At 30.7% G+C, this 576,716-nt stretch overlaps 26 protein-coding genes, 2 long non-coding RNA genes and 1 pseudogene across 46 annotated transcripts in view; 13 read left to right on the top strand and 16 right to left on the bottom strand.

The window, feature by feature from the left end:
- Positions 1–11,121: 11,121 nt before the first annotated feature.
- Positions 11,122–12,380, top strand: LOC133319025 (uncharacterized; annotated as a pseudogene).
- Positions 12,381–24,259: 11,879 nt separating this feature from the next.
- LOC133319072 (uncharacterized) lies at positions 24,260–25,125 on the bottom strand. Its single transcript, XR_009752764.1, has 2 exons — positions 24,995–25,125; positions 24,260–24,819 (listed from the first exon to the last, which is right to left on the bottom strand). It is a non-coding gene; the product is annotated as an uncharacterized LOC133319072 (long non-coding RNA).
- A 29,564-nt stretch (positions 25,126–54,689) lies between these two features.
- Positions 54,690–55,778, top strand: LOC133319023 (uncharacterized). The gene has a single exon (XM_061521900.1). It carries the CDS (start codon positions 54,690–54,692, stop codon positions 55,776–55,778), a length of 1,089 nt encoding a protein of 362 aa, XP_061377884.1.
- Positions 55,779–55,997: 219 nt separating this feature from the next.
- Positions 55,998–57,168, bottom strand: LOC133319022 (uncharacterized). The gene has a single exon (XM_061521899.1). The coding sequence runs from the start codon at positions 57,153–57,155 to the stop codon at positions 55,998–56,000; it is 1,158 nt and encodes a 385-aa protein (XP_061377883.1). The 5' UTR covers positions 57,156–57,168.
- Positions 57,169–78,384: 21,216 nt separating this feature from the next.
- On the top strand, positions 78,385–79,678 carry LOC133319021 (uncharacterized). Its single transcript, XM_061521897.1, has 2 exons — positions 78,385–79,572; positions 79,673–79,678. Exons 1-2 carry the CDS (start codon positions 78,385–78,387, stop codon positions 79,676–79,678), a joined length of 1,194 nt encoding a protein of 397 aa, XP_061377881.1.
- Positions 79,679–79,776: 98 nt separating this feature from the next.
- Positions 79,777–80,871, bottom strand: LOC133319020 (uncharacterized). Its single transcript, XM_061521896.1, has one exon. The coding sequence runs from the start codon at positions 80,869–80,871 to the stop codon at positions 79,777–79,779; it is 1,095 nt and encodes a 364-aa protein (XP_061377880.1).
- Positions 80,872–90,230: 9,359 nt separating this feature from the next.
- LOC133319019 (uncharacterized) lies at positions 90,231–91,767 on the top strand. Its single transcript, XM_061521893.1, has 2 exons — positions 90,231–91,305; positions 91,591–91,767. The coding sequence occupies exons 1-2, from the start codon at positions 90,244–90,246 to the stop codon at positions 91,765–91,767; spliced, it is 1,239 nt and encodes a 412-aa protein (XP_061377877.1). The 5' UTR covers positions 90,231–90,243.
- A 2,770-nt stretch (positions 91,768–94,537) lies between these two features.
- LOC116765996 (putative uncharacterized protein DDB_G0282133) lies at positions 94,538–96,017 on the bottom strand. The gene is made up of 2 exons (XM_061521892.1): positions 95,247–96,017; positions 94,538–95,020 (listed from the first exon to the last, which is right to left on the bottom strand). Exons 1-2 carry the CDS (start codon positions 96,015–96,017, stop codon positions 94,538–94,540), a joined length of 1,254 nt encoding a protein of 417 aa, XP_061377876.1.
- A 60,272-nt stretch (positions 96,018–156,289) lies between these two features.
- On the top strand, positions 156,290–161,149 carry LOC133319018 (uncharacterized). Its single transcript, XM_061521882.1, has 4 exons — positions 156,290–156,348; positions 156,415–156,900; positions 156,971–157,472; positions 157,545–161,149. The coding sequence occupies exons 2-4, from the start codon at positions 156,421–156,423 to the stop codon at positions 160,874–160,876; spliced, it is 4,314 nt and encodes a 1,437-aa protein (XP_061377866.1). The 5' UTR covers positions 156,290–156,348; positions 156,415–156,420; the 3' UTR covers positions 160,877–161,149.
- A 47,413-nt stretch (positions 161,150–208,562) lies between these two features.
- Positions 208,563–210,602, top strand: LOC116765893 (deoxyribose-phosphate aldolase). 2 transcript variants are annotated; one of them, XM_032655525.2, is made up of 7 exons: positions 208,563–208,706; positions 208,834–208,918; positions 209,023–209,213; positions 209,303–209,441; positions 209,518–209,747; positions 209,984–210,130; positions 210,224–210,602. In XM_032655525.2, the coding sequence occupies exons 2-7, from the start codon at positions 208,891–208,893 to the stop codon at positions 210,389–210,391; spliced, it is 903 nt and encodes a 300-aa protein (XP_032511416.2). In that variant the 5' UTR covers positions 208,563–208,706; positions 208,834–208,890; the 3' UTR covers positions 210,392–210,602. The 2 variants fall into 2 exon arrangements, with proteins under 2 accessions (XP_032511416.2, XP_032511415.2); XM_032655524.2 differs by lacking the exon at positions 208,563–208,706 and having other exon boundaries at positions 208,723–208,918.
- Positions 209,946–216,360, bottom strand: LOC116765891 (uncharacterized). 2 transcript variants are annotated; one of them, XM_061521808.1, is made up of 5 exons: positions 215,913–216,360; positions 211,681–212,556; positions 211,511–211,595; positions 211,102–211,240; positions 209,946–210,994 (listed from the first exon to the last, which is right to left on the bottom strand). In XM_061521808.1, exons 2-5 carry the CDS (start codon positions 212,524–212,526, stop codon positions 210,832–210,834), a joined length of 1,233 nt encoding a protein of 410 aa, XP_061377792.1. In that variant the 5' UTR covers positions 212,527–212,556; positions 215,913–216,360; the 3' UTR covers positions 209,946–210,831. The 2 variants fall into 2 exon arrangements, with proteins under 2 accessions (XP_061377792.1, XP_032511414.2); XM_032655523.2 differs by lacking the exon at positions 215,913–216,360 and adding an exon at positions 214,436–214,724.
- Positions 216,361–216,835: 475 nt separating this feature from the next.
- LOC116765498 (helicase ARIP4) lies at positions 216,836–230,861 on the bottom strand. Of its 3 annotated transcripts, XM_061521807.1 has the most exons (23): positions 229,647–230,860; positions 229,063–229,215; positions 228,631–228,740; positions 228,174–228,315; positions 227,468–227,600; positions 227,191–227,321; positions 226,711–226,914; positions 226,112–226,255; positions 225,467–225,628; positions 225,255–225,381; positions 224,542–224,676; positions 224,251–224,458; positions 223,978–224,143; positions 223,733–223,891; positions 223,450–223,657; positions 221,815–223,344; positions 221,548–221,746; positions 221,161–221,344; positions 220,889–221,067; positions 220,208–220,401; positions 219,802–219,993; positions 218,490–219,719; positions 216,836–218,308 (listed from the first exon to the last, which is right to left on the bottom strand). In XM_061521807.1, the coding sequence occupies exons 1-23, from the start codon at positions 230,445–230,447 to the stop codon at positions 218,145–218,147; spliced, it is 6,855 nt and encodes a 2,284-aa protein (XP_061377791.1). In that variant the 5' UTR covers positions 230,448–230,860; the 3' UTR covers positions 216,836–218,144. The 3 variants fall into 3 exon arrangements, with proteins under 3 accessions (XP_061377791.1, XP_061377790.1, XP_061377789.1); XM_061521806.1 differs by having other exon boundaries at positions 216,836–218,305; positions 221,815–223,657; positions 229,647–230,861; XM_061521805.1 differs by having other exon boundaries at positions 221,815–223,657.
- A 735-nt stretch (positions 230,862–231,596) lies between these two features.
- Positions 231,597–232,834, bottom strand: LOC116765644 (NADH dehydrogenase [ubiquinone] 1 beta subcomplex subunit 7-like). Of its 2 annotated transcripts, XM_032655199.2 has the most exons (4): positions 232,613–232,834; positions 232,278–232,446; positions 231,824–231,921; positions 231,597–231,725 (listed from the first exon to the last, which is right to left on the bottom strand). In XM_032655199.2, exons 1-3 carry the CDS (start codon positions 232,719–232,721, stop codon positions 231,843–231,845), a joined length of 357 nt encoding a protein of 118 aa, XP_032511090.1. In that variant the 5' UTR covers positions 232,722–232,834; the 3' UTR covers positions 231,597–231,725; positions 231,824–231,842. The 2 variants fall into 2 exon arrangements, with proteins under 2 accessions (XP_032511090.1, XP_032511089.1); XM_032655198.2 differs by lacking the exon at positions 231,597–231,725 and having other exon boundaries at positions 231,791–231,921.
- Positions 232,835–232,846: 12 nt separating this feature from the next.
- LOC116765642 (serine/threonine-protein kinase Nek8-like) lies at positions 232,847–235,814 on the top strand. Its single transcript, XM_032655196.2, has 6 exons — positions 232,847–233,185; positions 233,449–233,539; positions 233,609–233,779; positions 234,984–235,144; positions 235,316–235,466; positions 235,532–235,814. Exons 1-6 carry the CDS (start codon positions 233,115–233,117, stop codon positions 235,763–235,765), a joined length of 879 nt encoding a protein of 292 aa, XP_032511087.1. The 5' UTR covers positions 232,847–233,114; the 3' UTR covers positions 235,766–235,814.
- A 10-nt stretch (positions 235,815–235,824) lies between these two features.
- LOC116765643 (U2 small nuclear ribonucleoprotein A') lies at positions 235,825–238,463 on the bottom strand. Its single transcript, XM_032655197.2, has 6 exons — positions 238,288–238,463; positions 237,965–238,112; positions 237,246–237,410; positions 236,575–236,759; positions 236,264–236,413; positions 235,825–236,102 (listed from the first exon to the last, which is right to left on the bottom strand). The coding sequence occupies exons 1-6, from the start codon at positions 238,367–238,369 to the stop codon at positions 236,056–236,058; spliced, it is 777 nt and encodes a 258-aa protein (XP_032511088.2). The 5' UTR covers positions 238,370–238,463; the 3' UTR covers positions 235,825–236,055.
- A 2,189-nt stretch (positions 238,464–240,652) lies between these two features.
- Positions 240,653–241,653, top strand: LOC133319061 (uncharacterized). The gene is made up of 2 exons (XM_061522037.1): positions 240,653–240,707; positions 240,789–241,653. The coding sequence occupies exons 1-2, from the start codon at positions 240,656–240,658 to the stop codon at positions 241,547–241,549; spliced, it is 813 nt and encodes a 270-aa protein (XP_061378021.1). The 5' UTR covers positions 240,653–240,655; the 3' UTR covers positions 241,550–241,653.
- A 2,730-nt stretch (positions 241,654–244,383) lies between these two features.
- Positions 244,384–469,521, bottom strand: LOC116765445 (cAMP-specific 3',5'-cyclic phosphodiesterase). 10 transcript variants are annotated; one of them, XM_061521860.1, is made up of 11 exons: positions 469,350–469,521; positions 460,726–460,891; positions 284,718–284,906; positions 282,490–282,525; positions 271,082–271,183; positions 267,085–267,149; positions 260,034–260,146; positions 250,095–250,188; positions 248,163–248,272; positions 246,934–248,058; positions 244,384–246,769 (listed from the first exon to the last, which is right to left on the bottom strand). In XM_061521860.1, exons 1-11 carry the CDS (start codon positions 469,504–469,506, stop codon positions 246,707–246,709), a joined length of 2,220 nt encoding a protein of 739 aa, XP_061377844.1. In that variant the 5' UTR covers positions 469,507–469,521; the 3' UTR covers positions 244,384–246,706. The 10 variants fall into 10 exon arrangements, with proteins under 10 accessions (XP_061377844.1, XP_032510769.1, XP_032510766.1 ...); XM_032654878.2 differs by lacking the exons at positions 460,726–460,891; positions 469,350–469,521 and adding exons at positions 415,802–416,219; positions 428,387–428,823; XM_032654875.2 differs by lacking the exons at positions 460,726–460,891; positions 469,350–469,521 and adding exons at positions 352,725–352,933; positions 373,091–373,236.
- LOC116765448 (uncharacterized) lies at positions 317,273–318,654 on the bottom strand. The gene is made up of 3 exons (XM_032654883.2): positions 318,491–318,654; positions 317,684–318,064; positions 317,273–317,397 (listed from the first exon to the last, which is right to left on the bottom strand). Exon 2 carries the CDS (start codon positions 318,043–318,045, stop codon positions 317,695–317,697), a length of 351 nt encoding a protein of 116 aa, XP_032510774.1. The 5' UTR covers positions 318,046–318,064; positions 318,491–318,654; the 3' UTR covers positions 317,273–317,397; positions 317,684–317,694.
- Positions 319,001–320,727, top strand: LOC133319012 (uncharacterized). Its single transcript, XR_009752722.1, has 2 exons — positions 319,001–319,534; positions 320,062–320,727. It is a non-coding gene; the product is annotated as an uncharacterized LOC133319012 (long non-coding RNA).
- Positions 469,522–527,954: 58,433 nt separating the features above from the next.
- On the top strand, positions 527,955–530,757 carry LOC116765572 (methionine aminopeptidase 2). Its single transcript, XM_032655085.2, has 8 exons — positions 527,955–528,177; positions 528,315–528,491; positions 528,640–528,800; positions 528,977–529,151; positions 529,430–529,638; positions 529,709–529,799; positions 529,880–530,054; positions 530,194–530,757. The coding sequence occupies exons 1-8, from the start codon at positions 528,039–528,041 to the stop codon at positions 530,444–530,446; spliced, it is 1,380 nt and encodes a 459-aa protein (XP_032510976.1). The 5' UTR covers positions 527,955–528,038; the 3' UTR covers positions 530,447–530,757.
- Positions 530,758–530,793: 36 nt separating this feature from the next.
- LOC116765573 (uncharacterized) lies at positions 530,794–535,863 on the bottom strand. Its single transcript, XM_032655086.2, has 7 exons — positions 535,656–535,863; positions 535,477–535,574; positions 535,250–535,390; positions 535,003–535,180; positions 534,173–534,308; positions 533,843–534,072; positions 530,794–531,910 (listed from the first exon to the last, which is right to left on the bottom strand). The coding sequence occupies exons 1-7, from the start codon at positions 535,738–535,740 to the stop codon at positions 531,798–531,800; spliced, it is 981 nt and encodes a 326-aa protein (XP_032510977.1). The 5' UTR covers positions 535,741–535,863; the 3' UTR covers positions 530,794–531,797.
- A 1,293-nt stretch (positions 535,864–537,156) lies between these two features.
- On the top strand, positions 537,157–539,065 carry LOC116765911 (BRISC and BRCA1-A complex member 2-like). The gene is made up of 7 exons (XM_032655549.2): positions 537,157–537,393; positions 537,470–537,768; positions 537,849–538,024; positions 538,121–538,243; positions 538,360–538,423; positions 538,497–538,650; positions 538,774–539,065. Exons 1-7 carry the CDS (start codon positions 537,306–537,308, stop codon positions 538,971–538,973), a joined length of 1,104 nt encoding a protein of 367 aa, XP_032511440.1. The 5' UTR covers positions 537,157–537,305; the 3' UTR covers positions 538,974–539,065.
- Positions 539,066–540,305: 1,240 nt separating this feature from the next.
- LOC116765862 (holocytochrome c-type synthase) lies at positions 540,306–541,982 on the bottom strand. 2 transcript variants are annotated; one of them, XM_032655488.2, is made up of 5 exons: positions 541,823–541,982; positions 541,497–541,732; positions 541,182–541,418; positions 540,980–541,104; positions 540,306–540,871 (listed from the first exon to the last, which is right to left on the bottom strand). In XM_032655488.2, the coding sequence occupies exons 2-5, from the start codon at positions 541,668–541,670 to the stop codon at positions 540,634–540,636; spliced, it is 774 nt and encodes a 257-aa protein (XP_032511379.2). In that variant the 5' UTR covers positions 541,671–541,732; positions 541,823–541,982; the 3' UTR covers positions 540,306–540,633. The 2 variants fall into 2 exon arrangements, with proteins under 2 accessions (XP_032511379.2, XP_032511380.2); XM_032655489.2 differs by lacking the exon at positions 541,823–541,982 and having other exon boundaries at positions 541,497–541,750.
- Positions 541,983–543,941: 1,959 nt separating this feature from the next.
- On the bottom strand, positions 543,942–544,605 carry LOC116765590 (large ribosomal subunit protein mL55). Its single transcript, XM_032655112.2, has 2 exons — positions 544,275–544,605; positions 543,942–544,129 (listed from the first exon to the last, which is right to left on the bottom strand). The coding sequence occupies exons 1-2, from the start codon at positions 544,467–544,469 to the stop codon at positions 543,986–543,988; spliced, it is 339 nt and encodes a 112-aa protein (XP_032511003.1). The 5' UTR covers positions 544,470–544,605; the 3' UTR covers positions 543,942–543,985.
- A 234-nt stretch (positions 544,606–544,839) lies between these two features.
- Positions 544,840–551,036, top strand: LOC116765588 (choline transporter-like 1). 2 transcript variants are annotated; one of them, XM_032655107.2, is made up of 12 exons: positions 544,840–545,124; positions 545,227–545,761; positions 545,891–546,063; positions 546,135–546,194; positions 546,285–546,452; positions 546,540–546,675; positions 546,937–547,084; positions 547,947–548,087; positions 548,578–548,740; positions 548,979–549,200; positions 549,485–549,624; positions 550,069–551,036. In XM_032655107.2, the coding sequence occupies exons 1-12, from the start codon at positions 545,020–545,022 to the stop codon at positions 550,070–550,072; spliced, it is 1,995 nt and encodes a 664-aa protein (XP_032510998.2). In that variant the 5' UTR covers positions 544,840–545,019; the 3' UTR covers positions 550,073–551,036. The 2 variants fall into 2 exon arrangements, with proteins under 2 accessions (XP_032510998.2, XP_032510999.2); XM_032655108.2 differs by lacking the exon at positions 550,069–551,036 and having other exon boundaries at positions 544,841–545,124; positions 546,949–547,084; positions 549,485–549,631.
- Positions 551,037–551,176: 140 nt separating this feature from the next.
- On the bottom strand, positions 551,177–553,019 carry LOC116765589 (ribosome biogenesis protein BRX1 homolog). Its single transcript, XM_032655111.2, has 5 exons — positions 552,807–553,019; positions 552,384–552,660; positions 552,015–552,298; positions 551,667–551,904; positions 551,177–551,416 (listed from the first exon to the last, which is right to left on the bottom strand). Exons 1-5 carry the CDS (start codon positions 552,927–552,929, stop codon positions 551,214–551,216), a joined length of 1,125 nt encoding a protein of 374 aa, XP_032511002.2. The 5' UTR covers positions 552,930–553,019; the 3' UTR covers positions 551,177–551,213.
- A 399-nt stretch (positions 553,020–553,418) lies between these two features.
- LOC116765626 (LMBR1 domain-containing protein 2 homolog) lies at positions 553,419–559,426 on the top strand. Of its 2 annotated transcripts, none has more exons than XM_032655174.2 (10): positions 553,419–554,030; positions 554,111–554,298; positions 554,787–555,165; positions 555,242–555,412; positions 555,498–555,675; positions 555,745–555,926; positions 556,108–556,347; positions 556,552–556,753; positions 557,379–557,474; positions 557,738–559,426. In XM_032655174.2, exons 1-10 carry the CDS (start codon positions 553,857–553,859, stop codon positions 557,911–557,913), a joined length of 1,986 nt encoding a protein of 661 aa, XP_032511065.2. In that variant the 5' UTR covers positions 553,419–553,856; the 3' UTR covers positions 557,914–559,426. The 2 variants fall into 2 exon arrangements, with proteins under 2 accessions (XP_032511065.2, XP_032511064.2); XM_032655173.2 differs by having other exon boundaries at positions 557,705–559,426.
- A 173-nt stretch (positions 559,427–559,599) lies between these two features.
- On the bottom strand, positions 559,600–574,238 carry LOC116765492 (proteasome adapter and scaffold protein ECM29). Its single transcript, XM_032654945.2, has 37 exons — positions 574,100–574,238; positions 573,891–574,009; positions 573,617–573,745; positions 573,424–573,542; positions 573,197–573,322; positions 572,668–572,779; positions 572,292–572,431; positions 571,923–572,019; positions 571,370–571,459; positions 571,200–571,285; positions 571,009–571,121; positions 570,772–570,927; positions 570,521–570,656; positions 570,118–570,234; positions 569,673–569,973; positions 569,401–569,575; positions 568,787–569,164; positions 567,838–568,184; positions 567,658–567,765; positions 567,326–567,439; positions 566,923–567,037; positions 566,635–566,818; positions 566,091–566,209; positions 565,626–565,795; positions 565,132–565,238; positions 564,766–564,895; positions 564,465–564,586; positions 563,747–563,966; positions 562,715–562,969; positions 562,451–562,640; positions 561,958–562,100; positions 561,572–561,723; positions 560,870–561,059; positions 560,348–560,486; positions 560,054–560,278; positions 559,909–559,980; positions 559,600–559,821 (listed from the first exon to the last, which is right to left on the bottom strand). The coding sequence occupies exons 1-37, from the start codon at positions 574,149–574,151 to the stop codon at positions 559,694–559,696; spliced, it is 5,676 nt and encodes a 1,891-aa protein (XP_032510836.2). The 5' UTR covers positions 574,152–574,238; the 3' UTR covers positions 559,600–559,693.
- Positions 574,239–576,229: 1,991 nt separating this feature from the next.
- LOC116765940 (E3 ubiquitin-protein ligase NRDP1) overlaps positions 576,230–576,716 on the bottom strand; it is a 2,225-nt gene continuing 1,738 nt past the window's right edge. For both annotated transcript variants that reach the window (XM_032655589.2, XM_032655591.2), the window contains exons 6-7: positions 576,588–576,716; positions 576,230–576,490 (exon numbers count right to left, since the gene is read on the bottom strand). The exon at positions 576,588–576,716 is cut by the window's right edge and continues 2 nt beyond it. In XM_032655589.2, coding sequence (XP_032511480.1) covers positions 576,352–576,490; positions 576,588–576,716 — 268 coding nt within the window. In that variant the 3' untranslated portion in view covers positions 576,230–576,351. The remainder of the gene's footprint in view (positions 576,491–576,587) is intronic.

Raw genomic sequence — 576,716 nt, 5'->3', positions numbered from 1 at the left:
TCTTTAGATGGTACGTTCTTGTTAGGCTTAAATAATTTTGAAACATACATCATCTTTCAGTTAGTCTTGATTTATTCTATGGGTACAGAAAATTATTCATATGTACATTTTGTCTTAAAAAATATGTGATATAATTAAATTTTTCGAACTACACGCCTTTACTAAATGATAAGTGGTTAATAATAAAACACATGAAATAAATGCAAATGTTTTAAAATAAAATTATGTATAAATTTTTTGTTTTTATGTAAATTGACGTTAGCTATTGTTTCATGTATGTTTTAATGAATTTATTGCTGTTTGTTTTTCAAAGTTTCGTTTATTTTCATGTTATTCCTGAAATTAAAACTTTACTAACTAGGTCAGCGGTGAGTAATAAAATAAAAGTGCTTCTGAATATATAATAAGGTGAATTGTTTAATAACTGACAAATATTTATAGAGAGAAATGGATATAGTTTGTTTTTATGAAATATTTTTGATAAATATTTAAATTAAGGATAGAAGGTACAACCTTTTTTATTCGCATGATACAAATAACTAGCGTTTTGTCTGTTAGATTGATAATAATATATTTCTAAATTTTCTCTACAAACGCTCATATTTGATTCGACTAAAATGATTATTATCGATAACGGAAAAGCAATAATGATTAAATATTGACCAATTTTATTCCACCGACGCCAAGAGATACAAAGATGCAGGATGGTTCTGCTGAATTAAAATATTTATTTGCTTAGAAGTCTTTATACGTTATAATAAACAAATGCATAGTGTAGGTTAGTAGATTAACACATGTTACTATATGAAGTTAACAGTTTAACAGTAAAATGTTATTTGAGTTTATTTTTGATTTATTAGATATAGTTTAGTTTTAGTATACGGTTCTACGATTTCGGTGGCACATCCAGTTTTTTTCTATAAGATGACGTATTCTTTTTAGTAAGTCGCGAGTTTCTCAGATTCATAATTCAAAACTATGGTAATCAGATCGACACGTTCAAAAGAGAATAAATGCAGGATAGATGAAATGGCAACAGATCACACGAGCAAATTACAAAGAAAAGGCATATGGTAATAAAACCTATACCGTTATAGTAAATTTTTAACGTCTCAATAAATACCGAGCGTTTTCAATTCTTTATTCATAAACTTTGATATTTTGATTTGTGAATATTTATGAATGGAAAACTGGAAATGCTTAGCAAGTAGTGTGATAATGCAAACTGTTGTATGGTTCGAAGTTTTGGGCAACCAATGCGAAGGGCAAATAACGAGAAGACATTGCATGTGACAGATGGAAATATTGATATAGATGTGTGAGTAAGAAGAATAATACTGAATTATTATATTAAAAGAACTTTAAATGTGGGAACGGTAACAGATAGCTAAAGGATTAAAATATAAGTAAAGTATGGCATGTTACGAAAAGGAATGGATTCCACATAACAAGAAGAATACCAGGTTTGAAGTTTATGTAGGTATGTACAACTTAAAGACATTCACACTCAAGTCATTGCAGCTGTCGGACCTTTTCAAAATAAAGAATTCGTCAATAGATCTACGAGGTTTCCCTTAATAGCCAAAGAGGTTGACGATACGGAGAGGCTGGCGATAATCGAGAACATGGCATTTGGGACGTCATACTTTTTAAAAATCCACAACCGGGACTCGAGTTCGTCATATACAATGTCTTGTGGTTGTAAAAATTAATGATATTACTTTTATTTATTACGTCTGTAAAATTATTTAAGTTGCATAATCATACTCAATAAAAATCCTAAAAAACATTTGTTCACAATATTTACACACAGATGAATCTTTATTTTCTGGTAAATATATTATCTCTCTTTAATTTTTCTCGCAAAGTTTTAGATTTTGCTCTTTATTAGATTTCTGAAAAATATATTTTATTATTATTTTCCTCTCCTTTAACATAAATACGGATAACTGCTCTGGACACAATAATTGTAAACGGATTGTAAAACGATCTTTCAAATTTAAGCGATTGTATCCGAGTTCTGAGTTAAGTGGGCGCCTTGTTCAAATATTAATAACGGTTCCCAGTTACTCCCAACCGATTGTAATTGAATTTTGTATACACTTTGTTATTATGATAGTATTATGTATTAAAAATAACGACAATTTAAATCATTATATAGCAGATATTCCATGAAATACCATTATTTTTTAAACTCGCATGGTATTATATTATAAACATCAATAACTTTAAATCTTTGCTCAGCTATACGATAAGATGGTGTATTCTTAGTGCTAGAGTAAAAATATAATTGGAATATATTCAAAAAATAATAATTTTATGGATTTAGGTACAAGGAGTTTTAATAACAATTATCACAGATAAGTTTTGTGGACGGCATTACTATTTATGATCATTTATAAACAACTCATTTATTACAACTGATAAAACTAATATAATACTAGTATAAGATCGAAATCAAAATATAATTTTTACCAACTTCATCGACCAGTAAAAACTAAAAAGTTAGAAAAAAAATCCTTCAACAATGTGAAGTGATGTCAGGGGAATAAAGAGAAGCTTCTCATCATATTCTACATTAATTTTGTTAATATGGTAAAAAAATACAATTGGGCACAAATTAGATTCCTTGACAACATTGCTAAGCAGTGTCCTACCATATATATCAAGTAGTCGTCTTATTTTTTGGACTAAAATCAAAAACAGTTTTTGGAAACAGTTTCACTACATGAAATAACTAATTGATTAAATACTTATTGTTTTGATTGTTATATTGTGGACTCTCACTTTACGCTTTGGAATAAATTAACACAAAATTACAACACTGTCTTTACGAAAATCCTTAATCTTTCTTAAACATTTATTAGATTATTATTAATGAAAGAATTGATATGTAGCAAATATTGGTATATTCATCTTAAAAAAAATTAACGTACACAATATGTAAACTATGAACTTGATAATTAGAATAAAAATATTATATATATAGTATGCCTATATGAAAATATTATTTTTTTAGAGAGATTGTTGGAGACATTTGACATAAATATAAATATAAATCTAATATTTTTGCAACAATTATAAAATTCAATTTAATAAGTCAAAAAGAGACTTCATTTATAAAGGGACTAACGTCTCATATAGTATTAAAGATACGAATATTTAAGAAGCAGTGAATACAATAATATTTTCGAATAGATTAAAGCATATGAATTGTAAAATTTTATGTCGAAATAATTTCAACATTTCTTTATAATATTCCGCATGTCACGTAACCAAGTCAATAGTCATTTAAAAAGTATTAAGTTATTTTAACACCTTACAATGATATATATAAGTAAGTATTTACTCATAAGTTTTCTAAGAATCCCATTATAAAAGAAAACATGGTAAAATATCGGATCTTACAAATAAGCCAATTTTTTTACTTTACTTCTTCCCATTACCCGATTAGTCCTTCTGGAACTATTCACATAGTCGTTAATGGAATGGGCTTAGCTGAAGATAAATGCTTTTTACTACCACAAAGCCGACCCACGTTAAGGCTAAAAAATTGTAACCATTAAAGCTACGACTACTTTAAGTCAACATACATAGTTTGATAAAATTAAGCAATATAATATATAGCAACAAAATTAAATAACTACTTTTATCATAAGATTACTGCTGTTATAATAACAACTGATCAGAGGGACTGATCTCTAAAAAAAACTACATTTATATGTAAATGCTACACGTTATATAAAGAAAATATCTATATATTTTACGATGATGTAGAGAATTTGATCTCACGTTACTATCTTACAATACACTTATGTACTCACGACACGCTCACAGAACACAACACACTTAAACGAGAAACAAAATATTTTATATACACATATAAGAATTGTCTAAAACACCTGAGTATTGAAAAATTTCAACAGAATCATTGACTACTAGGTATAATGTGTTACTCAAAATTTTATATTATAATAACAAAATTTTGGTTTCAACAATGATTATTATTTCGTTTTATTAAATAAAAGTAAATAATTAGACCAATGGTCTCGTTTTATCACATAATATACGTCTAATTATATAAACCGAAATCGGTTCAAATCTATAAATTTTGTTGTTATATATTATATTAAAATTATCTCAACATTTTTCGGCAATTTCATATCGTGTGCAATATTCCCACATCCATCACATCTGTCAATAAATAAGCGTCATGGATCGTAAAAAGGACAACGAGGATTTGTATACGTTATTATTTAAAAAAAATATTCAATCATTATTTCATTCAGATAAACACTAAAAGTATATTTGCAAAAACGGATAGAGAAAACTAATTTTAACACTTGATCATATGTGTGGAACACTTTTTAAAATAATGATCACATTCCAGCAATAATAGTTTCTTAACATTTTAAACTTTTTCATAAAAAATTATGTTTAAGCACAAAGCAAATTAAATTATCAAAACTGTATGAACTATCTCTTAACAAACTCGGAGCAAACAAATTCTTACAATTCCTTACCATCTCGTTATTACAAACTCTTTGAAATACCTTCAAAACAACAATTGAGGAATAATTTTCTTCTTTAAACAAAATTGCAAGGTTTTTCTTTTATTCTCTAAAGAAAATTTAAAATAGTAAACAAGGAAAATACATGCTATAAGTAAAAAAAAATTATACTTATATTTAAAATAAAAAAAATTCGAAACTGAAAAATAAAGACAGATTATATGATAGTAGTACATTATGTATATAATTTAAGTGTTACTTTATTGAGAATTTATGCTCTAGATCTAAATATGATTGTCTTTAACATAGAATTGTGGATTATAAAAATAATAACTGCTGAGCTAAACTTTTCAGTCACTCCTAACATGCACTTGTCTGGGCGTTGAGACCTAGTTTATTTTACATACCAACAAAGAGACGAAAGTTGTGTCCTCATTTAAGTTTCACAATTTGGGCACATTGTCATCGTAAAAACGTACTATAAGTGTGTGTTTCTTGCTTTCTTGTGTTAATGTTTACCCTGAAGCTGAATATTTGTTTGAAATTATACATTTAAATTAACTTATCATGTTTTGTATAATTTTCTTGTTATTGTTGCTAGTTAATATACCCATAAAAACTTATGGAAATTTATTTATATATTAGAAGGATAATATGTGTAAAGTAATATAAGTGAGGCCTTCTCTAACGCGAAATTTACGATAGGTTTGTGGCGGAACCTCTATCACTGTCAACGAACTACGAGGTATAATTGATAAGTTTTATTATAAATTTATAGTGACATTTCAACTACGGGTTTATTTGCCTTGCTGGCACTTGAAGTTACTTATCAGAGATGAAATATTTCAACATAAACGTTTGTCTTGCCTTTCTGAAAAACAATATACCCTTCTTTTTCTTGTTTTTTAGTTGAAAGTTCAGAGAAGGCTGGGAACTAGGTTAATTTGATTTGTGAAATTTTATATTCTGAGATGCCTGCACATAAATTAAATATTAAATTTAATTAAAGTATGGCAATTATTATTCAAAACATAACACGGAACATAAAAAATCAACATTTAGGTCCATGTCCAGAACCTTATCAATTCATTCTTGAAACGTACTTCCTAGACAGCCCTAGTAGGTTCTTTTCAAATTTGGTTAGGTAGAGAGAGGAGCCTGGACGGTGGAGGTAAGTGTTTAACGCGCGTTAGTTAGGGACCCCTTAAACCTAAACCTGGGTCACAAGTCCCAGGCACTGTTGAAGCTCCTCTTCCTGCAACGCGATGGACCCGGCACCCGCGCGGTGAATCCATTTAATGTTAAGAGGTTTCGTCTCAAACTAATGACGATATGTTTTAATGCAACTTCCAACTAATGATTGTGGTAATTTACCTGAAAATTTAAATTAATCATAGCCCTCAAAAAAGAAATTATTATAATATGCACGTAACTTGAAATTTAAATGCAATTTTATGTATTATATTCTGCTCATAACATTGGGTTTTTAATAATATTAGTATTTTCAAAACAAGCGATAATCTATTTAAAACACTTAAATAAATGAGAAAGTTCATACAGATAAACTTATTATATATATTTTTATTAATGAAATTGGTTCAGTGATTTCAAAATCAGATTATATCCAAGCAAATGGCACCTAAAACCTTGTTATTATAATCGGCACAACTCCCAAGCGGTTTGGAAAATTGTCTCTCTTTTCTCCGAATTAGTTAGAAAGCTTCAGATTAATGATAATAATTTAAACATGTACAATTGTCCTTAATATTTTTTCTTCTTTGTCTTATACAAAAATGAATTATATAAATAATTTAATTATTAAATTTGATTAACAATAATAACTTAATTTAACTAATACACTGAATTTTGTAAAATGTGAGTAAGACGTGAAAATTAAAAATTGTCGATATTGGGAAAACGTCTTAAAATAGGAGTTTACTCTTCAGTAAACTTTACTTCGGAATAAATTACGTTCTGAACTACAGTTGCTGGTCAGTTTTTACGTCCAGATTCATTAAAATTTATCAAGTATACACGTTATTTCAAATATTTTAAATTTTTGATAAAATATTTGTCGTAACTTATAGCAATTATCAATATTACTATCAAAATATTTTAAACATGCAAAATTTTCAAATTATGTCAAAACACTGTACCGAATAAAGAATGTTGTATTATATACGTCTATCTCTTGTTTATAATCTCAGCGAAATAAAAATCATATAACTGTGCCGCTAGTACTAGCCTCTATAGCATATTAAAGTATAGCTTTCAATGTGTTCTTTTAAAAAGTATTTACTAACCTCCATTTCAGTGTTTAAAACATATTGTGAATAATTATCCATACTAATGGTCTTATGATAAGTTGACAAAGTCTAACAGTTTGCCGATTCGGGATTTGTTAGCTTATAAACCCAGACTTTTTTCTACTTAAAAACGAATTATCATATAATAATTACAAAAACTAACAAATAATAATAATAATGGATCGCCATTATTGCTAACTATGAGATATAAAGGGTTCTTTAATAACAACGGGTAGTTCTTCAGAATGTCAATCGTTTCGTCCACTGTGTGGCACGTGACGCCGTTCGCTGAAACTACATGTCATTCATATCCTAATGGTTTAATTTTGGCCATAAAAAAAAGGTGACCGCTTCGCCAACGTCGTTTTCAAAAAATACAGACCAATGACGCTGCCATTCCAAAAACGAAACCAAACGGTAACTTTTTGAGGATGCATTATCACCTGGTGAACCTCGTGGGTGTGGGACTCGTCCATTATGCAGCGTTTTTTTTTGTTAACGAAGCCATTCATCCAAAAATGTGCATCGTCGCTAAATATGATTTTTCGGCCAAAATCTGAATCATCTTCCAAACGATTTGCAGCCGTCAGGGAACAAACAGCGTTGTCTGTGGTCTTGAACTTTCAGCTCTTATACTGGTGTACCCAAAATTCGCCAAGCTGAAGTTTGAGAAAGACCGAGTTCTTGTGCACGTCGAGGAATCGACTGTCTCGGGTTCTGCTATACATTTTGACGAACCGCCGCAATATTCGCAGCTGATTTTGCGTTTCTTGAACGAACACTCATTTTGATGATAAATTTTTATCATTTATACGCGCTGTACAACCGTGTAATCTGCCGTGGTGATTTGGCATAAGTAACTGAATAATAAACAAAAGACTTGACAAATGTATTCAAGACAAAATGCCCGCACTGGCCATGAAAATCTACCCGCCCTGATTGGAAAACATATGTAAAGTACTTTTTTAAGAATTGTGTGGGTATTTACCCAGCTTGAAGGAATTTTAACTTTTAGTCCTTAAATAGTTTCGTAACCTTGGTTCTCACACAGTAAAAAATACTTTATCTAAAAATCCTTCATCAAAAAATAGGTAGCACCGACTTCGAGTGGTACTCATTGATGAAAGAATTAATCATTATCCTGAGGTAAAATAAATATTTGCAGTTTTTAAAGTTGTAAATGTTACTAGATAGATATTCAACTAAAGCAAAATTTACTTTCACTGGTTTTGTAGAAACTAAATTGTTTTGTTTCTATTAAAATACAACTATTTGTTTTTATTTACCTCTTGTTTTTAATATATGAATATTGAAATATTTTCTTGGAGTACATATTTTTATATTAAATTTGTAACATTAATTAATAAAAGTTCGTAGATTAAAGTAATTTTTGGTTTTTCTTTGGACTTCTGACTGTAGCTGACGTCATCTTCCTTTTTCTAAACTGTATGACTGTTTTTAAGTTAATAAGGAAAATATAAATAAACTGGTTTAAAATTATCTGAATTAGGGAAAAATTCATTTCTACCTCAAATATTGTTTTACAATTTTTTGTTTATATAAATATTCTTAGTTTCGTCAACTTTTAAGTTACTTTTATTTGATATAGCCTGTGGGTACAGTAATATGCTTTATTGTTTTTGCAAGAACAACCTTCCATTATAAAATAAAGAAAATATATTTTCTGTGACAAGGACAAAAACGTGTCGCTAAATTGTACTGACTATTTCAAATTATTAATTTCACTGTATTGTGGGCAGAAAAAAATTGGCCGCAAAATTGTTATATTATATAATGTCCTCTGTCTCAAGCAATTTAAGAAACTAATACTGATATTCAAATTCAATGAGCATTACAAGCATGTATACATGTTTGAAAAGATTACATACCCGAAAACTACATAACTTTCCATTATTATGTAAAAGAGTAATTTAATTTTAAGCATTTAGGTGTGAAATTGATGAGAGCACATATTAGGGAATAAATACAAGACGACGTGTACAAGTGAATAATCCAGGAATGACAAAAGGTGAAAGCTTTATTCTCAAGCGTCTTACGTGAATAACATTATAGAAAATAATAGACAATTATAAAACCTTTGTAATATCATGTGAAAAAAGAAAACTATTTCATGTGTAAAAATATTAATATATGTATAATAATGAATTTGACTATAATAACATCATATACTAACTATAATTTTAGTCTAAAAAGATGTAAAAATCCGCGTAGTAAATCCGAATAATACTAGTTTCATTTAAGATGTAAAAAGTAGCAATAATAGTAAATTTTATTTATTTATGGTCAGATACTAAAAAAAAACAAAAACGAATTTTAATAGGAAATATTGTAGTTCTACATGAAATACAATCGTTATTATTTCGTTTATCTTAAAAAAAAATATTATGTGATCAATACAAATAAAAAAATTATATTTCAAGTTAATTTATATATATACTCATTAAAATGAGCTTAAAAGCTTTGTCTAAACCACAGTTTATTTAAGATCTTGTACTCTTTAATTCAATTTTGAAAACATTGAACAAATCAACATGAGCACTTCTATTTTCAATATGAACATTGTGTCTGAAATATACACAAAACTTCATATAATTTGTTTTCATATGCAATTTTCTTGGGTAGCAAAGTCATATGTTTCAATTTTACAGAGTCCATAGCTTGTCTTTGAAATATACTCATATTAATATTATCATTTTCATCCAAATATAAATAGAATAAATACGAGTATATGAATAGAATTATGTAATTCTACAATTATTATGGAATTCATGGTTTATGATAAATTGATAGTGAAATATGTAAAAGTTATGATATTTAGATATTGTGAAATTTGAATACAATTACCGTTTACTCCCAACACTTGCCATAGCAATGTTATAAACGGTTTTGTTTTGATATAAGAATTATGTTTCAAAGGGATTAAATTTATCGGATGCTTGCATTTACCACCATCACCATCACCATTTCAGCCATGTGAGGTCCACTGCTGGACATAGGCCTCCCTCATCGACTTCCAAACGGTTCGGTCGGAAGCAGCCTGCATTAATTAAGTCGTACGTCCATCTCGTTGGAGGACGTCCAACGCTCCGCTTTCCGATCCGTGGTCTCCATTCGAGAATTTTTCGGCCCCAACAGCCATCTGTTCTACGTGCTTTATAGCCTACCCACTGCCAATTCAAGAAGTTAATCCGTTAGGCTATGTCGGTGACTCTCGTTCTTTTACCTATCTCCTCATTTCTGATTCCATCGCGTTAAGAAACTCTGAGAATAGCTCTCTCTTTGGACGTTTCTGAGTCTATTCACAAGGCCTTTGGTGAAACACCACGCTTTGGACCTTCGTCTTAAGGCACTGAGGTATTTTGGACGAAAAGATGTGACGGAGCTTCCCAAACGCTGCCCATCCGAGCTGGATTCGGCGATTGACAGCAAACCGAAGGTGAGTAATGAACTCTTCAATATTGATGTCCAGTCCTTCCCATTAGCTTTGCATTCCCAGAAGCTTGAAGGTGTCTTCCAAAGCGGCCGTAAACAGTTTTGGGGATATGACGTCTCCCTGTCTTACGCCTCTTTTTAAGGGAATCGCCTTCGAACTCTGTTTCAGAAGTCGCACCGACACGACATAGTGGTGTTTTTATACAGATACTTCAAAACGTCGATATACCAATAGTCAATATGGTATCGCCCATGTTTGGACCGAATCAAAGGCTTTTTCGTAATTCACAAACGCTAGATAGAGCGGGAAGTTATACTCCTCGGTTAAATGGAACTAATAGTTTTCGAATATACTACGCGTGTATAATTTTTTGTTAAAACTACATACTACCGACGTTTCGGTTAATTTTCAGCAACCATGGTCACGGGCAAACGAGATGTGAATGTCTGTCAGTTGGTCCTGTTATTTATCATCTACCGCCATCGATTTCTTAATTTTCTGGCGTACCGCTCTGGATACCGGCAGCATGCGCTTACGGTATCGCGAGGTTCTGTGATGTGGTCACGGACATTGGATTTTATAATTTTAAGGAGGGGGTCCCAGGTGTTGGATTGATTCCAGCCATCTTCCCTATTGAAATTTTGATGTTTTTTAATTTCAATAGCCTCGCGGATTAACCTCGATATGTACCTGTCACGAGCGGGGATTTGTGGTTTATCAAACCGAATATAGTGGCCTGGTTTGTCCATTGTGTGTTCACACATTGCTGACTTCGACGCGCGCCTATTTTTGATGTCTGAAATGTGTTCCTTCACCCTTGTTCCGATGCTCCTCTTTGTTTGTCCAATGTATGATAAGCCACAGTCATAATCGAGTTTGTATACACGGAACCTTAGAGGAACGGAACGGAAGAGAACAGAGGCTGGTGGATTTTCTGGAGAACGAATTACTCTTTGTGATGCATTCTTTCTTCCAAAAACCCTTTCAACGAAAATGGACATGGATAAGCCCCGATAGTTCCACGAGAAATGAGATAAACTTCATTATCACCGATAACAGACGAATATTCAAAGATGTCTCAATGAGTCACAGGGTGAAAACCGATAGTGACCACCGAATTGTGAGAGGCACGTTAAATATAAACGTTAAACTGGAATGGCCCCGTTTAATGAAGTCCACGCTTCGACCTACTTGCGCTCAAATTGAAAACCCCGAGAGCTTTTAAGTCGAGTTTTCAAATCACTTTGATTGCCTGGAAGATCACGCATCGGTGGACGAAATCAACAACAGGTTCGTAGTAACCGTCCATAGGGTTGGGTCTCAGTTCTTCAAGACTCACTACCACCACTAGAAGCTCTCCGACTGCCCCTAAACAAATAGCTGAACGATGCTCGCTTAGATTGCAATCTCCTGATGATGCTAAGTCCCCTAGCCAGCTTAATAGACGTATCTGGAAATCCCTGTGACACGACATTCGTAACTTTTATACTGCTCATCTTAAAGATACGATTGAGCGAAATAAAGGCACCAAAGTGTTCGCAAGAGAATTGTCTATTGAGCAAAGCCAAATAACAAAGTTGAAGCAGGATGATGGCAGCGTTTCGTTTAGTTTCGTTTAGTTTAGTTTCTACAAAAGCGAATGTCTTAAGGGAAGCTGAGAACATCTATGGACGACTCTACAATTCGGTTGCAAAGCCTGTTTCGAGTGCGGCTACATAACCGAGAGTCAAACTGACCCGACACTTTACCGAGGATATCCCGGACATTAGCCTTTTTGAGATTGAAATGGCCCTAAAACAGCTAAAGAACAACAATGCACCGGGTGAGGACGCAATTACTGCTGAACTTCTGAAAGCCGGTGGATCACCGGTCCTTAAAGTCCTCCAGAAGCTCTTCAAATCTCTCTTGGCAGAGGCAGAGAACAAGAGCGTAGTGGTGTTGTTCTTCAAGAAAGGTGATAACACCCTATTGAAGAACTACAGACCCATCTCACTCTTTAGCCAAGTTTACTAACTGTTTTCTAGAGTCATTGCAAATCGTCTCGAAGGCAGGTTTGATGACTTCCAGCCGCCCGAACAAGCCGGGTTCGAATTTACCAGGCCCTTATAATTATATTTTATTATTATGCTGTAAGATCTAGGTTAAATTTGGTTGAGTTAGATAACATAAAATTTAAGTTGCAATTATTAAAAAAAAAAAACTAAAAAATATTCAAAAAAATCTTATACTATTTACATATATATATACTTATATGTGTACTATAAAATTTTAATACAAGGCGGGCGATAAATCTCGATTTACTTTATCCTTCCAGAAATCGAGAGGACTTGACATCTTTCCGATAAACTGGTACATTACGGTGTTGAAAAAATGAATATTTGTTGCTTCTGAAATATATACGCGAAATGAATTCAATAACATTTACTTTCAGGCAAATATATAAGTCAGAGAGGGACTCATTTAAGTTATTATATAAGGTTTCGTAGGAGGACAGTAACTACTAACAATTTTTTTTTTTTTATAGTTATAATGTTTGACTCACACTCATCTACGCTCGTATATCTTACCTTTCATGCTTAAAATATATATTTTACGGTCATTAGCGGCGCAATTTTGTTTCTATATATAAGATAAACAATGAAAACAAAAAAAAATCTTCTTTTTTATACTATCAGTAACAACAATAATATCAGCGAAAATTCGAATAAAAATACCACAGACCTTTGCTCGTAAAAACTAAGAATAATCTGAGAAGCTATTGAAAGTAAAAAAAAAATCTTAATTTCAATAGAGAATATGGCTGGCAAACATCTCACATCTGGGATCCTCTTATCAAAAACCTAGAATTCCATGTCTTTGGCGGACACCGAGATACTTCTAGTAAATTCTGCGTTCATCCAAAGAACAAAACAACAAGACTAACTCACAGACACTTTCATCTGTTCTGCCCGTAATCAAGTTTCCTGTAAAGTAGCCAAAACCTAAGGTTTAATGTAAAATATTGTTATAAAACAACAAGAATTTAAAAATAAATCTTAAATCAGGTTGCTAAGATGAGTTTCACTTTGTGTGAGAGATTTGTATATAAGAACATATTATAATTAATTACAATGAACATAAATAAGGACTTAGGCCACTTAAAATACTGTTATTCCGTTTTCATTCTTAGCTTAATAATGAATTTTTAATAAGCTGCTTGTTACTTAATAGTAATATGACTTAAAACAAGATTAAGATACGGAAAGCATCTCACTGCATCTTTTTCAAGTATATTGGTATATTAAAAAATCTTTCATCAAATTAAGAACTGAAGACTTTAAAGTCAACCATATTCGATTCCCAAATAACATATAAATTTCTTTGTAGTTTAATTCATGAATAAATAGGATATAAAAGTAAGTTGAAAAGTGACGATAATAAAACATTGACTTGTCAATAATATCGATAAATCTGATAAACAGAGCTTTGTTCCCTTTGCAATTGTGTTACTGAAACGGCTCTTCAAACAATAATAATATATTTTCTTGGCATCTCTTTTATTTATTTTGACCTTGAAACCTCGAGGTGTAACTTATTTTATTTGTCTTTTTCACTTTTTATGGAAGAAAAAATACGTTTAAGGCTATATATTTAAAAAAAAATAACCATTGTTTTATATTGTAATTATTTTGTTAGAAGGTTTTACAATTAAAAATACATCTTAATAAAAAGATCCCTCTACTGGTATTTCAAGACAACGTGATAAAGTTAATCTGAAAACTTTTTCACTGACAACAAACCAATGTCAATAAATTCGCGTTCCCAACTTTGTTAATAAAATACAATGTGTACTATCCCGTCCACCGTCGCAATATGTAGTTATTTTATTTAACCCCGTTTTAGCAATGTAAAATATTAACAGGTGCGAAATAAAAATTAATTGTTATAGTGTTTTAAATGTTTTTTATTTATTTTTTTATGCCGTATGATATTTTATTTCTATTTTATTTACTAGATTGCTTTGAATGCTATATTTATACATTATAATTGGATAAAAATTGCGTGTGAAAACAACAAAAGTTTATTATTATAATCCCCATAAAAGACGATCATTTTAATAATCACAAGGTGGTAGAGCCTATCTGTGGTCAAGTTACTGCAACTCGTTCATGGGCTTGCTTGACTGGAGAAGTACCACCCTTTCACAGAAGATCAGCGTGAAGTGGCCTTTAATGAAGGCGTTCCGCCCGATGAGTGAGAGCACTAGTTGCTCTTTCCCTGTTCCCACCATTTCCTCTCCCTCTTCTCCAATGAAGGGTTTCGACGCATCCACTAAACTATGTTGCAGATATCACTACCTCCAACAGGCGGCCTCTGTTCAATTGTTCCCAATAGTTCGTTCCCTTTAGCATAAATAAATAATATACAAGAAAAATCAACTAAACAACTTGAGCTGTATATTTTTACAATAAAAACGTATGTATCTCTTTGTACCACTTACTTTGTCTAAAATTCATAGAATACAATAATAATACATATTTCATGTCTTGACTAGTTATAATAACTTGCTTGTAGCTCTAAAATAGATTTATGTTATAAATAAACATGGATCTTAAAATTTATGTTATAAAGCATATTGTAATAGTTTATTTCGCCTTACCCTCCGCATTATAACAAAAAGTGACACATGATTTATTCAAAACGGTAACAAGTAGTGAGATCAAAGTATTTTACATTAAATTGCCCTTTAATGTTAAAACATTATAGTATCATTAAAAGTGACCAATTCATAAATAATAACGAACTGAATAATATATTATGTAAATGTAATAAAAAATAACGTAATAAAAAAAAGTTTTACAAATTAAATATTGACGTTATAAATTTCATATAATTAAATTATTTAATATATATATATATATTTTTATATATGTATTTTTATATATGTAAATTATGATTTTATATTGTCTACAGCTATATATCTGTTTATATAATTAATATTAATGAAAAGCTGTGTAGACTGTATGGTATACAGTAAAGTATACAACAGCATAACTCAAGTCTCATACATATTTGTCATGTAAAACTTGTGACTAAAATTGAAACCTCCCTTGGGCAGGATTCTGAGTGCAATAGTCTGCACTTGGTATAGTTCAAACTCAAGAAAATACAAGTTTGCGCGTGTACAATAAAAAATACCTTAACTTCAAAATTCCAAAATATTCACCTAAGTGATCGGATCTTGGATATCAATATATAAAAAGAGTTTTTTTATGTCTTAAAAGCGGCAACATAAAGTGTTGTGGAAGCGTTGCCTGCTTTGATCAATTAATTGGTTAAATTTCAGAATTATTTGGAAACAAATTATCTTATACAATTAAAAAATCTGGTAGTACTATTTAGGAAAAATTTACTGCAGTAACCCTACCTCCTCATTTTTTGTAAATGAACTCCCTTCTTGACACATAACATCAGAACCCACTAATGAAAAAACGAAAAAAAAATCCACTACTCCTAAGATTTTATTTAAGCGGGACTATTGTATTTTTGTGAGAACAGCAAGTCAATCATTGACAAGTTTAATTGACTATCTCGTAAGTGTAGTGTACAGATGAACTGGATGAATACTTATAAGATAGACAACGGTGTATTTATAAAATTTTAGAGATCAATTTAAACTAACGCTTTCACACTAAGTGTCCGTAGTTAATTTACTCAAATAGTCTAAGCGAGACAATATGACTTAGAACTTGCCCCAGAACCCCTAAACTAACCTTACCTAAAAAATTTTTACTTTAAAAACTACAATCAATATTCAGTAAGTTTTGATTATTCCTTTGATAGGTTAGAGCTGAAAATATTTAAACAAAGAAAACCAGAATATATTATCACATAAACAATCATGGTGCCTCAGGCTTGCACATTGAAATGAATCGATTAATTCAATTAACAAAAACAATATCATAATCGGTGAATGCGGTTAGCTACAACCGATAAATTTTACAATTGACAGAAACGTACATGAATACAACTTTCATACAAATAAAGAATGAAGCACACATTTATCATTGTTCATTTGAAACAGATAAAGTTTACAACACAAAAAATAATTCATTTTATTTAAATAGTAGTCTTTTTTATTATACCTGAAACAATTTGTTTGCAACACAAGACAAAGGTAACACTTATTTTTAAAGGAGGAAATATATTTGTTCCCCTAAGTTTTGTTTGTTTGTGTTTTTTGTTTCAAACAAACAAGGTTAAAAACACAAAACGTTGTTAAAAGTCACTTTAATAAAGAGTGCATTTGTTTAAACTAAAGCTTTTTCCGTTTTTTAACTCGGCCTTACCTGACCTCTCCACTACTTGAAGTAGGCTGGTAAAAATAAAAGAAAAAATTAAAATATTAGGACGGTAGTTAGTAAATAATATAGGCTGATTAAACAATATTTATTTTCCTCAATCCACTTCTGACTGTAACATCTGAAGGGAAGACATTTATTACAATAGCAAATTCAACAAGCGTGGTGATGTTAGACTAAGATTAGTATAATTAAAAAAAAAAACTTAAGTCTCTTGAACAGTTTCGCCTCTACACATGATTCCCTACTAATACATTTTTATATATAATAGGTACTTTAAATATAACCAGTCTAATATTCCTAACAATCAATAAAAGTAAACATTTATATTTTATAAATAATATAAAATATTTGGTATATAAAATTGTATAAACTTGTATGAAATTGTATAAAACAAATTTATTGTTTACAAATTTACTGCACTATGAATTACTTACAATTTTTAGGTAATCTTCTGTATGTCAACCATTTTTAGCCACTTTTTAACCATTATTAGCTAAGTATGAAAGGAAATTGAAAACAACACTAGCAATAATACGATTTTCCCTATACAAATAAAATTACATAAAGGAAATACTATAAAATATCTAACAAAAAATTACTAACAATTTTTATAACAAATCTTTATATCTATTAACAATGTTTATATTTATTCATATACTGTATACTTTTATAATATGGACTAGTAAAGTCGTTTGCACACAATTTATGGGTAATAAAAGAAGCGGTTGGACAAAAGAATAAAGGTTTTACTAGTTCGATCCCCCGAAGACTAGCTTAATATATTTTTCCTAACAAAGTCAATCATGTGCGTGACAGACAATTTATTTTTGAAGATGTGATTACATCGTTCACATATATTATCATAAGTTTTCATAATTAATCCAAATTTTCTTTATATTAATATTGAAATAATTAATTATTGATAACAAAGACGAAACTTCTCAACATTGCAAGGGTGCGAGGTCCATCGCGTAGCAGCGAGAGGAGCTTTAACAATGCTTGGGACTTGATACCCAAGTTTAGGTTTAAAATGCCCTTATCTAACGCGCATTAAACGCTCACCTCTACCGTCCTACTTCCTTTCTCTACCTAACCAAATTTTAAAAGAACCTACTAGGACTGCCTTTGAAGTATATTCTAAGTATAACCTGATCTAAGTTCTGGACAGGCCCAAGTTTTTTAGTACGTTGTAGAGAGAATCAGCTGTTATACATCTCGGTCCCACATCTACCGCGTACAAATCCACAATTAACGCATTTCTAGTGAGTTCGTTAGTGAGATCGTAATATTTATTGACCATGATGGCATGGTCTTTGGGGAATTTATTATTGTTTCTCATACGTATCCATCATTATAGTCCAATCCGGAGCCACTTTAAGGAAAGAGTAAGGCTTGACGTTTGATTTTATAGCCCGAGAGCCTTCTCTCACAAAATCTATTGATTGCTCCTTCATGGTTATTTCTTTTTGTGCTCTAGCTACTGAAAGACTAACCGCTTCACGTATGATCTCTAGAACCCTTTCGTGACGAAGGTATTGACCGCTATCCAGGAATATCTTACTTCTCACCAGCAAATCCTTACCAGCTTTTTCTACAAATAGTTCTTTCGGTACCTTTACCCCATCTTACTACATTACTCTGATGATTTTTAATTTATTATTGTAATATATTTATAAATTGATTCAGGTATATTTCTTCGCACTTCTAAAAATACTTAATAATTCTTAAAAACATTGAGATAATACTCTAAAATACAGGAAATACACAAAAAAATGTTCTGTCAATTTAGTTATTATAAATGGCAATATTAAAAATAGCAATAAGCTGCAATGAGACACCATTAATCGAAGATTTTGAGTATTCAAAGTCATAAACGCCTTTTTAAAATTTTGTGTTTAAATATATGTTTTGCATATACTTTTCCTTTTTGGGTTAATGACAAATAAATATAAATAAAATGATGAAATTTACATACCTCTCCGGCTTATTATAAAATTTTACGGGTTTGGGCTAGTCTCAAATTTAATGGCATTAAATAGAACCAGTTAAAGTTGTAAAGTCGTTGGAATTGAAGTTCTTTCTAGCTGCAAAAATACAATAGTTATGAAAATTACTAGGACTGCTTGCAACAATTCTAATTCTATGAATAAGAAATTTTAAGCAGTTTAGTTGTATTTTATTTTGAGTGTGTGAAAGAAAATTCTGAAAAAAGTGAACCATCTAAAAGTTTTCTCTTTCAGATTATAGGTAAATATTATTTCGTAGGTAATCTTGAATAATTTTTATATATTTTATTTTTATTACTCTGCAGATTTAAATAATATGATCTCTAATATTTTTAGAGACTCCTAGTAGTTTGTACTCTCGCCTCTATTTATACCAACATTGTTGTGACTACACTTGCACAGGTGGCTACGCAGGTGGTTATGCGGCTGACACCTGATAATTTCAACTACCCTCAATTATTAGTTTTTCAAATAATAAGAATTGCATCAATATATGTATAGAGTTAGATTACCTTATAAACAGAATAAAAGATTAGTTTGGCGAAACGGTTATTACGAATGTTATTAATATGGTTCTGTAGTGGATTCATATAACAACAATTTTTAGTTTCTCAAAAAGCACTGTTTGTTATTGTATATTACACAGAAATTATAAGGAGATGGTGTTTGTTATATAGTGAATTGCGAGGTCACACGAGTTTCTCGACAAATAACCGGCTGTCTGCGAGACGAATAATGACGGTCGTATTTTCACAAACATTATTGTTCCTCTGAAACATTACAGATTTCCAAGTCACAACTGGAAGATGTATTACGTATTTTAATGTGAAATAAAATCATCCACAGCAAGTAATATAATGTGTGTGTATCCTTTATATTATAAATGGTAAGAATAGTTAAAATACCACTTAATTTTACTTTAGTATAAAATTAAAAGGGAGATGTTTTTCACCGTCCTAAAGTAATTTATAAGATATGTTTATTTTTGCTGTAAAATTTTAACGGATTTATATAAGATGGTTACAAGCGTCCCTATCACACAATAAACTTATACACCAAGTATAATATATAAATTCTAATCTATAAGTTCATTTCTAAAGTCTTTAACAAAACTCAATTAAAATGTTATATTTTTTGTTGAATATATCAGAATAGAATATTCTATTACTGTCAAAGTTAAGACCATTTTCAAACTTGGCTTTTTGAGGATAATAATCATTTGGCGACCAGTTTATGTTCAAAAAAATATCACATGATAATTAAATATATGTAATTATAATAATACATAATAAATACAGCTTTTTCTGTTTCTCACTCCAGGTCAAATTAGATGAAAAAAAGATCAACAGGCCTCTAAAATTACAAACAGCGACAGATTTCTGTTTGTAACTGGTGTTACTGAAGCTGATATCACTTTTGGTATTACAAAGATCCTAGCAACCTTCGAGCCAGTTGGACAAAGATCAAATAAAGGTAAGACATAATAGCGTCGTTGATAAAACTTTAAAACATGTCTTTGATATAACTTTGCAAGCATTATGCCATCTTGTTTACTCATATAAAAAGCGAGGACATTATCACCTGAAAAAAATTTTGAGCAAACGGAGAAAACTGAAAAAATTACTCAATAATACTGCAGTTTACATATTATTTATGAGTATTTTTTTTTAAGTCATACACAAGACTCAGTACATATTAAGGAATATACAAATGCCTATTAATTTTTTAGTCTTAAACATAAGCAAAATAACTTGTTCAGGATTTATTTTATCTATCTGCGGGCCTAAAACTCTTGCTACAAACATATGACAATTTAACATATTTTTTGGTACCGATAAAAATGATGTGGATTCCAATAATAATTTTGTAAAATTCCTACTATTATTTTTTCGTTAATTACTTTCATATAAGCACCGGCACCCGCACGGTGTATCCATTGAAAGCTAAGGGGTTTCGTCTCTGTGTTTTTCACTTTTATTAAAACATAGAAGATGTATTAGGAACTCTGGCACCAGGTAATTTTACGTTATTGGTGTTAATAAATATCGAAACTTTCTGATGTAAAAAATGTTTAATATTAAATCTAAGGCTCTAACATGTATTTAAAAAAATAATTATAAATTTTAGTCAATGATCTTAACGATGGAAGATTCTACATAAACTATACAAGACAATTTTCGCGTTTTGTTTTTTTTTTGTCCAAAACGTTAAGGTCCCTAATAAGCAAAGTAACATTATTTATTATCAAGTTTCGCGTTAAGCCACAACAACATGACACGAAATAACTAAATCACCTAGTAAATCATCCTTTTATCAGTATTCTATTTATATATTCAACCTTATAAATTACGTATTTCATTAAACTATTATTATTTTTTGTATAAGTCTGTGGTATAACTTTGTAATTAAGAGAGTATGAGTTTATATTTATTTTATCTTTTTGAATTTAACAATTTCCTATGAAGTCAATGTATTAAAGTACCATATAAAGCATTAAGACTAGGGTAGAAATACTTTTAATGAAATAATACTTTAACATAAACTAAGTTGCCTGATTTTTCATTATTTCTCACATGATTAGGTTTTTCTGTTGGTGTTACAATGAACTTATAATAAAATGTAAATAATAATAATAATAGATAAAAATTTAAGCATAAATTACCATTTTATATGCTGTAACAAGGATATCACTTTTACCGCCATCGGCTTTATTTCCACCTATATTAGGTAGAATTCTCGTTAAGCATGTCACTTTACCTTTAAACTACATCATTTATTAATAACACATAATAAGTAAATTAATTTATACTATTTTTCCCTACTGATTCGAGATCAAATAAGAGGCATATAATTTGTTATGTTTAGATTCAAAGTAAATATCTAGTCATAAATGCCTCGTTATATTAAAAAAAATTACCCTTAGTTACTTTAATTGCATTTTTATCGCAAGATTGACAACAACAAATTAATTCGATTCTGATCAGGGAACCGATATAGTATAAGATCAAACAGCAAACGTCTATGATACTTGGTTTATGATCTGGCAATAGATTTATTAAACTACTCTCAAAGTTCGGCTACATCAATTCTACTTGGTTCTATAAACGAGCGAGTGGGAGCGGTGTGCGAGTGACAACTCTCATTTATTTTTGGCTAGAAGTCTAATGCACCGATTACTAGTAACAATGTTATAAATGTAAAAATGACTTAAACAATTCTATAAATACTTCTTTCACTTTGTATCATAAGTAAAATTTTGGAAATTCGACTTCTAACTTGTTATATTTAATCTTTGTTCTTTGTTCACGTCTGTTTATAAAGAATTTTGGATTGAAAATTACCTATACATTTAGTACATTTTATCCAACTTTTACTACTCAAGAATAATTTTCGGAATAGAAATTTATTTGTTTCTGTACACAACTCGAAGAATTTAATGAATCATACCTAAAGCAATTTATTTTTCTTAAAATAAAAATGTTTTTTGACACGATTTATTAAAGAAACTCATCAGGAAGTCTCTGAATGGGTAAAATTTAATGCTACAATAAATAAGCAGCCTCAAGTAAACTTTTCGTTGTTTATACAAAGCACAGGTCCAGTCATATGTGGAATACCGCTCTCACATTTGGAAAGGCTAAGCCAAAAGTCACCAAACTGCTTTGGATTTCGTGGACGTGCAAATAGGATTTTTGCTGGCCAGAACTTCGTTAAAGCCAATATAGTTAGCCTTGAGCACAGGTGCAAAGTAGGGAGCCTCTCAATTTTCTACAGGCTATACTGTGGAAAGTGTGTGCAGGAATTGCACGCCTTCTTTTTTTTTATCATTATATGTACAACCATACAATCAGCGGACGTCTCTTTGTTGTATTCTTTCGTTGCATCCAGACGAAACGATATGATTCCTCCTTCCTCATGAGCACAGCACACGATTGGAACAGTTTCTTTGTTTTTGTAAGTTTTCTTCGCTTTTTCAATTTATGTGACTTCAAGTATAGAATGAATAGGTTGTTACTGAGATAGTGCGTTCCACACCTACTACTTAGTTTTCACTAACAAACGGGTTAAATTACTGTAAAGTTCTATTCAGTCATTATTAAAAATAATACTTTTATATAAATCTAAAATCTTATTTATATTTACTCTACGAATTGAAAGGGACTGGAAAAAATCCATCATAAATTCTTACGAATTATCCTATCATAATATTTTTATGGGAGATGAATACCAATGTTACAGAAAAATAAACTTTCATACGCCGTTGTTTGGTATAGCGTAATTAAATTTTTATTTATTTTAATAAAATTTCATTTTATTTAACAATTGCAGATTTATTACATATTTATTTTTGGTAGGGAAATATAGAACCCTTCAAATAAAAGACTAAAACGTTCTGTATCAAGAAAAACTATTTTAATTTAGACTTTTATGATATAAAATATATTCTTGCATTATGATTTTTCACCTGATTAATTTATTCGAAAAACTATAAGTTTTCATTACCTGAAATATAATAAGAAATGGAATGTAATACAAAACCCATATAAATAACCTGGCTAAACTGCTTTATGTTATAATTAAAAATGTGGAGAAAGCCAAAGGTCTTTATTATTATCTTTTTATACTTGACTATGATTTCCGGGAGTACATTTTCAAATGAATAGATATATATATATATATATATCTATTCATTCCACTATTACTCTAATAACTACATAAAATGTAAAAAATATGATTAAGAGATCTTGTCTTATCATTACTGTTCAAAGGGACATGGGAAGTTTTGATATTTTAAGGTTACAAAGCAGGATATTATTTGTAGGTGACTTAGTTATCATATTTAGAACAGAATCAAAAACTCTGTAATAAAATCAGTCGTTGATGACAATACACAAGTGGGTTTAGAAATTAATCTATCCCATATGTATCTCACTGAACAAATTACCTTAAATGAAATAAAAAATTTCGGATATAACTACGAGATTCTTATTATTCTATAACTACATACTCTCTATTCAAAACCTTGGTTTTATTTTAATGACTACACGCGAAAATTACTTTAACCCGAATAGTAGTCGTTTGAAAGTCAGATTGAACGAACTTGACTCTAGAGGCTCTAGAGAGACTAGTTATCCTTTGAGACTATATCTATATATGTACAAAAGAGATTTACAGACAGAGTAAAAGCTTAAAAGTTAAATAAAAAATGTATGTTAAATCAAAAGTAACAACTTTTAGACATGTTATAAAATTCGACTCTAGTTTTGTACACAATTTTCTTTTTCCCCTTAGGTCAAATAATATAATATAATGACTATTTTTATTTTTTGTAATTGATGTATTTATATTTCATTACAGTCTTTTTAACATATTACAATATCTCTCACAGGTATTACTGACTAATAAATAGCGATAGCTAAAAGTTTTGTGAATAAGTATTTAAATAAAACTATGGTTTAGGACCCGATTACGCGAATTTATTATGCTACATTTTACCCGAGGATTAGAACATTTTATAGTGATCGTGATTCAAAGGCAGGTGGGATAACAATGTCTATCAGTTAGAACAATTGATTGTCATCATTTTTTTTATTTCTTTGTTAAAATTAGGATAATACAAAATAAAAGCATGATAAAATTTCTTGAGAAATCCAAAAATTACAGTTTTATTTAATGTACTTATAGACTTGTTATAAATAGGCAATTTTCGCGTCTAAATATTTTAAGTAAAACGTTTCCGTTATACGATTTGAGACCAATTTCTTTAGTTATTTATAAATAAGTCATAACAGACAACCCATTTTGATCTCCATGATTGACGCCTATTTACGTAAGAACATAGGTTCGAAATCATTTTAAACAGACAGTAAGTAGTGAGTAAAAACATATTTATACTTATATCTGAATTTCACATCCTATTTTTACTTATATGGAAATATAAGTGCTACTTACTTTGTCTATATAGCCTAATATGACGACGACGTACGATGCCTTTAAAGTATCACGTTGCACACAAACAGCCAAAATAAAACCACAATCAAAAGAGAGATAAAAAGATAATATTGATTATTGAAGCCTGTTGGTGAAGTGATTTATCTATTAACTAATCAACATTCTTATAAAATGGAAACTTAAAAAATATATATATTACTGATTGTCCTATTAATAGCGTTAGTATGGTCCTGTTTAACCAATGATCTGAAACAATTTGAGTAATTTAAATTTATTCTAATATTATCCGGTACCTGCCGCTTTGTCCACATACTAAACAAAATTGGGATACTCGTTATTATATATATAGCTTAAAGATGGTAGACTCCCTCCTTTTGGAAGTCGTTTAAAAATCAGCCTAAGTTAATACTCGTGACATTACCGATGTCCATAGGTCTAGCTCCTGTTCCTCTCATTTTTCTATATTTTAATATCGTATTCGATGTTGTTACAATTATTAGATACCATAAATCTGATATTTTTTAAATAAAAATATTTGTTATCGTTGTTATGTCACACAAGGCTTAAATATTGACAGATGTGATTGATGTCAAAATATACTGAATATCCCAGACAATTTGTCGTTGAAAAAATATGCTCAGCAGGTTTCAGAACATGTGTAAACAATAATTCAATAATTTAAATTCACTTTCACTTGACGTATAAAAATATACGATTTTGAGTTTTTTGTTGGATTATAAAGTTTTTTAAAAATTGACTAGAAAAAAATCATATTTTTTTAAATTATGCAAATTTTTGGCTCAAAATAGGTCTGTTTGTCTTTAGTATAAAAATAATAAACGTATACCGTAAACGATTATATAAATAATTAAAGAAGGATTTATCTGAATATGTGTGTAAATACAAACTTTATACAGATATAAAACTTATAATTTTAAACGCATTTGTAAATATACAAGAAATACTTGAATATTAATTGCTTAGAAAATTTCTCGCAGCTGAGAGACAGGTTTACAAAAGGGGAACCATTCACTTTTGTAAAAGATGGAGCCCTCTGCCACAATGCGTGGTCTGTAGAAGCATCTTTGGCAGAAAAATATACCCTTCTGTTGGATTGGCCGGGTATATGCCCAAATAAAAATGTGCCGGAGTCGATGAAGAGAAAAGTGGCTAAAGATATGATTATTAACAAAACCCAACTCTTAGAAGAGATTATTTATGCATGGAATTATCATCCACGTATTGCGGAGACAGTGGAATTCTTCATTGATAGCTAGTCGCTCAGATTTTTTCCCCCTTCGAGCTCTTCGGGCTCGAATTAAACGGGTAGGTCCTATCGGGCCACCCACCCCTCCCGGTGACGCTGTAAAAGCCAACAGAGCTAACAGATACAGTCGAAACTAAAAAAAAGCTCACATTTTGAGTTTTGATGGCAGATAACGATGGCTCAACTAAATAATGACTTGTATTAACATTAAAATCACTTTTCTTTAAAATTTTGCAAATTTTAAAGTGTAATTTAATACTTAATATACAAAAGTCAAATAAATGGATAATTGATTTGATTGTTTTTTTTTTTATAAAAACATATTAAAATAATAAAACAGTACAATATCACTTTATAATTAATATTTTATATGAAATCTTGCAGACCATCTTATAATTTGGCTAGGGTCTGCACATTTGATATTTCACCATACACTTACTTCCTCACAAACATAGTGAGCACCGTGCTTTACAGAGTAGGCTCTGTAGGACACTCTCTACATTATGATCTATAGTCTATACTATCGTATGTGTAATTTATTTATAAATGACATGGTTATCTTTCCATAATCACAGCAGCTATCCATGAAATCATTGATTGGTGAAATAGAAACCAACATACAATAAAAATAATAAAAAAACTAACTTTGTATTTGTAATAGAAATATTTGTAGCAGTCAACATCAAACTGTTATATTTGTTTTAAACTAAAAAATACTATGTTGATATTAGAGGTATATTTTTATTTAATAAACGTTTCGTTCATATTTGTTCACTAAAATTGGACGGCACCTGGATATTTTTCAAAAACAATATTGTTTTTTTTTTTTTTTAACAAGTATTTCAATTTTCAAAAATTATTTAAATTAATATTTTGCAGAGAACCATGATGATTATGATTTATATTTTTCTTCATAAATTCTAAATTTCCACTAAACATCCATTCAAAAATATAGATGGAAAACCTCGTAATTGAATTTCTAGACGACATGTAGGTATTCAAATTTAACCTTAGGATTACTATTTCTTTAGAAAATTTAAATTTTTTTCCTTGGAAAATATTTTTTCATAACATTTTAATATATTATTTACTACTGTGCCAGCTAATAGAAACTCGTTGATAAAATTAATAATTTCATACATTATTGATACAAGAAGTTTTAACTCTTCCCTCCTTCACAATAATCAACTGTTTAGATTTTTACAACAACATACTCCTTAATGCCTAAGTCCTTTACGTGTAAGGAAGGACGCTGCGTGTAGGGACCAAAATATATCCTATATAATAACGAGATGCTACATAACATCTAAATGGTCAATGTTCTAAAACTGACTTAATTGTTATTAACAAAAACATTGTAACCAATAAACCCCTTTTGCACTATGTCCGCTGTGTCCTATGTCATAAGACGAGGATTACGTTACAAATCTAGTGACTACATACTATTTAAATATATTTTATATTGCTTTTTTCAAAACAGAAATATGAGATTTCTTAAACGCTATATAGTTGTCTATATAATATAAAATCTTCTCCAGTCAGGTCACACCGCAACATGTTCACAATATCTTATTAATGTTTGCTCTTAGCTTACGTGATACAACTATGATAGAAGCACCACGACAGATAACAGTTTTACAAGATTTGTATTTGTACTTTTTTTTTATTTAAAAGTTTTGATTTCGTAGAATTATGTTAAATCTACTACCACATATGAAATATTAAACTTTTCTTAACTTAACTACTAAAACAAGACACAAAAAAGGAATTTCCTATTCACTTTTAGAACTAAAAATAATCACAAAACGTTTATAGTTAAATAATCACAAACGTTAATAGCTTTTTATTATGCCGTCAAGCAGTAAATGATCAATTTGGAAAGTTGATATGTAATTTTGAACATATATTGGTAACGACGAAAAACAGGAGTTATATAAAAATCACTGAAGGGAGAAATTTTCTCATAATATTTGACCAATTTCCTTTCTTCAGCTTCCTATCATAATAGAAAATCTTAGCGGTTTTTTTATTTATGGAACAAATTTAAGCAGAAAAATTGTGCTTTATATATTGATCGAATATATTTTGCAAATATAGTATAATTTCGTATAAGCAGCCCTCGAGTGATCTTTTGCTTTGACGTAATATAAAGATATTGGTACGTTTACGGTAATTCATTCAATATTCACTGAAAACGTGACGGGGCTTTAGCTTGAGTACTGAAAAGATTGATGGTAAATATATACTTATTCTCCTATATAAAATAACGTTACAACAACTTTTTTTTTTAAAGAAAAAGATTCTAAATAAAAAAACATTTCACTGCTTTTTGAGGTTCAAGAAATATCAGTATATAAAACATTCGTATCTTTGATACATACATATGTATTACAATAGTTATAACATAACAAGTTACCCCTCAAAAAAATAAGAATATGCATTGATTATAATAAATCACAATGAAAAGTGAATTAGTATCATATCTGATTCATTAGCACTTTATATTTGATAAAACAAAGCCAAATATCAAAAATTACTGTACCAATGCTTATAAATTTCATACAAAATATTAATTTCTAATCTTAAAGTTTATTGTGTCATTAATCATTATTTCCGTCTAGGTTCAAAACTGTTTGCTTAAAATATTTCCAACCGTTTTAAAAGACTCTATAGATTTCATTTTGCGCTTATCAACATTATTGATTGGAAACAATTTCTTTTTTTTATTAAACAAAATGAAATTGTTCATTTAAATTTTTTGTGTAAAAAGAATGAACCGAAAATGTATACTTTTTATTTGTCACGACTGCGGATTCTGTTCAAACAATCCAATGACACAATGTTTGGATTTTAAGTTCGAATAAATATTGAGAAATAGGACTTGCTTTTTTATGAGACATAAATACAATATGTTATTTTAACCTAGTAAATTAATATCGCAGATGAATTAAGTCTTGCAGTAGACGGCACTAAAAATAGATAACACAAAATAAATATGAAAGTGAAACAAAAAAGTTTTTTCTTACACAGTAGACTTAATAAATAAAAAAATATCTTATATGCTTATATATTTACGTTCATGTATACTAGCCTGAAACCAGAACAATATTAAAGTTCCAATGCGTAGTATTTTGTACTTATTTTACGCTTTATTAATGATCTTCCGGATATAAATCATAAATCGTGAATATGATCTCTTTATTGGTGAAACTAAAACCTGGCATGGCCTGGTGTCGTGATAGTATTGGATGGCTTCGAATTCTTTTAATTTTATATAAAAGTCTGAATCCGTTCCGAATTGCTCCATTTTATCCAAAGCCTCGTCGATTGATTCGCGCTGATATGGCATGCGGAACCTTAATTTACCGCATTCGAATATTGCAAATCTCAATATCATCTCTCTGTCCATGGGATTGGAGATGGGGGCGGTTCTCGATAGAATGTAATAGGTCTCGGAGCAGTTGCAGTCGTCGTTGAGAACGACGTACCATAGGCATTTCATTATGAACGATACGTCGATGTAGTTGCTGCTGTTGCAACTCAACGTTTCAAAGTACACCAACTCATTGAAACCGTAAGGGGACAGATCCAGTACATTTTTGAGCACATCAAAGTCTTTCAGCGGCCAGCACAGCATTATCACGCGTTTAGCATAATTGGTAATTTTGACTAGTTTATCATAGTCCAGTTCGTCCAAGGTGTCCTGGTTGTTGTACAGAATTTCTTCGTTTTTTTCATCGTACACCAACTGATAGGTCCTTATCATGGGAAACGATTTCAAGTACTGTCCTATGGAGTATTTACAGAGGTCCACTTTGAATGATTTGTTTGGTATGTTTTTTATAATCAAATTATACAATTCCAGATAATCGCTGCGAGTGATCATGGTGCTGCAATTCAACTTGTCCACTTGGACACTGGTAAAAAAGGCATACATTAAAACATAATCTACATTCTCATAAGTATTCAGCTTTTTGATGATGTTTTGTAGAATGGCGGTGTTCTCGCCCACTGTAATGTTTTTAAAGTGTTCCAAATTTAAGTTATTAGTGATACTGGCTATGTAGTTTTCTTCGAAAACTCCGTCGCTGGTCAAAAGATTTTTTAAAATGGCACGGAATACGGGATGATCGAGATGCGGCTGTTTGTCCGGCTCGTTGCACAGCGTTTCGAATATGGAACCACCGCGTTTTGGAAACAGCACGTACAGGGGATTCCTTTCCATATTGTCAATATTGGTGTAGAGAAAATTCATGCGTTCCAAGTCGAAATAGCCGCGTGTCACTATTTTGTTAGGATATCTGAATCACTATTTTGTTAGGATACCTGAATTGAATATCGAAATTCATCCGGGTTCTTATACCAAGGGTATGGTGTGGAATCATTAAGATTAAATTAGCATGTATTCGAGGAAATTATTAATTTGAAATTTTTAAGATTAAGTAATCGGTTGGTTATTATAATGCTCGAACATCGAAAACTTATCATTAATTTAACATCAACATCTACAACCACATTTACAATTTCAAAAAGCCATATTCCCATACTGTCGAAACTGCAGATTGATAAATTTGTCCAATTGCAAAGTTCAATAACCCACAACACCACCCGAACAATGTCTACAAATGACAAGGCGATGTGTTTTAACCCCAAGAGTCTGTACTTCATCACGGTGGATAGGATGAAACAGTTTGATATGTACGAGCGTGATGTGATTCGACTACCGCTGCCGAGAACCATCATCTACGACCTGCTGCCCCTGTTTGCGGAACTGCCGCCCGGTTGGTACTACTGCCCGCACATTGAACAGTTTGTCATCAATGCCAGTGAGTTTAGTGAAGATGTTCAGAAAAATATCTGTGATCACTGGCGGAAGAATGATGTGGAAGGCTATCATTTTGCTATAAAACTTTGCATCTATTGGAAGCCATTTTGCCCGGAACCGGTGGATGAGGATGATCACATCGACATTTACATGAACGAGGATCTGTTACAGTTTCATTTGTCGCAAATTTTCAACAGATTTGAAAATCGCATGCTGCCATGGATTCACAATGTGTCGGAACTGTGTGATGTAATTCATCTCACCACCACCAAGTACATGAAAGTGTCTAATAATTTTCAACCTCCGCAATGGTTGCGTCTCGTGAAATTTCCCTCAAAATTTTCGTAGGCGCTTTAAATTTTATTGTAGAATTTTTTGTTGTTGAAATTTCGATTGTAGTTTTGTTATTAGTTTTATAGTAAATGGATATCTTAATTTTGCATGTGTTGGTTTTATTGATTTTTATTATTTTTTTATACCTTAAAATTAAATAAAATAATTTTAAAAAAAGAACTAAATATTCACGCTCACTTGTAAATGATATTCCTCGCTCTTCAATACCGACAAATTGTACAGCTGCAGGAACTGTTCGAACTCGAACTCCTGTCCCGGCGGCTGTTTGTGTAGGTTGACCTGATTGTGCAATTCGTACATCATGGTGGTGGCATCTTTGGTTTTAAAATGGGTATGCAGAGCGTTTTGAGCGGTTGCATTTCTTGATAGTTCTTCTGACATGTGGGACATGGCAACAGCAGATAGAGCGTCATTAGGATGCAGTTGAACTGTAAATGTAAATTAAATCTGTCCGTGTAGAAGCTGCTCAAATGCAGAAAGCGCCAGTAAACGTGTCCCCACCATGGCAAATTTTCCCTATTCAACTCTGGCAATTCGAACATTATGCGAATCTGTTCGTAGTAATTGTTAGAGAACATGTCTAAATCTACATTCTTAACATCATCAGTAGATGTAACCGTGACAGTATCAATATCATCAGCAGCAACATTACCCTCGCCTAAATCACTGTCATCTACACCAACACCATCAACAGATGTCTTTGAAATTCTCTTTAGGATAAGACCGATGAAATTGAACAGATTTCCATGCACCGCTTTATAGATGGTGACCAGCGGTTGAATGGGTTTTATGACACTGACATAGTATAAAAACTCTGATAACACTTTTCTGTATTCCTCATCTCTGTTAACTTTGGTGTAACTATATTTTCTCACGGTGAATATTTTATCAATGTCCACGGTGAAGGGTTCCATTGTGTGTATGTGTTTAAATGTTTATTTGTATTTTTATTAAAAAAAATATAAATTTGTAAATTGTAGTTAAATCCCCCTCACACCCTTCTCGCTAAATTATAAATTTAACCATCAGTATAAATGCAACTATCGAAATCATCGCAATTAAAATTGAACATCAATCATCACAAGCATCATTCAATTCAATAATAAACAACTATAAAAAAACTACAAAATTTTACAATCGTATTAAACAATCCCGCCTGCGGGAATACATATGAAGCGGCATAGGACATCATATTTGTCTCTATGTATTTATTCTGAATGGTGATGTAATTATCCAAAAATCCAGTCACATTGAATTGTATGTTCAGAAATGATGCGAAATTAAAAAGTATACTAACTAAAAATATGAGCAGCGCGAAAGTGTACAGTTTAAAGGCCATCAGACCCAGACCAAAGACCATGGAGATGATCGAAAATTTAAACATGTTGCCGAACGTCTGAATTCTATCCATGTGAGATTGTTCATAATTTTGAAAATCTCTATAGTTATAAATTTTATTTTTCACCACCAACTCTTTCATTTTATTCGGTATGTCAATCTTATCATTGTCCAGCTGTTTTCCGATATCGATACGAGAGCCGCTGGCATTTATAGTCAGATGGGACAGATAATCGTACGAATATACCAGACTCTGCAGACTGATCTGCGTAAGCTCAGCCTCGCTGAGCAGTATACTGCACAATTGTTGGCGTATCGATATCGGAAAACAGCTGGACAATGATAAGATTGACATACCGAATAAAATGAAAGAGTTGGTGGTGAAAAATAAAATTTATAACTATAGAGATTTTCAAAATTATGAACAATCTCACATGGATAGAATTCAGACGTTCGGCAACATGTTTAAATTTTCGATCATCTCCATGGTCTTTGGTCTGGGTCTGATGGCCTTTAAACTGTACACTTTCGCGCTGCTCATATTTTTAGTTAGTATACTTTTTAATTTCGCATCATTTCTGAACATACAATTCAATGTGACTGGATTTTTGGATAATTACATCACCATTCAGAATAAATACATAGAGACAAATATGATGTCCTATGCCGCTTCATATGTATTCCCGCAGGCGGGATTGTTTAATACGATTGTAAAATTTTTGTAGTTTTTTTATAGTTGTTTATTATTGAATTGAATGATGCTTGTGATGATTGATGTTCAATTTTAATTGCGATGATTTCGATAGTTGCATTTATACTGATGGTTAAATTTATAATTTAGCGAGAAGGGTGTGAGGGGGATTTAACTACAATTTACAAATTTATATTTTTTTTAATAAAAATACAAATAAACATTTAAACACATACACACAATGGAACCCTTCACCGTGGACATTGATAAAATATTCACCGTGAGAAAATATAGTTACACCAAAGTTAACAGAGATGAGGAATACAGAAAAGTGTTATCAGAGTTTTTATACTATGTCAGTGTCATAAAACCCATTCAACCGCTGGTCACCATCTATAAAGCGGTGCATGGAAATCTGTTCAATTTCATCGGTCTTATCCTAAAGAGAATTTCAAAGACATCTGTTGATGGTGTTGGTGTAGATGACAGTGATTTAGGCGAGGGTAATGTTGCTGCTGATGATATTGATACTGTCACGGTTACATCTACTGATGATGTTAAGAATGTAGATTTAGACATGTTCTCTAACAATTACTACGAACAGATTCGCATAATGTTCGAATTGCCAGAGTTGAATAGGGAAAATTTGCCATGGTGGGGACACGTTTACTGGCGCTTTCTGCATTTGAGCAGCTTCTACACGGACAGATTTAATTTACATTTACAGTTCAACTGCATCCTAATGACGCTCTATCTGCTGTTGCCATGTCCCACATGTCAGAAGAACTATCAAGAAATGCAACCGCTCAAAACGCTCTGCATACCCATTTTTAAAACCAAAGATGCCACCACCATGATGTACGAATTGCACAATCAGGTCAACCTACACAAACAGCCGCCGGGACAGGAGTTCGAGTTCGAACAGTTCCTGCAGCTGTACAATTTGTCGGTATTGAAGAGCGAGGAATATCATTTACAAGTGAGCGTGAATATTTAGTTCTTTTTTTAAAATTATTTTATTTAATTTTAAGGTATAAAAAAATAATAAAAATCAATAAAACCAACACATGCAAAATTAAGATATCCATTTACTATAAAACTAATAACAAAACTACAATCGAAATTTCAACAACAAAAAATTCTACAATAAAATTTAAAGCGCCTACGAAAATTTTGAGGGAAATTTCACGAGACGCAACCATTGCGGAGGTTGAAAATTATTAGACACTTTCATGTACTTGGTGGTGGTGAGATGAATTACATCACACAGTTCCGACACATTGTGAATCCATGGCAGCATGCGATTTTCAAATCTGTTGAAAATTTGCGACAAATGAAACTGTAACAGATCCTCGTTCATGTAAATGTCGATGTGATCATCCTCATCCACCGGTTCCGGGCAAAATGGCTTCCAATAGATGCAAAGTTTTATAGCAAAATGATAGCCTTCCACATCATTCTTCCGCCAGTGATCACAGATATTTTTCTGAACATCTTCACTAAACTCACTGGCATTGATGACAAACTGTTCAATGTGCGGGCAGTAGTACCAACCGGGCGGCAGTTCCGCAAACAGGGGCAGCAGGTCGTAGATGATGGTTCTCGGCAGCGGTAGTCGAATCACATCACGCTCGTACATATCAAACTGTTTCATCCTATCCACCGTGATGAAGTACAGACTCTTGGGGTTAAAACACATCGCCTTGTCATTTGTAGACATTGTTCGGGTGGTGTTGTGGGTTATTGAACTTTGCAATTGGACAAATTTATCAATCTGCAGTTTCGACAGTATGGGAATATGGCTTTTTGAAATTGTAAATGTGGTTGTAGATGTTGATGTTAAATTAATGATAAGTTTTCGATGTTCGAGCATTATAATAACCAACCGATTACTTAATCTTAAAAATTTCAAATTAATAATTTCCTCGAATACATGCTAATTTAATCTTAATGATTCCACACCATACCCTTGGTATAAGAACCCGGATGAATTTCGATATTCAATTCAGGTATCCTAACAAAATAGTGATTCAGGTATCCTAACAAAATAGTGACACGCGACATCCTAACAAAATAGCAAAAGAGATGACAACACCGAAAATAATATAAATTTAAAGCAAGAGACTACTGTAAGAAAGCCAAATGTTGAAACAGATGCAAACAACAAGAAAATTAATCTTACAAAGAGGCATTTGAATTTGAAACAAACTGCTAGTGTCAAAAAAGATGTAAACGTCAAAAAAAATGTAAATACTGAAAAAGATTTAAATGTCAAAAAGAATACAGGTACCAAAGAGGATTTAAATGTCAAGAAATGTGTAAATGTCAAAAAAGATGCAAGTACAAAGAAAACGGGAAACTTCAAAAAAGGTGACATTGTAAAAAAGAACATCAAAGTAAACAATCACGCCAACAATGTTGCAATCAAAATCAACTAAACAGAATTAAAGAAAATCCATACAAATTGGAAAATTTATACAACATATTTTTGAACATGTACTGCAACCTGACCGGCCTGGATCGCATAAAACTTAAATTCGTACCATTATTTTTGAAGAAACAGATTTCACTGGTGTCATTCAGCCAGTTGAATTGCGACAACGACAACAGCATCGTTCACATATTTTCAACAAGAATTTTAAATAAAATGTTCAATGAAATGAACGGCAAGGCCACCATTAAAATCACCGATGACAACACCGACGATGTCATTATAAAAAAAATCACCAAACTCAACAGATATGCGAATCATGGCGTGAATGTGGAATCATGCGGCAACAGATTTCAATTGACAACAGAAATTTTGAACACTTTATTGAAAATTATAGTGTGTGCAGACTTTGCTGCCTATGAATATTTCGAGTTTATGAATAGTAAAAGACAAAAAAAAGTAAACAGTAATCAATTTTTATTTTCAATAATTACAAAAAATCCCAGTTATGAAATTAACAAGAAAGTATATGAAAATTATAACAATAAACTCATGGATATACACCTAAAAAAATCACAAAAAAAGTTCTTAATCACAATGACGGCGATTGTAGTGGTGATGCTGATGATTCTGATGCTGATGATGACGATGATGCTGATGAAGAAAAAAACACCGACGACTATCACAACTCCAACAATACATTAGATAGATAGGAACACAAAACAGGAACAGAGATCTCATTTTCTCCACGAACCGTCCCTATTCTTATTTTGACGGTTCCAAAATTCACACTTTCCATATTTTTCGTTGCTGACAAAATCACGTTTGAAAGTCTGTGTGGAAGCATCTTTGTTAAACGATGGTTCCGGAAACACTTTTCTCTGGTACGTACCCATCATGGGCGGCTTGTATTTATCACCATTGGTGTTCGTGTTGCTGGTGCTCTTGTTGTTGCTACTGTTATTTTTATTGACATCACTGCTGCCGTTCATGATTCTACTCTTGTCCATTTCGGTGGGTTTTATTTAGTTTTTCAGTATACTTTTGTTTGGTTGAATTTAATTAATTCAGTATACTTTGCAGCCTCTTTTGATTGAATGTGATGTAATTTAATTTAGTACAGTTTAAACTATACTTTGATCCAGTTCACTGTATTTTATTATACCTATATAGGTATTTATCGTTATTTGATACACTCCTTTTACAATAATGAACACTTTTCCAATTACTATGATAAATACAACTATAACATTGATAAAAATTATATAAACTTACGATTCTAAATCACAATTTAAAAGTATAAAACTTGCTAGGCAATTACAATATATAAAATTTGGTATAAATTACAAGTTATTTAGTTAACACAACCTTCAAATAAACACAAACTAAAACGTTTCTAATAATAACACAAATGCAACTTTTTTAAAATGAACACAAACTTTTCCTTTTCTTCTATACTATGATTGCACTCGTTCAACGATGACAATTGTTCATTCGACACAACCACAATTTTTAAAATTAATAATACCTATTAACTTTTTTTTTGGTAATATGGAACACTTAAACTTGTTATAATAAATGCAAAATTGACGGAGGTATTGTATTAATGGTACATACTGTATCAGCTGTGATGCGAATATACTATTGTGCCCCGAGTTGTTGAATTTATACAAAAATATTGTCAGTTTTGATTGCAGAGTAATCATTTACGTAGAATCCTTAAGATTATCTAATCACTATTTACAGATAAATCTACAATTGTATTCGCATACAATCATTAAGATTTTTTGTCTGTAATGACTAGAATCATCTAAGGGACCATGGCGTACTATACACAAGTTGATCTTCAGAATGCCTCCATGTATGCCAAGCAACGCCTGCTACTTCATTACATTAAATTTATAAACGAAAAATACCCGCACATTGGCAGCGAAGTTGCGTACACGGTGAAACAGGCTGACCCCGAAAAAGATTACTATTTCCCAGAGACGTTCAGGTCCAGTGCCATTGTAGTGGACGTGAACATAACCAAGGATCTGTGCGAAAAAATATCCTGCAATTCGGCCACAAACAAGGGTGCTTGTAAATTCGGCGATCAAGCCTCACTGTATAGAATAGGGGACATGGAAAAGTTTAAGGTGCAATGTCAACCGGCTTGTTACAATTTAAAGAATCAGCTGGTATTCGACGATGACGGCAAAGAGGTGGTGCAATCCCATCGATTCGAATGGAACAAGAACAATAAATGTGAATTCGTAAATTCCGCCGTCACCTGGATGGAGAAACCATTCTATCGTTCCATGGAAATTTACGAGAAGCGTGTCAACGATCTCGAATTGGGTTTCAACTATGACGAAGATTTGGACATGTATTTTTACAATAAATACTATTGCAACGTGTACTTTGACACCTACGATCCCGCAACCAAAAACTGCAAGACCGCATGGTATGATTTCATTGCCAATGTGGTCGTTGGTGAGAACATTATGAAATTACTGAAAGCGGGCATCAGTTATATTGAAAATGGCAACACAATAATTCCCTCCCGTCTACCGAGCCCCCCTAAAATAGATGACAAATGGAAACTTGAGAATTGGAGAAAAGATATTAATAGTAAATTCGTAATACCCAATACGGAGATCAAATTCAATGTGACGGAAGGTGAAAGCGCTGCCGCACCGAATCCGTTGGCCGCTGGATATGCCAGCGACACGGGAACAACGAGAGATGAAACGAAAGATGAGAGCGGAGACGATGACGAAACCAAAGACGGCAACTCATCACAGAACGTGGTCGAAGCAATTCTGGTGGGTCTGTTGGAGAGCATAGTGTCGACGGAGTTTTTGGAAAGCATCGCCGTAGACGTTGGCACCACCATTTGTGGTGTTGAGCTGTTTGCGCAGTGCATATTTTGAATTGTCGTACAACTTTTCCAAATATCCATCGGGGTATTTGTTGTTAAAACCCAAAGGGTCCCAGAACATGAATAGCAGATCAAAAATTTGAACCACCATTAGCACTATACCGATACCGGTACTGAGCAACACCAGAGATTTGGCAAGAAACTGAAACAGAAGTCCCAAGCTTCGGACAGCCAGCGTCTGTATAATGTTCTTTACCACGTTCACCACGGACGCCTTCAAAATGTTCTCGAACAGTTGGACGTTCAGCTTCAGCACCGCCTCGGCCATGGAAACAGACAGTTTTTTCAAAATTTTCAATGCAAAATTTTTGAGCTGTGTCACCAAAATGGTGGTGCCAACGTCTACGGCGATGCTTTCCAAAAACTCCGTCGACACTATGCTCTCCAACAGACCCACCAGAATTGCTTCGACCACGTTCTGTGATGAGTTGCCGTCTTTGGTTTCGTCATCGTCTCCGCTCTCATCTTTCGTTTCATCTCTCGTTGTTCCCGTGTCGCTGGCATATCCAGCGGCCAACGGATTCGGTGCGGCAGCGCTTTCACCTTCCGTCACATTGAATTTGATCTCCGTATTGGGTATTACGAATTTACTATTAATATCTTTTCTCCAATTCTCAAGTTTCCATTTGTCATCTATTTTAGGGGGGCTCGGTAGACGGGAGGGAATTATTGTGTTGCCATTTTCAATATAACTGATGCCCGCTTTCAGTAATTTCATAATGTTCTCACCAACGACCACATTGGCAATGAAATCATACCATGCGGTCTTGCAGTTTTTGGTTGCGGGATCGTAGGTGTCAAAGTACACGTTGCAATAGTATTTATTGTAAAAATACATGTCCAAATCTTCGTCATAGTTGAAACCCAATTCGAGATCGTTGACACGCTTCTCGTAAATTTCCATGGAACGATAGAATGGTTTCTCCATCCAGGTGACGGCGGAATTTACGAATTCACATTTATTGTTCTTGTTCCATTCGAATCGATGGGATTGCACCACCTCTTTGCCGTCATCGTCGAATACCAGCTGATTCTTTAAATTGTAACAAGCCGGTTGACATTGCACCTTAAACTTTTCCATGTCCCCTATTCTATACAGTGAGGCTTGATCGCCGAATTTACAAGCACCCTTGTTTGTGGCCGAATTGCAGGATATTTTTTCGCACAGATCCTTGGTTATGTTCACGTCCACTACAATGGCACTGGACCTGAACGTCTCTGGGAAATAGTAATCTTTTTCGGGGTCAGCCTGTTTCACCGTGTACGCAACTTCGCTGCCAATGTGCGGGTATTTTTCGTTTATAAATTTAATGTAATGAAGTAGCAGGCGTTGCTTGGCATACATGGAGGCATTCTGAAGATCAACTTGTGTATAGTACGCCATGGTCCCTTAGATGATTCTAGTCATTACAGACAAAAAATCTTAATGATTGTATGCGAATACAATTGTAGATTTATCTGTAAATAGTGATTAGATAATCTTAAGGATTCTACGTAAATGATTACTCTGCAATCAAAACTGACAATATTTTTGTATAAATTCAACAACTCGGGGCACAATAGTATATTCGCATCACAGCTGATACAGTATGTACCATTAATACAATACCTCCGTCAATTTTGCATTTATTATAACAAGTTTAAGTGTTCCATATTACCAAAAAAAAAGTTAATAGGTATTATTAATTTTAAAAAATTGTGGTTGTGTCGAATGAACAATTGTCATCGTTGAACGAGTGCAATCATAGTATAGAAGAAAAGAAAAGTTTGTGTTCATTTTAAAAAAGTTGCATTTGTGTTATTATTAGAAACGTTTTAGTTTGTGTTTATTTGAAGGTTGTGTTAACTAAATAACTTGTAATTTATACCAAATTTATATATTGTAATTGCCTAGCAAGTTTTATACTTTTAAATTGTGATTTAGAATCGTAAGTTTATATAATTTTTATCAATGTTATAGTTGTATTTATCATAGTAATTGGAAAAGTGTTCATTATTGTAAAAGGAGTGTATCAAATAACGATAAATACCTATATAGGTATAATAAAATACAGTGAACTGGATCAAAGTATAGTTTAAACTGTACTAAATTAAATTACATCACATTCAATCAAAAGAGGCTGCAAAGTATACTGAATTAATTAAATTCAACCAAACAAAAGTATACTGAAAAACTAAATAAAACCCACCGAAATGGACAAGAGTAGAATCATGAACGGCAGCAGTGATGTCAATAAAAATAACAGTAGCAACAACAAGAGCACCAGCAACACGAACACCAATGGTGATAAATACAAGCCGCCCATGATGGGTACGTACCAGAGAAAAGTGTTTCCGGAACCATCGTTTAACAAAGATGCTTCCACACAGACTTTCAAACGTGATTTTGTCAGCAACGAAAAATATGGAAAGTGTGAATTTTGGAACCGTCAAAATAAGAATAGGGACGGTTCGTGGAGAAAATGAGATCTCTGTTCCTGTTTTGTGTTCCTATCTATCTAATGTATTGTTGGAGTTGTGATAGTCGTCGTTGTTTTTTTCTTCATCAGCATCATCGTCATCATCAGCATCAGAATCATCAGCATCACCACTACAATCGCCGTCATTGTGATTAAGAACTTTTTTTTGTGATTTTTTTAGGTGTATATCCATGAGTTTATTGTTATAATTTTCATATACTTTCTTGTTAATTTCATAACTGGGATTTTTTGTAATTATTGAAAATAAAAATTGATTACTGTTTACTTTTTTTTGTCTTTTACTATTCATAAACTCGAAATATTCATAGGCAGCAAAGTCTGCACACACTATAATTTTCAATAAAGTGTTCAAAATTTCTGTTGTCAATTGAAATCTGTTGCCGCATGATTCCACATTCACGCCATGATTCGCATATCTGTTGAGTTTGGTGATTTTTTTTATAATGACATCGTCGGTGTTGTCATCGGTGATTTTAATGGTGGCCTTGCCGTTCATTTCATTGAACATTTTATTTAAAATTCTTGTTGAAAATATGTGAACGATGCTGTTGTCGTTGTCGCAATTCAACTGGCTGAATGACACCAGTGAAATCTGTTTCTTCAAAAATAATGGTACGAATTTAAGTTTTATGCGATCCAGGCCGGTCAGGTTGCAGTACATGTTCAAAAATATGTTGTATAAATTTTCCAATTTGTATGGATTTTCTTTAATTCTGTTTAGTTGATTTTGATTGCAACATTGTTGGCGTGATTGTTTACTTTGATGTTCTTTTTTACAATGTCACCTTTTTTGAAGTTTCCCGTTTTCTTTGTACTTGCATCTTTTTTGACATTTACACATTTCTTGACATTTAAATCCTCTTTGGTACCTGTATTCTTTTTGACATTTAAATCTTTTTCAGTATTTACATTTTTTTTGACGTTTACATCTTTTTTGACACTAGCAGTTTGTTTCAAATTCAAATGCCTCTTTGTAAGATTAATTTTCTTGTTGTTTGCATCTGTTTCAACATTTGGCTTTCTTACAGTAGTCTCTTGCTTTAAATTTATATTATTTTCGGTGTTGTCATCTCTTTTGCTATTTTGTTAGGATGTCGCGTGTCACTATTTTGTTAGGATACCTGAATCACTATTTTGTTAGGATACCTGAATTGAATATCGAAATTCATCCGGGTTCTTATACCAAGGGTATGGTGTGGAATCATTAAGATTAAATTAGCATGTATTCGAGGAAATTATTAATTTGAAATTTTTAAGATTAAGTAATCGGTTGGTTATTATAATGCTCGAACATCGAAAACTTATCATTAATTTAACATCAACATCTACAACCACATTTACAATTTCAAAAAGCCATATTCCCATACTGTCGAAACTGCAGATTGATAAATTTGTCCAATTGCAAAGTTCAATAACCCACAACACCACCCGAACAATGTCTACAAATGACAAGGCGATATGTTTTAACCCCAAGAGTCTGTACTTCATCACGGTGGATAGGATGAAACAGTTTGATATGTACGAGCGTGATGTGATTCGACTACCGCTGCCGAGAACCATCATCTACGACCTGCTGCCCCTGTTTGCGGAACTGCCGCCCGGTTGGTACTACTGCCCGCACATTGAACAGTTTGTCATCAATGCCAGTGAGTTTAGTGAAGATGTTCAGAAAAATATCTGTGATCACTGGCGGAAGAATGATGTGGAAGGCTATCATTTTGCTATAAAACTTTGCATCTATTGGAAGCCATTTTGCCCGGAACCGGTGGATGAGGATGATCACATCGACATTTACATGAACGAGGATCTGTTACAGTTTCATTTGTCGCAAATTTTCAACAGATTTGAAAATCGCATGCTGCCATGGATTCACAATGTGTCGGAACTGTGTGATGTAATTCATCTCACCACCACCAAGTACATGAAAGTGTCTAATAATTTTCAACCTCCGCAATGGTTGCGTCTCGTGAAATTTCCCTCAAAATTTTCGTAGGCGCTTTAAATTTTATTGTAGAATTTTTTGTTGTTGAAATTTCGATTGTAGTTTTGTTATTAGTTTTATAGTAAATGGATATCTTAATTTTGCATGTGTTGGTTTTATTGATTTTTATTATTTTTTTATACCTTAAAATTAAATAAAATAATTTTAAAAAAAGAACTAAATATTCACGCTCACTTGTAAATGATATTCCTCGCTCTTCAATACCGACAAATTGTACAGCTGCAGGAACTGTTCGAACTCGAACTCCTGTCCCGGTGGCTGTTTGTGTAGGTTGACCTGATTGTGCAATTCGTACATCATGGTGGTGGCATCTTTGGTTTTAAAAATGGGTATGCAGAGCGTTTTGAGCGGTTGCATTTCTTGATAGTTCTTCTGACATGTGGGACATGGCAACAGCAGATAGAGCGTCATTAGGATGCAGTTGAACTGTAAATGTAAATTAAATCTGTCCGTGTAGAAGCTGCTCAAATGCAGAAAGCGCCAGTAAACGTGTCCCCACCATGGCAAATTTTCCCTATTCAACTCTGGCAATTCGAACATTATGCGAATCTGTTCGTAGTAATTGTTAGAGAACATGTCTAAATCTACATTCTTAACATCATCAGTAGATGTAACCGTGACAGTATCAATATCATCAGCAGCAACATTACCCTCGCCTAAATCACTGTCATCTACACCAACACCATCAACAGATGTCTTTGAAATTCTCTTTAGGATAAGACCGATGAAATTGAACAGATTTCCATGCACCGCTTTATAGATGGTGACCAGCGGTTGAATGGGTTTTATGACACTGACATAGTATAAAAACTCTGATAACACTTTTCTGTATTCCTCATCTCTGTTAACTTTGGTGTAACTATATTTTCTCACGGTGAATATTTTATCAATGTCCACGGTGAAGGGTTCCATTGTGTGTATGTGTTTAAATGTTTATTTGTATTTTTATTAAAAAAAATATAAATTTGTAAATTGTAGTTAAATCCCCCTCACACCCTTCTCGCTAAATTATAAATTTAACCATCAGTATAAATGCAACTATCGAAATCATCGCAATTAAAATTGAACATCAATCATCACAAGCATCATTCAATTCAATAATAAACAACTATAAAAAAACTACAAAAATTTTACAATCGTATTAAACAATCCCGCCTGCGGGAATACATATGAAGCGGCATAGGACATCATATTTGTCTCTATGTATTTATTCTGAATGGTGATGTAATTATCCAAAAATCCAGTCACATTGAATTGTATGTTCAGAAATGATGCGAAATTAAAAAGTATACTAACTAAAAATATGAGCAGCGCGAAAGTGTACAGTTTAAAGGCCATCAGACCCAGACCAAAGACCATGGAGATGATCGAAAATTTAAACATGTTGCCGAACGTCTGAATTCTATCCATGTGAGATTGTTCATAATTTTGAAAATCTCTATAGTTATAAATTTTATTTTTCACCACCAACTCTTTCATTTTATTCGGTATGTCAATCTTATCATTGTCCAGCTGTTTTCCGATATCGATACGAGAGCCGCTGGCATTTATAGTCAGATGGGACAGATAATCGTACGAATATACCAGACTCTGCAGACTGATCTGCGTAAGCTCAGCCTCGCTGAGCAGTATACTGCACAATTGTTGGCGTATCGATATCGGAAAACAGCTGGACAATGATAAGATTGACATACCGAATAAAATGAAAGAGTTGGTGGTGAAAAATAAAATTTATAACTATAGAGATTTTCAAAATTATGAACAATCTCACATGGATAGAATTCAGACGTTCGGCAACATGTTTAAATTTTCGATCATCTCCATGGTCTTTGGTCTGGGTCTGATGGCCTTTAAACTGTACACTTTCGCGCTGCTCATATTTTTAGTTAGTATACTTTTTAATTTCGCATCATTTCTGAACATACAATTCAATGTGACTGGATTTTTGGATAATTACATCACCATTCAGAATAAATACATAGAGACAAATATGATGTCCTATGCCGCTTCATATGTATTCCCGCAGGCGGGATTGTTTAATACGATTGTAAAATTTTTGTAGTTTTTTTATAGTTGTTTATTATTGAATTGAATGATGCTTGTGATGATTGATGTTCAATTTTAATTGCGATGATTTCGATAGTTGCATTTATACTGATGGTTAAATTTATAATTTAGCGAGAAGGGTGTGAGGGGGATTTAACTACAATTTACAAATTTATATTTTTTTTAATAAAAATACAAATAAACATTTAAACACATACACACAATGGAACCCTTCACCGTGGACATTGATAAAATATTCACCGTGAGAAAATATAGTTACACCAAAGTTAACAGAGATGAGGAATACAGAAAAGTGTTATCAGAGTTTTTATACTATGTCAGTGTCATAAAACCCATTCAACCGCTGGTCACCATCTATAAAGCGGTGCATGGAAATCTGTTCAATTTCATCGGTCTTATCCTAAAGAGAATTTCAAAGACATCTGTTGATGGTGTTGGTGTAGATGACAGTGATTTAGGCGAGGGTAATGTTGCTGCTGATGATATTGATACTGTCACGGTTACATCTACTGATGATGTTAAGAATGTAGATTTAGACATGTTCTCTAACAATTACTACGAACAGATTCGCATAATGTTCGAATTGCCAGAGTTGAATAGGGAAAATTTGCCATGGTGGGGACACGTTTACTGGCGCTTTCTGCATTTGAGCAGCTTCTACACGGACAGATTTAATTTACATTTACAGTTCAACTACATCCTAATGACGCTCTATCTGCTGTTGCCATGTCCCACATGTCAGAAGAACTATCAAGAAATGCAACCGCTCAAAACGCTCTGCATACCCATTTTTAAAACCAAAGATGCCACCACCATGATGTACGAATTGCACAATCAGGTCAACCTACACAAACAGCCACCGGGACAGGAGTTCGAGTTCGAACAGTTCCTGCAGCTGTACAATTTGTCGGTATTGAAGAGCGAGGAATATCATTTACAAGTGAGCGTGAATATTTAGTTCTTTTTTTAAAATTATTTTATTTAATTTTAAGGTATAAAAAAATAATAAAAATCAATAAAACCAACACATGCAAAATTAAGATATCCATTTACTATAAAACTATATAAAAATTAATTAAATTCAATTCAATTCAATTTCAATTCTATATAAAAATTAATTAAATTCAACCAAACAAAAGTATACTGAAAAACTAAATAAAACCCACCGAAATGGACAAGAGTAGAATCATGAACGGCAGCAGTGATGTCAATAAAAATAACAGTAGCAACAACAAGAGCACCAGCAACACGAACACCAATGGTGATAAATACAAGCCGCCCATGATGGGTACGTACCAGAGAAAAGTGTTTCCGGAACCATCGTTTAACAAAGATGCTTCCACACAGACTTTCAAACGTGATTTTGTCAGCAACGAAAAATATGGAAAGTGTGAATTTTGGAACCGTCAAAATAAGAATAGGGACGGTTCGTGGAGAAAATGAGATCTCTGTTCCTGTTTTGTGTTCCTATCTATCTAATGTATTGTTGGAGTTGTGATAGTCGTCGGTGTTTTTTTCTTCATCAGCATCATCGTCATCATCAGCATCAGAATCATCAGCATCACCACTACAATCGCCGTCATTGTGATTAAGAACTTTTTTTTGTGATTTTTTTAGGTGTATATCCATGAGTTTATTGTTATAATTTTCATATACTTTCTTGTTAATTTCATAACTGGGATTTTTTGTAATTATTGAAAATAAAAATTGATTACTGTTTACTTTTTTTTGTCTTTTACTATTCATAAACTCGAAATATTCATAGGCAGCAAAGTCTGCACACACTATAATTTTCAATAAAGTGTTCAAAATTTCTGTTGTCAATTGAAATCTGTTGCCGCATGATTCCACATTCACGCCATGATTCGCATATCTGTTGAGTTTGGTGATTTTTTTTATAATGACATCGTCGGTGTTGTCATCGGTGATTTTAATGGTGGCCTTGCCGTTCATTTCATTGAACATTTTATTTAAAATTCTTGTTGAAAATATGTGAACGATGCTGTTGTCGTTGTCGCAATTCAACTGGCTGAATGACACCAGTGAAATCTGTTTCTTCAAAAATAATGGTACGAATTTAAGTTTTATGCGATCCAGGCCGGTCAGGTTGCAGTACATGTTCAAAAATATGTTGTATAAATTTTCCAATTTGTATGGATTTTCTTTAATTCTGTTTAGTTGATTTTGATTGCAACATTGTTGGCGTGATTGTTTACTTTGATGTTCTTTTTTACAATGTCACCTTTTTTGAAGTTTCCCGTTTTCTTTGTACTTGCATCTTTTTTGACATTTACACATTTCTTGACATTTAAATCCTCTTTGGTACCTGTATTCTTTTTGACATTTAAATCTTTTTCAGTATTTACATTTTTTTTGACGTTTACATCTTTTTTGACACTAGCAGTTTGTTTCAAATTCAAATGCCTCTTTGTAAGATTAATTTTCTTGTTGTTTGCATCTGTTTCAACATTTGGCTTTCTTACAGTAGTCTCTTGCTTTAAATTTATATTATTTTCGGTGTTGTCATCTCTTTTGCTATTTTGTTAGGATGTCGCGTGTCACTATTTTGTTAGGATACCTGAATCACTATTTTGTTAGGATACCTGAATTGAATATCGAAATTCATCCGGGTTCTTATACCAAGGGTATGGTGTGGAATCATTAAGATTAAATTAGCATGTATTCGAGGAAATTATTAATTTGAAATTTTTAAGATTAAGTAATCGGTTGGTTATTATAATGCTCGAACATCGAAAACTTATCATTAATTTAACATCAACATCTACAACCACATTTACAATTTCAAAAAGCCATATTCCCATACTGTCGAAACTGCAGATTGATAAATTTGTCCAATTGCAAAGTTCAATAACCCACAACACCACCCGAACAATGTCTACAAATGACAAGGCGATATGTTTTAACCCCAAGAGTCTGTACTTCATCACGGTGGATAGGATGAAACAGTTTGATATGTACGAGCGTGATGTGATTCGACTACCGCTGCCGAGAACCATCATCTACGACCTGCTGCCCCTGTTTGCGGAACTGCCGCCCGGTTGGTACTACTGCCCGCACATTGAACAGTTTGTCATCAATGCCAGTGAGTTTAGTGAAGATGTTCAGAAAAATATCTGTGATCACTGGCGGAAGAATGATGTGGAAGGCTATCATTTTGCTATAAAACTTTGCATCTATTGGAAGCCATTTTGCCCGGAACCGGTGGATGAGGATGATCACATCGACATTTACATGAACGAGGATCTGTTACAGTTTCATTTGTCGCAAATTTTCAACAGATTTGAAAATCGCATGCTGCCATGGATTCACAATGTGTCGGAACTGTGTGATGTAATTCATCTCACCACCACCAAGTACATGAAAGTGTCTAATAATTTTCAACCTCCGCAATGGTTGCGTCTCGTGAAATTTCCCTCAAAATTTTCGTAGGCGCTTTAAATTTTATTGTAGAATTTTTTGTTGTTGAAATTTCGATTGTAGTTTTGTTATTAGTTTTATAGTAAATGGATATCTTAATTTTGCATGTGTTGGTTTTATTGATTTTTATTATTTTTTTATACCTTAAAATTAAATAAAATAATTTTAAAAAAAGAACTAAATATTCACGCTCACTTGTAAATGATATTCCTCGCTCTTCAATACCGACAAATTGTACAGCTGCAGGAACTGTTCGAACTCGAACTCCTGTCCCGGCGGCTGTTTGTGTAGGTTGACCTGATTGTGCAATTCGTACATCATGGTGGTGGCATCTTTGGTTTTAAAAATGGGTATGCAGAGCGTTTTGAGCGGTTGCATTTCTTGATAGTTCTTCTGACATGTGGGACATGGCAACAGCAGATAGAGCGTCATTAGGATGCAGTTGAACTGTAAATGTAAATTAAATCTGTCCGTGTAGAAGCTGCTCAAATGCAGAAAGCGCCAGTAAACGTGTCCCCACCATGGCAAATTTTCCCTATTCAACTCTGGCAATTCGAACATTATGCGAATCTGTTCGTAGTAATTGTTAGAGAACATGTCTAAATCTACATTCTTAACATCATCAGTAGATGTAACCGTGACAGTATCAATATCATCAGCAGCAACATTACCCTCGCCTAAATCACTGTCATCTACACCAACACCATCAACAGATGTCTTTGAAATTCTCTTTAGGATAAGACCGATGAAATTGAACAGATTTCCATGCACCGCTTTATAGATGGTGACCAGCGGTTGAATGGGTTTTATGACACTGACATAGTATAAAAACTCTGATAACACTTTTCTGTATTCCTCATCTCTGTTAACTTTGGTGTAACTATATTTTCTCACGGTGAATATTTTATCAATGTCCACGGTGAAGGGTTCCATTGTGTGTATGTGTTTAAATGTTTATTTGTATTTTTATTAAAAAAAATATAAATTTGTAAATTGTAGTTAAATCCCCCTCACACCCTTCTCGCTAAATTATAAATTTAACCATCAGTATAAATGCAACTATCGAAATCATCGCAATTAAAATTGAACATCAATCATCACAAGCATCATTCAATTCAATAATAAACAACTATAAAAAAACTACAAAAATTTTACAATCGTATTAAACAATCCCGCCTGCGGGAATACATATGAAGCGGCATAGGACATCATATTTGTCTCTATGTATTTATTCTGAATGGTGATGTAATTATCCAAAAATCCAGTCACATTGAATTGTATGTTCAGAAATGATGCGAAATTAAAAAGTATACTAACTAAAAATATGAGCAGCGCGAAAGTGTACAGTTTAAAGGCCATCAGACCCAGACCAAAGACCATGGAGATGATCGAAAATTTAAACATGTTGCCGAACGTCTGAATTCTATCCATGTGAGATTGTTCATAATTTTGAAAATCTCTATAGTTATAAATTTTATTTTTCACCACCAACTCTTTCATTTTATTCGGTATGTCAATCTTATCATTGTCCAGCTGTTTTCCGATATCGATACGAGAGCCGCTGGCATTTATAGTCAGATGGGACAGATAATCGTACGAATATACCAGACTCTGCAGACTGATCTGCGTAAGCTCAGCCTCGCTGAGCAGTATACTGCACAATTGTTGGCGTATCGATATCGGAAAACAGCTGGACAATGATAAGATTGACATACCGAATAAAATGAAAGAGTTGGTGGTGAAAAATAAAATTTATAACTATAGAGATTTTCAAAATTATGAACAATCTCACATGGATAGAATTCAGACGTTCGGCAACATGTTTAAATTTTCGATCATCTCCATGGTCTTTGGTCTGGGTCTGATGGCCTTTAAACTGTACACTTTCGCGCTGCTCATATTTTTAGTTAGTATACTTTTTAATTTCGCATCATTTCTGAACATACAATTCAATGTGACTGGATTTTTGGATAATTACATCACCATTCAGAATAAATACATAGAGACAAATATGATGTCCTATGCCGCTTCATATGTATTCCCGCAGGCGGGATTGTTTAATACGATTGTAAAATTTTTGTAGTTTTTTTATAGTTGTTTATTATTGAATTGAATGATGCTTGTGATGATTGATGTTCAATTTTAATTGCGATGATTTCGATAGTTGCATTTATACTGATGGTTAAATTTATAATTTAGCGAGAAGGGTGTGAGGGGGATTTAACTACAATTTACAAATTTATATTTTTTTTAATAAAAATACAAATAAACATTTAAACACATACACACAATGGAACCCTTCACCGTGGACATTGATAAAATATTCACCGTGAGAAAATATAGTTACACCAAAGTTAACAGAGATGAGGAATACAGAAAAGTGTTATCAGAGTTTTTATACTATGTCAGTGTCATAAAACCCATTCAACCGCTGGTCACCATCTATAAAGCGGTGCATGGAAATCTGTTCAATTTCATCGGTCTTATCCTAAAGAGAATTTCAAAGACATCTGTTGATGGTGTTGGTGTAGATGACAGTGATTTAGGCGAGGGTAATGTTGCTGCTGATGATATTGATACTGTCACGGTTACATCTACTGATGATGTTAAGAATGTAGATTTAGACATGTTCTCTAACAATTACTACGAACAGATTCGCATAATGTTCGAATTGCCAGAGTTGAATAGGGAAAATTTGCCATGGTGGGGACACGTTTACTGGCGCTTTCTGCATTTGAGCAGCTTCTACACGGACAGATTTAATTTACATTTACAGTTCAACTGCATCCTAATGACGCTCTATCTGCTGTTGCCATGTCCCACATGTCAGAAGAACTATCAAGAAATGCAACCGCTCAAAACGCTCTGCATACCCATTTTTAAAACCAAAGATGCCACCACCATGATGTACGAATTGCACAATCAGGTCAACCTACACAAACAGCCGCCGGGACAGGAGTTCGAGTTCGAACAGTTCCTGCAGCTGTACAATTTGTCGGTATTGAAGAGCGAGGAATATCATTTACAAGTGAGCGTGAATATTTAGTTCTTTTTTTAAAATTATTTTATTTAATTTTAAGGTATAAAAAAATAATAAAAATCAATAAAACCAACACATGCAAAATTAAGATATCCATTTACTATAAAACTAATAACAAAACTACAATCGAAATTTCAACAACAAAAAATTCTACAATAAAATTTAAAGCGCCTACGAAAATTTTGAGGGAAATTTCACGAGACGCAACCATTGCGGAGGTTGAAAATTATTAGACACTTTCATGTACTTGGTGGTGGTGAGATGAATTACATCACACAGTTCCGACACATTGTGAATCCATGGCAGCATGCGATTTTCAAATCTGTTGAAAATTTGCGACAAATGAAACTGTAACAGATCCTCGTTCATGTAAATGTCGATGTGATCATCCTCATCCACCGGTTCCGGGCAAAATGGCTTCCAATAGATGCAAAGTTTTATAGCAAAATGATAGCCTTCCACATCATTCTTCCGCCAGTGATCACAGATATTTTTCTGAACATCTTCACTAAACTCACTGGCATTGATGACAAACTGTTCAATGTGCGGGCAGTAGTACCAACCGGGCGGCAGTTCCGCAAACAGGGGCAGCAGGTCGTAGATGATGGTTCTCGGCAGCGGTAGTCGAATCACATCACGCTCGTACATATCAAACTGTTTCATCCTATCCACCGTGATGAAGTACAGACTCTTGGGGTTAAAACACATCGCCTTGTCATTTGTAGACATTGTTCGGGTGGTGTTGTGGGTTATTGAACTTTGCAATTGGACAAATTTATCAATCTGCAGTTTCGACAGTATGGGAATATGGCTTTTTGAAATTGTAAATGTGGTTGTAGATGTTGATGTTAAATTAATGATAAGTTTTCGATGTTCGAGCATTATAATAACCAACCGATTACTTAATCTTAAAAATTTCAAATTAATAATTTCCTCGAATACATGCTAATTTAATCTTAATGATTCCACACCATACCCTTGGTATAAGAACCCGGATGAATTTCGATATTCAATTCAGGTATCCTAACAAAATAGTGATTCAGGTATCCTAACAAAATAGTGACACGCGACATCCTAACAAAATAGCAAAAGAGATGACAACACCGAAAATAATATAAATTTAAAGCAAGAGACTACTGTAAGAAAGCCAAATGTTGAAACAGATGCAAACAACAAGAAAATTAATCTTACAAAGAGGCATTTGAATTTGAAACAAACTGCTAGTGTCAAAAAAGATGTAAACGTCAAAAAAATGTAAATACTGAAAAAGATTTAAATGTCAAAAAGAATACAGGTACCAAAGAGGATTTAAATGTCAAGAAATGTGTAAATGTCAAAAAAGATGCAAGTACAAAGAAAACGGGAAACTTCAAAAAAGGTGACATTGTAAAAAAGAACATCAAAGTAAACAATCACGCCAACAATGTTGCAATCAAAATCAACTAAACAGAATTAAAGAAAATCCATACAAATTGGAAAATTTATACAACATATTTTTGAACATGTACTGCAACCTGACCGGCCTGGATCGCATAAAACTTAAATTCGTACCATTATTTTTGAAGAAACAGATTTCACTGGTGTCATTCAGCCAGTTGAATTGCGACAACGACAACAGCATCGTTCACATATTTTCAACAAGAATTTTAAATAAAATGTTCAATGAAATGAACGGCAAGGCCACCATTAAAATCACCGATGACAACACCGACGATGTCATTATAAAAAAAATCACCAAACTCAACAGATATGCGAATCATGGCGTGAATGTGGAATCATGCGGCAACAGATTTCAATTGACAACAGAAATTTTGAACACTTTATTGAAAATTATAGTGTGTGCAGACTTTGCTGCCTATGAATATTTCGAGTTTATGAATAGTAAAAGACAAAAAAAAGTAAACAGTAATCAATTTTTATTTTCAATAATTACAAAAAATCCCAGTTATGAAATTAACAAGAAAGTATATGAAAATTATAACAATAAACTCATGGATATACACCTAAAAAAATCACAAAAAAAAGTTCTTAATCACAATGACGGCGATTGTAGTGGTGATGCTGATGATTCTGATGCTGATGATGACGATGATGCTGATGAAGAAAAAAACACCGACGACTATCACAACTCCAACAATACATTAGATAGATAGGAACACAAAACAGGAACAGAGATCTCATTTTCTCCACGAACCGTCCCTATTCTTATTTTGACGGTTCCAAAATTCACACTTTCCATATTTTTCGTTGCTGACAAAATCACGTTTGAAAGTCTGTGTGGAAGCATCTTTGTTAAACGATGGTTCCGGAAACACTTTTCTCTGGTACGTACCCATCATGGGCGGCTTGTATTTATCACCATTGGTGTTCGTGTTGCTGGTGCTCTTGTTGTTGCTACTGTTATTTTTATTGACATCACTGCTGCCGTTCATGATTCTACTCTTGTCCATTTCGGTGGGTTTTATTTAGTTTTTCAGTATACTTTTGTTTGGTTGAATTTAATTAATTCAGTATACTTTGCAGCCTCTTTTGATTGAATGTGATGTAATTTAATTTAGTACAGTTTAAACTATACTTTGATCCAGTTCACTGTATTTTATTATACCTATATAGGTATTTATCGTTATTTGATACACTCCTTTTACAATAATGAACACTTTTCCAATTACTATGATAAATACAACTATAACATTGATAAAAATTATATAAACTTACGATTCTAAATCACAATTTAAAAGTATAAAACTTGCTAGGCAATTACAATATATAAAATTTGGTATAAATTACAAGTTATTTAGTTAACACAACCTTCAAATAAACACAAACTAAAACGTTTCTAATAATAACACAAATGCAACTTTTTTAAAATGAACACAAACTTTTCCTTTTCTTCTATACTATGATTGCACTCGTTCAACGATGACAATTGTTCATTCGACACAACCACAATTTTTTAAAATTAATAATACCTATTAACTTTTTTTTGGTAATATGGAACACTTAAACTTGTTATAATAAATGCAAAATTGACGGAGGTATTGTATTAATGGTACATACTGTATCAGCTGTGATGCGAATATACTATTGTGCCCCGAGTTGTTGAATTTATACAAAAATATTGTCAGTTTTGATTGCAGAGTAATCATTTACGTAGAATCCTTAAGATTATCTAATCACTATTTACAGATAAATCTACAATTGTATTCGCATACAATCATTAAGATTTTTTGTCTGTAATGACTAGAATCATCTAAGGGACCATGGCGTACTATACACAAGTTGATCTTCAGAATGCCTCCATGTATGCCAAGCAACGCCTGCTACTTCATTACATTAAATTTATAAACGAAAAATACCCGCACATTGGCAGCGAAGTTGCGTACACGGTGAAACAGGCTGACCCCGAAAAAGATTACTATTTCCCAGAGACGTTCAGGTCCAGTGCCATTGTAGTGGACGTGAACATAACCAAGGATCTGTGCGAAAAAATATCCTGCAATTCGGCCACAAACAAGGGTGCTTGTAAATTCGGCGATCAAGCCTCACTGTATAGAATAGGGGACATGGAAAAGTTTAAGGTGCAATGTCAACCGGCTTGTTACAATTTAAAGAATCAGCTGGTATTCGACGATGACGGCAAAGAGGTGGTGCAATCCCATCGATTCGAATGGAACAAGAACAATAAATGTGAATTCGTAAATTCCGCCGTCACCTGGATGGAGAAACCATTCTATCGTTCCATGGAAATTTACGAGAAGCGTGTCAACGATCTCGAATTGGGTTTCAACTATGACGAAGATTTGGACATGTATTTTTACAATAAATACTATTGCAACGTGTACTTTGACACCTACGATCCCGCAACCAAAAACTGCAAGACCGCATGGTATGATTTCATTGCCAATGTGGTCGTTGGTGAGAACATTATGAAATTACTGAAAGCGGGCATCAGTTATATTGAAAATGGCAACACAATAATTCCCTCCCGTCTACCGAGCCCCCCTAAAATAGATGACAAATGGAAACTTGAGAATTGGAGAAAAGATATTAATAGTAAATTCGTAATACCCAATACGGAGATCAAATTCAATGTGACGGAAGGTGAAAGCGCTGCCGCACCGAATCCGTTGGCCGCTGGATATGCCAGCGACACGGGAACAACGAGAGATGAAACGAAAGATGAGAGCGGAGACGATGACGAAACCAAAGACGGCAACTCATCACAGAACGTGGTCGAAGCAATTCTGGTGGGTCTGTTGGAGAGCATAGTGTCGACGGAGTTTTTGGAAAGCATCGCCGTAGACGTTGGCACCACCATTTTGGTGACACAGCTCAAAATTTTGCATTGAAATTTTGAAAAACTGTCTGTTTCCATGGCCGAGGCGGTGCTGAAGCTGAACGTCCAACTGTTCGAGAACATGAAGGCGTCCGTGGTGAACGTGGTAAAGCATTATACAGACGCTGGCTGTCCGAAGCTTGGGACTTCTGTTTCAGTTCTTGCCAAATCTCGGTGTTGCTCAGTACCGTATCGGTATAGTGCTAATGTGGTTCAATTTTTGATCTGCTATTCATGTTCTGGGAACAGTTGGGTTCAGCAACAATACCCCGATGGCCATGGAAACAGACGTTTTTTCAAAATTTTCAATGCGCAAACAGCTCAACACCAAAATGGTGGTGCCAACGTCTACGGCGATGCTTTCCAAAAACTCCGTCGACACTATGCTCTCCAACAGACCCACCAGAATTGCTTCGACCACGTTCTGTGATGAGTTGCCGTCTTTGGTTTCGTCATCGTCTCCGCTCTCATCTTTCGTTTCATCTCTCGTTGTTCCCGTGTCGCTGGCATATCCAGCGGCCAACGGATTCGGTGCGGCAGCGCTTTCACCTTCCGTCACATTGAATTTGATCTCCGTATTGGGTATTACGAATTTACTATTAATATCTTTTCTCCAATTCTCAAGTTTCCATTTGTCATCTATTTTAGGGGGGCTCGGTAGACGGGAGGGAATTATTGTGTTGCCATTTTCAATATAACTGATGCCCGCTTTCAGTAATTTCATAATGTTCTCACCAACGACCACATTGGCAATGAAATCATACCATGCGGTCTTGCAGTTTTTGGTTGCGGGATCGTAGGTGTCAAAGTACACGTTGCAATAGTATTTATTGTAAAAATACATGTCCAAATCTTCGTCATAGTTGAAACCCAATTCGAGATCGTTGACACGCTTCTCGTAAATTTCCATGGAACGATAGAATGGTTTCTCCATCCAGGTGACGGCGGAATTTACGAATTCACATTTATTGTTCTTGTTCCATTCGAATCGATGGGATTGCACCACCTCTTTGCCGTCATCGTCGAATACCAGCTGATTCTTTAAATTGTAACAAGCCGGTTGACATTGCACCTTAAACTTTTCCATGTCCCCTATTCTATACAGTGAGGCTTGATCGCCGAATTTACAAGCACCCTTGTTTGTGGCCGAATTGCAGGATATTTTTTCGCACAGATCCTTGGTTATGTTCACGTCCACTACAATGGCACTGGACCTGAACGTCTCTGGGAAATAGTAATCTTTTTCGGGGTCAGCCTGTTTCACCGTGTACGCAACTTCGCTGCCAATGTGCGGGTATTTTTCGTTTATAAATTTAATGTAATGAAGTAGCAGGCGTTGCTTGGCATACATGGAGGCATTCTGAAGATCAACTTGTGTATAGTACGCCATGGTCCCTTAGATGATTCTAGTCATTACAGACAAAAAATCTTAATGATTGTATGCGAATACAATTGTAGATTTATCTGTAAATAGTGATTAGATAATCTTAAGGATTCTACGTAAATGATTACTCTGCAATCAAAACTGACAATATTTTTGTATAAATTCAACAACTCGGGGCACAATAGTATATTCGCATCACAGCTGATACAGTATGTACCATTAATACAATACCTCCGTCAATTTTGCATTTATTATAACAAGTTTAAGTGTTCCATATTACCAAAAAAAAAGTTAATAGGTATTATTAATTTTAAAAAATTGTGGTTGTGTCGAATGAACAATTGTCATCGTTGAACGAGTGCAATCATAGTATAGAAGAAAAGGAAAAGTTTGTGTTCATTTTAAAAAAGTTGCATTTGTGTTATTATTAGAAACGTTTTAGTTTGTGTTTATTTGAAGGTTGTGTTAACTAAATAACTTGTAATTTATACCAAATTTTATATATTGTAATTGCCTAGCAAGTTTTATACTTTTAAATTGTGATTTAGAATCGTAAGTTTATATAATTTTTATCAATGTTATAGTTGTATTTATCATAGTAATTGGAAAAGTGTTCATTATTGTAAAAGGAGTGTATCAAATAACGATAAATACCTATATAGGTATAATAAAATACAGTGAACTGGATCAAAGTATAGTTTAAACTGTACTAAATTAAATTACATCACATTCAATCAAAAGAGGCTGCAAAGTATACTGAATTAATTAAATTCAACCAAACAAAAGTATACTGAAAAACTAAATAAAACCCACCGAAATGGACAAGAGTAGAATCATGAACGGCAGCAGTGATGTCAATAAAAATAACAGTAGCAACAACAAGAGCACCAGCAACACGAACACCAATGGTGATAAATACAAGCCGCCCATGATGGGTACGTACCAGAGAAAAGTGTTTCCGGAACCATCGTTTAACAAAGATGCTTCCACACAGACTTTCAAACGTGATTTTGTCAGCAACGAAAAATATGGAAAGTGTGAATTTTGGAACCGTCAAAATAAGAATAGGGACGGTTCGTGGAGAAAATGAGATCTCTGTTCCTGTTTTGTGTTCCTATCTATCTAATGTATTGTTGGAGTTGTGATAGTCGTCGGTGTTTTTTTCTTCATCAGCATCATCGTCATCATCAGCATCAGAATCATCAGCATCACCACTACAATCGCCGTCATTGTGATTAAGAACTTTTTTTTGTGATTTTTTTAGGTGTATATCCATGAGTTTATTGTTATAATTTTCATATACTTTCTTGTTAATTTCATAACTGGGATTTTTTGTAATTATTGAAAATAAAAATTGATTACTGTTTACTTTTTTTGTCTTTTACTATTCATAAACTCGAAATATTCATAGGCAGCAAAGTCTGCACACACTATAATTTTCAATAAAGTGTTCAAAATTTCTGTTGTCAATTGAAATCTGTTGCCGCATGATTCCACATTCACGCCATGATTCGCATATCTGTTGAGTTTGGTGATTTTTTTTATAATGACATCGTCGGTGTTGTCATCGGTGATTTTAATGGTGGCCTTGCCGTTCATTTCATTGAACATTTTATTTAAAATTCTTGTTGAAAATATGTGAACGATGCTGTTGTCGTTGTCGCAATTCAACTGGCTGAATGACACCAGTGAAATCTGTTTCTTCAAAAATAATGGTACGAATTTAAGTTTTATGCGATCCAGGCCGGTCAGGTTGCAGTACATGTTCAAAAATATGTTGTATAAATTTTCCAATTTGTATGGATTTTCTTTAATTCTGTTTAGTTGATTTTGATTGCAACATTGTTGGCGTGATTGTTTACTTTGATGTTCTTTTTTACAATGTCACCTTTTTTGAAGTTTCCCGTTTTCTTTGTACTTGCATCTTTTTTGACATTTACACATTTCTTGACATTTAAATCCTCTTTGGTACCTGTATTCTTTTTGACATTTAAATCTTTTTCAGTATTTACATTTTTTTTGACGTTTACATCTTTTTTGACACTAGCAGTTTGTTTCAAATTCAAATGCCTCTTTGTAAGATTAATTTTCTTGTTGTTTGCATCTGTTTCAACATTTGGCTTTCTTACAGTAGTCTCTTGCTTTAAATTTATATTATTTTCGGTGTTGTCATCTCTTTTGCTATTTTGTTAGGATGTCGCGTGTCACTATTTTGTTAGGATACCTGAATCACTATTTTGTTAGGATACCTGAATTGAATATCGAAATTCATCCGGGTTCTTATACCAAGGGTATGGTGTGGAATCATTAAGATTAAATTAGCATGTATTCGAGGAAATTATTAATTTGAAATTTTTAAGATTAAGTAATCGGTTGGTTATTATAATGCTCGAACATCGAAAACTTATCATTAATTTAACATCAACATCTACAACCACATTTACAATTTCAAAAAGCCATATTCCCATACTGTCGAAACTGCAGATTGATAAATTTGTCCAATTGCAAAGTTCAATAACCCACAACACCACCCGAACAATGTCTACAAATGACAAGGCGATGTGTTTTAACCCCAAGAGTCTGTACTTCATCACGGTGGATAGGATGAAACAGTTTGATATGTACGAGCGTGATGTGATTCGACTACCGCTGCCGAGAACCATCATCTACGACCTGCTGCCCCTGTTTGCGGAACTGCCGCCCGGTTGGTACTACTGCCCGCACATTGAACAGTTTGTCATCAATGCCAGTGAGTTTAGTGAAGATGTTCAGAAAAATATCTGTGATCACTGGCGGAAGAATGATGTGGAAGGCTATCATTTTGCTATAAAACTTTGCATCTATTGGAAGCCATTTTGCCCGGAACCGGTGGATGAGGATGATCACATCGACATTTACATGAACGAGGATCTGTTACAGTTTCATTTGTCGCAAATTTTCAACAGATTTGAAAATCGCATGCTGCCATGGATTCACAATGTGTCGGAACTGTGTGATGTAATTCATCTCACCACCACCAAGTACATGAAAGTGTCTAATAATTTTCAACCTCCGCAATGGTTGCGTCTCGTGAAATTTCCCTCAAAATTTTCGTAGGCGCTTTAAATTTTATTGTAGAATTTTTTGTTGTTGAAATTTCGATTGTAGTTTTGTTATTAGTTTTATAGTAAATGGATATCTTAATTTTGCATGTGTTGGTTTTATTGATTTTTATTATTTTTTTATACCTTAAAATTAAATAAAATAATTTTAAAAAAAGAACTAAATATTCACGCTCACTTGTAAATGATATTCCTCGCTCTTCAATACCGACAAATTGTACAGCTGCAGGAACTGTTCGAACTCGAACTCCTGTCCCGGCGGCTGTTTGTGTAGGTTGACCTGATTGTGCAATTCGTACATCATGGTGGTGGCATCTTTGGTTTTAAAAATGGGTATGCAGAGCGTTTTGAGCGGTTGCATTTCTTGATAGTTCTTCTGACATGTGGGACATGGCAACAGCAGATAGAGCGTCATTAGGATGCATTTGAACTGTAAATGTAAATTAAATCTGTCCGTGTAGAAGCTGCTCAAATGCAGAAAGCGCCAGTAAACGTGTCCCCACCATGGCAAATTTTCCCTATTCAACTCTGACAATTCGAACATTATGCGAATCTGTTCGTAGTAATTGTTAGAGAACATGTCTAAATCTACATTCTTAACATCATCAGTAGATGTAACCGTGACAGTATCAATATCATCAGCAGCAACATTACCCTCGCCTAAATCACTGTCATCTACACCAACACCATCAACAGATGTCTTTGAAATTCTCTTTAGGATAAGACCGATGAAATTGAACAGATTTCCATGCACCGCTTTATAGATGGTGACCAGCGGTTGAATGGGTTTTATGACACTGACATAGTATAAAAACTCTGATAACACTTTTCTGTATTCCTCATCTCTGTTAACTTTGGTGTAACTATATTTTCTCACGGTGAATATTTTATCAATGTCCACGGTGAAGGGTTCCATTGTGTGTATGTGTTTAAATGTTTATTTGTATTTTTATTAAAAAAAATATAAATTTGTAAATTGTAGTTAAATCCCCCTCACACCCTTCTCGCTAAATTATAAATTTAACCATCAGTATAAATGCAACTATCGAAATCATCGCAATTAAAATTGAACATCAATCATCACAAGCATCATTCAATTCAATAATAAACAACTATAAAAAAACTACAAAAATTTTACAATCGTATTAAACAATCCCGCCTGCGGGAATACATATGAAGCGGCATAGGACATCATATTTGTCTCTATGTATTTATTCTGAATGGTGATGTAATTATCCAAAAATCCAGTCACATTGAATTGTATGTTCAGAAATGATGCGAAATTAAAAAGTATACTAACTAAAAATATGAGCAGCGCGAAAGTGTACAGTTTAAAGGCCATCAGACCCAGACCAAAGACCATGGAGATGATCGAAAATTTAAACATGTTGCCGAACGTCTGAATTCTATCCATGTGAGATTGTTCATAATTTTGAAAATCTCTATAGTTATAAATTTTATTTTTCACCACCAACTCTTTCATTTTATTCGGTATGTCAATCTTATCATTGTCCAGCTGTTTTCCGATATCGATACGAGAGCCGCTGGCATTTATAGTCAGATGGGACAGATAATCGTACGAATATACCAGACTCTGCAGACTGATCTGCGTAAGCTCAGCCTCGCTGAGCAGTATACTGCACAATTGTTGGCGTATCGATATCGGAAAACAGCTGGACAATGATAAGATTGACATACCGAATAAAATGAAAGAGTTGGTGGTGAAAAATAAAATTTATAACTATAGAGATTTTCAAAATTATGAACAATCTCACATGGATAGAATTCAGACGTTCGGCAACATGTTTAAATTTTCGATCATCTCCATGGTCTTTGGTCTGGGTCTGATGGCCTTTAAACTGTACACTTTCGCGCTGCTCATATTTTTAGTTAGTATACTTTTTAATTTCGCATCATTTCTGAACATACAATTCAATGTGACTGGATTTTTGGATAATTACATCACCATTCAGAATAAATACATAGAGACAAATATGATGTCCTATGCCGCTTCATATGTATTCCCGCAGGCGGGATTGTTTAATACGATTGTAAAATTTTTGTAGTTTTTTTATAGTTGTTTATTATTGAATTGAATGATGCTTGTGATGATTGATGTTCAATTTTAATTGCGATGATTTCGATAGTTGCATTTATACTGATGGTTAAATTTATAATTTAGCGAGAAGGGTGTGAGGGGGATTTAACTACAATTTACAAATTTATATTTTTTTTAATAAAAATACAAATAAACATTTAAACACATACACACAATGGAACCCTTCACCGTGGACATTGATAAAATATTCACCGTGAGAAAATATAGTTACACCAAAGTTAACAGAGATGAGGAATACAGAAAAGTGTTATCAGAGTTTTTATACTATGTCAGTGTCATAAAACCCATTCAACCGCTGGTCACCATCTATAAAGCGGTGCATGGAAATCTGTTCAATTTCATCGGTCTTATCCTAAAGAGAATTTCAAAGACATCTGTTGATGGTGTTGGTGTAGATGACAGTGATTTAGGCGAGGGTAATGTTGCTGCTGATGATATTGATACTGTCACGGTTACATCTACTGATGATGTTAAGAATGTAGATTTAGACATGTTCTCTAACAATTACTACGAACAGATTCGCATAATGTTCGAATTGCCAGAGTTGAATAGGGAAAATTTGCCATGGTGGGGACACGTTTACTGGCGCTTTCTGCATTTGAGCAGCTTCTACACGGACAGATTTAATTTACATTTACAGTTCAACTGCATCCTAATGACGCTCTATCTGCTGTTGCCATGTCCCACATGTCAGAAGAACTATCAAGAAATGCAACCGCTCAAAACGCTCTGCATACCCATTTTTAAAACCAAAGATGCCACCACCATGATGTACGAATTGCACAATCAGGTCAACCTACACAAACAGCCGCCGGGACAGGAGTTCGAGTTCGAACAGTTCCTGCAGCTGTACAATTTGTCGGTATTGAAGAGCGAGGAATATCATTTACAAGTGAGCGTGAATATTTAGTTCTTTTTTTAAAATTATTTTATTTAATTTTAAGGTATAAAAAATAATAAAAATCAATAAAACCAACACATGCAAAATTAAGATATCCATTTACTATAAAACTAATAACAAAACTACAATCGAAATTTCAACAACAAAAAATTCTACAATAAAATTTAAAGCGCCTACGAAAATTTTGAGGGAAATTTCACGAGACGCAACCATTGCGGAGGTTGAAAATTATTAGACACTTTCATGTACTTGGTGGTGGTGAGATGAATTACATCACACAGTTCCGACACATTGTGAATCCATGGCAGCATGCGATTTTCAAATCTGTTGAAAATTTGCGACAAATGAAACTGTAACAGATCCTCGTTCATGTAAATGTCGATGTGATCATCCTCATCCACCGGTTCCGGGCAAAATGGCTTCCAATAGATGCAAAGTTTTATAGCAAAATGATAGCCTTCCACATCATTCTTCCGCCAGTGATCACAGATATTTTTCTGAACATCTTCACTAAACTCACTGGCATTGATGACAAACTGTTCAATGTGCGGGCAGTAGTACCAACCGGGCGGCAGTTCCGCAAACAGGGGCAGCAGGTCGTAGATGATGGTTCTCGGCAGCGGTAGTCGAATCACATCACGCTCGTACATATCAAACTGTTTCATCCTATCCACCGTGATGAAGTACAGACTCTTGGGGTTAAAACACATCGCCTTGTCATTTGTAGACATTGTTCGGGTGGTGTTGTGGGTTATTGAACTTTGCAATTGGACAAATTTATCAATCTGCAGTTTCGACAGTATGGGAATATGGCTTTTTGAAATTGTAAATGTGGTTGTAGATGTTGATGTTAAATTAATGATAAGTTTTCGATGTTCGAGCATTATAATAACCAACCGATTACTTAATCTTAAAAATTTCAAATTAATAATTTCCTCGAATACATGCTAATTTAATCTTAATGATTCCACACCATACCCTTGGTATAAGAACCCGGATGAATTTCGATATTCAATTCAGGTATCCTAACAAAATAGTGATTCAGGTATCCTAACAAAATAGTGACACGCGACATCCTAACAAAATAGCAAAAGAGATGACAACACCGAAAATAATATAAATTTAAAGCAAGAGACTACTGTAAGAAAGCCAAATGTTGAAACAGATGCAAACAACAAGAAAATTAATCTTACAAAGAGGCATTTGAATTTGAAACAAACTGCTAGTGTCAAAAAAGATGTAAACGTCAAAAAAAATGTAAATACTGAAAAAGATTTAAATGTCAAAAAGAATACAGGTACCAAAGAGGATTTAAATGTCAAGAAATGTGTAAATGTCAAAAAAGATGCAAGTACAAAGAAAACGGGAAACTTCAAAAAAGGTGACATTGTAAAAAAGAACATCAAAGTAAACAATCACGCCAACAATGTTGCAATCAAAATCAACTAAACAGAATTAAAGAAAATCCATACAAATTGGAAAATTTATACAACATATTTTTGAACATGTACTGCAACCTGACCGGCCTGGATCGCATAAAACTTAAATTCGTACCATTATTTTTGAAGAAACAGATTTCACTGGTGTCATTCAGCCAGTTGAATTGCGACAACGACAACAGCATCGTTCACATATTTTCAACAAGAATTTTAAATAAAATGTTCAATGAAATGAACGGCAAGGCCACCATTAAAATCACCGATGACAACACCGACGATGTCATTATAAAAAAAATCACCAAACTCAACAGATATGCGAATCATGGCGTGAATGTGGAATCATGCGGCAACAGATTTCAATTGACAACAGAAATTTTGAACACTTTATTGAAAATTATAGTGTGTGCAGACTTTGCTGCCTATGAATATTTCGAGTTTATGAATAGTAAAAGACAAAAAAAAGTAAACAGTAATCAATTTTTATTTTCAATAATTACAAAAAATCCCAGTTATGAAATTAACAAGAAAGTATATGAAAATTATAACAATAAACTCATGGATATACACCTAAAAAAATCACAAAAAAAAGTTCTTAATCACAATGACGGCGATTGTAGTGGTGATGCTGATGATTCTGATGCTGATGATGACGATGATGCTGATGAAGAAAAAAACACCGACGACTATCACAACTCCAACAATACATTAGATAGATAGGAACACAAAACAGGAACAGAGATCTCATTTTCTCCACGAACCGTCCCTATTCTTATTTTGACGGTTCCAAAATTCACACTTTCCATATTTTTCGTTGCTGACAAAATCACGTTTGAAAGTCTGTGTGGAAGCATCTTTGTTAAACGATGGTTCCGGAAACACTTTTCTCTGGTACGTACCCATCATGGGCGGCTTGTATTTATCACCATTGGTGTTCGTGTTGCTGGTGCTCTTGTTGTTGCTACTGTTATTTTTATTGACATCACTGCTGCCGTTCATGATTCTACTCTTGTCCATTTCGGTGGGTTTTATTTAGTTTTTCAGTATACTTTTGTTTGGTTGAATTTAATTAATTCAGTATACTTTGCAGCCTCTTTTGATTGAATGTGATGTAATTTAATTTAGTACAGTTTAAACTATACTTTGATCCAGTTCACTGTATTTTATTATACCTATATAGGTATTTATCGTTATTTGATACACTCCTTTTACAATAATGAACACTTTTCCAATTACTATGATAAATACAACTATAACATTGATAAAAATTATATAAACTTACGATTCTAAATCACAATTTAAAAGTATAAAACTTGCTAGGCAATTACAATATATAAAATTTGGTATAAATTACAAGTTATTTAGTTAACACAACCTTCAAATAAACACAAACTAAAACGTTTCTAATAATAACACAAATGCAACTTTTTTAAAATGAACACAAACTTTTCCTTTTCTTCTATACTATGATTGCACTCGTTCAACGATGACAATTGTTCATTCGACACAACCACAATTTTTTAAAATTAATAATACCTATTAACTTTTTTTTTGGTAATATGGAACACTTAAACTTGTTATAATAAATGCAAAATTGACGGAGGTATTGTATTAATGGTACATACTGTATCAGCTGTGATGCGAATATACTATTGTGCCCCGAGTTGTTGAATTTATACAAAAATATTGTCAGTTTTGATTGCAGAGTAATCATTTACGTAGAATCCTTAAGATTATCTAATCACTATTTACAGATAAATCTACAATTGTATTCGCATACAATCATTAAGATTTTTTGTCTGTAATGACTAGAATCATCTAAGGGACCATGGCGTACTATACACAAGTTGATCTTCAGAATGCCTCCATGTATGCCAAGCAACGCCTGCTACTTCATTACATTAAATTTATAAACGAAAAATACCCGCACATTGGCAGCGAAGTTGCGTACACGGTGAAACAGGCTGACCCCGAAAAAGATTACTATTTCCCAGAGACGTTCAGGTCCAGTGCCATTGTAGTGGACGTGAACATAACCAAGGATCTGTGCGAAAAAATATCCTGCAATTCGGCCACAAACAAGGGTGCTTGTAAATTCGGCGATCAAGCCTCACTGTATAGAATAGGGGACATGGAAAAGTTTAAGGTGCAATGTCAACCGGCTTGTTACAATTTAAAGAATCAGCTGGTATTCGACGATGACGGCAAAGAGGTGGTGCAATCCCATCGATTCGAATGGAACAAGAACAATAAATGTGAATTCGTAAATTCCGCCGTCACCTGGATGGAGAAACCATTCTATCGTTCCATGGAAATTTACGAGAAGCGTGTCAACGATCTCGAATTGGGTTTCAACTATGACGAAGATTTGGACATGTATTTTTACAATAAATACTATTGCAACGTGTACTTTGACACCTACGATCCCGCAACCAAAAACTGCAAGACCGCATGGTATGATTTCATTGCCAATGTGGTCGTTGGTGAGAACATTATGAAATTACTGAAAGCGGGCATCAGTTATATTGAAAATGGCAACACAATAATTCCCTCCCGTCTACCGAGCCCCCCTAAAATAGATGACAAATGGAAACTTGAGAATTGGAGAAAAGATATTAATAGTAAATTCGTAATACCCAATACGGAGATCAAATTCAATGTGACGGAAGGTGAAAGCGCTGCCGCACCGAATCCGTTGGCCGCTGGATATGCCAGCGACACGGGAACAACGAGAGATGAAACGAAAGATGAGAGCGGAGACGATGACGAAACCAAAGACGGCAACTCATCACAGAACGTGGTCGAAGCAATTCTGGTGGGTCTGTTGGAGAGCATAGTGTCGACGGAGTTTTTGGAAAGCATCGCCGTAGACGTTGGCACCACCATTTTGGTGACACAGCTCAAAAATTTTGCATTGCAAATTTTGAATTGTCGTCTGTTTCCATGGCCGAGGGGTGCTGAAGCTGAACGTCCAACTGTTCGAGAACATGAAGGCGTCCGTGGTGAACCACCATTAGCACTATACCGATACTGGCTGTCCGAACACTTGGGACTTCTGTTTCAGTTTCTGAAACAAAGTCCCTGCTTCGGACAGCCAGCGTCTGTATAGTTCTTTACCACGTTCACCACGGACGCTATTCATGTTCTGGGACCCTTTGGGTTTAACAACAATACCGCCTGGATATGGAAAAGTTGTACGACAATTCAAAATATGCACTGCGCAAACAGCTCAACACCAAAATGGTGGTGCCAACGTCTACGGCGATGCTTTCCAAAAACTCCGTCGACACTATGCTCTCCAACAGACCCACCAGAATTGCTTCGACCACGTTCTGTGATGAGTTGCCGTCTTTGGTTTCGTCATCGTCTCCGCTCTCATCTTTCGTTTCATCTCTCGTTGTTCCCGTGTCGCTGGCATATCCAGCGGCCAACGGATTCGGTGCGGCAGCGCTTTCACCTTCCGTCACATTGAATTTGATCTCCGTATTGGGTATTACGAATTTACTATTAATATCTTTTCTCCAATTCTCAAGTTTCCATTTGTCATCTATTTTAGGGGGGCTCGGTAGACGGGAGGGAATTATTGTGTTGCCATTTTCAATATAACTGATGCCCGCTTTCAGTAATTTCATAATGTTCTCACCAACGACCACATTGGCAATGAAATCATACCATGCGGTCTTGCAGTTTTTGGTTGCGGGATCGTAGGTGTCAAAGTACACGTTGCAATAGTATTTATTGTAAAAATACATGTCCAAATCTTCGTCATAGTTGAAACCCAATTCGAGATCGTTGACACGCTTCTCGTAAATTTCCATGGAACGATAGAATGGTTTCTCCATCCAGGTGACGGCGGAATTTACGAATTCACATTTATTGTTCTTGTTCCATTCGAATCGATGGGATTGCACCACCTCTTTGCCGTCATCGTCGAATACCAGCTGATTCTTTAAATTGTAACAAGCCGGTTGACATTGCACCTTAAACTTTTCCATGTCCCCTATTCTATACAGTGAGGCTTGATCGCCGAATTTACAAGCACCCTTGTTTGTGGCCGAATTGCAGGATATTTTTTCGCACAGATCCTTGGTTATGTTCACGTCCACTACAATGGCACTGGACCTGAACGTCTCTGGGAAATAGTAATCTTTTTCGGGGTCAGCCTGTTTCACCGTGTACGCAACTTCGCTGCCAATGTGCGGGTATTTTTCGTTTATAAATTTAATGTAATGAAGTAGCAGGCGTTGCTTGGCATACATGGAGGCATTCTGAAGATCAACTTGTGTATAGTACGCCATGGTCCCTTAGATGATTCTAGTCATTACAGACAAAAAATCTTAATGATTGTATGCGAATACAATTGTAGATTTATCTGTAAATAGTGATTAGATAATCTTAAGGATTCTACGTAAATGATTACTCTGCAATCAAAACTGACAATATTTTTGTATAAATTCAACAACTCGGGGCACAATAGTATATTCGCATCACAGCTGATACAGTATGTACCATTAATACAATACCTCCGTCAATTTTGCATTTATTATAACAAGTTTAAGTGTTCCATATTACCAAAAAAAAAGTTAATAGGTATTATTAATTTTAAAAAATTGTGGTTGTGTCGAATGAACAATTGTCATCGTTGAACGAGTGCAATCATAGTATAGAAGAAAAGGAAAAGTTTGTGTTCATTTTAAAAAAGTTGCATTTGTGTTATTATTAGAAACGTTTTAGTTTGTGTTTATTTGAAGGTTGTGATAACTAAATAACTTGTAATTTATACCAAATTTTATATATTGTAATTGCCTAGCAAGTTTTATACTTTTAAATTGTGATTTAGAATCGTAAGTTTATATAATTTTTATCAATGTTATAGTTGTATTTATCATAGTAATTGGAAAAGTGTTCATTATTGTAAAAGGAGTGTATCAAATAACGATAAATACCTATATAGGTATAATAAAATACAGTGAACTGGATCAAAGTATAGTTTAAACTGTACTAAATTAAATTACATCACATTCAATCAAAAGAGGCTGCAAAGTATACTGAATTAATTAAATTCAACCAAACAAAAGTATACTGAAAAACTAAATAAAACCCACCGAAATGGACAAGAGTAGAATCATGAACGGCAGCAGTGATGTCAATAAAAATAACAGTAGCAACAACAAGAGCACCAGCAACACGAACACCAATGGTGATAAATACAAGCCGCCCATGATGGGTACGTACCAGAGAAAAGTGTTTCCGGAACCATCGTTTAACAAAGATGCTTCCACACAGACTTTCAAACGTGATTTTGTCAGCAACGAAAAATATGGAAAGTGTGAATTTTGGAACCGTCAAAATAAGAATAGGGACGGTTCGTGGAGAAAATGAGATCTCTGTTCCTGTTTTGTGTTCCTATCTATCTAATGTATTGTTGGAGTTGTGATAGTCGTCGGTGTTTTTTTCTTCATCAGCATCATCGTCATCATCAGCATCAGAATCATCAGCATCACCACTACAATCGCCGTCATTGTGATTAAGAACTTTTTTTTGTGATTTTTTTAGGTGTATATCCATGAGTTTATTGTTATAATTTTCATATACTTTCTTGTTAATTTCATAACTGGGATTTTTTGTAATTATTGAAAATAAAAATTGATTACTGTTTACTTTTTTTTGTCTTTTACTATTCATAAACTCGAAATATTCATAGGCAGCAAAGTCTGCACACACTATAATTTTCAATAAAGTGTTCAAAATTTCTGTTGTCAATTGAAATCTGTTGCCGCATGATTCCACATTCACGCCATGATTCGCATATCTGTTGAGTTTGGTGATTTTTTTTATAATGACATCGTCGGTGTTGTCATCGGTGATTTTAATGGTGGCCTTGCCGTTCATTTCATTGAACATTTTATTTAAAATTCTTGTTGAAAATATGTGAACGATGCTGTTGTCGTTGTCGCAATTCAACTGGCTGAATGACACCAGTGAAATCTGTTTCTTCAAAAATAATGGTACGAATTTAAGTTTTATGCGATCCAGGCCGGTCAGGTTGCAGTACATGTTCAAAAATATGTTGTATAAATTTTCCAATTTGTATGGATTTTCTTTAATTCTGTTTAGTTGATTTTGATTGCAACATTGTTGGCGTGATTGTTTACTTTGATGTTCTTTTTTACAATGTCACCTTTTTTGAAGTTTCCCGTTTTCTTTGTACTTGCATCTTTTTTGACATTTACACATTTCTTGACATTTAAATCCTCTTTGGTACCTGTATTCTTTTTGACATTTAAATCTTTTTCAGTATTTACATTTTTTTTGACGTTTACATCTTTTTTGACACTAGCAGTTTGTTTCAAATTCAAATGCCTCTTTGTAAGATTAATTTTCTTGTTGTTTGCATCTGTTTCAACATTTGGCTTTCTTACAGTAGTCTCTTGCTTTAAATTTATATTATTTTCGGTGTTGTCATCTCTTTTGCTATTTTGTTAGGATGTCGCGTGTCACTATTTTGTTAGGATACCTGAATCACTATTTTGTTAGGATACCTGAATTGAATATCGAAATTCATCCGGGTTCTTATACCAAGGGTATGGTGTGGAATCATTAAGATTAAATTAGCATGTATTCGAGGAAATTATTAATTTGAAATTTTTAAGATTAAGTAATCGGTTGGTTATTATAATGCTCGAACATCGAAAACTTATCATTAATTTAACATCAACATCTACAACCACATTTACAATTTCAAAAAGCCATATTCCCATACTGTCGAAACTGCAGATTGATAAATTTGTCCAATTGCAAAGTTCAATAACCCACAACACCACCCGAACAATGTCTACAAATGACAAGGCGATGTGTTTTAACCCCAAGAGTCTGTACTTCATCACGGTGGATAGGATGAAACAGTTTGATATGTACGAGCGTGATGTGATTCGACTACCGCTGCCGAGAACCATCATCTACGACCTGCTGCCCCTGTTTGCGGAACTGCCGCCCGGTTGGTACTACTGCCCGCACATTGAACAGTTTGTCATCAATGCCAGTGAGTTTAGTGAAGATGTTCAGAAAAATATCTGTGATCACTGGCGGAAGAATGATGTGGAAGGCTATCATTTTGCTATAAAACTTTGCATCTATTGGAAGCCATTTTGCCCGGAACCGGTGGATGAGGATGATCACATCGACATTTACATGAACGAGGATCTGTTACAGTTTCATTTGTCGCAAATTTTCAACAGATTTGAAAATCGCATGCTGCCATGGATTCACAATGTGTCGGAACTGTGTGATGTAATTCATCTCACCACCACCAAGTACATGAAAGTGTCTAATAATTTTCAACCTCCGCAATGGTTGCGTCTCGTGAAATTTCCCTCAAAATTTTCGTAGGCGCTTTAAATTTTATTGTAGAATTTTTTGTTGTTGAAATTTCGATTGTAGTTTTGTTATTAGTTTTATAGTAAATGGATATCTTAATTTTGCATGTGTTGGTTTTATTGATTTTTATTATTTTTTTATACCTTAAAATTAAATAAAATAATTTTAAAAAAAGAACTAAATATTCACGCTCACTTGTAAATGATATTCCTCGCTCTTCAATACCGACAAATTGTACAGCTGCAGGAACTGTTCGAACTCGAACTCCTGTCCCGGCGGCTGTTTGTGTAGGTTGACCTGATTGTGCAATTCGTACATCATGGTGGTGGCATCTTTGGTTTTAAAAATGGGTATGCAGAGCGTTTTGAGCGGTTGCATTTCTTGATAGTTCTTCTGACATGTGGGACATGGCAACAGCAGATAGAGCGTCATTAGGATGCAGTTGAACTGTAAATGTAAATTAAATCTGTCCGTGTAGAAGCTGCTCAAATGCAGAAAGCGCCAGTAAACGTGTCCCCACCATGGCAAATTTTCCCTATTCAACTCTGGCAATTCGAACATTATGCGAATCTGTTCGTAGTAATTGTTAGAGAACATGTCTAAATCTACATTCTTAACATCATCAGTAGATGTAACCGTGACAGTATCAATATCATCAGCAGCAACATTACCCTCGCCTAAATCACTGTCATCTACACCAACACCATCAACAGATGTCTTTGAAATTCTCTTTAGGATAAGACCGATGAAATTGAACAGATTTCCATGCACCGCTTTATAGATGGTGACCAGCGGTTGAATGGGTTTTATGACACTGACATAGTATAAAAACTCTGATAACACTTTTCTGTATTCCTCATCTCTGTTAACTTTGGTGTAACTATATTTTCTCACGGTGAATATTTTATCAATGTCCACGGTGAAGGGTTCCATTGTGTGTATGTGTTTAAATGTTTATTTGTATTTTTATTAAAAAAAATATAAATTTGTAAATTGTAGTTAAATCCCCCTCACACCCTTCTCGCTAAATTATAAATTTAACCATCAGTATAAATGCAACTATCGAAATCATCGCAATTAAAATTGAACATCAATCATCACAAGCATCATTCAATTCAATAATAAACAACTATAAAAAAACTACAAAAATTTTACAATCGTATTAAACAATCCCGCCTGCGGGAATACATATGAAGCGGCATAGGACATCATATTTGTCTCTATGTATTTATTCTGAATGGTGATGTAATTATCCAAAAATCCAGTCACATTGAATTGTATGTTCAGAAATGATGCGAAATTAAAAAGTATACTAACTAAAAATATGAGCAGCGCGAAAGTGTACAGTTTAAAGGCCATCAGACCCAGACCAAAGACCATGGAGATGATCGAAAATTTAAACATGTTGCCGAACGTCTGAATTCTATCCATGTGAGATTGTTCATAATTTTGAAAATCTCTATAGTTATAAATTTTATTTTTCACCACCAACTCTTTCATTTTATTCGGTATGTCAATCTTATCATTGTCCAGCTGTTTTCCGATATCGATACGCCAACAATTGTGCAGTATACTGCTCAGCGAGGCTGAGCTTACGCAGATCAGTCTGCAGAGTCTGGTATATTCGTACGATTATCTGTCCCATCTGACTATAAATGCCAGCGGCTCTCGTATCGATATCGGAAAACAGCTGGACAATGATAAGATTGACATACCGAATAAAATGAAAGAGTTGGTGGTGAAAAATAAAATTTATAACTATAGAGATTTTCAAAATTATGAACAATCTCACATGGATAGAATTCAGACGTTCGGCAACATGTTTAAATTTTCGATCATCTCCATGGTCTTTGGTCTGGGTCTGATGGCCTTTAAACTGTACACTTTCGCGCTGCTCATATTTTTAGTTAGTATACTTTTTAATTTCGCATCATTTCTGAACATACAATTCAATGTGACTGGATTTTTGGATAATTACATCACCATTCAGAATAAATACATAGAGACAAATATGATGTCCTATGCCGCTTCATATGTATTCCCGCAGGCGGGATTGTTTAATACGATTGTAAAATTTTTGTAGTTTTTTTATAGTTGTTTATTATTGAATTGAATGATGCTTGTGATGATTGATGTTCAATTTTAATTGCGATGATTTCGATAGTTGCATTTATACTGATGGTTAAATTTATAATTTAGCGAGAAGGGTGTGAGGGGGATTTAACTACAATTTACAAATTTATATTTTTTTTAATAAAAATACAAATAAACATTTAAACACATACACACAATGGAACCCTTCACCGTGGACATTGATAAAATATTCACCGTGAGAAAATATAGTTACACCAAAGTTAACAGAGATGAGGAATACAGAAAAGTGTTATCAGAGTTTTTATACTATGTCAGTGTCATAAAACCCATTCAACCGCTGGTCACCATCTATAAAGCGGTGCATGGAAATCTGTTCAATTTCATCGGTCTTATCCTAAAGAGAATTTCAAAGACATCTGTTGATGGTGTTGGTGTAGATGACAGTGATTTAGGCGAGGGTAATGTTGCTGCTGATGATATTGATACTGTCACGGTTACATCTACTGATGATGTTAAGAATGTAGATTTAGACATGTTCTCTAACAATTACTACGAACAGATTCGCATAATGTTCGAATTGCCAGAGTTGAATAGGGAAAATTTGCCATGGTGGGGACACGTTTACTGGCGCTTTCTGCATTTGAGCAGCTTCTACACGGACAGATTTAATTTACATTTACAGTTCAATGCATCCTAATGACGCTCTATCTGCTGTTGCCATGTCCCACATGTCAGAAGAACTATCAAGAAATGCAACCGCTCAAAACGCTCTGCATACCCATTTTTAAAACCAAAGATGCCACCACCATGATGTACGAATTGCACAATCAGGTCAACCTACACAAACAGCCGCCGGGACAGGAGTTCGAGTTCGAACAGTTCCTGCAGCTGTACAATTTGTCGGTATTGAAGAGCGAGGAATATCATTTACAAGTGAGCGTGAATATTTAGTTCTTTTTTTAAAATTATTTTATTTAATTTTAAGGTATAAAAAAATAATAAAAATCAATAAAACCAACACATGCAAAATTAAGATATCCATTTACTATAAAACTAATAACAAAACTACAATCGAAATTTCAACAACAAAAAATTCTACAATAAAATTTAAAGCGCCTACGAAAATTTTGAGGGAAATTTCACGAGACGCAACCATTGCGGAGGTTGAAAATTATTAGACACTTTCATGTACTTGGTGGTGGTGAGATGAATTACATCACACAGTTCCGACACATTGTGAATCCATGGCAGCATGCGATTTTCAAATCTGTTGAAAATTTGCGACAAATGAAACTGTAACAGATCCTCGTTCATGTAAATGTCGATGTGATCATCCTCATCCACCGGTTCCGGGCAAAATGGCTTCCAATAGATGCAAAGTTTTATAGCAAAATGATAGCCTTCCACATCATTCTTCCGCCAGTGATCACAGATATTTTTCTGAACATCTTCACTAAACTCACTGGCATTGATGACAAACTGTTCAATGTGCGGGCAGTAGTACCAACCGGGCGGCAGTTCCGCAAACAGGGGCAGCAGGTCGTAGATGATGGTTCTCGGCAGCGGTAGTCGAATCACATCACGCTCGTACATATCAAACTGTTTCATCCTATCCACCGTGATGAAGTACAGACTCTTGGGGTTAAAACACATCGCCTTGTCATTTGTAGACATTGTTCGGGTGGTGTTGTGGGTTATTGAACTTTGCAATTGGACAAATTTATCAATCTGCAGTTTCGACAGTATGGGAATATGGCTTTTTGAAATTGTAAATGTGGTTGTAGATGTTGATGTTAAATTAATGATAAGTTTTCGATGTTCGAGCATTATAATAACCAACCGATTACTTAATCTTAAAAATTTCAAATTAATAATTTCCTCGAATACATGCTAATTTAATCTTAATGATTCCACACCATACCCTTGGTATAAGAACCCGGATGAATTTCGATATTCAATTCAGGTATCCTAACAAAATAGTGATTCAGGTATCCTAACAAAATAGTGACACGCGACATCCTAACAAAATAGCAAAAGAGATGACAACACCGAAAATAATATAAATTTAAAGCAAGAGACTACTGTAAGAAAGCCAAATGTTGAAACAGATGCAAACAACAAGAAAATTAATCTTACAAAGAGGCATTTGAATTTGAAACAAACTGCTAGTGTCAAAAAAGATGTAAACGTCAAAAAAAATGTAAATACTGAAAAAGATTTAAATGTCAAAAAGAATACAGGTACCAAAGAGGATTTAAATGTCAAGAAATGTGTAAATGTCAAAAAAGATGCAAGTACAAAGAAAACGGGAAACTTCAAAAAAGGTGACATTGTAAAAAAGAACATCAAAGTAAACAATCACGCCAACAATGTTGCAATCAAAATCAACTAAACAGAATTAAAGAAAATCCATACAAATTGGAAAATTTATACAACATATTTTTGAACATGTACTGCAACCTGACCGGCCTGGATCGCATAAAACTTAAATTCGTACCATTATTTTTGAAGAAACAGATTTCACTGGTGTCATTCAGCCAGTTGAATTGCGACAACGACAACAGCATCGTTCACATATTTTCAACAAGAATTTTAAATAAAATGTTCAATGAAATGAACGGCAAGGCCACCATTAAAATCACCGATGACAACACCGACGATGTCATTATAAAAAAAATCACCAAACTCAACAGATATGCGAATCATGGCGTGAATGTGGAATCATGCGGCAACAGATTTCAATTGACAACAGAAATTTTGAACACTTTATTGAAAATTATAGTGTGTGCAGACTTTGCTGCCTATGAATATTTCGAGTTTATGAATAGTAAAAGACAAAAAAAAGTAAACAGTAATCAATTTTTATTTTCAATAATTACAAAAAATCCCAGTTATGAAATTAACAAGAAAGTATATGAAAATTATAACAATAAACTCATGGATATACACCTAAAAAAATCACAAAAAAAAGTTCTTAATCACAATGACGGCGATTGTAGTGGTGATGCTGATGATTCTGATGCTGATGATGACGATGATGCTGATGAAGAAAAAAACACCGACGACTATCACAACTCCAACAATACATTAGATAGATAGGAACACAAAACAGGAACAGAGATCTCATTTTCTCCACGAACCGTCCCTATTCTTATTTTGACGGTTCCAAAATTCACACTTTCCATATTTTTCGTTGCTGACAAAATCACGTTTGAAAGTCTGTGTGGAAGCATCTTTGTTAAACGATGGTTCCGGAAACACTTTTCTCTGGTACGTACCCATCATGGGCGGCTTGTATTTATCACCATTGGTGTTCGTGTTGCTGGTGCTCTTGTTGTTGCTACTGTTATTTTTATTGACATCACTGCTGCCGTTCATGATTCTACTCTTGTCCATTTCGGTGGGTTTTATTTAGTTTTTCAGTATACTTTTGTTTGGTTGAATTTAATTAATTCAGTATACTTTGCAGCCTCTTTTGATTGAATGTGATGTAATTTAATTTAGTACAGTTTAAACTATACTTTGATCCAGTTCACTGTATTTTATTATACCTATATAGGTATTTATCGTTATTTGATACACTCCTTTTACAATAATGAACACTTTTCCAATTACTATGATAAATACAACTATAACATTGATAAAAATTATATAAACTTACGATTCTAAATCACAATTTAAAAGTATAAAACTTGCTAGGCAATTACAATATATAAAATTTGGTATAAATTACAAGTTATTTAGTTATCACAACCTTCAAATAAACACAAACTAAAACGTTTCTAATAATAACACAAATGCAACTTTTTTAAAATGAACACAAACTTTTCCTTTTCTTCTATACTATGATTGCACTCGTTCAACGATGACAATTGTTCATTCGACACAACCACAATTTTTTAAAATTAATAATACCTATTAACTTTTTTTTTGGTAATATGGAACACTTAAACTTGTTATAATAAATGCAAAATTGACGGAGGTATTGTATTAATGGTACATACTGTATCAGCTGTGATGCGAATATACTATTGTGCCCCGAGTTGTTGAATTTATACAAAAATATTGTCAGTTTTGATTGCAGAGTAATCATTTACGTAGAATCCTTAAGATTATCTAATCACTATTTACAGATAAATCTACAATTGTATTCGCATACAATCATTAAGATTTTTTGTCTGTAATGACTAGAATCATCTAAGGGACCATGGCGTACTATACACAAGTTGATCTTCAGAATGCCTCCATGTATGCCAAGCAACGCCTGCTACTTCATTACATTAAATTTATAAACGAAAAATACCCGCACATTGGCAGCGAAGTTGCGTACACGGTGAAACAGGCTGACCCCGAAAAAGATTACTATTTCCCAGAGACGTTCAGGTCCAGTGCCATTGTAGTGGACGTGAACATAACCAAGGATCTGTGCGAAAAAATATCCTGCAATTCGGCCACAAACAAGGGTGCTTGTAAATTCGGCGATCAAGCCTCACTGTATAGAATAGGGGACATGGAAAAGTTTAAGGTGCAATGTCAACCGGCTTGTTACAATTTAAAGAATCAGCTGGTATTCGACGATGACGGCAAAGAGGTGGTGCAATCCCATCGATTCGAATGGAACAAGAACAATAAATGTGAATTCGTAAATTCCGCCGTCACCTGGATGGAGAAACCATTCTATCGTTCCATGGAAATTTACGAGAAGCGTGTCAACGATCTCGAATTGGGTTTCAACTATGACGAAGATTTGGACATGTATTTTTACAATAAATACTATTGCAACGTGTACTTTGACACCTACGATCCCGCAACCAAAAACTGCAAGACCGCATGGTATGATTTCATTGCCAATGTGGTCGTTGGTGAGAACATTATGAAATTACTGAAAGCGGGCATCAGTTATATTGAAAATGGCAACACAATAATTCCCTCCCGTCTACCGAGCCCCCCTAAAATAGATGACAAATGGAAACTTGAGAATTGGAGAAAAGATATTAATAGTAAATTCGTAATACCCAATACGGAGATCAAATTCAATGTGACGGAAGGTGAAAGCGCTGCCGCACCGAATCCGTTGGCCGCTGGATATGCCAGCGACACGGGAACAACGAGAGATGAAACGAAAGATGAGAGCGGAGACGATGACGAAACCAAAGACGGCAACTCATCACAGAACGTGGTCGAAGCAATTCTGGTGGGTCTGTTGGAGAGCATAGTGTCGACGGAGTTTTTGGAAAGCATCGCCGTAGACGTTGGCACCACCATTTTGGTGACACAGCTCAAAAATTTTGCATTGAAAATTTTGAAAAAACTGTCTGTTTCCATGGCCGAGGCGGTGCTGAAGCTGAACGTCCAACTGTTCGAGAACATTTTGAAGGCGTCCGTGGTGAACGTGGTAAAGAACATTATACAGACGCTGGCTGTCCGAAGCTTGGGACTTCTGTTTCAGTTTCTTGCCAAATCTCTGGTGTTGCTCAGTACCGGTATCGGTATAGTGCTAATGGTGGTTCAAATTTTTGATCTGCTATTCATGTTCTGGGACCCTTTGGGTTTTAACAACAAATACCCCGATGGATATTTGGAAAAGTTGTACGACAATTCAAAATATGCACTGCGCAAACAGCTCAACACCACAAATGGTGGTGCCAACGTCTACGGCGATGCTTTCCAAAAACTCCGTCGACACTATGCTCTCCAACAGACCCACCAGAATTGCTTCGACCACGTTCTGTGATGAGTTGCCGTCTTTGGTTTCGTCATCGTCTCCGCTCTCATCTTTCGTTTCATCTCTCGTTGTTCCCGTGTCGCTGGCATATCCAGCGGCCAACGGATTCGGTGCGGCAGCGCTTTCACCTTCCGTCACATTGAATTTGATCTCCGTATTGGGTATTACGAATTTACTATTAATATCTTTTCTCCAATTCTCAAGTTTCCATTTGTCATCTATTTTAGGGGGGCTCGGTAGACGGGAGGGAATTATTGTGTTGCCATTTTCAATATAACTGATGCCCGCTTTCAGTAATTTCATAATGTTCTCACCAACGACCACATTGGCAATGAAATCATACCATGCGGTCTTGCAGTTTTTGGTTGCGGGATCGTAGGTGTCAAAGTACACGTTGCAATAGTATTTATTGTAAAAATACATGTCCAAATCTTCGTCATAGTTGAAACCCAATTCGAGATCGTTGACACGCTTCTCGTAAATTTCCATGGAACGATAGAATGGTTTCTCCATCCAGGTGACGGCGGAATTTACGAATTCACATTTATTGTTCTTGTTCCATTCGAATCGATGGGATTGCACCACCTCTTTGCCGTCATCGTCGAATACCAGCTGATTCTTTAAATTGTAACAAGCCGGTTGACATTGCACCTTAAACTTTTCCATGTCCCCTATTCTATACAGTGAGGCTTGATCGCCGAATTTACAAGCACCCTTGTTTGTGGCCGAATTGCAGGATATTTTTTCGCACAGATCCTTGGTTATGTTCACGTCCACTACAATGGCACTGGACCTGAACGTCTCTGGGAAATAGTAATCTTTTTCGGGGTCAGCCTGTTTCACCGTGTACGCAACTTCGCTGCCAATGTGCGGGTATTTTTCGTTTATAAATTTAATGTAATGAAGTAGCAGGCGTTGCTTGGCATACATGGAGGCATTCTGAAGATCAACTTGTGTATAGTACGCCATGGTCCCTTAGATGATTCTAGTCATTACAGACAAAAAATCTTAATGATTGTATGCGAATACAATTGTAGATTTATCTGTAAATAGTGATTAGATAATCTTAAGGATTCTACGTAAATGATTACTCTGCAATCAAAACTGACAATATTTTTGTATAAATTCAACAACTCGGGGCACAATAGTATATTCGCATCACAGCTGATACAGTATGTACCATTAATACAATACCTCCGTCAATTTTGCATTTATTATAACAAGTTTAAGTGTTCCATATTACCAAAAAAAAAGTTAATAGGTATTATTAATTTTAAAAAATTGTGGTTGTGTCGAATGAACAATTGTCATCGTTGAACGAGTGCAATCATAGTATAGAAGAAAAGGAAAAGTTTGTGTTCATTTTAAAAAAGTTGCATTTGTGTTATTATTAGAAACGTTTTAGTTTGTGTTTATTTGAAGGTTGTGTTAACTAAATAACTTGTAATTTATACCAAATTTTATATATTGTAATTGCCTAGCAAGTTTTATACTTTTAAATTGTGATTTAGAATCGTAAGTTTATATAATTTTTATCAATGTTATAGTTGTATTTATCATAGTAATTGGAAAAGTGTTCATTATTGTAAAAGGAGTGTATCAAATAACGATAAATACCTATATAGGTATAATAAAATACAGTGAACTGGATCAAAGTATAGTTTAAACTGTACTAAATTAAATTACATCACATTCAATCAAAAGAGGCTGCAAAGTATACTGAATTAATTAAATTCAACCAAACAAAAGTATACTGAAAAACTAAATAAAACCCACCGAAATGGACAAGAGTAGAATCATGAACGGCAGCAGTGATGTCAATAAAAATAACAGTAGCAACAACAAGAGCACCAGCAACACGAACACCAATGGTGATAAATACAAGCCGCCCATGATGGGTACGTACCAGAGAAAAGTGTTTCCGGAACCATCGTTTAACAAAGATGCTTCCACACAGACTTTCAAACGTGATTTTGTCAGCAACGAAAAATATGGAAAGTGTGAATTTTGGAACCGTCAAAATAAGAATAGGGACGGTTCGTGGAGAAAATGAGATCTCTGTTCCTGTTTTGTGTTCCTATCTATCTAATGTATTGTTGGAGTTGTGATAGTCGTCGGTGTTTTTTTCTTCATCAGCATCATCGTCATCATCAGCATCAGAATCATCAGCATCACCACTACAATCGCCGTCATTGTGATTAAGAACTTTTTTTGTGATTTTTTTAGGTGTATATCCATGAGTTTATTGTTATAATTTTCATATACTTTCTTGTTAATTTCATAACTGGGATTTTTTGTAATTATTGAAAATAAAAATTGATTACTGTTTACTTTTTTTTGTCTTTTACTATTCATAAACTCGAAATATTCATAGGCAGCAAAGTCTGCACACACTATAATTTTCAATAAAGTGTTCAAAATTTCTGTTGTCAATTGAAATCTGTTGCCGCATGATTCCACATTCACGCCATGATTCGCATATCTGTTGAGTTTGGTGATTTTTTTTATAATGACATCGTCGGTGTTGTCATCGGTGATTTTAATGGTGGCCTTGCCGTTCATTTCATTGAACATTTTATTTAAAATTCTTGTTGAAAATATGTGAACGATGCTGTTGTCGTTGTCGCAATTCAACTGGCTGAATGACACCAGTGAAATCTGTTTCTTCAAAAATAATGGTACGAATTTAAGTTTTATGCGATCCAGGCCGGTCAGGTTGCAGTACATGTTCAAAAATATGTTGTATAAATTTTCCAATTTGTATGGATTTTCTTTAATTCTGTTTAGTTGATTTTGATTGCAACATTGTTGGCGTGATTGTTTACTTTGATGTTCTTTTTTACAATGTCACCTTTTTTGAAGTTTCCCGTTTTCTTTGTACTTGCATCTTTTTTGACATTTACACATTTCTTGACATTTAAATCCTCTTTGGTACCTGTATTCTTTTTGACATTTAAATCTTTTTCAGTATTTACATTTTTTTGACGTTTACATCTTTTTTGACACTAGCAGTTTGTTTCAAATTCAAATGCCTCTTTGTAAGATTAATTTTCTTGTTGTTTGCATCTGTTTCAACATTTGGCTTTCTTACAGTAGTCTCTTGCTTTAAATTTATATTATTTTCGGTGTTGTCATCTCTTTTGCTATTTTGTTAGGATGTCGCGTGTCACTATTTTGTTAGGATACCTGAATCACTATTTTGTTAGGATACCTGAATTGAATATCGAAATTCATCCGGGTTCTTATACCAAGGGTATGGTGTGGAATCATTAAGATTAAATTAGCATGTATTCGAGGAAATTATTAATTTGAAATTTTTAAGATTAAGTAATCGGTTGGTTATTATAATGCTCGAACATCGAAAACTTATCATTAATTTAACATCAACATCTACAACCACATTTACAATTTCAAAAAGCCATATTCCCATACTGTCGAAACTGCAGATTGATAAATTTGTCCAATTGCAAAGTTCAATAACCCACAACACCACCCGAACAATGTCTACAAATGACAAGGCGATGTGTTTTAACCCCAAGAGTCTGTACTTCATCACGGTGGATAGGATGAAACAGTTTGATATGTACGAGCGTGATGTGATTCGACTACCGCTGCCGAGAACCATCATCTACGACCTGCTGCCCCTGTTTGCGGAACTGCCGCCCGGTTGGTACTACTGCCCGCACATTGAACAGTTTGTCATCAATGCCAGTGAGTTTAGTGAAGATGTTCAGAAAAATATCTGTGATCACTGGCGGAAGAATGATGTGGAAGGCTATCATTTTGCTATAAAACTTTGCATCTATTGGAAGCCATTTTGCCCGGAACCGGTGGATGAGGATGATCACATCGACATTTACATGAACGAGGATCTGTTACAGTTTCATTTGTCGCAAATTTTCAACAGATTTGAAAATCGCATGCTGCCATGGATTCACAATGTGTCGGAACTGTGTGATGTAATTCATCTCACCACCACCAAGTACATGAAAGTGTCTAATAATTTTCAACCTCCGCAATGGTTGCGTCTCGTGAAATTTCCCTCAAAATTTTCGTAGGCGCTTTAAATTTTATTGTAGAATTTTTTGTTGTTGAAATTTCGATTGTAGTTTTGTTATTAGTTTTATAGTAAATGGATATCTTAATTTTGCATGTGTTGGTTTTATTGATTTTTATTATTTTTTTATACCTTAAAATTAAATAAAATAATTTTAAAAAAGAACTAAATATTCACGCTCACTTGTAAATGATATTCCTCGCTCTTCAATACCGACAAATTGTACAGCTGCAGGAACTGTTCGAACTCGAACTCCTGTCCCGGCGGCTGTTTGTGTAGGTTGACCTGATTGTGCAATTCGTACATCATGGTGGTGGCATCTTTGGTTTTAAAAATGGGTATGCAGAGCGTTTTGAGCGGTTGCATTTCTTGATAGTTCTTCTGACATGTGGGACATGGCAACAGCAGATAGAGCGTCATTAGGATGCAGTTGAACTGTAAATGTAAATTAAATCTGTCCGTGTAGAAGCTGCTCAAATGCAGAAAGCGCCAGTAAACGTGTCCCCACCATGGCAAATTTTCCCTATTCAACTCTGGCAATTCGAACATTATGCGAATCTGTTCGTAGTAATTGTTAGAGAACATGTCTAAATCTACATTCTTAACATCATCAGTAGATGTAACCGTGACAGTATCAATATCATCAGCAGCAACATTACCCTCGCCTAAATCACTGTCATCTACACCAACACCATCAACAGATGTCTTTGAAATTCTCTTTAGGATAAGACCGATGAAATTGAACAGATTTCCATGCACCGCTTTATAGATGGTGACCAGCGGTTGAATGGGTTTTATGACACTGACATAGTATAAAAACTCTGATAACACTTTTCTGTATTCCTCATCTCTGTTAACTTTGGTGTAACTATATTTTCTCACGGTGAATATTTTATCAATGTCCACGGTGAAGGGTTCCATTGTGTGTATGTGTTTAAATGTTTATTTGTATTTTTATTAAAAAAATATAAATTTGTAAATTGTAGTTAAATCCCCCTCACACCCTTCTCGCTAAATTATAAATTTAACCATCAGTATAAATGCAACTATCGAAATCATCGCAATTAAAATTGAACATCAATCATCACAAGCATCATTCAATTCAATAATAAACAACTATAAAAAAACTACAAAAATTTTACAATCGTATTAAACAATCCCGCCTGCGGGAATACATATGAAGCGGCATAGGACATCATATTTGTCTCTATGTATTTATTCTGAATGGTGATGTAATTATCCAAAAATCCAGTCACATTGAATTGTATGTTCAGAAATGATGCGAAATTAAAAAGTATACTAACTAAAAATATGAGCAGCGCGAAAGTGTACAGTTTAAAGGCCATCAGACCCAGACCAAAGACCATGGAGATGATCGAAAATTTAAACATGTTGCCGAACGTCTGAATTCTATCCATGTGAGATTGTTCATAATTTTGAAAATCTCTATAGTTATAAATTTTATTTTTCACCACCAACTCTTTCATTTTATTCGGTATGTCAATCTTATCATTGTCCAGCTGTTTTCCGATATCGATACGAACCGCTGGCATTTATAGTCAGATGGGACAGATAATCGTACGAAGATCAGACTCTGCAGACTGATCTGCGTAAGCTCAGCCTCGCTGAGCAGTATACTGCACAATTGTTGGCGTATCGATATCGGAAAACAGCTGGACAATGATAAGATTGACATACCGAATAAAATGAAAGAGTTGGTGGTGAAAAATAAAATTTATAACTATAGAGATTTTCAAAATTATGAACAATCTCACATGGATAGAATTCAGACGTTCGGCAACATGTTTAAATTTTCGATCATCTCCATGGTCTTTGGTCTGGGTCTGATGGCCTTTAAACTGTACACTTTCGCGCTGCTCATATTTTTAGTTAGTATACTTTTTAATTTCGCATCATTTCTGAACATACAATTCAATGTGACTGGATTTTTGGATAATTACATCACCATTCAGAATAAATACATAGAGACAAATATGATGTCCTATGCCGCTTCATATGTATTCCCGCAGGCGGGATTGTTTAATACGATTGTAAAATTTTTGTAGTTTTTTTATAGTTGTTTATTATTGAATTGAATGATGCTTGTGATGATTGATGTTCAATTTTAATTGCGATGATTTCGATAGTTGCATTTATACTGATGGTTAAATTTATAATTTAGCGAGAAGGGTGTGAGGGGGATTTAACTACAATTTACAAATTTATATTTTTTTTAATAAAAATACAAATAAACATTTAAACACATACACACAATGGAACCCTTCACCGTGGACATTGATAAAATATTCACCGTGAGAAAATATAGTTACACCAAAGTTAACAGAGATGAGGAATACAGAAAAGTGTTATCAGAGTTTTTATACTATGTCAGTGTCATAAAACCCATTCAACCGCTGGTCACCATCTATAAAGCGGTGCATGGAAATCTGTTCAATTTCATCGGTCTTATCCTAAAGAGAATTTCAAAGACATCTGTTGATGGTGTTGGTGTAGATGACAGTGATTTAGGCGAGGGTAATGTTGCTGCTGATGATATTGATACTGTCACGGTTACATCTACTGATGATGTTAAGAATGTAGATTTAGACATGTTCTCTAACAATTACTACGAACAGATTCGCATAATGTTCGAATTGCCAGAGTTGAATAGGGAAAATTTGCCATGGTGGGGACACGTTTACTGGCGCTTTCTGCATTTGAGCAGCTTCTACACGGACAGATTTAATTTACATTTACAGTTCAACTGCATCCTAATGACGCTCTATCTGCTGTTGCCATGTCCCACATGTCAGAAGAACTATCAAGAAATGCAACCGCTCAAAACGCTCTGCATACCCATTTTTAAAACCAAAGATGCCACCACCATGATGTACGAATTGCACAATCAGGTCAACCTACACAAACAGCCGCCGGGACAGGAGTTCGAGTTCGAACAGTTCCTGCAGCTGTACAATTTGTCGGTATTGAAGAGCGAGGAATATCATTTACAAGTGAGCGTGAATATTTAGTTCTTTTTTTAAAATTATTTTATTTAATTTTAAGGTATAAAAAAATAATAAAAATCAATAAAACCAACACATGCAAAATTAAGATATCCATTTACTATAAAACTAATAACAAAACTACAATCGAAATTTCAACAACAAAAAATTCTACAATAAAATTTAAAGCGCCTACGAAAATTTTGAGGGAAATTTCACGAGACGCAACCATTGCGGAGGTTGAAAATTATTAGACACTTTCATGTACTTGGTGGTGGTGAGATGAATTACATCACACAGTTCCGACACATTGTGAATCCATGGCAGCATGCGATTTTCAAATCTGTTGAAAATTTGCGACAAATGAAACTGTAACAGATCCTCGTTCATGTAAATGTCGATGTGATCATCCTCATCCACCGGTTCCGGGCAAAATGGCTTCCAATAGATGCAAAGTTTTATAGCAAAATGATAGCCTTCCACATCATTCTTCCGCCAGTGATCACAGATATTTTTCTGAACATCTTCACTAAACTCACTGGCATTGATGACAAACTGTTCAATGTGCGGGCAGTAGTACCAACCGGGCGGCAGTTCCGCAAACAGGGGCAGCAGGTCGTAGATGATGGTTCTCGGCAGCGGTAGTCGAATCACATCACGCTCGTACATATCAAACTGTTTCATCCTATCCACCGTGATGAAGTACAGACTCTTGGGGTTAAAACACATCGCCTTGTCATTTGTAGACATTGTTCGGGTGGTGTTGTGGGTTATTGAACTTTGCAATTGGACAAATTTATCAATCTGCAGTTTCGACAGTATGGGAATATGGCTTTTTGAAATTGTAAATGTGGTTGTAGATGTTGATGTTAAATTAATGATAAGTTTTCGATGTTCGAGCATTATAATAACCAACCGATTACTTAATCTTAAAAATTTCAAATTAATAATTTCCTCGAATACATGCTAATTTAATCTTAATGATTCCACACCATACCCTTGGTATAAGAACCCGGATGAATTTCGATATTCAATTCAGGTATCCTAACAAAATAGTGATTCAGGTATCCTAACAAAATAGTGACACGCGACATCCTAACAAAATAGCAAAAGAGATGACAACACCGAAAATAATATAAATTTAAAGCAAGAGACTACTGTAAGAAAGCCAAATGTTGAAACAGATGCAAACAACAAGAAAATTAATCTTACAAAGAGGCATTTGAATTTGAAACAAACTGCTAGTGTCAAAAAAGATGTAAACGTCAAAAAAAATGTAAATACTGAAAAAGATTTAAATGTCAAAAAGAATACAGGTACCAAAGAGGATTTAAATGTCAAGAAATGTGTAAATGTCAAAAAAGATGCAAGTACAAAGAAAACGGGAAACTTCAAAAAAGGTGACATTGTAAAAAAGAACATCAAAGTAAACAATCACGCCAACAATGTTGCAATCAAAATCAACTAAACAGAATTAAAGAAAATCCATACAAATTGGAAAATTTATACAACATATTTTTGAACATGTACTGCAACCTGACCGGCCTGGATCGCATAAAACTTAAATTCGTACCATTATTTTTGAAGAAACAGATTTCACTGGTGTCATTCAGCCAGTTGAATTGCGACAACGACAACAGCATCGTTCACATATTTTCAACAAGAATTTTAAATAAAATGTTCAATGAAATGAACGGCAAGGCCACCATTAAAATCACCGATGACAACACCGACGATGTCATTATAAAAAAAATCACCAAACTCAACAGATATGCGAATCATGGCGTGAATGTGGAATCATGCGGCAACAGATTTCAATTGACAACAGAAATTTTGAACACTTTATTGAAAATTATAGTGTGTGCAGACTTTGCTGCCTATGAATATTTCGAGTTTATGAATAGTAAAAGACAAAAAAAAGTAAACAGTAATCAATTTTTATTTTCAATAATTACAAAAAATCCCAGTTATGAAATTAACAAGAAAGTATATGAAAATTATAACAATAAACTCATGGATATACACCTAAAAAAATCACAAAAAAAAGTTCTTAATCACAATGACGGCGATTGTAGTGGTGATGCTGATGATTCTGATGCTGATGATGACGATGATGCTGATGAAGAAAAAAACACCGACGACTATCACAACTCCAACAATACATTAGATAGATAGGAACACAAAACAGGAACAGAGATCTCATTTTCTCCACGAACCGTCCCTATTCTTATTTTGACGGTTCCAAAATTCACACTTTCCATATTTTTCGTTGCTGACAAAATCACGTTTGAAAGTCTGTGTGGAAGCATCTTTGTTAAACGATGGTTCCGGAAACACTTTTCTCTGGTACGTACCCATCATGGGCGGCTTGTATTTATCACCATTGGTGTTCGTGTTGCTGGTGCTCTTGTTGTTGCTACTGTTATTTTTATTGACATCACTGCTGCCGTTCATGATTCTACTCTTGTCCATTTCGGTGGGTTTTATTTAGTTTTTCAGTATACTTTTGTTTGGTTGAATTTAATTAATTCAGTATACTTTGCAGCCTCTTTTGATTGAATGTGATGTAATTTAATTTAGTACAGTTTAAACTATACTTTGATCCAGTTCACTGTATTTTATTATACCTATATAGGTATTTATCGTTATTTGATACACTCCTTTTACAATAATGAACACTTTTCCAATTACTATGATAAATACAACTATAACATTGATAAAAATTATATAAACTTACGATTCTAAATCACAATTTAAAAGTATAAAACTTGCTAGGCAATTACAATATATAAAATTTGGTATAAATTACAAGTTATTTAGTTAACACAACCTTCAAATAAACACAAACTAAAACGTTTCTAATAATAACACAAATGCAACTTTTTTAAAATGAACACAAACTTTTCCTTTTCTTCTATACTATGATTGCACTCGTTCAACGATGACAATTGTTCATTCGACACAACCACAATTTTTTAAAATTAATAATACCTATTAACTTTTTTTTGGTAATATGGAACACTTAAACTTGTTATAATAAATGCAAAATTGACGGAGGTATTGTATTAATGGTACATACTGTATCAGCTGTGATGCGAATATACTATTGTGCCCCGAGTTGTTGAATTTATACAAAAATATTGTCAGTTTTGATTGCAGAGTAATCATTTACGTAGAATCCTTAAGATTATCTAATCACTATTTACAGATAAATCTACAATTGTATTCGCATACAATCATTAAGATTTTTTGTCTGTAATGACTAGAATCATCTAAGGGACCATGGCGTACTATACACAAGTTGATCTTCAGAATGCCTCCATGTATGCCAAGCAACGCCTGCTACTTCATTACATTAAATTTATAAACGAAAAATACCCGCACATTGGCAGCGAAGTTGCGTACACGGTGAAACAGGCTGACCCCGAAAAAGATTACTATTTCCCAGAGACGTTCAGGTCCAGTGCCATTGTAGTGGACGTGAACATAACCAAGGATCTGTGCGAAAAAATATCCTGCAATTCGGCCACAAACAAGGGTGCTTGTAAATTCGGCGATCAAGCCTCACTGTATAGAATAGGGGACATGGAAAAGTTTAAGGTGCAATGTCAACCGGCTTGTTACAATTTAAAGAATCAGCTGGTATTCGACGATGACGGCAAAGAGGTGGTGCAATCCCATCGATTCGAATGGAACAAGAACAATAAATGTGAATTCGTAAATTCCGCCGTCACCTGGATGGAGAAACCATTCTATCGTTCCATGGAAATTTACGAGAAGCGTGTCAACGATCTCGAATTGGGTTTCAACTATGACGAAGATTTGGACATGTATTTTTACAATAAATACTATTGCAACGTGTACTTTGACACCTACGATCCCGCAACCAAAAACTGCAAGACCGCATGGTATGATTTCATTGCCAATGTGGTCGTTGGTGAGAACATTATGAAATTACTGAAAGCGGGCATCAGTTATATTGAAAATGGCAACACAATAATTCCCTCCCGTCTACCGAGCCCCCCTAAAATAGATGACAAATGGAAACTTGAGAATTGGAGAAAAGATATTAATAGTAAATTCGTAATACCCAATACGGAGATCAAATTCAATGTGACGGAAGGTGAAAGCGCTGCCGCACCGAATCCGTTGGCCGCTGGATATGCCAGCGACACGGGAACAACGAGAGATGAAACGAAAGATGAGAGCGGAGACGATGACGAAACCAAAGACGGCAACTCATCACAGAACGTGGTCGAAGCAATTCTGGTGGGTCTGTTGGAGAGCATAGTGTCGACGGAGTTTTTGGAAAGCATCGCCGTAGACGTTGGCACCACCATTTTGGTGACACAGCTCAAAAATTTTGCATTGAAAATTTGAAAAAAACTGTCTGTTTCCATGGCCGAGGCGGTGCTGAAGCTGAACGTCCAACTGTTCGAGAACATTTTGAAGGCGTCCGTGGTGAACGTGGTAAAGAACATTATACAGACGCTGGCTGTCCGAAGCTTGGGACTTCTGTTTCAGTTTCTTGCCAAATCTCTGGTGTTGCTCAGTACCGGTATCGGTATAGTGCTAATGGTGGTTCAAATTTTGATCTGCTATTCATGTTCTGGGACCCTTTGGGTTTAACAACAAATACCCGATGGATATTTGGAAAAGTTGTACGACAATTCAAAATATGCACTGCGCAAACAGCTCAACACCACAAATGGTGGTGCCAACGTCTACGGCGATGCTTTCCAAAAACTCCGTCGACACTATGCTCTCCAACAGACCCACCAGAATTGCTTCGACCACGTTCTGTGATGAGTTGCCGTCTTTGGTTTCGTCATCGTCTCCGCTCTCATCTTTCGTTTCATCTCTCGTTGTTCCCGTGTCGCTGGCATATCCAGCGGCCAACGGATTCGGTGCGGCAGCGCTTTCACCTTCCGTCACATTGAATTTGATCTCCGTATTGGGTATTACGAATTTACTATTAATATCTTTTCTCCAATTCTCAAGTTTCCATTGTCATCTATTTTAGGGGGGCTCGGTAGACGGGAGGGAATTATTGTGTTGCCATTTTCAATATAACTGATGCCCGCTTTCAGTAATTTCATAATGTTCTCACCAACGACCACATTGGCAATGAAATCATACCATGCGGTCTTGCAGTTTTTGGTTGCGGGATCGTAGGTGTCAAAGTACACGTTGCAATAGTATTTATTGTAAAAATACATGTCCAAATCTTCGTCATAGTTGAAACCCAATTCGAGATCGTTGACACGCTTCTCGTAAATTTCCATGGAACGATAGAATGGTTTCTCCATCCAGGTGACGGCGGAATTTACGAATTCACATTTATTGTTCTTGTTCCATTCGAATCGATGGGATTGCACCACCTCTTTGCCGTCATCGTCGAATACCAGCTGATTCTTTAAATTGTAACAAGCCGGTTGACATTGCACCTTAAACTTTTCCATGTCCCCTATTCTATACAGTGAGGCTTGATCGCCGAATTTACAAGCACCCTTGTTTGTGGCCGAATTGCAGGATATTTTTTCGCACAGATCCTTGGTTATGTTCACGTCCACTACAATGGCACTGGACCTGAACGTCTCTGGGAAATAGTAATCTTTTTCGGGGTCAGCCTGTTTCACCGTGTACGCAACTTCGCTGCCAATGTGCGGGTATTTTCGTTTATAAATTTAATGTAATGAAGTAGCAGGCGTTGCTTGGCATACATGGAGGCATTCTGAAGATCAACTTGTGTATAGTACGCCATGGTCCCTTAGATGATTCTAGTCATTACAGACAAAAAATCTTAATGATTGTATGCGAATACAATTGTAGATTTATCTGTAAATAGTGATTAGATAATCTTAAGGATTCTACGTAAATGATTACTCTGCAATCAAAACTGACAATATTTTTGTATAAATTCAACAACTCGGGGCACAATAGTATATTCGCATCACAGCTGATACAGTATGTACCATTAATACAATACCTCCGTCAATTTTGCATTTATTATAACAAGTTTAAGTGTTCCATATTACCAAAAAAAAAGTTAATAGGTATTATTAATTTTAAAAAATTGTGGTTGTGTCGAATGAACAATTGTCATCGTTGAACGAGTGCAATCATAGTATAGAAGAAAAGGAAAAGTTTGTGTTCATTTTAAAAAAGTTGCATTTGTGTTATTATTAGAAACGTTTTAGTTTGTGTTTATTTGAAGGTTGTGTTAACTAAATAACTTGTAATTTATACCAAATTTTATATATTGTAATTGCCTAGCAAGTTTTATACTTTTAAATTGTGATTTAGAATCGTAAGTTTATATAATTTTTATCAATGTTATAGTTGTATTTATCATAGTAATTGGAAAAGTGTTCATTATTGTAAAAGGAGTGTATCAAATAACGATAAATACCTATATAGGTATAATAAAATACAGTGAACTGGATCAAAGTATAGTTTAAACTGTACTAAATTAAATTACATCACATTCAATCAAAAGAGGCTGCAAAGTATACTGAATTAATTAAATTCAACCAAACAAAAGTATACTAAAAAACTAAATAAAACCCACCGAAATGGACAAGAGTAGAATCATGAACGGCAGCAGTGATGTCAATAAAAATAACAGTAGCAACAACAAGAGCACCAGCAACACGAACACCAATGGTGATAAATACAAGCCGCCCATGATGGGTACGTACCAGAGAAAAGTGTTTCCGGAACCATCGTTTAACAAAGATGCTTCCACACAGACTTTCAAACGTGATTTTGTCAGCAACGAAAAATATGGAAAGTGTGATTTTGGAACCGTCAAAATAAGAATAGGGACGGTTCGTGGAGAAAATGAGATCTCTGTTCCTGTTTTGTGTTCCTATCTATCTAATGTATTGTTGGAGTTGTGATAGTCGTCGGTGTTTTTTTCTTCATCAGCATCATCGTCATCATCAGCATCAGAATCATCAGCATCACCACTACAATCGCCGTCATTGTGATTAAGAACTTTTTTTTGTGATTTTTTAGGTGTATATCCATGAGTTTATTGTTATAATTTTCATATACTTTCTTGTTAATTTCATAACTGGGATTTTTTGTAATTATTGAAATAAAAATTGATTACTGTTTACTTTTTTTTGTCTTTTACTATTCATAAACTCGAAATATTCATAGGCAGCAAAGTCTGCACACACTATAATTTTCAATAAAGTGTTCAAAATTTCTGTTGTCAATTGAAATCTGTTGCCGCATGATTCCACATTCACGCCATGATTCGCATATCTGTTGAGTTTGGTGATTTTTTTTATAATGACATCGTCGGTGTTGTCATCGGTGATTTTAATGGTGGCCTTGCCGTTCATTTCATTGAACATTTTATTTAAAATTCTTGTTGAAAATATGTGAACGATGCTGTTGTCGTTGTCGCAATTCAACTGGCTGAATGACACCAGTGAAATCTGTTTCTTCAAAAATAATGGTACGAATTTAAGTTTTATGCGATCCAGGCCGGTCAGGTTGCAGTACATGTTCAAAAATATGTTGTATAAATTTTCCAATTTGTATGGATTTTCTTTAATTCTGTTTAGTTGATTTTGATTGCAACATTGTTGGCGTGATTGTTTACTTTGATGTTCTTTTTTACAATGTCACCTTTTTTGAAGTTTCCCTTTTTCTTTGTACTTGCATCTTTTTTGACATTTACACATTTCTTGACATTTAAATCCTCTTTGGTACCTGTATTCTTTTTGACATTTAAATCTTTTTCAGTATTTACATTTTTTTTGACGTTTACATCTTTTTTGACACTAGCAGTTTGTTTCAAATTCAAATGCCTCTTTGTAAGATTAATTTTCTTGTTGTTTGCATCTGTTTCAACATTTGGCTTTCTTACAGTAGTCTCTTGCTTTAAATTTATATTATTTTCGGTGTTGTCATCTCTTTTGCTATTGACTTCATTTTTAACATTAACATTTTTATCGGCACTTGAATCTGTCACAGAATTTGATACATCACTCATCACAATATCCTTTTCATTGACATCGGAAGACTTAATCTTTTCATTTTGCTGTAAGTTTTTAGATTTTTTATTCAAGCCACTCTTCGGAGCCGTACTATTATTTGCTTTTTAAAAGTGATTTATTTTTTAAAACTGATTTACTTTTTAAGAGTGGTTTGTTTGTCAAAATTGATTTACTTTTAAAAGCTGGTTTCTTTTTCAAAATTGCTTTATTTTTCAAAACTGAATTTTTTTTCAAAACTGATTTACTCTTCAAAACCGATGCATCCAATACCTTGCCCGCTTGAGATGATTTAATTTTTTTATTCAAAATAATTTCATTTGATCGTTCACAATCAACATCCGTATTGCATTTGTTAATATTGCTTTTACTATTACTATTTGTATTATCATTAACACTACCACCACCACCACCACCACCAACAACAACAACAACACCTGCAACGGCAACTTCACTAACAGAATCAACATTATCATTCTTTAAAATCATCATCTTTTCTGAATTGAAATAGACATTTGTATCAGTCACAACGTTATTGTGTGTATGGTCATTGCTGGTGCCATCGATTTGAACAATTTCATGATGATTTGTACCATTGACACCATCGACTTTGACTTGCTGTTTAAATTGAACCAAAGCAGCTGCTTCAGCAGCATTATCACCATCATTGTTTTTTATATTTTCATCAATTTCAACATTGACCCCCTGCACACATTTATTTAAATTTTCACCGTTCTCAATCATTTCTGGCCGTTGTGAATCTTGATTGATTTTACAATTCTCCTTGCCACCTCTATTTTCACAATTTTCCAAATTTTTATTCATACCTGTAGTTTCTACAAAAATCATTCCATTTTTAATGTTACTTTTATTTATAATATCATCTAATACGGTGCTGTTGGCCTCAAGCGATGATACCGAATAGTTCTCATCCAGAGATGGTTCATAAAAGAAATCCTTCTTTTTTTCCACCAGACTAATATTTATAGAATCAAAATTAATGTTTGTCTTGCTGCCAAAGTTTATGCTTTCAGAAATGCTCATGATTAGCTGCTTCGATGCTTTCACAGTCAAAACGAAACTGTGCAGCTTCTCAACAGATCACTTTTCTATAACACAATGGAGATGAAAATCTTGACGATTATTCAATCTTACAAATTACTTACATGTGCAAATTATTGTTTAAATATTTTATTGAATCATGTCAACTGGTGCAAAACGACTACGGCTCTGACGCATAAACGATAATTTTAAAGATTAATGTATCCGTTTGAAATGCGACTTCATTTGTTATTTCGATATTTTGCTAATACACATCATTAATATGATAATAGAATAAAAACATTTCATATATGTAGCTTTTAATTATATTGTTTTACATGTGTACATGTAAACGTTTGGCGTGCAATGATTAAAAAGGAATTATTTTACTGAGACTTTCAATACATTTTGTTCATGTTAAAATTTTGTATATTTGTAAATTTTTAAAGTTGCAAAAAAATTAACAACATTTTTTTTATTTCAAATGATTAGTTTAAAATTAGTAAATATGGTGGAATTGAGAAAATTAAACAGAAAATTCCAATAAAATGTGTTTATTGAATCATGTAAATGAAGTATAAAATTCATTACAAAGCAACTACATTACAAATTACACTATAATAATAATCTACAAGAATGGACACAACTCTAAACTAAACTACAATATAAACCCAACTACAATATAAACTCAACTACAACATAAACCCAACTACAATATAAACTCAACTACAACATAAACGTTGCAATCAAAATATAATTTAATCAAGTTTTCTATTTTGTTACTTTTTTAATTTTTCACTTTTGTTAAGTTTTGTATTTTTAATTTTAAATTTTGTATTTTTAATTTTTACTAGTTTTTAATTTTTTGTTCCTTTTCTAATTTTAACATCAACATGGGGGGTAATGTTTAAGATATAAATAAAATAATTTATTAATAATAATTTTTTTCTTTACATGACGCATTTCCACAAACACTCACTAACCCATCACTAACATCACACTACTATTTTTACACTATTTTTAACATTCTAATGTACATTTTAATGTTAATTAACTTTAAAATTTTAATAACTTTCAAGTTCCAATTATAAAATTTTCAATTTAACAAAAAAAACCAATGCACACATTGTATCTTTGAACGTCAACATCGATATGATGAATGATTATACATTCTTAATTAAAAGCCAGTTGTGCAACTAGTGATTCAATAGTGCATGATTCAGTTGTTTTGTTCAATTTTATTAATCATAGATTCTTGATAATTATTTTTAGTCACATCTTATATATATTTTTTTGATGATTATGTAGGCAAATTCTATGTTTTCCTCTTTTCTTTTTTTCTTTTTTTAAAAAAAAAATAAATAAAGTAAAGTAGAGAGCAAAAAACGGCTACCGAGTGGTTTGAACCACTTATCAAATTGACGTTTGGGGGAGAGTTCATACAATCATCTGACAAGGAGGATGGGCATTCGTAATTGTCAATGTCAGAATGTCATACATTTTCTCGAGTTGAAGATTTGCATGGAGAGTAACCTGAAAAGCATCATGTTGGTATTTTTCCATTTTTTAAATGTTTAATTTTTTAGAAAATGTGAATTTTTAGAAATTGTGAATTTTATAAAATCAGAACCTCAAATAGCTACATTTTACTAAAATCACAATTTCAAATTTTATATTATTAGCACCTTAGCAAACTTTTCATTTGCACAAAAATTGGCATTTAAATATATAGTAAGTGTTGTCATAATAATTGTTATGTTTTTTTGTATAAATGTAAAATGAATGTAGTCGATGCAATGTTGTGGTCAATGTGATGTTTAAGATTTATGCATTTTATATCCTAACGGAAATATACCTCCTCCTCCATTTCCATATTTTTCATTATATTTTTCAAAATTTTCATACTTATCTACCCATATAACGATTTCAACGGAATATCAACGGATACAAGTATAACCTTATTTGCATTAATCGTTGTGAATGTTGCCAAACGTGGTATACAATTCATTTCAAAAATTTTCATACTTATATGTACCCATCTAATAAACGCAACTTAATATCTAGACGCTCCTATAAACTTATAAACTAAACGCATTTTATGCCCTAAGGGAAATGTGCCTCCTCCTCCTCCATTTCCTTTTTATTTTATTTTATATTTTCATATGTATATTGTTTCTTTTCATTATTAAAAGTACATGTACAATGTGCATCATTTTAAATCCCTTTTTTTTTCTTCGAATTTATCTGAATACGATTCGTCTCACCGGCCTTGGTGGGGCCGGAGAGGATGTGTGATCGACCTGGGCAGGTCCCTACTCACTACCCAGCGAAAGCCATCGGCCGCTATGTTGGTGCACCCCGGATCTGTCAGCGACAGGGCACACCAGCGACTGGCCGGTCCTGGCAAAGACCGACTTACTCCCTCGGAGAAAGGGGCGATCCCGGCAATTAGGATCGCCCCGACGACGCCGGGCTTTCAAGGAGCCGGGTTACCAGCCCGACCCAGCCCGGAGTGCAGGGGCGTATAGGATTTGCGTCCGTCTTCGGTGCCGCGCGCCCCCCATCCGTCTGCGGAGGGAGGGTGCATCAGCCGCAACCTCCCGTTCCCGCTCAGATGCCTTTCGACATGACCGTCTCACAGAAGGAGGACACCGCCATCCAGGACCTGTCACTCTCGAGCATTAATGTACACCAAAGATCAAATTTACAGCCGATTGCGGCCACAAGCTCTTGGCGCTGCGCAGCCCATCTCGGGCAACCTCGAGTTGTGCTGGCTGAGTCCACCGCAGCGCCGCACTCATGGCAGCCTCCTTCGGCTCTCTCCTGGCCACCCGACACAAGTATCACCGAAGGTGGTTGGTGAAAACCTGCGTCAGACGGAAAGGAGGGGCTTGCGTTGATCATTCCAAAAATCACACGGCCGGAGCAGCAAGGTTACGTTTCGTACGGCTGACGCCTCTCAATTTTATTCACACTCCCTGCGGCAACCAGCGGCGAATCTTCTCCGCCCACCAAAAATTTTAGAGAACAACCCGAAACATAATGAACAAGCCGCTGTCGTTTTTCGACAGTTTTCCCGATTTTAAGAATCTCATGTCCTCCATGTCCAGAGAGCACTCGAAGAAAATCAACCAGTGTTTCCTGTGCTCCGGGCGAAAGAAGGGAGCCTTTACCTCGCTATTCATCGGAAGATCAGCCCCATGCACGACGTGGCATAGTTCGCAATCCGTTCTTCATGTTGTTGAATTCGCGTTCGGGTACGGGCAAATCGACATTGATCAGTGTGGTGGCGGCATCGATGTGCAGTAAACTTCACATTATGGTGTATAGCAATAACCTGCGCAACGTTCTATCGTCTCTGCACCCCAACATTGTGGCCATGACGAATTGTAAATTTATTATGGAATTTCTGGGTTTGTCCTATTACAAAGCAATCAGTTTCTTCACACCGTCTGCCGATAAATCTTTATGTTACATATACAGGATGATTTTGAAAAGCGTTACCATGTTCCGTTTCCCAAAGAATTATATTGTTAGTAGTAGTTGTAGTAGTGGTAGTGGTGGTGGTGGTGGTTATAGTGCTTGTAGAAACATTGAAAGGGAAACACATTTGTTTGTATTCGACGAAGTTACATTGTTGTCACCATTTTTTGTAATGTTTTTAAAATTTATATCAGAATATAAAAAAATTAACATTCTAATGGTGGGTGATGCCAATCAACAAAAGACCATACGAGTCTCTAAATTTCACAAGATGAACAATCTGTCGCTGCTGGATGAACTGGTTGACTGTTCGCTCAAGCTGAACATTCAAATGCGAACGGACGACAAGGTGTTCATGGAGAAGATTGCCGTCATAGAAACGGAATTGGACAAATATAAGGACAACATCAAGATAAACTATGCACACAAATTGATGCTGTTCGAGCTGTTCGAAGAGCAGTTCTTGGCCAAAGAGGATTTCAAAACATTATATTTTGCATCGAAACATCAAAAATGCAAGGATCGCGTCATACGAATGTATTTGCATGCCAAAAGTGAAAAATTGAAGTACTACATCGTCGCTTACAAGAACAACCAACGGCAGGACGTCATGCTGCCCAAGTCCAAGTTCATGTCGTGTTTGATTCTTGTAGAAAAATATCCGTATATAAAATACAATGAATACGTGAAAAATGAGAATATCGTAGAATTTCAGCACTGCGATGACAAGTGCGAAACGGCAGTGGTGAGAACCGATGATAATAGAATTGAACAATTAAAGAGAATAAAAATTACCAACAAGAATACAATAGATGACCATCTGTGTTGGTTGCGCGAATACGATGCCACACATCAGTTTCCATTGAAGCCGAACGTCTGTACCTTTTACAGTTGCCAGGGATTGACCATAAAGACGACAAACACCGAAGTGGACATTGATGATGCCACATTGAATGCCGTATACGTGGGTATAACGAGACTGCGTCGGCTGTCGCAACTGAAGAAGATGCACACCAGGGATTTGTTGAGTTTAATTTATACTAAACTGAAAAATGATGAATTTTATTATAAACTTACCGATGATGATGCAAATGCGATTTATTTAGATGCCGGCTATGAGGATGCTAGTAAATGTAATGCATCTCTTAACAAGTATAAAATTCAAACAAATTATAAAATTCAATTTCAAAGAGTGTCTCCAAAATATTTCGATGTTGTAAGGGATAAGAGCGTGCTCGTATCGAGAAGGGGTTACGATGACTATTATAAAAGTAATTTTTTATATGAACAATCACAAATCATTGAATCCTATAAATATTTAAAAAACGAAAATATACATGATTTGATAAGAATGAAAGTCAAAGATATTCATAATATTATAAAATGTACATGCGAATCACCCGTTTCGGATGTAGAAGATGATAATGCTGATGATGATTCTGATGCTGGCGGTAAGGGTGCTAGTGGTTTAGGTAATACTAATGGTGTTAATTTAAGTAATAGTAGCACTATTAGTATTAGTAGTATTGAAAATGATTTAAATGTTAAACGTGGAGAAACAGATGTCATGAAAAAAATTAGAATAAATCTAAAGAGAAAGACGACGGGTTGAGTTTAATTTTTTTTTATCACTAATATTAAATTATAAATTACACAACGATATACTACTCTAAAATTAAATACAAACTTTAGAATTTTAAATTTAATGATAAAATTAAAACAAACACCTTTTAAAATCAAATAGCAAAAACACACATGCTAACATATTCCTATGTTTTTTTTTACCAATATTTACATATATACTTGAATGAAAATGCAACAAGGTTTTGGTTAGGAATATAAGGAAAAAAAATTAAAAGACATTTAAATAAATTTTACATGTACATAATAAATTTTTTAAAAGTTAAGTCAAAAAAAAACTTGAAATTTTTAACAAAAAACACTACTCTGTTGTTGTCATTGCAATATTTTTTGAAAAAAATAACTTGGTAGTAAACATTAATAAAATACACTTAATAAATTTTAAACTGATAAATATGATTCTTAAAACTAGAAGCTCACCCGACATTAACTAACACTCGAAAAAACTAGATGATCCATATTAAAGGTATCGGTTTTGCGAAAACAAAATGCATTAGTAAATGGCTATATAAATTTAAAATTGGAATTCCTAACCAACGGGGAGAACTTTGAGATCATAGTGGACAGTACGACAAAATACCAATCTTATTTGTAAGGATATAATATTTGAATTAAAATAAATAAATTTTTTTATAAACTTTAATACGTAATTGTCATACGGTTTAGATAGATAAGTTGCATCATTATTCAAAATGGTATTGTTGTTGCAATGAAGTTGATTCGAATCTACTTTTTAAGACCCAAAAATGTTCATCTATTATTTCTGACACGTAATCTTTCGTTATTACGATTAGTAAATTTAAGAAAACATTTTATATCCCCGTTAAAAAACTGGGTGTTATATTTTAAAGTATTTCTTGCATAGCTATATCGCATGTATTATAAGAAACCATCTCCCTGCACATTGTAAACAATAAAAAGGTTGGTAAATATCATAATATTTTCAATATAAATAAGTAAAGTCTAATAATTTTTTCGTTTTTTTTTTTAATATACGAAATATAAACTTAAATTATTGTAATAATATTTGTTCCACAAATGAAAAATATTAATGTTTTTGTGTTTTTTTGGCTTACAAGAAGTAAATATATATAAAAAATAAGGATACAATGTTTTTATTATTTAATTTATTATTTATTACTTGTATAACCTTATCTATGTTAGCAAATAAATTGTTAATAATTGTTGTACGCTACGGCGAGGTATGTTTTTGATAAGGTAATTTGTTGGTTCTTTTGAGTTACATAACTGCGCTTTAAATATTATTGTTGCATATTTGTTAAATAACAAATAAAGTTAGTCATTAGTCCCTTAACTACAAAATATAAAGGTATTTGTAAAGTGTAAGGAGCACTTGTATATATATTCCTAAACCTAAAAATAATCCAATTGACTAAATAAGGGAACTAACTATATTTTTCATAAGTTTTATAAGGAGGGACTAAACTAGTTTGCTTTTGGTTGATTTGTTTTTCATAGCCTTGAGTACAAAGCTATTGAATTGCGGTTACTCCTACCTAAATCACGGTTTGCTTACTTATTCGTGTACGTTTAAAGATACAGGATTTTACTCGAAAAGGGAACAATACAATAAAAATATCTTAATATAAATAAATGTTTATGCCTAAACTTCTTTATAATATAACATATATTTGTAAATAAACAAAAAAAAGAACAGAAAGAATTATTGCAATTGTATATTTCATAATTATATTTTGTAATGTAAATCTTATTATGGTAAGGTCTATAATTCACAAAAACTGATCTGCAAATCCCTTACCAATAAGAGTAAGCTAATATTTAATTTATTTAGTCAGTTTTCCTGCTTTGTTTTGTTACAGTTGTCGACATTTTGAATAGGGTTCATTACTGTTGATATGAAGTTGCACAAAATTATGCTCTTAGTTTCGTACATGCCGTTATTATGTCAAATTAGACGAACTAACCGTATCCAAAATTAAACTTGGTTACCTGATACGTAAGTGAAAGTTTTTTATAAAAAATATATTAAATAAGATTAAAAACATTTTCTTATGTTAATTACATTAAGTAATAAAATGTCGATGTTTGGTATGTAGCTCAGAATTAAATAAAGAATCATTACCACTTATCATTTCCACTTTTCCCCTTACATATATATATATTTATATAATATACATATGTATCTTTATGGCATAAAGGTCAAAAGTATTAATAAATATAAATTAGTTAGTATTAAGGATAAGGAAAGCAAAGAAAACTTTTGTGTTTTTTATTTATTCTTTCATTTTTCTAGTTAAAGTCAGCAACTCGACTTATTAGATTAAAGAACCGTATTTATTTTTATTAGAATCCAGGTAAAAAATATTAAATCCAAACATAATATGTCAATGGATTGCTTCAATACACTGGCGTCAAAACTGAACTGTATGGAAATGTTCTATAATTTAAAAATAACTATTATGATATTTGTTGATCGCAGTCAATTAGGAATTAATTATTTATGCTCAGAAATATTTCCTTTCGCACTACGAACGTTATAACCTACAGAATATTGATATCTTGATTACGAAACCGACAAAAACATTACATTTCTTTTGCATATTTTGACAGCGCTTTTTGAGTACTTAACAATTCATTCTAATACTTGATGCTGCTTCGTACTATTTTCGTTATAAATACTACTGCTATACTACCTCACTTATAAGCCTGCTGTTTTCTAAAATGGATACCAAAACTTAATAAAGTGTTCCTGCAATTCCTGTACATATATATATTGGAAGCATTTAATAATTAATAAATTATTTATAATTAATAAAGTTTTGTTTTTCGTACTATGAACGTGCTATCCATAATTATAATTACTTACTTCTACTACTTATTTCTTCTACTTCGCAATGTAAGCGTTATAAACAAAAAGCACTTCCAAGATATCTTAATAGCAAACTACCATTAAAATAATTTGTGAGCAATAACATTTGACCTTAAAAATTGTTTCACAGTTCAGTAAATTAGCACTAAGGAAGCCAATTTTTTATTTCAAAAGTTTAAGTGGTTCTGCCAATTTGACAACAGACGAGAACCTTGATGCATATTTTCATTAAAAAGTAAAGAAATAAAAAAAATCATTTGCAACAAAGAGTCTTCTCAATCGTAAACAGAATTACTACAAAGGAACTATTTAAAGAATTTATATATCTATTTAGTAATAATATACTTAAAATATTGCTATTGTTAACGCAAAACATGAGTATTTGTATGTAACCATGATAATATTAATGTTGTCTTTATAAGTGCCCATAACCATTAAAAGCCCTAACGCTTGAACTGATATGGCTTACGTCGAGTCCGCATTTAATTAATTATTGATGAATTGCTTTAACAAAAAGTTTACATTGAGAAAATAACAGCGTTTGATACTTTGTAGGGTTATTTGTAGATAGCTTTTGAAATAACAAACATGGATTTTTATTTATAATTATATATAAAATTATAAATGTTTACAGGGACCCGTAACGAATATATTTAATTTTGTTCTACATTTCCTTTCTTAGACTTTTGACCTTTTTATAAAAAAAAATAGAATATCTCCGCTTAACGTATATAAAAATCGTAGGTAACAAGCTGGATCGGTTCAGTATAAGGAAGAATTGTCGTAGATCCAACTTTACTTTTCAAGACAATATTTTTATTCTGAGCGAAATTAAATCGAGAATCATTTATTGCTTAAAATATTCAGTCAAGTCTAGAAATAGTTTTGGTGTCCATTCTATAAATTTTATGTTTATCCAATATAAACCATGTGTTAAGAAAAATATCAATAAGTAGTAAATTGTCTTTCGTTCAAAATTCTATTGGTGTTGGAATTCTTTCGTAGCGTTTTTTTTATTAAAAATAACGATTTATTTGAAATGAAAATAAAAATTTACCTTATTGAAAATACTGCTGATCGCTTGGCACCACTTTTCCCCACTTTTCAGGTAACTGCCGAATACCCCATCGAAAAAACTCTTCGTCCTTGCTGGCAATCCATGAATCGATCCAATTTGGTTAATCCTCATAAGATGTTCATTTTTTCCCTGATAAACCATGAGCCATTGATCGAAACGGTGGGTAATCCGAAGGGACAATATCCGGAGAATACGGCGGGTGGGTTAAAACCTCCCCTTTCAATGTTACCAGGTATATTTTCACTGGTTTTGCCACGTGAGGTCGAGCATTGTCGTGCAGTAAAATAACTTTATCGTGCCTTTTGCTCCATTCCGGCCGTTTTTCCTTCAATGCATGACTCAAACGCATCGATTGTAGCCAGTAGCGTTCCCCAGTGATGGTTTCACTGTGTTTTAACAATTCATAATAACCCACACCTTGTTGATCCTACCAAATACAAATGAGGAGCTTTGATCCATGAATATTGCGCTTTGCCACTGATGATGATGGGTGTCCGGGCTTAACCCATGATCTTCTGCGATTTAGATTGTCGTAAACTATCCATTTTACATCGCCAGTAACAATACGATGTGGAAAACTTTTTCTTTTGTACCGTGCAAGCAGTAGTTCACAGGTCATAAAACAACTTTCAATGTGTCTCGGTTTTAATTCATATGGCACCCAATTTTCTTCCTTTTGTATCATCTCCAAAGCTTTAAGACGTTTACCTATCGTGAATGAATCAAGCTTCAAAGATGTAGACAACTCTTGAAGTGTTTGACATGAATTTTCTTCGAGTAAATACTCCAATTCTTTATCTTCAAATTTTTTTGGCTGTCCAGTTCGTTCCTTGTCGTCTAAATCAAAATCACTGCTCTTGAAACATGTTTGGTTAGCTAAAGCATATTCACCGTTAACTTCTACAAAAGCCAGTGACTTTCTGCAGCGCTTTTGTTATATTAAACTTATGTAATAAAACTCCCCGCAAAAACACTTTTTTTGGTATACATTTCGACATAATTAAATAGCTGCCACTTGTTGTTACTAACAATTAAAAATAAGATGCGTCGTTAAAACAGTACCTAATAACAGCTGTTCAACGATCAATTTGTTTCTTAAGGTAAAAATGGAACACTGAAATAACCAAGGCATCTCTCATCAAACGCTACGAATTAACTTCAACACCTTAATATTAATTTTAAATAAAAATATATATTTCATAAAATATACTGATTTTTTAATCTCTCTTTATAGTTTTGACAATTTTTTATTAATTTTTATTTCATATTTCATTACACCAGAATTATAACCTAATTAAAATTAAATCTTTCATAATGAAATACTAGTTAATTATTGTATTTTATGACATCAAATACTAAGGGTCCATTTATTTAAATTTTTAAATTTCCCATTAATTTTTCTTTTTAAACGCAAATTAGTGTATGTTATTGATCGTTTTAATTGCACAGTTATTATTTGAAAATTAAATATATAAAACAAATCAAATTATTGCACTATAATTACATTTAAACTGAGTTTATATCCATTACCGTACAATAATGCTTACTGTCAAATCTGAAGATTTTCACGCTGTCACACAAAGATAACGTAATAATGAAAAGGAAAGTAATGGTCGACAGGGGCCTAATATATCTTATGTTACAAATTCTCATAACTTTTTTATCAAACGTAACAAATTTCATCATCTGATACTATTATATCTAATCGTATGTATTTGAATATATGTATCTCAAGTATCTCACGTATTTGAATATATGTATCTCAAGCTTGAATACCTCCGTATTTTGCATTGATTAGGTTTGATATAACATTTTGTTATTTTATTAATTCCAAAAAATGGATAATAAACCAATAGGTTAGTGAAAAATAGATTTCATAAGCATAGCGCATCAGATTAAATTAACTAAATATATATAAGTGATGACTGTAATCGGAAACAATTTGAATTAAATTAACGGATTTGAACTAAAATTGACCTTAAACAATTGAAACAAATTTGACCATAAACAATTAAAAAACAATTGACCTTATCGAGTTATTGAAATACTAAACTGTAACAATTATCATTTCAAGAGTATAATAGTAATTTCAAAAGTCTAAAAGTCACAAATAGTTACATATGTACTATACCTCTTACGCTTACCAATGATGGTAAAATCCTTTGATTAGTATAGGATATATAAGTACGGCCAACACGAAGACCTGCAAGATATTTTTTCATTGTGATTGTTTTAAGGCTTCATTAAAATAAAGCCAAGATGGCCATTTAAGGTGAGGTTTTAAAGAGAAATTAGGTAAATTAGGGGAAAAGAGGCTACTAAGATTTTACTTGCTTTGCTGAGTTTATTGGAATTACGATCTTATGTGACTTTTTATTTACTGTAAGTAAGACGATTATTTTTAAAAATGTTATATTAAGTGACAGTGCAGAAGATAAACACATTTAACGCGTACACATTTTTTGAAAACTAGAAAATATTTCTTTTTCTTTATATCCTCCTTAGCACAACTGCATATCATAGACATTTGGCTATTTCTTTGTTTGAACTATGAATGGGCATTAACTTCCTGGAGCACAAGGTATCGTCTTTTGGCCATGCTCTCTTTACTTTTGGGAATCGCGGTATAAAATTTGGATCGCTATTCCTTCTCAGTCTTGAGTAAATTACACCTCCCGAAATCGTTAGCCTAGCAGCTAGATCATTAATATGAGTTCTTAATTTTTTTGGTTGTCTATTCTACGCGCAGCAAATTCTTATTAGTAGAAGAAATTGACTGAAATACATATTGTCTGCTATAAAATCATTGCGGGGGATCATCAGGCCAATCGTGTTCATGAAATCTGTATCAATTTAATTTTTTAAATTGATACAGATTTCATTTAATTTCACAATTATATGTATCTAATGACTATTTATTGTGGAACAATCTCAAAGTCTTGCTTTATTTTAATTATTATTTTAGATAAATAATGTTAAAATAATATAAATAAAAACAGTTTTTTCTTAAAGATTTCTGAGAAATACGCGATGTAAAGTGATAAATGGCCAATAAGAGTTGGAAAGTTGTTAGAGAAGTTATGTTAAGCAAAGCACTGTGTACAATATGCCACATGTACATTTATATCCTTTTATTTTATCTAACATGAACTTCAATCACGAGTATCTTCGACGAATACGGCAATCTTTATTTAGATATACTGAATAACAGAAAATATTAGGATCCCTTTCCATAAACACAAAAATGCAAAGAGGAAATATTTAAGAAAATGGAACGGGATAGCAATAAGTATGATATTAAAACATTCAATCATTATCCTATATCCCATAATTCCTTATTATGACACAATGACAAAAAAGGCCGTGAAAACGTTAGGGCTTATAAAATGCAACACCAAACAATTGAAACGAACAACATCAAAAAAAAATTAATGCGTTAGTTAGGTGCGGAATTCAGTAGCGTTGTATGGAATTCAAATTATGCAGTACATTCAAACCGTATAGAAACTGTTCAGAGGTCTTTCACTAGCCATCTTGCCTACCATACGACCGGTATCAGTAGCAGATGCTTTTATAACGATAGGCTGTTGTTTTTTAATACGTCCACGCTGCAAAATCGCAGACGTATTATGGATTTATGTTCCTACAGAAGATAATCATGGATTTTCATCTTGTTGTCAGGATTTGCTTGAGCGTATTCGAATTAATTTCCCCACTCTACAAGCCACCTAAAGTCAGCAGGGGCTCAATTGGTTGTCCAGCCACCAACGAATGGCTTTCTTACCAATTGTGTATAATCTCAAAGAGACACATCGTACCGTTTGGAGTCCGGATAACACGAACCGTTGGCATTTCTGGGAGGTCCAAGCATCCCTGCAGTCTCCAGATAATGTCTTCATTGACACAATGGGGCTAGTTGTATATTTATTATATTTAGAAGCCTCTTTTAATCTCTTCTTACTTGGTTCTAAAGAAGAACGATGAAGCTTTCTCTGTTTCTGGCTATTGGTGTGCTTTTAAGCTATTGCAGATTTCTTGGTCTTATAGTCGACGTTTCTAACATTCTGAAGAACGGTGTTCTACGAGTAGTTTTAAATGGCTGCTTTTAAAGCCAATTGCACTCAAAGCAGGGGTTTCTCAGGGGTGTGATCTCTTTGCAATTTTATTTTTACAGCAAATTTATGAGAGTCTATAACCGAAAGTTTTCCTTTAAACACATGGCAGTTCAGTTGTAGAATGGTATCACTCCGTCTCTCTGGCCAGCCGGGATCAAAAAAACTTGTCCACTTTATAGCATCTGATTGGGGTGTTTGCAATCTTGTATAAAAATAATTTTATAATTAGAATTTACCGCTACCAAAACGGAGTATATTTTCATCACAAAGAGGATTTCACTTTATATAAATCCATTTTACTTACAATTCGGGTTGGTGAAATAATGCTTTTATCACCTAACGTTAGGTGGAACGCTTTTTTTTCGATAAACTGGATGCAAAACACTTTATATAAAAAATACTATATGCACGCTTTGGAAGACTTCACTACATAAGAGTTATAAGTATCTAATACATTCAGCTGCACAATATTACCGGCATCAAATATTTGATTCTTCAGTTCTAACCAACTTTAATGATGGGCTCCGTGAGTACTACGATATATTTAAAATAAAAATATATATTTTATACACATCTACATTCATAATCGAAAAACCCAAATTATTATGGAATAAGTGTATACTTTCATGGACGTTCCCAGCATACATAAAAATAAAATAAATATATACATATACCTTTAAAGTAGAATTACGTAACAGAACTTAAAGCTGAGAATATTTTGTTTCGACTTCCAAAGTTTTAATTTTGTACATATTATGTAAGTATGTTAGGATGAAATCTTTCAATTCGTTTATAAATCAGTAATCCTAATTCAAATCAAATATATTAAATGTGACAGTGCTATGGAATCTTCTTGAATCATCCTATTGATAGTTAATTCAAACAGAATAGTGAGCTATATTATTACATTTTATTAGATCTTTACTCAGTCTTTATGATGCATATGATGTGATAAACAAAATATGGTGACTTACATTTATTGTCACGATCGGTTTCAAAACACCTTACGCCACATCATTCGATTCAGTTTACAGAACAGAATTTTCCTATTTTAATCTATAATTTTTACACTGCCCATAAGTATATTTTTTAAATCGTGTATGGATTAAATAGATATTATAAAATCTAAATTATACTTACAAAAGCAAGAGCAGAACATATGAGATACCTGTGAAATTTATATTCGATAAGGATAAATGTTTATGAATAATAAAGTAAAAATTACTTTTGTAGTTATATATCAGAAATTTTATTATGAGGTATTTGTAAATAAAGTGCGATTTAGTTTTACTAAAATCAGATACCCTACAAAATTATGAGTCGTCACAAAATTTAAAAAAAAACATCAAAATTAACTGATAGTATGAGAATTTCGTACAATGTCAAACCATAAATTTTGATAATGAAACCGTCGTCGAAAGATATTCATATTTTTCGATCAAATAACATGAAAGAACTGAATCATAAAATAAGTTATAAAAAAGAATATTTTATTATGATTTGACCAATTTGTCACTGGGATATTTATGAATGCTCCCAATGCTGTTATTGACAACCGCTTCTTTTGCTATTTTGGCTTTAAAATATTTCGGAATAGATGCCCTATTGATTGTTTGCAGAGTCTGATAAAGAAAATTTTATAGTAAATGTGGAATGAAAGGCATGATAGCAGCAGAATTCAAACCTCCTCAGGAATATCGCGTTCCAATTGCTTTACACTTTAAGCTGAAACGCGATATTGTGAAGTTGTTGTGCGCTATACAAAAGAAAAATAATATGATATAAATTTCAAAATTACTTCAACTGTAACTGAAATACAAATAATTGCTTCTATAACCAAATATTTCTTTATCAACTTTTTAGACTACTATCTAAGGATGAGTTATACAAGGCCAAAGGCCAACAGAGTAACTAATGCACTTCAGTTAAGTTATATGTGACATTTTGAAATGTTAATTTTATTCCGAGTTTACTTTTATATTACTTGTTTTAAATGTTAAAGAAATATGTAACAATACATAATTTATACATTTTTTTTCCTCTCATATTTACTATTCTAGAGAACAGGGCGCATTCAGTCGCCGTTCCTTATGTGATCTAACATTTTAAGTTAAACGTATTATATGCGGCAAAAATTTCAGGTCTATCGGTTTAGGATATTTGCTTGGAAATCAGATATAAGATTTAACTCAATCGTGCTTACCTAAATACAAACAAAATTCAAATAAATAAAAGTAAGGAGTTATTATGTTAACATATGTTAATATCTCCACCAAAGCATATTTATTTAAGTACTCGATATATACATAAGTTACTATTTTTTTTAAGGAAACTCGCCAATATGTTTCTGATATTGATTTCTTTCATATATTTACATATAAAGTAACACGTTTTTGTATATACACAGGAAAAAGGACCATATTTTTTTCATTTTATACTAAAAACATAACGAAATAAAGTCAAAGTACTTAAGGAGCGCATAAAAGAGGGAAGCTTAAAGTGACACATAAAATATTCATAGCCGGTAACGACGTCCACCTGAACACTCTGATATATCAGTGTGTAAAAGTATGCGCTTAATATTCTTACATGTAAATAAGATTGTGATTACATGTAAATAAGAGTGAATTTATATATAATGACGATATTAATTATTTTTGTACATAAAATAGGAACACATGTATTATTTTTTTTGGATTTCTTTCCATAACGTTCTTAATTTTCCTCTAAATCTAATTCATCTACTCCCAAGGAAGATAACTACTAGTACATATGTACCCAAAAAAAGTGTTGTAAAAAATTCTCCTGTTATTTATTATTACATATAAGAAAGCTATCTAAGAACATGCTTGTGGAACTAAAAGATTATCGCTCTAACATCAATACTACATAACTGTTACGTTTTCTCTTATTTTATTTCGAAGGATTTTCAACTACTAACTTATACACTAAGAGCAAAAGGTATTTAAATTATAGAGAAAAACGACAGTAATATTCTCGGACTGATTCATCTAGTTTCTCGCAAGCTCATGAACTCTGTTAGGAAATAGACAGGAAAAATATCCCAGATTGTTTCATACAAATAGAAGGTTTAATACTTAAATGTTAAGCTCGCTTAATAATTTTCGATGAATCACGATACTAAAACCATGTTTTATGCCTTTCTTAATAAAACGGGATACGATTGCTATTAAAAGGTGATCTTTTATTTTGGATTTTTAAACGCAGATTAAGTTATATATTAAAAAAATAACATCAACTTTCTAAGTAAATACTTCTATGGATATTGTACTAACTAATTAAACTTTTGTACAAATACATATTTATTTACAAATATGTACTTTTATGAGACAGCAAGGGATTTTTATCGTACATAAAAGATATTCAAAAACATTGCATTTTACGTTTTTGAAAACGTTAGTAATATTAATAAAAGATAGTAATGGAATCTGTGACATATGGCAAACAATTGGTTAACATACTATGGGAATGACCAATATGTCTAAATAATCAATTATCCACTGACAGACCACTGACCAGCCATATTGGCTATCATCCAGCAAAAGGGCTACTTGGTGCAGTTGTAGAGAAATTATTGTTTATAACAATAATTACTATTACGACTGATCACTTATAAATTGCGTTAACCCTTTAAAATAAAAAATAATTACTTCTCCTTAATAATTATTGGTTATCCAGAAGGGTTTTTTGTAATTCATCCACATATAGATGTAACTATTATAATACGAGTACAATTCAAATATTTTTAAGGTAACAAAAAAGTTAATTGATCAATTATATATAGCGTCATATGTACGTCATGTAGTTTTTTATTTTCATTTTCGTTTTGTAACAATAACCTACTAATAAGTACATTTTAATTTTTTAAAAACATTTACAAGAAATACCTACTTTAATTGAACTATTATATGTTTTACCATTCTTTTTTAATCATTATTTTCATATAAAATAAAAGTTAATAAGTTGACTATGGTATGAGTAGACCTAAAAAATATATATAAATATTAACAAAATTATAAAAAACAAACTGGTTTTGTTTTTCAAATTGATATAAGATCAATTTTGGAACTATATATTTTCCAAGGAACGTTTTTAAATAATTTAAACAAGACGTAAAAAGTGAAACATTGGTAAAAGGCATTGCATTTCACAAGAATTACGGTAAAATTTTCCTAGTTTTTACATTGGTAATTGATTAGAGCTTACATGAGCCTGCCCTTTTCATGTAACATCACTCTCTCACTAATGACTTTTGAAACGAAGTTATTATTGCAACGTACCTTTGACTTTTTTAATATCTCTATGCAACACTAAATTTATTTTAATAAAATTAAAGACAAGCGAAGGGATCACGAGTATCTGGTTTGAATAAAAGATGAAGGATATATAATGAGGCTTGTTTTCTAAACATCCCCCAAACAATAGCAATATTATTCCAGGAGTTCGATCTTAGATAAGCCATATTGAATGTTAAGAAACGAGCATCAACTGAGTGTCTACATTAAGTGAGAAAATCTTTTTATATTATCTTTATTTAGTATTCAATCAGTTTTATGAAGATACAATGAATTAATAGTTACGCGAGAGGGAAAGTTCATAATATTTTTAAAGCATTTTCCCCATCAACAACGGTCCAGCAATATAAAAGCCACTCGTTTTTTAGAAGGATCAAATCCTTCTCAATACTGTTGAATATGAGCGAATAGACCATAAACTTTAGCTTTCTGTCAACATGGTTTGACAGGAATTAAACATTTGAATAAATTTGTTTTTGTTCACAACATATCAATATCAACTGACTAACTTCTTTGACTTCATTTAATTCCCTCCATTATTTATCTACTTTTGCCATGGAATAAGGCGGGCGCAAAAATTAAACGAATAGTTTAGAATGGTAAAACTACTGCATGTGGTAGTTTTAGTAGGATTTATTACTATTATACCATCAGCGAAAACATTTGCCTAAGTTATAGACTTCTTTCTGAAGGCGACGATGAACATATTCAGGGGTCCTTTAAGAGGTATAAATGGTAAAGCAAAGAGAGCTGAATGTACGGATTTTTTGGTATATATACGTTCTTAATGTGTTCAAACTTATTTGACACCTTAAATATTTACAATTTTTTAATCAAGTCATCTTGCAAGACATTATTATTTTGCTTGCTTATTATTTTGATTGCTTGTTCGAAATAAAAAGGCAAATCTAGTTATGATTTTTTTTCATCTCAATTAAAACTATGAATAAAATAAAAACAAACAGGATTACGCGTACAGTGAAATTTAAAGTTTTACAAAAAAATAAAAACATCTTGCACAGAAAACATATTATTGTTTGCGTTATTTTCAATGTAACTCAACATAAAAAGATAAAGTTCAGTTTATTAGATAATATCGCTATTAAAAAAAATATTAGTTTCATTTCCATACTTGCTTTATTTTTTACATTAAAACGTCAAATCATGCATTGGGGCCGGATTTTTAGTAATCATTGAAATCAAATCAATTTTCGTTCAACCAATATAATACTGTATCTGAGGACTTTCTAATAGAAATGGCATTATTAAATGATGCATATATTTAAACTAAATAGTGAGGGGGAAGCTATAATATTTAATAATATTTGACATGGAAATGAATAATGATTGATTTTCTTTATAATCATCATTGCAAAAACATTATAACTTTTTAACCTTTCATTCTTTACAATGCGATTGCGAATTTCGATTAGTATCTTCTAAAATCTCCCCGGGAACGGATTTTCCTAACAAATAATTTTGAAGATTTCGTATTATTTTTTTTAAATTACTTAATATAACAATGGTTTTACCATTACTAAACCATACAAAAACTAAAAGATGGTGTCCTCCCTCCTATTCTCCCCTCTTTTCATTAAATACTGTAACTCAAATTAAAACTACATCTTACCATTACTCTTTTTATGATCTTCATAAGTTCATTGCTTCTTCAATCTACAGTTTCGTCAAAGTTATTGTACTATTGGACATTGTTTTGGGCCCACATGTTGCAAAACTGATCCGGAATATCTACCCCTCAGAACTAAAATTTGTCTTGCTCACTCTACCTTTCTGTTCCTGAAGAGTATGTTGACTCGTTCTATACTAATATTACAATATACGATAATGATACGAAAATCATCGTTTTTCACGATCAAATCCGACAAACTATAGAACAGCCGCCTTTATTGTGTCTAAATAATGTCAAATTTTTGTACGTATAATATCTTTGTCAGTTTATTGTTACATAATATTTATTTACTATTTTTATAAATTTCTTATTATTCTATTTATTTTTTGCACTATCTTGCACTCGTTTTAATTTTTAATTTCAGTAAGCTTGACTGTAATATTAAAAGAAAGTAAGCTTTTTGTTCAGCAACAACAACTCTCTAACAAGTCTGTACTGTTATTTAAACATTTTACACATTTTATAAAAATATTATATTGGAATATTTTAGTTAAAGATTTTAGCTCTGTAGTATAAAAATACTATTTCTATTAGTTAAAATAAAGCATGGGACTTCAAATATGAATATTAAATATCCTTAATATGTCATCGCGAGATCCGTAAACTATACTTTTAAATTAGTAAAAAGTATATAAATGCGTATTTAATGATAAATCTTTGTAAAGAAATGTGACACGTTTTAATTTAGCCTCATTAAATTAATAAACTGAAGTCGAACAGTTAAACGAAAAAATATCACAGAGTATTTTTTTAACCCTTTAAATAAACATTATCTTATTTTATTTATGCCTTATTTTTTAGTTGTCATGTCGTCTTCAATTCACAACTTTTATGAAAGCAGCCATTCCAGTGCATAAATAGACCGTCATATTATATTTAAGCGGGACATTATGCTGATGAGTACAATAGTGAATAAAATGGTCGTTGCTTTTTTGTGAGAGCTTATCATATAACAAACTTCTAACAAAGAGACTAACATTTAAAATGTTGTCTATTATTATAATTTATATATAACTTTATTCCAACATTTTTTTTAAATTTTATACGTAATAATTATTAATATCGATGACTTTAAGGATTTAAATTAATAAAACATACCGATACAAAGTAAATACAAATATATATTCTTAGAAACAAGGTAAGAATTGACTTTTTAAAAAATAACATTGGATACAATTCCACCGCTAATTTATTAAATTTACACAAAAATAAAAACAATTCTAAATGAATAACTTTCAACTATCTTGATTTAAACTAATCGTTAAATGAAATCCGAATATAACACAATCGAAAGATTTAAACACACTTCTAAAATCTACTAACGACTAAACTATCACACCAACGCGCGTTACGAACGAAAAAGAGCCCTGATGTCCTCTGACAACTGCTTATATGTCGTTTGAGTCTCTCCTACCCTCTCATATTCCTACACGGCCTTTCCTGACATGAGCACGTCCCCGGGCTCCTTTGTGTTTAACTTTCTTGACGTCCAAAACGTAGTATTAGCACCAAGGGCAGGAAATTCTTTTCATTCGCATTAGACGTATTCAGTTTTGAATGTCTTGACATTCCAGACGGGCTTGGTTGCGGCTCAGTCCCCTCCACAGGCAGGTCAACCTCCGGAGGCAAGTTGGCGTCATGACACAACTCTTCTCCCTCATTGTCTACGTCTGAAATTGAGAAATATAACGGCAGAAATCTTTTCGATTTTTGATTTAACTCAACAGTAACATCATGGTTAACGTCAATGTAAAGTAAGCTAAACAAACATAGCCCACACAAAGTGGTTGTAAAACATCCCAATAACCAACCACTTGGGGCGGGACTTGTCGGAAGATCGCCCCCTCACACCTCGTCAGAGACCCACAAGGAATTGCTTGAGGCATGACTTGGTGTGTGTGTGAAGGTTATTATAAAAACATGTTCCAAAACATACCATCTGATACAGGCAATGTTGGCCGACCAACATCCCATAAATAAACTCATGATCTTTTACAACCACAGTTCGATAGACAACTCACTATCAAAGTCAAGCTTCCGAACATACTAAATTAATTCCTAACCAAGACTAGATTCTCGGGATAACGTATCCGATGCACTCCAAGATAAACAATTATCCCAGAATCAGCCTCCTCCCGAGATAACCGGCCCGATGCACTCCAAGGCAAACGGCTATCTCAGGCTCAACGTCCCTCTTGGGATAACCGGCCCGATGCACTCCAAGGCAAAAGGTTATCCCAACCTAAGCGTCCCCTCCGGGATAACCGGCCCGATGCACTCCAAGGCAATCGGTTATCCCAGACACAACACCACTTCTAGGACATCCGGGCCCGATGCACTCCAAGGCAAACGGTTGTCCCAGGCACAGCGCCACTTCTGGCATAGCCTGTCCGATGCACTCCAAGACAGCTATCCCAGACCCAGAGATCTAACCTCTAATACAGCGTGTCCGATACACTCCAAGACAAACGCTCACATCGTAACAATTAACTCATGTCTCCTCGCTTTAACCCCAATACATTTAGAGATTTGTGTCAAACAAAATTAAAAAAAAACACAATGGGATTAAGTTTCAATAAAATCTCAAAAGGAGTTTTAGTCAAAATTTCAGGCAGAATAAGGCAAATACCTCACCATCAAAGAAAGCAGAACACACATCGGGAGTCCATTCTCCCTTCCACGGGACCATATATTCCGCAGCTGCTCGAGTCGATTTGCCGTATGAGCCAGCTAACATCTGCAGCTCATATCGGCAGTGTGATAGTGTCTTCATAACCCGGTGTGGTCCCCGCATACATGAGTCCAGCTTCCTTGTTGACTGAGCCACCTTGCTAACAAAAACTAAGGATTGTAGTTCAAAAGAGTGAGCCGGTTTACGTCTCTAGTTAGCATAGGCATCTTGACGAGCTTAGTTGGCACGAAGGAGTTTAGATGCCCTCTGACGACTCATCTGACGAAGGACTTCTCGATTACCACTTGAGCCTTCAACAGTAACGTCTCGTATCAAACTACGTATGAGCGGTGTGGCAGCTTCAGTACCTATAAGCAGGTTTAAGGCAGAATATTGAGTTGTCTTGCGTTTTGTTATGTTTAGGATCAGCTGTAACCTCAACAAAACAGCTGGTCAAGTCCTTGACCCAATTAAGGAAATCAGTGCTTTGAAACATGCGTCCCCGATCAGTGACAATTAATTTTGGAGTTCCAAAGAGAGACACCATGGTAGTGAAGTGTTGCTTTAGTTCGTCAGTGTCTTGTCGGAACATGTGATACAATAAACAAAATTTTGAAAACGCGTCTTTAATAATAAGTACATGACGGTGACCGTCAGTTTCTGGTAGGGGGCCCAAGGTGTCCATATGGACTGCCTCAAATGCTACGTCTGGTTTTCTCCCATGAATGAATGAACCGTGAAAGAGCACGAGCTACCTTTTTATGAGAAAGGCAAACCAAACAATGGGAAATGTATTATTTTTTTTTTTTTTGCAAATGTTCTCAACCCTGGGAACTAAAAGTGTTTTGTTATCAAGTCTACAGTTTTATCAACCCCTTGATGATCATGTTCGTCGTGAAAAATACACATAAGACAGTCTATGGCCTTTTGGAATATAACATCAAAAATTATGATTTTCACCAATAGGTGAGAGCTTGACTTAAAGGATGTCATAACGACTGGGGTTTAACTGCCCATCCACCAGTTTTTGTTTTAGAGAGTGAGTTTTCTCGTCAGAAGCCTGAGCAACTTGCGCCCAATTTAACGGTCTCTTAATGGTACATAAGTTAACCGGATTGCGGCTAAGATAATCTGCATGGGACAAAAAACAACCTTTTCTATATTCCAGGTTAGAATCGAATTCTTGGAGGTATATCCACCACCGAGCCACCCTTGGCAACAAGTCTTTCTTACGTTGGGTAAGTTTTAACGCGTTACAGTCAGTAACCATGATGAAGTGTGCAACCACAAGATAATGCCTGAAATACTCTAATGCCTTAATCACTGCCGGCGTCTTCAGTTCGTACGAGTGCTACTTCCTCTCAGACCCCTGAGTGAGTCTACTACAATAAGACAGTACTCGTTTACGATTTCCCTTATGCACTCTCATCATGACGACTCCGTAACCAATCGAGCTCGCATCTGTGTAGTATTTCTATTGGCAGCGTAGAATCATAAATGGCGAGTACTCACTTGTAAGACAATCTATAATGTACTCACGAGCGGCTTGTTGTTCAGCTCCCCAATGAAAATTAACTCCCTTTTTAGTAAGTGCCGCTATGCAAGGAACCCTTTGGGCAAACCCAGCTATATACCGCCTAAAATAGCTAGCTAACCCCAGAGTTCGCCTCACTTGCTTAATATTTTTTGGTACGGCTGAATCAATTAAGGCCCGCACTTTCTGACGACTTGGCCTATCCTGACCTTTACTAATCGTACGACCCAGGTATTCAATAGTGGTAGCTAAAAACGAGCATTCCTTTATTATTTGCTTTTCAAGCAATTCTGTTATTATGTCACGACCACGGATCGTTTCAGCGTGTGAGAGTTGATATGACCGATTATACACAGGAATGCTGGATTTAAGTTTAATTGACATGCTGCCTATGTTTACGGTTGATGTAGCAGTTCCCGTAACAAAGTACCGAGAGAATTCATTAATTATCCTCTTAGTAACCCTCTCTAAATAGTTACCTACCAGAGGTGTATCAATTGTCATCGTAACATCAGACTGAACAATCATCACCATTCATTCATAAAATATGTGCATGGTTCGAGCCTAGATAACTTAACGCCCTCACTATTTGATAAACTCCCTGATAACCGTTCGATTTTGGGTCTCTTACTACACAAAGCTTCTTTTTGCCCCAACTGCCCACAGAAAAAGCACCTGATATCACTCAGATTACGTTTACGTGAATACTCCAGAGATCGTCTATCTGTCGTAACGTTTCACAATTCCGAACGCGAGTATAGTTGTCTCGAAATACTAATTGTATTTGGTTTAACATAGATTGAAAAGAGTTCGGCTAAATCATTCGGAAATAGTTTAGCATTTGTCGCCGTAGCCCTAATATTTGGATCAGTGACACTGTGAATAATTATAACCGAAATAAGCTCCTCACCGAGTCCTTGCACTATACGTAAGCAAAGTATCGACCGGCGTACATATTACGCGTACGTTGGATAGTGATCGGAATTCTTAGTCATAACTTCAAACAATATTCCAGCAAAATCTGATACTTCAGGACATAAAGGTTTGAATTCTTTCTCAGAATTGGTCCAACTACGGTAGCTAGACACCCATTCATTGAGCCAAGATTTCGCATCCCCTAACAAACAATTTCCTATTCGCGAAAGGCATTCTAAATCATTCCAATTGTTTAAAACTTTCGCGCAATCAACTTGTATGCACCAATCGTCAAAGTTGTGTAGATTTGGGTCAAAGTTCGAAATATAGTAATACCGAGATTTTTCAGCCGTACTAATTGATCTGATGGCACTAGCAATGGAATCGGTAACACTCGCCTGTACTAATTCCAACGGTATACCCGCGTCGCCTACTTGTCGTGATCGAGCGAGGTCTCGGATCCTGATGATGATAACATTCTGAATGGTAGCTTCACGTCAATTCACATGCGTCGGAGAAACAAGATGCCCTATCGACGATAATTCACGCATTCTATAGGGTACACGACGATCGGAAACGCGAGATATATCGCGGACGCGCGTTGGTGTCTGCAACTGTCGTGATGACTGCCTATTACAAACGCTACCGGGCATCAAACTTTTGTAACGCAATTCCATATAGTCGTGTGAATTCACCGACGCGCGGTGCGGCATGGAGGAAGCCCTTGTTTTCGTCTCTTACGTTTTAGACGAGATATCATTGCCTCCATATCAAGTCTCAACATGTTATTCTCATCAAAGGATTGCTCACAGGAACTATTACCCTGACTCTAGCTACGATCACGACGAGGATTACTATCAAGACCACTGCGGCTACAATTGCGTTCACGTTCAGACATTTTAGTAACAAAATAAAATAATTAAATAAGTATGATCGCTAGAAATTAACGTATCAACAAACAAACGCAATAAAAGCTTACTCACCGCTTAATCAAAGTAATTAACACAAATTAATATTCTCAATAATAACGTAACACGATATTTAAAATAACTCAGTGTCTAAAAAAAGTTATAATGAAATATTTAATAAAACACAAAAAAAAATAATGTGTGGGTAAATTGAAATAACAAGGCCTTACCAAACGGGGTTCTCAAGGTACGTATCGCACTTCTGATCTTAGAAACAAGGTAAGAATTGACTTTTTAAAAAATAACATTCGATACAATTCCACCGCTAATTTATTAAATTTACACAAAAATAAAAACAATTCTAAATGAATAACTTTCAACTATCTTGATTTAAACTAATCGTTAAATGAAATCCGAATATAACACAATCGAAAGATTTAAACACACTTCTAAAATCTAGTAACGACTAAACTATCACACCAACGCGCGTTACGAACGAAAAAGAGCCCTGATGTCCTCTGACAACTGCTTATATGTCGTTTGAGTCTCTCCTACCCTCTCATATTCCTACAATATATATATATATTGTAGTGGCTACAAACCAAAAAATTACCATTTGTGTAAAAAAATATGTTATTTCAAGTGAGCGAATATGGATTTTATTGTTTATATATATACGTTGCTAATATTCCAATTGTAAATCTTGTTATCTGGACTATTAACAATACTTTATATGAATTTATGCTGTTATCATCATATAAGTTGTGTAAAAACATTCATATCAGTGTTATAGCAATTTTATTCTACACTTTAAAGCTGCTTGCAAACAGTGTGCGTTTGTTTGCGCAGTGCACACAGCATTAGCATATTTTTCTAAAAGCAACTAAGGACATTTAAATGTGCTTTACCCAACAAACAACTTATCTAACTAACTTATCTTTATCTTTTAAGTCCCTGATAACGCTTTCAGTATTATAGCTCATAAATGATTCGCTAGATATTATGAGCAATGCTAACATATCTCCACAAGTAATTGAGAGAATTTAAATTAACCAAGTTATATGAAGTTGACATAATATTATTTATTTAGACTCACACTTAGTAAATATTTAAAAAACATCCACGTTTATGAATGAGGAGAAAATGGAACAGCATTTAGTATCCCTGGACATTCTATTGCAACGTTTTCGCAGCTAAGGATCTGTGAAATAAAATTGTTCAAAAGCAGCAAAATAATCATGAGAAGAATTTTTCTTGTAACGCTTTTTAGCTTTATCGCATGTTCCCATCTAACCCTTTATACATAGATTTATTTTATGCTTAACGAAAAGGAAATTAATTTATTCATTATACACATTTAATATTTTATAAACATATTAATAATTACAAATTTTGAATATTATAACATCAAGAAAGAAAGAAATTACTGAAATCTGGAATCTCATGGGAGTTGTAAGGTTTACAATAACGAGATTTTGAGCGTCATTGCCCTAATCGTAATCTCATTGTCGTATTATTGAGGAAATTTCTGTGTGATAAATACATAATTACAAGAGATAAAATTATTATGAAAATATAATTTTAATGTATGTTCCCGTTTCTTAATCAAAGATAAGATGACCACAGACAATTAATATGAAATTATTTCATATATCGTCGTTGTATGACGATTTCATAAGCCAATGGAAGTTTTCGTTGCTACGTATAAAAATAAATATAAGCAAATTTTGTAAATATAGTATTTACTAGAGATGTTCTTTAAGTAATATAATAATTCTACTATAATTTTTGGGTCAATTTTATATAGATGTTATCAAAGCAAAGCAAATCTAAGCTGCTTGGACCTTAACAACGTTGAAACGAAAGATCCCACGAGTCTGTGCTTTGATTGCAAAGTTGTAATTACTTAATATGTTGCAAATAGTCATCCTTTGGGTTTCAAATGGAACCACTCTAGATAACAAACAAACATATTTTAAATAAGATATTAGAATTTAACAATAAAATTTGTTAAATCAAAAATTAATAATAGTTGGTAACAAAACTAGGGTGTTGGCCGCAAAAGAGTTGCAACAGTTTAAAACTTAATATTATATAGTATTATAATATACAACAACAATTTAAATGTTTTCAAGAATTTCTAAATCTTCATTGAATACAGCCCTGCAGTTAAGACATTACTAAAGATACATAGATACACTATAAAAATATTTGTTCCTAATAAACATTTCAATTCAAATTATCTAAAATTAGAGAATCAAACGGTATCAAAGTTTTTATTTTTATATTTCTACTTCAATGTGAAAGTAAGACTCAAAAAAAACTATGAATAACAAATACATTCAAAGGGACAGTTTAGTTGTTTTCATTTCACGTGCCATATTTGTTTACAATTAATAGATATAGTTGTGATAGAAATTACAACTAATTTAAGATAATATTATAAATATTTATATATACATTTCTGAAAAACTGTAAGTTGAGGTTAGTACTCATAGAACCAAAAATAAGTTATACGTCTATACTCGTCATCAATCGATACATAATATAAAACAAAGTCCCTTGATGCGTCCGTCTGTCTGCTGGTTCGCGATTAACGGAAAAACTACACCATCTATTATAAAACAGATATCACCACTCGATAGCGTAATTCTCGAGGAAGGTTTTAGTGTATAAATGGTTAAGTTTTTGTATTTACTTGTGTGTACATTAACGATATTTGTTGCAGATGTCTGAAAAACATGAGACGTCTCAGAGCTTTTAACGAAAACGCTGCCTAGTCTTTGACATATAACAAAATAATATATGGTGGGATTGTGTATCTTATATAGGTCTAGAGAAAAGTCAACGGTGGCATATGTCTATGTCTTAAGGATAACATACTATATCCATTTTACAACTTAAAAAAATTGGCATTCCTAAAGCGTTTATGGGAAAACTATTTACATAAATACGGTGTTAAGTCTTGTCAAAATAAATTACTTCGTTTTCAAGCCTATTAATATATCTATAAATTACTTTTTAAATCATTTAAATCGGGCGTGCCATTTGAAAGTTTTCATAATATAAGCTTAATAATTCTCGAAATTAAGTAGGCTATTTTATATTTTTTGTAAAGAACCCTTGCGAAGCCTGGACTGGTACCTATTTATTTAATAAATTTATGAATAAAACCATGATTATTATTTGGTCGTTTAGTAGAAATGTGAGTAAATACACACACATACTCTTACGATAGTTAGTTCTTATTCGTGTTAAATAATGTTTAGAGTGGGTATTATTTTTGTGTGAAGAATGATTACGCAAATAAATATTGTATTTTTTATTAAAAGAGACGCCTGCATAATGAAATGATTTAGATATACTGAAAAACTTAATGAATGACAAAAATATTAGATAGATTTTAATTATTTTTAATCAAATTCCAAAAAGAAATAGGTTATCCATTCGTCTGTATTTTTTATTTTTGTTACCTCATAACTTTCGACTGGGCGAAGCTATTTTAAAATACTTTTTTTTTTCATTTGAAAGCTGGTGCATCGTTTGGTCCAATTCAATTTGTCCAGTTCTGACAACAGTAACTATGAGAAACCTATATAAGTCTAAAATTAGTATTAATTATGTGTGCGACAAATGAACGAGTAACATAAATTTACTTATAAGAATAGACTTCACAGAATGTCTCATGATAATTACAACGAGACCTCATTATGAAATCCTAAGAAAATTGGGGAAAATCCTTAAAATGTGTAGGCATATATACATCTGTATGCCTACACATTTTAAGAAATGGTATCACTAAAGGTGTTTTATGCGCGACCTTAATTTTTGGAACACAGATTTTGTAATTTTGCTATTAACCGACTACAATAGAGGCGGAGGATCACATTAGTCGGAATCTTTATTTATGTATGTTGCCACTTTTCTCGAAGTAACAAATTCTTTTTTATCTGAAAAAGCTAAAAATTTAAGGAAATCAAAAAATGAGATAACTCATTTTTATCATATTCAAACATCTTTGAGAAAGTATTTCTTCGCGTTTTTCGAATGATTCTTAAAGACGTCATGCAGTATTTCTTTCTTTATTAGGCTTTAGACGCTCATTTTTGTCAATTTCAGACTTCTGAGCTCGACATTTCTCATACGAGATGCACCTAGGGAAGGTCTCAATAGCTTGTAACAGCTACTCTATCCTACTTACCTATACATATATATATATATATATATATATATATATATATATATATATATATATATATATATATATATATATATATCTAAACATATACAATTTCCTTAGAAAATAGAATAATTGCTAATTTATAAAACTATTGGTGACTAAATGGCGCTGGCTGGCTGGCTTATAAATAGCTCTGACGTAGTTATTTGAGTTTAAACCTTAATGCAATCCCTATCTATACCTTACATACACATACATAAATTTGTTCTCATAAACTTATTCTCATATAACCCAATAAATAACAAGTAATCGGTATTAAAATTAAATTAAATTTCGTTTATTGTCAACACAAGTAAGAGCAAAGATACACGATCGAATATTCCGTAGCTAAATAATGATATCGTAATAGAAAATAAGTGAGTGAACCAGTATTCGCAAATACATATACTCCTTCTAACTTCACAACTTTCACTTAAAATAATTATTTTAAAGTATCTTACCATTATAGAACTGAACCATTTATTTGAATTTGAATCCATGATATAGGTTTATACATTTGTTAATTAATTGTTACGATTAACATAAAATTAAATTGCTAAGCGTGGGAATATAACCATTCTTTGTTTTTGAAAAAGAACATATGAAAATCTCAATTTAAATTCGAGTAGAAGAAGTGAGCTTTGTCATGAATAGATATGTTTAACCAAAACATCATATTGAATCGAATATTATTAAGGTGCACTGGAATATGTTTGTATATAATATATTATATTTCCTTTAAACTTTAACATATGTCAACAATATATAGGACGCAAGAACACTCTAGAACCCTGAACTTAGTAAAGAATTAATTTAGCAGTCGATTCGTCCTCAGTACAAACAATTTACGCTTTTAGAAGACCCAATACAAATAACATTTTTTTTTTAATGTTTATAGAAGATGATAAATCCTTACGTTTTTATTCCATTCAGTCCTCCTCTAGATTGTCATAAATATTTTTTATGAAATAGGCTTTTTTATGTTGTGTTTTAAGTCGTTTTATATAGAAGTAATCTACAATGATATCAAGTAAGTATGCAAAATACTGAAAAACGATAATAAAACACAATATTACAGTTTTCAATTTTCTATATATTTTTCATTTATATATCTTAGCGGAGCAGAAAAGTAACAAAATAAATTTTAAAAAATTATATCAAGATACTATTTATTTAAAGAAAAAAATTGGAATAGAAAATTTAATTGATTTATTAATTAACAATTCAATGTAAAAACAACTAACTACCTCACTACTAACATTTTAATTATACGTATCTAAAGAAAGTAGTTACGTTTTGACTTTAAAATTATTTAGAAAGCAATAAAGCTAACTAAAAATATTTATTCGCTGTTGTACAGCTTAACAGCAAGAAAAGTTGCTGAAAAGTAACTGAAACGTCGGGATTATGTAGTTATTTAAATAATAAAAATCCGCGTAGTTTATCCGAAAAATATTAGTTTCATTTAAATGAATAAAACTCGCGAAAATATTAGATCCCACAATTCATCAATAATTAAATGTGAATTTTAGCTTAAGTGATTAAAGCGTCCAATAATTACATGTAGTCATGACGGTACCATGAATATTGATTTTGCTGCAAACTTAGTTATTAAAAAAAATAGAAACTTTGTTGTTAATAAATGCATATTTTAAGGTTAAAAAATTAAAATTTTGATATAAAGTATTTATTCATACAAACTAATATCCACTATTGATTTTTTTAACGTATATAATTAAAAAAAAAAATCATAATGATATTCGTATTATTCGTATTCGTATAAAACTACATTTTGTAAAGGTAAATCTACTTTACAAGACAATTTTTACACTGTAATCAGGCTTAGTTATTTGCATGTCATTGCGGATTACTATATGAAAACAGAATTAAGTTTTCGCCCATTTTATGATTATATTTTAATTATAATTTGTTTAGTTTCATTCGTTATAAATATATCGAAATTAATATGAAATACGAAAAAATTGCAAATTTTAATTCAAATTGTGTATAATAATAATTATCTAAATATATGTAAAATGTAATCAATTCAATATTATATCACATTTTTTTATAGGTACTAGAACTATCCAAAACGAATTCTACATGAGACGAAACTTCTAAGCATTCAATGGATCCACCATGCTGGTGCACCACTGACGCACAAATATCCTTAGGGATTTAGTATTGTTTCTCATATATATAAAGTCAATTGAAAATTTGGTTTTATATTTCACGGCTGCAGCGTATATAATAAAAGCTATTTATTATAGGATCTTTTCTCCGTTTACCTCACTGGCAGAGGGCGAATTACTATTAGTTCAAATTGGATATCGCTTGACTGTCGTTCCACCTGTTTGTAGATGGAAATGAAGGCCTTGATGGTACTACTGACTATGTGACACACTATCTAATGAACAGTCTAGTAACTGTGGTCTTGAAAACGACGACGAAAGATTGTTGATACACTATTTATAATTTTTGAAATATTGTTTTATTTTTTATATGAAAGCTAAAGTATAATGTTTGGTATACGGTCTGTGTCAGTGACCTTGAAATTTCCAAATAACTTTCTACCCTCTGGATGTTGGTGTGTCAAGTTTTACACAAAATAATTTATGTCGGTGTCTACATACTGCGGTGACTAAAAAAAACATTTATTTAAGCATCTCAGTGACGCTGCTGAAGTCGCTCTATTTCCTAACTCCTCAGCACGTATATTGTTTTAAGTGACTTTGAACTGGTATTTTTTTTGCAAGTTAATGTTCTGAACACATCTACCACGAGATATTATCCCTCTGAACAGTATCTTCGTCGTGAAAGATGGGTATGAAGGTATAAGGTAGCATATTTGGAGCAACTCAGACATTTTTTGCATCTTGTCCTTGACGGCAGGTTTGTTTCTCTATATGAGATATAGTTAGGCTGAAAAGCTTAAGTATACGAAACATCTTTAATAGGAATAGTCCAAAAAGAGCGAGTAATCATGTAATAGAAGTATAGAATACCATATTGATTAGGCGCAGTGAATTATTGAAAGTTTTCGAATCATAAATTAAGACCACGCCCTATGATTTCGTTAAATAATAATTATTGGAAACTGCATGGAAATATTTTATACGCCAACGTTGCTGGAATCATGTTTGCGATTGCACAGCTTACCGAGAAATCATAGTTTATAAAACATTAAATACCTAATCTTGAATTCATAGGTAATATTCGTTCTTAAGACGCTCTGCGATTTCCGCTTATTTTATAAAGGGTTAAGACGGATATCATTTGTATACAATAAACAACTGGATCTTGTTACAGATTCTACATTATTATTAATTTAGTGTGATATACAATGCCTTGCTTGAAAAATACATGTGGGGTTTTCCTAAAGACTTCACAAATAATAGGATTACTTATAAAGATGCAAATTTAATGGATAGACTTAAATAACTTCTAAGGGCCGACATTCATTTACAAATGATATCATCAACATAGACTGATAATATTGTTGGATGGTTCCATATTTATCTTTGCTGAGTAAAAAATTAAAAGCTTCTATTAAAGTTGACATTTGCAATTCAGCGAATAGCATGAAATTGCAGGCATTTCCATGTGTGTGACTCAAAGCAGATGGATGGCCGTTTCTAATTAAAAATACCGACGTTAATGTTTTTTATTGATCGATGTCTAGCGTCTCATTTTTTAAATTGAAGAACGTGATACAGCAATTACTGATTTAATCGTCCATCTTGAAAACGTCATTCCAAGATGTTTTCAAAAAATTAATAATGGACAACAGTATTCAATATATGTATACATATCCCCCTACTATTTAGAACGATTAATAGTATACTATTGCTCAAGCAGTTTTAACAGCAAAATATTTCTTTGCTCTTCCCTACAGCGAAACACTATGAAACAACTATAGTTGTTCAATACACAATACTGTACAAATGCTTGGAATTATAACTCGCACTGTGCCACTCCTAAAATTATGAAAAACTTTTGTGAAACCAATAATATGAATGTAAAATTCGGAAGCGTAAATGTGTTTCTCTCACGAGTCCCACTGATTCCCACATAATTGCTAATTGAATTTAAACGCGTCTAATTTCCAATTAAAATGGCATTCCCACTGACCATCAATAAGCGGTAAATTCAAACAATGTCTGTTTTTGGCTTGGATTTGTGCACATGACACTTTTTACACTGAAAATTATAAGTGGCATGTTCCAACATATGCAAATCACTAAGATAAGGTTGCTTAAAGATGAATTAACACAAGTCATCATTTTTTTTAAACAGATAACCTATGATACGATTTTTTTTAATATGCTAAATTTATTAGTAAAACCAGGGCTTCATCGAACACTAACTTAACTTGTTTTATTAACTATAGTTATAAAAAGATTGAAAGATGTAAATTATTTGTTCTCATTACCGAATAAAAATATGTTGTCAAGTTAAAGAATTCATTATATATAAGGAACCTGCAGCAAGATGCCATTACATTTGGCTTAATATTAATTAGAAATAGATTTATTTTTCAACAAGATTATTTAGAAAATAAAGAATCAAAAAAATAATAAACAACTTAGTGTGGCACCACAGAGCCCAGATCTCAACTCAATTGAGCTTTTATGTGAAGTGTATTATAGAAATGCGTTTAGTAGTTTTCCCTTGTGGAAAACTTTCCAAGAAAATTGGATAAGTATTTAAGAACTCACAATTGACAAATTGATTGCTCATATATTAAGAGTGGTAAAAATGCAAGAAAGGTTTTTGACGTAAAGTCCATTTAAAATACGAACGATATTTTTAAGGCAAATATTTAATATTTCTTGATTATTTTTTATTTGTTTTATTTTGGATATCCATATGTATATGAATTTTTAAATAAGTATTTAAAGTAATAATTAAATGTCTTCAATTATTATTGAAGACTTATAATTTTTTCGATCTTTATGTATGTGTCTTAAACTGTTAGCCCGCATTGTAATACATATACTCGTATTTACATAATATACATAATAACCTATTCAGTTAGTTAAGATTTCTTCTAATCGTTACCATTCCTTTAAAGTAATACAATGATTTTTTAATTAGATTACATTTATAATGTTAATCTTATTAGATCTGGTCTAGATGAAGACGTGACTCGATAGTTTGAATGATTAATTTTTTATTCACTATTTCGAACCAAATGTATATTTTTAACTTTTTAATTGTTTTCATTCTAGCCTCTACCTAGTAGTTCCCAAATGAATAAGTAAACAAACATCTTCCAATATAGATAAAGGGTATTGACGTCGAAATGTTGTTATATTTCGAATATAAAAATATTTTTCAAGATGAATGAGGTGACAAGAGTAAAGTTTATTTTATATTTTTGACGTTTGGGGGTTATCACATTATATTATAACAGGTTTAAATTCAAGTTTCACCTTTAACACATATAATTCCCTTTTAGATTAATAATTTATATGATCTAAATCATTTCGATTGTGAAAATATGTTCCTTAAAATATTTGTATGTATTTAGAATTCTTTATAATTTATAATTAAAATTTACGTGTTGATAGTTGGACTGATTTGAGTGAGTTTTTTTGTATACGTTTGGGTGGCGCCCCAGATGGTTTAGATTCACTAATTAGCCTGGAAGATGGCACTACTGTCGGTATGTAGGTTATTTAAAATGAAAAGGCTGCAAGGTAGGTTGCTATAAGTTTTGTTTTAATACGATTTATACATTCCTCTCTGAGCGCAACTCTTATGTTAACACGGACGGAGTCGGGTACAAAAAACTTTTTATTCATAAAGATATGGACAATATTTTATTGATTTTAGATTGTATTGTGTTATTTGTAATATATAATATTGATTTCAGATGTTAATGTTGCTCAAACTATTTGTATAGAGTCATTTTTTGTGTATTATATAATTGTGCAAGGTATCACAATAAATTCCGCTACCTAATTTCATTATTCATGTTTAGCCAATTATTAATCAGTGTTTAATATACTATTCACATTTACTAGCAAAAACAAAGCATATATATAAACTAGCTGTTACCCGCCAATTCGTCTGGGTAAAAAAAAAACAAAAAACAATTAAAAACAGGAATAATCACAGGAACAAAAGCAAAACGAAGCAATGTCCCTAAATGCTAAATTAATAAAAATAATCTGACATACTTATGTAACTGAACTACATAAAACTGAAAATACTATCTGCTAAGTGTTTTACGATGGATAAATACTACTTCTAACACAAAGTACCTACTGTTTTGTACCCATTCTAAAATAAAACAAATTTAAAAGTGAACCTATTTGGACATGGATACTTAAAAGTGTTTTTACTAAAGTAATCAAAATATTCATAAACTAATGCTAAACTAAAACAACACAAAGGACAAAAACAATATTATAAATAAAACATAAACAAAGCAAATTCCTCGCAGTGATATATTTTAGAGATCGTCAATAGTGGGTGAATTAAATCTTCTTGTGTGTTCACGGGCAGGTATTTTATTAGCTTGAATGACAATATTATGGATGTCAGATGGCATCCATCCGATCCAAAGCTATTTTGAACATGTTTACTTAATTGTTGTTCTGTTGAACATTTGTACCTTGTAATTCTGGAACAATGGTTCTCTTCACTGCAGGATTGTGAACATAACGTTTGAATTGCACATAAAATAAATTTGTAAAAATGTATGATCTGCAAGTGGTTGGGGTAACAGCGACCCCAGTAAGTGATAAATTTGTTCCTGTATCTGAAATTTTTAAACATTTGTCAAATAATTATTTCCGTGAAATATTAGGGTATAAAAAATATTAGGGTATAACAGTTGAAATTGGGCATGAAATTTTTCCGTATAATATGTATAGCACTAAACAATGTCACATGGAAACAACTGCTATATTTCTGAATGTTGGCCAAGAAATGCTAAAAATTATTACCAATCCAATAAATTAAAGAGTGTAAAGGATCTGATGGTGGTGGACATCGGCACTACATAATCCATTTAATTAATTTCTTTATTTAAACACCTTGCAATATTTATAAATTATTATTATAATTTTTCCAATAATTACCGATTTGTCAGCACAATAATCTATTGCCGGATAATAGTGGAATGCATCTCGTTTCAGAATAACAGGAGCACAGCGTTTGTGGAATCACTCAATTTCATTAAGTCGCCTTCGCTTTTGTTCTGTTTGATGTGCACGAACGTGTTGCATTCTAAGCCTATCAACTTCATTCTCACTCAATAAAGAATGCAGTTCAGACATAAAAATACGACTATTTAATCACCCGGCCCGGGCCCTTCAGGCCCGAATTTAAAGGGAAGGTTCCATCAGGCCGCGTGGCGAGATGAGCGCCAGCGCGATCTCAAGGCACAGGGGAAGGAACAATTGTCTCAGCTGAAGGCTGGGTTCGTTGTTATCGCGGCGGTAAGACACCTCTTTGAGGAGTGACTGGAGAAACGCCACGGTGTCCTCCCCTTCCACCTGACGCAGATAATTACCGGACACGCAAGTTTTGGGAGGTACCTATTTCGGATTCAGAGGGACGAAACGCCCGGGTGTCGACCTTGCGAAGACCGACGTGTTCTCAGGGTAGCAATCGGCGGCAGCGACCTCTCGCGCCCGGTCTTAGTTCAGGCTATGGCGGAGCGAGAGGCACTGGGAAGGTCCCCTCCATCTAAGAAGCAGTCATGCTAGATAAGGAGGATACGAAGCGCATGAACGATCCTCTACACGCCCTAGTCGCCGCAGAGGACGCTCCAGGCACCGTAAGCGCGGGTCTGCGGACGGCAAGTTAAGGTAGCTTGTCGTCCGATCAGAACCAGATCCAAACATACGGCGCGTAGCGTAACACGCACGCCTCAAATAGCCATCTGACCACCACAGATGGGGGCCTTGGAGTCGTTGAAACGAACATTTCCAGACTATAAGTAGCCAAATCGGTCCAGCCGTTTTAGAATTTAAGCGAGACTAGCGAACAGCAATTCGATTTTATATACTCGTATATAGATTAACGTATCGATATATAAAAATACAGCTAAAGTAACATTACAATAATCCCTTAATAAATAATTCTGCCAGTTATATAACTTTACCAACAAAAGCATATATTATATTGACTGAGGATAAAAAAAAAATCTTTAAATGTATTCATAAGACTAAAGATTATCAATTTTTTTGAAATATATTAAATGAACATAAAAAAACATGTACCGCTTTATTTTTCATTTTATTAATATTAAAATTAAAAATTAAAATAAGGAATGTTTGTTACAAATTTTAGTAAAAGAGACTTATCTAAAATCTAGTCTTACATGCTACTACTAATCATATATTATGGTATTCGTATTTTTTATTACATTTTGATTGAGTAAGTTTTTTATTTCATATTATAAATAATTTTTGCTGTTTAGTTAAATTTTAAAGCTACCTAAACCTTTTGTATTTACTAAGAAATTTTCAAAATTCTGTACTCACATCAAAATTTATGAAAAAAAAGTCAACATTTACGCATCAAAGGTTAGTTATTTGTTGAAAAACTGATGAAAAATTTTACTTAGGAAGTAAAAGGACTTAGTAATAAATTCCTCATTCATATTGTCTCGTTTCATGTTAATAAATATAAAAAATCACTTTTTATGAAATAACCTGGCCTTATTATTAACATGAAAAGTTAAAATAAAATATAGGTTATAAAATGTTATATAAAATTTTAAAATAAACCAAATTTTAAAATAAGAAATCCCCTAAGACACTTGCTCAGATTGTTAACAACATTGAGAAGAGATGCGCCATGTATTTTGAAAACGAAAAACGACTATGGCAAATGTAACCATCGAGAGCACTTCATTTGACCTGCGTGGACCTCCTGGTGTCCTAAAAGGACGGACCTATCTATATTCAGATGAAGGTCGCTGTTTTATGCGCTTGCTAGAAAATTTTGTATTTACCTAAAGAGGATAGGGTAATAAGATTATTCGCTTTATTCATAATATAACATTGGACCTGAAAGATGTTCGTAAAAAATAAATAAATAGGAAAGTTATTAAAGCGGAATATAATAAAATGTTATTCATATATCATTCACTCGTTTAAGTTCACATTAAACGAGATTAGCTAAAGTTCATCTTCACTTTGATAATGTTGAAGGCTTGTTTAAAATGAAATAATTAATTCCCTCCTCTTGTTAAGTGTAGTTAGTATTATAGCAATTTTGAATAGCAATTTATGATTATAAATATAAATGTTTTATCTTAATAATATGCAATAGACAAATTAATTTGGAAGTCAAACCAGCTAATAATAATAAAAAATATATGCGAAATATTTTTTGTAGGGTTCTCTTTGTTTCAAATTTCTTTACATTTTGCATGAGTCCTGTAACCAAGGTAAAAATATATGTATGTCACTATTAGGTTCAAACTGTTAATTTTTTTTATTAATGCACTTACTATCGAAAACTAGTGTTAACTGAGGTTACTTGCAATTGTGAGTGCTTTGTGGGGCCTACCTACTATATATTTTTTTATGAAACACTCATACTGTTTATAAATGTCTTTAATGCATTAAAACGGAGGTTTTGTTATCCTTGTCATGAGTTTTACAAAAAAATATCGTGTAGGTAATAATTATTTATCGAAAATATGTTCTTCTAAATATAATGATAAAAAATGCAATATACATATTATTTATATATATACATATATTATGATGAGAAAATATATCCTAAATAAACTTATTGATATGCTGACAACTGAGTCTGTCAGGAAATATATTAAACCAGCCTTGACGGGATTGTGATTGCGCAATCGATATCTTAATTATTTTGCCTTACTTCTTCTTTCGGAGCACATTTACTATTTAGACATTATCTCCAAAATTAATGGAAACTTCAAAAGTAGAAATTACATTACAAAAGGATTTATAATGGGTTAATATAAACCTTATTAAATATTAACACAGTTTTTAGGAAATACACTATTTTTTAAACATGATCACTTAAATAATTAAAAGGCAAAAGCAATGGTAGTTTTTTATTGTGTCAACAGTATGAGTATCCAGAAATATAGGACTGGGTAAGAATCTTATTATGCGTAGAAGCAAACTAAGTGAATAATATGTTTCGTAAGACAACCAAGAAAACTATAGTTTATAATATAACTATTACTACAAAAAAGGCTGTAAAGAAAAGAGCATTTAAAAAAAAGAAAATGATAACATGTCATAAATAGCTTAAAAAACAATATTTAGTTTTTTGTTAGACTAAACTAAATTATTTTGAATCCTAAGAAAAATATAAAAACTTAAAATGACTGTTGTTTCAAAGCCGTGAGACAAAGATAAAAGACTTTTAAAAAGACATATTTATAGGTATTTTTCAAATATGTGTCATTGGTAAACGTTATAGACAAAGGTCATCGGTAAAGCAATAGACATTCAGTACAATTTTTTTTGTAATAGTATAAGTGAAAATGTTTTTCAAATGCAAATTTTTATAATTCTGTTTCCTTATTTAGAACACCAAAAAAGTAATCCTTCTGTCCAATATATCTCTTTTCTCTCGGTCTCTTTTTTAAAGAGAAACTTTTAGTATATTATTTTTCCTCAAAATCATTTTAATTTTTTGTGCATTCATCGCATAACACATTGCGGCTGACGACGAAATAAGAGCAAATCGAATAGTATTCGGTAGAGCAGACAAAGTCATTTTAACGCTGCCTCGAGCTACCGTCAATTTAACGTGTACCATATACATATCACTAACTTCCACAAATGTTGTATTTGCGTATTTAAATGAATTAATGTTATAAATACTGCGCTTTAAATCATGCTCCTATCATCTGAACTATTAAATTCATTACATTAAATACATACATACTCATTATCAGTACTCTAATACGAAATTTAATACTTTAGCTAATGCCCTAATTTGAAATAATTATTTAATATTCTAGTCGAATAATTTTGCATCATGAATTCATTAAACGACGAGCACAATTGTTTCTCATACTATGCGATTGTTATATAACAACTTTCTATTTTTCATTTCAATACTCACCTAAATAACCATGTTCCTATACTTTAATGAAAATTTATGTACTTGTTTATGTAAAATTAAGTCACTTACTTAGTGTTTTACACACATAAAAATATAATATCATCATCATCATCATTAGCCTATCAGAGCCCAATGCTGAGCAAAGGCCTCTTCTCACATGGAGAAAGTTGGAGTATTAATCACCACGCTTGCTTAAGACGGGTTGGTGATTTCAATCTTATAATTTGAAATTATAAGACCAGTTTTCCTCACGATGTTTTCCTTCACCGTCCGTCAGTGGTGTCTAAATGCTCTTAGAAAGTACATATGACTCGGAAAAGATCACATTGGTATTTGTCAGGTTTTGAACCCGCGCCCTCACGTATCTGAGGCGGGCCTTTAATTTCCAGGCCACCATGACTTCAAAATATAATATAAACAATAAGAATTCACTCTTAGTGTTAATTTATTTCAATATTAAAAATGTTTTTTTAAACAAAGAGATGTATTTCCAAATCAAAATACATAATATCAATTTAATTTGAACGTTACAAATTTATAAATTGCTATATTTTCATCGAAAGCACCAATATAATTATGGTTTTCCGAATTCTATTACTGATAATTTAACTGAATGTCTGAATTACTTATAATTACGACAGAGCTTAGAAAATAATGAAATTTTGTTTACCAAGTACCTACCTACAAAGGGGTATCAGATTTTCGCCTACAAACAATGAAAGTCAAATGTGAGTTGGAATAAAATCGATTCTTCCAATTAAGAGAGAATTATTTTGTTTGTTGTTATTATTTGAGATTTCCTTATTAATGAATTTTCAGTTTTTTTATTATTATTATTGTTGTATACTTTGTTCATTTTTATATTTTAATATACTTACTTAATAGCTATGCTCCTAAAAATTCTGTATTATTTACAGACTACACAAACTGTTTGTCTTTGCAAAGTAGTAGGTGATTAAGAAATAATAAATAAATCATATATTTTCCAAGATTTAATAAGACGACACTCACATTTTAAAATGATACTATATCGTATTCATGATTATAATAGATTAAAGTAGCTCGCTCATTTTGCATTGTTTAAAAGTTTATAAAAAGGAGAATAATATGATTAAAAATAAGTTATCTAAAGTTAAGAACACAAGTTAAACTAATCCTGACAGCTTTAAACAACCAGTCAACTGCAGACTGTTGATGCCTTTTAAGTGTGATCGATATTTTAAAGTTAAAAAATATATATATTAATTATTTAGTCTCTCTACTTAACTGGTAATCAAAAATACTATGAAGCAATAAAAAGTCGTGTTAATAAGAATAATTAAAAAGTAAAATAAAAATTGCGTATAACATACGAAATCAATATTTTAATTAATTATATAATTTTAATTTTAATCGATTTTGCTATACTTCTGTTCTTCATGTGCAACAAACACCATATTTAATGTTGTTTTATATATAAGTAACCAAAACAATTTGCAAAACAGAATGAGATAAACCTTGAGACTCCGAAATCAGCGGCAATAAAAGCAACAACGAGAAAAATCTGTTCGTTATTATTTGCATTGCCGTCTCTATATACTCAATATCATAACAGTGTCAAATTTTACTGGTGTTATTTTTGTCGCCACATAGGCATTTTCGGAGTACATATGTGAACGGAACTATGATTATCAGATATTATACGAATATTAATTGTTTGATTTTACATTTTCCCCGACATTTTAGATGGTAAATAATAAGACTAACTAGTAAACACTTATTTTGCCTAACCGTGATCACGTTTTCTTTATAATAAACGAATATGGGGTTAAATTAAAAATATATATACTGAACGAGCGTAGTGTATTCGAAAATCATAATTTCATATAATTTCGTTATTGATAATGCAATAAAGTTTTGTAGATAGATTTTTTCCGCCGTTAATGCCATTTTAGTGAATGAAAAATACAATAAAACAAAAACAAATTATTAAAGCCGAAGTTAGAACGGTGATGATTTGACTTTATTCGAATGGAGTTTTTAATTATGTACAGTATTTGAAAAGCGTCAGATTGCGAAAAAAGATGGCCGGTGCAATCAAACTGTGGGTGTAGCAGGACGCAGAGTAACAACGTAGCTTTTTATGGTAGTTTAAATGCCTTGTCGTTGGGAACAGAGCCAGTTCTTAAGTATTTCTTTAATTCGACGTAACAATGTTTTCCTCCTATTTACATTTTTTATACTAATGTATGAAATTATCTAGTCCCTTAAATTTTTTGTGTAACATAATAGTAATATTTTTAACTTGTTAGTGATACTTTAATAAGTCTTTATAAACAATAGTGTGCAACTATTAAACAATACCTTATTAAATTATATGAAAACTGTTACGAATTACACTAATATGAAAACGATTTATGTGATTGTATATTAAATTTAATCCTGACAAAGTACTAAGCAAGTCGTTATGATGTTTGCGTTCGACATCACAACATTACGTTTCAATGTTCATGGGAGATTCACGTATCGTATGACGTATAACCAATAACAACCAATCTGTTTCTTCTTGGAATATTGCGACGTAGATTATTATATAAAGATATAAGGGTACATTAACAATATAAATGTAGAATAAGGCATTGTAGTGTAATAACATAATATTCTAAATTTCATTTGTAATTCACAAAGTATTCTTAATTTAAAACAAAGGACCCATATAATACTAAATTGTTATATTGGACAACTAATATGATAATGAGATCTAAGATTTTCGTTAGTATTCATTGTAATAACACTAATATTTTTCAGATTTACTATGCGTTTACAATTTTTTTTAACAAATCCCGACGTTTCGGTTACTTTGCAGCAAACGTGATCACGAGCAGACGAGACGTGAATGTCTGTCAGTTGGTCTTGTTATTTATCATCTACCGAAAAAGATTTCTTAATTTTCTGGCATAGCGCTCTGGATGCCTGCAGAATGCGCTAACTGTGTCTCTAGGTCTTGCGGTGTGGTCACGGACAGGGGATTTTATATTTTTTTCAGGGGTCTCAGATAATAAAAAGATTTCAGCCATCTCCTTTATTGAAATTGGGATGTTTTTTAAATTCAATAGTCTCGTGGATTAGGTTGGTACCTGTCTTCGCGAGCGAAGATCTGTGGTTAATCAATAAATATATATATTTAAAGTAAAATATTGAATTAATAATAGTACATACATTTTAGCAATAAACAACTCATGTTACATGTCCTGGCTCACAAAAAAATCCAATTTAACTTCTTTACTTTATTTTAACAAAAACAGGTTTGTGTCTTCATCACAGATACTATATTTGTTCCCTTTGTTACAGAAACTCTCACTTTCATTAAAGAATAAACAACCAGTATATTGCTCTGCCCTGAGGTCATATCACATTACAGTAACTTGAAACCTGCGAAGCACTTTAATATAAACAGAAAATTACTTTTTAAAAGTTAATATTCTACATACAAATTCAATCTGCAGTGGGTGATACATTATTATTTATGTATATATTTACTTTATTATGATTTAAGTTATATGTTAAAAAGTGTAAAATAACTTTACAATTTTATTGTTAGCGGAGTGATTATACATATTTAAATTGCTAGATATTTTTTCTTTATCATATCGCATTAATTGACAGTCACTAGTTTAAGTTAAAATGTTAAATAGTAAAAACATTGTGTGCTTTTAAAAACACAAGATACATGATGTTCACAATCCACTGGACGCGTTATGAAGTCTTCATAAACCATTGAGAATTGGCTAACCGTTTTTTAAGCACATGTTATTCGGTAGCTTTAAAGAGCCTGGTTATAAATTTAAATAATTTTACAGTAGTAAGTAATTTCCCAAATTAATTTTTATATTTATCAAAAATAACAATTCGCGGAGTATAACAGGTATCAGTTACCCTGACACACGTATATGATTAAATAATATCTTATTTAACATTAAAATTTTCTCAAACATCTTTAATAGCTTTGAAACATTTTTCATCATTATTCACATTATTCAAGAGTATTGCTTATATTTTGCATAATTATAGCCGACTTTATGCCGACTGCTTTGCAATAATCGTATTAATGGGATTATGTGAATTTGTCTGTAAATATTAAATTTCATTATTTAAAGTAAATATAATTATAACTTAAATGATATCAGGCCACTATCGTTTTTAATATAATTGAAAGACTAAAAGTTTAAAAAAAAAAAAAGTTTTGTTACTAAAAAAGCGTGTTATATTTAAATGTCAATGAATTATAGAAGTCAAATATATTTTTACAAAAGAGTGTCTAAGTAATTTATTTGTTTTTTTTTTATCCTAATGAGGATAGGTAGGTATATATAATATTTAAAAGTTAGGATGTTGACATAAGACAAGAAGCTAGGTCTCAAAATGTAAGAATAAATAAAAAATTAAACAAGTGCGAGTAGGACTCGCCCATGAAGGGTTCCGTAGCAGCAACTAGATGACATAATATAAAAGTTATTGTAGAGCGTTGTAACTTTGATTGATGTTTTATAAAAAAATATAATTTTTATTAATTTTTGGTTTTACATAGTTATTGTATGAACTACAAAGTTGTATATGCGTTTTTTAAAAATTTATTATTTCTTAAAAACTAATAATGATATCTCGTTCAAACTAATTTCCGTTGAAATGTTCTATTTAAATCTACAGCATTTAGTTTTTTTAGTTTTCTCTCTCTCTAATTTTAAAAGTTAGAAAGGGGGATACTCATTTTTCCAATTTGGAAGCGTCTATCTTTCAAACAATTGATTTTGACGAAAAATGGTTTTAGGAACCTTAATGTATTTTTTAAAGCCCTAACCATAAGTAACCGTCACGTATAGGTTAGCTAAAAAAAAATGTTTGAATCAGTTCCATGTATGCAGTTTCCTCTTTTATTTTAAATTTATAATTTTTATTCAAAATTCGAATAGCGGTTACCAGAATACATCAACCAACAAAGTTTCAACTAGGTAGGCCCAACAGTTTCGGAAATAAATGGCTGTGACATACGGACGGACGGACGGACGGACAGATGGACAGACAGACATGAGGAATCTATAAGGGTTCCGTTTTTTGCCATTTGGCCACGGAACCCTAAAAAGCTATGTATCGTACACGTCATCGTTTTTGTCTTAGTAATTTATAATGTTGTGTTGATTTAGTCATTTGGCTCGCAAAAGAACATCTACTTGCTGTCTTCACACGACACATGTGTTAAAATAATATATGAATTCAAGTATATAACTGAATACAATGTAGTCATTCCTTTTCTTTTTTATTTAATAAATAATATTAAAAATTCATTCTGATGCTTAATTTGTTGGCCTTATAATTTTTTTTCATAGATATAGTCCCCTGGTTGTATTTCAAGTTCGTTGACCTTTTTTATGTACCTATATATTCCATTTCTAAAGGTTTCTTCCATTGGACGCTACTTCCAACATCTGAATCGTCTAGTTCACGGTTACCAAATTTAATATATATCTATATCAATTAATACCCAAGGTTTTAAGCAGTTTTTGTGGACTTGGCACATGGACTAATGTCTCTTGAATATGATTTCTGGTTATTTATCATGTTGAACAAGTTGGTAAAGTTTTAATAAGAACTGCAATAAAGTTTAATAAAACTGTAAGGTGAAATACAAGTAAAAAAAACCGTTACCGTTTTATAGAGAAATGGTAAATAGTATTTAAAAATAATTGGCAGCTTAATTGGAAAATATTTCTTGTATGAGTTCTATTTTCTGATATAAGCAAAGTCTACCTCAGTAACGAACATGAAACACAACTTCTTCCTAAACTTTGTGTTTTGGATGCAAAATTTGTAATTACTTAGAATGCTGTTAGCTGACTCTGTCTGGCCCAAACTTTTGTAAAGGTATTTCATCATAAATAATTAAAAGAAAATAAAAAAAAGAAAGCTAATATTAAGGTAAGTTTGGGCTTAATAATGTAAAAGATAGTTTTACTACCATAAGAAAACTTTATTTATAGGATAATTGATAGTAAATTTTTCTTTTCTAAGTAATTACTAAGAAAAAGTGAGTTCATAAACTCACAACAATATAATTTCTGAGAAATATTCATTTATTAAACGAGGGAATTATAACGAGAGATGCTAAATGTATGCGTAAATGTATTCCGAGAAGTTATTAATAATTTGGTTTTTAATTCATTGTTAAGCTATACCAGGTACTACTACAGAAACTAGAGTTTATCAGTTCAAACATTTACAAATATTATCTTTTGCTAATGGTACCATTTCAATACTCTTGACTTTATTACTCTATATCAATTATTATTATATAATATATATGTATATACATGATATACATAATGCTTATATAGCAAATATTAAAAATAAATCTTTTTCAAATAGTTTTTCTTATTATTGGCTTTATTCTTTAGCATACTTGAAAAATTGTATGTGAAATATCCTATCAATGAAAAAGATGCAAACAACAAAAATCTAACAACTTCTTTTATCTGTTCGGAGTGCGGATTTCGGTGAATATAAATTATTCAAAGGAAAAGTTTAAAGTAAAGATATTATATTGTTACTAAAATGAGTCAATAGGATTAAGACCTTTTTGAGCATTTTGTTTGTAGTGTTTATACATTTTTAACATTAACGGAATTACATATATATTTACAGTTTTATTAAACGACATATTTCAATTGCTGTCTCTCCCGGTGACGTTGTTAAAAACCGCAGGGCCAACAGCAATATACATTACAAAAAAAGAATGAGTTGTTTCGTATGACAATTAGCGGGTAATTTGTTATTAGTTATTAAACAAACTGTAAATATTAATTTTGACATTAAAGAAACTATTACTTAAATATTTTACAGAAAATTGTATAACTGAAATAAAATATTTTTTAAGTAAACTTGCTAGAATTTTTGAAAATATTTTAGAACATACAAAGGAAAATTGCAACTTTACTAACGAGGTCGACTTGGTAAATAATGGCTTGCTTCCGATTAGATTTATATAAGAATTTTTCAAAAAGAAAACTAAGATAAATGACAACAGACTTTTCTCTTTTCCTATATTACACTTAAAAAATCAACCAAGTGTTATCTCCTGTGTCTTAAATCTGCGACAGAAACTTTAATATGAAAACGCACGTTTTGTTCTCCGAATATGGTTACTTTATACTTATATATACATCAATTAATTTTAAGGTAAAATACAACACAATAAAACAGATATATTGCTTTTTTCTTAAACAAAGGTTTAAAAATCGTTGTTTTTTTTTTATATATCCTAGTGACTGCTATGTTTAGTTCCTTTAAAATTCATGGAGCGTTCTATTTTATCCATATCTGCAACATACGGTACAAGATTTGAAAAATCTGGCTATGCCGTTATTTCTGTTTTTCTAACAATCTCTTACTTTGGAAAATATATGATCCGAATACGTAATAGTTGTGTATTCTATTTGTTCGTGTATTTTGAGCACAACGAAATTACAATAAGCAATTGGTCCTTTTTCGTTAAATATAACAGTAATTTATTGGACTACCTAGTGTTATTTTAATTGCTAGCTAGTTTTTTTTTTAATTGACTAGCTAGCTTTTTGCTATAAGTATAAAGAATTTGGAGTTCTCCATATACGCTTCCTACAGAAGGCAGCGTATCACTTCATACATCTTAAGGAGAGAGACGTAAAAAACGATGGAGTAATTACATCGGTCATCTCTTTCTTTCTTCAAAGTATAAATAATAAAATACCGAAAATCTGGATATTTTATACTTATGCTGAAGGCTGATTGATTCTTGTTGTAAAAAGTTGGAGGCAAGTGAAAGAAACTCCTCTTGGCAACAAAAAGACACGTTTGTGGTTTTTAAAACCACAAAATTGGAAACGCCCTGTTCGAAAACTGCCTGAAGTATGAAATTTCTATGCTCCACTATGCCAACCCCCAACTCTCTTTCCAAATCTATTGGATCCTGGTTCTCCCCATAATTAGATTGATACCAATATAAAACTATGCTGTCATCTGCGTAACCAAAACAAACCGGTAAAAAAATGATTAAGTAAATTGACTGATGCACCACTTTTTTTGCTATATTTATAAAGTTTATTCGTGAGGTTTATATTAGGTATAGCTGGCTTTGCCAGATGAAAATGATACAATTGAATGTATGCAAAGTCTAGTAATTGTCACCTTTTTTTGTGGCATATATGAAAATAAAAAAAATGGTGGATCAAAAAAAACTCAAGTAAATTGTTTGCATAGTAGGTGTAGATTTCATTGACAGATAGGATGCGAAATGCATTCTTAATTAACTTGTATTATAAATATAAAAATCATTACGATTGGGCTTGTTTTAATATTGAAGACAAAGGGCGTCGTTCGCAAAAACATTTTATTAAGTTTCAACAATACTCGTAATAGAATTTTTAAAAACATTGGAACATACATTAATGTTTTTGTTTTTATCAAAGAAATATGTTTTATCTCAAAAGTTAAAAGCTATATCCTTACAATTTCCATACACATAAATTGAAAATTAAAATGAATATTTATACTATTAGAGATAACATTTTCTTGGAAAAAAATATTGAATAGTCAATTATTATATACTACATGAAATATAAAATATAATTGAAACAATCTTTCTACCTTGCAATCCTATATATTTCTTTACTAATTCAATCTTTTAGGTACGTTTAAAATATATTAAAAATCATACTTGTTTATGAACAACTTAAACCAAATTAGGTTATATTAGTTCTATGTTCATTCTAAGGTTCCTATAGTATAACTCGTATTTATCCTATCAGTAACGAACTACGCAGAATGAAGATGTAATTCCAATGGTATAATTTTCTTGTTGAAGAACTAAACATATCTTGAGGCATTCACAAAATACTCACCAATGCTATAATTTTTTTTTTTTCAAACCTAATCATATATATATATATATCAGTCCTAATCGTAAAAAAATAAAGAATTGTTTTAAGGTAATTGTTACATGTATATGGAACATTAGAGTTGTAGCGGAAATAAATGATAGTTGTCACTTGCATTCCACTCGTATTAGGTCATTAATAGAACGTACAAGAATAAATGTACCGTAGGTTTTAGATAAAACATTTTTCATAAAATGATTTATTAAAATCTGACCTCAATTGCTTCCATATGTTTTGTCTATTCTTTTATTTTTATTCCATCATTTACCTTTTTGTCTAATTTGTCTTCTACATACAAATTATCGTTTGATTTATTCGATAAATAGTTATTTCTAGGATAAATCAAATATATACAAATATTTATCAAATATATTTATCAAACATATATAATCAAATAAATCAAATATAACACCAACAGTTTAATTTAAGCATTAATTTTATATTTAGTACTTTTTAAATACCAAAAATGGCAGTTTCGTTTCAGACCATATATTGCAAAATTCTTAGTTATTCATGCGTGCAGATTAAATATAGTTTTACTTAGATCTCATGAACTGTGAAAAATTTAAGACGTGATATAAGCTCTCTGGATCTCAGTTAACACGCATTGTAGTGTTTTATTATTTTCATTAATTTATTCATGTTATATTGAGAATTTCATGTGGCTTTGTTCGGCTATTGAATAAACAGGATGACAATATTTTGTTCCTTAATAATATTATTTATATTTTTATTGAAACTCTTTCAGTAAAATAAACTTTCGTCGAAATTCGGTAAACATCGCATTCAAAAATTTATATAGTCTTCATTATACCTATTTATAATAATTATTTATTACTCAAGAGCTTTTTTAAAAATAATTTTATATGACCTTTTGTTCTAAAACTTATTATGGGCAGTTACAAATTATTTATTAATAATTTTGATAATATTTTAAAGAAATACGGTTTTTCAATTTCTCATAATGGTAAAGTTGATAAAGTTGTCACATGTTTAATTCTAGGTTATTTTATATTACTGATTTATATAATGAGATCTATGACTTTCGCGAGAATTCATTTAAATAAAACAAATATTTTTTCTCGGATTATACTACGCGTATTTTAGACGACATCTCGTCTGCCCGTGATCACAGTTGCTGCAAGGCACTCGAAACGTCGGGAGTAGGTAGTTTTTTTTTAATAATAAAATCCGCGTAATATAATCCGAAAAATATTAGTTTTATTTAAATGTTTTATATTTTTATAATAAAAAAGAAAAAATCAAGTGTGCGTAGAAAAAACTTAGCAGAACGATATCATTTTTGTTTAATTTATAAAGATATTAACTACCTATCAATCAGTCGGAACTAAAAGAAAATTTATTATGACAGTATTTTAAATTTTCTAATTTAAAATGGATCATAATTATAAATTATATATATTAGCCCAATTTATATTATTTGAATAATCAATAATTAAGGGTAGTTGAAATTATCAGGTATCACCTGTATAACCACCTGTGTAAGTGCAGTCACAACAATGAGTGTTGGCTGGTATAAATAAAGAGGAGAGTACAGATCCAAAACAGGGGTTGCAGAGATTGGACTTATTCGAAGTAAGGGATTCGTCGAACCGTTTACGAGGTAATCTTTCTCCTGTAAGCCTGGCGACAGTCGAGAAGTAAGGCACCCATGACGTCAGTTATGTTAACGACACTCTTTAAAAACAACGATTTTGTACTAACATCAACATATATTATTAAAACTAAGAAATTTATAATCGCTATTTTTGACAGACGTATCTATTAAAAAAGAGAGAATCAAAAATCTGTTGGTATAATTTTATACCAAACGAATAATAATTTCACCCTCAAACTTTAAAGAATCCTTTTTAAATTGTTCCTAGGTCGTTCTCACAAATTAGGAATCATTGCGACGTTTGTTTCTGTCTTTAATATCGATTTTTTTTTATGTTCAAGAAAACCCTCTCCAATATATATTATTGAAGAAATTCAATAAAGGAAATAGTAGGCAGGATCTCATAAAAGATTGTTTTTCTACATCACCTAAGAACGCATCACATATCAATCTCATTCTTATTCAGCGAATCCAACTTTATAAGGGTTATATTATTTGTTAAGAAACACGTATCAACCGTGTCGCAAATGGGAATAAGTAAAATGTTTTTATTTGAACTGCTTTAGTATTCAATTGTTTTTACACCGTTCGTATTTCTGTAAAGTTTTAATTATATGTATGTATTTTTTCAAAAACTCAAAACCTAAATAGTTTTATCGCAAAAATAATATTTATTATTCATTTTGTTCGGCTGATCTTCGTTGCTTATTCAAAAACAGTCATACTAGGGTTGAATTTACGTACAAGTATGTAAAAAACCGAACATCTGATGTGTGATTCCACTATGATAATACAAAGTGCTTTTTCAATGACAGATATACATTAATCCATTTAGATAAAACAGAATTTAATGCGGCTTTTGCCCACTCTATCCCTCTTTTAAACAAAAGAAACAAATACCAAAGTCAAACTCTTAACTTCCCTTTGAATAAATGGACCGCTATTCCTACAGACACTGACCCTTACAATAGGTCTTTAACAAACTTCTGACTTCAAAGATTGATTCAAAGACGTATTTTTTTTAAAGAAATATTTCAAAAGTCATAATTCAATATTAAAAATTTTGTTTGAAAATTAAAATCTTTGCTATTTTGACTTACGGGGTATGAAATTAAAATAAGACATATAAAATTGAAAAAATAATAGGCATTCAAATATTGACTGGAATTTGAATCCTTTGAGGACATCTTTTATTGATATGAAGACAATATATTGTGATTGATTTGTATTTATTGACTATAAACTTATTTGGATTGGATTTAATTAATTTTTATTGGCATCCTCTTTATATAAAACAATATTGTCTAGGTGTCACAACAGACAAAAATAGTGAAATCAAAAGAAAGATTTTCAAAAATATTTCTTTATCTTAACATCTTACGTCATCTCTTATACTCGCCATTTATTTGAAACCCCAACTTTAATCATCTTGATATAATATGTGACGGGTATGTTTCACTGGTCATCTAACTAACATATTCTCTCAGTACAAAGAGATAAAATTAATACATTTTTTATTTATCTGTTATATATTTGGTTTCTACAAGAATCAAAAAATACAGTGACTTTAAAGTCCTATATTCTATTATAAGGTACAACACACGAAAGAAACACAAGAACAACAGAGAAACACACACACACAAACACACACAAGTAAGAAAACACACTATATAGAACCAGGGCTATTTTAACTGGGATTTAAGTTATGTAGGTGTTGAAAATAGTTTTGATAAAAAAGATTATAATTTATTTTAACCAACAGAGAGTTTTATTTTAAGTTCTTATTTTAATTACAAGGAAAGCCAAAAGCATATAATATGAGTTCTGTGACAAATAAAGTACTATCATATTTAGCAACTTTACATAAAAGTGATTCTCAACTCATCGTATTTTGTTTTGTAGGCAAAAGTTTGTATTGGGATTTATTTGTAATATAATCAAAACATTGGAAAAGAACGATATTTCAAATGTTCTTTTTCTTTTGAGTCAATACTACATCTATTTTATTGTACATATGATATAGGTTTATTAATTACTCACCTTCAGACGACATGTTGTGGCGACATAATTAATAGTAGTTAATTAAATGTTACTAAATTTATACGTGAATAGAATAATTAATTAATTATAAGAAATAAATTGAAAATATTGATTACGGAATATAATATATGGGACTTCAAATGCTCGTATTTCTATTCCTTTCTTTTTTAAATAAAGGAAATATTCGTAAGGCAATGATTAAGGTAAAATGAAGAAAAAATAAAGAGAATTTCAATTCCTATTGACTATTACATTTTAAACTTTCAATGGCTCTAGACACTATTGTGACACCATATCTACTTTGGTACGAAAACGACGGTATAAAACCCAACCCTTATTTTATTTAGTAAAAATCTACATGTTTTGAAACAAGCGAAATATGCAACATAATATTTCTCTCTTTCCTTTGTAATTTGCAATTAAGTTACTTTCAAAATTAAATATTTCTCAATTTTTTTTATATTCTGGAGTAAAAACATTCACAAAAAAAAACCGGTAAACTGTAGAACCGTTCCATTGAAAAAAAAAGCAGCAGTCTGAAAAAAATATGGTTATTTGCGTCCCCACCTCTGTAAAACAATTTGAAAAGGACAAAGCCCAGCTAATCAAATCATATTATTTTTATTTATGTTTCATGACGTTTAAAATTTTCTTACAATACAATCTACAGCGTTCGTTTTCACTCTAATGGAGCTGAGTTTATTATGATTACCTAATGCTTCTAATTCAATGTAGAATTTTTAACTTTTAAGACTGGTATACATTCCCTCACCAAGTAAACTATGTTGCAATGTTTATTTAACAAACTCCGAAACCGAATTCCGTATTGAGTACAGTAACTAGCAAATTATGAGAACATCAAACGCCCAACATAGTGGACTCAACTTATCCTTTGAAGATATTTGAGCCTGAGTGTGTGGTTTTATTAAGCACAGTTACCTGCTATTCCCGAAAACTTTTTTTCCAGTTTGTATACAAAAAAATATTATATACATTTGTAATCTTGCGACTTTTACTATAATGTGAACGTCTATTTGTGGACCTACTGCTCCATCGTTTAGAATCTAGAACATATTTTTACCATGATACCCTCAGAATTAAATGCGAAAACTAGATAAAAATTAATTTTGTATTATTTAATAGTTGATGACCACGTGGTCAAGTCAAATATTTCAGCCCAACTTATATTTTAAACTCACAATAACGTAATGTTTTAAGTAATTAAATAATATGAACATTCCTCAATAGGCATTAATAGGACTATTATTACAAATATTATAAATGTAATAATTAATGAAAATGTATATAAGAACACACAAACACGTATGGATGTTTGTTGCTCCTTCAGGGAACAACTACTTTACGACTTAAGATGAAACTTAACAGTGATATAGCTAAGACATCAGACGTAAAACATCGTCATCATAACACTTCACACTAACTAAAGATGGCGCTGCCGGGTGGCTGTCTTATCTATTATTATAATACTCTTTATTATTTCTCTCCCAGCCCATTCATGAAGAACGCAGACGAAATCGCAGGCAAAAACTAATATTACGTAAATTAAAATTAAATTAAGTTTTTCTGATAACTACAAAATCTTATTATCTTTTTCTTGAATTTTTCCGACGTTTCGATTACTTTACAGCAACCGTGATCAAAGGCAGACGAAATGAAAATGTCGTCTACTGACGACTTACCAGTCTCATTATTAGTCATCTACACGCGACGATTTCTTAATTTTCTAACGTAGTGCTTTGGATGCCCAAAAAATGCATGTGAATGCGTCTGAACGGGCACGGTTGATCATTCACACGCATGAATAATTTACATAATCCAATGAATGTAATAGTAATATTTGTTATTCTATGACTCTAGCTTTAGCTTATGCATTACGATATTATGTGTATTTTTTGTAATTATTTTATTAGGCATTCTTCATAGCATAAATATAAAGCCATCTCCAGCAGTCCGCTATAAAAGATTTTGATTGACCAATTATTTTGCAATTTTGTTAAAATTCTCATTCATAAATTTAAAGACTTTCTTAAAATATAAACCTACGTGTGTCAAAACATATTTTCTCAGTACATTCTTTAGATATTGTTTTTTAAACTTATGGGATATAAGATTTACTAAAATAAATTCCAATTCCACAATTCTTGTTTATGTCGATACCGGTATTGTAAATCTATCCCGTAGCTAGGATTTTATTAACAAAGTTGTTGACACCTGTTTGTTGTTAGTGAAAAAGTTTTGAGCTTGACTTTATTACGTCACCTGGAATCAATGGGAGAGAATTTCCAACGTTTGAATTAAAGTTTTTTTATTAATATGTTAATACGAGTTTAAAAAGATTATTTGATATACAGTAACATTTTATTTTGTAAAATTTTGTTAATTCCATTACAATTTCTTTTAAATTTAATGTATAATATCTATATCTCAAATGTAATAAAATAAACAACTTTATAAATAAAAGTATAGATGAGTAAGATACAATAAACTAATTATTTATAATTGCTACATAAACTGAATGAATTTGAATGGATTGAATGGATTTTCTTCCGTTATAGAAACATAGACCCATAAGGAGGAGAGGTCCAATCACTTAGAAAGACTACTGAATACCACTTGTTTATGTTCCAAATAAATAAAATCACAGTTTCGAAATACTGTTTCATCTACCTCTATTTTACATTTATAACTTAAAATTGTATTTACTATTGAAAGTTTTTTATATTTAATTGTGACTTGTTACAAACGACCAAAAAGGAAATAGATACGTTTATATAAAATTAATTTTATCAGAATTTGAGTTAAGGGTAAAAAATAAAGGATAAACTGTATCAACCTTTTAAAAATTGATATTGTTTAATAATAAAATAGTTATTTTTTGTTCATCTGTTGTAGTTTTTTCTTTTTTTTTTTACACAAATATTCTTTTGAAAACTAGTTATCATTCAAAAGCGGCTTCCTTATAACTAACAACCTCAACGTAACAGTTTTTTCATTTATTTTATATATTTCTAGCTGTGCCCTGCAGCGCTTCGCTGTGAAAAACAAAAAACAGCATATGTTTAATTGAAGTTTAAATTTTCAATACTTGCGGGTATACAATATTTTTGTTTTCCCATTGTTTATGTAGATATAGAGACTATCTGGTTGCCAAACAAAATTTCAGCCGAATCGTTGCAGAACATTTTGAGTTTTCGAAGCGTACAAAAACCAACTTAATATATATACATATAGATTTGTATAATCTCCGCTAGTTTTTAAAAATTTCGTAAATGACTATTATAACTTTGTAAACTTTTTAGAAATAAACTATATCCAATAAAGATATTGTTAAAATAATTCTAGACTGTTTAGAAAATTACTAGTATAAAAAATATTCCACGAAATCAATACAAAACTTTAAATGAAACTCATATTGTCGGATTACAATGCGTATTTGATTATTTTTTAAAAACTATATAGACCCGACGTTTCGGTTACTTTGCAGCAACCGTGGACACGGTGATCACGGTGATCACACACGGTAATCACAAACTTCACTCGGTGATCATGGTAATCCGAAAATATTAGTTCCATTTAAATGAATTCTTGCGAAAGTCTTAAATCTCACTATGAAAACCAAACTTCATTCTTCTTATCATGTGTTTTCAATGCTTTATATTAATGCGTCAGTTAATCGAAAAGATACTCCATTCCCAAGATCCTCTGCATAGTAAATTAAGTCAGGATTTACTGGCAGGCCCGCATGAGCATTATAAGATTCCTTTACGAAGATTTATGTTCTAACCATATTATTCAATATTTGTTACCAAAAACTTCCGTTGTTTTTTGGACTATTACAGTATTTATTAAACGCAACCGAATAAAAATTACTCTATGACGTAACTTTATAATTAACAATTTTCAATACATTCGTATCACCACATCGATTGTTTTAACACACTTTATAAAGTTAAAATTTATATTTACCTTACTATTATGTACATTTGTACAATATAAAATAATTATATCTAGTAAATGTATAATATTGAAGTAATCGTATATTTTGCAATGTTGAGATCATTAAGCGCTGTGCTGTAAAACTGATGGAAGTTTTTAATTCCGAAATGTATTGTTATATTTATTTGAATAAGTTAAATCCTATATGTCAGTATGAAACCCGACCATTTGACTAATGTTCCATGCAAAATAAAACACGGAAAATGTAGTTTTGTCTGAAAAATGTAGATAAGAAAATTATTTGGAAAATAATTTACTCCTATATTTCCTAATATTTCCCATAATTAAATCTTGATTGTTAATGTCAAAAACATAAGAATTTAAAATAAATAATTAGTTTCTAAAAGCGAATTACCCTTTCCTATGACTGACTCAATTATTCTGTTATATTAACAAGTATTTAATTAATAAAGATCAAGGACAAAATAAATTTCAATCTAAATCTAGGTACACCGTTAACTGTAACAAAATACTATTATAAAAAAATATTTTCTATCTAACTGTATTAGCTCATTCGTTTAAAGATTAAACAAATTTTTGGGAATTCAAAGCAATGAAGCTTCAATCAAAACATTGAGACTTTTATTTGGAGATTGAAAGAAAATTGGATAAAGGGGCTTGAAACTGTTTGTAAATATATATGTGTTAGGATTTAAGGCAAGACAAATCTTATTAAACGGATGAAGAAATTCATTAGAGACGAAGATAATTACAAGGACTTAGAATGAAACGCCTCTTTGAATTTAGTCACTTTAAAACAAGGGTAATGGTTAATGGTAAGGTATTTGTTAATATAACATAATTTTATTTATTACGAATGTAAATGTATTGATTTAAATATAAATTACGTATACCGAGAGTACCCGAAAGATAAACCTATTGTAAATAATTAGTTAAAATATCTTAATTTTCTTAATTTCCAATAAGGCATTAAATTTTTTAATTCGCTTGAAGGTACATAAGTATGACGCCAACAGCTTCATTCATCTGAAGTGGAAATCTCATCGAATTTTCAATTTCATTTTTAGCTTGACATGTGTTTTTATACTAGTGGCAATTAAATCAAATATCTATTACTAATTTATAATTATATAATTTAAATAAGAAACAAAACATAAAAAATCATTCACGTTTTAAAATTAATATTTTAAAATGTCAAATTTTTTAACGATATGTAATATCGCCGCTAAATATTACAGTAAAAGTTTGGGACAATGTTAACAATTCTGTAACCACTCGGGAGCCGTGAGCATCATAACGAGGTTTTGAGCATCGTTTCCCTTAAGGTAATCATATTTTCGTATCACTGAACAAATCTATGTACAACTAACTGTGACCGACATATTAATCCTTGATATGGAATATCACATTTTGTTTGTTAAATGACCTTAACACTTATAATAACTTCTAAATGTATTAAATTATGACTACTTAACTTATATCGATTTAAAGGAAATGTTTTACCGATTTATTTTTGTAAAGTGATAGTTTTGTTACGTAGGGTATTATTTTATTTTGTTTTTGAGTATGGTATGTTTTTTAAAACGGAACTCGATCGGTCACTCGCTGTTGGATACCAATCGAGACGGTTGTGCTTGTAGATATAAAATCATTTTAAAGTATCAAGGTGTTTTCTTGTAATCGACTCATCAGGATATAGCCTACGAAGTGCTAATCAAAGCGCTATCAGAATAATATACTCTCAAATACGGTTCCCGAGCGTAATCGAAAGGAGTGTATATTACATAATTCATTACAAAAAGAAAGCTAAATGAAGAATTCGCAATATTTTTAATAAATATGTGCTTTATTACTTGCAGTTTGAAGAAAAACTACAAGCATCGATTTCGATACTAAGAAACAAGTGGAAGAATGGTAGAGGTGAAATAAACTTAATACTTATTTATTGAAAAACGTTATATGCCTTTAGGAAATATGGATTTTAAGCTACATGCATATTAAATTAATTTTTACGTTTACTTGAAGCGTATATTTGTATTTCTCACAAAGAGAATCTTTCGTAAGCAATAATATGCACAGTTCATTCTCATTTCAAGCCGCTATCATTATAATTTTAAGGGCAACTTTGTACATGTTACACAAATGTCACAAGTTAAGAAACAAATTGATTATTTTGAAAGACCTAAACTGATTATAAAAATTACAGATTTACCACGAAAACCTGCAATATTATTATGCATATTTAATAAAAGTGGAAATAAGGCACTTTAAAATGTATTGAATTTACCTTTAGCAAGGTGTTCCAGCGTTTCATCTTGAGTCGAGGAACACTCGACGTCTAAGCTTATTGCAGATAGGACGATTTATAATACGATGTATTCTGAAATTCACAATGTATATATTTATTTGAATATAATATTTTTTTTTACACTTATCAAAACGGTCTAAGCATCCCAGCCCACCAATTTGTTGAATCTCCTGCTCGCATTTCACTTTTAATTAAGGCACTCGTGTTGGGACTTTGTCTTTATAGGCAGTGTTTGAATAACTTATAAATATCTTTTTAAAAAGATTCTCGACCGCGATATTACGGCTCATATTGTTTAATTTTATGATAATGCCGATTCAATTATTTTTTTTGTCATTTAAGACTCCTGTGTAATACTGTCCAGGAAGAATAATTAAAATTATTATCCAGTAACAATTTATAATTCTTCATGCGTTAATATTGTTATTATTTTTATATTCATATTATTATTTTTAATAGAAAATATGCATGAGTTTTAAAAATTATTATTCAGATAATATCTATAATATAAAAATAAGTCGAGTTTTCCTTCCTGACGCTATAACTCCAGAACGCACAAACAGATTTCCACAGTTTTGCATTTGTTGAAAAGGTCTCGGGCTCCGTGAGGTTTATAGCAAAGAAAATTCAGGAAAATTTCAATAGAAAAGCGAGAAAATAGGGATATCATTTTTTTAATACAGCGCCATCTCTGATACATAGCATGTACTACAAACCAATATTTTAAGAAGATGGCGACGGTGCGTGACACATTGTTTGACAGCTACTTATTGTTTTCTTCTCAGTTAATTTCATGTGACAAACCGGTGTGAAATTGTGAAAAAAAAGTAAAAAAAATAAGTTATTCGTTTCTTAACAGTTTAATTGGAAACCATCAAAACAATCACGTGTATTGTGTACATTTTTATTCAATTTCAACAGCAGGTATTTGTCTTTAAGGTGGTAAGTTGAACTGTGTAAATTATGTGGATCGTGCATTTGAGGTTAAATTCACCACTCTGCCCATAGTTAAAAATGCCTAGAGGACGACGTGCGAACATCGGTCGCCGCACAAGACATGCAAGTCAGCAACAAGTGTATTCACAGAACTTAAGCGAAGAAAGACAAAATATAATAAGAGAAAATGCCCGATTGAGACAACGCGTGAGCACACGAAGATCATTGGCATCATACAATCGCTTGGCATTCCAATATGATCCCACTGCGAACTACAGTGATGATGAAAATTTAAATATTGGACCAATGACGACTGTATGCCGATATTGCAATGCGTTAAAGTTCAAAAGAGAAACGGCTGGATTGTGCTGCGCAAGTGGAAAAGTCAAACTGGAGCCATTACTTACACCACCACAGCCACTGAAACCATTGTTCGATGGAAGTGATCCCGATTCCAGCCATTTTCTTCAACACATCCTTGAATACAATAACTGCTTTCGCATGACTTCCTTTGGAGCTAATATCATTCGAGAAGGCGGCTTCATGCCGACTTGCAAGGTAAAAGATACAACACACACGATCAAAAGTTACACCATATTCTTTAACAAATGATTGTTTGCAATTACAGATACAAGGACAAATATATCATTTGCATGGTTCAATGGTGCCAACACCAGATGAACCGCATCAATTTCTGCAAATATATTTCATTTCGTCGATGGTGGATCAGCTGAATGTGCGGTGTAATATACAGGGAACACAACAGTTAAAGAGACGGATTATTGAACAGTTGCAAGCATTTTTTCACGCTAATAACGCTGTGGTTAATATGTTCAAAACAGCATTGGAACGAATGCCATCGGATACGCACAAATTTGTCATAAGAGCGGATTGTACCCCAACAGGTGAACATGTGCGAAGATTCAATGCACCCACCGTTAATGATGTTGCTGCAATTATTGTTGGCGATCCAACTAAATCGCGAGACATTGTCGTTCAGCGAAGAAGCAATATCATGCATCGTGTAAACGAGACACATCGTTTGTACGATGCGTTACAATATCCAATCATTTATTGGCAAGGGCAAGACGGATACGACATCACGTTGAAGATGGTCGATCCAATTACAAGTACAATATTCACACACTAATTATTGCTATTATTGGTTTCCATCAACAATTCATTTAATTTTTCATTTTCAGGCGTATCAACGAATAAAAATCTAAGCGCAATGAATTACTATGCGTATCGTATGATGATTCGTACACATGAGGAGAATGTCATTCTGAAGTGCCGTCGGCTATTCCAGCAATTCGCTGTCGACATGTATGTCAAAGTCGAGACAGAACGTTTAGCGTTCATCCGATTCAATCAGGCAAAGCTACGATCTGAGGACTATATACACTTGCGTGATGCTATTCATTCAGATGGTGATGTTCAGAGTATTGGACGTCTGACGATTCTCCCATCATCTTATATCGGAAGCCCACGCCACATGCACGAATACGCTCAAGACGCTATGACGTACGTGCGAAATTATGGAACTCCCGATTTATTTATTACGTTCACTTGCAATCCGAAGTGGACGGAAATTGAACGTGAGTTGGAACCGGGCCAAAAACCGCAAGATCGCCATGACATAATCGCCAGAGTATTTCAGCAAAAACTCAAGGTCATGATGGATGTGCTTACTAAGTATCGAGTTTTTGGTGACACACGTTGTTATATGTACTCGGTGGAATGGCAGAAGCGTGGACTACCGCATGCTCATATCCTAACTTGGTTGCTGAACAAATTACATTCAAATGAAGTGGATGACATCATATCAGCTGAAATTCCTGATCCAGTCACTGATCCCCATCTACACGACATTGTGACGACACAGATGGTGCATGGACCGTGCGGTGCATTAAATCCATTATCGCCTTGCATGACTGATGGAAAGTGCACAAAACGATATCCGCGACCGTTAGTTGCTGAAACAGTTACAGGGAACGATGGATATCCAGTATATCGTCGGCGTTCAAAAGAAAATAATGGTCGAACTATCAAAGTTAAAGTTCAAAATCAAGAGATTGAGATCGGAAATGAATTCATTGTACCATACTGCCCGCTACTATCACGAATTTTCGAAACACATGTAAACGTTGAGAGTTGTCATTCGGCCAAATCAATCAAATATTTGTGCAAGTACGTCACAAAAGGCAGCGACATGGCTGTGTTTGGTATTGCGTCGGAAAATGCGAATGACGAAATCAGCAACTTCCAAATGGGCAGATACGTCAGTACTAATGAAGCACTGTGGCGATTATTTTCATTTCTAATTCATGAAAGATATCCCACAGTTGTACATTTAGCAGTGCATTTGGAAAATGGCCAAAGAGTTTACTTCACTGAAGCTAATGCAGCACAACGAGCTGAGAGACCACCATCGACAACATTGACTAGCTTCTTTGCAATGTGTGAAGCAGATCCATTCGCAGCGACGCTGATGTACGTTGAAATGCCTAAGTATTACACTTGGAATCAATCAACAAAGAAATTCCAACGTCGCAAACAAGGAACCCCAGTTCCAGATTGGCCACAGGTGTTTTCCACTGATGCACTAGGTCGCATGTATACTGTTCATCCTAGAAATGATGAATGTTTTTATTTGCGATTACTGTTGGTAAATGTACGTGGACCAAAATCATTTGCGCATTTGAAAACTGTGAATGGCCACCAATGCCAAACATATCGAGAAGCATGTCAACTATTGGGTTTGCTAGAGAACGATTCTCATTGGGATTTAACACTTGCGAATTCAGTTGTTTCATCAAATGCGTACCAAATACGAACGCTGTTCGCAATTATCATCACCACATGTTCTCCTTCACAACCAATTCAGTTATGGAACAAATACAAAGACGACATATGTGAAGATATCTTGCATCGCTTGCGCATTCAAACGAATAATCCTGACATGCAAATAACCGATGAAATCTACAATGAAGGACTGATTCTGATTGAGGATCAATGCTTGACTATTGCAAACAAGCTACTGATTGAAGTAGGAATGATTGCACCAAATCGATCAATACACGAGGCATTCAACCAAGAATTAAATCGAGAGCTGCAATACAATGTTGATACATTGCAGGAATTCGTTCAAAATAATGTGCCGTTGCTGAATGAACAGCAAAAACCAGTATACGAAACATTAATGCAAGCGGTGGACAATAATACTGGTGGTCTATTCTTCCTGGACGCATCTGGAGGAACAGGGAAAACATTTGTCATTTCATTGATTTTGGCCACTATTCGATCAACAGGTGACATAGCTTTGGCGTTAGCATCATCTGGAATTGCGGCGACTCTTCTAGATGGCGGTCGTACTGCACATTCTGCGCTTAAGTTGCCACTCAATTTAAACACAATTGAGACTCCAACATGCAATATTTCCCGATCCAGTGCAATGGGAAAATTGTTGACGCAATGTAAGCTCATTGTTTGGGATGAGTGCACAATGGCACATAAGAAATCACTTGAAGCACTCAACTTCACACTGAAGGATCTTCGGCGAAATAACAACATTTTTGGCGGCTTGATGATATTGTTGGCAGGCGATTTCAGGCAGACGTTGCCAGTAATTCCCCGTGGAACGCCTGCAGATGAATTGAATGCTTGCCTGAAGGCATCACCTTTATGGAATATCGTAAAAACATTATCGCTAACCACTAATATGAGAGTTCAACTTCAAAATGATCTAAGTGCTGCACAATTTTCAAAACAATTGTTAGCTGTTGGAAATGGAAAAGTCCCAGTTGATGCGACATCTGGATTAATTACTCTTACCAACGACTTTTGCCGATTTGTAGACTCTCAACTAACTCTTATTGAAAATGTTTTCCCAAACATTAGTGAGAATTATCAAAATTATGCTTGGTTAAGTCAACGAGCAATTCTTGCCGCAAAGAATAATGATGTACACGCACTGAATTTCACCATTCAATCAAAAATCGATGGCGATTTGGTGACATACAAATCCGTTGATTCCATAACAAATCCCCATGATGTAGTACATTATCCAACGGAGTTTTTGAACTCTCTGGAGTTACCAGGATTTCCACCACATAATTTGCAACTCAAAGTTGGTACAGTTATTATGATATTGCGTAATTTGAATCCACCGCGACTTTGCAACGGTACTCGACTTGCGGTAAAAAGACTTATGCCGAATTTGATTGAGGCAACCATTATTAACGGAAAGTACGCAGGTGAAAATGTATGTATTCCTCGAATACCAATGATTCCGACTGATCTTCCGTTTGACTTCAAACGATTGCAATTTCCAGTTCGCCTTGCGTTCGCAATGACAATTAACAAGTCGCAAGGCCAATCGCTTAGTGTTTGCGGGATAAATTTAGAAAATCATTGTTTTTCACATGGGCAGTTATACGTTGCGTGTTCACGAGTTGGGAAACCATCCGCTTTGTTTGTGTTAACGTCAGACCAAAAAACAAAAAATGTGGTTTACCAAAGAGCACTTCAATGAAACGGATAATTTGCGGACACGTATAACGCTTCGATTCAGTATTTACTTTGGATTCACTTTCATTTACTTAGAGAAGTTCAACTAAATACCACTTAATTTTTTTAATCGAAATGAATTCATTACTGTTGTGAAATGAAATAAAATTTTTCATTTCAAATATAAAACAAAAAAAAAATTTTTTTCTTCATCTTTTAATCACCAAACGAAACGTTACATAAAACGAAGCCATCTGGTGGCGAAACGGAGTTCGCCGGGTTTGCTAGTTCATATATAAAATTAATACTCATAGAATAAACTAAAAAAAATGTCATGCTTATTCCCTATTGTGTTAAGAATGTTTAAAAAAATAAAATATCTACAAAATTTAAACATACTATAAATTGACAAAACATTGTACGAATTCTGCGAGTTTATCAAAAGGAGTTAAATTTAGTAATATGTGATTTCTTAAATTACTAAAATAACATTACTGAACGCTACAAATTTGACTTAACACTACTTACATTAATAAAAACGTTAAAAAAACTTAAGACTCCAATTCAACTCTCATATACTTTTTTATATTAAAATTTTTATTCCTACTCAAAACACGATATGAGTATAAAAAAAAACGGCTGTTATTAATTCACGCAAAATATATTCAAACTAATCATATCCGGTCTCTATATAAACCTGAAGACATTTGTAAATAGTCAGCACAATCAGGAGGCAAACTTTTGACACTTTCATATTATATTTAAAATAAAATAGTGTTCAACGCTAACATCCAACCTTGTCACTGATAAGTTTTAAAGAGTTCGACAGCGATGAATATTCTTATAAGAAGAAGCCAGTTACAAAATACTTAAACATAATATTTCTTTATAGAAGCTACTTAGATTACATAATAAAAAATAACTACAAAATCAAATTTTTAAATCAATAATTACTTGAACATTTATATTTCTCTCAAAACATTTTTTATATATATTGTAATAATTACATAAGAGGCTCTTTGAACGTCTCTATAACGTAACAATGTCGGAGCGTAGAAGGTAATTTATTAATAATTCAGTTGAAGTTAGCTATTGTTACTTGATGTTAGATGATGCTTTAGCGTAAATAGTAAGGGTATGTAATAATTTTAAGGACTATTGACATTTGTTTGTAAATATGAGGGAACATGATATATATTTTACGAACAACGAAATTAGATTTTTTTTAGGTTCATCCATCCAATAAACCTTAATTTCTTAATACAAAATATTTAATCGTAATTTTGAAAGAATTAATAAGTATAAAACAGTATACGAATATGAGGGTAATAAGTAAAATACAAGATAGGTGTTAATTATATAAGGTGGCAACCGGAGGTTCCAGGAAAACTACGAAACTTACTTATATGTATATTATAATAAAAATTACATATTAAAACTTATAACCTATACCTAAGACTACATGATTGCCCCGATGTTAGGATAGCAATACCATTCCATAGCATGTGTGATATTAGGAATCTTCTGGTTCACACGGCTTGGTGTTGGTTCCGCGGAGTCAGCGGCGTTACTTGTTATATGATATCTTATCCATACAACGATGTTGCCTCGGCGACGTTCATTTATCTTATAATATGTAGCGCGTACGTAACATGTTCATAAATAATTGACAACTACACTATAATGTTATTTTGTTTATTGCTCAATTAATTGGTCCTGTATTCGCCACGAAAGCTTATCAAAATTTGAAACTTCAAAAACACAATAACTCTAAATAAAAAAGGTATATTACATATAAATAAATATGTATATGGTACACGTTTATGTTTTAAAATTTATCGATCCATTGGTTCTAAAGCAAAAGACATCAAAATATAAATGATAAAAAAGACTACTATTAATATGAAAAATTTATCGAAAGGCCTTTTATTAAATGTCAAAAAATATATCAATATTCGCCTAGGGCATCCTTCGTCGTATCCCTTGTGACTTTGACTTAGACATAAAAGAAAACATTATTGCATGACATTTTTTTAAATACAGGTATTAAAATATTCGGCTCATTGATTTTACCTATTCACATATTGGATAACCTTCGGATTTAATACGAAACATTCTAGCTTACTGCTTAATATTTGTTTTGGGTTTCATATTGCTGTCAGATGGTATTTTTAGACTGTATATGTATGTTTTTTCTTCATTCTTCATAAGTCATCTTCGCTCACACATATCGGGGATGAATATTGACTTCCAGTTTGCCTACTGAACTAACCAGAGTTCGATTTCATAGCGCATAGTCTGACTGGAAATAAACATCGTAGCCAACGAAATTATCGTTGTTATTTCAACCTATGGTCCGTCCTTAAATTAGAAGACTCGTTTAACTTATGGCTCGCGTCCCTTCGTTATAAGAAATGTATGGAACCAACACGCCACTGTTTTGAATTTTATTCCACGAGGTCGATTAGCAGCCTTGTCATGTCATATTATATTATGATTAAACTTCAGCATTTTCATATGAATTTAGTAAAGCAAACACAGTAGTGGCTTTTGGCGGGATTCATAAGTATTTTCTTCTCCAAATGGTTTTTATATTTTTATACATTAGATATTACAGTTTTTATTTTTGAACCAATAGAACTCAATATAATTATAACCGTTTAAAATAGAGTTAAGGATTATTGACTGAATTTTACTTTAAAATTATTTCAAAGAGGGCTAACGAGCAGACGGCCTACCTAATGGAAGGTAGTTACCGTCGGCCATGGACATCTGCAACATAAGGGATGCGGCAGATGTGTTAGCGACCTCGAGTGTAGGAGAAGGAGAGGAAAAGGTGGGAAAAGGTAACCGGCTCTCTCACTCCTGGGATGAAAGGCAGCCATTAGAGACTACTTCTCCATTTTCTGTGAGAGGGTTGTACTTCCCCGGTCGAGCCAGCCTATGTTCGAGTTCTAGTTACTTGACCACAGCTAGGCTCTATTACTTTGAAAATAAATATTTTTATATTTGATAACTAGTATTGAAAAATCAATTTAGGTTTAATTAAAAGCCGAAAAAAGTTAAAAAAAAATAACTTTATAGTTTTCACTAATATAATAATAAATCATAATAAAAATATTGTATTTCAAATATAAAATTTAAGTATTACCAGTATAGGAATTAATTTGAATTTAGAACCACCACTTGACCAGTACTAAGGTGGATTCAGTTTTGAATGCAGTTAGCTCGTCTAATTCGTCTTAATTACAACCTGTACGAAACCAAAAGCATAATTTTATACAACTATATATTCAGCGTAATGAACCCTATTCAAAAATGCTGATATGTGTAATGGAACACCGTACGAGAAAACTGAGTAATTAAATGAAATATTTGAAAACCGTTGAACCTATTGTTAGATATTGTAATGATTTACTGAATTGTATTGGTATAATGTTCAATAATTGTTAATATTCATTTAGGAATTGACTCACTGTTGCAATTATAAATAAAAACTATAAGAGGGTAGTTTTTAAAAACGACTGTCAAGTGTTATAATGTGCTTAATGCAACAGTCAGTCAATTCTCATCGTTTGGACGACGAAGACTTCTTGAAGTCCGCACTAAATTGTGAGTATATATAGCGTTTCAACGAGGGCATATACTTTGTAAGTAATATTTTGTCTTGTGTACAATGATCTAGCTATCAGCATTTCACTAACTGAATTAATTTCTGTTAATTAGTAAAATGTGATATGGTGGTGCAATCTTGAATCTTAATTCATATATACAAATTGTGATAAAGATATATAATTGTTTTATTAAATTACATGAAAGCTATAAATATTAAAGCCAGTGATTAAACGTTAATCAATTATCACAATAAAGAATGTGACATAAGTATGGAATCGTTTTAATAAAATACCCGAAAGTCGTTGGAAATAAAACTAAAATACTTAGACTATTTAAACCAATACTTAACACTATGCTAGTAAAACTGTTTTGATCATGTTGTAATTATACATTAAAAGGCACCTTTAGAAGTTTATCAGACTGAAGATAATCAAAAATAAAGGCGCTGTTGACTCACTCACTTTTAAAAACGATGAGATGGTTCTAACTCCGAGATATATAAAACATATATATTTTAAAAATCTTCAGGGCTTGAGTTACATCAGTGTGATTTTGGAATTTTATGAGATGTTATAATCCTCTCTCGAAAAATAAAATTTGTAACAAATCATGAAAATGAAAAACAAATTGTATCGTAAAGCAACTCTGGATGTTATGTCTATTATTGTACTATATCTATTTATTTTTCCTAAATCTCGGCTAAGTCCTGTCCTATAGTTTATTGTTGTGTATAGTTGACGAATCATCAACAATCGCAAAATTACTTACAAAGCTAATATTCCGAACGTTTTAGAGGTTAAATTAAGATCATGGTTACATGTAAAAATACGGTCAATTAGACTTGCAACCAAAATAAACGGGAGTTGTCACTTGCACGCCGCTTGATCTCGGCCTTATATAGAACATAAAAGAATTAATGGAGCCGATACTAAACGGTCTGTTGGATTAATGCATTTGTTATATTGTGAGTGAAAAATAATAAAATTTTCTATAAATATTAAATCGTCTTTACCTCCATTATTTATTTTGTTCTCATTATTTATTTGTGTTGTTAATCATATTTATAAAGAAATATTTGAGGCTTTTTTAATGCCTTATTTATTTTATGTTAACAAAAATTATTAAATATGTTATTTATATTTAATTAAAAGTTTAAATTTATAAATCTCCCGGAAATTTTCTATTTGCAACATTGGACTGATTTTACTTATATGATTTCCCCATTCAACAAAGCATTATTTTAAATAAAACTAATATTTTATGTCTGGTCTGGACGACGACACACAAATATCCTCTGGGATTTTATATTGTTTCTCGTACCGTGATCATTTGAGTCAGGTGCATTTAAACGCAATATACGAAAATATTAGTCTTATTTAAATGAAAACTCGCGAAAGTCTTATATCTCATAACTTTGTTATCTTACTGTAACAATAAAAATGTAAGTATGTCAATTAAAAAAAAATCCATTAAACCTACTTTTTGATCTAAAATTTTAAATAAGTTTTTAAAAAAGTTTTTAACATGACTCTTTGAGCTACACCCACTATGACGTTTTTTCTGAAGTACATACATATGTTTTATGTTTAAACGTTAAGTCCATTATACAATTCATAATTCTACAATTAATAACTTTTCAGAATGTGATGCTATATTATAGAGGAAAATTTTAGGGTCTGCTGGTAAAATTAGAAGAACCGCTTTATACCAAATGAATTTGCAATGGATAATAAACTTTAATATCATAATAAATTTTTGGTATGTCGGTTTGTTTCAGTTAATCTCTGTAATGGCTGAACCGGTTTTGTGGAAACTTTCACTGGCAGATAATTAATGTAATTGACAGACTTTATTTATTTATATATTTTTTTCTTTTTTTATTAATATAAACAAAAAAATATCCTCGCAGAATAGAGTCAGGGTTAACAGCTAGTTTGGAATGCAATTAAAATCAATTATATGCGTCATTTAAGAAGTTTGTTAAAGAAAATTAGATGTAGTAAATTATAATGATTTAGCATTTTTTAAAAGTAGCATTTTCATAATCCACTCAAGAGTTGAAGCATCCTGTATGAAGTTCTGCGTAAAGTAGCTACATAATTATTGTAGGTTGCTCTACAGTCTTGTTTTTCGTTCTTTAATATAACAAAAAAAATATGAATCACTTTTGAGAGTGAATTTTTTGGTTTGATATATTCAAAATATTAGCTTTTAAACGATTGTGTATAATGTGTACTTATAAAAATAAATAAAAAAGCAAAAAAATATTTTTTAAACGAATTATTCTTGGCAAATTTTTCCATTTCATATCGATGCAGAATACATACGCGTACATTAAAATTATTATAGCTAATTTGGGTATTTTGTTTATTTCTATACTCGATCGAACTGAAATTAAGATGACGTCACAAATTTGCATCTAAACTACAAATACAAACAAACATAGTATTTGCTTTAAAATTAATTTTCAGATTATACAGATATTTTCACGGCACCTCTACATATCACCATGCTAGCATACTTTATAGGCTAAATAAGAACTTGTAAATAAAAGTTAATAGAGATTCCAAAACAATTTGTAAATTGAGTATTCCAATAATATCTACAATTAATAAATTTGATTTTAACATCAAAAAATTGGTCAACAGTTAAAAAATAACAGTATTTCAGTTGTAATACGTTTTGTTTATTTAAGTTCTAAAGAAATAATCGCCTTTCAAAATTATCTAATAATATTATCTAAAATAAACCATTTTAATATCTTTTTCAAATGGTGTAACGTAATTTTTTTGCGTTGTCAATGAAACTAACGATTTATATAAACAATAAAAAGGATATACCCTTTTATCCGCATTTCTTATATTATAAGATTGGTCTTATGTAATGGAATAGTGACGTGCGACCATAATGACGGCAAATAATTATATGAAATATCGAAACACCTTTGTTTACGTTATAACAAAATAACAGCTTTATCAGACAGTTTCAGGGTAAACACCACTCATCTATTTAATTCAGTCAATGAAGAGTTCTGATTATTAAAGGGGAATTATAAACACGGGCTAAATATATATTATATGCAAACATTATCGACAAACAGACAAGTCCATTAACAGCCAATTATAATTACCTTAAGAATATATTAGAGTTTTGAAATTTATGTAATACATCTTATATACTAGTTTTATTAGAAGAAACGACATTATTTATATACTATTTATATTATTCCTTACAGTACTTAACAAAGACTAACTTAAATAACTTGTCGTAGACTCCGAATATTGAACAAATCGGGTTTCCTTCATCTGCATATAAATAGGCCTGTTTCATTCTGAATTCTCGAGATTGAGGTCTGACGAGAACAAGTGAGAAAGCTTTAAAGGTTTACATTCGGATCGAGATATTGTCTGCAATAATAGGTATTACGGAATAATCTTGTCAGCTGCTAGAATAGAAAATTTACGATTAATTACGTTTGATATAATGTTTCATTTAAATATCCCTTTTATAAAAATACTATATACTTCGAGAGATTCTTGTCACATATTATTGAAAAATTGAAACGGGCCCTATGAAAAGTTTTTTTTTTTGTTTTTGTCTTCGTTTTTCTTTTAAATTAATTAAATTTGAGATCTTTTCTTGATAATTCATTTAAAAAAACCTAATGGCTTATATTATGTACATGAAACAATACTTCAATTTATGTTGTATCAATATTTTGAATATTTTTCCACTTTTCTAATTTTGTACTTAAATTAAGCGTAACAGGTGATATACCAAAATTGGAGTGGTATTTTGAAGAATTGTTACAATATTCAGGGGAATAATATCGAATACGATATTATTCCCCTGAATATTGAAACAATTAGAGATCTAAGATATTTCTTAGACTTGTGGAGAAATATATTTCTCAACGATAGCGCCGTTCGATGTGGCTTTACGCCACGAAATACAACATTATGTAAAATACTATTTTCAATTTATATGTATTTGAAATAAAAGGTAAGATTAATTGAATTAAGTTACCAAGCTTTTACACAATCAAATTGGAAAATTTATTTAATAAAACAGTTGTTAGCGTTTTTTCCGTTCGAATTGAACTAACTGAAATTTTATATAATAATTTTTAAGATCAGATTTTAACGTGTTTTTCGTCACCTGTTTTAATATTTACAACGTCCCTATATATTAATAAATATATTTATATAATTTGATTGATAACTACATTTTTTGAATGTTTCAGTCACATATAATACGTAAATTTACTTATGGCTAAATATGGTTTTCTTTTTAAATATTATATATGGTTTTCTTTTTAAATATTTAATTCGTTACCAAATTCGATGAGTTTGGTAGAATAAAAGTAACGCTTCCCCCAAAAGAATTTTAGCAACACACGGCATGTCAAAAACAGTTAACAAAAATAATATTTTAACATGCTCCCAAAACTACCTAACATGCAAGTGCGAAACCTAAAAATAATTTTTGGCTTCGCCACATTTAGAATAAAAGAATATTAGTCCGTAATTTCCCCGGTGTAACATTTTATTTTTAGGTCATTCGGCTTCTTTCATGTTTGATTTCAAATGAGGAATCATTAAGTGCCTAGTCTTTATATTGCTTGCAATTATGTCACCTTATAAAAAATTTATTGTGAAAAAGAAGTACTAAACAAACAAAACTAGTTTCGACTTAATGACACACAACAGAAAGGTTGAAATATACATATTAATTAACGACTTTCTTTACGTTTATATTATAACTTACTTAGTTGGAAAGCTTCTATTTAAAAGTTGTAGGCAAGTATTATTATATGATCATGTCAGTGTACGTACTATAAGTACGTATGAGGATTAAACGCCTTAATGACTTATGCCAGAATTTAGGCGCCGTTGGGTCCGCCTATTAATAATTAATAGATGAAAAGTTTTAACGAGTCACAGACTTGAAACAAGCGAAGGCGAACAAGTATTTAACGTTTTATTATCCGTCTTTCTAAACAAAAAATGAGCTATTGTTATTCAATAACTAAATTGTTCGTTTTAATAGTATATAATTATTATTTATTTCATTTTTGCTCGTTTTGCTAGGTTCTCAAATTAAATTAAGGGAATTAATCTATAAAACACATTACGAAAATAGTTATTTTCTGCGTCAAACTTTGAAACATTTTTTGAAGTCTATTCATTATTGATCAAAATTTAACTCAGTAATTAAAAAAATATATATTTTATTTTCATTATTTATTGTTCATTGGCTTTTAAACTGTTTGTACACCAGATCTTGTTGCAAACAGCACAAACTTAAGGTTAAAACTTGTTTCTGTCGAATGCTTCCAATCTCTGTAACAGTTATTTTGAATACTTCATTCATATAATTTTATTTTATGTGTGATAAAGTTTATAGGAAATATGTGATTAAAACAAGACATTATAGATCAATTAGTCTCACATATAATGACTAAGATTATGGTTTTGCATTTAGTCCAGAAAATCTTAAAGATCAGATATTAATGTTAAAAATTATACATAAATATAAGAACCAGTTGTACAATCACCACTTTATTATAAATTATAACTTATAATATGGATTTGTTATAGACGTTAGAGCCTAAAAAGATCGAGAGATAGAAAATCTGAATAATTAACAATAAATTACCTTAACCGTTTATAGTCTATAGAAAAAAATTTGAAAATGCAATTAAGCACTTACCAATCTAGATTCAGCAATTCATTTTCTTTTTATGTAAGCGCATTTTTTTTCCAAAGTAATCAGACGGGTGTGAAACTATAAGGTTTTAAGGGATGATCTTTATATTTAAGCTTTTAATGACTAAAATTAAAATAAAACTATTTATAAAAAATGTTCTGAATCACACCAAAGCCTTGTTAAAACTGTGATTGTGGAAATAAGCAGTTTACTATATTCAGTGAGTGAATATCTTTTCTTAGGTTAACAATCAATATAAAAGTTTCAAGAGAGCAACCAGACAAACACCAAAAAGAAATATGCAAAGAGAGCTAATTTACATAGGAAAACCATGAAATGCCTTTTCAGATATTTTATTATCTTTTTATTTTCCACCCTAAATTTAATAAAAGTTCTTACGAGAATATTAAGTTTACTCTGATTTTAGATGAGATTATTTTAATAATACATAACAGAAAAAGAGTTATTCATGAATGAAAGGAAGGCAATTTTCTATTAATAATTAACAATTGTCCACCTACATTTATTATACAAGAACCAACATAAACAATTTTAAGGCGAAATATGTGAAAAAACATTTTTTCACAATTCCGTGTTTGTCTATGCGATTCCATATGAAGACTTATTAATGAAAAACAAACAGACTGGTGGTCTTTAGTTTGCTAGACATATTAAATGTGCAGGTAGATGTCGAGACCGGCTTTGAATATTTTATGTATCACTTTAAGCGTCCTACGTTAATGTTCTTCCTAAGTACTTTGACGTTATTTTATAAAATTTTAGCATAAAATAAGAAAAATTGGCTCTTACTTTGCATTCTAAGTCATATGCTTTTGTATTTATATATATTTATTCGGTCTGAATGAGAATTTTAAAATTATGTTAAATTGTTATAAATGGATTAGAGTTTACATTTTTTCTAGATATACTATGGTCCACTCCACATATTCATAAAGAAAAGCTCTAGAGACCAATGAAAAGGCTTTAGAAGTTTCATGCGATATATTGAAAGTTTCCGACAGGGTTTGGTATGACAGATATATTTGTAGGCATCTTAAAAAGATTTTTTTGTAACTGTGATATGTGTGAACCTGCACATCATTGCAGAAATTGGAAATTCCCAATGCCCTTTATTCTCATAAGACAAGAGACGTCTTCGAGACGTGCTCTTAGACGAAAGAACGATAATATAGACATAAATACCACCACCACACATAACTACCCCCATGCATACTCACACAAAGATACACACACACCGTCTTCGACTACAAAGACAGTTTTGCCACATATACTTTCTGCCTCGAAAGACGGCAGGTTTTCACATCCCCTGGTGCCACCGTCCCTTCAGCGACGTCTTAAGCCGAGGTTCCGCCTCTAAAAGAAATCCTTGGGCATTGCGTAATAATTTTAATGAATAAAACAAATAACTTTTACTACAAATATTAACCTACCCTTCAAGAATCTCTCTTTAATGAAAAACATAAAAACAGACATCATATTAGAGGACATTGCAATGAATACGACTTTTGACAATTCTTTAAAGTGAAAGAATAAAATGTTCTATACTAAAATAGAATGCTATTCTCAGTGAGATTTTTTACGAAAGGTCTCTAACAACGATAATTATTCGCACTTTTGTAGTGCTGTGATATGTGTATATTTTTTGTTGTATTGTTATTCTGTAAAAGTAAGAATTGAAGGAATGAAGTAACAATTTTAAATTGAGTGTTTCTTGTAATTATTATATTTTCAAATATAACCATTCAGCAATGCAACCGAAATTCATTAGTATACCCTAATATATTTGGTAGTTTTCTCAAAAAAATCTTTTTTATACAAAATTATTGAAAAATTTAGGCAATACAGATATTGACAAGTTTTTTGTGATTCATATTAATGTACTTACTGTCACTATGTTTAGAGGCAATAAAAAAAATGTTTATAATTTTTAAATTAAATAACCTAAATTACACTTAATAGGTGAAAAACTATAATGAAATATGTTATTAGGTATATTGTCTTTTTATTATGCATAATATGAAGTAAAACTAAAACTTAATAATATAATTTTTAAGTTTTATAATAAAACCTAAACATTACACTATGAAATTAATAAAACATTCCTATTTTGCTGGAAACAGGTTGAATGCATGTAATATGATGAGTTCCTTCTCACATACAAGAACCATCATATTTAGTTTTTCATGTGCGGGTGCAGTACTGAAATTTTTTTCTTGTGACTTGACTATAATTTTAAATTATACCTATAAAAATACGTCAATTTTAAATTATACCTATAGCATACGAGAGAAAAACGATTTGAAAAAGGTTCAGTAACAGTATTTATTAAGTCAATCTTACATTGACGTGGTCATATGAATCTACATTAATGAATCTCTCCAGACGTCAATTTGTGGCGTCCTAGTTCATAGTAGTTATTAAATTGTTATCTAAATATTATAATAATTCATATGCAGTGAAATATGTCTTGAAAGAGTAATAATAATATAAGATTTACTATTAATACCGCCTAAAATCTCATAATACTTATGACGTACTCTCTTGGCCTGAGGGTCTATGAAAGCTTGCTTTTGTCGCTCTACCCCCACCGCCACAACAATGAACGTGACGATCGTTTGTTTATGAAACAAGGAAGAGGCACTTTGTGCGTCACAGCTATAATGAACTAAAAGCGTCTCTGTGTCAACTAGTAAAATTACAGCTTTGTTTCCCGTTTGGTTTTTGGCCTCTACCTTTTCATTTTTTTGATTCTAACTCGATAACGCTTGAGCTATTCCTCCCATTAGAAGATAAAAATTAAGCCCTTGGTGATAAACTTACGATCCCAACAACAGCCTAGTCACTCTAGCCTTGATAATACCCAAATATCATTGGAAGGAAACACGGAACACCACACTCTTTCAATGCTCATTGCTTCGCCCGAATGCGAGGAAAGTGCGCAACGAAAGGGTGGAGGCCATTTACGTCCGATGATAAAAAAAGAAGAGAAAAGGGATGCAGAAATTAAAACGTAAAATGCTATAGAATACCAAATGGCTAGCTACTTTTTGCATGTACTGACTACATTGTATTTAACGGACTTGTCGAAGTTTTTAAAACGAAACAAGTAAATTTGCTTAATTTAAAAGCCAGTAATGTACTTTTTTATCTTACGATAAAAAACTTTGATTTTAAGCACGTAGTATTCTTTCAGTAATAAGCCTTTATTTACATACTCTCGATTATAGCTTTGTTCCATTAATAACTTATTTAGATTCTTAACAGTGCTTATTATTTACGCTAGAAAATTGTCGATTTCCTATTCAGTATGTTGGTTTAAAATTGAAATATCGTAAAACTTATCACCAATGAATCCTTTGAAACGGTTTTCCTTATGACTTTAACCAAATCTCCGTTGTACTCGTAGACTGCTTAGATCTCTCAAAATAGCAGGGGTTTTGACCATGTAAAAAGGACAGTTTTATTCTGCTTTCTTATTATTATAATTAAATAAACAATTTAAATGATATGTTTTTGTCCTTTATTTATGTAAGAAGTTTATTCAATCCCAAAAAAATCACTCCTATATGTAGCTCCATTGACAATACTTCTAAAAATAAAAAAATTAAAAACAATGAGAAAAATATTAAGTTTAATAGTCTCATGATCCGTAAGATAAGGGCCAAAAATACATTTAATTCCTTAAAACACCTTTTATATTAGAAATGTCGCTAGAACATTAGCAAATGGAATCAAAACCATTATAAGTAATTTATTTTATTGTGGCAAGTACCTTGACTAGGATTCTAAAGTAATTGTCTTTAATAAACATTCATCAACCTATAGTTTCACTTTTCTCATTTGAACTTCTTTAACCTCACTTCAAGATCAGTTTTTTCCCACGGTTTGCTTACTATTTTACTTTATTGATAACATACTTACTTAATTAGTTTTTAAAAATTACAGAGTTAAATAGACGACAAGTATTAAGTTATTCTGGTATCATGAAAATTTTGCCTTTATTGTAATGCCCCCACGGCCACAACAATGATAGTTATGAGTAATGTTGTTTGAAAAGCGATCAGCCGATCCTTTGGATTTGCTTTGCGCCGACATACGAATACAAAGTCGATTATTTGAACATGCGTTTATTTAGAGGCTTAAAATAAATCTTAACCTATACTCAATAACATTAAAGGCCATTTCAGGAAGATCTCTGAGAGCGTGGTACTTCCCCAGTCGAGCCAGCTCATGTTCAACTGTAACTGACCACGGCTAGGCTCTACCAGCTCTAAATATTTTATTTTAACACATCATATGGTATAAAAATATTCTTATTATTAAAGCACGGGTTCTTAAATACGTGTTTGGGTTCAATTAAGTGTATAAAGCTTTGAATAAATATTACAATTCTACATTCTAGTAATCAGAAATTACAACATTTTCATTAAAAAACATGGAAGCCTCAAATGCCTACCCAATCAAGATTGTGATTGTTTATATGTACCTTGACAGCATATAAGCTCTTTGTTACTATGTGTTCATTAATGACCACACAATTAGGTTGTCTAATACTAAGCAGAAGTACAGAGTTTAATAATATCCAATATCACTTTAAAAATATAACACAATATATATAATTCGAAAGGAAGTATCCTTAAACCTAAATTTGATTTTCCTGTGTTATTTTTGAATAGGCCTGTATGAGTATGTTTTAAGTGTACCTACGTAAATAATAAAAAATAAGCAGTGTAAAAACGGATAAGGTAAACCGGAAAATTGGAAACGAAAATAAAGCAAGAATGAGAAAATATATTATTGTTTGTTTCACCGTCTATGAAACACAATATAAAAAGAAAGCTGATTTTATCGAATTATATTGCTGTTATTGAGAAAAATGTTATCAGCATAAATTTTTGACTTGTTTTTTTCTTTTTCTATGAGTTATAATATTTAGTTTACTTGTCACTTGTTACTGAATTCATCGTGTTCAAGTATCATCACCGAAAAGTATGATCATTTTTTTTTTATAATTAAAAAGTAAAATAACAAAAATCTATCTTCTGTGAAAGAGTTGTACGTCCCCGGTGGAGCCGGCCTTTGTTCGAGCTGTAGTAACTTGACCACAGCTAGGATACAAATACATAGACGTTCACTTCACTACAAATAGAAATTATTAAATTTAAGTTTGATAATTTTCGAAATATGTATCTCAACTTTGAGTTATTTAACAATAGTAATAAAAGGATTTCAATTTCTATTTTACCTACCGGTATTACCTTACCTTAATCCTAGTAATGGAATTAGTTTAAAAAATAATAATTTTAGAATACTTTCTTATAGAAATCATTTTAGACTACTTTCTCATAGAAATCACTATTCTCTACACTCAAGTTCCTAATCGTAGTATAAATTAGGATTATAAAAACTGTAAATATTCCAAAGTAATGATTGACAGAGCAAATTAAATTAAATAACAGTTTACAACAGCAAAATTTTTCACTAAGCAAAAGTTTAAATAACTTTTACTTTTCTCATTCAGTATTAATCAATTTAAAATATTATATTGTTTTTTTATCGTTTATATTCATTGGATATGATTTATATAGATTTCTAAATACGACAAATAACATGTTTTCTGTACCATAAATATTTAAAATGTAGTAGCGAACAAAACAAAAGTGAATAAGGCTCCTTGTAATTCTTTTTATTTTCTACAAACGATAACAAAAGTCTTAACTGTTCAACAATGCTTGACTGAAGTAGGCACTAAACTGCAAGGCACTGCAAGAATAACGAACAACATTATATTTTCAACCTACACCATCGTAATGGATCATTTGCAGAATCGTTATTAAAATGTAAAATGAGCAAAAAATTCCAATTTGTTTAGGCCATATGACATATATTATTCAAACAACAACTTTTTATATCTTGGTAAGGTTTATTCTATTTATAAAATTTCCTATTACATATTATATAAATGATAACACTATCTAACACTTTGTTCAACATGATTTTGCCACATTAATTTTCAGTGCCTAACGGGGATCTACGGCACCTGCCGCTCGCCACTCACCCACAAGTAGTGCTTCCCTGAATAAATTATGTGACACGTTTTATGAAATAAAGTGGTGAAGGTTCATTGACAGCTTCGATATTCCCCATTACATAACATCATGAAGCACATGTGACAATTAAAATTAATAATTATTATAATACGAGTTATAACATAGTGTTTAAGTATTGAATGTAAGTGCAGAACCGAGACAAATGTTTCCAATATACTGGTTACCATCGCCAGTACATTTATACTTGATTGTTTGATTGCTCCAACAGCCTAATAGTAATTTAATTATTATAAAGAATACATAGAAAAAACCTTAACACTCAATCAGTTATTTATTCACCAACGTCTAAGATTATTTTCTTATACGTCCTTTTCTTCTCAAAATTCTGAAATTAAATTTATTGACAATTAATGATTTTTCAATTGCACCTACACAATTAGACGATACACGCTAACATATATTTAGATTTTACAGTGAAAAATGGCTTTTTGTGGAGCCAATTTTTTAATTCATCACCTAAAAAGTTTCGCTTTTCAAATATTAGTAAATAAAAAAATATATATCTAAACATTACAGCAACGTAAAAACTCATTTTTAAATATTAAATAAATCTTAATCTTTGTTTTGAATACAAAGCTATTTTACGTTTTAATTATAATATTTTATAAATATATATATACTTTTCAGTGATATATTTTAACTGGTAGATTTATTAAAATCACTGTAGTAAAGCAACGAACCCAATGGCATTTTCTTTGTTATCCCTTGCTCTGATTGTAACATAAAATTTGTAATACTTTTTGTATTACTCCTGCAAGTAAATCATAACAACTGAACATTGAAAGAGTTTTAAATTTCAAGAAAAAAAATCTAAATTCTTTAATCAAAGCCGTATCCTAAACGTAACATTTCATTTTCTATTAGTCACATAATGATTTATAAGGCGAATGTCCCATTACATTATACTTTATTTCGTTGTAGTCTTTTTAGTGACAAGAGAGTATGTAGAATCTGAAAATATATTTCGTTTATCTTTATAAGTTATAGAAAAGAATTGGAAGAATAAATTTTACTTTACAAAATATTTTATAACAACGAATATCATTGTACAATGACAGAATTTTGGTTTATCTTTAATAATTTAAATCCAATTTGTTCGAATTTTAAAAATATAATCCCCAAGCAGTCATAAATTCTTGCCACGTGATCGACGACTCTTGTTAACATGAAAATATGGGGATTTAAAATTAACTACACTGGATACGACTGCGATAAATACAATTTTTTATTTTTTTATTTAAACAAACACATTTCTCTACGAAAACCATATAAATATATTAAATATAAAGGTAAGTTTATATATAATTAATTCTCTCTTAAGTGAATATCTATTCAAAGAATAAGTTAACTTAAACTATCAATAAAATCTTTTTCATCAAGATTAAAATTAGTAAATTCAACATAACAACTACAAAAATAAAATATTTTTTATTTACGGAATCACATTTAATTAGTTATTCTTATGCGTAACAATACTAATATTTTGATTTAGAGCGTAGCTAATGGACAACATATTAAAAAAGTTATTGTCACCTGTATACCGTTGTTGAAAATTTTTTTACCTACTGCCTCGCCTGAAAATATCGGTTGAGTTTTACCATTCTTTTTAAAATGTTTTTTAGAAAAATTTTACCATTAACTGTTTTATATTTGAAATTTATAATCGCTTATTATAATGTCATCTGAAGTAATATCTCCAAATATAACAAAAAAATATACTTAAAAATTAATAAAAAGTATGTATATTATAAAGATATATAATTATCTTTGTTTGCATCAATGTTACAATAACAAACACACTTACGAAAAACACAAAGTTTAGCTATCATAGTTATCTATAGCTACCAAAGAATCTTTTTGGGTTATATAAAAGTGCCCAAGTGTTTAGTATCGTACTATCGTTCTCTAATAACTATTTACTATGTACCTTATATATATACAAATAAGGTTGATTATTAATAAAACCACAACGTATACTGATGTATACGTAATGAATAATTGAAGTGCTGAACTTATGTGTCAATCATCCGTAAAACCTTAACTAATCAATATAAGACTTAAATTACACAGGTATATAAATATGTCTTTTAACTTTCGTTTTTTATAAAAGATTCCAAATCTAATCCAATACTCATTACTATTTATTTACTGCAACGATAGGTAACTTATATATTAGTAAAATATTTAATTACAACTCTTTATGCGATATTTTAGGAGGCATGTTTGTTATTTTTTTTTTTCATTTCTATATATCTAAAGATATAATAAAGGTGGTAAATCTCCCTCTCAGTGAATAAAGGAAGTCAAGATTCAGAAACAGAGACCTTAAAAAACACAAATAGAGCAAAACAGAAAACTATTTTACCTAATTTAACGAAAGTAATATTAAAAAATATTAACGTTAGTTTGGTAAACATCCTGCTTTCATTAGATAAGCCGGATGTAAAATAAAATCAATCATCTAAATATTACTATTCGTGAAATAACTCTTGTGTGACATAAATGATAAAGCGATCCATCACTTACTTAGCAGGTTTAAATAAATTTGAAATAGTGAACCTGACGCATATTTGATCACTGTAAAATTTATAGTCTCTTTTTGTAATAAACGTCACGTATCTGATAAACTCAAAAAAAAACGTTTTAGTTGAAACTATTATTATCATCATGTATGTACCTATTTTTTTTATTAAGTGTCTTTACTGATATCAGTTTACACTTAGAGAGAATTTTTTTATGCATTGATTAGTAAGCATAGATGAAGTTCATATATGTGGGTGTAAAGCTAATGTGTATTTTGACATTTTTAAAGTGAAAATCACTTTAAAAATGTCAAAATACACAATTCTCGTCTGTCTCAGACCTAACTACTAAAAACATAGAATATTCATCGCTGCGAAATTTTATTTCCTGAGATGGAAAGTTGAAAAAATAACACAACATAATAAGCCTGATCAAAATAATTTGTCCTACAAATTTTACAGGAATTTTTAATAAAAATATAGTTTTATAAAAGCTTCATCCTTCAAATATAAGTTTAAAAAAATATAATATTATTATAATAAATACACATGTGTAAATTCAGCTTTAAAGTATTCATAATCAAAATACGTTTAATGTCCAACCATGAACAATTTTGGAAAAGTTCAACAATTCTAAAACACTTGGGAGTTGGAAGGTTCAGAATAACGAGGATTTGAGCACAATTCTCTTAACGTAATCTTATTTTCTCATTACTGAAATAAAATATTCGTAACAAAATAATTTCTACATCTATCTGTCAGTATGCTAAATGGGTTATTAAAAATGAATCTAGAATCCCTGTGAATTGAACGAAGTCTATTATTATTTCTGAGCAATTTTCAGATTATTATTTGAACTAAAATTTAAGAGTACAATTAAAAAATATTAAAAAAAAATCAAGGACATGAGTAGAATATAATTAGCTAATTTCAGGATACTACGTCTCAATCCCCTTTTGTGATGGATCTAGTACTATTTATTCGCATCTTTTTTATGTTTTTCTCAACCGAATTAAAAAAAAAAACATACGCAATAAAATATTACAGAAAACAGACTTAAAATACAAATACAACATATAATTAAACATAACACATAATAAACTAAATTCAAATTAATCTCGTCTGAGATTTAATTACACTATACAGTGAAATCGAAAGCAATATACTGCATTAAATTGGTTGTCGGTTCGTGAAACCTTTCAGCAAATTTGTATCCGTATTAATGAACATTATACATTATTATAACACATTAGTATTAATAAATTATTCGAGTTAAAATAGGAACTTTATATCAATACTTACTCGACACTAAATTTCCAAAGTGTCAGATACTTCCGCGATATATTATATGTATATTTTACTTACTACTCGAGCTCTTTATATACGTGCAGGTAAAAGTGATAAAATAAATTTCAAAGATTAAAAAATATGTGTATAATAATTTGTCGAGGTTTGATTTAATATTTTAATACACATCTTAAGTATACTTGCCATCTAAGAAAAAACTGTGTAAATGTTTAAGGAAGCGGTTAATTATAAATCTTGAAGAGCGATTTTTAGATTAACATTGAGAAAATCGAGAACCAGTAGAATATAATCGCATTTGGAAAAAAAATGACAACACTTGTAAAACAATTATCATATATATCCAATTTGGTTAACTATTATAAGTTAAAAAAACAAGCTTTCAAAGAAGTACATTGCTATAAGAAGACCTCAAAACAAATTAATTAAATTGACTAGTAATAAGAAGAAAAAATTAAAAAGTAAAGTTGTGTTATGTAACCTTAAAATACACTTGCAGATTATCAAGTATAGTATCTTATTTTTTGTGTAACTACAAGTGCTACTCTGTGGCCATGTCAACATTTATACCATCTTCCTAAGTACATAATATCATTAAGCACTTTAATCACTTACGCTAAAATGTGGATACCGTCGGGACCGCACTTAATAATTGATGAATTGCCTTAACCGACTATCTACTTTAAGACAAACTGTGTAATAACTAATTACAAATATTTGCATATCCTTTAAGAGGAGCAAATGAACATTAAAAGCTTAATGTACTACTACGAACAACATTATTTTTTGCAATTAAATAATATCAAAACAATTCAATGTTTTATATGAATGTATTAGGAAACAGTTCTATATTTTTCGCAATGTTTATTAAATATACTATTTTTATTAAAATATATAAAGTATATTTATAAAACTTTGTATAAATATAGAACAGTATTTTAAGAAACGCTTTATATAAACATTCTTAAGGTATCGGACATATGAAATGCGTACCACTTGACGATTACATAATTTATGTACATAAAAAGGATGCGAAAGTACTAAGCATAATAAAACATTTGATTTTATAAAAACATTTATGATAAACATAATTTATAAAAATATTTAGGCCAATTTTATGCCTTCAATTATTATGTGTTGCTCGATCTAATTAGATTTAGATTTAAGAACTGTATTGTTAGAAAGCAGCTTAAATAATATGAAATAAGTATCCCGCTATGTTACATAATCGATTTTTATGTTTTGTAGGGCAACCAAAACATTTTTTTTAATAACTGTTTATTGTTATAAGTAGACGGAAATAGCTTAGAAGTCAAATTGAGGTTAAGGTATAATATTTATTAACAATTTGTTGGTGAAAACCTTATTTTGTTCTTAGCTTCTTTTGAATTTTGTAGCATCATTGCTTTTATTAAGTAATACCGGTATTATTTATTTCAAGTGTCAATTCTATACAACTCCTACCACTTTCTTTTCTATTGACATAGACCATTTAGTCTTACAAAAATATTTGTCGTTTGTGGGAATAATAATTTTTAGTTTGAAAAGTATTTATTTCAAATAACTTGAGCTTTCGATATCTTTAATATACGAAGCAACCTTATGTCCAAAAATAAATGACTGACTTCATTAAAAAATATTTCAAGCCCGCTTTGTCGGAATATCTCTAACCTTTTTGCATTACATCTTCCGCTTCACGTCTCAATTCTCGTTAGGATCTCACAAAATGTTTGAATACTTCTAAAGTAAAGAAAACCTTAATAAAGAAGCGATATAAGTGAATGTTCGTATGTAAAGATTTTTTTTTTATTTAAAATGAAAACAACTCATTTACTAAGAATTATCCGAGCATGTTGATAATATACTGTATGCATGTTTAGATAAATTTTGCTAAGACATAAAAGATTACCACGTTGCTTACAAATTTTCCATTTATAAACACTGTCCCTTAATGATAACCAATTGAATGACTATATATATATATATGTATATATATATATATATTGTCTCTGTTTAGTTTCACGATACAGAGTCGTAGTGAGGGTAGAGAAAAATCCCTTTGATCGCAGTATATCACTGTGTTCAGGTGGACTTTGTTACCGGCATTGAATATTTTATGCCTCACTTTGACTTTCTTGCGTAATAGGCTTGGTAAGTACTTTAAAGTTAAATCATAAACAAAAACACATTTTATTATAATAGACATTTTTCTTATTCTATAAAACTTGAAATACAAGTCACATTTAAATACCATAATATTATACTTGAAATTCTAAATCGCAAATTACGATAACACAAACACAATGTATTGTGAAACACAAATAGAGAAAGAAAAGAGATAGAAATACAAATCTTTCTTTTAATTTATAAGTCTGAAGTGTTATGTGATTTATTAGCATTATATCTATTACCAACTTCAATAAAACAAAAGCTATTTTAAATAAACTATTACCCTTTTTATTACGTAAATTGATCAGGAAAGTTTATTATATTTAAATTACAATTTAATTAAATACTGTTAGTTAATTAAACCCCGCGACAAGCTTTTATTATGAAATAAACTTTATGTAGTCATATTATACATTTATAGTTAAAATATTCTTCTTTTTAGAAGTTTATTTTTTTCTTGCTTTTAATCTTTTTTGAGTTTCTCGCAACAAGCCCTTTCATTTGATACCCATATTGTAGAAAAGCATTAAAATATCTATTCCGCCATCTTGGGTGCTACACCAGATTCTATCTAGGTCTATTTCACATACCATACCCCGACTTGTCATCAAAACATATACACAAAGTTTCAGTTCGTTCGTTTAGGGATTACCTCAGAATTGAGTTTAAAGATTCCACCCGACCAAACATTATGTTATGTTATGTACATAAGTACAACATTTCAAGATAAACAAAAGTTTTAGACATATACAGTATACAAAAATGAAATAGTTCACACTAAATCAAAAAAGAGTCTCGAAAAATATAAAAGTAATATGTTCCAACAAAAACTGTAAAGTTTAGCATATTCATGATTATGTAAATGAGCGTAAATAATATTTTTAAAAGCACACTTTGGATCGGATTCATGTTTCACATCACAAATATGAAAAATATAAATTTTATTTTAAATAAAAGAAAAAAGTTTAACCAATGATATAATAAAAAAAAACATCATTTTCAGAAACGGAAATACAATGTGATTTCAGTACTTGAATTCTCGAATGTAATATACTATAACATCATTGTTATCATTAGCTCACTCAAATTGAAAGCTTTTGAATATTTCACTCAAACAACTCATGAAGGTTTTCGTGATTTGTTAATAAACGTAAGCAAACAAACGCGTGATGTATATAGCGCATGAAGTTACTTCAACCTCTGTAGAGACATTGAATGTGAATTGCGAACACATATACAAAAGAAATAAGTAATTTTCTATCAGTCATGGATCAAGTAGCTTTAATCGAGTAGAAGAAAGCAAATATCTTATACATACTTAACAGATATTGTATTTTTAGATTTTGTGTGTTTAAATAATTGAATTATCTAATTTAAACGGTAAATACAAAATATACAATTTCTTATACAACGATTAATTATTAATTAATAAAGATCAAATAGGAAAAATATTTTAATCAAATTATCACCCATAAGAAATTTGTAATAACATGCTTTATTTTTCACATTTCTCACCAATAATTGGTAACTCATTGGTATTATATAGCTGAACTGTCCTTCATAACTTAAACAAAACCGACACTGGCCTAGTGTCGGTTTTGTTTGTTTGTTTCGTAACTAAATTTATCACTTCTTTTTTCTATAATCATAATTATTCTTAATGTATAAGAATATGATTACTATAATTTAAGATGAAACGGTAACAAGCCGAATTTAGATTAAGTTTTAAATAAGTATTATTCACCATGTGAGTTTTTATTTTACAAATCTTTCGTATTTTATCTACACTAATCATTCCCTAAAGTAATAAATAGGTAAAATTAATAAAATAGTTTTTAATGTGAAACATGTTTTTAAATTTATAAACATTCAGTATACAGTATTACATTCTATCAAAACCTTAACAATTTTGAATATTTTAAAGCAAAGTTTTTGTATTAATTTTAAATATTATAAAACATAAGGGAACTTTTTCCCGAATTAAACTGTTTTTCTTTTTCTTAAATCTTTAATAATTTAATTTTATAAATATTGAAACTAAAACCTATTAATTATTATATATGGGCAAAGCACGTTACGTCCCTCCTTAGAATTTTAAAATAACGTCAATCAAGCATAATTTTTTTCACCTTTGTGGCATACACAAAGCTGAATGACGCATGCTTATAGGTTAACCCTCAATTTAGATACAGGTGAAAGTCTTAATTGCCAGAGAAGAATATATTTCGAAACTGTAGATAAACCATAACAAATTTTTATTTTCACACAAAACCTCTCGACCGGGACTGAAGATGTGGAGAATAAAATATACGAACTAAAATTATATTCTTTTTTAGAATTTGAAAAATTTCAAATAAATCTTGATTTTTTTATTTTGAAATTTCAATTCTTAATGCAACCATTAACATAAGAAATGTAAAATAAAATATTACCACTACTTATGCAATGCCGGAGGCAGGAAATTTCCATAACAGTACTGGCAAAAAGGAACAATGGACATGAAAACTCGTTTTACAATTGAAGCTTTGAATTCAGAGACTAATTCTTAATTTTTGACAGAAATTAAAAAACTTTCTTATATTATTAAAAAAGATTAATGTAAGTCTATATATAGGCTCTAAAAGGATGAGTTAAATACGAATGTTTATTGAGAATCAAATACAGCTTTTCTTTATTGTGTAAACATGTTATCTTAATGTTTGTATGAAAGAATCATAATCCAACATAATCAGTATATAGTAATAGCAAGACACTATATAATCAAATATTTCAAGGAGAGTTGTTATAAGAGAGAAATGCTTTAACTGTCCAGGAACTTACACATAAAGATTTTGTGAATAATTTAGTAAATTTCAGCAAATTCATATCTCATAATCACTGCGCTAGACTATTATATATGAAATGTAGCTATGAGTTGTGGCTGGCCAACTGGATTACAAATGTAGTTGACTGACAATATCACGTGTCACATTTTGAAACATTAAATTAAAATTAAGTTGAATTTCACAACGATTACAATTTGGAACAAGTTACAAGGAAATATATAAAATTACTATATTTTGTATACATATATCTTCGAGAGACCAAAGTTATTACGACGATAATAACTTAAACAAAAGGTAAGAAGTATGTTTAAAATTTTAATGTAAATTTTTTAAAATTAAAATTGAGTTTGGTATTTTTTATTGCAATTATAAAATAAACCACCAATTCGACAAATAAAATATTGATTGTGCATCGTTACATATTATTTAGATGTATATTTAAAACAAATAGTTGCATACAGAACAGATTGAAGATAAAAAAAAATATACTTTAAACATTACAAATAAGCTCTTTGTATCCCTCGGATTTACTTAGCAGCTTACTAATAGAATACCAAGTGGACAAATTTAATTATTAAAGCTAATAGAATTTTCTGCTATTTGAACTAAGTATCTTAAGTATTTTTCTTTTCATCATTTCATCATCATCATCATCACTTGATCGAATCTTAAATATAATATAATCGTTAAATTAAAAAAAATAGACAGCCCGTTTTTTTAATTTGCTTAATTCTTTTTTCTTAGCCTTCGCAACATCATTAGCAATTGCACATCATTGAATAGTTACTGAACTAGCAAGGACGTACGTTAAAGCTTTTTAATAAGATTTTCTAAAAACATTTCGTCTTTTTAATAATGTGATATTAATTATGGTACTCATCCTTTAAAATTTAAACAGTGAAAATACCCTAGGGAAACATAATACTGAAAATTATTCATCAATTTAAAGGAACTTTAAAAAAAAAAGCGGTCTTTTACGCATTTAGGAATTTTACTTCTCGTCAACTAAATTAACCGTTCCACGGCAACTTTGAGAAAGAGATTGTATTATTTAAAACAAAAACGTAGTAAGTTGTCACGTGGCACGTTCGTTACATTTTTGAACTTCCGAGGTTTGGAGAGAGAATTTGAATTACTGTTAATGTATTATATAATATTTTCTCTTATATCAGGGCATTGTGGAACTCATTCGTAATTCTCATTATTGTCACACCAGATTAAATTTAATAAAACAATTAAAAATCATAGCTAATAAAAACATTAAAACTACAAACGATTCGGAATACAGATAAAAATAATATTTAAGAAGTTTAAAAAAAATCAAAGCTTAATATATTGATTCGAATATTATTAATAGTACAACAAATTTTATAAAACGAAGTATATTTATAATTAGCTTTATTTAAATAAACGTAGCTTCTAGCTTTTGCCAGACGGACTGCCAAACTACGTCCTAATTGACATATAATATCTAACTTCCATTTGATGCACAATTAAATTGTAATACAAAGAAAGATGATGCGGAAGCCCGGACTCTTGCACTATCTATATAGGTCCTGAACCAGCCGTTATGTCAGAAAAGTTCAGGTACCTTGGATCTATTATGCATGAGTCCGGAGGCATCGATCGCGATGTCCAAGCCCGGATCAGCGCTGCTTGGGCGAAATGGCGTGAGGTTACAGGTGTGGTCTGCGACCGCAGAATACCGCCCAAGCTCAAGGGACTAATATACAAGAGCATAATCCGACCGGTTCTCTTATATGGAAGCGAATGTTGGCCAACACTGTCCAGACACACTCAGGAGCTTCACGTCACGGAGATGAAGATGCTGAGGTGGATGTGTGGCGTAACGCGGGCTGACCGTATACGTAACACATTTATCCGAGGCAGTCTTGGAGTCCGTGACGTAGCGGATAAGCTTCAGGAGAGTCGCCTGAGATGGTATGGCCACGTTGCACGCCGACCTGAGAACTACGTCGGAAAAATCTGCTTTGATATGTCGGTCCCTGGAGCAAGACCCCCAGGACGCCCAAGAAAGCGATGGCTGGACACCGTGAAGCAGGATATGAGAGCCAATGGACTTACCACCGAGGATGCTAAAGACCGTGCAAAGTGAAGGAGTTTGAGCAGGAAGGCAGACCCTGGCTAATGCTGGGATAAATTGCCAGGAAGAAGAAGAAGAAGACAAAGAAAGATGAAGACTGAGGATTCGAAATTCAAAAAAATAGGTACAGACGATTTCTTTGACAAGAGAAGAAATGATAAGTTGTTTAAAGTAAAACTATAAAACGTGAATAGAATGTAAATTATTATTAAACTGATATCGTTGAGGTTCAAATACGATTATAGTTTTTTACATTTGTTTTTAATAAAACAAAAATTTAAAAATACCAACGGAAAAATATCATTGAACCGGGAATTAGCTCAAATTTAAAGGAGAATATTGTGATACATTAATTTAATCTTTACCTTATAACTAGAGATATAAAAATAATATAATACACAAAAGGACAATTCAGAGATTCTCTGTTTTATTACTAAAATGACAACAGGCCGACTATAAAACTTTTTTTGTATTGTACTCCACTACATGCACCTCTTGTACAAATTGGGTTTCACAAAAGACAGCAGCTTTTCTTTTGCCAATTGAGAGAGTTAAAAGGAATCATAAATTCCACAATTTTGTATCAAATGACTTAAACACGCTTTATTCAATTATTTCAAAGCAGGGTAGATTTCGAAAATGATGTCAAAAACATCAACAATGGACGCATCACATAAAAATACTCATTTTTATTCCGAGAGTGTCAACTTAATGGTTTCTCTTGAATTTCAAGTAACCCTCGGGGACAGTGTCGCTATAGTAAATATTTATAAGAGTTTTACTTATTAAATATAAAAAAAATTAAACTCTTGTTATTCAGGTAATGATTGTTATAATTTATGATAAAAAGTAAATAATAAAATATATATTAACACACATATCATATATTACATTTGAGCTGTAGTTGACAATACGAAAATGAAAATATCCAGAATTCAGTATGCTACTGTTTAAAAGAAAATTGTACTGAAATGAATTTCATAACTAATTGTATCTAAATAAATAAAATAAATTACTTCCTTCAAGCTTAAAACACGGTGAAAATGATTCATAAATGCAAGGGCCCTTACATTAAGTATCATTTAAAAAGACTACGAGCATGCCTCGTCATATTACTATTGTAAATTGAGTGGTTGTGACTAAACTTTTGTTTTAAATTATACCAACTACTACGAAAGCTAGTTACATAAACGCGTACCCATAGAAGATAACTGATATAGATTTCCTTCGACAAAAAGCAAAGTACATTTATTGAGAAAGCTAAAATTGTTAATGAGAAGTTAAATTCCTTATTAAAATTTCAATTACACGGATATATATTAGCGGATGTAAAATTCCTTAGTACTAAATAATGATGTACAATTATTGAGAATGATAAGTTAACACAGAGTAATTACTTTCTTTCTTATTTCTAACTGCAATCAAATATTAAACAATGAGGAATTCCATCAAATTCAATATGTTAGGTGAGAAAAATATAATGAATATGTTTTCTCATGCCAAAACTAGTAATCTCCTGGGTCGAGTGAGTGGCAGGATAGGGTGGGATAGGAAAACACATGTCAATACACCTTTTTTGTCGTAGACGACCGCGATGGTTACACGTTTCAATTGTTCAGGTCAGTTTTTTTACTTAGGCACACGATATAATATCCAGAGATTGATCTGTCAATATGTTCACAGTTTTTTTAACAAAACTAAACTAGAGAACAAAAATATTATGGCACACATACCTAATAAAAGTTAAAAATCGAGATGCAAGACTAAAAACAATACTAAAGCCGAACTCTTTTATTTTATGACTTAAAAAAATTATTCCACCGATGAAAGGCTGCAGGTCATATCGTTCTTTACCTTCCACATTAGTTTTGAAACACAATTTAGAAGCAAATATTATACATTACTGGACGACCTCATCCTAATTATCAAAAGATTATTTTTCATAATTTTCTCCACGGAGACAATAGTGTGATGACAACGTACAAAATATTCAAAACCAGTATTGGGAGCGTTAAAAAGTTAAAATATTTTTTTGGTATAGGTGTGAGATACCAAATTAATTAAAATTTTTGTCTTAACTATGTTTATAGAATCACAGTATTTCGTTTTCAGTGAAATAACTTTTAAGTTTTTGAATGTCATTTAAATTAATAGACATACGTAATTCTTCCTAAAACCCTGAAAACTATATATGTATGATCTTTTATATTATTAAAGAATTACGAATTCAAATGTACAATAACAGATCTGTGATTAAACCTAAATAATTTACGGCCAACTCTAAAACGTTTGTTATTAAAGCCCTAAACAGTCATAAATTTTTGTGGCATGATCGACGACCCCTTGTTTACATGAAAAATTTGAATATCAAGTAAAAGTTGCTTGCAGTGACAGTTATTTTTATTCGTCTTTTTCCTTAATTTAAACGAATGTATATCTCTTTTCAAAACTTTGTGTTACATTATACTGTGGATAAATTCTTTGATTGAAAAGTTTGTCAATAGAACTATCATAAAGTATATATCGGTTGTGAGTATTTTATTATAATCAAAACAACTAATGAAACTTGTTTAATCAATACCAATCATGACATTTCCGGACGCACGAAGATAAATAATATTAAACCTGAAAAAAATTATTTATATAATAAAATAATCTTAAACCTGAAAAAAAATATTTATACAAATAACTAAAAACTATCATACAAAAGAGTTTTCCAAACGCTGCAACAGAATTCATAGATGATACGTATATGTCGACGTCAAGCCAGAAATTTCTCGTTCATAGTCCATTATAACACAAGTGATCTTCTAGAAGTATAATTTTATTGTGTCAATTTACAACAAATGGCCGCCTTATTTATTCTACAATAAATTAATGAAAATTGAAATGCAAATATACAGAAATATGTCTAAATATTGCCAATAAACTTAACATTATTCTTAACAAATTATTTTATATCTATTTATTATCAAAATAAACGTTCTAACATAGTTTGTTGGTGGCGCTGCACGACTGTTTCCGTTTACTAAATAATATTAAATTATTTTACAACAAAGTTAAGGTAAAGCACTAAACATATTAATTTTGACTGAGAATTATAATGTTGTTTTTGAACACATTTCGATCAATCTGAATTTATACAAAGCAAATTGTAATTATAGGCCTTTTAGAAATTACTCAAAACAGTATCTCTTGAATATTACAAATCAATATTGAATAGTTCTATTTATAATAAACAATATGTAATGAATAAATGAACAGGAATTAGGTTTTTCTATCACATTTTGTAATAAATATTGTATTATTGAGAATTATAAAAAACACAAGGCTAAGTAATTGACACTAATTGCAATAAACAAATTAGCACCGCTATTCGCCGATAACACGGCTTGCGCCACTATATTATTTACAATTATTATATAAAATATAAGAATCATTTATTGACACTTATCACTAATAGATGGCGCAAACATAAAAAATAAACAAATTAGTACCACTATTCGCCAATTAGAAGGTGTGCGCCCATATATACCTATATATATCTAGGTATTACATTTATAAAAGAGCTTGTATTTTTATATTTGGAACAATAATTTAAGTACTGGCATAAAAATTTCAATGTTTTTTTTTGCATAATACGTCACGAATATGTAGACCGTGTAGCTTACTAACATTATATATAACATGATATGAACGAGACAAGAGATTAAAAAAGTAATCAAAAATATTTATATTCGGAATTCATTGAGGTGTGTTAGTTTAGAAAAATTGCAAACATTTCCGCATAAACATATAAATAGTATCCTCTATTGAAAACATGTCACACGATGAACTCTTACAATAAATAACTAACATTCGTTGTCATACTTAATTTATGACATTATAATATTTATGCCGTGAAGAGTTGGTTTCATAAAACTTATCGTGATCGTGACTAGAAGTTTCGATGAAAATAGACAATATGTCCGGATGACCGCAATGGGGTTGTAATTCTGGTCTAGCTATATAATATTGTTTTTTATTAACAAAGTTCTGGCCACCTGTTTGTTGTTAGTGGAAAAGTTTTAAGATTAACTTTATTGAATCCAACAAGAAAAATAAACAATCCTTAGGTTATATATTATTGTTTACATCGTAATTTTCAAAACATCGTAATTTAAAAACAAAGATTACCAGATTTATTCATATTTAATCACGGTAAATTGATCAGGTTTAGAAAAGATTAACTTTATCTCATAACAATATTTCCAAGATTGTGATTTGAATCAAATTTCGCTCAAACTTAGATATCTTTATAATCATTTTTTATAGTTTTTTTTTATATCAAAGCTGGCAAACGAACTGTCAGGCTCCTTGATGGAAGGTAGTACCCGTAGCCCATTGCACATCTGCAACCTAAGGGAAGGGAGCCTTAATTATGGAAGAGGCAGAGGAATGGGTGGGAAAATTAAAACGCCAGGAAAGGATGGAAACAGGGAAAGCGCAACCGGCTCTCTCACTCATGAAACGATACGCAGCCATTAAATGCTACTTCACTGTGAGAGGGTGGTACGTCTCTAGTTGAACCAGCCCATGTTCGAGCTGTAGTAACATGACCACTACTAGGATCTACCACCTGTAAAAAATTGTTTTTGTCACAAAATTATAGATTTATTTCTGTCAAAACTTTTTAAAAAGTTGGAAGAACATGCACACCTAGCTCATATTAATCCATTTTTATTAATATGTTTAATATTTATTACAAATATTAATACTATAATTAACAAATAGCAAGCTGTTATATAAGAGATCGTCTTATGATTTTCACATGTAGTTTATAATATTTAAATGCCAATTAATATTTGAATACCAATCTCTAAACTTGAAGAACCAATGTACGTCGACAAAGAACTATTAACGTTATAACGAAAAACTATAAGAATTTATTAATTACCTACCAAAACACCTTCCAAACAACGTGAAATTGACGAAAATTAAGGGATTTTAAATGAAATGATAAAAATTACATTCTTTTTTAGCTTTGCTGCAATGTGTTTGTACTATATTTTTATCAGAAAACCTGTTTTATAACAACCAATAAAATGAATGTGGTAAAATTCAGTGGAAAGGTAATCTCGTGATGATTTCATTTGACATAAAGAAAAGCTACAATAACATCTTTTAAATTAATGTTTCCACGAAAGCAGTTGATTTTCAAAAAAATTGAATTAAATAGTTTATTTGTCTATTTTAACATACATATCCGACTTCGTTTCTTTTCTTTCAATGACCAAAAAATAATAATAATAAATTTGGAAATTAACTAGTTATTTGGAATACAAATAATTTTAATCCTAAATCGATAGTTCAAACAATGTATGAATTATATCTACAAATATGCGTATTTTACCATTTTTTATAGGTTCCATCAACCTCGAGTAATTATTTGTTAAAATTATACGATACAAACCATTGAGTTATATCAAATACAAAGCTTTATTTCAAACGAAATTGTAATGTGAGAAATATACATATTCGCTACTCGTAAGATTTGAACAAACATCAATAACTCCATCAACGCACATGAAATATTCGCATTCGGTATTATATCAACAATTGCAAACAATACCCCATTACAATATTGTATTGTTTACATCGGTACACACTGGCAAGCCCGCGTAAACATTGAATGCAATAGATTCCTTAACGTATATTTATGTTCCAACGTGATTTCTAACAATAATATTAGTCTTTTGTTAGCCAATAATAATGAATACTTACTACCGACTTCAATCTCGTATACAGTTACAAATAAGTCAGTTGAAATTTTGCATTGATATTTGCAAAATAACATAATGCTATTTTAATCTCTATTTTGTTTACCCGCGCTTAATTATTGTACTGATTCAACAACAGTTAAATAGCTATTTATAATTTAGTCATTGAATCTAACAGAAAGCAAATATTATTGATTTAATACCAATTACGATATAAATGCTCTCATAGTTATAACAAATTAAACTACATAATGAGGTTAAAATGCAATAGTAACAGTGTAAAAATCTGTCTGAATATTATATCTATTTTATATATTTTTCAGGATGTCAGTATTAACATCCTAAAAATAAAACAACATGAAGAAAAATTGGATAAAATTATTCGAACATATAAAGTCTAACTAATACCAGGACTGATAGAAAATAAATTTGTTTCTAAAGGATAATCATTTATATAGTGTTTCCAGACCTGCCTAATTCAATTCTGGCAAAGTTAAAATTAGGCGGATTGTTTGTCTCTTTGTTTCAAATTTCTCTTCACCTGATTGGCACTTTCGATCTTAGTCTTTAAAATAATTTTTCATGACCACTATTCAATATTATTATTAAAATATTTGTTACAAATGTATAGTAAAAATAAAAATTAATAATATATAATTACGGAAATAGTGTTTTTGTTTAAAGAAGAAAGATGTCATTAATAGACTTCTCTTTATATTAGTACGTAATTTACTTAGTTCTCGAAATCGTATACTCAAATGCATGTTATTTTCTTGCAATAAATCCATGTTTGCTGTTATATATACGCCCACTACTCTACACGACACTTTGAGCAAGAACAAGTATCTGTTGTAAACACTTGATTATTTACATAACAATACATATTCGTTGTCGATTTAGTTATTCCTTTCTTTCTTTAATTGATATAAATGTTTACAAAAGTTATTTAATATTATGTCTAACTTTAAATTAAAGTCGGAATAACATATAATTAACAAATTATATGTACCGGTGAAAAAGAGATGTTCTATTAAATTACTCGGAAAAATTTACCTTATTTTCTAAACAATATTAACAAGATTAAACAGAAGAATATTAAATTTGTTTCTCAAAAACAGGACTTCTTATTAAAAAAAAGTAATAAAAGCCTCTTAAAAATATAAAACGACGCAAGAATATATTCCTTTTTTTATTTCCATTCCACATAACAATAAGTAAGTTATTTATAAATATACAAGTATTTTTAACATCAAATATACAACCGTAGAGTTATCCGAAGGAGCAGTAAAGCTTCTGAATCCTTTGAAAGGTAAAGTATAGCTGAGTCATTTCAATCCCACACGAACATTGAATGTAAATTTGTTTAATAATTCAGAGGGAAACATTTTGTTTACACGGGAAGTTATTATTTGAAATACAATACATTTTTATTTTTTTATTATATATGAACATAAAACATTTATTACGTTGAATACTTTTAAAAACGATATTTAACAACTTTTTTATGGTAAAATCCTATTACTGACCGTCAGATTGTAGATCTTACTGATCACTGAGTAATGAGCATACGTCACAGAGGGTTCAGTTTGGCAACCAGCCATTTTATGTCGAAAGTAAGTGTAGTGTTCATCACATTTAGCACCTGAGAACTTGAATTTCCAGGCCTGTCAACATATAACTTGATCGTGCCAACATGGCCTCCCATGTCGGCACGAGCTGTAGAAAGCAGAGATTCATAAGAATTGCCTTTCAGTTTAGAATGGAAAACTAATAGCGGCAGCCGTATATGGTGACGTCAATCAAATTTTGGGCGATATTGTCTCCTTTTTCCAATGCTTGATGGTGGTTGGTGGTGAATAGATTCCTTTTTCTACTACTGTTACGGGTCACAGATGTTTAACCATAAATTAATGACAGGAGTGGAGGCTGCAATAAAATATTCTTCATCAAGGTGGGAATGGTGGTGTTACCTTTAGTTATGGCAGGCGTGAGGGGAAAAGTTGGCGTCGGGACGTGACGACCCCATCGCCCACCGGGTAACCGGTGCAATCAGTCACGGGGGGGAGGCAGGACCTTGACCTCCTTGTGGGGTCTTGGTCCAGGGCTGAGGGTCAGCCCATGGAGGAGGCGGCCGTCCGCGGTTGCCGCGTTTGGCGTCGGGACGTGACGACCCCATCGCCCACCGGGCAACCGGTGCAATCAGTTACGAGGGGGGGTTCGCCGCTGAATGCGGTGAACGGAAACTCAGGCCTCTTCGGAGGTCCGGGTCGCTTGATGGCTGGTCTCCGCTCTGTCTGCCGTAGAATGCTTGCGCTCGGCGGTGGGTGGTTGGAGACTGGCCGCGTGGGCTTGGGTGGGAGGGGTAAGGGGTTAACCCTCTCGCGATTAAGCAAGCTTGCCAGGCGGGGGGACGCTCCTTGTCACGTGGAGTGAGCCCTCGGGGGGAGGTGGCCGTTCGCAGCCTGCCGCCGGATCGTCGCGGATGCATGCCTTGAGCGATTCCCGCGTCGATCCACCAGGCGGTGAGGAGAGTGACCGCTGGTGTTTTAGTGGGTACCATGGGCCCTTCTGGCCCGTGAATCCCACATAAGATCCTCCGTCTCCCCTAGACGGAGGGGTAGGTATAAAACCTTTCACCGCGTTAACAAAAAAAAAAAAAAGGCGTGAGGGGAAAAACGGGTAGAGGTGAATTGTCAGTAGCTAGACATGAAACCATAAAAACTTCGATCGCGTTCATTGGCTTTGATAGATAACTAGTTAATTGGCTTCGCCGCAAGAGAAGGATTCTCAACCGGTGCAAGGGGGGCAGCCTTGACTCGATCTTGGAAATACAAAAACAAATAAAATACGTTGTTTCTTTAATAAACTAGTACATTCATGCCGTAACATTTTTATTTCACGTCGGGGAAAGGTGAGAAGAAGAAAGAAATAAAGAGACAATTCAAGGAATTTGCGGCAGGTCAACTTTATTGCATCTCAAGTTATCTGAGATATATAAATTGCCTTTCCTTGTCATGTTTACGATTGTGATTTTGACGCTAACGCTATTCATCCACCTTTCCTACTTGACCGGATGAAAGATCAACCTCTTGACTATCTCTTGACGATTTTTATCCTTAGTTTTCGTCTCTGAATCATATCCGTCGGAAAATGACTCGCTTTCGGTGGTTTGGCGCGATGGTTGATATAAAATCAAAATCTTTTTCCTAGGCCTTTTGACTGTTGGGGGTGAATTTGGCGAATTGCTGTAGCAGGCCCCAAATCACCCTCAATATGGGCAGGATAGGAAGCCGGGGAGTTTTAGTGGGTATTCCCAGTGCCAAAAACATCAGGCGCTGGGCGACCCCCACACACATCCCACTGTCGAGCCAGGGCAGTGGGCAGTCTGTAAGCGGATTTCTCCCCGAAAAAAAAAAAAAAAAAGCCTTTTGACTGAAATAGTTTTTCTCCGTCAGTGTTCCAAATGCACACACTATGCTGTTGCTCTTGGGTATAGGAAAGACATTCCTATATTCCTAATTTTAAAATTTTGGCTCGTAAATTATTAACTCGTCAACGAATAAAAATGAAACTCCTAAATTATGAGTACTTAATAAATATAAATATACAATCGTAAACAAACAAACTAGAAAAAAATAATTTAAAGAAAGAGTTCCAAGCTCTTTACCAATCAAAATTTTATCATGCTATGTATAAAAGACATTTTTTTATCGTCGTTCAATCCCCCCGGATTAAATTATCTTTCGACCAAATTTACAAACGATACCACAGCATAAAAGTTTTTTTCCCCTGTACATCCATTTGAAAATGTTCCGTACAAGGTAACGAGAAGTTAACGTCTTTGTCACGGAAAATTTATGTTCTTTGCTTCGAACGAAAACTGTTTTTTTAAGTCGTTAAGAACAAAACGGTCAATATAAGACTCAAACCTGAGGCTATTTCAAATTATGTCTTTTTATTTGGTTTTTAAGCGACAATTATCTGAATCGAATGTTCAAGATAAATAAACATAAGATTTTTTGGTCTCTTCTTATCGCTACTTATGATAAGGAATGTAAGAATGAAATATCTTTTAACTCATTTTATAATACCATTATTTCTTTTTTTTACACCTATAACTTATTTATTCTCTGGTGGCATCGTTTTCTTATTTTTTAACATATATATTTACAAAGATGGACTCACAAAAAATATTTTTAGAAGCTAATAAAAAATTATTTAGTTTTAGGTACCCAAGAAGTTAACACAAGTAGCAAATATTAATTTTAGCCCTAACGAGTAGATAAAATAAAAGGCATCTCCAGCGCCTGCCAGCAGTTTAGAAACTGGATTCTTATACTAAGTATACATAAGAACTAGAAATAACAACAACATTTTATTTCTATAACAAATATTTCATAATATATATTGAAAAAATCGTTTTAGAATTTTGACATATTTTAGAGAAAAACGACATATCAGTTTATTATTTTAACAGTATTTAAATGAATGTGTTTATTTGTTACTTATTATCTCTAATTTATAATTCATAATTTTACTCATTACTCTAAATATAAAAGAATTAAAAAACACTATATAAAAAATTCTCAGTGTAACTATAAACATTTGCTTTTAACATTATTTCATAATTCCGTCTTTTCTTTAATATAAGTTTTTATATATCAAATATCAACAATCTTACCTGAAAAAATATTGTCTCAGAAAACTGGCTTAAAAATGTTTCTCCATTGTTATTTTAAATTATCAATAAGTATAAATGAAAACATTGTTTGTAATTTTATTCCGTTAAAAAGAAAGCAGAACGTTGTTTGTTAGTTATCATAACCTCTAGGTTATTTAAATTATTGGTCTCTACTTTTATGTATTTGTTTTATTATATTTCTATACATGGTTTTTTAAGTATTAGTGATACAAAGTGACAAATTGTTTTTATACACAAATGATGGAACCTATTCAAAGATATTCCAAACATATTATAACATATGAATAGAAGTTTATTGTTTATGATATCTTGAATTTTGTACACTTCATACCACTTTCACAAATATATTAAATGTATCTGTGGATAATACATTAAAAAATATTTTTCGTACAAACATGTTTTTTTTAAGTTTTCTTTATTTATTTTTGGTTTTCCAATTACTAAATACAGTAATATAGATTTTTATTTCTTAAAATTAGTTTATCGCAAATATTTTTAACGATATGCAATTATTTCATGTACTGTAAAAGTGAATTGATCAATATTAATACTGAAAACATCAAAGTCGGTGTCGAGATGTTTTAAAAGACCTTTTGTTATTAACACGGAGCTTTTGTTTTTGTATTTTCCAGCTCAGTTTAAATGATTACATTTTTTTAAAGGTCCGATTAATATCTATCTTGAATACTTTCCGAAGAGAGAAATGTATAAAGGAAAAGCAAAATAAAATAAAAATCCTAGGTAGCAATGAATGATCGAAATGATTATTTTAGCTTAATAATTTACTTCTATCTTAAAGTGTAAGTTGGGTAACAATTGTTTTTTCATACATTTGCATTAAACATTATTTAGAAACATATCTGATAAAATATTTTAATTAAAAAAACAAACAGAAATATATTAAAAAAATCATTCCTCTATATTTAATTTACTATTCAAAAAGTTTTTTACTAATCAAAAAGTTTTTTTACTATTCAAAAAAATATAAGCTAAGAAATATCGTGTATTTAAAGAGATGAAGTCACTTCAAGTTTGAAAGAATACTCGCAAATGAACAGTCAAGGTGAGCAACAATGGCTTTATATAAACTTTTTGTGTAAGGAACTTTATTTCAGTTTGTATGATAAGAACACAAAAACTAATTCCCTAACTTAAGTAATACGTCTCTGGTATAGTAAACTCATAAGAAATCCATTTTGATTTAATATTCACACATTATATGCATAGACTAAACTTCACAGCAATCCATAGATTAACAATGCGGGTGCCGGGTCCATCGAAGAAAGATAGTGAAATTATTTTTATATGTTTCAAAGTAATAAATTATTTCCTTTTAAAAACATACTTTTACATAAATGTAATCCACTATATTTATATTCTTTTAACACTTTTATTATAGTATTATATTAAATTATATAAAAAAATGTACGTATATATACATATCTTTTAATGAAATTAAATACAAATTAAGTACTAATCATACGATGCTCCTAATATCCCTTGTGCAGAACATTTCTCAACTTGTCGAGACAATGCAAGGTTCCTTCACTTACTTTGAACATGTTGAAGTTATAATTAACATTCTAACATCCTGTTAATATTATAACGCAGAAATGCAGACGTTATGACGAGTTAGGATTAAACACAGCTTTTTCTGTGTGAAAGCCTTTACCACAAGTATTCCCGGTTTTTCATTCATTACATGTGAGAGAATTTTTAATTTATATATTTGTATCTAGTCTGTCGCTGAAAATTAGCGGTAACTTACTCTTAAGGACGCGGAATGCAACACCAATTAATTAAAATTATAGTAAACCTCAAAAGTAACTATTGGAATAGATTTCTCTTTGGGCCTTGCAATTTAATCTTAATTTTAAAATAAACTTTTTCTTTTTTCGTTATATGCAATAAAGATAAGTTCAATCGAACCCCAATCGTTTTTTCCATTATTATTTTTCATTCGTTCTATTTTAGATTTAACAACCCAAACGTTGAAAAAATAAGTAATTTTAAAACAAAATAAATAAATAAATTTGTTCTATATTATTTACAAAAAAAATTAGAATTACAAAGTTCCAAGTGATGTCTTAATAACGTCCCATAATATACAATTTTTAACTATGCTTTAATTATTGTTAATTTATATCATATAAATGCTAAAACCTTGTAAAATATTAGTACATATAATATATATAGTATATTTTACATTCCACATATTATACTATGTATAATATGTTAAAAGACAAAACTTAGCTTTCAGTAAGTTCTCCGGGAGTCTTCTCTAATTGCAACAAATTCCTAATTCAAAACTTCACGCTCAAAATTTATAATGAATATGGAAATTTGTCTCAGAGTAAGTACATACTTTCTGCAACCTGCCTTTGAAACACGTAACTAAACATTAAATAAAAAATAAATCTGAAATATTCGTATTATAATTCAAAAGGTGTTTTGTTTCACTTAGTAAAGATATTTAAGAAATCGTTCTGTCTCCATCCTCTCTCTTTGTCTTTAGTATATTTCCTCATATCTCCCTCTTATTTTTTTCCAAGGTTTAGGTAAATTGGTTTGTCTAATTTACCACTTAACTGCGTAAAATAATTATGCATTATCGTACTCGCATCCATTGATTTTTGTTTTTTGCTTCTAATTGAACAAAATTGTAATAAATTTTACACATCACTATTAATTTCTACGCTCTCTGGCAGTGTTAAAATGTATCACTATGACAATATGAAATTAAAAATTTAACACAGCAATGTTGAACTGCTCCCGTTTAATTTATTATATTAAACGATAAGAATTAAATTTTTACTTAATTATATTTAATCTAGTTTGATTTTTATACAGCCAAACATTTATTCTAATAAAAAAAAAAGGTAATTTTCATGTTGGAAAAGATATTAATTAGTTTGTTTTATTCAGATTAAGGTATCTATTTTTAGCTTTCGGATAAAGGCATTGATATATTTTGAGATCAAAATTACTTCTCTTTTTTTTTAGTTATTACACTTTGCTTGGATCTGCTTGATTCTTTATAATTTCATAGAAAAGGTATACCTTCTTTTTACAACTAGTTAAACATACACAAACTTTATAAAACCATTCTGCGACAAATATATATATGTATGACAAAAGATTTTTTGGAATGTTTCATAGATTAGTTTTTAAATCTTACATATATCCGAGCGAGTTGTTTTTTAATACTCATTAATGTCAACATACTTAGTTTAAAAGTATTTACCATATTAACATCATCAAAGAGAGAAAATTCATAATGAAATAGTGCTTACATAAATGCACTAAATTATGAACTTTCATTTTAAATTAAAAATAAAACACACAATTTATTATATTCGTCTATATTCAGTACAATGCTGCTGCATGAGGTTTTTAAGGAAATCTAAGATGAACTGCATATGAAAGAATACTAGATGCTTATAACATAACATAAGTAAGCTTTTGACTTCAATTTAAATTTTTATTTCATGTGACCGATTGCACGTGACATCATCTATGAAGGATGAATGATTAAACTTAAAAGAAACTATTTTACAATACAGAACATTTCTATTTTATATAACACTAAGTATTCAACAACTAAAAGCATATATATAATGACATCATTATACTAGTTCTACATATGACATCGAAATATTCAAAAAAAGGAGAGCCTTGTTCAATGCTTGGATTAAATTACCATTTCAAATTTTAAATACACAGCTTTTTAAGAGATTTCCTTAGCAATAATGATATTTGCAATGATTTGAATCTTTACATTATATATTCAGTATTCAGAATGAATATATAATTGCGTAATTTCCTACTACTTTTTGCGTTTTATGTCGTTTAAATTCGAGAGATATGATTTGAGTGATTATCAAAAGCGACCGGAGAATTAAATGTTACAAAAACGATAACGTCTTCCACGTAAACATATCACATACAAAACACATAAATAAACCAAAACACAAATGTATTTTACATAATTCCCTATAAATAAAAGGACATCACCAGTATTTCCTTTGAGCTTCTAACTCAAAGAGAACATTGGATCTGATTTAATCACACATAAAATGACAGCAACACACAACACCGGCTTTGATTTGGCCACTCTGTATTTTTTTAATCATCTTACGAAGATTCCCTAATGCTATATATGTCACCAGTAGTAACCAATTAATTAATGACAAATACATAATACAAACTGAGCAAAATACACTTTAAGACTTAAAGTATCTACTTAAAGTTTAAGTAGATACTAGCAGTTTTGAATCATTATTTAACCGTAATAATATGCAAAATATGGTAAAATACTAAAAAAATCCTTTTTCTAATTAATCAATACCAATACCAGAGTTCAGTATATAAATAGTTTATATACCGTAAAGAATTTTTAAGAGTGTTAAAGAAAACAAAATGTCAAAGGATGTATTAAAATTATTTGAATGGTTGGGTCACAAATGGAGTTAGAATTATGTCATAATTATTAATCACATCAAAGTATACAATTTTAACATTTAAACTGCTAAAATGAAATATTATGAGTCCTTTCATCGTGGAAAAAGTAAATAATAATTAACTTTTAAGGAAATTATATCTTAAAATAACGTTGATCAAAGGTAATTACCCCTAATGACATCAATTGAACGGAAATAACTTGTGTAATTGAACTAAGATACATTTATTGAGTATAAGATGTCGAAGTGTTACAGCTTTTTTTAATAGTTACGGTCATTGCGATATTATCAATCATTGAATATGATCAGATTTAAATAATATAGGCCAGAATCTCCACAACCACAGTTATGTAGCATTAATTATCTATATTCTATACGTATCTATAATAAAATTGTAACCGACTTCTGTCTGTACATTGAACATATTTAAGAAAAAGTATTATTGGCACCTTTATGAAATATAACCCAAAAAATGTTTATTAAAAAATTTCTGTTTGTCTGTTTGTAGTTTATCTAACTATCCATATAATATATATCTTTTATTTTTCCGTTCAGTAGTATGAATGTAAAATTTTACACCTTATAAAATAATGATCACAATTTATAAACAATTATAGTGAAAAACAGATGTTAGAAATTAAAATATTCGGAAATTTTATTTACCAATGCAAGTTGACCTGAAATTTATATAATGAATCACACGAAATAGAATTCAGCTTAGACTGGATGTTGTACGTAGTACAAGCATTGTGTATAAAATAATCTCCATAGTCAATTTCAACTATTCAACTATTTTAACTATGTACTGTTTGTATTTATTATATAATATATATATATATATTTAATTTCATATGAAGTTAACACGTCTTATAAATTCATTTATACGTATAATAAAATAAGGCTTGCAATCCTAGCAGCCTGTATGCTTTCATGCTCAATGGTCATACGTAAAATATCGTATATTAAAAATTATTATTATAAAGTGTTATTTTTTATTACTGAAACATATTAAAAAAAATGCTGTCTAAGGTCACTATTCCACTCCAACGAAGTCGAGGCGACAACTGGTACACAGTATATAACTTGCTCCAACACCACAACATATTTTTGAAATAAATTTACTTGCCTAGGTGCAACAAATTGTAACTCCTAACAATACTTTGCAATAGCAATGTCTTTAGATGATGAAGTTATATTTCCCTCGCAATAGTCAGATAAAATTTGTGCAACGTAATAAATATGAATATTTTATAAAAAGATAAATTGATTGTCGAGAATGATCGTTGAAAGACTTCTTATAGAATTCAAATATTTTCCTTGTTTAATACCATGACATAATGATATACGCAATCGCATTCATTTTCACACTCAAAGAAGAAATTTTATTACGCAATAAAATATATATGAACCTAAAACACATAATAAAAACGATAATAAAACGTACGTATTTAATATGACGACATGATAAAATTTTAATGACATTAGTAAAGTATGTAAAAATGTGATGGTGATTTTAGACGTAGGGAAAGAGTAATAAAAAAATATAATATATTTAGGGAACGCACATTTAATTTGAACCGAATCTTAAAATTCCCGAACGCACCCGAAGTGACGTTAAAGCGATGATATCTGCTTTGCTCACTTTTACGCGGGAAAGTATTTTGTCGACGTGACTTGTGTCTTTGTAAATTGAATTTAACTTACTTAAGGTGTTTTGATTTAAGATAATAACGAGTTTGTTCTAGTTAAAAGTACTGGCTTTATAAGACAACTTTATTTTTTCAATAATTTTGTTAGAAACCTTTAAATATATCAAATATATATATATTTGATTATGAAATTGTATTCGAATGAAGAGAGTATATTATAAAGCTTTAATAGTAAATGTAAATCAAATATATTCCAAAATCATTATTCATTTATTTGTGTTTCCTTTTGAATAAATTTCACCATTTCTAATGAGTGATAGAAATATATAGCGATAAAATATCATTTTGAAAATTGCAATATTCGGTTATTAAAATGTGACATACGATCTGATAATTTTAGTTTTTCTGTGCCACATTGATATAGAAATTAGCTGTCTCTTAATTTCATTGAACAAAATAAATATTTTTATTATATCTATGGAGACTTCTCCGCAGCTTTATAGATTAATTTGATTTGAAAACAAACATAAAAGAAATATAGACGAATTGAGAACCTCCTCCTGCTTTAAAATTCCCTTAAAGTGGGTTAAAAAGGTTATACTCATTTGTTACACGCTCATTTATTACATACCTAAACATTTTCTGGAATTAGCAAAACACGGTGCTGAAATAGATCTAACATCGTGATAATACAAATCTTAAATCTCTTTTCTCTATAAATCTTGTACGCAACATATAGTTACGTATTTATTAGTACATTTAATGTTAGGGCTAGCCCTGCTAATATTATATTAGGATATTAGTGTCCTTTTTGGTTTGAAATAAAATTAACGTTATTATTCGTGGGAAAAGAGAACTTTATCACTAAATGCAATAGATATTTCAATATATTATATACCTAAATAAAAGTTGTCTGCACTGACACCTTCGTCTAAGTCTAAATTACACTCATATGTAACCTATTTACATATTATATCGTGATTGCCTACTCAAAAAATAATGAACATAGGTACCCCTAAAAATGATGCAACAGAAAATTGTGTATAAATTTGAATCGAGTAGGTACGCCATGATTTTTGTTGTAACCTATACTAGATCAAGGATAATTGCGAAATCCGAAGACGGATGCTCCTCTAGCCTCCTGTAGTCGGTAGTGAAACCAAAAACACCCTTCCACACCAGGCTTCTTAGAAAACTATGCATAATCCCAGAATAGGTCCATCGTACTGATTGGTGATAAGGCAGAGGACTTGATGACAATCATTGGGTGTTTGAGCGCCTCCGCAGTCTCTCGAACAAGCAAGTAGCAACCACTTGCGCAAAAAGAGTGGTTGTGTTTTCAAGGACTCATTCAACTTTCAAATTATCCACTGACTCTTTCCATAGAAATGAAAGGTGAAAAAGGGTAACTTTCTATAGTAGCTTTTTGGTGAAATGTGTCAAAAAAAAAACATTTTACAGAGACAGAGAGAAAGAAACAGATTATAAGTAAACAATATGTAAAGGAAGCAAGTTTGAATAAGTTCGTAAGTTACGATACTACAAAATAATATTTATAGTCACTTGTGTTTTTTATAAAATTAAATAGACTAGATTAAATTTTCTCAGATACCTAATTTCACGTTGATGAGGTCATCAATGTAGAGCACTCAATCTGAATGGAAAGCCGCGACAGTGACGAAAAACAAAACACTCACTGTGAACCTTTAAAATCCTCTACAATGACGCTTGAGCTACTTATCCTCACCTTGGTTTTCACAATGCCATTACAGTAGAAAAAAAGTTTTTGTATCCGTGTTTTTGTCTTATAACATATATGAATAAAATTCTAAACCACTAGTTATGATGGAGTCAATAATATTTTTTTCCATACAATTTACTGATTCTTTATTACGACATCTTACAACGGAGGTCTTTGATTACTTAATTTAATCAGAAGATATCTTTCTTTTAGTTTTCTTATTTTAACATTGTTTGTGTAAAGTTGGGAAAGATTTTTTGCGACAGATGAGAACTTAAGAATAAAATTGACACATATTTATTGTGAAAATTTCAACACACAGCTATTATATCACTAAGGCCCTTCAAAAACTTTAAGTTACAATATAGGACTCTTTCAAGGTTATTGTTTATCTACAATAGTATTTGTAATTAATATCTTAGTAGATAAACTCGCCAGCAACGAGAAAAAATAGGCGTATCGGTTCAAGTTTAATAATAAATACACAAAATCCATTTTAGCCTTCGCTGACGATCTCGCAATACTGATATGTAACCCCAAATACTATGAAGTACTATTGAATGAAGTGGATAAATTCAGTGAGTGGACGGGTGAATTGAGGACAAAACCGAATAAATGTCACCGTCTGTGTCTCGGTAGGTGGAATACAAGATATACCTCATACGATCAGGGATTATCGTTAGGCAGTCAATGCGTTTCTACTGTTACTGAAAATGCACCATTTAAATTTCTAGGTCGTAGGATTGATAACATAGGTCGTCGTCCATCTTTGGAACGAATAGTAGATAGCTTTTTAAACGATCTCAACAAGGTAGATAGCCAACAGATCAGTAACGTCAAAAAAGCTTGGATCTACGACAGCTACCTAACATCACGTTTAAATTGGTCCATCCTCGTCTATGATTTTAATAAAAGCCTTTTGTCAAAATTAGATACAGGCATCAAAACGATGTTAAAGTTATAAGTTATAAGCTCGAGCTCGCGCTGTCGGCTTATTCATCAGCTTTATTCAAGAATCGCAATAGTTTTGGGATGAGCCTAAAAAGGCCATTAGAGCTCTATAAGCAACTAAGAGTTTCCAAGTGATACATCCTAAGAAAATCAAATGATGACGTCATTACGTAGCTTCCAAAAAAACAAAGATACCCCAGAGCTAGAGCCAAGACTTCTATTCCATAAACAGTTTATGATAGGAGAACCAAGTCACCGTGTAAAGTTAGGTAAGGTTAGGTTAGATTAAGTAAGAAGGCCCAAGAAAAGCATATATTGAAGTCCTTTATTCGACAAGACGAGAAAGCTAAATATAAGATCCATGCAATGAGTTTATAAATGCAGAACGAGTGGTTAGACATAGGAGATTTTTGCATCCTATTAGATGGCGCACCCTAATTCATGATTGGTCGCCAGCATAGCTAAAATTTTATCTCGATGCGTAAAATCTCAATGGGATAAAGGTAGCGAAAAATCTTGCTTTATCTGTGGGAAGGCAGTTGGAATTGCTAAGCATTAACAGTAAATACTGGTGGTATGTAAGGGACTCCAAGATATCGGTCGGATATACTCGCGTCGTCACGATAGGGTTCTGGAAATCATACGTGAAGTCTTGTAATATTTCGGTAGCCAGGGCGCAAAGGGAAATAACCACAAACGGGCGATCAATAGGTTTTGTGAGAGAAGTCACTAGGGCTATAAAATCAAGCGTCAAGTGCCCTCTGCCCTTAAAGTGGCGTCGGATTGGACTATAATGTTGGATACGTATGAGAAACTATACAAAATCCCAGAGGATATTTGTGCATCGGTCTCCAAACCAGACATATTTATGTATTCGCGAATTTTAAAACGTGTTGTGATAAAAGCTTACGGTTCCTTGCGAAACCAACATCCCAAAGACCATGCCATCAAGGTCAATAAATATTACGAGCTTACTAACGAACTCTTTAGAAATAGGTTCGTCGTGGGTTTGAAAGCTGTTGAAGTGGGAGCGAGAGGTGTAACTTTTAAATCTCTCTACAATTTACTAAAAGACTTTGGCCTGTCCACTTGTCCAGAACTAATATCATTTCATTCTTATAACATACTTCGAAGGTAGCTCGAGTAGGTTCTTTTCAAATTTTGTTAGGTAGAGAGATGAGCTTGGACGGTGGAGGTGAGCGTTTAACGCGCGTTAGATAGGGGCCCCTTAAACCTACACCTGAGTCGCAAGACCCAAGCATTGATGAGGCTCCTCTCCCTGCACCGGGATGGACCTGGCACCCACATGGTGAATCCATTGAATGCTAAGAGGTTTCGTCTCCCCATCGGAGATTTTCCCCGAACACCCAAAAAGGATTAGTGATAAAGAAAACAAAAGTATTCACATGATTTAAATATTTTTTTAACGGCGGGGTTTTTGGATGTACACATGTTATGGTATCTCGGTCTATTATAAAAGAAACTAAGGCAAATTAATATAAATTGTGCGTGGAGTCCCTCCACACGGAAGAAGTGAAACTTCGTAATGTAGGAATGAAAACAGGAAGGGGTAAAAATTGATTTTTAAAGATTTTTAAGTGTTTCTTTAAGATAAAGTTTATGAAAATTACTTACAAGTCACAATTGCCCGCATGCGTTTGAGCGTCACGCATTCCCTCTCACTCTGTCTCTTTTTAATCGCCCCTCCCCCTCCCCAGGAACGTTAAACCTTTAAACTTTAACGCAACCTTGTTGGAAGTCGCATAAGAAATTTCCATTCAAAAAAGACAACAACTTGATATTTAATTACTTTTTCTATATTGATTAAAAAATTACGTATCCCAACTAATTAAAACAACATTTCTTTAACTAGACAGACTTTTTTCTATTCTTTTTTATCTTACCTAAATTATTAATAAAATAACAACTTTTAGATATTTAAAACTATATGAACTAGTGTTAGAACATCTATAATTTTAACAACATAAATATTAATTTCTTGACGTTGAGTAAGTACCTGTTCTATTGTTTGTTGACAATTTATTACGCTGTCAAGTAATCAAGTAGCCTGTTTCATTTTATTCTTTAACAATTGACATTACACAAAAATACTTCTTCACTATATAATTAGTTGCCAGTTGGATAATTGATTCGTGATTATTGATTATGATTTGTGACCGTTTTATTGTTATCAGCACTAATTTTTGCTACTGGTATAACTCGTTTGAATCATTTTGTGATAAGATTATTACAGTTCAAATTTTTACATAGATATGCTATGAAAAGTGAAGCATTAGGCTTTCTGTAAGAAAAACTAAATTTGGTATTTCTTTAATATAGATACATAGTTAAATCTGCATTAAGTACTTCATTGGTTACTAAAAATTATACAAGAAAATGGTTCATGTTTACCCAAAAACTTTAGGTAAATATTATCATTTCAACTTTTCTTTAATATATTCGTTAATAATCTATTCAGATGAATATAAACATATACCTATTTTAATATTTCTTTTAATTCATTTTTAGATACAAAAATTCTGAATGAAATCTATATTAACAAAAACAGTGTTGATGCACAAGTTGAGAAAATTCTTAACCAGTTTCCAGTATCAAATCCTATAAATAAGGATTGGCTGTACAGAGTTATTTCTATGATAGATTTAACAACCCTTGGTGGTGATGACACCCGTTCAAATGTTGTCAGACTGTGCAATAAAGTATGTAGTCTTTTAAATATCCTACCTCTCTTAATGTGAAATTAACATTTACTTTTCCATTACTTTAAGTTGTATGGCATTTTTAATAGGCTGCCAATCCATTAGGAGTATATCAAAACGAAATAAAAGTTAAAACAGCAGCAGTATGTGTTTACCCTAACCGAATAAAAGATGCCTATGAAACCATTTCAAGATTGAATCTTAAAAAAGATATTCAAATTGCCTCAGGTATGATAACACACATTTTGCTATTTGTCCTCAGGTAATAAAATAAATTAACTTTTATATTGCTTTTATTTATTAGTGGCAACAGGCTTTCCTTCTGGACAATATCCTTTAAGCACACGCTTACAGGAAATAAAGTTTGCTTTAGACAATGGAGCTACTGAGATAGATGTAGTAATAGATAGAAGCCTCGTCCTCATGGGGGAGTGGGAAACATTGTATGATGAGTTACTTCAGATGAGGAGGGTGTGTGGGAGAGCACACTTAAAAGTTATCCTTGGAGTGGGAGAACTCGGTTCTTATGAAAATGTGTGTACCTATATCTTAACTTTCATAATGTATCTTTTTCCAATTGTTTTTTTGCCAACTTATGTTTAACCAAATAAACTGTTATTTCTCACATCTCTTAATAATACATTCCCAAATCTGTGTCTATTATCTGAGTAGTCAGCCTAGAATATAATAAAAAGAACAAGAAATACTTAGAAATTTTAAATAAAACAATGATGAATCAAGAAAAATTGTAATTTTATTTAATATTTCAGGTTTATAATGCATCCATGGTGTCAATGATGGCAGGAGCCGACTTTATAAAAACTTCCACAGGAAAGGAGGCTGTGAATGCTACTTTACCAGTGGGATTAGTGATGTGTCGTGCTATAAGAAACTATTATCTGATGACTGGAACTAAGGTGAATAATCAATACATAGATTCCTATTTTATTAAATATATATGTATATATTGAACAATTGTAGTTATAGTTAAACAAAATTTGCATTTATAGGTGGGCTTGAAACCCGCTGGTGGTATCAAGACATCCAAAGATGCTGTTAATTGGCTGACATTGGTTTATAATGAATTAGGACAAGAGTGGCTCTCTCCAAAACTCTTCCGCATCGGTGCGTCCAGTCTACTTGATGTTATAATCAGGGACATACAAAAAGTTCAGTGATAACATTCAAAAATAATTATATTGCATTCATCTATGTACATACTAATAATTTTTTATTACATGTTAAAAGTTTTATACTATATTAGATTTTTTTATACTTCAAAGTGTGAAAAATATTGAGTCATATATTTTTATATATTTGTTACATACAACTTTAAACGCTTATATACATGTATATAAAAAATACTTTTTCAATATATTATTAAAAATATACAGGAATTTTATTTTTAATTTAATATCAACATTAAAATTTCCAAATAAAATTTGAAATATACTATGGCACGGCTTACAATTAAGTAAATTTTTTAAAAAGCAATATAAAAAATAAAGTCATCTTACTTACATGGTTAGAAATAATTAATGAGAATTACGTTTTAAAGTATAATTAAAATATTTACAACAATAAACTGCACCACAGAAAGACTTAATTTTAAATAAATTTATTCTGTATCTTTTTCCACCGGCGCCTCAGCCCGGAAACCGTGCACAGGATCGGCATCGTAGTTCACAACGCGCAGTTTCCCGCCTCTATCCACATAACCATAATGGCCTCGGACATGGCCGTCATTATCCCTTTCTTCGTATCTGAATTGACGATTTTTCCTGAAATATTATAAGAATAATAATTTTCATGATTTTCTCAAAATATGTTTTATTTCTCATATTACAGTTTTATATAGTTTATACATTTAAGATTGCGTGTCGCTTACCCCTTTCCAGTATCGTAACCAAATTGATAGCTATGTGGACCTTTCATTCCATGCATTCGAAATTCGGTGCGTTTGCCGTCAGACTTTAAAGGAATATGCTTTTGAGGTATCTGCTTCGCAGGTGCTGGATAAGCGTCGCCTGAAGAAAATAAATACATCCCAGATTAATACAACAGGCAAGTCATCTCAAGTATTTTCTCGAATTTATTCGGAATCATTGATTAAAATAACCGGATACACTCGCAACAGGAAACAGTTTCTCCAAGATACAACATTCCAACAAGAAGTCATCGGGTATACCCAGAAATTTACCATAAAACTTTTGTAAAGTAGAACGAAAACTAATCAAGACTTTCGCGCCGAAAGGCTGAATTCAAAAACTAGCTAAATAATTATACTATTAACGTACGTATCGGATGTCGGAAGTTTGTTTCAGACGTATCTTGTTCAGACGGAATGACTTGAGTGTGGGGCGCATCAGTTGCGGTCGTAATCTGTAACAATAGATACATTATAACTTAATCATCTTATAACAAATATCTGTAGCAGTATATAATCTGATTTTTTTTCCATGTTTACCTTGGCCGCTTCATTATTTTGATTTAATTTTTGATTGTTGTCAAATGAGTTTTCAATGTTTTCTATAGGTTGTGGCACAAAACCATTTTTGATGTCATCAGGAATAATCACTTTGACAGGTCTAGCGACAGGTATGTCCGTTGAACCATCGCTATATTGAGAAATTGGTATTGGTATAGGTTTAAATTCACCAATATATTTCTTAGGATACAATTTAGTTGGATTTGTATATTTTTGAAGATTATATTTAGGGGGTGAAATATGACGATGTGGTATGTTGTCTATTTTAAAATGGTGTTTTTCTGTCTTCGGTGTTCTTAACATGGTTATCTCTGCAGAAGGATTGTTTATGGTATGATCTATTTCTTCTATAGGTAATTCTAGTTCCACAGACGGAGAGACGACTATAAAGTCATTGGGAGCATTTTCTTTCGGAGGCAGAAGGTTCCTTATAGGGACTGAAAAAACTTGTCCCCTATGCAATTCTTTACCCGATCTAAGATTCAACTCTTCAAGTGGCTGGCCTTCGTTGATATTTTGATTTTGAGAATCACTCTGAATGGGATACCAATCGCTTTCCTCGTTAGACTCAGTTGTTGCTAAGAAGAATTCATTGCGTGCGTACGGTGATGGTGGTAATAAATAAGTCGCAGGTGTCGGTATTTCTTCTTTTATCTCTTGCTTGATTTGAGGAGTCTTTTGGGGCTCATGTATTATATAGCTGTCCAGATTCTGTGCATTTTTAGTATAATAAATGGGCTGAACTTGAAGACTTTCCGAAGTTGTACTTGCACTGGGGACTATTTGTAAATTATCGTTATTACTGTTTTCTATAGGTATTCTCATTCCCCCAACAGCTACGATTGACACCAAAATCTGTTGAATTAGAAAAAGATTACAACACCGTCTCAAAAAAAGAATAATGGTCTTTTTAAATGAGCTAATAAACGTTTAAAAATAAATGATTTGAATTACATCACTTTGTATTTTGTTCAGAAAGTGTGCCATTGTTAGAAAAAATGTACCTGTTTAAAATAAAATTTATAAAAAGCCGTCTGATGAACTATGACACAAAAAAGAATTTTTTACATCTTATTTTGGAAGAGGTATCATTATTTACAGGTTGATTATTTAATCTCATGAAAAAATGCTTTACAATACCTATTTAAAATAACATTTGAAAGAAAAGCAAATTGTGAATGAATTTTATATAGAGAATTGGTTACTGTTTTCGTCTTGCAGTAATTTTATTAATCCAAACAGAAATAACCCACAATTATTAATTAAAACAGCACTTTGACGTAAATTTTATCTATTAATATTATTTTTTAATTCAAATCAAAGATCGTACTTCGCTTGTTTGCTTAAGGTGAAATTAAACAGCCGTTAAATTACAATTTGTTCTACGAAAAGCCATCAATGTCAATCGAAGGCAAGTAAAGGTTATTTATATAAAGTATTTAAATTTTATACTAAAATAAGTAAGAAAATAAATTTCCTATTCAGCTGTATATTTATGTAATTATATATCTAATTAATGAGAAATTCACTTGAAGAAAGATTGCGTGTACAAATAGGTAAATATTCACACATTAGTTCGTGAACGCTTGTCAGATAGAGCTTTTAGCGGGTATACCTACATATATAATATTGATACATATCAAATAAAAATATGGTTGTAACACATTTTTTTTACTCCAGGTTCTTTAATTATCATGTGACCTGAACTGAAATCAAATATGCGATTATACCAATGGGTTTACACTTTCTAGGACCGCCGCAGAAAATTTACTTTCTAAAGTAATTATAAACTTAGTAAGGAAAACTTCGACTCGATAGAAAACATTAAAAAAAACATTTACTCTAAATTAAAGACAAAATAATTATCGTATGTAATATAAAAAAAAAAAATCTTATAAAATTTTGTTGTAAAATGTTCAACTGTTTTAGGTAATTCTAAAAATTATTCTTTTATGTACGGCTTTAAAATAAATAATTTTATGTACCTACATTTCCACTGGATAAAAATCTATCGTCGGGATGTATTAAATGTATCTTAAAATGGTAGTAGTTATTATGTACATATTTTCTCGCAATAATCAACGCGAACAAGTCGAAGTGTTGTTATAAGAACATTGAGCCCATTTAACTAGCTATTATAGTTTAAATGAGCTATCTCGGCTACCAAGAGAATTATATTAAAATGAAAGTGCAACTAATGGAGTGAGACAGAGTCAATAACTTGCTCGGAAAAGCTAAAAGTTGATAACACCATATTGAATCATTAGTTACGTGACAAATAAGTAAGGAAGAAAGTCCGTAACTTTTTTTGTCGTGTTCTGATTGAATAACTGTTCCTTAATTTATTATACACCTACGTAAGATATTATACGATGCATAGTAAATTACGATGTGACTATATTTATGTCATCGACACCTCGGTGTTATTAAAATAAAAAACGAATTTAAATGTATTTTTTTGAAGTGTTTAAACAAATATTTTATGAAAACATTTTAAATTTGTTAAAACGTAAGTTTAATGAAGCTATATCTAATTGATTTTTAAGCCTTCCTACAACACCCATAATATATATTACAACGATGTAAATAATTTGTGGTATCTATGAAATTAAAGGTAGGAATTTAATGTGGTAGCAATGCTTGGCATTACCATCACATTGAGGACTTGTATAAATAAGCAACATTGAAAATTGTTACAAAAAAAAAAAGTATGAATTGTTATTAATTTACTCACACAAAACGGTAGGACCCACATTTCTATTAGTTTTATTATCAAATCTTTAGTTGCGTCACTGATCTATTTATTTCTTTCACTTTTTAAATTGTCAACCGACACAACACGGGCTTGTGGACATCGGTACAGCTGCGCTAGCCTACCTTCTGTCACAGATATAATGAAGGCGGACGCCGGTCACGCTTGCATTTTATAGATGACCAATTTCGCTCTACTGTGTAGGAAATTGAACTTAAACTTTTATTTTCTTTAACATAAGTTAGATAAGATCTGTGGTACCGTCTGCGCATAATTGCGATATCAATCAGTGCGTAAAATGAACAGTTTTAGATACTTGCAACTCTGATAAGAAGTGCAATTAAGATTTTTTTTTTCATTAAAAAAATTATGAGGAAATTGGCAAAATTCAGTAACATTTCGTAATTAAAAACTTGATGAATTCAGTGAATTAGTTTTTATCGAAAATGTATATTTATATAAAGTCAACAGACTTCACTGTTCCGGTTTCATTGTTAATATTTCATTGTTTTAATGCATTTAATTTTTTCCATTTGTTTGTCTCATATACTTCCTATTTTACTGAACTGTAATAATAGGTGCTCTTTTAGTGATACAATAATTGATTTACAAAATCCGTAAAAGCAAACATATATGTAACGTTCTCGTGACAATGTTTGTACTCCTCTGAAACGGCTTCACCGATATTTGTGAAATTTTATAAGCATATTGGATAGTTTTGAGAAGCGCTCCTAATCTAATTTTCATAACCTTAAGAGATAACTGGTTTACCTTAATAGAAATACAACCGAAAGGTTATTCCCATATCACCTAACATTAGGTCCTCACATATTAAATTGGCGTTTTATCGTATTGATCACTTCGATCTCCAATATCTCCTCTTTGGATAGGAATTCCAAATTCTTTATACAGGTATTCACTCATGCATTTGGTTTTTGGTCATGTTTTCTATGATTTTTTCTTTGCGTCACTCGGTTTATAAAATAGGAAAATTAAAACATCGGCTTATTTACGAGTACGAGTTCCACGGTCGCACCAGTGGTGCAGAAACGGCTCGAAGGATTATATTAATTATACAATGATATGTATGGCTATGATGTGACAAAAGAAAACAGTGCATTTTTGGTTCCTACGTTTTCCTTCTGGAAATTTCAACCTGCAAAACAAGCCCCGTAAGCGGCCGGAGCCCAAGGTTGATACAGAAGAATTGAAGCCAAAGAAGATGACTTGAAGGCTATTGTGGAAGTCATTTATCGCAAACCACGTTCGAGTTCGTTGCAGGCTGCGGTGTTAGTGACAAAACTGTTTTAATCCACTTGAAGCAAATTGAAAAGGTGAATAAACTTGAGAGGTGGGTCCCTCAAGAATTGAGTGGAGCAAATTGACGAACAAGCGCAAACTGCTGCGTTACATTAGTGAACCAACATACAAATGAGGGGATTTTAAAACGAAATATTACCTGTGATGAAAAGTAGATCTTGTACGATAATCGGAAACGCTCGTCGTAATGGCTGAACCCTGGCGAATAATCAAAATCCTGTCCCAAGCGAAAATTTATGAAAAAAGTTACATGTGAGCGTTTGGTAGACCGATGCCGATGTTGTTCACTTCAGCTTTCTTGAATCTGGCCAGACGATTACGGCAAATGTGTATTGTCAACAATTGAAAATTCTATGAGATCGCAAATAGCAAAAGTACATAAATAGCAAAAATAGACGTTCGGTTGCTCCCTTACCAAACGACAATATCATATGTTAGGACCTAATAAATTTTAACGTTGTCGATAGTATACATGTTCTATTTTATTATGTAGTACATTACTCATTACTCCCCGAAACAAATATCGAAGTTCACGCAAACAAAGTCACGGCCCAAGAAATATAGACGAGTTACTATTTTGACAATGCAAAATAAATTTCTTTGTACGTAACATTTGTTATTACTTATTGTATACTTTATTATCTGCTTAGGGTCAAAAACATTTCGCCTAGCAAGCTTTAGAAACAACGATACAACCGCATTGTTCGTTTTGTAATTGCTCAAATAACGGGACCATAATATGTCAAACACACAAAATGTTTTATGTCATACATTGTTCTTAAAAAAAGGCCCCACCAGTAAAATTTATATTTTGTTATATTTTTTCATCACATAATGTTATTTCAATAACTATTTACTGGCATTACTAAGTTCCACACCAAAGCTCTTTCGATCATGAATTAAGAAAATACAATTGAATTCTTGTTTAATCTTTTTAGAGCATCAGAAGCCAAACATTAAAAAAAAAAAAATGAAAAAAAAAAGTCTTTCTGTTCGTCTATTGTGTATATTACGTCATATTTTATAAAAGAAATTTTATATGGACGAGAAAATAAAACGGAATGACTTTGTTAGTTTTTTATTCGACACCGTCAGTACAGTTCTATTGACCATTTAAAATGCAATGTCTACAGGTATGACGTCGAATACTTTGTACAAAGGATAAAATATATTTATCCAATACATATAATGAATATTACACACCGTGTAACTGTCGTACGATTACTGTTATAGGAAGAAATAATGTCATTATTTGGTGTTTTAAAATTATAAACCAACCTCCTTATGTGAATTGTGAAATGATTTGATCTTGATAATTTTACACATAACTTATGGTTGTAAAAAAAAATAACTACGGAAGCTGCCATGTGTAATGAACAACATGCTTAAAAATTGAGAATTAAAAAAAATATGAATATAATATATTTATTATTCCTTTGACTTCAATTTGATTATTAAGAACCAAAATGTTAATTTTAAGGATAATATATTTTCTATGAACAATTCTAAAACACCAAATATCATGAACGTGAGATATGGTATGCTGGATGTGTTGGTACGCTGTGGATTACAACAATTTAAGAATATAAATGATAAATAGATTGCTATGCATAGTATACATACATTCTACTCAATGAAACACAACTGGCTTAATTATCAATATTAAACCAAGAGTGTCTAAGAAAAATCTAAATTACATATACCTATCTAGACTAATTTAACGATAAATACTCCTTACCAGCTAATTGACTTACACTAAATCAGCAACATATCACATCCATTGACCTATCCACGGCCGTTGAAATGGAAATACTGCAATTCAAACACATATGTTTGATGTACTTATTTACTTATTCGAGATATTCAACATAATTAATTTTTAATCCCTTTCACATATTATACACACTAAATTATATATATATATATTTTTGTTCGAGACAATTTTAGCACGTAAACCTTAATAAGTACTGAGACATCACGGCTCTAATACTACAATTTCGTATAAACAAACAAGATAACTATATAAAATGCATTTTAATTAATATAAAGTTTGTTATGTTATGTTCGAAAACAAATCAAATAGAAAGACGGCGACGTCCGAGTAGATTTTAATAATTGATTTATTTCTTTATTTCTTCTAAGTACAATATAATAATTATAAATGGCAAAAATACATACAACTTAAATTAAAACACTCAACTTTGTCACAATTCCGTTCACAGAACACTCGTACATTGTATAATAATTCCGTTATGCTGTAACTGTCGAAAACTAGACAAGCCTTTCAACAATCATCGATATATTTTGGCGGGAAAATAACGTTACTGAGAACCCTCACGTGACGTGATCGTTTGTGAGTCACTCCACAGTTCTACCACTGAGGGTTGGGTGGAAGGTAGGGCTCCGTTGGAGCCGGCGGAGCCCCCGTATACGGTGCGTGTCCGGCGGCCGGAGCGTACGGCGGGTAATACCCGCCACCGTATCCGGGGTAGTACGGCGTGTTCGGATAACCACCGTAACTCATACCGTAACCTGCTGAAATATATATAACTTAAAATTATTCTGTTTATTCGTTGGTTTAAAATATATTGTATTGAGGCTAGCATAAATATGTAACAGAAAACTATATTTAAACACGTTATATGGAAAAATTATCAGAAGCTTCTAAACGTTTAAAGAGATTGTACTGTAGTGGCTTTGTATCGACTTAAATTACCTGGATATTGAGGGTATGCAGTTTCAGGTGGTGGATTGCCGACGTACTGGCTTGTTGGCATCCCACTTGGCATAGTCGGAACTTGTGGGGAACCTATGAGAGGTACTTCAGGTGCCACGGAATTTGTCGGCAACATACCACCGTGGCTGATTTTTGATGGAACATTGTACGGTATATGTTCCTGTGGTATTGCTGGCATGCCACTCGTATGGCGACTTGGCATTGAACTCGGCATACCATGTATAGGTGAACTCATTCTGGGTTTGGGATTGCTTCCTAGTAAACTCGAAACACTGTGCGTCATGCTGGGGTTGGGTTGCCGTTCTATTTGAGATTCTATATCGACCTTGCTCGGGGATTTTTTCTTTCTCGATGTACTCACTTTGTCTTCCACTCCCGGTGAATATGATTGAGTAATGTCATCCAAGTTCCTTCTGAAATCAGGAAGTCCTTCCTTGTTCAACGAGCTAGCGGTTTTTTCTAGCTGGCTCAAACTCGATTCGGTGGGCGGTCGGTTACAGATACGTTGATGTCTATAATTTTTCAACTGGCTTATTTTGCTCGAATCCTTCTTACTCACAAGATTCATTGGAGCGTCTTCCCTTTGTTGATTTTGTGACGCGGGCGGCGGATCCGGATCGCTCTCACGGACTCTATTCTCTAAGACCTCTTCTGAGGGTATTTTTTCATCTGTCGTAAGAATTATTGGTTCTGTTTCCGCAGGCGGCTCATCTGTCTCATGAGATTTATTACTGTTTTTATCTTCACCAGTATTAGACTTAGAAGCTTCTGGTTGTTTGTTCTCTCTAACGTCTTCTTTAGGATTCGTTTCTTTCGATGGTTTTGTCTCTTTCCTTAAATCCTCTTCATCGTCACTATCCAAAACTTGAGTTTCCCCTTCAATATTCTTTTTAGGGTTGTGGTTATTGGTTACTCTTTTGCCATCCTTGGATATTTTTGTTATACTCAGCGACTTCGGTAAGGTAGGTCTTAGCATACGCGGCGACATAGGAAACTTGGCACGCATCGCTGAATATGACCGCATTTCTCCTAACCTACTCCTTATGTCAACAATTTTTTGACCGGGAAGCATAGGTCTTGCAATTTTATTCATGGACGGTCTTATAACTCGCTGGTATGGTCTTGGACCTGTTTTAGATGTTATGGTTATAGCTGAATTATTCTTTAATGAGCCCGGAATGTTGGCTGGATTCGGACGACTTCCTAAAACTGTAATGAACATATATTAGCGAACACATCGAATTTGTGTCTTCACAGAAAATTCACATTTAAAATCTTTTCAGTTACTAACTTTTCTTTCCAACCGGATTATCTTTGTTGTCCCCTTTCCCACCTAGTCCCTTAAACGACGTTTTGATTGCAATAATTTTTCCTGACTCCAGTTGCATGTAGATTCCTTTTGGAGACTTAAGCACCATCACTCTTTGACCAGCTTTGAGAACTATGTTCGTTTTCTCAGCAGAGTTTGTAGGTATGACAACATCTATAATTAATGATTTCGCATTAATAAATTATTTTTTATCACCAAAACGCTATTTGCAGAAAGAAGAGACTAAATCAAATTAAATATCACCATTGATTGAAATGCATTCAATTAAACAAACAGTGAGATTTAAAAAGAAACCTTAGCTAGTATCCATAGACAAAACAAAAACCACAATAAAGCTGGCCATATTAATATCAATAAAAAAAAATACCAAGAGGCAGCGTCATTTCTTGTGCTGTCATGCCCTGCCTGCGCCACACGTCAGCTGGTATCCACCTCGCTCCGTGCTGCATCGGTCTCACGGACGCCACTGGTCGCTGCACCAGACTGCCGTCCGCTGTCCGTACTGTCCGATACGCTGTCGTAGGCTTCGGTGCTGATGCTGCTTTCTTCTCCAACTCATACCTAAAATATTATTGTATAAATAATATTTAATCCACAATTGTGGAATCGTTTTTCATAAGATCTTGGAGAGACATTATTGTGTACTAAACAATAAAAAAATTGAAAGTTTTTTTTATCGCTAACTTAATTTGGCTCACGGCTCCGTTCCGTTCTGTTCGTTATTTGACATTTTATCTGATCGTAAATTTACTTATTTTATTATGCTTAAGACTTAATAGTTAAGACATTGAGAATGGTGACTTTAGAATACATGATCAGCTATAGTAAAATAACATACGAGAATTAAGATTTTATTATTGAGGTAAAATGACGTTATATGTTGACTTATAAGCCTAGGTGTTTACCATACTATCTAAAGTAAACCTCTTTTTAAAATCTGTTCTACATCGATAATTTTACGAAATAATTCTAATTAAAACGTTGAAAGCTGAATCTTCATATGATGTGCTTAACCAAACTAAATAACACAATTTCTAATATAACCTACCCTCTTTGAGCGAGCCTCTTTTCGGCACTGGATAATTTCTTCTCCTTCCTATCAACCAGGAGTGACTCGTGTTGGAATGGTTCCTTACATAAAAGTTTCCCGTGTAAACTAATAATACCTTGCATTAATACATCTATATATTTATCTTTGTGCTCTGATAAATCTTTTAATTCTGGCTCCTGGAAAGATAAAAATTTTCAGTTTTAAAGGAATCTTTCAAAAGATGACACATGTACTAATTATTATAATTTCAGTACTACTTATAAATATACCTTTTCATCATTGTCGAAGCACAAATTAGTTATTTCTTTCATAGAAAGTACGGCGTCTGGGTTACATTCGTCGACTACACGATCCGCCATGCCTTGCTTGTTTATTTGTCTGTCATAAATCTTCTTTTCCAAGCAACAATCCATAACGAATCTATATACAAAACAGGGCTTCTTCTGACCATATCTGAAAAGTATTTTTTATATAACATTAATATAATGTTTCGATTAACCTTGTGTGGATGTGATTTTTTTTCCTTAAGTAACTAGAAAGGTAGATTTCCGTAAAAATGTCAAAAAAATTAATTCAATTCAATTCAAATTCAATTCAGGTATGTGTGTCTTCTACAAGAAGTTCCTACTATATTATAAACGTATCCGTATACACACCTGTAGACACGACATACAGCCTGTGTATCGTGGCAAGGGTTCCAACTGGCATCAAATACTATAACGCGGTTCGCCCCCACCAGGTTAATGCCAAGCGAACCTGCTCTGGTGGATACCAAGAACAAATGAACGTGGGGGTTCGCGTTAAACTCATTTATGAGTTTCTCACGTTCCAAGGCGTGAGTCGAACCATCCAATCCTGAAAAACATAAAATTATCACATTTGCACAAACACCTACATAATAGTTTTGAGTTGGATACACTTACGATAGTATGACGTGTTTCTCTCCCACAGTCTGTTAGTACCGGGGATATAGTTTCTTTCCAGAAAGTCTTCAATTAGATTTAAAGTAAATAAACTCTGACTAAAGAGCAGCAAGCGATCTCCCAGTTTTATGCTTTCGTTTAGTATGTAAAAGAATAGTTCCATTTTAGAAGAATTTTCTATAATTCCAGGTATATAATCTTTCAATAATTCTGTGGCCCAATCGTAGGTCATTTCTTCTGCCTTTTTAGTAAGTGCCAATTCTTCTTCTTTGTTAAGCTTCTCTTCTTTTTCACTTTCTTCTGAATCAGAATCATCATTATTTTTCTCCTTTGAATTCTTTCTGTCTTTTCTTCCCTTTGCTTTTGCTTTCCCCTTGGATTTTTGTTTAGATTCTGTTTTTTTGTCGTCTTTATTTTTACCTTTCCTTCCCTTTTTACTATGTTCAACTTCGGATTCGGAGACGTCACCTTTCATACTATCTTTCTTTTCGTTGATATTAGACGTCGGTGTACCGAAATCCTTGGGGAAACTAATCATATTATATCCCTTTTTACATTCGTCTTTTACGATCTTTTTCGTGTCTAAATCCTCGATCTTCACCTCACCGTCCGATTCCGATTTTATTTCCTGCTTTTCTTCAGCTTTAAGCTTATCGACTTCAGTTTTTATGGTTTCAGTTAAGGGCCAAGAAGTCACGGGACTTCCAGAACTCGCACTACACAGAGGAGACTTAGTTTCCATAGATTGAGGAAAATTCGGGAACTGGCAATTGTAATTAGAATTTGAATTATCGGAAGTTCCGGGATATGTTGAAGAATTCTGTTGATAGTTATAGGGATTGCTATACGGCAAGGTTGAGTTTCTATCATTTAATTCAGTTTTGACATCACGGATATTAAAATTAGGTTCCGTCTTGATAGGGCGTTGATTTTGTAAAGATCCTGCTTGAGGCTGATTTGGGATGACGTTTCCTTGAGTCGGATGCGGGGGCATTGAACTCGAATAATTTGAATAGTTGGGTCGTTGGTTTCCGTATTGATTATAAGGAGTTGACGAATTTCCTTCGTACGCGTTACTACTGCTGTATGTTGAAGGATACGATTGATTGGGATACTCTTGCGTTTGACTGCCCAAAGTCTGGTTATTACGGTACGGTGTGCTTGTTGTCGGGTTTGCGGGGTTGTATCCAGAATAACCGGGATTATTGGGGAAACCTCCCTGGTATGGGATTCCTGGGGGTCTATTCTGATTTCCATAATTTTCTTGGTTATTAGCATATGGAGGTAAAGAATTGTTAGTATAGTTCTCGTTGTTTGTAGGAGCGTTGTAATTCGGGGGGTATTGAGTAGTGTTATTGTAACCTGGTGGCTGGTTAGCGTTAAACTCCGATGGAGTCTGGTTCGGTCCATACTGCTGGTTGCCATAGTATCCTTGGTTGCCATAATAGTTGCTGTTTCCCCAGTAATTCGCTACAGTTGTCTGGTTGTTACCTTGGGGGTACTGATTGGGATAATTACCTTCGCTGTTTCCTGGAGGATATTGGTTTGAATAATTATTATCATATGGTTGCTGCTGTTGTTGATAGAAATTGCTACTATATTCTTGATTATATCCCTGATTGGGAGGAAAGTAACCTGGGTTAGAATTCTGATATGGCGGATATTGTTGGTACGTGGATGTAGATTGCTCTCCTTCGGGTCGGTTTGGTGGTTGATTTGGATAATTTGTGGGTCCATAGGGTGTATTGGTAGGAAATTGTGGATTCGCGAAAGGTTCTTGGCGAGGCGGGACTGATCCTGTAGTATTAGGAGGTATTGTTGCTGCTGGTTTTTTTGCTGAACCCTGTAATGTAGACATTTAAATATAAACCTCATATTTAATCGAAACTATTAACTAAATAAAAGTTAAGGTGTATACCCTTGTTTTAGGCGCTCGTCTTGTAGCTTTGCCGTTCCTAGCGCGACCGGCTTTTGTGACTCCACCAATTTCTTCCAAATCTAAATCTTCTTCTATAGCTGCGTTGACTTCACTACGTTTGCGCAAAAAATTGTACAATACGTCCGGGTGGTTCCATATCTGAAAATACAATAATATATGACAAAATAGTGTCTAACGTTATATAGTTATAATTAGAAAATTTTATGTTATATAAAAACAATTACCTTGCAACAAATAGCGAATGCCTTCAAAGGATTTGGAACCGACGCGGATCTAACAACTTCATTCATAAAGCGATCATATAGTTTTCTTTGTAATGGTGTCATGCGAACCAAAAGCACATATTCCTCTTTCTGTGGCAACGTCGATTGCAATACTGCGTGTGATCTCCTATTAAACATTATTAGAGCATAAGGATAACAAGATTGTTCAACAAAAATGTATGATTTCAACCAAAAGTAATCTACATATAATATATATTAAAAAATATAACTAACCTTTGCACAAAACCAACAAGCAATGAATGCAAAACATGGGCTCTGTATCTCATCAACCTTATATCCTGGGGAGTCGAATCAATACACTGGCCGTTTTGTATTGGACGTTCAAACATGTTACAAAACTCCGTCTTGCTGCCCAAATAATTAGGACGAACAAAATCCACCATACACCAATACTCAAGAAGATTATTTTGAAGAGGATATCCTGAAAAATATAAATACATATGATTAGTTACAACCAAAAAGTACTGATATGGTTTATTCAATTGAAATCATAATATCACTTGCCAGTAAGAACAACTCTTCGTTTGGTCCGCATCTGTTTTAAAGCATATGAAATATTTGAATGTGAATTCTTGATCCTATGTCCTTCGTCACAAATAACTAAATCGGGACCTGGTTTGACTAAAGCATCATACATCTCTGAAAATTTATAAATATTAATTATTATACCAATAAATAATTGAATATTATAATATTGGTATTGGTATTAACTCCAAGGCAAATTAATTTACTAACATCACACCAAGTGGTATGTATTATATCTATTTATATTATATAGAAATACTCTTTGTAGGTTTGTATTTCCAAAAACAAAAAGAGTAAGTAGCAAAGAAATGGTTCTCTTCTGTGATAATAAATATATAATATTTGTTAATACACTTTTTTTTTTCTCACTAATATTGTATAGGCATAGAAAAATTTCTCAAAAAAAAAAAATATGGTCTATGATTTCACATAATCAAACCTTTAAATATTATTTAAAAGAATATAATCTATAGATAAAACATTATCTTAAGCTTATATACTTAAGTATTTGGATCTACTAACTATAAAAATAACTCTTATATCAACACTTTAATTACATCTAGTGAGATATTTATTGATTTCTAGAACTGGCCATAAATAATGTCTATGAAAAAAAAAAAACTATTTATAGACATAGTTTGTATATACTTTTGTCATTACCACATATTAATGTAGTTAAAACTATTTCTCACCATCTAATAACTTTTTGTCCTCATCATTTTGCGTATCTTCTTTTTTCTCTTCCTTAATTTCTAATTCTAATTTATTTATACTGTCCACATCATCTTTATCCTTGCCGTCATCTGCTCTATTGAGGTTCTATTAAAAATAATGCATAGTAATTAATAAGTTTATAAAAGTTATATAGAAAATATAATTCTAATTGAAAATTAAAAGTATGTACATGATTATCATCAGGGCCGTCGGTTTTATCAAATTTTTTATCCTCCTTCTCTTCATTTTTTTCTGCTTTCTTTTTCTTACGAGGTTTCTTGTCCTTCTTCATACTGAGCAGCCTATATAATTCGTAACCTATCATGAGGACTCCACCGGTTGTTGTCCAATCCTAAACATAAATATATAATACATTTGCAATATTACATAACATTCTTTACAAATGTAACACATGACAAAATTGGGCTTTTTTCATATAAAACAAATAAAATGCTAATAGAAACTCTTTACTAAATTTAGCATTTATTGCTTGATTATTTAATACAATTATCAAAAATGTTGAAATAAGGTTATTGATTATGTTACACATACACGTCATAAATTATCCCCCCTACATACAATATACATATGAAGTAACATCTATTGTATGTTATAGATATATCCTAAGCATAACAGTGCTCTTTATTTGTAAGTTTTCCGCTTAATCCTTAGTGAATGTTAATCAAAAGATTATTATTGCAATTTCATATTTTTGTGTTATTTCTAAAAAAGAGCCCTAGCTCTAAATATCTAATTGACTTTAAGTTTTATATTTAAATTAATGAGATAATCATCAAATCCAATAGATTTCTATATGAAAAATAATATTTTTTACCTTGACAACTTTAGCACGCATTTGTAACGTCTTGTGGCTGTCATTGAGGACATAGATTGGGAAGTTCCTGGGACGGACCTCACCATGAGCGGACAGTGGACTGATTGAAGCATCCACTGGCAACCACATGTTGAACTCAGCAACCTTATATTATGTACATACAAAATGATAAATAATTCTTTTTATAAAATCTCTACCATATTCAAATTAATCTAATCAATATATTTCACAATATACATTAATCTTATAATCAAAATTATAAAGTCAACTATTTTACATTGAATATAGCAATTTTGGTAAAAACAGATATGAGATGCACAACAAGAGAGGATCTTAAAAACATTTATGTGCTAACTATACAAACTTCGCAAAAACATTAATTAAGAAAAATTAAATAAGATAAATGAAATAATCGTGGCGTACTTAGAAAGTCGCATAGCCAGATTTATAATAAAATGATATAAGCATAAAAAAATATTGTTAATCCACATATAAGTATATTTGCCCCTTATTTTGTTTATTTTGTATAATGTATTAAAGAAAAATATTAAATGCATATGGAAATAGATTTAAAAATTTGAACAGATGAAAATACATACCCAATTTTGAAGTGTATTTATGGGCATGATGCATAAAACTGTTTTAGAATTCGTGTGTCGCAGGAATATATCACAAAAGCATACGATCTGCAGAGTCTTCCCGAGTCCCATGGAATGTGCTAATATACAACCAAAACCCGTTGATGTTGAGAAACGTTGTACTGATTCTATTATGTTGTCAAATAGAAATCTTACACCGCCGATCTGTAAAGGGTTTTACAATTCATTACCACATGGTGTGAACTTGACTTGTGAAATTTGTGAAAACGACTACTACATACAAATATAAATGCGTTAACTAATAAAGCTGAATAGGTGAACTACATACTATTCACCTTGGACGATACAAAAACTGCAGTTTTGTTTTTATCTTAGAGAGATTTCATTCTAGGACATACAAACAAAGACGTACATTATAATGATTTAACTTTTACATAATAACAATTATACAATAAAACATATGTAGGGTCCTCAATTTACCTGATGAGGTTTAATGACCCTTGCAATTTGTGGCGCTAAAAATATATCTTCTTCGTTTTCCGCATGACCAATGTTTATGAGTACTCTTCCTTGTTCATCTGGTATATTATAAGCGTCATTTACGTGAAGACCTGTAACATAGAGAATATAAATAAAAATATGATTATAGAATATATATTGATGAATGGTAGACAAAAAATTGTGTAAAAACCAATTATCTACGTGTTTACATCAGAAATCATTAAATAATATAATCCTTTAACCATGTTAGAAATACCTGAATTGCCGGGATCCTCCTCTGCCTCAGGACTGGGGGGAACTTCAGAATCAGATAACATAATACAGTCATCGGAATCAGATGATGACGATGAAGATTCTTCACCGCTACTGCTGTCTACTATTTCGACAACCTGAAATATGTTTTTATGTGTTATAATATAATGTTTTTATTTTTTGGTTATAGATTATTATTGAATCATGAACATATTTTTTTTTTTATATCAAATTCGTATTAAAGAATATTTGTATATAATGTAACATTAGTTTTATGCGATTACACATATAAATAAAACTGTTTTTTAATTTTATTTTTCAGACAACATGAAATTGTCTTGTCTATTTGTAATTATGGTTGCTTAAACGTTATTTAAATTTAAGGTATAATAAAATAAATACACATAAATAAAATAATGAAATATGAAACACTTAATGTTCCTTAATTATATACATATATTTGTAACTCTTCCACTAAAATGCCTTTGCTTAAATTTTCAGAAATATATACTGTACTATATACATTACAAATAAATTATTTATTGGTTTGTTCTCACATAACCACATCCTTATGGAGGCAATAAATAGTATGAGTAACTGTCAAACTTATTATTGTATAACATTTGAAATCTGTAATTTAATTATGAGTTTGGTAGTTTATCAAATATACACTATACTTTTTTAAATTATTCATAACTATAACCTCATACCTCTTTTTTCTCCGATTTTGGAATTCCAGATGTACCAGGTGTAATGGGCTTGGAAATCTTTGTGACATCAACCTGACCTTGCTTCACTGTGGTCTTTTTTAATTCTCCTGACGGTAATTTTACTAATACTGTGTTTGGTAAACTGATAAATAAAAATAATATTACAATTAATATAACTTCTATAAGAATACAAGAACCAAATAGATTTTTGTCTTTCTAAGGCAAAAAAGTACTTGGTAGACCATTTGGTATATCAAATTAGGTTAAACTGTTCAAACAACATTTAAACAGTTAAAACAAAAGTTAAGTATACATCGACATGTATGTCTATGCAGTATATGAGAGCATTATTCTCCTAGTAACCATAAAACATGGTTCGAATGAATATACTGAGTGTTATGATCGTCACTTTAATATTTGACAATTGCAATAAAATACTAAAAATAAATATATTTACTTTAACTTCTGAGCAGATCCCTTTTTCAACAATGATGATCCACCTTGAAGGAGCGATAGAGTCTTTTGATGTATTTTGTTTTGCCTGTTAATAGCTATCTGCCTTTGGACCTGAAATAGATAAACATTGCAAATAATTTATTAGAATGTATAAAATTTTCTATTAAATAACAATGTTTCAAAGTTCAAAGCATACATTGTTTTTATGAGCTTACTATTTTTTAAGGAATGATATCCTGTATACATATTTTAACTAAGAGAGCATATTTATTTCCCACTTAATATATGGAAAACAAACATACCCACTTTTCTCAGTTACTAAATAATTAATATTATAATACTTTGAAAATGCTTATAGAGTAAAGGGAATAATCTACTTCATGACTATATGTTGTAACATGTTTTATGACCTTAAAAAAAATGTAAGCTATACCTCTCGAATAATTCTCTGTTGTTCCTGAACACGAGCCAATCTTTCAGACTCTTGCCGCTGTGCTGCCAATGTGGAGGCATCAAGATTCTTTTCGTCCATTACATCCCTGATATTTCTTCTCACATTTAATGTGTTAGAGTTCAATAATTTTTTCTGGAAAGAGACAATCTTATAATAAAAATAAAATAGTAGGATAAATTTTTAAGATCAATAAATTAGATGTATTTTTAATTCTCCATATTAAAACACTTTTAGAAGTATGCCGATGAATTTTGTTTAACACTCAGGGGAAGTTATATAGTTTCTATATTCATCATATGAATATTTTTAAAACAATTTTATAAATAGATTGCACATTTTTGTTTATTCATCAGTTTTAGTAAACAATAGAGGTTAACAGTAATTACAAATTATTAGGACACATATTTGAATTTGGAAATTAATGAAGTAAAAGTATTATCTGATTAATAAGTTACTTGGGTCGTTGGCTGCTGTAAGACACAGTCTTAATAATGAAAGACAAATCTCTTTAAATAGCAATGAATAAGTAGTTAAAATTATCTATTTTGTGTGCAATACTGTACCTCCTCGTCTATTTCTGGTTTATTTTCCTCACTATCTTTAGTATCTTCTTCATCATCATTAGTAACTGGGGTTATGCTTATCTGTTCCATCTCTTTTAGCTTTTCGGCAAGATCAAAATCAGAACTGCCATCTTCCTGCTTAGTCATGTTTAACAATTCCTCAGCAGTTTTATCTGTACATAACTCACCTTCTTCGACCTCAGCTATCTCCACATTTTTTGACAAATCAAGATCACCTTCATTTATTATGTCACTTATAGATAAGGTCTTTGGTGTCTCCTGTGGACCATTCCCTGTTGGTTCACTTTGTGGAGATAGATCTTTTTTACTTACTGCTAGTATTCTTTTAGATTCAACTATGTCTCCAGTCTCAGGATCAATGTAACTTTCATTCTCTTCATCTAAATCATGCACAGCGGAAGGATCAACAGAAAATTCCTCTTCTGATAAACCATCACTATCAGTTTTATTGTCTTCACTAGAAAAATCACTTAGTTCTAAAATATTGTTACCAACTAAACTTCGAATTCTTATACCTGTGTCTTTTTTTAATTTCTTTGTAAAATCATGAAAACTTCTAACAGCTTCCATTTTTCTTTTATGGCTCATTGCTCGTGGACGTGCATTCGACTTCCGTCGAGGATTCATCGCTGCAGCCTGTGCAAAATGTGCGCGCTGAATCCTCGCTATAGTTTCATCCTCTTCCTCACTATTCCAAACTTCCTCATCGGAATCTTCATCTTCCTCTACTTTTTCTTTAACTTTACCTTTAACAGACATTGTCCCGCCAGCATCACCCATATCCAAAATAAATAAAACCTTTAAATTAGCTAAAGCACATATTCAAGGTTCACAAGGTTTTTAACATTCCGAGATCATTTTAGCTGTTTGCCGTTTCTGAACAATGATATATTCATTCAGAAAATTATGAGAATATGTATTTATTTGATACTTTTTACATTTTCAGGATACTTCTTTGTAACTTTTCACTGACGCGGTAAGTAACTGGATAAGAAATAAGCCGGATGACGCAAATATTCCCTGGAAGCACTGTTATTATACCTAAAATTCTATCTTTTTTACATTACTTGTAAAACTGTTATTATAAAAGCATATAAATTCAATATCTGCAATTAAAATTTAGGAAGCCATTACTTCCGCAATAAATAGCATTTGCCTATTATACATATAATTTGTGTATTCGACAAGCGTGTTTACAAAAATTGTTAGACATTTTACAATCCTTAACAACCTTAGACGGTAGAAAGCCTAAGGAGTAAAGTTGCATGTCAAATTGTAAGAATATCCAAGCAGATTTTTGTTATTATTGTGATTCTCTCAAACCAATCGCATCCCTTTTGCCTTGTTCAGTTAAGGTAAAAATTACTTGAACATCATATTTAATATAATGGCAACATTTTGATGTTGCTTAAAGACTGTCATGATGATTTTTAGTCTACATTTATTGTTCTACAAAAATATTTCATTTTCATATATTTTATTAATAATGAAATTTATTGTTTATTACTGGTATTTAATAAATTTTGTAAATAAGTAATAAATAATATTTAATAAATTTTGTAATAAAACCCCTAAGAGTAAGTGCAAGACTAGTCTGTGGAGTTGCCATAAATATGAAATTTAACCTTTCAATAATAAATAAAAAGTTTGTAAATTATTGTTTTCATTCATATGAAAGATTTTTAACAACGCACAATTTACAACCTGGGTAACAAAACTTTTTAGCAGTATGCAATCATCAAGATTTTACATCATACCAATATTATTATAATTAGTTCTTATTGCAAATAAGTTCTTGAAATAAGGGTGAATACTAAGATAAAAGGTAATAATATGGTTAATTTAGAATTAAATTTCATCTCAGGTCATGTTAAGCATTTGAAAAGGTTTGAAGAGTGGAAGTGAGGGATTTACATTTTATAATAAAAGTTTTTCAGGTTCAAAATTTATTTAATATTTATTGTTTATCTATTGCAATAGCTATTACATATTTCAAAGTAACATTATTGTGAAACTTGTTCAAGTGACGCACAGATAATATTTACTCAATAGAAACACCTGAAATAGATTTAAAATCATTATTTGAGTCCAGATAATTAGCAATAAAAACTGAAAAATAAATATGATTTCAAACATTCTATTTATTCACTATTTACATGATGATTTCCCATATAATTAAGCAACACCAATCAATCGGTTTTCTCTAACTCTGAGGCGGCGCTCACGTTCAAATTCTTTCATTCTCATCACATAACTGAAAACAAAAATACAGTACAGCAATAAATTAAAAATTGATTCATCAAAATTATAAAATAAAGTAACAGAAGAGTTTACTTCCATTTATTTTCAATTTTTATACACAGAAAGGAGGTTTTATATGAAGTAAACAAATATATAATGGTTTGATATAATGGTCTGACCTGCATGATGAAATTAAAAAAATATATTGAAAAGTCTGTAGAAGTGCAGAATCCATAACTTTAAGTGTTATAAATATAAAAGATGCATAGCAATTTTATTTCAAGCAGTATATAAATAAATATTTTTTAAACTAATCATTATGGCTTTAATTTGTTTAAATAAGATAGGCATTAGCATCCATAAACTTACTCTTGGTGTTCACAATTCAAATAGGCATGCTTTTCATGTGCACATTTGTACATGAGAGGCACATTCTTATAACGGCAAACCTGGTATTCTAGTAAGTGATGAGCACAATAATCTCTATACTTCGGGGGAATTCTGGCTGAAATGAGGTCCTCCTCTTTGGCGATCATTTCTAAAATATTAAAAATAATGGCAGTAGATAGAAAAATCATAAGACTCATGTGGGTTTAGTTATGTAACCATAAAAACATAAGTAAAAATAAAGTATAATCATTATTTGGCATTATTTATGCAATAAAAACAAGACGTATAGAATAAAAATATGGAAATAGAAATACCTCTAGGTTTTCGTTCGTAAGAGAAACCTTCTTGAGGATCAAAAGTTGGTTTATCATCCATATTAAGATTTACATTTCGAGCATTCAATGACCCCATAAGGTTCCCCATTTTTGCGGTTTGAAACCTTAAAATGTAAATAGCTTAACGGGTTACTTTCAGAAAAGAGTATTTATTGTGTAGAAATATTCTATTCTATAAGGTAGAATTTTGACATATTATTAAATGTCAAGGAATAGTTGACAGATTTCGTTTGGGAGTTACAGACAAAATAATAAACATTAACCTCTAATTTAGGTAGGTATTGGGTTAAATTAGAAACCTCACTCAACGAAGAAAAGTTCGCAGTTATCGATTTTTCTTATTATAAATATAAACTATAGTAGGTGTCGACCTTCATAAATACTTTGGACTGGATCTAGAGGGTAGTTCTTGATTTGTTCGGTAGCATGAATTTTATTAAAAGTTTGTTAAAAAAGGTATATCTTTATATTGAAAATTAGTATGGATTTTATAAAAAGATTTAAAAAACACAATTTGAAAATATTGAAGACAATAGGAAAAGGAACTTATGGGTATGTATATTTTCACATCGAAGATTAGTCGCAGCTTACATAGCCAATTTATTTAAATAAGAGCATGTCTATAATGAAACTCAGATTTTCTTTTTATCAGAAAAAACAAATTTTAGAATTTTATATATATTTGCATTTATGAAAGTCATTCCTTAATATCGGACTAACTACTGTGTTTCTCAAGCCTTTATAAAAAAAAATGAGATTTTGATTGCTATGAACGAATTATAAAATGTGTATTATTTAATATTTTAATTTTACAGAAATGTTTATTTATGTGAAAAACAAAAAGACAATACGCTTACAATAGTAAAAGATATAGAGTTAAATATAAAGTTACAAGATCACAAGCAGGTAATAACATAAATTTTTATGAAACATTCACTAAATAAAACATTTTTAAAGTGCATTTAAATATTCCAGGACATAGCAAATGAAGTCAAAATTCTATCAAAAATGAATCATCCAAATATAATTAAGTTTTATTATTGTTACTACATCGATAACAATGTGATGATATCTATGGAGTATGCAACTAGCGGGAATCTAGCCGAGTATATGTATCAATGGTGTCCAAAATTAATAAAACAGCAGGTGAGTAATATACTATAAATCCACTGATGCTAGTATCCAAAATTTCTTTTAATAACATATAAAGTAACTTCACAAAACTATTGTATGTGCAACGTAATTACTAATAATGAATTTGGTTTGTGTGCAAAATAAATTTCTATCTTAAAAAAACTTGCTTTAGTAGTATATGTTTCCTTTTTATCCGGCTACGGTAAAGTTTTATTTTTAACAAGTTATTCCTACTCCTATGTGAGAGAGGGATTTACTGATCATAAAATAAATAGGCAGTTGAGACTATAAGAAAGGAGTTTTCTTACTAATATTATAAACGCGAAAGTTTGTGAGGATCTATGTAAGCATGTTTGTTAATTCTTAACGCAAATACTACGGAATGGATTTTGATGAAACTTAACAATAATATTATAGCCTTTATATAAGAATGACAAGAAGTTTAATGCATTCAAAGATTATTGAAAATTTTCTAAAATATAAAAATAAGTTTCGAGAAAGTTCGAAAAAGTCCAAGTCTATTCCATATTCCAGCATGTGCCTCATAAATTGATGAAAATACCCGTAGGTATACCTTATTGTACAAATTAGGATTCAATTGATTATATCACTCCTAAATGTGAAAGATTGTGAAGATTTATGTATATAATATGTTTGTAGCTTTTACACAAAAAAACTTATTTAACATTATTTTGATTAAACTTTAGTTTGTTTGTATAACAGAATAACGTATAGGATATAATTTGTTCCTCCATTTTGTAATTCCCATGGCATCACGACATAATAGTCATATTTTGTATGAAAAAAATTATACGTGTCTTGTAACAAGCTGTAGAAGTCTCTGAAAATTGGTTAGCATATCTATTGTTTTTTCACACTTTATACAATCCTTTTTGAGCTCAATTTTGAAGTTCGTGGAGACGAGGTCGCTGGCAAAAACTAGTTGTAAATATTTAAATAAAACTCATTAAGTAAGATGAAACCTAAATATTTTTTCAAAATTAATGGCGTAATGTTTAAATAATTATTTACATTTTGCTTTAAGTGTTATATTTTATATAGAATATCACCTGTATGTTTGATACATAACACCACAGTCATTTTAGTGATGCATTTAGAAATATTTAAGAATACCCTCTACAGATAATTTCTTATCATGTCTTTATTTTATTTTTTTATAATGTGAAGGCATTATTTTTAAATTATTATCTTTCAGATGATCCTGTTTTATTTTTGTCAAGTTCTATTAGGAGTTAATTATATCCATCAACTAGATATTATTCACAGAGATTTGAAAGCAGAAAATATTTTATTAACTGGAAAAAATGGACTTATTGTTAAGATAGGCGACTTCGGTATATCAAAGATGTTAGCTAGGTAAGGGGATGGATTTTTTTGCATATATTTAGAAATGTGTATATATTATATATTTTGAAGGTATTAAAATTATGATTGTTAGACGGAAGTGTTTTCATCTAACATAATAATATTGCAAGAAATCTAACCGAGAGGTATTTTAGCCTATTAATATGTAAACATATTTTATAGTGCAAAAAAGACGTCAACCGTTATTGGTACACCTTACTACTTGGCTCCTGAACTGTGTGAAGGAAAGCCTTACGATACCAAAAGTGACATATGGGCTTTAGGTTGTCTATTATATGAAATGTGCACTCATAAAAGAGCTTTTGAATCTGAGGTAAGAATAATTGATTAATAAAACTAAATTTATATGGAATATAAATCCACGAGATTTTTTTACAGACTTTAGTTGGATTAATTAAGGCGATCACAAGTGGAAGTGTGCATCCCATAGACTTGACGATTTATGACAGAGGTCTCCAAGATCTTATAGATTCCATGCTGTCCATCTTACCTGATAAAAGGCCGACGATTAAAGAGCTGATTGGACGAAGAATTTTATTACCAATGACATATTCAGTATTTTTAGACTCTGGCAATGATGAACTATTAAATATTATGTTTGAGAAATTCTAATACATTCACTTATATCTACATCAATGATTAATATAATGATAAAAAATAAAACAACTGTGAAAAAATATTTTTTTTTTATTATTTTGGTCTTCAGATTTGCCAATGTGGCAATTTATTCTTGCTTGCACCCTTTATTGGATGTAAAGGCTTATCAGTGTGTAGTATCAGCCTTTAGAGCAATGTATGCGCAGTTTTGACTGTTCTAATCAGCTTAATAATAATAAAATAATAAAGGGAAAAATGTACACTTCATATTTAACTGTTCTTTTCGCTAAATATCTTTAATACCTTTACTGACCATTAGATTGTTCCGTCTCCATCTCTTCAACCTCGTCTTCTGAAATCATAGGGTCATAGGAAATATAAAAAGCTGGTATCAATAAAACATACATTTAACTTAATATTTAAGACAAAGAGTGCACATGTAGTAATTGTAGGCAATTTGAGGCAGTAATTTGTTAGGTATAAAAAAAACAATAAAACATAGCAGTATCTTACGTTGTCCATTTGATTGGCTCTGTGGTTGCAAAGGTTTTTGGCCAGGTATCTGTCCTGATTGTAACATCCTCGTTAAACGCTCAACTTCTTGCAATGATGAAGCATTTTTAATAGCTTCACGAATTTTGTGTATTTCTTGAGGTGCAAGGTCTGTGATGGGTATAAAGACAAATTTATGAAGAAAACATCTGGTTACAAGAAAATTATAAATTACAATTTACAGATATGTATTGTTTATTTTAAATCTTAATGAATAAAAAGTGAAACTAGACATTTTATTTATGAAATATGACATAGGATATTCTACTTACTTGTAACTTTAGGATCCGGCAAGTTCCCACCAGGAACAAATGTTTTTGCTTTTCTTGTTATTTCTTTTTGTAATTCCTTGCCTTTCTTGCTCTTAAACAGTGTATTTGCTTCATCTCTTTCTTTTTGTTTTATCTTTCTGAAGTCTAACAACCTTAGTTCAGGCAATTTGTAAGCAACATATGCCCTAAAAAAATATTTATAAAATGCACTTAGAATATGATACCATATAAATAAAAACAAAAAACCCTAGGTATATATATCATCCCTAAAATATATCAAAATTAACAAATAAATATGAAATGATATGCACAACCAAGAATTAACTCAAACTTAAAAATTATCGGAAACAATACACTATGATGGTGATAAATAGTTAAAGAAAGCTATCCAAGTCTTCAAAAGTTACTTATAAGAAACATACACTTACATTTTTTAGTTAAAAATAAGTAGCCATGAATCTACTTAATATTATATCAGAATAACTTGTCACTGTTAAGATATAAAAGGTATCCAATATGAAATTACATATGTATAGTACATTTTTAACAAACAAAAGTAATTTACTCTAAAGATGGGCACCATTCCTGTTGACTGTTTTCTAGAATGGTCTGGTTTATAGATTTAATTTCTCAATTTATATAAATAAACCTATACAACTTGAAATTCTTACCTATAATGTTGTTTATTTGCGACTGGGTTGTGCATAAGCGACAATGTTCTTAATTTTGGTAGTGTTGCCAAAGGATCCAGGTCACCCAACTCAGATAAATTGTTATTAGTTAAAACAAGAGTCTCCAAATTAGGTAGGTATTGTTCCAAATTTTCTGTCAATCGTCTGTAAAACATATCGTAGATTTAAAATTATATTTTAACAGCAAATGCCAATAATTTCACTTCCCTATTTATAACATACAATTAAGTTTTATTCACTCATTCAATTATTTTAAGTAAAATATCAAAGTGATCAGATTTAAATGTTAACTATTTGTTGTCTTATAGCTACATGAGAAAGTATTAGGAGAACTAATATAACATGCTTATTTTCATGTAATTTCACATAGGCTATTAAAATAAAGTACAACTTAAGGTACTCTCCAATTTAATAAGCAAAGCTACAAGATGTTATTTGTGTGCTATCTGACGAAATAGGGTTCAGTATGGGATTTCTAATAGTTTCACTTGTGGCTGTATCTTGCAAAGTACCTAGTATGATATACTCATTGCGTGAAGTTTATTGATATCAGTAAGTTTAAAGATTTCAACTTTCATGATATTTTAATCACATCAATACTGGAAGTGGTGAATTATGTAGTCTATATAAATAAATTCTTATTTTATACCAAACTTTGCTGAAATGTAAATGTAAATGCCATGATAAGTAATACTTACACAATCCTATTATTGTTGAAGAATAAACATTTTAGTCGTTTAAGAAGAGGGAACCCATCAAGCTTTCTTATATCATTGTCAGAAAAATCAATTGTGTCAAACTGATCTAAGGTAGCACCCAAATTCTCTATTTGTGGTATTTTGTATCCTGAAATACAAATGAGGGTATACTAATTTTAAAATATAATTATGACATGACAAATTTTATAGAGGCTTTAAAATCATTAAATTGCATATTTAATATCAAAAACCTTTTATTTATTTCCGTTATATTTATAAAATGTGATTACAGAAAGGTTTAAATTATTTTATCTAAAACTAACCTCTCAAGTCTAATTCACGATCCCTGCAAGGATTAATATACTGCATAGAGCTTTGGATGAGTTCAGTTGTAAGTTTGACCATTGTGATAATTTATCTTAAATCAAATGAATACATAAATTATATATATTAATTTTCAGCAAAGTAAACGTATCAAACGACGCCGAAAACTGACATAGGGATGCCAAAATTCCATTTATGTCAATCGGTAGAAACTATAATCGATTGTTCAAATTCAGGTTTATTAATCGATTTAAATCGCTTTTTTTTAAAAAGATACGTGTAGATAAAACTGTTTATATATATTTTTTATTTAAAACATATTTTATGAAAATATTATGTGTATTTAGATATATTCTAATGTATAAAATTAAAATAAGAACCGTAACATTGTAATAATGTTAATGTTTCTTTTAGGAATTTATGTATTTCATTTGATATAATTTGGTACAAAAAATTTGTCAAAGAAAATTTTAATTTTGAATAAACAAAGGGAATTACAGAAATGCAAAATTTTTAGTACGATTTTGCAATAAAGCTCACAATATCGATATCAATTAACTTTTGAAACTAAATAAATTTCTAATCCTAGATACATATATATTTAATGCATTAACTGGCAAGATAGTTTCTACTTAAATTATTTATTTTATTCTAATGAGGTTATGTTTTATTTCAAGTTTGTTATTGTAAGATTACTACACATGATTTTCTTCCGTTTATACTGTATAGTAACCGTTCTTCTAGGTATGTTAACACTGATCTTTCCTAGAATAATAGTTTTTTTTTATAGTTAAATTACTTGTTGTTTTGAATATAATTGTAATTCAACCGCAATAATCCATCTTATGAAGTGATTATTAGATTTTCTGATAAAATATGTTTCGATAGACTTTTAAATATATTTGAGTTGTAATATAAGATAAAATTAACTAATCCAATCCAAATCCAAATCAAGCGGTCATTTATGTATAAAAAATAGAAATTCCAAAAAGCTACTTCACAGCTACATAACAACCGTAAGACTTATACGGCGCGGTTATGGAAAATGCACCATATAAATTAATTTAGAAAGATGGGGTAAAGGTATCGAAAAATCTTGCTTCATCTGCGGGGAGGCAATTGGAACTGAAAAAGTTTTTGGTGGTGGGATGTTGGGTACTCTTGGAAAGCATCCAATACTCGCATCGTCACGATAGGCTTCTGGAAATCATACGCGAAACGGTTAGTCTTTCGGTAGCCAGAGCGCAAAGGGAAATAACCACAAAGGAGCGGTCAATAGGTTTTGTGAGAGAATGCATTAGGGCTATAAAATCTAGGGTTTGAATTGGACTTTAATGATGGACACGTATGAGAAACAATACAAAATTCAGACCAGATATATTAATCTATTCGAGAATTTTAAAGCGCGTTGTGTTAATAGAGCTTACGATTTTTTGGGAAACCAACATCCCCAAAGATCATGCCATCAAGATCAATAAGTAATACTAGCTCACGAACGAACTGACTAGGAATAGGTTCGTCGAACATTTATACGCGGTACACGTGGGCGCGAGAGGTACAACCTACTAAAAGACTTGGGCCTATTCACAACTAACATCAATTCATTCTTGGAACGTACTTCGAAGGCAGCGCTAGTAAGTTCTTTTCAAATTTGGTTAGGTAGAGTGATGAGCTTGGACGGTGGAGGTGAACATTTAACGCGCGTTAGATAGGGGACCCTTAAACCTACACCTGGGTCGCAAGTCTCAGGCACTGTTGAAGCACCTCTCCCTGTAACGCGATGGACTCAGCATACGCATGATAAATTTATGGAATGCTGAGAAGTTTCGGATCACCGATCTACATACATATATGCTAATTATTTTTCTTAAACATCTCCTTGGCAAAGATTTTTAAATCATGTAAATGATGAGAGATATAAAATCCAAAATAACACATATTTTCTTGAGGCTTAATGATTCCTGGATATAGAAAATTATTTCGATATCCAACATATCTTAGTGAGTATATGAAGTTTAAAAAACTAGATACGGCTTTCTTCTTTCAATATTTGTAATTACTATTTACTTTGTAAGTTATGTAAGTTGATTCTAAGGTCTTAGACGACAATAAATAAGAAAAAATAAAATCAATTATGACTCCAAACTGATTGTTGTTTTTTTTTTGATTGGGTTTAGTGATGTCAATGATTATTAGTTTTCTTTGTATGAGTCACAGAGGCGGAAAGGAATCAGATGTCATATTGGAAAAAAAAAAACAATTAAGCTAATGAATCATTAAACTCTGTTATTTAATTGTAAAATGAATTAGATTTAATGATACAATCATACGAAGTAGATGCAGTATTAGATAAATATTGTAGTTGCAATGTCGTGGCTTATCGTAGTAATTTTGTTCACTACTAGCAGTAGTGTTTCTAGTAAGTATTGTTTATTGTATGTATTACGTAATTTCATTTATTTTTCTTCCATAAAAACGTATTGATTAAATCTTATTCAAGGAATTCGAACAGAGGAAATTAGAGATAAGACTGAAGATGAGACACCAGTACAAAAAGGGGAGGAAGTGATTAAAGTCTTATCTGTACAAAGAAATAGCCATTTTAACACGAATTTAAATGACAAGAACATGTATGAAACAGTTGAAAAGATGGAGAACAACACTTATATATTAGGTTCTAGTCGTCAGTCATCAAGTACCCAAACACGAACTGCTACGGTATTTGGCGATCCTAGACATGAAAGGGTCTCCTATGTCATATCAAATTATTCCAATTTTCAAGGACAACCAAATCAAAAGCAGATAATCACCAAAGAACCGGAGAGCGTATGGAGTTCAAATACTTTTCTTACTGGCAATAACTTTGACAGTGCTGCTAATAGGAACATACGTTATGGATACACAGAGGAGAGCAATCAAGTATATAAATTACAAAGCGGTAATAACCAGACCCAACCGACTAATATAGGACTAAAAGTGGTATCTATGTTGACAAATAGCAATTCTCAAGCCAGCGGAGGTATGGAAATGAATGCAGATTCGCGTAGGATTTACGAAAGTAATGTATACAATTTCGGAAAGGGATCAGTAACTGGAAATTATACAAAAAATGCTAAAGAAATAAACACACTAAATATTGAGAAAAATTCATCAAATACAAAGAAATTCAACGAACCTAACCGACAAACGTGCTTATCGTCTAATTCTTTTTACACATTTTTATTTTTTTTCTTTATATTACTTAAATATTATGCGTACTAAAAATGTATATTTTTACTAAATATCATATATTTTTTTTTTATATTTTTAGCAAACTTAGTGTTTTTATCTCTTCCGAGTTATCAGAAGAATAAATGGTTTGAGGATATCCGACAGAAGCTAGTATTTATTACCTTAATTACAAAACACAACTGACTTTTCAAAGAAAATAATTAAAACAGTACGACTTCTTGGTAAATCACTTGTTTATTTCCAATTTCACAAAGTAATTCCGAATTACATCCAAAAAGGCTCTTTAAATAATCTCTCCTCCCCTCTCTTCTCCTCTCCTCTTCTCTCCTCACCACACCTCTCCCCTCCTCGATACATCACACCACTCCACACCTCGCCCCTTAGTCAATGCAGCTCCTCTTATTTTTTGTTACAATTTTAATTTTTAATAAAACTATAAGAAATTAATTCACATGTATATTTTTAGCTCCGATGCAACACGAGGGTTGTTTTTAATTTGTTCGTGTGTATTTGCAATTTAGAGTATGGTTTGCAATTTAGAGTATGGTTACTTGGTGAAGTGTATCATATATGTAAGAACAATATCAAAATGACAATCACGGCGTATGTTTTTTTTATTTTATAAAAATTTGCTATTTTCTTTTACATTTTTTAAATATAACTAACATACATATATAACACGGTTCATTGTTCTTATAGTTCAGGAAAGGTCGAATGAATACCAGACAGTCTTAGTCCCGTGGTAACCGTAGATTTCAGTAAATCAATTAAGTAGCATTGAGCTTCGTTCCTTATTGAACAAAAGTCTATCTCAAACAGTACTCACGTGATTTTAAAGCGATAACTTCTTATGGAAGGGTAAACAGCTTTGTTTCAAACATGCGGCAGCAGTAGATAGGCTGCTCTTCCCTCACGGTAAACCACAGCTCTGAGCGCATTTCGGTCAGACACTTCCCCCTCTCTCTACTTAATGTGTAGTATACATTATACGTCAGACATAATTTTGACAGTGATAATATCTACCTACAATCTACCTACTCTGCTGTGTTATTCTAATATCTAACGTTTAATAAATAGCGACAGGCTAATATGTAATTGAAAGACTTGCGAGGCTCTTTCTGCAAGACCAAAAATAACATAACTGACGTCACCAATGACTTTATTCTTGAATGTCATCAGGATCTCAGACTCTTGAAGGAGACCTCGCAGACGATTTGACGAACACCTTACATCGAATAGGTCCGTACCCTGCAATGGCTCGAACGAGACTCTCTGTAATCTGTACTCTCCCTCTATTTATACCAACCGACACTCATTGTTGTCACTACACTTGCACAGGTGGCTACGCACTACGCAGGTGGTTATGCGGCTGACACCTGATAATTTCAACTACTCTCAATTATTAGTTATTTAAATAATAAGCATTGCGCCGATATAAACATTGCAGCATTCTCCTTTCCATCTTCTGTGTGAGTGAGTTTAAAAATATATATTTATGCACAATTTTTTCATTTGTTTTAAAAACGAAACATTTTTCAATGAGCATTAAGTAAAAGATTAATGCTTGCTTAAGTATAACACTATTTCAATAACCTTTCCTAGATAAAGAAACTTTTATCATTTGTTAAACAGTTGAAATAAATTTAGATAATCCCTTTTTCCATTTCAACTCAAAAGCTTAGGTAAATTAAATATAAATTCACATGTTATAACGATTTTTTGTTTTTTTTTTTTATATAATATTTTAGTTCACTGTTTCGTACAACCTATTAAATCACACCAATGATTTAATCGAAATCGAAACCTGGTGACGAAGGTGGCATGAAAAAGGTGGTTCGTGACCCCAGAAAGGATACGTCAGATTAAATAATATTTGAAATAGGATTGAAGTGTTGTCATAAAAGAACATTTTTAGAACTTTATAGACGGTAATAGCGACAGTTATAGCAAGCTAAATACAATAATTCTAATTTAGGGGAATTATCAATCTAAATATTTACATTTGATAAGAGTCCTTACATTTCAATCGAATTAAGATAAAACTGTAGTTATTTTTTATTTTATTGTGTAAAATATATCAGTCTTTAAACAGCCCCAGCATTATTTAATTACAGGGGGAGATTTTTTTAATTAATTTATTGTATATTATATAACTGAAGAAACATCCAGTATCCTAATATAAATTTCTTTCGTAATTTGATCTGCTGGGCACTTCATTAAAATGACCCTCGATTATTCTATATACGGGCAGTTCAACTTTGAATAGGTTGTAACTACGTTCTACATTCCGTTTAAGAGTGCTCAGTGCTTATCATTATCCGTCTTTACGTTTTGTCTCTTGATAGCAAGCTCAATGGGCGGTAGTTACTCGGCAGGTTTCGCACTATACTAGTTTATTCTATCCTAATTCGAACAATAAGACATAACGGCTGGTGGGGACGTTTTGCTGACAATGTAATGGTTAGCGTGAATAGTATTGGATAATTTATTTTTTTAATCATTTATGTTCCTAAGTGTAACCACTACTGATCGTCCTAAAAGATATAAATAAATATTTTTTAAGTCATTAAAAGTGGGAAATTGGTTCAGTTTCAACTTCAGTATTTTAGGCGTTTTTAGGCGTTTAGGCGATTTTTTACTTGCACGGCTTTCTGGTCATCTCAGATTTACCACAATATCGTTCCAGATATTCTTGACATCCTTTGATAAAGTACTTTTTTCTAATAAAATTTTATATAGAATCTTTAGATATACTCTAGAATTGGTTATATTTAGGGACGGCAGGTAAGGATGTTATTAATAAATTCGACACTATCCCATCATAGACATGAATATTAGCAACTTAATATTAAAAACAAACGCTGTTGTTTTCTTTAATTATTTTTTATTCTAAATACATTAATATTCTTCAACTCAAATATTTAAACTATTACAAGCTATTTTGTTTTAAACATAAATAGTAAGTAATGCAAATGTCCAGCATTGCACACTTAAATCGGTATTTATAATTTAACTATGTTTATCAATCTTAGTGTTAGTTCCATACTGACAAACAATTATATAACACTGAAACCGCTCTGCGAAATACTTATCAGGTAATTCTAAACAACAAATTTGAAAAAAGTGACATGCCAGATGCACATATACACAATATAATGAAATTAGGTACGTTACATTGTTCTTTGGTAGTTAGCTAATGTGATATAACTTATAGGTAGTACGTGAGTAAAAAAGGCGACATACATATATCGCATAGAACGCAATGTATACAGGGTTTTATTCAAAGTACCCATTCAAATATTTATATAGGAAGGTACATCCATTTATATAGAAATTAATATTACACAACGAGCATATTATAACTAGTTACACATTTTATAGATGTAAATTATCGATTTATTATCGGTGTGTCGCCATCCGGATATACAATCTGTCCTCACGCGAACTACCAATACAGTATGACGCGCATTTACATCGCGCGTTCATCACACAGATCTACAAGTACAAACATTATTCAAGATAATTTAAATATTATATTTATTATAACACAAAATGTTCTAAGCGTAATGTTTCTATTACACACAAATGTATTTAAGCGTTTTTGTTATACATATATATATATTTTTGTCCTCATACGACGTATCATATACTATCATAGGTATCTATGCGTTTAAAATCAGACGTTTTGTAAATATGTTAGCTGAATAGAATCTTAATTTACCTAAGAAAATAATGTACATTGGACCTTCATTCTTGACACAGTTTAATGATGGAGCATAACATTAATAGTTGCAAAATAATACTTTGTTTGGAGGTACAATGACAGAATTATAAAAGCGAACAAAAATAAAAAAAAAAGTCATTACATCAGTTTAACGAATATCTTTTGAGTACATAAAAGTATAGAGACCAGCTCACAAATATTTATAATAGTAACATATTGACGTCGATGAAATGCAAACATAATACAGATAAATAAAACTACATTATCTTTATCATACAAAAACAATGTGAAATGGTTGTTGTAAAATGATTACTAGATTGATATGAGATTTGCTCATCAAAGAAAACCGCGTGGAGTCAGATCAGCGGTTGTTTCCAGAGGAGTGCAATGACGTTGGCTACATTGAAATGTACGGCGTGAATGTTGTGCGCAAAATTTTTAGGAATCTATATACTTAAAGATTTACTATTGCAAGACCCGGCCCTGGTGCACATAGTTCGCACTTAAACTGTTTCGGTAAACATCTACTTATAGGTAGAGAAAACTTAGAAGTAAACCACTCCATTGTTAGTAATTATTATCATTAAACATTTCAAGACTTCAAGCCGTTAGTTGCATACAATTATTTATCCTTAGAGATTTATGACTTAAGTTTTGAATGAACAAACTATGATTAAGTTTGTATTTAATATAAATAATTAATTTAATAAGAAAAAAATAGGGAATCGCCAGCGATCCTTTATACGATTGAGGTGCATAGGTAACCAAAACGAGTAAAGCTATTTAATAGGATTTATTCAGTTCTGTATCTTCTCGCGAAGAGACTGACTGAATACAAAATACTAATAGACGAGACAAAACAACAACTCCGAAAGGCATTTAAAAATTTTTACTCTACAAAATTGGTTTACATTTAGGAATACCTATTATGTTAACATATTTTGGTGATTAACATCATTTTCGCAAACCCGTATTATATATGAGAAACGTGGATGATATGACAATATAAATTACCCTTTCATACCAATTAATAAGCGTTTTCAATGTCCTTACATAGTCGACCCAGTAAATACGAGGTCGACGTCTAAAACTACTTATACGATTTAACATTAGAAGACAAACTACTCACAGGGATCTTACGAACGCAAAGAGTTGACCTCCGAATCTTTGGTTAGAAAGAAAAATAAAAATACAAACACACTACAGAGTCGAATGTTATACAGTCATTGGAGGGACAAGTAGTCGATAGGTAACTCTAGACAACATCGCGTAATTACATAATACATTTAATTATGATAGAAATGTTACGATTGCGTATCGCATCATTTCGTGGGTAAGCGTCAACAAGTATTATCCAACAAGGGTCCACCCGCCCGGCCGGCGGAGGACGCGCCCTACTGCCAGAGCTTCCACCACACCTGCATCTTCTCGGTCAGTTTCTTGTAGATTCCCAATAGTTTCCGTCACATCCCACCATCCCCTTCACCCTCGCAGTCCTCTGAACCTTCGCCCTCTTCGAGAGTTACCTAGAAATACAATTTCGGTTAGTGATGTTTTTAAAATATCAAAAACTACACAGTGATGATTTAAAATATCACTGAGTAGTTTTTTGTCGATGAAGCGAAATTTTGTCATCTAGGATATATTATTTGGGATATTGAGGACATAATATATTTTGTTGTAAACTTACTTGAAAGCGTATTTGTTCGGGGCGCTCGTCGTCGGTTCCTGCGTGTGAAACAGGTGCTGGAGGCGGTGATGGAGGTATCATACTTTGATAGTAGTCTCGGTTCTCTTCCAATGTGTCTAAAATGTCTTGTGCATCTGGATGAACGAGGTCAGCCCAAGTCTCCCACAATGGATGAACGATGTAGTCAATGAATCCGACTTGAGATTTCTCAATCGTTGCATTATGACGATCACACATCGGGCTGATGTCCATTCCTTGTTCTCGTTCACGATCACCTTGTTGGAAGAACTCTTCCATAAGTAATGCCACCCATCGCTTATACAGAGGCAAAGGCTTCGTAGGATTGCTAAGATCAGCACAGTGTACGAGATTCTCTAATACTTGAATACGGTCTGTGTAATTATCAAGCAGTAACACTCCACTACCGGCGACTTTCTTTGTTTCTACCATGGTTTTAAGATCTGCAAGTAGGCTCATGTGCTTTGACATATCTGTTGAAAGGACCATATCGATCACCATTTTCCTCAGTGTCTGCCTTTGTTTCTTATGAAGATTTACAAAAATATCGCAACCGTCATTCTGAAGAAGTTTGAAGGCCACAGCAAGATGATGGTTTTCAAGCACAGACTCATCGTTGTACATAAGAGCCAGTTCAGAGCTGGAGTTTACGAGGAATTGATTTGTCAAACCGGGGTGGTCAACATCATGTACACAAGCAGCAAACAATGCAGCGCAGACTTCAAGTGGTGTAAATACTGCATCAAGAGCTGGTGTGTTAAGCAGGACGTGAGTTGATTGTGTGACATCCGCTGCATGGAGTGAGTTGTGGAACGGATTGTCACGAATGTAATGTTCCTCAAGTGTTACTGCGAAGGCAAGGAAAGTGCGTCCTGGGATTTGAAGGGTTGACAATAATTCCCGTGACGTGAAGGCTGCATAGGCCACAGCTGTGAGTGGGCGGCCACAAGATAAATCCCCAATGCGGAAAATGTCAACACCCCAGCGATCAAGTTCACCTAATTGGCGACCCAACTCTTCTTCATGTGGAGTTTCAACTCCATACCTTGGTACACGTTCGCCAGTAAAACTGTTAGTGTGTGTTAGTGTTCTTTTGACACCAGATATCTGCAAAGAGAACAAATTTATATTAACAATATGTTTCTTAAATTAGAAACTTGTGTTTCTATTTAGGCAGACAGAACAAAACTTTGTTAGTTATATAAACATACTTGTGACATAGTAGTTGCAGATCCGCCATGGCGTGGCTTTTCCTTCTTCTTAATACGTTCAGTGTTCTCTTCGACATGCAGCGATGGTATATCGAGTTCCTGTTGTTTGTCTGAAATGAATGCAATAAAATAATGTCATATGTCTTAAAATATGTCCAACTTCAGTTTACTTTAAATGTTGGAATAGGTGAGATAATTTTATTAATTATACAAGTTTAGATAACGAAATTTATCATATGAATAACAAAAAAGCGTGCTTGATAACAAAAGTCGGCAGACGGTTTAGTAGTAACTTTGTTGACCTATATTATCATTTTGCTACTTATATGCTAAAAACACGAACATATTTATTTATTATCTTTACCAAAATTGTGTCAATAGGTATCGATGTCGAAAGAAAGTGGGTGTCGGACTAAGGAACCTACTATAGATTTACTTGTTACATTTTTCTAGATCGCTACTATCTCTTAAATATATGACGATAAAAAAGCATTGTGAGTTGTAATGAAATGTAATTTATCAATTTTATTAACACATACACAGAGTTGAAAATCAAACCATTGTGATATTTTTCATTGAACATCATATAATTAAAGCTTATAAGATTTGCTATCGTTGTTTATAGGGTCTGTTTACTACGCAGCCCTGTTATATCTAATCAGAATAGCCGTGCAGCGACGCAGTAGAAAAATAATAATAATAAAAAACGATTTAATGTATCGTAAATCTCTATATTAATCTGGAAACCGTTCTCAATAGATAAGCGGATTTAAAAGTTTATATGATCAATATAAAATTCTAAGAATAGAACCAAAACTGAAATCGTTTTATGAATTATCCTCTATCTAAAACGGAAAACTTTATTTAATTTTAGGATGTATAAGACGGACAGTGGAGGCTAGAAGACAAACAAATTAATTAAAGACCCCTCAAGCCAACCTCCGTGTGCTAGTGTGGCCTCAATATATCATAGAATTAGATTCGTCTAATTTTAATTCTCAGCTATTTATAGTGTCTTAATGTCACGCCATCTATTAATACACTAAGTATTCTCAAGGAATGCTAGTAGCTTTTCATTGCAAAACAACTCGTATGTGAACGCGTATGTTTATAAACTTTTTTTAAGATTACACTAAATTTTTTATTGTTTTCGTGTTGTATTGCTCGTAAAACCGTTCATTTATTAACATTTGTTAAGGGAAAGAGAATGTTTGAAATAGTTATATAATTTGGTCGCAACATTTTATACATGATGTAAATGTTTTATTTTTGTAAGAAAATTCATTCAAATCTATTTTGTACGTAATACTAATAGCTAATTTCACAAATTGTAGGACAAGGCTAGTTGAAGGGTGTAAGCTACTTTATGTGAAGGACAACCTATTCGTACTTGGCCTTATTTTATAGCCGATGAAGAATTTTAAATAACAATACGTTATGGAAATGAATGTGTAATTAAATTAAAATAATAATTCAATACAATTAAAGACTTTCTTCTCCTTAATGTTGTAAGTAATATCATGATACAATATAACTTAAATTTTGTAATATATATTTTTTTATTGAAATTGTTTAAAAGTATACGCAATATAATAATTTATTAAATAATAAAATTTAAATTGATTTTCTTTTCGTTAGCTAAAAATGACATAATTTCAATGTTGTGTAACGACAAATATAACATATTCATTATCACTTTATAAGGAAACTTCTGTGTTATGATCAATGTCAGACACATAGAAAAAAACACAAAAGGTTATGGACTCCTAAAGAAGCTAGATTTAAATTCATGACTGAGTAGATCTTCTAGACATAAAAATATCGTGTGTAAATATAAAGTAATCAAGTCTTGTGATCTGTATATTTGTAGACTATTACCTTTTAAAAATAAAATATACCTAAAAAAAATATAAAAAAATAATAATTACATACCCAGGAAAGTAGAGCAGATGTACTCCGAAATCTGGTTTCCGGATTTGCTGGACTCCGAGAAGTGGCTCAGCTCCTTATTCAGCATCCGTTTGAACTGGAATTGCAACATTTCTATTGAATGTGCGATCCTAGCAACCCGCCGCTTCAGCCACCGTCCTGGCGCACAGCGGACGCACTCTCTCTCCGTGCACACTCGCATTTCACAACACATATAGTAAAGTAATAGTGACAACTTGATATCAAATACAATGTTCGACTACACAACGTTGATAATATGACGCGCTTAGATATAATTCAACGTTCACAGTGAGACGTCCGTCAATTACGAGCACAAACGGTCTACTGCGGCATTCATACGCTGTGCCTTACACTTAGTACTGTGTTAGTATTAGTTTTCATCCGTCATCGATGCTTGCGTACCAAAATAATTGTTTCTTAGGATTATGATATCAGGTTCACCCCGAATTCCCGACAACTACGCTTTCTTCTCTACAATTATATATTGGTCTTAGACTTGGATGACACTAATCAATTTACTATTTAGCTCTTATAGTGTACGATCATTTACTTATTGGATTTATTAGGTTACAACCGCCATCAATAGGCTTCTGTTCAACTCGGACTAGTTCAACTCGGTTAAATCTAGTTAAAAGCTAGTTTGTTTTGTTAAAGAAAATTGAGAATGCACAATTGCTTTTATTGCGATAATTTATATCGCCTGTTGCCAGAAACAATAAGAAGTAATTTCAATAACGATCCAATTAAAGTAAAATATAATATAAAAATGTTGCATTATGATTATTATTTTTGTATAATAAAATAACAGCAATCGTAAATTGGATGACACAACAACTTAAATTTTTTTTACGTAATAATGGGAACGGATCGCGTCTTTATCTAATAAGAAAATGTATGTATATGAAATTCTGCATTATTCAATAAAATTTACAGATATTTCGATGAATAAAATAAATGATTAATGATTGCGAATAAATCAAACAAGTTCTACGAACACTTGAAACTTATGTATTGATTGAAATCATATCGTGTCACCAAATTACATGCTCTAGTGATGTGTTAGAGCGGAAATTGAGTAAGAGCATATTAACAGTCTAATCACCGGTTTGTCCTGTAACATCCAATTATGTTTGACATACTTTAGACTATCCCTGTTGACATCAAGGATAGGAAGTAAGCCCGGAGGCCGAATGAGCCGGTGCGATATCAATCTTGCGGGTCTTTTATCGATTGCGCACCGATAACTTAATTCAAATATTGAGGTCAATGATAGATTCGGTAAAATAAAGTAGAAACGAATACGAATTATTCTTCAATTGAAGTATTGTAATATTAAATATTTGTATAAAAATATACATTATTTGAAGAATATCTCTTACATTATTTATGACAACAGATAAAACTTTTTCGTCTTTTATATGAATATTATTAATTTTATTATTATTCTAGTGTATTTATTGATAAGCAAAAGTGAATAGTTAAGTATTTTTATCTACGATTTTGTTGAAGATCAAAAAAATGTACAGTAATTTTGATTAAGTTTTTTTGTTGATCTCGTGCGAATTTTTTGCTTATTCCCAAGGCTGAGTCGATAAATTTTAAAGAAAATAGTTGTTAGATATTTTTAGACAACTAACAAAGAAAAGATTTAAAAATACTGTCCAGTGTTGAAACCATTCACTTTTTTATATGGGAAAAAATCTATTTCCAACACTGAAATGAATACCATAAAGGCGGTCACGAATATATAAAAACTTTCATTTACTAGAATAACTGGAAAAAGATTTCGAAAAATTTGGAACAGTTATGTGCAAATTGTTAAAATATGGTTAAGTCGGTAAAGCACATTGTTCTCAACCTAAATTAAGAAATGTATAATGTATTTAAAATAAGCTTCAGTTACAACACACGCATTTACAGTTATCATTTATATAAAAGAAGAAGTATATACGACAATAATAAACTTGTTTTAATATTAGATAAATTTTAATTACCATATTTTAAGCTTTCCCTTTCCTATAGTATGAATAATCTGTTTATATCGTTTTTGATTTAAAAAAAACTTTTTCAACGAGTCCCAAAATGTAAATTTCACTTACCGCTCCTGATTATTCAAAGCTTTTAAAACGACAAACTCGCCTGATGGAGTTACATAAAAGTTAATGACAACGAGGAAGCAGAGCATCGACTTTCGTAACATTATTGATGTATTTATATTGTATATCATTTAATGAGTCACTAGAAACCGGTCCAGTCGTATGACGTATTATGTGCGAGTATAGCAATCTTTTATAATAGTTATAGCTGATAGTGGGGGCAAACTTATTTACTTACTACACTTATTTGGTACCATACTACGTGCCTCTCCGCGCGTACGTATCAGGACTCGATGTAACATTTTAAGCACATTTTTATTCAATTTATCATTAGTTTTTTTTTTATAAATATATTTCTATTCATTATAAAAAAACATAAACCCTTACAGAAGTCCTTTTAACGTATATTTGAATTTAAATTTAAATTGAATTTATCCTCATGATTGATAATTAATGTACACGTTATTCGTAGAAACATGATCAAAGTGGCGCTTAGGAAAAATAAATCTATATCCGAAGTTGAAAGTCGACGTAGAAAGAAATCATATTTCTACGAAGAGATGTTTTCTTTGGTTATTTATATATTTGGCAATAGCTTCCGTTTGTTCGCAGTTCTTGGATATATAGATGAAAACAATGTGATTATACGTTTTAATTTCATTTTACAAATGGAAAAATACAGAAGAAAACCAAGCAATAATAATTAGTAATTACAACCTGACAGATGCGCTTAGCCTAAGCCTACATGGCGCTATAAAAATATATTGTCATCATGTGATTGTACAATCCGTTTTTTTCCATTATTATCATAATTTCGTCTGTTATTTAAACCTCCAAAAATTATTTTCTAAGTCATAATGTTTTCTCTGAAAATTATTGAATATATAATGATCATGTAACCATTTCTAAGAAACATGATGTTATATACATACTTGGATAAAATGTTAAGCGTGATTAGGCACGCGGATTCCCGTTACTATGGGCTGGGTGATATCACATTTAAGATAAAATATTGATGATTAGGTTATTATAATAAAGATAAGATAGTATCTAAGATAGTTTTATGGTGAGCGTGTGCTGTTTACGATCGAGTATCAGAACAGACTGGCAGCCGTGACCTACATTTTTATTTGAAACTGTAAACGCCAACAATTATTTACTCTTCAATTTGAAACACTTTTGAGTTATTAATGTATCTCTTAACATGCTTTATACACATCATCGGATTCATTAACAGCTGATCTGGGTCTCCGGCGAGAGTGTTCTAATTCTGATTTATGTTTGAACTTTCATTGATCGATATAAATTTTATAATTAATAAATATACATTGTTCATTGAAATTTCACACAATTATTATAACCAATTATCTTATTAATTATGAATATATTTAATTGTATTTGAGTATTTTTAACCAGTTCTTATATATGGAATGGAATGTTGAAACCAGCTTTGTAATTTAATAAAATAACTATTGCGCAATTTACAGATATTGTCATACATTCTATATTAATGTTTATTTTTGTTGATTACCATATTTCATTTTACAATACTATTTAAAAAATTTCCTTATAAACGTGAATTTTATCTTGCTACTAAAAACGTACTTGTTTTTGCCAAGAAGGAATGTACAAAAATAATTTTAGAAACAAGAATCTTATTACTAAGTATGGATAGTTATTTCTTGCTGCATTGCAGTGGAAACAAAGAATTCCGTTTTGAATCCTTTTTTAGTGTATTATGATACAATATAAAAAGATTAAAATTTAAGAATGAGGTAGGAAACAGTACCGATATATGATAATTCGTTTATAATAAACTAAAGCTTTAAATATAGTGGTAAAGCAAACATTTCATTGAACCTAAATCACTTCTCTATACGTAACGGTAGCCGCTTGACGTTGTTATACGTCACATACTTTATTGTTAATATGTTTCCTGAATAAAAAACCTTGATAGTAATACGAGATGATAATGGCCTCGCGAATTTCAACTTATCACATCTTATATCTAACTCAAAACTCGTGACGTAGACGCATACGTCTACAGAAGGTATTTTTTGGGATATTTTTAATAACATGTTTGTATACTTTCAACATTTGCATTGAGGTGTACAGAGTTATCGAGAATAACTATAAAAAAAATCACTTTACGTAAATACCTGTTTGACATTTAGCGAGCATTTAGCTGTGTTGAAAGTGAACGACATTACATTGGGTGATTCTTGAGACAATAAAAGTATCGAATAGCGTATGAATCTATTTGAGACTAAGAAATCGCCTGTGTATAATAAAAGCCAATTGCTGCTAGGAAATTGTGGCAACCTTCGCGCTTGTGACGGGCAGCGGTTGGTGGAAGGCCAATGTTCACGTCACCATCTAACCAGGTCATTCAAGCAACCCTACATAACAACTTGTAATACTATTATAACATCCACGAATATTATGTCAGCTGTTAGTTACATCCATTATTTATTAATTATACGACACATTCGGTATAAATATTCAATAATTTCCATCGGCTAATGTAATTTCAACGTCAAAAATGTAAACGATCCCATTTATATCCCATATCGAAAGCGTCCCTTATCCTTCATTTTCATAATTGGGTCTGTATTGGTTTAGGCATACTAAATATATATTATATATATATCAATACGTTAGTGATATTTAAATATCTATACATATTGAATTTACTTTGCCGTATATATGAGGCATACATTTTTCGTTATCATTTAAATGTGTTCACGAAGACATTAGATAAATAAGATTATTACTTTTATAGATTTAAAGATAATTTTCAGTAGCAAATCGATAGAAAAATATATTTATTTATTAAATGAAATTATTATAAACATTGACAAAAATATTAATGTGATATCCACGTTTGTTATTCCAAGTCCTGTTACAGGGATACACAACAGTTCCCTTTCTAATAAACGATCTGCGATCATTCTCACCTTGGAGGTTGAATGAGAAATTTATTATAATATACATGCATATATACGAGTTGATATTGATTCCAGTTAGATATTACGAAATATCTTCTTACGTCGTTACGTATTAAAGGAAATATTGCTTGTTGGAATTCAGAACAAAGGTCTGACGGACATTAAACCTACCGTCAGCTATTGATTTCTTTTAAAATATTAATCATAATGACGTCAAAAGTTTTTGGCTCCAACGTCAGTAAAGACGTCACAAAGTTTTTGTATTCTTAATCAAATAATTTCGTCATTATTTAAATGAAACATGAATCATTGAAACTCGCCATTAGTCAGAATGATGTCTAATAGTTACAGTAAAAAGTCTGGGAGTATACCTTTTTTTATTAATATTTTAATATCCAACTGATTTTCCTGTAGACGTGACCGTTCGATCTTCCGCAAAGCTTGGTTAGGAATTATCTTAAAATCATATCTCGGAAATTTTATGAAGCGAGACAAGGCTCAAATGAATTCTCAGAAAATGACTATAGCGAGAATGTATTGTTTATATATTTAGCAACGTCATAATTCCAGCTATCACTGTGATGAGGGGAATTTTCTCTCATCTTAATTTTATTTTCAATTTTATAGATTCTTTTTACTTTCATATTATGTTAAACATAAAGCAATTGGATGAATATCTAAACTGAAATAAATTATTATAATTTGCAAAAGGAGATGTTTTTTTTTTTGTACTTATAGGTAGGAGGACGGTTAAAATATATATTATTTATTTTTACTTTTAAGTAAAGAAAATAACTTTATATACGAACCGAGTGAGAGACATAAAGATACTAATATAAGCGAGCTTCTGAGAACATAAGCGTTTTACTTTCGTTATACTGACAAATAATACGAGCGTGAATAATCTGTTAAATGTAACCATCCCACACTTGCACTAGATAATCTATAATTAACAATTATATTTATAACATCGGTGAAATTAAATTCCTGCTGAGAGTCCGTTAATATATATCAGATCCCAGTATAAATGTTATTGTAAGGCGGGCGCCGCCTTCATAGTATCTGAGGGCGTACGTGACTTACGGAGCGCACTCAACGACATTGGACCTTCATCCATTTACTAAATAAGAGTAAAATATTCCGATGTTATTTTGTATGCAAATGGTACATTTATATTATCTACGTAAACAAATACATTATTACATTTTTATTATATAAAGAAATTTATTGTCAATATTTTAATCGTAATTGAGATTTAAAAAAAGTATTTATAGCATTAAACTTTTCAGATTTTTAAAATATTAAAAAAATATACATATATGTATATAGCAACTGTAAAAGCAATACTAATTTTCTTGAAAGATTATAAGGTTATACATTTAAAGTCTCTAACATTTAGGCGTATTTCATTTTATATTATTAAATTTATAAACTGAAGTCTATATAAAGAATAAATATAATATAAAAAAAAAATATAAGAGAAATATTATCGTCAAAATAACATCTATAGAACTAAACTTTCATAAAATTTTGCACATTTCAGGAACTTGAGAAGTATTAAAAATATGTCTTACAATTTTGTCTATAGATTCATGTTATGACGAGGGTGGAAATGTCATCAATATAATGAATGTACGTCATGCAACTGTTGTTAGAGATCCATAATAAATGGTCCTTCTAAGTTTAGAATTGAGGTCAATTGTATCGTAGAGTACAGACCTCCTGTCATTACAGAACTACTGTCTCATTTATTTATTTATTTACACGAATCTAAAGATACAAACGGTTTCTCATCTAGGGATTGAAATTTTGATGTCGTTCAACACTTGCAATACAAGACCTTTATATACTAAATACGCTTTGAAGTTTTTGAACTATGTGAAATCTGTGAAATAAATTCTTTTAACTGTGAGTAAAATGTTAAACAAAATATATTTATACCAATAGAATGCCAAAGATGGACATAAATCAAATAATATTTATTGTATTCTTATCATAATTACGGCAATGTACTACGCGCTTGAATAAGTACTGCGTGTATCCATATCCGATAGATAGAATATCGGAATCATTTATCATTATAATTTCTCCATGACAACAATCCAGGAAATCTTATTTGCTAACGAATCTATTGTTATAATGAACTTTGTATGGATTGCCGATTCTATTTATCAGAGTTTAATTACGAAAGGCTACGATTCATTACATTTTTAAAAATTCACATTAATAACAACATTACGAGTGAAGATCGTTTTTCTCTTTTTTTCCTAGTACCTACTATTTGTTTTTCTGTTTTATTCACGTTCTTGAACGATTTAAAGGTTCATATATTGCGTTTGGAAATTTAAATCCGTAATTTAAAAATTATACAATTAAGCCATACAATTCCTTATTTATCAAAAATGAACCTAATTATGTATCATTAATAATTTTGAGTCATTCTGCGATATCCCTTATCGGTTATATGCATTTGCGATGTATTAACACTTTCTTGAAATATGTGACAATGACAGAAAGTGGGTCGTGTTATATTTTGTGCAACAACAAAGCCTTAACCGAGGTATTATAATATATGACATCAATATTTGTACAAGCATTGAAACAATTCAAACTAGGTGAACTGAAGATTCCTTTGTTAATATAAGTCAAACAAGCCGTATCACGATTGCAAAATGAAAGTAACATATTTCTTTGTGATGTTGTTTGTCTTAAACATTTATTCGGTAACAAGAGATATTAGCAGAGTTGTTCTTTTATTGAATTTAAAATTTTTCCCTAGTACTCATTTTAATGAAACTAAGTTTTTCAGATACTACGCTTTTTTCATTATTTTATAACTACATAACACCATGATGTTAATATTTATTTTAACTAAGAAAAAATTTATGTATCGCTAATTAGTATTAAATGAAAATATAATCATAAACGAATGTATAAACAAAAATACGTGAGAGTAAATATGTTTATTACAATCACATACAAGACAATGAGTAATGTGAGATAAACCTTGTTTTCGTAAAGAAGAGAATCTACAAACAAATTTTCATCAATTAAATTCTCTTTGATAAGCTTCCATAGACGAGAGTCGACAGATCAATAAGCATCAATCAGAGGTACTTGTTAACAACTATATTCTAATTTAGAAAATTAAATACACAGAGTATCGAGGCGAGACTGACGTTCCATTTTATACTATGACGGATCTGCTAAGTCGTAATTAATACTTCTAATTGATTATACATATCCTGTATGCAACGTGTTTTACGTAACAAATTAAATATGATATTGTAAATAAATGATTCATTTCATTTAATTAAATAAATAGACAAGACTATTTTTTTATTTATAATATTTTTTTTTAAATTAAAAGTGTTGTTGATTTCATTTGAGATAAGGACAATGAAGTCTTTAGATTTGTGTTAGAAATTAATCGTCATTAAGGCTGAGGGAGATGAGTGTCCTACATTATATAAGATTGAATTTTTTTTCCGTTATCTATTTAACAAATCACTAATGTCAACAACATTAATTTAGTCTTATTTCAATGTAGCATGTGTTATGACATCGTAAGATTTTCATGTACAAAAATGTTTGCTTAACATTTGCACAATTACCAAAATATAACAACTGTCACTCAGTCGCTTCGCCGATCCCTCGTGTACTCGCATTTCATTATCAACTAAATAGATTTACGATCATTATATTTATTCATAAAATCTAATAAATCATCAAAAATATACCGACCGTTGATCACGTAATCACATATTCATTGTTGTTCCTTATTTTTGTCTTCTTTCAAATATATATAAAATAAAGTCTCTTTGATGATGTGCTTCTCTTCAAAACATCCTCTTTATCATACGAATACTAAGCAGTTCCAACTTATTGGTTTGTTTTTTTTTTTATGTTGGTATAAATAAATTTATTTGTCTCCGCAGTCCCCTCGGGCGCTGACGGATTAAGTAGACTATCAGACGCTAGACAATCCCCAGTATCGTTTTCTTTATATAATTAAATTTTAGCGTATAAACATGATATTATAGGTATAAATTTAAAACATTAAACTCATTCAGATATATTTATTGAATGAAAATATTTTATACTATGGATTTTTGATGAAATTTAAACCTTTGAATTATCTTAATTAGCACTGATATAAAACCATCAATCAACGTTATAATTGATGTTTCTTTGAGATTTGTTACGGTTTCTCACAGCTGTTGTATCAAATATTGAAAAGTTATGAAAATTTGACTTTTTTTAAATTCTATCATACATATTTTGGTACTTCACCATGTTAAGTTTAAGTGATTTGTGTACAACTACTGTATAAAACAGTGGTAGTAGTAGTATGTAGAAGGCTTCAATCATGCGTTATGATCCATGAGATCTCCTTCTAAGAATTATATAATAGATCACCAGATTTTGACAGAGATCACTGTTAAGAGTATGTACACATTATCATCTCAGATTTTGTGACGTGCTCGTTAGTAAATACTTATATCATGTAAAGAAAATGAACTCACACTGGGGAAATCATGCATCTAGCTATGTGTATATATATATATATATATATATATATTTATATTTTATATATATTTTTTGTTTTGTACATAATAATGACATATGATTGTGCGCTCATTTAATTTGAAATTACTTTTACTATCTTTAATAAGCGAGGAATAAGATGAACTACCGTTACATATTCGCATTCAGTTTTTGCTTTCAATGACAGACAAGAGCAATCAAAATATAAATACAACATGTATTATGGACACAACATATGTCGTTTATTTCACGTCGTTCTGGAAAAACCGTAATATGAAAAATGATTTAACGATATGGTCATGTAAAGTTGCGTCAGTAAATTATATTACCTTGAGCGAAGCCATGTCGGAGACGGAGCGATGTGTTTGAATCGTCTCGAGCTGGTCCAAGCACCAGTCCAGCTCTTCGACGGTTTCTAAAGCTAGCTTCATATATGCTTCATCTGGAACAATATTAATAATATAACAATAGTTCTTTAGCCGTACTGGCGTATTTATATTGATATGAGCTTAGTTAAAAGTTCAGGTTTTCGTACGAATAACAATGATAAAATACGACGTCGTTTAAGATAATTCTGTTTTTATGGAAGTAATTTATATATATTCTTAACGTTATATCATTAAGACTATTATATAATTGCAAAATACATACGAGATAATATCAAAAATATATGAATAGCAGCTGCTTGCAAGTAAACGATAAAATTAGCTATCGCTAGCATAACTTTCCGATCTAAACCTCTATTACATAAAATTTAGTTAAACTATGTAGAAACTAATTCAAAGCAATTACTCCGGATGTCTATTTATCAGATGTTCTAAACAGTTTAGATGGTAAAACTTTATCACGATATGCGTAATACGATCTGTAGTAATTCAAAGCTATTTCATATTTACGTTTGTGTTTCCAAGTTTATTTTGGTTAAATTCAATTTACGATTACGTTAATTTTTACTCGCGACTACATAACGGATCTAACATTTTCTTGGGACAAAAATAGATAATGCGTTATTTTATATTTTTTATTAAGAACATACAATATTTTATCAAGATCAGTGTGACAGTTTTGCGTGACGGACAAATATACACCACTGCTCGAATATAAGTGACACACATTTCTAGTTTCAACTTTCGACTTCATAGAATTAGTAGAGTTAGTCTCGCTTTGACTTGTATTGATATATACAACTATATTTTAGCTATTATGATATTGCTTAAGACTAATAGTCATAAACTCAATCATAAACCAGAAGATTTATTCATATCACCGGCGATTTATGAATGAAAAACTTTAAAACATTAGGCGGCAAATTGACTAAGAGTAAAATCGAGTTAAATAAGCTATAGAGGTTTCGCAAAATGTATGTCCAAGTTTATTTTAACGAAAATAAAGTTGGTCTTTTTGTAAATACTTGCTTACAAAAATATCTTCAAGCGAAAACCCAATTTTATTGACAATTATCATTATTGGATTATATTATAACTGTAAGGAATTCCCACTTTCAAGAGCATCAAAATTCTGCTCTAAACAATTAGCGATTAATAAAACTATAGTATCCTTAGTACAAATAATATAACTACCTACCTTCACATAACTCGAAGAAAAGAATTGCAATTAAAATAAATGCGGTGCTATTTTTTATACTTATAAACAAAGCATCTAGAAAATTAATTATATTTGTCATACGCTTTTTCCTTATTAGATAAAAATTTAACGGTATTATTTATTAGTAATTATTTTTTATGGTTTAAATCGTTTTCCGTGTCAATGACTTTGATTCATTATAAACATAGTGTACACTTTTCACAAAATCTTAGACTATAAACGATTTGAATGAAATAAAACGTCTATCACAGACTATCATGATATGTTTTATTTTTCTGAAAACAAGTTAAATCGAGAGTGTTCAATTTATGTAATTTTAATTATAAATATTTCCATAATATATAACAATTTAAATGATCATACTTTTGTTGTGAAACAAATTATATTATCAGTATATAATTATCACTTTGGCTCTACCAAATAGTAAATGTGTTTACATTCTATATCTATGTTATCAGTTCTAGCCTTCTGGAGTTCCGGAAACAAATTTAGCCTTTCTCGCAAAAATAATCGATGTCTGACAAAGATGCATACAAAGGTCCTGATAAGGCGACCTTTAGATAAACTGTTTCCAACGAGCATGCGTGTAGGCCGTGATAGGTACGTCACAACTTACTTGAGTTTTGACCTTATTGTAAGTAAATATATAGAGATCATTTGGTTCAGTCGAGATATGCGATCTGTGACGTTTCGCTTTGAGAGAACACACGTGCAAATTTGAAGAATATTAACAGTTAAGTACCCCATTGTGAGTTCAAAGAACCATTGAGAAGATACCAATAATATGAACCTTGGACATAAATTTATTTCTTGTTTACTTACTGTTCCTTATGTAATATGTCTGACAAGAGCAAAATCTTCATGTTATTGACTTTTGTCTTTGTTATTGTCCTAATCGTTCGTTTGTTTTCATATTTTTATCATTAATAATAATTAAATGATGAAGAATGTTTTTTAAAATTAAATGTTTTATTATTTTAATAATACATATTTTTTATACTTTGCAATATTCATTATGTCGATTATTTATTTTGGTAAAGAAACGTGTCTTATTTTCAATTATTAAAAATGTAAAATATAAATACTCGTTTCTAAAGTTCAAGTTTTAAATCACTTTCTTACTATTACAGTATTAAAATATTAGCCATTGTTCTAAAAACATACAAATTTTATATTCTACACGCAAACCGCTATTAAATTAAAGAGATTTTAGTGTTGGCATTAAGTCATAAACGATGAAGAAAAAAACAAAAGATATTATCGTCACTCGTAGCCTCGATACAAAACATCTAGAGCAGATAAAATAGGTTGTCTTAATTAATCTCACGCCCAGTACTACATAATATACCCGAAGGATATCTGATAATTTAAAAATAAAAACAAAGGTGCCATATCCAATTACTGCATTTACAGCTTAATCGTTGTTAGAATAAACAAGTTTTAACTAACGTTTCCCAGTTGATTTTACCTTCATTCTGAAGAGATATAACGGTCAGTTTTATAGGATAAAACTAATTTGGAACTAGATCCCAGTGTTTTGACGAAATCTTGCCTGAATGAACCAATAGCAAATAGTTTTATAAAAATTGTATTTCTTAATTTTTCCTTTTTGATTTTCCAGAAGCGATACGTAAGTGGTAGCTTAGTCAATTTTTTTCAAAACTCTTGTATTGCTCATACATACATATAGTCGTGCTAGATATAGGATATCAGTTTGTTTTATTTAAAAACAACTCTTAATACACCATTTCAAATAAGTAATGTTTAAATATATAACTAAATCATAAACGAATTTATAACATTTGTGTTTCTTTCTCTTTTAAATTACTCTCGACGTTAAATAATGACGTACAGGTATTTGTAGCTTTGCAATGGCCTAAATACCACTTCCAACTTCCCTGGAACACACCAATGACATTCAGTGTCCTCAATCGGATGCGAACAACTCATTAGAGAGTGTCGCGAGCCGAGTCCTAAATGATAGCATTGCTTTGTGTTCGAAATTTGTTAAGATGTATTTAAGAAGTAATTGCAGTTCCTTATCAACAGAATTTTCATAAGACGTCATTATCACCATTTAATATAAAACTTTTTCATATATTAAAAAAAATATTTCTCTTATATTTAACTAGAAACGTGTTGAGCTAACAATATTGATTTAGCTTAAAACTCTGCATTTATATGCAAAGTTTAATATAATAATGCAACCATGCTTTGTTCCTTTCGTGTTTCTCTATAGGGATCTTAACCAAGCCGTAAAAGAGTTTTGTTTGTGCCAGTCTAAGTTCAATCGAAGATGTTTTATATAATAATTTAACAGAAAACTGTCCTTAACGTCAATATATAGATATATATTAAAGATATAGAAATTGACAAATGACGAAAGTGTAAATTTTATGCGAATCAGAATGAAATTTTGATAATATATACCAATATTAAAGGCAAAGGCGTTAAAATATTCGTCTTTTTTTACATTATCTTTGAATATTATTACTCTTACCTGAATCAAACACCTTTCACTTAAAAAAAATAATAATAATCGCACACTTTTGTTCTATGTGAGTTAAAATATATATAAAGACATTAGTTATAAGGGTGTATGCCACATTGGACGTGATATCGAGTGTCGTTTTCATGACTTGTTAATTCTACACGGCAATCATAGAGTCACGATTTTTTAAAATATTTCCAGCTCTATTTGAAACAAGGCTTTCAATTTCTATAGCTTTTGTTTGATGTACTTGTTAGTGAACTGCCTCTCCATTGATAGAGATATGTTATATATATATATATGATTCTATTTATAAAACGTTTGGTTAGATTATGAAATCTCATTTATCTTTTATAAAAAAAAAATATTTTAGTCACTTCTTTTTGTCTAGCCTTAAATTTTGATGAGGAAATTTATTAAATATTTATATTTATAATACATATTTTTACTTATATCTTTTCTATAAATAAAGACCTAATACGGATTATAAATAAGTATCAGACTACTTAAATTGATAATTGACTACTTATTTTTAAATTCCAATTATTTATCTTTAAAATATTAAACAAATTTATATATATATAGTAATTGTGTGTACGAATCGAATACGAATATTAAGAAGAAAAAAGGAAAAAAATCAAGATAGTTTTTAAAACAATTACCTAAATGGAGACCAAATGTTACAACTAGCGACATCTAGGCACCATCCAATTACTCACATGACATGTCTACAAGCTTTTGCCGGAGTTTCTTGCAAAGGTAATGTGTTACTTTCGAGTTTCTATTTACCTCTGTTCAAAATTTTCTACATAATATATACATACCATATTATTCATATACAACGGGACTTAGGATACCAATATTTCTAAATATTTGAAGTTCTTCTCTTAGTTTGTATATTTTCGATATCGTTAGGCCTGTGCTGAAAGTGTATGTATATAATAATTAAAATGTGTTTATCAATTTGTTTAATCTTATAAATTTTATTTCAATATCAATATTAATATGACTACTATTGTTGATATTGAGTTATCTAACTGATAAAATATGAAATGTCTTTCGTGTACTTCTTGTTTAAAAATTATCTTCATATCCTTCTTCACACTATATTTGTAAATCGTCCCAAAATCACCCGAAGGTATAAAATTCAAAAAAAGAATGTATTTTTCATGAACAAAATTACACTATTTATTAAGTTAACTATTTAAAATCATTATAAATTTTACAGTTACCTAACTAATATTTAATGTGTTATAAACTAAAATGTTACTCTGTATTATTAAGAAGACTTTCATGCTAGGACACCAATCAACATTACGGTAATTTAATTCAAATGTTCCTTTATTATTTTTTTACAAACTTCTCATACAGTATTAAAAAGTAACGAAACAATTAAATCTTGGTTTATTTCTTATTTGTTTTTATTATTACCTAGTTGCGTTTAAAATACAAACCACTACAAGAAAACGATACTATGGAAAGCTTTGTAAAGGGAAAACGACCATCAAAAGGATTTCCTACCGTCTGTTATTGATTTTGAGACAGACACAAACAGAGGGGATGCTGCGTTTATCTGTCATAAATAAAATGGTGTATGTAACCAAGAAATCGCATATTATAACTATACACATAATATTTTACAACTATCTCACACAGAGTATATTTAAAAAAGATAAATGAAGAATAAAAATTGGTTCCAATCAATAATCTTGCCTCTCAAAACGGGTGGGAGAATATTAAAAAAAAGGTTTTTCTCGTTTATTTATCGAAAGCTCGGTGCTATTCATAAATATGCATGTATTGCCGTCAACTAGTTAAGCCGGCCATTCAATTACGTACGTACCTTTTAAAAAACGGAACCATTCAATTATAGAACAGAATAGAAGTCATACAGTAAACCAATTAATATTAATAATTACATTTTCTTTAATGGAAGCGTGAGCAAAATGTATAAATTTTTGTTTTCAAAATTTTTATATGTACCTATACTTAAACATGTTATTAAAATGACACTATTAAGTAATGCTTGTAATTGAGAAATTATTTAAATCAAGCATATATGTATACATTATGTTGTATAACAAAAACTATTAACTCATACAATGGTCTCAAACTGATGTAATATTCAATACTAATTACGCTTTATTTAATACGAGGTAGTATTTTTAGCTCACTACATATTACAACATTCTTTCTTTGAATCAATTTTGTTTGGATATTTTAATAAAGAGATCCGTCCATTGATTTATTATATGTTATCAAAATACGTTATTTATGAGAATAAAATATTACTAAAATATATTGTTTGACTATTTAAATATGTCGCTTACTTATGTGTTGGTACTATTAAGTGATCCTAGAATATTTGATATCAGACCTTTCTATCTAACACCTGATAAAATATGGCCATTTAAATGAATATCTATGGACAGGTAAATTTATCCTAATGCCAACGACATATAACATAAAGTTAGTAAGTCAAAGTTCATATAAATTTGTTACAACAATTTCTGGATACCGAAATCCAATCAAAACAAATGTAACAAGTTCCGATAGACCTGTCAGATCCAATTCACTTACTTTGACAAGTTAAATTTTTTTCATTAACTAAGTTAATATATATATCACGATTAAACAAAAGTATAAAAAATCACATTTTAGTGTACGAGTATATATTTTTTTTGGTTAGCAAAACAAAACTTTAAATGTTGATAATTTTTCGCTTTAACATGTATATAACATATGCAAATTACAAGATAATTGAAACGCTAACATCTGAAAGTAGGAAATAAAGCAAATAGTACCTACATATACAATTTTAAATTTAATACAAAAGAACCAACATTTATAAGAAATAAATGAGAAAATTAATGAGATAATTTTTCAGATAAAGGTGAAATATTATAAGATCTTTTAAATGTATACTTTAAATTGGTCGTTTCAGTTATTTTTGCGTTAAATGAGTTCTCAAATCCTCTCTCACTAAAAGTAACATTTTTTAATAAGTATATCGTCCATTTTTATATTAAAATTTTCAAATTTAGATGTTTCCCTAAAAAATTTTCTAAAAAGAGGTGCGATTTAAATAAAAAATCTATTTACCATAAAACTTAATAAGGATTAAAGTAGGTATATGTATTATTATGAGAATTTTACTTGAACGATTTTCACGTAAACTTAATATGATGGTTGGTAGCTTGGGTATGTTGTAAAAATACGGACGATATACAAATCCAACAAAAGAATTGAGATCCCACGCAAAACGTCCAGAACGTCACTCTTACCTCCTGGATTGAAATTCTTTGGCTGTGGAGTGACAGCTGTTGCCGCACCTGATGATCTACGTGATCTGAAATTAATAAAAAATATAGTCCATAAAAGTTTAAACACAGGCTGAATCCCAAATAAATTCTTAATAATAAAAGGGTTCCCTAAATTATTTATAATTAACTAAAAACTATTTTTTTTAAACATCAACAAGAGATTACACCTACAACATATAAATATAATAATTTTAAAAAAGAAATAAAATTTTTGCTGTTAACAAAATGACAGAATATCCTTTATTTTCGTAAACAAAATAAGTATATCTGGGATTAAATGATTTGTTTACAAAAATTATTTTCATTTGATCCTACTCTTTCATAAAAATGTTTGCTTTGTAACGGCCATTCTCTTTGACGACGTATTTCTTAGTATGGATTCAATAAGAAGGTTATACCTGAAACGGACTTAAAGTAAATAAGAACTGAGGAACGTATTGATGGGCGCATTAGATACAACGATGATAGAGAAATTTTTACATGAGCTGTAATTTTTCCCTTTAACTCAATTGTGATTCACAACAATGTTCTTAGTCTCAGAATCAGTGTTTTCAGAAAGTGTTATTTATATGAATTTTGCAAACGTTTTTATTGAGTTTCATTTCGAATCCTACAAAAATTACAAACGAATTTGTTTGATATGTTGTATGTAACTTTATGCTGGAATACTTTACGCCGCAAAACTTCAAGGTACTGAGGAGAAATCTCGAATACAACTTGTTCCTAAGATAAAGAAATGTCAAACTTTATTAGGTAGATATTGATTGACTGACTGAACAAATTGGATCTAAAGCTACTGAAGCAAGTATAACGAAATTTGGACAACGCTTTCATGAATTTAAGGTGTTTCTAAGTAAAGATAAAAAGTATATTCAGAATTTAAATCAAATTTAAATTTCTCTTTATTCATCGGGAATCCTTATTAATAGAAATTGTTGGGAAGGAATTACTACAACAATTGACCTGTTTTGTATAATACTTGACTCCAGTTAACGATTGTATTAAAATAAATATACATGACTGGAGATCTATTCTTCAACCTTCAATCATCCTTCAAACGGAATCTATTTGGTAATATATATTTAATAGGTAATACAATGACATTGCCAAAGAAATGAAGCATATTATTCAATAAACAATACTTGGAGTCCGACATTTAAATATTTTAAGTAATTGTTTACCTTGCATCATTAAAACGTTTCTGCCTGCTTATTTCATATTAATACGTTAAGGCAAAGTAAAATACCTTTCTTGCATACATTTCTTTTAAAATAATTTTGTTTGGTATCGTTAAGGCAAAAGCTCTTTGACATATAATCTTTCTGTTTGCGTACTTTTGATGGCATTTTAAAGAAATTTCAGAAGGAAGTCGCTTTACAGAAAAAAAAAATTTTGATATTGAAGTTATTCTCATAGCAAAATTTATAATTCGGTTACCGGCGCACAAACGACGTGGCTAGCCTTTGTGCCGCATTGAATTGAGAGAAATTGGAAACATAATACTACTAGCACCATTCACAGATCTATTTCTTTCACGAATACGAGTATACTTTATTGCTTGGTCTAACAATATCCGAGAAGATTTAGGTCGAGTGGTTGTTTAGTTTTATATCGGAAACTGTATAATCGAAACATAAAGCATTAAATTGACATACATGTATGTTTGTGTTGAACGAAGATTCTGGTAAAATAACAAATCTGAATAGAGAGTAAGAGAAAGTTGTTTTATTGTACACTTTAGTTATATTTTTCATGGTAATTAAATCGTACAAGTGGTCCGTAAATGTCGAGGTTACCGACGCTATTCACTGTCACTTCCAACGTATGATGTAAATAGTATAATTACACACGTGTATTAGAATAGTAAGTTTATAGTTACTAAGTAATTTATACAGGTATAGCCAAAAAGAGTAATCTTGGACGAAAGGATGAGGAGATAAAGTTTTAGGTAAGACAAAACGTTTGTAATACAAACTTACCTTACAACATACGTTACATTTACGTATATAAATAAATTTAAAACTATTTATAACTGAAAATATTCTCCTAAATTAGATGTTAGTAACAAAAGCTTTTATTAATTTTAATAGAAATGTTTAAATAGCTATCAGTAAAAGTTGAATTGTCACGCAACCAATCACATATGATGGCTTAAATACACAACGTGATTGACTATGACGCATTGTGGAGGAGTCGTGACAGAACTGGTATGTAACAGATTACTTTATTCAGAAATATATGACTCAATAACGTACGAGTTACTTGGAATGTTATATCTGATTAAAATAACGCATTCGGTACACTTATCTTATCGTGATAATAATAATTCTAAGGTAAGACTTTGAAAAAAATCATAAAATCACTATGCAATTGTAAATTAAGAGTAGATTATTAACCATGTTACATGTTACAACCATGTTAATTATAGTGAATTAAGTAGTATAAGAGACAGTATTGGCAATTCATATTGGTTGTTTCAGTGTATCACTCAGACTCATGCTATATTTTATATAACCAAAACTGGTTATAGAGCTTGTTTCTCTATAGATTACTCCTAAAATCACACTGGAAAAACTATAATATTTTTGGTCCATATTCCAAAGACGATAAAGTTTAATCCTTGTTTTATTGTTATAGTAAAACATAATAGTCTTGAAACATGTATTAATGTTTCTTAACAATCAGAACAAAAAATTATAGAAAAAAATGAATCAATTTAATAGAATGACGTATAAGTTAAAATGGTTTTGTAATAAGAAAGATGTTATAATTTTTAAAATATTATTTCTTTTACTAGACACCGACTGTGATTTCGCGGGTTGAAGGTTTGGAGGTTTATTTTGGAGTTATTCAATTATAAATAAACATACAAAAATTTGCTTTTATTAATAGGAAGTAACATAGATTGATTAATATATCATTAAGATCTTAACATTCTTGTTACGTTCTATGTAGATTCATTATTCATTGTGAAGTTGCTTTTTCTTTTGATTATTTTGTATCAAACAAAACCAAATTTTGAAAGGCACAGGCCTGTCGTGTTTATGACAAAGAAGAATTTCAGTTGCACGCCAAAAAACGACCTTTATAATTTGATACCCTTTGAATAAGTACAAAAAACTCGTCCTGATATAATTTTTAGTCGGCGGCGAATATAAACATTGATTGTATTTATTTCAATTTATTTACATGGTAATTAATTTTCTATTACTGTGTGTATTGTTGTACAAATAACCGTATCCCGTATCTTACTTGGATATTAACTATTTATTACTAATTTTCGGTGAAAGGTATATTTACACTTTTCTTAATTTGTTTAAGAAGGATCTAAATGAAAAGATATACTTCGTCAGTCAAATAGAAAACATTAGATTAGGTGGTTCTATTTATTTACCATCCTATAAATAAACGAATAAAAGATCGCATTCTACGGATGTTCCCTTACCAATTACGTAGGTTTAAAAGGTTAAATACTTTTATTGGTAATTTTGGACAAATGACGTCAGCATTGAATAGACATTTGTTTACACTGGCTACATTAATTCAGATCACGTAGTTATCATGAAGGAAAAACATATAATATTACTATGCAGTTAAGTAATTAATTATCACGTTTCTACCGATATCTTGCAATAACAACAGTATTCAGTGTACTTTTAATACTTTTTTACAAGTGTTAATACATATACCTACAAAGCATTCAGACAAATAAATGGATATTATTATTTTTTCTTTAGCTGACGACAAACTGGCTTATGTTGAACAATTACATATTCATATTTACCATTGAATATATTTAGTAAATGGCACCTATATTTTCATTTCACTTAAGGTGTATTCAATGAGAAGTAAATGCGTTTGCATGTGTGCTTGTTTTATGTGTATGTGTGTGTTTACAAACTTGTGCGTGTAAAAGATCTAAGTTTCAATAAAATATAGAAGCCCAAAAGTTACTTACTTCGAAACTGGTACATTGGTGAGGCATAAGAAGTTGTTGCGGACGCTGCGCAGGCTCGCTAAGACCTGCGCGAACGGAGTCACTATCAAGTCTTCGCCATGACTGTGAACAAAAAAAAAATTGTTAAATAATATAAAAAACATTAGGCAAAACATAGGAGGATAGAGCTATTATTAGAACATAATGTATTATATTAAGTAAGAAATGTTTATCACAATGAAATTTATACATTACAGTTAATGGAAAAGTGATCTCCTTTGAAATTTTTCTAACATAATGCTATAATTTTCCAACGACAATGATAGTCTTTATAATATTAGTCTCTAAAGAGAATGAATGAAAGGTATTTCAGCGCAGGTGACTTCAAACGAAATGGAATAGAAAAATCGGAATTTGCCATTTCATAATGAGCATTTTTATTAAGGCATGTTATGAGGTCAACTTGCTAACCAAAAATAGATACAAAATAGGAAAACTACTTTGGTAACATATTAGTTATACTATGTGGATGTTTAAAATTACTTTAACAACTCCAAAGGCAATAATTGTAGGAAATAATAATTGAATAATTGAACTGTCAGGGGTAACGTAACGTAATGGTAACGTTTTGCTCCAATAGAAAACATGTATTATGATATAGTTTATATGAACGCTTCGAGCCAAGAACAGTCAAAAGATTAATAGTATAAATTGAATACGCAATGCTGCGGGAAATGATAAACAAATTAAATCGAAGCAAAGAAATTGAAATAGTTGGAAATTAAACTTAGAATATAAGTAAATCGCATGAATAAGTACATTACAATCACTAATGAGGTTCTTTACGTCAGAACGTGAATGCTTTTTTATTCAGAGATGTGTTAAGCGTAACGACAAATAGCACACAATATTCAAAAAGAAATGAATCTAAAGTCTCAAGCGAACAAAATGCAAACTAAACAATACCTATTCATAAACTTTCATATCGTGATAGACTCTGACGTTGTATAAATAACAATTTGGGTCGCCATTTTTTTTTTTTAGAAAATAATACACACATATATATAGAAAGTGGACTTTTTCCTAACACGTTACAACTTAAAAATACCTTAAGTTCCATTACAAGTACACTTATTATAATTCTGTAACGAAATAATAAGTAAAAAAATAATAATCATTCAAAATGTATATAATTAGAGAATAGTTTACAGGACATTTTAGTTCAGCGTGTTATTTTTTTCGTTTTACGTGTATTGAACTAGACAACATTCGGTTTATGACATTTTGTTCATCTGAACTTTATGAAACTTTGATAGAAGCGGCTTCACAACGTCACTACGATGGTATAAACCGAATTTCGCAACTATTACACGTTTTACTAAAATTTTTAACTATGTATTTCAAAAGCAATTTAAAACTTTCAGAATTTGATTTTATACTGCGTTGATTTTAAGTTTTTTTTTTAATCACAGTCGGAATCGGAAACAGAACGTAATTTTTTTTTATTCAGTACATCGCGTACGTTACATAAGTACGAATCGATTTTGATGTTTCAAACTGATATTTCCTTTTCATTTACATATGCATATACATATAAACGTTTACGTTATTATATGAAATCATGACGTATTTATCCGGTTACCCATAAAGTACCAGTTAATAAATTAGTAAAGAACACCAGCAAGATGTTTTATTGGTATCACATGATAGCTTGAGCTGGCGGACAGGTCTGGAGATATGCCCAGTCGCTCACGGCTCTCAGCTAAAGATGTGATGAAATCATTATGAACTCACGAGTAGCGACACAAATAGATTAGTTCAATGAATAACATTTTAAAATATGTCTGTATTATTTATTCTATGTAATCCAATCTCACGTGTTTTATCTCATTCTCTAATATTCAGAAAATTCTTTTCGCGTGTCGGATTCATACATACTTATTTTACTACATACATATATATACATACAAGTTTATGTACATTATAGAGCCAACTCAATTTTGAGCCCAAACGTAATACTTCCTTGATTCATGGGTAAATACTCAAAAGACATGGCATAATTGGCCTCTGTTTTCGTAATATGATATTTTTATGACACAAACAAGACGACATTCCTAAGCAAATGGTAAATTAAATCAGATGAAACTAGGTCGGTAACTCCAGTTTCATGAATACCATACATTTTATTTATTTATGTCTCGTTAAACGAGTGGGGAATAGTAAGTGGGTGATAATCCGTTATCCACTTAGTAAAAGTAACAAAGTGAGGTATTGTTTTCCTAACTACCCTTGGGAACATCCGATATCGTCTCAACATTTTTTATTTGGATTTATTATAGTAAAGCCTTCTGTGGATTCTGTGTGGCTTCAACATATACAAAGTTATAATTTATGACATATTTAGCGTAACCTCTCAACATGTTATATGGTATACAATAGAGAATTTACTTGGAATAAGTTAAATCAACATTCAATATACTTGGTCAGAGTCAAGGTAAAGTTTTGATAATTAATTGACGTTTAATAAAAAAATATAAATTCTGCTACCACTTTATCTTAAACTAGTTTTTTGCCCGCGACTTCGTCCTCGATAATTTCGTAATAAGTAATATATGTATAACTGTCCGGGCGAACTCTATTACAGGCCATAAATAACCAGATACTGGATTTTTTTAAGTTTTTTCTTTTTCGATCAATAGAATTAAATATCCTATGTCCATCTCCCGGTTCTATCTCCCCAACAATTATCAATTATATTCCAACAACCGCTCTTGAGTTATAAATAGTGTAACTAAAAAAACTTTCTTTATATGTATAGATATGCTAGTGCGAAAAATGGCCAAAAAATATATAATTGTAGCTGTAAAAAATCACTTTAACTAACAATTTAGACGATAACAAATACCAATCAATGAAAAATAATATTTAAATATTATAATTTTACAGTCAATATCAAGAATGTGAAAATAAATGAGAGTAGCGTATATTTTTGTTGAAGGGCTCATCATTATGAAGCGGAGTGGTTTGTTGCGGTTGCGGTTTATATATTTTACATATATTTGTACGTCATATTATTTGTCGATTTTTATTACGTGCATTTCTTCACATACCGTTCTTAAGCAACATTCACTTTAACAGTTTTTTTTTAAATTTAATTCCATTATAAAAATGAAAAATATCACAGAAATTGTACAGCGAAATAATCTTCATGTTACAAAATTTAAATTTTCTTACATAAGGGGATTATTTCTTGAATAAACATTGTAAATGACGAAGGTCGATGGTTTCGTCAACATTTAATTCAACAAGATATTAATATTAATATAATATTTGGCCTTTATGTTTTAAGGAATCACATATTCCAAGAAAATATCTCCAACCTTCAAACATTCCCTTTTCATTGAAAGTTTTTCAATTTACTTTTCTTAGAAACATATCTACGGTGATATCAAAATTATTTATAGATATAACTGTGAGATTTATTTGATAAATCGTGTTTTATAACGTTGAAAGAGATAGGATAGATAAAAATCTTTTTTTAAAGCAAATTCTCCGGCAGTCGAAGGCATTTTTTAAATTCTTAGCAATAATTTAAAGAGTCACACAATAAGTAACCTTTTGTGTTATTTATAAGACTACGCGAATATTATAATATCCTATTTCATTTTTATGTTTTCCGATAACGTTTTTAATATAACATACATTTTTCATTATTTTAAACAAGAAATACATATTTATATATAATTCATATTTTTCCTATACGGAAAACATTACAAGAATATTTATGCATGTTGAATTCATATTTAAGTAAATTATTTTTCGTTAGATGTTATTCTATGAGAATAAATAAGCAAATCTTAGCCAAAAATTTGAAGAAAACAGCTGTATTATAATAAAAACAAGGTTGAAAATTATGTGGCAAGAACTAAAGATGTTTTGACCACACTAAATGGGATCCATCGATGACAGTCACTCTATCAATTCCTGGCAATTATTCAACATGGGTAGTTAGATTGTATTGAAGTTTATAACAATTAATTCATGATTGAACCAACAGACTAAAATAAGGCAGAAAATTAATTGCCCTTAATTCATATAGACATCGACGGTCACGAGTTTTGTACATGCGTGTACATGCTATAAGGCATGTTAGTACAAACTAATGACAAGCAATATGTTCTCTCTAATAAAATAAATGCAAATGTTCCTATAAGTTACCTGATCTCGATATTTCCATTTTAAATGTCAAAGACGATATACACTAATTGAGAGTTAGATGTTGTAATCAATTAATTAGTTACTAATGATACCATAAAGTTAATTTTAATGAACTGATAACAGGCTTTTATTTTAAGCTAGTTATACTATGGCCATTTATTTTATTGTAAATATATGTAAAGATTTTAACGTTCTGAGCCTTCGTAAAAGCAATCGGCAATAGTACCTACTGTAATCAACTTTTCTATTCCAATATTTTATATCGCAGCAGGTTGCCAAAGTGCAAATGCGTTAAATTCAATTAAACCCCATTACAAAGTTATGACGTTTGCTTATTGATTTGCGCACAATCAATCCGGTAAACAATTTTATGGATGCACCGTTTTGAAACCGAAGGTTTTCATTAAACAACCGTGAGTTTACTATCGACCCAATAATATTCAGTGCTAACTGCACTTTAAATTTATGATACAATTCAAAACCCGTCTCACCAAAAGAAATCGGCAGACATACCATTAGTTACATAGGAAACTATTAATATTTATTACTTACATCTAGAACTATTACGAACCTCAATTCCATTTCCGATTCAAAATTATCATCACATGCAGGGAACTCGAACATATCTTGTTGAAATTGATTGAAATGCAGATATAGTCTTACGTCATGTTAATTATAAACTTGACGTTTTGAATTCTTTCTTTTTTTTTTGTGTAAAAAGTTTTATATGTTCCTTTTTTTATTTAAATTAATACATTTCATTAATTTAAGTAGTATAAAATTATGCCAATTTCTTTGCTACTGCACAAAGTATTTTAATGTTTTAAAAATGATCAGGATTTATTTATATGTTTATTTATTTCGGTATTCGAATTTATCTTTTCGGACGTGTAAAATTTTAAAATTAAATATACACAAAATAATACATTAGATGTTATTTTATACGTTATGATGACTGTATCATTATACACGGCTTCATTAAAATTATTAATTAATTCTATATATTACCCATAACTCTTTGGCTGTGAGGTTTTAACGTTTACATTTGTGATTTATATTACATAACAAGACTCTAATTAGGTTTTAGAAAAACAACACCAAATGTTTTGAAATTACTTATGCCTACATACATACGTTTATTGTACAGAACCTATTTAATTATTTTTAAAATTAATATATAGTGTTGCCGTTTTAAAAATGGTTTATTTCTGGATTCTCGTTAATATCATTTTTAAATGTATAACCTTTGATGAAACGAAAAGTTTAAAAAATATATATTGCGAAATAAATGTTTGCTTCCAGAATTTATTAACTCAGGTTTTAGGTATGGTTCGTATGTTTATTCCCTTTCTAGTTTTTAGTATTAACACTAACCAGATGAATGCTAAATAACATTAACTTTAAAATTTAGAAATTATTGCACAATGATACAGTACAAGGCATAATGTAGATATTAAAAATTGTCGGATCAGTAAAACCTTATTACAACAATACCATCGACTTTCTACTCTATATAAATATCATTTATACTATAAATTTTGCTATAAAATAACGTTCGTAAAATACTTAAGCTTATATTCATAATTGTAATAATCCATACTTGCTTTCATATAATGTTTACTTGCTAAGTTGAGCAAATAGTAAACCGTCGTACTAAGTGCTTTTAGCAGTATGAGGTGTTACACAGCGGGGCTCACATTGACTTCAACTTAGTTATTAGAATACTGCGATATACATTTTAGCAAAGAAAAGTAACACCATTGTAACAATGTTTAATATGCTCGCCTCCACAGCAATGCGGCGAGCTGAAACCGTTTATTTTGCCTCGTGTAACTTAATTAAATTAACATAAAAAAGATGAACATGCTTATAAAAATTATACTTCTAATAAAGAATTTAATTATGCGTCTCAGTTACGCCGTGTGGGCGATTTTAAAGCCGGCTTGAATTTTATTTACGTTCGCCATAGCTTCATAATGTATATATATATTTTGTTTATCAGAAAGTATATCAAAATGTAGGATTACCGATAACATATTCTGTTACGATATTCTATATTGTAATGATTATTTCATAGTAACAATTACGAAATAGGTTCACTCTATATATTTTTATCTTTCGTTTGATATAAAAAAAATATTATTTACACTGACACAATTTAAAAGACATATATTAAAAAACAATTTTTAATTATATTATTTGTTTACCGAACTCATGGACGACCGACGGAATGTTGAATGATTCCGTTTATTCAAATTTTTGCAATAAAATATGACAAAATAAACACGTATATTAATAAATGCGGTTCATAAATATTTTTACATGCATTGTACGCAACGAACGCATACCACAAATATCATGGCCTGTAAACGTTAATGATTGCTAACATTTTATTGTTTTTATACTATGATGTCAGACTCAGCATCTTTACGAATGAAAGACTCTATTTTAAAAGTTATTAAGGTAAACTATATACTAAGTACTTTAAATGAAAAAAATTAACGAATTTATGAAACGCCTTTGAACCTTAATATATTTCAGCTTAAACGGTTATCCGACATTGATAAATAATCCTGGCTGAAGATAGCGCAGGCCAACCGAACAAGTTGTCCCCGGGGAAATCTATATCATTTTTTAAATAGAAGAAAAGTTTAACTATATAACATTGTAGGAATTTTGCATCCGTCCGAAAACTCAGAACAAAAACATTTTGTAAAACATAAATGAACACGAAAAACATAACAACGTAAATAAAATTATGTTGCAATAATATTATTTCAGTCGATTGTATACACTTGTATTTCAATTATTTTTTAAGCCTTTATATATCTGATTTATTGAAATGTTGTTTTCGATAGGAAGACTTTTGTTACTATACAACGTAAATAAATGTAGGTATGTTTTTATAGAACCGAGTAATTACACGTTAATGTAAATTTAAATGGATCATATAATTTTATTGTTTGAGCATACTAGATATTAGCATTTCTGTTCTTTCTCATTTACAATAGTTTATTTATATACATTGACCCTTGCAGCGGCACGTGTTTTCACTTATTCCCACGCGTTATTTAGCCCGTCCGGGAATATATGTATTTGTGAAGTAAAGAAATTTACGATGAATTCGCATTATGAAATGACATTTTATTTTAACATTTCTATTTCAGTTTTAGATATGGTATATAATTATGCTGAATAAAATTTATTTTAAATGATTTAATCGAGTCTTTTAAATTAATATTATAATGTTTTTGAAGACATCAAAAGGTTTCTTTAAGTGTCTCTCGAGATCACCAGACTGTGCTGGGTAACGTTAAGGATGTAAATATTTAAAATCACTAAGATGAGGGCTCTGTTTATACTTGCATTTCATTTACAAGACGGGACTTTAAGTGTTCATCAAAGATATTGTTGTTTTATATTTTATAAGTTTTAAAGAGACACATGAGAAAATATTACAGTACTAGACATAGTTAAAGACAATGATGCATTTGTATATATATATATATATATATATATGCATAAATAATTGTGGACTGGACTTATAGAGAGAAAAACGATATTTAAAAGGGAATAAAAGATCTATATAAATATAATTGTGTTTAAAAATAAAGAACATGTAAAATATTTGTCGTACATACAAAGTATACCCACATTCAGAGATTAACAAATAAATAACGTTTTCATCAAGTAACCTTTCGACTTTTTCGCTTCAAAAACCGTATATTTGATGATAATAGATTATTCTCCTTTATTGAAATTGGAACCGTAAGTATTAAATTATCGTATCGCTTAGAAAATGCTTAAGTTACAGACACGAATCGTCTTTCACGTCATAAGTGTTCTCTAGATAGTTTTATCAGCGCCAGTTTTAAACTATTTTAGTTAACGATAGCCCTAACCTGGTAACATTTCTCATCTCTAACATTAATATTTTATCCTAAGTTTTAATTCAATACAAATGATATAAATCAGAAATTATTTTGAGGATAAGAAAAAAAAATACTGTTATGGACGTTCTTTCTAAAATAGTCTCTGGCAAAATATATTCTATGCGTTGTCTATTGATAATTGTATTGCGTAGGTTGAATATGACAGGAAACCAAAAATCCAATAATCTTTCCAGTTTCCTCCTCGTAAAGGTCAACCTTTAGTATTTCAATAATTTTCAGTTTATCAATGTACAAAATTCGGTATTCCAATATTATTATATTAAAATTCTCATGTTATATTTATATTGAAGTTAATTTTTTTTACATCGAATAAAGCCGTTTTTATTATAACTCTATGCATACGTATATGTATATCGCAGTAAATATTTTAATGTGTTTACTGTATTAAAATAATTCAAATGGTTTTTATTTAAGTGCTCGTTATGTAGATTATCCTTTTCGCATGTCATTGTATACATTATAAATATTTTTTGGTTCTTAAAAAAAAGGTTACATATTTAAAAATGAAGAATTTTGTTTATTTTCTTATTCAACTTGCCTTTCCTCTTTCTCTGTTTATTAAATCTTATGGCTTTACTCTTTAACATAGCAAATAAAAACAACAATGGACCCCAAAAGCGGCGTAAATCAGAATTATTTTTAATATTACCCGAGTACACTGCCGGAATGGTATTCTTCGAAAACAAAAATATAAATCTGTTCGGAATCTGTTAAATATTAGTGTTTTTCACTTATCGCTATAATAAAAACCTCCAGTTGGTTATCTTATCTCCGCCTAGTTGCCTACCCGTTTTGTTTTCCCGTAGGAGTTGATCAATTTATGAGAAAATTCTATTTTTCTCATTAGAAGCAATATATTTTTAACTAGTAACCGATTGAAGGTAAATCTTTAAAGAAGGCCGTCTTCATGTCTTTCAGCTTTAAACTATTCGTTTTGCAATGGGGAAAGTAAGAATATAATTATAACAAGTCACGCGATAGTTGTCTGTCAAATGCGAAAAACGAAAAAAAGAAATGAGAAAGACGCGAAATAAATTTTGTTACATTGTCTTCATATACATCGTACTTATGCTGTATTTCTCCCTTATATCATGCATAATATTTTATATATCACTTACAATTAGTTAAGGTATATAAACGTATAACTAATTATTATTAATAGGCTACTCACGCGTCACGTCTAGTGCGCTCATCCCAAAACTTGTCCCAAAAAGTGGATCTGTTCTTAATACGCAAAACGCTTGTGCTAAGAGTGCGAGGCAACGTGCCACCGCTGCTGGACGCAGCCACACCTGTAGCCATGCTGTGCTCTGACGCCGAGCTCTTCGTAAACGATCCCCCACTGGCACCAAGTCTCTCGGATTGAGATCCCGAACGATGCATATTAACTGCTCCTTAGTACTACTTATGACATGATACAATATACCAATGTCATTACCAACTTGATCTTGCGCGGATATTAAGAAAAAATCAAGTTTTGCTCCTTCACTTTCATGTAAACATCACTTTTATTTCATCGACGATGACAGATAAATATTATACGTCATAATTTTCCTAATGACACTGATGGCGATGTAAAGTCAATCCACACGACCAGATTTTTACCGAAATTATTCACGTAATAATTGTAGTGGTCTTTATTTTACTATTTATTTTTCACTGATTTTATCGAATGGTGTCGTCCTGTCGACAACAGCGCAACTAGTGTTTTTATTAGTCGCGGACTTCGGTAAACAACATAACAACATAATCAATAAAACAATGTGTTACTGTATTTTTTCAAGGTTCCTCGACTCTATAAGGCTACGTGATTGTTATTCATGTTTGAGATGTAATAGCCAGCCAACTTAGAATGTAAATATCGATCATTGATAGCAATGAATTACTCAAGGGGGGTGTGACTTGTCAAACCAGTGAATGACCTCTAATTTATCCAACAGCGAACAAACACACACCCAGTACATAGCACGTTGATCGTTGAATTAGATTTTCGTTTAGTTCAGATTTTGCTTTATCACTTATTATTACTTAACATATTTAAGCCAGCAACAACGTGTGGGTAGGTTCCCAAAAAAATCAGTCACATAATGGGGTTATCGTTAATCGTGGGGGTTTATGGGCACAGCGGAGTGCGGGATGTCGTACGGTGCGTGTGACATAAAGAAACGTGCCGCCGGCGCGCCGCGCGGACTGTCAATGGCGGCAGGCTGAGACCGGAGGCCGGTGGCGCAGAGTCTGAACTCTGAAGCGTCCCACTCACTCGCCCGGCCGTCGCCGAGAGAGCGCGACTTCACCCGAGGATAAATTTGGCGCTAATGGAAACTGGCGTCGGTGGGAGGTAATCAATGTTCGACGTGGAAATCGAGGGCTTCCCAGGAAGAATTATCAACGACAAGTAGGAATCAAATCCCCTTTAAGACCAGTCTATTAATATTCAAAATATATTTGAATGCTATTCACTAGTCGCGGGAGTATGAGAGGCTACGGAATTCAAAGACAGTGTCATTCGAAATATTAAACTAGGATATAATAATAGGATTTGTGGTATTTTTTTTATTACGTTATATTTTTAGTTTATTGTTATTTTTTATAACGTAACCACATTAATCTCTGAAATTGTCCGTTATCTTAATCCCCAAAAATAAAATATTTTTACATAATTTTGCTTAATGGCCTTTATAGCAACGAGTAATATTTTTTTATCTATATCGTAACCGCCATGTGAACATTGTTATCTTGAAATGTCCAACTTCCAATCAACATTATTATTTACTCACTTATGTTTGTGTTTGTCAGGTTGAATAAATAATTTAAGTTCATGTATTAAGAAAGGGAAGAGAATTATTTTTCATAAAACCGGTTTTTTCTTTTATTAAGTAACTCAACAGACTTAATATAAACATATTGTATAAATTTTTTTCTTTGCTCTTAAATGAAGATTGCTAACCTTTAAAGCTTTTACTTTTACGAGTTATAATTTTCTTTTATTAATTATATTTAAGATTATACAGCCGTTTGATCTAACAATTGAATACTTTTAGGCGCGTTATAATATTTTAATTTAATAGCTAATTACATGGAAATAAAAAAAAATACAAATTATAGATATATAGAAGACAAACCAGAAGCCAATACAAACATCCATTAAACATCACATCAGCCTGAGACAAAGGAATGGAAGCCATACACAAGAGCATGCTTAAATCGAGTGCAAACAAAGCAGACATGCCGTGTAAGTGCGCTCATAAATATACATACGCTCTGTCCAACTGTGCAGCCTCGACCTCCTTGAATCTGTAAGCAATTAAAAATATGGAAAAGAAAGATAGAACGAAGACTTTGAACACCTAAGCTCTTATGGTCGCGTCAGCAATGCCCATCCGAATTGAGACTAGATGGAACCAGTGCCGGAGTGTTCCAAGGCTTTGTATTAGTGGCAATAGCATGACTTTCATGTACCGATTTAAGTTTTTGAAACATTTAAGTACTACTTACTGTCTATCACAGGACGACACAGGGTTCATTCACATAAATTACCAATTACATGCTATTACCAGTAGGTACCAGACTACCAGTAAGCTCTACTCCACTGTTAGTTATACACAACATTAAGACGGCATATTTATTAAACAGCTCACTTCAACATCCTAGGCTTCCTTGTGTTTCACATTGTGTAGTGTAAATTTAGTGCTTAAGCCTGCTTCGTGCCCGGTGGACAAATAAAATTAATTTCAATTTATCTACACGTATAACAAAATAATTGTTCTATTTAAATTTAAATCAGAACAATTAATAAATTATTAGTGCTATTTCGGAATTTTAATTGTTTAATTGAGTCAACGATAAGGCAACATGAGTAGGTAGTACCTTTTATTGTCATATTATATTACCATTCTGACGTTAGATTATCGACTGTTTACATTGTCACTGTAGACTTAATTGAATTAATTCAGCCGGTAACAGTGATTTCAAAATCCTTTGATTTTAACGAAATCCTAATTTATTTAAATAATAATACTTACTCATTTCTAGGAAGTTAAATCCCGGTTTAGTAATAAGAGTTATACAATTGACGTAAATATAGTTTTTAATATGCTAAAAACATTAATCAAAGAAAGAAAATAAAATTAATCCGGGTTAATTAATTAATGAGACGCACGTCCATCGGCAAAGTTTGAGGTTGGATTAGAACGGGATTAAAATTTTATCGATTTTGATTTTATTAGCTTTTTCGTTAGTACACGGTAACCCACTAAAAGGTTTAAATAATTATATAAAAAAACGCGTGTACGTTTACGTTTATTAAAATTAATATTTCAATTTATTAAATCTGAAAATATAATTTTGGTTACATGTATTAATTAATACGTTGACATATATTTAGACACAAAACAAAGGAAAAAAAATACTGTTTCTGCAAAAAAAAATATAAATACAGCTGGTGGTTGTTTGAATATTTTTTTTATTTAGTGTTGCTATATCATTATGTGTCTTTGATATAAAACATATTAATATATAATTTCTAAAGATTTTGTAATATTCTGTTCGCCTTTTACGATATTTCGCCAAGTTAATATAATATTAACTTAAAAAGATATTTTTATAATTGTAATATCATTTCCATAGCCTTTGTTCTTTTTTGATAGATAACCAACGAAGTTATTTTTTGTGAAACGAATAGCATTGTATGTATTTAATAATTTAGTCACTTGTATATTTTATGCATCATCGAAATCTCAATAGGAGAAAATATTATTCACAATCTTTTCTGAACATAATTTTCATACAAAAACATGTATTATATGTCCGTCACCAGCACGGGGAATCCATGGAATGCTGAGAGATTTCGTTTCATATCAACATAATATACAAGTATTCTTTCAGTTATAAAAAAAATAAATTATTCTGTATCAGAAGTTTTTTCTTAAATACTATTAAGGACGGTGCTAGAGAAAGTTATTTGTACTTCTATGTTAAATTTTGTATTTCGAACGTGTATTGAAGTTTGATGGAGTTGTTTATGTTGAAAAATAATTTTGTTATTAAAGTACTTCTTAGTACATTAAAAAACCAAGAATGAATCGATTAAACTTTTTATTTATTTTGAAGATTAGTTACCGAAATAAATCAAAATGAAAGATTCATTCGGTTACAGACTCGTTAAATTCTATTTATTAGGCCGTGTACTGTTATCGAAGTTATCGAAGTTTAATTTATTCTCAAAACAGTACGAACAGGACTTGGTACGAGAAACTAATACATCAGCAAAGACTAGAATGTTTGCAAATTGGTAAACCATAGCACAGATACGTATATTTGCTCTCATACTCTATTTGATTGAAGATATATACAATATCCTTATTGTGCCAATATTGTATTAAATCGTTCTGCAATTGTATTTGTGAATAACAATATTTCTCTGTGTAGTGTTTTCTCATAATAATATCTTAAACATCGCATCCAAACGTGGTCGTAACAGGACTCACCTTTCGCTGGCGATGGAACTGTTTCTGGACATGGATTTTGGAGACATTTCGAAATCGGAGTCGGATCGGTAGAGGAAGGATTCGCGGCGCTGCGGCATGGACTGGAGCACGAGTGCGGCTGAGGGTGATCCGCCCTCGAGCGGGGACCTCGCCCCCGCCACCGCCCCTCCGCCATTCTCCACATCGAAGCTGAAACAAACAAAGGATTAACACTAATTTAAAAGGTAATTTTTATATTTTTCTTTTATCTCTTGAGAACACATTATGATATTAAAATTTATATTTATTTATTTTATTATGATATTAAATAAATAAAACTAAAAGATTGATCTACAAACATTTCAACATATTGATATGTTTGAAGTACCCATATATATATATACACATTAGTAATTTACATCTACAGATATAAATCAGTATTTTACAACTCTTTCTTTGACTGTACTTTATTAATGTAAGTTTTGATTTAACAATTAAGAAATTCAGACAACGCCTCTGAACCACTATTAAAATAATAAATATGATAACATAATATAGTTATAGTTTAGTTTTATTGAAATAGTTTCACCCATCATAAGAAGAGACGAGTCTCTAGTTATATATAAAACATATTTTGAATTCGTTGAAGCTCCACAACAAAGAACCGTCAAATTTATACGAAGGTTACGTCTTACGATATTATTTAGTTCTGAAGGATTTATAGTCATATGAAGTGAACCCCAATAACGTATTAGGTACACCAAAAAACCGAACTAAATGTGATTATTTTACTAAATCTATGTATAAATATATGTGCATCCGGGATAACCTTATAATTCTGTTTAGGTAAATGAAATGTAATCATTATCGCCATACCTTCCTAAAATATTTCATAAATATCTGTATTTAATAATTTACCGAACCAATTTATATAATATAATCTGTAAAAAAGTTAAAATTTTCTTTGAAATAATAGAAAAGGATACCTGGCCAGTACAAAAATAAGAATCCATAAAATTGAGGAAGATATAGTGTCGGATAACCAATAATCAAAGAAAGCGTTTGTTACGGATCCAAATATTTTAACCTGATCATATTTGTTGAGTGTAATAAATACAATAAGATATGGCATATTAAATAAAATTGATGCCACAAAAAGTGTGAAACTACCTTCATAGCGTCTGCTTAAAGTCGCTCGAAAAAATATTGTTAAGAATCCAGAGCAGATCACAGATTCAAAAGAATTTTACACCAAAACCGGCGTGTCATTAATCCGGCACCGGGAGGATATTCGAGAATACTGGTACATTTGTGAATAAGGTATTGTAAGGTAATATTTTTCAGTCTAGATGCTTAAAGTTTTCGTAAGGTATTCATTCTTAAGGTTTCGTTTATCCAAGGATAGGTTTTGTTTGTTGTATCTGACTGGTAATTATGCACGAAGTTAAATATGTATACTTATATCTTCTCTTAAGATACAAAAGCACGCAGAGGTAAATTATAAAATGGCAATTATTATTGAATCTAATACTCGTTAGTCGATAAATATGCAAATATTGAAAAAAAAAGGAACCAACAAGACAATACGTATGTTATATTGAAATTTATAATTATTATTCTGCTGATATCTCAATTGTTGAAGGTCTCGAGGATCTTATAATATTATAGGAAGAATATAAAGGATAAATAATTTTTTTTTCATCATACAAAATGCCTTCATTTCATATTTACAGCTGTTTGAATCGAAAATGGACGAGTCTCATTTTTAAGACTATAAGCGACATCTGTCGTGATTTTGACGAAGTTGAGGAGGAGAGTGGGATGATTGTTGTTCGATATTATGCCGTGAGAGGGCTCTTAAAATACATATATGTAAAATCTTACTACTTTACCACAATACAATTCATACTGTTTTTGTAGCAAAAATAAAACAAATTATGCTTCGCAAATAGATTAACAAGTTTTTTTAATAACATCATCTTCGTTAATTATTGTACCTTTATACGTACATTATTACAACGTTTTTTCATTTATATCAATGACGTAGACCTTTGTCTTCAATATTATGCATAAAATAAATATATTTGTTACAATTTTATTAAAACATATGGAAATAACTGGGATCGCAACATGTCAAATTTACAGCTAACAAAAATATAAACTCATTTCTCAAAGATCGTCTTTAATTTATACCTGCCAGTTGTTCTTCTTCTTGCGGAAACTGGCGGTCGGCGCAGGGGCCGTCGAGAGGCACCCCTTGCACTCCAGCGCCTTGGAGCTTCACTCCACCTATCATCCCATTAACGTAAATACACCAGCCCTAACCAACCAGTATACCATTTCAGAACCGAGGTAACATTTTACGAATACTTGTAAGTAACATTATTTATATATACATATATATTTTAAACTATTACGTGATAACACATTATCGTTAAGTGGTATGACTTCATTTATTATTCTACAAGCTTATAGATTGTCGCCGATAATATCTACAAGATAAGACACAACCGCCGTACTATTATTAAACATATGTTTAGTATGAGATTAGGATAGTTTTATAGGCAATAAAACTAAACTAATAATATAATATTGTAGGTTTACTTGCGTATTTGACTAGTATTAATGGTCTTATGTTAAATGATGGTTTTAGTATGTTATTAAGTGTAATTAAGATTGGTATTATTATGTTTGATTATTTGGAATGTTAAAACATCTGGCGGAGCATTAGAAGAGTGATCTACGAGAAGGCCGATTGAAATAGATTTTAGAATAGAATTTAAAAATAGTTATTTTCAGTTCAATAGTAACTAGCGAGTAAAAATTAATTATTACGTAACAATTAAATGGAAGTTATAATTATAAATTGTTTATGTTTTTATTTTTATATCTCAGTTATTAAATGTTGAAGTACTGTGAAGTTTGAACAATCTCCTTAGTTATTAGACTGCGTACTCGTGAAGGTGCTACCTCTTTCGTAAATTTCCACCTTCCGTAAACATTATTTTGAAACTTTGAAAGCTCACATTGAATAATGTTATTGAAATTTGGTAGCTATTTTTGTAATAGAGTATAGAAACGTACGGTTTTGTTAGTTACCAAAAACTTAATTTTTTTATATGTATATGATAAATAAAACAATTCACAACTATTACCGCCTGTGACGTTACAAAAGTTATTAATTATTTTTTTATTTAATATCAAAGAATCGTTGTCTTTGTTATTCTAATAAATAATATATCTATAGATCAGATAACATTGAAATCATCCGATATTCCTTGAATGATGAAACACAGATAGTTTTTATAAAAAGCTTTAAATCCTATTTGTTTAGTGATAAGACATTATCGTCAAGGATAAATTTATATATAAAGATGTTAATCTGATGTTTAAGTATGTACAATATGTATATAACCCCGCGACATTTGAAGTAATCTAAACGTTGATCGCAAATGATCGATATTTTAGAAGATAATGAAAAAATTTAAATTTCTTTGATATTAACATAAAAATCATTGTTTGATATGAAATAGTATGAGGTTATTAACTTATTGAGAATTGAAATTATTATTATATGTTTCTAAAGAATTGTCTGTAGGTACATTCTAATATCAATTATGTATTAATGTTATTGTTAAATTTTACGTCTTTATAAGTTAAGTGATACCATATTTTATCTGACCTTTTGTATTGCAAAATATATTAATATACAATTAAATAAATTAAATAATTTTCAAAAAAAAAAATATGGAGATTGAGATAGTCTAAATGTATATGTGCATAACTAGGCTTTAGAATTTTTACTTGCTTTTTAAGTAATGAATAAAGATATGAGATTGTGTTATTTATTTTGATTTTCGTAATCCTCAAGTCTATTTACTGAATTAATTTATAAATGTAATCAAAAAACGCCAATATCAATTTTCGTATTCGTAAACTGAAACCAAAAGCTTCCTGTTTGAAATTTGAATGTAATTACCTATTCCTGTGTAAAGTATCTTTCAAAGAACGAAGCTATAAAACAGAAAAAAAAATCATTACAATGAGGATCATTCAATTGGTCAGATATTTCATCTAAATAAAAGGGAGAAAATAAACTTCCAGGTTGTTAACTTGCTATAAACTCTTCAAAATGCTTAAATGATAAAATACGATACAGTGTTCTAAGAAACCAAGTGTCTTAAAAACATTAATGGCCACTTTTATTTATGGACGCTGAGAACAGAGCGAGGATCTAAAAATGGATATAAGGTCGTATATAAATTGATTAAAGTACCCAAGTACTAGTTTTTTACATTTAACTAAATAAAAACTAAATATGAAAAAATATATTGAACTGAATACAAACCGTTTGCAGTTTGTAATTAATTTACCTACGTTAATAATTACATAATATAAAGTGGATTGCCAATGAGGATCGCAATCTTTTTTTTAACTTTATAAGAAAATAATAATATACATATATTTTAATTCACACAAAATTAAAAGATATATTTTTTTTAATAAATTATAATAATTAATAACAATAATAATTGTAGTACTAAAGATCAATTACAATTGGGCGTGTTTCGAGTCTCGCTAATCTATTTGTATGAGCCTTATCTTTGTTCTTACAGTTGATAGTTAATTGAAAGCAATGTTCTTATTGTTTTGCTCTTAAACGAAAAGTAGAAATAGATAATAATCTTGGCTGATATATATATATATATTTCTCAATTCCATAATGTGGTAAAAAATATAGTCAATTTGTTTCCCGTAGTTTCGTATATAAAATGTGATAGAAGAAGAATATAAATGTCATTTCAATACAAAGTTTTATTCATATATCGGTATGTCATATTCATTTATTTCTGTCTTGGTTTTAACGAACAACCACAGCTCAATCGATCCATTCTCGACATTCTATGTTAGGTATGACGTTACTTATTATTTCATTTGTCAAAAAAAAAAAAAATAGATTTAAAAATAGTTTTTTTTCTGTTTGTTCAAAATAATGTTATAAATAAAATCTTAAGAATTAAAACTTCGAAAAAGACAGACGGAGTCGTTGCTATCACGTTCGTATTGTTAAGATTTAAAAATTGTTAAATGCATCACAAAATTTTAATCCTTGATATCCTAATTCCTAATTATATAATTTCAGCGAATAAATTTAATATAACACTTTGAGTTATACCCTTATAATAATTACCGATTATTTGATATCTCGCAATGAACCGGTAATAACTAATAACCATAAAGGATATCATTTTAGATTAATTAGTCCATACTTATGTTATGTATTCCATTACTAATTATACATGAATTAATTAATTCCTTGAATAATATAAAATATCTTTTTAGTTATACAAATTCAAATTTCGAATATACAATCAATGTGAACGAGTAAATGTTTTAAGTATTTTCCAATTATCATAATTAGTCAGCAAACGGCAAATATCATAAAAAAAAACCATTGTGAATTGACTTAAAGGTTTAATGTTTGTGATTTCATATAATAGAGCATGTTACTATATGTATTTATCTATTCGGTGGCCTTCTACAGTCATCAGCGTCATTCCATGACTGTTCATAGTTGATAATTGAAGTTTGTACTCTATCGTATTTTGCGGAATAATTCATTAATTTGACTCCGTTACGAATCTAATAATTACAGATGAACATAAAATAAAAATCGCGAATAACTATATAATAATCAGCACTAAGTCATTAAAATAATAATTTATTATATTATTTGCTTTGATTAGGTTCTGTTTATAAATAGAGGCGGTTGTGCTCTTATCAGTATTTGGTTAATGCGTTGACCTCTTAGAATAGTCCCCAGTACTAGTCTGGCTAGAACTGGTTGTGGTAGTGCTGAGTGTGGAGAGGTCGCTGGAAGCTCGCGCTGATCGCAGCCGAGGCAGCACGGGCGCCTCTTCGGTATCTGGCGATATGGCTGGCACCTCGCTAGCCCAGCCAAGCGCGCGCGCCGCTGACCAAATCGCAAACACCACCGTGATCATAACGACTACCGAGCTATTCGCCTGACTCGTCTCCGGCCCAACCTCCACAGACACTTTCTTATCAAATGCATTTGTCTTTACTCACTTTAAATTTAGTCACACCTTGAAACTGGCCCGACTAGGAATCCTATTGCGTAAAACATTTCGGCGGCGTGGGACGCACGTGCTCCGTGTGCGACAAACGCTGCACACGCGATCGCGAATACTACTGGTAGAATTCAAGTGCCGTTTCTAGTATTTACGCTACGCTCGTTTTATCGCTTATCATTTTTTTTATAAAAGACTAAATGATACCTATTAAGTGCATAATTATATCGATTGCATGCAATATAATATGTCGCTAGTGATTATCAAACTGAACACTGTGTTTCGTAACAATTCAGAATAAGAGTCAGGGCCAGAATGCATGTTTGTATCATATATATGAAGCAGTTTTTCTAGTGACACGGCACTGTTGACGTTTGCGCGGCGCGGGGAACATGAGCCGGCGATCGCGACATCACGCTGCTAGGCTCACCCGCGCCGCCACTCAACAAAAGGGCACGTTCTATATTTATAATCGACCCGCGGTCACATCACAGCCAGTATACTTTACTGCGTTGTTTATCTTTACTTCTAAAGCGATATCACTTGTTGCACGCGCGGTTTGCTGAAGACGCGCCGTCTGGGCGCGGGCGTTAAATCGATGGCACTGTCGGTTATGCGGAAATGCGTGTTATAACGTATAGGCGACGAGGAAATCGTGTCAACGGAGTTTCGGACAGGAGTCGCTTCGCGGAGCATCCTGCGGCTGCCCGGCGGCCATGTTGGCATCGCCATTTTGCCGGGGGTCGAATGGGGGCGAGCCGCATGCGTACGTCGACACGCATCTCTCGTATAAGAAACGACGCAAGTCACGTTGCCTCTCATTGAAACTGATGCTCTGCTTCCTAGACCCAAGGAACACTTCGATTCAACACGAAATGTGCGTTCGTTTATAGGTCACGAAACTTACTAGAAGGTGGTTCTGAATGAGGAAACTGATTTCAGGTTCATAATTTAGGTTATAACATTGTTAGAGGCTTACCATAGCATAAAATGCTATCATATCTTTTTCCATGTATTGCGAAGAAACATTTACAATTTTTCTAGCATGTAATAAATTAATATAAAATGTATTTTTAAAATATCGATTATTTAACAACGGACTGTGTTATGTTAAATATTTTGAAGGTCTATATATACATTTAGTTATAATAAAATGTTAACCTTTTCTAAAATAATAATTACAAAGGCGTCTTATATACATAGAGTTATGGCCGAAGCACGTGGTTTGCGAACTTGACCGCTGTCACTCCGTAATGCAGTCATCAACCTCGATGTGACATAATCCTTCCCGCAAGCAATTAGTATTAAACAAGTTTTTTGATTATCAAGACTTTAAAGGATTGTCGTCATAAAAAATATTTATATGTTTAGTTCCGTCCTGCACGCTAAGTGTTCTGTCAATCATAATAAACGAGAACGATACAACAACATCTTTCTCATTTCCACTTCCTCAGAACACAGTTTATATTTGATGATGGTAACAGTGAGAGTAAAAATTAAGTATAGGTACTTTATATTTACATCATTCTATTTTACCCTTACCGTGACTTGGATTGCCGAACTGAACTGGTACAGTTTAAAGTTTTTTGCACAGATTAGATTAGACGTGAGAGCAAACTGTCACTTACTCGTATCTATGTTGATGCTACATATAGCGACGAGTAGATAAATGAAACACTGAAAACTATCTGTATTTAGTTAGCTGACAGCAAACACTTGGTAGGATTACTAGTATTCAATTCAGTTATGGTAAGACATTGTCATAACTTACATTTGAAAATTAATATATTTACGCAATTTATAATATAGCTACTTCACTTTTATTAAAATAACATATTTTTTCTTCATAATTTACATTTTTTTTTGTCGTCAGGTTGGCAGTACGTTGTTAACTTTTAATTGATTTATTTGTCTTAATTTCATTACAATAATAGTAAAATTAAAATTAATTAATGAATGTGTACGAAGTTATTTTAATTTTTCATTCGATAGCTTTCTGTAGAATTCATAACCGCATTAATATTTTAATTGATTTCATCAATTAACTTATAAACATGAGCCGCAGCTGACAGCAATTATGAATACATAAAAAAATGTTGTCGACGGCTACTTATTTTCTTTGTAATAAGTGAAATATTGTAAATTACTGCTTTTAACAAAATATTAATTAATAATTTTTATAATATTTTATCAAAATATACATCAAGTACGTAATTTACTATATAAACATATTGCTAAGGATTTTTAAGAAACCTTAGAAACAGTCAAATTTATGTCAGTCAAATTTATGACGTAAATAGTACTAGTACTTAACTTAATAATATTTGTTAAAATTTCCACACATATAAATTAAATTAGTAATATCTATAATCGAATGTTGATATGTAAACTATATGAGTCATTCTACTAAAAATATGGTCTTTATAAAGTTAATCCGAACCCGTATTCCAAATTTTAAAAAAAATATGACTATGTTTTTATTAATAGTACCAGTTGTTAGCGTTAAAAGTAACTTAAGATAGAGAATAATTGTATTAAACCTACTCCGGGGACTTGATAGCTGTTATATTGTATAAAGTGTAAGTGATAATATCCGGGAACGACAGTTATCCACGTTCCTTAAGGAAAAGGGAATGAAAAACTGCTACATAGTACTTTAATAGTTTCCCGCTATGAGAATCGGAGAGCTCGTTTATTGATAATATGAAATATTATTGAAGATAAAATCTTACTTAAATCATAATTAAATTATGCTCCAAGCTACTTAACCTGGTGAGTTTTAAAAATAACAAAAAGCTTAAAGCGCTTTTCTTTCTTTACGATCCAAATAGAATTACATATATAGAAATTTAATGTTCGAAATACGAAATGATGATAATGCGGTATAACAAAATGACTTTAGAAGTGATACTATCTGATTCAATAAGAGTAATTAACTTATAAAATGATTTAATTTAGTAACATGATACGATGTTTAAAATAACTTTTTGATAACATAATTTTGCGTTAATAAAATCATTTTATTGTATTCTATATTTGTTATGAAAAATAATAAAAATATTATCAAGTTTTGAGTACTAAGATATAATGATATACATAATTACGTCTTCAAAATTCTGTTAGATTTGTAAATTTAAGAGCTCTTTTGATGTTACTCCCAATGAGATTTTTCCAATAAGGTGTGACATCAAAGGGAGGTAAGGGAAAACACATTTGCCTACACATTACGAGGTAGTAAGAATAAATATAAATTTTAAGGTCGTGCGATAAATATTCATAACTGTCTGAAAAATACTTATATTGCCAAACCATAATATGTAATTTACAATGTATAATGAATTTGTTGTTTTTGCATTGCATTTTGTTGCAAACCGACACATTTTTATAAGAAACAACAATAAAACGAAAAATAGACCTTAATTTTAAGTTCGTTGTCGAGTGAAATAAAACTAACCACTATCTGTATGAATAGACTTCACGTTTCAAATACGCTTTAAGTGCACTTAAGACTACAAATTCAATTACATTCCCTTTTTTAAAAACTACCTTGTTTCCAATAAAAATAAGGTTTAAACAGGACTCAATCAGCAACTTAGTATGCAGTTTATTTTATTTTTTTTAATTTCCGTTTTATTTAATCGTCTTTGAAATATTAAATATTTTATGTATTTCAATAAAAATGATACGTAAATACAACATTGTATAAAGGCGAACGTATAATCATTTCATGCGATTTGGAATGGCGCATCTAATTATATTAAAGCTGAGAGATTGCACGTAGACGCAATTACGTCCACGTCGGACTGACTTGAATATGCAGATAAATAAGTACATTTAGAAATGAATTTATAACTCTATCTTTAAAATGATATATTGCTTCAAGAATAACACACTTATATATTTCTTTTTATTACCTTCTATACCTGTTCTTAGTCTTAACTTCTTTGCTCTTTCAAACTCACACAGACACACACGCCACACACACATGCAGACACAAAATTGTTTATGATTAAACCTCGTGTACGCCTTTAACAGGTTTATACCAGGCAGATTTTAGGTCATAAGATTGGTCCCCTTATCTAACATTATTGACTTAATCAAGCTATTTCCAATTAATTTATGTTATGAAATTGAATCACAATGTAATACTTCAATATTTAATTTAATTTTTATAATTCGTTGGATTTCATAAACCTAAAACATACACTATTACAAAAGCTTGAGAATAAACAAGTATATTATTAGTAAGGAAAGTAAAAATGTTATACTAAAGTTATATCTGGAGTGTAGGGACCCTCCGTCTTAATTCTTTAAGAAGATGAAACTTGTAATCAATCTCGTTGAATTCTCCTAAAATTTTATAATAATGTTTTATTTCCTGCATTATAATATAGTATCTTTCATGGGGCTTTGGCGTTTCATTATTCTTCTCAGCTTTATTACGGTTTCCGTTTGTTATTGTGATTGTATTTCTTAATCCCTTATTTTAATACGACGGGTCCCTTTTATTTTAGTTTATGACAATTGAATCGTTTTTCTTTGCTGAAAGACAGCGAAGAGATATCAACGAAAAAGCCCATTTTGAATTTTTAATGACAGTTAGATGTTTTTTGTACACTTTGTAGTGAATTGGAATAATATAAATATATAATAAATAATAAACCAGGAGTATGAAGCGATATTTGAAGTATATATGATATCATTTTTGTTATTTTAATTTTCTTCTCTGTATTTAATTTATTATTAGTATTTAAAAAAATCAATTCAATTACTGGCCATAAGAATTTAATTTTATTATATGTTTCAGGATCTATTTCTCAAAAAAAAAAACACATACTGTATAACATACGCCAGTTATGAAATATAAATATGTTTTTATATTTATTTTGAGTAAATAATCAATTAATTTTGTGGCGTTTCGTAACACAGTTTTTCTTTTCATTTGCAGATTAATAATATAAAAAAAAAACATTAAATATATCGACGAAAAATTAATAAATATAATGTTATGCAATGAAATGAAGTAATTATTATAATAATGTTTAAAAACAATTAAAAATCGCCTTGGTTACATTTTCGAAGTTATATTGAAGCAGGCTTCAAAGTAATTATTCACAAACAATAACTTTAGTGGGGTTGTTCCTATGTTGTCCACATATATTACATTCCCTTAAGCTCAGTAATGGGTCTAAATCTGCCCGCAGTTAATAGAGGCCTGCAGAGGCAAGTTAATAGGTTATTATGTCCTTTGTATTTCACTTGCTCACATAACTGATGTTTCGTGCGACATCAAAAGTTTACACATAATTTTCTATAGTATTAGACAGCAATTTTTATTAATTTTATAAAATCGTAGCTGCTATAGAAATATGATACCGAATTTATTGGCTCGATTTTTGTGACAGACTGTTTTTTCACCATTACTTTTAAAGAATTCATCTGATTTGAAATTAAAATAGTTATGCTGCATGTTGAATGATAAATAGAATATCGACGCGAATAATTATCTATTCATAGATTTTTATTATATAACTATAATACTACAAATTATGAACTTGTAATAAAGGAATTGGTACGCAATTTATTAGGTGTTAAGAAATTATGTCGTATATATAAGTTGTATGACATAGAACCAAAAATACAATGAACGTTGTATACAGTTTTGTGATTGTGATGAAGTGTTACCGGGTGTGATGCGGTTGGGAGTCATCCTGACTGCTGCTGCGCTTCCTTTTCCGTCGGAAGCACCAGTCCTGGCCCATCGCATCACAGCCAGCGTGCCGCGAACCTCCTCCGCCCAGCTCGCCTCTTCACAACTTCACCATCGCGTTACAAATTAATAGAACCTCTTGGATCACTTGTCCAGTCACACTTGAACCGACACTTATCTCGTAACTTTAATTAGACGAATAATTTATGAATCGATCGATTGTAACACGATTTATGATGTAATGTTTTTCGATGTTCGTTTAGAACAGCGTTCGTTGCACGATCCACTTAATTATGTTTTCCGTAACTTTTACGATAATCACAATTTGCTTTTTTATGAGTTCAGTTTGTTTATATTTTTTTGTATCAGCGATGAATTTTATTAATAAAATCCGTTAAATTGTACAAAGACTGAAGTTATTCTTTGAAAACGAGCCTCCGTTTCAATTCTCAATCATCTTTATAAAAGAAATGTTTTATATTAGACTAATTAAATTTTTAAAGGTTGTCTGGTGTTTTAATAATTTGTAGGCTGATTATCATATGTTGTCAGTCTGTTTATGTAATATTAAACAATTACCAATAAAGACACTAATTATTTTGTGAAAGTCCGTATGAATAAATTACAATGTTAAAGAATAATACTATAATTATTATTGTTTAGTCTAGAAATGTACAGATAATATTTAATGAAAAACACATTGGTTCTCAATCCTCCCTTCATCCTATTAAATAATTTTAAAGTAACGAATCTTTAATTATCCCAAACTTGGAATAACAAGATAACTTTCGATCTAACTGAATTAGACTTTATATTCATATTTCAATATAATTTATTAATCCTATAACAATTGAATTAGCTGGAATTATATGGAGCAGTGCATTACTTTTTTTAAAAACGGAGCTTTTCTCCCCTAAAAGGTATACCTGAGATTGTATCGTGCTTTCAAATCACGATGAATCCACGTCCTTACTTTTTCAAACAAAGCCTTGTATTAGGACTGTGAATACAGAACAGCATTGTGCTGTAAAAAGGGATGAGTGAGCTATTCTTGATAATATTTTGAAAGCTTTTTGATAACAATTTTTAAAAAAGCTGTCATACGTGGACACTAGACATATATCGGCTATAGGTAACAAACAAAGGTTGAGATATAATTAAGAAAGTATATATGAAAACAGAAATATAGAATTCGTCCAAAGACTCAATGTAATATCTATTCTATACTGATAAAAATTTAAAGTATTTTTTTATTAAATGTGAACGCTACATTGAATAGCATACTCTATACCGATGAAAACAATGAAATCATATAATTTTAAATCAGTTTTATTGCATAAATTATATGTTTTTCCAGAAAAAAAGAGGTTTTGTATATTGATGGTAATAAAAATGCAGGCAGTTTGCCAGTAACATGGTATTACATAAAGTAATACACCGCTATAAATGTAATTCACTCCGTCATATCGTCTGCGAGTGTCATACAAATGTTAACGGATATAAACACTTTGTGATATAACATTTGAATATAAGTGGATCGGAATAGGCATACGGGTTCCAAAACTACATGAATATACAAATAAGTATGGAAGAGCCATGCATATAATGAATACGGTAACAGATGTAACAAAAGTATGGGGTGACAAAATGTTAAAATTTTCAGTAATGAAAAAAACATGGTTCGACTTTGACAAACAAGGTTCAGCGCCTTTAAAAAGTATAGTTCGAATTGTAATAAATATCAACTTTATTATACTCATTCATTTTTTCCTTAAAAAAATTGTGGGATATCTTCAAGGAAATCATGACAAGGCTTTCAGTAAGGCAGTGCGCTTAAAATGTAAGGCTATATCTCTACTTACCATCAAGTAGCATGGTAACCAAGCACTATCTAGTTTTCAATATAAATTATACGAAATATAAAGTGAAGGGCTTATGTTCAGAGGAATTTAACCGTAATTTTTCTTGAAAGCCAAAATATTATGATGTAGTATTGATATTCTATAGCAAACGAACGCATGAATGGCTTATCGTGTGACCGACGCTCTGTGAAATTTTTTGTCGCCTGAGGAGAAAATGGATTTAGCTCTTGTTAGCTGGAGGCAACTGCTCACGGTCTTAGGAAAATCTCACCAAAATAGTTCGGGTCTTTTACAAAAGAAAAAAGGAAATTGGATAAAGAAATGGTACATTTTATTGTAATGTAATTCGTTTTTGCAGTGTATATAATAATCTGTTAGATTTTTTAAATGTATTTTGATATAATATAATTAGTATAGTGTTTTCCAAAATATCGTACGTTATTGACAAAGTTAACTCAAATATATGTTTTCTTTAATAGTCATTTATTTAATGTTATTATGCGTGCATTACTTTTAAGACTGAATTTTAAAGTAAAATAAATTTATGATAGTTATTTTTTTTTTGTTAATAACAATCACTTTATAATGTAATTATATCATTTTTTATATAAGGAAATTAAAAATATTAAATCAAATGACAGATTACTTGAAAATAGTTGAATGAAAAATATTTATAGCACATAAGTACAAGCTTAATTCTATTGCGACGTGTATTTTATGTCATGTATAAAAGAATCATGAATAAAAGAATGTAGGAAACAATAGGAAAAATTAAAATGGCAGTATTATGATTTATTAATTGTACAATGCGCTGTTCGATCATATAAACAAAGCTCGATTAGGTTGTGCATGCGGTCTTATTATGATCATGGTCACAGTAGCGTGTGATCATTATAATTTTAATGATATCTATAAAAAAAAAATAGCTCTAGAAAATTTAAATAAGCAAATAGAAAATCATAAAAAATAGTTATATTACAATAATATCAATAATACTTAAGTGCGATACACACAGGGGAGCAACGCAAAAATCACATCACGTGTCCATGGTTTTATAATATAATCTGTGATATTATATTTTATCTGTGGATTTTTATTGTTATTGTTGAGAATTAAGGATAGGAAGCTCGTTTGATTGTGGGGCGGTAGTCGCGCGTGACTTGTCGCGCGGCCGCGGGTACTGGCGAGGCCGGGCTGATGACGTCAGAGAGCTCCCCACGCATGCGCACAGTCCGATACTCGACACAGAGGGCCCTACACCTCGAGACCTCAATACTTTGGAACTAAATCGATTTTTGACTTACTGTTTCACGACCTTTAAGATCTGTCAATTCGAATTAAGAGATTATTATTGAATCAATTGATATTCGACATATGTATATATGATGTACAATATTTCAATTCGATATTATTTATATTTTTTTCTCGATATGAATCAAATAAAGTCTTAAGGATTTCGTGTTTTGAATGAAACAAACAATATTTTTGATTGAAACTGTTCCAGCAACAATTTTATGCTAGCAATTAAGGATATACAAATATTTTAGTGAAAAACTTTCATTAATTTTTTTTTTATATTTTTAAAAATCCATTTTTCAAATTAACCACACCCTAATAACTAATATTATATACTGCTTTGTAAAAAAAAACGATTAAATATATATATTTTTTTGTGTAGATAATTATAAACAAAAACGAAAATTACTAATTATACAAATGTTGATATAATCTTAAGCACTCACATGGAATGTAATATTTATATAATACTAAAATCCACTACACTTACTTACAGTAAGTTGATACTTACACTAAGTTGATATATCTGAGGGTGGTCTACATTTTAATAGACTGTAGCAGCTTAATGCGTAATGCATGACGTAATTTAGCTACGAGCCGCTACGTTCGTTATGGCGCTACGGATCCTCTACGGATTCTCGTAGCAAATGCAGGAATTCGGCTCGTAGTATAAACAAATGATGCGATGTGATTGCTCCAACCCTTAGCGTAAGCCCGAGACTATTTTATTTATAACTTGAGAGGTTTTCATGCACGGGTAGGGTTTATATACGAAAACATTTAATTATTATAACCAAAGCCTTCTCATATATGAATAATTAATATAGAACGCATTAAAAATAAAACCTTATGTAATTAATTAGCTTAAATGTGTAAAATGTAGGTCCAGTTGTTATTATATATATTTTCCTTTAAGTTGTTTAAATATTTTTTTTTTATATGCTTGGAGATCACGGTTTGTCTCATAGTAATTAACTTTCATTTCTTCAAAAACAATTTTATATTAAATGTATTATGAAAGGTTTTTTTTTGAGACTAACATTATAAGTTTTAAAATATAATATAAACTCGATGAAGTAGATTTATACAAAGTAGCATTTTTAAGATCGTGAATTTTTCATTTCAATAAATCCACTGATTTAATACGTATTACATAATATAAATGACGTAATATTCATGGAAACTGTTATGAAATAAAAAAAATTGTACCTCAATACAATGAATACATAAATATTTTTAATAGTTTTAATATGATTTTCAGATGTAACGACATCTTGTGACAAAAACATATATAAATTATATACACTTAAATCTTTATCTGCTAGTGATCACGGTTACTGTAAAGTAATCGAAACGTCAAGGAAAATGCATAATAAAAATAAAGGATAAGGAAAACCTAGAACGATCGATACTTTTCATTTTTATTTTTTTCCTTGTAAAGCATTAGAGGAAGAATTGCTATTTGATAAAACATACAACTCTTAAGAAGTGATAAAGAAAGTAGATAAAGATGTTATATTTATAAATAAATAGGATAAAGATATTTTATTTATATCAATCTTACATAATCTTAGTTTAGATAACCCGATCAAATTAAAAATATCTTTTAATTCAAAGCTTCCAAGTTGTTAAGGAAATACTTTTCATTTATACGGAGCTGTAACGACTGAAGGGATTCGTTTGCTTCCACTGTTCCGATCTAGTGGATACGATTTTGACAGCGAAATTTTAACAAGAGAGTTCGATTAAGGTTTAAATATTTAAAATTTATTTTAAAGATATCTTATAGGTGAAATAAGATAAATCTTGCTACTGTATATATTTAAATTATTATTTAAGAATAACTTTTCTAGAATTCAGATAATTGAAAAACATAAATAGAAATAAATAATTTGTAAGGTTCAATTTAACAAAGGACTATGAGAAAATGATTCAAATACAGAAATGGTTCAAACATAATAAATGAAATATTTTTAAATAAAATTAAAATATTTCAGTGGCGGATAAATACAACGAGCGCTCTATAATTCCTAATGTTCATGTTGCCGGTATAATACAGTTATACAAAATTGTCAAATATAATAATGTTTAAAAAATCTTTTGGATGAAATGATGTCAATGAGGATGTTGAAGTATTCATTCGATGGTGAAATAGGACGCGGCAAAAGGCACCATATAGTTTACTCATTTTAAATGTACTTCCACCTTTTGATGTCTTTTTCTAGACCACATTCCCCAGAAAGTCTTTAGTGGAAACATCTACATGTAAAAGATACCATCGTGATGTATCCCTGAGGGCGGAGGCGCCTCGCACGTCACTCGGATGACGTCAATAACGGGGGCGGGGTCCGGACGATGACCCAGAGTTTCATTTGAGAATATTCAAACAAAAACTTATAATATAATTCTCTGTCATTTATTTGTGAAATAATTTTTTTAATTATTGTTACACTAAATATATTGTTATTTATAATTATTTTGATAAATAAATTTATGACAATTATTTGATTTCATCGAATTTGGAACGAGTGCCATCTGTTGGAAAACTGGCGAAGCTTCATAGCTGAAAAGTTGGTTGGCTCACTGAAACGTATTTGGATGGTTCAAGTTGAAAATACTGTCAGGTTAATGTTACCTTCTCTCACAGATGGCGCTGAAGTAAATTTTACACAATCTTTCTTCATATATAATTAGGTATGAAATAGAAGAATAATTATTGCTCTTCTACATGATTTATGAAACGCATTATAACTAAATTGCAAAATATATAAGAGAATGAGGGTTATAAAACTGTTTATTTTCTTTTAAAGGAAAATAATACCAACATAATTTATGATTCGGAATCTATCATCAATATGACCAATTACAATGTCAATGCTTTGTGCTCAATGTGTTCTAAGTGTACCATGTAATGACAAAGCAATGGCTTTACGCAGCTTATCATAAGGTTAAAGATTTTTTTAATTAAACAATAGTTTCTATAAATTTCTTTACCTTTTTTAGGCATTAAAAATATGAGATTTTATATTCAGTGAAGATTAAATAAGATAGACAATTATAAATTGTTAGAAAACTTAGTCCTTGGACGTGGAACAAATAAATGGTTGCTACGGTATCATATTGTCTGATCAGAGATCACAATTTAAAGTCTAATCTGGAGAGAAATATCTAATGTCTGCGAACATTGTAAATCTCTAATACATTGTACATAATTTCACTATCTTTTTATTCAAGCCTAGTTGCAGAGCTACCGTAGTGGATATGTTGGATTCCATCGTAAATTTGCTGGAAAGATGGAAAATAATTCAATGGGAACATTATATTTTTAATTTGATTTAAGTACACGTTTCGACTTATTTATTTTCTACGGGTAAAAAGAGTTTGTTAGTTAATAATGAGAGGGTCATTTTATTTATTTTCGACAAGGTAATTTCTTGACTTTTAGAGAGTGGTCCTTTTATAGTATGGACCTAAAATGTTATACTGTATTAATATACTCAAAAGTTATAGTACCTCTTTAGTTCTCTGTACAACATAATCTAGTAGGATGTTTGTAATCGGATTTATGTTCCGTTTTACATGTGCATTTTTTGTTAAGCTTAAATTAGCTGCTTCAAACAAAGCAGTGGAGTTGTCCATTTTTAATTAATTCCTTTGTTAACTACTCCCTGCTGACGATAGGAAGACGAAAATTACAAAGGAAAATGAGACAACAAAGACGAAGGCGTGACCTCTTAATTTTAGATCAAAATCCTGGTTTTTTAAGTTCTTGTTGTAACCTACTCCAAAGGGTACTGACAAATGAGAAGTCACCCCTGCTATGATCTGTATTTAATTCTAATGTAAAGTTAACGTGACCAATATAACTTACAAATGATTTTATAATATATTACTCAAACATTTCTTTTGCTATAATTGAATGAGTTACAACATGAGTACTTAAGCCATGCATGAGATTATATATATTACAGTCTTGGTAATAGCCTGTAGTGAAATAGGTCTCTTCAATATATCCCTTTAATACCAGGTTAATTTGGGTTAATACAACTGTTACAAGCTATATTTGTTAGAAAGGTTATGAATTAAATATATATTGAATTAACATCCTTTTAAGATATAAGATAATACGTTGTGGTTAAAATTTACCACCTCAGCATGAAAAATGTGTAATTTTTGTAAGCAATAATCGAGTAAAACGCAATTTACTAACAATTGCTCTTTACAAATAATATTATTATGCATGTCTGTTTATGATATCTCTAATGTCTCAATGGCTTATCAACGTCGTAGTTAATAAATATATATTTCTATTTTATCACTATAGTTTTATTATAAACAACATAGATGTGGGTATTATCTTAATATTTATCTTCGAAGATAAATAGTTATCAGTAATAATTTCTTCTTTAAGCAACCTAAATCCATACGGTAAAGTAACTTATCACCCTGTTACGACGCTCTATCTTTTGAAGTAAAAGAGGAAATGAAGCCATAAATATGTAGTTACTATGTTGTATTCAGTGTCGTTTCATTCTGATTATTTTGATTTTTTTTTTATTTCTACACATAATTTAAGGTATAAACAGTTTTCTTGTTCTCATTATCATTATTCGTATAATTTTGTTTCAGTCAATATACCATCCAAAGGGCTTTAGGGAATATATAAATATCAGGCAAATTTTGGAGACCTTTGTGATTCATAGACTTATTTTGGCTTTGGGAATAATTCATTTAGGCTCTTTGGTTTTTGTTTTTAAAACAAACACTCGTAGAAATAAATATATATATCATCCAAATCGCTTTTAAAATATAAAATAGTTAATTATTGTAGAAGGTATGTTGAACATGATATTTTGAATTTATTAAGTAATTGGACATCATTTTGACGGGTGCAAATCACACGCGTATATATATATTATTAAGCAAATTATATTATTAATTACATGATTTATAGCTACTATTGAACATTAACCAACATTACTAATATTAATTCTTATGTGACGTCAAAAACTAGTGTATAAATTCAATTGCTGCCTACATTTATATTATCATTGAAGTGTATTAAGAAAAATGTGTAGTATTAAAAACTTATGTTCGGATGTGTTTGTTTTTTTTTTTTACAGACATTACATGAAAACTAGACATGGAAATGTTGTTAATTAAATACAACATTTTGAAAGAGAATTTTTTTTTTGATAAATAATAAAAAAATTGCACATAGGTTTTGAAAGCGATTTTCGCATGTGAATTTCCTTCATGAAAGTTGCCCCGTAAAATTCCTTTCCCCGCTATCGATTTATATATGAACGATATGTTTTGAGCGACCTGCATCGCGGCTAAAATGGGAAGGCGGAGCGCACTTAGTTTTGTATTTATAATATGAGTAATGATTCATAAGAAAATGTAACATATTATACGTAATAAATTTTGTCAACCACAATTTAATGGACAAGAACAATTTATAAGATCCCACTTAACGTTTAACGTCAGAGATTTAAATTAATATTGTATAATTAGAACATAAACTCTGGCAGTGGAATAATATTCAACATGAGGTAACACTATGAACGCGAGATTAAACCTTACATTTACTGGAAATAAAGAAGTACTGTATTAAAAAAATACATATTTTTATAGGCTTTTATGAACAATAACTCTTCCCTCGAGAAATTATCAAGAGTGAAGTGAAATGCTGGTAGTTAATTAAGATCTCAGCACCCTAAGGCAATGTCATTAGGATAATCTATAATTTTAATAAGGTCAGTTAAAATATATCTTTATTTTACAATAACTGACAGATTTTTGTTTAGTAAAATTACATAGTCCTTACAATTAATATTACAAATTCTCAAACAATTTTAATTTGAAATTAAATTATTTATTTATCTATACATATAAATTAAATTGGAGTGGCTGTTTGTAAAATTGAAATGACCATTTTTAACTACATGCATATGAATGTATATACGGTACATAGTATCATATATATCTATATTTATATGGATGCACTAAAACTAACATATTTTAGAATTTTTGTCTGTCTATCTTTCTGTTTGTTCTGGTTAATCTCTGAAACGGCTTGACCGATTTTGACGGGCTTTTATTGGCAGGAGATTTAATAATAAGCAACTTAGGCTACTTTTTATCCCGATCTTGAATCCCGATTATGAATTTAAGCGTTATCACACGCGAAGGGGAGGCGGGGCGCATGCGGCACATAACATTTTTTTTCATGGTTTCCTGTTTTTTCTTTTTACGCAGACGAAGACGCACATAACAGCTAGTTTGATATAAAAACGTAATTTTTTGCACAACCTTTTTGGATTTTATACGAACATTAGATATAATTTTATTACTAAGCCGAGGGCTACAAAAGCTTATTTACTATAAAGATACAAATTAAATCATTAGATTAGTTTTCGTGGTGTTCTGTGTATCAACATAAAAATTCATAGAAAAACAAGTTAAATCTTATTTCGAATTCTAATACAGGATTGCTAGAATTTACTAGTTCCGAATATCGAACATTTTACATCATCTAACTTGTGTTAATTATATTTTGTTAAATATATTTAAAGTAGAAAAATTACACAATGAAGGTTTCTTATCTATTTGTATTATCCAAACAGTATTGAATACACAAAGAATGGTCAAGCTAACGTGACCTTTAAAGGGTATATGAAGTGGTATTGTATGACAACAATGTCGTCAAGGTAGTTGTTAAAGGGATTTTTCCTTATCATGTTTTTTTCATATATCGGATCTTAACAAAATATATGGGGTCAAATATAAGAGATAAACAGAAAAATAACAAATATGCTAGATATTGAAAGCGGTTTGAAATGGAATCGAGTCTGTGAATGTATATATGTATGTGGACACAGGATTGAGCGAGGCGATCTAGTGTTAGTGATGCTCTCCAATCCTAATCCCCGACGCTATTCATTGTATATTTCATACGAAACGTCGCCCCAGCAACCGAGCATTCAGAAGAAAAACCATCATAAATTTGAATAATTTATAAACTAAACGCAAATACGAACAAGAGGGATATACCAAAAACTATTAATAAAATTTTGGTTCCGTATGTTTATTTTAAATTAAATACTATATGTAAAAAAATGTATTAATAAATTATAATTGCATCGATCCCTTATGGAGCGATCTGGTTTAATCGTATAGTAAGCCCTCCCAAATAAAAAAAATCAGCTGTTTTGGAAGGAAACGTGTTCGTATACTATGAGTATACAATTTTTGTCACAAAAATTGTCATGTAATTAATTGAATAACATATTTTTAAATTATATATATTTCTATTATTAACTAGGTACCAGCCCCGGCTTCACACGGTCTCTTTCCAAAAAATATTGCCTATTTAATTTTGAGAATAATTAGACTTATATTATGATAACTTTCAAATGGTACGCCCGATTTAAATGATTTAAAAAGTAATTTACAGATGCTGATGTAGGCTTGAGAGCGAAGTTATTTATTTTAATAAGATCTTATACTGTATTTATGTAAATAGCTTTCTAATAAACGCTTTAGGAATGCCAATTTTTTAAAGTTGTAAAATGGATATAGTATGTTATCCTTAAGGTATAGACATATGCCACCGCGGACTTTTCTGTAGGCCTATATAAGATACACAATTCCACCTCATATTATTTTGTTATATTTCAAAGACTTTAGGCAGCGTTTTCGCTGAAAGCTCTCAGACAGCTCATGTTTTCCACACATTCTGTTTTACACACAACTAAATATAAAAACTTAACAAATTATATACTAAAACATTCCTCGAGAATCACGCTATCGAGTGGTGTAAATTGTTTGATAATCGGTGCAGTAGTTTTTCAGTTTATCGCGTACAGACAGACGGACAGACGCGGTGGGGGAATTTGTTTTGATGTTGATATTAGATTCGCTGAATAAAAATAAGTTTCGTGGGTCACGTATTTATTATTTACCCATGATGACGAATGTTACTTCAGTTTTGTTATTTAATTTAATTATAAGAATTAAGATTTTTATTCACACGACCCTGAAAAAAATTATATTTATAAAAAGTAACTTTATCTTTTACTTTTAAAATTCATATAATTTTGCTTGATTGATTAATTATTTATTACTTTCTGATGACGTTGACATTTTGATTTTCTCATTTATTTTAATGTCTTACTTTTTTTTATCTGCATTACCGGAAATTTTTTAGTCTATGCAATTTTTAATTTTTATATTTTAACCGTGGTTATCGTTGTTTTATTTTAATTTTTTTTATTCACACGGGAATTGTGAAATATTCTGCCAATGTCAATATTATAGTCATTTTACATATATTGTTTATGTCATTTTAATCATCAGTGCGAAAAGTTTGATTTAGTGTGACATTTTCATATTAACTGTGTGTAATAAATATTCAGAGACATGGACTAACATTAGAATGATATGAAGCGTGTATATTCAGTGATTTGTTAAAGGAAAATGACGACTGATAGGTCACGATACGAATTCTACATTGAGAATTAACTAAAATGTTTTACATTTTTTTCGTCCTTCCATGCGTATAAAGAAAAACTTTTCTATAATATTAGGGAAATACAAAGTATTTTTATTTAAATATGTATTCTATATATATCACGTTTATTTTTATATGTCAATCACTAAAAAAAAAATCTCGATTGAAATTTATGAGTCATATACGGATATGAAAATTGAAATATGTTGAATTTGTTATTAATGTTTGGAGTAACGCTATATCTGGAAAAAAATACTAAGCCCTTGAGCTTAAGATGTAAGTGTAGGTTATGTAAATATGAGTTAAGTAAAAGCAAAATGCCAATATGAAAAGGTAGACTCCTTCTGCTTTTGTGATTATAAATATTCATAACGTGTTCTGATAGGCGTTATGGTATTCACGGAGATTGACGGGCTCTGAGTGGTTTGTTATAGAAAATCTATCCATGAATAAATAGTTTTAAGCACTGTATTACTTTTGTATAAAAATATATAACATTTAACATATTTACTTAGCAAGCGGTAGATTTATATTTATTTAAGAATATCTAAGTATCTGAAATGTTCTTAAGTTTTTATTTAAATATAAGAATAAAGCGAATTGTAAAGTGGAGCGATAGGTAATTTAAATAATCCTCTCATTCTTAAGTAACAAATGGCACAGATAGAAGATAATGTTTGTGAAATCAACGGCTTCTTTGATCTTTCTAAGGATTATTTATGTCAGAGGAAGAATGTTATTTATGTATATAAATCGATTTATTACAATTCTGTAGGAAAAATAAAAACCTCAAAAGGTTCGTCCTCTTCGATTCACTTGAAACAGACGTAACTTACTAAAGTTCACAAAAAAAATAATTCACAAAAATAAAAAAATATTCATAAAAAAAATAACTAATATTCATAAATTTAAATTTATTTGTTTTGATTCGAATATAGGAAAATCAATTTTAAACCACTGATAAAATTTAGGATGTAGAAGAAAGTTATAACTGTCACCTAACACATAACTGTCACCTAAAGATCCCGGAACCAATTATTATAGAAAAAAAGGTAAAATTAATGAAGATGTAATCTATAAATAAGTTCATAAACGATAAGGTTCAGAATATACACAAAAATAAATAAATCGGCGAACTTTAAAATAATTTCAGTCACTAATCTTACACTTGTGGATTAAAAAATCCGAGAAGTATTTTCTAAATTTACATAAAAGATATGTACAGTTGATGATATAATATTAAAATTGAAAATTTCTAAATATCTGGTACGATGTAGTGCTCACAATAATCTCCCTCGAACCACAGCACAACTTACTATTTTATGCCACAGCAAGCTTACCTGCAAAAGAAAACATTAATTTAATATTATTTCCAAATATAATAAAATTCAATTTCAATAGAATACCCAGTTTAATTGAATTATTTAGTTGGTTGGCAGTGCTTTTGATTTCTTGGAAAAATTTAAATATGAATGACGAAACCTTTCGGCTGCAAGGACTTCGATATTCAATAGAGATTCGATGAGTGAATTTAAATGACTGATAAAATTATTACTACGGTATATTTATTACAACCGTAACCTTGTGAACAAAATTTAAAATCGAAGAAAATTCAAATACAACAATTCCCGTATATAAGTTAATATGTCGTATACAAAGAAAAAAAGTGAAAGATTTCAATAGATATAAATGTGTATATGCTATGACAAGCAGAAAACTGTACAGAATCATAGGAGGTAGTTTGCTTTAACAAAATGTAAACAATGTTTAAATGAAATGTAGATGTGACGGTTTATAAACAATTCTCTTGTTCTTTTCATTAGCTGAAACCTGTTCGTGTTAAACACTGTGTCACACGTATTTAGCTGTCGTGTGGATTTACTGCCACATAGTTTGAGTTGGTTTTGATCCGTTTCATTGGAGTTGAAATTAAACTACCGTGGCAATGTTGGGATAATTGTTTCTTAAAAATTTATTGTATTGTTAAAATTAAAATGAGAAGGCGAACGATATAGCCCATTAAATATCATCACCGGAGTTTGCTTCGCGTGAGACAGATAAAAATAGATAGTGACAATTAGGTGACATATTTTGGTTAACTTCTGCCGAAATTATTTTTGTTACCAAGTTGAATATAAAATTAATTAGAAGCAGCAGTATAAAACTAAATAACTAAATAATATATTTTTAATGTTAACTTATAATTAAATTATAAAACACACCTGCTTGTATCTTAATATTATTAAAATATTCCAGCAAAAATGCCAGTGAAAAGGACGAACTCGAGAATATCAACTACTATTTTAAATTTAACGTTCTCACTTAATGGTCATTCAGCAAAATAAAGTCATATAAATACATAACAAAAGTGAAATTAATCGAAGAGTAACGATGTCGACTATAAATGAAGGGAATTATATCCAATTGTTTTCCGTAATATAAATTACGACTCGCGTGTTTTATTGGTTCGGTTAAGAATATTCATCATGCCCAAACGAATGTGAGATATGAGAAATGTGCGAACATTTTCAGATATTCAATACCATTAGATATCAAATGTATTTCTGACATTGTTAGTAATACGAGAACAATATTGTATACACATGTATCACTTAGAGATATTACTTTTGTACATATTAAATCTGGATTATCAATTTAATTCATTTCATAGTTTTTACAAATTAATCCACACCGGGACAAAAAGCTTTACTGCTATTACAAACTGTAATCCTATCTCAAAGACTGATTTCATTCTATTTTAGTGTTGTAGCCTGATTGAGATGCCGTCCTTACAAAAAAAACTTATGAATTGATAATATGTTTAAATAAAACACTAAATTCATTTTATATATAAGGGTGATTGAAATATATATATATATAAATAGTATTTAATTCTTTGTTATAGAGAAAATATACTAAGATTGATATATATACTACAAAAATGTTACATTGCTAATACAATTTCATTATTATTCCTCTCTTTCTTGGATATTATAAATTCAATTCAATTCTAAAAAAACAGTTTCTCATTTCACACAATACTTTTCTTTATTTAATAATGGAAGCCCAAAATCACTTTGAGGATTCTGTAAGAGGATTGTACATAACAAATGATTGTCACTGAATACATTAGAGCGCATTATGATGTTGATTAAATAGAGTCTCTTTTCTAAATTCAATAGAAGTATTTAATGATTGCAGTAAAAACTATTTTTTTAATATCCTCATTATAGAACGTAAACGTTACGCAAGGTATTGTAAAGAAAAAATGTAGAAAATAAAATGCAGTGTGTCATAATGATTTTACCTTTATATGGATTTAAAATGATATCGGATTATTTTTTCTTTTTTAAAAATACATAACCAAATAACATAATATCTTTAATAGATATTTGATATTAAAACAATCTGTAAAAACATTTTTTTTAGTCTATATTTTAAAAGTATGCATAACAAATTGTTCCATGCATTACGTATTTTATATTTTGTTCTCCGGCCTCACGTTCTGTTCCGGCCTGATCAATATTTTCAATTACTGTTACGCTTTCATATTAAAAAGGAGCTTCGAGTATGATGATTAAATTTAACTCCGTAACTTTTTTAGCAAAAATATAATATATTAGTAAAAAGTTAATGGCACGTATGATATGTAAAATATATAAAATTTATTAAGACTGAATTAAAATATCGAGCAACAAAGAAATTTGAATATAGAAATAGTTTAGTATTTCCTAATGTATAATCTTCAATATTAAGATATACAATTGTATTATAAACGGCGGAACAGTTCTCCGAAATGGAGTTGTTCGAGGAATTGTAGTCGGATTTATTTGATCAAGTCCGCTTGGGTGGCGCTGATCCTCATTTGTTATTATTTGGAAACATATTCGCATGAAATATTGTTTTCAATATTTTCAATTCTATTTTTATTTATATACATCGTTGAAAGATTTCATGCTATGTAAAAGTATCAAAAATTTTTCGTTAGTTAAACTTTTATTGGCATGAAATGAAATATCTATATTTGAACGAGTACAACACGTTTTATTTGGTTAAATGAATTCCGTTTCTAAAACCTTTCGCTAGAGCTGCTATATAAAGCTGTATGACATACCTTTCGGATGACACGCTGCTATTTCTGTAGAGGTATGTACTTAATGTTTACCGAACGGCCAACTGTTCACACAGTGCCTTACTAGCAAACTTATTATGCGCTGTTTTGCTACCACCAGTAACGTTTTTGAATGAATATTTCTTTTGTTGTATGAAATTTTGTAACATTTATGTCACTCTTGATATTATTTTCTTGGCAGTATTCAAATATATATAAAGGTACTATTTTATCAATTAAATTTTCATGTTGCAGATAAATTTAGTACGTAGTGATTTTTTTTATTTTAATATAGCTTTTTTATAACAACCTGTTAAAATTTTAATTACTTAAATGTGTCTGGAACATGTAACAAAAAAACATAATTTCAGTAAAATTAAAAGTAACTTAGATTGATCTTTTTCACCGCTTAGTTTTGGAGATTTTTGAGATTCAAGAAATAAATTATCTATGTCTCGTTTTCATACTACAGTAGGCCTACTTTTAATCTGATAAACTTTACTTACAATTACACTTTACAAATGTACCATTCATATTAATATTTTATCTAACAAATATCAATATTGAATTTGTTAACATTATCACATTTTTTATTATAGTAGTAAAGGAAGCACTCCAGTTTTATCTGTTTGATAAAAAATTTATGATAATCTTCGAGTATCATGTTGGTTGTTCGATAAACGTTTTCATCATTGATATAATCATATCTAAGTAATGATGTAACTACTACAGAATCATTTTCGTCAAACACTTGATATCGTTTGAGACAATTTATTTCTTTAAATAATACTTGCATAATAGGGTCAAATTTGCATTTGAAAAGAACCTGCTAGGGCTACCTTCGACGCACGTTCCAAGAATGAACTGATGTTAGTTTCTGACAGGCCCATTTCTTTTAGCAGGTTGTAGAGAAATTTGGCTGTTATACCTCTCGCTGCTACTTCTACCGCGTACAAATTTACAACGAACCTATTCTTAGTGAGTTCGTTAGTGAGTTCGTAATACCTGGCGACCTTGATGGCATGGTCTTTTGGGGATGTTGGTTTCCCAACGAACCGTGAGCTCTATTTTCACAACATGCTTTAAATTTTGCGAATATAAAAATTTGTCCGGTCTGGACGCCGTCGTACAAATATTCTCTGGGATTTTATATTGTTTCTCATACGTATCGATCATTATAGTCCAATCTGAAGCCGCTTTAATCATAGAGTAAGGCTTGACGTTTGATTTTGTAGCCCTAGTGTGTTCTCTCACAAAACCTATTGATCGCTGGTTTGTGGTAATTTCTTTTGCGCTCTTGCTACGGAAAGATTAACCACTTCACGTATAGTTTCTAAGACTCTATCGTGACGACGCGAGTTTTGGCCACTATCCAGGAGTACTCTACATCCCACCAGTAAATGTTTAGCGGTTTCAACAGCCTCCCCGTAGATGTAGCAAGTCTTTTTGGTACCGATACCCCATCTTAGTAAATTACTCTGATCTTGGAAAGTCATCTGGAATGCATTGAGATAAAATTTTATCAGTGCTGGCGACCAATCATGAATTAAAGTGCGCCATTTTAGTGCTAATGTGATGCAAAAATTTACTATGTGTAGCCACTCATTCTGCATTTCTTATATTTAGAATTCTCGTCTTGCCGAATAAAGGTATTTATTATGTTCGTATCTTTGGCCTTCCTATTTGATACTAACCCTAATCTGTTACTTTGTGCTCCTATCATTAACTCTTTATGGAATTGAAGTCTTGATTCTAGCTCTAGGGCATTTTTGTCTTTTGGAAGAATTCAAACGATGATATTAGATAATTATGATATTAGATAATTATCGTAGATTCAAGCTTATTTAACGTTACTTATTGGTTGGTTATCGACCTTGTTAAGATCGTGCAAAAAGTTATCTGCTATTCCTTTTTAGGATGGTGTACGACCTATGTTATCTTTCTTACGACCGAGAAATTTAAAAGAAGCATTTTCCGTAACCGTAGAAACGCATTGACCGCCTAAGGATAATCCTGGATCATATGAGGTATTATATTGTATCATTTGTATTTCGCCTATCGAGACACAGACTGTGACATTTATTTGGTTTTGTCCTCAATCCATCCTTCCACTCACAAAATTTATCCACATCATCCAATAGAACTTGACAGTGTTTGGGGTTCCGTGACGGTATTGCGAGATCGTCAGCGAAGGCTAAGATGGATTCTGTGTATTTATTATTGAACTTGAACCGATACCCCCATTTTTCGCGTTGCTGATTGGTTTATCTACTAAGATGTTAATTACAATATTAAATACTATTGGAGATAAGGATGTTCCTTGAAATAGTCCTCTATTGTTACTCAAAGTTTTCGAAGGACCTTCTTTAATAATTTTAGAAAACTTTAATTTCGAGTAATATGACGCGATCATATCACTAACTACTGTTGGAAAGTTATACCATTTTAGCGCGAATAACATTAGCTCGTGTTGTATCGACCCGAACGCATTCTCTAAGTCTATCCAACAAACTGTAGTTTGCCTCTCGCTTTTTCTATTATCTTTTAAGCTCTCCGGCAGCAAAGTGTTGAGTTCTAGGCATCCCAAAATCCCGAGTAAAAACCCTTCTGGTGGTTTGGCATAAAACACTGGTTGTTAAGGCTATAGGTCTAGTATCTTTCGGATCCGAAACTCAATCTTTTTTGGGAATAAGGGCAAAAATTGCTTTCCAAAGTACTCCGGGATTGGCTTCCTTGACCAGATTTTACTGTATATATTTCTAAGATGTTTACGAACCGATAAACATTTTTTAAACACTATATATGGGATATCATCGGGTCCTGGTGCAGATTTAGACAATTTTCTCTTAATCTGATGACTTATTTCTTCTATCGTTGGTGGAATGCCGTGAAAGTCGACGCGAGGAATTTTCGGTTTTTGTCCGTCAAGATCCACATATAGTCTGATGCTTTTGCCCAACTCATATGTGCTCTTAAAATGGTCGTAAATTTGTTCGTTAGTCAAGAGAAGTCAAGAGAAGCTACTTCATGTTTTGCCCGATCAAAATTATTAAGAACAAAGAAAAATACGTTCCAAAATGAATAGATTAAAAATGAGCATTATGGTAACTATAAAAATATAACATCGTAGCTCAATTTTAGTTATTAAATGAATTGTACTTAAGTAAGCTAATTAAGAATATTTCATTGTAGCTTCGAAAACGTTAATTTCTTTAGACGAGCTGCACGAATCTTTACAGTCCGTTGATCTATAAAGATTTATTTCCGTCATTCATTTTTTAGTAAAAATAAAATGTATATAATTTAGTACGAAGAATGTTGACTGATGTGTTTTTGATTTACATTGTACACGGACTTGGAACGATTCCAATACTTACTTGCATTTCTATTGAACATGCTCTGGGCATGAGTTTGTGACTCAAATATATCGTAAATTTTATATGCGTCTTTTATATACATACTTGTAGCATTAGCAGTAGCCTAAATGAATATTTTATTTGCATAAAATGGAAAGAAAGACTTAGAGTTTTAAGCTGAACACTTTAAATGTATATTATTCTATATGTATGTAATATGTGATATGTGGCAAAATTAAGATATTCACTAAAATGTTTGTCTATACCTTACAGCACAGTCAGTTTTGATATTAGTTTCATCTTTGTTACAATTTCTTTATAGAGATTTTATTATATACAACAGATTTAATCACTCCAAAAATCTATGATGAGTGTTTAATTAAATTATTTTTAGGGGCAGATACTGGAATGATAATTCAACTCCTCTGCATTTTTGGATACCTTTCAAACATTAATAAGTTATAGATAAATCATGAGTAAGATTCGGTAACTAATTGTATGTATGTCATTTCGTACAATATCTTTTACTCCTAAATTTAAGTTTTTTTTCATTGTAAGATTAATTATTTCTTAATCCATAAGTTTAAAAAATTACGATTCCGTACTTGTTGAAATAAATTGTCTTTGCATGTTTCTTTTAGTATTCCAAACGATAAACAAAATCTAAAAACTTCATAGCGGTAATTCATTTATAAGACAGAAATATCGTAGTGTGAATGCTGTTGTTTAATAGTCTTCGGAACATAAATTTATTTTCGCTCACCTTTCGAAGTAATGGAAAATTTTAAACTGTTTTATATTTTGTTTATAAAAGAAATTATGAATAGAAATATGCACCTTTCAAAAAATACATCGGATCCATCGGAATCACTTCGGGGTAAAATTAATTTAGGAAGCACCATTCCTTTCTTTCGTCTTCCTCTTATACCAGATGGAATGGGCCACTGCAATTCCGTAATCGCCATTGGACTGTGTGGGCTTAGAATTGTTAACCGTCGATCTGGAGGCGGTAAGCTCAATTGTTGTAAAGCACGACGATCGGTGCTGGCAAACAACCCTCGTTTTTTCTCAGCTGAATTGCCCATATCTTCACCGGATAATGCCCTACGTGCTGGCGCCCCCCTTGCTTCTCGAACATCGCGTTCACTGGCTGTTAAAAATGAACTACGATGCACTCTAACCGAGGTACATGAGCTAGAGGGACGCGCCGGTGAGGAATCTTTACGCGGACGAAGGCTTTCCATTGATCGTGCTGTTTCTACTCGGGCTGCAGCCAAATATTGGCCACTTGTAGTTGTAGTTTGGGCCATTTCACCCTCTTCTTGGCTAGAGCTAGAAGTACCACTTCGAGAAAATGTGCTTGTTTTAGACACAAAACTCCTATCACTGTACTGAGCTGTTGATATGCTTGAACATGTTTGGATATCATTGGACTCCGACGAAGCTTGTTCGCGGACATGTAAAGCGCTTTCCTCTAATGAAGAATGAACGACTCGAGTATTAAGAGAGCTAATCACCGCGAGTTTAGGTCGACGGTTTTTCCTTTCATCGTCTTCCTCTTCCATTTTTAAATGAAACCTAAACTAAATCACAAAAGGTAGCACCTTACTAACACAACACTATTTAATACACCATTTTAAGTTAAATTCTTTATTAAATCATAATAAATGTAAGCTTAATTATATGTAATTTACATATGAAGGAACACAAGACGCAGTCTTTATCACTTTTTGAGAACACTTCACGCACATTCAAACACCTGAAACAAATTTAATTTAGTTAACCTTTGAATTCAAATGGATTTAATAACGTGAGTGCTATATTATAAGTAAGGGGCAATAAGGTATTTAGGGATTGAGGGAAAAATCGATCGGGGTAGGCTTCGTGTAACTCGAACAATACAAGGATGGCCTAAATTTAAAGTGTTATTATTTAAAAGCAAATTTTAGTATACTTGAGGGGGAACAATATTTTATGGTGTATCTTTTATAAACTCGTGTTATGTGATGCTCACAAATTAAAGAAATATAGTAAAAGATAATTACATTTAAAAAACTTAGTTGGCTGGCTTAGAGTCGAGCGCCAATTGCCCAGCTTGGGAGGCACAGTCAGTCAGGGCTTTTACTTGCTCTGCGTTCAAACCAGTTGCTTTCACCTTCACGTCAGCACTTCTAGAGTGTTCTTTGCTTTCGCTGCTTGATTCCACCCTTTTAGTAGTTTCATTACCATACTGATCTATGAAAGTTTCTTCTTCAAACTCTTCTTCATAACTTTCTTGGAAGCTCTCTCGAAATTCTTGACGGGCCTGAATTGTTACTTTTTCTGTTGTTTGTCTCTGTTGCACCAATTCATCCATTGTCTTCTTGACTAGCTGCTGGCCAGCTTCAAGAGTCTTAGTTTCAGACATATTTCAATTTGCGGAAGTTCTAAAATTTTATATAATATTTTAAAGACCATATATTCCTTAATATTTAAAAGCCTACCAGAACTGTTAATAAACTATACAAATAACTGTTTATAATTATTAAAATATACGAAGATACGTAGTTCAAGAAATAAACAAAACTAGAAAAAGAAAGCAAACCACCTATTTTGATTGTAAATGATACGGTGAGTTGGCATTATGCCAGCAAATTTGGTTCGAATATAAAATTTCTTTGTTAGAATTTTTCCGAAAAAAGTTGTGAAATCAAAATTTATATTCTTGAACAGCTTTTATTTGTTCTTTATTGACTAGTTTGGGTATGTATCATTGATTATTGTATCAATAATATAAAATATGAACCGAAGACTATATTCAAAAATTAAAAGATTTAATTATTAGAAGAATTAAAATTCAAAGATGAATTTACCTGGTAAATGTAAAAAGAATCACAACACTATTATTTTATAAGTAATACTTGTAACTTCTTTTTATTGTAAGAGAAGCTGCCTTTGTCAGGACTGAGAGTAGACTGACGGTCAGCGGGGTTTTGTTTCGTGCTCAACTTTTGCGTGGGCGGATGTAGTATGTATGTGTCTGCGCCTGCAACGCGGCCAAAATGCTACTAATTCCCGTTGGCAGATACTAAGAAATACTCTTGTTTTTGTCATATGGTAAAATTAATGCTACAGAGAAATATTTGATCTATGATCAATCCTAATTTTACTGAAATTTTACGACATTGACCTTGAAATTTTTTTGAGACGCTATAACTTATTTTAAAAAACAATAACGCCTTCAGTAAATTATTACCATACTAAAATTAATATCACTAGCTTCTAGTGATAAACATGAATACTATTATTGCTTTTATGTATTTATTTTTCGATATAAATACGAGGTCATAGATGTAAGGATTAATTAATAAAATAACGAAATAGTATCATTGGATTTCCAAAATATTTCAGTTCGATTGGATGCGACAAAGAATTCAAAAAAGACGGACAGACAAACTAAATTTGTGAGGAGCAGTGCCCGGATCTGAAAATAGCAAATGCGTCAAGAGACGGAGAAATACGATGAGTCTCGCCGATATGATGGTGGGGCGATAAACAAGAACGATGACTGGCAAAGTTATCTCTGACTCAGAAGTAATAAGACAAATATTCAACAAATCAAAATGGCACATGTTTATTTGTTGTATAAAAGTATCGAATCATTTACAGGAATAAATATTGAAACGAGGACAAAATGTGCATTTAAGTGAAATTTATTTACTGTGAAAATAAAAAGTTTGGATGGTCGAGTTTAAAGCGACAAATTAATTGCTTTGCAGATGTGGTTAAAATGATTAATGTGAGCCGTCTCGAGCGGGATTAAAAAATGAGTTTACCAAATATTCTTTTACGACAAAAAGTTAACTCAGTTTATTTTAAAATAACAAATATACATTAAAACTATATATGGTTTTGATGTAAGTATATTTTTTTAGTAAATACTTAAATTAAAAAAATCAAATTCTATCTTTAGACTATGAAAAGGCTACAGGGTGCCGTCATATCGCTGAAAGTATGCAGCAATCACAGCAGCAGATATTCAAGAAGTTTTACTGCTGAGGTCGTGGTATCAATAGATATGACGCTTACATTTCTCACTTACGATTTTCATACAACATCGCCCTAATGGCTGAATGTCACAAAAGCTTCAAAAAGTGCTGAAAAGCCTGTCGTCTCATTGAATTCACCTAAATTTGGGTAAAATATCCACATGAGTCTCTACATGAATTTGGGTAAAACTAAAGTCATAAACAATAAGCACGTTGACCGGGAATTGATCGCCGTGAATGTAGTCTCCTATAAATATGTTCCTAGGGCAGTTTGCTTCAATTAGATACATATAACTTGATGAAGAGATTAAGAACTGGGGCTGGGGACCTTTGTAAACTCCGTTAGAACACAACTAGCCAAAACTTTGCAACTAACAGTGAAGTTTTTCCGCCAGTTTGAAGTCACTCAGCAAGTTATGAAGAGAGCTGTATTTAGTTTCTTTAAAGGATCGAAAACGAAAGGAATTTATTCGCCAGAAAACTACGCAAACCGACATAACTCAGCGGGTAAGCAAGCTGAAGTGGCAAAGTGTAGACTACATATATTACAGAACTATAGGAAAAAAAAAATTCTAGCGTGGACACCTCTAACCGATAAAAGAAGTAAAGGCCTAGTAGTTAGGAGAGACGAAGATATCAGTAAACCGTAATCCGTAATCCGTAGAAAAGAGTTGAAGGTCGAACTCAGTGGCTTGATTAAGAGGAGCCCTATTCCCAGTAGTTGACTATTTATATCTGATGATAATGGAACTGTTGTTTGAAATTGTTAATCTTTTTATTTGAATATTATTATTTAATGTGATTCGAGCTTAAGTCTGTTATATTTATAATACTAACTTAATATTTTTCATAAAGACAATGTGGTACATGGATATTTTAATTGATTAATATGTAAGTAGAGTTTTGTTTTTATATTACAGTTATTATAACGAAGTGAACGTATGGTCAGACCTATGAAATATTCAGATACTCAGTAAACAGACAAGTTTTCAACCCTTGTTTTTTGCGTGTTTACGTAGGAGTATTGAAAAACATGTTGAATATTAAATTGTTGGGTTTTATTAATATTTTTTTTATTAATATTTCTTTTATTTTCAAAGTTCATGATTGGTTCGTAAATAAATCATCAATACATATTATAAAACATGGTGCCTCGCCTCGTCTAGCTGTCTGTTCGCGATAAACGGAAAAACTACTGCACCGATTATGAAACAGTTATTACCACTCAATAGCCTGATTTTGAGGAAAGTTTTAGTATATAATTTGTTAAGTTTTTGTATTTACTTGTGTGTTCATTAACGATATTTGTTTAAGATGTCGGGAAAACATGAGCCGTCTGAGAGATTTTAACGAATACGTTGACTAAAGTCTTTGAGGTATAACGAAATACTTTACGGTGAAATTTTGTATCTTATATAGGTCTACTGAAAAGTCCTGTAAAATATTTTTTAAATCATTTAAATTGGGAGTACCATTTGAAAGTTATCATAATATAAGTTTAATCATTCTCAAAATTAAATAAGCTACTTTATATTTTTTGTGAAGAACCCGTGCGAAACAGGGCCTGGTTCCTAGTAGTATAATATTTATCAAATGTATATCTTCAAACAGTTAATGAAATTATCAATATTATATATTAATACTTTTAGTATTCTTTCAACAAAATTTTAAATCTTTCTTACTATGAGTAAGTATTCCTTTTATGTTAAGATATCAGAATACCGTGGTTAAGATTGTTTAATATTTTAGTGATACCTTCTTTAGCTAAGTTATAATATAAGCAGACAAAGCGTTATTTTATTTCCTCATTAATATTACTTTATATAAGGTTATCAAGCATTTTATGTTGCCTAGGGATTTGTTATTCGCAACAGTTTTTACAAATGTAAAGATTAATCTTAATTATTGTGTGTTAAATGAAATTTATAAGTAATTTGCTTTGGACATAAATGGAACCAATTTATACAGATTTAAATTTAAATGGGGACTTTTAAATAGTTTTATACATTCCTATTTATATATGAAAAATATTTTTTGTTGTTTGCATGATCGGCTCATATAAATTAACGATGAATATTGTTCCACTGAACCTATTACAGTTTGTTCCTTTATTAAATATCTTATATCATTAATATGTCTAATACAAGTAAATAATTAAATGACACTATTTGTCTACTTTTGAAATATATTTTTATTGAAACTATGATAAGATGTATGTTTGTTTGAACAGACGGTAAGTGAGACAGTAACAGACGGTAGTATTGACGTTCGCTTGATATTAAATGGCTTTTTTATATGAATGCAAAATAATGTCGTGTAAATAGTGCAATTTCTAAGGTAATTAGATTATAATATTATTGAGACGACTGAAAGTGATAATTTCTATAAAAAACGATATAGTTTATAAATTCTATAAAAAAAATCGAAATGAAATTCTATTCAGTTTAGCAAAAATAAAAACACCATTTCAGGTTTAAACTTTTAATATTTTTATTGTAAAAGTACTAGGACCTTTAAAGTGCAAATTATAACAGATTTTTTGCGGCCAACTTTTTTTAATATATTGTTTTACGACGATTGCTACTGGCCCGGTCGCTTTTTGGAACGTATTTTTTTCGATTTCTTGGAACAAACAGTCACCTCTATGGATATTTTAAACAAGCGCCATGTATGTAAATCTGGCTGAATATAGTTTATAAAAAGTAAAAATAATAGAAAATATATAATTTTGAGGTCTAATTGACGTTAAATATTAACTTTATTAAAAAAAAATCACGTAACAATTCAAAATTATTTTCAGCTATCTATCATTTTGTATCAATAATTTAATTAGTCCGATTTTATTCTGTTGCAGCATTCCGGTAATTATTGGAATTATTAATTATGAAAGGATTTGACCAAAGCAAAAATGGTTTGCGATGAGGACGATTGTATTAAAAAGTGCAATCATTAATGATATCGTAAAGCTTAGAAATACATATAAAACGATACAGCTCTCCCAATTATGGAAAACTTATTAGTTATCGTGTATCCTAATAGCGGTATTATGTTATAAACATCTAATTATCGGGATGTTATGATTGACACAGATTTGATTACAGATTCGAACAGAATCCGATAAGGCTTTATGGATCAATATACACAATTGACAATGAAATATGACATAGTCATATTTGAAATACAGATGTTTGAATGTCACAAATACAAATAGAATTTGGATTTGATGTCTACGTTATTTTAATAGCCACAAAGCAAAAATGAAATTATAAGTAATGATTTTATTTTAAAGAAATTTTTAAAACTTAGTTTCTAAAACGAAAGCAGAGTTATGGGGAAAAGTAATCATATAAGTTTTATCAGTGATCTTGCAACCTTTTTTAAAGATTTTCATTCTTACGAAGATTTTAAAACATTGTTACTTATTTGTTTCTTTTAAAAAATGAATAATAAAGTTTTCATAAATATACCTAAGTTTAACATTGTGGATTATATTTCATAGCCCTGTAAATAATAAACTGACTTCCAAAATGTTTATCGGTATTGTACATACAAACAAAAATTACAATAAAAAAATACTTTTCGAAATAATCTTTTAGTACATGATGTAAAACGTAGTTCATATCATAATAAACGAAATTGCTCATAATTACGGGTTATTCGTCTGCAATTCTTTGCACCATTATTCGGATTACCTAAAACGACTGGGTAACCTAATGTTACACAACTGATTTATATAGGTTACCTGACCTTTTAGTACTTTAGCCTTTAGCCTCGTTGTAAATGTAGATTGTATTGCCCTGTATGCACGCGATGGTAGCGCCTTCCGCTGCATATCTTTAACTGATCAGTTGACCTTATTAATATTGAAATGTGTGGATTTTAAGCATATGTAAGTACGACAATAACATAACTAAGCTCCGCAAATACCCATAAAAATATCTAATGAATATAAAAATATACTTAAACCAGAACAACGCCATTTTAAGGTTCTGGTTTTTATGATAGAGTAACGAGTATTTTTGCTTTCAAAATTTAGGTTTCAAGTCTAGAGGTATTTATATTAAAAAACGTATTACTGTATAAATGGTTTCCACTAGGGGTTGGTGGGTTAATCATCAGATGTAAGCAAGTTAGTTCCTATAAAACATTTATCCTTTCTATCAAACAACGTTCAATATTGTTTTATTTTAGTTTTATTTGAAATCTTAATAGTTACTGACCCGTGTTTCGGTTAATTTACAATAACCAAGATCACAGGAAGACTAGATGAAAGTGTCTAAATATATACTCATTAAAACCCTACATATTTTCTCCACATTATGATATCGTTTTCACAGAAACGTAAACGTTTTATTTTTGTAATGCTAATATTCCAAATGGGAAATCTCTTTAAGAAATCATACTCTGATATATTACGATTATATTGACTACGAGGTAAAATTTTCAAGGTGAAATATGGCGTGCTGAACACAATTGGGAAATTCAATGTTATGATGGAACTTTGCGAATAAACCATAAAGATCCATTCAGTGTAATTTTGAGGCAGTAATCATGGAGCTGCACGCACCGGCCATCACCTTAGAAATAAGTTAACACCATAATATTATAAGGTTTCTGTAGTTAAGTTAAAAAATAGAAAGTAATTTAGGGCCTAAGTAATGTGGGAGCTGTCTTTCATGATAAGCTTTAAATACACTGAAAGGGTTTTTTTAAAGGGTGTCATAAATAAACTTCGCGTGAATAAAAGTAGGTACTTAAAAAATTTAAGGGACATTTTTCTTTGCAAGTATTTTTAAAAAATATTTATTTACTATTAGGAAGTACTTTCATTTAATGAAATAGTTATATTAAGTTATTTAAGAGACATCTACCGTTCCCATATTACGTTGTAAGTACAACAAAAAGCTTTTATTCCTATGATTTTATAAGACCACCTGTTATTAATTTGAAAAATGGGTTGAACGATCGAATCTCATTCTGTTAGAGCAAAATTGTGTTTTAGGTTTTCAGAAGTGTTCATTTTCGTTAAAATAGATGATGAATAACGGAGGCAGAAAAAAATGTTAATAGTTTTTTATTACTTTACATAGTATTATATTTTTTACGATAAAGCTCATGCCTGATATTGTTATATTTCAGTAGAAATACCTTTCCTGTATTTAATGATACCGAAAAGTTAACGTGACAATCCATCTTTATCAATACTTTTTTAAGAATTATTACGAAGCTTCGTAGGATGTCTTTTCTAAAAACGAAAGATACTTTACTCCTGTACACGTTTTTCGACATCGTGATATACACAAGACGGAACGGTCTAACAAGCATGACATTATAATGAAACAAAATTTATGGATATAATTTTTTTAAATAAACTAGTTTCAATGTTGTGCCTTGAACTTTTTCATTCCCCTTTAAAATAAAATGTCCAAAAGATTATTTACCTTCAATTTAATGGTAACAAGGTACCTATTTCATTTCCCCTAACAAAAAATAATTACAATGGAAACAATTAATTCTGTATTGAAATTTTTTGTAAACACTTTGAGACAAAAACTTCCACGATCAACTGGAATGTGGTGCAATCTACATTAACTACAAAAACAGTTGTGTATTTATTCTTTATTATTATGTTAATCCACAAACAAACATGAAAAGCTCTTTACTCATTATTTTACTTTCTGTTTAAAATTCAGTATTCGTTTCGTAGATTTACTTAACATCTTTACCCTGCTCATATGCTTCTGTTTCCCTTGGTGAGCTGGTAATTGTAACGTAGTCATTAAAATATTGTTTGAAATGTCCGAGCGCGTTGTGTACTGACAGAATACAAAAAGATTTTATGAAATGAATCGGTTAGGTTTGGCAAATGATTTAATGCCTTCAATGTTTGCCAACATTTATTTCCGCATATAATCAATTCAATCGAGATAAGTTAATGTTCTAGCGTTTTATATAGTATGTTTAACTAAAGAGAATAATGGACCGTCAATGGCTAAGCATATTTTTGAGGCAGAAAAAAATGTATACAGTATAAAATCGTATGCTCAAAATAAAGGTCAAAGTTCACTGACGATAACGTGGCAGCTTGATTAATCTACGAAATATAATCAGTAGTCAGGCTTCATCGACTTTAGAAATAGGTGTTACAGGAATGTAGGTCAATAGGACAATTAGTATACAGATTATAAAAGATTTGTAGTGTTGGTAGCACTGATAGCATTTTTATTTCAATTCAATGAATAAATTTAAATTGCTATGCGTAAAAAAAAATATTTATAAATGAATTTTAATTTCAATCAAACGGTAGACTGGAACTGCATTTCGTTTCGCATCTGTCTTTAAAACGTTAATTCCTCAAATGTTGGCATTTTATACGCAAAAACGGTTTTAAATGTACATGTTAATGAATGAGAAACACTTTTGGACCAAGTTTTGAAGATATATGTTTTAAAATGTACATTCCAAAGTAAAAGAAATATCAAGTGAATATGATATAAAATTCATTAATTATGTTCAGAGCCTTAGTATTTAGAGGAAAATAGGATTAGGAATTCAATTTATGAATGTAATTGATTGCAATTAAGCCAGTTGCGGGACCTGAGAGCATATAAATCGATAATAAGTATATTAGTCGATCAGAAGTCGATCTAATATAAATTTAGAACAGCGCTGCCATTTGCCATTTAATACCATAATATAGAGTTAATTCTCCTATTACTTAGGTACTAATTTAATGAATACAAATAGATCGAGACTAATTAAGATTATGGAACATTCAAGGTGAAGACGAAAGCAAAGTCAATTACTTTTATTAATAAATTTTCCATTTCAGACTAGGATTTTCATATGAACTCTTCTCGGTGAAACAAGAGGGTTGTTATAAGTTTGATATATGTATAAATTTAGGCGTTTGTGTTTTGAAAAGGCCCTAATGATAGGTAGTTCTTCAATATTTCTTCTCGTCGTAAAACTGAACAAATTGAAACTAAACACTACACACACACAAACATGTGTATATCTATATATGTATTTATAATACCATTATCATGTAAACTGTATTTTAATCTTAACAATTATATTATCAAGTAGATTCTCAGTTCGGTTACGTGAATAGGTCTCATTCGTTACGGAGCACGAAGCAGCCGGGTCACAAGAGATAAACTTATTCGTCGCAATAGACGTCTAATCCCACGTTAAATGTTCACTCTATCAATAAATAATTCATTGAATTTATAGAACTATCGGTGATGTTCCAGCTATTATTATTTAATAAAATAAATTTTTATTACTTCAGCAGAAGTTGTAATATAGACAGAAATAATCTGACAAGTATCGCAAAATTCGGTGTGCTTACAATTTGAATTTGTCGAACTTTTTTTTTGTAACTAATGTAATAATATGGCCGTAAAAAGAAGAAGCATAGAGATTTCTTTGCGGTTTATCTAACCTCCATTTTAAGCTTCTGGTATTCTTTCAGGTACTTACTATACAAAATGAAATTTGACGATTAAGTGCTTGTAACTCCTACTTCGATTAAAGCATATATACCCAAGGCCTATTTAAACAAAGTAATAAATGGGAAAGAAAATGTTTGAAGCTATTTCCAAAACTCAAACGGTTTGTATAGGTACCTGTGAATTTAGTTAACATTGGTCTATTAATATTTCATGTATATGTCCAGTAGGGTCTATTGTAACAACTAGCAATACTTTATTATGAATAATTAATAACAGAAACCAATAATAGTTTCGTCTATTTGCACTTAATAGAAAAAAATATGATGTGGAAATTATAATATTTTATTTTTATTCAAAAAAAACTGTGGCTAGCTTTTAAATATTATGTCCACTTAGATATTACTGAATAATGTTGTTATATTTCGTTGTATCGGTTAGGTATGGACGGATAGGCTATAGAATTTTCAAATATAGAATTATATAATATATATAGATTTGCAAATACCTTGTGTTTTAACTATAAGTAGTAATTTGTCCTGAACTAAGTCATCAGCAATATTTATCACGCATCATTGTCACGAACACAATATAACATGCAAATATTCTTCCGAAACCTATAAAAAATTGTTTGTTAAAAAGTAACTAATAGTTAATATATGTTCGCTCTGACAATGAACGCGTCAGCAGAATTACAAAATGGTTTCATGGTTTTTAATTTTTAAGACTAACGATATGTTTACTAAAAAAGATTCACAAACGGGAATCTTTAAAATGGTACAAGGTTTTATAACGTACACTAACTGTGATTTAAATATATAAAAAAATATTTACATAGAGTGATTATTTATTTATTAAAAAGAATGATTTGCACTTTACAATAACAAAATTTTTACTTGCAAAACCACGTCTAAAAAGTCAGCATTGTCTTGAAAATATCTTAAGACGGCAATGTCAACAATCTTTAAGATCTCAAATACTCATTTCCGACGCAAGTATTACCTTATATACAGGGGAAGCACAGATTTAACATGTTACATACCAAGTAAAATACTTTAAAAACGAACAAGGGATATGAGTCTTGAAACGGTAAAGTACATTTTAATTTCGGTTTTTGAAAGCAGTTTATGAAAAAAAAAAAATATGGAATATTTAATTGTAAAAAATAAAAAGTGCATAGCATACTTTTAATTTAAAACATCAGTTACTTTAAGGACATTTTTTTTAATATAAAGAGACATATTCAAAATGTAACCGTATAGTTATTTGATGTTATAAACAAGATCACTGACAGTTGAAAATTGACAAAGATGTTAGTCGTCCTTTGATGTTAAACCATGTTCACAGTAATTAAACTTAAATAGTAGAATATTACAGTCGAATAAAATCGAATGGAGGCACTAATTTAACTGTTTTGTTATGATAATCTTTATAATGAACGCTGATATTTCTTACTTGTGCTATTCTCTAAGTAAAATATATTTTTTATTACTTAAAACGAAAGTTTAATATTTTCAAATTCCGTTTAAATATCACTTGTGGTGAACTTAACTGCTCACACACTTACACAGCTAATTTAGTTCAGTGATCATGTGTGATTCTAGAAACAAGAATTAGAATTTTGATATAAACTACTAAATTTTATGATAAAAAAATTGTAATGCCAAACATGCTTCTTTTATTGTCACGTGTATTTTAAATGTATTTAAATTCATGTACATGATGTTATTGTAAATTACAATAAACACAATATGTTTCGGCGACCTTGTTGTCGTTATAATGCTGAATATGTTTTAAATTACATTACAAAATACAATCTGACCAGAAATTTACTTTAAATTCCATTAAAAAATAATCCACAATAGATTGTAGATGATGACAATTAATTATGATTATAAAAAAAAATCTTCTCTTTCATTAATAACGTCTGTTTTATCTAATAACAATAAAATGTAATGAACATTTTCGAATTTTGTTGTTTTTAACAAAAATTATTTAAGGACCTTAGTATAGACACAAACCGTAGAAAAACGTGTACAGTATAATATTGTCCGACGAGTCTCATGATGGAGGGTTAGTAATAATATAAGGTGGTTTTGAAATCTGTACGCAGCCATAAAAAGTTGGTCCCTTACTAGGGCAACTTACATAACAGATATTTCAAAGCAAGATATTTCAGGCCTTTTATCCTATTAATAAAGAAGAATTTTCTTTAATATAATATAATTTTCAACCTTACATACATAAAGTTATTTTCGCATTATCTTTTTAATACCAGTATCTAGGTTTTACAGGTTCCCTTCGCTCAAAGACTAAAAAGAACTTTTGATATAGACTGGAAAAACATATTTAATGAAGAAATCAAGCACCTGATTTAGAAGTCTAGAGTTTATTTATCTAGGGAATTTTGAAAATGTTGATCGTGTCGTTGAGGAATAAAAAATGCTACCAAAATTTTTTAAGAACAGTTTTAAAAACGTATGTCCAGGCGGGAGCAAATAGATATATGAAAACTACTAATAATTTCACCCATAATAAGAAAAGCGCAGATTATAGGTTAGTAAAAAGCAATAATGTTTTTTTTTTATCGTGTTAAATTCAGCAACTGAATTCAGTTACTGAACTCAAGATACTCGAGCAATTGCCTTCTATTGGTTTCTTATCCGTTAGTGTATTTTTTATTAAAAGATGTTTATAATATCTGAAATTTCCCTTAAAAAGTAATAGAATTTATAGTGTCTGAATGTTTTGTGTTTCCATAAACGAACTAAATAAGTATATACCAGAACAATAAAAATACTACAAATATTATATCCTTGAAATAAGTTCGATTTTGTCCATAATTTTATTGAGGAACTTAATACTAAATGAACATATTACAATCTATAGTCTTAGAATAACAATGAAAATATTTATAGAATGGTAAAATTTAGGAGAATGTTTATTTATTGCAATACAAAATCGTAAACTCAGATTACTTGTGTATACTTCTCATGTTCACTAGCAATTGTCCCATAACATACAAGCCAATATGCGGAGAAATTACGTCAAAGGGCACATGTGCAAGGAGTTAATATGCTCAACTTAATTAAATGATTTAACTATGGCCTAGCTAACAACCAAAGGCTGCATAAAAGGAAATATAATGCGTAATATCGGTATTATATTAGAGAATGTATTATGTTTCGAGATTGAACATGAGCAACTATTGTTTTCAGGAAAGGAGTCTTTTTTGAATCTCATAAAACCTAACACCTAGTAATATAAAAACGTATTTTTTTTGTGGACGGTTTGACAATTTTTTCAAAGTTTCCTAGACATAGATTCCTCCTCAATTCCTAGACATGTAGACCCTGTCGTTGAAATGTTAAATTTATAAGAGTTAAACGGATTGATACGTAATTTATATGACGCAAGAATTAGAATAAATTGTTAAGATGAAGCAGAAGCCTTAAGCAACAAAATTATGAAATCGGTTGCAGGAAATAACAAATGAGAAAAAAAGCGGATCCATACTTTCATATCGTCGCCTCGTGTTCATAGCAGTTGTAAAACAATCGGAACTTCGGATACGATGTAAAGTAAAAACTCTATATGTGTTATTATATCTGATAAATAAAATTATATTAAAGTATATACTCTTGAAAATCTTATACTATAACATCAACGGAGGCAATAACGATAAAAAAATTAATGCATTAATATGACGAAAGGTATTAAATTTATACATTAAATAAATGATCAAAAAGTAATGAAGGTATGAAACGTCGCGTGTGTTCGAAGTGCGAATAGATTTTGGACAGCCACCGTGTTTTAAATCGAGGGTTAAACTTAGAATTTCATCGAAGATATAAAAATTTCTTATATAAGAGTAATTATGCTAACCAGGCAAAGTTGTCACTCTGATGAAAAACAAATGCTAAAATACTCATACGGTGAGTATTTCCTTTTATTATTATGTTAAAAACATGCTAAGATGTTGTATTAAAATAAAGAATAATTTTTTTTCACGGTAATATTTTTAAGTGTCATGATCTCACAGAAAAACTTTTATAATTATATTGAAAGCTATTACGAATAATATTTCTGGTACATAACAATTTAATGACATGTTTGCACTGCTTTTATCTTAATTTATCTATTTGGAAGATTATTTTGGTATCTGTTAATCAGATCATGGCAGAATAGCGACTGCAATAGATTAAAAGGTCTTTATAAGTATATATATATACTTATAATCGAGAAGGTATAAACCCTGCCCATTATAAATTGGACTTAAAAGAAATAAAAATATTAAACAGTCGGGGTTCTGCTTTTTCAACATTTTTCGCTCTTGACATTTTATTTTTTTTTCCAGGAAGACATTTAGTAAAAACAAAACTAATTTTCTCTTCAAAAAGTTGGTTAACCCTATTTTTTCAGTAATATGTATACAGTTTAAAAATATTAATTCTTAATTCCTAACATCCAAAGTATGTATGTTTTAGAAATAAGTTATTGTAAGGTTTAAAATAGTTTTATTTCTGAAAAGATTTCCAATTAATGTATTACTCCTCTTGCAAACATTAGATAGTTTATAGAGGTTTATGCTGTTGTAAGTATTAACTTCTGTTCGTTATTGTAAGATCAGTCAGTAATAATTTTGACGCATCGCCAGATACTAATACTACACTACATTTTTAGAAGGAGAAATTGTGATATTACGGAATATTTTTGATTGGTTAACATTTTTTTTTGAATTGACACTTGTCTAAATAATGTGGCACGGTTTCTGGAAGGAGTTTTTGTTGAGCAATGTGTTAATTGCATAATATATTATTTCTTTAGAACGTCCTCGTTTATTTTAATTTACAAACAATAATATGTACAGATTATACAAAGGCCAGACATAGAATGATTTTAAATGCTGCGCACACTGGAAGAGGTGTAGTTAAGTATTTTACAGAAAATATATATGATGGTAAGTAAATTTCCTAGCATGAAGTAATTCTAACGAAATAGGCGTTCTGCTTCATAAAATGGATGATCGAAAACTCCGAAAATTAGGAAATGAACATCACAGAAACATCGCGTTTTGAAAAGAAAATAGCTCATTTATATATACAAATATGACGATTGATTTTAACTCATCTTGGCAGAGGTTTTAAGGCAAAGTGAGTTATATGAAAAAGAAAATAATCATACTTATCTTATTAAAGAACAGATGTCTCTTAAATAACACTAAAATTAATTTATATTGTGTACAACGTTCAGAGTGAAGTAGTATAAAAACAAACAATTTAACTATGTTAAGTCTTAATCAGCTCTAGAATTGCCTCATTCGTGGGACGCGATGTCATTTAAATAACTTTTAATATTCTATGAACTCTTGTTTTATTTTAAGTAGGTGACTATACTTAATGTTGATACACAATACTCGTAGATGAATCTAATAAACTTCGTATAATATTAATTGTAATTCGTTACTTTTTTAATTGCTAACAAAATCACATGGTACTGCTACACATAAAAAATATCTTAAATGAAATAAAAGTATAAAAACACAATACTGAGAACACATTTTATGAACAGTAATATTAATTAAATAATTAAACATTGAAAAACGAAATGCGGTCAAAGAAAACAGAATATCATTTTTAGCATCACTGCCAATGAAAAGTAACATAGGAATTAAAAAAAAGATTTCCATTTAATCAACACATATTACTTTGTGTTTTTTTTTATTATCAACACGAGAAACTATTATCATCAGATTTTTATTAAATACAAATATATATCTTATTTCCAATTCATAATACGTATAGCATGGTTTGACAATATTAGGGAAGGCAGATGTTTTTCCGATCAAGAGGCTTCATTAATAAATATTTATTATTATATGAATTGATATGATTAAATGTATTGCTTGTAGATCTTAAATTTCTCGACATTGAAATAAAGTGATTTGGTCATTTTATTTAATATTTAGTTTTTACTTAAGATCACTGGAGCAGAATCTCATTTTGATTGTGATGATAATGATAAATAGGAAATCATGGAATACAGATCCACACTCTTAAATTCAAAATTAAATAGATCAACTAGTGGTAATGAACCATCTAGTATTTTAAGGCAGTCCTTAGCCAGGTTTCTTAATTAGCTAACTTTGGCAAATTTATGTTTTATTAGATACAACACCTACGCAAAGCTGAATACCTAGAGGCTGATTTGCAAGAAGTAAAGCATACTCTCTTCATTAATAACGATCCTGTACCTAGCTAGTCTCGCAACAACCATCTGAAGTTAGACTTGAGTGACAACCGGTTATATTACCATATATGAAGGGAGTTACTCATAGGATAGTAAAATTTTTGAAGAGTGTCTTAATTAAAACAATATTTAAACACACAAAACGTGGTCATATCCTTGAGACCGATTAAAAGTATAATTCCCTTACAACAAGCGATTTTAAGTAAACCTGATTGTGTCTATCTCCTCATATATAAGAGAAACGAAGAAGTACATAAGTATAAGGATTAAGGAACATAAAACTAGACGTGCGTTGAAGTCAGATGTGTGTGAACATGCGTTTTGATAAACCACAGACTCTCGCTCGTGAGGACAGTATATATACCACGATTGATCCAAAAGGCTATCGACATAAAATATATCAAATATATATAACCTCATATTCATTACCACATTTTAAGTCTACTGTTAGCCTTCTGTATGCATCCTGTGTTCTGTGCACATTCTGTGAGCATCCAGAACAGTACTATAGAAAAAATTATAAACAAGACAAGACAAAACAAGACTGACTGACATACACTTTCATCTCCTCTGCTCATCTCACTCTGCGATCACGGCTATGGTAAAATAATCAAACTATACGGTAAAAAAGAAGATTATAAAATACTCGAAATAGATCCGTCGTTTTATTTTCATGTGTGCTAGCGAATGTCATGGATATCAAACTATTTTGATTGAATAAATAAGATTAAATTTAAAATAACAATAATACATTTAAATACAATACATACGACACAAAACTTATTTCTAAAGTTACGTTAATAGATACTAACATACCTAACGTATTAATGATCTGAACAAAGCAATTGCAAATTTAAACCGTGTAACATAACAATAACAATGATAAAATCGTCCTTACTGAAACTATATTTGAATAACAAACAAATTCCTCACAAATTATAAATGCGAAAACTTTATATGTATCTGTTCTTACTAAATAATAAAAATACGAAGTCCACAAAATCTAGACACTCCTAAATTTTGTAATTAACAAAAATAGAGTCACTTTATCGCTCTCATACGAATTTAAATTATTCACCCAATTTGCTTCGACGTCCTATGTTATGTTACACCAATATTAAAACATGTGGACCTTTTTTTAAGGTTCAAATATAGATCTCGATATAAAAAACAATACAGTATTGCCGTTGTATACAATGGCAACATTATATACAATGCGGCTTTTCATTTGATACAACCTTTGTTTTCTCGATCTGTATCAGTAAAATAAAATAAATGAACATTTTTAATTCATCATTTACATGAATTACTTCTGAGGGAAACGTGTTTCAACGGTTTAAACATTCAACGAAGAAAGATCTCCTTTTAAGAACGTCCAGGATTAATTAATTACTTATGTATTACTCATAATTATTTTTCATTAATAAAACGTTTACAACGAAAGATTCAAGGATAAAAACTGGCATATTTTATGGTTACATGAACGATAGTCTAGCACCATTAATCTTGATAAGTAGTTCAATTTCGGTTTTATTTCAAGGTCGGTCTCGATAACATGTTAGAGCCTAATCCAATCTCTTTGATTGTAAACACGTCTAAAATCTTAAATAATCATTATGAAGATAAAAAGATACATTTTCATATTTCATTAATCTTCGCATTAAATGGATTGAAATCATATAATAAATATAATAATTAATGAAATTGTTTTTATGTGTACCACTGCCAATTCTTTGCTTTGTTAATATCCGAATCCAGGTTGTATCCGCAGGTAATTGGTACATCGAAAATCAAAAAGAACAATTTCCCGGGTCATTACGGACTTATGTCTTTCGACCGTCCGTTATAAAAATATTTCCATCGCTACACAAAGCGAAGGGATTTGATCTTTATCCAAATACACAGAGACAGATTATGTAAACAAATTGTGATGGCCACTTAAATAGTTATTAAACGAAGTTGTTCGAGTACACTGGGGAGAGGTAGGTTGAGGCTTTGTGTATGGGGTATGGTATATGTTTACCTGAGAGCGAGACGGGCTGTGGCGAGCACATACAAGAAGCTGGCGGCGGGCGGCGTCGGGCCGCTGTGCGCGTCTGGCCGCGCTTACCAATCGACTGTAACTGCCGCTGCCGCCGCCGCCGCCGCCGGGCTCTGCGCTTATCGGCCGCGCCACAACTATGCACTACTGCGATAATGATTTGATTCCCTCAAATTGCCTAGTTATAAAGCTCCCGAATTGTTATAATCAGTCAGTTGACACAATATTAGACATTAGGAACATACTTGATGACTTGAACCCTTATTTAAACTTTAGCTGGATAGTACCTTTCATAATTTTATTTGTGAAATCATCGAACATTTAAGTTACGGTTAATGGAGTTTTTACCTTTCCAAGTCGTGAGCGGAGGGTGTTAGAATTATACATGTTGTGAAAATTTAAATAAACAAGCCTTTGTACTATGTGACGAATGGCTCTGAGATATTAACCTTTAACTAAGTAGACAAGCTAAATTAGCACATGTACACATGTATTTTGCAAAACAATGTATATAGTTGTTTTAAGCAGTAAATAAAATAAAAAGTAATTCAGTTGTTTTCTTAACATTCAGGACCAGTTGAGAAGTAAAAGAAACTAATAAATTAAGTGAGAGTACATTGAACAGAAGTATGTTTTTTTTGGTGTAAATCAAATTTGTCCCTAACGCTGATGTCAACGGTTGGAACGACAAACAGATTGTGATGTGTGCTTATCCTTGGAACAAACCCTTGGAACAATGTCTGTAAATAAGACAACATCAACTGGAAGTTAAATGTGGTAAAGGAAAATAATGCGATTCAAATAATGATAGGGATTTCTGTACTTGTTGATTTTAGGCAATCAATACCCACTTATATCCATATATAAATACATATCTGACAATTTTTTAAGACAAAATTAAGATCCATTATTATTATATAATGAATATAAAATAGATAACAATATATATAATGCGATAAAGGCTATGAAGTCTATTTTTCTATCAAAAAATAATTATAATAATAACCGGAATAATTATCAACGGTGTACAATACTTGCAGTATTTGTTTATCAAAATAAAATCGAGTACTTTTATAATTTGGAATACTCGAAAATATAAATTTCTTGATGAAAGCTATTTGGCTTTAATTTATTGGCAGGTTGCATTGTTTACTGAACGTATACAGAAAACCACTTTTTTGAACCAGGTTAAATAGAGTCCGCTTTGATAATATTAAATTGCAAAATTACTATAATTAAATAGCAATTTGGAGTACCCATTTTTTATAATATTAATATTGTCCCATAAAATAATATTCCATATCTGAAAACCTGCGTCACTGAATAATTAAATGTACTCGTCCATAGATTATAAAGTTATAATAAATGAATTGGCTTAATTACGAAAGCCTTCGTCGTCTAACAATCCTTCACGATTTTATAAATAGATTTGAAGATCACAACTTAATGTAATCACAGGACAGGGACAGCATTAATGTAGTTTAAATATTTGTAACTATTTAACATATCTTAAGTCTAAACGTGGATTTAATTAAATTTAATAAGCGAGTTTGTTTGGAATTTTGTATACAACTAAAACAAAATTCAGGCTTAGCAAAAGCCATTATTCTAGACATATTCTAAGATCAAAGAGGAACAATGTAAGGTGAAATCTCTACCCAAGAGAATAGTCCAGTCATAATAACCATTATAATTAAACAGTAACTTAGTTAATCCATTTGTTTCAATCTTACCGACAAACGGAACATGTAACTTAAAAATTAGCCAAAAATCAGGCTTATATACTTTAATATATTAAACTAAACTATGTTGTGTAAAGAACTTATATGTATTTTGTTTGTTCTATATAAAATAATTAATATATATTGTTTATTTGTAAGATAAAGTATGTTTATACAGAGTTGAAAAGATCTTTTTCTTTTGTCCCTCTGTAGGCGTGGCATGGTATTATGAAGATTTTTTTGAATAAGTATATAAAAATATAAATAATTGTTTAAAATAATATTATGATAGTTTTTTTTAATATGAAATTTGGCAAACGAGCAGACGGCCTGCTTGATGAGCAGCGTTGCCAGCCCTGACTGTTGAGGAAAAGGGAGAGGTGGAATTGGGGCAATGGCAGGTAAGGGTGGGAATAGAAAGGGCAACCGGCTTTCTCACTCATCGAATGAAACGCAGCCTCACTACTTCACGTTTATCTTCTGTGAGAGGGTGGTAGGCACTTCCCAGGTCGAGCCGGCCCATGTTCGAGCTGTAGTGCCTTGATCACAGCTAGGTTCTACCACCTTATATAAATATTTATAAACGTCTTCTGTGTATAAGCCTCAAAAAATAACGAATGAAAATAATCACAGATTACCTACGACTTCGTAATACACATTTTTAATAACGTAAAAAATGTACGACAAATTAAGTTACTAAGAGAGTTTCTTGAAATAATTTTCATACAATGTTGTTAGGGTTTCCATCATTGCCCAACATAATTATTCGGAGACTGTTACCGTAATACATTACGACAAATATATTGAATAATACATGAGAGGTATTTATACGTTTTTGAATTAAATAGTACTAATTATTTTTATCTTTCATATAATACACGTCAATCATTATATAAATTTAATATAAAAGGGAAGTATCATTCTTGATGTTGTGTCTCAAAATATTATTTCAAATTAAGATAATTATAATATAATGGAGCGTAAATTTATTATCAACAATATTAAAATAACTAAGGAACAATGTAAAGTTTCTAAAGAAATATGAGACTTGATTCATAGAATGAGTTGCTTTTCCTGTTAAACATTATATTGGACTAAATTTTTATCAAAATTGTTTGATAGCTGTCATTGAATTAACAAGATGAGATATCTACAAATTGTAATTTTATATAATATGTTTTAAACTGCTTTAACCACAACTATACAGAAGTAAAATCAATTCCTTTTCAAGTTCAACTTGTTAAAGTGAAATCGTGCAGTAATGTTTGTAATGTGTATAATTATGTCTAAATATTACTTGATCTTTCACGTTAAGTATTATCTACTAAAGGTCAAATTCCGATCAAAACTCACTGAAATATGCTAAAAATTATATTCTACTATAAGCTCTATGATAACATATTATAAATATTTGTCAGAAATGATTAGGAAAAAGGATGAGATGCCCAGTTTGATTTGAATCAACTTTTTCCTTACAATAACAAACGTTTATTGTTAATATTTGAAAACTGCAACTTTCTTTTATAAAAGAATATTTATTTTATAATACACTTTTTTATCTTGTCAATATTTTTTTTTTTTATGAAAGCCTTTATTTTGAACTACAAACATTCCAGGTTTTTCGTCTGTTTACAAAGCGAAAGCTCTGTGATGAGATACAGATTGTTTAGAGATTTTACAACGACGGATATTTTAAGTACATGTTTTTCATCAATAAACTGACTGAGTCCTTGTGACCTGAATACTTCACCAATGTATTTATGTCATGATTTTGAAATAAAACCGCAGGAAATGTTTTAAATTAGGTTGATTATTTTTGGTTATAAATCTGAGAACTTTGAAATACATATCTCTCGAGTAGTAAAAAAATGACTGCTAACTACTTCCAACTTTTAATTCTTTGATTTTCATTTGTAAGTATTTTTTTCTTGCTGCTTTACACAAAGTTTTCTTTGTTAAGATAAGTTCTAGCGTAGTTTATATCGAAGTTATTATTGAAAGCATTAAGTTGTAAATTTCGTAACAAAAGTAAACATCACTTAAAACTTTGACACAAATATTTTTATTACCAAGATACACAATAAAATAAAGTTTATCCTAACATATTGATATTACATTAAAAAAATCATATATATAATAAAGTTAAGTTACTATTTCGTACTATAAATTCTTTTTTTTTATGGCAGCATATGGTTATAATATAAAAAGGTTTTATATTTTTCTGCGTGGATATAATCCTGCTTTAATATTAATTATTAAAATTGAGGAAAATACTAATGAAAACACTTTATTACCCGAAAGATTATTTTATTATGTATGCAGATTTTATTTTATTTAACGTATACTATGCAGCTTTATAGAATAAAGATGTTGATTCAATCACCAAAGCAAAGTTTCCTTTCAAGCGAACAGCTTTAAAATATCCAGGAGAGATTAAATCACAGAGTGAAGACATTTTAAGGAACTTAGTAAGTTTAGAGTAAGTTAAGCAAAGGCCAAGTTGTTTGAAGCGGAATGGAACTTGTAAGATGGAATTTTAAGTTTTTTTTAGGTGTGAAAATAAACTACAAGCAATATTTCAAATTAATCTTTTGTGGCATCAAGAATGCGGTTTGGATGGAAGCTTTGTTGAATATTAATTAAATAAATTTAATTGAATTCTTTTGATTCCTTCATATTTATTGTACAAATGGACTTGAATATATATATGTATATATATAGTATGAGAGATTGCCAGCAATAGAATATCCTTTTTGTGATTGATGCAACCACCTGCCTAAAAAGTTTTCCATCCAAAACCACACCACGTTATAATTAATGACAGAGGGAATTAAGATAATTAGTGAATACGTGGCCAACTATTCCACGGTACTCACAAAGATACTTTTTAATCGCATTTCTTATATTTATTTTTCAATAAAAAATAATTATTTTATTACGAATATTTCTTTTAATTTTTTGTCTAAAACGACAGTTGAATGTTATATAATTCTGTTTGTTACTTTGAGTTTATCATTAGACCAGGTAGAGACAAATAAGTTATTATAAACAAATTATTATACATACGACCAGACTATTAACTGTGTACATTAGATTTTATACAATTCTCCTTCAAACAATAAATTAATTTATACTTTGGAATACTCGTGATCACTGTTTCTGAACTTTTAACATCAGATAGATTGACAAAGGTCTCATAAGTTTTACTAGTGTTAGTGGAAATAATTATTTTATATTTTACATTTCAGCGTAAGTTTCGGGTACTTCACAGCAACTGTGATCACGAGGAGACGTAAAATAACGCTGGAAATGGTATAAATGTAGTAGAACAAAAAAAAAACTACGAAAATCTTAGAAGTCCTTAATTAAATATAATTTACTAATACTAAAGTTTTAAAAGGAATAAAATTTTTGGAACCTATTGTAATAAACCTTTACCAACTTGTTAATTTCTGTGGGAACTACATTCAACACGCAACATTTATATTAAGCCAAATAAGTTCCTGTTATAAACCACATATATTTTATATTTATTTGCAAACAAATTTCAGTAGACAGAACTAAAACATTTTGTCTATTCATGTATTGTTGTCTACTTATGAATTACAATTGCGGGAAAGCTGCAAGTCCTACAATGATATTACGTTAAATAGCCACTGCAAAATACATTACCTACGAAAGCGGTATTAGTTTATGGAAATAGCATAATATATATATAATAAAATCGAAGTTGATTCAATTCATGCCTCTAGCTAGATTCATAGTTTTAAATTACCATATTTGTGTCTTCAAATCCTAAAAGACACAATATTCAAATTCATATCCCGAACAATAAGACGATGTGTTATAACAGTATTAAGTTATTATTTCCAACTCACTACAGTCTAAGAGACCTGCGCTTAATTTGAGACATAAATTTCATAAGAGTTTTTGGTGATCTAGTCTCTATAAGCCGCAATAATAATTGCTTAGTGGGTATGCTTCTTGTTTGTAACACTTACTAAAATTCAACCTATAACAAAGATTTCACTAACACTTATATTATAAATACTAAATTTACAAAAATCATATCAAATATCACTGGTACTGCTGCTGCAAAGTACAATCTCTTATCAATCAAGAGTTATCTTGCCAATTACCTCTGGAAACTGTCGCCGGACTGCATAAAGAGAGTAAGTATCAGTAAAATATTCTATGGACATATTGTGCTAGCCACAAGATCGTCGAATTACTAGTTGTACCCAAGGAGAGTAGAAGGCGTCCTCTAATAGTTACAGTTACCCGTCCTCGGAATTCATTTAGATAGTTATCTTTTTAGGGTTAAAGAAAATGTACATATTTCCCAACGAGAGTCGTTTTTTTACTATGTGCCCTATCTAATGTCCATGTAATGACACTAGAATTTCTGGTACCAGCGAGAACCAAACATTTCAAATGTATTTTATTCACGCTAAAAGTTCAGTTGGACATCGAAGTAAAAAGAAAAGTGATTATAAAACCTTTCCGTTAGGAAAGAGATGCCGGAAAGAAGTCAGAGGTCCTGACGTCACAATAAATACGATTTTTACAAAATAAAGGCTACACAATGTCAGAATCTTCGCTATCGAAGAGTAAGTCCGCGTTATTGCTAGTTACTCTAATGTTATGTGGCCGGCATTGCTATTTTTCGTTTATATAAACGATCTATTTTCTAAAAACCGTTCTAAAAAACTCAGACTTCCCTTAGGGCCAAACTTGAAAAGGTACATCATTGCGTACTGTATTTTAAGCGCCACACAAAACCAGAATACAATACATTTTTAATTTGATACGTTATGGTGTTATATTGGTCCCAAATTAATTTTATTTAAACTAAATACAATCAGAGGACATGAGAAATGAAGGTGTCCCCGTGAGTATAGATAAACGTCATATTTCTCTCAACTTTTATAAGTTTTCGGATTTTCTTTTAGGATGTTACTAGGTCTTTGCTTAAAATCTGTTATGGTTTTTGAAATAATATCGTCCTAATAATAGACGGACGTTTTGTAAGTCAATCAATCATTGACCCAAGCCATCTTTATCAGTACTGTTAGTTATCATTGCGTTTTGAAACTGAGGCAATAAATCTTAAATGTGACTGTAGATATAAATGGAGCCAAGATATACAAATAACAGAGAAACTTCGTAAGCAATTGAAATATGTTTAATTAATTATAACATGAGTCATAACCAGGTTTAGATCATTAAAATTGATTCCATTGAATTAGTATTCAAAAATATTAAATCAAAAATGAATGGATTTGAAGGGGACTTAAACTAGTGAGATTCAAGTAAAAATTGGATTTTAAATTAATTTTTATTATGAAGGTATGTTAAATAAGATATAAAACATTGAGATACGAATGTTTATCAATAAATTGTAATTGACTGTTGATTTAGACAAACAAGCAAGACGACGCGACGTTGCGTCTATATCCGTGAGGGCACCATGCCAAAGCCCCGGGAAGTGTCACCTGAAATTTTCGCCTGGTTGACGCATTACGCATTCTTCTCAGTTATGCCTATCGAAACAAAGTGCTCCAAATAACTGCTCGATTCACTGAAGCGGTATTCGCTCGGTTCAAGCGCCAAAATCCTCCAAACATTATGATAACGACATTACATACCATAGCATAAGCGTACGTCGCTGTCTACTACTATTTCATTTCAAAACAATTTAACGTACTCTCGTAAAACTTATTATATATATAGTTTAATAAGCCATAGCCACAACATACCCATAGCTATAACAATCTAGACACAAAACTATTGTCAGTAGACTTAGATTTAATTTCAACTCCCGTATCGTATAGGTACTCTTGTTTTGTCTGAGTTAATTGTAATACTGAAGATAAAATTTGTTATCATTAACATTCATAGAGTTTTTGTTTATATAAAGACCTATGTCTGAAATTGTAAATGATTGCGATTAACATAATCAAAGATTTCAGAACTCAGCATTCAATTTCAACACATATTATATGTTTTGCTTACAATTTTATACACGTATATTAGAAATACATTGTGACAATTCGTTTTGATTTGATATTGTACAGTGGACAATACAATCAAATAAAATATTTTAAATTTACTTCACTAACACTTAAAAACCTATTTACCTAAACACTTATTAAGTACACGAAATAATTGCGTTCCTCATTGTAGTCGACCAGCTTATTATTTAAGCAAGATCGTGTTGAATATAAATTCTGTTTGTAGTATTCCGTAATAACAATAATGACTGAAAACAGATCTCATAGGGATATACTTCCGTGGAATAAATTTTGTATCAAATAGCCTTAATTTAGAGATGTTTGCATTTGTATAAAGGTCAAGGTTACATCATCAAGTATATTGTGTTGATGAAAGAGATCCTTCGTAACGTAATGGCGTACTATGAAGGTTGAGACAGCACGATAATCTTGGGGTTTAGTGCTAAGTTGAATTTATAAGTCCAGTCAAAGGATATGTCATCATAGCGTTGAACTTTGGAGGAGAATTTACTTATAACATTGTTTTGTGATGCAGTCCTCTCTTATAAGATCAAGATAATAAGTCCGGTCATTTTAGAACAGACATCAAATGGGTCCTCAGTTTTTGTAAATAAGTTGTGTATAACACAATGCGTTATTTATTTTATATTATTTGGTTTGTAAAATAAAGACCTAAAGGTCGTGTTACATTCGTAAATAAAAGAAATTTATGTATTGCTGATTACAATTATGTAAATATATATATGAGTGAAAAAATTTAATTTTAATTCCAAACATACCACAATTGTACTAATTTACCCAAATAAAACCGCGCCTTAGGCGAGTATTAAATGAAAGTGAGTGGAGAAATACAAGATCTACACAACAAATTAATTTCAAAGATTGTTTGAAGCTATGTGTATATGTAGGAAGTGTTGTAAAACTCTCGACAGCAAAGAAAAATTTTATGCTGGAATTTTATAACTTTCATATTTCACCGCAAACATTTTGAATACGAGTAAGATTTTAAGAAATAATTAGGTTTGGATTTGAACTGCAGTTTGCATGTATTTTTTAACAAACAAAAATAATGTTATAATATTCATTTATATTTAATTATAACTGTAAATATAAGTATAGTATATTAGGGAGATTTATTATAGAATTAACTGCAAAAAAATTAATATATACTACATAATGAAGACAAAAAAATACTTTCTACTTTTATTATTATACTTATGTATAAAAAAGTTCACAAAATTTATAAAATTTAACAAAATCGATAGAGCATGGCAAATAAATATTTTTTTTACATTATTTAATATGAAATAAAGTTGAAAAAACATTCCTATTTAACAAATTAACATTAATAGTATTATACTATTAATTTTCCTGTTTCATACGAAGCATAAAAGTTACGAAGATTGTTCAAGAGCGCGCATACGAGCTAGTTAACCTTGTAGTTCAAAGTTTGTGCTCGTATAAGTGATTATGTAATGTGCATGGTTGAATAAAATGAAGAAAATCCGTATAAACTTTGAATTTCCCACGAGGAGATTAAACGTTTGGCACGAGATTTTCCATCTTAAATGTTAAATTAACACCATTATATCTCGCATATTGTAAAATTTGCATTAACCTTAAAGAACAGTTTGTTCGCTTTGTTTGAGTCGTATTTTTATTTTCATTATGATATTATTTTCCTTGAGAATATAAATATATACAGTAAAAACAAATATACGAAGTCGCGTTGCCAGATGTCGAGAAGATTTTTTTTGTGTAGAAAATATGTCTGCAAGGGTGGTTTACTTAAGTAATATTGAAGTGAACATCTCTATATACCTAATATATTTGAAGGTTAAGTAAGGTATAGCCAGTCGAATTTATAAAATATTTTAGGTAAACAGAAGATAATATTTGTTTATTCAGAATAAATATTTAGGTAAAGTAAAGTTTCTGAACTTGGTTCTACTTTACATTAGCTCGGATTGTTTTGTAATACAAAATTTCCCTTGAGCCATTTATAATTCTTTTATTACTTTTCGATAAAAATATTAGAAAATGGTTTATTATTTAAGAGGTTCTTTTTAGAGTGACTGTTAGTTTTTGTTCCATGTACACTTTTAAATTTCATTGTTTGAAATTTTGTTAGTAACAGCTTTTTTGTATAAAACGTCGGCTATAGGACGGTATAAAAAAAAATATACTGAAAAATCGAAACAATAAACCTGACAAAATTACCCTTCTCACTGTTATTTTCAAATCAATTTTAGTGGTGAAAGTTGAAAATCGACATTTGAAAATTCAAATGCAAATTGACTGTATTCAGGCTTTAGAGCAGACAGTTTGAACCATTCAGCTACCGAATACCCACTCACCTCATGCATACTCTAAATGGCATCCTTTAGAAACTATGATTATATTTTTTGTTCGCATTCCCAGCGTACAATTTCTTTTAAAATCTTTTATTGTTTCAAACTAAAAAAAAATTTTAATGATATCATCAATATAAATGAATAACATCATTTTTTCAAATTTTTCTTGTATAATATGGATAAGCTAAACATAATTTCAAAACAGTGCCATCTATTGGAAAGTAACTCACCTAGTTTCGGAGCCGACTACAGTCCAGCCCCGCCTACGTCTTACGGCGCGCACTTCGGCTGAAACTACGCGGTCGCGGGTGCGGCGGTGGCGACTCACGTTTGAGCCGAGGAGCGCGGTGGCGCCATCTTCGAGTTCAGCGATTGGTAACATTGGGAACGAAGTTTGAAAATCGAGTTTCAATTGATTGTTGAAAAGAAAGGTAGATGTCGACACTTTCACATTTTTAGTAATTATTTATCATTAAAAGTAAAGTAGCTATATAATTTATTACAACAATCTGTTGTTTAAGTATTTTAAAAATATAGTACAATTTCAAATGTAAAATATTTTAGTATTTTTCATTTGACATAGAATTCGCGTTTTGGTGCACAAAAATTCAACTAACTATTTCAAAGTGGTTGTATCTGAAAGTATTTTATTTTGTTGCAAAATTATTTTATTTTGAAATACGTTCTAGTGAAACCCGTTGAATATAAACGTGGCGTTTAAATATATTTTTAAACATTTTAAACTTTGTACACAAATCAACCACAGCTTTACGTCAAAGGTTCTAATTCCAAGGCTTATTCATATTTTAAATTATTACTTAAATTTATTAATTATAGCTAAATTTGTAGTAGAAATGAATTGCGTTACTGCAATTGATTTAATTTTCGTTTCAATTCATCCTTTTAATGTTTTTTAAGTAACAAGTCTACGTTCTCGCTTATAAGTATGATATTCAAAAATATTTAATCAAAAAGTAACTTAAAATATATGAATTTCTCTTTATATATACATGGTATTTCAAAATAAGTGAACTATAAAAGAATTGCGGTATTAATTGAAATCAAAAAAAATATTGAAAAAGGAGTGTTATATTTTTTTCTATATTGATTCCGGATTATGTAAAAAAAATATGTATCGTTTGTATTATAATATTGATAGTATTTTTTATTATATTTTATTAAACCGTTTATTCTTTATGTCTCTATCGATCACATATCCAACAAAGTATCAACGCGTTACTCTACTCATGAAACTGTCATTATTTTCTCCCGATAATCCTCAGTTTATTTTAATCTATTATAAACTTATCGTTTAAAAACAGCTTTAAAAGTTGCGTCATTAAAAATGCAAACTGTTTGTTTCAAACTAACTCACTAGAGTGAAACTTTTTGGACTAGCATTAAAACTAATGATGTTCCTTTGTAACATGGAACCGTTTTACCGTTTGTAATTTTCTTTTTCGCATCCATAGATTAACAGTTATTTTTTAATAATCATATAGCAATTGTGAATTCGATTATCTGTAAATTTTATATACAATTAAAATTAAAATATTAAATGTAGCTTTTCCATTTTGTTTCCCTAAAACTGTCTGTAATATAATTCGCTCTTTGCTATTTCTATGATGTTATAAATGTATTTTAAAGTGCTTATACATAAATATACATGTATAAACTCACGTTATTTACTTGCTACTTTACTTTTAATCAATTATATCACTTAATTCACTGTCACAATAACACAAACTGATACTAGAACACCGAAAAGGCAAAAGAAATAATATCTTTTATAAAAGTTTCGATAAATAAATCAAATTATATCAATATGTTTTGCAATTTAATTTAATGTGTATGTGAGAGCGTGATACGTTCGCGTGCGACTTGGCGCGTAAACTGCAAACCATCGAGATCCAAAGCGTTGACATTATCTTCGAAATTATTTCTGTGAAAATTAAAGAAATATTGACACTAATAACTCTCCGTCTGTCAGTCAGTTTCCCAAATGATGCGTGAAATATTCGAAGCTAATCGAAAAAAGTTGTCGCTTTATGACTCATTTAACTGGAATGTAATATTTATCATTTTGTTAAATTCACACGGGTGTAAAAATGTAACTTTTTTATTCTATTTATAAAGTATCCGCTTTATGCCACGAGGTCGCATCTGTGTTATCGTCAAAGCAAATGGAAATTGAAAATGCAGTGGTCCCTGATAACACTTTCATGAGCCGATGTCTCTACAATATATTATATGAAAAATCTGTTGTAATGAAACTTCCCGTCCCATATCTAAAACTGATGTTTTAAATTCCGGTAACTTCTTCGGTTATTTGGTTATATTACCAGAGTAAAAAGTAACATATTGTATGTTCTATAAAATATGATTAAAATAAAGATATTATATCGTCTAAGCGCGGGTTGTTTACGCACACCGAAGACCAGAATAGCTAGTGGCAAAGATTCAAATATGTCGCAGTATCCTAAACTTCGACTCAGTTTCTCATAATGTCATAATAATTTATTTGATATTCGGAAATAGCTGAAATAATTATTTGTTTCATTTCAAATCATATACGGGAAATTACAATCATGTCTCTATAACGTCTGAAATTTTTCTATGGCACTTAAAATTGTTAAAAAACACGTGGCATTGTTTAAGTGCAGCATTGTTTACTCACGACGAAATTCATCAATAGTTGTTTTGTATTTAATTGCCATATTTTATAAATCTTAAAACAAATGGCTTGCCAAGAATTCGCATTACATTTCAGCGAAGATTTTATAAAAACTCAACACTTGTTAAACGTGAAAACATTGGAGTTGTGTTTTTCTGACAAATGAGTATTGAACTTTTGGCTAGAAATGTTCTCATATTTTGAATAATAATTAGATTCTGCGTAGTGTTTTGTTCAAGTTTTTTTTTTGTTCTTATCACAACAAATTATACAAATCTAATACAGAACGAAATTTTGTTAGAGACTTTCCTAAAACAAGGGTAAGACGAACGGCAGTTTGGTATATAAACAAAGACTCTTAAATTTACTTTTTAAACTTCATTCATTTCCAAAGTCTAGTTTCACCTTTATTCTATATTGAATAGTGATTTCTAAATCGATTAAAACTTTTAAATTGTACAGATTTTTATTTAGCTTTGAAGAGGAGTAATCTATATATTTATTTATATTTATTTATATTTAAACACTAACTCAATTCCTCTTTAAAACCATACGTTATTTAATCTATTACAAAAATATTGAACCGAAATTTAATAAATGATACTTATTGATCAAATTTATATCGATAAAATCAATAAATAAATCCTTTGAGCTCCCGGTAACGGTTAATAAATCCAATTACTTAGGTTAAGCCTTGTCATATTGAATGTTATTTTTTTATATGGAAAAACAAACTTGCTGAAACATTTTATTCGTATAAAATAAAAATTCATTTTAACAGTTTAGGAAAATTTTTAGGACAAAGTTTAAAATTTTGTAATAAAAACAATGTTAGTTTTATTTAATTATATTATCCTTATATATGATTGATGTTCTAATACTTCTTTTGTAATCCAGACTTGAAGATGTTAAAAAGAAATTCTATCAAGCAACATGGTGGTATCCAACTTACTAAACCTCATCTACATATGGGAGAGATATAAGCAGTTACTTGAAATGGGATCAAAGTGAAGAGATTAAACAAACTTGTATGACCAAAACTTAATCCTAATAATATTACAAATGCGAAAGTTTGTGAGGACGCTTGGATATTTGTTGCTCTTCCTCTGAAAAACCTTCAAACAGATTTTGATGAAACTTTTAAGTAATGTAGCTTCTGAATGGAATAACATAATGGTTTAATTGTAATATTTTATTCCATATGAAGTATTGTTGAAGTATAGATACATTTATGATTTCTGTCAAACCAAATACAGTAAATCATTCGGACGAAGCCACTAACATATAATTTCATGGTGTTTGTCAAAAAAAATATCATATACTTTATTTAAATATAGACTTTTTAGGTAATTATTGTTTATCTGCTTCATTCTTTTTAATAGTTTAGGATATTACAAGGGTTCTTTTAAAAATGAGTAGCAGAGTGTGAGTAAAAATTAGAGGTAATTTAAAAAAAAAAAGAACGTCACTGGAACAGGCACTGTTCTATATGTTCTAACTAGGACCATTAACTCGTTATGTCATTCCGAGATCTGAACATCGAAATAGTGATTGGAATTAGAGTGTTATTTCCTTTATCAAGAATTGCTTCATTTCCCAACGCTCGTGACGGCTTGATTGTTCTTCTAATTCCTATTAATATGACCTTTCCGTGGATCTTATCCTATTTATCTTATTATAAGCTGTCCGTAAATCAGAATTTTTAGGAGTGAATTAGGATTTAATCTAGAACATATGGAGAGATGTACTAGGAATATAATAAATCACAATTGAGGTATTTGGCGCGGCGTTTAGAAATGACATAAAACTTTATGCATGAATTGTAAACAATGGAAATGTCTACTGTATCTGCCTTTACAATGCAGAATTTATGTAGGTTTGTGTCAAAATGTTATGATTAATGCAGGGGATGAGAATATAGCACATTGCAAGTGTCTGGGTAAATTACGCCACTACATATGTTTGTAACGAACAGCAACTTCTAAATAATACATGACAGAAAACTCAAGACAATAGTTGAGGTGACGAAGACGTCTCCGCAGTCGTCATTGTGTTGCAAATTACCCGTTACAGAAATACTCATGAATATTAACCAAAATTAATTGTTCTAGGATGTCTATTCGCTGAAAACACTTTTACAATACAACCACGACATAACTGACTGACTTGACTTATTGCAATTGCTAAATAGAGATATACAAATGTATTTTAAGAGTGTTGACAATACATACAAAATGTGTTTAGAAATAATTATGGCTTACTTTACCAGATAATGTATATCGAAAAATTGCTTTGAGATATTCATTGAGATTCAAAAAGGGGATGGTAGGAATTTAACCTGAATACGTGGCAGTGGTGTGTATTGATTAATTCAGATTTGTGGCATTTCATTGCGCGCTGGCTTCGATTTTGGGTTATCTCTCTTGAGAGTCCCAATGTTCTAATTCCAACTTGAAATTAAGTTAAAATCAAGGTAAGTAATAGCAAAACAGTTTAACGTGGGATGTGATAATTGTCACAATGTTTATTAGAGGTACAAACTTCTGACGTTAAGATGGTAACTGGCTACACCTCTGTCCACATGTGTCCCGTGTACTCCATGTGTGGTATTGCTCTTTACGGCCTATTGGGATTTAGAAAGGACATGGAAGAAACAATAGAATTACGATTCGAGATTGGGTAGTGGAATTTATAGCTTCTGGAACTTACATCATGGAAGGGAAAATACTCGTATCAGCTACTACACTATCTTCTGTAAGAAAATAGTAAACAGTAATAAATACGAACTGCATTCTGAAGATCAAATCTATTCAACCACCAAAAGTACAATTTTATGTATATTACTAATTATCAGTAAGTTATACTTATTCTTCCAAGACCTTTAATTTTTTTGCGTCGTTAAAATGTATATCGAATAAATACGTGAAATTTTAAGAGTACCTTCACTCTGTCATGATGACGGATTTAGTACAATCTAGTATTAAACGTACTTTGAGTTGTTATAATGTTATTTTAAGTTGGTTTGAAATGTAATGGAATTGTAATGTTTATGCTTTGATTTACTGTGTCTAAGATTTTATACTTTAAGGTAATGACATTTGATATTTCATCTGCTGATTATTGGAGTTCTTCGAGAATAAGGTTTGTTTATTTGGTCAAATGCAAATGTAATACGTAGCCTTCAGATTAAGATTGATTTCAAAGTAACTTTTACCTTAAAATTTAATTCAATGATTAATACATCTTCTTGTCATAAATTACCAAGACATTATTAAGGTGCAATTAGCTATACATCCGTAGAATGTTTAAATTTTTATATATTTATTATATATCTCGTACATATGAATTAATTTATATTGCAATGGTTTAATGTTTGTACATGGACTGTAATGATATATTCACAGATATGTTGCTAAAAGGCTGACTTAAAATGTACTTTTTATTAATTGGTAATAAAACCTTTCCACGTTAAAAGTCGGCAGCAGTTTTAAGATAACATTAAGTAAATAAATCAAATTAGAAGTAAAAGAAACGAATAAGATGAATATTAACCTGAAATGAAAATATTTTTGATGTCATATTACACAAAAAACTTTTCATTACATAATGCTGAAAACGAAAAAAAAATCTTTATATGGTCGTGTAATAAAATGTTATCATTAGTGTGCGAAACGGCTCGAACAAAAACGAGCAATAAAGTTGGATACCAAGCGCCATGTTTCTCCATATGTTTGGCTGCCCGGAAACCTTCGCATCGGATGAAACAAAATAAATGAACTCTATCCCTAATATTAGCTAGGGAAACAACGATTTGTTGTTCTGTTCGGAGCTTTGTCGTTCCCATTTGGGTCACAAATTGATACATTCCCAACGTAAATAAATGTTTTTTTTTTAAATATACAACAGTATAATAAATTAAGACAACATTTTGTCTTGTTTTTGTTAAAGTTTTAAAAAGTTTGTATTTGTTATATCATCGAGTCATGTGAAGGTATTGTTGTAGTTTTTTTTTACAATAAAAGTAACCTACCTACTCTTGGTTTAAATATATTTTGATATCCCCTTTTGCCAACGAAGTGTACTTTTAAAATTTCCTATGTGTAGTTATTGCATATAAAACTAATAATGCGTGAATTTAGTACATAAATATAAAACGTCCCTTTTTGTGATTTTTGTTTAAAAAGAAGTTCAGACAAATACCTTTTTCAACCATTTGTGGTAGTTACAAATGTCTATCGTAGGTAAAATTTTGTTGGTGTGGTGTTTTTAACCAGTTTACCTCAGAGGTACCTAGAGTTCAGTACGAAAATAAACATGGCTCCCTAATAGCTCCTGGCTTTACAATAGATTAAACACAACATAAAATCGAGTTAGACATTCCAGATCTATCTTAGCATTACTTTATTTTATAACATCATTTTTTTTTAACTTGTTTGTTAAAACCGCCTATCTTGAGTTATGAATTATTAATCGAATCCAGTTTTCTAGATATAAATACATATATGAACGTGATATAAGGTTCGAATTTCCTGGTAATCAAATGGAACTTACCCGCATATCCAAGAGTGTCTTCGCCTTGGTATCGATGGTAATGTAAGCGCGAAGGGCGGCAAGGCTGCCGGGGTGTCCTCATCCACTGGAGCACCGCTGACGCGCACCTCGGGCACGCGGAGGTGACGATTCATGTTTTACAATAACTATATCACTTCATACCTTCATATTTACTTTATACCGACCGTCTTGAGCACGATTATTACACACTACACAACATTGATTTATGAAACAACGATGGAATGTGCACTTAAATCGATGTATAATAAAATTTTAATTTCATTGTGTCATAAAATTAAAATTCCAAGAGTTTTTTAACCTTGAAACATTTATGACTATATGCCAAACATTGTTTGAGTGCTCTTAATATAATTGAAAATATAAAATAAGACGACCTCGATCCCATTCGACACTATTGTTGTGTGCTACAAACTCTCCTAATAAATTTTACGTTTCGAGAAAAAAATACCCAAATACAACCAGATACCAACATTCTATATGCAACAAGTGAGTGCAGCATTACATATATAGTAGAAGAAAGTATTAGGGTTCAGAAAGTGTATACAAAATACATAAGTTAGGCCAAAGACGCAACTGTTGGCTTTACGCCTAATACAAAACGTGACAACCCGCTGTCTAATATATTTCACGTCAAGTCGTAAAAGTAAATATGCATTAAAGATCAGGTATGCGTGTAACAATTTATTTACATTGTTGTAATAGAATCGTATTTTATTTCATTACGATTATTGATAAAAAAAAATTACTGTCTATGTTTAATCAGTAACTAAGTAAGTATTAAGTATTGTATGTTCTTCTATGTTAAAATTTTTGTATTGCCGTAAATATTCTGATGGTGCAATTAACTCAAACGAAAGGTGATAAAGCGGAAAGGTTTCTTAATGACTTCCAGGGGATTATTAATTATTTCATTTAAAAATTGACATTAAGCGGTTATTTTAACTATAATTTGTGAAATCTATATTGTAATTTAGTAAAAAAAATACCATAAAATTTTAGAATATTGTTTTTAAAAAAGGGTGTGAAATGGATTGTACGAACGTTTTACGCCTAATGACACCGATTGTATGTAAAAGCAAATTAGGTAACTGCCCCTTTTATCCAACACTCTTTTTTACTCATCGGATATCTCGTATATATGCTATGTATAAAAATAAAAGAGAAACAAGTGTCCTATCAATCCTGTATTGATAAATAACAACACCAATTTTAATACAACATTGTATACCTAGTTTTCATTCAAGAATGATAATTTTTTTTAAAACAGTTTATCCAAAAAGACAACAAGAACCACTTAATTCGGAAGCCTGCCAAAATTTTCCGTTTGTTTAATAATTTTCAGAAGTGACCTTAACATTGTCACTCAAGTGTTCTGGCATGGATGGAGAGGCAATAAAAAAGGGGCACGATCGCAAATCGCAAAGTCGACCTTTGCGTGAGCGCCTGAAGACCATGCGCACGCACGAACTGTGTACATGCTATTTTAAGTTGACAGGCGCTGCCTTACCCTCGAGTTTATAAATTAAGTTTTGCAAGTAATTGACTCAGATTCTTATTTATTGCTTGTTTGCTTGTGTTATCCCTAATGCTTTGAAAGATTTATGGAGAAGGAGAATATTTGTTTTATAATTTATTTTTTCACTTAATAAAAGTTACGTATAAAGGTCAATAGCACAAGTGCGGAAGTATCAATAATGTGTATTTTCGTCAATCGTTTAATTGGCAGTTTCTATTCAACACACCTTCATAATCGTTTGCCATTATAAATTTTAAAAAGACGCTATACTTAAAAGGTCCAGTATTTCCAGGTTGTGACATCACACTAAGAATCATGGCTTATTCAAATTCCCAACCCGGCAAAATACATGGGAAATAAATTTTTAAAATACATTGCTTACAATTTAAGTGAAATTCTCTTTTATTATTATGTTGTATTAAGTTAATCCGAGTTTAATAATAATAACAATGTAACTGAACATATTGTGAAATAATTTATTTAATTAATTAAAAATAATAAAAAAAATATATAATTAAAGTTTAAATATTCATTGATACAAAACTATCCTGCTAAACAAAACATTACGTACACATAACACCTAACTTGACATTCAATAAAACAATTATCAAGGCTGTATAACAATTCGTATAGTCACCCTGACATTGCCTCGTTGACTTCGTGTCATAACAATATAAATACTAATAACCGAATCGAAAACTAAAGACTTTTATAAATGAATAAGCATCGTATCCCGATTCAATTTACATAACATTTCTTATATATAACATAATCTAATAAGATTGAATCCTGTAAACATTATTTTAGATTATCTTTAAATTGTTATTTGTTAATGTAAAAAAAGATTTTATGACACAAAACTGAACTACCGTAGTGATTTCTGCACAACAATGTAGATTACAGTCAGTGATAGAGCTGGCAAACTACTACTTAGTAGAAGTTTTGTAGTAGTAGAAGTTTTTTCAAACAAAAGTTAATAATTCAAGTTTTTACAATCTATAACAGTAATATTCAGTAATTAAAATTATATTAAGTAGGTCATAGATCACACGTATTAAAACAGGAACATCGTATCGAATTTATATTTAAAACTCTATTTAAGGTTAAATATAACTAAAACCTTTTTAAAACAGATGATTATTAGACGAGATAAAGGTGTTACATTTACATTAACCTGATAGCAACCTGGTACAGATTAGATAATCCCACTTATAGATGCTAAAGTTTGTTCATGTGTGCTATGACGTAAAAACATACGAACCCATACATAAATTATTATGTAAATAAACAGAGAATGCAATATAAGTGAGACACTATTTGATGTAAAATTAATTTAAGACCAAATTCAAAAATGAACGAAGTACCGCAAATGAAGTCTTATTATACTAATAAGAAACGCTATTATGTAGCTATAATTAATGATATTCGAACGCCCTGTGAGAATGTTTGGTGAAACCTAAACATTTATTTGCAATGAGAGATTGAAAGTTGAGTAAATTTGTTTTAATTTAAACATACATCTTCAGTTAATATTAGCGAAATTCGGGTATTTTTCTTTTTGGTGATAAAGTATTCTGGTGTTTGGATTCGAATGTTAAGAGTTAATAAAAAAAATTGATGCTAATGTTTATTTTAATTTATCATAAACAGTTTATATTAACTTAAAATTGCAGTGATTTTATGAAGATTATGCATTTAAAATAAGAAATGTACGTTTAAAATGAAGCTTTATTTAAATATGGTCAAGCAAAATACAGTCTTACGTACAGTTTGAGTGATTTTGTAAGTCCATCCATAAATTTGTGAATCCGTAGCTCACTAAACATTTAGAGTTTGTATTATACAGTTTTTTTACTTGGTTCTGATTTACCAATAATAATTGCAATTCAAAAAAAAAATGTTTCATAGATTTTTTTCTTTTAAAAGGTTTATTTGTGCATATTTGATAATTAATCAGTCTAAGTGCTACGTTGATTAAATGAATCGCGATATCTATGTTTATAATTAAAATTATAGAGGTCTTGGGTTCTACCCACGTGAATTACCACAAGCCCATTCCTACTGGAATAAATTTTATTAAAATTATCCTATTTTGTTTAATAATTGCTTTACCCTTATCTAAGAAAATGCCATATGTTTATTAAGTGTAAAGTTTTAATTAAGTTGTTTTATAAGCACTACGTATTTGGTGTGTTTGATTGTACAATTTTTTTTTTTGTTAATATATATAAAAGCGCAAGAGTCCAAGGGTAATGGCAGTTTTCTAATTTATGTGTACTTTAGCAACTAGATAACTGGAAATTCCAATCTTTTTTTGTTTTGACTTTTTATTATGTTTAATAAGACTGTGCAAATTTTCATTAATATGCTCGTTACGGACGAATTTTTCTCTGTCAAATAGTATAGCGCTAAATACACGGTTCTCACATAAAACTACCGTCTTTTGAAACTGGTTTCTCTTAACAAAACGGCAAGACGTAAATTGGACCAATCAATTTCATTTAATAAGCTGTCAAACAATAAAAAATACGACGATTCAAAAGTTTTACAAACGTATGCATGAACATTTTTGTTTCGAAATCAATATAACAAATTATAAAAAAATATATAAATAAATTATTAATATAAAATTATTACATTTCCCCAACTACATACTCTATCTGCAATAATAATATACTAAGTGGCGTAGGCAATTTGTAGAAATAAAATACAGAGTGTGTATTAGTTAAGGCAATTCATACAAATTCACGAAGCCACTATAATCCGAAATGGTGATACGAATAGCTATGGTTGCCATCAAAATGCCAAGCCCTCATTTTATTTTATCACCACGGACGCGTTGTATAAGAAATATGGCTAGTAATTTAATTTAATTCATTGGAAAAAAATTATAAATTAACTTTTGGTTTTAATACAGTGCATTTGTAACAAGAACTTTTTTAAGGTTTTTTCCATGATACAAAATGTAAAAGTGACTATTGATTTAGAAATTTGATGTTATGAGAGCTGGGTAGATATGTTAAGAGGGTAGTTGTTAGATCATTTTTATAGGCTCTAGATCTCCAACACTTATTTTTAGGCAGACCGCGTCTGCCACTCCAAAACTTTACTGCCCCATTTATCATGCGTGATCTATCACCCACTGATATAAACTCTTATTTCTATCTTCAAATAGTATTAGATTTTTTTGTGGAAAAAAACAGTAAAATTGGTTACTATTTGCACCGATAAGTTTATTCTAAAGTACACATTTTAAATAAAGTCTATCTAATTTTTTATGTATGTAATAACAATGTATTATTGTTCGATTTTGTTTTCTTTAGCCGAAAGATTTTACTTTACAAACCGCTTGCTTTATATTCTATTCTAAATTCAAATCATTAATGGAAAATGTGGCATAAATAATATTTTATTCAGAACCCTAATTTTCGAAATCGCTTACAATTTTCAACTCCACGTATGAATCGCTGAGACGGCTAATTCAAACACAGCCACTCCGATTTTTATCGTCAGAAGCAGAAGTCAATGTCACCTGATATATCGAACTGATAAATCTTAGTTAAAGCTGAATTTTCGTTTCAGATAGCGCGATAGACGTGGAAAATAGTTAATAGTATTTTGAACACAAAAATTGAGTTTATTTTATATATTTTATAAAGCATCGCGAATGGTTTTTTGTCCGAGATATACAGTTATAATTCTACATTAACTACATATGTACTTTTTGTGGTATGGTATACAAAATATTAATTTTGCAAAGATTATTGAAATTTATTATTCAGGTCCCACAAAAGCACGCAGTAATTTATAACAAGTAGTTAATTGATTATAATTTCAACCATTTCAAATTATAGCTTAAATTTCCCATTCCGTTTGAGTATTAATAAAAGTTTGTGTGATTTATTTTATATAAGTATTTATATTATTTATTTAATGTTTAGATTTTATAGACAAGGTAATAAAATTAGTTAGTAGTAAACCTTTAAGGATTGGTATTGTTTTAAAGCGTTTTTCTATAAACATCTTTAGCAACACTTAGATGTCATCAAATAAAATTTTAATAAAACCATTTAAGTTTTCTTTCGCATAATGTCAAGTTTCAATTCATAGTGTTATTTTTACTTAATTGAGGTGACTCCGAAAAATTTGAGTAATGTCTTAGTTGATTAACTATACCCGTCAAATATATCAGATACAAATCGTTTTGTTTCTTATGAATTTTTAAAAAGTATATTCCTGGCTGTTTGTTCACGATAATAAATTGATTTTCTTTTATTAAAAAACTTTATTGAAATAAATGTTTTTGAGACTGAAGAACGTATTTAACAATGTAGAGAATGTAGGAATCATAGTTACAAAGAGAGCGGAAGCAAAGATGCCTTTATTTGTGACTTCTATTTAATCTCGTTTCGTACTTCATTTGTAAATATAAGAATATTCGAGAAGCCATTTTATTAAGTAGATGGAAATGTATTTACTTTTTTCACGAACAACAGAGATTCCTTGCTAAATATATGCAAAAACTCGTTATTATCATTAATAATATTATTCTATCAAGGGTACGAGTGTGGCAAACAAACAATATAGTATTGACTTAAAACTCTTTAGTGAAATATTATTTATGAGACGAATTAAAACACTCTCATCTTTATTATTTATAGATGCTTAGAAAGTTAAAGTTATATATAAATATATTAAAGGAATATTAAACAATCTGTCCGAAAATTAGAATGAATCTGGACTTGAAAGTAACATATACAAGTATGTAAAGTTTATCAAATGATGTTGACATTAAGATAATGAGAACATTATTAAAATGGAAAATATAAAGGTATTCATTAAAAAAAGCCCACGTTAATATAATAGTGAGCGAGATTTATCAAAGAAAGACTGTATTAAGGTTTTTGTATGTAAAAGAATAAAAAGGTTCGTTTACAGGTTTTAAACAGAGCCGAGATGAGTTGGAACAACAAAACTTACATATATTCAATATTCTGGATCCGTAATTTAAAGAAAATAGCATATAGGTGATATAAATATATATTTATATATTTTTTTAATACAAAAAAATATGACTTATGAATACTATATCATGCTGTTCTCTACATTCAAAGACATTTGTTTTAATATATTTTTATCTGTATAGTTATAAAACGCTAACTGCATTGCTGTGAAATTTCATAGAATTCCGTCTCATTGTTTTAAAAATAGACACAAACATCCATCCATCCATCCGTCTTCACAGAAATTATGATTTGGTAAAGCGTAGTATTCTTCGTTTAAAATAATAACTTAGTATTTTTAACATTTATGTGTGCATAAAACTTCATGTAACATGCAATAAAGTTGTAATTGTAACGAACGAGTATTGCAATAACAAGAGGTCATTAAAACTGATTACTTCGTATGTGAATTGCTTAAATAATTCCATCATGCCATATTTTTAGAATATTTGTATTTGTCAAAACAGGAATATGTAGTCTCAGAACTATTTATAATATAGATATTTAACTGATCCCGTTAGATTTGGTTGATAAAAAGCGTCTTATGCGTAATTGAATATTTTAAACATAAAAAATTAATTCCAACTTCATAAATTTGTTTTCTCTAGCGTTGAATCATTAAAGTAGTATTGCAACTTATTATATTAATAAACATATTCTACTCAACTCTTTAAATAATAAAATAAAATAATAAAATGTATTTCTAATAATTCAATAAGAAGTTATCTTTTTATGTGTGCACAATTGTAACACAATCTATAGGTAATTACAGTGAATAAGGAAAAACACTGAGTCTACATTATTACTGATAAATTATTATATTTCCCTTTGTCATAAAACAAACTAAGGGACAAGGAGACTAGGTATTCCAGTTTAACAAACGTAATATATTGGCAAGATCTAATTACAACGATATTTATTTAACATACGAAATGAAATACAATAAAGCAGAAAATTTGTTAAGCAGAAATAAGAAATAGGAGTATCTTTAAGTACAAGGGTCTAAGTATGTTTCGTTTTATATGCTCATTAAGATTAGGAACATGCAATCATGTTCTCTCCGCAAATATGTGTTTTATGAACGTTGTGCTAAGCTAATTGCAATTACTAGTTCTGTTTCTGTAGTTTTTGTTTAATGACATATTCTTATTTCGATTTGGCTACAATTGAATTATAAAACAATATTTTATTATATATTTCTTTGTTTCTGCGAATCAGATATGATGTATTTAAGCTCTAATCATATTAAAGCATGATCAGTCATTGAATTGATATTTTTTTAAACCCTTATTTATTGTAATCAACACTATTTTAACGTCATAAGTTTTGATCTATTGTTAAAAGTTGTGGGTCATTTCAAAATAAATATAACGGGATGTGGTTTTGCAAGGTAAGTTGTTAAAAAACAATGCCATATAGTGTTGCTATTTGGTAATATTATATTGCAAACCTTCTTAGTTGTTTGTTATTGTATTGTTAACTTTGTCGGCAACGTTATTTGTATTATAATCGTAATGAATAATTTCCCTATGTTAATTAAAACAATGGATTGTTTATTATTCTTACGTAGTGCAACAAAGTTACCTACAATAGTTTATAAACACCTTTGTCGTAGGTAAATTTAACTATTACTCTTACAGTCCTTATGTTCTTGATTTCTTAGACAGCAATTTAAATATGAATTGCAATTCGCATAAAAATATTCTCGTCCCGATGTCCAAAAAAACCTTTGTGTTATAGCTCACGTGAAAAGGGAAATAGTTATTAATTCGTTACAAACTTTTTTATGTATGACCAAGCATAACTTTTTAATATGAAGTCTGATTTGTTTTAGAAAGGAAAAAGAACGGGGTCTACTTTGAAAGCGGTCTCGAATAAATTTGGAAAAAAAAATTGTAAGGATATGTAAAACAATTAATGGTTTATTGTTCACTCACTAACAGTTATTGTTGAACACGCATACATTTTAACTGAGAAATAAAATTAAAAAATATATATATTAATATGCAGTAGAGTATTATAAAATAATTACGGAACGGAATATCATTAAATAATAAAATACGCTATAATTTAATAACGAAACAATTGAGAAGAAAAACATTGAAATCGATTATATTAAACTTTTAAATTTGTTTACTAAATAGTATAATCATAACTTTTGATTTTTAATCAGTTCCAAACATTCAATTAATTAAGATGATTAAAAAATGTACTTTAAATTCAAGGAAAAAACCAGATCGTATAATGCTGAGCTACCAGCACGTTTTACGTAAATAATTTACTTGTTTGGATGCCTCTCGAAATTACATATATCTATGAAACTGTTTCAAGAACTTCATTTTGAAGGCTTACTCTAAAAGAATTTATTTTTCCGTTCAGTTTCTTCGTTGATTACTTTATTTTTATAAAATAGTTTTTATAACGTAACTATATGTCTGTACATCATTCGATCAAAAATATATTCACTTTTTAAAATCATTAGGTATCACGTATTTTATAATATTATATTACACATAAAATAAAACTGACAAACAAAATAAACATTCGATAAAAATCTAATTTCAACAAATATTATTACATGTTAGGAGGTCAACTGCTAGATAATGCTACATCACTAAATTCGTCAGTTATTTATGCATTATTTAAGTAGCAGAATAAAGATTTAATAAATAATTGAAGCAAAACAATATTGAACTAGATAAATTTGAATTTAATCAGATTTTATTTAAATTACAATTTTGCTCTCTCTGCATTTGGATGCTTGTCATACATAGTATTCATGTCAGAATTTTGTTACGTTTTATATGACTTCAAAGTGAAAACTGCAAAAATTCTTATATAATTTAAAGGATTTTAAACACATTAAATGCATTTGCAATTTTGCCGCTTCTAACCACTTAAGGATAGAAAAAAATGCTGTTGGAATACCCTCAAAACAAAAATATATATATATGTATATATATATTGTTTTAAATGAAAAGCTTTTATGGATATACGACATAGCAGATATATCGCATTTATCTTGCTTGTTCCATATTTCGAATCAAGAAATTTTTGTATTAAAATTTGATTACGATCAACAAAATGGAATCCGTTGCTATTAATTTAATGTCATATTGCGACGAAAACCGCCTAAAAGAATTTAGCATTCACAGCATCGCAGAATCATGTTATATATCAAAGCGAAGACAAAAAGGTCTCTTTTTGTTCATTTAATTTGAAAAAATTGAATCTGTCAGAAAGTTATTGAATATTTGTAGTTAATATAGCCATATTTTGTCTTTTGATTTACATAAAACTATTAAATTCACTAAATATATTCTAGTCAAAAGATTTCAAGAAAAGAAATATAAGAAATATTTATAAAATAAAATACATCTACTAGACATTTGATAAATACGATTTCTTACAACTTATATATGTGTAATTGTATCATTTTTATGCTTCCTTTATTACTTATGATAAGTTAATTTGTTATAATGACAGTTAATAACACAATTGACGTAGCTGTACTTGACAAATAATGACTATTATCTAGTCGTAAAATTATAACAACTAGGTTTTTGATCACGTACTGATTAGACCTTAGGACGTGTCATAATACATGCTTTCGCATAATGCAACCTGTTCATGTATACCACATTTGTGTCTCAATTAAAAATATTCTTCCCTATATTGTTACGTTATGTCACGTTTAAAGCCCCGACGCAAAAAGAGGGATGTCATAAGTTTGTCGTCGATGTTTGTGTAAAACGGATCACCCAATATCGATGCGTTTTTTTCTTTTGAAAACCTATTTCCTCGTTAGCAATGTTTGGTTAATATCAGCCCCAGCGGCCTAAGAGTGATACCTGTTTCCACAAACAAAGTAAGGCATTTTCGACGTATTTTCAATTAGGCGTTTCACCTCTGCCAGTATAAACGTTTAGTGACAGTTAATACGTTTAGAAGATTTATACAACTAAATATATTTTTGTTTATATTGTTTGCATGATGGAAACACAATTTTCAAAATAGTCACCTGTTTATCTGTTTACACCAGCCATAATTTAAAGCAGTGGTCTGATTTTAAAATAGTTTTTAATAGAAAATAGTATTTTATGGATTTACACTTATATGGTGTACAAAGTGTTTACCAAAATTGAGGAATTCAAATAAATTCTCATCTTCAATCCTTTATAGTGAACATAAAATAATCATATTAATAATTATCAATGAAATTCGTAACTAAACATCGTTTTAATGGAATCAAATAGGAAAAATATAATATTTCTCTCAACTATTTCAAGCTTATATAATAAAAAAATAAATTCGAGTGACATGATAAAGTGACTGCAATAACAGTATCGTATCTGAATACATTTTAAAAGTTGGTTTTGACGGAAAACTGGTCCATGAGTAAAATAAATTAGTTTAACAGATAGGGAAATAACATGGTTTTAGAATTCGCATCGCATTTCACAGCACGCTCCGACGGGTGCGATGGAATGGGCGTAAATAAAAATTATGTCTTAAGTCAATAATGTACGTGTCGCTTACATTTTATTTTTCTTTACGATCCTCTTTACTCTTTATGTTTCGTTGTAGTGTTTTTATATTTCTACAAACATATTTGAGCAGTTCTTAATATTTGCTTTGAAATTCCCAAGTAAGATAAAATGTGGCAATATAGGAGGCGAACTTTCCGCTCCTGGGATATATCATCCCAGTATCTTTGAAAATTAAGCTATCATGTAAAGTTGGTTCAAAATGATTTTTTACTATTTCTGGACAATTATAGAGCATATATTTCCAAAATAGAAAAGTGTCTTAATATTAAGGCAACAGTTTGTACTCCTCAAAGTCTAATCGTCTCTCACGAGTTGAGATGATTTTCAAGTTGTTAAAGGTGAATAATCAACATAAAAACTCATTACTAATAGGCCAAGGTCGTGTATATTGGACCGGCAACTAAATTGGACCAACCTCATGTCTCAAAAAAGTAGTTTTTTTTATTCCAATACTGGAAACATAAAGTGATATTCATCTAACATCATTTCATATCAGCTAAAAAATTTTTCTGTGACATCGAGCATTAGTGTTTAGTTTCTAAAATACAATTATATTATATTATATTATATTATATTATATTATATTATATTATATTATATTATATTATATTATATTATATTATATTATATTATATTATATTATATTATATTATATATATTATATTATATTATATTATATTTATATATTATTATATTATATTATATTATATTATATTATATTATATTATATTATATTATATATATTATATTATATTATATTATATTATATTATATATATTATATTATATTATATTATATTATATTATATATTATATTATATTATATTATATTATATTATATTATATTATATTATATTATATTATATTATATTATATTATATTATATTATATTATATTATATTATATTATATTATATTATATTATATTATATTATATTATATTATATTATATTATATTATATTATATTATATATTACTATGTTAAATATTCAGACTTGTCCTAAGATATCTGTTGTAACTCCGTTAGAGGTTCGAATGCAGTGTTCGTAAAATGTAGTTTGCATGTGTAATTTATCTACGAGTAACATGTTTTAAATTATTGAGGGTATTTATAACTTATATGTAAATGTTTTTGTTTATAACGAATCCCATACGATCTTTAGAATGGGTAGCAAACAGTTAGATAAAATGGACCATGCCAAATTACGAAGGCATAAACAAAAGAAGATAAGACTCACTGAGAATGATATTTAAGAACCAGGATAAGAAGAAGAACATAGAGTTAAAGTTGATTCCGTAGAAGTTTAGAATACAAAGACGAGATGAAAGAGTGTGCTACATTATAAAGAAATTATTATGATGAAAAAGTCCCAAAGATTGTATTCATATTGCCATAATTGGAATCATTAAACTTGTACTAAGATAAAACTAGTATTATTCGGATTTACTACGCGGATTTTATTATTTAAAAAACTACACGAGGTGACCCCTCGTCTGCCCGTGATCACGGTTGCTGCAAAGTAACCGAAACGTCGGGTTTATGTAGTTTTTTAAATAATAAAATCCGCGTAGTAAATCCGAATAATACTAGTTTTATTTAAATGAATACTCGCGAAAATCTTAGATCTCATTATTGTACTAAGATTTTAGATTGTACTATGTAAATATTAAAAAAGAATTATTTTTAATTGTTTTTTCTTTTTGGTTTCTTTAAAATTTCATCCAAGTTCAATTCACCTTCCCCATGGTCTAAATTACATAACCAATTGTTTAAATTGAAACGAAGATGATAATGTTTGAAATAAATCGATCCGAATCACCAGACTTTTCCTTTCGTGTAGAACATGTTAGAAAAAATATTTATCCATTTTTAAAATATTAGAAAACAGACTAGATAATTCTTTCGACACAAACAATGTTCTTTAGACATAAAACTAACTAATTCCATATTTTGGTTCAAATGATAAAAGTCCAGCTAAAGTTTAAATGGTAAAAATATATGAAATAATTCCTAGGAATGTATTAAAAAAAAAGATTACTCTGAGAAGGCGTTCCTACCTGTCAAGCATTTGGTGTTTGTCGTATTTCGTTCAGTAATAAATTTCCCTAATTAGTAAAAGACAGATGAAGGCTAAACAAATTTAGTGCGTTAAAACTGTCTTAACTTAATTTGCTACATTTCTATTATTATCTGTGTGATTGTTTATTGAACTTGGTTTCTCTTTCAAAATTCTTTCACGCAAAAAGTTCTAAACCTAACCATAAATATTTGACAATCAACAAATAGGTTGTCTATTTTTTGATTGTCAAATATTTATGGTCAAATATTTATTTATTCCATCGCTTTAATGTTGTTTTTTTTGTATTATTAAAAAAAATCTGTTTCATGCAGACGGTGTCGCGGGCACAGTCAGTCTGTAATAAATATTGTGAATGATGAGTCGTCACACCATTATATAAATATTATTTAAATACATCCGCTTGATGGATTCCAAAAGATTGACGTCGCCGAAGTTTTTGTGCATTAGAAAATTAGTTTTATATTTAAATTTTATAGCAACAGTATATTATACAAAATAAAAATTATGTCTACATTTTATTACTTTCTATTAAAAAGCTGTAATTATAGTTGTCTGCAAACATTAAACCGATAAAATAAAAAGAAGACATATCTTATATAAAAAATAAAAATCACATCAAATATAACTATAATTTCGAAGTTGATTATTTTATGAATGTACGATAAGATTATTTAGCATGATGTACATAATATTTTTTTTATAATTTACATTACTTAACACAAAAAATAGATGTTTAGGCATCGGTATCCGTTGCATAATTTACTCAAATATTGGTAAATCGAATATCAGTTCAAGGAAAGTTCAGCACGCGAACTTGTCCATCTTCTGGTGTTGAAATATTTTAAAATTTATCGATGTATCAAAATTAATTTTATCAATTCAATATTTACATCGATTAAAATTTTACTTATAATAAAAATCTGCCACGTTAAACTCTTAAATGATCTTAAAAAGCGGTTTTTTTTTAGTAAAAGAAGCGTTATATAATACTAAACCACTTCATTTTTAAAATATAATGCTCAAAGGAGGTTTAGATAAACGGACTACTGACTTATTTCAACCACATTTAAAAATCACTGCCTTATAGGCATTAAATGTGATACAAAGAATTAATGTAGGCGTTAATATAATAAAAAATCATTATTACTTGACCGTAACTATTAAAGCTGAAGTAACTAATACGTTGTATATCAGTATTTATTGTCAAGCTTATTTCTTATAGGACATATTCATGAGCATTAAGGGCGTAAGCGACCTTCGAGATACGGAACGCCCCTACTATGGATCCCTCCAACTACGTGACGGCTATATTTTATTGAGATCTTTCTTTAGGATGCTTTTTATGTGAATTTCGGGTTCGCTGATGACTGGATTGTGAACTGGGCAATTGGTTTAAATGGTGCGATAAAACTAAACCTGCGCGTGTTTGTTTATAGACGGCCATTTCTCAGCCAACTTCGTACCTTTCATTTTACTGCTGGTCCAAATATAAAACCGACACAGAGTTACAAGGTATGGGTTTTTTTTACTTCTACGAAATCTCTTTGAACAAGTTGAACCTCACACGTTGTATTATAAATTGTAAATTATATTTTTATTTTTGACTCATTTCAGTACTGATTAATTATTAAAAGCTAATATGAACAAAGCATTCGTTGCTTCATTAGATAACAGTAACCCAATTTACTAGTGCATGATTTTAACGAAGTCATTTTATAATGCGTCAGCTAAAGCAATTAAATTGTGATCAGATAAAATTATTAAAAACAATAATAATAATATTGATGAGATTTTCAATGAATTCAGAATATAAAATTTTATTGACACATAATATTTAATTAATTTGCAATAGATTTCAATCCGTCTAAGAGTTGTTTTGTTGACAGATAACTGTATAATTTTTTCTTGTAATATTATAGTAAATAAGAAATTTTATTTGCTTTTACAAGGAAACAACATTTTTAACTGACCTATATATAGTCGAATAAAAAATTTTACTTCGAAAAGTAGTAGACGAACTGAAACCCACTCCAGTGGATCTAGTGGAGATTATCAGGGCTATAAATCACGCCTTGCCCCGAGTGATTATTCAGTTCTGCCACTTACTAGCCGAGCCCCTTGTTTGAACAGTATGAAACCTACGGAGATTCGTCAATCAAGTTCAACGTCGATATTCAAAGAAAATTTCCATCTTTTAACTTCGACATGTTTTATACATATTTGATTTGCGTTTGGACAACTTTAACGGGAAAAGTAAAAGTTTTCCGAATTTCTCTATTGGGTAGCCAAATATGCTTAACTAGGCCCGGGCGAGGGAGTGGCTCGGTTGAGTTATTGAATGGAATTGCATTTAACATCCCTCAGGATATTACATCTCATTGACCGACTGTGTTTGATACATTTCAACTTTATGTTAGTGAACGAAATGTTGCTATTTATGTATTATACAGAGCAAAGCGTTTTTGCGGAGTCAAAGCAACTTAAGAATTTTTTAAAATTCTTTTCCTAGGAGTTGGCTATATTAAAATTAAATTATTAACACAAGTTTCTTTAATTTTCAACAGTATTTATTGAAGATTTATAAGAGAGTGGTGATTGTGGTGCTGTTTTTATAAGATGCAAATAATTTTGTACCAATAATGTGTAACGTGAACTTAAATAATGCATAAAATAATACAATGTACGACTATTACATAATAAAAACTTAAAGTTCTTTAAACATATGTTATTTTACAGACCATTATAATACCGGGGATGGATATAATATAAAAATATTCTAAACGCATTTCTTAGTTTCGTAAGAGCTGTGATAAGAACTCATCTATTTATTATTAAATAAACGGTAAGCTAACAATAATGGGAACAGATAACATTGTGTCGCGTATAATGTCCTCCATTAAATATTCAGCTAAATCATTATTGGTACAAGAACCGGTTATAAAAATGCTACGATAACTTGAATCACATTACATCCCTTGGTATAAATTCCGTTAAAAAAATATATTAAACTGTAGGTTAGATTTTATTTATTTAATGCCAACGGCAATGTTTTCTTTAGCTTGAACTAATATTATTTTTAAAGAAATATCAAATGTTGTGACGGCAAAAGGTGACCCTTGAAAGGGGTTTGTTCGTTTCTGCTTAACCTTGTTATTAAAAATATAATTAAAATGTATTAAGTCGAAATTATATAAAGTAGTGAAAAATTTTGCAATAGATTTGAACAAAGTTGGTACCAGAGATCCGATATACAATGTACTAATGTATATCCATAATTATTAATTCAAAATTTATCAGTTACTAAGTTTATCTTAAGTCTTAAAAGAAAATTTTAATTTAAACATACCTTTAAGGAACTACTCTCAATCAGTTTCAAAAGATACATTTTTTTGATCTGTTATTAAAAAAGTGTATTTCAAATAAACAGTCGTGCATTTGATGAATCTTAATACTAAAGAAATAACATTTCATTGACAAATATTTCAAAAACAAAACATTGTCGAGAATAATTAATAATAAACAAAAATTATCGGATCGGACAAGGCGTCAATTGATTTTGATTTCCGCATATATATATCATTGAAACATTTATTCCTATAATTTAATTGTTTATTCTTATAATATATTTTAATTACCAATATCTGCTATAATATTTTGTTACTTAAATTAACAAACTCACCTTGGACATTTAGAGATAATGAACCACTTACATCAACACCAAGCTTTGTAACTACTTCACTTTTACAGATAATAATCTCGTGCTTTTTTTTCATACTTGAAAAAGACAAATTTAAATGTTTAAGTGATAAAAAATCTTATTTAATTAATATGACATTAAGGTAATATCATTATGAAAGAAATTCTAGAATATTTTTAGCCACGTTAACGCATTACCGACTTTGTATGGCCGCCTTTCAAGTAATGAGATTAACAGGCAGGATTAGAAACGCAGCAAGTTTAGTAAAATTTTACTAGAACAAAATATTTTTAATTTATTCGACGACAAAAAAAAAATCTATCAAATAAGATAATGGTCGTATCAACAGGAATTAAAGTTTTGTTGTTAAACACGCAATAAAACATCTCGTTATCTTAAAAGTTTTACAATTATTTTATTTTCGTCTAGCTAACTGCGTGTTGTGACTAATTCAAATATCTTACGTAAATAAAAAACCGTAGTCGCTTAAAATAGTGACAAACGTACGAACATTACCGCTGCATAGTTTTTGTAAGATCGGTTTTTACATGTTATATAAAATATACTATAAAAATGGTCTAACAATATAACATTTTGAACATTAAATCGAAATGAGTAGTACATTAAAATCGCGTAATAAAAATGGATCTTTAGTATGTGACTGGTCGTGATAAAATTTTCGTATATATTTTGTACTGTGTATCACCCGGAGCGTGCGATGTTCTGGCGGTATAAAGATAAAAACTTAGCGTTCCGGAACGGCAGTCATCCGCCACCGTCCGTTCAAATTACTTCACATATGCAATGAGAGGCAGATTCTTTCATTTTAGAAAGCTGTGAAAAAAAAATTAACACATTTGACCCTACATTCAACTCTATATCCCAGGAAATACAAGGATATTTAAGCAATGATAGTATTTAAAAACGTGCGTGTGTTTGTATGAATTTTTTTCGCACAAAACTAAGTTAATTTGTTATGTTTCCCGGATAAAAAAAATGTTTAGAGCGATGTTACTTTATGTAATAATTGAAATAAAATATCATAAGTAATGTTTTCACCAAAAAAATGTTTCACAAAGATCTAATTTGTATAAACTTCAAACGTGTATAATTTTCCCTAATACTCAAAAGCAGTAAAACAAAAAGTATTCGAGTAAATAGCCTTATATTAAATTGTGTTCCAAGCACACGTTGTATTAATCCGAGCAAATTTTTCTTAAATAATTATTTTTGAGGTAAATGACCGTTAAGCTTCATGTTTTTCACAGAAATCTCGATGTAACAGATTTCAGTTGTAAATGAATTTTTTATCTTATGCTACAACGACTTTGTATAAAGGCATTTTCTAAAGCAATCGTTTGGATTGGTTACGTTCATATAAACTTAGACCCTTTGACTGAGAAAACTGATAGTGGAAAATCAATATTATCTGTACTTTGACTTTGTAATTCGGGTGGAAGTATCAAAGGCTAACTTGTTATTTTGTCAAGGCCATCGCAGTATTGTTACACGAAGCCTTCAAAGTGGGTGATTTAGTCAACATTAGAAAGGAGCAGCTTTATAGTTGGGAATATAACAGGTTGCTTTCTATGTAACAAATATTACTGTTAAAACTTTATAATAACATTTTGATAAAAGTGTTCCCATTTATTCAAAGAGATATTCAATAGTCGGATATCAATTAAACTCAAGCTTGATCGAAGCATAGTTAACTAAGTTAACTAATAATAGAGCGTATAACTGGTCTACGTCAATTTTAATATGATTTTATGTAAAATGCTAATACAGTAGATATTTATTTCCTATTCGCCTTTTCATTTCAAATCGAACGTCCAGAGAATTGCACTTTAGAATGACGAGCCCAATCCCGTCGCCTATTGAATTTTCAATATATTTTTATTTTCTTACAATAGTCTTTTGTTATTTATATGACTCTATTTGTTTTAAATTAACAGAATATCTTTAACAATTCAAAAATTTACTATAAGTGATATGGAATGCGAAATGACAGCATACCCTCAAATTTTTTTTTTCGCTTTATTTGTGCGTTTGGTAAAATTATATTGGATATAAAATAAGAAATAGAGAAATTATTCAAAATATTCTAAAGACTATTTATAGGTACTATGAAGGTGATGACAATAAAATATTCTAATGTACTCACAATATTGTTCATTATAATTTTTGCGTAAATTACTCAATTAAAGCTGATGCGTGAGATTAATATGATGCTATTATAAGTATATTGTAAACGAGGGCGTGTTAAGTTATCGCTGGTTTTGTTACAAGTATCATTGTTTTTGTTTATGTATTACAATACGACTGACCCAATCTACTTTTTGTACAATGAAAACATCTCAGTATGAGCTCTTTGTTTCACACGACAGCTGAAATTTTATTTAATACAGTTAATTTACGTTTGTCTTATGTGAATTCGTCCATGGAGAGAGTTAAACAAATAGCCTATTAAAATTTTAACAGTACACATAAATTAGAATTAACTCGATTTCAACCGTATTTATTGCGTGCTAAATGAAACGAGATTTTTTATTTAGATAAAATATATATATTTTATATTTCTGTATGTAATATGCGCTGCTTTACGTAGAAGATTTAGTTGAGCTGATATAGATGTAACAGCGATGCGAAACTTTTACAAAATCGTACAGATGAGGTAAAGTCGTGACTAGATTAACAAAAACCGTAAGATAAATATCAAACAACTTACTGCATATACGATCTTGCTTATAGTGTACGCGATCGTATCAGAGAGTCTTGGAAAATATAATTATGTATTCTATTAAAATAATTACATTTCTATATGAGTGTTGTTTCTTGAGACTAGAAACAAATAGAACGTCACCTAATTTAATATAAGTGTCTATCAAATATGGCGTACATGAATATAAAGGAATGTTAAAATAATGATCATCAAACAATGGATTCAAATCACAACAATGAAATGTTTATTTTAAATAATGTTTAAGGAGCTCTGAACTAACGTTCAATACTTGTATTTTTTTAGAACGATATTCTATACGCATGTTCTTATATTTTTTACACTACTTGCCTGTTATCACTAGTGTTTGTCACTATAAAATACGATATTAAAATCAATTAATTATTATTCCGTTTTTTGTTATGTATTCTTACCGTCAAGGTCGGAATCAGCTTCGAATGGTAAACAAAAACCGGCTTGTAGACCTCAAAATCTAATTAAATATGCTCATTTTACTGATATGAACTGTCGCAAAAATAAACATTGCAATTTACAATGGTTATAGTTTCCTGCTCGGTTGTAAAACTATCCAACAAACTGACTCGAACGCAAAACACAACATGCACACACGTCTAAAAAATTACCGCCACCAATATTACCGGCTAATAAACGGCTTGCAAAAAAAATGCCATATAGTTTCAAGGTCTCGAATTTTAACTACACATTCCATATATTCAAAAGAAACACATTTAAATAAATTAACAATAATATGAAGTAACACCTTAACACCGGTCGCAATCTAAGACGGTACTAATTGTTAATCTGACGTTATCAGTTATAGTGTGCAGGTAGGTGACATTTCGCTAGCATGTGCCTCCGAGGTGCGGATGGCACACCGCGGGAGGCAGCGCGCTCACTCGCGGTTAAGAGAGGACTGGATACGAATTACGATCCGTTGCGAGGTACGGGTCGGAGCTGAGTGAACAACGACTGGCGGACCAACGCAGCGACTTCAACATTGAGTCCGCTCGGTAACAATAGTGGTTGTCCGGACTATAAGCGACCAGTACATGAGTACAAATTTCATGCAGGCGCTTTAATGGACAGTGGTTTCCATTTGCTAGTCTTGAACATCGTCTTTTAAGAATAATTCTAATATATTAATAAAATTTTATTTTCAGTATTACAATTTTTTTACCGACGTTTCTAATATTTTTCGATAATTGTGTTCATAGATCATATGAATCGAGTCGTGCTATTTAAGTAGCATAGCTAGTTGGTCCGAATTTTTGTTTGATTTGAATGTTTACTACCCCTTCGTTAATAACGTCACCCTTTTGCTAATAACGTTAAGCATATAAGGGAGGGGCTCAGAAGCTGTAGTATGAATGTTGATAACGATTGATATCAATAAGTGTACATTTACACTTTGTAGGATGCAACGATAATGTAAAAGTAGGTAAGTAGATAATGATGTAAAAAGTGTTTTCAAATATAACGTTAATTGTCATTACGATGTGGCGGAAATTGTTACATTGTCACATGCTAATTAATTTCGACATTTCGTATCGCTATTTAAATGTAATTTTAATATACATTTTTTGGTAGTTTATTGACAATATTTTAAACAAGTTACATGTCTTTGTATTGTGCAAGGCGTTATAAAGTACCAACGATTCAATAGCTGAGTTGTGCAAAAAACTAAGTAGTTCATCTTAATAGCCTTAAAATATTCCCATATTTGTATGATATGTATATTTGTATAGGAGGCGGTTTCATACAATTTCTTACATGTGCTTATTTTCCTTCATATTGAAATTTTTCATGAAATTTAAAAACAAAATATTAGTTAGATCAGCCTTCATGTTATTTGTTGGCAATAATAACACAATTCATTGTTTTTTTATCTTAGAATAAGATGTTATTCGTTTATGATAAATGTGGAAACTATTTAATTTATCTATACCCTGAAATAAATGGTCAAGACTTATTATCAAACACTTCAGTAGTATTTACTAAAGATATCATCAACACAATCACAAGACTTGTGGTATGCTCCCGCATATCCGAATACCGATATGAAGTCAAGAGAGAAATAGGATTGGGAAAGTGGGAAATAGGGTTGCTAGTCGGTCGTTACTGAGATCCGAGTCACACCAGTCAGAACACAGATCCAAGTTTTATACATTTAAACAAAATTTGAGCCCTTTAGGGATATCAAATTTACTTTTCAAAGTGTCTTAGTTAAGATTTTAAATGGATTTTACAGAATTGTGGTACTCTTTATGGGTACATAAACTATATATGTTATGACCATAAAACCTTTCCATAAGGGTCTGTGGAGTTCTGAGGCGGCAAACAGTTTATAATAACTTAATTGCCTCCCGGAACTTCCCCGTCAGATTCTGTTCTAATAGTAAAATTGTAAGTTTTAACAATGTAGACATGTACCGGGATATGAAATGGTACAAATTTAAAAGATAAATAAACCTACATATATTCATATATTGTGCAAATACTTTAATGATTATATGAGATTTATTACAAAAATATAGAATTATTTTTATATTGAAATAATATGATTCTTAACGCAGCCACTTTGAAAGTGTCATTTGCGAAGCTAATTTGTTTTACCACACATAGAAGCGAGCGAGTTTGGAGTGATTAATGGATTTTCTTTTATGGTGTTTGCGTATATTAAATTTTTTTTTTAAGATCTCTTATATATTCATAAGAATTTTATCGGCATTTATATTACGACAATATGCGCTTGGTGAATGCTTTCTCATACAAATTGGGGACGCATTGATTGCTTCGGTTAGAACATATTTGGGATGGCAAGAACAAGAGTACGTAGAATTCAGCAATGTGTGAACATACTCTATACTATTCTAATTAAAGTGCTGTTGTTCAGAAAAAAATATTTTTATTTTCTTCAAAGCATACTCTTATTAGAATTAGTTTCTTCAAAGCACCTTTATTGTGTACGGCTCCGGATCGATTAATTGAATTATTCTTGTGATTTTCATTTAAATGTATGAATATAATCTCAGCAATGATTAACTTAAAATAAATAACTTATTTTATTAAAATGTAGTTTTAATGGAAACTGCTATTTCTAAAATATGTCATATGAATATCACATACGTTTTCTTCATTTCGTATATATTAATTATTACTTTTTATAATTTAGAAATGTATTATTACAAAAAAATTCAAACATAATAAAAATTAAAAAAAATTCTGACATCAAGGTTTATTTTTTCCTTTCTTCATCTTGTGTAAATGAGAAAAAAAAACAAAACAGATTTTTTTTATAAATTTCTTGGGTAATTTTTATTTACTCAGTAAAAAATAATAAATAGACTTTTGCAAACAATTAAATAGTATTATGTAAGTACATATGTATTAATTGAAGCGATTAAAAGATAATACACGTAGCTGCTCACATCAAGTAGTGCATATCCGATACGCTTATGGTTACTGAGTATTCTGTACACTTAGTAAAGGAAACGAGTTAGTAAGTGTCTCCTATTGTTTAAAATAATACATTACTAAGAAAAATCTATAGAAGATTTAGTGTTTTTTTGTTTATGAATTTAATGTAAAAATAAATCTTAAAATTAATACCAAAATAGTTTCATTTACTCTTCCTAACATCGGTACGATAGTTTTAATGTAATTTTAAATGGGAAGCAAAAAAATTTATGATTCTGAAATGATTGGAACATTATATAACCAACGAATCGCTCTATTTTACTCATGTGAAGACAGTTTAGGAAGAATCCTTCGTTTTCCTCAATTGCTGTCTCAATAAATACTCCAGTGTCTCATATCATTTACTTTCCTGTAGATAAGTACCTGCTACTTATGTATTTCACAAAAAAAGATTGTCCGTAATTAATTTCTAAACTTTTATTTCTATGAATGTCTTCTGACTATAAATAATTCATTATAAGTTAAATCGTTGTAAGCTGTGCCTATTTGAGTTCTATTGAGACATCAAAGTATTTTCTCCCTGCATAATATAGATGAGGCGTGAAATCGCAAATCTTATTACAGCTGAACCATGACAAAAACATTGCCGGTGAACACATTATAGAGAAAATTTTACATTTAAAATCTAACATTATATTTAAGTTATGTCGATTGAACATTACATATTAAAAAAAAATTAATTGCTTGCTTCCGAACATGATAATTTTTTTTTTTTTAATAAATTTGTCAAAAAAATCTTTTAGCTTTTGCAATAATGTATATCTTTATTAAATTAAATTCTAGTTTCGAATGAACGATGAAAATTTTATCCGAAATTCAAAAAACCCTCTCTGTTCTTTGTGCTCAAAGAATATTATCATGAAATTTCAAGTGTCGTCCACTCTTTGTCTCCGAGTCAATAAATCAGGAAAAGCTTCGTAAGTACAGATGACTGAGCGTTGAAAATAAATTGACATTTACAATGTATAAAACCTTTTCCTACCCCGTCTATACAAAACGAAGGTTCAACGGATTAGTTTCTATTCCACTTGAATTAGTATTGAATAATTGAACATAAAATTTTATTCTAAAACGAATGACTAATGTTTATTCAATTCGTTAAGTTCTGTTTGATTAATAACCAAACATAAATATTTCAATCGTGACGTTGATAAATTGACAAACAAATCATCAGAACCCGCGAAGATTATAACAGATATGCATATTAATTAAAATTTCAACTCAATTAATAACCCAAATATTATTTTTATGATTCACTCCGTACAAATGTTTTCATACTTACAATTTTAGCACACGTTTTTCGTTCGGAAATACCAGGCTGCACTTACCTGAAAACAAATTAAAAATATATATAACAAATGATTCCAAAAACATGTAACTTAGATGTTGTATTTTCAGTCAGTTCTTGTGAAATAGATGAACGGGTTTTCTTTGTACATTACTCCGCATCTATTTTTACTCCCTGGAATAAAAGACGGCTAGTGATTTTCAAGTTTAGATCTATATTCATTATTGTATGACTATTTGTTTGTACTTTTTTTTATAATATTCTTATATCGACTTATTAATTAATAGTAAATGGATGTCTTTATATTCGAAATGCCTCTTTGGCTTTGACTTCCCGCTCTTAATTAGGAAATAACTCGTTGTCAATAAACCTGACTGTAATTATAAGGGAAGAGATTTAATTCAGCTGATAAAACAAGGATTCAAAATTCCATGTCATTTTCTATATTTTTTATTAAATTAAATTGACATTGGTTAATATATTTGGTACTGTAAATTTAAATAAAAATTTATCCAAGTTTAAATTTCGATAAGCCTTAAGCTTGTAAAATTTCCGAAATCTCATTCCGAAAAAGTTGTTTGATTGATTTAAGCTGCTTAAAAAAAAAGATTATGAGGGAATAATTTTCCGAAAACCTTTTGCGCTTTATACATTCAAAGCATAAATTCCATAAGATATTAATACGAACATTTGCCGTATATTCTAAATCTGATTATTTTTCGCTAACGCATTAATCGTTTGAATAGAAAAAGAAAATATCTTAAAGAATGTAAAACGGAGTATAAAAAAGTTTGAGTGTCGCTAGAGCGCCCCTCGCTGCGCCGTATCGACCGGCTGTGACGCAACGTTCACCCCGACTTTGGACCCTTGCATAGAAACTTTAACCAATGCTTCCAAATTAACAGAACCAATTCATGAACTCATTCGATTCCAGATACATCGACTGCTCTTATCGTTGTAATTCAAATCAAATAGAGACAAAAAAGATCAATGCCTTAAGGAATTCTTAATTTACATGAAATACATTCAAAGCTACAACCGCTCAGTTTTATAATTAAATTAACTACTCAGTTTATTGAGACGTGTACCTTATTTCTTCTGGTCAGTGTTTTCTCTATTCAATTAACGAAACCATAATTTCTTAAAAAACATAAACTGTAATAAGCGAACCTTGATGTTTATACTCTGGAGAATAAATTCAGATATACACACAACAAATTTGTGAAATTCTTACTTAAATTTGCTACTTTACTTACTTTATGGTTAAATTCAAGAACATTTCCTTAAGGAAGGGCCATATTTTGTAAGATATTTAAAGAAGTATTTGTTAATTCAGTGTCATATTATAATTGCTTAATTGAGAAAACTGTTTAACGTTTATAATAGAAAAAAGTATATATAAATCTTTGTATATAAGGTATATATAAAGTATATATCTTTGCAATAAGCATACCTTTGTCTTAGAATGTCTTCAGAATTTTATTATGTCATATAACTTTGATGTTAGTCTTCCAGAAAAATAATTTAAATTTTTGAATAGTAGCTTTAAGATTAAACTGACAACAGAAATACAATCTTATTTGTGGCTTGTGGCTTACAGAATGAGTAAATTAATATTCCTATCCCTCATATATCTTTCAACATACACTCGGATGAAATTAAACCCGCTACTCTCAGTGTTTGGCGTTGTGGTCTTTAAAATATTTTTTTTACTGATAATCCAGAACTATCTTCTACCTATGATTTCTGAACATCAATTAGATTATCAAACCTTTTATTAACAGTTGTAGTATTAGCGTAAAAACGCTTCAATACAATCTAGCTCATTATTCAACAGAATAAAAATTTTACCTCAAAACGATAAATAGACTTACTTATTATAATATTGATAGTATGTAAGTATGACGCGTGATAAAAAAATAATAATACATAAATGTCAATCATATGCCTTTAATATGAATATCTATTAACGAGTATGTAGAATTTGAATGTATTAAAAACAGTAGAAACGAAAATTTTGCGAATAATATTTGAAAAATGTATCTCAGATACCGATAAATACAATTATACATACTTCTTGAAGTATTTAAATTATGGTAAATTATATTACTAGTCTCATTTACATTCCTTACTCATTTGAATATGTCAGAAATAGAAAATTTCTAGAAAAGATAAGATTTACAAGAAGATTCTTTACATATATTTTTTTGTGTCTTATTTAAATATTCTACAAATCGGAATAAGTGTGACAGAGCTTGCTTGTATAATAATTTTCTGAATATAAATGATACATGTCACTTAAATGTGGCGGAATGTAATGCCACACTATTTTCGACCACGTGTTTATTTTAGGGTTGCAAAGTGTCAAGATTTCACACAGCGTATGTCAATGCATGTTGAACATGCCATTAGTCTTATAACTTCTCAGAATTTTGCATTATTTTAAGTAACTTATTACGAAACCAATAAAATCTGTACCATTCATATGGTATGTGTGATTTGGTGCTAAATTTGAAAGTGATATATATTTTTATTTTTATTTTGTAACGTTGCTTTAACAACGCTTGCCCTTAGATGGAGGAAATTTGTCATACGTCGCATTCCCCCAGGCCCGAGAACATAAAAACTATAGGTGTGTGCTACACAAACCTAAGCGAGACCTTTTATAATAATAATAATATTTATGTGGCCTTCACGGCACATTCAACTAAATAAAAAAATAATACTATGAATTTGTTCTATTTAAACAAAGTATAGCAAAGTTAAGATATAAAAGATGATTAAAAAAAATTTATCCGGATCTTCTACTGTTTCTTCGACTTGACCAAGTCTCAAGTGAGTGGGGTTTTTGTTGGTAAATGAAACGAATATCGACAATAGATCATAACATTTTAAAGATTTATAAGTTAATTTATAATAACCAAACAGCGTGTCTATGAAGGTGGTTATAAGGTTCAATATTAAAGTATATATTGATAACTTTTCATATTATCTTTCTTCGGCTAGTAATAATTTTTGTCCGCCCTAAACCCAAATATCGGAATATATCACCAAGGACGCCAAAGAAGCTTTTATCTTACATTTCCTACAAATGTGTGGAGAAGCAATTCTATATTGTATATCTTATATTTAAAATATATGCAAAACTTAACTAAAATACACTGTTATTGCAGAACTATATCACTTTTTGTACTATAATGATTTTATTTCTGTCTCCATGGAAATTTCTCTATTTTTTTATATTTTATTTAAAATTTACACTTTGAAAATACAGTGATGAACATAAAAAGTCCCGTCGTGAATGTGGTTGAAGTTATAAAAATATGGAATAAAAAATTTAAAATTAATTAAAACCATATTGACTTCCGTTGTACAAAAACACCATAATGTGAAAATGCTATAAATAAATATTGTGTGTAAATATATTTTGTTTAATTTAATTTTTCTTTATTAATTTAAGGATATGGTCAATATATGGAAATACCTTTACTTCCAAGGAGAAAGTAACATGGTCACGAGTTTTCTACACTTTTGGCGTTTTGCATAGTTTAACGACATACGAAGTTTATTCCAGTCTTTCTTTTTTATACCTACGTTGATAGCAGCATGTTCTAAAACTTACGAATTGGAAATCCGCAAAATTCTCTACGTAGTTGGACGTAACAAACTTATGGCATGGATTCTGTTCTTCAACGAACAAAAATAAACGCAAACCAAGTGAATTCGTACTATATTCAAATTGAACAGTTTATAGTAGTCTTCAGAGCTCCAGTGATGAGAGACCGTCTCGGGAGGCTTCAACGTTTAATTGCCTTGGCGCTTTTCCATCCCAATCTTAGAGTTAGGGCTCTATAGAAAGAACTAAGGAAATACACAAAGTTAGTTGTATATAGGAAAAGTTAATTTTCAAAATGCTATTACAGAACAAAATTATTAATTATAAAAATCGTTAGTATTATTTTTGTGAATTATACAATACTAAAGACAGAAACTCCTGTACAGGTGAGTTCTACAAAATGGTAAACTTTATTCCAACTCTAAAATGTTATAATGAACATTAATATATATCAAACTTCTAAAATTCCCGAGCTACATACTTGTAGTTCGAATATGTAAATGCAGATAAGTTGGCCTTTAATAGTACCGGACTTGGCATCGCTGCATTTTGATAACAGATGTGAATTTAGATTTTTGAATTTTTCATGCTATGTTTAGAAACCATGAGACTAACTTTAGTTTAAATAAATTAAAAAAAAAATAACCTGATGTATTCTGCGATTCTAAGTAGAACTGAGCTTGGGAGTTGATAATTTGTGACGTAAGGAAGAATTATTAATGCATTATATTTAACTAAATATTTAATCTTTATCCAAATAACAGACATATCACATAAACACTAAAATACAGTCACACCCCCATATACACACACACACACATACGCACAAGCACTAATATATATATATATATATATATATATATATATACATACATATATATGTAAGCACACATTTACATATACGTACAGTTGATATAACGTTGTTGAAGCGTTAAAATCACTTTCTACCCAAAAGTAATAAGAACACTTAAGACTAATTAATTAAAATGAAACAACACAATATATTTAAGTATCAACATAAGCATTCTAATTAAGCGAATTAGATCATGGGGTGCCAAGTTTTGGACAATCATAAATTGTATTTAATCCACGTCCTTAGTTCTCTGAGCACTCGCAGTTAGCCTGTCTACGCTCTATAAATTACATGTCGTTGACAAGAACGAAAATGATAGGCGTAATACAGAACATTTATATGTCGGGAAGAGCTAGGCCTCTTGACACGGGTGTCACTGAAACGAAATACAGTTGATATAAAGACCCTGAAACAAGTTATCTTCCTTTTAAATTCTTTTAAATTATTTGTAACATTAAAATATGTACGACTTAAAGAAGACTCACTGAAGAGTGGAAAGATTTGTCAATAATTTTGAAGATACAATTGGGTTATAACTTGACAATACCTAACATTCATAGGCACTGAATTTTATTAAAGTGAATACGCCATAACATTCACAAACTTACTAATTAATTACATTTACATATTTCCTTTCAAAAAGCACCTGAGTACAACTTGGTGTAGAAATATTTTCTTCTTAAGTTTTAAAACATACAATCATATTCGTCAGTAGTGTAATAATAATTTTATACTACCATTTAACTGCAAATCATATCAATTGAGCAGAAACTCAAAGTATTAATTTTGTTTCAAACAAAATATTTCATCAAAGTAGTTTAACTTTTAACGTAAAATACGATTTTATCTTATATTATATAGATACAAAACGACTGCAAATATCATGATTCGCTGAAAAATGTCATCGCAATACCGGAACCATTGTTACGACCCGCGCTGTACGACTATCGACCGACTTACGTAATTCACGAATCAGGGTGGGTCTACCAATATCGTGCGACTTAAATATTAGGCTTATTAATGACAATTATGAATATTAATTGATATTCAGTATATGTCTATCATTAAATTAGATTAAAGCAAATAATACATCTGATCTGAGACAATAAAATCCGTACAAAGTACGATACTTAATTATACTCACAAATACATCCTTGTTTTAGGAGCACTAAAAGTAATGAATAGCTGGGAACAATGATTAAATAGCATAAACATTATCAGTATACGTTAAAGAAAATTTAAAAAATACATATTATTTACAATTTCTCAACTTTATATCTTCGGATTTAACCGACTAAAATTATCTAAAACGTTTCATATCATCAACGAAGAGCTGAGTATCCCAACAAGGCATACAAGTGAACCTATTGTGAAATATTCCAAGGAATTAACATACATAAAAGCTATCCGAAGTATGCATCAGCCGCAACTGCTATAGCGGTATTAGTTGCGCTCCAAAAGTTACACTACTAGCTGTAATAAGAAACTACAGATTTACGTTCTGTTATTTTTCAAGAACATTTGCCAGCTAATTGCAATGATCTCGGTCATTCGTTATATATTTGCTACTCAATTTGATTATATTTTTAATCAAAACAGCGTCAGTCACATTCAGTTCTGCAATTCTGAGATATGGTTTGATGAAAATGCAGCTTTTATAAGCAGAGTTAGTAAATTTTTTTAAGAAAAAGTATTTTTTCTCTGCTTCGAGTATAGAGCATTGCTAAAACGTTTTAAAAATAAAATTTTCGCCCTCTGTGTCTGGTAGGAATTAAGTTTGTTTTATCATCACAGTTTATTTTAATGGCTACGTTTCCTGTTGTTTTATAAAACTTGGTTAACCTTGTGCACTAATGCTAAGACAGAGTTATATTAGAATCATTCCTTCTGTATATAATGATATTTTCGTCTCTCTGGCATCTGGTGGCGATAGAAGTCTACGTTCTGCTACATATAAATAGCTTTTACATAATGTAACGTCAGCATGACGGGGTGCAATTACTAGGAGTACATTTAATCGAAAGCTTTAACACTGGCGGTTTTATGTAAAATGGTAGAATAGTCATATGAAACAAAAAAAAAAAAACAAATGGAAATTAATTACTTTATTAACAGTTGTAGTTAAAAGCCATCGCCGGCGTTTAATTGAATTTATTTTAAAAGATTTCATCCCAGGGCCAATTATTAATAGTCTTATTTATGGTATTTTCTGTGAATTAAATTAACTTTAACCAAATTCTGAAGGGAACAAATGTTACTTTAATAGTAACTTAATACTATAACCAATATATTATAGGAAACATTAAAAAGATCAGGGTGTTCATTACCAAAACAATAGTAACGAATCCTTCACTAACGAAATAGAAGACTATGCAAAGTCTATGTTAAATGAAATTGAATAAGTCTTAATAACAAAGGCATTCATTCAGTTTTTTAATACATTCATGAAGAAAAAACTACGGAGTTCATTGTTCAAATGTTATTATGTTCTGTTTCAAATAAAATATGTCTCCATTTCTCTCTGTCTTTTAATTAATTATATTACAGTGTCATATTAACTTTTTACTCATTGTAATTAACTTTTACAGTTCCTTTGTTCTGATATTTGCATTTACACTTGTAACAGGAAATCTTCGAATTTCATTTTTATATATCAACAATTATTTCTTCATAAAATTACCAACCTCACTGCTTTAAGAAAGTGTTATAACAATATTGAACAATATTCTATCAATATTATAAATGTGTGACTTCTTGAAGATTTATGAACTTTTAGAAGTGTTAGAACTTTTAGTTACAACAAGATCGAGCCATAAACATAGAATATGGGTAAGGCTGATGGCTGGTTACTATATCAGAACACACTTTATATTTCTTTTCTGTGTCCAATACTGTAATTTACTCAGACGAAATCACGGGAAAAAACTAGTAGTTACATAAATATTCGATTTTTTTATATCATTAAACCATCCATATTTACAATGATCACAAGTATTACAGCACAGATGTATGCCTTTTGTTTACATTTACACTGTTGTATGTGTGTATATAATGTTTTTAATATGACTATCAACAAAATGACGACTGCGATGTAATATAAATATATATATATATATATCTCGTATGGAAATAATTCACATCTGCAATTTGTCTTCAAAATTTTATCCAATCTAAAAATATTAAACTTTTTTCCTTAATTTTTCTGATACTCAAATAGTTGAATTGAAATTATAATTTGCATAAAATCATCAGCTTCTTTTCTTGTCTCATTTGCTCATAGCATTTCTCAAAGTTACACTAAAAGCCTCTCGAAACTTGGAGGGACTCGTTTAATACTTACAGTAAGCAAATAATTAAGCAGGCATTTTTAAAGATAATTTATGTTTTTATTTATAATTATTATATGCGGAATTCGTTTCTAGTTTTTAATTCAGATCATGATCTTGTTAATTGTCTGTTCATAGCCTGCGGTCCCATTGTGGGTCGAATAAAGGAAATTTCTATATGAAAATAAACAGATTTCTTGTTATTCCACAGATAGAAGTCGCTCGCTTATTTTTCAATAATAAGATGTGCCCGCGGCTTTATTTGCTTTGAATTAGAATTCACAGATTCACAATCTGTGTTCTATTTTTGAATGTCTGTGTTTCTAATATTCAATATGAAGCTGAATATTTTTGATCAAAACACGTTTTTTACGTAAACTATATTTTACCCTATGTCTCACTGAGAATAGATTATTTTATATTTACATGCTGCAAACGTACGAACTCGTTAATTTTCCCCACTGTCTAGTTTGTAATTGTATATAGTAGGTACAACCCTCTAATTTAACAAATAACTAACCCAACGCGTCTTCGTGAAATTATTTCGCAATATTTTAATTTAGTGCCCGTTTATTTGAACTTTAATAATTAATTATACATTTAGTCATCATATATTATAATAATTATATTCTTTTTATACACCTACTGCCTATTAGTTTTCGTGCTAGAAAAACTTAAGACATCGAGTGATTCGTAATATTTAAAGAATATTAACTTATAACTGTTTTGAAAATTTATTACAATAATTAATATAATTTAAAAAAAAAGTAATAAATTGTGTTAATAACTGTGTAGAAGTGCCTGTGTACAATAAATTTTTACCCTCCTGACTTTACAATAACTATTGCAATGAAAACTCTTAGCAAGTGAAAATAATAACACGACAGCTTCTGTGATAAAAATCTATCGAGTAATAATAATAGTCTAGGAATACTATAATATATCTATCTAATGCATTCAAATTGCAATAGGATAAACAACAATAAAGGTTATTAATGTTTACGCGATCATCAATTATCATTCTACCGATATTTACTTGGCTGTCTGCCAATAATCCTATTACTACAACAATCTATCTCAGCTTCACCTGTCAATTTGATAAATCAAGTATATGGACTGACAGATACCTTTTTTTATATGATTCTTCCATTTGAAATATAATTACAGCACATACATACATTATATAAATATTTTGTGTTGTAAGAAAAATTACATTATATATCTTTTTATTTGCTATTTTATCTCTGATTGAATGACATTGAATTTTCTAAAATAGAATATATGATATAAAAAATATATGGATTCTTCGTCAAAGCGACAGGACAATTATTTTATATCTTATTTATCTCTAATCATTATTATAGGATAATCAATCACCAAACAGTCCTCGAGAAACTTATTATTTCTTACAACACTTACACTAATCCCTAAGGCACTTCATGATACTCTCTTATATCCTAAAGTAATTAATAACAAGTCCCCTGCTTGACGTGTAAGCATTCAGTTATTTATTAGCACTATCCACTTTATGATTACTTCGTAAAAGGATTTAATCTTAAGTAAAACGTAATCCTCATAGTATAAGGTTTAACAAGTTTAATTATATAAAATGCAACATAGAGTACTTGCAACAATACTTGACATGAATATTTAACATCGACAAATTAAAGGGACAGTACAATTATATAATTTACTTTGTAAAAGTACAATGGATGACACTTAACACAGACCTATCCGAGTCAATTTTTAATGTGAATAATTATAAAAACACAAATAACTGAGTTTCATTTATTTTAATTAATATACATATTTTTATTTTTATAAAAATCGTCTGTGCTATAATATTATAAAGTCAGAAATGAATCCATTTTATACCAGTTTTGTGTTCAGCGACATCTATTTAAAAATATATTACTCGTTTACTGAAAGAGCGCAGTACTGAATATTAGCTGTTTCAGGTTAATAAAAGTGACACTTTCTTTGCACAGATGGCGCTGTATGGAAATTCAAAGTTATATTCGCTAATAACAAATATCCTTCAAGATTTCGCTTCACTTAATAAATAAGATGATTTTAAGCAAAAAATACGTTAGAGTACTTTTACTTAGAATATAGATTTTGTAAATATACATTTATTATCTTCACGACAAAGATCCATCCCGCCAAGTATTGATCGATTATGACAGAGACGGAGTTCGCCTTTGTTAGGTTTGTATGGACTTTCTTATTTTTAGTGTTTGCCCGAGAAGACCCTTGGCATACATCTCATAAATAATCAATTATTTCCAGTATTTTCATTATGTTCAATATTCACGTAAACAGTTAAGAAACGTTTTTATATACTTATCTATGCTAAATACCATAACTATCACATTTACTATTCAAACGTTAAAAGAGAAAAAGAAAGGATGTTATTTTTTGATCCATTTAACATGTTTAGGTTAAAAATGACCCAATGTAACTTAGAAATGGCGGTAGATATAGAATTTGTTGTAATTATATATAGACGCATGCTAGGACGAGATTTCAATATTTGATTTTAGTCCACTTGGTCTTAAGACGCCCTTACCTAATATCACACAAAGGTCAAATACGTGAAGGCCCTATTACGGGATGAGGACTAAAATTAAATGTGATTACTCTGATTACATTTCTTTTAGGTAAGAAAGGAAAGAAGATAATCAAACGGGCGTATTGCAGGAGAAAAATGGATAAGTGTAGCAAGATCTAAGAATGAGTTCCTTTGTGTATACAATTATATAAACCAATAATGTGTCTAGAAAAAGTAAAAGTATGTTATACGATTCTTGTTATAATTCCCCCATCTTCTTGATACCTGTTTAAAAGATATTAGATAGCGATTATGTTATAACAATTTTTGTGTGAAATAAAGTATTTTTTATTATATAAAAATGTGGTATTTCAAACAGGTAAATAAGGAAGTCTTCTTCCAAGGGATCACTGATTTCTCTCAATATCTGTATGAAATTTTAAAAGGTTTCGAAGATAATTATTAATCTTTAACCTTAAATCCAATAATTTTGTTTAAAAACATTTCATATTAAAATTTTAAAACGGTACTACTATTACTGTATCATCTTTCACTTATTATGAATAAAATATTATTGAATAATTTATTTGCCACCAACAAAACAAAAATATGTTCATTTTCACATGTTTTTTTATCAATTTTCTAGTCGGATAGAACAAAAAACATATGAAAATGAACATTTTGTTTTTGCTGGGAAATGAAATTTGTTTCAATATGTAAGTGTAAAGTTTTTTTTTACATAAGATTTTTGTTTTTAGGTAATATTCACTTTATTCTAAGGTGAAAACAGCACTGTTTTACCTACACGTTCTATTTGAAAATTTAATAAAATAAATAGTTAAAAACCGTTAAATATTTTTTTTATATTACATTTTTTTTGTAAGCCATTCTCATTATATTCCTCTTAAATATTTTCATAACTTAAGTCGTGTGGAAAATGATTGCCATTTGCCAATACGATCGCCTCTGGCACATCACAGTATTTGTTGTTGTTTTTTTTTTCGGTTTTTTTATTCTTTCTTGTATTGTGTCCAATAAAGTATTAAATAAAAAAGTCTTGTTATTCAGAATAATATACAAAATAACAGTCAGTTAGTGATTTACTTCATTACATTTACCATTAGATTAATTATTTTCTATGAAAATAAGATAAGAAAAAAACTCTTCTACATATATATATCCATACTTCTCTGAAGACAACATTTTTTAATTAAGATAGTTTTACTTGAAACTGGATTTCGTCAAATTTTTTTCTTATCTGTCCTCAATCTCTTCAATGTATTTTTAAATCTAAAGGATTAAAACATTGTTTTCTTACTCAGAGCCGTTCAATGTAAACATCTTGGACAAACAAATTAGATTAGATTAAATCCAAAACCAGTATATATGATGCGTTTAATCAGTTATGTGATTTTACACTGACATGACGGAGAGACGTTTTCGTTAAAATGTACAAAAAAGTAATATATATTTTTAATGACATTCGTTTTAGTTGTCAAAATATAAGATCTTCGCCTTTCACAGGTTTCATTTAAATGGTAAAACATGCTAAAAATAATATCCCAATGTGGGGAAGGCAGCATACACGTAATACAGCGATATTGGCAGAAGTTTTGTTCTAAATCCCTTTACGTTACTTATAAATTCTGGTGAATTTATTCTGCAAAGATGAGACCAATTGAATTCCCTACTTCACCGGATTAACCTGTATTAAAGGTTAACGAGCTATTAAAGATCAAGATGATTAAAAACGATTATGTTCTGATTGTAATTGTAATTGCAAAGGTCGGATAGCAATTAAAGCAATAATAAAATTGTATAAATAATTTCTAAGCTTTTTACGAGTAGCAATTATATATTACTTATATTACATTTATTATTTACGGCCTATCTTATATTAAAAATTTATTTTGACAAATTAATTCATATATCAAATTTCAGTAAATTATTAAAATCGTTAGAAGTGACTTTCGAGCGTAAATAAGGTTATAATTATTATGAGAAAATAGTTTTTTCTTTTCATATGTGATTTTAATTTGTAATAGTTTTAAAATGACATACCTATATACAGCTAGGTAACTTTGCGTGACTATTTATTAATTGGATATCATATTTTATAAAGCACTTGTTACATAATGTAAAGTTCCAATATTTATTTAATTGATTTCTTCCAACAATGTCATCCGAAATGTGTAAATGTTAGATTTACTATGACCAGAATTAAATGTAAGGAATAATATTCAAATTAAACTTGCTCTCTAGATCCTAATCGAAAATATTTTGGCCCAAATACTATTAGTTTTACAGTATAATATAGGTATGATTTTTTTTTAATTCTTTTAATTTAAAATTTGAATTAATTATTTTAACCAAATTCTATAAAGATTATAAATATATATTAGATTATACATATAAATATGTTAAAATATACCAGGGTCGTAAAAGTAAATAGGACCAAAGTTGGTACATTTTTCGCATTAACTTCATGCCAAAGTTTTTTTTTATGCTAAAGGGGGCAACCGAGCAGATGGCCTACCTGCTGGAGGTGGTATCGTCGCCTATGGACATCCACAACATAGTTTTCTGGATGTGTTGCCAACCTTGATTAGGGAAGAGGAGGAGGAAAAACTGGGAAAGGGAAGGGGTAGGAAAAGGTGGGAAAAGGGAAACGGCAACCGGCTCTCTCACTCATTGGACGAAACGCAGCCACTAAAGACTACTTCACGCCGATTTTCTGTGAGAGGTTAGTACTTCCCCGGTCAAGCCAGCCCATGTTCGAACTGCAGTTACTTGACCACGGCTAGGCTGTACCACCGATATAAAATATACCTACCTGAAAGTTACAAAACTCAATGGAAAGATGGAATTGCAAAGGATATTATAATATGCAGGTTATTTGAAGCAATTAAATATCTGACATCCTAGTGGAAAGCTAGAAGATGGAAAGCTCATTCCACCGTCACGAGGGATAAGTTCCTTGCTAGAAAGAGAGTCACAAGTTCTTATTAAAACAGAAAATATAGCCTTGTAAATATATGTACAATACATTTCTGCTAACGTCTTTCTTCTCCGATATGTTATTTCTCAAACTAAGCATTCTATATGTCACCCAATAAATAACTTATATCTATAATTTCACTTAGGAATACGAAACCCATCTGTGGATTCAACTAAGCGTCGACTCGACGGCATTTTTTATTAGCGAACTCGTTAAATCATTTCATTGTGGTAATTTAAAGCAATCTGTTCCAATTAATTTACGTATCATAAAAATTATGTTGCTGACGATAAAAGTATTTACTTTGACAAAATGCACTTAATCCTTTAAAAATATTACATACATATTTTTTTAAAATCCTGAATGAATAACACAACTATAAAAATATATTGATAATCTTTTGAAACGTAAAAAATAAGTTGACGTCCGATAAATAATACGTTGATTTAATTTCAGTATCAATTTATTTGATGGAAAAATTTAATTGCTGCGTAAAGTTTTTGCTGTCATGATTTAAACGAGCTCAAGAAATATTTTGTTGGAGTGGAATTGTTTTTTCGTGTTCTTTTTTATATCTAATAAAAATTAATTTCTTAAGGAACAGTTGAAATAAAGTTCAATTATTGTTTAGAAAGGAAAGTTTAGACGGAGAAAATTATTAAAATAAATAAACAGAACACTGAAATTAATAAAAATAATTCACATAGTATACAAGTAAAACGTAAAGATTTAGAAACATAAATTTCTGAGAGAGCAAGTTCTTAAAGGTTTTTTAAAAGGAAGTTGTTTCTCTTTGGAAAGGGCTTCATTTCAAGGTTTTCTAAGTTGCCAGTAACTTTTCTCGAAATTCTAAAAGTAAAAATATATAAAAAAAATCCTATGTAACATGGCTTTTCATGCAATAAACATACAGTCAGTTATGTACTACATGACCAAATAATAAATCTTTATAATTATTACTATTTTTTTATATTAATATGTCAAATAAATTCCATAAATAAGAAACATGTTAAATTTGATAATATAAAGGGACAATCGGAAGAAATGCGTCAAACTAAATGTCAACCACAACTATCCCATAAAAATTATTGGCAGATATCCACTGCCAAAAAATATATATTTTTACACACTTTTATATCTCTCACGTGAGAATATTAATATCTCTGAGAAGGTATTTCAAATAAAACTATCATAGCAACAACAATTATGATCATTATAACAATTTGAAAACATGTTTGACTATTAGAATTTAATTCCTTACATATAATTATAGTTATTCACAATTTCTGCTTTTATATGTATAAAACTTGACTTGATTTCATGATTTTCATTTGTTTCTTTTTGTGTATGATTATCAAACATCTTTAATAAACACAAATTTCATTAGCAGTTAAAAAAAATTATGCTAGGAACTAAACTATCACTGCTTTTTATGGATTATAATAATTTGCCTAATATCGTCCAAAGAGTTCTAAAAACAAGATATAATAGGCTACTTGATCTCGAATTAATATTCTTAGATCTTTCTAAGTAATAAAATTTTCAAAGAAATTAATTTTGTTACTTATCAAGGACATTGTTGGTATTTTAAAGGTTAAACGGTGTCAGATATTTATAATCCCTTAGATAAGGTCATTGCTTCTCGAAAACAAATATTTTCTTATATTGGACCAGACTTTAAAAAGACTGTTGCTATTCCCTTTATATTTCGTTTTTCTTAAATAGATAAGTAGAGATTTTTTCGTTTCCATAGAATTTTTTATAATTTATCATATTTTAAATGATTTCTGTGATAAAAAATAAAAAAAAGAAATAGTGTTTAACATTCGTCTGTACAAATAAATGATGATAAGGGTTCCCATTAGATCTATTTATTTACCCGGCAAAGTAACCAAGTGTTTGTGATAAACTTTTTTCTACTCCAGTATAAATAATTAAATCTTCGCGTCGGGAAAAATTTCAATTTGGATTCAATTCTACAAGCCGGAGCGTAAATCGGAGATGATTGGAGAGAGCCTACAGATGTTAATGTGATCAAAAGTCAAATGGAAGTAAGAAGATTAGGAGAATACTTATTTATTATTAAATATATTAAATTATACGACACGACATCAGACTGGGAAATATTAGCTCTTACGACGTAAAATTCCCAGCGGTTCTATCAAATGATTTTCACATAACTTAATAAACTACTAGTGATAATCATCTTACAGCGTTAAAGCCGGTCAGATATTGCCTTTTACAAAGATAGTACGGAATATGATGTATCTAAGGAGTTTATTACACCAAAAGTTATCAAACAATATTTTGCACTTATACTATTCATATGTTGTTTGCACTAAAAGGTAACGATTCAAGGTTCTAGAGGTATATATACTTATAGAGAAACGGTTAAGGACGTGAGGAGATTGAGAGACGTGCGGGCAACTGATTACCTTAAACTAATTGGAAGACATAACATATAGATACATATATGTACATATTTGAATAGAAGCCGTGGCATAAGAGTAACTTTGAAACTATCTGTTTTTTGACAAAATGTCATCTAAGAATAGTTTAAATGGTATACAAAGTAAACTATACCATTATTTCATAATATAAATAATCATAAATTTAATACAATTTCATAATCACTAGCAGCAACTAACGCTAAGAAAAAAGATTAGTTTATTTTTATTAACATTTAGTTTTATGAATAATAAGATCGTTTTTTATTACTTTGGTTATATATTCTTATTCTGTACTCGACTTTTCGTGGCCACAGTTTCTGATAAGTAATCGAAATGACAGTTCAAATGTAAAATAAAAAAAGGCGAGCTAAATACAAAAACATAACTTTAATTCATTGTCTACTTACCAAATAACATACTTCCCCATATAGTGTAGAGTAGGGTATAGAGCTATTGTACCCTTTTGTGTTTTCATTGTTTATGCTATGTGTTATGTTATATATATTTTTTAATATTTCTCCTTTTTATGGGCTTCACATTGGATTCACAAGATTTTGTGGTTATCAACACGGCACTATATCTAATAATAATTTTATGAGTCTTATGGATTTATTTTATAATAATTAAAAATCTAGTAACAATTGACAATAGCTCCCATAATTTAACTATTTTACTATGTATATACACTCTCTACATGGTACCGTTCCATTCTTAATTAATTTTAATGTACTCATCACAACTACCCTCCATTTTTAATAACCCTAATATACAAGCTCTTCTGGTCTCTGTTACCTTTTTCAAGCTTTTCTTCCAATCATTTTTTCTAACATATTGGTAATAGCAGTGTTTTGATATTTTTATGGGTAATCACATACATTTTCCTATTTCATGTGGACTGAATATATAGGGACTGATTTTATGAATTTTTGTTATTACTGGACGAGTTTTTATCTGAAGATAGTCTTTTCAATATTGTGGACGAATGCAGTAATTGTAAAAAGAAAGGTAATTATGGTCTTAATCAACCATTTTCCAGAATTACTTACCGTCCCTACTAGACCTACTGTTTATTTCTTCTTTAGATTTTGGTCATGATTATGGTAAAATATCGGCTGGTGCCTTTTCATCCATATTAATGGTGGCCCCTAAAGGTTAACCTCTTAATTGTCTTGAGTTGATATTTTAAGAACATTTTGAATGATGAATGAGATTAATACCATCTATTAGAAATTTCTTCTTCGTTCAGTAAGAATCCACAAAAAGATACAAATATTTAATTTACTTCTAGCATTTTTTTATAGACACATGCTCTGCTGAGTCCCATAACACTGAAACATCTTTCTGTGCCTTACTATTCGTCCGAAACTCGTTCTTTATTGTTTAAGGGTGACATAGTATAGATAGAAACTACATTCTACCAATAAAAATATTTAAAATTAATTACGTAATCATTTCAGTCACTATGTGATGGACCCGTTACCCGCAAGGTTTAATCCAAGGAATGCTGAGAAGTTTGGTCTCATTGTAAAGATAGATAAAACCTTGGTATTCCTGATAAAAGATCATGCATTACTCACTTTGTGAACCGCAATGATGACATTTTTTTTACTAATTTCTCTGACTTCAACAATGCCATCAAACATAATACTTCCAAGAATATGCGCTCTTTACCAATGCCCCTAGAACGCAATTTAGATTCAGAAAAATTGCTGTCGTAAATATAAATACAAATATCTAAAAGATGAAATGTTGTGCTTACATAAAAATAGGTCAAATAATATATATGCCACATGATAGTTTAGTAAATATGTAAAGTTAAGAGTTACACTTGGTTCATTTAGACAAACTTGTTCAACCTTGGAAACGATACAGACATTACTGACTTATTTTTTGTAGTCCCCACTCTTCTTCGGGGAATATCCTTATACCTAGCGCAAAGCTTATATTATTTGAATTCCGAATATTAAAATTTAACTTATATTTATCTAACTTTCATATTCCAAATTCTATTCTGTTTTCGGAGCGGGGAATTTTACGACTTGTTTTGATGTACATATGTGCTGGATAGCTTTCTAATATGTATGGATATTAGTTGAGTATCTCACAGCCCGTCAAGACTTTAGCACCGTTTTCAGTGTTGTCAACTTAAACATTCTTGTCGAAGTTCTACAAACTGTCAATATCGTGTCTGACGTCCTAAGCTGCTTTCAAGAATTTCGTTTCGATCGCCAGCGGTATTTTCAAGCAAATATGAAATTTTGTTCCAGTCATTTCCACACAAGTCATTTACAAGTTTACTTCACTTCTCAGGCTACTCATTTTGTAGATACTATGATACTCTAGATAGGCGGAATGGTCATTTGTATTGACTTTGTGTTTGGATTTAGTCTTATGGACCCGAAATTCACCTTAAGTACCTTCCTATTGAATTGTATTCAATAATTCATTTTTTATAGCAAATCTTTTACGTAAAAGAGCGTGGCAATTTAATTTTTTTTCTCGAAGAATTTCGTTACTCCAAAACTATTGGTGTTTTTAAAATATCTACATTTTAATGTAGTTTATGGTTGTATGTATATTTGAGTAGATATTGTAAAGCATTTTTGATATATTTTATTCATCATCATTTTGTACGTTGATTTAGCTTAAGCTATAATATATATAATTTCATCAGAGGTTATCTGTCTATGAGATTTCTATTAGCAATACTCTTGCGATTTTTCATTACTACGACATAATTGTAACTTTGTAAAACTTATATATTCTTCTCTGTAGAATAAAGATAATTATTAAAGGTAATTTATTGTACATGGGAAATAAAATATTCTGAAGCTGTTTAAGTTTATTAGTCAATAGCTAAAAAGGATCATAACACCCAATAAATATCAATCTTGGTAATTCTCTTTTTCGTCCAAATGCTATATTGAGACTATGAACATGATTCTCCAGTACATCTTAGAAGGTCTTTTCTGTGTCAAAGAAATTGACGTCGTACAAACAAAAAGAGGTTGAAGCAAATATTAAATCTATTTATCAAAGGAAAAAGGTCTTTTCGATACTATAGAAGCTGTGAGTTTATTTTTACCATTGAAAGAATATTTTAGGGAAATATTTATTTCAATAGAATAAAATCCCCTTAAGTTTTAAAGAATTTATTGAAAAATTGGTTATATATATATATATATATATATATATATATATATATATATGTTTCGGATTAATAACTGTCCAGTCGCTTTATGTTTTCTATAAGGCTTCCCGAATAAAATTGCAATTTTCCTCAATACAATTGTATTGATTTAATGGGATAAAGTGGAGCCCGTCGTACATTGTCAGTACAATAATTCTCTTAAAAATCAGTATATAGCTGAATATTCTTTATAAATGTTTCCGCTTTTCGTAGCAATGAAAATGTCAAACTTACTTCCTTAGTATTTATCATGATATTTTTTTTTATTACTTATTGGATGATAAGTATTGCAATGGTTTTTAATTTCTCGTACAGTTGAATAATTTGAGGATTAATTTTGAATTACATAGCCATGAAAAGCAGACAAATAAACATTGGTTTGTTGTTTTAAAAATAATCAGTGAAATTCATTTTAAGTCAATTAAAAAAAAATCCAGAACATTTCCTTCATTAAAAATACTACTGCTTTCAAAATTCTTTTTTTAAATTTCATAAAATATTATAATTATATTTTTTTTATTTAATTATCATAAAAAATCCAAGGACGATGGGTTTAATGCTATAGTGTTTAACACTAAAACCGAGAAAGAGGTAATAAAATAACCCTTATTTAAATTTAGAACGTAAATAAAATAGCTCCACCAAGTGAACAAAACAACAGTGAACGTAGCTTAATTACGGCTAGCCTTTACAAAATCTAATATCATTTTATTATTTAACGTCGTCCGTCAAGGGTAATGAAGGGTAAATCTATTTAGTTGGTCGGGTATCAGAAGCAGCTTGTGTCAAAAAATAATCCCATCACGAGCGAAATAAGCTTTCATTATTAAATTATATTAGGATTTTTCTTATTTTCACGTAAATTTATTAGGTTTACTTCTAGTTTCGAAATGTAGATATAAAAAAAAAAACAGATCCAATTATCCCAAAAAGATGACTAATTGTAATATTTTGAGCTTTGATTAAAAATCTATTTGAATTTTAACCATGAAATTTATATTCAGACTAAATTGTTAATCGTTTTAAATAATTTGGAGAATTGTTGCGAAAAGTTCCGTCGGACAAAGACAAATAAAAAACTTAGCGAATTGTGTCCAAGTGGTAATTAAAATTTTTTAGTGACTTGAAATTCATGTTGTTAGAAACTTGAGAGCGAAATAATATTAATTCGGGTGTGCTTTTATAATAGGTTTCATTAAAAAGTTGAGAGTATACACAAAGTTATTTCTTAAGGAATCTTGTGATGAAAGGTTACTTAGCATTTGTGTTGTAGATTAGGTATAAAATGACATTAAAAATATATATATTAGACCTATATATAATCGGGACAAGGAAGTTTATTACGTTATAGTTAATCATACGTTATTCTAATATGTATATAGTTGTTTCTAGAATTTGCTGCTTATGAAAAACTAAGACTTAAAAAGACTTTCCTTTCTTTTTTTATTCTTAAGGGTAAGTAAACACATTTCTTAAAATACAGCAGGTATGGAAATTATGGGTTATTCGTCAAATGCACGAAATAAATTGAGAAATAAAAAATTTTAACAAAATTATCAATCGGTAAGGTTCAAAAATTATGGTTTTGTTACAATAAAAAGTTGTTCTTAAATTACTTTCACTTCAAAAGTTTTAATAATTAGATACGTATTTTACTTACATTATTTTGGACTTATCACAATGACACATTTTATTTAATCTGTGGTTATTTTCTCCTAAATGAGAGGAATACATGTTTATTCGACGCAACGATCAGATATGAGAAACTATTCTGTGTGCAAATCACGACTGCGGTCAACCATTAGTTTGCACATACATTATAGGTACATATCAATGTTGCTATATATATATATATATATATATATATATATATATATACACAAGTCAAATTGTGTTTATATATTTTACATACACTTTTAAGGTTATTTTAGACGTTTGTTGTAAGCGTGACGTAGAATGACGTCAAACTTCTTGGACTGCTAAATTATTAAAGCATTATGATACGCTGGTTTGCCAAATGTTGCATACTAATTGAATCAGAAGTTCAAAAAACACAATCAAGATTGTGTATACTAACATTTTAAGACCAGTCTATGTTAAATAAGCCGAATGCTAATATTTAGCCTAAACGACTAGCCCAAGTTTCGGTTTTTCAAAATTTTACACAGAAATTATCTTAATCTCTTACTTAAAATCTTTCGTGATAATACATCAAATGGCCCCGAATAATAAATAAAAACACGAAAATATTCACACTATTATTTTTATAATACATATGGCTACATATATAAGTTTTTTTTTATGATAGGGGCAAACGAGCACGCTAGCCACCTGATGGTAAGTGGTCATTGCCGCCCATGAACACTCGTTGAGCCTGAAGGCTCTAGAGTGCGTTGCCGGCCTTTGAGAAAAAGAAAGTGTGTGTGTGTGTGTATGTGCGTGTGTGTGTATAGACGTCATTTATTACGTAATAATAATACTTTTTATCGATAGTTTTTTATTACAATATTTAATTTCAAAAAAACTACCACTTAATTTTTGATACGTTTGATAAGTTAAAAATAATTTTAAATGAGGATAACATAAAAAATACTTCTATGTGAGAGTAAGGGAAGTTTAAGTAAAAATAAGATAATGTATAGTTGTCAAGAATTGTACAAACTGTTCATTTTATGTTTATACTATTTCAAGAAACGCAACCTATCGATAGCGTTATCCGGCCATCACTATTTCTTTGACCGAATGTCAAACAGTGGGCCGCTCTCATTTTAGTCTCGTGAAATATTAAACTAAGCAAACAGAGACCCAATAGAAATGATCTTGAAAATACGATACCATTGTATATTCAAAATCATTATTTTGTATTAAACGGAACCAAAAAGATCTATCATCTAAAAATTAAATGATGTTACAAAAAAATGTATAAAACAAACGATTTAAAAATAATGTTAAGCGTCCCCTAATATCAACATTTTGTGTAAAATTTTTAATACGAATATTCAAATTTAAACAAGCTTTCAAATAACAATGTTAAACGTAGTACGTCAGGTATTCCTTTGTTTCGGTATTGTTGGAACAATCTCTATATACATACCTTATCTACATATAATACATTTATTGTTATACCCCTCTCTTATATCTTTATTTTCATTATCACACAGTTTATATTCTCTACAATACTATCAATGCTTATATATATATAATTAAACATAATGTTCGCACGTGATACTGCATGTAAACATAGCTGTGTATATTAATTATATGGCTGTGTTTCGTAATGTAGCGTAAATATATACATTTTATTGTTATATCCTTTATTTAATGCTTTACGTAGATAATAAGATGGCCGGGTGCCCCCCTGACCCCATAGACATGAGACAATTGATACTTTAAGTGATCGTAACTGCCCAACATCTTTACGACTACAAACATTTTACGTCTAGTTCTAGAAAAATGAAAAGTATATTATATCCTCGGTTAGTACTTAGTACTATTTCAAACATCATTATAGAATTAAAAATGCAATAACTCTAAGAAGAGAAAATATTTTATTCTTAAATATATATTTTTTTCTAATAGTATTGTCCATTGTTGCATCAATATGTTCACTATTAATTATTCGGTCACAATATCGGCTACCATTTATTTTTGTCATGACAATTATATGAGTGCTAATTATATGAATGTCATGAGTAATTAGAACGTGAAGGCGAATCAGTGATTAATTACACAGTTATATAATGTGAACCAAAAAGTGATATTTTTTATATTATATTACATTCGTAGTTAAAGATTTAATGTCGTGAAACAGACACAAAATGTGTAATGATGGCTTAAAAAAAGATTTGTTTAAAATAATTTAACAGCTTTATGTTATCACATCGAAAATAATAATAACACATTGTATTAACTATTAATATTTTTATATGAAACGCGTCGTCTAAAAACACTTATTTGAAAGTAAGTTTCCCATTTTATTTAATTTCACTTTAAAAAATGCGACATGAAATATTGTTATTAAATTCTTCGGAGACGGGCATTGTAGTGGCTATTTCCATAGAGATTGTTGTCTAGTTTGTATTATAGCAACCAGTCTATGTTGATCTTTGTTTCTGTTTATCTATTATTTCTATTGTCTTGCTACGGCAAAATAATGTCTTTTATTAATATTATAATATGATAAAAAAGAAAAACGTCTGCGAGAACATAAGTAAAATGACAATGAAATAATTTGAGAGTGTCCTTTATTTATTTCTCTCTTTTTGATTCGTCTATATATAAATATACTAAAGAATTATGAGTTGACAGTTACGTTTACAATATTTTTACGGTCACATTTTCTTTATGTTAGATAGGTAAATAGGATAAATGTGCAGTCATTTTAGAAATAGTTCTGATATATTTTTCAATATTTTAAACAAAAAACAGCTATTTGTCAGTGAAACTTCAGTTAATATCCGTCTTATTATGTCGCACATCGGAAGGACTGACAGGTCTTAAAATGTCGAAACAGTGTTCCTATTTTAGAAAATCCTAAACTATATTACTTTTCTGTAAAAACTGGGATATATTGAACTTAACTCGACGAAAACGTAGGATATATTGAATAGCAAGTATTGAAAATATTAATTACAAACAAATTATATCGTAATGACTATAAATAACAAAATATTAACAACGAGACCAAATTACCTTACAAACTAAGAAAAACATTGATGCAAAATCGTACAAAACTTATAATTACAAATGTTCCTAAGAATAATAGTGTTACAAAGTAATGTAAGGCTAAGGAAAATTGAGAAAGTTTTGTTTCTGGGTTACGACATTTTGGATACATACTCATATGTAAAACTATGCAGTTAATATTATCGTATTAAGATATTAATTATATTAAAAGTGTGCAGTGATTTTAAACACTATAATGGTTCCGTTAAAATCAACAAAGCAAGCAATATATACGTATGGAGACTGAACATACAATCAACTGGTTTAATTAACATGGTAGCCATATTACGGTTCTGTGTGTCAATATAAATATCTTAAAGTGGATGGCTGGATAAGGCATTTTAACGATATTTGATATCATATAGTACAAAATCATTAACAGAACATTCCAGTATAACATTCAAGCATACAAATATATAATAGAAAAAGACAAAATTAAAATGTATCAATCAATGTCTTTGTTAATCTCTCTCTTTGCAACTTTAGTAATATATATTTTTGCATTTATTTTAATCAAAAAAGCGGTGAAAGAAAGAGAGACTAACGGTTAATAAAACAGACCAAAAATTTAAACTGAGTTGTCTAAAATGAGAATACCTAAGTATGTGTACTTCATTATGTAAAAGTTTCGGCTAAACACGTAGTCCTTTATGAAGAAGGAAAAACACCGTTAACAATATCTTTATTTATACACACGAAAAATTATAAATAGCCGGAATAAGCTGAAAAATGTCATGATGTGGACATTTTTAACCCGACGACAAAAATTTAGCCCACATAGAAATCGAGAGGAAACATTGCCATTCATTAGTAAATTTAATTTGAGAAATCTTTCATGATAAAAAAAAACATGAAAAATAAACATATTACCTAGCATCTTAAATATATGTGGCCAAATTTTTCATTTATGTAAAATTGTAAATGAACAAAACTTTCATTTAAACAAAACGTCAATATCACTCAATATGTTAAGGTTTTATTACAGCTTTACCGCTTTACGAAATTTTTTATGATCGTTTTAAGCGATCACATTAAAGTGAGTTTATATTGTAGATGGCTTATACGGCTGACATAAACGTTATAAAGTTTTTCAAATGGCTTCTACCTTACATTATAAAGAGGAAGTTAGTTCGTGACTACTTTTTTTTTACATTTTTTATTCGTATTTCAAGCAAACCTGATGAGTGCGTTTCGAAACTAATTATAAAGTTTTCTTCCTTTATTTTACCTAACTGAATATAAAATATATAAAATAATAAATTATAATTTAAAGTAAAACTAAAGGCTGACTGTCCTGATGTTGATTTCGAACACATCATAGCATCGAGAAGTGCTTAAATTTTAAATTATTAATTTTTTAATCTATTATTAAATAAATTGCCCATTTTTTTATGTTTAACACTAGGTGATTCCACATAAAACGTTTTCTAATCAACCTGTTTGGATGATTTGCATTTCTTTTATCAAAATAAAGCGGAACATAACGAGTTAAGGGCAGTAAGAGACGAAACCTCTTACCATTCAATGGATTGACCGTGCGGGTGCCGGGTCCATCGCTTTGCAGGAAGAGGACAACAGTGCCTGGGACTTGCGACCCAGGTGTAGGTTTAAGGGGTCCTTATCTAATGCGCATTAAACACTCACCTCCACCGTTCAAGAACCTCTGTCTTCTTAACCAAATTTGAAAAACAACTTACGAGGGCTGCCTTCAAAGTACGTTCCAAAAATGAATTGACATTAGTTTTAGCCATTATACCTCTAGATCCCACTTCTACCACGTACAGATTCACGATGAACCTATTTCTAGTGAGTTCCTTATTGAGCTTGTAATATTTATGGACCTTGATGTTATGATCTTTAGGGACTTTGGCTTCCCAAGGAACCGTAAGCTCTATTATCACAACGCGCTTTAAAAATCGCGAATACCTAAAAATGTCGGGTTTGGAGACTGACGCACAAATATCCTCTGAAATTTTATCCAAGTTTTATCCGAAGCCGCTTTAAAAATAGAGTAAGACTTGACGTTTGATTTTATAGCCCTAGTGCCTTCGCTCACAAAACTGACTGATCGCTCGTTTGTGGTTATTTCCCTTTTATGATTTCCAGAACCCTATCGTGACAACGCGAATATTGACCCCTATCCACCTAGTACCTTACACCCCACCAGCAAATGCTTAGTAGTTACAACTGCCTTCCCAAAGATATAGCAAGTTTTGTAGGTACCTTTACCCCATCTAACTAAATTACTCTGATCTGGGAGAGTCATTTGGCAAAAATATCCTATGTCTAACCACTCGTTCTGCATCTCTGAATTCATTGCATGGATCTTACATTTATCATTCTCACATTGCCGAATAAAATATATGGATAAGCACACATTTTTGATACAAAAATTGATATAAATAATGAATATATATCCATATCTTGGGCCTTCTTACTCGATCCTAACCCTACTCTCTTACTTTGTGCTCCTATCATAAACTGCCTATGGAATTGAAGTCTTGACTCTAGCTCTGGGGCATCTTTGTCTTTTGAGAGCGATGTAACGACGTCATCATGGGATTTCCCCAGGATATTTCTCTTGGAAACTCTTAGGTGTTTATAGAGCTCCGATGGCCTTTTTAGACTCATCCCAAAACTATTGCGATTATGACGCCTGCATCTAATTTTGAAAAAAGGGTTTTAATAAAATTATAGACGAGGAAAAGCCAATTTAAACGTGAAGTGAGGTAATTATCGTTGATCCAAACTGTTTTGACGTTACTAATCTGCTAGCCTAGTTATCTTGTTGAGATCGTTTAAAAAGATTTCTACTATTCCATCTAAAGATGAAGTATGACCTATATTATCAATCTTACGACCGAGAAATTTAAATGGTGCATTTTCCGTAACCGTAGAAACGCATTTACCGCCTAATGATTATCCCGGATCGTATGAGATATTTGTATTTCGGCTACCGAGACACAGACAGTGACATTTATTTGGTTTTGTACTCAATCCATCCATCCACTCACTGTTACTGATTCTGTGTATGAATTATTGAACTTGAACTGATACCCCCATTTTTTAATATATCGTATTTATAGTCGTTATTATAAGGGCTACTAACATTTAATCCTAATCGGTAAAGTTTAATTTATTAGGCTAGAATATTGACAAACGTTGAAAGTTCAAACAGAACAATTTTATGTTACTATAACTGTGGGCCGTTAGGTTCTGTATTAAATAAATAAACGGTGTTTTAGAATCAAATGAAAATACCCCTAAAGTCATAGACTAGGTACTCTGAAACTTATACAAACGAGGAAAAAGAACTGGTAATTACCTAGGTATTTTAAAAAAATCTGCTAACATATTGAATATATTAATTTATTTTCTATTTCAGTAAAAATAAAACAACATTCAATTTTCTTTTTGCTATTTCATCAGCAAATGAAACGTTTTGTGAATATCATTCCTCAACTACTAAACATCTGCAAGATTTGATCGTGGTCATGACCAAAACGGCCATAATTCTCTATATTGTAAACTTTTCGTCTTCGGCAGCTATAAATTTATTTGAGAGCGGAAACCTATAAAATCAAAAACATTAAAACATCTATAACAATATAATGAGGGGTATCGTGAAATCTGTTGACGTTACCAAATTGTATGCAATATATGTTGACTCCTTAGTAAAACTAATAAGCTAATTGTGAATTTATAAAAAACTGCATTACTCCAACTAAAAATTGTATGAAAGGTCTTCAAACTTTTGAATAGAAAGATACCATTTTCCAGCTTAAAAAACAAAGCAAGCTAAGAGTTCAAGGCTTTTTCTCATAATGGCTAAGTAAGTTTCGTAAGCTTAAATATAACTTTTTCTATTTGATATGCTGAAAGTTAATAACTATGTACTAATGAGCTTTATCAAACTCTTGCATTTTCACGAACATTTTCAAAAGAAGATGAATAAAAATAACTCGGAGATATTTCTATTACAATTTTTCAAAATATAACATGCCATCCTTATTAGGGTTCCGTAGCCAAAGGGCAGAAAACGGAACCCTTATAGAATCGTTATGTTTGTCTGCCAGTCTGTCCGTCCGTCCGTGCCCATTTCACAGCCATTTATTTCCGAAACTGTTGGGCCTACATAGTTAAAACTTGGTAAGTTGATGTATTCTGGTAACCGCTATTTGAATTTTGCATAAAAACTAATAAATTTAAAAAATTTTTTTCAGCTAACCTATACGAGTTGGGTGTCTATAGATAAGCTAGTATCTATAGATAAGCTAGATAAGCTAAGGCTTTAAAAAAACATAAAGGTTTCAAATCATTTTTTGTCAAAATCAGTTGTTTGAAAGATAGACGCTTCCAAAAAAATGAGTGTCCCCCTCTTGAAAATAAGAGACAGAGAAAATAAAAAAAACATATGCTGTAGATTTCAATGGAAACTTTCATCGAAAATTGGTTTGAATGAGATATCATTATTAGTTTTTAAGAAATAATACATTTTCAAAAAACGCATATACAAATTTGTCGTTCATACAAACACTATGAAAACTAAGTTATTTTTTTATAAAACATCGATCAAAATTACAACGCACTACAATAACTTTTATATTATGCCATCTACTTGCTGCTACGGAACCCTTCATGGGCTAGTCCAACTTGCACTTGTTTAATGTTTTTATAAACAGCAACACCCTTATTTTTATATTTCTATACATTTATTTTATTTTATTAAGGGCCTCTTTCACTACACTTGAGTGAAGCGTAGTTAGTCTACTAATTCGGTAAACCTTACATATTTAAAGGAAGGGTTTATTTAAAAACCCAGCGAAAACTTCTGTAGTGACCAACTAGGTAAAGATTTAATTATACTGTTCAATCTTTCAAAGAAAAATTTCAACTTCAAGTTTTTGACAAACATTGTTAAAATTTATATTAAAAAGAGCTACAGAAATATAACTAAAATTTTTTTTTTTTACCTTAACTGGAACATAATAATATAAAAAGTAAAAAAGGTCTCTCAACTAGTTCAGATCTATTGAGATATAAAAAAAAATTACATACAACGTAATTTATTTATGGAACTTGTAGACGAAATCGACCTTAAAAAACAAAAACTATAAATAAAAAATAAACAAATATACAGAAAAAATATCACTATTTGTTTATAAATTAATAAACTATATAAACACATACCCCAAATAATATATACATGTAGTTGAGTAAATAGGTTCTCTTTAAAAAAAATACATCAACATATTAAACTGTACCATCCTTAATATAACTTTTTACGTTTTAAATTTTAACTATATCAGCTTATCGTGATAACTGCGTTGTATTAATGACGCAAACGAACTTGACCTCAGTATTGATTACTCATTTCAACAACACATGAAAAAATAGTTTTTATAGTATTATGCTGTCGTCTTTACATTATGTATATAAATATATACATTAAAATGTCGACGTGACACTACAATTATATGATAAACAAAACACAATAGTTTCTGCACTTTATATATAGCTTTTATAAAATAAAACAGATTGACATCAAGGAAACTTGTGTTACTGGGTACTGACAAAGTTATTTGTGGTACTGGGTTCTTAATAATCCTTGTGCACTTTAATACTATAAGTTAGTATCTTAATTAGCCACCATTTACGGTAAGTACTGGTCATTATGAACACCCGCACGAGCCATTACTTTGTTCCGTAATATTAAGTGTTACATTATTTGTCGCTGTTTAGAAAATACTTTCATGTAATTTTTAATATACAAAATAACTATAATGAAACTCAGAGTAACTTGACAAGTGATTATTTAAAAATATCTCTGATAAGTGTCTTAAAATATGTGCTTTTAATATTAGCTTTTTAGTTTAAAATACATTTAAGATTGAAGTAAATATACTTTTGATTTTTGTCGCAGACTCTCAGTAACACATACTTGAATTAAAGACATCACATCTCAAGATACTCCGTTCATGTCACTTTTTAGCTTCAAAAAAAAAACCTCTCTGCGCATGTTTTGCAAACTATTCCTAGGAAGATATTGTAGACTTTTCCGATAAATATTTTATAACACTGAGCTCGGGTCGAACGATTTTCTTCATATCTCAAAATCTTACACGCGATGAGAAGATGAGAATTACTTAACCTTAAAAAATTTAAATGTATTCCTCGCTTCATTTCTATTTATTTCTTTTTATCTGACAGCTGTCATTAAATAGCCAGAGCAATTACTGTAGAAAAATGCTTTTTATTTAATAAAGAACATTTTAGGTAAATTGTTGTATTCATCAAAGTTAAAAGCTATACACATAATAAAAAGGCCGATCATAATCTTGCTAATATTATAAATGCGGATTCATATAAGGTAGGTATGGTATCTAACAATTTGATTGTTACTGTTACACTAAAAATCACTCACCAGATTTTCACAAAACCGAAATTTAAAATAGAAAATTTAGTGCAACAAAGTCGTAAAATTCTAGAGTTTAGTGGCAGTTGGAGGTGGCATATTAAATTAAAATAACAACAACAAGGTATTGCAAGCAATAATAAAGTATTTAACAAATTAAATGAAAAACAATTATTTATCAGGTAAAAGTATCCGAGTTAAATGATGGCTATTTAAAAATTTAAACGTTTTTCTGAAATAATTAATGGATCTCGGGAAATATGATGCAACAAAAAGAATAAATTTTTCCAACAGTACTTTATTTCAGTCGTAAAGTATGTGACCTTTCATTTTGATTCCAAATGGTCTATATTTTTATGCTCGCTTTTCATCTTTTCTCATTCATTTTTATGATCCCACAAAAGAGGTTATAATAAACTAACCCCTTAATCATTTTTCAATTTTTTTATATAGGATTTTTTTTTTAGAAATTTGTCCTTTAAACATAAACATAAACAAATACTTTTCTTTTTAATCCTGAATAATACGAAACCGCGAAGGGATCTATGAAAGCCGGGTTCAAAGATCCATTCGCTTCATCGTATCCAAATAATCGATACAAGGCCACCTTCAACCTGCGACCCCGTTACAAAATATATAAGTTTTAAATTTGTAACTAACACCGTCTCAATTATAACCACATAACTTATATTTAAAATTACCTTAATGTTTAGGAAATGAAGGCATAACATTTGATAACTGTTACTTATTCGCCGATCGTTCAAAAATTTTAACATAACAATGAAACTAAATTATGAATTATATGCTGACAAATAAGAGTAGGTTATAAAAATGTATTAATAAACTTCTCCGTCATAAATTAATTTATAATTCATAAATCCGTTTTAATACCGCTCCATCAAACTGATCCCTTTGTTAGTTTCATTATTGGTATCAGTCGAATAATGTCTATCACAATTTGCTTTGCTCGCGCCTAACTGATTATAATTATGTCATTAAAGTTATTTCATGAATTTAGCTCAACAATAAATGATTTGTTGCATATTATATTCCAATTGTCTGGAATACAATTTCTATAAATCATAATAAAATTTTAGTCTATCTCGATTTTAAGCTAGCGATTTCTGTATTCTTTTGATTTTGTAATTGTATGTAGCCATTATGATTATGAAACATCAAAGCTAAAAGTTATTTTAAGTTCTTATCAATGAAATACATCAAACTGTATATAGTATCTTTTTATACAAGAACAACCTTTTAATCTAATCCGATTTAACCTACTCTTAAATTATAAAAAGTTCGAATCTTTGTATGACGGATGGAAGCTTTTATAATCACTACCATTATTAGACTTTTGTCAATATTTATAAAGATATTTTGGATGGACATGACTTCTATAATATCATTCCAATAAAAAAGGGTTCTTTGGTAGTGACCGACGTCGAGGAAAACCATGAGACGAGAGAGTCCATTGTTAAAAACTGATTTAGAGTACAATGAATTAGTAATCAAATGGTTTGAGGAATTGAGAACAAAATTTAAACCCTTTTTAAAATTCGGTTGTTAAAATTGTATTTGAAAATTGTATGAATGGAAAACATATCATCACTTATATTAATTTCATGAGTTTTTATAATATTTTTGTCTCAAATCCATCTTATACGAGTGAGGTGATAAAAGTACTTTACAAAACTTGGCCAGAAGTCAAAGAAACTGATTAGGTCATTATATAAAAATGTTATCTATTAAAATATTTATTTTATAAAACTTATAAAAGAAAATCAATAAAAAAAATTGTAATTGTATGAAAATAAATTAAATAATTATTGCTTACACCCGAAACAACTTCATTAACTAGTGTTTTATAAACTATTTTACAAAAGAAATTTTATAAAAAACTAATTAAAGGTCATTTTTAAAGTTTAAAAAAATATGTTAGATGTCAATTAAATAAGTATGTTGGAATGTGTAAACAGATCTTAAAGACTTAAGACATATTTTGTGTTGAATCATTTATAAATAAAAATTTCTTAACAAGCAAATTGAGAATGTATTTGCTTACAATTTTTATTAATATGCAATAATAGTATTGAGGCTAAAAATTTCGTCAACACATTTATATAATAATATCAAGTGTTTACAGACCGGGCGCGCGGACTGACGGACTGAACATAAATCCAAATTTATTCAAAACAAACTCTATTTCTAAACCATCAAGCGATCACAAACATTGATCTGCTACGATACACGCGCTCATGGGTTACTACAAAAATAATACTACACACAAAACTATGCGTATTTGGTTCATAATGTTATATATCCTACATACGTACCTAGAAATCTATAAAGGGAATTTAGGACAGAGGTTGATTACAAAGTTGAGAGTTATATATAACTAGGTTTTGCTCTCGGCTTCGCTCGTGTGATTGAAGTTTACTGCGGCTATCCACACATACAAGTTTGCTAACTTATAATATTGGAAGGATTGAATTTGTGTTGCTCAGATCTGTCCCATTTCTATTCATAAAAAATATAGATTTTCTGTATTTTGTCGCAGTCCATCGTAATTCATATAAAAATCATTTTACACGAGAACCATCTGCCGCGCGGAATATTTATTATCGGCTTAAATTTGTTACTCCTCAATCTTTTTTATTGCACCTGCTAACATTTGTAAACGAAAGAATAATAGAATATTTCCGTTGAATGCAAAGAGAAATATATACTCTTGCCAACAAAAAAACTAGATTAGAACAGATTACAAATTAACAAATACTTTGAATTTTTATAATGTTATATTATGTCAAAGTGATTCTGAAGTACTTTTTTTTATTTTTTATTCCCATTCACCGCTCAAAGAAAGGGCATATAACAAAGAGATAAGCTGAGTTCTACTAAAAGCTTGTTACTGTGACACGAAAATGTCACATGATATACAATATTTTATTTCTAGAAAATATTAAAGATATAACATAATAATATTTGCGCATTTAATTCTAGCCAACATTTTTTAAGCTTTTGCAAAAGTATAGATTCTGAAGGACATTACAACAACATTAATTGAATATTTAGTCTCACAAAAACATATGCGTACATTCAAAATATAGGACGTACTTTTTCTCGCCATAACTTCCTTTGTGATTTTCTTAAATTAGAAGCTTGAATGAATGGAGCAGAAAAAGTGATACTTCATACTCGGAAACAATAAGATGATGCGAAACGCGAATATAACAATAAATATAATTTTAATACATAACCTTATATTCAGTTATGATAATTTTATTTAAAATAATATTACTCACGAAATAATATTTCATTAGGTGCCGTTAACATTGCTGCTTTAAATGTTATATATAAATGTTGCAAATTTTATTAATAACTGAATAAAAAAGGTTACGAATAATGTTAAATAAGAATAGTAATATGAAAAATTTTAACTTTCAATACTTCAAGACTCCAACAGTCATTGAAAACGAAAGGGATATTCAAAATAATTTAAGAATATTTTTTTAAAGTAACTATGTATGACGTATATAAATTATTAGGTTAGGTTTCCAACACCTCGACCGGTTTCCAGACTTAACAAAAATAAAATATTTTATAAGTGGTATAATAATTAGATTTTCTCTCTTTAACTAAAAAAATATTAAAATAACCACCGTCATATGCTATAATAAACATAAACGATAAGAGTAATCCATTAATAACAGAATGTTTTATTTAATATTTTTTCGATTAATAAAATTTTTAATTCCATAGTATTTTGTTATGTTGTTTACGAATTAGCGGTCAAAGTCAATATACATAAATAATAGTCTCTAAAAAGTAAAGAATTGAAAAATGCGAAGGAAAATAATCAAAAAAACTTTCGAAATTACATTGATCGTTTAAGAGAAAGACCAGTTTCAATATGTGGACTGAACGATAAAATATCTTGAACTGTAAAACTTTTATGTTGTAGTATTATGACTAACGGGTTATTATCTGAACTAAGAATTATATGTTCGGAATAATTTTTAATTGTCTATAAAAATTAAACTACTACTACAATGTTTTACTAACCTTATTTAATTTCCTAAGTGTTATGTACTATAGTAAACGAATTCTATCTTATCACGAGCATAACAAAGAAGGGAATAGTTGTCCGCTCATAATTTTGATTAAAAAATGTTATAAGAGATTTAAGTAATTGAAATACAGCAGCAACATGACCTGAGAACTAAAAAAAATATTTTCAAGGATTTTTTACATTCGGAGGAATCTTCTGTAGCCGACGGCTGTTTTCTTTCAATCATTGTGTTTTGCATTTTCGTATTTTATTATGACATACTATATTTTAGACGGGGCTTCAATTTCAATGTACCGAATTCTATATAGCGACGCTATCAGCTTTAATAACGGATGCAACATAAAAATAATTTGATGTTATCATCAATTATTATAAAAGCTAATTTGTATTCAAATACTGTTACGAAATCAAAGACTGTTTCAAAGGAGAATAGAACTATGTTTGAGTTTTGGCATAAATACGACGTTTAGACGCACGATAGTGGAGTTCAATGAGTGCGGACCATTGAAGAATGTGAATATGAAGAACCTTCGAGAAATACAATAATATTTAGTAGAATTGAAGTTTCATTTTGACTATCCATGGAACGTAGTGAAATAAGTTGCATACATTAGTCACGTCACCGACGGGGAAGTGTCTCTCTTTATAAACAACGCATTTGTTTTAAATCCGATATATATAATATAACATATAGTATTATAAATGAAAATTACTTTTATAATATCATACACTATAACATTTTACCGCAGCAGATTTACTTCAATGCAAAGGGAAGTTTACTAATTTCGAAGGTGCCTTCACCTTTTGATGATACGGTTTCAATACATGCCTCCTCAAAAACCATAACCATATTACTTTCTCGTGTTACCTAGCTTTTAGTAAATTCATATTTATCAATTCAATGATTCCGAATATGATGTTAGAAAAATGAGTTCTCATACCAGGTAGGTATTGTCTGGTTAGTCTGATACTAGTCTCATAGTCTCATTGCTAATGTAAGTGGGACTAAGTCTATTGAATTTTATATTAACACGTAGACTACGTTTTTTGTCTCTAAGGGTTTTGCCAAATATGAATTAAACCAATCCGTTTCACGCCATAAAAAATATACAGCTTTTGAAAAAGTGACCGCAATTTCCAGAGATGTCAGAGTAAAGTAGGTGTTTTAACGTCATTGGCTATAAATAAGTGTTACCTACTTTTGGGATATAGTCATTATCAACTCTTAAATTAATTTATTAATTTAAGAATACACACATATAAGACAACGTTAATGTAATGATTCATCATATCATTTCCACTTGTACGATTAACTTTAAATATTTCATAAATGTTTACTTTCATTGGATTAGGACTATAGTTGCCTTAAGTGTTGTCGTGTCGTGTTGTCTTCTCTTCTATTTTTCATCATTCTCTTTCTACAATTTTAAAATCTTTGCAAATCTACTACTTCTTTCAGTAACTTCATTCCAATTCAAACGTGCGTTTCTGAAACACCTTACCTTTCTCTACCAATCGAGCTTACAAATTGCCAATCAAAAAAAAAATTTTAAAGATTCCTATAAAATTTGTTTCATTTTTTATTTTCTCATTCGTCTTCACTTCTTCTATGGATGTACATATATTAGTAAATATTACTCTGAAACAGTATACAATCTGTGTGTCAATTAATAATTCTGAATTTATGACTGTGCACATTTTTGCCTTTAAATAATATTTACATAACATTGGAAAGTTAAAAAGTCAGTCTTTAGTAAATAATGCAATTTGACATCGTTAGAGTGTAAATACAGCAGTACACACTTAGTATAATGATATGAATCAAAATTTCTCACATTAAATGTACTCGACATTTTCCATACTTGATGTACTCGTATATCTGAAATAATACTATTAAACTACTAGCAACATATTAACCAATATAGATCAAACCATACACCTATCAATCCGATGATCCCTTCGGATCAATCACCCTCAGACATCGATTAATCATAGCAGGTAGGTAGTGAATGGATTACATACACACATTTGTACAAAACCTTTTTCTAAATAGCGCAAGCTGGGATGCGGGGCGCTATATAGCCTTTTTCACAAAACATTTTGTACCATCACATACAAGTCTCTAAATTTAATAATATAAAGTATAGTACGTAGCTTGATTGATTTTATGATATTCAAATATATTAAATTATAATACATTTATTGCCTATAACACGCTAATCATTGCTGTTATAATAACAATTGCGTGTTTTAATGAAACATGTAGAGGTCATGCCTTGAAACTTATTTACAACTATAAACATTTTAACATGAAATGTTTTTCAAGATATTTTATTCGTAGTTGACTCTATCGATTGATTAGATAAAATCATATTTATTTGTTTTATTCATTTATAACTTGTTCGATTCCGGATTTGTAACTTTCTTAAAACAAACCCAATTACTGATTTTGAATGAGTTTAATATTTTACTAGGTATATTTTATTGGAAATAATCAATTCCTTCTGTACCCATATATTTCTTCCATCCTGTATACATTAATGTTGTGTGAATTGCCACGCGTCTATTCTGGTCCTTGTAACACGTAAGCCATAAACATGCCCAGGTCGACATGCCGGATGTTCTTACCGAAGTGCTATGTCTCCTAAAATAAAACTAGTCCGAATGCTGGAAAACCAGTTGGTTTGAAAGCATTTTTATTACAGTCTATAGTAGATGTATTACTCGCATACAACATACCACAAGTGTCTCCGTGCATGTTTGACTAATTATAAAATATTTATTTAAAAGTTCATTTCTTGTAAATAATGATATAAATATAGCGATATTGTTTAATTAAAACTTATTGACACTTATTACGTAATGAATTATACTATTCAACAATAGCAATGAAAAAGAAAATTGCAATTACTTTGTCAATAATAGAAATATTTTAAGAATGACCTTTTGTTTGAAATATGACAATTTTTTTCTCCAGTTTAGGTTTTAATGTTGGGTTGTCTGCGTTTAAATTAATTATACCACAAGAAGTACTATATATTTTACGTTCTATATTCAAATTAACCCAAAGACAAGTTAATTAAAATGTTGCAATCTAAACCAATAAGCTTTTATAAATTCTATAATATATTACAATAATTTTCCTGATGTTTTAGAATATGATGTTCTAGGTTCAAGTTTCTAATAAAATTACTATACTTTCGTCTATATTCATCTAAAATAGCTCTATACCTATAAGTTATGGAGGTATTTTAAAGAACATGTACTTAAATTAAAACGTATTAAGAAAAGTCAATTCGTTTATCAAAACAAAATTTCCACACTTTAATACAAATTAGTACTCGTTTTAGAATCCACAAGTATCATTCTGTCATCGCTGAGATAGTCGTTAAGCCATAAATAGATTGTGGGTCTGTGGGCGGTCAGCACAGGTGAGGAAAAATAATTTTAATAATTTATAATAACGTAAATAACATCCACTTTCCAATTCAATTGACATACATGTTCAATGGAAAGGTGTATATTTTAAGGAATTTATTATATATTTACGTCCAAATGTCATAACATTTGCAGTCTTAACATAGAATTCTTGAATATAGTGTTATTTATCTTAGAAATTCAATTACGTTTTATGAATTGCTTCCAGTTAATATCTTCAGTAATACCAAGCAGGTGTTCTAAATTAATATAAATGACAACAGACACAAATGTTTGTCTTTAATTATCTTTTGTTCCCTCTAATCAAAAATATTTTAACTTCAATTTCAGTTTACTTAACAATGTTTAGTCATCCCGAGATATAGTTATAGTCATCAATTAAATTATGTTCAAAACTATTTCTAACATATAAAATTTTTGATTATATATTTATAATGAAACATTTTTAACCCTATGAAATTGCTAAGCAGAATCATGTTGCGTAATTGCGGCTTCATTTTATTCATCGCCGAGTAATTAAATCCTCGTTAGTACTTTTGCGATATATTTTCAAATATTCCCTTGTTACATATAAAGCATTTAGTAATGGAACAAATATTATCTGACTATAGAAATATTATAAAATGTTTTATATGAAATAGAAGCACGAAACAATGAGTGAATGTTTACTGAAATAATTTAACCATTTATTGCTTACCGAGTATTATGTAGGTTTTCGTAATAAAATTTAAATTCGTCGAGAATAATATACCATTCTTAAAGACGCGTACTTGTAAAATAGCTCATAAATTTACATCGACATTATAAAATGTTCTCATTTTAATAAGTCATCAACTTTACGAGTCCTGAGTCTACTTGCGGCAGTAAAACTGGGTTCGAAAACATCTATCACCTATTTCTACACCTATAAATATATTCTATAGCTTCAATCTAATATGACCAAAATGAAGATATTGAAATGATACAGATGTTAGAAATTATGTATCACCTATGAACTAAGTTTTCATCACAAAAGTCGTGAAGAATATACGTAATATTTTGGTTTTAATTCAAAATAGATAATGTTGGAACTCACCGGACGTTAGCGAGTGTGTGTCGCCGACTTTTGAGGTATCTCCCATGGTACTTCTGCAGTTCACCGATGCTGCCTTGTTCCGCCTGCATCTTGGAGTGTGTTGTCCCTTCGTCCCCGGATTGACCGGCTGACGTACTGATGCCAGCGCCACGCTTACGTGCTTTATTAGACTTTCTGGCCGCCGCTGATATACATATCTTCACTGATGAGGGACTACCAAAACTACGTTTCTTTCCTGAACTCCTCGATGATGTAAACGCTGTATCAGTGCTACTTCTTGTACTTTTAAAGGATGGCGTGAGAGTTGCGTCAGTGGCGTCCTCTAAGGGCCAATCGGAATCATCTTCTTCCTCTATTCCCGGAAGGGGTGATTGCTGACCAATTGGACGTGGAGAGTTTATAACAGTTTCGGGGATGACTGAAAGGTAAATAATGAAATATTATAGATAACCCATGTGGAATTTTAATCAATTCAAAGTATATCAAAACCACTTTATTTCATTACAATAAACGACCTCAAAATGTTTTCGACTGAACACGTAAACCAAAGCGCTTGCTCATATTTTTTCTCTCATTATTCCGGACTTCAGTGGTTCCAATTTTAAAAGCAAATTCTCGCCCTTAGAAATCACCTTGACCCGAATATCAATGAAATTATTGCAACTGAACCAAAAATAATGGAAAGATACCAATTTAAATAAATATAAATGAACTAAAAAATTAAAAGATATATATATTTCCAATAAATAAACTGATAAGTAATATCGTAAACATACATAGAGTAAAAAGCTTGGTGCTATAAATGTATTTTTTTTATAAATAACGGAAAAAAAAAATAAACTTCTGAAGTTCTTTCAACGTATCTAAGTAATTACGGAAAAGAAATATAAAAAAAAATCTATTAAGTTTTAACGTAAGGGTCAGTTTGAATAAAAGCCATCAATTTATTTTTTATTTTAGCATTTAATATTCAAATAGTTATATATTTCTTATTTAATCTCTCAATAACAGGGAGTGCTACTAAGTAGCGAGTAGCGATCTATACAATGGAGGTAATCGGCCGGGAAATTAGAATGGACTTCAGATTGCACGGCAGTGGTTTGAAGCCAGTAATGGTATTGTCTTTACATTGTCTCTACATATATTAGAAACGGTTCTCATGTATTTGTTCCGCGTGCTATTTTGTTCTAGACTAGTATTCCATACAAGTCAGACATATTTTGTTTCGTATTTGAGGTTTATATTATCATAAACATATTCTTGTAATTTTAAATGCAGTTCGCGAAGAGAACGTTTAAAAAATTAAAAATTTCTATCTCATAATATTACCTGGTAAATTTAATCCGGCCTTGAATATTAGGGAAGCGTAAGCGTCCGGTATAACAATTCCCATGGGCACTATTAAAATACATGCGGTTCCAGCAACTTAACTTTGTTACCCTAAATTATTAAATGAACATAGTTAAAGCGGACTATAAAACTATATTCACATATTTACTAGTAACTAGTTCCGACATTAATATTTGAAAATTATAAAAGTTATGAACTCGAAGTTAATAACAAAAGAAGTTTTGCAACAGTTGATTTACGCTTATTGAGTGTTGTTTTTCTTAATAGATAAAATAAAAATTTTAAATAAGATTTATGTAATAAAATATTATTTATTTTATTATATACCATTAATTTCAAAATGGGATAAAATTAATTTAGGGAAGTCCTACATTCTGCAATAAATGATGGTGAAAGAGTTCTTTAAAAGTTTGTTAAGAACCCATTAGTATTCGTTTAGCACTAAGGTATTTCTTGCAATAGATTAAGAAGAATGTTACCTTCCTTTTATAGACTAAAATTTAAAAAAAATCGAATAATTTAATAAATGTACCAACTTTTGGTCTACATAATTATTGTACGGATAATTATTTATTTTTTCAAATTACTTTTTTTCAGCTGTTGTTAATACTAGGCTATCACTAACTGAAGCTAGTGAATGCTTGTTTTTTCATATTATTCGGGAACAACCTCATTCTTTGGGAACAAAGGTATTCTTATTTTTTCGTTGTTTTTGCTGCCTTGACCTAAATTTCATTACAGCCTTGTATAGTACTTAGGTCCTGAAAGGTTAACAAACATATAATTAAAAATCAACTACACATTAGTGTATGAGTCTTCCATATAAATAATCGATAATATTTAATTTAATTTAGCTCTTAAAATTTAAAATAAGACTTATTAAAATCCTTCTTATAGATCTTCATATTTACTCACTCACATATTTTATTATTTTTTATTCATTTACCAAATAAATAAGTCTCTGTAGTTCAGTCGCTACATGTCAAACGAAACACGCTGTCCGGAAAAGCGTCCTCAACAAAAACATTTTACAACTCAGTTATTTTAAATCTTACTGCAAGAGTAAATACGTTTTGATTTAAAATAAATATAGTATTGAATTCTTTATTAAACAAATACATTTGATATATGAAGCAACTAGCTGTTATTTAAAAAGTTATGATTACTAAATTAAACTTTTATCGTATTACACATTTGTTATCTAAATCTATCGTTGTGAGTAAGAAGATTCCTGTATGAATCATATTATCACCATAAAACTATTACCAAATGAACCCATGAAAATTTAACGGAATTATAAAAAAATATATTCACAATGAGATAAATTACTGTTGTTTTAAAACAGTGGGATATTAATGTATTATTTATATCTGTGCGAGCACTAAAACTAATTTTCTTTACTAGAATTTTTATTCATTATTATTCAAATTTATTAAAAGATTCCGCAAATACTAATTTTAAAAACATAGCATTTCAAAATAATTTTGCTTGTCTAAAATATACACCTATTTACAGTTCTTGCAATATACCCTAAAAGCATTACATACATTTGGTAAATCTTTGTTGTTGAACATATTCTGTAAAAATTACTATAGGGATTTTTCGATACCAATATAAACGGAGAGAAATTTATCTGCACGGGCACTCTTGCGTGTTTATTCTTGAGACACTTACTGTATGATTTTAGCAAAATTTATTTATAGACCGTTCTTAAAAAAAACTATTTTATGCCTTAGATTTTATCCACATGGAGTTCGAAATTGAAATTACAGAGAAACTATTAATGTATGATTAAAATAGACAACGTTATCAACTAACAACGCCATTTATAGTATGTTACTTTAAAGAAAATAAACTGTTGTACTGTTCTCCTTAAAGAACTGCATAATTTTTAAATAAATTATAACGTTTATATCTTATTCTATAGTCCTATAAATAAATTACCACTGAAAATTTCAATAAAGATCCGTTCAATAGTGTTTGCGTGAAGGAGTTGACTTTGAAGATACTGTTCCATTTTATCAAAATCAAACATTATTGTTTGGTAGCAAGAATAAAAAAAAACATTCATCCATCGCTAACTAAAGTATTAGTAATCTTTTAAAATGTTAATCCATGCTTTCAATAGCAAACAGCAGTTTTAAAATTACTGTTTACTTTCTAAGATTTATTCTCCAAAGATTACAAAAGCGTGTACTCACGAAGTGACGAAATAGTTAGTCCTAGCGATGTGGATCAACTACTAATCTAGGCATAGACAAAAATCCATATCACTTCTCTTAGATCATTGGTATTTGTTTTAAATATATATTGAGAATTGATGTATAATATATGTACATATGGAAATATATAGATATATACATACATATAGGGTTGTGAATATTTAAATATTTATCTAGTTACTTGACAGACCTCATACATCTTTTTTATATGAAAAACCTTATGAAGTTACTTATATGTAATTTGAGTACCGAGAAATATTATTAGAAATATTATTGAATAAAAGTCTGTGTGGAGAATCGTATGATATGTCGCAATACACATAGAAATGCAAATGCTTGACGTCCAAAACAGAATATGCAATCCATCATGATACTTCCTTCATTACTTAGACATACATCTGTATCACAGTCTATTGTAGAATATTAATTACGCATAATACCCCCACATTACTTACATTTTTAGCAGGGAAAATTCAAACCAACGTCCATGAAGAAAAGAAAGAGTAACAAGTGCATTGTTGGACTTGAGAAAATATTAGGGAAGTAAAAAGTAAAAGAATGTTGTGATAGGACTGAAAGTAAGAATTGCGTATTTTGCATTCATAGAAGAAACCGAAAATATAATCAGTACTAGGGATTGTATCGAGGTTGGTTGTATGAAAAGATTGCCTTGCAGCGGTTATAAACAAGCTCATAAAAAATTAGAATATCTTAGATTTAAAATAAGTTAAATATTTGAAATAGAAATAATACTATGACAATTATAGAATGTATATGAAAACTTTTGAAAGATAATGAAACAAGACCTCCAACACAAACTGTAGGTAATATAAATTCAACAATTTTATAATTTGTATTTATCTGTATTATAATAACAACACCAACAATGTATAGTGTTGGTTTGGAATACAAATGCGAATTAAAACAAACATCAGGCGTTCGTTGTATCGGCAATCGATACATGTGTCAATATTTAAATGAGTCCCGCCTTGCCAACCCCAATGGTAGCAATAATTTATCTATCAGTTACTATACAAACATTTCTTTATTACTAAATTGTACTTCTTATAAAGAGAGAAATTTGTTGTATTACGATCATTATTATTAAAGCTTTACTTATATTGTAAATAAAAATCAACAAACCAATAGAGATTACGAACTTTACATTGTCAAAATTACCAAAGTTATAATTTCGAGTTATTTGATTAGAGACGGCGGCTATGCTCGAGAAGGAGGATTATATCAATATACCAAAACGAAGATTTGGTAAACTTGATTGGTTTTAACTTTTCCAATAAACGTCAAACCAAACTGAGAGTCTCGTGACTGCGATTATTTCTGCCTGCTGTGACAACTTCCATAGCCATTCTGTTGAATATACAAAACAATTTGTACAAAAATTTGCTTTGACAACGAAATATTTGAACAACAATTTAAAAATTCAAACGTACATTTATGTTTAACTTTAATGATAAACAGAAAATCGATAAATGAAACATTTAGAATTAATTTTAATTTATGCAACAGATTTTTGTTGTTAATAAACTATTATCATGATTTTAAGTTTCAGATTATCATTGGTAGTTATCATACCAACAATGAAGCACTCAAAATTTTCGACTTAAACAAAAAAACATCACCGAAATGCAAAGATGTCTAAAGAGTAAATAATATTGACTTCGCGACAAAATAGCTTGTAAAACGCAGACCTGACACGAGACTATAATTAGTAATTAGATTTTCCGGAGTATTGCAAAATATAATCACAGAATTTCCTGTTGTATACGGAGGAAGCTTCATTACCCGTACATGAGTACACTAACAACGTTTCTGGATAAACGTGATGGCTTATGGTTATTCGTAGGAGGAGCGAGTATATGATGAAATTCAATCTTCAAATGTAGATTTCTATCATGTGTCAACGCGGTACATATAAAAATTGAACAATTTTTATCGAACAGTTGGGATGCCAAAAAGTATTTCGTTCTGTGCAGGACCTAAGTTTATGAATATTATATATTAAATAAAATTTGGATAGTATTTTCTATTCACAACTCTTATTTTATATTTTTGGAATCATTTCAAGGTTTACTTTAACTAAAAAAATATTATTTGTCATCTGCTTATATGATTAAAAATGTCTACGTCGTATTAATATAAAAGTAACGATTTTTGGCGTTTTTATTTATTACTGAAAACAAAAAAGAACTTATAACAGGCAAAATAATTATCTATGTATATATATTTTTTAATTACTTTAAATTATGAATTTAAAAATATTCATCGTGAACTATCAAGATCAATTTACAATATCACACAAATACTTTAAAAATTTGGTAATCAGAAAGAAGAATTCTTTTCTTGAGCAATGAAAGAAGTTTTATGAATGCCATTTCAGTTTTTCCAAATACATGAGCGAAAAAATGAAACCAAAACTAATTACATTTTCTATTTACATACAAATATTTCTAAAAACATTATAAGTCGTTTTAAATGAAACTAATATTATTTGGATGTACTACGCGTGCTTTATTTTTGTAAAAAACTACATACTCCCGACGTTTCGGTTACTTTTCAGCCACCATGATCACGGGCAGACGAGAAGTGAATGACATTCACGCGTACCCTTAAATAACTTTTTAAAATTTCTTAAAGAATAATTTCAATGAAAAAGGTTTATTATATCTTATCACAAGTTTTAATATTTGCTTAATTCAATTAAGCCTTTTTTGGTACTATTTTTGTCATTAAAAATATACTCCTTTCACGTTTACTGATTAATAGAATGGTCAGGAATATTTCAGCTTTATAAAAAGAGGTCTATAGGAGGACTCGTTTCAAACACAAAGGTAGTAAGGAGGTATCATTAAGAAATAGTAATAGATCTAAGAGCCCTCTAGAGTATCTAATAAATAACGAAAAAGTGAAAGAATAATAGACTAAGGAATTCTAGTAAAGGAACAGTTGAACTATAATATATACTATAACTTGTTACAGACTTCTAAAAATATCTTTTAATAGTTTGCTATAGATACCAAATAATAGAAGGATATTCTACTCTTTCGAATAATTTTCACATATCATAATATAAAAAGGGACAAAAAGAAATAATTCAGAACCTTTTTATACCAATCTCGGATTTTTGTTAACATCTGTTAAAGTACGTCAGTGAAATATGGAATGTAGGATGTTGATAAAATTTAAGTTAAAGTTATCTAATTATCTAAAACTAAATCAGGTTTGTTATTTACCTCTTTTAATCTTTAATATAAATTTAAATGCTTAATAATTCAAAAGTAGAACTGTAGTAATAAACTTGTATCTTAATTTAGAAAAAAATTACATATGCATATTAATATTTTCGTGCGTATTTTTATTACCATAGAAAAGGCGACTTAATGGCCAACAGTTAAAATAAATTAAATTTATTTCAGATTAATTATAAGGTAGTCATGTAAACAATGAGAAACCTACATTTAGTAAAATAATAATTAAAACTTCAAGAAATGTTTATCACTTAATATTTGTGTAGATTTATTAACGGTCATTAAAATATATTCTGGTATTCATATTTTCCATTTGCGTGAAAGCATTTAACTTCAAATAATGAAAATTTAGTGCGCCGGCTTACACTTCGCCAACTTTGAAAGTTGTGGTAAAATAAAGAGCAATTTGCAAACAAAAGTGTCCTTTAGTCATAAAACATCAATAAAATTACTAAACGCTGTCACAGAATACTTTATCAGGAACAAAATTTTAGGCAACGATCCCATAGATTTTAATTACAGTTACAAAAGATCTTGAAATCTTCGATGAATTCTACTTGAAATTTTATTATATCATCAGGAACGTTTTATATTTTCGCATTCATTAAGCTTTTTTTTTAAAAAAAATCATATCTCATATTATCCAATACAAATTTAAATTTATAAGGTTCTAAAATATTCTATTGTTTATATAAAAATACATTATATAACTATAGATTTTGCAGATCATTGACACGAAATAATGATTGCTTGTATTCAAAGTGCAACGTTTTGAATCTATGCCGTTTCTATTGAATTTAGCAAAACAATCGACAATATGCTGTCAGCGATTCCATTTCCACGGCGTATGTCTTATATCCAGCAGATAGCAAACGTCGTTTCCGTAGGATACAGCTTATATAACAAAGCCCAAGTAAACAGCATTCCGAATAGTTAAAATACAGTTTTATTGACAATACCTTTAAGATTCGTCAAGTATTTAATATATCTAGTTTAGTTTATAAAGATTTTTAAACAATAAAATATATATTTTCATAGAATTAAACAAATATTAAAAAATGTAATTATGCTTGTAATAATATTCGGAAAATATAATATTTTTTCGAAATTGATCTCCGTTATCTCCGAAAACACTATTAGTAAAAAAAATATTTTATTGATTTTATAAATAAAACTCATCGGTATATTTTCATAAGAGCTTTGCTTATGCGTAACAAACATACATAATAAGTTAATATTATATTTAAAACATACACACTGACACCGTTTGTTATTTGACACCGCGCCCGATATATTTTTTATCTCAAAATAATACATAAGCCATCTCGTGTTATGAGGGTTAACGGGAAGGCCCCATATAACGACACCTAGCGGAGCATCACTAATTGCTGTAACATAGCTGCTTTTATCTTTTCACCAAATATCCTGTTTTGCTAGCGACACAAATCTCTCAACGTTGTGAAAATGTAATGACGTTTTAAATTAGATATTACAGGCATTGAATTAAATACATGTACAGTGTATACTACAGTTGTTGAAGTAATTTCGTTATGTACTTATATAAACGTTTTATAAAGTTAGTACGCTCTATAAAAAAAGAAAACTAACTTTCTACCTTTTCAGCTAAAATGGAAAATGTGTTTACTTTATAGTTTTTTTAGAGTTGTTTCGGACGCTTTTTAAACAGAACTTAGTTTATTTTGATTATCCAACATCGTAAAATTGAAACGTAGTGTTTTTAATTCACCATCAAATTTTAAAGGGCCATTGTAAACTTCAAAGTTAATCTTAGGATGAAAAGTACAGATTCGGATAATAGCTTTGTCTTGTTTTTCGTTTCTTAGCTTTCGTTACAATATAGTTTACTTAGAATACAAGAACAATATACATTTGTGATACTTATTGACAGTATTATAATAAATTCACTAGTGTGAAATATTTGTTGCAGAATATATACCACGATGAATATGTAGCATTATTCAATAACCTGAATTCATCTCTAAGTGAGACGATGATTTAGTTCTCTTATACTGCCTACCAAAGCAAAATCACGAAGTGTATGTATGATAACTAGCCTAAATTTGACCTTCCACTGTAGACAAAAAACCTTATCGATTTTTCTAACTATAATTTTTTTTTCAAAGCTACAAAGTATGATTTTAACATAAAAACTGCTTCAATCAATACATATTTAAAGCAAAGTCCCTCGTCGGGTCTGTCTGTCTGTCTGTTCGCGATAAACGGAAAAACTACTGCACCGATTATCAAACAGTTATCACCACTCAATAGCGTGATTCGTGAGAAAGGATTTATTATATAATTTGTTAAGTTTTTGTATTTACTTGTGTGTACATTAACGATATTTGTTGAAGTTGTCGGGAAAACATAAGCCGTCTGAGTGCTTTTAATTAAAACGCTGCCTAAATTCTTTGAGATATAACAAAATAATATATGGTGGAAATGTGTATCTTATAGACTTACACAAAAGTCTGCGGTGGCATATGTCTATACCTTAAGGATAACATACTATATCCAATTTACAACTTTAAAAAATTGGCATTACTAAAGCGTTTATTGGAAAGTTATTTACATAAATACTGTATTACGTCTTATCAAAATAAATTACTTCGTTTTCAAGCCTACATCAGTATCTAAAAATTAGTTTTTAAATCATTTAAATCGGGCGAACTATTTGAAAGTTATCATAATATAAGTTTAATAATTCTCAAAATTAAATAGGCCATTTTTTATTTTTTGCGCGAAGCCGGGACTGGCTCCTAATACATTATATAAAATTGACTTCACTATTTTTAGACCAAATGCGATTCATTACGCGAACTACACCTTACAATCGTATTTGTTTTATATTGATAAAATTGTCGTAGAAAATATTTAAGTTGACAAATGTAACGACGTAAATCTGTTTCATATTTTATAAACTGTCAATAATTCTATTTTTGATTATGCTATATGTTTCCAAGGTTACAAAAACCTCATATATCTCTGACAACTAGAGGTCATAAGCAACATATGAAATTCATTTTATTTTTATGTGCTACTGAAAGTCTTGTAGTTTGATGCTGAAACAGAAGTAATCATCTATTTAAAATTGTATCTCAATGAAATTTTTTTTATGTAAATAATCATATAGCAATTTCAACGTTTTTTAAAACAAAAATATTAAACACTATCAACAAATGTGTTCTCTTTCTTTGATATCTAAAACTTTTTATACTTCAATGCCAATTTTTAACAGCATTCTATCAACAAGTTGATCTTTCGAATAATAAATATATATCGTATTTAATAATATTCAGTCTGAATTTAACGATAAAAAGTCTAAAGTAAATCATATTTATAATGTAAAATTAAACATCGCATAAAATTTAAACAACATTCTTTTATTTTGGTAAGTAATTTCGATATTACCTTTGTCTTGGAAATACTTTTAGAACCATCCATCAAATGGGGTCCTTTCGCAAGCTTACTTCGCCGAGACAAAGGCCCGAGATTTATAGTTCCATTATACCAGCCAAGATAACCCATCAATGTAACGCAAAGGCATATGTTTATTTAATAACATTTGCTTTTATTTACATTATTATTTATGTGCGATAATAAACATACACATAAAGTGATACTAAATTGTCCGTAATTTATTCTCCAAATAAAATTTACATTGCATGTAGCGATTGCATGTAGGCATATTATACATTGCATGTACCGATTGCATTTTGTCACGGTGGTTATGTCATATATTTACTTATTAAAAAGGGAAAAAGACTGACTGTCGGTCGGACAATTCGTTCCACCTTATCTCGTATAGTCTTAAGTCGTAAGTTGTAAGTCGTAATAGTCGTAAAATTACCATTTTTATTCATATACGTATGTAAACAAAGAAATAATTTAGACACGTTATTAACTTAACCAAATAAAATACACTGAAAACTTATTACATACTTTTTTAAGGACAAATATAATAAATATAAAATTAATTAAATAATATAAATATAACAATACTACCATACCACCTGACAGCCTTCTGATCTCGTCTGCCCGTGATCAAGTGAAACGAGAACGTCAGGAGTGTGTATTTCAAAATAATAAAAAAACGTAAAATATATATATATAATTATTAGTTTGTTTGTTCTTTAAAAAGCAAAAAAAAATACCGAAATAAACGAGCGGCATACTTTTTTATAATTTGTATAATAAATTATTGATACATTAAGCGGAATCAAATGGTAAGGTTAATTTCTTTTTAACAACGTAATAACCCACGTTATTACACACTAACAATACATATATATTCTATTTCAGTCACGTACAATAATTCATTTCTACGGTCTAACACAAATAATTAAGTAATCATTTCCTTCAAATCCGTCAGTAAATTCGGCTTTCTGGCGTCAAACGTCGAATCGGTGGAAGAAATATAATTTTGGGCTTTAAGCAAATTCAGTGACTGTTTTCCTTCTCGAATCAAATTATTCAATTTAATTTGATAGTAATTGTTTATAAATTAAACTTTCTGTTTAATAAATAATGTAAATCATGAGCGCTATCAATAATGATAAAAATATGCACCTGCCCTCCATACTTTTAATAAATCAAATGGATCGTTAGTTTTCAATGTTGTTGTTAGATGTAGTAAAAGGTTTAGTTAAATGTAAGTCACGTAACTTTCGCCGACTTAATAAAGAAGAAGGTTCATGTCACTATACATATTGGTTTGAAAATTCGCTTCAAACCTTTTATTATAAAGAAAGTTATGTCTGAATCGAAAATCACCCAACGGCTACACGAACGCAGCATTAATATTTTTATAAATGTCAACAAATGCCGTATATTATTTTAGATTTTAACTCTTTCGGTATTCCTAGTGAATGGGAAGTATTGAGTTTAAAAATTCCTCATTCGAATTAAATTCCTAAGTTATTTCGGTTACTTTTTTACTTTTAAACTATCCTTGATTTAAAATTTTCTTATAATAATTATTTATCTGTACATTTTGTAGTACTAACCGGTGCATTATCTCTCCGTGTATGTAAGCTAATTCGTTCATTTAAACCTCGTATTTGCAAAGCAACAAGGAGCTTTACGTAAGATATAATTCATTTTATAAAGATAGAATACAACATTATTTCTTAATGCTCATGAGATATAGTAGGACCCTGACCACATGCTTCTATTGCTAAATACCGGATTTTCATTCATTTACCTACATTAATACTAAGAGTTACGATTCATGTATGTATTTAACTTTGTCGACGCGAACTTGTGAGAAGTGCACAGATCATAGAGGTCATAGTGTAAGTAAAATGTAAAGACTATAATAAAAGGAACATTTTTGCATTGATATTAAATTGTGGCAATAAGTTAAACTATCAATAATAATTTTAAATGCATTTCTTTCCACAAATCAGATTTTTTTAGTAAATCATTTAAAATTATAACATTACGGGGCTGATTGCGAACCGAAATTAGTGGTTTTGAATTACATTGAACATTTAATGAAGTTGAAACGTTGTTTCATGTGAATAATATAAAAAAAATTAAGATAGATTACCAGCTGTACCAAAATAAAAACATAAGAGACGACACTTCTTAGCATTCAATGCATTCACCGTGCAGCTGCCGATTCCATCGCTCCAAAATCGATGTCCAAAAAATATTAGCCAATAGATCACGGCGGAGTCAGTTTGCTGGTTATCTATCTTTAATGTAGTAAATTAAAAGAGACTCACCATATTCGCGGGTGGAAAGTTCGGGGCTGCCTTCTCTAAGGGCATAGTCGGCATCGTCGGTCGCTGCCGCGCGCGCCCCGCACCAGGGCACGCAGCAACGGAACAACCCCCCTCCGACCACCTTGGAGCCGTGCGCGCCACAAGCCACACGCCCACGCCCACACCCACGCCACTATCACAAACACACTCACACAAACACCGCAACTTAAACACCATTCGCCTTCACTATCATGTAACGCATATTCACTATTTGGCACGTGGTAAAGCGTAAGAAATTCCAGATCAGTCTTAGAAGTTAGCGATAGTGTACTGATATGTGATGTTCATGTTGAATATCGATAAAAATAATGTAAAGTTTCATTTAAAATAGACACAAAAGCTACGAAGATAATATCTATTTATTAAATCACTTGTCTCAAAACGTTTTATCCAGTCGATTTACCCCATGACGCTGTAAATTAAGTAATGCTATCGATTCACCTCTGCGAAAAATGTTTCATAAGTTGAAAAGACTTCTGTCAAATATCCTTTTATACAAACGAAATACAAAACGGACGAGTGAATTCGCAAAATGCCATGTCATCACATTTCAGGAAACGGCTTTGAACTTCAACGGCAAAATTAACACGATTACAAGCGTTTGGTGGCATTTTGATGTATGTACAAATTAAATGTCCCCAATTATATTGTGATTTCCCGTCAGTAATTATTAAGTACATATTTGCAGATCAAAGTGCATTGCGATTGTGACGAAAGGTGATTTACATATATATGTTGGCACGCTACCAAGTAGCCTCATAACAATTTCTCACGAAATTATTAATGTCAAGAATTGGCCTTGTGTAGAAATAAAAATAAATATATATGTAAATAATTTCATTCAACAGGATATTAATTAAAAACGAAAACATTTCCTTAAAACTGGTGCTTCTATATTTATGTTTGTGTTTAAGATCGATCCTTTAATCTCTTTCAATATCTAAACAAAACCTTTTCAATGAAAACTCGTGAAAATCTTAGATCTCATTAAAACCATTTCAAGGTTAAAAAATAATAATAACTTGTCAAATCTGATATGAACAGAAACTTTATAATGATATTTATAAATTTATGATTATAAATACGTTCTATAAAATTAGTGAGCATTAAGTTTTATTTTTAGAAGAATGGTATAATACAACATTGTTCCATTAACAAGTAGCTATTGTTGAAATTAAATAAAGAGACCTGAAAATATCTTGTTTGTTGTTAAAATTATTGTATGTCCAACTATACTTGATTGAAACTGAATACTGTAAACATGAATATTCCTGTATGTGGAGTATTTAGTTACAAAAATGTCTAAATTTTAAATGTCTCAACAAATAATAAGAATAGGAATTTGCTATGGTAGCGATAAATCAGGTAATGAAGAATTTTATTAACGTTTATCAATCTACAAATACTTTGTGAACATTTCATTCTTATAGTAACTTATTAAATTACATTATTTTTTTACCTTCATCCTGAATATGTTTTTTGTTTTTAATAAACTGAGTTTTTTGAACCACTACGTTTTACAAGTTTTAACAGAGCAGTTTCTGCTTTTCAGTTGTATAAAACAGTTCACTCTTTTGTGTTCTAAATGTTCAAAAGATTTAATATATGATATACGTCCGCATTAACATCTTTAACATAAAAGCTATGTGAATTGAAAACGTAGCTTTATAACGCGATAAAAATTGTACAATTCTAAACATATCAGAGACAACTGTTCATATTAAATTTTGTTTAAACGTAAACGTACACGAAGACAATCATTTTATATTGTTTACGTAAACGTGTTTCAGTTCCAGTTTCCAGAGCAAGATTTGTGAAGACAACATTTAGTTCTATTTCTAAAGATCTAGTAGTTACATAGTGTAATAAAAAACCTTTAATATTTCATTTCTAAATTTTTTACTGTACAGAATCGCTGTTATCAGATTTTATTATTTTATGCCCTTACACTTAAACATCCGATTAAATTAAATATACCTAAAAATTTTTTATCTAGAACACACACACATGCGAAATCTCATTAAAACATAAGCGTTTAAAAAAATACAAAACTCAGAAAACGTAACACTCTAAAGCGTGGTATGCACTCACAACAGAAAAGGATGAAACGGCTCATAATTATTACTAGCTTTTATTTTGATAACTCGTTTACAATTCAGGCTAACGATATAATAGACAATACCACGATTATTATATATTGTAAAATAATCAATAGTAACCTTGAATTGAACGTCAAATACAATAGGCGATAGGAATACAGCATACCTACAGCTATTTTGTTCTGTTATTGCTATGTCTATGTACGGAACGATGATCGAGGCATACAATCAATTACTACTCATTGAGCGGTCTGTGGTACAATTGCCTGTTATTTTGAGGCCATCATCACTAACTATCTAATAGTATAGACCAGTTCTCGGTATAACCTAATGACGTCACATAGTAGTGCACATAATATATAAAAATAAAATATGGCACCCAATGTTTCATATAGCGTATAAATGATTATAGTTTTAATAGTTATATAAGTGATAGAGAACCCCTTAAGTATCTAACTTCAAGCTATCACGAAACTCAGATGGTTCACACATTTAGTTTTAAATGGTGTTTAGTTACAAAATTGATCTTTGCCCTAAATGTTTTTTCAAGTATACACATTAAAATCAACTGCAAGTAAAATTTTGAATAAAATTTGAAATAAGAGATAACGAAAAAATCCAAAACGAATCTCACAGAAGGAGAAACAGGTTACAGTAAGTAAAATCGCATCCGACGTAATTACATTCCCATGTAAATTTCCGTGAACGAGTACGTCCCTCGAGTATAAATTCTTTTACATACATTCGTATTTATTTACTTTCTTACTTTATTTCTATTTTTGTTATCTTTTAAAAATAGAAGAAACACCTTTATAAACTCTCATTCACCCAAAACTATAGGTAACTTTTATAAATGTATGCTTTGTCAGAAAAACATTAACAAATATATTTTATAAAAAACAAAGGTGCTTAATTACCCTGTAAGAACTTAGACGATAGCAGACTAATTTGATGGACCATTTGTAATAATTAGTAAATTTATTCCATTCCATTCAAAGTACTTTATATGTTTCATTACTAAAAAATATATATAATAAAATCTGAGTGTTCTTCTAATGCCATATATTTTTGGGTACCCTCATACGTTCATAATATTTTTAAATAAACTTAAAAAAATACTTGCACATAAAAACTTCAGTATTTTTTTATAATGAAATGCTTAATAACAGAATATACGTTATTAATTAATATTTATTATTCAGGGCCTGGAAATGTAAAGTCGTTACATAAAAGAAATAACTCCAGTTTGTCTTTTCCCGCAAACATAATTTACTACCCGGAAAAGAAATGCAAAACGTATTGTCTTTATTGAAAAATTTCTGAAAATCCTTACACGTTTTAAATGTTTATGAAAAGTATAAAAATTCACTATTTGTATAAAAGACACTTCTATGTCAGAATAAGAAATGTTGTAAATAAACATATATCATCATTATAAGGCTACGTCTTACGACTGAGAGTAATTTATCATTGTATTAAAACTGAATCGAGCTATATCTTGTTTGCAAACATTCAACAAGTTGTCAATATAAAATAAGGTAAGATAAATATTTTTTTCAGTGTTGTTACAAAAACACACATATTATATTATAATGTCGTTATAAAGCTAGAGGAGTATAAAAATAATATTGATATTGACGTCACCAAAAACGTACTTGACACATTTTATAGCGGTAGTAGATTTAAAAAACCTCACACATAAACCTCGACCAGGATATAGTGCTAATGAATGATTTTACTGCGTGATTATCAGATTAAAATGTTATCTCATGTGTCGTAACTATGATCATGTCACGCAAAATAATTCATAATGCCTCTATAAACCTAAACAAGCTTAACCCATTAGTGAACCGATAGCAACAAAAATTTTTTCACTATAACTATAATCATCATATATCGTATTTATGTCACGGCATGTTGTACACTGAAGATTATATCACAGATACGAAGAAACTTAAAATAATACTCCAGTGACACTGCACAATGTAATCGCCGTGGGCTGTTGAAAAATGGGGGCGTGAGTGAAACGAGTCCTACTGTTAGTATAAGGGATCGGGCTAGCACGCAGTCAGCACAGTCAGCAGTGCATAACGTCCGCCACGAGCCGGCTGATTGCGAGGTGACGGTTAGCGGCGCGGCGTTGCGGCCCCGAGCGTCGCGACGGCCGGCAGACCGCGACTGGAGTCGTGGAGCGACTCTGCGCCGCAGCCTAGAGCCCCGAGCGAGCAGGACAAACATACCGCACAGCGCATTACACCACCTACGATTCTAGCCTTTCATCCCTCTGTATTAATTTCATTTCAGCTCAAACGTCGTGAGCCTCTTATGGTATAACGCCTCCACCAAAGGGTTTTCACCCCGCGGACCGTTCGTTCCCATGAGCGGAGTTACGTAGACGCAAGAGATAGAGATGCTGTGGCCTTTCATAGGCCGTTTTGATATTATATCACTATTGAGCGTGCCTTTGACTTGTTGTTTTGGCCGTGAAGGTGTTATAACTATACACTCGTTTCGACAATTACTTCATTTTTCATAAAGTGAACAAGAGATTTTTCATAGAAAACCTAATAATATTCACGCACAATGATAAGTATTCCTAATTCTTATGAAAAGTGGTTATTTAATAAAGGAATTTGGTCTTTGAAGGTCATCTTAAAATTGTTTCTTCGAATATTCCATCTCAACAAAAAAAAGATTTAGACGCAATATAATAATTTGTGAGAAAACTTTTTCAATTATAAATTTCAGAAGAATTATCTCGGATATAAATGACAAAATATTATTTATGGTGTGTAAATTTTACATGAATAGTATGAAAATTCTTAGTTGAATTCCAAGCGCAATGGATAGCTATACAAGCCAGTATCAAAAGCGAAGCAAGCATGGCACTTATCGTAGTGTCAATTTTGCACGCCAAATCGATCACTATTTATATCTGAGACCGCGTGAGCGGGCATCTGTTCCAACTACTTTTAGAGATAGGCATCAGAATGAAATGATTTTTTATATCAATATTTAACTAACTTTTTTCAGGGGTCTGATTATGGTGGGTTTTAAATTAGATTGTATTATATTAGATTGTATATAGGTAGAAATATTATATAATATATTTCGACACAATTTTTTTTTTATACTTTAATATTTCCATATTGATATTGTGGATTTCCTTGAATAGTACTCTTGTCAGCGTAATATGTGGTTATATATTTCGATTATGATAACAACTACTCATACTTTTCCGGAGCTTAAGCAAAAGGATGAGATTACCAGGAAATCTATACTATTAGGCTAGATCAATAACTTTGAATATAATACATACAAACATGATAAAGAATTTTTACTTTGTAAATTATATAAATATTACCAAACAAACATACCAGTGTAAAATTTTAATAAATTAAAGACGTTATGTACCTACCACTAAAAAGAATTAAATATAAATTGAAACTAAAATTTTCTTCGGAATAATTAAAAGAATTATATTAAACGAGACTGTTAAAGTCACCCTACAAATTCTCATTAGAGTGGAAAAAATTTACCTTATCTGAGTTTAAGATAGATACTTGAGAAGGCTCAAAGATTTTCACTTTCTGGGGTAAACGGGAACGGATTAACTTTCTTTGAAGTAATGTTCACATATGAAAAGCTATTATCGTGTTATATAATACACAATTATTAAGTAAAATTATGTTACATACAGATATGAATAATTAAATTAACAAAATGAAAAATAAAAATACTTACTTCAATGAAAATTTAATGATTATTCGTATTTTATTTAAATCTACGGGACCACATTAAAATTGTATGTAATCAATGGGCGATTTCTTAAATAGATCGTCTAAAAATACCATATTAATTGAAGAAGACGTCGCCAAAGGACATATTAAGTATAAGACATGAAATAAAATTAATTCAAATTATACAAGTTATTACTGCATTAACAATAATAACTTATATTGTAAACAAATAACTATGCAAATTAGAAAATGTTTTGTTTGTTTCTCTAACACATAAACTGACCTTGTGTTAATCACGAAGTACGGAAAACATTCTTTCTAAACATAAGCTCTTTCGTGGTCCGCAGCTCCGCTCTTGCAAAATTTGTCTTTAGCTCAGAAACTAGTTTAGCAGACTTAAATTGATTGATTTCAAACAAAAGGTGACAACGTGTCTACCTTATGAAGAATTAGAGAGATTGTGTCATTGCCAACTAAAAATAATAATACTATAAACAAAACCTAAAATAAATACTCGTAAATATAAGTCACTTAGTATTTTTTTACTACAATACTTATGAGAATATTTTCTCCAACTTAAAAATTAGATAAGTGTCGTGGTGGCCTGGAGGTTAAAAGACCGCCTCTCAAGCATGAGGGCGCGGGTTCGAAACCTGGCAAGTACCAATGTGATTTTTCCGAGTCATATGTGATTTCTAAGAGTATTTAGACACCACTGACAGACGGTGAAGGAAAACATCGTGAGGAAACCTGGTCTTATAATTTCAAATTATAAGATTGAAATCGCCAACCCGTCTTGAGCAAGCGTGTTGATTAATGCTCTAACCTCCTCCATGTGAGAAGAAGCCTTTGCTCAGCAGTGGGCTCCGATAGGCTGATGATTGGGTGATATTGTTGTAAGCCACCTTGCTAATTTTAATAAAAAAAAAACAATTTCTACAAAATTGGAATAAAAATACCTTCGATAGAAAACTTTAAATTCGCAGGTAAACTCTAGTTGTTTATGAAATACATATGTCTGCTGACATGTTAACAAAATCTTGGAGGATTGGCAAATAGTAAGAGTCTCAAGTACTAGCAAATATATAAACGAAACTTGCTTTTATTAGGACTTCCAACAATTTATTGACCGTTTTTTCTGTTCACTCGCCCTGAATAGCCGAGAGTTTGTGTACATAGGGGATAAATTAGGTTAACAATAATTTATCTCTGCTATAAAATATTCCATTTAAGCGTAACCTGAAAGCAATATATTGTAAGAAGTTTAATATTCATAAAGATCCCAACAAAAGATGACGATAGATGGGGCCACAATAGTGAATGAAAATAATAATATAAGTCATGGTATTGTAATAATACAATATAAGTCATGGTATTGTTCATTAACGAAATTACAATAATTCAGTAACATGACATAAACTTATGAACATAAGTCAATCTAAATAAAGGTTGCGTTTTGAAAGTAGTTACAAAATCAGTGTGCCCAAAAAATTGTTATATCCAGAAAATGTTATACTTTAATGGATTTATTTTATTGTAATAAAGTATTTAATGGAATGATATTTTGAGAAACTTTTTATTTGAATAATATATATATTTAAGGTTTAAAGCTGAGTAAACTTTTTTAACGATATTAACACGTTAGGCTTTGCTATCTTGTGTAACAAGTTTGACTCATCTTGTTGTAATTGCAAGAACGTTATTTTGTAAAATTTTCGAATATTCAAACCTTTCACCCTAATCAATACCTCAATACCCATGAAATTTATATTAGAAAAATTCTGGCTAAACCCCAATTCAGGGGGACAACAAAAATAATACATTAAATATTGTAATATAAGACATTTTTAAAGAGCACAATGTTTTACTTTCTTGTATAAATTCATTTCGCCGTTTGTTTTACTTAATCCATTCTTTTATTTGCTTATAATTATTACATTTTTCATATTATTATTATTATTATTATTATTTTTTGTTTATCTAAGTCTCGTTATTGTTTTGTGTTTCATATTTTATCATTTATACTTTTTATATTATTCACTCGATTCGTCCAAAAGAAAAAAAATTCTTTAATTGCTGAGATGTTGATATTCTAGATTTATAATCCCTATTAAAATAAAAACCTAATCTAAAGCGAATTCCTACACATTTAGATGAAAAACTTACACTCGTTTACAAATATACCTACTTCCAAACATTAAAATTATACTTATGCGATGTTCGTATCGATCTTGTGTACAGAAGCTGCAGTTTATGTGTATTTTCGTTTCGCAAATATTTAAGCTGTTATAATACATTAAATATGTAAATACCGCTCATGAAGGTACGCTTGACTCGACAAATTTAAATTATGATATTATATGCAAACATCAAGGAAGCATTAGAGAAACTCATTATCATTTAAATAGAGACTGTAATTTTGCCACATCGGCCTTTGTCAGAACGAAGTGTAAAAATATTACACAGTTTTAAAATGGCTGAAGCGGTGACTCTAACAAATTGGGTTTTTCAATTTCAGTGTGCTTCCGAACAAACATCGCTTGCTGTTAGGGTCATGATTGCGAAACAAAAGCAATTTGTAGACAGAAATTTTCTACTATTACTAAATTATAGTTACGTATTTTATGGTATACTAGCTGTTGCCTGTAAATTCAATCGCGTGTTATAAATAAATCAATAATACCTTTTTAATTTTTTACGAAAATAATAAGAGTGATGGAATATTACTGTCATGATATAACGTTATTTTTAAATTCCATGGTTACGACCAGCCCTTGAAGATACTAGAAATCTTGGTTTTGATCCTCTACAACTTTACCAGAGATTATATAATATATGACAACTCTTCCACAACACCAGTCTTTAGCAGATAATGCCCGAAATTTAAAAAGTGTCTTTGAAAGAGTCAATTGCCGCTTTTCCCCTTATCTGCGTGACGGACCTGTATGAATTTTCGGACATAACAATGAAAAAGTGAAGGAGATTAGTTGCGGGACTACCCAAGTGTCCGGTAAATGTTTCGTGGTAAAATTTGTAACCAGCTAAAATCATCAAGGCATCAAATAGAAAATTGTATTAAAATTAACATATAAAATACCAAATAAATTATTTTTTTAATAAGATTTATACACTGAAATGACCGTTTACTGTATACTTGAAAATATTATATGTAAAGAAGCTTTTCAAACTCTGTACTAATTGTTTAAACGGATCTATGTATAAGCAATTCATGCTACCATAAAATAATGTTTAAACATTGTTTATTTTGGCACTTGCGTGAGGAAGATAACTGTCACACCTGTGCAGTCTGACATATCAAATAAATAAAAACAAAAACAGTTTATATTATGGCAAATTTATTTACAGGTGTGCCCTTATATTTCTCTATCTGACGTCATTAGGTAGACTCAGTGATTTTGTGGCTTTTCTTTATAATCGATATATATTGATTTATCTTACACTTATGAAACTGTTTCATATACTCGAATTTATAAAACAGCATATTTTATATTTCAATATTTAAATATTGTTTGAAAGAAACAGAGAAACAATAGCAATCAAATAACTGTCAATTCAATTAACGATGAAGCGACTGAAGTAATATTAAGTTTCTTTTATTTCACTGTCACTGAATAGAATGTTAATGCTCTTATATCTTAATTTTATTTCAAAACGACAAGAATTCAAATTAAGAAACAGGGCCAAGTTACATTTAACATCAAAAATAGGATGACACAAAAATAACTTCGTTCACAACTTGAAATATAATCAATGATTATTCTTACAAATACTATTCTAAATCATATTAATTAATATTTGAATATAATTGTAAGCCAACTATTATACGTTGTATTACCAGCAAGCGTTTTATTCCTGCCAAAAATAAAGGTTTTGTGTCATTTTAAGAAAACGTCTTTTAAATTGTCAAACGTGGTCTTTGTACCATAGTCCATAGTAAGCATAATTTTACATCGCAAGTTTTGCTATTAATACTTTCATTATTCTCCAATAATTCGCTTTGAACAGATTTCACAAGTAGATAAATTAGAATTATTATCACACAAAACTCTTTGCATTTGTATACATATATTCCTTAAGTATTTTTACTGATTACAGCTGTAATTTTATTATTTAATATGAAATATTCAAACAACTAATGACTAAGTAGAATTGTTTTCAGTGTTTTTGTGTTTAAATAAAAAGAAACCACAAAGAAAATTAAGTGTTAAAACGTTCGTAAAGAGCAAAAGGCTTGTACACACACGACATTTCTATTTCTGATATTCCCTAGTCCGTTGTCATTCTATATCACCACGCCCGCTTTGTTAATTTCTTGCTTATAGACCAAAAACATTATGAGAGGTAACGTGAATACGTTTTATGAAAATGTCATTTATTGTAACGTAATGTCGACCTCCATTAGTTCATAGTGTCATTTGAAGTTGATTAAAAGAGTAATTTACTAAGAATAAACCGTACTTTTAATAGCTTATTCTACCCATTCGATTATCCATTTTTTTTTTTTTTTGTAAATGTCAAATGTTAAATCATGTGATATTATTATTTATTAGATTGATATCTTAATGTTTCACTGTTACTATTTATGTACATATATTGTATGATGAGCTTATTTCTTTCTCATATAAAATGTATCTGACATATTCGTAGTATTTTTTTCTTGATTAAGAGTTTTACATGAAAAGACTACGCTGAAGACGATATATCAATTTGTCAAATAGCTGTGTATCATACATTTTTGAAATGGATGTATTCGTCCAAATTTATAATTATGAGGGATATTGAAAAGTCCTTTGGGTACGAAAAAGGGCACAAATAAAATAGAAAATTCAATGTCACATAAATTAATTACAGTCAGCAATATATTATGAGTGACTTTTTTCAGGGTTATTTCATTAAAATAGGAGTACTTTCAAATGTTTAATTGCAATATTTGCTAAATAAAATTAAAGAACTAAAACTCTGTGTTGTTTTTCACCTCAGCAAAAGTGACTATAACATTAAACCAACGTAAAAATATACTACTAACCAAGGTGAAAATTATAACTGATAGTGGACAAATTTTAGGCCTCTTCAAAAACACAGTATCAAAGAAAAATACCAAATATACTGCATCAAGAATTAAAGGAAAAAAACAAATTGTTTGTAAACCTCAGTTATCTGAAAAGTAGTCATGTTTGACCAATTGTGTAAATTTTTTGATAATAGCAACATACACACATTTTAGCAGTAAGTTTCGTTGAAGAAATAATATATTAATTAAAATATTCCATACTTCATAATAAGTTATTTTAAGTTATCTCTTAGATGTAAATTATGCTACATATATATTAATAATATTATACTTTGTAATCATTAGGTATGTTTCATAAGCCACAAGCACTTGAATTCTTAAGCGACACTTTTTAACGTGCCGCAAGCATTAGTAAGTAGTTACCCTCGCCCATAGATATCTGCAATACAAGGTATGCTAATACTTTACCAGCCTTAAAGGGAACTGCCTGTGAACATGACTTAAAAATATAGTACACACACTTTAGATATAATATAAGCTGATTATGTTTAAATATGTAGGCAAACGTCTCACTCTACGACAAATAATAGTAAAAACAATTAAAGAATAATTTCAAAAATTTCATGTCATCAGAAGAATGATTGTCATTGATTATTTAAAAACAATATTTTGCCTCAGTTCTCTGTACGTCATAACTGACTGAATCTGATCTTATAAGGCAGTTTTATATTTGAATAGGAATATTAATTTATAAAAAAGTTCATGATTTTAGTTTATATAAAAACTGGGTTCAAGAATCGTTCAAATACCCATTTACCCAATTGTCATAGTTTCGGTCACCAAGTCTCATACTCACATGTACAAGAGTAACCATATTTCAAAATGGTTCAATGAGATATTTCACCCTTAACCATTTAACAAATTCCATCTCCCGTTTGGTCAAAATCAGCAAACTTAATTATCACAAATTTATCGTTGTTTTCTAAAAAGAGTTTAACTGCATGTGTTTTCAAAGGATTCTAATTTTAAATTTAATATCGGACCTCAATCTTTTTTGTTAATACCAGATCATATAAACTTTTTATCCTTCTCAATAAAGAACTTGATCAAATAAAATATTTATGGGAAGAAAATCGATCGCGGACATTAAATATCCCATGCAACACCCTCTATTTGAAAAGGTTATGGACCTTGCTCAAATTTTATGAACCAGTGAACAATTGTGACCCAACCATTTCACTTTTGGAAAATAATATTGTATTGAAGTGTGAAAAAATTCTTGTATTATTTTAAGTAACAATTAACGTTTTAACTCAAACGAAAGCACATCGTATTAAATTTTATCGAATGACATATAAATTAAACAAAATATTATTTTGTTAGTCTTTCTACATTCACATCATTATTGTACTTTAAAAACAAAAAGTTAAGTTTCTTGATCGCCATTTTAGTATTGGCAATTTAATTTACAAAAGTCACAAACAAATAGACAGTCCACTGCTGTTAAGTGATCACTTTCGGATTCGGACACTGGAAGGTATTGTTCCAGATGTACTCGTAGTGTATTCAGAAGAAATTAAAATGTGCAATATCTCTTTTCTTGTAACCTTATGGGTTTTTGATAGTGCCTGAAAGTAAAATCTACGTTACGCTAATTTTTTGACTGCGGTTGATACTGCCAGCCTGCAAACGAGAAATATCCCTCCAATCACTTGGACTATACCACCATCACCACCACCACTTGGACTATTACTCGATATCGGTATGTGACCAAAAATATATAATTATCCAAACCTTGCTGCCGCTAGCTTACCTGCAACAAAAATAAACATCAAATCAATAATTAAAAATATTCCAACGCTTATATAGCTAGCACCGCGACTTTTAATAATTAAATTTAATGATGTCTTTGCATAATTCGTTTCGAACTTCAAATTAAATAAGCCAAAGGCTTAAATTCTTTTGCTGTTAAATATTGACGTTTTTGTAAAAATCCTACTTAATACGAGGGTAATAAAATCCTAAGATTCCTTTAGACATATTATTTTTATAGTGTAATAACGTTTTGTTATTACTTATATTTCATATAAAATATATATATTTCTTTTTTCTCAAACAAGAGACAAAACCTCTCAGCATTCAATGGATTCACCGCGCGGGTGCCAGATCCATCGCTTGCAGGGAGAGGAGCTTCAACAGTGCCTGGGACTTGTGATCCAGATGTAGGTTTCAGGGGCCCCTATGTAACGCGCGCTAAATGCTCACCTTCACTGTCCAAGCTCCTCTCTATACCTAACCAAATTTGTTGACCTTGATGGTATGGCCTTCTGGGATGATTTCCCAAGGAACCATGAGCTCTTTTATCACAACGTACTTTAAAGTTCGCGAATATAAAAATATGTTCGGTCTGGATGCCGTTGCACAAATATCCTCTGGGATTTTACATTGCTTCTCATACCAATACGGAGCCGTTTTAATGATAGAGTAAGGCTTGGCGTTTGATTTTGTAGCCCTAGTACCTTCTCTCACAAAACCTATTGATCGCTGGTTTGTGGTTATTTCTTTTTGCGTTCTTGCTACCGAAAGACTAACCACTTCACTTATGATTTCTAAAATCTTATAATGACGATGAGAGTATTGACCGCTATCCAAGAGTACCCTACACCCCACCAGCAAATGCTTACAAGTTCCAACTGTCTCCCCGCAGATGTAGCAAGTTTTTTCGGTACCTTTATCCCATCTTACTAAATTACTCTGATCTGGGAGAGTCATCTGTCACGCGAAGGCTAAAATAGATTCTGTGTATTTATTATCAAACATGAACGGATACCCCCATTTTTTCTCCTTGCTTATTAGTTTGTCTACTAAAATGTTAATTACAATATTAAATATTATTGAAGACAAACAACAGCCCTGAAATAGTCCTACATTGTAACATTGTAAGTTTTTTAAACGCCGTCTTTAGTTAGTACAGAAAACTTTAATTTTGAGTAATATGACGCGATCATATCACTAACTAGTATTCAAAAGTTATACCATTTTAGCGCGAATAGCATTAATTCATGTTGTATCGAGCCGAACGCATTCTCTAAGTCTATCCAACAAACTGTAATATGCCTCTTGCTTTTTCTAGCATCTTTTAAGCTCTTCGACAACAAAGCGTTGTATTCTAGGCATCCAGAAGTCTCCGGTAAAAAACCCTTCTGGTGATTTGGCCTAAAATACCTGATATTAAGCGTGAATGGCGTCATTTTCGTTTTTAGAACTGAGAAAAAGATTTTAGCCATGGTGTTTGTTAAGGCTATCGGTCTAGTATATTTCGGATCCGTAACTTGATCTTTTTTGGGAATGAGGACAAAAATTGCTTTCCCGAAGGACTCCAGGATTTGCTTCCTTGACCAGATTTTACCGTATATATTTCTAAGATATTTACGAACCGATGAATATTTGTTAAACACTATATATGGGATGGTATCGGGTTCTGTTGCAGATTTACACCATTTTCTCTTAATTTGATAACTTATTTCCACTATCGTTGGTGGAGTCGACGCGAGGAATTTCAGATTTTTGTCCTTCAGGATCCCTATATAGTCTGACACTTCATTTGTGCTTTTAAAATGGTCGTAAGTTTATTCGTTGATCAACAGAAGCTTTCCGCGTTCTTTATTAAAAATGGTTTTCGAATACTCAAAAGTATTTTTGTCCAAGTCTACTTCATGTTTTGCCCGGTCAAAGTTATTGTGATATTGTGCGGTTTGCGCCGAAATTCCTTAAACTAATTCTAGAATTGATCTAAACGCCCTAGCTAGTTGGTGACTATGATTATTGTCGCTTAGAACTTTGGCTATACGTAGATTTTTAATTAATTCCCGGTTTTTTCCTCCTCATTTTTACCTTGAACGAATTTTCTTTGTTTTTATGAGCATAACGATTTTGAGCTTATGAAATATAAACAGTATTTTAGAAAGTTTCCACTTGCGCGTTCAATTCCTGCTTCGAACCCGGATGCTCTAACAGGACCGCTAAATTGTCGTGGTAAATCTTCCATGTCGTTTCATGTTTGGAATGCTAAGACTTGTCCGGATGTCAATGGACTCCTGGAGTCAATGGTTCACCATGGGATTCATGAGGATCAACTCTATCCGAAGTGAAAGTCGAAGAACTTACCGACGATTGTCGTGCTTCAACACCATTGTGTGTTTTTAGGTGTTTGATATACCAGGCTCATTTCTTGTACATTAAATTAATAATTTATAATTACGAAGTTAATATAATTGTTTAAACTCTTTTATTACGGTCCTATTTTTGCAACCCATTACGGTTTTATGAGTATTTCCATATGAGAGATTTATTTTTTAGTTAATATTAAATAATTTTTAATGCTTCAAGGATCACACAATTCAATGGTTGCTCATTTGTGTTTGATCATATCCTATTTATACATCTTCTGGTTATAAACTGGAATTGAAGAATATATTTCAGAACTGCCTTAAAGAAATCATTCTGATATGTTGACCATTTTGTGATATATATTGCAACCACTTCAAATGGATAGAAGTATCATGCTGAAATTTATGTATTATTTATATATAGATATATATATATATATATATATACATTCACCGAAAGACGCAGCAGGTTTTAGTTTTTCGGACAAAAACGGTACTTAAAATATAATCATAAAAAAAACGGAAAGCTGTTGATACGTACGCCAATAATATTTTGCAGCTAGACCTATCCGGTCTAAGAAAAAGATTGGAATAGTATGCCTAATTCTGTGTTTCAATCGAATCATAATTTGGGCGTCTTCAAGAAAACTGTGAATAGGCTGCTACTGTGATAATGTGTTCTAAACCTACGACTTTATTTCTACCTCCCCACTGGTGGAAGGACAGTCAAGCGTTACCAAGTAGAAAATTTAAAAAAAATCTTTGTATAACAACCAATCTAAGACACAGCCGGGGATTAGGATATTCTGATTAATATCCTTCTATATAGTCTACATATACTTGCTTTTTTTTACAGGACCATTACTGAACTAAGCCCTGATATAATTACAGTATTTAGAGGTCTATTTCAAAGATGAGTTATAAAATTTAAGTGAAATTTTTTCAACAAAGGAACACAAACAGTGTAGACTAAACATTTTTAGCAGTAGTTATAAAAGCTTTGCTTATTTAAATCATTCTAAACATTAAAATTGATAGTTTCCATTATATAAGTATACCAACAGAATACAAATGTCAAAAGACAGCGAAGTTGGTAGCATGTTAAAAACATAAGCTTTTGCTAGCTGTTTTCAAACCTGGTAATTTGCTTAATTTCAAAAGCCTTGAAATGTTTCTCTATAACATGCTATCAGAGTTTAAATTAATACTGTTGGCTGAAGTAACCGATTGAACCTTTTGGAACCGAATGGACTAACTAGCTATCAAAGAGAATCCCATTGGAAAATTCACACTGACGATTAAGTATTTATTACTAAGCATCCTTGGTCTGTCAGAAAAATAATATGAATTTAAAGGGTCAACATCGTATCTTTTAGATACTGCCAAGAAACTGCTATAAAACGCTGGTATTAACGAAGCTGTTACCGAGATTATTTAAGCTGGAAACTATAAGTGTTTTTATGCAGGTTTGAGAAGTTCCATCAAAGTATTTAAGACAATTCTGTTATCGGTAACGTTGTGACGATGCAATTTGTTACTAGTTTAGTTTGTTACCAGTTTAAACCTGAACATAGGTGAGGTCAAGTGATAACTCCAAGAGCTGAAGCTTCCAAGAAGTCATATTTTCTATTCGAAAATTAGCATCACTTCTGGAATATACAGTTTCAAAAACTATTATTTCCATCATAATTATCAGATTAGGTTTTGGGTAGGTTAAACAATTAAGGATCGGGCGATGATAAGTTCAAATTTTGGAAACGCATCAATAATAAAATAATCACGTCACCTATTAAACTAATGATGGCATTTCCCAAGCGAATCAAACCAGATAGGAACTTCTACTAGAACACAAGAACAATATCCTGGTATAAATTATAAATATATCTTAAACAAAATTTTTCATCTCCATAACTGTGTATCCTTTAGTGAGAAACGTAAGAATTTATATACTTATTTTAAATAACTTCCTTAGTTATCATTCAAATAAATGCAAGTAAGATTAATTAATCTTGATAATTATCCAATCTGATTTATTATTTAAATTTTACTTCAAGAACACTTATTCCTTCGTGGGACTTCAGAAAAGACTATATTTAAATTTTGCTTCAATATTAATATACATGGATGACCAATCGCAAATATTATTCAGTTATTAAACTAAATAACTTCAGACCTCATATAACTACTTTATTAATGAATTAGCAAAGTTTTGGTTTGTTTTAGGATGTCAAGGGAACTGAATTTAATTTCATATCGTATATATTTGGTTTTAATATTATAACTTCTTTTAAAGATATTTTAAGTAAATAAAATAAAACATTTTTTTTTTAAGCAATATTAATTATTTTTTCTCCTTACAATAGTTCTTATAAGTTTGAAACAAGTTTTGTTAAGGTTTATAGACACGTAATCGTCTTATTACTACCCATTTCTTAAATTAATTGTTTATTATTAAAACCATCAACATAACTGAGATATTCAAAAAAACCTTACAAGAATTGTGACACGAAACGGAATAGAAAACATTTTAAAATTTTCTCTGATCTTTTAATGGCAAAAAATATCAAATTCGACGCTGCTAAAGCAAAGGTCGTTATTTTGAAAAGATGTACAATTTTGCATTTAATTTTATACATTTTGGGCGGGCAGAAATATTTAATGAATTAAAGGAAAACGAGTTTGGCGGAATCAAAGGATTGCGGTCGTTAATTCGAGCTGAACAGCAAATTCCAGTAATAATTCATAATTCCATTTGCAACAAATAAATGTATGTAATAAATGCTTTAATTTTGAACAACAATTTTATGTTTGATAGTAGATATTTATGTGTGTCTTTAAGCCAATCCAAAATTAATCCAAAATTAAGCAAATAACATACCACGGACCTCAGTAAAAATATGCCAAAAAAACATGTTTTTGCAGACGCGAGAAAACACCACCCCAACACAAATATGTTTTTAATTTATAAAGCTCTCCTCTTAACCTCGCGAATGAAATCTGTGTAACCCAATCAGAGCGTTAAGGCGAGGGAACTCTTAAAAGTGGCTCATTTTAATTATTCATGGCCGAGATATCGATCCCGACATCTACTCGACATCTGCCAGACGCGTTCACATGAGACCTTTAGAGATATCATATCATGTTTGTTAAAAACATAAACAAACACTTCACAGAACAACTGATTTGGAATATTACGTAATCAGCCGACAATGAACGAAGAAAACTCGAGTGCTTCTTTAAATATCACCTTTATGTTAAACTATTGGACATATTAAGTCATTATACTTTAGTGTATCTATTAATGACATGAATATGAAAAACTCCTTGAATAATGATAACGTTTTAAATATTTTACTTAAAAACGTATTTCTGATAAAAATAAAACATATAACAACTCATAACTTCTTTTTGTTATATAACTTAATATTTGCTATAATTAAATACGAAAGCACTTAACAAACCCTCTATACAGCCACATCGACAATCGATGGTCTCAATATGAAGCTTAGCAGATTTCCTCTAAATCCTCTCTAGCTAAACTAATTGTACGCTTTAACGAAGAATATGTATAGACCGTCTCATTGAAATCATTTATGTTGTACATGCGAGTATGTCTATTTGTTACATAAATATTCACATTAATATAAGTCATTCAAGTTATTAAGACCTATACTTCTGTTGCAGTATTTCCTCTATTTTTAATGAAATAAAAATAATACCTTTATACTTAACCCCATCATAAATAATTCTATTTCTTCATAGGAAACCAGTTGTTATGACATCAATTCAGTTTAATTAATTTCTCTTTGTAGATACTAAATTGAATAATTACTATGAACCATGTTTATTCTATAGACATTTCAATGATATATATATATTTCAATGATATATATATATAACAACGGAGAACGAGAAATATATTAACAAGATTAGAATACTTTCAAAACAGTTATGAACTGAGAAGCTTTCACTATTCACTGCCATTAATAGATAAAAAGTGGGTAAAGTATAGTCCTTCAATAAATATATATTGGTATATAAAACGATGTTATTTTGTAAGCTTATATTGACGAGAACGCCGAATTCATGAAACAGGTTTCCAAAAAATCTCATATATGTCCTATTAATGTCTCGTAAAGATTTACAGTAATATTACTTAATACGTACTTCATATGTTTTTCATATAGAACACAACTTCCTAAAGAATTACTCGTAAGAGTTTTGTTATACTTTACACTTGTATTTAATTCCATCCTTATGGCCTTGTAAAGAAATTATACTGAACGAATAATATATTTTAGAATATATGTAGCATATAAAGTTGATAAATTTACTATACCTACAGCGAGTGTTGTAAAAAATAGTTGTTATTTTAAAAATAAAATTAAATCCATTAGAGCCACGGCGGCGAATCGATTTAACATTATATTCTACGATATAGCATAGCCTGGATCAGCCGCTTTAAATTTTAAAAATGAATAACGAGAAAGCAATATTGTAAATGATTTATTTTAAAAATAGCTTACCGTTGTTTATAGTCATTTTTGATTAAGCTTTTATAGCCTCAAATTTTCTTTAGACGATAGTTGAGTAAATTTTCTTGTTATCATTGAAATAGTTAGTTGAATACAATTTATTAATATATTAACCTCCACATTCAGAACTTGGTAAGAGGTCTTACCAGGGTCATGTAGATGAATCAGATTCATAACACTTCGCACGGATTACCCTGGGGGCCGGACAACTACTTCCTGTAGATTCTTGGTTGTTGGTTGACTACTAATATCCGTTAGGTCAGATGTCGAGATCCTTCCTAGCTTTCATCTCCAGCAACGTAATATATTGAGTGTTCAGGAACCATATACGTTCTATACGTAAAACTTAATAGGAATTCCAACGACGCTAGATTGGCGGATTCGTGTAACTTGTGTATTGAAATATTTCTGTTAATTTAATAAAATATACCTCTTGAGTCAGTTGTAAACGACTTAACTTATTAATAACATGGTGATGATGGAAAAACTTTTGCTAACAAAATTGCTCACTTTAATTTCAATTGAACAATGTTTCATTACTTTAATCTAAAGCAATTATTTCTTTTAATAAAGTTATTGAAACAATTCAAAATATATTAATAACAAAACATTCCATAAACATAATATATTACAACAAATAATATTAATAAGTTTAAAACTTTAAACATATTAAAATAATTAAAATATTTTGATTGAATTAACACGTATTTAGTAATAACATTTAATTACGCGGTATCATAATTTATACCTCTGTATATTCAAACTAATGTTATCGTAATGGATACAAACACGTTACATCAATATTGATAGTGTAATGCTTTATATTGAAACTAATACCGATGGGTCATTTACGATATACGCACAAAATTAACCTAAAAGTTATTCCTTAGTGTATTACTATATCTAACCAACTTTATGGACTCCACGAATCTAGTCTCTATTAATAGCAGTTAGAAATGTCGTCTTCTGAAATATCAATAAAACAAAATCACAAAAGCTTACATTGATTCTGTTATATAAATAAATGGATCAATTCCGCTAGACTTGTTCAAAATGAATAAAAGTTATGTAAAATGTTACTTACAATATCACTGTAAAGGTATATATTAATGAAGGGTAAGGTATAGGAAAGGGATATAATGACATACATACATGGTATGCTAAAAATGTGAAGGTGGTTTAATAATTTATATTGTCACCTGTATCGAATAATGTGAATACCACAAATGTATACTGAATACACACTCGAGGGCTGTCTGAAATATCCTTGATAACTAGTTTAAATAAGGCTTTAGTTTTTTATATTCAAAAAGGCAGGTAATATCTCACTGAATAGTCTCACGTCTCATACGAAAATGCACTTGCATTCCAGCCTAACGACCGGTATGCCTGTATTAAAGATGTTTAAAATGCCACATACGTCTTCAGGACACTCAGTCTCGAAAATAAAATGTGGTTAATAAAGAGTACGATCTGCAATTCAAATATTTTTATGATTAAAATACCCGCCTTAAAGAAACATGAAATATATATACGCAGTAAGTTAATTTATTACTAAAAAAATATACTCACTACGTATATATTGCATGAATGTAAGCTTGTTTTTTTATCTCCAATGAACAGAAAAGCGAGAACCAACAAAGGAAATCAATAAGTGATGCTACATGCTTAAAGCAGAGACGTTGTTTTGTTTGCTCCAGCCTTTCAATATCGATTGAAAATGAAACGAGTCCCGTTTCACATCAATTTATTTGCTGTGACTGCTCTTACATTATTATAAAAGGAAAATTACCTAACGTTTTTTAATATACTTCGGTATGTTTGTACATTTAATGATGAAATGTTTACTGTGTGAGAAATATTGTCGATCTAATTATATGTTAGTACATTGCGCTTAGTAATTATATTAATCACGAAAGTTTTGTATGTTAGGTGTAGAAAATATTTTGTTTGTGGAGAAAATTTTTTCGTATATTAATGAATAGTGTATTTAACATAATATATCAAAATAAAATAAAAGGTCACACGTTTGCCAAGTCAGCTGATTACCGACATTACATTTTACCCTGAAAATTCCTTTTCATTATAATTTCATTATAATCATACAATATTATATTTTTTAACAATAGCAATTTTTTAAACATACATATTTAAGATTACTAAAACCACAAAGTTTCATCGCTTAGTATATTTTTTTATTTTAAAAGATCCCAGCGTAGACAGGTAATGTACGAACCAAGTCCATATGATTAAAATTTCGTTAATAAATTGCATAAAACAAACAACGAAGCCATCGAAAAATTCCATGAAATTATAATACTGTCATATAAAAATTAATTAATATTAAATATGATAAACAACGTATTGTACAACAATATATGAACTTTGTACTATTTCTGATCACAGTATTCTAAGTTGATCGAACTATAAATTTAGTTTCATAAACTAATGAGCAAAAGTAATCAGGCTGAACGACCTATTGTTATTGATCGCTCGTTATTAATTAAACACCTAAACAATTTGCAGTTAACTTTATGAACTATTTAATAAGTTACCATCTCATATTTAAAACGTCAAAAGTTTAATTTTACTGAAATGTTGTATTTTCCTCGTGACGCACCTCATGCTACCTTCAATGTGAACAAAGTTTACAACTTTGTTTAAGTTGTAACAAATGAATTCACGTAATGTTACAGCTTAATTGTTTTCTTCTCGACTTCTAAACAATGTTGGTAACAAAAAATTTATATAAATCTAATTACGTAATGACTAGCGCTCAGTCGAAACACTTGTATTAGAGATAATTGATCGGATACATTAAGGTTGCCATAAAATGAAAAAAATTCGATATTGAAACCCAAATTCATTAACTGTCTAGATTAATATCTTAATAATTATAAACATATGGGCGCAGTTGCGTGTATGCGTTTGTTACTTAACAAAACCATAACCCTATTTTTTATAAGATTTTGTTTCAGATTGTTATAAAAATAGTCTGTTCTCTAAAAGAAAGGAATTTAATATAAATTTTACGCTTCTAGGAAACGAACAAAGGTGTTGTTGAAATGTAATAAAATTTAAGAAGACTTATCATTGTCAAAACAGTCTTTATATTAAATTAATTTACAAGTAATATCGTACAACGAAAAGAAACTTACGAAAATAAAAAAAAAATACAAATAAAAATCTGTAGGAAAATATCTATTACGGAAAAGAATTACATGAAACATTGTAACTCCGAATGACATGTAAATTGGAATGACAATTCTAGATAGATGCGAATAAAAGAATAGAAATGTGTACAGTTATTTCAAACAGCTGTATTCCTGACATCCGCGCATGTCGCTGTGACAGACAGCTGGTTCCAATACACTCAAAGGTAGTATAATACCCCTTCAAATCCGGTGTACCATATCAAAGGGATATCCAGTAAACACTTACATTTTAAGAAAATAAAATGGCTTGTTATTTTACTTTATACTGATTCCGTACTTTTATCATTAAGTATATATTTTTACATATTTATTTAGAAGTATATAGTCGGGGATAAAATATAGAAGATTTGAAGATTGGATTTAGTGGTGTACCACGGAAGAGACCGTGTCCGGCAGTGAACTGAGTGACTGATGATGGTCAACTAGTTGTAAGGCGAGGTAAACTTCTATTACACTGATTAAAAGAATTTAGACACACTTCACAATCACAGTTTCTTTAATGATATTACGATCTGTGGCGTATTAAAAGAAAAAATATTATTACGTTAACAATATTCATATAATACTATTAGTCTTGATATTTCTTAATTTTTTACGTTTCTTATCTTGCTGTTTACGGTTTTGTCAAAATTTTAAAAATATTTTATATTTTAAATCTTTTTAAATATTTTAATTTTAACTTCACATATACATAAATTATGATTAAAAAAAATTTTGATTTAAAAACATTGTTGAGTACGGAAATTTTAATTGAAATTTAATTTAACTTGACAAGTGTAACAGTACGTGTCTAAATTGATTGAAGTTACGATATAACAGCCTATCGCACTGACAAAGCGTCTGATCAAAGCGTTCAACTTCATATTAGCAATTAGTATTGTGTTTAAAAATCAAATCACATGCCTAAATTGATGTAAATGCTGATTTCATACAAGAGAGACAGGTATCTAACTAGCGTAGCTGCGCCGCCCGTATCGACCGTAACCTGTTGAAGACTCCCCAGCCCTACCCCTGCCTGATGTCACCCCACACTTTTCACGTGCTTAAAATAGGAGCGTGCAATGTCGATAATTGAAACACTGGCCGCAATAAAGTTTCTCCATTGTTGTGTTATTAAATAACGGTCGGTTACGAATAGTTTGATAGACGTCAGTGGTTCCAATAAAGGTCCTGGCTTTCAGTGTAGTTAAAACAAGAATTGATACAGCTTTAGCGGGACATTGAGACAAATTGTTTGTGTTATGAAAATCTTTATACCCTAAATATTTCTGTTATATCTCTAACAGTGTGCTTTATAATTTGAAATCCTTTTTAAGCTTTTAAGGAGTCTTCTTTCATTAAGAGAAATGTCATCTTAATTGTGTAGTAAAAACATTTCTATAAATAGCCTTTGTGGGCTAAATGTAAATTAATATGGCGTAAAACAAAAGACGGGTAAGTGACACGTCGCCAATACAGCTGAAAGCATCTGTATGACATGACAGGCCCCTACTACTATCGTTTTAATCGATTGTGAATACAAAAGTTCTGTAATTGAAATCGAGCTTCACAATAGTTAATTGTGTAAAAAATTAAAACTAGTATACAAGGAAACAAACTAGTGAACACATTTAATTTAAAATTGACAAAGGTTTTGATTTAAAAAATATATATGGAATTGTTATTTTAATCAAAAATTACTACGAGTAATATCGAATGAACACGCAAACGAAATGAAATGGTAGGGGACAGTATACATCAAATAAGAATCTTGGTTCATCAATAATTTCCAACCCTGTATTTATTCAGGCAGCTTTATTTTCAGCTGCTAAATTGGATTGAATTCTCACTTTCCCATATATTTTGGAGCACGCCTTACTTTTACTTTCCATCGAATTACAGATAAACATATATTTAGACACTTTTTTCACTTCGATTTACTAGACTTTCAACTAATTTCAAAGTACAAAGGTAATGCAATAACCAGATGATGAAAGGTTATTAGGCTTACATAGACTCGGTTGACATCTGACCTTTGAAACACAGACATATTTAATATTAAATTACGTTAATTATCTCTCTGTATATTAATATTTAATTTTCGTGATCAAAACGTGATATATAATAGCATCAATTTGATCCCAGTCGTTTGACTTGCAAATGTATCCTGACTTTGTAACAAAAAATGACATAAAAGTCCAAGTTCTGGTCAGAAATTTTTTGCCCAACAACTTGGCATTTAAATGAAATTTATATAAGCACACAAAAATTTATCGCGGAACATTAAACTTTTATAGTGTTCAAGGAAGAGTATCTCATTTTAACGACAATCCCGACATTACTCGTAACGAAAACGTATTAAATAAACATGTAATCACGCATCCATCTTACGTTAACTTGTAATTGTTAACATAATTAAACTGTCTGTGATTAATATAAACGAACTTAATAAAAGAAACAAACATAAACAAGTCAGGTTATGCATATACTTTGGAATGAGTTAATTAAACATATATTTTGATTAATTCCTCCAAAAGATCAGTACATTATAACATTGATTAAATATTACTCTTATTTCGGAACCGTCGCAATTTCAGATTAGAAGCAAATTTTGCGAGCCTGGATATTAAGATGAGGGATGAAAAAGATTTTAAGATAAGGAAATTATTTTATTAAATAGCGCTTAGGAAATGAGGCTTTGGTGTTAAATAAAGATTTTTTTTAAATAATAAATTAAAAAATATTCACTGTAATTCAGGATTTTTTAGAATTACAACCAGACTTATCTATAGAAGATCTAAGATTTTCGCTAGTATTCATTGAAATAAAACCATGATCGCGGTTGCTGCAAAGTAACCGGAGCGTCGGAAGTATGTAGTTTAATAGTTATAAACAAGTAGTAAATCCGAAAAATATTGGTTTTATTTCTACAAAAATACTAATTTGCAATATCAGTACGGAATGAATCTTACATACAGAAATTAAGTCATAGTCGTCTGGAGACAGGATTTCTAAATCATCTTAACTAGAAAGTTGTAAAAATAATTCTAATACTATATAATTTGCAAACTAACCGGTAGATTAGGCTTTTAATTATTTTTATATGGAAAATGATAGTATTTCATTGCTAAGTATGGAACCGGGCTTATCGCGCTCTTTAAAATTAACATCTGTATAAGTTCCTACCACGGTTCAATTATAATAATCCACTTCATTTAACTAGGTCTTAACCTTAAGAGCTAAGGTATGAATTTGGTGTTCCGTAGATATTATATGTAAAGTGGAAAAAAGAAACTTAGAATGTTTTGATTGTTTTCTATGTTAATATTAAAAACATAAGTGTTATCAATGTATATCTTAACTTCATGGTTTTGTGGGAACTATTTAATTAATGCGTTTATTTTATTTTTCATATATATTTTTAGTTTTGTTAGGTGAAGCGATACTTTCTATTATACTTATTTACTTATATGGTATTATATGTATAGCTATATATTAAGTAATTAAATATCCTTTAAAACTATATACATACTTATAATGTATTAATAGTCCACTTCTCTTTTCAAAAAAAATCGAAACGAAATAATTTATTTTTTGGAAACAAATTGAACATGATATTTTTTTCTTATATTTATACGATTTCCTTTTAGAAGCTGTACTTAAAAATTAATTTTTATTAAGCACACATTTTTAAGTACAAATTTTAAATCATAAATAAACTGCCATCTGTTGGACATATTCCGAACTAAGTGACCGGTAGTGCCACCTTAATCTAATGTTTATAAAATTTGAAATCTGTATACTAGATGGCGCTGAATTTTTTTAAGTATTTTTCCCTTTCCAATTTTTACAGGATGAAATAGGTCATGATTGAAGTACACGTAACCGGTAACACGTCGGAAAACATAATCATTATAATTTGAAAATCTTTTAACCTACTCTACTACTACTACTTAACCTTACCAAATCAGTACAACTAAAAAACAAATAAACTATGTACATTATAAAGAAAAATCTGTACTGACATTATTATCACTCGAAACTTAAGTGATTTGTGACTAAATTGCGGCTAATGATAACTTTATCCTTACGAAGGTAAATAATGTTATATTGAATAATAGTATAAAATTAATGCTCAATAATTTTAATTTCCAATATTTTTTTCCTTTAGCGGTGAGCAAACATCCACCAATCCATTAAAACTTGTATTAAAAATTGATACTTCCAACAGGTTACTTCGATCTACTTTTAAACAATCCATTTAATTTCCGACGGCTTTTATAATATTTACCCAAACAGCATTCAAATATTAATTATAGTCGTCTGTTATTTAAGACATCGTTGTTGAATAGATAAACAATTATTTATTTTTCTTTAACACAATCTTTTACAATACAATAGACATGTAACAAAATGTTTTTTGTACAACTAGATCATCATTCTCGTTTTGTTTTTCACGATTTCCCGTTCTATTGTGGATACCAGTCTACCTTATAGTCTTACTTTAATGCACCGTTTTAGTTGAGAATAATAATTTTGAGGAATAATCATTTTTATACCGCTTAAGTACATAGTTATACTTAGTTTATTTAATATTAGCTTTCAGGACTTGACTTAATACTATTAAGACAACTCATAACTTTCTTATTAATAAATTTCCTATTTAAACTTGTACAGCGTACTCATTTATAAAATTTTTACGTTCACATTCGATTCTAAGAACATCTGTAGTTCGCATTAAGGATTCTATTTATTTCGTTCCCAGGTAATTTTTTTACGAGGCAGTTGATCCAAGAGTAATTGTAATGTTTCACACAGTACCAATTATTCCTACAATAATACGAATTATTTCTCACAAAAAAATAGAAGACGTTTATGCCAATATTGAAAAGTAATTGTTGAAGTGAGAAAGTTAATTGTCTATAATGAAAAGAAGAGTTTCTTGATATAGAAATAAACGCTGATATCAGTTTCATATTTTTTTTAATTAGTACTAATTTGCTCAAAAACGAAAAAACTGAGGGGGCAGCAATTATAGATCAATAATTAGTGAATAAATAAAATTATAATGTAGTATTATAGTATACGGGATATGTAAAATTCATTATGTGAAAAATTTAATAATATCTAAATATTTTCCGAGATGGCGCCAATAATAATAGAAAATAGTTTACCATTCAGGTTCAATTACTACACATTAGTATAAATCATAAAAATATTTAGAAATATTTCACAATTAATACTGTTTTTTTTATATTTCTCAATACTTTTGATGTTAAAATAATTAAATGATTTAAAAGCTAAAAAAAATATACAATTATAGTAAACTTGTTGACTAGAAGGTGGTGGTGGTAAAGAGGTGGTAGAGCCTAGCTGTGGTCAAATTACTGCCGCTCGAATATAGGCTGACTCGACCGGAAAAGTACCACACTCTCACAGAAGATTGGAGTGAAGTAGCCTTTAGCAGCTGCGTTTCGTCCGATGAGTGAAGGAACCAGTTGCCCTTTCCCTGTTCCCACCCTTTCCTGTCATTGCCTTGTTCCCATCCCTCCCTTTTCCTCAAAAATCAAGGTTGGCAACGCATTCGCAACGTCTATGTTGTAGATGTCCATAAGCGACGGTCACTACTGCCTATCAAGCAGGCCGTCTGCTCGTTTGCCAACTTTTACATAAAAAAAGACTGCAAACATTTACTCCATAGAAGTTTTTCTTCAACATATACGTATCACTCTTCACGAATTTAGTTTTTATTATGCAGTGATAGAAAAATAAATAAACAAGTGAGCTATCTAAAAGTGTAGGTACTAAAAAATATTATGTTGCATATTAATTTGAAACTATTTCCATTATAGATCATGTAATATATCACGGTAGACAAATCGTTTCAAAATTCGTCTGTTTTTTTTTATTGTTACAACGAAACATAAATCAGCATAAAAATAAACCGCAACGATTTTTTAACTTCAGTTCTCTCAATTCTCAATAATATATTTTCCGAAAGGTGTTTTCTTTCAGAACTGTTTTTCCTGGTTTTATGCGCTTTGATTTTATATTGTTTACGTTTTTTAATGGGAGACTGGTACTTTTATAACCAGCGGTGCACGAATACTGTTCGTGTATTTTGTACACTACTGTAAAACGTCCAAAAAAAGCGTTTTGAATTTCATACAGCCCGATCCTTGTGCATCTTAATTTACTTGCAAATACCTAGCTTTAAAATTTTTTTTTTATTACTTTAAATTCAGTTCAGAAGCTTTGTTCAAGGATCAGCTTAATGTATATATATACATATAATTTACTTACTTTAAATACTTATAATTCGTATGTGAGAATCAGAACTCCGTTATTAATATTCATTATCCTCTGAATCTTTCCCTATGCCCTATTAAGTTTCTTTATCGTCTTCATCACAGTCACGTTGGCTCTATAAAATCAACAGTGAATCTTTGAAAGTTATAAAACTCAAAACTTTAAGTAATAAGCGAGCAGAATTATAATTTTTTACATCCTCATGTATATAAAAGTGTTCGCATAATATATCACATTAAAAATTAATTTTAATAAATTGATTATTTAATTTAATTTCTTTTAATAAAAAGTTATTTTTTTAAAGTATTGTATATAATACGTCTCTGCAAAACACATGTCTCAAAACTGCAGACTTGCAAGAAGACGGCTAATAAATTTAGCCTGGAAATGAGAAATACAAAGATGGAAATTTGTCTATTACGAATAAGAATTGACAAATATTTGGCTTCAATATCCCGAACGGTCCTCAAATTTATTACCTCAAATGCAAATTTAATCCCAATAACAATTTTTATGTGATAAATCAGTTTTACCGCCTTCGTAGGCGTATAATTTAAAATAACAAGGTTTGTTGTCTAACAGTTTTTTCCAATAAGTGTATCATATGTTTTAGTGTATCTTTCTCTTATAATTTTTATGATAGTTCAGAAAGTGATAGCGTAAGAATTTATTAATTAAAATTTTACAGCATCGTTCAACTGACATTTTGTTGCAACCACATTGGCGTTCAATCTTGAACGTTCACGTATGTCTTGATCGTAGTCCAATTTATGATCCAATTAGGATAGGAACATTGTTGCTTAGACATCGTTTAACTTAGTAAGCCATTCACATCGCTAGATTACTTCCGAGTTTGAAAGCATATCACTTTCAAAGCACATATGTACTAAGCACACAACATTGTTCTGCACATATGTAGTAACATTCTGAGTTATGTTTGAATTTATTTTGAATTTCTATTATCTTTTAAATAGTAAAGTAGTTTCGCAAAATTGAGAAATATTTTATAGTAATGAAATTTTTATAAATAAATATTCAATTTTTTTCCCCCGTTAGTGTGACAAATTCAATATGGTTGGAAACAACAATATTTGTTACAAATTAATGTATAAGTAAGAGTGTAGTACTTGTATTAATCTCTTATACTTGTTTAATCTACGAAGCCACGGTTTTTACTTTTTTTTTTAACTCCAGAATAACAAATTTTAAAAACATTTTTCAATTTATGAGGGTTACAGGCATCATTAAGTTTGAGCGCACTTAAACATCGGGTCAGTCAATTAAAAAGAAAAAGGGATTTAGCCTATTAAAAAAAATAACGACGTCCTGTCTGAGAAAAAACGAAAACTGGCTATTGGCTACTAAAATCTTTATAATTCGAAATTCCTATTAAATATTAATTTAATAATATCATCGATATAACCTCTATTATATCACATATTCTTTATAAAATATCATTTATCTAGCAAAAATATATATAGCTCTCCAGTCTCCTCATATCGGACCTACCCACCTCTTAAATAGTTGAGCTGAAAAGCCTCAAATACAAAAGTGAAAATGTAAATTTCATGTTTATGAAAAAATGGTAAATAAATCGTAAAATATCAATTATAATTATTTTGATTATGAATAATTAAATTTTATGATATCTTAATAGATGTAAATATATATATATTTTTTTTTTTATATCCTAATATAATACTCATTTAGTTACGTTAGTTATTCCATCTTCCAAAAAGAGGCCTAACCTTAGTTCCATTATGGGGACATTAAGGAACCCACAGATAAATTCATTGTCGCCTACTGTAACATCTACGTCACTAAAATATCCATAGTAACATAAATCTATGAAAATATTAAAATTAAAACGTCCACATCTTATAATACTTGGACATTTGTTTAATTCCTTACGGGAAATTATAGAATTAGTGTCATTGATACTGCATATTTTATTTCACATTTCGCTGGTTTACGAAAACTTCCTTACCTGAAAATATTTATAAAAGACTGATCATAATAAACCGCTTTTTAAGCGTCAAACTCAATTAAGCTAAAACCCATTTTGTCTACGTCGAAACACTCAAAGTGATTACGTTAAGGTAAGCCGTGTCAGGAAAAAATATTTTTGCCTCTAATTGGCCTACATCTTTGTCTTAGTATTATAATATTATTAAGAAAATTCCTTATACGGATATAAATTTTCAGTTTAACTTTAATATCAGTTCCCTTGTTTATATTTAAGATATTTCTTGAATAAGCTAATAGATCTACACAAATAGCACAATACAAATAGGATCCCTTTTATAACTTCATATATCATTTAACCATATCTCTTTTAGTAATAAAAGCAGCGAGCCATTTTGTATCCTTAATATTATACCATATTCTTCATAATATTCATTGACAATAAATTGACTGGGAAACCACAATTTCACTTATTGAGTTCATCCGTCGCGACCTTTTGGTTCTCAATAGAAGTTTTTGTTGGGATTCTATGTGAAGTAATAATTATCTATTGTCAATCATATTATTTCATCACAACCTCATTGATATTTCTAAAGGAATTATTTTCCTACTATATTTAATAAGCAAATTCGTTGGCGCTATTGAAATTAAGTCAGCTTTTCTGAGTTAGGAAAGACATTATCTACATTAGTAGGACAATGTTTACATGTCGACTTTCATAGGACTCTGTTTCTTTTGTTTACAAAGAACTATGTCTATAGTATACGAGTATTTTTTGTTTATATAATATCTACTTTCACAGGACAATGTTTACTTTAACTACTTTAAATTGTAGAATATCTACTTCCTTTGGATTATTTTTAACTTATCAAATTGAAGTAGGAGAATGTTACTTAATGAATAATACTTAAATATCGACCTTAATATGAAAAATTCCACTCGAATTGGGGATTTAATTTTACAAGTGACAAAGTAACAAACACGTGGTTTAGTTTAATGACATAGTCAGATCAAAGGATTGTTTTCTTTGGCAGTTGCTTAAATTATTCAGCAATCTTCGTGTACGGTATGAATGTGTACATAAAATAATTTGAATCAAAATAATACAATGTATTTATATGTTGTATAATATTCTACAGTGTACTTTTTCTGCATAGCGAATAAATTAGGGCGGTACAAGTAAGATTACATATATACAAATTTAGACCTGTATTTATTATGTCTGTTACAATATCTTGACGAAGTTGTTTATCTTACCTGCGATAAGACTGTGGGGCTACTGGCCAACTCCTCCTGGACCTTAGTACAAGGGCGATACGTGGCATGGAACCCTGAGTGTTGCCCATTTGTGGTGCAGAAGTACGTTTGCGACTCCATCCTCGTCGGCCACTATTCGAGCCCCAAAGATGGGCTGTGCTGTGTTCTGAAAAGAAAATGATGAAAATTTAATTAAATTTCTTCACGTTCTGTAAAAAAAAATTATTCCTTAAATTTTGGAAAAGGTTGTTGAAGTTATATTACGTTTTTTTTTCTTTTGAAAAACGACACGTGATACTCATATTGAAAGATATGTAAATTTTCTATACACAATAACTTCAATAATCACAGGCTATCGCAGAACCATCAAATACAAGCAGCAACATATACTAAACCAATATCCAAATTAGGGTCGTTCTTATTATGAAAAAAACATCAACAGATATGCCATAACAAATAACCAAAATTGTGTCACTTTTTGCAAAAAACTTTAACAACAGTTCTGTAAGATGGTAGGTACTATGATTTTTTTTATTTTAAAAATAAACTGAAATACTACAAAGCCGTTCTAAACAAGCCGCAATAATAAAAACACTTAGTAAATATTACTTTGAAGAGTGATGTAGATCTGACACCACGACACCTGATTATTGATATTGGAAGGTAGTAAATCATGTGATTCGCTGTCAAAACAATTTCGTTTATATATTTATAGTTTTGGCAGTGCTAGCAATATTTTCTTACTCTTTATATATTTTTCCTGTCACTTTTATAAGAAAAAAATCTCAGTGCACAGAACATTTTGAGTTCTACTTTTTGTTTCTATTTATGTTTACTTGTCAATTTATACTCATATTTTTGATCACTATTTTTCGTATACCATAAAGCTTTTTATTTAATTAATGGCATATAAATTTTCTTAATACGGACGACGATACAATACTACGAGTATGAATGAAATATAAACAGCTTATTTAACTACTACTTGTTTTTGAAAAAAGTTATAAGCGTAAAAATTTTATTGCACCATATCTCATATTACGTCATTACAAAATTAGTATCATCTATTGCATGCTGGACGAAAATGTAAATCAGGTTTACAAGCATTATGAAGTAGAAAAGCTTTTAGCATGAACTCCAACTAAAAGTAGATTTGAATGCTTTTAAATTGAAACCGCATAAATTAAAACTGATATTAGTTCATTTTGTTCATTCGCAGTGATCTTTAAGGACAAAACTCAACACTTTCATTGTTTTTTTTACCTTGTTTAATTTAATTGTGACATATATAAAACTCGTGAGGTGTAAGAATTGTCTAAACGGATGTTAAAATTAAATCGATCGTAATTTTTTTGTTAGCTGCGTGTTGTGGGCCACTGAAAATTTTGGTTAATTTGTATACGATGAAATAAATTTTAACAACAAAAATTTGTAAATTGCAACTTATTCACCTCAAAAATTCAAGTATGATAATATAAAAAAGTTCAAGGTAGAAAGGCACAATTTTTTAAACATTGATCTTTATTATGACACTTTGATCGGCTTTTTGTATGCAAATTATCCTAACTCGCAGCTTAAAGAGTTTTATATGGAGTTTACGATTTCGTTTAGCATATTTTAAATCAGACACATAATAAGTTTAAGGATAAAAGGGGGATCGAATTTTTGTTAAATGATTTTTAGCGCTCTAAAACATAGGCATTAAAAAAGTACAAAATTTTATCTGATGAAAAAAATTACAAATATACTTTTCTTGAAAACGTCTTCTTTTAAAAGTTAATGTATTAAAATTATTCTCAGCAAATACAGATATCTCCATACAGTAGTCAAGATTATAATTTGTCCAACAAATAAAAACGTTGACATTTTCAAAATATTCCACGATTCCAGTGCGAATGAAGCCATTGTATAAAAATACAGATTAAATTTTAATATGACAATAGATTCATGAGACGTGACTCTTAGCATTCAATAGATTCACCGTGCGGATGCCAGATCCATTGCGTTGCAGGAAGAGGAGCTTCAACAGTGCCTGGGACTTGCGACCCAGGTGTAAGTTTAAGGGGCCCCTTTTTTTTTTTTTTTTGATGACGCAGGGAAACTCTTTTTACGAGCCGTCTCACCGGCCTTGGTGGGGCCGGAGAGGATGTGTGAGACTCGACCTGGGCAGGTCCCTACTCACTAAAACCACTGCGAAAGCCATCGGCCGCTATGTTGGTGCACCCCGGATCTGTCAGCGACAGGGCACACCAGCGACTGGCCGGTCCTGGCAAAGACCGGACTTACTCCCTCGGAGAAAGAAGGCGATCCCGACAATTAGGATCGCCCCGACGACGCCGGGCTTTCACAGGAGCCGGGTTACCAGCCCGACCCCAGCCCGTAGTGGAGGGGCGCTATTGGAGGCGTTGCGAATATCGCCTCCGGCGCCCCCCCCCCGTCGTCTGCGGAGGGAGGGTGCATCAGCCGCAACCTCCCGTTCCCGCTCAGATGCCTCCTTCGTGGACATGACCGTCTCACAGAAGGAGGACACCGCCATCCAGGACCTGTCACTCTCGAGCATCTTCTCCGCGACACTCGAAAGCGACAAGTCCACTCCGCCGAGTGCCGCCACAAGGTCTTGGCGCTGCGCAGCCCATCTCGGGCACATCTCGAGGGTGTGCTGGGCTGAGTCCACCGCAGCGCCGCACTCATGGCAGCCTCCTTCCGGCTCTCTCCTGGCCACCCGACACAAGTAGTCACCGAAGCAGCCGTGCCCGGTGAAAACCTGCGTCAGACGGAAAGTGAGGGGCTTGCGTTTCCGCCTCATCCAACGCTCTAGGACCGGCCGGAGCGCAGCCGTTGTACGTTTACCGTACGGCTGGCCCGCCAGGTCCTCCCCCCACTCCCGCATAAGGCGCGACTCCCCCTGCCGGCGAACCGCCCGGATCTCCTCTGTCGAAGGGTTCTCTCCGAGAGCCCTCCTACCCGAGACGTAGGAGAACACCTCGGCGAGAACCGACGCCACAAGATCCCAAGGCGGATCGCCGGCAAGAGCCGTCGCTGCGGCCCAGGAGACCGTACGGTACCCCCTAACCACCCTCACCGCGGGCGCCCTTTGCGCCGAGCGCAGAAGGGCCTTGACCCCGCGGCTCATCGGGCGATCAGCCCAAACGGGAGCACCGTACGTGGCTATACTCCGACAGACCCCAGAGTATAGCCGCCTGCAAGCTGCGCTGGGACCTCCGAGGTTCGGGAGGAATTTCCCCAGCGCACCTGCCGTCCTCCTGACCTTCAGCCCCAACTCTCTGAAATGGGGCACGAAGGTCCACCCTCCGTCAAGGGTGAGCCCCAGATATTTCATGGTAGGGCTCACCCTGACCCTCCCTCCTCCTATGAGGAGGGTGGCACCCGGCGGGGGTCAAGTTTAAGGGGCCCCTATCTAACGCGCGTTAGACGCTCACCTCCATCGTCCAACTTCTCACTCTACCAAACCAAATTTGAAAAGAAACTACTAGTGCTGCCTTAGGAGTACGATTCAAAACTGAATTGATATAGGTTCTGGACAGGCGCAAGTCTTTAAATTCAAGTAAGTTTTTAAGAGATTTAGGCGTTGTAACTCTCACTCCCACTACTAACGCGTACAAATCCACGATAAACCTATTTCTAGTGAGTTCATTAGTGAGCTCGTCATATTTATTGACCTTGATAGTATCATCTTTGGGGATGTTGGTTTCCCAAGGAACCGTAAGCTCTATTATTACAAGTTACAACTCGCTTTAAAATTCGAGAACACATCAATATGTGTGGTCTGGAGGCCGACGCACAAATATCCTCTGGGATTTTGTATTGTTTATCATACGTATCCATCATTATAGTCCAATACGAAGCTGCTTTAAATATAGAGTAAGGCTTGACGTTTGATTTTATAGCCCTAGTGCCTTTTCACACAAACCCTACTGATCGCTCGTTTGTGGTTTTTTCCCTTTCCGCTTTGGCTACCGAAAGACTAATTGTTTTTCCGTATGATTTCCAGAACCCTATCGTGACAACGCGAGTTTCGACTGCTATCTAGGAGTACCCTACATCCCACCAGCAAATGCTTAGCAGTTGCAACTGCCTTCCCACATATATAGCAAGTTTTTTCGGTACCTTTACCCCAAATCACTAAATTACTCTGATCTGGGAGAGTCATCTGGAACGCAATGAGATGAAATTTTAGCAATGCTGGCGACTAATCATGAATCAACCACTAACCACTCGTTCTGCATCTCTAAACTCATTGCATGGATTTTATATTTATCATTCTCGTCTTGCCGAAAATAGGACTCCAATATATCCATATCTTGGGCCTTCTTACTTGATCCTAAACCTACTCTCTTACTTTGTGCTCCTATCATAAACTGCTCTTGGAATCTTGTCTTGTCTGAAATAAAGTCTTGACTCTAGCTCTGGGGCATCTTTGTCTTTTGAGAGCGATGTAACGACTTCATCATGGGATTTCCCAAAGATACGTTTCTTGGAAACTCTTAGGTGTTTAGAGAGCTACGATGGCCTTTTTAGACTCATCCCAAAACTATTACGATCCCCGATTAATGATGAATCAGCCGTTAGCGGGAGCCGGAGCCACAACTTCAACATCTTTATAATCTAATTTCGACAAAAGGATTTTATTAAAATCATAGACGAGGAAAGGCCAATTTAAACATTAAGTTAGGTAAATGTAGTAGATCCAAGCTTTTTTGACGTTACTGATCTGTTGGCTTGGTTACCTTGTTGAGATTGTTTAAAAAGCTATCTACTATTTCTTCTAAATATGTAGTACGACCTATTTTATCAATCTTACGAATGAGAAATTTAAATGGTGTATTTTCCGTAACCGTAGAAGCGGATTGACCGCCTAACGATATTCCCAGATCTTATGAGGTATATCTTTTATGCCGCTTGCTGAGACACAAACAGTGACATTTATTTGGTTTTGTCCTCAATCCATCGGTCCACTCATAGAATTTATCCACTTCATCCAGTAGTACATGACAGTGTTTATGGTTACGTGTCAGTATTGCGAGATCGGCAGCGAAGGTTAGAATGGATGAATTAATTATTATTAAACTTTTAAACTTTATTAAACATGAAAATAAATATGACCGTAAAAAAAAATTGTGAAAAATTATTAAAGTTCCAACTTATTGTATAATTAGGTAGAAATAATTCTTTAAGAAATTCATTGTTTCCTTTTTTTTAGTGGGAGCATTTCTCAAATTGAAAATTAAGAAAACTTATCCTCATGTATAAAATATATCAAAAAAACATATATACATAATAAGTAACAAAAGCTCGACATGCGAAAAAATGCTTTCTATTTGGACATGAATGAAATTTTACATTTAAAATGCTACAAAAACATGCTGTGTCATAATTCAAGGGGCTTTAAACGAGCCTGGAAAATACAGACAAAATCAAAAGGCGTTTTAAATTTGTGAGCTTATTATTTAAAAAAATAATTTGTTTGGAAATTGTTTGTCAATTCACAGAAATAAACAGTTTAACACGGTTTGTAAATTTTATCTAAAAAAAACACAAATATTTCTAGTATTAATATATACACATATGTGTTGAGTTGTTTGTCTGCGTTTGAGCGTCAATCACGCAATAGCTACCATTGGCAACATTGCTCAGACAGTTTAGAAACGAAAAAATAATCAAAACCATAACTCTCTTCACCCTATAATCAAAAAAATATTGCAGCACTATATACCACCATCTTTTATTAACGAAGAGAATTTTATAACGTTATATGACTCTAAGACATTCTTTTATTTAATATACAGCTACAATTTGTCCGTGTCAGAATATCTGTAGTAACTAAATATTTGGAGTAGTTACTGACCTACACCAAATAATTAGAATTAACTCCTTTTTTATAAAGGCATTATAAAACACATTTCATAAAAAATTCAAACTAATTTCATCATAACCACTAATAAGAATGGCCAATTCTTATATAAAGAAGAATAACAAATAGGTAAGTTTTCCCGTGAATAGGTTACAGAAGCTCCGAATTGAATTTGAATTATTTTTAAAATATTTCTAAAAACGACAAGACGAGACAAAGTCGACATTATGTTTTCTGTTATTGTAACTAATTATAATTTAGCTCACTGTGCACAGTGAGCTAAATTTCGTCTGAAGTTACTGTACGTAAAGGTAAATTAATTTATCTATCAAGACCAGTCAAATACACTACTGTAATTAATTTGTTAATTGTATTAGTGTATTCATAACAGAAATCGTGTCCCCCGTGGCGTTAGTTTAACAGAGTCGATGGCTTCAAAGACAAAAGATAAGATAAAAAATATTATAATTCATAGTAATAATTGTTATTAATGAATAGTTTTCATGAACAATTGAAATAATATATTTATTTATTGTATCGGAATTTAACACGGTATACAATTTAGATTTCAATACAACACAAAAATAATTAAGACATTGATGAAAACTTTGATGATTAAAATACAGTTCACGTTTTAAAATATAAATAAGTAAACTATCATGTTGCTAAAGTGAGTCTTTATTATAAAACTTAGAACTAAACCAGTCTAGTAATTCTTATATTCTTTTTCTCATAACCACGTAACCAAGAAATATATCTTACTGATTCTCCCATGCAAGTGCTAACACTTAAATGTTGGCTCTAAAGCACGTTAAGCAGTCTAAGTTATTATTACTTAAATCTTCTTGAAACTTGCGAAGTTGATAACATATGCATAAATATTAAACTCAAACAAGAATAAAGTGATTTCTTCTTAAAAACATGGCCGTAAATTTCTACTTTAAACTTTCTCACTTATCATTAGGTCTCACACATTTATTAAAGTAGTAGATCAAATGAAATCAATTTCAGTTTTTACCTGTAATATTCCACTATCGTAGTTTTGGGTCAGCAATATCTTTCATAGAACTATGGAGTGAGCGGTTTTAGTATCTTATTTTTACACACAATGGTGGCAAATAGGCGAATGGCCCACCTGGGAATAAACGGTCACCGAAGCTTATGGATGTCTGCAATCCCAGGGGTGTTATTAGCGCGTTGCAGACTTTACCAATACCTGTTCACTCCTCTCTTGAAGAACTCTATTCAGTAGTAATAACCGGCCTATAGGATTAAGTAAGTTCTGAGGTTTGTCGGCTAGGCGTACGAAAGTGCCCCAATCCCCTCTTGATGTAGCAGTCATGTCCATTCTGGTTTACTACAGAGATTTTTTAATCGCTGAGGGTTGAGCTTCCCAGGGTAGAGATTATGTATTCCCATTTCGATGAGTATGCCTGATTGCCAAGTTCACATTTCTGGTCTTCACTTACTAATGGGCGTTCGATTATTATCAACGCAGGTCCCCCATATGCAAGCACACTCGATCCCTAGGTTAAGTATTAGACAACCTACTCGTCACAGCAACCTAATGTATGAAGAATAATTGAACCATAATTTTCTTTAAAAGCCAACATAATTAAAATGAAGTAACTATATGTCTTTCAAGTAAAAGTAAATTAGTCGGTAGATTACTATGTACTTTCACTAATTCGTTATATATAGCGATTTTTAAAAAAAATTTCGCATGGGTTCTCTAAAATGAAAAATTTTAGAAAACCATATTTACACCCAAATCTTTGAAGACAAAAGGCACGACACAAAATCTACTATGACGATGTAGGCATCATTTTTTAAAAATATGATTAAATATTTAAAATTAAAGTACGTCTAAATAGGTCACTTTTATACAAATGCTTAAAAAAAAATCTTGTTAGTTTTAAATCCTTTTGATAATATGTTTCTTGATCATCTTTAGTGGTGAATTAGTTAAATGGTTGATATATTTGTATATACTTTTTCACTCATTCGGGGGTACAAGTACTTGCACTTACGAAACCAGCTTCCATCGACCCTCTTCAATCACGCACGCTTCTAACAGTATTATCGACTCTAATCAATGTTACTATTTCACGGATCTAAATAAAAATATTCCGTTATTTCTTATATATATTGTTTTGAATTAATACTTGAGTTCAAGATTTGGAGAATAAACAAAAGTGATTAGAATAATTTAAAGGCAAATCCCTAATACTACACCAGGTTATAGATGATACGTTTTTTATTCCTGTAAAAAATTTTTTTATGTCAAAATAATATTACCTATGAATTTATTTAAGCATTTATATACCTACATGTATTCTTCTTGTTACTTTTAATTATATGTTTGCCATTTCATACAATGCCAAACAAACTTTCATTGGCGTTAAAATACTAAAAGAAATATTCTAAAGAAATTCAATTAGATGAAGGAATAAGAGAACGTCATCATTTTAATTAAAATTTAATGATGTAGACTAGATCACGATCTCATATTTTTGATCCTCACCCGTGATTTCTAATTAACTGAAAGAGAGAATTCTCGTTACAATTTATACTTTTAAATTGGTTATATAATATATTTTCAGGTTATTTAAAAAGGAAATTGTATAATCACATTTAATTTAATCTAATAACTGGTGAAAGTCTTGGATCTCATTAGATCTCACTAATAACACGAATTGGAATTACCATACCTATAAATAATATAAACGGATAATATGAAGAATATGCTTACGTAAATAAGCTGCTTGCGGACCCTGTTCTGAGCAAGCTCTTCTGCCTCGAGCACTCAGCAGCACCTCTCGACGCGGTCGCTCAATCATCTCACCAGCGTTCGCTGACTCCACACCGCCCCCCTCGTCTCTACCCTCTTCAAGCACGCAAGCTGACATGCCTAGTGTCACCACTATATCGTGTAATTACTTGTCACAAATATTTAACTAGTCTCGTCAATGTTCACACGTTAAAATAACCATACAGTTTCTTTTAGTCGTTTCCAATCAATGTAGAGATGATATTTCGCTATCCGGAAGATTTCCAATATACAATAAACCTGGAACAAAATTATCATACTATATATATGGGTTTAAAAGCGAATAATTTTATTTTGAAGTTTAAATACCAGATTTTTTGCAGTACAAAGACTATTTTATACGCCATTAAATTTACTTTTGAATTAAAACTGTAATGTACTCTTGTCCCATAAGTGTCGTTTGTTGACTTGACCTAGCTCAGTAAATATTTTCATACAAACCCTTGGTCGTGACATCGATCGCGTAACAACGTTGAACTAAAAGTCCATTACTATAATAAAATTATCCCAAAAGCAAAACGATTTTTCACACAATATGTCGATCGCAATAAAATTTCCAGCTACAATCATAAAACAAAGCTCGCTGAATTTATAAAAAATACCAAATGTTTACTCCGAACTGCTAGTTGTACAAGCAACTTTTCCGTGAGATTAACAAAAAAAAAAACGAAATGGATACAAATTTTACAATTATAGATATTTTAAGCTACTATTTATATAGGAACAGGAGTAAACACATTTACATCAATATTACTAAAACTCAAAATACTTAGGGGATTATTGGTTTTTGGTTGAGGCTAATTGGGTGTACTTAAGAATAAAATTATGTACCTGAGTAGAGTTTAAGGTTCGTAATAAATAAAATACGAAGGGATATAGGTATAATGGCTAAAAAATTACAATCAATATTTCTTTTACTTATAAAACATGTTGATCTTATTATAACAATACGTCTCAACTAAATTGTGAAATCCTACTAAGCGAAAATGGACACAATATATCTCTCTAACAAATATGAATGGATACATATTGCGGCAATAGTTTTTCTCGTAATACCTTCTCACAAAAGTTTCCCCGGAGATAATTATTATTAATTAAGCACCTCCAAAACGATTTCCTGGATAAATTTATATAAAAAAAACTTTATGATTTTATATTTCTGACAAATTTCGAATTATCCTATATATTTATTTCTTTTGTTATATTTTATGTAAAGTTAGTTAGGTTATATTATATGAAAAGTGAAAATCTAATACGTATAAAACCTTAATAATTTTATTTAAAGCAAAAATATTCCTATATTCTTACTGGATCATTTATTTAACGACAGACTGCCATGAAATTAATTTCCTCGTGACATGGAGCTTTCTCACAAGCTTGTTATTTAAATACACTTGTCTTATTGATTATTAAATAAAAAATTAATACATTAACACGATTTAAATAATTCTATCCATTATTTATTGTGAATTATATTATAAAATTATGACTTTTAAGTAAAAAAAAGAACTCTGAAATAGCTCAATGTATTAATAGTACTCCACAAGTTAGGCTCGGTTTTACAAGGAAATGAAGTCGACCACAAACGACCCTCATGTGTCATTTGAAGGTTATGCATAATGATATATCATTTTCAGTTTTGCAATAACAGGCCAAGTTAAATGTAGCCTTTGATTAGAAACTGAAAGTAAGAATACATTTAATTTTCAAATCTAAATTTCAAAATTCATTAACTTACTAAAGTCATCCAACGACGCTAACACTAGTTTTATAGCTCCTAAAAAGAATATAGTGTTTCGTTTATTCGTAACACTTGTTTCAAAGTAATTCTATAACAGATTGATAACGATTTATTACGTCCGTTATAACGCATAAAAAACTTTCTTTCCACTAGGCTTAACGCAGAGATTACCAACTACAACTAGCACCTTTTTTATTAGTATTTTTATTTACCTATTTATTTTCTCCGATTACAGACGCCAATCTCATTATACGATTCCAAATCTCATAATACTTTGCTTTCCCTATTTGTTTTCATTCAATCCTTGCACTTATATTTTAAAGTAAGATTTTAATTTTTGTTTGATTGTTATTACAGACAGCTCCGTTCTTCAAGGAATTTGTTGCTCTAAAATCACAATGTATCTTCGTTGATCTCCATTTTTACCTGACTCATTTGTTGTATAAGCTATTCGGATTAATGATTTACCTGAACCTATCCCTCAAGTTCCGTCAATTTAAATACCCGATAAACATAAGATAATTCCCACCCATCTGAAATTTTATTGAATTGTTCAAAACGTTTTTGTGCAGGAAATCCTAAAACTGTTCATCGATGCCATATCCGAAAACACTACTACAAACAGTTACAAAAAGTTTTTCAGTGTTTCCAAAACGTAAGCTATATCATTTAATTATATAAATGATATAGCTTACGATAAGAATTGTAGTTTCGACAATTGACTGCAGAAAATTTCCAAATATTTTTTTTCCTGAGAGCCTCCTTTTTAGGTACAATGATTAAAAATTAAAAAAATATGGTCATAATATGCCCAGCTTTTCGTAGCATATTTGAGATAGTACACGTATCGATTTTTTTTCTAACATTATCTTCCCCGTAAGCCTATTTCACCAATCAGTTGTAATTTGAAACTAACTAATAATTTCAGGTATAATGGTTTAATTATTCAAATTCAAAATAATAAAGATATCTGCAGTATAAAATAAAAAGGCAAAATAAATTAATCCCTCTTGCATGCGATTCATTAATCTCCATAAATTCTGCTTGCCGTTATCCTCCTTCTTCTTCTTCTTTTTTTTATTTTTTATGAGAAAGGTGGCAAACAAGCAGACGACTTACTTGATCGCCCATAGATATTCGGAACATAAGAGATGTTACGATTACTTTGTCAACCTTGGTTGTTGAGGAAAGAGCAGGGGTGATAATAAGGAAATTGCAGGAAAGGGTGGAAACAGGAAAAGGGCAACCGGCTCTCTCTCTCATCGGTCGAAACGCAGCCATTGAAGACTACTTCATCCCCATCTTCTATGAGAGGGTGGTACTTCCCCGATCGAGCCAGCCCATGTTCGAGTTGTAATAACTGACTACAACTAGGCTACCACCTAAGAAAACCTTCTTCATTCTGGGTGCAAAAATTGCCTCAATATTGATGCATCGCTTGAACAGCGTCACCTTGATATTAAAAGAATCCCCAATTTTGGATCTCAACTTGACTTGACAATAAGTACATGGTTCATAGTAAAACAGTTATTTTTTTTTTTAAACTCCTGTCCAACTTTTTCCCAACCATTTTACCATTTATTATCATAGTTGCAACAATTCTATTTAGCAGCTTTTCTGAATCAGGTGTATGTTAAGTTTGAGCAAATGCTAACCTAATATCATTTTTGACAATAGTTGATAACGAAACAACACTTCAAGATTTACACATGAATATTATTGGGTTGAGATGAGATTACAAACTAATATTGAGTTGCTGGTCATGACAGAACACGTGATATATTCAATAGTTTGCTATTTTGAGAATTTTGCGGGACATGCACATAGAAACTTATCTAAGCAGGTAACTTTTTGTAGAAACTCCATTTATAAATAAAAGGTTGGGAATAAATTTTGATACAGTTCCATTACTCTCTTTTAAAACATCTGTGATATGTCTGACTATTATGACTTTTTAAACTCTTTCAACAGTTGAAATTATTATATAACGTAAACGGTCGCTCTTTAAAAAAAGAAATGAAATATGACTCGGTATACATTTTTTTTTGATGTTGGCTTGATTTGGTTTTTTAGGTTTGTTTGAAAAAAAAAATATTTATTTACTTTAAGCATTGCAATGCTGATGGTTAAAAAAACTTAGAATTTTATCCCTAAGCTTCTTTTATTACATTTTATAAATGAATTATATTACGATATTATATGAGAAAAAACATCAAAATTAACATTTATACAAAACTAGTTTTTGCCCGCGATTTCGTCCGCGTTAATTTAAGATTTAGTAATATATGTATAAATAATCGGGCCATAAACAGTTAGATATTGGAATTTATTTAGTTTATTTTTTGGGAACTTGGTGGGAGCCACAGTTTGCATCTAACGTAGAGGGCTCGAGGCATGTTGCGCGCAAAGCCCGCGTTAATATACGTGTATGATAAGTTTAACATGTTCGACAAATTATTTCATAAGGGTTGTGAATGCGTTGTTTTTCCCTGATACCTATTTTATCTAAATATTATTCAAATATTTGGTAATTTAGGAGTGAAAGCGATCACATTCCCCGGAAAGTAATTTTTCCCATGGAATGCGTTGTTTTCCCGCGGTCAAAAGTAACTCATGTCCTTTCTTAAGACTCAAACTATCTCCTTACCAAATTTCATTTAAATCTTTTCAGTTTAGGCGTAAAAGCGATCGGCCCACCTGAATTTTCCCATGGGAATGCGTCATTTTCCCGGGGTAAAAAGTAGCCTATGTCCTTTTTCGGGTATAAAAATGTTTCCATAACAAATTTTATGCAAATTGGTTCATTAGTTTGAGCATGATTGAGTAACAGACAGACAGACAGAGTTAATTTCACAATTATAATAAAAGTATGGATTTTGTGAATAATTCTTTTAAAAATTCACACAAATAAAAGACCATTGTGTAAAACTAAGATAATGTAATCAGAGTATGTGGATTGTTGAAGCCTCTAAATCTGCATATTCTGATTATTTAGATTGAAGCCTGGTCTAGTACAAACTGCCAGTACCTGCAAACTTAGGTTTGAATCGTCACATTGCATACAGAAAGGTTCCTGTTTTTTTATTCATATGTATACTAACATGATGTATTATACATATACAGAGCCAGGCGCGCACACTAACACTGACACAAGAACGCGCACACCTAAGCCTGCAAGTACCGTTACAAATGAGGAACTGTGATTTAGAAAAAAGAATTTAAATATATAATTGAAATTTTTTTTTATTTTCATTGTATTAACAAACTTTACATACAGGCTATCAAACTCTTTGATAGCACCTCTACCAAATATTTCATTTATTGAAGTGGGAAAAAAAATCAGAAACATTATTTTACGCGTACATTAAAAATGTTCAAATTGAATTAACCTTCTTTAGGTTATTGTTTATTTTTATATTTTTTCCTTTGTGTTATAATTTTCATTTTAAACGAACTGTATAAACTAATCTTAAAAAGCTTTTAGCTTCAGGCGTTCAAATAAAGAAGAGATTTGAACATTAAAAAATATTTACTTAAGTTTGCTATAAAAACTATATAACGAGACGTGTCTAGTTAAATGGGGATCAGGATAGACTATTCTCGCTATTTCCAGTCCATTATACGCCTTTTCAATTTTATACGTGAGACAACTAATTAGAAAAAAAAATCTAAGAAGTTTAATTATAAATTATTTTGTTTTGATTCAACTACTCACTTTGTAACCAAATGTTTAGATTTATATTACTTTTTTAAATAGTTTTTATATTAATCGTCCTTTAAGGTTATTGATTAGTTCTCCCCTCTCTCCATTAAAATTACATAGATTTTCATAGTCAAACTAAACGACTACTAACAAGTTCAAAGTTTTAATACCAAAATTATGGCGATATGATTACTTACGAAAGTTTATAAATTTGAAATTTAAATTGTCTGTTATGTCTAACATAGCCAACTCGTATCAGAATTCCTGATCTAAAACCGTCCTCGCTGTATATAAATCATGTAAGATTAATGCCACTGTTATTTTCGGCCATGATTTGTTTGTTAGCATTAAAAAACACCTTTCGTAGGTGTTTGTAGCTCGAAAAGGAGGGTTTGCTTACGCTTTTATAATGTAAGATAATTTGGTTAATATAAGATAGTGACCACTGTTGAGACTTGGGGATCTCTAATATCAAATAGCGATGGATTTAAAAAAAATACTAAATAACAAATTATATTCTTGTTTACTAAGCACATTTTAAAATAGAATAAAGGTGTCGGAGATGAAGTAAAAAAAATAAATCAAAGAAATAAAAATACCACATCAATGATCATTGCTAAACAATCTCAGTAAATTTATTCAAAAATTCTATTAATGCGAGATTTTTAAGATAAAATATTGTGAATAAGCATTTCATTAGGAAAAACAAAATTTTTTTTCGTAATTTAATTTTAAAAAAAAGCTCGTATAATAACAATATTATAGAAACTAAAAAGCTGTAACAAGATGTATGTATAACCTTCGAAAATTACAGAACTGTTTTGTATTTTAAATTATATTACATAACCAATCAACCATCAATTTGCTTTTGTAATTATAATAACATACAAATATTAAACATTGAAAAGATAGTGTTGTATAATTTCGTCTTATCGTAAAGCGTTGCACTAAATACACGTAGTTCTAAGAATATATTGAGTTGCAATACAATGGTATTAACTACATTAATAATGGTCCTTGAACTTCTTAATATAACTAATAAATATAAGGTTATATAGCTCTTGCTATATTGGGCAACGGACAGCAGTTATAAAAACCGTTACAGTCTTATTATGGTCATAGTCTTAAAAATGGTGAGATGAAAAAATTAAAAACGTTTTAAAATGTGCTCTTGCCTTAAAATTATATTTTTATTTAACAAGCGTTTGGATGGACTACAAAATGCATGGTAACAAACATGAACAAACTTTCTAGTAAGAAAAACTTGTTAATAACTTGTCAATTGAATATAGCATTTATATTTCAGTGATACGACAGTATCATATATATAATATATATACTAGTGTGTAAGTATATGAATGCTTCAAATATGTTTTCAACTTTTTTTTACTTAAAATTATAAGAGTAACACAAACTTTAACTTTTTATACATATTAAATAATAAATAAAAAATTATTAAATTTTATACTCAATAAAATTTAAGTTTTTTATATAAAATTAGTCCAATTAGGTGAGGATAATTCAATTCATAGTTACGGATACCAAATTTGTTTAATGTATTTTAGTCTCAAATCAATGAAACAATATAGCGTACAAACTGTTGACACAGTTTATTAACTATGAAGGCAAATAAATAGGACCGACAAACAGACCTTGGAGATACATGCTCTTTATTTCGAATACATAGTGCGTAACAGTCATTGCAACTTTTGGTAGGTGCATTGTAAAAATTATAACTCAAAGGAAACAGTGACGCAGGAAAACTATTCAAATACTTCCCTGTGGGCACTAGAGAGAAGGAAGCGTATCGCTTATCGGAATATAACATATTATTTATTATATATTTAGGGAACACACATTTAATTTGAACCGTACTTTTAAATTTCCTAACGCACCCGAAGTGACGTTAAAGCGATAACATCCGGTTTGCTCACTTTTACGCGGGAAAGTATTGGTCGACGGAATTTGTGCCTTTGTAAATTTAATTTACCTTTTTAAGGTGTTTTGGTTTAAAATGATAATTAGTTAGTTCTAGTTAAGATTTGATTTCTTATTTAAAAGTACTGGCTTTATAAGATAACTATATTTTTTAATAATTTTGTTGGAATCCTAAATATACATTAAATGTTTAATTTTTCTATATATCTTTATTTATCTGTTATTTTTATTATTAATTATGATAACATCTAATAAATGTGAATTCTTCAATCCCAAAATCACATATTTATGAGATAATAAAGTAAGAATAACTTATAACTCCCTTCTAACCAGAATACGACAAATTAGTCACCAAACAGACAGCTCAGCGTTTTCCGCGGGAAAATATTCTTATATTTATTCTTTTAATAATATTTAAATCAATAAGTTGCGAAAGAATTGTTAAAAGCATTTTACTTTTAGCTTAATTAGCTTCAGGCACAACTCTTTCACTCTAAAATCTAGATATGTATACATATGTAGGTATTTATTCCTGTTTGTAAAGATTATCTCGATCTCAGTGGTTTGATATTAATAATTATATAATACTCATTTGTTGTATATACATTTTTGACTATTTACTGTAAAAATCAGAACTGAAAAACCTTTTTGCTTAAGAACAAAAATTAATATCACCACATTATTCTGAGGCAGGTATATTTTTTGTTAAAAAGTTAAAATATTTCCCGTGGCTTACTGGCCATGATTATTATAGCGTAAGGATAAGTTAGGTGATCTCATTTTCTTTGTTACGGTAACCCTCGCCTCTACTTCTGCGAAGGAAAATTCATAAAAAATACATATTTACATTTTAGATTAAAAATATTATCGCATTTAAAATTCAAAATATATAATTGTAGTTATATAAACAAGATTATTATTTACAGAATCATGTGCTGAGCTATTTTTCAAGTGTGATTTACGAAAGACAATATAAGTCTGTATCAATCTAAAATATATTCGGTAGTATTTTTATCATACTATGAGACTATAAATTTAAATAGTAGAATTGGTAGGTAATACATCCATATTGTTTCTATGAAACGCTTGTAATTCAGAATAATTGCGTGACTAACAATGTACAACGAAGTCTCGTCTAGACGTAAATTGCTTTGGAAGTAAACGCTCGATTGAACTTGTCGCATGTGGCTTTAAAATGTCTATTACGTTCAAACCACCAAAGATTTTCTTATTATAGTCAAATTTAATGTGATATCCATTAATAGTCACATATTATACGCAATAATTATTTTTTTTTAATCTCTATTCCTATAATGAGATCTAAGATTTTCGCGAGTTTTATTCATTTAAATGAAACTAGTATTATTCGGATATACTACGCGGATTTTATTATTTAAAAAACTACATAATCCCGATGTCTGCAGACATTCACACCTCGTCTGCTCGTGATCATGGTTGCTGCAAAGTAACCGAAACGTTGGGATTATGTAGTTTTTTAAATAATAAAATCCGCGTAGTATATCCGAATAATACTAGTTTCATTTAAATCTCTTTTCCTTGAAATAGTGTAAATCCAATTATTATTTTAATAATAATAAATAAGTACTGACTTAAGTATGCGTCATTAATATTTTATATAAATGTTAATTTTATTAATTGGACCACAGGAGTAACTACATATAAAACTGCTCATTACCTACTCAAGGTGGCCAGGAAATAAGTTTTAGCCGTTTTAACCAAAACTCAGGTCGAAATAAACTTTTCTGTGCTAATACGCTGACACTATTTAATTTACAGTAAGCACCACTCAAGGTGTGTTATATTGAGTAACAAAAGTTTAGGATATTTTACCTATGCATATATAATTATTCCACTGTTTTTTTATACAGGAGCGACGAGAGCTTATGTTGAAAAACTATAATAAATTGACTTTTACTAATATAACAGCACCTTAAGTGCTAGCAATATACGTAAAATATACTCTTACATTATGTCCATTTAAATATGAAAATTATATTTTGTTTATAAAAACTAGAAAAACTACTTAATTAGTAAATAAACATTCCAAATATATTTGTCATTATAAATATTGGACACAATATACATGATATTTTGCAAACATTTCACACCTAAAGCTTTTCCACCTGGACTCTTAAGTCTTTAAATTTATTATAATATTCAAAAGATAACTCCGAAGTGCACTTTAAAGATATGTTTCCTACTCGAAATACATTGAAAATTGAAGAAACATCCGGGAAACACCGTTATATGGATAAAATATTATATAACGACTGACTCCCTGAAACCACCTTGTCGTGTGAACCAGAAGTAATACGAATCCTTACATTTAGACAATTATATTGTACGATGTATAGGGCACAAGTTTCAATAATGTAATTTTTATTATGATATTCGTCTAAGTACATTTTTAGTTTCAATGTAACCACTGGCTAGAAGTTAATCTCTTACTATAAAACTGATGACAAAATATTTAAATACAAACAAACTCACAACAATTTAAAACATTTGCAACTACGCAAAATATGATGGTAAATTTTAAGAATATAATGCAAGTAAAATACACATTTTGCCTGTTCTTTTCTTTATTCCTCGGAAAATATTAAAACTAAGTGCAACTGCTGTCCCACTGTATTCATTTACTAAATAGTTATAAATACTCGATAGTTTATTTTTAATAAATGTTTTGGCGAAACAATGGGCAGAAAACTGACTGTTGTACGTAGATTGCATAATGATTTATTATAATCGCTGGTACTTTTAACAAATTAATAATGTTAAATCGTTTGTTGTTTTATATCCTTCTCGTTTCTGAAATAAAATTAACGCTACTTTTAGGAATGAACTGATAATGTAGTTTACAGTGTAGGGACTTATAAAACGGGATTACTATGTCCTTCTACTGCTTATAAAATTACATTGTGAATATGAATGTTCTTTACAATTGTAACATTGTCCCAAAACTGTAATTATTACAAGTTTTTTCTTTACTGAACTAACTGAAATTCCTTAAAAAAATTTAATGTATTAAACATGAAAACCCCGAAGCGTTCTAAGAAAACTATAAAAATGTTTATGAAAATATATTAGCAGTAGAAATAATCATATTTTTCTTATGCCTCTATATATTTAACACGTATATTTTTATTATATAAACAATGAGTAATAATTGAAATAAACACACGAATAAGAACCGGTAGAGAAATTTTTGTGCACATAATTTCACCTCAGACTATGGAAATATGAGTAAAGGGAGAATGACTTCTTTCAACCATAAAGAGGTCAAGAACTTCCTGTGTAGAGCCAGTGTTGTATACATTTGTACAATCGGAATACAAATTTCTAGTCTTAGATTATAAAGACTTACTGTCGTTTTATTCATGAGAATGTTGTCAGTTGTTTCTGTTTATAAGCAATTCATTGAATGAAAATTATTATTCATTAATTTTTTAAAAATTAACAAAAGTTAGAAAATTTTATAAATATATTTAAATTAATAAAAGCTTAAAAATGTTATAAATATATTTACATTAAATCTATTTATTTTAAATGGTTTGTTTTGGTGAGAGAGAAATAATTCAGTGTTAATAATAACATCAATAATACAAAAAAAATCGATAAATCCTCAACTCATATAATATGTATATATCTTGAATAATAAATATTAATGTTTTAGGTGGTAGAGCCTAGCTGTGGTCAAGTTACTGCAGCACGAACATGGGCTGGCTCGACCGGAGAAGTACCACCCTCTCACAGAAGATCGGCGTGAAGTAGTTTTTAATGGCTGTGTTTCGTCCGATGAGTGTGAGAGCCGGTTCCCGTTTCCCTTTTCCCACCTTTTCCTACCCCTTCCTTTTTCCCTCCCTTTCATACTTTTTCCTCCCCCTCTTACCTTATCAAGGGTGGCAACACATCCGCAAAAGTATGTGGTGAATGTCTATGGGCGACGGTACTACCTCTATCGGGTAGGCCGTCTGTTCGTTTGCCCCCTTTAGGAATAAAAAAAATCCTTTTTTAAAGGAAAATTAAATATTTTATATAAAAAGACAATAATGCTTTATAGACTAACAAGTTATATCGTGAAAAGAATAATACTATTATTGAAGGGCAATCTGGAAGTCAAAATGTTAAAAAAGAACAATATTCGCATGGTCTATGTAACTTATGCAATTCTTCAAATTTCGTTTCCCTATACGATGTTTGTCTATATCCATAGTAATTTTGGCTTAATAGTAAACATTAATGTTGACGTTAAATAAATACGAATTATATAATTTTTTTTATAGTAGTTATTGTCCGGTCCCTTAGAGTTTTCGTTTCTGACACCTGTCACTATATAAAACTATAATGACAGAAACAATAGTTAGTTATTTTATTTATTGCACTAATTTTAATTATTTATTAAATTAACTGAAATTTCTATGAAAAACAGAAAATACGTTTTGTTACTTTTTATATACATCATATATCAAAAAAGAGAATTTTTATAGAATAAAATATTCATATTTTATGAATGTTACAAATGGATAGAAAATACAAACGCTCTTTTTATTGGAAAATGTATATGGTGAAGTACATAGTTTTAGTCTTCGATTAGAATTATTAAAATTAAATTAATTGTCGTTTTAATTCAGTATAAAAATTCATTTGATCGATATCATTGCGCCCAATTTATTAAGTTTAAATCCTGATATGATGCGATTATTTTAAATTAGCATCATTATAACATTTTGTAAAATTATTGTCTTTCACTGACTGAATGAACCCAATAGCGATATATGGGGAATTGGCACGTCGCGGTACTCTCCAGATCAAGTCCCAAGAAAAATAAGTTTGCACAGTCACTGTACTTTCTCTCTCACAAAATGCACATCACTAACATAAGGCAGGGCCATTGCCAGTCCACCACCACTTTTTGGATGTCTTCAAGAATAGAGTGAACAGGCTGTTACTGAGGCGTTCACAAACTCCGGCTTAATTTCTGCCTACGAACGAGAATAAATATATATATATATATATATATATATACTCGTTAATAAGGTAACCACTTTAATTTTTTTTTAATTTTGCTGTTAATTCTACGTTAGTTAAAACTTCAAAGTTACTTCCCCAGGTCGATCACGGCCTTTCAAAATTGCAAGCTCTGAGCGACTTGACTATAGTTAAGAATAGTATTGTTGGCTTCCTAACTATCTTGGTTTTACTTACTCCGAGAAACATGAGCTCAATTTCCCAAACAAAGAATGAGCTATTTTTTCTAAACAAAGAGTACTACTACTATTTCCCTACATAAGAATTGTTTTCCTTTGGAATCGGTTCTATAACATCATTTATAATTTATATAATGTTATTTATTTGACATACCTCTTCACAAAAATTTCATTATAAAAACTATTTTTGATGGGGATATATTAATAAATTTTATTGAAGACTTCAGTCTACAAACAATTTTAACTAAATTTGTACCTTATACTGAATATTCTATATATATAAATTATTATAAGTGCTAAATGTAATAACTGTTATGTAAATAACTTCTTAAACCAGTTTCTCAATTTACTTTCTAAAGAAGCGAGTACAGTTATATCAAAATTAACTTCATTAAACGCTACACCGCTTTTCGAAATTAACTTAATTTATCTTTAAAGCGCTTGTTTGCTATATAAGTGACGATATTTAAACTTAACAGCGTAATCGTAGATTCAACAATATTTTTTATATATTTTTTGATTTCAATAATTATAATGAAATCAAACTTTATATTTGTTAAATATCTTGATTAGTAAGAGATAATGAGACAGAAAATATTAAGAATTAGAAAAACATTTCTACACATTTCTTCCAGTTTATCTCTGCTGTAATACATTTCGCGATAACTGTCAAGCGAAATATTTATGTGGAACGTAACACATAAAGTTTTACACTTCTACTTGACTAACTACTTAGCTGTAAATAATCTCTATATGTCCAACTTGGATATTTTCGTTTGCGCTGCCATGACTAGATTTTATGTACATTTTATATAAAATAAACCTTACATATTTTTTAAGATTGGTAGCTGAATACTTGAGTAAAGTATCAGCAGGGTAAAATGATTTTAAGGAAAATGTAAACACAATTTCGGAAGTTGATAAAACTTTTTGTTATCAACGTAATCAGAAAAAAAGTGTCCTATCAATTCTATCAAAGAGTGTTTACGTTTCTTTGATTCCTCTCCTGTGATCTTATTCTAATATTTATAACATCATGAACGTTAATATTTAAATTTAATTTATTTTTAACTTAAATCTGATATATCTACAATATTTTTCTTATTTTAATAAATATAAAATAGAATTAATATTTTAAAACAGCATTTATACCTGCTATATGGATATAATTTTGACAGACATTTATAATAATATGATTTTTTTTTTTATTTATATATATATTTTTTTTATTTTCACTAAGTTTTCACCAAACTTTAACATTTCTATATTTCTGCTTTAAGAACGTATCCTCTACATTTCCTGATAAGAAAATTAAGAAGATATTTAAGATTCGGAAGTAGAAATTGCTTTAGTTGTTCCAACGTAATAGAAATCTAACATAATAAAAATGTGACAAATTTATTGGAAAGTTTATTCGAAGACCATCGAAAAGTAAATTTAACCCGAACGTCAGAAAGCATCGTCCAACAAGTAATCAGTCCGCATTGCCATCCTTTCAGTTAACTCTCACATTCTTGCAAGACCAAGTAACTAAACTTTCTAAACTCAAACCAGTTTTTTGAGTTAGGGTTTTTGTTATAATCATAATCACTATTAATATCCACAACTCTTCATAGATTATAGATATTTTTCCATATATTATATCACAAAATAATTGTACTGGAATCTCTCTATGACGCACATTTAGTGTAATTTAAATTAATTATCATTTAATGTTAAATAGATATTAAATTTCAAGCCAATACTATTAAATTAATTTTTGCAGAAATTATATTACCACTGAATAAAAATTAGTTTTGCAAATATTGTACACTCACATGTAATAGTAGGTATGCAAATATATACATACATACGAATGGAGATGAGTGTTTAAAGAAATTTCCCTAAATAAATAGTTCCTAATAAAAGCACCTCTAACATTATGTAAGTCCTGCACATTGATTCATAATTAAAAAGGTAAAGACGACAAAACTGTACTTCCTTTGCCATAGGTCAACTCATATGACTTCTAAAATGAATCGGTTTGTGAGAAGCAGTGCCTTTGAAACCCTAATTTCCTGAATAATCAGTAAATAGTTCTGCTTACGGTCACACTGGCTGGATGGCGGCGCTAGCAGCGAAAAGTAGAAAATATTTCTATCTACTTTTCATAGATGTCACTTTTATCAAATCATATTTACCGCGGCCTTTCTCGTAGCAAGAGAAGGTACGTGGATTTTTTATCATAAGGTGACTGCTCCTCCCACTCCCTTTTGCCCCATCAAGGGTAAGAGGGTTCATTTGATGATTTTTCCCCTTCAAAAAAAATCCTTGTATCTACCCCCAATAGGAATCAGAGATGACAAACAAAAAACTGAACACCCTGAAGAAACAAATGGACGAAAGAAATAGCCGAGTTATAAGAGTGGTCACTATATGCTCTTGACTGATTCACATTTTAAGCAAATCGGCCTACAAGAATAATTATCAAAAAGGACCTCATCGTGCTCCGATTTGTTCACTTATAGTATCACATTTGTAAGACTCTCGCAACTGTCGACTGAAATATACTGAGGATTGGTACTACTACTTCGGACCAAGCAATGACCCTAAAAGTCCAACATGACAATAATGGTAATTTCTTTTGACATTGGAAGTGATGAAGTGAAAGGTCCAGCAAAAAAGACTCGCCCTTTCCAAATCTTTAGCGGAAGTATGATGACCAGCTTTGTTAAGCCTTACGTTAAGGCAAAGATATGAACAGGCCTACCCACTTAGTACTTTTTTGAGTACTAGTTTTTTAAGCCTAGCTAGTTGGCTTAGTGTTCGTTACTTTTGCCAATTTTCTTTTCGTTAGAGAAGTGTTCAATGAATGCGAAAGTTTCTGGTTTACCTCTACGGTTTTATAGAGCCATAAATAGACAGGGGATAGCCATCGTCGGCTACACAAAGGTCACTTCCATCAAGAATCTCGAGGTGTCAGGAGTTCAACTTAAATATATATACTTTGGCTCTAAAATTAAATTACTCCTCTAGTTTATACCCAAGAGAACGAAGATATGTCTCTATAAAACAAAATATGCCTTTGTTCAATCAGAACAAGGCCAGGTTCTTAAGGTAGCGGTGGTAAAAACATTGTCAAACTGGTATCTCTCTCTAATAAATAAGGAAAATAAATAAATTATATCATACTGTATTAAGGTTTATAATATCATACAACGGTAGAATATATACTTATTCTAAAATAAACATCAAACAAAATGAATTGATTTTTCATTACTATTAACTATTTTTTTTTATGTCTCCTAATTTCAAAGTTTAATATCAAAATCGCATGATATTAGTAATCCGGGGGTTCGTCCACTCGTTTTGAATTCGCAATATTGAATTTTCCGGATTCATGATTACTTTAGCAACTTTCACTACAAAAGAATTTTGTTGGATTAGTTTACGGATGATAACAAATTCTATGTAAACGTTTTTGACGTCTTATTTCAGTTTTATTATTAACATCAAATATTTAAGGTATTGTAAATTTATTATGTTATATATACTCATCATTTATCGTATTATATGTCGTATTTTAATAAAATATATCCTTGAAAAGTAATTATTAAAAATATGATTAATGTTTGGAATTAAACCGATTTTTTTTCGTTTTAAAAATAATAAAAATAACACCGATATTTGTTAACTTAATTTTTGAATACTTTTTGCCAATAAAAAATCCGAATGCTTGAATTTAAAGGTATACAAAAAATAAGAATTACTGAAGACACTTACATTTCAGTTTTTTAGGTTAAGGTGGCAAACGAGCAGTCTGCTCGTAGCAGTAGGCCGTCTGGCCTACTTGGTGGGCAGTAGCTAGTGTGGCCCATGGAGATCAGCAACATCTTTGTTGCGGATGCGTCCAACCAACCGGTCCAACCATGGATTTTTAGGAATAGGGAAGGACAACCGGCTCTCCCACTCATCGAGCGAAACGCAGCCATTATAGGCTACTTCACGCCTATCTTCTTTCAGAGGGTCGTACTTTCCCGGTCGAGCCAGCCCATGTTCTATCTGTAGTTACATGACTAAAGCTAGGCTCTACCAAAATTTGGGTAATAAATTTAAAATTATTAAATTATTTTTTTTATGTAAACCTTAAACGAGAAAAAAAATTAACAAACGAAGAAAATAATAAACATATAATTTTTAATTACTAAAAATAGGAACCATCCTACTTCCTAACATTTAACAGAAACATAAAGTATTACTAAAGTAATGAACGCTCAAGAGGACCATCTACAACAAGCCCTTTTTTCTTTGATACTCAGTAAACTTCCCCTTTAACATTTTCAACTTTCTGACATTTTGAGGTTGCGTCGCATTGAATTAAAAATGCAATAGTTTACATTCAATCACTATAAACTTTTGAGGCTTTAGATTTTTAAAGTCTTAAAAATTCACTAAAATATAAAACAGTGAAATATTTATTTAATACATCTTTCTTGTTAATAGTTTAAAGAAAATATTTTCTTAACACATACATATATGACGTAACTTTAAAAAAATAACAAAAAGCAAACGTAAATTAACTAGTATTTTTTTTATACGCTGAGGGTTAAAAAATTCTTGTAGTATTTAATTAATTATCAACATTTATAGTAAAGAATAATAATATAAGCATTATACTTAACATCTGAAATTAAATGCCTTCAAAAATATATTGATGTGTAAAATTTGTTTCAGTGGCGTAAAATTCAATCTGGAAATGTATAACAGGGAATATGGAAACTAATCCCACAAGTCACAACTAGAGGCTGTCAGGGGGAAGGGTGTGCCGTTGGACCCCACATCCGCCTCGCTCGATATCTGAATTCTTAACCTACTTACACAATTTATATATCCGGTATTGTCTTTTAAGTAGTAGAAAAAAGTCATGATAAAACACCGTTCATTATTCGTTCCAAAGACATGAAATATTGGAATGTGAGTATTTTTAGTTTAATAGCTTTTTATGTGTAATTATTTTAAAATAAAGTTCATTTATTTTTCCAAATTAAATATTCAATATATATCTTTAATAGCATCGTAAATTATTATTATGTAAAATATAATAACAAGTAAGAGGTTTAGTTAATATATAACCTACCGTCATATCACAATTTGGTCAACAAACTTTAAAAAATATGTTAAAAAGTTGCTCCAACTTTCATTTACAATATTGAACATAATAATATAAACATAACGTCAATAGATTTATGAACCTCTCAATTCCTTAACAAACAACCATTTTCCTATATATTTATTAGGTTACAAAGAATTAAATTTACTAATTGATTTCCTTATATCTTTATAAATCTATAAATAATTCACATTTATGATTACGTATTTCGTTACTCTGTTTAATTACTGAGTAAAGCTTTCGACCTCCTACATTTCACTTGTATTTTTTTTATGAAAATAATATTTAAAATACTATTTTATTCTCAAATAATATTCCCATGTTGTACAAGTTTACATTGAAGTCTTTTTCATATCTTTCGAATATATACATAAGTACTGTAGAGATTAACTCAACATTATTATACAAGTTTGTCAGAAATCCTTTCGAAATATATAAGTTTTACCCACAATGTTTTCCTTTATCCGATCCGGGTATAAGTGTTTATTAAACAAATATTGCCATTGGCTGAAAATCAAATTGAGATCCGTCAAAACAAACGCTGGTTATATCATAGGAAGATATCTTATAATTGAAATAAAAAATTTAAAATCTATTTATATTATAGAAATAAACAATATTAATAACTCAATTTGATTTCTCGTTACAGTCTTAACAATCTGCCTTATGATATATGGAATTAAATTATGAATGAGTCGGTAAACATTATTTGTTGCGTAAAAAAGCAATTTCCATATTAAAGAACCGTTAACGACTTAACTTATTTTTTAATCATACATTTTGTCGTAATATTTTATTCGTAAAATAAATACGTTTTATTTACCTTATACGATTTTTATTTACAATGAAACCGTGAAGAATTGCATGTTTGGAATCATTATGGGAAACTATATTTAAAAAGCCCTAAGAGCTTAGCGTTTCTCACATAACTACCATAACCACTAACGATAGACATTGAATAAGTCGTTTTGGATATAATAATATGAATTGCTAAACCGAACACAATAATGTACGATACAAAAAATATTTATACTATGCTTACGTTTTGTTGAATTAAAAATAATGTTTCACTAAACTTTGAGATAAAAAGAGCGATATTAATTCTTCCGAAGAATTTTGTAACGCATCAGTCAACAACGTTGCGCCAAATTATACCGATATATGAACGTCTGACGTGAAGTCAATGTTAGTGGACGAGAATGATTGAGTCATCATGCAGTTAAAGTCCCGCTTTTCATCATTTAGGTCAGACCCAGGGAATGTTTTATGTATCGATGTGTAGACACGATTCAGATAGAGAGACAATATTGATGCATTAGTAACCTATCAAGATTCCTTAATCCACTAACAACGTTTATATTTATATACATATTTCAACTAAACAAGTTTTTAACAATTACTTTCTACTTTTAATGAACAATGTCTTAAGATACTTTAGAATTTAAACATAAAAAAAAAAATTGAAATGATAAAAAATTCATATCGCAATTTTATAAACATAATTATTTTATTCATAATGTTTAAAAAAAAAATAACCGTGATCACGGTTGCTGCAAAGTAACCGAAACGTCGGGATTATGTAGTTTTTAAATAATAAAATCCGCGTAGTAAATCCGAATAATACTAGTTTCATTTAAAAAAAAAAACATGTTTTAAGATAAAATTTTTGCAAATGGATTCTATTCAAATCAAATAAATTATAATTCCCAGAAATAATGTCATACACAAATCAAATAAGGTTCTATACGAAAATTAATCTCTTTTATCATTTAAGCTGACATGAATCCATTATAATTATTTATCATTTAAAAATTAAGTTGTAAACATAATTTAAAACTTTTGTTTGAAAGCAACTTTTTATGGCTTTTTTCCAAATAACACTTTTTATTTACAATTTTAAGCAACAGAATGAAGATGGGGAAAGTTTGGTTGTGGAGACGATCCTTCCTATTAACTTTTAAACGGTTCTGATTTAAATGACTTATTTATTTAAAATTGCAGAGCAACGTTCTCTCTTCTCTCTCTTCTCTTCTTTATGAGCTGGTTATTAAGTAAATATTAACAACGGCTATGTATGTTCTGTTCACAATGTTTTTAGATTTGCAACGGTGAAATTTTACTGTTCGTGAAATTTTACATAGTTCAATATTCCGCTATCTTTAAAGAATTAATATAGGCATATTTATTTGCAAAAGTTAAAAAATTAATAATGATTCGGATTCTCAAAGCTTTAAGACTCCATTAAAATAAATTAATTATTAACATTATATTTTTCCACCGTATTTTAACTTTTGGATGTATTTATCAGAGTTTTCAACGTAAATTAAATAAAGAACTATGTTAAATTAAATCACTCTAAGGTATAAGCAAAGTATGAAAATGAATATATTTTCTTTTCAGTTTTCAAAGGTGATAAGAAGATAATACAAGAATCAGTTTTACATGAACTGAAGTTGAAATATTAGCTTCTCACTTAATAATCTAAGTATTATAACTAGCTTAAGCGACATATGAGACGAAACCTCTTAGCATGCAATGGATTCACCTTGCGGCTGCCGGATCCATAGCGTTGCAGGGAAAGGAGCTTAAACTGTGCTTGCGACCCAGGTGTAGATATAAGGAACTCCTATCTAACACTTGACGACTAACACGGACTTGCGACCCAGGTGTAGATATAAGGAACTCCTATCTAACACGCGTTAAAAGCTCACCTCCACCGTCCAAGCTACTCTCTCTACCTAAAGAATTTATTTTTCGAAAAAAGATATATAGTAAAAAAAAATTAACTATCGGAACACATGTAAATAATTTTCTAAAATGATATTATAGGAAAATATAATTAAATTGATTATAATGAGTGTCTGAAATATAAAAATGATAACTCCTCTTCACATATTGGTTGTTAAATCTATGATAATTAGTAATCATATAGGTATGCTTTTGATTTCAAAATCGTAAGTTCTTTCTTTTATTCTACAACTGAATACATAAATTTTAACGCCTCGTATACCATAACGGTGTTAAATTATCAACACCTTTCCAGGAAATCCGTATCGATCGAGTAAAATCGTCGAACCGAAAAGCCATTACATTAATAAAATAATCTCAGGGGTCGCACAACTCTACCTTAAACATGTCAATCGTCATAAACTTCGCGGGGATAATTCACGTTTCGACAAGTAAATGCGATACTTTTATATTGTACAATAATACTCAACGCTGAATTTGTGTATCATCACCGTTTTATATTAAATACATACTAGACTGAATTACTTAAATAAAAATATTCAGTTAAACAAAAATAACAGTTAATAAATAATAATTTTTGTAATAAAGATCGAACATTTCAAAATATATAGCATTAAATTAAATTAAGCTTAAATATATAATAATAATTGCTACTCAAATTGCCCTCAACTGGCACCGATTCCAAGGAAATAACAAGCAGCATAAAGAATAACTTTATAAAATTCTTCGATATGAATCTAGATAGTTTAATAAACTTTGCAATAATTGGTTCGGGTCGGGATTTTATAGAACTTCTATCTGCAAAATAAACTTTTACACTGCTACCAGCTTAGTTTGAATTGCTTTTCCGACCATCTAAATTATTGATTGCGTTTTGTTTGTTATGTAACAAAGCTTAGCTGATATAATTTGTTTACTATAATGGTTGGAATCACAAGCAATTTACCAAAAAAAAATAATTTTGTGTTTTATGAACAACTTATTGCTCTATTTATTTGTTTATCATACTCTACTTGGTTACGATTAAATAGTGCTATAGTGTTGTTATTAAGACAGTTTCGTTGTCAAAATTGTCAATGATAAACATAAGTACCACAAACACAGCTTTTATATCGTTGATTTCACAAAAAAGACTAAATATGAATCTGTCGTTTGTAAACTAATTAATAATTTATCTAATTTAAAATCTTAAAGAAAAATATCTATCATAAAAGTTTTCTTTTGAAAATGAATTTCCTTTCCGTAAACTAAAATTTCTTAAGTCCCGTTTGTGTGATTAAAAAAGTTCTTATTTAAATTCTTATAGAAAAGTAGTAAGTCTGTGAGGAAACTAATTGGATAAGACGCGAAAACGAAGGTAAATGAGAAGGGTGATCACCTACTGGTAACACATTCGTCTCACTCGAATTAAATTTTGACCTACTTTGTCAGCCATATTTCTGCTATTGTGTTCTAAAGAATAGAACAAAGTTCAGTTGGAATTAAGTTAAATAACCGCTTAAAATTGACTTCATTTGAAGCGTTTACTTCTGTGATAAATAAAATCGTTCGAATTATTATAACAACGTATATATTAAATAATTTCTTTGCTCATAATCATCATACTATGCCATTATACATAAGGTTTTAAAATGATTGTAAATGTTAGAAACAAAATAACATAATGTATTTAATTTAAACTGAAGACATAATTAGAAGAATAAAAGAAAATAAACGGCATGTAAAAGAATGTTTTACCATTATCCTTTTTGATTCACCAAGCACCAAGATGGACACTTAATTGACACCATGTTCGTTTAATAAGAACTTTTTAACTTTTTCTTTTATATTTAATATAAGATTTGTAAAAGTATAAACTTTTCTCACATTACTATGAAATTAGTAATTACCCGAATAAAACGCTTTTCTAACAATTGAAGTGTATAAGGTAATAACTTTTCTTTTTTAATTTGACATATTTCAACGTATAACTCAGAGAAACAAAAAGTTAGATGCCAATAATTTGGTACTAAAATATAACACTTTGGGTTCCCTTAAACTTAGACAAACTCATTCTTCTTCATTACGGTCACAATTTGTCATCTTTTCTAAGCACAGACATTGCAAAAATATTTATAATAATTTAAACGTACGCTAGTTAAGTTACTGATAAAGTTTTTACGGTAATTATTTAAGTGGTAACACTAGTTCGGTACAAAAAAAAACATGTTACTTTATAAACATATAAGAAATATTCTGGTAACTCTCCAAAACCAGGGAAAATTTTTTTTTAGATAATTTCTTTTTTAATTTTGAATCGTTTATATGCGATAACAGTTATCTAACCTAATTTAAAGCACTAGAATAAAAAATCATACGATAACTTAAATAAAAAAAACTTATTTTTAGTAAACAAAAAATACGAAAGTCATCGAAAAAATATTTAGAACAATTTTCAGAGACAAATCTGGCAATTTGGGATTAGACTTTCAATGCCAAAAATTTCTTGACATTTGGCCTTTAACAGTAAGGTCTTTTTTTTAATTTACTGACAATAAAAAAAAAAACAAAAAATATACTGTTTTTTTTTTAATAAACATCGAATTAATTCCATTTTCTACTATATAACGTTTATAAAGTAAATAGAAAAGACTGGCTTCAAGAACCCATGTAAAAAAATTATGATATAAAACAATTATTCCTACATATATCAAGCCCTTTTCAGAATATGATTGATTGATCTGGAGTTGCAACTACAAAACTTTCCATAATATAGGTAGATTACTTATAAAAAAAGTCTCGTTAAGACACATTTTATTATCTATAAACCCATCTATATTTTATAAATCCCATAATAATGTTCATCTCATTTAAGTGATTGATAGCGGAAATACTTTATTTTACACAAATATAATTAGCATGAAACTATTTTAATCGTTCAAGATTTTTTTTTATGTTTGTTTAAATATGCTTAAATAATTTTATTCGACTAAATATTTTAATATACGTTACCATATTTATATGCTTTGACAAAAACAGAAAAATATATCATATTTTACTTTATTTAAATTTGTCTTCTATCTATTTCATTGTATATGGATGAGCCAAAATTTTATATCGCATGAAAATCTTTATTAAAATCTATGGCCATCGCTAGAAGTATATTAGCAAAAAAAAATATATAATAAAAGTAAGTTTGTTTTATTTAGTCTATATAATTTCCGATAGGTAAGATACATAACTGGAAAGTCCTATAGAACTCCTTTAAACACTTTTCATTTAATTAAATAAACATTTATATATATACTCGTAAATGTAATCTCGTAAAACCCCTATGTATATATACATGTAATATTAGTGAGATAACTAATTTCGGCAACGGTTTATACTTTGTGGTATTTCACTGTATTTTATTTACATAGGTGTCAGTTTTGTTCATTAGCGTAGTACAGCGGGAGAGTGTGAATATTACAATTAGAATAAAATTAATATCGTTGAGTTTCTTGTACTTATCCACACCTCATAAAACCTTGTAAGTTTTTAAATAGCTTTTCTAATCATTTCTCTAGATAAAAGTCTTATTGTTCATTGATTAACTAAAACTTATTGCAATTTCATCTATATTTTATATGTTAAAACTACAATATTAAACTTTTTATATTAAACTTTAATAAAAACTATTTTTATAGAGATTATTTAATATGCATTGTATTATCGGTTTTAACTTCTATTTATTCTTTTCTTATTCCTTGTTTAAACATCTAAAATTTTATAGCCCGATAGACCAAAGATAAAATAGGATGTTTATGTATTTTTTCTACATCAAGGCGGTATGACGATCTTATTAAAAAGTTCAACTAAATGATTGCTGTCTAAATCTAATATCAATCACAGTCTAAGAAAGTCAAACGCCAAATAGATATTTTTTTCTATCCGACTATATCGGTAGCTAATTTAAAATATCGCTGAGACTGTCCATATCTTAATAGGATAAATTAATAGGGACTAACATTTTTAATTGAAAAGGAAATTGAATCTTGGTATACTTAGTATGTATATAGTGTTTATTTTATAAATTACATAATGAAATCGGAGTTCACATCTTATAAACACGGTTTAGGGATCTAATTTGAATGTCGTTATATCACAAAATGATCTATGTTTGATATTATTTCTAACGTTAAGTGTAAATTATAGCATTTCGGTGAAAGAGTAATCAATATAAAGTTGCATTTGCAACACATAATATGCATGTTGGAAACAACTATAATTATTTAAAACGTGCACTAAATTCGTGTTAGGAAAATGACCTCATCGTTATAATAACAGTTTATAGCAAAGTTAGAGTAACTTGCTATAAACTGTGAGTTAAATATTTTTAACCAATTACATCAAAGCCAAATGAGGGTTATGTTTTTTATAGGTTCACCAAATGTAAGTTATGTATTAGCTACAACTATGATGAGGAATTAAAAACAACATGGCTACATTATTTTATAAAATCAATATGCTATGATTGAATATAACCCATCATATATTTTTTTACTAACTCCACACATTAATGGTAATAGTAGTGAAGAATAAAACGAACAGCTCGTAATGCAGATGGATTGCATGTTGGACGGTGCACAATAGGTTAGGGGTCACGATTCCCCTCAATTTGCCTTGGAAATGAATCTTCGATTGACAATGTCACGTAAAGCGTCTATAATCTTCAAACAATCTGCCAAGGTAAAGACTTCGCTTCTGTCTCCAATCCGCTGGTAATTGTATAAGGTAACATATAGGATATATTCGACATTACTCTTTTAAATTAAAAATAATAATGTGAAGCTATTAAATACATTAAATAACTTTGCGTGTTCGAACGAAACTTATTTATATACTCAAATTTGGCTATGTATATATCAAATTGATATTTAAAAACAAGCTTTGACTTGATAGTAATTAAGTTATTTTTTAAATTTAACTAAAATGTAAATCATCTAGTAGTTGTATGTTAATAAATATATAGTAGATGCTACTAGTATCGTGTTAAATTACAAAGCTGTTAGCTTTATCCTGTATTTACACTAATTTGAAGCCAAGCCTGGCTACCGTTATACTATTTGTAATGTTAGTTCCATGAATGAATATGAACGCAATGAATATTCGATACTGTAATGCACCATTTATTATTAAACCTTAACCTTAAGTTACAAAAATTTTTCTTGGTATTTTTATTTAGAAATAATTAAGTCAACATAGCAATTTTGATATATTTAGTTTATTGATAACAGCTTCAATAATTCAATCATTTTTACTACAATATATTTTTTTTATATTTAATTTAATAAACGGTGCTACAACAAATCTTATAGAAACAAATGTTAAATTACTTTATTGTTAAACCTAAATCCGCCCTTGTTTAATAATATAATATTATTATATTATATTAATAAAAGAGGATTAACTATTTGAAAGCTATAATTACACTAGGATTAAATTAATTCTGAATCAAAATGTCTATACCATTATCGGATTATTAAACAATTGGTGAGTCAGGAAAATGTAGGTCAGTTATAAATAACGATTAGTATAAAAAATACTATCTATTATAAGAGCCTAACTCTGCCAATAAAATATGTATATTTGATGTACGAGCAAGTTTGTACCAGTGGATCACACTGGCTTTAACCCTATTCTGCTCTCGTATACGGTTCTTTGTATTTATATATGGGTACTCTATTTTTTTTTTATTACTATATGAAACAGTAAATTATTAACCTTATATTACTAGGCGCTAATTAAAACTTGATAAAATTTAATTATTAAAAAAGAATTTAAGTAAACCATAAAGTATTTTTTAAAACAAACAAACACTTCAATTTTATTTTTATATATAATTTAAAGAAGAAACCTTTTAAATGCCGACGGATATCATGTATACTTGGCATGCAAATTGCCTTAAAAAATAAATATTCGCTTTATGACTATTAACTACTTATAATAAACTTATTTATATTCTCTTGTTCCAAAACGACGTTTGCTTACGACCTACTTAATAATATTGCAGACTGCGGCGATAATTAAAGAAACATAAATTTGGCGAGAACATTACGTATCACATTTCAGATATACCCGTAATACTCCATTTTAAGTTACATGAAAAGTAATAATCTATTTTATTATGAAATTATGACGTATCCGTCTATCAATCGATATATGTTAAATTATAAAACGCCACTTTATAGTTAACTCCTGTGTTCTATTTTCAAAAATAATAATGTAATGAGACTCAATGAAATCTTTGAGTGCAATTTGGCGAACCATGTTGAATTTTTTTTTTTTTTTGCGAGAAGTAGTCCACAGTCAAATTAAGTAATTTACTGGTAGACATTGTCGGAATCGGTATGTCATTTTGTTACAGATCGTCTAACAGAAATTGATCATGAGGAACCAGTTGGATAGAGATATTGACCAGCCTTAGTTTTTTAACAGCAAACTTTTCCATCATCATAACAATTGCTGACAATACATCTCTGACGTAATCGTTCTTGAGCTTACTTTAGCAAACTAATACATGATAAGTAACAAACTAATATATGACAGCAACCAAGGGGCCAATAAACTCTAGCATCAAAGTATTATCATCAGAGTCAAGTTCCTCTGGCGACTGGAATTTCACGTTCTGTAGGCTTCAGTTTCCTTGGTAAGTGTCACTACCATCCTACATTATGTTTCTTTCAACTCAAGTAGCGCTTTTTTAAATGTCCCTCCATTATTATGGCAGTACTAACGTTTACCAGCAAATGCGTTTTCCTCCATCGGGAAATCATGAACAAGAAGTAAAATGTTGATAGCAGAAATGTGAAGTGCTTTCTTTTATAGTGTCTTCCGCAAACGTATCATTAATCCTTCAGAACGTTTCTGCTGTTGGAGTTATGATAAATCTCATATTCGCATGACACTACGCTTCAAACTTTCCTACTCAGTAAGAAAAGCAGTTCATAAAAAAAAATCTCCAAATTAAACGCTTTATTCAAATAACAAATGCTCGGCCCAAATTTAAAAGCACTTTAGCTTTTGATTTAAAATTTCGAACGGCCAAATTTTCTTAAAAGTATCCTTTCCGTAAACTATTTTCTTTCAATTATATTATTAGATTTATCAATATTATGTACTTTTACTTTATGAAAATCATACCTTAATTTGAAGGAAAAAAAAATTAACTATTGCCACTATTTTTAAAATGTCACAAAAAAACTGCATTTTCTTTATGAATACGTACAATGTATAAACGCTAGACATTGATGACAATGCAGACAATTCACCCTTCATTTGCAAATTTCAAGCTACGCTCGACTAACAAGGGCCTCATTTTATGTAATACTACAACGATTAGGGTTTTTACTGTGACAGTATTTCTAATATTTTCTATATTTAAAAAACTGTAAAAACATGTATTTATTGTTGGTCGTAGTAGTAAAGTAGTAGACATAGTAGTAAAGTTTAAGCAGGTAAAAATTAACCTCTTGATGTAGATAACGCTTATACAAAGTTATGAAATGTATATAATTCAATGGATAAAATGCTAATATTATCTCTTTATAATCCATTACTTAACCCAAATTAATCTATGAGTATTAAATTTATTGTAGAAATATTATTATTTCTTAAAAAAAACCTACGTATCCAATAAAAAGCCCATAACAATCATTATATAATAACAATAATAAATAAATAACAAGAGTTGTACTTAAGCAACAAGTAAGTCTACGATAGGACTTAATATTACTTTTCAGGTTTCAAAGAAAAAATACGTAAGTCCATTAGAAAGAAAAAAATCCTTTTATAGATTTACTTATTTCTATTGAATACTAAATCATATAAAAAATCAAACACAACAATTTTTATTGCCAACTTAATAAGTATTTAATAGTCTACATTCTATTATAAGGACTTATGTTTTTTTTAAAGCCATAAATATATGAAGCATTTTATTTTATAATGAGTTCTCTTAATTGTAAGAACGTGTGTACTGAATCACTTAAATCAAGTCGACTTTTATGCAATTTTAATTATATGCAATATCTTATTACGATGAATACTAATTGTCTCATTTAAATACTGTTTGTATTGATCAAGTTATATAAATTTATACATTTAATCATCTGTGGTGTCAATTGACATGAATTAAATATCGTTCGAGTTGACTAGGAAATGTCAGTTCTGTCCTCAAACAGAGTGTCTACGTATGTATATGTCTATTATAAATTGATGTTTTAAGGCATAAATAATGAAGAAACTAAAAATTGTAATCGAGATACTTTTAAAGGACTTCAAGAATAGAGTAGATTTTGTAAGTTATATTGGCATGACATCCGTTTATTAAACATTTTTCTTTCTTCGTTCTGTTTTTTTCTTTGGAATCATCTTCAACATATTTTCAAAATATGATTCAAATTCAGTTCGAAATTTGATATCAGAAAAAGGTAAATAGAAACAGAATAGTGCAGAAAAATTTTTTGCTTAAAAAATTATTTATAATTTTACAAGCACGAATCTGCGACTTGACTATGTATTTTCAAAAAAATAAATTATATGTAGAGGACTCAATATTAGTATTATTGCAAAATAATTCTTGGTAAACATTAAAGCTTGAATTGTTTTTAAGTTATTTTTAGAATGACCAAGGTCAATAAATTTTATAATTATTTTTAATACTTCTCTCAGAACTTGGTGAGTTGTAAGCCACTTCCTGTTATATCCGAATAAAATTTACAATGTTACACTTCTTCCGAACCTCTATCATATTTCTTTCGAGTCTTGACAAATTTGTATTTCTTTTGTTTTAAGTCAGAATAATGTTTAAGTTAAATCCCTATATTTAATTATACTTGCCAATAAATAAGAAAACAGAAATTATTTTGTTATTGTGATGGAAGAAATAGCAATATAAGATTATTACGTACAGAAAAACCTTAAAAGATTTAAAGACTACTAAATATTAAGTGTATGTTATTATATAAAATTGGTACTCATTAAATTTCACAATTTATTATTTAATACAACAAACGCAAGCTCGCAGACTTACAAGCAATTGATATTGGAGACGTTGACAAAAATTTTGACTAAGTATAAAGGAAATAATATGAAAACAGATGAGTTGTAATTGTAAAACTTAATTGCGGAAAAATCCATAGATACTTCATTTTTTAAAGCCGTACTGGTTCTATATATCAAATATAATTCAATATTCTCTTGAACACAACAATTTCGTCTGTGTGAACCACGGTTTCAATATTGTTTTAAAAAATATAAAGGCACGTATTAATTGTGTAATATTTATAGGTCACAAAAAGAAGAAAATACATTTAATGAAAGAAATAGGTAATGAAAATGGAAAAAAAATACTATTATTTTGTCCCCCGATTAGAAGATTTTACATTTGAATAAAATTTAACATTCAGAGAAATATGTTATTAATATCACCTTTAAAAAAGGCCTATTATTTTTGAATTTGTAATTATAAAATATAAAATTCGGTCGCCTTAAGCGTAAAATTAAAATATAATATGAGCCGCTACATTTTACAATGCCACCGTTTGGGTGGAACATTGTTTTCATGTACATAAAATTTTCTCAGCTGGAACAGAGTAGGAGTATTTATTGAAGAATTTGTTTATTGTAATAAATACTATATGTTATTGAGAAATTCAGAATAAATCTGTTCGATTGAACTTTTTTTTTAAGAACGAATATTTTTGCTTTTCATCGTTTCATCCTCACATTACATAGTGAAGATTTATATATATATATTCATTCGCACACTTAAAATTGTTTATTCTCTTGATGGTTTACAAAATAATGCTATATTAATTATACAACAAAAACCCAAAAATCAAAGAGTAGTGACATGAAATATTTAATCAAACGAAACTATACAAGTTAAAAGCCAGTCTGCAATTAAGACCTGGAGTGAAATACTTTCAGCTATGATGGTCCTGGAGAAGCTGTTTCAGCTGCATTTCGTTTATAAAAAACTGAAAATCTTAAGTTTCCCTTCCTTTTCATTTCAATGAAAATTTATTATTTTTCCTTCCCAATTCTTGTAGATTTTGCCGCATCGACTGCTAATTATATTACGTTTACCGAAGTGATTGTATGTGTTTCATTGTTTACTCGTTCGGCGTCCTAGATTATATAAAAACATCCTTTGAATACTCATAGTATTAAACTAACTGACAACTGTTATTAAAAAAATCATTTTATTCCGATAACGCCACTCTGTTACTGAGATGGATAAACCAATTTATAAGAAATTCTCCATTAACCCATTCTTTGCACTTGTAAGGTTCACGAGAATTGGACATCTCTAAGTGGGTTACACGTTTACAGTTCCTGGTCATATAATAGATAAATGCAAGCACTTTATCTACGTTTCTCACTTTTTGTTTGAAATGATAGAAAGACTTCTCAGAATGGTTGAGATAAAGGTAGGTATCAAATTAAATTTGTTGCATTTTGATTAATTTATTGAAAAATAAATGAATAAGTAAGTAAATAAGCAGTAATTAGTTATAAGTGTCAGTAATCAAAAGAAGGTTAAATGCATATGCAATATAAAAAAAACTGCAACAAAGTATGCAATTTATACATCAAGTGAACGTCATTTACACACTGATTTTAATTTTGAAAAAGCCAAAAATGTTGTCAAATCCTCAAAAGCACATTCAGATGAATCATATAACAGTCTTTTTGACATACCTACATAGTTATTAATACAGATATGTCCATACACAATAAGCATAGTCCGCAAAGAAAAGATAATTACTCAAAATAAATTAGTATTCTCTAAAATACACTGAATAGAGTGTATATAATAATATCTTTATTAAGAAATAATTACTCCAAAATGTTTTATTTATGAAAGAATGTTTTACACTTAAGCAAAAAGAAGATGAAGATTTATATTAACGTAATATTATTATATGTCATTCATTCAATGCGTCCCATAGAAATACTGAAATCAGACTCACAAAGGACCTGTTGAAAAGACCTGTTTCATTGTATCACTCCATCAGTTATCATAACAATTGGACTGGACTGAAAACCCATTATCATTTCAATATTTAAAAAAATAAAAACACATTTAACATAAATATTTATATTCATCACGACATTTAAGATCTCCTTTTGGAATCATCACAAAAGCATTGTTATAAAATGAGTACATATTTTAAAATATTACTTTTATTAAAAACTTTTCGGATATGTTTTATTTTTTTTATTTCATGTTAATTCCTGGTTCGTTTATATATTCTGTAATTCGCTACATGGATTTACGAATATAATAAAAATTATGCGTGTTAACATATATGCGTTATTACAAGGCGTAAATATGTACATACACATATGAAAAGTATTTAATTTTGTAGGTAGTACAGCCTAGCTGTGGTCAAGAACTATTACAGCTCGAACATGGGCCGATTTGACCCGGGAAGTACCACCCTTTCACAGAAGATCGGCGTGTAGTAGTCTTTAATACCCTTTCCTTTTTCCATCCTTTCTTCTTCCGGATGTTGATGTGGACGTGTTTCACTGGCATGGAGTGCAGGGAGATCCTACAACTGCTAGTTGGAATGGGGGCTTTCCGTACCATGTGCCAACAACTCACAAAACTCTACTCTCAGTTCGGATCAAGGGCAATGCTCTTTGACAGGATTGTTATTGGATCATCAGCATCCTTCCCTACTCCTCTTCATCTCGAGGGGGGCAACGCATCCGCAATACCGTATTGCCTACGTTTATGGGCGATGGTAACTAGGTTCCTCCCATCAGGTAGGCGGTCTACTTGTTGGCCCCCTTTGGCATAATATATATAAATGAAATAGATTTACTTTACTTTTTATTTAATATTTATGATTTTATATTTCATTCGCATTCTTCTTGTCCTCTCGTTATCACGACTAACAAACCAATTGAAACGTCGGAATTAATGTGGAATAATAAAATACCCGAAGTGAAACCGAAAATCATAGTTTCCTTTAAGTTTCTTAAATTTGACAACATGAAAACTAATTTATTAAATGAACAAGTCCGTAAATTCACATAGAAAATTTTACCGCTGTGAGAGAGTTTGTATTTACAATGTCCCAGGAAACACGAGAAAGGTGAAACAGTACTTATTAGCATTTATATTAATTCTTAAGGAACCGCTTAGAGAGAATTAATTAAAGGTTACAATACCGTGTTCTCATATATCTTTAAATGTAAAAATATGTTCATGAAATAATAAACGAATTTAACTTATAGATCCAAAAAGTTTTTTTCATTGAACATACGGCTTCTTTTCAAATAACAATTTTCGTATTTGTAGATATACTCTTATATGTGAAATATAAATATTTATAAATTTTTATATTACTGAAACAAGAGTAAAAATATTTACCTTTAAAAATTTATTTGTGATTTTTTAAACTTAATAGTAACCCTCGTGAAATTAAATTACTCTCAAGTCTCATTATTATTAAAATATTTTTATCATTTGCTGTATGTAACTTGAACCTTATATTATACATTTTCATAAACAATGCATTTTTATGTTTCCTTGGGTTTCCCCATGCGGTAGTGAATCGATCAATAAAACGTTGACCCTTCCAAAGGCATGACGGTAAAATAGAACACCACAGATATTGACGGTTATTTTGTTTTTACATATTAACATTTATATTTTTATTACATTCAAACTGATGTTTAAATTCATATACGTAATTCATCAACTAATACGTAACAATACCATAATATTCTCTTTCTTATTTGATCCATTTTTAAGTGTCTAAAAACTATACATATTTTACGAATACTCATGACAAACGTCCCATACAATTTTTGATTCTTCTCAGGTAAAATCTAATTTAATTTTGTCATTTAAATTATTCAACTATCTACAGCATCGGAACTAATTAAAAAAAAATCTTTACATTATTAATCGTAGACAAGTGTAGGTACAAACAAAATGCTCGTAAATAAAAATAAAGTATGTAAGCCGAATTCTCAATTGACATATTACGCTCATTATAAATCTGAAGTTTTCAAGTTGAACTGTTTTAAAAGCAGCTCTAATTGCAAAAAATACTACGTGGAGAGTACTAAAGAGATTTATAAAAGAAGAGTGACTTCGAAGCATCATCCAGAACAAATGTATTACATGATAACATTACATTAGTTATTCGAACATATCTTGATAAAAACATTTAATTGAGCTTGTCGTGTACAAGTATAGCAAATAAAACAAGCATTTATATCATGTAATCATATGATATTTGAGGACAAAACATATCTAGCTTATCTTATCATGGTACATGGAAAAATTAGGTAATGTTAACATTATGACATTTTACATTAGTATTTCGTGTATGAATATTTAGAAAGTAAAATAAATAAGTCACAATAATAAACGTATGAAAAACGAGATTGAAATTAGTACAAGACTTGAATCTAGGATACGTAGTCTCAAACACTCACTGTATAGCTTTCACCTCATTTTTTTTAAACGGTATGCATTAACCACAATTTTTATGATAACTTATACATATACTCTCAAATTTGGAATATAATTTTATCAAAAGAACTATTTAAACTAAGAATCTCATGAAACCGAAATAATTTGATAATACAAATAAATACAATACCAAGGAGCCTTACACATATAAGAAAACAAAATTATTAAACTTACACAAGAATATAATATGATTGACTCTAACAGGAATTTAAGTATAAAATATTTAAAAAGTAAATCCACATTACAAATAAATTAATCTTCATTTATTTGTAGATATAAACTGCAATCATACAATATTTATACCTATCGACCAAAATATATTAAAATAAGTCAAAATCAAAAGGACTTATATTGCCTTGATCTTTTTTTTTACTTTTCCATCTTAAATGTTAAGCCTAAAACAAGTCAATATACTCAACCAGAGAATAAACGTTCTCAGAATCAATGCTCGGATAATAATTAAATTAGCTTAAATAAATATATATCTGTAGTATTTCACGTCTAATTAGAGTTCGTTAAATACTAAATGGCTTTAATGGAAGATAATCTATCCCAGAGTTCATATTAATCGAATAGAAATCGAAAACGTAGCTAATAACAACAAAGCTACTGTAGCCCTGTTCCCGAATGAGGTGATTACTTATAAAGTTCCTTAAATAACTATTGAGTAAGTATTACAAAGAGGGAAAAAAGAATACACATATATATATATATATATATATATATATATATATATATATATATATATATAAAATTAAGTGACACTATTTTCAAATTCCTTAAAACATAAAGAAAATATTAAAAATGTGTCTTATCATCTTGATAATTAAAATATCTATCTAACTTTATAAATAAACAGAGTAATATGTCATCTCTGTGAAGACTGTTATTTACACGAACTTGTACGAAAATTTAATAATGCTTAATGAAATTTATAAATTACTTACAACTGTTTAAAAACATATAAATTGGTGTGTAAATAACAAGCGTAGAAAGCAATATAAGTGTTAACAGTAGGAACACATCGCCTTAACTTGTTACTTACTAACAGTATTACAAAAATGATCATTTGAGTGTACAGTACCCTTTCCATACTAGCCGTTTTGATGAGTAGTTGGCCAGATATTGAATAAGTAACTCACAATGCCTCTTTGGGTCATGCAATTTGTAACTGATCCCATCCGATGACCCCTCACGATATATGCCTATCTAGGACGTGCCATGTATGTATGCAAATTGATATAAGCTGAGAAAGTCTTAGTCATCACTTTGCTGTGATTTTCTTTAGATGCGCGCTATAATCAGTGGAAAACGTTCATTAATAATCTTCTGTCTACATTAATAGTACTATCAGAAAGAAACTAATCTTATGCTCCAGCATCTCGCACGAAGAGGTATAAATGCCGAATGTCATTTAGGTTTCTAGATATACCCAACCTGAAGGAAGATACTAAATTAAATAATACTGAATAAAATTACTGTAAATCTAGGCATCCTGAAATAATTTTTTAATCTCTAGATCGTACGCTCTATAAAATTTTACAACGATAAAGTCCGCAATCTTTTTATTTACCGAGCAAACACGATTCTGGAACTAGATTTACACAAACGTTAAATATAAAGTCATCAAGAGTCTCGACTTGGTTTGGTTAAACGATGCTCTCTAAATTAAAAAAAAAAATGTTATGAAAATTATTTTAAATCTTATATAAATATATTAATTTGAACATAAATTTTAATGTCAGTTTAAGTATTTTTTCGTTGGATATTATTTAATTATTCTAATAATTGTAAATTTTATATTAACAACAACAGCAAATATTTATAGAGCACAATTATTAGTTTTACGTTCAATTACATGTTAAATGGAATCATAGTTTTTGTACACAAAAACACAACCTTTCATTTTATCAGGAGTTATGTAAACAACGTATTTATTTAGATTTAGTATAATGATGCCTTTTATTAAGTAGATGACATTGTAACTAAACATTAAATCTAAATAATGTACGTTATCTTGAATTTATAATAATATTACTATAGAGGTAAATACAATTCTACGAAATATCGAGTAAAACAAGAGTATTTCTGTTATAAGATGTGAAGTTAACGCTCAGCTTCATAGAATATTTAACCACAGCAGCTTTCGCCTTGTGTAAAATTTTGTAAATTTGCGAAAATATAAAATAATAAAATTAACAAATAATAAGCTTTTTTATTTTAAACACTTTGTTACTGATCCACTCCCTATCTTATCTAAGAAAAATTGCATTCCGATAAACTGACCGCAGATGTTCAATAATACAGACCCACGCTTGCAACCGCCTTTCAAACCTCATTCATAACCACGTATTAAAGAATTAAAATCTTTTAGTGCTTACATACAAAGCCAAAGGATGTATGAAAAAAATAGCAATATCTTAGATCTTATTACATCAAATCTTTTCAGGTTTTTTTCATAGTTAGCCTACAGGGTTCGCAAAAATAATAAATATAGCGAGCTTACCGGACAAATAACTTGTACCACACTTGTTCTTAGTAAAACTAATTTCTAAAGCCGAGATTTATCTTGGCTTAAAAAGAGATTTACCTTCGACAGGAGCAGATACGTAGTTGACTCATCAATTACAATCATTACAATTGTAGGAATAAATTCACCGAGTTAAAAAAGATTTTTTTAACTTCCAAAATCCTTTTTTTATGACATAAATATTAAGTGGACATTTTTCTTATTAATCCCCACAAAATTATTTTTGTGGGGATTAATAAGAAAAAAAAGATTTTAAAATTATTTACACATTGTTCATAAATTTGTAAAAGCTAACAAAACACGTTGATTTTTATTTGTTGGCAAAAATTACTCCGTTTTGTTAATAAGCATGTCCTCGATGGTATTAGATCAACAAAATTTAAATTCATGATTTGACTAAAATGCCTTTAAACCAAAATTTTAAAATATTTATGAGCCTTTATTTATTTACTGTTAATTACCTTCAGTATAATGGCGATTAAAGCACTGTTTAATTCAGCATGAATGCTTTCGCCTCCTCCATCTTGATTCGTTCTTAAAGTTTTCCACTAACTGTATTTTACACGTCAAGTTGACGTTAATAATATTAATACATTATATTCTTCATTGTATGATAATTGTTGGAAACTATGTTCCAGGGAATTTTTGCGCTTTGGTTTATCTGAAATTAAAGGTTTACTTCATCTATTTTGCATGTAGATATTATCCCAGTGTAAATTAATTTATTAAATTAATGAATTTCCTAAATTACCCTAACGTTTCTCAAGGTTATAATTTTTTATTAGGTTTTGTCAATTTTTTATTAAGTTATGTTAACTCCAAAAGTTATTGTTTTAGTCTACATTTATTAGATTGAAAATTATAATATAGAAAAGATGTATTATTATTATTTGAAAATCATAATCAGTTCCGAATTATTATAGCTTTTGTACTTTTTGTTAAAACGCATGTAATCAATCAACTTAATAAAGATGTCTCTACAATGTCTTCACAGTTTTTATGATACAACTACCTACAGGTGAGGAACTTCAGTATTGGAGGATATTGGTGGCTTATGTTTTATTTTCAAACCTCTTGAAACATTTGGATTTTCGAAGTAAGGGAAAGATATGTCCGAAAAATATGAAACTAATCCATTTGGTATTTTATAAAGCAAGTCCGCTTTTAACTTACTTCCAAAAATTGTTCGCTTTCTGGGTAAGGGAAACCCAAATCCAAATTCATAATTCTTTTTCCACCCCTCGATGGAAGCATCATATACGCTCTTTTGATTTTCTAAACGAGCATACATTTTTTTTTACAAATAAAGCCGGCTACGCATTTTCAATACTCTTTACATTGCAAATGACCAATGGCGGCGACGGCCATTTATTAACTGCTTACTATGGAACAAAACTTACTACTTTTTGAAAATATCACATTTCATTGTCAATATATTTTCAAAGGTAAGTGAATAGAATTAATAGCATATTGATATCACATATTTTAAGGAGTCATGTTAAGAACAGTTGAGTTATTTAATAAAAGAAAGGGATTTATTTACACAGAATACAATACGCTATCATGTTTAGAAAGGAATGCAGCAAATACAAAATATATTTAAATTAAAAAATACGTTTACTTCTTTACTACACATAATTTTTATTAACTTTTTTATAACGCGCATTTCGTTCGAATGGGCGCATTAATTTACATGCAAGTCCGAGCGTTTTATAAAAGCAAAGATCGTTTTATAAATCATAGAATTGCATCAAAATAGTTTTAATTACAAGCAAAATAATCTTATTATGCGACCAAAAACTTCAAATAACCTAACAACACTTTTTTTGGGTTCATTCAAACCAGTTAAATCCCGCATCAGTGCTTTGATTTGTGTTTTATTGATAGCGATTAAATGAGGTTTAAACACTAAACTAACAAAATTTCCATGAAAAAAGTTTTGGAAAAAATTAAATGACAGTCAATCTATATTAATAAAGAAAAAAATAAATTTATCAGTATACAACCTTTTTTTTTTGTAGGCGGAATGTATTACTATTTAGGTTGATATGAAAACTTAAGCATACGCTGTAAAACTTGCCATGTACCACATATATGAATGTTCGTTGACACGGCCAAAGGGTTGCCAGTTTCTCCTAGTAACTAAAATTAGCTTTGCAGTTGATAATACTATAAGCAGACCTCTCTGTGTATATCGAGATTTTTATTAAAGTTTATTCAACATAGTCGATAATAACCATACCCGTTGTAAAAAAAAGTGTTATATGTAAAATAAAAACGAAAATCTCCGTCTAACTTTAAGGTTATTCCGTAAATTTTGCTGATACAAATCAAAACAATAATGTCATGACAATTTTAACTCAGTATTTTTTTCATCAAGCTCATAATCATGAATTATAACACTGCAGAGAGTTACATGAAACATTCCTCTTAAATCTTAATTAAAGAGGACATCTCTAACAACGAAAAAATTCATAAATTTTAAAAGTTATCATTAATTTTTTATATGAAACCTATGGTTGTATATAGACTTTTTGTTATAATATCGCATAATCATTATATATAGATTTAAAATGTTTTTTTTATCGTTCAATATATCAGACAGTTGTTCTGTGATGGTTTTAATTTATGTTCACAAAAGACTATGTTTAAAATATACAGTCTTGATTTTAGTATAAATTTTTCTACAATAATAAAACGACCGAAAACGAAATTTATTACTTACGCATACATTATTTATACAGTAGTTATTAATAAATTTTCACCTAGAATTCTCATAAATCAATACGGTCGTTGAAATAAGTTTCACGCGGCTGTTTCTTAAAATAATTTTCCATATAAAAAGTATGCAAATCTCAAGCGAGTTTGCTTTATAATTTTGTCAAGGTGTAATTAAAGTATAATAAAGGTTATATGATACATAAAGTAGTCGCTTTGTATATCTTACCCAATTTTCTCTCTACGTTTTAGTCACTTCCTATCACCCTTCTTACTTCTCGTTCATAAGATTTATTTTTGATAATATAAATTCTACTGATCTCAATTTAACTCCACTATCGCATTTGATAGGTTTGAATACAAACTGAAACTTATTCTCCAATGCGGTTATATTTAATGTTATTTAATTTACGTTTTTGGTTCCGTTGTTTTGCAATTTGTAGTTACTAGTTCTATTTATAGATCTCTACACTTCTTCTTCTAGTCCTTGATTGTTTACGTTAATAAAAATATTATGCGTAATTTTTAGTTTTCTGTCTTTTGTTTGACTGAAAGATCCGTTACTTTTCAGAAACGTATTGAGGTAACGAATTGAATTTAATCAATAGTCCCTTAAACATATGGAAAAAAACAACAAGCAAAAAGTCTTAAACAAGTACGTTTTAAAGTTTTGAAGGGTATCAATAATTATAGAGCATATTTCATTGACCTAGAACCATGACTTTGATAAATTTACAACAAGTATGAAGGCAAAGGTTTGAAAAAATACATATATATAGATATTTACAAACAGGATAGGTCAGGCTGTTTAGTTGTTTAGATGGTTAATTTTATTTAACGAAGCTATTCTTGCTTCTCTTATCTTGTCTGAATAGATCCTCCTAAGTATGTCGCTATGTTTGAGTCTTTTGTTCTCTTAGATAAGTCCTCGTATTTAACCTCCTTACGTGGATAAATAACAAAACTAGAGTTCCGGTACCATTAATTTGTGTTTGAGATATTTCCTATTGCCGAACTCATAGAATTTCTTTTTAAAATATGTATATATATATTTTCGTACATTTAATTCCAAACTAATTATTACAATTGCAAATATAAATGGACTTCAAGTAAATATCAGAAAAAGAAGTGAGAGCAGATGGGCGTCGATAACTTAGTAGTTAGGAATAGTTTGCTGAGGAACCTTCAACAATATTATATAATAAATGAAAATGCGAGGTTTTATAAAAGAATAACGAAAAACATTTGAGGATGTTGCGTGCAACAACCATACAGTACACAAGGTTTTATCTCGTTACTTGATTTTTGTTGATTACCAAAGAGTAAAAAAAATTTACTAATAATAAAATCATTATTAATAATGAAATATATTGAAATTATTAAAAAGTGAAAAAAAGGCAATATATTGTGTTATATTTATATTTTCGTTTCTTTTTAAAATTAGAACAAAATCAAGATAAAGCAGCCAATTTGACGATCATACAGAAATAATTGCTAGCGTGACTATAAAATATGTTTAGTAGTTATGATATTCCATTGATTGCTCTGGAAGGCAATGCTAGTAAAAATTATTAATAGCAATAAAAATGGGTCATTGAAAATAAACATTTAAAAATAATTTGTTCATAAACAAACCAATCATTCTATTTTAAGTTCCATTATTAGTACACTATTTTTTTATAATCCGTTTTTAAGGTTTGTGAGATAAGTTTAAATATGTTATTTTTTCTTCAAGATTCACATGTCACTTAACTAGAACTACTTGGAATGATGTAACTATTGAAAGCCTTGTCCGGGTTTAAAAGTTTTATCATTTTAACAATAAGACTGAAAAGAAGAAAACAATATTCTAATAAATGAGATTTAATTAAATATGTGGGAAATTATATAAACTTTACAAGTAAACATTTTTAACACAATTATCAACTATTACTTAAATGTAAAACGGTTCGTTAAGGATCTTTCAACTTAATGCATTTGCTATCATAACCTATTTTACGTTTCGCATATAAATATTAAACCATAATTCATTTGTTTAAAATCGCTACATTTTTACGAAGATTAAATTTTGAACATACTAATTTAGTTTAATTGAAAAACTTCGCTTCAACTTTCTCGACAATTCATATTAAAAATTCATAACTTCATACTAAAGGTTAATTTTTTGCAACACCTCACTGGTATGAGTGCTGTGGTTTAATATTGAATTATTATAGATGTAATGATTACAATTAGTTTTTAACTTCGTTTATACATATATTAGTATATAAGTAACACGAATAAACAGATATTACATAGAAATAGTTTGTTTTTATATGATATATGATTCCTAAAGATAAATCAGGTAATATTTTTATAAGGATAAAACGATCCAAAATAAGTTTTCAATAGCTGCAGACACATTTAGACAAAGGGGGAAAAGAAAAAGCGAATAATAAAATTTACAGTTTTTTTTTTTAATTCATAGGGGTTATGTTATTTAGAAAGAAATCTCGGGCAAATCATTCACACAAGTTAACCTTTAGTGTGCAATACTTTGCCACAAGTTTGAATCGTTAAACTGAATACGGAGCGTTTGCAGTATTTTCATTCACAAATAGATAGTGTCAACTATGTCTTTCTAGGTCCCTGGTCTATGATTGAAAACATAAAAAGGCTCCGTTTTTATTTGACGATGCAAACTCCGTTCTGTTATGAATAATAGTGAACGAGGCTGACCAAAAAATAATTCTGGGAAAGATATTAATTTATGCATAGAAGACAGTGAAACAGAAAGGAAGTTTATTTAAACTGATTCCAGATATTCAATACTTCAATACATATATCAATTTATTGTTATTATTTTCAACATGAAATTTCAATTTTCATTCCATTAAACCATGTTTTATTAATATATTATTATGCATTTTCATTTGTTTAATAATTAAGTTATATTCCAGTCACTCCGTATTTAACAACAGAATTCAATCAACCTAAATATTATATTTATAAATCATATTTTTAAAAAAAAGATGTATGTTAAATTTTAAGAATCAAACAATTACCTTACAACAATTTCCACAGAAAATAAACAACGTTTTTAACAATTTCACTTTTATTTATTGTTTGTATTTAGAACTGTTGTTTGTTGCCTGAATAATTCTCTTCATTAATTACTACAATACTGGCTAGATGTTCCGATAATTCATTAGATTTTCGGAAATGTTGTAAAAGCAAACATAGTAAATGTCTTTCAGAAATATGTGCGAGCTGCTCGTCAATAGAACTTCAGTCTTTGATCTGCATACAATTATGTTTAAAATATAATAATTTTAGAAACACTTATCTCTGAAATAAAAGAAAACAAATTATCTAGCCGTAAACGACAACTGTATGGAAGAAATAATTGGAAATATAAACGGGAAAGACTTTTCAAATGTGTTCTTTCTCAAGCATATCAAACGACTTGCTATGGGAAAATAAACAAAGAATATGATTCTTAAATACATAGAAACATCAAAAGATAAAAAGTAATGTATTGTGGAACTGGCAAAGCACACGTTTGTTTTATTTTTCCTATGTGCTCCATTATATTATTTCGCAAAACCTCAAAAGAGTTATATCAGCAAAATTTTGATTTATTATATCACAAAAATGTCTATTAAGTTAAATTTCTAAGGAAAATATTTGTAGGCCTTAAATTTTGAACCGTTTAACCTCCTTATAATAGAAAACTAAACGGTGTTCAATTTAGCTTAAAAGCCTTTTTAGCCTTAACATTTTCTTACTTGTACTTAGGACAGATTTTCTTTTGTGTGATTAAACAAAACAAAATTTTGAACAGAGATAAATTGTTTAATACTTTAAAGCTCCCGCTGTCAGTTAAGTTACATAAGTAGGCACAAAAAGATCAAAGAGTATCAATAAGAAGGATAAAACTAAAACAGTATTATCACATATAAATGCTCTTTAAGTGAGGAAAAACTTTTTTTTGAAACTAGAATTTTTAAAATAAAAAAAAATATTCATAAATGTAGGGCTCCTATACTATATAAGTACATATGTGTTTGCGAGCTAAGTCCCGGAAAGAGTGATTTAAACATCGATTTAACCACCCCTGTCAAAATGTATATTATTTAAAAAAGTACTATAATAGGCATATTTATTGCAATGATAAAAAAAAACTTATTGCAATGACAAGAAAAAAATATTTCTCACAAATATTAAAACTAAAAGTGAAAAAATAAGAAATTTAAATGTAAAGTATTGTTCTCAATGTTTATTGAATATCTATTATTGTCATTATAGTTATACATATTTGTTAAGATAATTTCATTACAGTATAAATTTAAAGTTAAATTGATTTAATTAATTATGTTGGATTAAATTAGTCGAAATAACATGACAGCATCCAATTACAATTGTAGATATTAAAAATTACAGTTAATGTTTTCGGTGAAATTGATTTATATAAATTACTAGGTACCAGACGCTGCTTCGCACGGGCTCTTTACAAAAAATATAAAATAACCTATTTAATTTTGAGAATTATTAAACTTATATAATGATAACTTTCAAACGGTACGCCTGATTGAAATTATTTAAAAAGTAATTTACAGATACTGATGTAGGATTGAAAACATCGTAATTTATTTTGATAAGACTTAGTACTGTATTTATGTAAATAGCTTTCCAATAAACGCTTTAGGAATGAAAATTTTTAAAAGTTGTAAAATGGATATAGTATCTTATCCTTAAGGTATAGACATATGACATCGCAGATTTTTCTGTAGACCTATATAAAATACACAATTCCACCATACATTGTTTTGTTATATATCAAAGGGTTTTGGCAGCGTTTTCGTTAAAAGCTGACAGACGGCTCATTTTTTCCCGACTGCTTCAAAAAATATCGTTTATGTACACACAAATCAATACAAAACCTTAACAAATAATATATTAAAACCTTTCTTGAGAATCACGCTTAAGAGTGGTGAAAACAGCTTGACAATTGGTGCTGTAGTTTTTTTCTGTTTATTGCGAACAGACCGACAGACAAACGCGACGGGGTACTTTATTTCACAATATGTATAGATTAAAAGTTGTCGAGAGTTTTTACTTAAAAATAAATATACTCAAAGTGTTTGTTGACATATAACGTTATAATTTGATTATGGGTTATAAAACGGTGATGGGGTATATATGAAATTTAAGGTTCTATCTAGAAAGTTACTGAACCCACTGTCAAACCTCCATCAAAAGAACGAAACCGCAAAATTATTTATAAACAAAATGTAGCGGCATTAATACTTTACATTAAAAATCTACCCGTTTTAAGTTAAATTATAAAATATTAGAATAATTTCCTGTTCTGTTTACTGCATTGTTAAAGTAATGCGGTTAAAATATTAAAGCTAACGTAAATTTATAATTATTCGGGAATTTGGTGAATGTAAAATCCTAAATTTGTGGGTGAATAAGGGGTCATAAAATATATTGAAGGAGTAACTGTAAGATCTTCTGCTAACCATATTAAAAAAAAATGAAAGTTTTGTAGAATGAAACTAATATATTTCGGATATACTACGCGGATTTTATTATTTTAAAACTACATAATCCCGACGTTTCGGTTACTTTTCAGCAACCGTGATCACGGGCAGACGACATGTGTAACCGAAATGTGAAAAGTAACCGAAATGTCGTGATTATGTAGTTTTAAAATAATAAAATCCGTGTAGTATATCCGAAATATATTAGTTTCATTTACATAAATAAAACTCGCGAAAGTCTTAGATCTCATTAAGTTTTGTAGAAATTTATTTTTATACCTAACCGATTATAATTACAATAACATGCATGTGCACGGACATGCACCACGTGATTTTACATATTTCATTCGTTTTTTTTTTGCAGTACAAGTTTGTACGAATAATAACGTTATTAAGCTATTAGACCGCCTTATGTTAAATTTATTTTTTAAACGTTCTATTTTCTTATACATAAAAATAAATATATGTATAAGAAAATACTACTTTGACCTGTAATAAGACAATCACAAGAAACTTACGGCCACATGACATTAACTGATGACATGACATTCCATTTAAGAAATAAAAAATTGACTTACTCGTGATCGAACGATTGCTGATCAATCAAACGTCTTCGTGCTATAATTAGAAGTTTACATTATTCTGGAAAGCGATTCTCTCGATATGTCTTGCGTACATATTATATACATCAAAATTAAGAAAGCTTTTGAAACAATTAGGTATATTACTTAAATATTAGCGATTTATAAAAGTACTTGATGTAAATAACAACAGTAATTGAGGTTGTAAGAAAAGACTTGCAAGTGATCAAAAATTCATTAATAATTACGTTAAATTACATTTATTATTACAGGAATATTATCATTTCAGCTATTCCCAACGAGCCATTTATTTCAAAATCCATATTTTAGTGAACTAAAAATATGTACTCTAATTTAGATGTGCTGTCATGTTACATGTCATCCCAGACATTATACGCCTCACGATGCATTATCGTCCAAAATAAACGTGTATACAAAACTTTTGCTCGATTGGTTGAAAATATCTCCTTACAACTAGTTATAAAATTCATAGCGATAAATGAAAGCTTATAAAAAAAGAAATAGTAACATAAATGACATAGTTGCTGTGATTTTTATAAACGTATAGCATTATCATAAACACAACTTTTTATTACATGAATTCTTAGTTGGTAAAGGATAATACGTTATATTTGCTAAATATTAATTTAATAAAACGATTCTTCCGGTATCATTACAGCATTTATATTGGAATATTTCTTTTCTCTTTATATAAGCCACAGAATAGTTCCTCCACTTGTAACGTAAAATCGACCACAAGAACTAAGTGTGGAATAACTCTTTTATTTCATCAAGTAACCATATATAGCTTTACCTAAAATAACTCATTTTTGGGACTTTATACGTAATATTTTACATATGTTACATTGTAATACAGATTAAAAATATTGAATTGAGAACCTTTAAATATGTGCTTTGCTCTATATACGAGATAACTATATGGAAAAAAAATCATTATGAATTTTCCAAAACATTTTTTTTATATATATATGCATATAAAATCATCATTTTCGTATCACGGGCATTGCAAACAATTCATTGCTTCGTTAAAGACATCCAGGTGTAAACACGTACCGTAGCCGATTGTGAAAAGGACACGGAAATAGAAAATCGCTACTTTCAATACCTAATAACATTAGTAGCAGCGCATTAGACAAAAATGAACTTTTTTAATAAATTTATTTTACTTGAAGTAAACTAACTTCTTAATTCCAAAAATAAAAAATTAAAATATCAGTATAAAAAACTATACCACATCAGATAGTAGAAAGTGCAAGAAAATATTTTTTTATTTAATTAAACGTGTTTTATTCCTTTCATCTGATGCTTTTTAAATTTAATTAAAGAACGTTTTTAACCAAGCAATCAATTTTTATGATGGAGCGGTTGAGACCATAATAAACTCATTGACAATCATTTTAATTGACGGATATATAAATTGCTGCAGATCGAATTTAAACCTGAACCTATTTTGTTCTCAATCGACTTTTTTTCATTCTTTTGAAGTTTTTATATCACGAAAATATCTTAAAACAATACGATAATTAAGAAATTAAAACAATTGCCTTATGTCAAAGATTTTCTATTTATTTTTCTTCTTAAAAAAAAAATTTAAACTTTTCTTGGAAACCAGAATTCTTTTTTATTAACATTTCCTAAACTACACAAGTGAGGTTAATAATTAATATGTAAATAGGTGTAGTCAGAGGAGTCAGTCACAGGACCGCTGGTAAACCCATGCCACCCAGAGTGTAAAGTCAATTAACAGCTCGCTAGAATATGCTCGTAACCTTAATTTAAATAATACATTTTTATTACTATGCTTCAATATCAAAGCATTTTATTATTTTACATTAATTTAAGGTATATGCTTTATTGGTACCTCGTATAGATAAAAAAGAATCCATAGGAAAGAAGCTGTTTACAGAAAGGATTTCCTTTTCATAACCAAGGATTTAAAATGAATACAAAGGTAAAATCATATTTGCTTCATAGTAATGCGGTATAAAAAAATATATAAATTTATCGTAGACGTCTTTCGAATTCAGAGCAATACGTTTACTTCAAATTAAGTAAGTTTTCGGTAACATAAAACAAAAAGAAAAGAAAGAAAAAATATATCAACAAATGAAAATCCTTTTTTCAAAAGTCCACTAATAAGCTTTGACAACTAACTTCTTTCACTATTACTCTAAAGCCGAAAGTTAAAATGGATCTTTGTTCCCGAATCACGCTGGAAAAATAGCAGACAAACAAAACTGAATGAAATATAAAACGAAACCAACTTACAAGGTGACTAATAATGTAGAAAAATCCTCTTCAGTTCAATTACTAAGAAAATACCTCAAATATAATTAATAAACCCAATAATCAATACTAACAATATTCCGTAAGAGTGATATTTCTGTGTACTTGTTTGTATGTGCATATATTTAAATATATTTTACGTCTTATTAAGTGCAAAGAATATATTTCAAAGAATTGTATGAAATATGGTAGAGCTGTTATATAAAGAAGACACAACCTAATACCTATAAATATCTTATTTAGTTAGACTCGAAGGAGCGTTAATCCTTATTAGAGAAGTGCTCCAATTGATAGCTTTTAATGGTGACTGATTCTACATTTCAATTGATTAATATAGGAGTGCTAGGATTCCTAAAGCCTCCGTATCTCGAAATCGCCACCTTTGAGGCTATATCACATCTGAAGATATATTTACAGGTATCCGAATGAAACCAAGTCTAACTAAATGTAAATCATATAACCATTGAGAGGAAATAATACATTTAAATTATTTATAGAATTACAAGGAATTGCGTGTTATCCATTACGAGTTATTAAACTTTATAACACTGTTTTGTAAACACCGATATAACGCTTTTAAAATATATTAATTCTGATTCATCACAGACTGTTTACATCCAGATGTTTCTATTAATTCAACTATTTAGTAATAGGGTTATATTGTGACGATAAATCTAAGTCACAGATTATAATAGTGCATCCATATTGGAATTAAAAAAAACTGTTTTTTACTTATCTGTACCTTGTTTCGACTGACTTAAACCACTTATTTAAATTTGTTTCATAAAATAAAAATATCTTCTTTATAATTTTTCTTGCATAATTATTATTTTCAATATTCGAAATTAAAAAATAATAATTTTATAAATAGTTCTAATAGCTACAAGTATAGGTTACCTATATCCCTAGCAATTACTAATCTATCGTCAGCCATACAATCGTTTGTTAATTTTTGACGTACGTTTAAAATAGTTCATATTTAAAAGCCTACTTTAATTAATTACGGTGTAGTGTTACGAGCAATGGAAGCATATTTCCATATATCGATTATTATCTCACTTCACCTATGCCTCAGTGATAATGAACAATGAAACAATTATTTACTATTCTTAGAAAAACATCAATGTTTTAGATAGTCGAACATTTATCTGCGAAGCTAAATGTTTTTATAAAAAAAAAAAGACTGCCACAATAAATATTTAGAGGACATTAAAAAAACTTAATGGTTATAAGAAATACAACACCACGAAAAGTTTTAAGCTATGGGATTACTAAAGGAAGATGTTTTTAAAGAGTGAAATAAGAACAATACCCGCTTTGTTTATTTAATAAACAGAATGAAAATGCGTTTACCTGTCGGTAAAAAGAAATTATACTCTTTGTTTGCATCATGTTAAAATAAAATTACATAATAATTATATATACAGTATCTAGATTACAGAAATAGGCCACACGACATGTCATGATTAATGATCAAACTTTACATTATAAAATTTTACAATTAATTAAATTGCTAACGGTATTTTTAACTGCATTATAATTCGAACGATTATAATTTAAAATATTACTTACAATAAAAAGAAACTCTATTTACAAACGTATTGTAATACTATAATACTAAATGAAAATTCAACTTTCAATATTACCTATTTTATAAAGCCCTCATACGATACAATATTTAAATTAACGTTAAATAAGCGGCTAATAACATTCAAGGGGCGTCAAACAAGATTTTGACTAAAACTCGCAGTGTAGAAACACTAAACGAGATGTTAACGAAAAATAACCTTAACATTTTTTCCAAATATTTACTTTAGATTGGATATATTTAGTTCCAACAATGAATATAGTAAGCATACGTCAACGTACAAGGTAGATTGAATCTTTGAAGTCGTTTGAAAATGATTTGGTTATTTTTTGCTATCGTAAAATATTTTGGGCAATTTGTTTACTTTCAATATTCATGAACCAGTCTTAACCCCAGGCGCCAAAAATATTCAGGTATCATTACAAACCGGGTGACACATATTTTCTTTATCAATCTTTTTCTATAAAACCGATTACATGAAAACCATGAAAAGGTTTTATATTTAAATAATCAGATACATTGATTTAAAAGCACGAACGTTTGTGTTATATTTGATGCGTTCTTATAAAATTTTAGTACTCTGAAATAGGTTTACCGATTGGTACTAACAAGAAAAGGCAATAGGACTTAATTTTATCTCACATAATATAATTCCAAAGGCCAGATATATATATATTCCTTATTAATGTTAAATAAACAGAAGAAATTGACTTATCAAGTCTGACTTATAACTAAATTATAGTAATTGAATACTCAGGAATTTAGAGCTCAAAATTTCAAAATAACTTGTATCAATATTGATAACTAATACTTTTTTGTGATATAACAGACTTTATTTTCCCGTCTGGCTGGGGGTCAGACAGCCACACCACGAATTGCTTCTTGACTTAATGAGGCTAAAAATGCTTCAAAAATAATCGGATTTTCTTACAACAGTGTCCATCACTATAGGATGGGATAAGTTATAGTAGCGGTTAGATTTGTTATATACATATTATAGTATTTATTTAAACAATAAAATTTTATTAACGTTTAAAATTAATAAATTCTGAATTCAATAAACGACCGTTGATGAGAAATTTGTTGTAAATCATTACAAAATATAATACGAAAGTATTAAATTAAAAAAAATAACCACCCGATTCAAATTATATTATTACTAAGAAAGGTGTAATTTAGTTACTGGATAAAAATTTGTAAATGAACTGTGACTGATTTTTATTACATTATCTTAATATTTTAACACACAACATCGAAGAGATCTGAAAGTATTATATCACATATTTTGACAAAACATCACCGAAAAGTAATCAAAAAAGTTCGCAGAACGATGCTAATTATATTGTTACGTGAGACAACTAATGAAACTATGAGACGTAATGCGATAAGTTCCTGAAAATCGTATATAACTTTTAAACAAAAAATCTGATGTATGTTTAATATGTAAGGAAAAAAATTAGAACACATTTAACCGGCGTCAAAGTTAACAACAAATGTTATCGACTTGAACTATATACAAATATAGTTCATGCACTGTGAACAAGGTACTCATAAATAAAAACTTACCGTATTCTTATTTTCCCTCCTTACACGCTAGTTTGTTACACTTTAAGCACATTAATCACTTAACGATTGTGATCTTATTAACAAAAAAATTATATGTCATTATTAAAACTGAATGTATTAACCGTAACGCTACCGTGGCGCCTAATATAAATTTTATTAACACGAATAAGTCGTATATATGTATTAGAGTTTTGTTATTAAATCGAGAATAAATGCGTCCTCGTAGCTAACGAACGGGTCGAAAGGAGACCGTATTATCAGCTGGGCACGCGGCGAACGACTGGCATTGAAAATCGCCTGAAAACACCTAGATACCGTAGATGGTACATCGCGCTATGTCGGCTACGAACATACCTCGTGCCTTTGTAAACATGGCGGTAGTGCGCTGCTTATCACGCGATCGCAAACTGTTTTGATAGTTATCTTTTCTAAATAAAAATATATACTAATGTTTGTAACAAGAAAATATCGATCTGAGTTAATAGTGGCTAGTAGATTTATGTTATCAATTTGAAGGCTGTTGAAGATTTTTGTTTTATTAATTCGAAGTGAAACAGTGTTTTAAAAGGTGAATTCTGCTCTTTGCATGTAAAAAGGTATTATTTAGAGAACCAATTGAACTTGTTATGGCGTCACTTGTATTGTGTTTTTAAAAAAGATTACTATGCTATGTTGTTGTATCATATGTCACGATAAGAATATAAAGTATTGCTGCTGTATGTGTTAGTTTTTTTTTAATCAGTTGAACTCATCAGTTTAACAACCAAACCAACGACAATTAATTTTTTATTTCGATGGCTGTTGCGCTGAAATAGAGTTTAATTGCAGTTCTAAAAATCGTTTATATTAATATTTTTATATTATTATTTTTGGTCATTACTAGTAATTTTATAAATATTGAATAATAACATTGCTAATAGATATTGATAAGGACAAACAAAATGCCACCGAAAGTCTTTTGGAAACTACCGTACTGCGTTAAGTAAACTGCGAAACTTTCGTATAGTCTTAGTGAAGATATTCCAGTCGTCAGCCTTTTCATTTTATGGCTGAATGAAAGTTAATGGTGTAGTAAAAGAAGTACTGGATACGGTAGAGAACATTACGGAAGACTACCAGCCAAGCCAGACTTAATGAAGTTATAAATAAACATCTCGTGAATCTCATAATTAAAGTTTGGATCACGTTATATTTATTAAGAAGTTTTATGTTAAAATCTCATGAAAAACCCTATCAGTTTTCCTTTGTTATTTAAACTCGGTACCTTTCAGAAGACTCGTTCTATTTCTGGGAGTTCCTAGTGAAGATATAATCTAAGATATTTCCTACGCATAACTAAGAATGGAAATAGAGATATTAAAAACTACTAGCTTATTCCTCGGCCTAGTTAGTAGCGTTTGATACTAAATATTCTTAAAACCCACGTACATTGTTTTGGTAAAATAGAAGCTTAGAACATTAGGAAACAACAGTAGGTCTTAGTCTTATTACAACTAACTACAAAATAGCAATATTTTTAAACACAATCTATTGCAATTTTATTAAATTAGCGTTCTTATTATTAATGTAAGCATCATTAATAGTAGCAAATGTATTTAATCGAAAAACATTTTTTCAAATTTGACCAATAACTCCTACCGTGAATGCATTCAAACAATCATACTCTCGAACTTTACAAAATAAGTATAAATCTTAAGATTATATGCGTACAAGTTTTATTATAATACAATGTAAATGCAAATCCATAATGGAACGTTGGTAGCATCTTAATTCTTTTATAATTTTATTTTGTAACAAAAATATTTCATTTTTTATGTGGTATTGTTATTCCTATTCCTGTATACACTTCCTATTGATTGAGACGTTATTAGGAAATAAAATATTTCTAAAACAATCATAAATATTTATCTCGTAAAGCAAATTAAATACCTTACATTCAACTTAAGAGTAAGATAGTTAAAAACGAAAATTAATCTTAAAAGAAATATATATATTTAAATTTTAAAAGAAATAATTATATCTCTTTTAAAAAAAATAATAAGTGACCAATATAATCATGCGAATTGAAAAAATCTACTGCGGTCTTACTTTTGATTACTGTCCGCATTGAATATAGTAAAAAATTATATAATTTACCTCCTTGGAACTTTTATATTCTCTTCGTGCCGTTTGTGTTTGGTACGAACCAGAAACCCTTGGGTGATGTGAAAATTTTAGCACCGGGAGTGGGAAGCACCACATTAGTGGAGTAAGTACATACTCAAATTACTTTATTTGTAATAAACTCTACGATTAACGTGCAAAAAAACAAGACTAGATCTAAAATATTTATGACAAAATCGTTGTTGCAGCAAAAAAAAGGTGTAAATTTAAATGTAGAGATAATAAATCAATAATATTTTATTTGTGATTACGAATAAATTTAGTAAAAAAAATAAAAAAGTGAAGTTAGTGTAAAGATTAGTGTGTAAATTTAATATTAGCTATACTATCATTAAAATAATACTACCCACATCGGAATTTGAAATAAAAAATTTTGAGCGTTTGTTATTAAGATTTTAATATTAAAAACTTCGATCTAAGATGAGCAGGATTTAAATCTGCAACATCCGGAAATCATGTTTCATATAAATGACCATTTGATTGTAAAATATATAGAATGGTTAGTTGTCTGACTCGAGTCAGGGAACGACAGCTTATTTGGAAAAGCAACTAGCAAAGCGTGTTCCTTAGGTTACAAGTTCTATATGAATTACCGTTCAAATTGAATAGCCTAAAATACGATTGTCTGCCAGAAAAACTAGCCGTGCCTAATGACTATGGTAGCGTCCTGTCAAAATATAACATTTCAATTTTCAACATTATACAACTAAATATGTATTATTCTTATCGTGGCAAAAAGGAAAATATATTTTCACATATTGTTCTAAGTCCAAATAGTAGACAGAAACATTATTTTTCCTCTGTAAATTTTAATAATAAAACTCAAACAACTGCCCACGTTATCATCGAATATACTTGACGAAAAGCTGCTACTGCAATCACTAGCAGTTCAAAAACATATTGTATAGTAATTCTCGTTAATATCGCAAAAAGCAAAAAAATATAGTTTTTATCGTAATATCTTATAACATCCTAGTGTACGTGTAAGTATACGCGAGTAAAACCAAACAAAATAAACTGCTGGCAAACAAATAAATACAAACTTCTGTAAAATTTGGCAAATGATGTAAATGTTATCATGTCTTTTTTGATTTTGTAAAATAATACTTCCTTTCTTATTCTTACAGTGAAATATGATCCCCATAAAGTATATACTTACATTTTTTTAGTAAAATAACATACGTTTATTTTCCAATATCGCTAAAATAAAATTAATTCATTTTTTATGAAAAGAATAAAAGACTACGAATACAATACACACGTAGAAACTCCATGCATGGCTTACCTGTATTCCATGAAAGGTTTTTTATTTTATACGGGATTCCTTTATAAGAAAATACTTTTGTCCATATTGATAAATAATATTTGGCAATATATTTTGGTTATAAACGAAAACCTTGAAATGAAATGAAAAAAGTAGGTTGGCTCGTCAAACAAACTTCGTGTATATTGGTAATAGTAGGTACGCACTCGGTTTAAGCGGGATTTACGTCATGAACAAGTTTTTACTATTATTATTTTCTTCTGCAAACCTTTATTTTATATTGTCTACTGTTGTATATTAGAAATATGTTGTTATATTAGAAATTTCTTACATTATTAGACAATAAAAATGTATGTTTTTAAGATGAATATATTATAATAATTGTAATAATAAATTGAATTTTATAATTGAGATATACATCCATACGATTTTCATTTCTGAGCTATCAACAAGTTTTATTTATTAGTTTCTTAATGTATCTATAAACAAACATAACAAATAGAACACGTGGCAAAAAGTTGCAATATAAAATAGATTAATTATTGCTGTGTAATTTCACTCAAATTATAAATTAATTATAAAATTTACCTCATAATATAAAACACATATAAGGCTTATAATATGCATTTCATACAGGTTTGACTGTAAATATCATAGTTAGACTGAGACCAATAAATTTAATGGAATAGTTTTAAAATATTACCTACAGTTGAATCTGTATATTGCTTTAAGGAATTACCAAAGGGAGATTAAAAAATTATGTGGCATGGGTGCATAATATTTGTACTAAGTCTGGTCGGAGAAATAAAAAATAGGTTGTCAGAAAATTTGATAGTGCAGCAGAAAAAATTCCCAAACAAACACTTAACCACAATAAAGAACCATTAATTGAAATGATGGCTCAGTTCAATAAAAGAACAGAACATATAGCAAGAGTTGATGATCAGTGACATCAAATTCATTTAGTGAAATGAAATGAGACCAAAAATACAGAAAAATTTCACGAACTATAGCATTTCAAAGATGCTCAAGGAGAATCGATGTTTGAAGAATCAGTGACTTTTGCTATTAGACTTCTAATTTTATCTCATTTCAAAGTCAATGTTAAGAGACTATTTAGTAGTATGAATTTTATGAAAAACAAGTAGCGAAATGGAATGGATCTTAAGTGCTATATTAAGAATCCGTTGTGGTTGAAATTGAAGGAAAATGCTGCAATAATTATGAATCACCATTAAGCGTCATACAACAAATCAGCACAAAACAATCATATAAATTATATACATCGAAGATGGTGCAGACAGCAATGATTCGACTGAAGACGAAATAAATTAAAGAACATATCTGTTATTATTTAAACATTTGTATGTGGATTTACCTACTAACGTTAAATTGTCTACAAATGGCATGTTGATTAACAGATTGTTTATATAACATCTCTATATATCTACTTATTTTATTTCTTAAAACAATTTTTTTATTGGATAATTAAGCGATTTTCAGTCTGGAAAAAATTTTTGTTTGTGGTTTTCTCGTGGTTATAGAAGTTGACTGTGGTATTAAGCCCCTAGAATTGTTGGCAACACTGACGACAGCTCGTATTTGAGTTAGTAAGCTTTACCCAATATTGGACTAGCGAACATGCAAAAGTTAATTTATTAAATTGTAAAGAAGATTTTAAAATACCCTCATTAGTGAAAAGGCGACTTTGATGTACTTATTTATAAAAATAAAGAACAAAGTTCTTTTTTATATGAAGGCAGTGGTAACCAGGAGTATGGCCCGCCTAAAAGTAAGTGGTCACCGTAGTCTGTAGACTCCCTCAATGCCAGGGGCATTACTTGCTCATTGGTATTCTTTTAAATGCCTGTTCAGTCCTATCATAAAGAACCTTGTACAAAAAACTTCACAAGAATCGTAATTAGTTGAAAAACTTCAACAGGGAGTTTATTCCATAACGCCTGCGTTCGCGGTAGGAAATTTCTCTAACACCATGCTGTGTGCGACCACTGAGAAGCCAAGTTATGAAGATGGACACCTTTACGATTGCGAGCATATAATGATAAACAGTAACAGTTGGCATCACGTCAAACAGTTCCTCATCATCGACAATTCTTACTGCTTGTTTTTGATGTAAGTCAAAAATCTAAGTTAGAATGCGGTTGCACATGCCCAGAGAGGACAGTTGTGGGGTAGTTGTGGGTTGTGGTCCCGATTATGTGACCCATGTAGGGTCGGGACTGATCATTATACAGCAACAATATCAGCAACAAATTAGCTTTTCTAGGAATATCGGGAAATTGGTGATGATCGTACTCTGTGACTCTGTCACTCTGTGACTATACATCATCAGGAGATATTTAGATGAAGTAGCTTTCGCCGAATGTCCTTTTGCATCTCATGGGTAGAGTATCCAGACCTCGGACAATATAGAGGTATGCAACTATTGTCATTATACACAGTTGAGTCGAGGACAAAGAGATTACTCAGTTCCATTCATTTTACAGATTCCAAAGTAATGCTCTCTAGCATAAACAAAATTCCTATTAACGGCCTTACGGAGCTACCAAAAGAGATGAGTACCAGAGGAAAAGCTGGACAGACGCGTATGAATATTTCCTAATCGCACTTACCTTAGTGCTTGATTTTTTAAATTGATCTTAAGACAGAATTTAGATAGCGCTTCACACCAGTAATTATAGAGGTTTTTTTTAGTTTTCGCTTTTGGAAAACTCTATAAGTAATTTCATTGACTTTTTAGGTTCTCTACACGACTGATTGAAACAGAGTTCGTGTTCATGTTTGTCCCCCTGAAGCTACTTGTGTCTTTGAAATAAAGTATTCCATTTCTACTTCTTAATGACAGTGGCTACGCAGGCTACAGAATTTTCTGATTAACAGGCAAAATTATATGCCTGCTATGATAAAATATAAAATGTGTTTGCTTTCATTTTAAAATATAAATGTATAACTTTCTTACTTTTGATGTTACGTTTAAAAGTTACTTGACCAAAGAGAAAGTGAATTTCGTTTCCAACAAAGACTGTTTTATTATTTTGGTAAGATTCATCGGCTATGACGTATGACATAAAGTTTATTTGAAATCAAAATGGCGACAGTGACATAGGGATTCCAATCCATACTTTTGTATTTAACTTTAGACTTTCTCTTGTTGCCTAATGAATACAATTACTTCCTTCCACAAATGCAAACTTAGTGTTGAAATCTTCTAAGGACTGAAAACTTAAGAGCGCCGAAGCCGGCCAGTAAGTCCCTAGTCAAGCTTTTGCCGGCGCTCCATAATACCATTACTACCGGGTGCATTACACTTATAGCACGGCGAAATACGGCTTGTCGAACCCTAAAACGAAGCAATAATTTTAACAAGGAACGTTTGTTTGTTCTTATATTACATCTACAATTTCTAACAAATTCCTTTTCTCCATACATGGCTAACTACTAAGTATGAAAAAACAGAACCAACAAAAAAAAACAATCTTTTCATACAATTTGTACTGAAAAATCGTTTTAAAACTTTATCTAGTTAGGTAAGGTCTTGCTCATAGTTAATAATTAAATAATTTATTGCTCATTTAGCTACAGAGAGAGAGACAATAGAAAGAAATAAATATCTTTAATAACATATAGAGAATCCATTGTGTTATCTATACGTCGATGTACAGGAAATTATTTTCGTATTTCCCGTATGTCAGTTCCGCGACGAATGGCAGATGTACATTACCATAACCAAATAGTGAACTGAACAATTGCTATTTTTTACTAAACACGGTGAAATTTTAGCTTTCTTGAAAAGCTTTCACAATTTATTGCAATTAATCGTGATTATAGTAAATAATGGTTTTATTTTAGCAAAATCCTTCAAGTTTTTAACTTTGTTTTCTTATGAGAAACAGTTCAACGGAAAACTATATCGATACGATTTTGCGGATTTTAAGAAAATTGTCATAATTCTTATCTTGCCTTGCCTTCGGTGTTTTTATTTTTAATTACATAGCATTTTCTGTAATGTAGGGAGCATTAATCTTAAAAAGCAAAACTTTAAAAACTAAGAAATTGAAAATTACTCTATTAATTATTTAGCTCTATTACAATCTATGTACTAAACATTACTTGTTTTTACTTTATTAACTAAATGATCATAAATTAAAATGTATAAATAATATTCTGTCTAAAAATATATTTTCTACTTCATGTTTGACAACTCAAACACCTAGATTCCGTAGCTTCATTGACAAGCTGCGAAAATAAAAAGGCACGGGGCCATCTCATGCTATGATTTTATTTTTATAAGGTAAAACTAATAAAATTACGAAATGGCTGATGTTAAGGTTCTTGAAAATGATAAAAACATTGAAAACGAAGAGGAGGAAGACGAGGGTGATTGTATAGAAGAGTCAGAAAACAAAGACCCTGCTAAAAAGAAAAAAAAGAAAAAGAAGAAGAAGAAGACAGGTTAGGTTATAAATACAACTTAGATATATATAGCTATTAGTATTTGAATGATTAATACTACATATATATAAGTAATTAACATTTCAAATATTTAATAAATTCTATACAGCACTCAATGTTTTTTCTGATACTTTTAGCGGGAACTGAAGTTCCGGCTGAGAATGACTCGGAGGTATCAGTGAAACCATTAACAATTGAAGAAAATATAGTTGAAGGAGATGAAAAGAAAAAAAAGAAGAAGAATAAGAACAAGGTCGCTGGGAAAGTCCAAACTAACCCTCCCACGATTCCAATTTCCGAATTATTTCCGGACGGTGTGTAGATATAACATTGAAATATACGTAATTTAATTAAAAAAACTGAAATGAATATCTTTATGAATAATTATACCAAGTTATGATGTTTCTTGTCAGTTTTAAATATCACAAGGTCATATTTTATGTAAATGTTATTTGACTATAGGTAACTTCCCCGAGGGTCAAATAATGGAGCATGGCCCTGCTGAAGGTATTGATGACAGAACAGCTAAAGACCGTTTTAGTAGTGAAGAAAAGAGGGCATTAGACAGGATGCATAACTACATTTATCAAGAAATAAGACAAGCTGCCGAGGCTCACAGACAGGTACTCAATAATTCTGTATATAAAGTAATTAAATAAATATTATTCTTTAATATTATATACACTTATATATATAAATAAGTTGAAACAAAACAGATATATTATAAAAGGATATATTTGTTATGTGCAATGATTTATTTTAAACTTAAAATTAAATTTAAATACATAAAACATTTCAGACAAGAAAATATATAAAAGACTGGATAAAACCGGGCATGACCATGATCCAAATCTGTGAAGAGCTTGAGGCTACAGGAAGACGTCTCATTGGAGAAGATGGTCTCAAAGCAGGACTGGCCTTCCCTACAGGCTGCAGTCGCAATCATTGCGCCGCTCACTATACACCAAATACTGGTAAACACTTTAGCAATAACAGCTCTAAGAATAAAAATAATGTTAACATATTTATTTATTTCCCAAAAATTTTCAGTTCGACAATAGATGTACACAAAACATCACTTGAAGATTGTTATTTTCATTATTTATAACGTATATAGATATTTGTGTATGAACTTTTAAGACCTTATCATAGATAAAACTTCCCTTCAGTTTTAACAACCTGGAATCGAATCCAACATTAAATATAAATAATTTTTAATGATAAAATTTAAAAAAATTCTTAATTTTACTAGGTGACAATACCGTTCTTGAGTATGATGATGTAGTGAAAATTGACTTTGGTACTCATATCAATGGACGTATTATTGATTGTGCCTTCACACTGCATTTCAATCCTCGTTATGATCCTCTTGTGAAGGGGGTTCAAGAAGCTACTGAAGCAGGAATCAAAGCTTCAGGTGTTGATGTCAGGCTTTGTGATGTTGGTGCTGCTGTGCAAGAGGTTACTTTTAGTTTTATATATGAGTGACTAAAATATTTCTCATGTTATATAAGTCCAAAATTGTTTGCAGGTTATGGAATCACATGAAGTTGAACTAGACGGAAAAGTTTATCAAGTCAAACCAATTCGTAACCTTAATGGCCACTCCATTGGACCCTATCGTAAATATTTTTCAATTTATAACAACATTTCTTGATCCTATGTATAGGAACATCAAATATATACACTCTTAAATTTATAGGTATTCATGCTGGCAAGACTGTGCCTATTGTGAAAGGAGGTGAAACAACAAGAATGGAAGAAAACGAATTCTATGCCATTGAAACATTTGGTTCGACAGGACGCGGCCAAGTTCACGATGATATGGATTGCTCTCATTACATGAAAAACTTTGATCAACAATTTGTGCCTTTAAGGTAACATTGTTCTAAGAACTTATTATTTAACCACATACAGTTACACTCGAAATTCTGTTACAAGTACAATCGGTAGTTTTGTTCACAATATAGATTATGTTTTTCTAAATTTTTCATATCGTTTCTCTGTTCCTCGCAGATTACAGTCATCCAAGCAATTACTCAACTTGATTAACAAGAACTTCGGTACTCTCGCCTTTTGTAAGAGATGGTTGGAGCGTGCTGGCGCGTCTCGTTATGCTATGGCCTTGAAGGATCTGTGTGATAAAGGTGTTGTGGACGCTTACCCACCACTGTGTGACATTAAAGGTTGTTACACAGCTCAGTTTGAACACACGATTCTCCTGAGACCGACATGCAAGGAGGTCATCTCTCGCGGTGATGATTACTAATTATACCGACTACAGCCAACTGTAGCTTTGAATTATGTTCATAGTTATCAAAGTTTTTTGACAAATATAGGTTATTTTTGAATTTTACGTTTTCCACCTAAAAATATTTTATATAGAGACACAACTTTTGCCTCTTAAGCAATAAGTCCAGTACCTACTGTTCTGTTTTCATTGTAAAAACTAATAGTAAGTCATTGTTACAAATTATAAATACAATTTTTGTATAACATGTTACAAGTGTACTTGAGTGTATTTGTAAGTAATCAGGCCATTAATTAAATAAACACACCTATATTGGTTATTTTAACATCTGGAATAGTTTAATTTTTACAAAATAAAACCAGCTATTATACTTTTTTTATTTAATGATTATTAGGAAAGCACTATTTTCCTAAATGTAGCAAAAAACGATTACATTACTTGTTTCAGTAAATTATCTACATGGTATAATAATAATATCAATAAAAAGTCTTTCGCCAATAACATCATATCATAGAAATGTATAAAATTGTTTTGACGTAACCCATGATATATCACTAATGTTTCAAAATATTTTATAACTACACTACACACCAAGTCTCTAAATTTAAAAATACATCTCAAGCAAATAGACGTAATCTAAGGAGAAAAATGAAATATGTTCGCCCAAATTAATTAACATTACAGAAAAATATATATACTTCTTCGGTGGCTTAAAATAACGATATACGTTCTAAATCATTGTCACCGTTCAGCGAAAAAAGGAAGTACAAAATCATTTACATTATATTTTGTTTCCATTGTAATTAAAGCCGCTTTAAACAAATGATTTCGAAATGAAGCATTTTCCACCTATTGCCATTGACTAGATAACGGGATCATATTTTGGTAACAAATGTTCGTACATCGTGGCTTTGTACTCTTGAGTAAAGATTCACAGCTCTCAATTTCGCTTTAATTCTTAAAAGAAACAATAAATAAGCTTTGCAAGAGTATTAAAGAGGTAATAAATCAAACTAATTAATATACAAACTCCTTATACCGAATTGGTAAAGTATCACAGAAATTAAACATCCCTAGCTAGACTATTGTGATGTCTAAAAATCCCCAACAATACTACATAAATATCAGGACTTGGTCAATGTTCAACTATATCATAAGAGAAGCCGAAGTTAATTATAATACTTAGGCAATACTTAAAGTCTACCCAAATAATACAATTGAGGTCATAAATTAGGCCATGTTTAATACAAAATTTTAATAAATGTACCAATACATATGTCTAAGACAAGGGTACAGGTATGATTGACTAAAAAATATTTCAACTTTAAGTAATGTAATTTCAAACTAAAGTAGGTCTTAAATTATATTATTAACTCTCAGAATTTTGCACATCGCCATTTGATGTTATATCTCTAAGAGAACTGTTGTATATTGTCTGCAGCGGCACATGAAGCAACTCCACAATGTGTCTATAATTGGGCTCTGAAACAAAACAAAAAACTATATACTAGATAAAGATTGCTTCATTATAAACACGTCGGTAAAGAGTTGCCTGCAAAAAACCACTCCTGAATTACGGTTGTCGAATATTGAAAACTGAAATATTGCCGCGAGTGAATATGTGCGACTGAGAGGTGCCAACCGTCCCATGCGATAGAAAAGAAGAGAACTAGCAGCTGCTTCAAACCAAAGTAATTGAATAAAAATGTTTGCGTCGTTTGCATTTGTAGATTATCATACCACGTGTTACAAAAAGTGACCGCTTTGAATAAAAAATATAATGAAAAATCCGGTCATTTTTCAAATATTATTCAATCATCAGACCGGTGTAAAATGCAATTATCAATTTACCTGTTTATACCTACCTGGCAACCCGAGAGTTATGACTAGAAGAGAAAAGGCAACCTAACGTTTGTATATTCTATGAGCTTCATATTTTATATTGGTATGGAAACTTTTTAATAGACAAACCGGTGAAATATTAAAAAAAAAATGATTTCCCAATTATCAATAAGTCATCTCCTGGACGGAAATTCATAAGGCAACCCATATGCAATATAATTATTGACATTAAATTGAATATAAAATATGTTTCATCAAATAAGCATCTCGGTGAAGCTCGTTTTATATCGGGATCTCAGACTATTAGTTGTATTAAATAAGAACTGGAAAGGCAGGGTAGGACTAATTTTATTTACTATTATGATATAACACAATTTGACTTTTGTTATTTTTAATTCTTAATTAAATGAGATCCCCGATTTTAGACGACGCTTAAATACGTGAGTTTGGGAGTCTACAGAGAAAAAACAAAAGGCTTTGCTTACACTTGACCAAACTTATCTCTCAATTAATTTTTGACGACTTATACATTAACTATTTTTTTAATGATTAGTCTTAAGATGGCGCGATGTCCGCTCCGTGAAAGAACAATGATAATTATAAACTATAGTATTTGTCACTAAATATAGATGACTAAACTGACTGCGAACTGCGAGCGGATACAAAGAAACCTCAGGCCCCTCCCACAAGGCCCCCACGGCCTTGACTTCGAACACTTTTCGCTATAAAAGTCAAATAACAAAATGGCGGGAAGCAATGCTAGTAGAATAATAAAAAAAGTATATAACCCTTAAATATACATATATTATAATTATCATTTGTTGATTATTTTATAATTTTCATTTTTCGCTATTATATTTTGTTTTTTTTCGAATATTTCATATTCAATCCAATATCAAGTACTGAACGAAATGTTAGTGATTTAATTGGTCGTTTATATAACGTACAAAAAAAATATATTTGGCATGTCGTTTTTAACCACTACAAAGAAGGAGGAATTCGACTTTGACCTTTTTATACCGCCAAAGGAAAATATAAAATGGACAAATGTGTATTCTATAGATGTAGTATTTTAAAAATTGACGGTAAATTTATCGTACGTTGCCCGAGTTACACAAAATTTATTTCATTATCGTGATTATCTCGATAGTCGGTCGGTCAGATATTTAATATTTTTAATTTGATTACAATACACACAGTGCATTATAAAGCATTTAATAAATTCTTATAAAACAAACGTCCATTTATCGCCTTTTGAACTTAAAACACGAACTTAATTTCTGTTTATGAGTATTGTTTATATTTATTTCGTAGCTAATTTGATATATTTCCTCGGCTATTATTCAGAATATTTTACTATCAAACTGAAATTTGTCAATTCAATGGAAAAAAATTTTAGTCAATGATAAATTAATAATTTTTTCAGGTAAAAATAAATACATTCAGATATATGTATTATTATTTATGTTATTAAAAAAAAAAACAAAAAATATATAGTCAGGTTATTTGTAGTCAACAATCTCTATAAGCTAAAATGTGGAAAAAAAAAGTATATTTATACTACATACTAACCATTTTCGGGATTAATGTAGCCCCTTCTGATCAAAAAGTCCAGTAGAACCGGTGCACCTGTTGTCTTAAACTGCGGTGTCAGAGCTCTTTGGACACATTCCTCAGCAGTTAGAAGCTCAAATGTTTCAACTTCACCGTCAGCATTTTTCGGCACAAACTCCGATGGCAACTCCAGATCATACACATATTCCGTATTGGGAAACAAACCCCGCTCACTTTCAAAATAGAAACTGGAAATTAAATGATACGTTATTTTTGTCACATCAATAACTACTGTTTCTTTTTAATTTATAATATATATATATGAGATGTTTCATTTTTTTTACACACCTAACACACCCCGCGGGCACTAATTTCTTAACTAGCTCTCCAACAACAGAAGCTTCTTCAGCCACCTCTTTGATAGCAGTTTCAAGAATACCAAATCCCACAGCCAAGCCCCCACTGACAAAACAATCCCACTTCCCTGAAACAATATGCAATGACAACAATTTATATGTGGGATAAAATATTTGCATAAACATAACTAACAACAAGGACCTACAAATTTAAATGAAACTAATATTTTTCAGATATACTATGCGAGATTATTTTTGGTTAAAACTTCATACTCCCGATGTTTCGGATACTATTCAGCAATTGTGATCACAGGCAGACAAGATGATCACGGTTGCTGAGAAGTAACTGAAATGTCAGGAGTATGTAGTTTTAAACAAAAATAAAGCACGGATACTATATCTGCAAAATATTAGTTTCATTTAAACGAATAAAACTCACGAAAGTCTTAGATCTCATTATGTGGACCTACAAATTGAATAAGTTTCATAAAAACCCAAACTATAAATTTTAAACCAGATTTAATGACTTTTTTTCTTTGGATGACTGTCCATTGACTTTGAAAGAGAGACAATATTTAGATGATGTGGAATGATTTTTTTCTTTTTTTTAACAGCTTTTTTCTAATTAAAAAATAGATAACAAATAAAAATATCTAATAAACTCTTATTCACATATTTTAAACACCTTAACCCATTATGTCAGTAAAAAATAATGATTTGTCTATGAATACATTGTTGTAACAAAATTATAAACTTTTAACAAAACTATTATGTTGTATAACAATTACATTTCAAAGCAGTAAGTATATAAAATAATGTAACCTGGCCATGTTTGTTTGGTGAAACTTCTCTGCTGTAACCAGATGCAAAGACCCTTAGAAGGATGAAACAGGTAGCCATTCACACTAATACCATAGTTTCTTATACCAAAAAGGCAGACAGCACTTCTATCCATTTCCAGTAGACTCTCATGATGGAAGGGGGTACTCACTTCAAAACACTGAAAAACTTATTATTAAATAACATTTCTGATAAAAAGTCAACTTGCATTATTTAATAGAATATTAACCTCATCTCGCCAGCCTTTAAGAGCACAAATTTCATTTTCTTTTCTTAGATTTTGCAACACTTCCGCAACTTTGGAAGTCCTTTCTTGATAATTTCTAAAGGCTGGATTGAGTTCTACATACTCCCCTGTGATCCGGAAAACCTAAAAGGCCATGGAATTTACTCTAATAATTTTGATTATTTATGATTTGGATCGATTTCTCCAATTTATAAGTAAACAAATTGTACCTCCGGAAATGTTCGAAGATATTTAAGTACATCAGGTCGAATAAGTCCAACTTGATGTCCAGCTACTAAAAATGGTTTGCATATACCTTGACGTAATCCTAAAATTTAAAATTGTAAGTTTGAATAGATCGTTAAAAATATGTACATATACTTAGTAAATAAAAATATTTTAGACTTACCTGACAAATAAAAACAATTGAATTTCCTTGCCAATAGTGCTAATTCAGAACAGTTAGTCTTGGAAATAGAAGTCATATCTTTCATATTATTCAGCTTTACACAACAAATAACATAATACTTATAAATCAGAGAATTTTAGACATAATAAAATAAAAAACGCCAAGAACTCTTTATAAACGAACGCTGGAATCTTGTGAAACACAGATTAAATAACGTTGGAGTTACATAGGTAGGATATAGAAATCATTAAAATACATATATTCTGTGCCTTCATAAGTGCGTCGCCAAAAAACTATTTCAAAATAAACTTCAGATAAACGCATTGAAAAAGCTTATAAGTAGTCAAGATGTTTGTTGTTTATTGTGAATTTTCAAGGCTTTTAAATGTATTAAAATAAAATGTGTTCGTATGAACTGAAGAGAACCAAATTAAAAAGTTTTTCTCCTCGTATTTTTTATTAAACAAATTTAAATATATATATATGAAAAAATACATACATGGCTTTAGAGGTTAAATTTAAATAAAAAATCAAAAAAAAACATATTATACAATCATATTGTTTGTTTTTTATAGTTATATGAGTTTAAACAATTGATTATTTATTAAATTGGGACCGTAATCATGAAATATACTTATACATATTTTAAATATTATGAAGATAAGAAGCAAGAAATCAATACTTTTTACCTATAATGACTGAGGCCCAATCATAATATAAAAGAAAGAATCTTTGGCGCCTAATATAGAAAATAAACTTTAATTTGTAAAATCACTTTGATTTTTTTTTCCAATTTTTTAAATAAAAACCGGAGCAAGAGCTACTAAGAAGAATACTCCTAGTTTTATAAATTTGACTTCGATGTTTGTGAGCGATATCGTAACTCTTAAACGGATAGACCAATTTTGATGTGGTTTTTCTCACTTAAAAGTGACCGTGGTTCTTACCTACGTTTGATTAATATGAGTCCAACTGTCTAAGACTATCAGCCCTTTCCAAAAATGATTTAAGGGGTTTGTAGACTATCATTACTCGATTAAAATCCTCACGCTTCTGGCCACCGTGAGGAAATTAATCGACTAATAATCATCATATATCGACTATAATCTTTAAATGATAATTAATAAAAATTTGTTTTTTATTAAATTGGTATTTTTACGGTTTAACCGATCCTAATAATACTACTTTAAATATAAAAATAAACATGTTTAGCCGTAGAATGATACTTTAACTCTAAATTATGCAAAGACTGTGAAACATAAATTAAAAAAATATATTTTTTCAATAATTTTTTTTCAGTTTTTATTATACACTTTCATCTCCACTGTCCGTGATTACGGTTACTGTAAAGTAATCGAAAAGCCAGGAAAATTTAATATGAAATAATAAAATGGCACAGTTTATTCGAAAAGCATACTTAAATTTTTTGTAATCATTATTTATTTTGAACACAAGAACATATATTGCTGTCAGAAACGTTAGTGTCAATTGAAATATTACCTAGAAATAGAATGTCAAAAGCCAGTTTGTGTATACAGTAATTCCACTCAGAATTAAGCATGTAAACAATTCATTAAAGTTATAACAATTGTACACAATTACCAAACTTCAATTACATATTTTCTAAAACTAAATTTTTTAAAATTCAATATGTCTGTAGATAATTTAGGATTCCTGAATGAAATCTCTCCTATGTTTCGACCTTACATTCAGAGTATATACCAGGATTTAAAACTAGGTAATGATATCAATTCAAATATTCAAATTCATAATATTAAAGTGTATACTAAACTTAAATTTCAATAATCATTTAGGTCTCTGCAAAGCCAAGGTAGATTTGGAAAGAATCGGCGGTAATTCAAGTGGAGCTGAGAGTCAGTTTAGATTGGTGCTTCCTTACTGTTCAAAAAAATTAAAATGGGATGTAATATTTGATACTTCGACGCCATGGTTTGCACCTGACTTTCGATTTGATGATGACAGTTTCTTGAGCAGTGCAAATGAAGATTATTTAACAAAAAGTGTTCCTAGTTTGACTAATTGGGATGCAAATAATCCAAAATCACTTGGCGATGTTTTATCGGAATTGATTAAATTGTATAAAATACATCAGGTTAGTTTAAGTTTAGTTAATAAAAAAAAAAATATTTCCATATTTTTATGAATACAATATTTTTGACATTTCAATAACAGGTCCGAAAGCTCCATGAAGATGCAAACTCTCGAGCATCTTTCGAATACAGTGCCTTGATGGGGAATGCTCTGACAACAGAGAAAGATGTAGAGGTGTGGGTTGGTGGACATATTGTTGAATTTCTTATTAAGCTTAAAGTGGATGTCTTACGATTACCAGAATTATATAATGATGGGTAATTATTAATATATTGTCTAATAATAATTGTAATTAGGAAACTATTGTTCAGAAACTAGTGTCTTTATTACTAATAGTAATTTCACTATTTCAGGACTGAACAAAATCCAGGCATAGATACAGCTCTGCTACTTGTTAGATATCCAAATTCAACAAATGCAGAATTAATTTTATCACCGTTTCTGACTAAAGTTCTTGGAAAAATCACATTACCAATGTAAGAGGCAAACTTAAAACTAAATTATTTTTTTTAACCACTTTTTCATCAATATAAATTGATACTATTTCCCTAATAATATATAACCTAGGATAATGTGATTGTTTATGATATAGGATGCACCACTCAGGGGTACTCATGGATTATGTTCCACTAGTTACAGAGATTTTAAACAATAAAGTAGGTAAAACCAAATAATGTGTTCACTGTTTACATAGTAATGTTTAATAAAATTGTAAAAACCTTCTTCTAGATATATCACCTTCTTAATAATGACAAACTAAAACGAGATCTACTAGCTCAGTTAATTGTAAAATATGAAGGTGCAATATTAGAACATGATGCAAGCAGTGCTGCCCTCTTGTTACAAATGAATGATTTTTATTGGATATTGCAAGTTGATATTGGTATGTAAATTTTATAATATCTAAGTATAAAAAATAAGTACAAAATATAAGTTTTTACTATAAAGCTATTTCTTTTTTGTACAAAATACGAATATATGCTGTTAATGCTTTATTTTCTTAAAGGTATCAAATTCCCAGAAAAACCACCAGTACTAACACTCAGATCTGTATATTACTCTTCAAAAGGAAAACCTAAGTTTAAAGTGCTACCCAATTGTCCATACACCAATTTCGAAGGATACATAATGCAGCAAGTAGAAATATTTAAAAATGAATGCAAAGGAATAACTCAGAGCCAACAAATAATAAGCATTGACAACTGAAGACTAAATGATTGTCATTCAATTTAAAAAATTATTGTAATATCATGAAAATATTTTAATTCTAAGTGTAAAATTATAAATCTTTTGAATTCTGTTACTTTTTATTACATACTTATTCCTTATATATTTCATTTGTAATAAAAAAAACATATATTTTTTATTTTGAAACAGGAATCCCTACTTATATTATAAATGCAAAATTAACTCGTGTCTATCTGTCACGTTTTCACGCCTAAAACGCTGAACCGATTTTGATGAATTTTTGGTATAGAGATAAATAGAACCCCGGAGAAATACATAGGGTACCTTTTATCCTAAAATTACATCGGTTAAATTGCGCACCACATTTTCGTATAATGATACCTACCCATAATTCAAATAATCGGCATATAAAATATTTCATTGCGATCCCAAACGTGATCCCGAGCCAAACTTGAACCCAAAATTACACAGATGTAACAATGAAGTGCAGTTCAGATTTAGTGGCCGTATTTTTTTCCCGACTCAAAAATAAACAGGGGAACCTGGTATCCATTATTATTAAGGCTTAAGGGCGCATTTTCATTGGTCGATAAGGCCCGCATTCGGGGTGCGGGAGATTTCTGTAACGCATGCCATAGGGCCCGCAAAGAGTTTATCGTTTTCACTGGTCGTCAGAGCCCGCATACGGGGTGCGGGTGAATTCCATAACGCATGCGATAAGGCCCGCATGCGTGGAGCCATTTTCACTGGTCGTTAGAGCCCGCATTTGAAGTGCGAGAGAATTTAGATCTCTACGAGTTTTAGCATTTGTGAATCCGAAAACCGTTCAGCCATTTTGCTCCCACGCTGCGTAAATAAAGCGTTAATAATATAAATAATGCGCGTAGTATTGATGACGTCTCATAAATGACTGAACGGAGGCGAGTCACCGCATGCTTTGTATCGACCGAGTTATCGACTGACTAGTTTCATTGGTCGTTATCCCGAATGCGGATATCACCCGCACACGTTTAATCGACCAGTGGATTTCATTGGTTGTTAGCTCGCATGCGGGTACTCCCCGCAATCGGGCTAACTACCGACATATCGACCAATGAAAATGCGCCTTTAAACCAATCTATTTCAATAACATAATTTTGAGGAGGCAATGATTTTACTTAATTCCATTAAAGATCTTCTAAAACTCAACTTACATCACTAAATTCAAAGTAAAATAAAAAATTCTTTTTATAAAATAATATTAGGTATTTTTTTTGTCTCAGTGCATCTTCTTGTAATTTTATAATACTTTGTGAACTCTTAGAAGTACCAATATTATTAGTGCAGGGAAAGAAATGTTATGAAAAAAGAAACAGTTGAAATGTTTATTTTCTAACAAATGATAAGGTAATAAACAAATTAATTTAAGTACTAAAAGTAGTCAATACTAATATAATTATGTTATCTAAATGATTACTTCTATTTATTGCTGTGTCCTAAATCTTTCACAAAGCAATAAAATTAATGATACTAGTTAAATACCATGAGAAAATAATCACAAAGAGTTATTTCAGTGACAATATTACAGTCGACAGAAGTACCCCACACTACATAATTACTCATAAAATTTCTGTAAAGTCAATTACTCCCAAATTAAAAACATTTCGGAGGTTTTATATATTTTAAAACAATTATTCACTTAATTAGTCAATTTGTTTTGTTTCTTGTCACCAATTATTTCATAGCGGTATCTCATATACATAACTCTCATTCTGTCCCAAACATTTTCAAGTGAGTCTACTGCTGGCCTGACATCAAGCAAAGCAAACTGATACTTATTATCAACTTCTCCTCCATCGTAATAATCAATGATATAACGCACGTCTTTGCCACACCTATCAACAATCCAGTCGTGACGATCAAATGGTAGTTCATATCTGAAAATTAAATACATAAAGTATGGGTATAAATTAAAAATTATAAGGAATCTTTTAAAAACTTGTAATGTTATAAATAAACCTGCTTCATTAAAAAATAAATCTTACCCCAACCAAGAGCGGAATCTTGCTCTAGGACTATAATCTGTGGCTTTACCACCAAAGCTTTTAAGTCTTGGGTGACCGCATTCCTTGGCATGCAAAGCTTCCCATTTTAAAACTTCTTGCCAAGCCTTTAACAGAAATAACTTTTTATTAATCTGATACAAACCACTTTAACTATAGTTGGTATGATTAGAGAAGTACTGACTTGTTCATTGTTAGCATTATGGATTTTTATTATATCTTCCATGTCTTTTTCCTTAATTTCGTCATCCTTCCAACGCCAGCCCTTACGCAGCATAGCATTCCAGAACATTTGCTGACTAGGATACACCCAAAATTCTGTTGATCCGTCAGGCATAGCCCGCGGAATGGTTGAAACTTGACGATTGGTTGGTAGAGGAAATGGTTGATCGGGTGCAGGTTGTTGATTTGCTGGTGGCATCTAAAATAGTGAGCGAAAATTATATTGATGTTTTATTTATAACAAAAGATCTACAACTATATAAAATAAATGACAAACCATATTATAAGGATTGATGTTATTATCATGTTGCACCGGACATTCAGAGGGTTTCGTTTTGAGTTCATTTTTTTCTTTGGCGTCTTTATTGTGCATTGGACATTCTGGTGGAGGGTTACCTTTCATTTCTGGTAACTTGGCATTCAATGCTTCTGCCGACACTTGACTTCCCATTTTGTATTTGTTTCTTACGTAAGGTTACAAGGTTAATAGAAATTATAAGGTTGTCATTTTGACTGCAAAGGTAAAAAATATATCTTTTATGATCTAGAGAAATAAATACAATCTTTACAATTAATTACGCAACAATTAATAAATAAACTTACTAATGACAAGATCAATGTGACTTCTCTAATATCCAACGACTGAACCTACACATGACGAAATTTAGTTCTTGGCTCTTTTTAGCCTTGGCTACTGTCAATTGTCAACTTTTTATGTCAAGTATAATCTGCCATTCATAGAAATTAAACTTAGAAATATTAGTTTAAAAATTAATTTTTGTAATTCCTTTTTTCTTCTTCATTTCATTACCTTTATTTTTATTTCTCGTAAAGAATCTATTAAATTGAAGATTCAAATTCCAATCACAGTAAACTTCTAACATTTTCTAACAATTAAAAAAGTGATCAACAACTTGAAAATTTTTTTTTAGTTAGACTCGATTTCACTTTTTTAATTGTTAGAATTTTTATAAGAGCTATCGCTGTGTTTTTAGCCTTAAAAAAGAGGTGAAACAGAGGTATAAATATGTCTAGTCTTTGATATAACATATTAGGACATCACCTATTATTTCAACTAAGCGTGTCCCTTATTCTCAGAACAAATAATTATAAACAATAGCGGCATTCTTCTAAAACCAAGGTCTAAAAACGGAAATGCGTTAGATTAGCTCATAGCTGTTTGCGAACTATGTATAGCATTAGAGATAACGTAGAGAATTCAGTTCTATGGAAAATTTTACGAAGTAGGATCATAAGAAGAAAGAGCTTTTGGATAGGCAATCTAATTCTCAAAAAAAAAACTAATAATTATATTAAATATTCAATTACTTTGTGATCACGGACATCTCTTCTGCCCGTGATCACGGTTGCTGCAAAGTAACCGAAACGTCGGGAGTATGTAGTTATTAAAATAATAAAATACGTTTAGTAATCTGAAAAATATTAGTTTCATTTATTATTCAATAACGTTCATAAATCTTACCGGATGAGAGATTTGGCCCAGACATGATAACCGGCCACAATGGTTTAGCCAAGACGAAGTCAATCGTGTTTTGGACGAATCAAACGTTTCATTAATCTAACTTCACAGCCTATTTTAAGAAATAAGACCAACATTGTTAATTATTGGTTGCTTTGTTACAGATTTTAAAGTGTTTACAGGTGGCAGGCTAGAAACATTATATTCCCTGGCCTTTGTGTAGCAATCGAAAAATTATGTAAACAGGGAATTCAAACATTACCCATATATGTTAAATTTAAGTTAGTAACATACTTTATAAGATCCTCTATTTTTTCATTTTATAATTAACTATTCATATTTTTATTGTGATTGTATAATACATACAAAACTTAGTTAACTTTCCCTTTGCTAGATGGTTTCTGACGCAATTCCACAATATATATATATCTTTTACGTATTAAGTTGATGTTAAGCCAAAATACCTGAAGTAAATAAAATTTTTACAGAAAATACAGAATGAATTATGAAAAATCCATTGACACAAGCAATATTCAAACTTTGCCTTCTGCAAAATGTATCATTGCACATTCTTCTGCAATTACGTTATGTTAAACTACAACTGAAATAGATTTTTTTTTTCTTTAAACAATCTGCCCAAAAATTGCTGCTGAAAATCATGAGTATATGATATATATATTTTTTAGAAATTTGTTACTTTAATTGTATTCTTTTCAGTTTTAAGCATAGCCATACACCCAAAGTGAACTTGGTATGTTTATTCTATATTTTTCACAACTCCATTTTCATTGGTATTTGCTTTTTCTTTTGGAATATGTTTAAATTTTTTTTTAATGATTCTAAACTAAAGTTAGAAGCATAAATTAAATTTAAAGACATAAGTTGTGTTTTATTCTTCTTAACATAGCTGGAAAAAGATTATTTGGAGTGACAATCTTCCTTTTCAATAAGAAATTTATAATTCCCTGTTTGTTGTCTGCAAATTACACTTATAATTACATTTTTAAGTAAGACTTGGAATTATCTGTAGGAATGTTATAAGCTCTTTGTCTGGCATACAAGATGACCCAATTGATTTTTTTATTTAAAATTTATAAATTTCAATAAACCTGCCATTTTTTAGAAAAGAGTATGAATCTGTTTGCTACCTACAAAAATGGGCTTTTAAATTTTAAAAAATCTTACGGGTAATCTTACCAATATGCAACTTTGTTAAAACAAGAGTTTAGATAAACTAATATATGATCATTTATTATTTATTATCACCTAATTAACATAACTACAAATTATTTTTTAAGATACTTCAAATATTTCTTTGCATTAAAATTGTCTTCAATTGTATCACTAATTTTGACTTTTCTTTTAGGCTTCCTTTTCTCTAATCTCAATTTCTTTTCTTCCTCAGACAGGGATGAAAGATCCAACGGTAGCTGGGAATATTTTATAGTTATTAATTTATATGCATTATTTAGGTAATATGATATTAACGTGTCTAATTTACATGAAAAGTTACTAGAATTATGTAATAAATTATCTAATTGCTAGTTACAAATAAAAAATAAAACAATGTCTCACTCTGATAATTTTTCTAGGTTCATGATAACGAATGTTGATTGAAGCTCCATTTGGTAGAACTACTTTTGTAGGGTACATTCTAGTATAAATCTCTCGATGTATTTTGGTTATGCTAGCTACATTGTTGTTGAGGTTCCTTTTTGAACAACAGTTTGATATGGCGGACCTTAAATTTAGAAGTATTTTCGAATTCATAATTAAAAATTATGAATGTAACCTATACGTTTATTAATTCTAGTTAAGAAATTTTTTCCGTAACAATTTTCTTTTTCATAGGTGCCTATTTACCCTTTTTTCAACTTTGACAGTTCTTTACAGATTGACAGACACAGAACTGAAAATGTTGTGGGTTCTTGCGTTTAGATGTGCAAAGCACCAACATTTTTAATGTTGTAATTTTGGTAGATATATATTCAGAGTTGTTATTTGAATAAAATATTTTTGTTATTAATAAAAAAATATTCTGGGTTTTGCCTTCTTTTTTAAATTTCATATACTTTCACTGTTCACACATTAATGTATGTTGTATATAGACATCGAATGATTGAGTAAAAGAGAACAGAGTAGGTGGTACATATTATACCAATTGTTTGATTGTTTTTGTTTTGAACTGGGCGTGGGTAGCTAGCGCAGTAGGTAATCACTTAATAAGAAGCTCAGTAATAAATTAAACTGAAACAATGTACAAAGAATCTGCCTGATATCACTTTTATAATATTAATTACTTGAAATATTTTTATTTAAAATGGGTTGCACGCAAAGTGAGATTGCTCCTCAAAATGAAACGCCCAAAAAAGGCTGTACTGATGTATTATGGCTTGTTATCTATATTATATTTTGGATTCTAATGGTAAGTGTTTTAGAAAGTAATTTTATTTTTTTATATGAATTGGTTTGAATGCTAATAGAATTGTGTTTAACTGACTGAAAATAATCACATATTTTATTTTAGATTATTATTGCGGCTATATCTTTTGTTTACGGAAATCCTCAGAGATTAATAAATGGATATGATTCATTCGGCAATACATGCGGTGTCAAGAATAACAAGAAACTTATAAATTTCCCATTAGCTGGTATCAGTACTGCTGATAAAAGTTATTTATTTTTTATGGATATTAAGGAACTTCGAAGATCACTTAAAATATGCGTTAAACAATGCCCCAATAAAAAGTTGGAATCATTCAATGATCTGCAAAACTTTTACCGGGAGACTGGATCAAATCTCTGCAGATATGATATCCATTTGAATAATGTAACAAGCACCAAAGATCTGCACAATTTTATAGGTCCTTGTCCAACATTGCCTGTATATGAGTCATTTCCACTTTTAAATAGATGTTTTCCTAAATCTGCTAAAGATTTAGCTCAGAAAGTTTTCAGTGACTTTTATGACTTACTAAATAGTTGGGATACCATCGAACAGATGTTATCAGACCTGTACTCATCATGGAAGGAAATGATTATTTGTGTTATAATTGCATTTAGTAAGTTTTTATGATTGTTTCTTGACTTATTACCACACAAAAAATAGTTTAAAATTCAAATATGCTTACTATATATATTTTATAATGTAGTCTTTTGCAAAAAGTTTTTATATGATTTTCACATTTCAGTTTGTTCATTGATCATGGTATCAATCCTGCATTTATTAGCATCTCTAGTGTCATGGATTTTCATGATAATAGTATCCATTGCTAGTATAGCTGGAACGGCCCTCCTGTGGTACACATATCATGAGTTGAAAACTAAGCAAAGGGATTTTTCTGATACAACTATTTACTTAGCTGTAAGTATTTTTAATATCTTTCAGTTATCGGGATATATTACTTTAAAAATATATATATTTAATTTTTCCAGGAATCTCTTAAGAATGAAAAAGCCTTCCTATGGTATTCTATCATTGCAACCATAATAACTGTAAGTATCTACAAACATTGTTTAAAAATTGACATCATTTTGTATGGTACATGAGTATGTTTCTGGAACTGACAAAAAAAAATTTTCCAGGTAATATTATTGTTACTAGTGTGGGTGATGAGATCACGTGTCTCTTTCTTGGCAGATTTGTTCAAGGAGACTGCACACTGTTTGGGTTCCATACCAGCTCTCTTCCTCCAGCCAATTATAACATTTTTCTTCCTTATATTATTCCTCACCTTTTGGTCACTAGTTGTAGTAAGTATGATTATCCATTGTGACTGTACCAGTTTTTAAAAAATGAAACAAAGAATCCAGATATATAATTTTTTATTTATTTCCAAGGTGTGCTTGGCAACTGCAAATTATCCAGGTATACCATACAAAACAAACTTCTTTATTAATGGAACTCCTTTACCTGACCATGTTGATAATGCAGCAGTTCAAGCACAAAATATCGACAAAAATGCTAATCTCAAGAGTAAGTTATAATGAGATGATAGAACAATACCTTGTAAATCACTAACAGTATTAAAAGAGACATTAATTTATACAAGATATTTTATATGATACTCGAAAACTCAAATTCTTTTTAGAAGCAAGCTGTCACCTGTTGCTTGTAATTTGTCATAAAGTTTCCTTGGTTTTATTATTAACATTACATTTCCTTTCTTAATGAAATATGAGTTATGAACACTAATCAATGTGATTGGGGATGTATACCCAAGCTTAAATCATATAGGTTATGTTTTAGACCCAATCGAGTTTGATCCAATGTGGGTGAAGAGCATGTGGTGGATGTGTCTCATATGCCTGGTCTGGGGCAGTGAATTCATTTTGGGATGTCAGCAGATGACTATCGCTGGTGCCGTCTCACATTGGTACTTCAGGTATGTTTCATGTGTATTAATGTTTTTAATTACACAAATAAATAAAATTCCACTTCTATTTGTAATATCGGCATAAAAGTCGATTGCAAAATATTTATAAATATGGATATAATTCATAACCAAACAGCATTTACCAAAGGGCTAAAATATATTTTTTTAAATGTTATGTGTCTGTCTGATTGTGTATTCAGTCTAACCTCTGAAATGGTTGGATAAAATATAAGCCGCGACTTTCCAGGGAAAGTTTTATTTATATATACATATGATGAAAAAAATTAGGAACAGAGGAGGCCGTGACTCGTCACTGCATATTGAATTATTTTGCTAAAATTCACACATCAATTATTACACGAAAATGAAATATTAATGTTAGATATTAATTTTTTTTAAATAAAATGAATCAATAGTGTAGTAAAATCTACAGACACTATGACTCATGATTAGTCAGAAGTAAAGATTGCATAGAATATATGACACATCTTTCCAGTAAAGGATTTTCTATCAATAACATAAAACCATTTAAATATAAGTTATTTACTTTATATGCAAAGGACAGATAAATTTTTGTAAATATTAAATTATAATCTTAGGGAATATGTTGAAGACTAATAATAAATGATATGTCTAGAAGCAGTCATAGATCAAACTTGACAAATTTTAACAGGGAATACTGAACTTTATTGGAAGGCCATTTGTTTTTATACAATGCTAAACAACTCTTTGGTATTGGAAATTTTTACTTTGAGCGGACTGTCACTGAAGGAATAGAGAATAATTATAAATGGTCTATAAATTATTAATTACAGGATTGTAAAGCAGAGTTATAGAATGTTTCCACTTTTTTTTAAATATTTTGTTACAGAGGTCCAAACGCAAATCCATCGCCAGTACTATATTCCATAGGCAAACTTTTGAAATATCACCTAGGTTCTGTTGCTAAAGGATCTTTCTTGATAACTCTTTTCAAAATACCACGACTCATTCTCACCTACCTACACGCTAAGTAAGTAAATGGAAGCAAAATTAGTTTTTTTTACTATTAAAGAAGTAATGTTAGCTTATGTTGAAATTAAAAAGAAATATATATAGTGTCCCAAGAGGTGAATAATGAGATATGTAGAAAAATCCCTCAAATTATTGTCTTTACACATCTCATCTACATCTAAGTATTTAATAGAGTTGAAATAATATATGTAGTAATATAAATAACTTTTAAAAGTCAATTTACCAACAGGTTCTTAAAAACTAATCTGTGATATTCTTGACATTTGTTACTTTTTATTAAAACATTTAAGGTGTATTTTATAGAGAATTTAGTATAAATTGTACACAAAAATAAAGACAAAAAAAAAACCAGCACTATATAAAAAATAGAAGAAATGAAAGAAAAATTGCTACTAGATTATATGATACTTATTAAAACCGAACCATGAAGGGTTTATTTGTTTTTTTTTTTTTTTTTTGATTAATACATTATATTATACTTATAATAGGTTGTCTGCAAGAGCCGAAAAGGGTTCAGATTGTGCGAAATGCGGTCTCAAGTGTGGAATTTGCTGTTTCTACTGTCTGGAAAAATTCATACGCTATTTAAATCACAACGCGTACACTATCATAACGATCGATAGATGTCACTTTTGTAAAGCCGCGGGAAAGGTAAAGTATTTGTACAATATTATTTATTACAGATCTTAATAAATGAGAAGTACATAGAATAGTAAGAACAGACAGCATGAGTTATATATATATTTTTTTACTGTTTAATTTGAAAACTACGTAACATAGTTTTCTTATTTTTTATGATTCTACAGCTATGTAGCTGATATGACAGGAAAAACAAATATAATATGTAGAATTTAGTTACTTATTAAATTTAATGTAAATATATTTTCAGGCGTTCAGTACAATTGTGAACAACGCACTTCAAGTGGCGACGATCAATAGTGTTGGGGACTTCATACTTTTCCTTGGGAAGTGCATTGTGACGGCTCTAACAGGCATTGTTGGACTTCTCATGTTGAAGAGAAATCCAGATCTACATTTCTTTGCAGTTCCCACTCTCGTTATTTGCATCTTTTCATTCTTTATCGCGCATTGTATCCTGTCCTTGTATGAGGTATGTTAATTGAAAACCTTAAAGATACAAATTATTGATGTCCAAAAATTTCATTATATATTCGTTATTGAACTAATACAAAATATATATATTAATAATCAAATAATTACAGTTCCTCTTCTGTCTCAAATTTTTATTATAACTTAATATACAACTGACTTTACTTATAAAAAAAGTACCGCAGATAAAACATTCGAATAGAATTTTAATCAACACAAAAAAAACTGTTATATGAAACCTGCTTCGAAGTATACCATTTATCAACAACCTCCATATATTTTTAGATGGTTGTGGATTCTCTGTTCCTGTGTGTGTGCGAGGATCGTAACAGTAATAACGATGGACGTTGGCAAAGCTCGCGACTGGCTGAACTCGGTTTGAACAAGACTGACACGACAGATGGCGCTGAAATGCAGGATCTCAAGTACTGACATGACAATTTAAATTAAAAAAAACTTTGTGTTGCTATTTAATGTAGTAATTTTTGGTCTTGCTCTATGTTTTTCCTAACAATTATTGAAATAGTTATCTTATATACTACATTTAACTTAACTTTTTATATATCAAAAATTTTATAAGCTCTGATGTTTTTGTTAACCATATTTGATTACTTATTTATTGATTTATTGCTATTATTTATATATTTTTAAACCATATACCATTGATCTTGGATGTTGTCGGGTACATGCATGTTGCTTCCTACTTATATTAAAATTAATATTAAATTATTGAAACTTAGCATGTCCAGTTTAACAAAGCTTTTTAACAAAACAGCTATTTAATTGTTGCGAATTAACTAAGATTATATGTCTGTTTTGTGATTATCTTAAAATTTCATTCTAGTACAAGGTATCGTTTTTTTTTCCAGATGAATGTCATCAAAGAATATGAATACTAATGAAATTTAGGCTTATCAATGTTTGCTTGACTTTTATAACTTTATTTTTTATAGTGTTTACACAGTTTTAGTACTTTTTACATAGTAAAATATTTATTATATATAGATCTAAGAGAAACTATGGTTTATGTGAATTGATATTTACTTTTAAATAAATCGGTTTTATCATAACACTATTTTAACGTGTGCTATTTTATAGATTATATATTTACTGTTTGATAGAGCACTTGACGTTTTGATAATCTCAAACATGAATTTAAATGCAACAATTGTACCTATCATGTTATTGCATCTTACATGTCATTACACAATCCGGTGTAAACCTGTACGGTAGGAATTGTGGTGTTAGATAGTTTTTAACATTTACAAAGTACATTTTGGTATTAAAAAGAAACAAAGATATTGCATAAAGTTTTAAAATCAAATCCATTTTGCACTAATCAAATAAAATTCTCATATATTGCTGTTTCAGTGAATTGTATAATAAATGTATTGCTTCATATTAGAAATAATTTATTACCTGAATAACAATAAGAGGCTTGATTGTTAATATCTTAGGTTCTGATATTTTATCATTCCGTCCTATATTAACACAAAGTTTTAAATCAGGTTACAATGTTGTGTTTACTCAATTTTATTTATAAGAGATAAGTTTGTGAATGTATTTGAATAACTTTCATTATTTTGCTCATGGTTTTTTAATGAGGTTGAAAAAGTATTTGACATTTATAAGTATGGTTTTAAGTACAACATTATATTTTTTATGTGTTGGTGTAAGACATTTTCTTTGATGTAGTATAGCTTTAAGGGTATAGCTATTTTCTACCTCTCACTCTTCCAGATTTGCATTATTTAATGTATTGCGAATATTTTTAATGTTTATATAAATCTGTTAATCATTTTTTAACCAATAAAAGTTAAAGTGCTTGCCTTAATAATTTTTTTTGTGTTTTCTCAAATCTTTTGAAATTATGTAAGGTATTAATTTGAAAAAAAAAATCTAAATTTTTACTTAATTTAACAATCTAAATTTTTACTTAATTTAATAAATACTTTGGTTATGAAAAAGAAAATAAAATTATATGTTTGAAAATCTATTCTTTTAATTGATAAAATTATTTCTTTGTAGGTTTTTTCTTTTTGATCTGTTTTCTCTTCTTTATTTGATCAGAAATTAATTTGCTCTTCGCTTTGAGTTGTTTACGCCTTATTGTCTTCTCTGGTCGCTTTATTGATTTTTTCTTACCAACTCTTGGTTTAGCTGGAACTTCACTTTCACCTTCTTCATCCATTGATGCATCTTCTTGCTTTATTTCTTCTACAGATAAAATAAGACAGTATAAGAACTCTTAGAATCAGATGACTAAGAATATCACGATAGAAATATTGTAGAATAATGGAACAATAAAAAAATTACATGTCTGGTTTTATAAAAAAAAGTTTCAAGACAGTAATCATTAAACAGTCAAGTAAAGTATAACTATATTATTTTTTATATGACTATTACGATTTTGAATATGGTGTAATGTTATTTACAAACCAATGTTCTATATTTTTTTTATATTTACCTTCAATAACAGCATCTTCAGCTTTCTTCAAAGGATCTCCTTTGAAGAAGTCAGCCCCTTCAATATCAGGATATCCAGTTTCCGGTCTAGTCGCCTCATTCATTACTTTTTTCTCAATTCTTCTCTCATACTTGTTTGCAGCTTTCTTTGAATATGCTTGTCGCAGTTTTGCTGGACTTACATATTTAGGGTTCTCCCATAATGTTGTACCCCCAAATGATCCAGAAAATATTTTTGTCTACAAAAGATGGTATTTGAATGTTTTATAAGAAAAAAATATTATTTATTTCACCGTATTGAATATTAATAAACTTATGAATAATTCAACAATATAGACACAAAACTCACTGGATTGAGTACAAATCGGGGTCCAATTTCAGCTAAAGCTCCATCTTCAGAAAGTATTTGGTAATTTCTAAACCAAATGCGGTTGTCAAGAATCATGAATGTATAAACATGATCAAAGAATGGTTGACTTTTGGGATGATGTTTTGGAACTCCAAATATTTGTGTTAAGAGTTCCTTTAAAAGACTATAATGGGGGTCTTTTGTGAACTGTGGGTCAAAGGATAACAATGGCCTAGAGCCTCTTAAGCAGTTGCCTGTCATTTTAAGCTCTCCCATAGTGTAAACTGAAATAATAATGAGTGGTTTTAATCAAGTTTTGTCCAAGTTTAAAGCTACATCTTTCAACAATGTTATTTTAAAAAAACTTACTGTTTTCAACCAAAAATTTTGCACTAGGTCCATTAGGAATATTGGAAAACCATACATATAAATCCCTCATTTTTCTCCCTTCAAAAAGTATGCATTTGTTGCAGTTTTTCATTTCACTGATCTCATTCACCACATATAAGTTCTTACTTCTTTCCATTTTAGATTCGGTTTTATGGTGCGGCATCAGTTTTTTTAAATCCTCCATTAAATGCCGATGACGATGATTTATACTACGTGCAGCGAATACTAAAACCCTTTGCCTATTAATCCATTTTGCCTAAAACGTTCGAAAAAAGGTAACAATGTATAATTGATAAACTTCATAAATTGACTTAAAAGTTAACTGCTGCATCAACAGAAATAAACCTTGTATACAAATTTGAGAAATATATAAAAATTCAGAAGTTTTTCCACTTTTACTACCTGTCTAGAAGTTGGCTCATCAGAAGATCGGACGGCAGGTAGCACGACTTCATTTTCTTCTTTGGGTTTTTCAGGAGCTTGTTTGATTTGTTTTTTAGTCTTCTTTATTTTTAATTTCGCCATATGTGACCTGTAAAAGGGTTTTCTTATTTAAAAACTGCAAACTTCACAACACGTGGTTTTACCGCTCCAAAAATTGAAACAAAATATCTATTGTTGACAACTGTTAACGTCACACTGACATTTACACGATAGATTATATTATACTTTTTAAGATACATGTTTCCCGAAGCCTTTAACGACTAAAATTACTAAAAATAAAAGATTTCTCTCAAGTACTTTAAAAGGGATAAAGATTTATTATTCTTTAATTGAAATATAGTTATATAATTTACTCTTTCGACTATAATTGCTTTTGAGATAAAAAGTGACTATGAAAAGATAATGGATTTTGAAATTAATAATGTTGAATTAACATTCACACAAGTACCTAATTGGAAAGATCGTCAAATTTCTTGAAGCTTCATATTTGACAAATTAAATCTTTTGACATTGGTAAAAAATTCCATAATAATAGTGTGGATGAAGCCATAGCATAATTAAAAAAATTGAAATCATTAATCACTTTTCACTAATACTCTATATGTCATTTAGCGTTATGTGGTGATTGTTGTTAGTTTTATTAACAAATTTCGTCAATATTTCACAAAATTATTGTTTTGAGAGAAATATATTTTTATTGTACATTATTAAGAAGTGTTAAAAATGTTACTGCGTTATACTTAAAATGACTGAAGCGACTAACAAAGCCGTCAAGAAAATTGAATTCGAACCAATTTTACCCGAGTCGGGAATTTTATTTTACGAAGAATGCCCATCAGAGTATGAAATTGAGCGACCTATATTACTTCCATTGAAATCCCCAACTCAAATACGTTTTGAAGTACTTCAACAAGAAGCCGTGCAAGTGTGGAAAGAAAGACAGAAGACGTCAAAGAAAAACTAGCATATGTCTTTGTTTTTGTGATTGCATTATTATAATAATATAATATGGCATACACGTTGTTTGTGGTCGAAATAATATCGGCTTTTATTTTAGCAGCTACCTTATTATATAGATATGGGGATTGTTATAGAAATCACATATTAGTTACAGTATCTGTTCTAATAGCATGGTACTTCTCATTTGTTATCATGTTTATTCTTCCTTTGGATATATCATCGGTGAGCCATTTCCCTAATTATAATGAAACAAACATTGCCATCCACAGCAATATTATGTATAACATTTGAATTTCTTTTAGACTGTATATAGACAATGTGATAATGGAACTCATCCTGTCACTGCTGCTACAGTTACTGGGACTGGTAATGGCTCTATTTCAACACCCACCCCTGATACTCAGTGTCAAAAGCCATGGAGTTATGTTCCAGATATTGTCTTTCCAAACCTTTGGAGGGTAGTTTATTGGACTTCTCAATGCTTAACTTGGTAAGACTACAAATTGTGATAAATATTTTGTTATTATTTGATAAAGACCTGTATTTTACCTGTATTTAACTTTATATCAGAGTTCTTTTGATAATTCTATTATGGTGAATCATTAACTGCATTTATAACTTTTACATTACAGTATAATAGATATTGTAGAATTATCTCTTAACTCTTGAGTAACTATGTCAGGACTTAGTGAAATTAAACTATCAGAATAAAATAAAAAAAAACTGCATTCATAGTAATAATCTCACTAATATGATGCTTGGTTAGTTAGAGAAATAGTAAAGAAAAATTTATATCTGCTGTTATGGTATCATGTTGTTGTGACCAGTCTTAATATTTTTTATGTGTGGACTCAATTGTCAGAAATTTATATCATATAGAAAACACTGTATGCATCCTACTAGAGATTAGGCAAAGTATAGAATTGTTAAGTTTATACAATTAGAAATACAAAATATTGTTTTTTTTATATCTTTCAGGCTTATCATGCCAATGATGCAATCATACAGCAAAGCTGGAGATTTTACAGTGAAAGGGAAATTGAAATCGGCTTTAGTTGACAATGCCATTTACTATGGCTCGTATTTGTTTATCTGTGGCATACTTCTCATTTATATTGCCCTTAAACCTGGTGTTTATTTGGATGGTCCAAAAATCAAAGCCATAGCATCCTCTGCAAGCAACACTTGGGGCTTATTCCTGTTGATCCTACTTCTTGGGTACTCTTTAGTAGAAGTACCCAGGAATTTATGGAATAATTCCAAGAAAAATTACACTTTGACCTATAGCTATTTCAAGGTAGCAAAATTGAGTACAGACAAGTGTGAGGCTGAAGAAACAGTTGATGATATATTAGAGGTATTTATGGAGACCTTCTGATTTTTTCTTTTGTCTTTCCTGTGTTACTGACATATTGTATGTTTTTTGTCCACAGTGCTTAAATTCTGTAACAGCCGCAGTAGGGCCCGGCCATCCTTTACATAGTCATGTTGAGACTATAGTACAAAAGTTGCCGATTCAATTAAGGGATAAACTGAATTCCAGATCTCCCCCAGAAAGGCCTACACCACCTTCCCTGAAGTCTCTAGTCAATTTACACAAAAAAGTCAGTAAACAGATTTAGTGATGTTTAATTACGTAATAAATTCCTTTAGATGTTTCTCTTATTTGATATTTATCTTATTTTTCAGACAATAAAGGCCTTGCATGTTTTACAACGAACGGAAACTCAATGGGGTCTCATGATGGAACGTATCTTTCATTTAGAGGATGTCGCATCCAATTCCCGCTCACCAGACAGGAGATTCCAACACACATTCCATACTCCACGACCAAGACTACAGAGGATATTTTATCCTCCTATCATTGGTAAACATTAAAACCAATTTGGTTGTTTTATTTAAGTTTACTTGAATTAATTTTGGAATATATTTCTAGAGTGGTACTGGGAATGTTTCCTTCGTCAGTACTTCCTGAAGGCCATGTTTGTAGTGACATGCATATTGTCAGCCGCCGTTGTTTGGTCAGAGTTGACATTCTTCTGTAAAAAACCTGTTCTCTCAATATTTGCTAACATAGTGCTGGCAGCTAAATCAACCTACAATTATGCTTGTATTGTTGTAAGTAATAAACAATTTCAAATTATACCATATATCTTAATTATTTATTTATTAAAGTATGATGGATAGTGGGCATTGGGCTGCGACCGAGACTTCATGGACATAATATTAGTATCAAGCAAAAAAAAATTCAATATAGAGAAGGAATGAATTTCATAATATAACATTGTTATTTTTTCAGTCCATATCAACCTTAGTTATCGGTTATATGTTCTACTGTGCATATTCAACGGTACTCAAGATTCGTCTCCTTAATCTCTACTATCTGGCTCCTCACCACCAGACCAACGAATACAGCCTTATATTCTCTGGTATGATGGTCTGCAGACTCACTCCCGCCATGTGCCTTAACTTCCTAAGTTTGGTGCATATGGACTCTCACGTCATCAAAGAGAGGGTCATGGAAACTTATTACACTCAGGTAATTATAACACAGCACAAACCTCTGGGATATTAATTGTAATGAATCAATTGCAAATTTTAATTGCAAACTGGCAATTAAATTCATTAACTCACATCATATTATAAGAACAATCAAACAAATAATATTGAGATGTGATAAGATGAGCTATTTTAAGTAAAATTGATAGACATAATTATAAAGTAACAATCATTCAATCTACAGATCATGGGTCACATGGACGTACTCGGCATTATTGCTGAGGGATTCAACATATACTTCCCGATGCTGGTGGTGTTGCTGTGTCTTGCGACATATTTGTCGCTGGGAAGTCGCTTGTTGTCGCTGTGCGGCTTCCAACAGTTCGTGGGTGACGATGAACTCACAACGGATTTGGTCGATGAGGGACGGGAATTTGTTAAGAGAGGTAATTGTGTTCTCATATATCGTAGATAGAAGAGAGAAACAAGTATTGCTAAAGTTACACTTTTTCTAGCAAGTGTATAATATATGTCCATTTAAGTTATCTAAAACAATCAGAGAAAGGTGAGAGCTTCGCGTATGGTTAGGTAATTATGTATAGGCTGTTTTTTAATATAAAATTAAAATTCAAGTGCCATAAAGACATTGATATTTTACAAAATAAAAAAAAATTGTTCAACAAATATATTTGAATTGGGATTAGATTTGTCATTGAAACATTAATAATAGCATCGACATAAAAGAAAGAAAATAAGGAGCATTATAAGTGAAACGACGACAAACTATGAAAATATAGCAATAATTTTAAACACTAAAATAATTTTTAAGATTTCGAACGTCATATTTCCATTTTTAAAATGTACCCTCACTGTAAGTTTCCAGAATTAAATAAAAACTATTCGCACATGTTAATATTAATTCACATACTAGGTATATAACATAAGTATGAATGAATAACAGGCCACTGTTTGTGTCTAACCTTAGGTTGCCGAGGCAATATAAATTTCGTCAAAAATCATATATTTTTTTATTTAATAGTATAAAAGTTGGAAATAATATTTTGAATGTAGAAAAACGCAAACGTCAACGTGCCGAAGAGTCCCTCGCCCGCCGCCGCGACTACAGCGAACGGTTCACGAACAGGAGGGATGAAGAGCACGACAACGGTAACACCGACACTACTGTGATACTTAGACATTAGCGCTGCACGGAGCCGTGCTAAATGTAGATTGAATATCTGTAAAAAATAATATGATGCAGAATCACTGTCATCGCGGACAGGCTTGCTTCTTGCTTATGTAAATTGTCTTGCATGAAAAATAAATTTTGTTTTATTCCCATAATATATAAAAATCCATTAATAGTATCAGTTACTGTGCATGCGTTCACGTTACAGCCCGTACCGGGCTCCTCAACGACGTCGATTCAGACTACTACGTGAGCCCCGACAGACACTCCTACCAGCGGGACACCTTCAGACCTGGCGTCGAGGACATCGAACAACGGTTCGGCGAGAGCGCGCTGCCCTCCATCAGGACGGAATACGAAGGCCGAAGACGGGACAAGATGACGATGCCTCCTAAAGGATTATTCGACGATGTGTAGGATGTTTTCGCGCCGTGAGGATGAACCGGTTCATTGAATTTGAAGATGTATAGGATATTCTCACCTTGTGAGGATGAACTAGTTCTCTGATGCTGTATAGGTTTTTAATGAAGGTATACAGGCGGTTGCCTTCGTTGAGATTAAATATGGCGTGAAGGATGTGTGGCTTATTGTTTAGTTTTACTATAATGAAACAAAAGATAATCTTTCCAAATCTTATGGAAATATAAATATGATAGGTTACTTGAGCTGGTGAAAATGTCTTTGTTGCTGTAATTAACAAAAAAAATGTAACAAAATAGCTCGGTATCTATTATAGTAATTGTTTCTCGGTGTATTTTTAAAAATTACGTCATATTCTTTCCGTCGTCAGAATAGTTTAGTTAAGTTCATAAGTGCATTATTGTCATTAGAATAGTGTAAATTGTAAATATAAGCTTTAGCACCCTTGTCCAATAACAGAAGGTTCGCTTAACGTCTCGTTACCTTCTGTAATATAAGAAGTAATTAGTTAATTTGTTTTAAGAAGTACACTTTCGTGAACTAGGATACAAAAAAATTAATAAGTGTAGCACTCGGGGACTGCCGCGGTGAAGCTATTGCACAGCATTTTGTATTAAATTATGCAATTGTAATTATTTATTTATGCACCAATTTTTTTGCGAGTTTAAATTTTATCGCGGGCTCGAGCTTACTCGTGGACAAAAAGCCTCCAGCATTGTGTGTAAAAGAGATAGAATCACTTGTGAGCAGGCAGCAGCTAGTAACACACACGTGTAGTCGCACGCACACATACACCGCGCCGAGGTCGGCCGAACTGAAACGACGTCCGACGCTCGGTGTTAGCTTTATTTTCCTTACGGAATTCCTCGACTCGGTCGCCGAGCTCAAAGCCCTCGATAAAAGCCATGCAATAGCTTAAAAACGTGTTTAGATGCAGTAAGTGTTGTTAGTGATGTAGTTATCGTGATTTTGTTTGTACAAAATATTTTGCTTTGGCAGTTAGTTTTTTTGTTTCATAATTTATAAGTGTTTCGTTTTAATATGATATATCATTGCCATAATAACAAATGAATACCTTTATTTATAATGATCATTACAATCATTTAACAATTTTAAAATTTATTTTTTATAGCAACACAAAGTTCATGGATATGTTAAAAATGATATAAAAGCAAGTATTATATTATGTTCTCAAGAAATACGTTTTCAATATTATTTTATATTTAATGGAAATATTAAGATAATGACAAGTTTATTATTTGTGATGGTTTAATTCGCTCGAGTTTTAAAGATAATTGTATAGACAAAAAAATTAATCGATTATACATTTACTTAGATAGTCTTTATTTAAAAATGTTAAAATATATATTAGTAGTATCGACGATCTAGTTGCAATATGTAATATAACAATATGCTTGGCTGTATAGAATCGGTGTAAAGTCAATTTATCGTAATAGTCTTGATTCATTCCATACACAGGTGCAATTATATTAAATATATCCTGACTTAATTTAAATTGTTTCATTTATTAATAAAAAATTCTCAGAATATTTAATTTTTAATATGACAACATTCTGATTGGGGAAATTTCTTTTATTTAACACTTTTATTTTTTATTAAAAAAAAAATACTTTGATGATTATAAGTTAATAGAATTTGGTTGTATTTATTGAAAGGCATCAATTGGAATATTTTTATCATATATTAATATATCAATGTCGTCGACGCGCGCACGTAATATACTACATTGTATAACAATGGTAACACTGGACTCGTGTTATTTGAAGTGTACTTTAATGTTGTCTACTTTTGCTCTCAATTCATGAGATTCTTCTCTCGACAAGTCTTGGACATGTGTCTGATAAATTGCTTTTAGTTTATTCAATTCCTCCGCTTTGTGAAGTTCTGTAATGATAAAAAAAAGTTTTAAATAGGAATTATTCAATTATTGAAAATTATGAAAGTTATAAGTATTTAAAAAAAAAAAAATACCTTTCAATTGTTTAATTAAAATTTCCATAAGGCTTAAGGCGTCCCGTCGGTGTCTTACTTGGTTGCTATTCTCTGTTAACAAAAAAATTATATATTTAGACGTGTTTTAAGTCGTTCAATATAATGTTGGTTGTTAAATACTCACTGAGCGTGTATTCGATGATACTTGTGACGTGTTCTGTGACAGTAGCTATGACTTGGTTCCTGGTATACGCGGACGAGTTGTCGGTTTCCATCGGCTCCGGATCATTCAACACCGCCAGTCGTTCCAGAACCTTCGAGATGGACGCCAGAATTGCCAATTGAGTTGACCTTGAACTTGTCGGATACGATTTCGAACAATGCTCGAAATATAATTCTTGGTACTTTTCTAAAATGTTAAATAGTATTAATAATGTTTTCCGGTAAGTTTTTTTTTTTTTTTTGTAATAGAACGGACCTTGAGTATCAGGATCCTTCGGCCAGGCTTTGCCCAATAAATCGTAAGCTGCTTCCTTCAAAGCAGTGAGCTGTTCTCGTCTCTGTCTGACGCCCTCGTTATCCTCTTCATCTGAATCTTTGTCCATCGAAAATTCATCCTGAGGTAAATAATAGAATGGTATATAACACCTACTTACTTTATATATAAATATACTTTAAAATATATATAAAGTTCAGTAAGTCACACTATCCTTGTGGTGGAGTCTCATACAATACATTACTATTTTTCAAACCGAGGTGCTTGAGTTACTTATTTTAACACTATAAGAATAAGCGATATTTGCTTCCAGACTTACGATCCTATCAAGAAACATATTTACTAAGCAACTCCCAAAGAATAGCAACGCGCAATTAATTCCAAACCAGTATCCTGTAGATTACATGTTCCTATTAAGACATACAGTTTACATGTTCCTATTAAGACCATATAAGGTAATTCCGTAAGAAATACGAGATCATAATGTAACATTAGAAGACATACCTTGGTCAGTATCTGTTTGACGATTTCATATAGACTGGTGAACCGCTGATGGTCGGCCGCGGGCAGAGCGTGACTCAGAGCCAAGAGAGCGTGTCTCTTGTACGAGGGCTCCTGCTTGCGACTCTCGGACACGAGCGCGTCCACCGCCTCTGATATTAAAGATGACGATACCTTTTCTCCCTCGGGGACACTAAAATTGAAAAAACATTCTTTTTTTTAATTGTCACAACAATTTTGTACACTTCTATGCTTAAGACCGCCACAGATAAATAAAAATAATATTTTATTTTAAACCATGCAGAATAATACTCATTCAAAGACCATGTAACCTAAGCATTAAAACTGTTCGCGATGTATTAATATTTCATTTGAGTGCAAGATGTGCTCTGAACCGCTCTTTTAAAAATATAAAAATGTTTTAAAACATTTTTCTTTTAAATGAAACTAATATTTTTCGGATTACTACGCGTATTATATTATTTTTAAAACTACATAATCCCGACGTCAGGGTTACTTTGCAGCAACTGTGATCACGGGCAGACGAGATGTGTGTAGTTTTAAAAAATAATGAAATAACGCGAAATATTCTGAAAAATATTAGTTTCATTTAAATTAATACTCACGTAAGTCTTACATCTCATCATTTTTCTTTTATTTATTAGAAATAAGATAATGAAGCGACTACTGCTTAGTGTAACTTACACACATAATTCAGCCAGCGCTTCTATAACGTGATGTTTTCCATCGAACGTCTTTCCTTGGACAGCGGCGAGTAAGGATCTTATGAACGGTTCCCTCTCGTCGCCGAGCTCGCCGGACAGCTCCTTACATATAGTTTTAACCGCTTTGGCTGCCTGATCAAAAAACAACATGACATTTAACAAGTTGCTTCTTGTGTTCTTACAACATTAATAAACATACATGTATTAAGTCTACATTTAAATCTACACTACTACAAATATAAGATGCTGCATGTCTTTTTGAAGTGAGAGGTTATTCTTTTCTAATCTAAAACACATCTTTTTATCCGCGTGTCATGAGCCGTAGTATAATAATGCATATCATTTCGTTATCTGTATATTTTTAACCTGTATCTTCTTGGCCCAGCTGCCGGAGGCGAGTGCTTGCTCCACGGCGGTCCTCAGAGCCCGCACGTGCGCCCGCACTCCGCGGCCCGCGCTGGGACTCACGTCGGACCACAGCTCGGAGAACATTTCCACCGTAGACGAATCTGTAACATATATGTATTCACTGGATGTCACACATTGAAGGATATTAATTATCATGACCGTATTCCTAGCTGCGTATTCCGGAGATGTCAAGTGGTTCTTCCTTAGAAGGAAATGGAAATTTTATTAATGTGTGTGCGTGTGTCTGTGTGTAAGTATATTTTTTCAGCTTATTCTTTCTTTATTCGAGCTTTTATTTTCCATGATTTTGAATGTAGGACTCCTAATGTTACCGTTCATTTCGGAAGTCTCTATTATTTTAGCGTAGAATTAGCTGTCATTGTAGTCCAGGCTTTACTTTTGGCTGAAACTAAACTAATCAAGTCAATAAAATAGCAGTATATCTTCTGACCGTCCTCTTTGGAAGCGTGCATGGCCAAAAACACAACAGGCACCAAAGTTTCTTCATTATCCTTGATATGTTCGATCTTAGCTTTCGCCACCGCCTTTAAAGTTAGCGCGACCGCGGACCGAGACGCGTCATCCTCCTTCGTTTCGTACAGATTGACTAACTTCTTCATCAGTTTGTCTATGGACTGCGGCTGGAATATTTAAATTCATTTGACATTCTATAATACCGTCTATATTTTTGTTGAGCAAAATTTTTTAAACGTACCTTAGCATAAGCGGATACTTGTCCCAAAGCCTCGGCATAATTCTTTCTTACGGTGGCGTTTCTATCGAATATGCCGTTCAAGAGACTAGACATAATCTTCCCAGCCACGGGTTCGAGGTCGGCCCTCAAGTAATGCGCGGCCAGTACTAAGAAATGCGCGCACGCGACCTTAGTACCCAGCTGTGGAGACTTAGTCAGTTCCAGAATCTTCGGTAACATCTCCTTCATTATATCTATGGTGATGTACGGCATACACTGAAATTGTTATTATTTTAAAGAATAAGTCCAACTTTTTTTTATAAAAGGAATAAATGGAAAAAAGAGGTTTTATATAAAATAAAGACGAGATAACTGCTTCTAAATTTAAATTATGATACACTTTCGCTGCTGATAATTGTTCCATGAGTACGTATTTCCTCATCGATCATCACAAAATATTTTGTAAAATCGGTTATTATTGATAACACCCTTATTGTGGTAGCAGTTACGGTTAAACGCTAATGACAGTAATGACAGTAATGATAGTATTACTGTTTGTAGCTTCAATTTAATATTTTGTGAAATTATTACTACTTACATACTTAATATATATAATCTTTGTTCACAAAGGAATGTGAGTTAATAATGCTACGTTAATTTATTGTTTTGACATCAGATAAAGCATAAATCATCATAATGGAGCAGTTGGCGACATATATATGTGTTATAGGAATATGAGTGTAAGGGGGACTCGCATGACATATACCTCAGTAGTTGTTAGAGGAGATTAGGATTCTTTTTCAGTCGTACCGCGCGTTGGTGTAGCAAAATTAATCGATCGTAGATTTTTGGAGTGCGTTTAAATCTTTCCTTTACTTTATATTCAGATTTTATTTCGCAATAAGTTTAAATGGAGATAGTTGAAATTTATTCATTTAAATTTGGTTTTATTTTGTGTAAATTTAATTAATTATTATTGAAATTGTATCGAATATTATAAAAAGAAGTTAATTCCTATGTTGTTTCTAAGAACATATATATATATTAATTGACCTTGACGACAGTGTCCGTGGTGTAGTGCTGCCTCGCGGCGCTCGCTCGCAGGTCGTCTATAGCGTCTCGTGTGGCGCCGTCAGTGATGGCCGTTGACAGGTAGCCGAGACGAGCGGGCTCCAGGTCCCCCGCCGCCGCCGCCAGGGCTGGCACCAGCCGGGGCAGCAGGGGGGCCAGGGACGACCCCGCTGACGACACCAACATCGACACCGTCTGCAGACTACAACGACACACATACTCTATGATAAGCAATATATAGTATATTACCTTAAATTTAGACTACAATTAGTCCAGTACAGTATTGAACTTGAAATAATCAATTGTAATAAAATAAAATTATGGCGGAGCAGAGACCGTTTGGCGAACATAAGTACATAGATATAGAATTGTCGCTTAACGATGGATGGGTAAATAAATAAGCTAACCTTTCGGTAGGAACTTGAGGACACAGTATTTTAAAAATTCCCGGTTTTTTATAGGATATAGGCGAAAACGTAAACCTTAATGAGGAACGCAAAGAAAAATTTTTACCAATCTGTTTTCAATGTGTTCAAAATGTCCGCTGTTATAAACGTTTATTTTTTAAATAATATAGAAGCTACATAACACGATTCGCGATTTAACTGTTTAGTTATTCCAAAACATTCGGACCTTAGCGCAAACCGTTTGTTACGAGTCTTTATACTTTAAACTAATTATTTTCTACAGCCACGCGTACCTCACACTTCTGACTTCTTTAACGAGATTCGTGATGCCGGTGTCCAACAACACCGGTAGTATGGCTGACAATATTTCCTTTCCGTCTTTGCCTTGCTTCACGTCTGTAGCCTGGATACATAGCTGCAAACAAATTTTTACTTAGATACCTATAATGACTCTTTAATCTTTCTCTTGTATAATAATATACAAGGTTACATTCTCCTTGTATATTTCGTCCAAATCCTGGCGGTATTTTTAGTAAATTGTTGATTTTGTGGAGTCAGTGTATATTATTATTATTAATAATAAAATAAACATACTTTGGAAAGCACGTTGGCTGTAGATGTCGCCGCCTGGCGCGTCCCCTCGTGGACGTCGTCCATGACTCGGAACAGTTGAGTCCAAATAGTCGGTAAATGCTCCAAAGAATCGTGTAGACTCTGCGCGCCCCTGTGGAGTGTAATTATGTTATTTCATACAAGCGATATCGAGCTTCACACTCGAATTAAAAATCACATTAAAAATATTTAATATAAAATTCTAACCTTCAACTTTTAGTATTAATTTGTTGGAATTAAATTTAGTAAAACTTTCACATCGTTGGAGGAAACTTCAAATATTTTTTTTAAAGTTCCAAGCCGTGTATCTGACAGTCGGGTTATGTTCCGTTGAATGATATAAGTTACCTCAAAAGGTCAGCGAGCGCATTGCAACACGACATCCGCACCCTCCATTGGTTGGACGTCAAGTTGCTCACCAAGTCTTTTAATATTTCCTTATGGTATTTCTGCACCTGGAGCGTCATGATAAAAAATATCATTATTGAAGTGATTAAACCGTTCGTATTCATCCTTTCGTAACATTGAATTCGTTAAGGCTAGAAACTTGGATTTTTTATATATAATGGCGATATGCCTATTAAGTGTATTATAAAGTTATTTTTGTTCGCATGGAACTTCTACCCACAGAATTTCGTTCGTTCGTTAATCGACTGATTATCTTTGGCGCGATCGTTATAATAAAAACTTTCCCGTATGAATCACCATGAATGGCCTAAAGGTTCCAGACTGTTCTCCACAGCAAGAGCAACACAGTTTTCTGAACGTGTATTATTGTTAATGAAAGAAATAACAATTTCCGTTACAACAAACAATAAGTCTCAAACGTATGTTAAGGTTACCGTGGCCGGCGTGTTGGAGACGAGGGCGCTCCATATGGCGGCCATGGAGTTCTGTATGCGAGGCGTGGGGTCGAACCGGTAGCGGTACAGGCGGGGCACGATACGAGGCAGGTGGGTCGACAGGGACCCCCCCGCCGCCGCTGTTAGAGATTGGAAACCGAACGCCGCGCCTGAACACGAAGGAAGACTTATCGTATAAAAGGTTTACAGACATCATTTTCCAACAAAATCGTGTTCCTAATTCAAATTTCAGTTTCGAGGATTAAATCTGACACATAATTTCATTTATAATTAAAAATTGCACAGTTATGTTAATTTATAAAGCTAAACTGGTAATATTCTTTTCGTGAAAATAAAATGTGTATTTACATGAAAGAAAAGTAATAAATACAATAACGCATTTAAAATTCTTTTGTTTGATTAAAATATGACAGTAGTAAAAAGAGGTGAATTAAAATTGCCCACCTCGTTTGGAATTCCAAATGGAGTTGTGATGTGCTAAATGCATGAACTTGTAGAGAAGATCCGGCTGGTTCAAATCAGACGCTAAGGAGCACAGTTCTTTGTAAGTTGAAAGGTTTCCACTGAAAAAACAAAAATGGACATAATACTATATTTCTAACGCATACCAAAGTGTCATAGATATAATACCCAATCGTCCTTGACCTTGATCACACGAACGACAAACAATAATTTTAAACAGAACATTATTCTTTGTTAAAATACTGGACACGAAGGGCTTTTAAAAATAAAAATTCAAATCTAAGATTATGGTTATTCAAATTGCAAAAAAAAACTCTACATTACTTTTGAAAAACGATCGTAATCGTAACGTAATCGCTTAAGTACACCGCCACCGTAATTGACGTGCTAACCAGTTTGAAGGACCTAGCAATGTAATGGATTTAAACGTTTTTAAAGACCATTTTAAATTGGTTGCAGCCGTTGAATGCACGACATATGTCTACAGTACATATGCAGAATAAATACGTGTATAATCTGTATATACCCAGTGGGCGCGGTGCCTAGCTGTCCCTCTTCAAACAGCCTCGTGTCGTCTGTGACCTGTGCGACGGCTCTCTTCCCGCTAGTAAGTTGGTCTATGATCTGACCCACTAGAGCCTTCTTCTGAGCCTCGTCCGAGTTCTGATACACTAAGCTCAAACCCTTGCTCGCTACGTCTTGGACTATATCTGTATATGTATAATTAAATTATTCGCTGTGAGTTTTGATTAAACTATAATGAAGATGGTTCGATGGTAATTTTTTGTTATGGAGAATATTCTTTGACAGTTACCGCTGTTCTCCGAAAGGTATTCCATGAACGTGTCCTGTAACTGCTGCAGGGAATTCTTTATGGGAGCTCGCTCGGGACAATTCTTCAGTAGAGCCAGTAGCCATATACAAGTAGCCTGATGGCATACATTAAAGAGATATGAGTCATAAAACACATTCAATTTCAGCCGTCAGGTATACCTAATTTTTCGTTTTTTTTTTTTATAAACTCCTTAATGTTATAAATATACAGCCATTAGTCAAAGGTTTAAAATTTTTATATATATGTGTATATGTATTTTACAAAAATAAAGATTGGTCAGTTGTTTCGAAGTTTAGTATAAAGTGATATAACATTGAATATGGCTATAAAAAAAAGGAAAGCAACCAAAGTCGCGGATATATACTAGTGCAAATCAGATTACCTGTCTGGAGTGGGGATGTGGATGTTTGCCTATCTTGAACAGCTCCAACAATAACCATTTCAATATTTCGTCGTTTTCTTTCAATGCTTCCGAGTCTTTTATTTTAGATTCTACCTGTGTATAAAAATGAGAATATAATTTTTATAGGGAAAAAGTACTACAACACGGGAATAAAGCTGACCCCAGCTTCGGTGGCCACGACCAGTCCAACTTGACCGATCCGATGCGTCAATAACAATAACAATAAGAAATCCTTTTAATTTAATATATTTTTTGTAATTACACAAGGCAACTCTCAAAGTTATAATTTACTACATTCCTAGATATATTACCTCATTCGGCAGTTCGGTCCACAGATCTCTGTTCTCATTGGAATTAACGCCTTCAACACACAAAACCAACGACTCGCCTATTTGTAAATGTATTTCAAACTCTTTGCTCTAGAAAATATAAAAGATTAATATAATTTATAATAAAGTATTATTGAAAATTACTCATAAATCGATACTTACATCCCTCGCCATTTGAAGGAATCCTTTAACTATTTGCTTTGCAAAACTCAACCTTTCCCCGCAGCACATAAGGCCGAGATTATAAAGCGATCTTTCTTTAACCTTGGAGGGTAGTTTCGCGTTACCAACAATTTTGAACAACCTGTCAGCTACACTGAACTTGGTCACTTCGTCGTCTGGCATTACAACATCGGCTTGATTTATTTTGAATGGATTTTCGCTGTTTAACAACTGTTCTTGCTTCGACGATATATTCGGTAGTGGTAGTGACGTACATCTAACGAGTAAGGACATAGCGATACACGACGTGCTGACCAACAACGACTGAGAGTGACAGAGGAATGTAGCTGCAACGGGAACAATTTATTAGTCAAGTATAATATTAATAATATAACATTACTACATACTTCCTGCGACTTCTTCAAAAAGAAACGAACTATGCTTTAAAAAATAGTTAGAGTAACCAATCAACAGCGACATCTATAATTGCATCACGTGACTTTTTACAAGATAAAACATATTTTATTCTTTGGTACCGCGAAAAGTATAAAAAATATATCAACGAAATATGGGCTACACCTTACTCTTCATTCAGAACTTTTGAATAAAAGATAACATACATCAGATTAAAACATCATTACTAGCACATAGTAACGTTCTTTTTTAACCACCAAGTTTTTAAGTTTCTCAAATGACTTGTTAACATCGGATCCTTCATTAAACGCTTAGAGCGAATAGAAGCTTTTAAGAATCTATAATTTAAATAGCCTCTGAAACGGTTTCGGGATGTCATAGTGTTTTTATATATGTATATATACTAACTTGAAAGATCAATTGAACACAAAAATAATATAACTAGTTTACTATTTATAATGAACACGAATAACGCCATGCTTTCATCAGCGAACATGTTGTTGTAAGTAATTAATGACAAACAACTCAAACTCACCAAGACATAGAACACCTTCCCTATAAGGCTCCCAATTACTCGGACTGAAACCTTTGCCACCAAACTTCTTCCTCTTCCACAACACGACGCATCTCTCACAGAGATACGTGAATGCCATCACATATCCACATTGAGATTCCAAACTCTTATTATTAAGTGCTTGATCGACGAATTCTTTGATTTCCTTGTCTATGGATGACTTGTCGCTTGTGTGCACCGTTATGATAGCGTAGATAGCTGCCGAGGTCTCTCGGATCTCCTCCCTTGTGCTATTTGTGAAGAGTTGTTTCAAAAACGGCAAGATAGTTTTGTATTTGTCCGCTATTTTATCCGGTATACACCCCACGATGTCCAAGAAACATGTCAGCGGCATGACACCTTGAGTGTTGCATTATATTTTATATTAATAACATATTTCTATTTGTTACTAGTGAGAAACTTGACAAATTTCAATATCCTATTTTTTATTCGTTTATATCTATGTACGTGGTAAATTTAATAGAAAAATGACTGAAGCTAAAGTACTGACCAATAAAACGAAAATCATTGATCTCATGTTATTGGGTATAAAATATACAGCCAACAATAACGTGCGTAATATTAATATTCTTTACCTGGACATGCGTTTAGAAGACTCGTTATCATAGTCAAATATCTATCCAGGGCTTCCGTCTCCAACAAATGTTCATGAATATACCGTGACAGTAAAGGTGAGGTGGCGTTCGGATGGTTGGAACAATCTTTCAAATTGGCGTTCCTATTTAAACACATTCTTAAATATCTTAGAATCTGGAAAAAAAAATACAAATATATTTAATATAAAACCTCTTTGCATTATCTGTATCTGGAATAGTTTATGTTTATAGGATCAATGAAAAGCACTAACTTCTTGATATGACTGTGGATGAAATTGTAGAACTTGATTGCCAATAACAAATCTATGTTTAACATTGGAGCCCTTTTTCCGTTTCTGCATCTGATCCCACACATAGTCAACCACTTCAATGAATCCCGGGACTTTGAATTTTTCTTCCTGTGTCCCAGCACTGTCTTTCTTTGAACCTTCCTCGTCGATACCGATAGTCTCTTTCTCTTTCTTAGCCACATTGTTCACGACGTCTTCTATTTCATTCGCTCTTGATGTTCCGTACAGACACTTGAGGGCCTCCGTTGAGATTTCGTCTTGGCTGGTATAAAATAAAGATAAATAAATTTGTCATCAAAAACACTAAAGTGATATTGAAATCGGTAATATTTTTTAGATAAAAATATTGTTATTTTATTTCTTTTTAACTCTGTGTGGGTAGTTTTAAATTTTATTATAATTGTACCTGTCTCCACTGGCCAATAATAGTAAGTATCTAGACGGCACGTAGTCCTGTGGGAACACAGCTGAGGCGTAACGCATCGCGATGTACCTGATCATAGATTCCTCACAGTGCATGTAACTATAACAAACATAGTATATTGTATATTTCAAATTAACATACATATGTGACATGAACACAATTTTATTATAATCTCATGAACAAGAACCCATACAAGAGAATTAGATTTAATTATTTAGAAATTATATTTTTGGTTACATTAAAGAAAAATCTTATGACACAATAATTGAAACATACTACTACATAAACAAATATATATTAATAAATAAAACCAGCAAAAATCCCGTACTACAATAAATGATATATATATATATATGTATGTATATGTATATGAATGTGTACTGACTGGTCTAGGAGGGCGAACAGTGCTAGAGCGTGTGGTTCATCGAAGGGGCTCGGTCTAGGTTTCTTACTCTCCCCGCCCTCCGCAGCCTCTACACCTGACGGACCTGCCTCCTCACACTCCATGGGTTCGCCTTTATCTGGTCATAATATTAGGTTCATATATTTTTTCTATTGACTGCTGAGTATCTAAGTGTCAATAGTATAGTCGCTTTATTGACTTGAATTTAAGAATATAAAAAAAAAGTAAAGTACCTTCGGGTGTAATCTTATAAGCAGTCGCCATTTCCAATAGCGCATCCCTCAGGGCTGTCTTTATTTCCGGTACAGCATCTGGAATCTTCTTGACTAATTCCTCCAACAATGCAAACTGATTATTGAAGCAGCTCGGACATTTCATCGCCAATCTGCCTGTAAATGTCAGTTGTTTTGGAATATATAACATAATAATATTACACCTTATAATAAAATTACAAAATTTCAACAAATTACCCAAACACATATAAGCTTTAGCGTGTTGTTCCGCGTGTTCTTCTGTTCTTATGAGCTTCAACAGTCCTTGAAGAAACACAGACGCTACTTGCCTGAGCTGAACCTCGTTACCACTGAGACGGAAACGAATTATTTATAAAAACAACTGCGATAACATATTAACGTATTTTTATAGAAAACTTAATGCATACTTATTTATGACGTTCAAGAGGAACATGAGCGCCATGTTGCGGAGACGAGAATTCGTATTGGTAACAAATATCGATGAAAATACCACCTAAAAAGAACAATGTATATTTTATTTAATATATTATTAAACAAATATGTGTGTGTGTGTGTGTGTGTAAATAAATATTTTTACCTGAACACAGTGTGGAAATATAATTGCTGGACCCGTTGCTTTGTTTAAATATTGTATCAATTTCAGTCGCAGTCTCGTGCACGCTGGAATCTGAAATGTATTTTTTGTCATTTACAAATTTCAATTATTATTTCGACCAATATATAAACAAATAAATAGTACGCGGAAGAAGTACAGCTTATACTGTGGAAATGAAAATACAGCATGTGTATCAAACGAAGCTAAAAAAATAATGAATATTATAAATTAATTAATATATTATTTCAGCTAATTTCCCGACGCTCATACTGTTTACTTCGCTGCATAGCAAGAATACCATGTTCGTGTGCTTAGAATCTACCGACTCACTCTCATTCTCTCTCCTACTTTCTACATTTGTGTATCCTTCTTTCTCTCTCCCTTGGCATAAAACATTAACTGCAACCTTGTTGGAAGTTGCATAAGAACTTTCAATTCAAAGTACTAAGTATACATAGTATAAAATTATATTAGAGCTTTACATACAAATTATATTTGCTGTTGGAGGTACAAATATTATTAGTATTTTTTTTACCTTACGGTCGTCCGGGTGTACCGTCATGCCTCCCCATGTCCCTAAGTACAGTGAGTACAGCGGCGCTACTACTGACTGCTGAGACCAGTCCACTGAGCTGGAGTATTTAAAGACATATTAAAAATAAAATAATACAAGAAAGAACTAAAAAAAAAAGTTGTATTATAAGATTTAATGTTTATTACTGGTTACGTAAATAAATGTCTATGTATAATTTGTTTAATAATAATCTACCAAGACATTTAATTAAATTTAAATAATTTATTTTTTTATTTTTAGTTTTATAAAAAAGTTGCCAGTATAATTTTATAAAGATAATATTTATTGTTTGGTTCTATATTGTTAAGTGTGATATTTCAAAATGCAAACCTGTTAACTCTGATAAGTGGGCTGTTGGCGTGGTTGGCAACACTGAATCTAGAGTCTGCGGCCGCTACCACTAATGGGACTAGAGCCTCACTCGCACTGAACACATCCTTGCCGATGAAGTTCACAATCGACAGCTTCATCTGGAATGTCAAGAAAAAGATAACTATAAATGTAAAATTCATGAAACATAATAGGAGTGTCTTAAAGTATGTTAAGGTTTTGATAACTATTTGTGAGAAAAGAAATGGAATCTATTTTATTTATTTGATGTTAAGTGGGCTTAGCCACTACTAACCTTCTTATTATGGCTATAAAAATACATAGTTCTTGTTTTTGTTCAGACTGTTTAATATGTATACAATATAAATTGATTTACCTCTTCAAGCTGGTTAGGATTTATTTGATTCTTGTCTACAATTCTCTTGTAGGATTTCATACTCATACCAGGGGGGACTTGGAATTCACTCTCGCCTGAGTTAGGTAGTGCTCTAAAATATATCAAATTAATTTTTAATAACAGTTAGCACAAAAGTTTGTCAAACATTAATCTTAGAAATAAATTTCCAACCAAAAAATTTTATATGATTCACAAATATTACATTTAGGAATTCAATAAAATTATGATATACAAATTTTTATTATAATGATATCCAAAATTTTCGTATATACTGTACACATTAAAATGAAAATAACTTTTTCCAATACTATGCATTTTTTTCTACATGTACCGAACTTTTCAAATACTTTTCAGTGACCGTGATCATGGGCAGAGAGATGAAATTGAAATTGTTACTTTTTGTAAATACCTAGTAAAAATAAATCTGATATTTTTCTAAATAGCATGCAACCTTAAAACATACATAAAATGATCTTTTGTTTTACAAGTTACATGGCTCAATACTCACCGGTAAGGAAGCAAAAGGATATCTGTTGCAAATTTCAATATTAGATTGGCAACTTTAGGCTTTTCCTTCAGTTTAAGATTTGTTTCTTTAATGTCTCCAAGTAAAGGCATTACTAACATTAAAATACTAAAACAATACATATACATTAATAAAAATATGTGGAAGTACTTTGTTATCAAGGATAAAAATATTTTTATTAAGTTTAAAACCATTTGTGTAGATATTACCTATCCTGATGTGCGACTGGTTTATTCTCTATAGCCTCAAGCAATGATGGAACCAAATCAACTTGTCGATCTTTGGGTAACCTCGGAAAACCCATGGTAATATATATAATAGAAAAATTCTAAAACAAAATTAATTACATTAATTAACTTAGTTATAAACTATTAATTGACATAATTGCTTATTAATACTTACAATTATGAAGCTATTAGCATTGGGGTCTTTGTAGGATTGTAGAAGTGTTTCAACTGGTAGCTGGACTTCATTACGGCACTTAACTCTTTTATTGACGTGAATCAATAATTCCATCACCTTTGTTCTGATCTATAATGGATGTTGATGTTAAATAATTAAGATAAAAAATTTAGGAAAAAATAAATAAATTACATACTACACAATGGTAGGATTAAAATTTTGATTAAAATAGTAGGTAATGAATACAAAATTAGGAGTTTTTTTTAACACGAACCTGTTCATGAGGAGAAGACAATTTAAGAATGACAGGAGGCAAGAATCTATTTAAGCAATTTTCAAGTTGCTCATCCGTGTTGGCATTTCCAAGTCGTAAAAATACTCTATCAAGAAGAACTGTAAAAAGAAATATAATAACTTTGATTTCAGAGTAATTGTAAACATTGTGTTCTCGTCTATTTAAAAGTTTAGAATTTTTTAACTTACGGGAATCGTTTGAGCAATCATTACTGCTCTCAGTTAAATTCATTTCAGACATTTTATATCATTTGTTTTAAACGCATTCAATGTTTTGGGTTACTTTAAGCTATGTATGAATTTGTAATCTAAAGGAGATCGAACTACGATGACAGACAAAATATCAATTGTCATATGTCAAAGTCATATAGGCGCATCCAAATTATACATCTGCATTACTATGCAAATATAAGGTTCGGCCCATGTCACGTATCATGAAGAAGACACGAATGAGATTATTATGTTTTATATTTTTTTATTTTGACGTTATAATTGCAGTAGATAATATTTATACAAAAAGTATTGGTTGCATATACGTTGGTTTTAAATCATAAAATACGGCATGCAAAAAATAAATAAAATAATCCAAATATCAACAAAAATAACAATCGCCAGGGATACTAAGGACAGTCAGAAGGCCATCATAAAAATTAGAAAGAATGCAGAAGTTTTGGTCAATTAAAACGAGAATGATAGGCAGGGATTACATCAAACTTAACTTGTTTATTTTAAAAAGACGAAAATTGGTGTCTTAACGCACTTGTCTGTCTTAATTAACCATATCCTTACTTTTGAATATCGGATTTTGTTCTGCTATACTAAAAGGGAATACTTTTTAATAATTATACAAAATTTTGCAAATTTAGCATTAGCGTTATTAGAGAGTTACACTCTCCTTATCCTTATCCTAATCCTGTATATATATAATTGCTACTGGATTCTCTGTTCGTCTTAACATGAATTTTGAGGAGGTTTGACTAGGTTCCTCAGAGGCTCGGTTCCGTTTCAGAAGGCTTTATCGGAAGGGGGCTACGCATTGACCTGTCGTTGATCGTCGCCAATGGAGAACCTTTTCATGCAAGCATTGGGGGGGTCTACCTGTGGGGTTCCCCAGAGCTCGGTTCTCGACCCATCTTGTGGGACTTCATATATAATGGCTCCTGCGCTGTTTTCTACTTCTTCGGGCAAAGTTTTGTCTAACGTCTCGTTATCGCGCGGAGTAGGAACTTTACAAAGGGACCCCATCTCACTTCGGTGACAGCTGCTTTGGTAGCGGACCACATAGGGCTGTTGGGACTGCAGGATTTGTCACAGAGGCCCTCCTGTTCCACTGTCCACGCCGGCGTACAGCCAGTTGCTAAAAGCCCAGAAGAGGTAACTCACCCAGATTACAATGTTGGCGAATCGCTCCTCTCTTTTTACCTTCTTCCGTCATGTGTAAAGTTGATGCTGCGGCGGGTACCTGCACAAGATTTCTAGAAGCTAGGCAAACCTCATCTGTCTGCACTGTGTCGAGCCGATTTACACGTCTTGTCACAAAGAGGAAAAAATTCGCTTTCTTAAGTAACTGTTGGTTTTTTTAGTGGATAAATTGCGAGTATATGGATAAGCCCAAATTGTCCACATGATTGATGACACATAACCATCCTGGTGATATCACTTAGCCAGGTATAAAGTAATGCATTTTCTCCAATGTGGAAAACAATATAATCATGTATTGTTACTTAATGTCGGCAATTGATGAATCACTATTATTTTTTCAATAAAACGATATTATCTTTAAAAAAAAAAACTATTTTTAGCATTCAACGTCAATAACCCCTAACAATGTTCTATTCTTACCTTAGTAGATCTAAATTATTTAAGGAAAATAGGATAAATAAAAAATATAAAAAAAATACTTACAAAATTTTATTATCAAAATTTACAATAACATTAAAAAGTTTATCAATAAAACTGAAGAATTTGTATGATGCAAGAGGTTTACCTAAATCAAATAACACAGAAATTTATATAAAATGTAAATGAAGAAAAAAAACTTAAGGATTTAAAATAAAATATATACAAATTTTAATTAAAATACCTCCAGGAGAGAATGTATAAACAATATTTTCTAACTTAACACAGCACTCGATCACTACATTATTACAATACATAATAAATAAACTGTAATTTATTTCAATGAAAATAAAATTAAAGAAAACAGTGTGCATTTCTATTTATAATAATAAAAAATTTATATTTTATCCTCAAGCATATTTGATAACTAAGTATTTAGGAATGTTGAACCGTCAGATTCAAAAAATAATAACATAAAAATGATTTGTTACATGTTACTATTACAAAATATTTATTGTACCATTATAAATTATTATTTGACATTACATACATAGTGTTTCAATCACATGTGTACATTGTGCTCATATTGAGATAGGCTAGTATTATTCAATGCCATGAGCAAATATCATTACAAGACCAGGTTCTACCATCATATGTTCATCGACATGAGTATTGTCACACTGCAAGACTAGTACCGCTTGCTTTCCAGGAACTCTTTTGCATACATATTTTTCATATAATCTGTGGGCATAGAATGATATAAATATTTACATACCATATACCATTCATTACAATAGGCAATTTACATTGAAATAAATATTAAATAACAAATACATACCTTCTATTGTTCTGTCTAGTTTCTAAGGAAGAGAGACCAGGTGGCCATCGCCTCTCATGGCAATTTTCCATCAGATCATCAATAATGTGTGGAGGACATCCAGATTCTGATAAGCTTCTCTTAATCATC

The sequence above is a fragment of the Danaus plexippus genome, chromosome 11 (assembly GCF_018135715.1).
Source record: "Danaus plexippus chromosome 11, MEX_DaPlex, whole genome shotgun sequence".
NCBI classification, from domain to species: Eukaryota; Metazoa; Arthropoda; class Insecta; order Lepidoptera; family Nymphalidae; genus Danaus; species Danaus plexippus.
This window is presented reverse-complemented; position numbering and strand designations above follow the sequence as displayed.

What these genes read in the sequence shown, in the direction of transcription:
- LOC116765590 (XM_032655112.2), bottom strand. Translation starts at nt 544,469, where the DNA reads ATGAATTCGAAAATACTTCTAAATTTAAGGTCCGCCATATCAAACTGT. An exon ending in AACCTAGAAAAATTATCAGA is followed by an intron (nt 544,130 to 544,274) that starts GTGAGACATTGT and finishes AAATATTCCCAG; the next exon opens with CTACCGTTGGATCTTTCATC.
- LOC116765588 (XM_032655107.2), top strand. Translation starts at nt 545,020, where the DNA reads ATGGGTTGCACGCAAAGTGAGATTGCTCCTCAAAATGAAACGCCCAAA. An exon ending in TTATATTTTGGATTCTAATG is followed by an intron (nt 545,125 to 545,226) that starts GTAAGTGTTTTA and finishes ATTTTATTTTAG; the next exon opens with ATTATTATTGCGGCTATATC. An exon ending in GTATCCTGTCCTTGTATGAG is followed by an intron (nt 549,201 to 549,484) that starts GTATGTTAATTG and finishes ATATATTTTTAG; the next exon opens with ATGGTTGTGGATTCTCTGTT.
- LOC116765862 (XM_032655488.2), bottom strand. Translation starts at nt 541,670, where the DNA reads ATGGGAAGTCAAGTGTCGGCAGAAGCATTGAATGCCAAGTTACCAGAA. An exon ending in ACATCAATCCTTATAATATG is followed by an intron (nt 541,419 to 541,496) that starts GTTTGTCATTTA and finishes TCACTATTTTAG; the next exon opens with ATGCCACCAGCAAATCAACA. An exon ending in ATAATGCTAACAATGAACAA is followed by an intron (nt 541,105 to 541,181) that starts GTCAGTACTTCT and finishes TTTCTGTTAAAG; the next exon opens with GCTTGGCAAGAAGTTTTAAA.
- LOC116765642 (XM_032655196.2), top strand. Translation starts at nt 233,115, where the DNA reads ATGGATTTTATAAAAAGATTTAAAAAACACAATTTGAAAATATTGAAG. An exon ending in AGTTACAAGATCACAAGCAG is followed by an intron (nt 233,540 to 233,608) that starts GTAATAACATAA and finishes TAAATATTCCAG; the next exon opens with GACATAGCAAATGAAGTCAA. An exon ending in AAAGAGCTTTTGAATCTGAG is followed by an intron (nt 235,467 to 235,531) that starts GTAAGAATAATT and finishes ATTTTTTTACAG; the next exon opens with ACTTTAGTTGGATTAATTAA.
- LOC116765626 (XM_032655173.2), top strand. Translation starts at nt 553,857, where the DNA reads ATGGCATACACGTTGTTTGTGGTCGAAATAATATCGGCTTTTATTTTA. An exon ending in TAGTCAATTTACACAAAAAA is followed by an intron (nt 555,413 to 555,497) that starts GTCAGTAAACAG and finishes CTTATTTTTCAG; the next exon opens with ACAATAAAGGCCTTGCATGT. An exon ending in ACAATTATGCTTGTATTGTT is followed by an intron (nt 555,927 to 556,107) that starts GTAAGTAATAAA and finishes TTATTTTTTCAG; the next exon opens with TCCATATCAACCTTAGTTAT.
- LOC116765498 (XM_061521805.1), bottom strand. Translation starts at nt 230,447, where the DNA reads ATGGGTGATGCTGGCGGGACAATGTCTGTTAAAGGTAAAGTTAAAGAA. An exon ending in CATTCGCTATTTGTTGCAAG is followed by an intron (nt 223,892 to 223,977) that starts GTAATTGTTTTT and finishes TTGTATTTTCAG; the next exon opens with ATATGGAACCACCCGGACGT. An exon ending in GACGAGCGCCTAAAACAAGG is followed by an intron (nt 223,658 to 223,732) that starts GTATACACCTTA and finishes TCTACATTACAG; the next exon opens with GGTTCAGCAAAAAAACCAGC.
- LOC116765492 (XM_032654945.2), bottom strand. Translation starts at nt 574,151, where the DNA reads ATGTCTGAAATGAATTTAACTGAGAGCAGTAATGATTGCTCAAACGAT. An exon ending in GGACCGAACTGCCGAATGAG is followed by an intron (nt 567,440 to 567,657) that starts GTAATATATCTA and finishes TTTTATACACAG; the next exon opens with GTAGAATCTAAAATAAAAGA. An exon ending in GCGCTGGCTGAATTATGTGT is followed by an intron (nt 561,060 to 561,571) that starts GTAAGTTACACT and finishes TTTCAATTTTAG; the next exon opens with TGTCCCCGAGGGAGAAAAGG.
- LOC116765643 (XM_032655197.2), bottom strand. Translation starts at nt 238,369, where the DNA reads ATGGTCAAACTTACAACTGAACTCATCCAAAGCTCTATGCAGTATATT. An exon ending in TTCAACAATAATAGGATTGT is followed by an intron (nt 237,411 to 237,964) that starts GTAAGTATTACT and finishes TATGTTTTACAG; the next exon opens with ACGATTGACAGAAAATTTGG. An exon ending in GCCGGATCCTAAAGTTACAA is followed by an intron (nt 236,414 to 236,574) that starts GTAAGTAGAATA and finishes TACCCATCACAG; the next exon opens with ACCTTGCACCTCAAGAAATA.
- LOC116765893 (XM_032655525.2), top strand. Translation starts at nt 208,891, where the DNA reads ATGGTTCATGTTTACCCAAAAACTTTAG. An exon ending in TGTTTACCCAAAAACTTTAG is followed by an intron (nt 208,919 to 209,022) that starts GTAAATATTATC and finishes ATTCATTTTTAG; the next exon opens with ATACAAAAATTCTGAATGAA. An exon ending in TTGTCAGACTGTGCAATAAA is followed by an intron (nt 209,214 to 209,302) that starts GTATGTAGTCTT and finishes CATTTTTAATAG; the next exon opens with GCTGCCAATCCATTAGGAGT.
- LOC116765448 (XM_032654883.2), bottom strand. Translation starts at nt 318,045, where the DNA reads ATGTCTGAAACTAAGACTCTTGAAGCTGGCCAGCAGCTAGTCAAGAAG.
- LOC133319018 (XM_061521882.1), top strand. Translation starts at nt 156,421, where the DNA reads ATGCCTAGAGGACGACGTGCGAACATCGGTCGCCGCACAAGACATGCA. An exon ending in GCTTCATGCCGACTTGCAAG is followed by an intron (nt 156,901 to 156,970) that starts GTAAAAGATACA and finishes TTGCAATTACAG; the next exon opens with ATACAAGGACAAATATATCA. An exon ending in GATGGTCGATCCAATTACAA is followed by an intron (nt 157,473 to 157,544) that starts GTACAATATTCA and finishes TTTCATTTTCAG; the next exon opens with GCGTATCAACGAATAAAAAT.
- LOC133319023 (XM_061521900.1), top strand. Translation starts at nt 54,690, where the DNA reads ATGGCGTACTATACACAAGTTGATCTTCAGAATGCCTCCATGTATGCC.
- LOC116765644 (XM_032655199.2), bottom strand. Translation starts at nt 232,721, where the DNA reads ATGGGGAACCTTATGGGGTCATTGAATGCTCGAAATGTAAATCTTAAT. An exon ending in TTACGAACGAAAACCTAGAG is followed by an intron (nt 232,447 to 232,612) that starts GTATTTCTATTT and finishes TTAATATTTTAG; the next exon opens with AAATGATCGCCAAAGAGGAG. An exon ending in TTGAATTGTGAACACCAAGA is followed by an intron (nt 231,922 to 232,277) that starts GTAAGTTTATGG and finishes TTTTGTTTTCAG; the next exon opens with TTATGTGATGAGAATGAAAG.
- LOC133319020 (XM_061521896.1), bottom strand. Translation starts at nt 80,871, where the DNA reads ATGGCGTACTATACACAAGTTGATCTTCAGAATGCCTCCATGTATGCC.
- LOC116765572 (XM_032655085.2), top strand. Translation starts at nt 528,039, where the DNA reads ATGGCTGATGTTAAGGTTCTTGAAAATGATAAAAACATTGAAAACGAA. An exon ending in CTGCCGAGGCTCACAGACAG is followed by an intron (nt 528,801 to 528,976) that starts GTACTCAATAAT and finishes AAAACATTTCAG; the next exon opens with ACAAGAAAATATATAAAAGA. An exon ending in TCACTATACACCAAATACTG is followed by an intron (nt 529,152 to 529,429) that starts GTAAACACTTTA and finishes TAATTTTACTAG; the next exon opens with GTGACAATACCGTTCTTGAG.
- LOC116765445 (XM_032654870.2), bottom strand. Translation starts at nt 317,203, where the DNA reads ATGGAAGAGGAAGACGATGAAAGGAAAAACCGTCGACCTAAACTCGCG. An exon ending in AGTTCCATCGCCAGCGAAAG is followed by an intron (nt 282,526 to 284,717) that starts GTGAGTCCTGTT and finishes AATTGCTTACAG; the next exon opens with ATTCAAGGAGGTCGAGGCTG. An exon ending in GCTGCACAGTTGGACAGAGC is followed by an intron (nt 271,184 to 282,489) that starts GTATGTATATTT and finishes TTTTGTTCACAG; the next exon opens with TCATGGCGAAGACTTGATAG.
- LOC116765891 (XM_032655523.2), bottom strand. Translation starts at nt 214,456, where the DNA reads ATGTGGGTCCTACCGTTTTGT. An exon ending in TGTGGGTCCTACCGTTTTGT is followed by an intron (nt 212,557 to 214,435) that starts GTGAGTAAATTA and finishes CTAATTCAACAG; the next exon opens with ATTTTGGTGTCAATCGTAGC. An exon ending in AAACTTCCGACATCCGATAC is followed by an intron (nt 211,241 to 211,510) that starts GTACGTTAATAG and finishes TATTTTCTTCAG; the next exon opens with GCGACGCTTATCCAGCACCT.
- LOC116765996 (XM_061521892.1), bottom strand. Translation starts at nt 96,017, where the DNA reads ATGAGCATTTCTGAAAGCATAAACTTTGGCAGCAAGACAAACATTAAT. An exon ending in AATCATCTCAAGCGGGCAAG is followed by an intron (nt 95,021 to 95,246) that starts GTATTGGATGCA and finishes AAAAACTTACAG; the next exon opens with CAAAATGAAAAGATTAAGTC.
- LOC133319019 (XM_061521893.1), top strand. Translation starts at nt 90,244, where the DNA reads ATGGCGTACTATACACAAGTTGATCTTCAGAATGCCTCCATGTATGCC. An exon ending in ACGTTGGCACCACCATTTTG is followed by an intron (nt 91,306 to 91,590) that starts GTGACACAGCTC and finishes CTTTGGGTTTAA; the next exon opens with CAACAAATACCCGATGGATA.
- LOC116765911 (XM_032655549.2), top strand. Translation starts at nt 537,306, where the DNA reads ATGTCTGTAGATAATTTAGGATTCCTGAATGAAATCTCTCCTATGTTT. An exon ending in ATACCAGGATTTAAAACTAG is followed by an intron (nt 537,394 to 537,469) that starts GTAATGATATCA and finishes ATAATCATTTAG; the next exon opens with GTCTCTGCAAAGCCAAGGTA. An exon ending in GATATTGCAAGTTGATATTG is followed by an intron (nt 538,651 to 538,773) that starts GTATGTAAATTT and finishes ATTTTCTTAAAG; the next exon opens with GTATCAAATTCCCAGAAAAA.
- LOC116765589 (XM_032655111.2), bottom strand. Translation starts at nt 552,929, where the DNA reads ATGGCGAAATTAAAAATAAAGAAGACTAAAAAACAAATCAAACAAGCT. An exon ending in CCCGATTTGTACTCAATCCA is followed by an intron (nt 551,905 to 552,014) that starts GTGAGTTTTGTG and finishes CATCTTTTGTAG; the next exon opens with ACAAAAATATTTTCTGGATC. An exon ending in TGAAGATGCTGTTATTGAAG is followed by an intron (nt 551,417 to 551,666) that starts GTAAATATAAAA and finishes TTTTATCTGTAG; the next exon opens with AAGAAATAAAGCAAGAAGAT.
- LOC133319021 (XM_061521897.1), top strand. Translation starts at nt 78,385, where the DNA reads ATGGCGTACTATACACAAGTTGATCTTCAGAATGCCTCCATGTATGCC.
- LOC133319061 (XM_061522037.1), top strand. Translation starts at nt 240,656, where the DNA reads ATGTCGTGGCTTATCGTAGTAATTTTGTTCACTACTAGCAGTAGTGTT. An exon ending in TACTAGCAGTAGTGTTTCTA is followed by an intron (nt 240,708 to 240,788) that starts GTAAGTATTGTT and finishes ATCTTATTCAAG; the next exon opens with GAATTCGAACAGAGGAAATT.
- LOC133319022 (XM_061521899.1), bottom strand. Translation starts at nt 57,155, where the DNA reads ATGGCGTACTATACACAAGTTGATCTTCAGAATGCCTCCATGTATGCC.
- LOC116765573 (XM_032655086.2), bottom strand. Translation starts at nt 535,740, where the DNA reads ATGAAAGATATGACTTCTATTTCCAAGACTAACTGTTCTGAATTAGCA. An exon ending in CACCAAACAAACATGGCCAG is followed by an intron (nt 534,309 to 535,002) that starts GTTACATTATTT and finishes ATATTGTTTCAG; the next exon opens with GGAAGTGGGATTGTTTTGTC. An exon ending in GTGCCCGCGGGGTGTGTTAG is followed by an intron (nt 534,073 to 534,172) that starts GTGTGTAAAAAA and finishes TTTAATTTCCAG; the next exon opens with TTTCTATTTTGAAAGTGAGC.